The 576,716-nt window shown below is 37.4% G+C and overlaps 1 non-coding gene across 1 annotated transcript; it reads left to right on the forward strand.

The window, feature by feature from the left end:
* The first annotated feature begins 134,741 nt into the window (after window positions 1-134,741).
* On the forward strand, window positions 134,742-134,844 carry LOC126082305 (U6 spliceosomal RNA). Its single transcript, XR_007518542.1, has one exon. It is a non-coding gene; the product is annotated as a U6 spliceosomal RNA (small nuclear RNA).
* Window positions 134,845-576,716: the final 441,872 nt, after the last annotated feature.

Raw genomic sequence — 576,716 nt, forward strand, 5'->3', positions numbered from 1 at the left:
TGGTTAAGCACTTGTCTGCCAACAGAAAGATCCGCAGTTTGACCCCACCACCTGTTCCACTGTAGAAAGATGTGAGAGTCTGCTTCTATAAAGATTTACAGCCTTGGAAACCCTGTGGGGGCAGTTCTACTCTGTCCTACAAGGTCACTATGAGTTGGAATAGACTCCATGGAAATGGTTTTTTTTAGACAGTACTTATGATAATTTTAGCTATTATTATAGGCTATCTTTAAAAAACTATACATAAATTTTTCATGACTGTAGAATTTTCATACAAAGTGGTTTCTCTTTTCACTATTTTCCTTTCCATAACTACAAAATTAATTGACTCTACACATGATCTAAAGTTTCATTATGTTTCTACTTTGCGTATAGTAAAGAAAGAATTTCTTAATCCAACTTTGAAAACTCTCCATCATCTGACCTTATCTACTCTACTTACATTACTTCCTATTATTGTCCTACATAAGCCCATAAGTCCTTCACTATAATACAAAAATCCAAGAGGTAGTATTGTTGACTTCTGAGTCAATAGAATTGAGTTCAAATCTGTGTACCACTATGTTGTAAGTATTGTTAGGAAAGCAGCCATCCCAAGCTATTATCTATGTTATCAATATTGTTTCTGTGAAAATCACTTGATAACTTAAACCCCTATTATCCTTCTTAAATTTATCCAATGACACTCTGATAGTTAAGGTTGTGTGTCAACTTAAATGGGCCATGTTTCTCAGTGGTTTGGCAGTTATAATGTAGCTTGGCAATTATAATGTAATTTGGCTGTTATGTAATGATGTAGTCATCCACCTTTTTGCAGTCTGATATAATCACCTCCATGATGTGATTTGATGTAATCAACCAATCAGTTGTAAGGGGAGTTTCCTCAGGAGTGTGGGCTGCATCCCATAAATATGGACATTCTGGCAAAACTTGCTGATTTTTGCTCTGGAAACAGGATCAGGCTCATCATCATCTTAGCTCCCAATCTTGGGATTTGTCAGTCTCCACAGCCTGTGAGCCAGCAGCCTGCCATCTGACCTGCCTATTTTGGGTTTGTCAGCCCCTGCAGCTACATGAATCAGGAGAAGCCTTCAGGCTGAAGTCTGACCCAAAGACTTGGGATATACCAGCCTCTACCACTGCTTGAGGCATTTTCTTGAGATAAATATCTCTCTCCTTCTATGTGTGTGTGTGTATATATACACATATGCTTCGCCCGTTTTGCTTCTCTAGAGAACCCAGTCTGAGAGATTTGGTACAGAGGGTGGTTCTAGAGAAACAAAATCGTAAGGACAAATTTTCTAAATTGGTTCTCAAGTGTGACTAGTCTTAAAGGTGATGATCATTCTGCCTTCAGTAGTAAAGAGGGCTCTGCTAATCTATGGCATGAGTTGGCAATGTTAATATGCAAAATATCACTACCAATAGATCAAGTATTGGTGAGAATAGAGGCTCTGGGTGACTGCATGTTTACTTTTCTACAATTTTGTCAGAATGAGAAGTATAGGAAAGCTGGTTGGTTGATCTTACTTATGCTAGACAAAGTAGCGAAAGAAAGGGATGAGTTCAAGGCTTCAGAATCACAGGTCAAGCACTGCACAAAAGACCTTAAATTTGCCACTGATGCTTTAAAAGATAGCCTTATTTCTCGTAGTAACAGAGCTGCTATTGTCGAAAACCAAACCCGGAGTCTTATCGTAAGTATGCCTGAATTACAATGCCAATGAATTCCCAACCTTGAATGTTGTCTGAAGTTAAAGTGAGGGCATTCATTGGGAAGAAATGGGATCCTGAAACTTGGGATGTTGGACAAATGGGCAGATAATCAGGAAGCTGGGGAGACTTATCCCTAAATTCCATTGAAACACTCCTGCCAACAGAACCATTCCTCTTACTCTCATCTGAAGAGATCACTCCATCTATGTTTGCTAAACTAACCTCCACAGTAAAACCATTATCCCTTCCACCCCCAGCTGATGACATTAACCCAGCTATGCCTGAAGAGTCTATGCCCGAGATAGTGCCTGGGGTGTTGCCTGGAGCATTGCCCGAGGTAGATGCCTTAGAAGACACTGCTGAGTGTTCCCAGGGCCCACCCCACCACCCATATTTTCTTCTAGACCTATAACTAAACTTAAGTTCCAAAAGCCCCAAAAGGTTAAGTACAAAGTTTGACCCAGGAGAAGGTACACTACACACCAAAAGTACTGCTTAACCTTTCTATTATGTACTAACAGAAACCTGGAGAATGTGTGTGGGAATGTTTATTAAGGGTGTAGGATAATGGTGCAAGGAACAGAGTTGTATCAGTCTGTGCTTACTGATATGGGCCCACTACTCCCGTATCTCAGCTTGAATGGTTAGGAAAGAATCTAATAGTTTAGATGGTTGATTCACTGAAGCATGGATTACGTGCTACATGATACCTACATGATACCAAGTTGAAGTACCAGATCTGCCTTGGTATACTGTAGAAGAAGGTACCCAAAGGCTTAGGGAAATTGAAATGTTGAAGTGGATTTATCAGATTACCCCACAGAACAACACATGGAGTGCCCAGAGGACATACTTATTACCACAACAGTGGGCAACAAATTTGTGAAGGGAACCCCAACATCCTTAAAGATTGCTGTGATTGCTATTTTATGTAAGTCAGAATTGACAGTGGGAACTTCCCTAACTCATTTAAGATACATAACTGCAATGGGGCTGATTGGATCCCGTGGTGGTAGGGGCCAAGTGGCAGCACTCAATCAACAAACACAAGGTGGGTGTGGTAATATATACACACACTTCATCGATTCTGCTTCTCTACAGCCTGAAACAGACACCAACTGTAATTTGAGTAATCATGACCCCATCTATTCCATATATAACCAGACTTCCATTTCCACCAAGCAAAAAGTTATGGTTGTCTTATTTAAGTGTGTTACAATCCAAACCCAGAATCATGATTTTGAGGGTCTATTTCCTGAGGTCACTTCTGATACTAATTACTACATCATCAGAGTCCTGAAAAGAAAGAGATAACACACTTTAAAAAAGGCCAATAAAGGAAAGTTTTTAAAAAATGATGTGGGCAGGGTTAAAACCCCCGGACTAGAAACCCTTCATTTAGAAACAGTGGGAAGATATTACGCTTATAGCCTTGAAATGGTGAAAGGAGGGAGAGGTTCTTGAAATGTGGATAAGAACTATAGCTGTAAGAGGGGTCACCTGACCGGAGATGGAGCCTTTGATTGCAGGAGGGAGCCACTGTCAACCCACAGGCCACAGTAAGGGAGTTAAAGGAATGAATAACCCCAGATTATTTTCCTCTCACCACGGACGGCTTGCTAGTAACTTCCATGGATAAATCTCTCCAGAAACCAAAGTCAGGGGAGCCTGTTGATGCTGTCCATAAGGTGAGCATCCTGGGCACAGTAGACTTGACAAGAGTAGATAGTAGAGACATCATCAAGTTTTCATACAGAAGTCTTGGTATCACAGAAGCCCTCCAGAACAAGCCCCATTATCTAAAACTTTTTTTTTAACCCCTACCCTAGTAAATGTGGAATTCAGAATAATAATATATTAGGTAATACAAAATTAGAGAAAACTCACATTTCTCGAACACCAGAGAGTCATACTCATAACCAATGTTTGTGTAATAAATACATGAATGGATGAACATAATTTATTTATTCTTAGGTGAGACAGAAATATACTTATAGAAGATATCTTTACCTATTTTTGAGATTTAAAGCATCAGTACTACAAGGATGATGTTTATAATGGGCTTTAAAATATGTAACTTACGTTGTCTTATTTCAAAATGATTATGAATAAAATGAAACTTTCTTAGAAGATGTTTCATTCCTACCAGGATTTAAATATATCTACTATGTGATGTGAAATAGCAACTCCATACACAATATTCATCCAAATGAACTAATGTGTCTCATGTGGTAAAAATTTGTCTTGTAATCAGATTTTATAAAATGAAGAAATTGTATGAAATTACATAAAAGCATACTTTTATATGAAAGGTAATTGCCTATTTTTTCCTTCCAGAAAATATCCTAAAAATAACACATATATGAAAAGTGACTAATACTGGGTGCAGTGTTGAAAGAGAAGACGAATGAAGAGTAGAAATATCAAAACTTCCTCTTATGATTCTCTTTTTTAATGGGGACACGAAAGGGGCTTATTAAGTCTATTATTTATTATCCATTTCAAGTTAATTTCCCCTTTTTAATAATGTTGTTGTTGTTAGGTGCTGCCCAGTCCATTTGACTCATAGTAACCCTATTTTTTTTTTACCCTATAGGACAGAATAGAACTGTTCCATAAGGTTTTCAAGGCTGTAACCTTTATGGAAGCAGTCTGCCACATCTTTCTCCCAAGGACCAGCTGGTCATTTAGAACTGACCATCCGACCTTTAGGTTGCAGCACAGCACTTAACTATTGTGCCACCAGGGATCTTTTAAAATAATAGTACTCCCAATTTAAGCTGTATACACAGTTGCCCAGCTGGAGACTACATTTCACAACTTTTCCCCCTCTTACGGTTAAGCGCCATTGTGTAACCAATGTTGGGCCAAAGATATGTGAGAAGAAGCGATCAATGCAATATTTATGTCATCTGCTTTCAAACAGAACCACTGGGGTAGATCTTCACTATCATGCTTTCCGTGATCTGGAATGTTGATCTGACATGTGGATGCAAACAAGCACTACACCTCCCTGATAGCAGACTGACAAGGTGGAAGATCCCTGTATGATCAGGACTCATCTCCAAACTTCTCCCTTTTATAAGATCATCTCTTTTAGGGTCCATTTGTTAATGAACAACTGAATATAAGACATAATGCAAAGCTCTATGCCAGATGGAGCTTTTCGATGATGATTTTCTAATTCATTTTCAAACTGAGATGAACACATCTTGTTATAGTAAAAGATGAAGAGGAACTCAACTATTCAGGCATCTGTTTTAAGATTCATTTTCTGGATTTTTTTGTGTTCATTATTACTATTTTACAGATTTGATAACTGAGTTCTAATCTAATTGAGCTCTGTAAGATCTAAATATTATAACCTAATTAAGGAAGATAAATCAGCCATTTAGTGAACTGTCATTTACATTTTTAATGTAATGATAAAAGTAGAGAGTCCCTGAATGTATCTTTAAATACTTACTATGAGTAAATTAAGTATTTACATTTCTTTAACATTTTGATTTAGTGAATATCATATGCAGCATAAAAAATAGAACATGATGTTGGATTTAGAGTTTTAGGAGTTGGCATCTGACTTCTAGGATCTGATAATATAATTCAATTCCACAGATGTTTATAGCCGTAATATAGGGTCAAAAAGATGATATAGTCTGCCTCTTCCAATATCTTACCTCATTTATTACTCATTCCCCTCTCACTATCTTTAAGTCCCCTTGCTTCTTTGAACACTCCAAGGATGCATTTTTTTTTCCTTCTGCCTTAAATGCTCTTCTCCTACATAATTGCACGGGATCTCATCCCATTTCCTTCAGGCCTTAACTCAAAGGTCACCTTGTCAGTGAGTGCTTTCTTACCACTTTATAAAAAATATAAACTCCTCTTTTATTTGTTGGTTTCTTACTCTGCTGTATTTTCTCTGTAGCACTAATCACCTCTCAATATTATATACTGAGATGGTCAGTTTTAGGTGTCAGCTTGGCTAGGCTACAGTCACAATTATTCAGTCAAACACTGAGGTGTTACTGTGAAAGTATTTTGTAGATTCCATTAATGTTTACAATCAGCTGACTTTAGGTCAAGGAAATTACCCTGGATTATTCAGGTAGGCCCTAAATGCAATCACACGTATTAACACATAAAACAGAAGAAAACGTTACATAAAAGCAGAAATATACTATTCTTTAGATCCTGGTGCAGTACTTAACACAAAGGAGTACATAACAGAGTCCCTTTCTTCCAAGTGATTATAATCTATTTCAAAGACAAACTATAAAAGTGTTAAAGTAGAATTCAAGATAATTCAAAATGAAAAAAGAAAAACAACTATTATAGAAAAACGCATGCTTGTAGTTTGGAAGAAATAAAGTCCTTAAATATTAATAAGCTAATACAAAAGATCAGATTTCAAATAAGATTTACACAAATCAGAGATCTTGTTTGCCAATCAGCAAACTTTATTAATAATTTCAGTGATATAAACAATCACGAGGCACAGCTGAATCAGGTAGAGATCTGGGACAGCCTACTTGGCTTCTCTGTTCCTTCTTTCCTGCATCAAACACTATTTCTGCCCCAGAAAAATAGATGAGAGTTTGGGAAATCCTGGTGGCGTAGTGGTCAAGTGCTACGGCTTCTAAGCAAGAGGTCGGCAGTTCAAATCCTCCAGGTGCTCCTTGGAAACTCTATGGGGGCAGTTCTCCTCTGTCCTATAGGGTCGCTATGAGTCGGAATCGACTCGACGGCAGTGAGATTTTTTGGTTTTTGTTAAGTAAGTTTGTGTATTGACCTCACACAGTGGAGAGCATTTAGGTTATGAGATGTCCCCATTTTATATGCCAGATGATTGAATAGTTTATGTGACATTCTCTTGGGAGCCATAGCTTATAAATCCATAGATTCTGTTTACCATAAGCATTCTATTAAGAACATTCCATAGATAAGGACTCTATTCTAGTTATCAACATAAGCATGTTAGCAATTATTAACATAAACATGTTTACAAGGAGATTATGTGTCGCCAGCTTTATGCTTACCCTCACCCATGATCTGAAGACCAAACTCCCTGCCAGCAGATTCTGACTCATAGCAGAACTGCCCCACAGGGTTTTCAACACTGTAATCTTTACATACGCAGACTGCCATATCTTTCTCCCTCAGAGCAGCTGGTGGATTAGAACCACAGACCTTTTATTTAACAGCCAAGCGCTTTGACCACCACACCACCAGAGTTCCTTAAAAACCCAAACAAACCCAGTACCATCGAGTCGATTCTGACTCATAGTGACCCTACAGGACAGAGTAGAATTGCCCCATAGAGTTTCCAAGGAGCGCCTGGCGGATTTGAACTGCTGACCCTTTGGTTAGCAGCTGTAGCACTTAACCACTATGTCACCAGGGTTTCCCCAGAGCTCCTTAGGTGATCTAAAAAGAAATGAATGACATGTCAGCTACTTTAACCTCTTCCTCTCTAATTCAAAAGGTCAGGGAAAACATGGTTAATTAAGAATTTATTTGAGAGGAGTCTTCTGTAATGGTATAATGAGGTGCTCCATGGACCCCTGCCCCACCCAAACAAACAAAACTGTTGAAAATTATTCATAATGAACAACCAGTTAGAGTCTCTGGGAGTTGTCCTTATGGAATGCAGCAAATGGAGAAATATTTATTAAAGAAAATCAAATAAATCTCAGTATGAACAGCACTTGCCATGACCCTCTCCCTCCCTCTGCTTTATTCCAGCTCCGTGTGATAGAAGGTCTGCTCTGAGTGGGTTCAGTCTGGAACTCCCTTCCTCCACACAGTCCCCACTTACAGGGCAGAAGCTCTGTGCTGGGAAAGAGCACACTAAGTATATTGAGCACTGTATTCAAGTTTTGCATCTTGATAAAAAAAAAATGCAGCCTATTTTAGGTAAAATTTCATGTATATTTTGAAAGTGAGTTTTGCTACTTGGGTGGTCTTTTATTGAGATGTAATTTTTAAATACAATAAAATGAACCCACTTTATGTATTTTCAGTTGGATAAGTTTTCACAAATGCATACACCCATGTAACCACCATCTCAATAGAGATTTAGAATATTTCTATCACCCCAGAATTTTTTTTTTTGCCCCTTCCCTATCAAAATCCATAGGCAGAAGTAAATATTGTTTTATACTTAATGTCAAAGATTATTTTTGCCTGTTTTTGAACTGTATGTGAATGAAACCATACAGTGCATACCCTTGTGTTTGGCTTCTATGTCTCAACAGAATGTTGTTTTTTAAAGACACATACATACATGTGTGTATGTATTTAAGGTATTTAATAGCTATATGTGTGTGTGTATGTGTTTTAGTACACTAAATTTTTTAAAAACAGAAAATGTTGGATAAACAGGCTTAAACAGATGTCATTATTAAGAACTCTACTAGCCTCTAATTACCTAATATACAGAGAAGTAGAAAGTTAACACTAATCTTGCCTCATTAACATAACAAAAACAACCCATTCCCAAATGGAAGTAAAAAAAAAAAATGGGAGTATAATCACAGATATAGGGGTAAATATTTACGACACGTATTTTGGGGGATATAATTTAATCTGTAACATTCCACCCTTCGGCCTTCCAAAATTCACTTCCTTGCCACATGCAAAACGCATCCACCCCATCACATTATCCCAAAAGTGTTAAATCAACTTCAAGTCCAAAATCTCATCTTCTGAATCATCTAAATCAGACATGGGTGAGTCTTTAGCTGTATCCCATCCTGGGGCAAAGTTTCTCTTCATCTGTGTACCTGTTATATCTAGACTACAAGTAATCTGTTTCCAAAGTACAATTGTGGAACAGGCACAAGATAGACATTTCCATTATGGATGGGAGAAATAGGATGGGAAGAAGGGATAATGGGCACCAAGCAAGTCCAAAACCCAGCAGAGCAATATACATTAGCTCTCAAGTCTTAAAAATAATTCTCTGTTCTTTGGAATCATCTCGGCAGTGGCCCCACCTTCCAGATTCTGGGTGTTGGCTGTGCTTTCTGGATTCTTGGTGGAGTCCCCTTGGCCCTGGAAGTTCTACTTTCTAGGCCCACTGGGATGGAAACTCTGCTCCCTGGGGTTCAGATGGCCCCATTCTCCTAGTCTATCTGGGTGGTGACTCCACCCCTTCTGCCCCAGCAGGCCCTGTTCTTCTGCCCCTTGAGCAAGGCAGCCCCATCCCCTCAGCATTCAACATCGGCCCCAGCCCCTGGCATACCAGAACAGCAGAGCCCCATGCTCCAGAAGTAAGTTGGTGAAGATTTGTCTCTTTGAAACCTAGGAAGCTGTGTCCCTACCCTTTGAGGTTCAGGAGACTGTGGGCCCACCCTTTGAAACCAAGAAGGCCCTGCTTACCATGCTTCTTCCAACAGTTCTGCTGATCTCTGAGCTGCTCTAGGGATGGTCTTTTTCTTTTCTCAAAGGACAACAAAGGTAGCTCCTTTGGCCTATTTCCTGCCTGTAGAATCCTAAAATACAGATGGTTTTCTTTCCTTTCGTTGTTTCTCTGTCCCTTTCAATCTAAACTGGTGGGTTTTCTGCTGTGGTAGTTGGTTAGATACATCAGTCACAGACTTAATGTCTTTAACAAAAGATTTTGTAGCCACGTACTTGGTGAAAATTCTAGGATATGTGTCCTTAGCTTGTACAACAGGATTTTTCCAAATCTTTAAGTTTTGTTTTCATTTTGGACAGTTCATTTTTAAGTCCATCTCTTTCCTTTTGCATTTTACTATAAGTGGCAGGAAACGTGATGTGGCCCCTTTAAGATCTTGCTTAGAAATATCCTGAGCCAGATATCTAAGTTCATCACTTAGAAGTTCTATCTTCCACCAACATTTGAATGTAAAATTCAGACAAGCTCTTTGCCACTGCATAAAAAGCACCACCCTTCCTCCACTGTCCAATCACATGTTCATCAACCTCACCAGAAGCACATTTAATGCCCACATTTCTAGCAACATTCTGTTGTTCATGCCATATGTATTCTTTAAGACGATAGGGACTTTGTATATAGCTCTTCTCACTTCCTTCTGTGCCCTCACCAGAACTGCCTTTGACATCCATAATTTTATCAACAGTTTCTTCAAGGCAATTTAGGCTTTTACTATTAGGCACCTTAAAACTTTTCCAGCTGCAACCCATTACCCAGTTCCAAAAACACCTCTACATTTTAGGTATTTGTTAGAGAAGCATTCCCACTTCTCGGTACCAAATACTGTCTTATTAATCTAGTGCTGTTGTAACAGAAATATCATAAATGGGTGGCTTTAATAAATAGACATTTATTTTTTCACACTTTAGGAGGCTAGAAGTCTGAATTCAGGCTGCTGACTTTACGGGAAGGCTCTCTGTCTCCGTCAGCTCTGGAGTAAGGTCTTTGACTCTTTGAGCTTCTGCTTGTAGGCAATCTTCATGTGACTTGGCATCTCTCTTCATATATCTCTGCTCTGCTTCCTTGTTTAATCTCTTTCATATCTCAAAAGAGATTGATTCAAGATACACCCTACACTAATTTTGCCTTATTAACATAACAAAGACAGCCCATTCCCAATTGGGATTATAACCACAGGCATAGAGGTTAAGATTTACAACATGTATTTTGAGGGGACATAATTCAATCCACAAAAAACACCCATGAAATCAACAGTCAAGAAATCAAATGGTGTATTCCATTGGGTAAATCTGCTACAAAAGACTTCTTTAAAATGTTAAAAAGTAAAGATATCACTTGAGGAATAAGGTGCACCTGACTAAAGCCATGGTATTTTCAGTCATCTCATATACATGTGAAAGCTGGACAATGAATAAGGAAGATTGAAGAAGAATTGATGCACCTGAATTATGGTGTTGGTGAGCAATATTGAATATACCGTGGAAGAACAAACAAATCTGTTTTGGAAGAAATACAGCCAGAATGACCCTGAGAAGGGAGGATGGTGATACTTTATCTCACTTACTTTGGACATGTTATCAGAAGAAACCAGTCCCTAGAGAAGGACACCATGCTTGGTCAAGTTGAGAGTCAGTAAATAGAGGAAGATCCTCAAGAGATGGATTGACAGAGCAGCTGCAACAATGGCCTCAAACATAGCAATGATTGTAAGGATGGCACAGGGCCGGGCAATGTTTCCTTCTGTTGTACATACGGTCGCTATGAGTCAGAACTGATTCCACAACAGTGACAACAACAACAACACTGGGACACCTTACAAGATAGATAAATAAAAATAAGCCAGAAAAACAAAAACAAGCAAATTAAAACATTGTTTCATGACCTGGGTTAAGAAAAATGGTAAAGGACAGCTGGCCCTATAAGGTGACATGACGGTACATACAAACGTTACAGAGATTCTATTCAATTTCCTAGAAATTTGTCTAAGCATTAGCAATTTAAAGTAACACAGGATTCTCCACTTTGACATTGGTAGCCTAGGCAAGTTTCTAAGGTGCTATAAAAAATTTCTTTAAAGCAGAAGGGTACAATCAGAACTCACATAACTGACTCCTTCAGCTCCTTTACAATCTCACAATTAATGTTATCCTACTCATCTATCAACATTTCCTAAACTATTAAATATGCCCTTTTAAAAATTGCTCTCCTATTATAATGTTCATTTCAATACATATTAAATTTTTTAATACCAGTCTCTCATTTGGGTCTCTGAATGTCATTTAAAATGTCCTTAAGTATCTAAAGGTCAGTAATACAATGTTAAATGAATATTTTCAACTAACAGTGTCTTCTATTTGTGGCAGACATACAAAATAAGGTTGCAAAATTTATATACTTCCTTATACACATTTTTGAAGTACTGTCTCTCTTCTTTATTCTATTAGATCTCAACTCCACACAAAGCCACTTTCTATTTTTAGCACTTAGAAGTTCTTGGAAATTACCTTTTAACACTGATTCATCAGTTTTCAACTAATGTATACCTATTCTGCTCTGAAGTGGAAAATGAAAACAAATTTTTAAAAATGGATGAAATCTCGAGCTTGAAACCCTTTAAATATATATTGTTAACATATATCGTTAATATATATATGTGTGTGTATATATAACAAAAAACCCATTGCTGTCAAGTAGATTCCAACTCGTAGCGACCCTATAGGACAGAGTAGAACTGACCCACAGTTCTCAGGGAGTGCCTGGTGGATTTGAACTGCCAACCTTTTGGTTAGCAGCTGTAGCACTTAACCACTACACCACTAGGGTTTCCATATATATGTTATTTTTGGTTATATAACCAAAAAAACCCAAAGCCATTGCTGTTGAGTCGATTCCGACTCACAGTCACCTTGTAGGACAGAGGAGAACTGCCCCATAGGTTTCCAGGGCTGTATATTTTTATGGAAGCAGACTACCACATCTTTCTCCTACAGAGCAGCTGGTGGGTTCAAACCAATGACATTTCAGTTACCATCTGAGCACTTTAACCACTGTACCACCAGGCTTCCTCATATTTATATACAAAGGAAAAAACAATATATATATTTTTTCTTCACAAGTACAGCCTTTAATTCCATCTAGGAATCGATGGAATTAAATGCTGTCGATTCGAACTCTGTAGGACAGAGCAGAACTGCCCCATAGGGTTTCCAAGGAGTGGCTGGTGGATTTGAACTGCTGACATTTGGTTAGCAACCGTAGCTCTTAACCACTGCACCACCAGGGCTCCTCATCTAGGAATACTAAGTGGTTAATAAACATCTGCTGTGGTTGTTGTAGCTATTGTTATCACTTCAATTTATCTTTAAGACAACTCTCTCAAGCAAAGCTGCTGTAATTTTCACATTGACAGATTATCATTTTGAGACACAAAGTTGTTTAGGACTCATATTAATAATATCTTTGCAGAATTAAGTCCAAAATTAAGGTCTACGACTTCTAATAATTATGTGTTTCTGAAACACAATGTTTTGCAAAATGACAATATTTGACATCCACTCTCTCACGTTGCCAATGTCCACCATATTGGTAACCAAAAAAGGGAGCAATCACATTCCAGAGTACAGTGTTACAGGGGAAAAGAAAAAAGGAGGCACATCAAATCATACAAGAATTTAATAAGCTGCTTAGTATGTATTAGGAAATTAAATTAAGATAAAAAATAAAAAATTGTCTACTTTCTTGAACCTCTTCATTAATGTGTTGACCTTTCAACATTTTATAGGCCACTTGATCAGAATTCTTTCTAAATGAGAATTAGTTTCCTGACTTCTGGCCTCTAATTTTCATCACTTGCTTTCCTCCATGTAGAACTTTTCGTAGTTACAGATATCCTTTTGTGACAAAGAACAATATTCTGACAGTTAAGAGAAACCAAAAATATAAGATTTCTTTTAAAATGTAAAATATAGCTTAAAAATATAATTATTGTGGCAGTAGCAATAGCAACAGTAGCAGAAGTAGTATCAGTAGGCATAGTATCAGCAGTAGTAGTTTTGATAGAGCGAATAGGGATATTGGAACAAATGCCAAGAAACCTGTGTCTTAGTCTACTCAGTTGCTAATAATTGTTATTCTACTCTTGCTACTCTTGGTCAAGTCTCTTTCTCTCTCTCCCTTTTTAATCGTCTGTGTGCTGTTTTCCTTTTTTCTTATATGATATGATTGGCTGGGCCTCTATATCTCCTTCCAGCTCTAATGTGCTGAATCTATCATTTGGAGATCTGAATTTGGGGTGAGGCTACTGTATAATTCAATTGTTTACAAATAGAAGGCTAACAAGCTTGAACAGGCAAGTTGGGATGTATGACAGTTTGAAATGTGAACTACACTGGTATTTATCCCCACCAATGATAATGAGCTGAAGGAGAAACAATAACCCAACAGAAGCAAACTGGATAAATACTGAGTTTTATAAACTTGAAGCGTATGAGGAAGACAAACCATTTCCTACAACATGTTTCTTTGGATTTGTGAAGACATTCAATTATAGGAACTTAGCAAATTAATGAATGAAAGGATAAAAGTGAGTGTCAATTTTAAACAATGAGTATAATTTGATTCCGAATGTTGGATAAATTGAATTTCCTTGGGCTATTAAAAAGAATCAGAATCCAGGAAATCAAAAGGTCCAGTTCGAATTTGATTCATGTTAGCTCATAAGCCATTTAATGCCTCAAGTCACTTCCTTCCAGAATCAATTTTTCAAAAGCAAAGGGTGAAAAGATCAGCACTGAATTTGGTTAGAATCTATGTCAGTAATCACGGAAAACACATTGAATGGATATTGTAAGATGAATTACCTATAACTGGGTGGCTTCAGCATTATTTGGAAGTAAGAGAATGAAGAGGAGAATGAACAATAGCTGCCTGGCTTAATATATGCAATATTGCATTTATAGAAACAGCTACTTACTGCAGCACAATTTAAAGGGACACAAAGTACATATGTGAGGTCCCAAAGAGGTAACCGCAGACTGGTGTCTGAATCTGTGAAAATGAAGCGGAATTAAAGAGACCAAACCATTATTTCTGCTAGGGTAATTTTGAAGCACCCCCAATTGTCCTTGTTTTTCATTTCCATGTAGCTTTCCTGAAGTTTTTAATGTTATAGACATGGCACAATTGATGGTAATGTTGTTTGAATTAGTAATAGTTTCTCATTGTTGTTGGATCCTCGGAATTTTTCAGAGATGGCTTCCTCTTTTCAGACATAGTTACAGTTGTCAAAAATCAGATATCAATAAAAGGCAATGAAAAAAACAGTAGTAGGCCATGCCTGTCTTAGAAGAAGTACAATCAGAATATTCCTTAGAAGGGAGGATGGTGAGACTTCATCTTACGCACTTTGGACGTGTTATCGAAGGGACAAGTTGCTGGAGAAGGACATCATGCTTGGTGAAGTAGAAGTCAGCAAAAAGGATGAAGGCCCTCAATGAGATAGACTGACACAGTGGCTGCAACAATGGGCTCAAACATAGCAATGATTGTGAGGATGGCGTAGGACTGGACACCATTTCATTCTGTTGTACGAGTTGGAATTGACTACAAGTTGGCATAGACTCAACAGCACCTAACAACAACAACAATATGTGATACAGAATTTCTTAAAAATATTTATACATTTACTTGATTTGGAAAACCTGGTGGTGTAGTGGTTAAGAGCTATAGGTCATAACTAAAACGTCGACAGTTGGAATCCACCAGGAGCTCCTTGGAAACCCTATGGAGCAGTTCTACTCTGTCCTGTAAGGTCACTATAAGTCGGGCTCGACTTGACAGCAAAGGGATTTTTTTTTTTTTATTACTTGATATATGAATATTTGTAGGTTAAAACCAAAAATACATCCTGGAAAACAATGATTTGTTAGCAATTACACTTTGAGCATATATGTATTTTCTGAGGAATATGAGTGATTGCAGTCATGGAATGAAGAATGTATAGAGAAATTGTGTACTTTTTGTTCATGAGTGAAAAAGGAAGATTTTTATGCTAAGGTTCAAATAATTTCCACTCATAAAAATGAATGAATTGTCTTATTATATCTTGAATTTGTTCCTTTCTTGCCTGCTTCCTTATGACATTGTTTAAGGAAAAAAAATATGGAATATATATCTGGTATTTTTATATCAAGGAGGTTTTAGTTGCAAATAGCATATTGAAAAGAAATTGCATAGATTACAGAATTTCTCAGTGGGCTAAAGAGCCAGACTTGGAGGCTACACAGCTGGGAATAATCCCCAAACAGACAGAACACAGTTGGTTGGTAAACACGGTGCTTCTCCTCTCACTGGGCTCAGGCTCTGCAGACAATGGTCAGTGGATACCAACACTGGAACTTCTGCCGCTGCTGCCTCTGGAAACTGCACCGTCATCAGCATGGTTTTGCCACACAGCCTGCTTTTTCACACTAACTTCTAATTCCTATTAGTGTATGAGATTGTCAGATGCTAGGTGACCTGTCTTAGCCCTGAGTGTACTGAATATGCTATGACATAGTAGCATATTCTAAAACAAATGTCTGGTATACTAGCACCATCAGGCCATTTGATAATCTCCCTTCTCAAAGTTGGTATAAATTCAAATTATGCAAGGTAATGACTCAAACACCATTACAATCTGCAAGCAATGAACTATGGCATCCAAGAACTGAGACAGTGTTTGTTAGGAAAGTGAAAATTTGTAGAAATGTGAGCTTAAGGAAAATTTATGACTGCCCCACACCTAGTCAGTCAAATGACTTCATTGTGCTTACACTTTATTGTACCTGCTCAAGCTACTGTGAATCTTCTCAGTTAAGAATAAATAAGATGAAGCAATAAGAGATTCAGTAGTGTTTCTTTTTCTCTTCCCTGCTTTTTATATTAAGAAGTTATAATGAGACTATTTTAGAAAATAATAGTACCTAATATTTGTTATGGACTCAAACATACCAACAATCATAGCAACGATCAAGAAACCTGGCAGCGTTTTGTTCTGTTCTACATAAGTTTGCCATGCACCAAAGCTGACACAATAGCAACTAACAACAACAGCAAATATTTGTTAAGCATTTACTATGTGGTAGGCACTGTTTTAAGTACTGTACATGTAATAAATCAATCCTCATAAATATATGAAATATATACTATAATTATCAGTCTCATTTTATACATAAGGAAAACAAAATATCGACAGCTTAATTGTCCAGCTCATAAGTAGCAGAACTAAGATTTGAACCTATGCAGTCTGGCTACAGAGTTTGTGTTCAACAACATCATTCTGTATTGCTTAAATTAGACCCTAGAATTGTGACCCTGAGGCGGCCAGTAAGGCTGTTGAGTTTAGAAACAGTTATACTGATAAAATGCCACACAATGCTTAATAGAGTGACTATAGATCCTGGAATGTCTAGGACAGTCTTAGATTATTCCTGATGTCCTAGGAATAATTAACAGTGCCCTCTTTTCTCTTTTGTTTATTCTCAAAATGTTCCGGTTTGGAAAATAGATTATAAAGTTATCTTATGAACAATGCATTGTGTTATAGGAAAATACAGACTTCTATTTCAGTTGTCAACAAACAAAACTTGAAATGTTGAAGACTACCACAGACCCTCTTTCTCCCATTCTTTGAAGGAGAGTCAGCCATTTTGTGCTTTAATATATTGTAAAAGTAGTATAAATTAAATTTATAGATATATAATAATTTGGGTACAAATATAAGTAGAGATGATTCATTAGTCCTGTTGATGAAAATGACTCACGTTTTTCCACATATTTACACAATAGAGATAGTAATCACTGATCTTTTTTTTTTTTTTAACTTAGCAATGCATTTCAGTGAATAAAAGTTGTAGCTTTCTATTCCACCTCACTTTTAATAAATTCTGGGAGGTGTAGTAAGCTGGATGAATGGGTAATTCTTTCAGCTTGTTTGAGGAAAAAAATTGTGTGAATTTAAAATATTTTAAAATTTGCCATCATCAGTCTACAAAATCCCAAATCATCAGCTTAAGCATAAAAAATTGAATACCATTTTGGAAAGAAAAAAAATTTGACATTACATAAATTGACATAGTTGCTATAAACCTAACATTTTATCACTGAACAAACCTGTATAAACCCCTCTCCCTTCAAAAAAAAAAGGCTTAGAAAAGCCTTTAAAGAGTCATTTTATGGAGCATTAATTAAATAATAAAATAAAATCCTATCATGTAACATGAAAACCAGAGTAAATTTTATTTGTTTTAAAAGATAAGTCCATCAATATAGAAATCAACAATCATTAAATATATTTCAGACCTATTTATATAAAAACAGTAGACTACTGATGTCAAACAAGTGGCACACATAGAAGCAAAGAACAAGCTTTTCATAGATAAACGATAGCATAATTTCAACAAGATCACTCTAAAAAATAAAGGAAGCATGAATGGACATCATTTGCATTGGGTACTTGGTGCCGTCAGAGTCAGGGCTGGCTGACAAGATGCTTTATATACATGTATATTACGTATATTTGTATGAGTGTTTGCATGATGTATTTCATAAACCCCACATTGGTTTTTGTTTTTCCAATCTCCATTTGTCTTTTGTACAATAGTCTTCCTGTTTAGTATACAGGGTTTTGAGAGAGGTTAATGACAGCCTCTGTCAGAAACAGAAAACATCAACCTTGTTATTACTGGGGCACAGGTTTAAAGTTGCCTCTTAGCAAAACACAAAAGGGGAAGCCAAGGAAATGATTTAATATTTTGAAGGAGAAAATCAGCCACATAAATGTATTTTACAACTTGCTGTTTCCCAATGAGAAAGCAAATCACTAGTGTTTCAATGGGCACAGAGTTCCCTTTTAATTCTCCAATGTATGTAGGTTTCTAATAATATTCCAATTAATTGTAATGGGCATTTTGCAGCTCAGATTGAAAGCAGCAATAAAAAGAAAATTTAGAGGTCAATGCCTGGAGCTGTCTTTAAACAAGCTACCTCTGTGCACACCTTTAATAAATCCCAGGCAGATTTATTAATATATACATGTGTGTGTATATATATATATGCATATATCCCATTTATCAGGTTTCTCTAGTTCATAGCCACTTCACCTCTATACATTTGTTTCTTCCTAAAGATGACATCTCATTTCTACCTTATATCCAAAAAAGTGAGGATTTTTATTCTTTGATAAATGAATATAATTCAAGTGACAATTTCAAAAAATCTTATCACCTTTCTATATTTTCAGTTAATGATGCTGCCTATTAAGATAAAACAAATAGTAAACATACCCATTTTAAGCAAGTCATCTGCTTTTGTTCATGCATGCTTTATTCTTCTCTTTCAAAGCCTGAATGGATCTAGATAAATCTTCCTTATTACCAAGTTATCAAAAATAGAGCATGATTTCATCCATATTCCTATTGTACTTTAATATGATACTACAATAAGACCAGGTCAGGAATGGGCTGAGAACAGAATACAGATAAATGGAAAATCAGGATTGTAAATACGAAAATGAAACTAACCAAGAACCTTCGCAGTTGGTTGTGTGCACCCCAAGGGAGGTGCAAAAAGCACTCGTACATATAAGCAGGAATTAGAGGAGCAGTCCTGGGATTGGATTTTGATGGTTGGTACTTGCTCAAGGAAGTCAGAACTTGACACTGGTTCAACAAGAATTCATTGACTTGGCGAAATGTTTTCAAAAGATGGGACTTAAAACCTTGACACACACCCAGGGTATGGAGACACACTCACTGCTAGAGTGTTTCTTAGATGGCTAGAGAAAATGATTGCCCATTATCAGCAAAGTGGAAATGGCTAAATTGTCCAGACACACAGTACAAAAAAGGGGGTCAAAATGGCTTATAAATATAACTTTGCTGGAATGAATATATCATCCCAGCTACTAGGTGAGTATGCTCATAGGAATACCCAGAGGACATACCCATTCACCAAGGCCATTTGGAAGACACTGGTGAGGAGGGCACTTGCACCAGTAAGAATTTCAGCAGTGGTTTTCTTCTGTAGACCAGGGCTGATGGTAGGAGATGTGGTCACAGAGCTTCACTCATTTGCAGCAAAGGAAATGACAGGACTTTCAGAGTAATAGAGTATAAGTATTATAATGACATGTGTAAAGACCTGGAGATAGAAAACCAAAAGGGAAGAACATGCTCTGCATTTCTGAAGCTGAAAGAACTGAAGAAAAAATTTAAGCCTCGAGTTGCAACATTGAAGGATTCTATGGGGAAAATATTAAACAACTCAGGAGACATCAAAAGATGGAAGGAATACACAGAGTCATGACACCAAATAGAACTGGTCGACTTTTAACCATTTCAAGAGGTAGCATAATGGTCAGGAACCGATGGTACTAAAGGAAGAAGTCCAAGCTGCACTGAAGGCATTGGTGAAAAACAAGTCTCCAGGAATTGACATAGTATCAATTGAGATGTTTCAACAAACAGATGCAGCACTGGACGTGCTCACTCATCTATGCCAAGAAATTTGGAAGACAGCTACCTGGCCAACTGACGGGAAGAGATCCGTATTTTTGCCTATTTCCAAAAAAGGTGATCTAACCAAATGTGATAATTATAGAACAATATCATTAATATCACATGCAAGCAAAATTTTGCTGAAGATCATTCAAAAGTAGCTGCAGTAGTATATCGACAGGAAACTGCCAGAAATTCAGGCCAGATTCAGAAGAGGATGTGGAAGCAGGGATATCATTCCTGATGTCAGATGGATCCTGGCCAAAAGCAGAGGGTACCAGAAGGATATTTCCTGTGTTTTACTGACTATGCAAAAGCATTCGACTGTGTGGATCATAACAAATCATGAATAACATTGTGAATAGGAATTTCAGAAAACTTAATCATGTTCATGAGGAAACTGTACATAGATCAAGAGGCAGTTATTCGGACAAAATAAGGGGATACTGTGTGGTTTAAAGTCAGGAAAGGTGTGCATCAGAGCTGTATCATTTCACCATATGTATTCAATCTGTCTGCTGAACAAATAATCTGAGAAGCTGGACCATATGAAGAAGAGCGGGGCATCAGCACTGGAGGAAGACCTATTAACAACCTGCGTTATACAGATGGTACAACCTTGCTTGTTGAAAGTGAAGAGGACTTGAAGCACTTACTGATGAAGATCAAAGAACTCAGCCTTCAGTGTGGATTATACCTCAAGTAAAGAAATAAAAAAATCCCCACAGCTGGACCAAAAAGCAACACCATGATAAACAAAGAAAAGATTGAAGTTGTTGAAGTTGTCAAAAATTTAATTTTAGGTGGATCCACAAACACCCATGGAAGCAGCAGTCAAGAAATCAGAAGACGCATTGCATTGGGCAAATCTGCAAAGGACTTCTTTAAAATGTTCAAAAGCAAAGATGTCACCTTGAAGACTAAGGTATGCCTGACCCAAGCTATGGTATCTTCAAGCACATCATACTCATGTGAAAGCTGGACAATGAATAAGGAAGACCGAAGAAGAACTGATGCCTTCGAACTGCGGCGTTGGCGAAGAATATTGAATATACCATGGACTGCCAAAAGAACGAACAAATCTGTCTTGGAGGAAGTACAAGCAGAATGCTCCTTAGAAGCAAGGATGGCGAGACTGCATCTTACATACTTTGGACATGTTGTCAGGAGGGATCAGTCCCTGGAGAAGGACATCATCCTTGGTAAAGTACAGGGTCAGTGGAAAAGAGGAAGACCCTCAACAAGATGGATTGACACAGTGGCTGCAACAATGCGCTCAAGCATAACAGCAATTGTAAGGATGGTGCAGGACCGGGCAGTGTTTCATTCTGTGGTACAGAGGGGTGCCATGAGTCAGAACTGACTCCACAGCACCTAACAACAATAACAGAAGGTAGGTGGTGGTATTTCACCGCCAGAAGCCAGGGAAATAAAATTACTATTGTTGATGCTGTTGCTGATAGTTGCCTTTGGGTAAATTCTGACTCATGGCAACCCCAAGTATGCACAGTAAAACCACTCCATAAGGTTTTCAAGGCTATGACCTTTCAGAAGCAGATGGCCAGGCCTCATTTCCAAGGCACCTCTGTGTAGGTTTAAACTGCCAACCTTTCGGCTAGTAGTCCTACCCAAGGACTCCATAATTAGTGACCAGTTTCTTAGAGGTAGACAAGAGTCTTGACCCACAGGGAGTTAAGGAGATGGTTAGAAGAACATGGTATCTCTAAAAGCAAAATAGTTGGGCAGAAAATGGATTGAAATGGAGGCAGCTATTCCTTTTCTTCTTATATCACTCTTCTCAGTTCCCTTGCCTTAGAAGTATATTTATCTTCTCAGAATATCATCATTTTCAAGAATATTTATTTTTATCTTATATACACTGCCGTATCAGCATTCTCTGCCAAACTGATACAGGCCTGAGGTATTAAAAGAAAAAAAAAAATCACTAGAGAGCTCATCCTTCTCTTTATGAGCCCTTGCCTTCATTATTCAGTATTCTTTTCCATATTTTGGGGACATCTAATAACATTTTCAGCTTTCATTCATTCATTAAACTAATATTTATTGAGCTTATATTGCATGCTAGTTATACTGGTGATACAGCAAGACAAAATCATTGCCCACTTGGGGCTGACATTCCCTGGAGAGGGGAAAGGCAGTAAAAACATTCACATGTGAAGTATCAGGTGGTGATCGCTGCTCTGCAGAAAATTAAAGCTGGGGAAGTGGGATGAGGTGCCAGAATTTGATGGTAAAGTATTGTTTTCTCCTTTTTGTCCCATTAAATCACAAATTCAAAATGTACAATTTTCACCCTAGTCCAAAGAAGATTAAAAACAATTTACTGAGGGATCATTATATCTGTACTGCATTAATTATGGAATATAAAACATCGCCATGGTTCAGTGGAAGAAGCATTTGAGGAAGTCAGACATAGTCTTCCTCTTCTCTGTGGACCAGCTCTGTGTACTCTGCCTATAGAGTGCTAGAAAAAAAAAAAAAACCTGAACTAGTATTTTGATCCTTTTTATAGAAATTACACTGACAGTAAGAATAGAGTTGTTTTGAACTTTTATTTATTTTTTAATTCTTGTGTAAAATATATTCTGAGCGTCTACCTCGAGAAGAATGGTTTCTACAAAGATGTAAGTTTAAATATTTCTGTAAAATGCTTCATAGATAAACAAGCAAATAAGTCAACCAGACATTCAAGTTCTATTCTCACATTTTGTTTTCCATGAAGCGTTTAAACATTGCCAGGGAAAGGTGACTGTAATTACCAGTAAAAGCTGATGTTACAGGCTTTTTGCTCATATGGTAGCAATATAGTGATGGCAGCCACTTTAATGATAATAAGCTAACACTCTTAACACACTGTTAAATTCTGCCATCACATTAATAGCCTAATTTGGGCAAGGCCAAAGGCATATGTGTCTTCCAGAGGGCTCCAGTTCAGAAAAGTTCAGCTCTCTCCCTGGCTTCTATACTTTTTTTTTTTTTTTACTAGAGAGCATAAATTCCTTGCTATTGCACAATAGTTATTATTTCTACCTCTACCTAATACCTCAGTCTTCACTGGCGTTTGCTGCTTCTTTTAAGAAGGCATTTGGCAGCAATTTGAAAAATGACAGTGAGGTTATTTAGAAGACCTCATGTTCCATGTCATTTTTTGTCAATCTGCTTTTTCCTGGTAGCTGTATAGAAACACTAATGTGATGGCAATCTACCTAACCTTATGTGACCCAAACTGATTAGCTTGCTTGGGACTTGTGGTACTATCTGTAAAATGAGCCAAATAGAAAAGAAATGGCAAAGTCATGCAGATAATATAAGTTACAAAGCATGCATTTTTGACAGAATTTCACTTTCACAGATATATTTCGAACTGTCATTTATTTCTTTTTATTTAGAAAAACAAGAATTTAATCTTGAAAAAATGGTAATTATATACTGGCATTGGATTAGAGATTTTGCTAATGAGATGAGAGAAAAATAATATGCTAGAAAGTATTCTTCTTAAATTACTGGTAATATTACCATTCAATAGTGCTGAATAAGAGTTGCTTGAAAGTGATATTCGAATGGATCAAATGCACTCTGCTGTAGGCATCACAATCAAATCTGTGCCAGTTCGATGAGAAAAGAAACGTAAATAATGCCGGAATGAAAGGCTGCCCTTAAATATTAAGTGTTGGTAATTGTGGCCAGATTGCTTCTCCTCTAACTTCAACATCTACATAATTACCATCTGTTTCTTCAGATATCATAAGGGCACCAGAAAAAAGGAGGCTAAATCTGGGGATGAAGCAAAGAAATCTGGCTATGTTTAGATTACTCTGGATTTAGAGAAATCTGATAAGGGCCAAGGACAAGACTGCCTGTGGATGGAAAGATGTAGTATGGTTTCCATGCTGCTTTTTCTGGGAAGTGGTTGGACATGTGCTGAGAGAGCAGATATTCAAATAATAGTATCTCCACTGTCATCCTAGCGATGGGTGATGAGGGCTACATCTACCTGATTATCTCTGGTGGTTTGAGTCCTAAAAATATATTAATGGTATCAACAAGAAGAGTAAGAATAAATGAGAGGAATAAAAATTTATCAACAGAATCCAGTGTAGTAGGGACAACAAACCAGGACATAGAACAGCATCCCTCCAATCTGTAAAACATACCCCTTTATCTGATTCTTCCCTCTTATGCATAATAAACACACTTGGAATTCTGTGATTATTCTGCTAAGAGTTCAGCCAGAGGTTATTGATTAGACTGTCAATTTTGCATGAGCTAGAATTGAATTTTCTCTGAATAAAGGTCTACAAAATATCAGCCAAGTATGCACCTTCTAGATTGGTTTTGATTGTGTCAGTTTTCTCTGAGAAATTAATATATTGGAAACCATTTCTTCACGATAACAGTGAAACAGGGAAGCTAATAGTAGGTTTACCTACTTACCTGAGTCAAATTCATTCTAATGCATTTCAGCAACAATTTATAATACTCAAATACTAAAAGTAACCAAAACAGGGAATAAATCAAAGAGTCACTAAAAAAAAAAAAAAATAGTGCTATCGTTTCCGACTTATAGCGACCCCATAGGGTTTCCTAGGAGTGCCTGGCGGACTTGAACTGCTGACCATTTGGTTAGCAGCCATAGCACTTAGCCGCTATGCCACCAGGGTTTCCAAAGAGTCACTAGCATATATTTAATTTATCTTAAGCCTGAGACAAACATAACTAAATGATACACAAGATCAGCTTTAAAGTATTTTAAGCATTCCAGCAGTGTTTAGTGCCCACCCTTTCTTGCCTACACAAGCACATTTCCAGTAATGCTTCTCTTCTCTTCATCCTGAATATTTTATTTTTTCCTTCTCTATTGGCTTATGAGTCGGAATTGACTCGACAGCAGTAGGTGGATTGGCTTATTACCTACCATCAGCAAATTGTTATTTTTCTCACTTCAGAAACCTTATTTGACTTCATCTTTGCCTCAAGTTTCTGCCCATTTCTCTGTTCTTTACAGTGAAATTTATTGACAGTGTTATTATATCTAGTATCTGTCTACCATGACTCTCCTATCTCCCTTTAACCCTTTATAATAAGCTTCTCTTGCCAATATGCCACAAGAACTCTTTTGTCAAAGTCACAAATGAACTCCATGTTGCTAATCCAATATCAATTTTCTGTCATTATCTTAATTAATATGGAGTTTCTGGGACATTCATCAGCCATCTTTGGGAGTCAAGAGACAGCTTCTTTGCTGCCAATGTGCATGTGATGCTGTTTATTCTTTGCCCTTTAATTAAAGCTAATAAACTCAGTGCTATTAACGCCTATTGTGCCACATGAGTTTGATTATCAGTCAGAACCCAAAACCACTGCTACTATTTAGTCCTTGTAGGTGTTACAGACTGGTGTTGTGAATGGAATTTACTTTCAGCTCCTTTGGAGCCATATTCTTTTCTTTGTTGTTTTTTCCACCCTCTTTGTTTCTTTTCTCAGTATCCCTTCCTTCCTTTCCTTTCTCCTGTCCACCTGGCCCCATGTGCTGTCCCTGCCCCTTCTCGACGGGCTTGCGCACTGCTTGGCTGGGGGGCCACTGGCATACACCCTCCCCAGGTCTGTGCTACCCCAGCCAACAGCTCACTCAGCACCATATTTTTTGGTTTGTTTGTTTCTGTTTCTTCTCTCTCTCTCATTTCCTTCCTTCCTCTCATCTAGCCCTGTGTACCACCCTTCCCCGTCTCAAGGAGTCATGCTGAACTACTCAGCTGGAGAGTCACTGGTGCGTGGCTTTCCCAGGTCTGTGCCACCACCACAAATTGGCTCCCTAAGCACCATTTTATTTATTGTTTGTTTTTGTATTTGTTTCTATCTTCCTTCCTTCCCTTCCTTTATCCCACCCACATAGTGCTATGAGCTGCCCCCCCACTTCTTGGTGGGCTGTGCTGTACTGCTTGGCTAGAAAGCCTCTGGCACGTGGCTTCTCCTAGACTGTGCCGTCCCCACAGGCCAGCTCCCTCAGCACCAAATTTTTTGTTTCTTTATCTTTCCCCTTCTCCCTTTTCCTTCTCCCTCCCACCTAGGCTCTACGCTGTCTCCATCCCTTCCTGATGGGGCATGCCATGCTGCCTGAAGAGAAAGGAATTAGCTTTCCACCACCCCAGTTCTACCCTGACCCCAACAACTGGCTCCCCACTACTATACCAAAAAACCAAACCCATTGTCGTTGAGTCAATTCTGACTCATAGTGACTCTATAGGACAGAGTATAACTGCTCCACACAGGGTTTCCAAGGAGCACCTGGTGGATTTGAACTGCTGACCTTTTGGGTAGCAGCCAAACTCTTAGCCACTATGCCACCAGGGTTCCCATATTTATTTATTTATTTATTTATTTGTTGTTGTTGTTTTGGTTTCTTCTTTCTTGTTCCCCTTCCTCTCTTTTCTCTGACGCACCTAGCCCCATGAACCGCCCACAGCCGTTCTCGACAGGCCAAGCCACACACTGAGCTAGGGAGCCACTCGCACAAGGCCTCACTGGGTCTGCCCTACCACCACACACCAAATCCTACCCTGCATCCATTTTTTTTTTTTTTTTTTGCTTTTTTCCCCTCTTTTATTTCATTTCACTTCTTTCTTTCTTTTTTGTTGTTGCTTTGGTTTCTTTCTCTTCTGTCTCTTCTTTCAGTCACCCACTTAGCTCCATGCATCATATCCTGTCCTTTCCCTCCTGCCCATCTTCACTGTGTCCCGAACACCACACCCCTGAGTGGCACAGAAGAAATCCCCCAGGCTCCACCCTGTACTGTCCCCCCCAGCTCTGCCCCATTGGCCCCAGTTTGTGCCATGAACTACCAATCCCTGTCCCTCCACACCCACTGAACACCCCCCAACTGCACCATAGATGAGCGACTGGCCTGGGACATCTGGACAAGGTGGTGAGCAGTATTGTGTCCACAGGCAAGCAAGCAATAAAACATGTCCAGTCCACCTGCCCAGGCACAATCAAATAAAACAAAAAAGCAGAATGAAACAAATAAATCTACAACCAATAAGTAAAGAAAATGATTCCTGAATGTCCTGGAGACTGAAGACAATTTCAAAACTTATAAAAAAACAGTACACTATGGGTCCATAAATCAACCGAATGACCTTCCGGTAGAAGAAAAGGCACTGGAACTACTTGATAAGGAATTCAAAACTCTAATATTCAGGTATCTCCAAGAGATGAAGGAAAATGCAGACAAAAATAAGGAAAAAATAGACAAAATCATGGAAAATACAGACAAAATCAGGAAAAATACAGACAAAGCAATGGAAGAATTCAGAAAAATAATAAAAGAACAAAATGTCAAAATCAACAACTAGAAATCAGCCAAAAACAGCAATTAGAAATTCAAAAGATAAACAATAAGATTTCACAAATGGACAGTGCAATAAAGGTATTAGGAGCAAATTTGAAACAATGAAAGACTGGGCCAGCAAAATTGAAGACAAATCTTTGATATCGCTTTGTTTGAGGAAGAATAAGAGAAAAGAATGAAGAAAAATAAAGAAACCCTGAGAATGATGTAGGATACAATCAAAAGCAAAAATTCGTCTGTGACTGGAGTTCCAGAGCAGGGGGAGAAAACGGAAAACCCAGAGGATCACTGCAGATTTGTTGACAGAAAATGTCCCTAATATCATGAAAGCCGAAAAGCAAACCATCCAAGAAGCTCAATGAACCCTATATGGGAGAGACCCCAAAAGAAAATCACCAAGATATATCATAATCACAGTCACTAAAATCAAAGACAAAGAAAGAATCCTGAGACCAGCTCAAGAAAAAAATAAAAATCACCTACAAAAGGGAAACAATAAGACTGAGCTCTGATTAAAAAAAAAAAAAATTTTTTTTTTTTTTTTAATTCAGAAGAAACCATGCAGGCAAGAAGGCAATGGGATGACACATATAAAACCATGAAAGAAAAAAAAAAAATCTGCTGACCAAGAATAATATATCCTGCAAAACTCTCGCTCAAATATGATGGCAAAATTAGGGCATTTCCAGATAAATAGAAATTAAGGGAATATGTAAAAACCAATACAAATTTACAAGAATTATTAAGGGAAACCCTTTGGTTAGAGAACCAACAGTATCAGACAACAACCCAAATCCAGGACAAAAGACGGCATTAGCCAGATACCAATCTAGATAATGAACTCTCAAGGACAAAACAAAACTAAAAGATTTACAACAGGGAACCAGAGAGGTCAATCTGTAAATGACAACAATATCAGGGTAATAAAACAGGAAATAAACTGTGTATGAATAGAACTTTCAAAGGGAGAGGAAGTCAAGGCATTATCAAGTAATAAAAGACTAGTTTCACTTAAGAAGACAGGGGTAAATTTCAAGGTAACCAAAAACAAAGTTAACAAACCTACTCATCAAAATAAAGAAGAAAAACATAAAGTCTCAGTAAACACAAAATCTACAAAAATGAAAGAAATGAAAAAAAAATCCACAAACAAAAGGAATTCAGCACAGAAGACTAAGAGGAACGAAGAAAATGTCAATCCCACAACAAAAAGCACTACAAAATGACGGCAATCAACTCACACCTATCAATAATCACACTGAATGTAAATGGCTGAAATATACCCGTAAAGAGACGGAAAGTGACAGAATGGATTTAAAAGGGGGGGGGGGCGCATAATTATGCTGTCTAAAAGAGACACACCTTAGAAACAAAGGCAAAACTATATTAAAAAATCAAAGGATAGAAAAATATATATTAAGCAAACAGCAACCAAAAGAGATCAGGAGTGGCAATACTAATCTCAGATAAAATAGGCTTTAAAGCAAAACCCACCAAAAACACAAGGAAGGACACTATGTAATGATTAAAGGGACAATCCACCATGAGGACATAACCATAATAAATATCTACAGACACAATGACAGGGCTACAAAATACATAAAAGAAACTCTAACAGCACTGAAAAGAGAAATCCACAGTTATAGGAGGCTTCAACACACCACTCTCAGTAAAGGACAGAACATCTAGAAAGAAACTCAACAAAGATACAGAAGATCTAAAGGCCACAATCAACCAACTTGACCTCATAGACGTATATGGAACACTCCACCCAACAGCAGCAAAGTACACATTCTTTCCAAACGCACATGGAACATTCTCCAGAATAGAGCACATCTTAGGCCACAAAGCAACTCTTAACAAAATCCAAAACACTGAGATGATACAAAGCATCTTCTCTGATCATAACACCGTAAAAGTATAATAGGAAGAGCAACGGAAAAAAAAAAAAAGGAAACTGAGTAATGCCTTGCTTAAAAAACCACTGGGTAATAGAAGATGGAATCAAAAAATTCCTAGAATCAAATGGAAATGAAAACACAGTATGCCAAAACCTTCAGGACACAGCAAAGGCAGTGTTCAGAGGTCAATTCATAGCAATAGATGCACACCTCAAAAAAGGAGGAAGGGACAAAATCAAAACATCAGCTACACAACTTGAACAAATAGAAAGAGAACAGCAAAATAAGCCCAGAGCCACAAGAAGAAAGGAAATAATAATGACCAGATAAGAAAGAAATGAAATAGAGAATAGAAAACAATAGAAAGAATCAACAAAACCAAAAGTTGATTCTTTGAAAGGATCAACAAAATCGACAAAACAGTGGCCACACTGACAAAATAAAAACAGGAGAGGACACAAATAACCCAAATAAGAACTAAAATGGGGAACATTAAAACAGAGCAAACTGATATAAAATGATCACTACAGAGTGGTAGCCAGGCACCATCTAGTTCTTCTGGTCTCAGGCTGATGTAGTCTCGGATTTACATGGCCCTTTCTGTTTCTTGGGCTCATAATTACCTTGTGTCTTTGGTGTTCATTCCACTTTGCTCCAGGTGGGTTGAGACCAATTGATGCATCTTAGGTGGCAGCTTGTTAGCATTTAAGACCCCAGACGCCACTCACCAAAGTGGGATGCAGAGCATTTACTTAATAAACTTTGTCATGCCAACTGACTTAGATGTCCCCTGAAACCATGTCCCCAGACCCCCTCCCCTGCTACTCTGTCCCTTGAAGTGTTGGTTGTATTCAGGAAACTTCTTAGCTTTTGGTTTAGACCAGTTGTACTGACTTCCCTTGTATTTTGTGTTGCCCTTCCCTTCACCTAAAATAATTCTTGTCTACTAGTCGGAATTGACTCGATGGCACTGGGTTTCTGGGTATCTAGTTAGTGAATACCCCTCTCCCTCCCTCCCCACCCTCATAACCGTTACAGAATGTTTTCTTCTGTGTTTAAACCTTTCCTTGAGTTCTTATAATAGTGGTCTCATACAATATTTGTCCTTTGCGACTGACTAATTTCACTCAGCATAATGCCTTCCAGATTCATGCATGTTATGAAATGTTTCCCGTTTCGCAGGTTCATCTTTGTTCTTTATCATTGTGTAGTATTCCATTGTGTGAATATACAATAATTTATCCATTCGTATGTTGATGGGCACCTAGGCTGTTTCCACCTTTTTGCTACTGTGAACAGTGCTACAGTGAACATGGGTGTGCATGTATCTTTTCGTGTGACAGCTCTTATTCTCTAGGTTACAGTCCAAGGAGTGGGGTTGCTGGATTGTATGGTACTTCTATTTATATCTTTTTTTAAAAAAAAAAAGATATAAGGAAGTGCCAAATTGATTTCCAAAGCAGTTGTACCATTTCACATTCCCATCAGCAGTCTGTAAGTGTTCCAGTCTCTCCACAACCTCTCCAACATTTATTATTTTGTGTTTTTGGATTAATACTAGCCTTGTTGGGGTGAGATGGTATCTCTTTGTGGTTTTGATTTGCATTTCTCAAATGGCTGGTGATCATGAGCATTTCCTCATATATCTGTTTGCTGCCTGAGTGTCTTCTTCGGTGAAGTGACTATTCATATTATTTGCCCATTTTTTAATTGGGTTATTTGTGTTTTTGTTGTTGCGGTTTTGCAGTATCTTGTAAATTTTAGAGATTAGACCCTGATTGGATATGGTGTAGCCAATTTTTTTTTTCCACTCTGTAGGTTGTCTTTTTACTCTTTTGGTGAAGCCTTTGGATGAGCGTAAGTGTTTGATTTTTAGGATCTCCCAGTTATCTAGATTCTCTTCTGGTGTTTGTGCACTGTTAGTAATGTTTTGTATTCTGTTTATGCCATGTATTAGGGCTCCTAGTATTGTCCCTATTTTTTCTTCCATGACCTTTATCTTTTAGATTTTATATTTAGGTCTTTGATCCATTTTGAGTTAGTTTTTGTGCATGGTGTGAGGTATGGGTCTTGTTTCACTTTTTTTTTGCAGATGGAAATCCAGTTATGCCAGCACCATTTGTTAAAAAGACTGTCTTTTTCCCCATTTAACAGACTTTGGGGCTTTGTCAGATACAGCTGCTCATATGTGGATGAATTTACATCTGGATTCTCAATTCTGTTCCATTGGTCTACGTATCTGTTATTGTAACAGTACCAAGCTGTTTTGACTACTGTGATGGTATATTTTCTAAAACCAGGTAGTGTGAGACCTCCCACTTTGTTCTTATTCTTCAGTAATGCTTCTTCCATTTCCATATGAAGTTGGTGATTTGTTTCTCCATCTCATTAAAAAATGCCATTGGAATTTGGATCGGGATTGCATTGTATCTGTAGATCCCTTTGGGTAAAATTGACATTTTCACAATGCTGAGTCTTTCTATCCATGAGCAAGGAGTGTTTTTCCACTTATGTAGGTCTCTTTTAGTTTCTTGCAGTAGTGTCTTGTAGCTTTCTTTGTATAGGTCTTTTACGCCTCTGGTTAGATTTATTACTAAGTTATTTTATCTTCTTGGGGGCTATTGTAAATTGTATTGATTTGGTGATTTCCGCTTTGTAGTTCCCTTTATTGGTGTAAAGGAATCCAACTGATTTTTGTATGTTTACTTGTATCCTGATACTTTGCTGAACTCTTCTACTAGTTCCAGTAGTTTTCTTGTGAATTCTTTGTAATTTTGTGGGTTTTTTTATGATTATATCATCTGCAAATAGAGATACTTTTACTTCTTCCTTATCAATTTGGATGCCCTTTATTTATTTATGTATTTATTTCTAGCCTAATTGCTCTGGCTAGGACCTCCAGCACAATGTTGAATAAGAGTGGAGATAAAGGGCATCTTTATCTGTTTCCCTTTCTCAAAGGGAATGCTTTCAGACTCTCTCCGTTTAGGATGATGTTGGCTGTGGGCTTTGTATAAATGCCCTTTATTATGTTGAGGATTTACCTTCTATTTCTAGTTTGCTCAGAGTTTTTATCGTGAATCAGTGTTGGACTTTGTCAAATGCCTTTTCTGCATCAGTGGTTCTTATCTTTTATTTATGTGGTGGATTACATTGATTGTTTTTCTAATGTTGAAACATCCCTGCATACCTGGTATGAATCCCACTTGGTCATAGCGAATTGTTTTTTTGATATGTTGTTGAATTCTATTTGCTAGAATTTTGTTGAGGATTTTTGCATCTATGTTCATGAGGGATATTGGTCTGTAATTTTTCTGTGGTGTCTTTACCTGGTTTTGGTATCAGGGTTATGCTGGCTTCATAGAATGAGTTTGGGAGTATTCCTTCCTTTTCTATGTTCTGAGATACCTTTAGTAGTAGTGGTGTTAACTCTTCTCTGCAAGTTTGGTAGAATTCTCCAGTGAAGCTGTCTGGGACAGGGCTTTTTTTCTTGAGAATTTTTAAATTACTTTTTCAATCTCTTCTTTTGCTATAGGTTTATTTAGTTGTTCTACCTCTGTATTAGTTCAGGTAGGTAGTGTGTTTCTAGAAATTTGTCCATTTCCTCTAGGTTTTCAAATCTGTTAGAGTACAGTTTTTCCTAGTGTTCTGTTATAATTCTTTTAATTCTGTTGGATCTGTTGTGATATCGCCCATCTCATTTCTTACTTGGGTTATTTGTTTCCTGTCCTGTTTTTCTTTTGTCAGTTTGGCCAGTGGTTTATCAATTTTGTTGATCTTTTCAAAGAACCAGCTTTTGGTCTTGTTAACTCTTTCAATGACTTTTCTATTTCATTTAATTCTGCTCTAGTTTTTATTATTTCCTTTCTTCTGGTGCCCTAGAGTTTCTCTTGCTGTTCTTTATTTGTTCGAGGGTTAATATTTTGATTTTGGCCCTTTCTTCTCTTTGGATGTGTACATTTACTGATATAAATTGTTGTAGGGTTAATATTTTTATTTTGGCCTTTTCTTCTTTCTAGATGTGTAAATTTATTGATATAAATTGACCTCTGAGCACTGCTTTTGCTATGATGTCCCAGAGGTTCTGGTAGGATGTGTTTTCATTCTCATTTCATTCTGTGAATTTGTTTATTCTGTCCTTAATTTCTTCTGTAACCTAGTAGTTTTGACCAATGTGTTGTTCAGTTTCCATGTGTTTGATTTTTTTCCTTGCTTTTTCTGTTATTGATTTTTCCTTTTATGGCTTTATGATCAGAAAAGATGCTTTGTAATATTTCGATGCTTTGGATGCAGTTAAGGCTTGCTTTGTGGCCTATTATGTGGTCTATTCTGCAGAATCTTTCATGTAATTGGAAAAGAAAGTATACTTGGCTGCTGTTGGGTGGGGTGTTCTGTATATGTCTATGAGATCAAGTTGGTTGATTGTGGCATTTAGATCTTCCGTGTCTTTATTGAGCTTCTTTCTGGACTTTCTGTCCTTCTCCAAAAGTGGCGTATTGAAGTCTCCTACTATTATTGTGGAACTGTCTATTTCTCTTTTCAATGCTGTTAGAGTTTGTTTTATGTATTTTGAAGCACTATCATTGGGTGCATAAATACTTATTACAGTTATGTCCTCCTGGTGTATTGATCCTTTCATCATTATATAGGGTCCTTCCTTATCCTTTGTGGTGGATTTTATTTTAAAATCTATTTTGTCAGAGATTAATATTGCCACTTCTGTTCTTTTTTTTTTTTTTTTTAAGCTTCAAGTGAACATTTACCATTCCAATCAGTCTGTCACATGTAGGTTTACATACATCTTACTCCCTTCTCCCACTTGCTCTCCCCCTATTGAGTCAGCCCTTACAGTCTCTCGTTTCGTGCCAATTTTGCCATCTTCCCTCTCTCTCTATCTTCCCATCCCCCCTCCAGTCAAGAGTTGCCTACACACTCTCCCGTGTCCACCTGATTTAATTAGCTCACTCTTCATCAGCATCTCTCTCCCCCCCACTGACCAGTCCTTTTCATGCCTGATGATTTGTCTTTGGGGATGGTTCCTGTCCTGTGCCATCAGAAGTTCTGGGGAGCATTCTCTCTGGGATTCCTCTAGTCGCAATCATACCATTAGGTGTGGTCTTTTAGTGAGAATTTGGGGTCTGTATCCCATTGGTCTCCTGCTCCCTCAGGAGTTGTCTGTTGTGCTCCCTGACAGGACAGACATCGATTGTGGCCGGGCACCAACTAGTTCTTCTGGTCTCAGGATAATGTAGGTCTCTGGTTCATATGGCCCTTTCTGTCTCTTGGGTTCTTAGTTGTCGTGTGACCTTGGTGTTCTTCTTTTGCCTTTGCTCCAGGTGGGTTGAGACCAATTAATGTATTTTAGATGGCCGCTTGTTGGCATTTAGGACCCCAGGCGCCACAATTCAAAGTGGGATGCAGAGTGTTTTCATAATAGAATTGTTTTGCCCGTTGACTTAGAAGTCCCCTCAAACCAAGTTCCCCAGACCCCAGCCCCTGCTTCGCTGACCTTTGAAGCTTTCATTTTATCCTGGAAACCTCTTTACTTTTAATCCAGTCCAATTAGGCTGACCTTCCTTGTTTTGAGTGTTGTCTTTCCCTTCACCCAAAGCAGTTCTTATCTACAGATTGATCAATAAAAAGCCCTCTCCCTCCCTCCCTCCCTCCCTCCCCCCTTTGTAACCACATAAGTATGTGTTCTTCTCAGTTTTTTCTATTTCTCAAGATCTTATAATAGTGGTCTTATACAATATTTGTCCTTTTGCAACTGACTCATTTCGCTCAGCATAATGCCTTCCAGATTCCTCCATGTTATGAAATGTTTCAGAGATTTGTCACTGTTCTTTATCGATGCGTAGTATTCCATTGTGTGAATATACCACAATTTATTTACCCATTCATCCGTTGATGGACATCTTGGTTGCTTCCAGCTTTTTGCTATTGTAAACAGAGCTGCAATAAACATGGGTGTGCATATATCTGTTTGTGTGAAGGCTCTTGTATCTTTAGGGTATATTCCGAGGAGTGGGATTTCTGGGTTGCATGGTAGTTCTATTTCTAACTGTTTAAGATAACGCCAGATGGATTTCCAAAGTGGTTGTACCATTTTACAATCCCACCAGCAGTGTATGAGAGTTCCAATCTCTCCGCAGCCTCTCCAACATTTATTATTTTGTGTTTTTTGAATTAATGCCAGTCTAGCTGGTGTGAGATGGAATCCCATCGTAGTTTTAATTTGCATTTCTCTAATGGCTAATGATCGAGAGCATTTTCTCATGTATCTGTTGGCTGCCTGAATATCTTCCTTAGTGAAATGTGTGTTCATATCCTTTGCCCACTTCTTGATTGGGTTGTTTGTCTTTTTGTGGTTGGGTTTTGACAGAATCATGTAGATTTTAGAGATCAGGCGCTGGTCTGAGATGTCATAGCTGAATATTCTTTCCCAGTCTGTAGGTGGTCTTTTTACTCTTTTGGTGAAGTCTTTAGATGAGCATAGGTGTTTGATTTTTAGGAGCTCCCAGTTATCTGGTTTCTCTTCATCATTTTTGGTAATGTTTTGTATTCTGTTTATGCCCTGTATTAGGGCCCCTAGGGTAGATCCTATTTTTTCTTCCATGATTTTTATCGTTTTAGTCTTTATGTTTAGGTCTTTGATCTACTTGGAGTTAGTTTTTGTGCATGGTGTGAGGTATGGGTCCTGTTTCATTCTTTTGCAAATGAATATCCAGGTATGCCAGCACCATTTGTTAAAAAGACTATTATTTGCCCAATTGACTGACACTGGTCCTTTGTCAAATATCAGCTGCTCATACGTGGATGGATTTATATCTGGATTCTCAATTCTGTTCCATTGGTCTATGTGCCTGTTGTTGTACCAGTACCAGGCTGTTTTGACTGCTGTAGCTATATAATAGGTTCTGAAATCAGGTAGGGTGAGGCCTCCCACTTTCTTCTTCTTTTTCAGTAATGTTTTGCTTATCCGGGGGTTCTTTCCCTTCCATATGAAATTAGTGATTTGTTTCTCTATCCCCTTAAAGTATAACATTGGTATTTGGATTGGAAGTGCATTGTATGTATAAATGGCTTTTGGTAGAATAGACATTTTTACTATGTTAAGTCTTCCTATCCATGAGCAGGGTATGTTTTTCCATTTAAGTATGTCCTTTTGAATTTCTTGTAGCAGAGTTTTATAGTTTTCTTTGTATAGGTCTTTTACATCCTTGGTAAGATTTATTCCTAAGTATTTTATCTTCTTGGGTGCTACTGTGAATGGTATTGATTTGATTATTTCCTCTTCGGTGTTCTTTTTGTTGATGTAGAGGAATCCAAGTGATTTTTGTATGTTTATTTTATATCCTGAGACTCTTCCAAACTCTTCTATTAGTTTCAGTAGTTTTCTGGAGGATTCCTTAGGGTTTTCCATGTATACGATCATGTCATCTGCAAATAGTGATAGCTTTACTTCCTCCTTACCAATCTGGATACCCTTTATTTCTTTGTCTAGCCTAATTGCCCTGGCTAGGACTTCAAGTACGATGTTGAATAAGAGTGGTGATAAAGGGCATCCTTGTCTGGTTCCCGTTCTCAAGGGAAATGCTTTCAGGTTCTCTCCATTTAGAGTGATATTGGCCGTTGGCTTTGCATAGATGCCCTTTATTATGTTGAGGAATTTTCCTTCAATTCCTATTTTGGTTAGAGTTTTTATCATAAATGGGTGTTGAACTTTGTCAAATGCCTTTTCTGCATCTATTGATAAGATCATGTGGTTTTTATCTTTTGTTTTATTTATGTGATGGATTACATTAATGGTTTTTCTGATATTAAACCAGCCTTGCATACCTGGTATAAATCCCACTTGATCAGGGTGTATTATTTTTTTGATGTGTTGTTGGATTCTATTGGCTAGAATTTTGTTGAGGATTTTTGCATCTATGTTCATGAGGGATATAGGTCTGAAATTTTCTTTTTTTGTAATGTCTTTACCTGGTTTTGGTATCAGGGAGATGGTAGCTTCATAGAATGAGTTGGGTAGTATTCCGTCTTTGTCTATACTTTGAAATACCTTCAATAGTAATGGTGTTAAGTCTTCTCTGAAAGTTTGGTAGAACTCTGCAGTGAAGCCATCTGGGCCAGGACTTTTTTTGTTGGAAGTTTTTTGATTACCGTTTCAATCTCTTTTTTTGTTATGGGTCTATTTAGTTGTTCTACTTCTGAATGTGTTAGTTTAGGTAGGTAGTATTGTTCCAAGAATTTATCCATTTCTTCTAGGTTTTCAAATTTGTTAGAGTACAATTTTTCGTAGTAATCTGAAATGATTCTTTTAATTTCATTTGGTTCTGTTGTGATGTGGTCCTTCTCATTTCTTATTCAGGTTGTTTGTTTCCTTTCCTGTATTTCTTTAGTCAGTCTGGCCAATGGTTTATTGATTTTGTTAATTTTTTCAAAGAACCAGCTTTTGGCTTTGTTAATTCTTTTGATTGTTTTTCTGTTCTCTAATTCATTTAGTTCAGCTCTAATTTTTATTATTTGTTTTCTTCTGGTGGCTGATGGGTTCTTTTGTTGCTCATTTTCTATTTGTTCAAGTTGTCGGGACAGTTCTCTGATTTTGGCTCTTTCTTCTTTTTGTATGTGTGCATTTATCAATATAAATTGGCCTCTGAGCACTGCTTTTGCCGTGTCCCAGAGGTTTTGATAGGAAGTATTTTCATTCTCGTTGCTTTCTAAGAATTCCTTATTCCCTCTTTGATGTCTTCTATAACCCAGTCTTTTTTCAGGAGGGTATTGTTCATTTTCCAAGTATTTGATTTCTTTTCCTTAGTTTTTCTGTTATTGATTTCTAGCTTCATTGCCTTGTGGTCTGAGAAGATGCTTTGTAATATTTCGATGTTTTGGATTCTGGAAAGATTTGTTTTATGACCTAATATGTGGTCTATTCTAGAGAATGTTCCATGTGCACTAGAAAAAAAAGTATATTTTGCAGCAGTTGGGTTGAGAGTTCTGTATAAGTCAATGAGGTCAAGTTGGTTGATTGTTGTAAGTAGGTCTTCCGTGTCTCTATTGAGCTTCTTACTGGATGTCCTGTCCTTCTCCGAAAGTGGTGTGTTGAGGTCTCCTACTATATATGTGGAGGTGTCTATCTCACTTTTCAATTCTGTTAAAATTTGATTTATGTACCTTGCAGCCCTGTCATTAGGTGCGTAAATATTTAATATCGTTATGTCTTCCTGATCAATTGTCCCTTTTATCATTATATAGTGTCCTTCTTTATCCTTTGTGGCGGATTTAAGTCTAAAGTCTATTTTGTCAGAAATTAATATTGCTACTCCTCTTCTTTTTTGCTTATTGTTTGCTTGATATATTTTTTTCCATCCTTTGAGTTTTAGTTTGTTTGTGTCTCTAAGTCTAAGGTGTGTCTCTTGTAGGCAGCATATAGATGGATCGTGTTTTTTTATCCAGTCCGTGAGTCTCTGTCTCTTTATTGGTGCATTTAGTCCATTTACATTCAGCGTAATTATAGATAAGTAAGTTTTTAGTGCTGTCATTTTGGTGCCTTTTCATGTGTGTTGTTGGCCATTTCATTTTTCCTCATGCTTTTTTGTGCTGAGACGTTTTTCTTAGTAGCTTGTGAGATACTCATTTTCATAATGTTTAACTTTGTGTTTATTGAGTCATTACGTTTTTCTTGGCTTTTTTCTTGAGTTATGGAATGATATTCCTTTTTGTGGTTACCTTTTTATTTACCCCTATTTTTCTAAGTAAAAACCTAACTTGTATCCTTCTATGTCGCCTTGTATCACTCTCCATCTGGCAGTTCAATGCCTCCTATATTTAGTCCCTCTTTTTGATTATTGTGATCATTTATCTATTGATTTCCATGATTTCCTGTTGTGTGTATTATTTTGTTTATTTATTTATTTTTTAGAATTAGTCTTAATTTGTTTGTTTTTGTGCTTTCCCTATTTGAGTTGTGTTGATATCAGGACGTTCTGTTTTGTGACCTTGTATTGTGCTGGTACCTGATATTATTGGTCAGCCGGCCAAACAATCTCCTTTAGCATTTCTTGCAGTCTTGGTTTAGTTTTTGCAAATTCTCTAAACTTGTGTTTATCTGTAAATATCTTAATTTCTCCTTCATATTTCAGAGAGAGTTTTGCTGGATATATGATCCTTGGTTGGCAGTTTTTCTCCTTCAGTGCTCTGTATACATCGTCCCATTCCCTTCTTGCCTGCATGGTTTCTGCTGAGTAGTCTGAACTTATTCTTATTGATTCTCCCTTGAAGGAAACCTTTCTTTTCTCCCTGGCTCCTTTTAAAATTTTCTGTTTGTCTTTGGTTTTGGCGAGTTTGATGATAATATGTCTTGGTGTTTTTCTTTTTGGATCAATCTTAAATGGAGTTCGATGAGCATCTTGGATAGATATCCTTTCGTCTTTCATGATGTCAGGGAAGTTTTCTGTCAGGAGTTCTTCAACTATTTTCTCTGTGTTTTCTGTCCCCCCTCCCTGTTCTGGGACTCCAATCACTCGCAAGTTATCCTTCTTGATAGGGTCCCACATGATTCTTAGGGTTTCTTCATTTTTTTTTAATTCTTTTATCTGATTTTTTTTCAGCTATGTTGGTGTTGTTTCCCTGGTCCTCCAGAAGTCCCAGTCTACATTCTAATTGCTCGAGTCTGCTCCTCTGACTTTCTATTGCGTTGTCAAATTCTGTAATTTTATTGTTAATCTTTTGGATTTCTACATGCTGTCTCTCTATGGATTCTTGCAACTTGTTAATTTTTCCACTATGTTCTTGAATAATCTTTTTGAGTTCTTCAACAGTTTTATCAGTGTGTTTCTTGGCTTTTTCTGCATATATCCTAATTTCATTTGTGATATCTTTAAGCATTCTGTAAATTAGTTTTTTATATTCTGTATCTGATAATTCCAGGATTGTATCTTCATTTGGGAAAGATTTTGATTCTTTTGTTTGGGGGGTTGGAGAAGCTGTCATGGTCTGTTTCTTTATGTGGTTTGATATGGACTACTGTCTCCGAGCCATCACTGGGAAACTAGATTTTCCAGGTAGTCGGCTAAAAAAAAATGCAGTCAGATCCCTATATGAATTCTCTGGCTCCGGGTATTCGGATGTTAATGGGGCTGCCTGGGGAGGGTTGGGGAGGGATCTGAGAGCTAGGAGTGTAAAAAAAAAAAGGAGTGTAGCACCACAGAATATAGAGCTGAACACCGCGTTCACGCTCCGCCCCCGTTCGCCAAAATCCGGGCGGGACAGGTCCCCTGCTAGGACGCTGCTTTCCTTGCTCGGATACCAATCACTTCCTCCCGGGGACTTCTCCCTCCAGTGCGCGGCACCGCTCGCGGGCACTGGGTGGGCGTTTCCCGCACGAACGGGTGGGCCCGCCCCCAGGGTCTATTCAAGCGATTATAACTGGGCCCCGCGGTCACGCCCCGCCCGTGCACGTGCCCAAATCCCAGCGGGACGACTTCCGGGTTGGGACGCTGCTTTCCCCGTTCCGGAACCAGTCACTTCCTCCTGGGGACTTCTCCTTCCGGTGCGCCACACCTCTCGCGCGAACTGGGTGGGCGTCACCCGCATGGCCAGGTGGGCCCGCCCCCTGGGTCAATTCAGGGTAATAAAAATGGACCCCGCGCTCACGCCCCGCCCCCGCGCACGCCCAAATCCCAGCAGGACGGCACCCCATCTGGGACGCTGCTTTCCCTGCTTCGGGACCAATCACTTCCTCCCGGGGACTTCTCCTTCTGGTGCTTCACACCTCTCGCGTGAACTGGGTGGGCGTCACTCGCACGACCAGGTGGGCCCGCCCCCTGGGTCAATTCAGGGTAATAAAAAGGGACCCCGCCCTCACGCCCCGCCCGCAAGCGCGCCCAGATCCCAGCGGAATGGCTCCCCGTCTGGGATGCTGCTTTCCCTGCTTTGAGAACAGACTTCCGGGGATTTCTCCCTCCGGTGTGCCGCGCCACACGCGCGGACTGGGTGTGCGTCCTTCCGCAGGAACGTGTGGTCCCCGCCCCGGGGTCACTTTAGGGAAATATAGTTGACCCCCCCCCCCCGCTCGCGCCCCCTTGGCTTCTCGCCTAACTCCCGGCAGGACGGCACGCCAGCTGGGACGCTGTTCTCCCCACTCCCAGATCAGTCACTGCCTCCTGGGTGCTTCTCCCTCCGGCTGCGCCTCTACGCCGCCCGTGCCAACCAGCTAGACTTCCTCCCGGGATGCGTTCGGGGGAAGGGGTGGGCCCCCTTTCTGTGCCGTCTGCCCCCCTGGGCTCTGCCCCAGATCGGGCTCCGAAGGTCACCTGCCTGGTACGCTGGCTCCTGGTTCTGAAAACGGTCGCTGTCTGCCCGTATTTGTTCGTTTTCCGTCTCTAAGTCTGTGCTTGTTGTTCAGAGTTCGTAGATTGTTATGTATGTGATCGATTCCCTTGTTTTTCCGAGTCTTTGTTGCAAGAGGGATCTGCGGTAGCGCCCACCTAGTCCGCCATCTTGGCACCGCCTCCCACTTCTGTTCTTTTTTGATTGTTGTTTGCTTGATATATATTTTTTTCTATCCTTTGAGTTTTGGTTTGTTTGTGTCTTTAAGTTTAAGGTGTGTCTCTTATAGGCAGCATAAAGATATATAGACGGATCATGTTTTCTTAATCCATTCTGCCACTCTCTGTCTCTTTACTGGTGCATTGAGTTCATTTACATTCAGCATAATTATTGATACGTATGAGTTTAGTGTTGTCATTTTGATGCATTTTTTTTTTTGTATATGTGTGTTGTTGATAGTTCCCTTCTTCCACTTAGTTTTCTGTGCTGAGTAGTTTTTGTTTATGTATTTTCTTTTCATCCCTTTCATTGTTGTTGACTTTGTATCTGCTGTCTTTATGTTTTTCCTGTTTTTTATTTTGATGTGTAGGATTGTTATTTTCTTTTGTGGTTACCTTAATATTTACCCCTATTTTTTCTAAATTTAAACTAATCTTTTATTTCTGTATATTGCCTTGACTTCCTCTCCATATGGAAGATCTATGACTACATTATTTAGGCCCTCTGTTTTGTTTTACTGTTGTCATCTTTTATTTATTGATGTCTCTGTTTCCCTATTTTCAGTGTTTTAGCTTTGATTTATTTGTGACTTCTCTGTCTGAGTTGATATCTAGTTGTCTATACTGTGTTCTATACTTGGGTTTTTATCTGGTGTTACTGATTTTCTAACAGGAGGACTCCCTTTAGTATTTTTTGTAATTTTGGTTTGGTTTTTACAAATTCCCTAAACTTCTGATTATCTGGAAATGCCCTAATTTCACCATCATACTTGAGAGACAATTTTGTTGGATATATAATTCTTGGCGAGCAATTTTTTTTTCCTTCAAGGCTTTATATATGCCATCCCATTGCCTTCTTGCCTGCATAGTTTCTGCTGAGTAGTCCAACTTTAGTCTTATTGACTCTCCTTTGTAGATGGCTTTTCATTTATCCCTAGCCACTCTTAAAATTCTCTCTTTATCTTTGATTTTGGCAAGTTTGATTATAATATGTCCCAGACTTTCTTTTGGGAGCTACCTTGTGTAGGGTTCCATGAACTTCTTGTATAGATATCTTCTCATCTTTCATGATATCAGGGAAGTTTTCTGCCGACAAATCTTCAACGCTTTTCTCTGTATTTTCTGTCCACCCTATTCTGTTACTCCAATCACTTGTAGGTTATTCCTCTTGATAGAATCCCACATAAGTCTTAGGATTTCTTCCTTTTTAAAATTCTTTTACTTGATTTTTCCTCAAATAAGTTGGTGTCAAGTGCTTTATCTTCAATCCTACTAATGCTGACTTCCATTGACTCAATTCTGCTCCTATGACTTTCTTTGAATTGTCTAATTCTGAAATTTTATTGTTAATCTTTCAGATTTCTGTTTGCTGTCTATAGATTTTGTAGCCTTTAATTTGTCATTATGCTTTTGTATAACCTTAAGCTCCTCTGTTACTTTGTCTGTGTGTTCCTTCGCTTGTTCTGCATTTTGCCTGATCTCCTTCCTGATCTCTTGAAGAGCTGTATATTAACCTTTTGAATTCTACCTCTGGTAATTCCAAGAAATTATTTTTCTCTGGAAGGTTTCTTGACTCTTTGTTTTGAGCACTAGCTGAATCCATCATGGTCTGTCTCTTTATGTGATTTGATATTGACTGTTGTCTCTGAGCCATCAATAGGTTATTATGTTTACTTATTTTATGTTTGCTTACTGGGTCCTAGCTTCTTGTTTTGTTTTGTTTTGATATGCCCAAATAGACTGATTGTGTGAGCTGGTTTGATTACTGGAGTCTTTGAAGCTTTCATGTGCTGTCACTAGGTGGTTAGAGCTGTTACTAGGTATGTGAGCCCAGGAGTCTGTTTTTTTTTCTTGTATGGATTCAGCTCAGGTGTCCATATAGTTGGTCACCAAGCATGTGGTACAGGTTCCCACCTACAGCCCTAGATAAGAAGGGGCGATTGGAATAGGCACGGGTATCTGGCTGCAGTAGGGGTCATGCTCTGAGAAAGGCAGGGGACTGGTGGCTGCCCCTGAGTATCTGGAGGAAACTGTATCCCTGTTCCCTAGAGCACATAGGTGGGTGGGTTTTGCAGCCAGACTATGGGCACCCAGTGCTGTTGGCCATAAGGACTGGTAGGCACCACTTATTCTTGTACCCATGTCACAGGTAGCTAGGTGGCATGGGTGGAGCCACAGTTCTCAGGCCCTTGATGTGGGTAGGTGAGGACCCTGCTTAATGGGGAGGGTGGTGTCAAATATCATGAATCTGACACTCTCCCTTATAGCTGATACAGTTGAAAATAGACTTCAGGTATATATCCTGTTGTAATGAGCTAATGAGGGCCTATGCTGTTGAAATGAGCCCATACAGGTCTATGCAGGGGTGAAAGGCATTCAAAGCCCACGGACCCCTTATGCCTGTGCCTATGCAGAGGGGCTGTGCCTGCCCTGAGTTCCTGGCTTAGAGGAGTTTGCAGATTATTTTTTCTTAGTTGCTAATTTGTTTCCTCTCCAAGGCTGGGAGAATGGCTTAGAGTGTGTGACGGGTCTGACTCTTGGCTCGGGGGAGCACGGCAATCGCTGAAGCCATCCCAGAACTCAGTGCAGAGCGGGGAGGGGGCAGGTAAATGGGAGAGGGTTTCTCCCCAAAGGGGGTGTTGTTTTAATCTGCATGGTAGATTAGACCCATGTATTTATCTTTTGCCAATAGAACGCTGCTTCTCCCTCGTTCTGGAGGCTTGAGTAGGCACTCCACTGCTCGGTCTCTCCTGATGTGGAAAAAGCATCCTGAGTGCCAGGGCTTGCCTCACCACACACACACAAGCAAATTCAGCCTGCAGGTTGCTGGTGACTATCAGTTCAGGTCTGGCGATTCCTCACTGCTTCTGAACTGTCTCTCCCTCCCCCTGCCACTCAATCTGATTGCTCAACTTTGCCTTTGATATTCAGGGCTCGTGGATTGCCATATATAATCAATTCACATGTTTTTCTGGGTCTTTATTGTAAAAGGGACCACAGACAGCATCTGGCTACTCCGCCATCCTGGCCTCACCATCTGTCTTTTGATTTCTTGACTGCTGCTTCCATGGGTGTTGATTGTGGATCCGAGTAGAATGAAATCCTTGACAACTTCAATCTTCTCTGTGTTTATCATATCCTCTAAAAAGTAAAATACTTAGGAATAAATCTAAACATGGGCATAAAAGACCTATACAAAGAAAACTACAAAACACTACTGCAAGAAATCCAACAAGACCTACATAAATGGAAAAGCATACCATGCGTGTGGATAGGTAGACTCAACATTGTGAAATGTCACTTCTACCACAAGCAGTCTACAAATACAATGCAATCCCGATCCAAATACCAACAGCATTCTTTAACGTGGTGGAAAAACTCATCATTAAATTTATACGGAAAGGAAAGAGGCCCCAGATAAGTAAAGCACTACTGAAAAAACAGAATAAAGTAGGAAGACTCGCACTACCTGACCTCAGAACTTGCTATACAGCTATGGTAGTCAAAACAGACTGGTACTGGTACAATGACAGACTGACAGACTGACACACTGACCAATGGAACAAAATTGAGAACCCAGAAGTAAATCCATTCACAGTCTCTTCAACAAAGGATGCAAAACTGGATGCCCATCTGCAAAAAAATGAAACAGGACCCATATCTCACACCACACACAAACGCTCATTCAAAATGGATTAAAGACCTAGATATAAAACCATGACCTATAAAGACCATAGAAGAAAAGATAAGTTCAATGCTAGGGGACCTAATACACAGCATAAATAGGATATAAACCAAAACTAACAATACACAAACAACAGAAGATTAGCTAGATAAGTGAGATCTTCTAAAAATTAAACACTTTTGCTCATCAAAAGACTTCTCCAAAAGATTAAAAAGAGAATCTACAGACTGGGAAAAAGTTTTTGGCTATGACAAATCCAACAAAGGTCTAATCTCTAAAATCTACAGGATAATCCAACACCTCTACAACAAAAATACAAATAATCCAATTTAAAAAATAGGCAGAGAATATGAACAGACTATTCACCAAATAGACATTCAGGTGGCTAACAGACTTATGAGGAAATGTTTGAGATCATCAGCCATTACAGAAATTCAAATCAAAACTACAATGAGATACCATCTCACCCCAACGTTACTAACACCAATCAAGAAAACACAGAATAACAAATGTTGGAGAGACTGCAGGAAGCTTAGAACTCTTACACACTGCTGGATGGAATGTAAAATGATACAAGCATTTTGGAAAATGTTATAGTGCATCTTTAAAAAGTTAAAAATAGAAATACCATACGATCCAGCAATCCCACTCCTAGGAATATACCTTAGAGAAATAAGAGCCGTCACACAAATAGATATACGCACACCCATTTTCATTGCAGCATTATTCACAATAACAAAAAGATATAAACAACCTAAGTGTCCATCAACAGATGAATGGATAAACAAAACATGGTACGTACACATAATGGAATACTACACAATGATGAAGAACAATGATGAATCTGTGAAACATCCGACAACATGGATGAATCTGGAGGGTATTATGCTGAGTGAAATTAATCAATCACAAAATGGCAAATACTGTATAAGACCACTATTACAAAAACTCACGAAAATGCTTACACACAGAAAGAAAGAATCTTTGATGGTTTGGAGAGAGGGAAACGATAGAGAGGGAAAAACACAAAATAGATAAGTGGTAACTTTGGTGAAGGGTAAGACAGTACACAATACTGAGGAGGTCAGCACAACTTGACCAAGGCATGGTCATGGGAGCTTCATAGACACATCCAAACTCACTGAGGGACTGAATTATTGGGCTGAGGGCTGGGGATCATGGTCTCAGGGGACACCTAGCTCATTTGGCATAACATAGTTTATAAAAAAATATTCTGCATTCTACTTTGGTGACTAGCATCTGGGGTCTTAAAAGCTTGTGAGCAGCCATCTAAGATACTCCACTAGTCCCATTCCATCTAGAGCAAGGGAGAATGAAGAAAACCAAAACCACAACGGGAAGATTAGTCTAAAGGACTAATGGACCACAACTATCACAACCTCCACCACACAGAATGCAGCACAACTAAATGGTGCCCAGGTACCACCACTGACTGCTCTGACAAGGATCACAATACAGGGTTGTGGACAGAGTGAGAGAACACCTGTAGAACAAAATTCTAACTCACAAAAAAGGACCAGACTTACTGGTCTGACAGTGATTCGAAAAGCCTCAAGAGTATGGACCCCAGACACCCTTTTAACTCAGTATTGAAGTCCCTCCTGAGGTCCACCCTTCAGACAAAAATTGTCCCACTGCCCATTGCCATGGAGTCTATTCTGACTTATAGCAACCCTGTAGGACAGAGTAGAACTTCCCCCATAGGGTTTCCAAGGAGCAGCTGGTGGATTTGAACTGTTGACCTTTTGGTTAGCAGCCAAATGATTAACTACTGTGGCACCAGGGCTCAGCCAAAGATTAGACAGACCCATAAAACAATGAGCATATCAGCCCAGGGGCAAGGACAAGAAGGTAGGAGGGGATAGGAAAGTTGGTAACATGGAACCCAAAGTCAAGAAGGGGAGAGTGTTGACATGTCATGGAGTTGGCAACCAATGTCACAAAACAATATGTGCATTAATTGTTCAATGAGAAAATAATTTGCTCTGCAAACCTTCACTAAGCACAATAAAAAAAAAAAAGACATTTGTTATTGCAAGAAACTGATATAGGATGTTTACAATTATAAATTACTGAGATTTTCGACGTTTTTTTGCCTTGGGAAGAACTGAATAACAGAGAAATTGCTACCAAGAAGTGCAATAACAAAAAAGTTTAAGATATGAGGCATTGGTTCTAGGTATGTTCATAAGGCTGTGAAAAAACTGTTACAGGAGGCTGGAAAAATGGTGCCCCATATTTTGCTGTGGCAAAATAAAGCTCACCTGGGATAAGGTAGAAAAGCAGATAATATACCCATTAAAATTGCTTGGGGGGAAGAAGTTTATGTTACTAATGTAAGTGGTTTGTTCATTGCAAATGATCAGGAACTATAAAAAGAAAAACAATCAGAGATGTACTGGAAAATACAAAAATTCTAGGATGTGCAGGGTGGAGAGATTGACTTGAGAAATAGTATGAATCATATGGCTTATAAACATACCCCCTTGAAGCAAGGAAAACACTAAAAGTATATCTATATAATTTATTGCTGAGATATTTGGCTACATTAATGTAGCTGCCAAGGAATACTTTCAGTTGAACACCCCAACTCAAATTTTCTATAAAGCCAGTCAAGCCCAACAGAGCCCAGCAGAACTGAAACCACCTACCTGAGCTACAGTCATCCAGCAGACTTCCCATTGTTGTTCTTGTTAGGTGCTGTTGAGTCGATTTCCACTCGTAGTGACCCTGTGTACAATAGAATGAAACATTGCCCAGTTCTGCACCATCCTCACAATTCTTGCTATGTTTGAGCCTATTGTTGAAGCCAGTGGCAATCCATCTTGCTGAGGGTCTTCTCATTGTTCACTGACCCTCTACTTTACCAAGCATGATGTTCTTTTTCAGGGACTGGTCTCTCCTGATAACATGTCCAAAGTATGTGAGATGAAGTTTCATCATCCTCATGTCTAAGGAACATTTTTGGCTGTACTTCTTCCCAAACAGATTTGTTTGTTCTTCTGGCAGTCTATGGTATATTCTATATTCTTTGCCAACACTATAATTCAAAGGCATCTATTCTTCTTCTGTCTTCCTTACTCATTGTCCAGCTTTAGCACATATATAAGGCAACTGAAAATACCATGGCTTGGGTCAGGCACACCATAGTCCTCAAAGTGACATCTTTGCTTTTTAACACTTTAAAGAGGTCTTTTGCAACAGATTTGCCCAAAGCAATACGTCGTTTGATTTCTTGACTGCTGCTGCCATGGGTGTTGATTGTGGATCCAAGTAAAATGAAATCCTTGACAACTTCAAGCTTTTCTCTGTTTGTCATGATGCTGCTTATTGGTCCACTTGTGAGGATTTGTGTTTTCTTTATGTTGAGGTGTAAACAATACTGAAGGCTATATAGTCTTTCATCTTCACCAGTAAGTTCTTCAAGTTCTCTTCACTTTCAGCAAGCAAGTTGTTTCATCTGTGTATCATAGGTTATTAATAAGTCTTCCTTCAATCCCAATGCCCTGTTCTTCATAGAGTCCACCTTCTAGAATTATTTGCTCAGCATACAGATTGAATAAGTATTGTGAAATGATACAACCCTGACATACACCTTTCTTAATGGTAAACCACGCAGTATCCCCTTGTTCTGTTCAAACGACTGTCTCTTGGTCTACGTACAGGTCCTCACACAATTAAGTGTTCAGAAATCCCCATTCTCCGTAGTTTTATACACAATTTGTTATGATCCACAGAGATGAATGCAGGAAACATCTTTTTAGTATTTTCTGCTTTCATCCAAGATCGATTTGACATCAGCAATGATATCCCTCATTCCATGTCCTCTTCTGAATCCAGCTTGAAATTCTGGCAGTTCTCTGTCAATGTACTGCTGCAATCATTTCTTAAATGACTTTTTAAAAAATGATTTTTTAAATACCTTCAACAATATTTTACTTGCATGTGATTAATGATATTTTTTGATGATTTCTGCATTCCATTGGATTACCTTCCTTTGGAATGGGCACAAATATGGATCTCTTTCAGTCGGCTGGCCAGGTATCTTTCTTCCAAATTTCTTAGCATAGACAAATGAATGCTTCCACCACTGCATCCATTTAGACTTCACATAACACGAATTTTTAAAAAATCTTATTTTTGTAAGCCATTGAGAATTTGTGGTGGATTTTGCTGTAGTAAAAAGTTAAAGATATGGGATGCAGGGCAAAATTAAAACAATTATTTCTCTACAAATATTCTAATCTTCCCAATATCTTACATTTGTCATGTAGCTCTTATGGCTTAAAAAATGCTTTTGCATTTGTGGCATTTTGTCCTTATAATAATCCTGTGAACTAGACCAAATACATTAGTGTCTGTCCTATAGGATTTACTGTCTAGAAAACTGGGGCTTATAGAGGTAAAAATAATTTTCTAGCACCTGAGAAACATGAGGAAACCTAGGTCTTTTGATTGTACTGCTGGTGTTTTACATTATACTTACTTATTTGAAGATTTATTAAATATTTACTATATGAAGGATCTCCTGGTTCATATTTGTATTTTAAATGGCAATGCAAGAAAAAAAAAAAAAAACTCTACAAAGAGATATATGCGTTATTAACATATCCTTCATTGGTTTGCAAAGGCAATAAAGAATTTAGGAATCAAACTTTCGTTGCCATAAAAAGCACATATATCAGCTTGAGTCTAATAAAATAGCAGATGCATCTGGCTTCCTGATTTGTATCATCAATGACATTTAAGATATAAAGGAAGGACTAGCATTTCCATCTGCTCTGCACTACACATTCTAACACCTGATTTTATTTTCATTTGTTTTCATCTCCAAAATTTATGTATCATCTAGTGTCCTTATAAAGATTAAAATCTCCTTGAGGACAGAAACCTTTTTTTTTTTTTTTCCTATTACTGTATCCATCATGATTTTAAGACCAAATGCTAGGTATTGAATTTATTTTTTTTTAATTTAGTCAATGAATATATAAAATAATTTGCCTTTTTTTTGCCAAAATCAGTTTTTGTTTGCCTTTGTTAAAATAGTACTATTACAATGGCTAACCTTTAACTGTGCTTAACTCAATGTGTGTGCATTTTTCTGTTGATTATGAAATGCAAATGAATAGCCCTTCTTGTGTTCTATATTGACTGATTCAGGGATTAAATAATTTATTTATATGTATATATTATATATATTATATGCCCTTGAAAACCTGGTGGCATAGTGGCTAAGTGTTTGGCTGCTAACCTGGTGTTCAAATCCACCAGGTGCTCCTTGGAAACCCTATAGGTAAGTTCTATTCTGTTCTATAGGATAGCTATGAGTTGGAATCGACTCAATGGCAACGGTTTTATACATATATATATATATATATATATATATATATATATATATATACACTACATGTATGAGCACCAAATATATGCTGAAGAAACAAAAATAAAAACACAGTTCTTGACCTCAATATTGTTACATTATAGAATGATATTGGGTAAAAGTTTGATATACAGAGAGTTTAAAATAAAAGTTAAAAAGGAAATGATAAAATTTATTTATTCCTGAAAAAGGTAATTTTTACACTGCTTTTTATTCATGAAACTTAATTTCATGGTTAACCAAAAAGTTCAAAACTGTCAATGAAGAAACATCTTCAGCCTAATTAATGTCAAACTTTGGAAATGTACAGCCTATGCTATGAATACTGATATTTCTGGTTAAAAATAATATCTTTAGACTTGATAGAATTTTATTACCTTTCTATCCTATGAAATGTTTATCCTTAGTTGAAATGTGTTTAAATCTTCAATCCTGCCCCACTGTTAGTTAAACACAGTGACAAATTAGTGTTCCGTTGCTCCACTCTAAAAGCAATCTATCGCTATTTTCTATGTGCCAAACCATCACTTACAGACGAATGGGTCATCTAAAAACAGTTTACTTAATTCAATCCTGAAAACAATCTTGCTTTAAACAGCAGGATTAGGCATTTAAGTCAATAATTATATCCTAAATTCTTCTCTAGAATAAACAATGGAATTGTGTGTTCATAAACAAGTTTTCACACTAAAAGTCAACAGTATTGGTTTAATTATTGAGATTATACTCTTAACTCTGCTGAACAAATTGTTTTTCCACGGTTACTACAAAGTTCTCTAAGGTTTTTCTAAACCACTGTGGTCTCCAAATCTTCCCTTTATATTGGATTTTTCTATTTACCTTATATTTATATATTTGATCCTAAAAGAATCTTGTTTGTGCTGTAATTAGAAATTCAGAACGACTAATTTTTTCCTTTCAATTTGGAACTCATATATTGAGCCAGGAACTGTGCTCAGTTCTGACAAGCAGGCCAGCAGTACCCTGTAAGAGTTTTCCTTGGGAGAGGAAAAAGGAATAACAGAGGGAGCAGGCATGGGGACAAATAATTTATGATCTATTGTAGTACTAGTGAAGCCCTGGTGGCACAGTAGTTAAGAAATATAGCTACTAATTAAAAGTTTAGAAGTTCAAATCCACCAGCCACTCCTTGGAAGTCCTATGGGGCAGTTCTATTCTGTTCTGTAGAGTTGCTACAAGTCAGAATTAACTCAATGGCAACAGGAAGTACTGGTAGTAATACTATAATGGAATCAAGGAAAACTATTTTTCTGAGCATAAAGGAAGTGCTGCTAACTCTAGTGAGGAATTCTTTATATTAATGTGCTACCTATAGCTATCCAGTTGTCCCATGTAAAACTGTAACTATAAATCTATCTTTATTGCTGAGGGTTTCATTTTATGAATATTATATGGTACGTTTATCCATTGTCCCATTGATGGACACCTACAATGCTTCCAATTTTTTACTATTATGAATAAACCATCTATGAGTATGTAGGCATTTGTTGTGACTGTGTAGAATTGATGAGTCATAGGGTAGATACGACTTCCGCACATTTACCCTGTGGGAATGTATGAAGTATGAATCTAGGAAAATTGGAAATCATCAAAAAATGAAATGGAACACATAAATATTGATATCCTAGGCATTAGTGAGCTGAAATGGACTCATATTCGTCATTTTGAATTGGACGATCACATGGTCTACTTTGCCAAGAATGACAACTTGAAGAGGAATGGTGTTGCATTCATTGTTAAAAAGAACATTTCAAGATCTATCCTGAAGTACAATGCTGTCAGTGATAATATCCATACGTCTACAGAGGAGACCAGTTAATATGACTATTATTCAAGTCTATGCACCAGTCACTAAGGCCAAAGATGAAGAAATTGAAGATTTTTATCAGTTTCTGCAGTCTGAAATTGATCAAACATGCAATCAAGATGCATTGATAATCACTGGTGATCGGAATGAGAAAGTTGGAAACAAAGGATCGGTAGTTGGAAAATATGGCCGTGGTGATAGAAACAATGCCAGAGATCCAATGATAGAATTTTGTAGGAGCAACTACTACTTCATTGAAAATACCTTTTTCGCCAACATAAATGGCAGCTCTACACCTGGACTTCACCAGATGGAATACACAGGAATCAAATCAACTACATCTGTGGAAAGAGATCATGGAAAAGCTTAATACCATCAGTCAGAACAAGGCCAGGGACTGACTGTGGGACAGACATTCAATTGCTCATATGCAAGTTCTAGCTGAAACTGAAGAAAATCAGAGCAAGTCCAAGAGAGCCAAAATATGACCTTGGGTATATCCCACCTGAATTTAGAGACTTCCTCAAGAATATATTTGACGCACTGAACTGTCCTTGGAATGACATCAAGGACATCATACATGAAGAAAGCAAGAGGTCATTCAAAAGACAGGAAAGAAAGAAAAGACCAAGATGGATGTCAGAAGAGACTCTGAAACTTGCTCTGGAAGCAAAAAAGGATTGGTAGTTTTGCTAAAGCAAAAGGAAGAAATGATGAAGTAAAAGAACTGAACAGAAGATTTCAAAGGTCAGCTTGAGGAGACAAAGTAAAATTATAATGACATGTGCAAAGACCTGGAAACAGAAAACCAAAAGGGAAGAACACACTCAGTGTTTCTCAAGCTGAAAGCACTGAAGAAAAAACTCAAGCCTTGAGTTGCAATAGTTAAGGATTCTATGGGAAAAATATTAAATGACACAGGAAGCATCAAAAGATGATGGAAGGAATACACGAAGTCATTATACCAAAACGAATTGGTTGACTTTCAAACATTTCAACAGGTAGCATATATTAGGCACCAATGGTACTGAAAAAAGTCCAAGCTGCACTGAAGGCATTGGCAAAAAACAAGGCTCCAGGAACTGATGGAATATCAATTGAGATGTTTCAACAAACTGATGCAGTGCTAGAAGTGCTCACTCATCTATGCCAAGAAATTTGGAAGATAGCTACCTGGCCAACTGACTAACAGAGATTCATATTTATTCCTATTCCCAAGAAAACGATCCAGCTTAATGCAGAAATTATCAAATGATATCATTAAAATCACATACAAGCAAGATTTTGCTGAAGATCATTCAAAAGCAGCTACAGCAATATATCGACAGGAAACTGCCAGAAATTCAGGCTGGATTCAGAAGAGGATGTGGAACCAGAGATATCATTGCTGATGTCAGATGGATCCTGGCTGAAAGCAGAGAATAGCAGAAGGATGTTTACCTGTGTTTTATTGACTATGCAAAAGCATTTGACTGTGTGGATCACAATAAATTATGGATAACATTGCGAAGAATGGGAATTCTAAAACACTTAACTGTGCTCATGAGGAACTGTACATAGAACAAAAGGCAGTTGTTCAGACAGAACAAGGGAATACTGCATGGTTTAAAGTCAGGAAAGGTGTGCATCGAGGTTGTATCCTTTCACCAAAACTATTCAATCTGTATACTGAGCAAATAATCGGAGAAGCTGGACTATATGCAGAACGGGGCAACAGGATTATAAGAAGACTCATTAACAACCTTCGTTACACAGATGACACAACCTTGGTTGCTGAGAGTGAAGATGACTTCAAGCACTTACTGATGAAGATCAAAGAATATAGTGTTCAATATGGATTACAGCTCAACATAAAGAAAAAAAAAATCCTCACAACTGGACCAATAAGCCACATCATGATAAACAGAGAAAAGATTGAAATTGTCAAGGATTTCATTTTACTTGGATCCACAACCAACATCCATGGAAGCAGTAGTCAAGAAATCAAAAGATGCATTGCTTTGGGTAAATCAGTTGCAAAGAACTTTTTCGGGTATAGAAGAGCAAAGATATCACCTTGAAGATTAAGTTGCACCTGACCCAAGCCATGGTATTTTCAATCACATCATATGCAAGTGAAAGCTGGGCAATGAATAAGGAAGACCAAAGATGAATGGACCCCTTTGAATTGTGGTGTTGGCCGAGAATATTGAATATACCATGGAGTGCCAAAGAACAAACAAATCTTTCTCAGAGGAAGTACATCCAGAATGCTCCCTGGAAGCAAGGACACTGAGGCTACGTCTTACATACTTGGGACATGTTTTCAGGAGGAATCAATCCCTGAAAAGGACATCGTGCCTGGTAAAGTACAGGGGCAGGGGAAAAGAGGAAGACCCTCAATGAGATGGATTGGCACAATGGCTGCAACAATGGGCTTATGCACAGCAACAATTGTAAGGATGGCACAGGACTGGGCAGTGTTTCATTTTGTGATATGTAGGGTCGCTATGAGTTGGAACCGACTCAACGGCACCTAACAACAACAACAACAGGGTAGATGTATTTTTAACATTTTAATACACTGCCTAGGAGTTTTCCAAAATGGTTGCACATTAAATAATCCGAAAACTATGTACTATACTTCCAATTTCTCCATATTCTCTCCAACACTCGATGATGTCAATCTTTTTTTCATTTTAGCCAATCCAGTGGGTGTGTAGTGCTATCTCTTATAATTTCAATTTGTATTTGCCTGATGACTAATAACATTGAGCAATATTTCCTTCCTCTTGACCACTAATATATCTTCCTATGTGAAGTACCTGTTCAAGTCTTTGCCCATTTTATACTGGGTTGTTTATTTTTTATTTTTGCAGTGGAAGAATTCTTGACATATTTTGGAAACAAGTTCTTTTTCATATGTATGTGCTGCAAAGAATTACTCCCTATTTGTAAGATGCCTACTTATTTACTTAATGATGGATTTTGATGTGAAGTTTTTAATTTTGAAAAAGTCTGTTTATTTTGAAATTTGTTCTTTTTGTGGCATTTTTATGGGATCTTTGTCTACCTCAAATTTGCAAAGATACATCCTTTGTTTTCTCCTAGAAGTTTCCTAGCTAAGGTTTTTATGTTGAGTACTATGAGTCATCTCAAATTAATTTTTGGATGTTGGGAGGCAGGGATCAAAACTGTGGGTTTTATTTTTTGTTGTTGTTTTTCTTTGTTTTATTTTTGGTCTAGAAGATGAGTATATGATTGTCACAGCACCATTCTTTGAGAGACTTTCCTTTCCCTAATTAATTGTTTTGGCAACATTGTCAAAAAGCATATAATTATTTATGTGCTTGGTATATGTTTTGGCCCTCTGTTGGGTGTCATTGGCTTATTCGACTCTTTCTAAAACCACTCTTTATTTTTAAAACCACTCTTTATTAGTGGAGCTGTAAAATAAGTACTGAAGTCAGATTCTGTTAGAACTCCAATTTTGTTCTTATTTTCAAAGCACTTTGACTCTTTTAGGTCATTTGAATTTCCAGAAATATTTATTTTTAGCACCACATTTTCAAAAGTCTGTGAAAAGACCTACCAAGAGAGTCTTACTTAAAACTGTAGATCAGGTGTTGGCAAACAACAGCCCAGAGGACAAATATGACCTGAGCTTTTGTTAGTTTTATTAAAACACAGCTATGCCTATTCATTTATATACTATGTATGGCTGCTTTTGCACTACAATGACATAGTCATGCAGTTGTAACAAAAACCACATATGGCTCTTTGCATACGCCTTATTTCCAGATAAACACAAGTTTAGGGAATTTGTAAAAACCAAAACAAAACTACAAGAAATACTAAAGGGAGTTCTTTGGTTAGAAAACTAATACCAGGTATCAACCCAAGACTAGAACACCGGGCAGAGCAAACAGAGATCAACACAGACAGGGAAATAAAAAAAAAAAAACAAAGCAAGATAAAAAAAAAAAAATCTCAAAACAGGGTAACAGCGATGTTTTTATGTAAAAGAAGACAACATTAAACAATAAAGAGGGACTAAGACATGTAGCCATAGATCTTCCATGTGGAGAGGAAGACAAGGCAATACAAAAAAATAAATGTTAGGTTTAAATTTAGAAAAATAGAGGTAAGTAATAAGGTAACCACAAAGGAGACAGACTATCCTACACATCAAAATATAATACAAGAAAAAAATACTCAGCAGAAACAACAAATATAAGGAAAGGATAATGTATAAAGAAAATCTACTGACCACATAAAATTAAGTGGGAAAGAGAAACTGTCAACAACACACAAAAAAAGACATCAATATGATAGCACTAAATTCATACTTATCCATAATTATGCTGAATGTAAATGGACTCAACGCACCAATAAAGAGGCGGAGAGTGGCAGGATAGATTAAAAAACACAATCTGTCTCTATGCTGCTTACAATGGACACACCTTAGAATTAGAGACACAAACTAAAACTCAAAGGATGGAAAAAAACATATCAAGCAAACAACAGTCAAAAAAGAGCAGAAGTGGCAATATTAATTTCTGACAAAATAGACTTTAAAGTTAAATCCATCAGAAAGGATAAGGAAGGACACTATATAATGATTAAAGGGACAATAAACCAAGAAGACATATCCATATTAAATATTTATGCACCCAATGACAGGGCTGCAAGATACATAAAACAAACTCTATCAGCATTGAAAAGTGAGATAGAAAGCTCCACAATAATAGCAGGAGACTTCAACACATCACTTTTGGTGAAGGACAGGACATCCAGAAAGAAGCTCAATAAAGACTCGAAAGATCTAAATGCCACAATCAACCAACCTGACCTCACAGACATATACAGAACACCACCCAACAACAACCAAGTATACTTTCTTTTCTAGTGCACACGGAACATTCTCTAGAATAGACCACATATTAGGTCATAAAGCAAGCCTTAGCAGAATCGAAAACATTGAAATATTACAAAGCATCTTCTCTGACTATAAGGCCATAAAAGTGGAAATTAATAACAGAAAAAGCAGGAAAAGAAACCAAACACTTGGAAACTGAACAATACCCTGCTCAAAAAAGACTGGATGATAGAAGACATTAAGGATAGAATACAGAAATTCACAGACTCCAATGAGAATGAAAACACTTTCTATCAGAACCTTTGGGGCACAGCAAAAGGAGTGCTCAGAGGTCAACTTATGTCAACAAATGCAAACATACAAAAAGAAGAAAGGGCCAAAATTAAAGAATTATCCCTACAACTTGAACAAATAGAGAGCAACAAAAGAAAGTCTCAGACACCAGAAGAAAACAAAAAATAAAAATTAGAGCAGAACTAAATGAAATAGAAAACAGAAAAACAATTGAAAGAATTAACAAGACCAAAAGCTGATTCTTTGAAAAAATCAACAAAATTGATAAACCATTGGCCGAGCTGACAAAAGAAATACAGGAGATGAAGTGAATAACCCAAATAAGAAATGGGATGGGAGATATTAGAACAGTACCAACTGAAATTTAAAGAATCATACCAGATTACTACGAAAAATTTTACTCTAACAAATTTGAAAACCTAGAAGAAATGGATGAATTCCTAGAAACACACTACCTACCTAAACTAACAGAAACAGAGGTAGAACAAGTAAATAGACCCATAACAAAAGAAGAGATTGAAAAGGTAATCAAAAAATTCCCAAGAAGCCCTGGCCCAGACAGCTTCACTGCAGAGTTCTACCAAACTTTCAGATAAGAGTTAACACCACTACTACTTAAGGTATTTCAGAGCATAGGAAAGGACGGAATACTCCCAAGCTCATCCTATGAAGCCACCATATCCCTGATACCCAAACCAGGTAAAGACACCAAAAAAAAGAAATTACAGACCTATACCCCTCATGAACTTAGATGCAAAAATTTCAACAAAATTCTAGCCAATAGAATTCAACAACATATTAAAAAAATAATTCACCATGACCAAGTGGGATTCATACCAGGTATGCAGGGATGGTTCAACATTAGAAAAACAATTAATGTAATCCATCACATAAATAAAATAAAACACAAGAATCACATGATTTTATCATTTGATGCAGAAAAGGCATTTGACAAAGTTCAACGCTGTTTCACAATAAAAACTATCAGCAAAATAGGAATAGAAGAAATATTCCTCAACATAATAAAGGTCATTTATACAAAGCCAACAGCTAACATCATCCTAAATGGAGAGAGCCTGAAAGCATTCCTCTTGAGATTGGGAACCAGACAAGGATGCCTTTTATCACCGCTCTTATTCAACATTGTGCTGGAAGTTCTAGCCAGAGCAATTAGGCTAAATAAAGAAATAAAGGGCATCCAGATTGGCAAGAAAGAAGTAAAATTATCTCTATTTGCAGATGACATGATCTTATATACAGAAAACCCTAAGGAATCCTCCAGAAAACTCCTGAAACTAATAGAAGAGTTCAGCAGAGTATCGGGATACAAGATAAACACACAAAAATCAGTTGGATTCCTCTACACCAACAAAAAGAACATCGAAGAGGAAATCACCAAATCAATACCGTTGATACTAGCCCCCAAGAAGATAAAATACTTAGGAATAAATCTTACCAGAGATATAAAAGACTTATACAAGAAAACTGCAAGACGTTTCTGCAAGAAACCAAAAGAGACCTACATAAGTGGAAAAATATGCCTTGCTAATGGATAGGAAGACTTCACATTGCAAAAATGTCTATTCTACCAAAAGTGATCTATACATTTCATGCAATTCCGATCCAAATTCCAACGACATTTTTTAATGAGATGGAGAAAAAAATCACCAACTTTATATGGAAGGAAAAGAGGCCCTGAATAAGTAAAGCATTACTGAAAAATAAGAACAAAGTGGGAGGCCTTACTTTACCTAATTTTAGAACCTATTATGCTGCCACAGTAGTCAAAACAGCCTGGTACTGGTACAACAACAGATACATAGATCAATGGAACAGACTTGAGAATCCAGACATAAATCCATCCACATATGAGCAGTTGATATTTGACAAAGGCCCCAAAACAGTTAAATGGGGAAAAGACAGTTTTTTTAACAAATGGTGCTGGCATAACTGGATATCAATCTGCAAAAAAAGAAACAAGACCCATACGCCACTCCACGCAGAAAAATGAGAACAAAATGGATCAAAGACCTAAATATAAAATCTAAAATGATAAAGGTCATGGAAGAAAAAATAGGGACAATGTTAGGAGCCCAAATACATGGCATGAACAGTATACAAAACATTACTAATAATGCAGAAGAAAAACTAGATAACTGGGAGCTCCTAAAAATTAAACACCTATGCTTATCCAAATACTTCACCAAAAGAGTAAAAAGATTACCTACAGACTGGGAAAATGTTTTTAGCTATGACATTTCTCATCAGGGTCTGATGTCTAAAATCTACATGATACTGCAAAAAAACTACAAAAAGACAAATAACCCAATTAAAAAATGGGCAAATGACATGAACAGACACTTCACTAAAGAAGACATTCAGGTAGCTAACAGATACATGAGGAAATGCTCACAATCATTAGCCATTAGAGAAATGCAAATCAAAACTACAATGAGATTCCATCTCACTCCATCTAGGCTGGCATTAATCCAAAAACACAAAACAATAAATGTTGGAGAGGCTGTGGAGAGGTTGGAGCACTTATACACTGCTGGTGGGAATGTCAAATGGTACAACCACTTTGGAAATCGATTTGGCGCTTCCTTAAAAAACTAGAAATAGAACTACCATACCATCCAGCAATCCCACTCCTTGGAATATATCTTAGAGAAATAAGAGCCTTTGCATGAACAGATATATGCACAACCATGTTCATTGCAGCACTGTTTACAATAGCAAAGAGATGGAAGCAACCAAGGTGCCCATCAATGGATGAATGGAAAAATAAATTATGGTATATTCACACAATGGAATACTACACATCGATAAAGAACAGTGATGAATCTGTGAAACATTTCATAACATGGAGGAACCTGGAAGGCATTATGCTGAGTTAAATTAGTCAGTTGCAAAAGGACAATATTGTATAAGACCACTATTATAAGAACTCAAGAAATAGTTTAAATTGAGAAGAAAACATTCTTTTGTGGTTACAAGAGGGGGAGGGAGGGAGGGTGGGAGAGTGGCATTCACTAATTACATGGTAGATAAGAACTACTTTAGGTGAAGGGAAAGACAGCACTCAATACAGGAGAGGTCAGCACAACTGGACTAAACCAAAAGCAAAGAAGTTTCTGGAATAAACTGAATGCTTCGAAGGCCAGCATAGCAGGGGCGGGGGTTTGGGGACCATGGTTTCAGGGACATCTAAGTCAATTGGCATAATAAAATCTATTAAGAAAACATTCTGCATCCCACTTTGGAGAGTGGCATTTGGGATCTTAAACACTAGTAAGTGGCCATCTAAGATGCATCAATTGGTCTCAACCCACCTGGATCAAAGGAGAATGAAGAACGCCAAGGACACAAGGTAATTATGAGTCTGAGAGACAGAAAGGGCCACATAAACCAGAGTCTACATCAGTCTGAGACCAGGAGAGCTAGATAGTCCCCAACTACAACCGATAACTGCCCTGACAGGGAACACAACAGAGAACCCTTAAGGGAGCAGGAGAGCAGTGGGATGCAGACCCCAAATTCTCATAAAAAGACCAGACTTAATGATCTGACCGAGACTAGAAGGAGCCTGGTGGTAATCACCCCCAAACATTCTGTTGGCCCAGGACATGAACCATTCCCAAAGCCAACTCTTCAGACATAGATTGGAGCAGACAATGGGCTGGAGAGGGATGCTGGTGAGGAGTGAGCTTCTTGGATCAGGTGGACACTTGAGACTATGTTGGCATCTCTTCCTCGGAGAGGAGATGAGAGGGTAGAGAGGGTTAGAAGCTGGTGAAATGGACAGGAAAAGAAAGAGTGGAGAGAGGGAGGGGGATGTCTCACTGGGGTGAGAGTAATAGGGAGTATGTAGCAAGGTATATATAATTTTTGTGGGAGACACTGACTTGATTTGTAAACTTTCACTTAAAGCACAATAAAAATTAAAAAAAAAAAAATCCTACAGAGTGCAGTTTTACTCTGACACACACGGGGTCACAATGAGTCAGAATCGACTCAGTGGTAAGTGTTTTTTCTTTATATGTCAAACCAGTAATATAGGATTGAGTGAATCTAGACTGTAGTTTAGCTGGTTCTGGGATTTATTTTTATTTAATTATATTCAGTTAATTACATATTTCAAATGTTTTGAGGGCAATAGCTAAATTTACCTTTTGCAAGGTTTGAGTTCTGAGTACCTGGAATTTTTTGTTTCAGTTTTCCTGTTTTACATTCAGATTTCATCATTTCCCATGCATCAGTACCTGGGTGACACTGACCTCCATTTCTAAGGCATAGGAGGTCACAGTGTGGTGCTCTCTATGTAAGGTTCATTTTACTTTTGCAAACTTTCCCTTTGTTCCCCACATGCACCCTCAGGCTTCATCAGGTTACATGGTCTCGCCTCTTACACTAAGTGGCACTCACTTCTTGTGTTCCTCTCCCAGGGATAGATAGTCATTTGCTTTATTAAAATTTCAGCTTTTTTTCTTAACAACATCTAGGGTGGCTTCTTCCTCCTCCTACTGTTCTGTCAAAGATCAATCCACTATGAATCTCAATTAGCTGGGGCTTGTCACTTTTTTGGATTGCAGTTGATTAGGTTGTTTTCCAGCCTTAGCTTCCTAATGGCTTAAAATAACTATGGTGTTCTTTTGTGATTTTTTACCTGCCTGGTACTATTTCAAAATGGCATTTATCAGATCTTAAATCAGCCTTTTTCATCCATCAATTAAAACATTTATAAAAGTATGGGAAAAAATAAACTACTATAAAATCTAAAGTAAAAATCAACTTAACTGCTAGAACCTTGGAAGGATTCTCACTAACTGAAAAATGAGTTTTGAAAATGGAACTAGAGTTACAAATATATTTGTTAATGAATAGGTTTCTTTCCAGCAGGAAATAGAACAAACTGTGAATATGTAAATGTCTGTCTACCAGCAACTCAGGAAATCCATGTCTTTTTCAACAACAAAATAAGAAAGTCATACATCGACCAAATGTTAAGTTAGATTGAATGGCTTTACCTTCATCAGTACTTCTGTTAAAATAGCCACTGTGGAAGGTGATTCGTGGCATCCTAAGAATTACAATTTCCTTAAGTAAAGTGTTGGTTGGAAATAGAAGAAGAAAAGGAAAAGACTGTGTAGCATGTATATAGAGCATTACAGGTTTATATTTTTCAGAGAATCAGGTAATACGGGTTTTCAACTGAGTAAGTAGAAACTGGTAAGAATCAGAAAATTATCAAACTAGTTCACATAAACATGCTCTCATTGCTGAAGTGAAAATGTGAGTGAATCAGCATATTGGAAGTCATTGAGTGAACAATCCTTATTTCTTGTCAAATATGTATTAATCCATGTATAATTATTATATACTATGTGTTACAGATTGAATCACATCATCCAAAAAGATATGTTGAATTCCTAACTCCCGGTACCTGTCAATAAGAGGTTGTTTGAAAATAGGATTTTTAAAGGTGTTATTAACTAAGTTAACATGAGATCATATTGGAGTGTGGACGGTCCTGATCCAATATGAGTGTAGTTTTTATTTTCAAAAAGAGAGAGAGAGAGAGAGAAGAGACACCAACACAGAGAGAGAAGATGGCCATGTGACGATGAAGGCAGAGATTGAAGCTGCTAGACAAGGAATATCAAGGATTGCTAGTCATTACAAGAAGCTACGAGGGGGGCATGGAACCGATTCCCCCTCAAAACCTAAAGAAAGAGTCAACACTTCTGACACCATAATTTCAGAACTGAGATAAAAAATTTATACTCTTAAAAGTCACTGAATTTATAGAACTTTGTTATAGTATATATTTCTATGTGTATAAGAAGACAAAGGAACAACGGATAATCTACTAACACAAATCAAACACATGAAACAAACGACATGGGTCTATACCTGCGTGACCAAAGGAAGGTCACATCAGCCTTTGAGAGAGCATACACTGCAAAAACAATTTGCTACAATAATCTTAGGAGATGGATTTAGGTTTGTAATAGGACACAAATAAATGAATTCATGAAATTTAGCTGGAATTCATCAGGCAAGAACAGAGAGATGAGAAGAAAAGAGTATAAGGTAGAAAGGAGGTTGGTTGTGATAAAAAAGAATTCAAGACATTTAGAGCTAAAATAAGTACATTAAAATCTTTACTGGAGGCAATTAAAAGTAGAGTTTTGACTATAAAAAAATCAAATAATATATACACTGACCATGGAAGGGGGGGAGACTGAAAAAATAAAATGGGTGACATGAAGGTAAGAAAATAATCATTTTCAGAATTAGAGTTTTCCAAAGCTAGAAGATAAAGCGCTTCAAACAGACAAAATATTGTAAATCATAAATTAAGAAATAACTTCAGTCAATTAAAATAATGGAATATAAGGTTTTAAAATTATTTTATACTTTTTTCATAATAAAAGTTGTATTTTTAAATTTTCTTAAAATACAAAAAAAGAAGAAATTCATGTTCCCACTGTACAAAAATAATCAGTTACTCTTTTCAATTGCACAATTTTATAAAATTGTGATCGTATCCAACATTAACTACTTTATTTTCAAACAGAAATAATTGCTGCTTTTCCCAATTCTTTAATGCAGAAGCTCCATGATAATGACATTGTTCTGTTCTTTGTCAGGACCTGCAACAGTAACGTGTATTTCTGAATGAATAGATGCATACTCATTGTTTTAAAAACTGTCATGTGTTATGTATTTTTTATGTATATGTATATACATTTACATGTATATATTTGAGAATAAGTCATTCATTGTTACAAGGCAATAATAATGGCAACATATATATATATAATCTTTCCAGACTTTATCCTTGCTATATATGTGTATATGTATATATACTTAAATGTGATAATGTATATATACTAAAATGAATATTTAAAATAATTTCAATATGTCTTTAAGTTCTTAGCAAAATTCTTCAGAGATTCTCAAAGCCCAATCCTAGCTTCAGAGTTGGGGTGCCTCTATCAGAACTACCATAGAGGCAGGGCCAAAAATCCGAGGAACCAAGCAGAGACCATAGAATGGGCTTATCCTTCTTCCTCTGATCTCTGATCTTATATGTATTTGAAAAAGACATCTCATGTTTCACTAAGATGAAACATAAGGCTTTTTTCTTAAAAGGCTAAACGTTTGACTTTTTTCTAAAAGAAAGCATGGATATTAGTGTCTTCCTGAAATCAAATATTTCCTTTACATACCTCACAGAATTGTGTAAGTATATGGTGAACTGCTTTATTTGAAAATATATGAAAATTTAAGTCAATTTTAAAAAATGATTATTTTATTCAAACAGAGGGCTTTTCTGAGAACCTTCCTAGGAAATGGCTTATGCAGCTGCCTCAGGCACAGGCCTATTTTACTGCTGTCCTAGTGTAATATCTGTGCAGAGGTCATAAAATGTGTTACACCAAATATTCTTTATGCTAAAGAATGATTCTTGAACTTGAGATCCATATAATATCTAAAACTGCCACTGATAGCCCAGTGACTGATTGGATCTGATCTGATGCTAGTGTTAAGATCAAATGCAGTGCACTTTTCTGGCAAGTGCAGTATAAACTGTGTTGCCATCTGAGACCAAAAGAGGTATTAAATTCTTGATTTACATATCTGCAATTTATAGTCATAGGATTCATATCTTAACTATCCTTAAATAAAAATAGCCATACTGATGGTAGTAAAAAGTATTTCCTATTTAAGTGTAAATCAGAGAAGACAGCAGAATGAAGTGGTAATCATTTCAGCTGTTATCTCACTATGCCTCACCTTGAGAGACAAATATGATACAATGAAACGCATGAAGTATTGGAATGCTTTTATATGCAGTTTATCTAGAAGTGGAACTTTTTAATCATAGATGGCTAAATAAACTCTGATTAATTCATGCAATAGAATATTAATCAATAAGATCTACATGCATCAGCATGGGTACATCTCTAAAACATTGAATCAAAAGAGCAAGTCGAAAAAGTATCTAGTTTCATTAACACAATTTTTTTTAGACTCTACAGGACAAAACATATCTTTCTTATGAATAAACATATAAAAGTAAAAGCATAAAATTCTTGCATGGGAATTATTAACACCAATTTCAAGACACTTTATATCTGAATTGGGAAAGTAGGACTTTATTTCTATCTATAAAACAGAGATCTGAAACAAATCCTCCAAGATAACTCAGGGAGGTCTTGAAGGAAGAATTAGTGTACTGGCATTTCAGATTTAAATCTTATGATTGATTTCATGTCTTCCCTTTGTAAGCAAAGAGTGGCTTTTAAGGATAATTTTTGGGTATATATGCCATCCAAAGTGTTATAAAAAAAAGAAAAGAAAAGATGCAGCAAGACAGGGAATATTTTATCTAAGAAAAAGAATTATGTTCATACCAGGAAAATGGTCTTTATATTGTTTTCTCATAAGGTATCATCCAGAGAAATGTTCTTACGTGTTTTCTACCTATCTTTGCAGTATTATATTTTTGATGAGAATGTTGTTGTTGTTAGGTGCCATCGAATCGGTTCTGACTCATAGTCACCCTATGCACAACAGAACAACACATTACCCAGTCCTGCGCCATCCTTACAATCATTGTTATGCTTGAGCCCATTGTTGCAGCCACTATGTAAATCCACCTCGTCAAGGCTCTTCCTCTTTTTCGCTGACCGTCTACTTTACCACGCATGATGTCCTTCTCCAGGGACTGATCCCTCCTGATAACATGTCCAAAGTATGAGAGAAGTAGTCTCGCCAACCTTGCGTCTAAGGAGCATTCTGGTTGTAGTTCCTCCAAGACAGGCTTATTGGGAATAAATCACCCCAATTTTCTAGTGATGCTTCTCCTTTAAGTATCATTTCCTATAATTCTAAGCTGTTTAATTTGTATATAAAGCAAGGTAAATAGAATTAATTTAATCTCGATATTCTATAAATAGTTGGTCCAATTATCACACGCTTAAGATCCACATATTAAGAATGAATTGAATCCCAATATTATATAAACAGTTGGTCCAATTATCACACGCTTAAGATCCACATAATGAGCCAAATGATCTTGATGAAAACAAACAACAAAAATATAATAGCTGTGTTTCTTTGGAATTATTCTTATCAGCCTATAGCAATCTTTGGGAGCCCTGGTGGCACAGCGGTTAAGCATTCAGTTGCTGAGCAAAAGGTCTGCAGTTGGAATCCACCAGCTGCTCCTTGGAAAGAAACCCTTTGGGGCAGTTCTACCTTGTCCTGTAGGGTCGCTATGAGTGGGAATCAGCTCAGCTGCAACGGTATGGGTATATAGCAACATTTAGACTTCTAGTTTTTAAAGCAAATCTATTGAATTCAACTGCACTTGCTTTGACTTTTAAGAGCCAATCTTTTTCTCTGAGGCAATTTCTCTGTCCCTCAAAAGGCAAGCATATAAATCTCAGGAAAACCTAAAACTTCGTTTTTACATGCTTACTGCCATTTTTTCTTTGTATGTATGTGTGTGTGCATATTCTTAAAATAAAATACACAAACATATTTTGTGTTGACCATAATATAGGATTATCATGATTAACCTACCCGGGGGAAAAAGTGAAAAGATTTATCTATACAAAATACTTGTTTATTAATATATCACACATATAAATTTCAGCATTAAAAATATTCTAAATTTAGGTTAAAGTATTGGGTCTTCCAGGACTCTTGTTAAAATATCATAGCTTTATTCTGTTATTAGACTCCCCTAGCATAGAAACATACTAATTAATAAAAATTAGCATGGGACAACTCACTAGTTTTATTTAACAGGTACTTTATGATTATTTCTTCTTTTTTTTTTTATGATAGCTTAAAAAAAAATTTTTTTTTTTTTAATGGGGTTGCCATGAGTCGGAATCGACTTGATGGCAATGGGTTTGGTTTTTGGTTTTGATAGATGGGTGGTTGAATAGACACATTTTTAAAAGAATACAAAGGATCTGAAAAATATTCCAAGGTCGTGGTGAAAGAACAAATGTTATAGTAATAAGAAAAAGGGTCTGCAAAGAAATAAGTGTCCATCAGGAGATGTCACTTATTTTTATTATACTCAAGCCTTATTTTGAGAAACAGAATGGAGAAATCGGAGCATTTTCTTTGTTTTCCGTATATGTGATACATACATACATGCAAACATATACACACATATGCACACATGCATACTTGTGGGTGTTTATGTATATACACATGTGTATATATACTGTGACTTTTCTTAAAATTATCAAAGGCTGTTCTTAAAACAATTTAATGAAGGACAAGTATATTCAACCGGGGATCTAACTGTTGTATAAAAAAATCTTTTTTATACAATATTATTAAAGTCTAGAGTATTACTTTAATCAGAACTTAATGTTAACTTCAAGTTACTAAATAAAAATAACCTAAAGAGGCAGAACTTGTACATGGATCACAAAACTGCCAGGTCCTATGACATCCTCACAATCATTATACTTGAGCCCATTGTTACAGCAACTGTGTAAATCCTTCTTGTTGAGGATCTGCCTCTTTTTCACTGACCCTCTACTCTACCAAGCATGATGTCCTTCTCCAGGGACTGGTCCCACCTGATAACATGTCTAAAGTATGTGAGACGAAGTCTCCCCATCCTTGCTTCTAAGGAGCATTCTGGCTGTACTTCTTCCAAGACAGATTTGTTCATCCTTTTGGCAGTCCATAGTATATTGAATATTCTTCACTAACACCATAATTCAAAGGCATTGGTTCTTCTCCAATCTTCCTTATTCACTGTCCAGATCTCGCATGCATATGAGGTGACTGAAAACACCATGACTTTGTTTGATCACACTTTAGTCCTTAAAGTGACTTTTACTTTTTAGCACTTCAAAGAGGTCCTTTGCTGCAGATTTGCCCAATGCAATGTGTCCTTTGATTTCTTGACTGTTGCTTCTATGGGCGTTGATTGTGGATCCAAGTAAAATGAAATCCTTTACGACTTCAATCTTTTCTCCATGTATCATGATGCTTACTGGTTCAGTTGTATTTTTTTTTTTTTATGTTGAGGTGTAATCCATACTGAAGGCTGTGATCTTTGATCTTAATCACTAAGTGCTTCAAATCCTCTTCACTTTCAGCAAACAAGGTTATGTCATCTGCATATCGAAGGTTGTTAATGAGTCTTCCTTCTGATGCCCCCTTCTTCTTCATATAGTCCAGATTCTCGGATTATTTGCTCACATACAGATTGAATAAATATGATAAAAGGATACAACCCTGACGCACAACTTTCCTGAATTAAAAACATCCAGTATCCGCTTGTTCTGTTTGAAAGACTGCCTCTTGATCTATGTACAGGTTCTGCATGAGCACAATTAAGTGTTTTAGAATTCCCATTCTTTGCAGTATTAATCCATAATTCGCTATGATCCACACAGTCGAATGTCTTTGCATGGTCAATAAAACACAGGTAAACATCTTTCTGGTATTCTCTGCTTTCAGTCAGCATCCATCTGACATCAGTATTGATATCCCTGGTTCCACATTCTCTTCTGAATCTGATTTGAATTTCTGGCAGTTCCTTGTCAGTGTACTACTGCAACTACCTTTCAAGGATCTTCAGCAAAATTTTACTTGTGTGTGATATTAATGATATTGTTCGATAATTTCCACATTTGGTTGGATCGCCTTTCTTTGGAATGCATACAAATATGGATCTCTTCCTGTTGGCTGGCCAGGTAGCTGTCTTCCAAATTTCTTGGCACAGATGAGTGCCCACTTTCAGCGCTGCTTCTGTTTTTCAAACATCTCAATTGGTATCCCATTGATTCCTAGAGCCTTGCTTTTTGACAGTGCCTTCACTGGAGCTTGAAACTCTTCCTTCAGTACCATCAGTTCCTGATCATATGCTACCTCTTGAAATGGTTGAATGTCGACCAATTTCTCTTTGGTACAAAGAGAGGTATATTTCTGACATCTTCTTTTGATGCCTCCTTCATCTTTTAGTATTTTCCCAGTAAAATCCTTCGGTATTGCAATTCGAGACTTGAATTTTGTCTTCGGTTCTTTCAGCTTGAGAAATGCTGAGCATGTTCTTCCTTTTTGGTTTTCTATCTTCTAGTCTTTGCACATTTCATTATAATACTTGATTTTGTCTTCTCGAACCGCCCTTTGAAATCTCCTCAGTTGTTTTATTTCATCATTTCTTCCTTTAGCTTTAGCTACTCTACATTCCACAGCAAGTTTTGGGGCCTCTTCTGACATCCATATTGGCCTTTTCCTCTTGCTTTCTCTATGTATGATGTCCTTGATTTCATTCCATAAGTCGTTTGGTCTTTGGTCACTAGTGTTCAATACATCAAATCTATTCTTCAGATGGTCTCTAAATTCAGGTGGGGTATACTTAAGGTCGTACTTTGGTTCTTGTAGACTTGTTCTAATTTTCTTCAACTTGAACTTGAACTTACATATGAGAAATTAATGGTTCCACCATCGGATCCTGGCCTTGCTCTGACTGATGACAGTTGATTTCATTCCTGTGTATTCCATCTGGTGAGGTCCATGTGTATTAAAAAAAATAGTCACCATTTATTTTTGTTGAAAAAAGGTATTTGCAATGAGGAAGTTGTTGGTCTTGCAAAACTCTATCACATGATCTTCAGGGTTGTTTCTTTCACCAAGGCTATATTATCCAACTACCAATCCTCCTTCTTCATTTCCAACTTTCATACTCCAACCACTAGTAATTATCAATGCATCTTGATTGCATGTTTGATAAATTTCAGACTGCAGAAGTTGGTAAAAATAGTTTCTTCATCTTTGGCCTTAGTGGTTGGTGCATAAGCTTGAATAATAGTCATATTAATTGTTCTTCCTTGTAGGCATGTGGATACCATCCTATCACTGACAGCATTGTATTTTAGGGTACATCTTGAATTATTCTTTTTGGTGATGAATGCAAGGAGATTCCTCTTCAATTTGTCATTCCCAGCATAGTAGACCACATAATTGTCTAGTTCAAAATGGCCAATACCAGTCCATTTCAGCTCACTAATGCCTAGGATATTGATGTTTATGTGTTCCATTTCATTTTTAACAGCTTCCAATTTTCCTAGATTCATGCTTTGAACATTCCATGTTCCTATTATTAATGGATGTTTGTAGCTGTTTTTTTCCCATTTTGAGTCATGCCCCATCAGCAAATGAAGGTCCTGAAAGCTTGACTCCATCCATGTTCTTAATGTCAACTGTACTTTGAGGAGACAGCTCTTCCCCAGTCGTTTTTTGAGTGCCTTCCATCCTGAGGGACTCATCATTTGGCACTATATCAGACAATGTCCTGCTGCTATTCATAAGGTTTTCACTGGTTAATATTTTTCAGAAGTAGACCTCCAGGTCCTTCTGCCTAGTCTGTCTTTGTCTGGAAGCTCAGCTGAAATCTGTCCACCATGGGCAACCCCACTGGTATTTGAATACCAGTGTCATAGCTTCCAGCATCACAGCAGCTTGTAAGCCCGCATTATGATGAACTAACAAGTGTGTGGAGGTAAAGCCAGTATAATATTTACATATTATATATTATATTGGGAAATAATAAAATTTCACTAAACTGTATTGAAAGATTTAAACATTCTAAAATACCGGGTATTAATAAAATCTTTTAATTTTTCATTTTTTTCCTAACATTAATACATCACTGAATATGTTTATTGAAATCTCTAGAACACAGCTAAAAATGGTCAGGTAATCTAATCACTCTGAAAGGGAATTTACGAATATAAATAAAATCAGGCTTTAATAGTTCATGCTGAACATTATGAAGTAGGAATCTTGTCACTTATGGTTATAGACTTTTTTATAAAAAAATAAACATGAGAATAAATAGCTTGCTTGAAAAATCAATATTCAAAAATCAAGGTCCTTTGGGACAGATGGATAATGGTGTGAAAGCAATTTAAGACATTATGCTTAAGATTTTCATAGTTTGCCCACTTCTGCTGATGTTAAAACTGTACGAAATTTCCATCTTTCCCAGTAAAACCAAAGTCAGCATCTCATTGAAATATTTTTTTAAAAAATAAATTAGGCTGTGCCCTTTAATCCTTATTGCTATGTTAAAGAGTCATATGAAAGGGTGCTGATAAGAAGAACCTTGAACCATGGGGCTGACTAAACAAAATCAATAAGCTCCATGTTTGTCTCAAGAGAAAACAAAGAATCCTAAGAAAAGAAATAAAGGATTGCTGACTCAAAAAATACTTTGCCTTTCAGATTTGTCCTCAATTTCCTAAATACAGTTTTGGGTTAGCTAAAATTATTAACAAGAGTATTCTAAGATATATAATATACATAGGTAATGTGTACAAATTTCTTCATAACCTTGGGAAGCCATGCCCATTGGTTTTATTCACATTCAGCTATTTACTTTGTAAAGGAATGCATCCCTCACCTCCAAGACAGCTATAATTGACTCTGCAAGATGGTGAGCATGCTTGTGCATAACTCTTTTTTCTCTGAATAAGCAAACCTTAAAACTGGGGCTGCTAGGCATGATTAATCCCAGACCTAAACTGAAATTCTATTTTAAATTAAGCTGCAACTAGGTTTGAAGCCTGCCTCTACCGTCTAAAAAAGGTAAATTGGCTTCCTCTGAAAGTTTTAATTGCTCATAGAGATCCAGGCCTTAGATTATATAAACAATCTTGCTATCTTAGCTGGTCTCAGCACATGCCTGGGCCCTAACTCACTCCCTGTTAGCTAGATGGGCAATATCTAAATTTGAAAAGGCTTCAAGTTGGAGCTGATCTAAACTTCTTCCTAACCACATGGTCAGATTTTACATTTCAGGGACTCCAACTAGGGTTAACCTGGCCTACAATCAATCACTAAACCCTCACATCAGGAATGTTTACATGGCTTGCTTTAGAAATATTGCCTTAGTCAATCTGTATCAGGAAACATGAGATTGATGCTGGGCTAGAAATTGATGTTAGGAATGTTTGTTGCTTGACAATCCCTTGTAAATTTCCTTCCTTCTCCTTACTCCTGCCTTTGGTAAGAATCCTTTTTGCCTTTGGTGCTGTGCCTGATGAATACCTCCTGCAAGGGAGAGCACTCCCTGCAGCCTCTTGTTTGAGTGTGCATGTATCTCTCTCTTTCATGAAATGATTTTAACTGTCCTTTTCCTTCAGTAAAACTCTCCCCTTAATTTCTAGTGAAGCTTCAGTCTAGTATTTTCACTAGGACATCTCCAAGGCTCAAACTATACATAGAAATAATCAAAATGAGTATATTCTTTAGAATGACACATACCAGGATCAAATCCATCTCATTTATCTCATTAGGGTCATAGTCTAATCAACTGACTAGGCACCCCAATACACATCCTATAAGGTAAGACAGAGGGGGAAGAAAACAAACTTTTCACTAAGATAGTGAATGAATTTGTACCATCTATATATTTTTTTTTTTTTAGGAAACCCTGGTGGCGTAGTGGTTAAGTGCTATGGCTGCCAACCAAAAGGTCAGCCGTTTGAATCCACCAGGTGCTCTTTGGAAACTCTATGGGGCAGTTCTACTCTGCCCTATAGGGTCACTATGAGTCGGAATCGACTCGACGGCAGCGGGTTTGGTTGGTTTTTTATATAGTACACTAATAAATGTAGCATAAACGAAGTCCTGCCACATCTCTTACCATATTTAATTACTCAACAACACTGTGGTACATATTTTGTGAGTGAAACTCCCTGCTGAAAGTCACACAGCTTGTCAACACCAAAATTAGGAGCCAAGTCCAGGTTGTTCCACTTGAGATCTCGCATTATTAACGAACTTTTTTAAGTTCTAAATTGTTTCGTTTCAGTGGGAAGTACAATCATATACCCTTAAAAGGAAGAGAACTTGGTTTTTCTTTTTCTTGACACTTTTAGTAAGTAACAATAACTCCAAATTGACTATTTAAGGGGCTTTAAATTACCAAAATGGGAGTTTTAAATCAATTAAAATGACACTGATAAGCTTTAAACAAAAAGCATAAACCTGAAGAACCAGAGAAAATGGGAAAAGTGATGACAAACACACAAGCACTGTGTTAGTGGAACAAAAAAATTAAATATAGTGTCAGAAATGTGGAAATTCAAGAAACAACCACTTTCAATGAAGGATACCCAAAAGACTTAGAAATTGATGGCAAATGAGGTTAAACATAGCTGAAACAGGAGAATTTTTTGAAATTCTATTTAAGAGTCAAGTAGGCCCTAAGATCCCTTCCACAGTTCTGGCAGAAAGCTGAAATTTTATTCTGGACAATATGTAAAACAGAAAGTCTGAAGACAAGGGGACATCCCATATTGAAAACAGTGTAATTAAGGTAAAGTTTATATATTACCATCGTCCTCTTCAGGCTCTTGATTACCAGAATTTGGCAGACAGACTTCAAAATCTAGGCAGGAAACTGGAATATTCTCCTTGTGGATATTTAACAATCCACAAGAAAACAACCTTATAAGTAGTGATTTAACAAAGAGCACCCTGTAGTGGTGCCCTCAGATGATAATCACCACACACCCACAGAGCTTCCAAACAGCTTTTTAATATGATGGTAACTAAGAATCACTAGTTAGCTGAGGATGGCTGTTAACATAAAAGATTGGAAAGGAAACATACCAGCAGTAAACTTCACCATATAAATGGTATGTGTGCGTGTGTGTGTGCGTGTGCGTGTGTGTGTGCGTGTGTATACACAAATATTCTGTTTATGAAATGTAAATAAATTCACACAGGATTGGTAAATACAGGAGTGATATCACTATTAAGATAAAATATATGTTGGCTTATACAAAATTTCTACCAGCATTTTAATATTTTATGTCAACAAGTATCAGCAGTTGAATACAATATACAATAGCAGCTAAAAGCAACAAGCCACAAAAGTGCTCTAGTTTACAAGATGCAAATTCATGCCACATTTTTTTCCTCTTTGCCACATACTTTGACCTGGAAATATTGATTGGGTGGCCACTCTAGTCTCCCCAAACCTCAGTGGCCTCAATTCTTCTTTACAGCTCTTTCTATTGAGCCATCGTAACCTTCTTTAAGGTAAGAACACATATTTAATATAGTGCTCCCTTATTTGATAATTTATGATGTTTTCAATTCTGCTAGTATTTTTCTTAGAAGGTATGTTATTAGCATTCTATTTAAAAGTTCCATTGATATTGAGTGGAATATTCCCAATACTATTTTTTTCTTATAACTCTATGTTTAATCGTGTTGCATGTGAAAGTTTATAGCAACAGATATGCAATCAATAACCAAAAAAACAAAAACCCATTGCCATTGAGTCAACTCCAATTCATAGGACAGAGTAGAACCTCCCCACAGGGTTTCCAAGAAGAGGCTGATGGATTCGAATGCCAACCTTTTGGTTAGCAGCTGAGCTCTTAACCACTGAGCCACCATGGCTCCATGAAATAAATAGTATTTATAAAATGCTATTGGAAGATTTCCAAAATAAACACATAACTGTAAAAAATAAATATATAAGAGTAGGCACAGCATGTTTCCATTTTTGTATAAAACTACATATAGATTTGCTTTTGTATAATAACATATTTTTTAAGGAATGTTCAGATTGATAAGACAGTGGTAGCTAGGTCTGCAACTCCCAATATTATCTAAAACAATAGGAATAAGAAAAAGAAATAAATTTTTTTTTAAAGTACACAAATACATACCCAGCTTTTTAGCATAAGCTGAAGATAAAGAATGCCTACACTTAAAAATAGCTAAATTAAAAAGAGAAAAAGTAGAAAAGTCACCAAATCCCAGTGGACAACCCTTCATGCCCCTGCCTTGCTACAAGATTTTGTGGTGAAAAAGAGCAGCCCTCCTCCCTCAATAAAAAGTACTGAAAAGACAGAAGGGAAGGGGAAGGGAGCGGAGGGGAGGGAAGGGAAGGGAAAGGTTAGCAATAAAAAATTTCTAAAACTACTGCCATTAAGATTGCAACAACCGTAATTGTGAAAATACTAAAAAATATTTCCTGAAAAATCACAGCATGATTTACACAGAAGAAATTTAAAAGTTCTACTATGTGGAGTGGGAGTCTTTAACACAGCTCCTGGAAAAGAAAAGAGGAAAAATGGGGGGGAGAGCTTTTCTTTTTCTTTTTTTTGGTGGTGGCGAGGAAGAATTAAACATATCTAATATTTTAAACAACAACCCAAGATAACTTCTTAGAAATAAATGAAAATCTGAATATACAAATTGAAAGGGTACACAGGAGAAAACTCATAATGGATTAGGTCTGAGAATATCTCAGTAAAACTATTAAATTTTTAAGATAAAGATTAAAAATTATTCAAGTGCTTCAGTCAAAAAGATCAAATAAGCTTCAAGAAAAAAAATAATTAGACTGGTTTTCAATTTTTCAAAATCGACATTCAAAACAAGGCCAAAATAGAGTTGGGCTTTTTTTTTTTTTAAATCAATAAAAGAATGTGTGAACCAAGGTTTTTATAGCTATTCATGCTTTTCCTGAATATGAAGATTACACTGAAAATATTAAAAGTAGATGAACTTAAATTTTCTACTAATGAGACAGTCTTAGGGAAACTAGAATGATTTCCATTCAACCAAGAGATGGCCTAGGGAAAACTTAGCATAAGAAGTGATACCCACCGCCCTGGAGATGATTCTGATTCCTAGCGACCCTATAGAACAGAGTAGAACTGCTCCACAGGGTTTCCGAGGAGTGGCTGGTGGACTCAAACTGCTGAACTTTTGGTTAGCAGCCTGAGCTCTTAACCACTACACCATCAGGGCTCCATAAGAAGTGATGCCAAGCATTTTAATATATATAGATTTAACACTAAAAAGTAGGATCAAGGTAGATTAAAACCAATGTACAAATTCTACAGGTGGTGATCAAGTAGAGATTTTTTTTTTAATGGAGGAGAAAGAAAGATGAAATTAGGATGAACTCACAGATTGTTGTAGAGCCAATGGTTGAGAGGCAAAGGGTATCATTAAAAACTGACAAGCCAGGTTTGTTGTTATGGCAGATGCTGTCCAGTCAGCTCTGACTCAGGGCGACCCCACGTACAACAGAGCAAATACTGCCTAGTCCTGCACCATCCTCACAATTGTTAATACATGTGTGTCTATTGTTGCAGCCACTGTGGCAATCCATCTTTTTAAGGATTTCCTCTCTTTTGCTGACTCTCCACTTTACCAAGCACGATGTCCTTCTCCAGGGACTGGTCCCTCTTGATAACATGTTCAAAGTGTGTGAGACAAAGTCTCGTCATCCTCACTTCTAAGGAGTATTCTGGCTGTACTTCCTCCGAGACAGATTTGTTCATTCTTTTGGCAGTCCACGGTATCTTCAATATTCCTTGCCAACACCATAATTCAAAGGCATCATTCTTTGGTTTTCCTTATTTATCGTCCAGCTTTTGCGTGCTTATGAGGCAACTGAAAATACCATGGCTTGGCTCAGGCGCACCTTAGTCCTCACAGCGACGTCTTTGCTTTCTGACATTTTAAAAGAGTCTTTTCCAGCGGATTTGGCCAATGCATTGCCATTTGATTTCTTCTCTGCTACTTCCACAGGCATCGATTGTGGATCCAAGAAAAATGAAATCCTTGACATCAGTCTTTTCTCTATTTATCATCATGTGGCTTATTATCAGTCCAGTTGTGAGGATTTTTACTTTATGTTGAAGTGTAATCCATACTGAAGGCCGTGGTCTTTGATCTTCATCAGTAAGTGCTTCAGATCATCTTCCCTTTCAGCAAGCAAGGTTGTCATCTGCATATTGTAGGTTATTAATAAGTCTTTCTCCAATCCTGGTGCCATGTTCTTCTTCATATAGTCCGGTCTCTCTGATTATTTGCTGAGCATACAGATTGAATACAGATTAAAACAAGTCATGAGAGCTAGAGTACAAACGAGTATATCCCAACTGAATTTAGAGACCATCTCAAGAATAGATTTGACGCATTGAATGCTAATGACAGAAGACCAGACAAGTTGTGAGATGACATCAAGGGTATCATACATGAAGAAAGCAAGAGGCCTTTAAAAAGACAAGAAAGAAATAAAATACCAAAATGGGTGTCAGAAGAGTCTCCGAAACTTGCTCTTAAACATTAGTACCTAAAGCTACTTTAAAAATAAAGGATCACGTGAAAGAGCTAAACAGAAGATTTCAAAAGCCATATTGCTGATGATAAAAGTCAAGTTTCTCATAGAGAAACTAGTTACAGGTAAGAAATAAAAAAGGCTAAAATAAACCCTGAGATGTTGGTTTGGTATGAATAGTATTAGTATTAACTCATTGTTATTTCCTAGGTCTGTTCTCTGAAAGGCCCTGGGAGCAATGATACTCCAGGAGCAATTAGCACATATATATCTCTGATTTTGGTTTCTAACTTCATTCTCCGGTAAAAGGAATCAAGGATCCTTAAAAAAATAGTTGATTCCAAGGGTGGGGCAAAGAAAGTGAAAGATAAGCTTGGTGGATCCTGTGGTGCCAGAAAGTAAGGAGTGCTCAAAATATAAAAGGGGAATTTCAAACAAAAAAACATCATTTTCTGAGACTCATATATGTTGGTGCATTGAGTTATATTTCATTCATTCTCATTGTTCTTTCCTTTTTATGGTATGAATATAACAAAAATTTTTTTTATATATTCTCTTGATGGGCATTTGAGTAATTTTCAGTTTGCGTCTATTAAGAGTCACTTTGCTATGAACATTTTTGTTCCTGTCCTTTATCATTCATGTGTACACATTTCTGTTAAGTATATATTTAGGAGTGGGATGGCTAATTTACAAGGAATGCACACGTTCAGCTTTGAGAGAAACCATCAAACACTTTTCTAAAGTGGTTGTATCCATTAATTTTCCCATCTGCAATGTGTAAAACTTCCGATTACTCCATATTCTCTCCAAGCAGTAGGATTTTCTGCCTTTTTTATATTAACCATTCTGATGGGTAGGTCTTTTAACTTTTAATGAAGTATGTTACATGAATAAAACATTGGCCACATTTTAGAAAAGTTATCAACGACCACTATAAAAAAACTAAAATAAAAAACTCTTCAAAAATAAACAATTTTTAATAAAGAAGGAAAATCTATTTCAAAATGTCTTCAAAAGTAAATATTACTTATTATTTATTTATGAGTATTGTATACTCTGAATAACCAAAAAGAGAGTGGATGTGGATGCATTTTATTGGTGCTTAGAGTCACATTTCATAACATCAGACAATACAGTTGTGTAGCTTTAAAATAATGATATAAAAATATCAGAACTTTTTGATGTCTGGTACATGACACCATTCTGAAAATTTTAATATTGGTGATAGTGACACTTAGTAAAATGAAATTGAAGTACCTAAAAATAAAACCACAACTAATTTTAATAAGGTCAAATTTGCAATAGTTGACCTATAAATTTCTCTGTCTCAGAATCATCTTACTTTAGGAGGAAATTTTCTTTTTGCCATTTTCAAAAGCCCACTTGGCATATTGGTTCATTATACTTCTCTGTAGGTTTCTCTAACTCTCAGGGACCTAAAATTCGATTGCCTCAGTATGTCAGCTAATCCTTTGGATCATCAGATAAGATCCAGGAGACAAAATAAGACTTCCATTAAAAAAGATTGTAAGATACTGCCCTGCATTCTTTCATCTGGGTAGATTTCACAAATCATTCTAGGGATGAAGGAAAACCTATCACCAGAAAATGATTGTCAGAATTTAACAGACTAGACCATTTTTTTTCTAACATCCAATTTAAAACTTGTGCAATATTTCTTGTTTACTCATCTTTTTTTTCTTATTGTTCATAAGCAATTTTTCATTAATTTTATGGCAGATATTTTGATGAATGTGTGTTTTTATCCACTAAACATAGATACAGTATGGGGAAAAAATTATCTCAGAGTGAAGGGATGTAGGAATAGGGACCAACCATAGGCATGACCCTTCATTCTACTAATTGGCAACTGGCACACAAAACCCTCTCCTTTTACCTCATTATTTTCCACATTTGAATTTAATTGTCTCAAATTTCTGGGACACATTTATGACCATGTTGGAAAATAGCAGAGGAACAGGCTTCCTGGTACCCAGTGCTCTGCTCCCCAAGTTCTTCTGGTCTCAAGGGCAAACAGACTGGAGGAAACAACAGGGCTTGTGGCCCTTTAGATTACCAATTTAAAAAATAAACATGTTAAAACTAACACAAATAAAATCACCCATGAAATAGTCCACGAACATTTTACAATTTACTTTTAATTAACTAGTCTTTTGCTATTCAACTTAGCCAATTTAGAAATACTGTTTGAAATGTTCTCCACCATTGCCTAACACTAAACAACTAGGGTGGCAGAAATTGTGGATAATAATAATCTAGCCTTCTGAGATTACAGGGCACAATTTGGAATCACACCATCTCCTGCAGCCTTCTTGTCAGTCATATGCATGATTCTGTAGTGAGCGGTTGTCTCAAATCACAAAACACTAAGTAAGTGATCAGAGATAGATTGTCTGAGTTCTCAATAATTACTTGCTTGCCTATGACCATGTCAAATGATGACAGCATCATTGGATTTCATGAATTTTGGACTATTTCCAACAATAATGATCCAGTTTCTCCCTTTAGCTCAGTACCTTCAGGCAATGCAAATAGCATAGTTGATCTGATTTAGACTGAATACTTCAGAATGATTGAAGGGGTGACGCCAGCAATTTAAACTTTGAAGCTCTGCTATTAGGTGCATACACATTTGGGAATATTTATTTATTTTACTCTGATATCATTGTTGGAGCCCTGGTGGCGCAGTGGCTAAGAGCTCAGCTACTAACCAAAAGGTCAGCAGTTGGAATCCACCAGCAGCTCCTTGGAACCCCTATGGGACAGTTCTACTCTGTTCTATAGGTTGCTCTGAGTCAGAATCAAGTACAGTAACGGGTTATATTAGCCCTGATGGCCCAGTGGTTAAGACCTCAGGCTGCTAACCAAAAGATTAGCAGTTTGAATTCGACAGCCACTCCTTGGAAATCCTATGGGGCAGTTCTACATTGTCCTATAGGGTCGCTAAGAGTTGGAATCTACTTGACGGTGGCAGAATATCATTATTAAATTATTAAATGTTCCTCTTTAGTGATATTCCTTATTTTGCTGTCTACTTTGTTATTATTAATATAACCACTTCAGCTTTCTCTGATTAGTTTTGCATAATGCAACTGTTTGCATCCTTTTACTTTTATCATAGCTGTCAGTTTGTCGTTCTGTAGGGGCTTGTGTGTTGCTGCAAAGCTGGAAGCTATGCCTCCGGTATTCAGATACCAGCAAGATCACCCATGGAGGACAGTTTTCAGTTGAGCTTCTAGACTAAGACAGACTAGGAAGAAGGACCCTGCAGTCTACTTCTGAAAAGCATTAGCCAGTGAAAACCTTATGAGTAGCAGCAGAACATTGTCTGATATAGTTTTGGAAGATGAGACCCCCAGGTTGAAAGACACTCAAAAGATGACTGGGGAAGAGCTCCCTCCTCAAAGTACAGTCGACCATAATGATGTGGATGGAGTAAAGCTTTCGGGACCTTCATTTGCTGATGTGGCATGACTCAAAATGAGAAGAAACAGCTGCAAACATCCATTAATAATCGGAACTTGGAATGTACAAAGTATGAATCTAGGAAAATTGGAAATCGTCAAAAATGAAATGGAACACATTAACATCAATATCCTAGGCATTAGTGAGCTGAAATGGACTGGTATTGGCCATTTTGAATCAGACAATCATATACTCTACTCTGCTGGGAATGACAACTCAAAGAGGAATGGTGTTGCATTCATTGTCAAAAAGAATGTTTCAAGATCTATCCTGAAGTACAATGCTGTCAGTGATAGGATAATATCCATATGCCTACAAGGAAGACCAGTTAATACGACTATTATTCAAATTTACGCACCAACCACTAGGGCCAAAGATGAAGAAATAGAAGATTTTTATCAGCTGCTGCAGTCTGAAATTGATCGAACATGCAATCAAGATGCATTGATAATTACTGGCGATTGGAATGCAAAAGTTGAAAATAAAGAAGAAGGATCAGTAGTTGGAAAATATGGCCTTGGTGATAGAAACCATACCGGAGATCGAATGATAGAATTTTGGAAGACCAACGACTTCTTCATTACAAATACCTTCTTTCACCAACATAAACAGCAACTATACCCATGGACCTTGCCAGATGGAACACACAGAAATCAAGTTGACTACATCTGTGGAAAGAGATGATGGAAAAGCTCAATATCATCAGTCAGAACAAGGCCAGGGGCCGACTGTGGAACAGACCATCAATTGCTCATATGCAAGTTCAAGCTGAAACTGAAGAAAATCAGAGCAAGTTCACGAGAGCCAAAATATGACCTTGAGTGTATCCCACCTGAATTTAGAGGCCATCTAAAGAATAGATTTGATGCACTGAACACTAGTGACCAAAGACCAGACGAGTTGTGGAATGACATCAAGGACATCATCCATGAAGAAAGCAAGAGGTCACTGAAAAGACAGAAAAGAAAGAAAAGACCAAGATGGATGTCAGAGATGACTGTAACTTGCTTTTGAGCATCGAGCAGCTAAAGCAAAAGGAAGAATTGATGAAATAAAAGAACTGAATAGAAAATTTCAAAGGGCCTCTCGAGAAGACAAAGTAAAGTATTATAATGACACATGCAAAGAGCTGGAGGTGGAAAACCAAAAGGGAAGACCATGCTCGGCGTTTCTTAAGCTGAAAGAACTGAAGAAAAAATTCAAGCCTCGAGTTGTACTAGTGAAGGATTCCATGGGGAAAGTGATAAATGACGCAGGGAGCATCAAAAGAAGATGGAAGGAATACACAGAGTCATTATACCAAAAAGAATTAGTCGATATTCAACCATTTCAAGAGGTGGCATATGATTAGGAACTGATGGTACTGAAGGAAGAAGTCCAAGCTGCTCTGAAGGCATTGGCAAAAAACAAGGCTCCAGGAATTGATGGAATATCAATTGAGATGTTTCAACAAACAGATGCAGCACCGGAGGTGCTCACTAGTCTATGCCAAGAAATATGGAAGACAGCTTCCTGACCAACTGACTGGAAGAAATCCATATTTATGCCTATTCCCAATAAAGGTGATCCAACTGAATGTGGAAATTATAGAACAATATCATTAATATCAGACACAAACAAAATTTTGTTGAAGATCATTCAAAAGCGGCTGCGGTGGTATATCAACAGGGAACTGCCAGAAATTCAGGCGGGTTTAAGAAGAGAACGTGGAACCAGTGATATCATTGTTGATGTCAGATGGCTCCTGACTGAAAGCAGAGAATACCAGAAGGATGTTTACCTGTGTTTTATTGACTATGCAAAGGCATTCGACTGTGTGGATCATAACAAACTATGGATAACACTGTGAAGAATGGGAATTCCAGAACACTTAATTGTGCTCATGAGGAACCTTTACATAGATCAAGAGGCAGTTTTTTCGGACAGAACAAGGGGATACTGATTGGTTTAAAGTCAGGAAAGATGTGTGTCAGGGTTGTATTCTTTCACCATACCTATTTAATCTGTATGCTGAACAAATAATCCGAGAAGCTGGACTATATGAAGAAGAACGGGGCATCAGGATTGGAGGAAGACTCATTAACAACCTGCGTTATGCAGATGACACAATCTTGTTTGCTGAAAGTGAAGAGGACTTGAAGCACTTACTAATGAAGATCAAAGAGCACAGCCTTCAGTATGGATTACACCTCAACATAAAGTAAACAAAAATCCTCATAACCGGGCCAATGAGCAACATCATGATAAACGGAGAAAAGATCGAAGTTGTCAAGGATTTCATTTTACTTGGATCCACAATCAACAGCCATGGAAGCAGCAGCCAAGAAATCAAAAGACGCATTGGATTGGGCAAATCTGCTGCAAAAGACCTCTTCAAAGTGTTGAAGAGCAAAGATGTCACCCTGAAGACTAAGGTGCGCCTGACCCAAGCCATGGTATTTTCAATCACATCATATGCATGTGAAAGCTGGGCAATGAATAAGGAAGACTGAAGAAGAGTTGACGCCTTTGAATTGTGGTGTGGGCGAGGAATATTGAATATACCATGGACTGCCAAAAGAATGAACAAATCTGTCTTGGAAGAAGTGCGGCCAGAATGCTCCTTAGAGGCAAGGATGGCGAGACTGCGTCTTACATACTTTGGACATGTTGTCAGGAGGGATCAGTCCCTGGAGAAGGACATCATGCTTGGCAGAGTACAGGGTCAGCAGAAAAGAGGAATTCCCTCAAAGAGGTGGATTGACACAGTGGTTTCAAAAATGAGCTCAAGCATAACAAGGATTTTAAGGATGGTGCAGGACTGGGCAGTGTTTGATTCTGTTGTGCATAGGGTCGCTATGAGTCAGAACCAACTCGACGGCACCTAACAACAACAAATCTTTATATTTGATGTGTATTTCTTATAGAGAATTTTATTATCACTGTGATTGGTTTTATATGTAGCATTTTGCTTTGTGTTTTCTATTTGCCCCATCAATTTTTTCTTCTTTCCCTGCTATCTTTTTCATCAATTGCATATTTTATTATTCATTTTTATCTCCACTACTAGGTTTTAAGGTATGCTGTTTTGTTTTATTTTGTGGTTTTTCTATGGCTAACAATATACATATTTAACTTTTCATGTTCTATCATCAAATACTATTATATCACTTCACATACAGAATGAGAACTTTACAACATACTTTCATTTCCACTATTTCATTCATTATTTTTTATGCACTTTATATCTACACGTGTTTATTAAAATGATACATTTATTTTAAAGGATTAAAATAGTAATTAAAAAAACCCTTTTGTATTTATCTACATTTTTACCATTTCCTGGCCTTCTTTATTTCTTTTTGTAGATTCTAATTGCCATCTCTTATTCTATTCCTTCTGCCTGAAAAATTTTAACATTTCCTATAATCAGATTTGCTAACTATAAATTGTTTACCTGAGTGGTCTTTATCTTGCCTTTGCTATTTAAATAGATTTTATTGGGTATAGAATTCTGGGTTGACAGTTCCATTTTTTTATTTCAGAATTTTAAGATGCTGTACCATTGACTTATGACTTGCATAGTTTCTGATGAAAAATCTACTATAATTCTTAGTTTTATTCCTTTATATGCAAAGTTTCCCTATCCTCTGGCTGCCTTCTAGATTTTCTCTTTACTTTTTGTTTTCAAAGTTTGACCGTGATGTGTCTAGGTATATTTTCATTATTATTATTGTTTTGGGTTCTCTGAAATTTTTGCATCTGTGGTTCGCTGTACTTTACGAATGTTGGGAAATTCTTTGTCATTACCTCTTCAAATATTTCATTTGCCCCATTCTTTTTCTTTACTCTTCTAGGTCTCCGGTTAGATGCATGTACAAAGGTTTAATATTGTCACATAGCTGGGATATGATTTGAGTCAGCTGCTTAGTACAGGGGTAAATAGATGATTGATAAGAAGGCTTCTGGAGCTAGTGTGATTACAAATTATGGAATTTCTCCTTTCATGCCTAGGCCGATATGTTCATGATAAACTCTAAAATCCTTTCCTTCTTTGTAAGTCAGGGTATCACGTTGTTCTAAGTTTTTCTTTTTGTATCATGGTGGTTTACAGAAATAGTTATACAGAAATATGTCTTTATTGTGAAAGCAATAGTATCCTCCTAAAAACAAAACAAACAATAAACAATTATCTTCTCTATTAAGCAAAAGAAAAACAAGAAACAAGGCTGGCTATATAATTTTCTGTGCAAAAGTGAAAATGGAAGGTGCTCGTTAAAAAATTATTAAGAATTTAAAGACAGCTACAACAGAGCATTAAATCAAACATGTGGGCCCTTCTAAGAACTGGGCTTTATTAGACTGCACAGGTTGCATGCCCATGAAGCTGGCCCCGACAAGAGTACTTAAATTACTTTTATTCCCTTGAAACACACTGGATATGCCAGCTCAGTGATTTTCATTTTCTATCTTCGGAAAACCAAGGAGTCTATATATATATATTTTTTTATCTTTGGAAAACCAAGGAGTCTATTAAAACATATAGTATTACTGGTATAAGATATACATGAGCTCTCACAGATTTTACAGAATAACAAATATTCCTTCTAACCCACCAATCTTTATTTTAGAGTTTATAGATAGGATAGTGTAGAAATAACTCTAGAAGATCCCCTTATCTTAGCGTTCTAAGTGATTTCTCTAATGGTGTTTGTTTCTCATAGACGCACATTTATTTAAAAGTCACTGTGTACAGAGCAGACTAAAGTGAAAATCAATGAATTGTGCATGATATGGTGTGTATGCAGTAAAACATAATCCACCAGAAAATTCCACACAATAAAATGTATATAAGAAGCACTGTATTTTTAAAGAGCATATGTAAGCTATGTAGAAAAATAACTTAGTCCTCTCTTATCATAGCTAGAAAAAATACAAAAACATGTATTTCACACCTTAGTGATAATGTGTATCTTCTTGAGAGCTCTTCTGAGAGCTGCCCTTTTCATGCTTAGAGACTGTTTTCATTCTACTGCTTTGTTCTGAGCCCAAATGTCCATAAATGTTACCTCTTTTTCATGTTAAGATACTTTTTTGGGTAAAATTAAGTTAGATGTAAAAACAGACAATACAATCTTTTGGCCCTTCCAATCAGAAAGAGATCTGACAAAAGTAGTGTTTAGCCATTGCTTAATAATAAATAATAATTGACTACTTAAAAAAAATTTACCATATATTTTGCTATAGTTCTGAAATTGCTTGTTCTTATCCCCAGGCCAGTATACTTTTATCATCTTTATGTAGTCCTTGGTTATAGCTTAGGAATCAGTTTAGGAACTTGTAACTTACTAACATAAACATAAATCTATTTATGTTTATTTAGAAATATAAAATGTGCTACCATATCCCCTAATACAGACTGAGAGACAGCTCATTCGACAGCGAATATCATACATTGTCACTCCAGCTGCTCCTCATGGGCAGTACTCTGCTTTATTTATCTTTGTAGTTCCAGAATATGAGTGATCAATAAATAACTGATCAAACTGAAGTGAACTAAACTGACTATGTTTGTAATTTCTTTCATCAAAATTTCTTAAGTACCTAGTATTTTTCAGACAATGGAAAAATACCAGTGACCAAGATAGATATGATCACGTCATTACAGACTTATAACCCTTTCAAGACCCTACTAACTTTCTTTTAAAAAAATTTTTTTATATATACTATGTGTTTCAGTAATGGAAGGCATGCTTACTAATTGAGTGTGTTCAAATTTTTGGTTGGTAGCATAGAGTTTGAGAAATATCATGCGGGCATACATTTTCTCACAAAATGTTGATGGGCTCTATTGGAAACCCTGGTGGCATAGTGGTTAAGAGCTACAGCTGCTAATCAAAAGGCTGGCAGTTTGAATCCACCAGGTGCTCCTTGGAAACCCTATGGGGCAGTTGTACTCTGTCCTATCAAGTCTCTATGAGTTGGAATTGACTCGATGGCAATGGGTTTGGTTTTTTGGTTTACCTGTCCCAGGAATTTTTGGAGGGTGGTGCCTTCCATTTTATTACATTGGGCACCTCTAGTTGTCCAAATATGACACACACCCACACACAAACATACACACCAGGGCTCCCTAACTATCACGCAGGAACCATAAATATACTTACAAGGATTATCTAGCTGTACAAAAGTGAAAAGAGATTAAGTTTGACCCAATCATACAGTTCCTCGATGCACTGCTTCATACCTAAGCCTTCTACCTTAGTGAATTTTTGCCAAAGAAATTTTCTTTCATTTTTCACCATCACACAAGCCCACACTGGACAGCAACATATACTTTTAGAGGGACAAATAGCCTACCAAGAAAACTGAGAACCTGAAAATGTTTGTGGGAACATTCTGTCCCAAGATTCAATAAAGAGTTAAAGTATCTACCAGCAAATATTAAAAATAAAAAATAAATTATTACTGTGATCATAGCTATGAGGAAAATAGTGTTATGGGCATGGAACAAGATCAGAGGACTCTAAGATTAAAAAAAAGAAAAACAAGCAGAAAATGAGGTTACTAATCTGATGTACTCAGTATTTGCATTAATAATCATCAGAACTACTGTGCAGGTAATCAGTCTAAGTACACATTGTCTTTGTTCTTAGATAATGATGCTATCCTCAATTTTCACTTGAATTTCAGACTTCATGATTGCCTTTTTATTCATAAGAATTCTCAGGCAAAGAGATACGAGACAACACATTTAAAAAGTATGGTTTAGATCTTTAGGGTGTGGATGTTCTGAGCCCAACTACATTTCTTTATTAAAGTTTCCTGACCCATCCTTTGTGATCCTCACCAACCCCTCATTTATTGGCACTAAGTCATCACAAACTTACCATTCTCTACTTTCACAGAGAAGGAAAGAGAAAATAGATTTCTGCGAACACTTTAAGAAAGATTCCAATGGATTGCCAGAAAACTATGACAAATTTGAAATTTATATTAAGACATGACCTTCCCTTTGCAAAATTTAACTATATTTGTTCTTTGATAATAGTAAAAGGCATAATGATACATAGACTTGAAAATATGAAATCATATATCAACATAAAATGTTAAACAATATTTTAGTGTTAAGGGTCCTGTTTAAAGATCTAAGTAAAATTATAATAACAGTACATCAAATACCTTCAGTTAAATGGAATCTTAATTGTGAAACTCTATTGTCCTAATATCTAGTAGCATGTATAATCTCATAAAGTTATAACTAAATGGAACACAAGACCAAAATATTGCTTTTGGTCCCTACTATTCATTGATGTTTTTTATATTTCTCAAGCATGGATTTTCCTACCAGTTTTTTTTTTTTTTTCCCCTCGGAGGAACTGGTGTTGAGGTAGCTTCAGAAAATTAACTTATAGGCAATTTTCTTGATATTAGAGGTGGGAAAGTTTTCCATTTTCAAATAGAAAATATGTAGACATATCCTGGAACCCTGGTGGTGTAGTGGTTGACAGCTATGGCTGTTAATCAAAAGGTCGGCAGTTCCAATGCACCAGGCACTCCTTGGAAACTCTACAGGGCAGTTCTACTTTGTCCTAAAGGCTTGCTATGAGTCAGAATTGACTCGATGGCAATGGGTTTGGTTTGGTTTTGGGTTTAGAAGTTTTCAGCCTCCAAGTACAAATCTATTAACTAGTCACAACTTACAAAGAGTCAAAGACATGTTTGGTAAAGTAGAGGGCCAACAAAAGCAAGGGAAACCCTTAGTGAGATGGATTCACACAATAGCCACAACAATGGACTCAAAGACACCAAGGATTTTGAAGATGGAGTGGAACTAGTCAACATTTCATTATGTCATACATAGGATTGCAATGAATTGAAACTAACTCGATGGCAACTAACTACAACAAATTTCCTCTAAAACCAATGATGAAAACTTTTATCCTTATCTAAGATAAGATGGTCCATATACGGAATGGGCTGCTTTCCCTGAAACTTATGCTCCCTATAAGTATTAAGTAGTAAAATAATCAGAGAGTTATGGTCTTGGGAGAAATACACAAAAGATAACTTTAATATTCTCAAGTTCTACCAATTAAATTTATTTAAAATATGAGCTCCCGGGTTGCAATTTTCCAGAAATAGTTTGGCTACTATAATCAACAAATTCCTGGCATTTTGGGGAGACTGTGGCCACAGATAAATAATTTCACCTTTGAAGAAGAATTGACACATTGGAATTGCAGTGTTGGCAAAAAAAATATTGAATATTCCATGGACTGCCAGAAAAACAAACGAATCAGTCTTGGAGGATATACAGGCAGGACACTCCCTAGAAGCAAGGATGGTGAGACCTTGCTTATTTTGGACATGTCATCAGAAGGGAAAATTTTTTGAAGAAAAACATCATGCTTGGTAAAGTATAGGATCAGTGAAAAAGAGGGAGACCCTCAGTGAAATGGACTGACACAGCGGCTGCAACAATGGGCTGAAACATGGCAACAAATGTGAGGATGGCAAAGACTGAGCAATGTCGTATTCTGTTATACATAAGGTCACTAAGAGTTGAATCCAACTTGATGGCAGCTAACAACAATGTGGATATATACTATAGCCTTTGATTCTGGAATACTAGGACTAAATTAGTTTAGAAAAAGAATTTTGTTACTTACAAACTGACATTCTCCTTTCCTGAGAGCAAAGTCTGAATATACCAAATTTGTTTTCATATATTAATTCTAAAGCCTACGTGGCCGGAAGATATTACATGACCCATTTTAAATGAAGGCAAGCGAATACACTTGTAACAGCCAAGAAATCTGGGGACAGGTAGGTGCTCTGGGGGGATGGCAGGGAGGACACTGGTTGGATAATATATTTACCCAATAATATATTTATTTAACCCATTTTATGAAGAATAAGAAATGGTAGCAGCAACTCAAAGGATTAGATAGGAATCATGGGCAGTGAATTTATCTTAATAAAGGAGGAACAACTCAGAAAAGGAGGGTGAGAATGGTTGCACAACTCAAAGAATGTAATCAATGTCACTGAACTGTACATGTAGAAACTGTTGAATTTCGAGGTTGTATATTCTCAACAGGAGCCCCGGTGGCTCAGTGGTTAAGAGCTCGGCTGCTAACCAAAAGGTGGGCAGTTTGAATCTACCAGCCACTCCTTGGAAATCCTATGGGGCAGTTCTACTCTGTCCTATAGGGTTCCTATGAGTCAGAATCAACTTGATGGCAATGGGTTTGTTTTTTGTTTTTGTTTGTATTCTCAACTACAATAACAAAATACATAAAACAGAAGAATAAGAGATGATTGACTCTTCTTGACTGATAAGCAGGGGAGGAAGTGGCAAGAGAGAATATGTAGGAGACCAAGGCTGGGTAATGAGCCCATCTGCCCAGCCCAAGCCCAGAAACGCCACTTGATCAGGGTCTGCTGGAGGCTGTAAGACCAAAACCCAAAACCAAACCCACTGCCATTGAATCGATTCCCACTCATAGTGACCCTATAGGACAGAGTAGAACTGCCCCATAGAGTTTCCAACAAGTACCTGGCAGATTCAAACTGCTGCCCTCATGGTTAGCAGCTGTAGCACTTAACCACTACACCAGCAGGGTTTCCGGTAATAAGACAGTGGGAGCAGAAAATAGGGGGTGGGTGGTTAATAGAAAGCTATGACCATGGAAGTGAGAAGAAAAACATTTCAAAGATATGTGAGAAAGTGGCTGATAAGGGGGGATGCTAATTTTTTCTTTTTTGGATAATTCTAAAACCATTCCCTGGCATTTAGAGAACTTAAGCTCAATACATTGAGCAAAATACTTCCTCTGCCACTAATTTCTACTGCTAATTTTAACCTTCTATCAGCAAAACTACAATCGTAATGTTCAATTCTTGATGTAAGAACCAAAGTCCACCCATCTGTACTCACTCTATTATTTCTATCATTAATTGTTGGCTCCAAAAGTATAAAAATAGTGTAACCATGGCTTTACCTTCTGAAAGGACTATAAGCTTTTCTTATTTCATCCTTTATTTTTTTAATCACCTGGGCTAAGATACAGCCTTTGCTAAATGCAGGTGTTTATTTCTGGCTTTTAGCCAAAGTTTCTGTTCAAATTGGTTGAATTGGAATAGTCCATTACCAACAGGCATTTTTTTGTTTGTTGGTTTAAACTGTTTCTTACAGAATGAAGGTAAATTCATAACAGTCTAATAATTTCCTTCTGAGCCTCTGAAATAATTTAATCCTCTTTTCTCTGTATTCTCAGACAGCTACTCTTTTGACAATAATAAACAACACTTAGGATTGTGTTTATCTGTAAATCTAGTTGGATATTTTAAATTACCATTGGAAAGAAATATAACAATAGTTATTGATAAAGTTTAAAATTCTATATTGATGAGCAGCCTAGCAGTCAAATATGATTCTTGAAAAAGAAATAAAAGTACTTTCAGAATAATATCAAGAAGCTCTGGTGGTGTGGTGGTCACGTGCTTAGCTGTCAAATAAAGGTGGGTGACTGGAACTAACCAGTGTCTCTGCAGGAGGAAATAAATGGCAATCTGCTCCCATAAAGATTAAAGAAACCGCCTAGGAAATCCTATGGGGCAGTGCTACTTTGTCCTATAGGTTTGCTATGAGTTGGAATTGACTCACCAGGACACGAGAGCAACAGTCAAAATCATATTGTTTATATATAATAGGCCATAAATATAGTTTATTTTTAAACATTAAAAAAATTAATTAGACTAGATATAAATCTGGATTTCTGGTTCATCTAACTTTACTTAGTGGTACCTCTATAATGATTGTAGCCAGGTTGTTTGGGCGCTGTTTTATTCTTCTCTTCATTAATATGCATACATCAATTCCTGATTGTAGCCACACAGAAATTACAAATTATTATCAACTGGAGATGATGATATACTTTTAATTCTTGCTTAAAATGTCAGGGAAAGTAAAAATTTGACTTGGTTCTAATTGAATCTGTGTTACAGAAGTTGGTAAAATGTGTGCTTTAATCTATGGCTTTAATGTACAAAATTCCAAACACTGCAATTGTTCAGCGCTCTGTGACACAGAGTACAATCCGAAATAAATACCAGGAAAGAAAATCTGGTAGTTTTAAAAGTCCCAACTGTACCAACACTATTTACTTATAATGTTTTATGGGAAGACAAACAAGTCCCATTCAGTTGGAGGGCTGAGAACGTTATCAGTTACAGATCACTCCATACCTATAAAGGAAAGGCTGTTAAAGTTATAAAAAATTGAATACTAAGTATTTTAAATGCACTTTAATATGACAAGTGGAGAGGATCATGAATTGCAGCTAAGTTTTCAGTAGGGAAAAAAGATATAAAATCTATAAATTAAACATCTGCTTAGACTTCTGAAGGTAAAACATTCTCCCATGATTAACACTATTAACCTTAGTAAATGTCTTTCATTTGACTGTACTGTAATTTGCGAGTCAAGCCTCAAATACTTCTCTATTTTTTATGTGCTGATATCCCTTTTAAGAGCTTATTACTTTCTCCTTTAAAAGCTTTTTTCGATACTATGCATTTTCAGTAGTGGAATGTATGCTTACTAATTGAGTGTGTTCAAGTTCTGGATTGGTAATATGGATTTTGAGAAATATCATGTGGGCCTTCATTTTTCCAAAAAAGGGTAAGCAGTAATCTAGCACATGTTTAGTGGGCTCTGTTTGTCCCAAGGATCATGGAGGGTAGTGCCTTCCATTTTGTTACATTGGGAACCTCTGGTTTTCCAGATATGACACAAACATACACACAAACCCACCAGGGTTCCCTACTATCGTGCAGAAAGCCATAAATATGATTAAAAGGATTGTCTAGCTGTACAAAAGCCAAAAGAGAGAAAAGTCTGACCAAATTACACTTTCTGGATGCACTGCCTCATACCTAAGCTTCCTACCTTAGTGAATTTTTGCAAAAGAATATTTTCCACCATTACACAAGCCCCCACTGGAGGGCAGAAAATACTTATAGTGTGAAAAGTACCATCCCAAGAAACCTGAGGGCCCAAAAATATTTGTGGGCACCTTCTGTCCCAAGAATCATTAAAGGGATATCACTCATCAAAGATGAGCTGATCACTAGCTTTAAATTTATAAGCCCCAAAGGAAGCATATTATATAACTGCTTTCCATTTTACACTATTACTATGTATCTTTGTAGATTTTGGAAAGTGAGGAAGATGGTGCTAAATCGAGGAAAAAATAGAGAGGAAAATGTCTGTAGTTATTTAAATACACTTAAAAAAACAGATGTCCTGTTGGTTAGCCCTTAAGGAATTGAGCTTAAGAGATAACCATTAAGAAGAGAAAAGGGGTCCAGGGAAGGCAGAAAGGAATTGAAAGGAATGAGATAAACTGAAGTGTTTATCTTAACTACACCTCACCATTCTTGTCCACTCATTTATCTACTCATTAATTCATTTGACTAATGTTTATCACCTACTCAGTGACAGGCACTGTTTTAGGAACTGAAAAAATAAGTGCACAGAACAGTCACAAACCTCTACCATTATCGAGTTTATAGTCTAGTGAAGGTATTCAAACAAAAAAAGAGGTAATAAAATACACGTATAATATGTCAACTGGTGATTAGTGCTCCGAGAAAACAATAAATCAGGGAAGGAGAGTACACAGTGCATGCAGGGAAGTCCAGATAGAGACAGGGCTGGGGCTATATGGATATTAGAGCAAAGGAGATGAGGAATAGCATGGGGATGCTGGTTCCTTTGTGATGACCTAAATAACAGGGTAAGGAGCACAATGAGATTAGCTCAGGTGGCCTCAAGGCTAATAATTACCCTCAAAACTCCAGAAAAAAAAAAAAAAAAAAAAACTTGGTTAAACACCTACTACTTTCTTTGGTCTCTCAGCTTTTCCCAGTGACTTTGACAGATAATAATTTTTCTTCTTCTCTTCTCAGCCGGCACAGGCCCCGTCACGCTAATTATGAGATGTGATACTTGTAGTTCTTGACCTTTCGGATATCACATGCTGCTATAAAGAATTGTGGAAGGGTCTGAGATTTTATTCTACTTTCAAGCTAACAAGTTAACCTGCCACAATTGTAGAGATTCTGGCAGAAGACATGGGTTTTCTGAGACAGGGACAAAGAACTTTATCACTCATGGCACAGCAGGAAAGGTGAGTTTTATAAGTGTATCTGTTTTTCTTCCCCCTCTCCAAGTACCACAAACGGATGATATAGAAGTGGTGCAGTGGTTAAGAGCTACAGCTGCTAACCAAAAGGTCTCCAGTTCGAATCCATCAGCCACTACTTGGAAACCCTATGGGGCAGTTCTAATCTGTCCTATAGAGTCACGATGAGTTGGAATCAACTCAGCAGCAATGGGTCATATATGGCCCAGGTGGATGATACACACATGCTAGGTTTTTGTCACAGCTGAGAAACACCAAACTTATGAAACCACCAATCTAATGGGGCTATTGGCCCAATCTTTGTCCCAAGAGGAGCATTTTCTTTATAATTCTGGTAAGGAAACGAATATGCCCTCTGCCCTAGAAGGAGACACTCTCTTGATTCCAAGGCTGTTTGGTGTATAAACATCCTTGAAAATATGGTCTTTACAAGATGTGCAGAAACACAAGAGACTCATAAAGAATTGTCTTCCAACAGCTGCATGATTGCTAAATCACCAACCTCTTTCTACAAGTTACCAAAACTTTCACGTCTGCCACTGAAATTTCTAATCCTGACTCTCTTCTCACTATTGATCTCCTATTTTGGCCAGAACACCTTAATTATTTATTTATTTTTTATTTTTATTGTGCTTTAAGGGAAAGTTTACAAATCAAGTCAGACTTTCATACAAAAGCTAATAAACACCTTGCAATTGCTCTCTCCCTAATGAGACAGCACACTCCTTCCCTCCTCTATTTCTTTTTGTCTCCATTTGGCCAGCTTCTGACCCTCTCTACCCTCTCATCTCCCCTTCAGACAGGAGATGCCAACATAGTCTTATGTGTCTACGTGATCCAAGAAGCTCATTCTTCACCAGTATCATTGTCTATCCCATAGTCTAGTCCAATCCCTGTCTGAAGAGTCAGCTTTAGAAACGGTTCCAGTCTTGGGCTAACAGAAAGTCTGGGGGCCATGACCACCAGGGTCCTTCTAGTCTCAGTCAGACCATTAAAATAAGGCTGGTCTTTTTATGAGAATTTAGGGTCTGCATCCCACTGCTCTCCTGCTCCCTCAGGGGTTCTCTGTTGTGTTCCCTGTCAGGGCAGTCATCACTTACAGCTGAGCACCATCTAGCTCTTCTGGTTTCAGGCTGATTTAGTCTCTGGTTTACGTGGCCCTTTCTGTCTCTTGGGCTCATAATTACCTTGTGTCCTTGGTGTTCTTCAATCTCCTTTGATCCAGGTGGGTTGAGACCAATTGATGCATCTTAGATGGCTGCTTACTAGCGTTTAAGATACCAGATGCCACTCTCCAAAGTGGGATGCAGAATGTTTTCTTAATAGATTTTATTATGCTAATTGACTTAGATGTCCCTGAAACCATGGTCCCCAAACCCCCGCCCCTGCTATGCTGGCCTTCGAAGCATTCAGTTTATTCAGGAAACATCTTTGCTTTTGGTTTAGTCCAGTTGTGCTGACCTCTCCTGTATTGTGGGCTGTCTTTCCCTTCACCTAAAGTAGTTCTTATCTACTACCTAATTAGTGAATGCCCCTCTCCCACCCTCCCTCCCTCCCCCCTCTTATAACCACAAAAGAATGTTTTCTTCTCAGTTTAAACTATTTCTTGAGTTCATAATAGTGGTCTTATGCAACACTGTCCTTTTGCAACTGACTAATTTCACTCAGCATAATGCCTTCCAGGTTCCTCCATGTTATGAAATGTTTCACAGATTCATCACTGTTCTTTATCGATGTGCAGTATTCCATTGTGTAAATATACCATAATTTATTTTTCCATTCATCCATTGATGGGCACCTTGGTTGCTTCCATCTCTTTGCTATTGTAAACAGTGCTGCAATGAACATGGTTGTGCATATATCTGTTTGTGCAAAGGCTCTTATTTCTCTAAGATATATTCCAAGGAGTGGGATTGCTGGATCATATGGCAATTCTATTTCTAGCTTTTTAAGGAAGTGCCAAATCGATTTCCAAAAGGTTGTACCATTTGACATTCCCACCAGCAGTGTAGAAGTATTCCAGTCTCTCCACAATCTCTCAAACATTTATTATTTTGGGTTTTTTGGATTAATGCCAGCCTGTTGAAGTGAGATGGAATCTTACTGTAGTTTTGATTTACATTTCTCTAATGGTTAATGATCTTGAGCATTTCCTCATGTATCTGCTAGCCACATGAATGTTTTTAGTGAAGTGTCTGTTCATACCCTTTGCTCATTTTTCAGTTGGGTTATTTCTCTTTTTTGTAGTTGAGTTTTTGCAGTATCATGTAGATTTTAGAGATCAGACTGTGATCGGAAATGTCATAGCTAAAAACTTTTTCCCAGTCTGTAGGTAATCTTTTTACTCTTTTTGGTGAAGTCTTTGGATGAGCATAGGTGTTTGATTTTTAGGAGCTCCCAGTTATCTAGTTTCTCTTCTGCATCGTTAGTAATGTTTTGTATACTGTTTATGCCATGTCCCTATTTTTTCTTCCATGATCGCTATCATTTTAGATTTTATATTTAGGTCTTTGATCCATTTTGAGTTAGTTTTTGTGCATAGTGTGAGGTATGGGTCTTGTTTCATTTTTTTGCAGATGCATATCCAGTTATGCCAGCACCATTTGTTAAAAAGACTGTCTTTTCCCCATTTAACTGCTTTGGGGCCTTTGTCAAATATCAACTGCTCATATGTGGATGGATTTATGTCTGGATTCTCAACTCTGTTCCATTGGTATATATATCTGTTGTTGTACCAGTACTAGGTTGTTTTGACTACTGTGGTGGTATATAATAGGTTCTAAAATCAGGTAGTGTGAGGTCTCCCACTTTGTTCTTCTTTTTCAGTAATGCTTTACTTATCTGGGGCTCTTTCCCTTCCATATGAAGTTGGTGATTTTTTTCTCCATCTCATTAAAAAATGTCGTTGGAATTTGGATCAGAAGTGTATTGTATCTATAGATGGCTTTTGGTAGAACAGACATTTTTACAATGTTGAGTCTTCCTATCCATGAGCAAGGTATGTTTTTCCACTTATGTAGTTCTCTTTTGGTTTCTTGCAGTAGTGTCTTGTAGTTTTCTTTGTATAGGTCTTTTACACCTCTGGTAAGATTTATTCCTAAGTATTTTATCTTCTTGGGAGCTAGTGTAAATGGTATTGATTTGGTGATTTCCTCTTTGATGTTCTTTTTGTTGGTGTAGAGGAATCCAACTGATTTTTCTGTTTATCTTGTATCCTGATGATCTACTGAAATCTATTAGTTTCAGTAGTTTTTTTGAGGATTCTTTAGGGTTTTCTGTGTATAAGATCATGTCATCTGCAAATAGAGATACTTTGACTTCTTCCTTACCAATCTGGATACCCTTAATTTCTTTATCTAGCCTAATTGCTCTGGCTAGGACCTCCAGCACAATGTTGAATGAGAGTGGTGATAAAGTGCATCCTTGTCTGTTTCCCGATCTCAAGGGGAATGCTTTCAGGCTCTCTCCATTTAGGATAACATCTTAATTCTTGATTCTAACTTGGTGATTCTGCGGATCTTCCAAATCCCATACTCTATATATTTCTATAATAAAATGTAATTAAGATTATATTGAAATATAACAGAAGACATGCATCTTACGGAAATCATAGAGTAGCTGAAATTTGAATTCAATATCCCAAACCTCATCTATAGTATCTTTTCCTTTACTTTTTTATAATACCTCTTTTATTGTGCACTTTCCTAGCCTATGGATGGGATGTGAAAGGGAATTTATTCTAAAGTGGGTGTTATAACTAAAAATGGACTGAATTCATTATCCCTTCAAGAGCATTTGCATTTTAACAAGTGGACAGGTCTAATCAAAGAGATTGTCCCCTTATTGTATAAGTAAGTTGTTTTGAGGCAAGAAAAGCCTTTTGTGATCTATCTATGGGCTTTCATTTAGTTGAGAACAGGACTCTGTTCAGTAAGTATAATATGTGGTCTCAGGTGCAGGAAGCAGACCCAAGAGACCCAAACCTGTTTTATCCAAAGCAGGTCTGCTTTTATCTATGTTATATACAGTCATGTGCCACATAAGTCCATTCAGGCAACAGTTGACCATATATAAATCTGTTGTACCATAAGGTTAGAGTTTAGAAACTCCAATCAGAGAACAGGACATAGTGGACTTAATTGGACGTAGCAAATGCAAGAACTTCCTGCATGCAACATGTGTATCTCCTCTCCTGTCTCTTGTATACAAAGCAATTGCACTGCCAGGCGTATAATAGTACAGTACACTACGGACTTCCACAGAGCTTTGCTAAGTATACCTTGTTATTGTTAGGTGCCATCTAGGTGGTTCCGACCCATAGTGACCCTATGTACAACAGAACAAAATACTGCCTGGGCCTGTGCCACCATCACAGTCATTGTTATGCTTGAGCCCATTGTTGCAGTCACTGTGTCAATCCATCTCGTTGAGGGTCTTCCTCTTTTTTGCTGACCCTCTACTTCCCAAGCATGATGTCCTTCTCCAGGGACTGATCTCTTCTGATAATACGTCCAAAGTATGAGATATAATCTGGCCATCCTTGCTTCTAAGGAATATTTTCGTTTCACTTCTTCCAAGACAGATTTGTTTGTTCTTTTGGCTGTCCATAGTACATTCAATATTCTAAGTATATAATATGATGTATTCACAAGGTCCAAATCACATAACTTCCTATTTCACAGAATATATCTTCGACGTTAAGCAATTCATGACTGTATTGGAGCACCACCAAAGAATTCACTCAATTAAGAGCTTTGCAGTTAAGGAAAGAAAAATATCATCATCAACCACACACACACAAAAAAGTGATGTTCAGTGGCCTATTTATTTATGACTTAGAGCTGTCCCTGCCTTGAGTTCTTTCCTTTTCTTTTCTGTTGTGTGCCTAAACTTCATTAATCAGGAGGCAGTATTTGGCATGAACAATTTCTATCTATATTCTTGGTTAACCATGGGACTAAGCTTTTTGACCCAAACCTACTTCAGTAAAATCTGAAAAAAGTAAATTAGTTCATGGTGGTTATGATTCTATGTTCTAGAGAACAAATGTTTTATAAATACAGTATATATTTAAAAATGTTTAATTACCTGAGAAGAATGTTTCTTTAAATTAATGTAAGGAGAACTTACTGCTAATTTAAACATAATTAGAGAAGACACATCTCCTTTCCATTATATTTTGGGTGACTGAATACAGTGTCCATGAGTATTGGAAACTTGTGAGAATCTAAGACTGAATTTTGATTTGTAGAACTGAGTTAAGTTTGATGGGCATCATTGTTGAGAATTTTCATTATGACTTTCCAGCAAAATTTGTTCTTCTTTCTATGACTGTATTCCCAGATTACCCAATTACTTCAGCTCAACAAGAAATACAAAAGACTTCTTTCTGTTTTAGTGACTCTATCATTAAAATGGCATGACAGAAGGAAACTTGATTATAATATTCAACTAGGAATGAATATTCCTCAAAAAGAAAAAAAAATGCTTGTATAGAATATTATTTTTCTTTTCTAAAACATGCACTAAAAAAGAACAGCCTTTCTTCCCCCTAAGCAATTATGTTGTTAAAGTTCAAAGCCAATTTTAATCCACTTATTATTGTTAAAGAGAATGGAACTTTTAACAGGAAACAAAACAGTGTCAATGTTTTAATGTTCATAGAAATTCAAGGTAAAGTATACATAGTCTAAAATAAATTCTTCTCTGTTAGTTTCTCACCACTGTTCCTTACCTTCAGGGCATGTTTTCCTTGAGTCTGCATGCTCATTTGCTAAACACATTGAGATAATCTGTCTACCTTGGTTGATAGCATTGAATCCTGTCTAGGGCTGGGCTGCATCCCTCCAGGAGTTTCATAAATAAGTTACTATTGCTTCTCCTACTGCCTATTAAACCTAGGAAATCAGTATGCTTCTCTCTGTGTGTGGCCCTCCAGGAAGATTTCTCATGAAAACTAAAATAAGTACAGCTTGATAACTGAACTAGCTCCAATTTCTAGTGTGTACCATTGCTATTTGGACAACACTGGGAAAACAAAATGTTAATTATAAATTTAATTTGGATATTTAAAAAGCATTATATTTCTTTATAGGGATTCCCTTATAGTAAGGCCAATTTGCCCTAAAAAACAAATCGCATGCTAACTTTTGTCTCATGAGTTTTATATCAACTTATTCTGTGTGTTTCTAAAATTGCCCTTCAAGTAAACAGAGTGAATGTGCTTGTATTTGTTTATCTTTTCATTTTTGCCCTTATTTCATCTTTATTATGCACTTATTGAAATAACAAACTTTTTAATTCTTGAATCAATTTTTGTAACTTAGAGTTTCATCTAAATGTCTATTTTTGTTACATGTTCAAATTTATTAGTATAAATTTACATAGGAAAATATGTTAATTTTTAAAATAACTTTTTTCACTGTATGTTGGTGATTTAGATTTATCATTTTTTATCATCAATTTGTCAAAGATTTGAACCAAAAACCAAACCCATTGCCATGAAGTCAATTCTGATTCATAGCAACTGTATAGGACAGAGTAGAACTGCCCCATAGAGTTCTCAAGGAGTGCCTGGTGGATTGGAACTGCTGACCTTTTGGTTAGCAACCATAGCACTTAACCAGTATGCCACCAGCGTTTCCGCAGATACGACCATTTAATTGTATTTTATTCATATAAACTACACTTGATTGCATTTTTTCTGGTTTATTATGCTTGTTTTGATCTTTTAAATTTTGAACTGAAACATAATGCATTTCAGAATTGTGAAATACAGCTAAGCTTAGAAGGAAATTTAAACCATTAATTTTATATACTTAAAAAAAAATCTGAAAATCAATAAGTTAAACACTCGTGTTAGAAAAACTACAAAATAAACCCAAACTAAAATAAAAAAATTAAAGATAAAGACAAAAATTAATGAATTGAAAATATACACACATAGACAAGATCAATTTAAAAAGTTGTTATTCAACATTACTAATAAATTGATGAGAAAAACAAAATTAGTAAAACAGATTTAAAAAATCAAGATTTCTAAAAGAGGCTATTACTACCTATATGCTGCATATATTTTAAAAGTTACAAAAAATATCATGAGTATGTTTATTGCACCACTGCTTACAATAGCAAAAAGATGGAAGCAATTAAGCTGCCCATCAAAGGATGAATGGATAAATAAATTATGGTATATTCACACAATGGAATACTATCCATCAATAAAAAAACAGTGATGAATCTGTGAAACATTTCATAACATGGAGGAACTTGGAAGACATTATGCTGAGTGAAATTAGTTGCAAAAGGACAAATATTGTATAAGACCACTATTATAAGATCTTGAGAAATAGTTTAAACTGAGAAGAAAACATTCTTTTGTGGTTACAGAGGGGAAGGGAGGGAGGATTCGAGAGGGATATTTACTAATTAGATAGTAGATAAGAACTACTTTAGGTGAAGGGAAGGACAACACTCAATACAGCAGAGGTCAGCACAATTGGACTAAACCAAAAGCAAAGAAGTTTCCTGAATAAACTGAATGCTTCGAAGGTTTGCCAAGCAGGGGTAGGGGTTTGGGGACCATGGTTTTGGGAAACGTCTAAGTCAATTGGCATAATAAAATCTATTAAGAAAACATTCTGCATCCTACTTTGGAGAGTGGCATCTGGGGTCTTAAATGTTAGCAAGTGGCCATCTAAGATGCATCAATGAGTCTCAACCTACCTGGATCAAAGGAGAATGAAGAACACCAAGGACACAAGGTAATTATGAGCCCAAGAGACAGAAACGGCTACATGAACCAGAGACTACACTATCCTGAGACCAGAAGATCTAGATGGTGCCCTGCCACAACCAATGTCTGCCCTGACAGGATACACAGCGGAGGACCCCTAAGGGAGCAGGGGAACAGTGGGATGGAGACCCCAAATTCTCATAAAAAGACCGGACTTAATGGTCTGACTGAGACTAGCAGGACCCTGGTGGTCATGGCCCCCAGACCTTCTGTTGGCCCAGGACAGGAACCATTCTAGAAGCCAACTTGTCAGACATGGATTGGATTGGACAATGGGTAGAAGAGGGATGCTGGTGAGGGGTGAGCTACTTGGATCAGGAGGACACTTGAGATTTTGTTGGTACCTCCTCCCTGGAGGGGAGATGGGAGGGTAAAGGGGCTTACAAGCTGGCAAAATGGACACAAAAAGACAGAGTGGAAGGAGAGAGAGGGCTGTCTCACTGGGGGAGAGTAATTGGGAGTATGTAGCAAGGTGTATATAAGTTTTTATGTGAGAGACTGGCTTGATTTGTAAACTTTCACTTAAAGCACAATAAAAATTATTAAAAAAAAATCGTGAGTAACTTTATGCAAAAACTATAGAAAAGTATGCCATGTACAAATTTTTAAAAAATGCAACATCCAAAGTGACTCAAGAATATTTGAAATCTAATATTTCTATAACTATTGTCGTTAGATGGCACCAAGTCAGTTCCAACTCATAACGACCCTACAAACAACAGAACAAAACAGTACCCAGTCCTGTGCCATCCTCACAATTGAGCTTCTTGTTGCAGCCACTGTGTCAGTTCATCTCCTTGAGGGTGTTCCTCTTTTTCACTGACTCTCTACCAAGAATGATGTCCTTCTCCAGGGGCTGGTCCCTCCTGATAACATGTCCAAAGTATGTGAGACGAAGTCTTGCCATCCTTGCTTCTAAGGAGCATTCTGGCTGTACTTCTTCCAAGACAGATATGTTTGTTCGTCTGACCGTCCATGGTATGGTCGATATTCTTCGCCAACAGAATTATTCAAAGGCATTAATTTTTTTTCGGTCTTACTTATTTATTGCCTAGTTTTGGCATGTATATGAGGCAACTGAAAAAACCATGGTTTGGCTCAGGCGAACCTTAGTCCTCAAAGTGACATCTTTCTTTTTTAACACTTCAAAGAGGTCTCTAGCAGTAGATTTGCCCAATGCAATGCATCATTTGATTTCTTGACTGCTGCTTCCATGGGTGTTGATTGTGGATCCAAGTAAAATGAAATCCTTGACAACTTCAATCTTTTCCGTTTATCATGTTCCTTATTGCTCCGGTTGTGAGGATTTTTGTTTTCTTTATGTTGAGGCATAACCCATATTGTAAGTGCTTCAAATCCTCTTTACTTTCAACAAGCAAGATTGTGTCATCTGTGTATCTCAGGTTGCTAATGAGCCTTCTTCCAATCCTGATGCCTCATTCTTCTTCAGATAGTTCAGCTTCTCAGATTATTTGCTCAGCATACAGATCGAATAAATATGGTGAAAGGATACAACCCTGATGCACACCTTTCTTGACTTTACACCATGCTGTATTCACTTGTTCTGTTAGAACAACTGCCTTTTGGTCTATATACAGGTTCTTCAAGAGCACAATTAAGCGTTCTGAAATTCCCATTCTTTGCAACGTTATCAATAACTTGTTATGATCCACACAGTCGAATGCCTTTGCATACTCAGTAAACATGGGTAAAAATCTTTCTGGTATTCTCTGCTTTCAGTCAAGATCCATCTGGCATCAGCAATGATATCCCTGATTCCAGGCCCTCTTCTGAAGCCAGCTAGAATGTCTGGTAGTTCCCTGTCAATGTACTGCTGCAAATGCTTTTTAATGATCTTCAGCAAAATTTTAATTGTGTGTGATATTAACGATATTGTTAAAAAAAATTTCTGCACTCTGTTGGATCACCTTTCTTTGGAATTTGTACAAATGGATCTGTTACAGTTGATTGGCCTGGTAGCTATCTTGCAAATTCCTTGGCATAGACAAGTGAGCACCTCCAGCTCTGCAACAGTTTGTTGAAACATCTCTATTGGTATCCTATCAATTTCTGAAGCCCGTTTTTCAGCAATGCATTCAATGCAGCTTGGACTTCTTCCTTCAGTACCATCAGTTTCTGATCATATGCTACCTGCTGTAATGGTTGAACATTAGCCAATTCTGTTTGGTAGAGTGCCTCCGTATTCCTTCCATCTTCTTTTGATGCTTCCTGTGACATTTAATATTTTCCCCATAGAATCCTTCAATATTGCAACTTGAGGCTTGAATATTTTCTTCAGTTCTTTCAGCTTGAGAAATACTGAGCATTTCATCCCTTTTGGTTTTCCACTTACAAGTTCTTGCACATCTGATTATAATACTTTACTTGGTCTTCTTGAGCTGGCCTTTGAAATCTTCTGTTCAGCTCTTTTATTGCGTAATTTCTCCCTTTTGCTTTAGCTACTCTAGATTCAAGAGCAAGTTTTAGAATCTCTTCTGACATCCACTTTGTTCTTTTCTTTCTTTCCTGTCTTTTTCTTGCTTTCTTCATGTATGGTGTCCTTGATGTCATTCCACAACTCATCTGGTCTTTGGTCATTAGTGTTCAATGTGTCAAATCCATTCCTGAGACAGTCTCTAAATTCAGGTGGGAGATACTCAAGGCTGTACTTTGGCTCTCATGTACTTGGTCTTATTGTCTTCATCTTCAACTTGAAATTGTACATGAACAATTGACAGTCTGTTCCACAATAAGCCCCTAGCCTTGTCTGACTGATGATATTGAGCTTTTCCTTTGTCTCTTTCCACAGACTTAGTTGCTTTGATCCCTGTGTATTCCATATGGCAAGCTCCACATGTGTAGTCACTGTTTATGATGTTAAAAAAAAGGTATTTGTAATGATGAAGTCGGTCTTGCAAAATTCTATCATGCAGTCTCTGGCATTGTTTCATCAAAGCCATATTTTCCAACTACCAATCTTTCTTCTTTGTTTCCAACTTTAGCATTCCAATCACCAGTAATTACAAATGCATCTTGAGCACATGTTTGATCAAATTCAGACTGCAGAAGTTGGTAAAAATCTTCAATTTCTTCATCTTTAGCCTTAGTGGTTGGTGCGTAAATTTGAATAATAGTACCTCAGGGTAGATCTTGAAATGTTCTTTTAGACAATGAATGCAATGTCTTTCCTCTTCAAGTTGTCACTCCCAGCATAGGAGACCATATGTCTGTCTGATTCAAAATGGCCAGTACCAGTCCATTTCAGCTCACTAATGCCTAGCATATTGATGTTTCTGCTTTTCATTTCATTTTTGATGATTTCCAATTTTTCTAGATTCACACTTCGTACATTCCATGCTCTGATCGTTAATAGATGTTTATAGCTGTTCTCATTTTCAGTTGTGCCACAGCAGCAAGTGAAGGTCTGAAAGCTTTACTCCATCTACAACATTAAGATCAACTCTACTTTGAGGAGGCAGATCTTCCCCAGTCGTATGTTGAGTGCCTTCCAATTTGGGGAGCTCATCTTTCAGCACTATATCAGACAATGTTCTGGTGCTATTCATAAGTTTTTCTATGGCTAATTTTTGCAGACATAGACCTCCAGATCCTTCTTCCTAGTCTGTCTTAGTCGAAGCTCAGCTGAAACCTGTCCATCATGCATGACCCTGCTGGTATTCGAAATACTGGTGGCATAGCTTCTAGCATCACAGCAAACACAAAAGCCATAAAAGTATGAAAACTGACCAATGAGTGGAGTATAGCTATTAAAGAAATGTAATTCATAATATTAATTAAAAAAAAAAACTCAGGGCTCAGATGGCTATACTCATGAATACATAATGCCAATCTTATACAGATTCTTGCAGAGATAAAGTTTATATAAGGCCAGCATACCTAAATATCATTCGATACTATAAACAAGTAAATACTCCCTGAATTAACCTATGGATTCCATGTAATCACAATCAATACTCCAAACTCTTTGTGTATTTACATGGAATTTAACAAGATGATTTTAAATTTACACGAAATTTCAACAGCCAAGGATAGCCAAGACATCATGAACTAGAAGAATAATGAGGGAAGATTTTCTCTACTGGATAGCAAACTTTTAGTAAAAATTCAGTCATTAGGATTGTGTGTTATTGGTCCAAAAGTAGAGAAAAAGACTGGCGATACTGAAAAGGGAGTGCAGAAACAGCCCAGGACCTGACTTAGGACCAAATAGACATTTAAAAGCATTGGGAAAGGATGGTGATTTTCAATAAACGATTTTAGGTCAATTGGGTAATATTGTGGAAGAAAATGAAACCTGATGTCAACCCTACACCTTATGCAAAAATAAATTACAGATGTATTGTAGATCAATATATAAAAAGCAAAATAATTAACTATCCAAAAGCTAATATAAAAAAGTCTCTTCATGGCCTTGGAGTAGGCAAAGATTTATTGAATAAAGCATTAAAAAAAGGATGAAACATAAAGAAAAAGACTTATAAATTGTTCTACCTTTAAGAACTTCTGTAATCAATAGATGGCATTAAGACAAGTGAAATTTCTATCCACAAAATGACAAAAAAAATTGCAACAGCTATGAAAGTATGTTCCCATAACATATAGTGAATAAAAAAATAATATGTCATAAATACATGGCTAATATACAATAGAAATATGTGCAAAATAGATAAACAGGCACTTCAGAAAAGAGATATCCAGATGTTTATTAAATATATGAAAAGGCACTGAATGTTGTTAGCTATTGTTGTTGTTAGGTGCCATCCAGTCAGTTCCTACTCATAGCAACCCTACACAGAAGAGAACAAAACACTGCCTGGTCCTGTGCCATCCTCACAATCATTGTTATTTTGTGGCTGGGCTATGTATAGGGCAGGGCCATATTTGGAGGAACAAGTTGGTAGCTAAAGGGGCTAGCTCAAGGTGCAAAGTCAGATCTACCTTCTAGATACATAATGTTTTGCACAGTAAGTGGAGTAGCTAGTTGATTAGACATACAGTTCATAAGACATTTGACAAGGCCCAGAATTATTGTGACAGTAATCAAAACGATTAATCTAATTTTTAATGTAGAACATAGCCAAGAACAAAAGCTACTGGGTAGCCAACTTAAAAAAAGGCGGGGAGGGGAAATGTTTACAAGGGTAATTGTATGCAACCAAGTGGCTTTTTCATGAACTTTGGCAATATCTAATTTTACTTCTCAGGAGTTTATTCAAGAGCAGCAGGAGGTATCGGCAATGGCACAGACTCTTCTTCTCCTGGGTAAGAAGAAAGTGAATTGCTATTCTGTTGTCTAGCATTACTTTAGTAAGGGATTCTGGAGACTTTTGTTGAGCTGCCATAGCGTGCTAGCTACTGACGAAGCTAACTTAACCAATGTATTTTCCTTCCAGGTATTAATGAAGATGATTATAAGCAGAAAGGAAGTATTTAAGAATAGCTTTGTAATTGATAAAAACTAGCCAAAAATGGTATAATAGAGCAAATAACATAAAAATAGCAGCTACTATAAAATAGGTTCCTTTTGTAATCTGTGTAAGGACAGAATCTATCAGGAAATAATACCACACTTGTATAACATGGCTGTAAGTATATATATATATATATATATATATATATATATATATATAAAAGGCTATAAGTATGAAGCAAAGTCTGAAAATGTCAATAACTTGCATGGAATCTTGTTCTGTTATCTTTGGCTGAGCTGTCTACTTCTGAAGTCATCTGATTCTGGCCACTAAACCAAAAACCAAACCAAACCAGATGTTGTCAAGTCAATTATGACTCAGAGCATTTTAATGTGACCTTTAAGCCACCAGAGGGCTAAGTCCAAAGAGATGACTTGGCTTTCTTTAACTGTGACAAATGAATCTAAGGTTTGTCTCCTTATAGATTGGTAGCACATGAGTTGGTAAGGAGAACTAGGTGTGGTCGCTTCCAGCTAGGCTCTAAGGAGTCTTTCAATTAAAGTCTTTTCCAGTATACATAATCTCCTGGGGCAATGTTAGGCAGATTTTGGGATTCTAATTTCTAGTCATCAAAACCTACCACTTTTGAGTCAACTCTAACTTACAGCGATCCTACAGGACAGAGTAGAACTGCCTTATAGGGTTTTCAAGGAGAGCCTGGTGTCTTTGAACTGCCAAACTTTTGCTTAGTAGCCAAGCTCTTAACTATTGCACCACCAGGGCTCCTCTAGTCATCAAAGGATTCTTCAGTCTATCGAAAGTATTCTATCAAAGCATAATTAAGTACAGCAGACAGAGCATTTTACAATAATAGAAATGATGAGAAATATAAAGATTCTAACATAAAGTAGCATTTTTTTTTCTATGATCCACCTTAAGAGGAAAACCAATTGCTTATAGTATCAGTTAGGGAAGGAACAGGGTGGTTAAGATTTAACATTATATGTTGCATATGGAAAACATAGTGAGTGATATTAGCATTATTATCAGGAATATAAATATAACCCATAACTCAACCATTGCAACAGTCAGTTTTAATAATGACAAAGGCACTTTTTTGTAGAGTAGTACGGGTGTCAAAGGCCATTCAATTTTGAAGAACTATTTCTCTCATCATAGTTATTTCAGTATTCATTTCTTGGAGTCCATGGGTGGAATCATTTAAAAACTTCTGAAATACTTAGTCAGAACGTTGACCTGTGCCATAACATCTTCTAATCCACAGGATATTCTGTAGCCAACATAATGTTATTAGGTACTAAAATAACTGATTCTTACATTTAAAAAAAGGAAAAGGAAAGGAAAAAAGTTTCATATATCTAAAAATTAGAACATTGAACATTAGCATTATTCTCATATAAACTTTACAGTAATTCTTTTATTTTATTCAGTCCTATTTAGTTAACTTTGGTTCCATGCAATTCCAGTTCAACGGCAGTATGAAAATTTTGTTAGTTTCTACATACAAGCTCTGGAAATCTTGACTTAGTCTCGTAGTATCTACATTCAAAATATCACACTCTGTTTATAAGTCTGATAGAGTCCATCTTTTGTTGAAATACTCTGGTCAAGCAATTTCAGCCATTCAGCAAAATAAAAACTTATCTGCAGGTGACAAAACTTAATAAGGCCATGACTGTTGTTGTTGTTGTTAGGTGCCGTCAAGTCGGTTCCGACTCATAGTGACCCTATACACGACAGAACGAAACACTGCCCAGTCCTGAGCCATCCTTACAATCATTGTTATGGTTGAGCTCATTGTTGCAGCCACTGTGTCAATCCACCTTGTTAAGGGTCTTCCTCTTTTCCGCTGACCCTGTACTGTGCCAAGCATGATGGCCTTCTCCAGGGACTGATCCCTCCTAACAACAGGTCCAAGGTACGTAAGACGCAGTCTCGCCATCCTCGCCTCTAAGGAGCATTCTGGTTGTGCTTCTTCCAAGACAGATTTGTTCGTCCTTTTGGCAGTCTATGATATATTCAGTATTGTTCACCAACACAATTCAAAGGCGTCAATTCTTCTTTGGTCTTCCTTATTCATTGTCCAGCTTTCACATGCATATGATGCAATTGAAAATACCATGGCTTGGGTCAGATGCACCTTAGTCTTCAAGGTGACATCTTTGCTCTTCAACACTTCGAAGAGGTCCTTTGCAGCAGATTTGCCCAATGCAATGCGTCTTTTGATTTCTTGACTCCCGCTTCCATGGCTGTTGATTGTGGATCCAGGTAAAATGAAATCCTTGACAACTTCAATCTTTTCTCCGTTTATCATGATGCTGCTCATTGATCCAGTTGTGAGGATTTTTGTTTTCTTTATGTTGATGTGCAATTCATGATTAACTTATAATAATTCTTTAAAGTGAAAGGCCTGATGGAAATTAATAATGAAACACTTAATTGCCCTCATGAGGAACCTGTACATAGATCAAGAGGCAGTAATTTGAAGAGAACCAGTGGATGCTGCATGGTTTAAAGTTGGGAAAGTTGTGCATCAAGGTTGTATCCTTTCACCATATTTATTCGATCTGTACTCTCAGCAGATAATCCAAGAAGCTGGACTCTCTGAAGAAGAACACAACATCAGGATTAGAAGAATACTCACTAACAACCAGCATTACGCAGATAACACAACCATTTCTGCTCAGAGTGAAGAGGACTTGTAGCACTTACTGATAAAGATCAAAGACCATAGCCTTCAGTATGGATTACACCTGAACATAAAGAAAACAAAAATCCTCACAATTGGGCCAATAAATAACATCTTAGTAAATGGGGAAAAGATTGATGTTGTCAAGGATTTCATTTTACCTGGATCCACAATCAACACCCACAGAAGAAGCAGGCAAGAAATCAAACGAGAGGCAGGGCCAAGATGGCAGAATAGCCAGATGGTTCTGGTGATCCCTTTTAGAAAAAAGACCTGAAAAAACAAGTGAAACAATTATATTTATGACAAGCTAGGAGCCCTGAACATCAAAGGCAAAGCTAAAAAATGGACTGAGAGGCAGGGGGAGGGAGAGCCAGTTCAGAAGCAGAGAGGAGTTGCCAGACCTGAATCACCAGGATCCTTCAGGCACCACCCCCAGGAGTAGCTGTGGTGGGCTGGCAGTCGCATTCAGACGCAGTTTCCTCAGGGAGAAGCAGCGAGCCACACAGCCTGCTCACACCTCCAGAACCAGAGAAAAATGGCATTCTCAGCAAAAGCTAAGTACTTGTGTATATTTCACCACGCCCCCCACCCCCAAGCAGGCTTCAGAGGCTGTTGATTTCCCTGGTCCTGAGATGGGTCATTCTTCTGGCCTTGGAAAAGGAATAAATTCACAATTGGGGGAAAAGATAATTTGCCACCTCCACTAACCCAGGGAGCCCAGGACAGAAGAGGCTCCTGTCTAAGCATAAATGGTCCATGGACTTTGAATACCTTTCCCACCTGCATGGACCTATGTGGGCCTATTTCAGAAGAACAGACCCTTGTTGGCAGACTGCAACTGTCTCCGCTGCGTGGTGGAGAGGTGGGTGTTTCATGATTGACACCACTTTGCCTATTACAAAGGATCCTCACCTGTACCCACATCAGGAGCCTAAGAACTGGTGGCTCCACTCAGGTCACCCAGCCACCCATGACAGGGGTCCAAGGATAACTGGTACCTCCTAGTCCTTATAAGCAAAAGCATTGGGTGCCCATGGTCCATCTGCAGAGCCCACCCACCTGTATGCTCTAGGGAAGAGGGACGTGCTTTCCTCAGAGTCACTTGGGGGATGGTTCTCAGCCACCTGACTTCTTCAAAGCACAACCCCATGCTGCAATCAGATACTGGTACCTACACCAATAACAGCTGCCCTTCTAAGAATGTAGGAAAGAGCCTGTACCACACACTTGATGAGCAGCTACCTGGACACCTGAGCTGAATTCATGCAAGAAAACTGAATGGACTCCTAGACTGATATACCTGATAACAGCACTAACCATCTGGTAACAGGAAGTCAGGGCTTCAAAGGTAAAAATAATCAAGCTAGCTCACTCAAACAACCCATTTGGGCATATTAAAACAAAACAAAGCAAGAAGCTCAGACACAGTAAATAAACATAAAATAAACTAAGACAACTAAGCTTATAGATGGCTTGGAGACAACAGTCAATATAAAATCACATAAAGAAACAGACCACGATCACTTCAACAAGCTCTCAAAACAAGGAATCAAGGGATCTTCTAGATGAAAGTGCCTTCCTGGAATTACCAGATGCAGAATATAAAGATTAATATACGGAATCCTTCAATACATAGGGAAGGAGATCAGGCAATACACAGAAAAAGCCAAGGAAAACACACATAAAACAGTTGAAGAAATTTAACAGGTTACTCAAGAACATAATGAAAAATTTAATAAGCTGCAAGAATCCATAGAGAGACAGCAACCAGAAATTCAGAAGATTAACAATAAAATTACAGAATTAGACAATTCAATAGAAAGTCAGAGGAGCAGCATTGAGAAAGTGGAAGCCAGAATTGGTGAGCTTGAAGATAAAGCACTTGGCACCAATATATCTGAAGAAAAATCAGATAAAAGAATTTTAAAAAATGAAGAAAACTGAAGAATCATGTGGAACTCTACCAAGAGAAATAACCTACAAGTGATTGGAATACCAGAACAGGGAGTGATAACAGAAAAAACAGAGAAATGTTGAAGACTTGTTGGCAGAAAACGTCCTTGATATCGTGAAAGATGAGAAGATATCTATCCAAGATGCTCATCGAACTCCACATAAGGTAGATTTTAAAAGAAAGTCGCCAAGATATTATAATCAAAATTGCTAAAACCAAAGATAGAGAATTTTAAGAGCAGCTAGAGATAAACAAAAAGTCACCTACAAAGAAGAGTCAATAAGAATAAGCTTGGACTACTAGGCAGAAACCATGCAGGCAAGAAGGCAATGGGATGACTTGTATAAAGCATTGAAGGAAAAAAAATTGCCAGTGAAGAACCATATATCCAACAAAACTAGCTCTCAAATATGAGAGTGAAATTAGGATATTTCCAGATAAACAGAAGTTTAGAGAATTCATAAAAACCAACCCAAAGCTACAAAAAATTAAAACAGAATTCTTTGGTTAGAAAATCAATAATAACAGGTATTGTCCAAGACTAGAACACTGGACAGAGCAATCAGATGTCAACCCAGATAGGGAAATCACAAAAATAAAACAAGATTAAAAAAAAAAAACACTCACAACAGGGAAACAGTGATGCTATTATATAAAACCAGACAACATTGAAACAAGAAAAAGGGACTAAGAACTGTAGTCATAGATCTTTCATATGGAGAGGAAGACAAGGCAATATAAAGAAATAAAAGTTAGGTTAAACTCAGAAAAATTGGGGTAAATATTAAGGTAACCACAAATGAGACTAACAATCCTATTCCTCAAAATAAAACACAAGAAAAAAATAGACACTCAGCAGGAACAAAATCAACAAAAATGAATAAGAGGAAAACACAATACATAAAGTACTCAGCGCAAAAAATTAAGTGGGAAAAAGAAACTGTCAACAACACACAAAAAAACACATCAAAATGGCAGCACTAAACTCATATCTATCCATAATTACTCTGACTGTAAGTGGACTAAATGCACCCATAAAGAGACAGAGAGGGGCAGAATGGATTAAAAAACACAATCCATCTACATGTTGCCTACAAGAGACACACCTTAGACTTAGAGACACAAACAAACTAAAACTCAAAGGATGGAAAAAATATATCAAGCAAACAACGCGCAAAAAAGAAGTGGCAACATTAATTCCTGACAAAACAGACTTTAAAGTTAAATCCACCACAAAGGATTAGGAAGGGCGCTATATAATGAGTAAAGGGACAATATACCAGGAGGATATAACCATATTAAATATTTATGCACCCAATGACAGGGCTGCAGGATACATAAAGCAAACTCTAACAGCAATGAAAAATGCGATAGACAGCTCCACAATTATAGTAGCAGGTTTCAACACATGACTTTCAGTGAAGGACAGAACATCCAGAAAGAAGCCCAATAATGAAGATCTAAATGCTACAATCAACCAACTTGACCTTATAGACATATACAGAATACTCCACCCAACAGTAGCCAAGTATACTTTGTTTTCTAGTGCACATAGAACATTCTCTAGAATACAACACATATTAGGTCATAAAGCAAGTCTCAGCAGAATCCAAAACATCGAAATATTACAAAGCATCTTCTCTGACCATAAGGTCATAAAAGTAGAAATCAATAACAGAAAAAGCAGGGAAAAGAAATCAAACACTTGGAAACTGAACAATATCCTGCTCAAAAAAGACTGGGTTATAGAAGACATTAAGAATGGAATAAAGACTTTCATATCATCCAATGAGAATGAAAACACTTGCTATCAGAACCTTTGGGACACAGTGAAAGCAGTGCTCAGTGGTCAATTTATTTCAATAAATGCAGCCATCCAAAAAGAAGAGAGGGGCAAAATCAAAGAATTATCCCTACAACTTGAACAAGTAGAAAGAGAGCAACAAAGGAAACCCACAGGCACCAGAAGAAAACAAATAATAAAAACCAGAGCACAATTAAATGAAAAAGAAAACAGAAAAACAATTGAGTTAACAAGACCAAAAGCTGGTTCTTTGAAAAAAATTAAAAAATTGATAAACCATTGGCCAAACTGACAAAACAAAAACAGAGAGGAAGCAAATAGTCTGAAGAAGAAATGAGATGGGTGATATTACAACAGACCCAACTGAAATTAAAAGAATCATATCAGATTACTATGAAAAAAATTGTACTCTAACAAATTAAAAAACCTAGAAGAAATGGATGAATTCCTAGAAACACACTACCTACCTAAACTAACACAGAGGTAGAAAAAGTAAATAGACCAATAACAAAAGAAGAGATTGAAAAAGTAATCAAAAAACTCCCAACAAAAAGAAGTCCTGGCCCAGACGGCTTCACTGCAGAGTTCTACCAAACTTTCAGAGAAGAGTTAACACCACTACTGCTAAAGGTATTTCAAAGCATAGAAAACAATGGAATACTCCCAAACTCATTCTATGAAGCCAACATAGTCCTGATAACAAAACCAGGTAAAGACTCCACCAAAAAAGAAAATTACAGACCTATAACCCTCATTTTTTTTTAACCCTCATGAACTTAGATGCACAAATCCTCAACAAAATTCTAACCAATAGAATTCAACAACATATCACAAAAATGGTTCACAATGACCAAGTGGGATTCATATCAGGTAAGCAGGGATGGTTCAACATTAGAAAAACAATTATTATAATCCATCATATAAATAAAACAAAAGACAAGAATCACATGATTTTATCAATTGATGCAGAAAAGATATTTGACAAAGTTCAACACCCATTCATGATAAAAACTCTCAGCTAAACAGGAATAGAAGGAAAATTCCTCAATTTAATAACGGGCATTTATACAAAGCCAACAGCCAACATCATCCTAAATGGAGAGTCTAAAATCATTCCCCTTGAGATCGGTAACCAGATAAGGATGCCCTTTATCAACACTCTTATTCAACATTGTGCTGGAGGTCCTAGCCAGAGCAATTGGGCTAGATAAAGAAGTAAAGAGCATCCAGATTGGTAAGGAAGAAGTAAAAGTATCTCCATTTGCAGGTGACATGATCTTATACACAGAAAACCCTAAAGAATCCTCAAAAAAACTACTGAAACTAATAGAAGATTTCAGCAGAATATCAGAATACAAGATAAACATAGAAAAATCAGATTCCTCTACACCAACAAAAAGAACATCGAAGAGGAAATCACCAATTCGATACCATTTACGGTAGCCCCCAAGAAGACAAAATACTTAGCAATAAATCTTACCAGAGATGTAAAAGACCTATTAAAGAAAACTACAAGACACTACTGCAAGAAACCAAAAGAGACCTACGTAAGTGGAAAACATACCTTACTCATGGTTAGGAAGACAACATTGTAAGTGTCTATTTTACCAAAACCCATGTATAGATACAACCCAATTCTGATCCAAATTCCAGACATTTTTCAATGAGATGGAGAAACAAATCACTAACTTCATATGGAAGGGAAAGAGGACCCAAATAAGTAAAGCATTACTGAAAAAGAACAAACTGGGAAGCCTTACTTTACCCGATTTTAGAACAAATTATATTGCCACAGTAGTCAAAACAGCCTGGCACTGGTACAACAACAGATACATATACCAATGGAACAGAGTTGAGAATCCAGACATAAATCCATTCACATACAAGTAGTTGATATTTGACAAAGGCCCAAAGTCAGTTAAATTGGGAAAAGGTAGTCTGTTTAACAAACAGTGCTGGCATAACTGGATATCCATCTGCAAAAAATGAAACAAGACCCATACCTCACACTATGCACAAAAACTAACTCAAAATGGATCAAAGACGTAAATATAAAACCTAAGACTATAAAGATCATGGAAGAAAAAATAGGGACAACCTTAGGAGCGCTAATACATGTAAGAAACAGTATACAAAACATTACTAACAATGCGGAAGAGAAACTAGACAACAGGGAACTCCTAAAAATCAAACATCTATGCTCACCAAAGACTTCACTAAAAGAATAAAAAGATTACCTACAGCAGAATATCAGGATACAAGATAAAAAGAAAAATGGGGAAAAGTTTTTAGCTATGACATTTCTGATCAGCGTTTGATCTCTAAAATCTACATGATACTGCAAAAACTCAACTACATGGAGGGGAGATGAGAGGGTAGAGGGGGTTAGAAGCTGGTGAAATGGCCACGAAAAGAGAGAGCGGAGGGAGGAAAAGTGGTGTCTTAATAGGGGGAGAGCAATTGGGAGTATGCAGAAGGTGTATATAAGTTTTTGTGTGAGAGACTGACTTGATTTGTAAACTGTCTCCTAAAGCACAATAAAAATTAAAAAAAAAACAACTCAGCTACAAAAAGACAAATAACCCAATTAAAAAATGGGCAAAAGATATGAACAGGCACTTCGCTACGGAAGACATGCAGGTGGCAATCATGAGGAAATGCTCACGTTCATATGTTCATTAGCCATTAGTGAAATGCAGATCAAAACTACAACGAGATTCCAACTCAAACATGGCTGGCATTAATCCAAAAAACACAAAATAATAAATGTTGGAGAGGTTGTGGTGAGACTAGAACACTTATACATTCCTAGTGGGAATGTAAAACGGTACAACCACTTTGGAAATTCATTTGGCACCTACTTAAAAAGCTAGAAATAGAACTACCACACCATCTAGCAATCCCACTCCTTGGAATATATCCTAGAGAAATAAGAGCCTTTACACCAACAGATATATGCACACCCATGTTCATTGCAGCACTGTTTACAATAGCAAAAAGATGGAAGCAGCCAAGGTGCCCATCAATGGATAAAAGGATAAATAAATTATGGTATATTCGCACAATGGAATACTATGTATCGTTGAAGAACAATGATGAATCCATGAAACATTTCATAACTTGGAGGATTCCGGGAGACATTATGCTGAGTGAAATTAGTCAGTTGCAAAAGGAAAAATATTGTAGAAGACCACTAGTATAAGAACTTGAGAAACAGCTTAAACAGAGAAGAAAATATTCTTTGATGGTTACAAGAGTGGGGAGGGAGGGAGGAAGAGGGGTTTTCACTAATTAGATAGTAGATAAGAACTACCTTAGGCGACGGGAAAGACAACACTCGATAAAGGAGATATCAGCACAATTGGACTAAACCAAAAGCAAAGAAGTTTCCTGAATAAACTGAACTCTTCCAAGGCCAGAGTAGCAGGGGCCGGGGTTTGGGGACCATGGTTTCAGAGGATATCTAAGTGAATTGGCATAATAAAATCTAATAAGAAAACATTCTGCATCCCACTTTGGAAAGTGTCATCTGGGGTCTTAAACACTAGCATGAGGCCCTCTAAGATGCATCAACTGGTCTCAGCCTACCTGGAGCAAAGGAGAATGAAGAACACCAAAGACACAAGGTAATTATGAGCCTAAGAGACAGAGAGGGCCACATAAACCAAAGACTACATCAGCCTGAGACCAGAAGAACTAGATGGTGCCAAGCTACAGGCAATGACTGCTTTGACAGAGAACACAACAGAGAACCCCTGAGGGAGCAGGAGAGCAGTGGGATGCAGATCTCAAATTCTTGTAAAAAGACCAGACTTAATGGTCTGACTAAGACTAGAAGGATGCCGGAGGTCATGGTCCCCAGACCTTCTGTTAGCCCAAGACAGGAAACATTCCCAAAGCCACATCTTCAAACAGGGATTGGACTGGACAATGGGATAGAAAATGTTACTGGTGAAGAGTGAGCTTCTTGGATCAAGTAGACACATGAGACTATGCTGGCATTTCCTGTCTGGAAGGGAGATGCGAGGGCAGAGGGGGTCAGAAGCTGGCCAAATGGATATGAAAATAGAGAGTGGAGGGAAGGGGTGTGCTGTCTTATTAGGGGGAGAGCAATCAGGAGTATATAGCAAGGTGTGTATAAATTTTTGTATGAGAGACCAACCTGATTTGTAAACTTTCATTTAAAGCACAAAATTTTTTAAAAAATCAAACAATGTATTACATTGGGCAAATCTGCAACAAAAGACCTCTTTGAAGTGTTCAAAAGCAAAGATGTCACCATAAAGTCTAAGTTCAAGAGGAAGTTTCAGAGGCTCTTCTGATATGCATTTTCGTCTTTTTCTTCTTTGCAGTCTTTTAATGATCTCTTGTTTTCTTCGTGTATGATGTCGTTGATGTCATTCCACAACTCATCTGGTGTTTGGTCATTAGTGTCCAATGCATCAAATGTATTCTTGAGATGGTCTCTAAATTCAGGTGTGATATACTCAAGGCTGTACTTTGGCTCTTGTGAACTTGTTCTAATTTTCTTCAGTTTCAACTTGAACTTGCATAAGAGCAGTTGATTGTCTGTTCCCAAGCCATGGTGTTTTCAATCGCCTCATATGGTTGTGAAAGTTGTACGATGAATAAGGAAGATGGAAGAAGAACTGACGACTTTCTGTGGTGTTGGCGAAGAATATTGAATATACCACTGACTGCCTGAAGAACGAACAAATCTGCATTGGAAGAAGTACAACCAGAATGTTCCTTAGAAGCAAGGATGGCAAGACTATATCTCACATACATAGGACATGTTATTAGGATGGATCAGTCTCTAGAGAAGGACATCATGCTTGGGAAAGTAGAGGGTCAGTGAAAAAGAGGAAGACCCTCAAGAAGATGGATTGACACAATGACTGCAACAATGGGCTCAAGCATAATAATGATTGTGAGGATGGCACAGGACCAGGCAGCGTTTTGTACTATTGTTCATAGGGTCACTATGAGTTGGATCTGACTCCACAGCACCTAACAACAACAATAACATACTCTCTCAATTTAACCTTAGACTTTTCTAGAGATGTGTAATCGTTAAGGTTGTATGTCAGCCTGACTGGACCATGATAACCAGTGTTTTGGCAGTCACATGATGTTTTGATCACTTCCATGATGAGATTTGATATAATGTGATCACTTCCATGATCTGCTGTGAGTAGTCAATCAGTTGAAAAGGAGTTTCCCTGGGCATGTGGCCTGCATTGAATATAAGTGGACATTCTGGCAAGGCTCATGGGCTTTTTCTCATTCTGGATCCTACAGCTGGCTCCTGTTTGTCTGACTCTGGTTTTGGGACTTCAGCTAGCAGCTTATCTGCAGTCTTGCCTGCAGGTCTTGGTATTCATTGATCTTCGCAGCCTGTGAGCAAGAGCCCTGCTCGCTGACCTGCCGATCTTGAGTTCATTAGCCCCTGCAACTGTGTGAATCAGGACAAGCCTCTATCCTGATCCATGGACTTGGGATTTTCCAGCCTCTACAGTTATGAGAGTCATTTCCTTGTTATAAATTTCTCTCTGTATATGCTTTTATGTTTTACTGGTTTTGCTTCTCTAGAGAACCCAGCCTAAAATCAGGGTGTTTTTTGTTTTTGTTTTATGTTTGTGATCAGTCCAATCTCAGTAACTCTATTAAGACATTATTTTAGATCTCATTAATGTGCATATTATTTTATTTTAATTTGTCTTAAAAAAAATTTCACTTGGTTGTTGTTGTTGGGAGGTGCTGCCGAGTCAGTTCTGACCCTTAGTGACATCATATAAAACAGAATGAAACACTGCCCAGTCCTTTGCCATTTTTGTGATTGTTTTTGTGCTTTAGCCCATGGTGTCGATCCACCTCATTGAAGCTCTTACTTTTTTTTACTGACCTCTACCAAGCACTATGTCCTTCTCCAGGGACTGGTCCTTGCTAATAACATGTCCAAAATATGTGAGACAAAGTCTCGTCATCCTCGCTAATACAGAGTATTCTGGGTGTACTTCTTCCAGGACAGATTTATGTGTTCTTTTGGCAAGCCATGGTATATTCAATATTCTTCACCAACACCATAATTCAAAGGTGTCAATCCTTCTTTGATCTTCCTTATTCATTGCCCAGCTTTCACATGCATATGAGGAGATTAAAAACTTCACAGCTTGGGTCAGATGCACCTTGGTCCTTAAAGTGACATCTTTGCTTTTTAATACTCCGAAGAGGTCTTTTGCAGTAGATTTGCCTGTTGCAATGCATTGTTTGATTTCTTGACTGCTGCTTCCATGGATGTTGATTGTGGAATGATTTGGTTGGGAGGGGTCTTTTCAAAATCTTCTCAGGTGCTGTATGAGTCTCAGGGGCTCTTTATCAAGAAAAAATCAGTTAATCTCAATTCATTTACATATGTTTATTTTTTTTTTTAAACTGGACTAAGTATTTTGAAAGACAAGAAGTAAATTCCTTCTAATTTTTATTATTTTCTTGGTAAGCATTTTAGCATTTTCCCAAGTTCTAATTTCTTCTGTTTGAGCTAATTGTTGATATTTTAAAAGTGTTTCTAAAGTTAATTCATGAAAATTAGAGTCATCAATAAGCAAATTTGGAAAATCTCTTTCCTTATTCATCATAATGGCAAGAGAAATTTGAGAACTAGCTTGTTTTGCTGCCTTGTCTGCAAAGTTGTTTCTCTTAATTTTCTCATTCTTAATTATTTCTGAAAGTCAGAAGATCTGGGCAAAGTTGGCAGAGCCCTCCATCATCTGTGGATCCATGCCTCCACCATGTCAAGTGCAAACAGCATGGGTCCAGCCTTGTTGCCTGGTAATATGGAGGCTGTGCTTCCCATTTTAGTTTTCCTATTTCTTCTTACTCTTGCAGCTGCAACTATGTTGCTGTTTTGTTATCTTGGCAGGGACATTTATCAGCACATTCATAGAGAGAGCTTTTAAAGTCTCTTCAAGGCTGCTCAACATAAGCCTGTGTTGAGGGCTTTTTACTTTGCTTCTCTTGCTTTGCACTGGGTGTACCCATTCATTGCTGGGGACTCAAAAAGCTGTTACACAGAGCGTAAATATTCCTAGTCTTGTGAGCTTTCCATTTTTTATTTCTTTATTGCTCGGATCAGGTATTTCATTCTCAAATTAAAAGGATCTCCTCTGTCCAATTTTCATATGGGCTAACAGGGCCAAAAAAAAAAAGAAATTTTTTTTTTTTTTTTAAATCAGGGTCTTGGCTGGGAAGTCTTTACTTTGTTTTTTAATTTACAATATTCACTTCTCCAGTGGCCAAGTGTTTTATAATAGTGGCAAAGGCCAGGTTTTGTTGGTCTTAGGTTAGATTGTGGTTTGGCCTGGGTTTATAAATGTTGCATTTGTAATGCCATTAGCTTGTTCTGTTTAGTTTTCTTCTTTTGTTCTAGGGTCTGGGCCAATTTAAAGGTTTTATTAGTTAGCTCAGTAATGAGCACAGTTTCCCAATCTAATCTATGATGTTTAACTAATTCAAACAGTTCTGGTAGCAAGCTGTTTAAGGACATTAAATTAAAGGCAATTTGGCTCCTTCTTTGGTAAGTATCAACTCAGAATGTTCAGCAAAATCTTAGCTAAATGAGCCTTATAATTGTAAACATTTTCGTCTCTTTCTTGCTTACAATTTTGGACTTTGGCCCAATCTATTTATCGAGGAAACACCTTTGGGATACCATCTAAAAGCTGTTTAGCTTTGGCTCTTGCTTTATATAATAATTCAGAGCCAGATGCAGAGACTTTTATACTTAAAAAAAAATTCTGGTTCTCTCCAATGGGCCTCTTTCATCCATAATTAAGTTTCTCCTGGCTAGACTAACATATTTATTAACTGATATAGGTCAGATAATCCAGGTCCATAGGTCTTAGGATCTTAAATTCCTCTGTGAATTTTTTTTTTTTTTTTTGAGGATCTTTGTGAGGGTTAGGAAATTCCTTTACAATCACATGCAGTTCTGCCAGGAAGAGAAAGCAATCTGCTGAGATTTGTTAGTTTCCTCTATTTTATTTTTTTTTAAAGGGTGTTTCAGGCAGGAGATTTTCAATTGGTTTAGTTCCTTCAGATAAAGATTCCCAGGTAAGAAAGGAAGTTCAGATAGAGTATTGTCAGAATATGAGGGCAAAGAAGCGTGCTGTTGTTAGGGCTGTCGAGTCGGTTCAGACTCATAGCAACTCTACTTACCACAGAATGAAAAACCACCCACTTGTTTGCCATGCTCACAATCATTGTTATGCTTAAGCTCACTTTTGCAGCCACTGTGTCAATCCATCTCTTTTTCACTGACTCTGTTCTCCACCAAGAGTGATGTCCTTCTCCAAGGACTGATCCCTCCAGATAACATGTCCAAAGTATGTAAGACACAGTCTCACCATCCTTGCCTCTAAGCAGCATTCTGGTTGTACTTCTTCCAAGACAGATTTGTTCATTCTTTTGGAAGTCCATAGCATATTTAATATTCTACGCCAACGCCACAATTCAAAGGCATCAATTCTTCAGTCTTTCTTATTCATTGCCCAGCTTTCGTATGCATATGAGGTGATTGAAAACACCATGGCTTGGGTCAGGAGCGCCTTAGTCTTCAAGGTGAAATCTTGGCTTTTCAACACTTTAAAGAGGTCTTTCACAGCACGTTTGCCCAACAGAATGGGTCTCTTGATTTCTTCCTACTGCTTTCATAGGTGTTGATTGTGGATACAGGTAAAATGAAACCCTTGACAACTTCAATCTTTTTTTTGTTTATGATGATGTTGCTTATTGGTCCATTTGTGAGAATTTTTGTTTTCTTTATGTTGAGGTATAATCCATACTGAAGGCAGTGTGGTCTTTGATCTTCATTAGTAAGTGCTTCAAGTCCTCTTAACTTTCAGCAAGCAAGGTTGTGTCATCTGCATAATGCAGGTTGTTAAGGTGTCTTCCTCTGATCCTGATGCCCCATTCTTCTTCATACGGTCCAGCCTCTCAGATTATCTGCTCAGCATACAGATTGAACAGATATGGCAAAAGGATACAACCCTAATGCACAAGTTTCCAGACTTTAAACCACACAGTATCCACTTGTTATTTTCAAAGGACTGCCTCTTGATCTATGTACAGATTTCTCATGAGCACAATTAAGTGTTCTGGAATTCCCATTCTTCCCAGTGTTATCCATAATATGTTATGATCCACATAGATCGAACAGCTTTGCACAGTCAATAAAACACAGGTAAACATCCTTCTGGTATTCTCTGCTTTCAGCCAGGATCCATCTGACATCAACAATGATATCCCTGGTTCCACATCCTCTTTTGAATCCGGCCTGAATTTCTAGCTGTTCCCTGTTGATGTGCTGCTGCAGCTGCTTTCGAATGATCTTCAGCAAAATTTTACTTGTGTGTGATATTGTTTGATAATTTCCACATTCGGTTGAATCGCCTTTCTTGGGGATAGGCATAAATATGGATCTCTTCCCGTCAGTTGGCCAGGTAGCTGTCTTCTAAATCTCCTGGCATAGACAAGTGAGTGCTTCCAGCACTGCTTCCGCTTGTTGAAACATCTCAATTGGTATTCCGTCAATTCCTGGAGTCTTGTTTTCACCAGTGCCTTCAGTGCAGCTTGGACTTCTTCCTTCAGTACTGTCATTTCCTGATCATATGCTACCTCTTCAAATGGTTGAAAGTCCACCAATTCTTCTTGGTATAATGACTCTGTGTATTCCTTCCATCTTCTTTTGATGCTTCCCGTGTCCTTTAATATTTTCCCCATGAAATCCTTCACTATTGCAACTCGAGCCTTGAATTTTTTCTTCAGTTCTTTCAGCTTGAGAAATGCCGAGTGTGTTCTTCCCTTTTGACTTTCTATCTCCAGCTCTTTGTGCATGTCATCTTAATACTTTGTCTTCTCGAGCAGCCCTTTGAAATCCTCTGTTCAGTTCTTTAACTTCATCATTTATTCCTTTTGCTTTAGCTACTTGACATACAAGAGCAAGTTTCAGAGTCTCTTCTGGCATCCATTTTGGTCTTTTCTTTCTTTCTTTCTTTCTTTCTTTCTTTCTTTCTTTCTTTCTTTCTTTCTTTCTTTCTTTCTTTCTTTCTTTCTTTCTTTCTTTCTTTCTTTCTTTCTTTCCTTCCTTCCTTCCTTCCTTCCTTCCTTCCTTCCTTCCTTCCTTCCTTCCTTCCTTCCTTCCTTCCTTCCTTCCTTCCTTCCTTCCTTCCTTCCTTCCTTCCTTCCTTCCTTCCTTCCTTCCTTCCTTCCTTCCTTCCTTCTTTCTTTCTTTCTTTCTTTCTTCTCTTTAAAGAACTTTTGCTTTCTTCATGGATGATGTCCTTGATGTCATTCCATAACTTGTCTGGTCTTTGGTCATTACTGTTCAAAGTGACAAATCTATTCTTGTCATAGTCTCTAAATTCAGGTGGGATATACTGAAGGTCATACTTTGGCTTTTATGGACTTGCTCTGATTTTCTTTAGTTTCAACTTGAACTTGCATATGAGCAATTGATGGTCTGTTCTGCAATTGGCCCTGGCCTTGTTCTGACTGATGATATTGAGCTTTTCCATCATCTCTTTCCACAGATGTAGTCAATTTGATTCCTATGTGTTCCATCTGGCAGGGACCATGTGTATAGTTGCCGTTTATGTTGGTGAAAAAAGGTATTTGCAGTGAAGAAGTTGTTGGTCTTGCAAAATTCTATCATGTGGTCTCTGACATCGTTTCTGTCACCAAGGCCATATTTTTCAACTACTGATCCTTCTTTGTTTTCATCTTTCACATTCCAATCACCAGTAATTATCAATGCATTCGGACTGCATGTTCGATTAATATCAGACTGCAGAAGCTGGTAAAAATCTTCAGTTTCTTCATCTGTGGCCTTAGTGGTTGGTGCATAAATTTGAATAATAGTATTAACTGGTTTTCCTTGTAGGCATATGGATTTTATCCTATCATTGATAGCGTTGTACTTCAGGTTAGGTCTTGAAATGTTCTTTTTGACAATGAATGCAACAGCCTTTCTCTTCAAGTTGTCATTCCCGGCATAGTAGACCATATGATTGTCCAATTCAAAATGACCAATACCAGTCCATTTCAGCTCATTAATGCCTAGGTCTCATGGATTGCATTATGTCCCCCCAAAATGTGCGTAACAACGTGGTTAGGCCATGATTCCCAGTATTCTGTGGTGGTCTTCCATTTTGTGATTGTAATTTTATGTTAAAAGGATTAGGGTTGGATTGTAACACCCTTACCAAGTCACATCCCTGATCCAATGTAAAGGTAGTTTACCTGGGGTGTGGCCTGCACCACCTTTTATCTCTCAAGAGATAAAAGGAAAGGGAAGCAAGCAGAGAGTTGGGGACCTCAAACCACCAAGAACAGCAGCGCCAGGAGCAGAGCATGTCCTCTGGACCCAGGGTCCCTGTGCTTGAGAAGCTCCTCAGCCGTGGGAAGACTGAGGACAAGGACCTTCTTCCAGAGCCGACAGAGAGAGAAAGGCTTCCCTTGGAGCTGACACCTTGAATTTGGACTTTTAACCTACTTTACTGTGAGGAAATAAATTTCTCTTTGTTAAAGCCATCCACTTGTGGTATTTCTGTTATGGCAGCACTAGATGATTAAGACGCTAGGATATTGATGTTTATGCATTCCATTTCATTTTTGATGATTTCCAATTTTCCTTGATTCATACTTTGTACATTCCATGTTCTGATGGTTAATGGATGTTTGCAGCAGTTTCCTCTCATTTTGAGTCATGCCATATCTGCAAATGAAGGTCCTGAAAGCTTGACTCCATCCACATCATTAAGTAAACTCTACTTTGAGGAGGCAGCTCTTCCCCAATTGTCTTTTGAGTGCCTTCCAACCTGGGGGGCTCATCTTCTGGCACTATATCATACAATGTTTCAGTGTTATTTGTAAGGATTTCACTGGCTAATTCTTTTCAGAAGTAGACTGCTGGGTCCTTCTTCCTACTCTGAATTAGTCTGGAAGCTCAGCTGAAACCTGTCCACTATGGGTGACCCTGCTGGTATCTGAATACTGGTGGCATAGCTTCCAGCATCACAGCAACATGCAAGCCCCCACAGTATGACAAATTGACAGACACATGGGGGAAAGAAGTATATAAAGGAGTAAAAGTTGGAGCCAGCTGTGGGGCAGAAGGGCTGTTTACAGAGCTGTGACACTGTAATTCTTTTTTTTTAGTTAATTTAGAAACACTGTCCCGCAAAGAGGCTATTTTCGTGTCTTGATGTCTTTTGGAGACCTCTAAATACTATTCAAAAAAAGTCTTCTCTTTTAGGTTGTTTAATCTTAGTGCCTTTATTCTCTAACTTACTGTGCAAAAAACTAACTTAGAAAGTTCAAAAGAACTCCAAAGTGACCACTGATTTCCAAACTGTCCCAAGTGAGTTCATGCCACCCAAATAAAAAGGCACAGGTCTGTGGACCAAAGTGCTTATTCATATAATGAACAGGGATCCCAGGGGCAGCCCTGAATTGCTCTTAGATTTGACAATTCCCATATTATTTCCTGACAGTCAAAACATACATGCACACAACAAAATCCAAAATTGATCATTACTTTCAGTTTCTCAGAGTCAAACAAGTACCTAAAAGGTATTGCCACAGGTTTCAGACAATGTGTATTGCTTATACCAATGTGTGACTCATTGCAGGGAAGTTGTCTTGAGACCAGAGGGCAGCCCAGTGCTTCTAACCCTTTCCCTGAATCAGTTCCTCCTGTCACAGGAGACTCAGTTTGTGATTGAGCACCCTAAGGGTTTTGTTCAAACTCTTGCCCATGTTTTTGCAGATTATAAGTGCGGAGATTCTTAGGCAACTATCAAGTCACAAACCTGAACTGACATCTCAACCAGAGCATCCAAATTTACATTTAACAAAAAGAGACAGACAAACATAGACACCAAATCCCAAAATAAAAATTGGAGAGCTTCAACACAACAAGCAGAGACTTGGAATCAGAGAGCTTATTTACCTGCAGTGACTCCCGGGAGTTTGCAGAGATGATGAGCCCAAATGGCTCTTGCTTTTACCTGAGCTTGGGTCCTCCACTCTCCTGGAGTTGATGCTGGTCGTACACCTTTGGATCCCGCTTCTCTGACATCAGAAATGTCATAGTGCTGAAAAAAAACTTACACTGTTAAAAGTGAAAACAAAGAGATTTATTTGGGGGAATAGAAACAGCCAGGCTGGGAAACAAAACGTAATGCAAAATTACAGTGTTCCAGTATTCTGAGGGAGACGTGAGCTTTTATATAGAAAAATGAGGAGGAAAGGAGTATATAACCATAAGCATAGGGCTTGGAATTACATGTAGTTATAAGACAATAGCAAGTTACAATTCTGCAAGGTTTGCTGATTTATTTTCTTACATAGACTTCTTAGAGCCAACCTAGCAAATGATTTTCTGAAATATCTATATACATTCTTTCTGGGACATGTGCCATAAACATTCTCCCAAAATCATCTTGACAAATATGTTTTACAAACCCTTTACTCGTTTGCTGAGTGTAGTTAAAGTTCTACAAGAAGTTACATGTCATTAAGGCTCTAAATCATAGGCTCTATTTTTAGAGAGGCAGAAAGGAAGACTTAGGGCAAGTTGAAGTTTGATTAAAGGTGGAGTTCAGTCTCCATCAGATTCTGCTGCCTCAGTCATTCCAAGCACATCAATTTTTGAATGCCCCTTCAACATAAGGATGGTAATTACTATAAATGTCAAAGTAGTCGTAACACTGAATGGAAGAAGAAGAGCATAGTAATTTAAAGACAGACAGGGATTTATGGTGTTCAAAACACAGTATTTTCTTTCTTGAACTGGTACCTACATGTAGCTACCTGTTCACTTTGTAATATATCATTAAATTGTAAATTTAACATGAAATGAACAATGGGTTAAAAGAGAGACAGAGACAAATGAAGAGAGGGAGAGAACGCTACTGGAATATTTAGCATTTCTCCACAAATTTCTGATAATATATCTGGAGTATTAGTTTTGGTATATTTAAATTTTGGCATTCCAGGTCTCCCAATTTTTGAACTTTAGCAATATTTGAAAACTCTAAAACCTGGATCATTAATGTTATCTATTAATAGCCTACTTATTTATTTAAAAGAGAATTCTAAAACTGACCATCAGTACCAAACATGATACTTGTAGCTTTAGATGGTTAATACCATTTTCCACTTCATAGAATGCCCATATTCCATTGTTTATTTCCCAAGAAAGTACTGAAGGTGTGAGTTAAAATAAGTTACCAAGAAGAACTATGTAATCTTTATTTGGTATAACTTTAAAAAGAGACAAATCCTTATCTTTCTTGGATTATTGAATCTTTCCTCTGGACCCAAATGAACCAATACACCTGATGACTACTTGATACTATTTTAATAGTGTTTTAATTCATGAGGTTTTTATATCATTGAATCAAAAATAATTATTAAAAATTTGAGAGCTAAATAACTATCTGCTAATATATTTTTTTAATTCCATTGATTTTTTAAAACTTATTTTAGATTTAAAGCCTTCCTTACATAAAAGCTCAATATGTAAAATAGATTTAAAAAAAAAGAAGAAGGCTGTTCTGGTGTTCCATTATGAGATACAGAAGAGCACAGCTTGAACATAATTCCATTAATGCATTCTATATATTAGAAGTTCCAAAATTTAAGCAAAAATTTCAATATACTCTTAAATGAAACAGGATAAGTAATCATTTACTTTGAAACTTATAGTTTGAGATGGCGTGATCAATCTTCTGATGATGAAAAACGGTTTATTCAATTTTTTATATGCATTTGGTTAGTGGTGTGACCTTCAGGTCTTTTTCAACTGTTATTAGGAACTAATACCAAATTAGCAGCTTCATTCAAACCTAAAATTGGCTTTTAAGACTGGAATACCTGAGCTAATTAAAAGCTAATGACAAGAGGAAAAATCTTCACCACAAGCTGAGGTTTAATAGCCACTTATTTGATTTAGGTGCATCTAAAAACTAGCAAAACATACTCATTTAAATTCAATTCTCATGAAAACCGGTAGTACAAAGAAAACAGATTCTGGCCGAGAGTTTTCAAGATCATCAAAACCTTGTATTTCATTGAGAACTATTTTTGTTTGGATTTTTAAAAATTATCTTCACTTTTATTATTTATGTGTTTTCTTTATGCATTTGAGTGGCACAAGCTGTGATGTACTAAGGAAAATTTGGTATTCTTGGCTGACGGCAGATCTAGATTTAATTAATCTTTACCATATTACTATTTCCACTCTCCCACCTTAAAGCAATATTTTTGTCTTGCACTGATGAAAAGGTTGTGAAAGATCAAATAAATGATGTAAAATATAACTATAATTTTATTTTAAACCAGAGCTTTACAACACATTTGAACCCACTGAAGTCAAGTCAATTCCAACTCATCGCAACCCTATAGGACAGAGAAGAACTGCCCCATAGGGTTTCCAAGGAGCAGCTGGTGGATTCAAACTGCCAACATTTTGGTTAGCAGCCAATCTCTTAACCACTATGCCAACAGGGCACCACAATACATTTAGAGATGTTAAAAATATTTCTCATGTTATTTCTATATGCCAATCATGGTAGTATATCTTTTGGTGTAGTATGTTTCAAAATAATTTGACAAAAACAATAGCGTTGAAAGGTATTTTGTGTGTTCATACTGACTGAAGGGTAAGCAACGAGGCTCAATTTCTTCTCAGAGAAATTTCTACTTGTCTTATTTTTTCCTTCCAAGTTCCTTATATCTTCAAGTTTGCAGTAATCTTACTATTCAACTAGTCACAAATACTCTGATAAATAGATGTAATCATGAATACCAGGTTCTAATCTATGAGGGCACATAGTCATTATTTTAATATCCAATTCCTTGATAGGAAAATAGTACCATTCTTCAAAAAACAAGATCCTGTAATGGTTTACTGTACCCCATATATTCCATTTTCATATGCTTCCTTGACACTGTCAGAAGAATCCTTAGAAAATTTCCAAACTTGAAAAAAAAATTATAATCATGCAATTTACTTTTTTCCACATTAGCATGTACTGAAAATAGGTTTTCCACTTTCAATTTCAGATTGGAATATAATACCTTTATGTTTAGCCTTTGTCTTTCCTGCTTTTAAAGGTCAAAAATTATAAGGGATATTTCTAAAATCATTCCCCAAAGTAAAACGTATTATAAAAGTAAAGATATATTTATTCATAAGCAATAGTTTTCTTTCTGGTGTTTCTAGAATTAGTTCTTTAAAACATTTATCAGTGAGCTCAGTATCTAAAATTCCAAAATATATCAGCCTGAAGAGTGAGCTACTTGTATCAGGTGGACACTTGAGACTGTATTGGCATCTCCTGTCTGGAGGGGAGATGGGAGGGTAGAGAGGGTTAGAAACTGGCAAAACGGTCACGAAAGGAGAGACTGGAAGAAGGGAGCGGGCTGAAGGGGGAGAGTAAATAGGAGTATGTAGTAAGGTGTACATAAGCTTATATGTGACAGACTGACTTGATTCGTAACTTTCACTTAAAGCACAATAAAAATTATTTAAAATATATATATATATATCAGCCTTTGTATCTAAAGATAAAGGAACCCTGGTGGCACAATGGTTAAGAAGTTGGTTGCTAACCAAAAATGTTTGTGGTTTGAACCCACCAGTTGCTCTCCGGAAGAAAAGACCTGGCAATCTACTCCCATAAAGATTACAACATAGAAAACACTACAGGGTAGTTCTACTCTGTCCTATAGAGTTGCTAAGAGTCAGGATCAAAGGCACACAAAAACAACATCTAAAGATGCCTGATGACAGAAAACATTAAAGCAAAAGGAAGATCTGCAAACAATTCAATTCAGTTGCATGGTAACACCCTGGAATTGAAGCATCAGGGAAGACAAGGCCACTGAGCCAGTACACAGCATTTAAGAGTTACGTTCATCCAGCGGATGACTGATTATATGAGAGACATAGATATTAAGGCCTGTGGGTTCTAATTTATGGTCTTTTTAAAAAATGTAGTTAAATCCACACAGCATACTTCTTTCTGAAGCGAGAATTATGCGAAGTAACATAAAAAGAGAACAATCTCCCTTCATGTATTATTTTCTTCTTTGAAAAACTTACAGAAAATAAGCACTTTTATTTTTTTATTCTGTTGTAGATGAGGCAGTTCTGATCTGTGAAATAAGGTTTAAACTCTTTATCGCCTACATAAATTCTTTTGACTTCTGTTATATCCATTTCAATATGCTTCTCTGACATTTATGAGCCAGCAAATAGGCTCCCTGTTGGCTAATTTAACATCTGCAGATTGGACTTATTATAAGCATAAAATCTGAATAATTTTGACAGGTAAAATACCTTACACTGGCTCAAAAGATTCCGCTTATTTCTAAAGTGTCTATCACAGCCAGTAACTAGGATAGTAAATTTTGAACTGAGCGAATGAAATGGAGTAATTATGCCTATTTGATGGCTTCAAGAGACGACTCTCCCCGATAGAATGTTTACTGGTATATTTCTAAAATTGAAAGCATTTCACATGTAAAAGAACAATTTCTCTATTACTCTGCTCTAACCTACCTCACTCAATGCATATTCATTTAACACTATTATTGAATAGCTAATGGAAAATTCCACTGTGAGATATTCCAGAAAGTTGATAATTTAACAGATGTATTAAAACATATATAGTAGATGCAACATTAAAAACAATAAGCTGCTGTTATGGATTGAACTGTGTCCCCCCCCAAAAAAGTGTTGAAATCCTAACCTCTTTGCCTATTAACACAGTCTTGTTTGGAAATAGTTTTTTCTTTCTTTCTTTCTCTTGTAGTGTAGGGTGGATCCAAAACCCAATCACTTCTAAGTTATAAAAAGAGCAGATTAGACACAGAGACACAAAGGGAAAAGATAGACCCTGTCAAAGATGAGGCAGATGAGTCTACAAGCCCGGGAACTCCAAGGATTACTGGCTACTAGAAGCTGAAATAGACAAGAAAGTCCTCTCCCTGGAGCCACACCCTGACTTTGGATTTCTAGCCCCCTGAACCATGAGTGGAAAACCTGGTGGCATAGTGGTTAAGTTCTACAGCTGGTAACTAAAAGGTCGGTAGTTCAAATCTACGAGGCACTCCTTGGAAACTCTACGGGGAAGTTCTACTCTGTCCTATAGGGTCGCTATGAGTTGGAATCGACTCAACGGCAACGGGTTTACAGGAACCATGAGGAAATAAATGTCTGTCCTTTAAAGCCACCCACTAGTAGTATTTCTGTTATGGCATCACTAGGTAACTAAGACTGTTGGCAAGCACATCCTAATATTGTACAAGTACCTAAGAGTACTCAGGCTAAAGGGACATTCAAAGTGAAACAGAATTAATCAAATAAGGTTGCCTGTAGGAACAGTGTCTTAAGCCAAGAACTCGAAGAAGATGATGAGCAGAGATTGTTGAAGGTGAGGTAGTTACATTCTAGCCAGCATTGATTTAAGGAGGTGAAAATTCTTATTAAAGGGCCTCATCATTCATTTTGCCTTTTTTTTTTTTGATCACTTACCACATTTGATTTGTTATTTTTATTCTTTTTTCTTTGTTTTGTTTTTTAAAGTATTAGGTTGTAATATCCGTTAAGGCAAAGACCTACATGTTTTTGCACATAATTATATCCCCAAAGCTTAACATTGTGCCTTTATCACAGGAGCCAACCGAAAGACATTTTTTAATTAATTAATTAGCAGATTAAATGAATAATTTCTTTTATAAGGATCGGCACAAAGCTGGTTCCTATGAGGTGGAGGTTAAAGATGTACCAGACGTCCAACTTTTCCAAGCTGCTCTACCACTCTATCATCTCTAACATCAACTACTCCCTCTGCCCTCAGTACTTTCCCTCCCGTCTTTGGGTTCTGTATTCACTGTAATGTTTCACAGAACTCAAGGAGCATACTTACAGTTAATTGGTTTATTTGGAAAGTAACAAGGTACAACTCAGGTTCAGAACAACTCGGACATAACAGAAACAACTTGGGATACAGTTCTTGATCAGACAGCTTCTTCTCGCCCCTTGTTGATGGGCCCTGCTCAGGGCCTAGTCAGGCAAGCATTACAGCTCTTAGGTCCGTGAGTCAGCAAGCCCCACACAGCTGTCTTGCACTGCTATTGCTCTTGATGTTTTCCATATTATAGCTACTCCCTCTCTCTCTTCATGTCTCCCTTTAAGCCTAGAGGGGATGGCAGAACTAACCAATCCCCTCATTAGGGTTCCAAGCACTTTATTTGCATTAGCAGCAAGCAATTCCCTTGGTGGGCCACAAGCACCTTATTTGCATAGTTCCACCCAATCATTGTGTGGAAGTCACAAAGAATATGGCTAGAAAGGCCATATTAAGTAGGTCATTGTACCACACAGAGGTAGAAACAAATAAGTTGTAAACGGTTCAGTACAAAAGAGCCCTTCACATTGCAGCTGTTATACCAGTAAAAGTTGCCATAGAGTCAACTCCAATTCACAGCAACCCCATGTGTGTCAGAGTAGAACTCTCCTCCCTAGGATTTTCAATAGCTGAATTTTTGGGAATAAATTGCCAGGACTTTCTTCTGAAGTGTGTTTAACTCCCCCCCCCCCAAAAAAAAGCCCTTTGCCATCAAGTCAATTCTGACGCATACCAACTCTATAGGACAGAGTAGAATTGCTCCCTAGGGTTTCCAAGGCTATAATCATTACAGAAGCCAAATACCACATCTTTCTCCTGCAGAGCAGCTGATGGGCTCCTGCCATCGACCTTTAGGTTAGCAGCCAAGTGCTTAACCACTGTACTACCAGGGATCTTTGAGGTGTCTCTAGGTAGACTCAAACCACCAACTTTTCAGTGAGCAGCTGAACATGTGGTTTGCACCACCAGGACTCTATGTTACACCCATACCCCAAATTTGGACTGAGGAATAAAATAACTTCCTCCAGTTTAGATATATTCATATTTCTTCTCCCCTAAGTAATTTTAAGTAGACCTGCTAAATGTGCTGTAGGTTGGCAAGATTATTGTTGTCACACAAGTGAACTTAAGGAAAATGCAATGAGCATAGAGCTTATACCCACTGCCATCAAGTGAATTCTGACTCACAGTGACTCTACAGGACAGTGTATAGCTGCCCCATAGGGTCTCCAAAGCTGTAATCTTTATAGAAGTAGAACACCATGTCTTTCTCCTGTGGAGCAGCTGGTGGATTCAAACTGCCGACCTACTGGTTATTAACCACTGCACCACCAGGGCTCCTTATACAGTTTACGTTAAACATAAATCAAACGGAAATCATTTTGTTTGTGTCTATTCACAATGAACCAAGAACACGACAACATTCCACTTATAAAGGCTAGATCCTGCAAATAAATTGGGTTTAAAAAAAAAAAGATGAATAGCAAAAGCAAAAAATACTAAGGAGAACACTAAATCATTCTTTCATGTACAAGGATAGGGACAATATTTTCCATACAATTTCTAAATACTGAAATTTAAGCATGGGGATCTGGTTTAAACACAGATCTTAAATAAATAAAAAGGGTAAATAAAACATATTTTTGGTCTCTTTAAGATACATGTTGTGCTTGCTTAAGCAGCACATACTAAAATTGGAACAATACAGAGAAGGTTAGCATGGCCCCTCCACAAGGATGACACGCAAATTCATGAAGCGTTCCATATTTTTACCAGTGGAACAAAATTGAGAATCCAGACATAAATCCATCCACATATTAGCAGTTGATATTTGACAAAGGCCCCAAAGCAGTTAAATGGGGAAAAGACAGTCTTTTTAACAAATGGTGCTGGCATAACTGGATATGCATCTGCAAAAAAATGAAACAAGACCCATACCTCACTCCATGCACAAAAACTAACTCAAAATGGATCAAAGACCTAAATATAAAATCTAAAATGATAAAGAACATGGAAGAAAAAATAGGGACAATGCTAGGAGCCCTAATACATGACATAAACAGTATACGAAACATTACTACCAATGCAGAAGAGAAATTAGATAACTGGGAGCCTCTAAAAATCAAACACCTATGCTTAGCCAAAGACTTTACCAAAAGAGTAAAAAGATTAACTATAGACTGGGAAAAAGTTTTTAGCTATGACATTTCTGATCAGTGCTTGATCTCTAAAATCTACACGATACTGCAAAAACTTAACAACAAAAAGACAAATAACTGAATTAAAAAATGGGCAAAGGATATGAACAGGCACTTCACTACGGAAGATATTCAGGTAGCTAATAGATTCATGAGGAAATGCTCATGATCATTAGCCATTAAACCAAAAAAAAAAAAAAAAAACCAAACCCAGTGCCGTCGAGTCAATTCCGACTCATAGCGACCCTATAGGACAGAGTAGAACTGCCCCCATAGAGTTTCCAAGGAGCGCCTGGTGGATTTGAACTGCCGACCCTTTGCTTAGCAGCCATAGCATTTAACCACTACGCCACCGGGGTTTCCAATTAGCCATTAGAGAAATGCAAATTAAAACTACAATGAGATTCCAACTCACTCAAACAAGGCTGGCATTAATGCAAAAAACACAAAATAATAAATGTTGGAGATGTCGTGGAGAGACTGGACACTTATACACTGCTGGTGGGAACGTAAAATGGTACAACCACTTTGGAAATCTATCTGGCGTTATCTTAAACAGTTAGAAATAGAACTACCATACAACCCAGAAATCCCACTCCTTGGAATATACCCTAGAGAAATAAGAGCCTTCACACGAACAGATATATGCACACCCATGTTTATCGCAGCTCTGTTTACAATAGCAAAAAGCTGGAAGTAATCAAGGTGTCCATCAACGGATGAATGGTTAAATAAATTGTGGTATATTCACACAATGGAATACTACACATCGATAAAGAACAGTGACGAATCTGTGAAACCTTTCATAACATGGAGGAACCTGGAAGGCATTATGCTGAGTGAAATTAGTCAGAGGCAAAAGGACAAATATTGTATAAGTCCACTATTATAAGATCTTGAAAAATAGTATAAACTGAGAAGAACACATACTTTTGTGGTTATGAGGCGGGGAGGGAGGGAGGGTAGGAAAGAGTTTTTTACCGATTAATTAGTAGATAAGAACTGCTTTAGGTGAAGGGAAGGACAATACTCAATACATGGAAGGTCAGCTCAACTGGACTGGACCAAAAGCAAAGAAGTTTCCGGGATAAACTGAATGCTTCAAAGGTCAGTGGAGCAAGGGCAGGGGTTTGGGGACCATGGTTTAAGGGGACTTCTAAGTCAATTGGCAAAATAATTCTATTATGAAAACATTCTGCATCCCACTTTGAAATGTGGCATCTGGGGTATTAAATGCTAACAAGCGGCCATCTAAGAGGCATCAATTGGTCTCAACCCACCTGGATCAAAGGAAAATGAAGAACACCAAGGTCACACGATAACTAAGAGCCCAAGAGACAGAAAGGGCCACATGAACCAGAGACCTACATCATCCTGAGACCAGAAGAACTAGTTGGTGTCCGGCCACAACCGATGACTGCCCTGACAGGGAGCACAATAGAGAACCCCTAAGGGAGCAGGAGGTTGGTGGGATGCAGACCCCAAATTCTCACAAAAAGACCATACTGAATGGTCTGACTGAGACTAGAGGAATCCCGGTGGTCATGGTCCCCAAACCTTCTGTTGGCCCAGGACAGGAACCATTCCCGAAGACAACTCAACAGACATGAAAGGGACTGAACAGTGGGTAGGAGAGAGATGCTGATGAAGAGTGAGCTATTTGTATCAGGTGGACACTTGAGACTGTGTTGGCATCTCCTGTCTGGAGGGGGGATGGGAGGATAGAGAGAGTTGGAAGCTGGCAAAATTGTCACGAAAGGAGAGACTGGAAGGGCTGACTCATTAGGGGGAGAGCAAGTGGGAGTACGGAGTAAGGTGTATATAAACTTATATGTGACAGTCTGACTTGATTTGTAAACATTCACTTGAAGCTCAGTAAAAGTTAATTAAAAAAAAAAGCTAGAAATAGAACTACCATAGGATCCAGCAATCCCTCTCCTCGGAATATATCCTAGAGAAATAAGAGTCTTTACACGAACAGATATATGCACACCCATGTTCATTGCAGCACTGTTTAAAAGAGCAAAGATATGGAAGCAACCAAGGTGCCCATCAATGGATGATGGATAAATAAATCATGGTATATTCACACAATGGAATACTATGCATTGATAAAGAACAATGACGTATCCATGAAACATTTCATAACGTGGAGGAATCTGGAAGACATTATGCTGAGTGAAATTAGTCAGTTGCAAAAGGACAAATATTATATAAGACCACTAGTATAAGAACTCAAGAAATAGTTTAAACAGAGAAGAAAATATTCTTTGATGGTTACGAGAGTGGGGAGGGAGGGAGAGGGGTTTTCACTAATTAGATAGCAGTTAAGAACTATTTTATGTGAAGGGAAAGACAACGCACGATAAAGGAGAGGTCAGCACAACTGGACTAAACCAAAAGCAAAGAAGTTTCCTGAATAGACGGAACGCTTCCAAGGCCAGCGTAGCAGGGGCGTGGGTTTGGGCACCATGGTTTCAGGGGATATCTAAGTCAACTGCCATAATAAAATCTATTAAGAAAACACTCTGCCTCCCACTTTGGAGAGTGTCATCTGGGTCTTAAACGCTAGGAAGTGGCCATCTAAGATGCGTCAATTGGTCTCAACCCACCTGGAGCAAAGGAGAATGAAGAACACGAAAGACACAAGGTAATTATGAACCCAAAAGACAGAAAGGGCCACATAAACCAGAGACTATACCAGCCTGAGACCAGATGAACTAGATGGTGCCCAGCTACAACCGATGTCTGCCCTGACAGGAAACGCAACAGAGAACCCCTGAGGGAGCAGGAGAGCAGTGGGATGCAGACCTCAAATTCTCATAGAAAAGACCAGACTTAATGGTTTGACATGAGACTAGAAGGATGCCGGAGGTCATGGTCCCCAGACCTTCTGTTAGCCCAAGACAGGAAACATTCCCAAAGCCAACTCTTCAGACAGGGATTGGACTGGACTATGGGATAGAAAATGATACTGGTGAGGAGTGAACTTCCTGGATCAAGTAGACACATGGTACTATGTGGGTAGCTCCTGTGCGGAGAGAAGATGAGAGGGCAGAGGGGGTCAGAAGTTGGCTGAATGGTCAGGAAAATAGAGAGTGGAGGGAAGGAGTGTGTTGTCTCATTAGAGAGAGAGCAACTAGGAGTATACAGCAAGGCGTATATAAATTTTGTATGAGAGACTGACTTGGTTTGTAAGCTTTCACTTAAAGCACAATAAAAATAAAAAATAAAACAAATGTAGCTCAACCACATATACGAGACCAAATGGGCACACCAGCTCAAGGGCAAAGACAAAAAGGCAGGAAGGGGCTGGAAATTTTGCCAAAAGGAAATGGGGAACCCAAGGTCAAAAGGTGAGAAGGTTGACACGTCATGGCGTTAGCAACCAATGTCACAAAACAATACGTGTATTGTTTAATGAAAAACTAATTTGTTCTGTAAACTTTCATCTGAAGCACAACAAAAAAATATAATAACACACACACAAAAAAAGATAAATGTTACTGAATTGATTCATAGAGAGCCAAGTCTTTCTTTCCTTTGAATTTGAAATTTTTGTATTCAGTATAATACACCACATTGTGGTCCACACACGGGCAAGCACAGAGTGGTCTGAAAACATGATGGCCACTTGGAAGTATGGGCACTTGATCTGAGTCTTTGGAAGAAATAAGAATTAGAGTCAGGTGTGAGTAAGGTCATTCCAGTAAAAGAAGCATCAGGAAAAAATGTGACTGAGTTATTCTCCCAAGTGTTCTGACCAGGGCATTGACATAACTAGGTATGAATTATATATGGTGTGCTTCGTCAGCATAAGATTAAGAGTGGAGGTAGAGAGATTAGGATGAATTTTTAAAAACCGATATGCCCATGTAAATAGCACAAAAATCAAGAAATGGAATATTAACTACGCCTCAGAAATCACCTTTCACGTTTCCTTCCAATTACTACCCCATGAAAGAGCAACCACAATCCTGACTTCGAAAACCAAACATTCGTTTTGCCAGCTTTGCACTATATATGAATGGAACCACACATACTATATTCATTTGTTTGGCCTCTTCCATTCAAATTGCATTAGCGAGATTCAGCAATATTGTTGAAGCATATTGTTGTACGATTTAGGTAGTTCATTCTCATTGCTATATAATTTGTGTGACAATAATCTAATTTATTTATCTATTCTATTATTGATACAGAGCCCTGCTAGCGCAGTGGTTAAGAGCTCAGGCTGCTAGCCAAAAGGTCAGCAGTTCGAATCCAACAGCAATTCCTTGGAAACCCTATGGGGAAATTCTACTCTGTCCTATAGGGTCTTTATGAGTTGGAATCGACTTCATGGCAAAGGGTTTTTTTTTTTTTAGTTTTATTATTGATATGTATTTGGTTAATTTCCTGGTTTTTAGCTATTTCAAATAATGCAGCTTCTATGAACATTCTAATACATATCTTTTGACAAACTTCTGTGTATATTTCTTTTGGGTATAAGTCTAGGAGAAATCCTGGATCGTAGAAAATGTGTGTATTTCCAGTTTTAGTGGGGACTGGAAAACAGAAGTCCATACTAGTTGCACCAATTTACACTCCCTCCAACAATGTATAAAAATTATCGTTCTCCATATTCTTACCAAGAATTAGTATTTTTTTGTCTTATTTTCATTATTTAACTTCACCATTAGGGTGGATTTTTTTTTTTATAATGGTAGTTTTAACTTGCATTTACCAAATGATCAGAGAAATTTAGTGTATGTTCTATCAGGTATGTTTCTGTGAATTCTCTATGTATTATGTCTTTGAGTATTTTGTCAGACATATTATTGGGAATAAATCCTCTATCTGTGCATTGACTTTCTACTCTCTTAATGGTTTATTTTATAATCGGAAGTTCTTATTTTTATAAGCAGAAGTTCCATCTTTCAATGGCTAACAATTTTTGCATCCTGGCTATAAATCTTGGTCTACTGTAGTGCCACAAAAATGTTCATCTAAGTTTTCCTCTGAAACTTTATTGCTTTCCTGTTGCATTTATATATGTGATCCATCTGTAATTCATTTTTTTCTTTGTTGTTAATTTGTTAAATTGTGTTAATTGTTGAAACTCAAAATAACCTTGTATAGGCAGAATAAACAACACTTGTTTGTGATGTATTTTCATCCACCTGTTTTGGAGCCCTGGTGGCACGATAGTTAAGAGCTATGGCTGCTAACCAAAAGGTCGGCAATTCGAGTCTACCAGCTGCTCCTTGGAAACCCTATGGGGCAGTTCTCTGTCCTGTAGGGTCACTCTGAGTCGGAATCAACTGAATGGCTATGGGTTATTACTGAATTTGACTTAATATTTTATTAAGGAATTTTGTCTATGTTCATAAGATAAATTGGTGTATAATTTTCTTTCCCTATAATGTCCCTACAAAGTTTTGCAAAATCAAGTGAATGCTATATAAAATGATTAGAAATACTCTTTTTTCTTTCTACTCTCTGGAAGAGTTTTTGTAAGATTGATATTGCTTTTTCCTTAACTGTTTGGAAGAATTTAAAACTGAAAAAAATCTTAGCTTACAGTTTTATTTGTGGGCAGCTATTTTAATGATGAATCAATTTAATTAATAGTTATCAGGCTATTCCAGAGGTCTCCGAACTTTCTCAGTTCACAATGCTCTTAGTGTTTTAGTAATTTTTTTATGATTCCTCTGGGCTCAGAAAACTACTTAATAGTCCTGTATTAGTTAGGTCCAAAAAGTTTCATAAGTATTTATGTCCTAATCACATACTATCTCTTTAAAACACACACACACACACACACACATCGGTTAAAGAAAAGTAATATTTTCATTACATTTTTATAACCATGATTTACTAATAATGGGGCGTTTATGTGCCTGTTGCACACTGTACTACCTCTCAAACCTCAGAATCACATCAGACAATGTCACTCTCATTTCCTATTCCAAACTTATTTTTAAAAAATACTATTCAAAACATCAGCTTTGTAAAGATGTGATGTTTCTTCAAGAAATGTAGCACAATCTAACAAAGCCTCACGTATTTGGAAAAACAAAACAATAGCAACAACAACAAAAATCTCATTTTTAATTAACGCTCATTGTTCAAGGAAGAAATCACAGGTAAATTAGAAAATATTTTTAAAGGAACATAATAACAACACTGCATATAAAAATTTGTAGGATACAAATAAAACTGTGCTTTTAGAAATATATAGTTTTAAATTATTATAATAAAAATTTTTATAATAGAATGGAAGAAATGCCTAAAATATATTATCTGAATTTTCACCTTACAAAGTTAGAAAGAACATGAAAATTAAATGAAATGTAGAAGAAAGGAAATAACATAAGAAGCCAATGACATGGAAAACACAAATATTCGGTAAATTTAACAATTAGCAAAATTGAGAAACCTGTTGCAAGACAGAGAGAGAAGCTATATATTATCAGTAGGAAGCCAAAAATCTAAAGATATCAAAAAATAAGAAAAGAAATATTATGGGCATCTGTATTCCATAACTTCTGTTAAGTTAGAAAAGTTATTCTAAAATTTTCTCATTCCAAATATTTCGGAACAACAAATTTCATATAAAATGAACAACAGGAAATAGCGAGGTCAAACCTTATATAAAGTTATTGTAAGGAAAAAAAAGACATAAATAGCAGAAAAACATCCCTACAAGAAATGAAAATATGATGGAAAGACATGTTCACAAAGCAGATAAAGCCAATAATTTACTATTTCAAAATGAAAATCTCTGAAATTAGGTGATAGTATTCAGGATAAAATTAATTAAAGAAAACTCCGTCAGAAATGAAAAATAAACTGGAAGAAACACAACAGTGAACCAACAACCATAATTCTTTAAGGCATATATAAATATACAAATTTTCTCTGTCATGTTAAAAGGTTATGTTTTTAAAAATTAATTAAGTTAAATATAAAGCAAATGTATACTAGGGAAATTCAACAAAGTCTAACACTTTTTCTTTAAATAGTTGAATAAATTTGATAAGCCCCTTGAAAGTTTGCTCAAGAAAAATAAGAGAGAGAGAGAGAATACAAATTATAACTATCAGGGTTGAAATAGGTGATATCACTACAGAGCTATAGAGGAGATAAGAAGGAATTTTCAATTTCTATAATACATACTAATTAATTCAACAATTTAAATGAATTGGATAAATCCCTCCAAAATCACAATTACTGAAGCTGATAGAAGAAGAACCATAACAATTTCAACAGTCCTACAGTTCCTAAGCTGTGTGTTAAGGCAGAATAAGGTGACATCATGAACTTATAATGGTGTCAAATGTATTTTATAATTTTTGAGAGAAATTCAGTGACTTATTACATCTATTAGATACTCTACAAACTACTACCTCAAAGTAATTCACATATACACTTCTAAAAATCTACCAGTTCTGAACACGATGGAATAGCTTTTTTCAAATTTATTTGCATAAGGCTATCAAACAAATCTAAATTTTGCATACCAAAAAACCAAACCAAATTCACCGCCTTTGAGTCCACTGGGACTCATAGCAGCCTTATTGGACAGAGTAGAACTGCCCCATAGGGTTTCCAAGGCTGTAATCTTTACTGAAGCAAACTATCACACCTTCCTCCAGAGCAGCAGCTGGTGGATTCGAACTGCCAACCTTTGGGTTAGCAGACAAACACTTAACCACTCCACCACCAGGGCTCCTATACACATCACATCACTAGACTCCAGGAAATCACAGAAGGCAGGAGGCTAAAAAGCCAAACTGATATTTCAGTAACTTGTTATACTTGGGGAGACAGGGATTTGAGTTCACGCCTTGCTAAAGTGGAAGGAAATTTGTTATAAACATCAGGCTTTCAGTTATTCTACAGTAAAAGTCGAGCTTTAGAAATAAGGGTTATACACAATGAGTAAAGACTATGCCCTACAATTAAGAGCAAAAATAAAAAAGAATAGCTCCAACAAAACCCAAAACCAATCATGCACAGGAACAAGGAAATTGTTTTTGGCAGTTGTTGAAAAAGTTATACATCTACTCTCTGACATAGTAATTCCACCTCTAATTATGTATACAAGAGAACTGAAAATATAAGTCCATTTAAAACCTTGTACAAATGCGTTTATGGCATATTTATTCATAGTAGCCCAAACTGGAAATAACACAGATGTCCATCAATGGGAGAGTGGATAAACAAACTGTGGTGCATCCATAAAATTAAATACCATTTAGTCATAAAAAGGAATGAATTACTGATGCAAGAAACAACATGGATAACTCTCAAAAACATTGTACTCAGTTGAAAAGTCTTACACACAAATAAAAACATTTATAAGTTCTGGTATGGGTAAAACTAACCTATGGTGATAGAAATAAAATCTGCAATTTTAAAATCCAATTGACGAGTGATTTTTAAGATCTGAACTTTTCACTTAGGTAAATTATACCTCAATTTAAAACAAATGAATTCACAAAAGACTTGAGCAGAAACTTAATAAAAATGCTCATCATTAGTCATCAGGGAAAGAAACATTAAAATCACAATGAGATGCTACCTCTTTCCCACAAGACTGGCTAAAATGAAAAAGATTGACAGCATCAATTGTTGGTGACAATGTGGAGAATAAAATGATAAAGGTGTCACAGAAAAAAAAGTTAGCAGTTTTTTAAAATAAGTTTGAACATATACTTACTCTACTACCCAGTAATTTTATTCGTACTTACTCAAGAGATACAAAATACATAACCACAAAAAGTTTGTACAAGCCTTCCCTTTCCATCTTCCTTTCTATTCCCATTTGCTCCCCCTTCCTTTTTCCTTCTCTCTTTTTCTTTTTCCTCTCCTAACACAGGTCATCTAAGTTCCAGGAAACTGGTAGTAAGAGGAAAGGAGTGTCTCCTAGAAGTCTAGGTGGAGGCAGTGAGTTCAGGCACCCAAGAAAGCTAGACATTGAGGGGGTGGTATCACATACTTCAGCAAATAAAAATACAGGGCAGTGATAGAGTGCAGGAGCTGCAAGGACAAGCCTCAGCGTGCCCTGGAAGCCAGTGAAGTGAGGTGGTAAGACGTCAGGCAGAAGAAGTAGTCAGAACGATTGGGAGTTTGGTTACATTGTGCAAATAAATTTGTTGATTGAGCAAATAAGTTAATACATTTATGATATCTGAATTTACAATTATCTTACCCACTAAGAAGTAATTTATAAACATGGAAAGAGGGAAGGCTAATTAATGTCTTAGTTTGCTAGTATTGCCAAAACAAAAGTAACACAAATGGATGGCTTTATAGGACAGAAATTTATTTTCTAACAGTTTTGGAGGCTAAAAGTCCAAAACAGAATCTAAGCCATGTATATATCTTCTGTGATCTCTCTAATCCTTGGTGTTGCTTTGCTTGCAGATGGGTCCTCAGATGGTGTCTGCCTTTCCTCTGTGTTTGTGTATCTCTGTATCTATTCTTTTTATAACTCAGAAGTGATTAGGTTTAGTACCCACTGTACCCTGGTATGACCTCATTTACATAACAAAAGAAAAACCTATTTCCAAACAGGATCATATACACAGGGGCTAGGACTTCAATCTATATATTTTGGGGGACACAATTTAACCCATAACAGCTAGTAGAACCCCGAGGTTTTGGATTAGAATTGGTATTATGGGTATTAATTCTTTTTGCACACTCACACACATACAGATAGGCATAGACGAACTGATATCTACTTAGTAACGTTCCTTGTTTCTCCACTAAAGGAAAACAGGACTTCTTGCCCAGGAATGTCTTATACCAAAAAGTAAGTGCACACTCAAGGAATTACATAGAAATATGTCAAAAGGATAAAAGAGCCAGCCTGAAGGCTTCCTCATGCTCACTCAGTTTTAAAAGAGACAATGAATTAAGAATTAAGCATCAAAATAAATAATAAAAATATCAGATTGCAACCAACTAAAAACAAAATAAGGATCCATGAGTCCATGTTGATATAAATAAACAATGGAGAAGGAAAGATCTTCTGTAACAAAATTATAACTAATAATGTAAAAAAAAAAAAAAGGGTAGATATTTATAATTTGGAAAAATCATAATGGTGGCTGAAGGTTTGCTGAGAAACAGTATGTTGCTTTTGCTATTGTCACGTGCCACTGACTCATAAAAGACTCATAGCAGTGGTTAAACGCTCAGCTACTAAACAAAAGGGCCATTCAAACCCACCAGCTGCTCTGTGGGAAAAAGATGTGGCAATTTGCTTTCATAAAGATTACAGCCTTGGAAGCACTATGGGGCAGATCTACTCTGTCCTATACAGTCAATATGAGTTGCTATGAGCTGTGAGAGGCAGTATATAGTGTAATATCGGAATATCTCTCTACACAATGATGACTTTACCATGACAAAGCCTGGCAGACACCAACCAGACCATGTGATTAAGATTAACATCACAGGTGGTTAAATGTATTGATACCATCTGCCTCTTGATGTCATGCACTGTAAAAATCTCTGCATGACTTCTCTGGTTTCTGCGTCAAGAATGCATGACCTGAGTCTGTTATGAAGAAACAGCTTCCAGAGCCAGCCAGAGGGTCATGTCACAGGATAAAACATTTGCAATATTTCAAGACCATTAAGAACATAAGAAACAAGGATAGGTTAAGCAACTGTTCCAAACTGAAACAGATTTTAATAAAACACAAAAATTAAAAGCCACACTACTTCCTGGACAGAATCCTGGATCAAAAATGAAAAAGATGCATTGATGGTATGGTTGACAATATTAAAATGGGATCCATGTATTGGAAAATAGCATTGCACAAATTAGTTGATTTACTAACTGGAAGGGTTATATAATGGTAATGTAGATGAGTATCCTTGTTTTAAGAAGGTACGCAGTGGAGAATTTTAGTGGTGATAGGCATTACATCACAAAAGATTATCTATCTATGAAACAGAAAAGTATGTTTTAATGTTTTTACCTTAGAGAACCCTTGAAATCATTTTTAGGTAGCACAAAATACTTATCTACAGCTCTCAATAAGTTAATAGAATCAGTAAGTTGTAGGTAATAACATCATAGTAATTTTTTTTCTGTGCTATTTTAAATAGAGAATGATATGTTTCTATAAATGTTTCTTTTGGCCAATACATCAGCCTTCATTTTTTGTGTAGTGCCCCCTCCTCATAAAGGACATCTACACTAATATGCATCAGTAAGTCAAGTAAAAGAAATGTTAGTTTTTCCATTAAAAAAAAAAAAAAATCCCTGACTTGGTTTTGTACATTATTCAAGTAGGCTTAATAGTTTTATTACAAATTCTCACTATATAAAATGCTAATAAGGTAGACACATTATGCATGATTTGTTTAAGGGGAGTTTCAAGCCTTCCCCTATTTAAAATTGAAGGCCATCTTTTTGGAAAGAAAAAAAAAATTAGTTAAGCATAGCTTACCTTCATTGAAATTAACATCATTTCATCAACTTTAAAATTTCATATGGGAAACTATAAATTTATGTTAAATTACTGACTTAAGAAGAAATGTGATTTACTTTTTTCAAGGAGTAGTAGTGGGGAAAGACCCCAGGCTCAAATTCAATCAAAACAGATTTTTATTAAGGCAAGACAAAGAAAATCATTAGAATGAGGGAGCTGTCAGTGTGCACTGGGCACAGAGAGCAACAGACCCACTGAATCAGAGTCACAGAGTCTCTAATACACAATCACAGAAGGAAGTAAAGTTAAGAAAAATTCTGATTGGTTACTCATGGATACATCATTGTCAAAGGCGAGATAACATAAGCAGGATCTTTACAATGATTGGTTTAAAGAGTTTTTGTTGATTAGTTACCACTTGATGATATGTGCTTTGTTGATTAGCTACTGCTTAGCAGGTAGTATACAAGAGGGGGCGGTTTACAGGCCTTTTGCCAGACATTAATTTCTGGAAATGTTAGAGGTTACATAAAGCTTCTTGTGAACATCCTGTCAACATTCATTCTTGGCTTGGCTACAAAGGAAACATTTTCTTAGATAGCGGATAACAGGCAGAACTGTTCTATAATTATTGATCAGTTCAGCTTTCTGGTTCCACTGGTTTTCTACACAAAATGGATTTCAGACCTGGACTCCATCTTAGCCTCCCTTGCTCCGGCCAAGCACCTATAGTTTTATAGGGTCTTCATATCAAAGGTAAGCTAAATATACTTAATTTAAATAGAGATTACAAGTTGATTTCCATTAGTGTTATTGACAGTGCAAAGTAGCAAATTTATTCAACCATAATGTAAAGCAATATGAACACAAATTAGTTTAAAACAGGCATTTATTCAAGACTGAAAAAATTATATTACTTCATGGTATGATAGGGGCTAGTGTTGTTGTTGTTAGGTGCCGTCGAGTCGGTTCCAACTCATAGCGACCCTATGCACAACAGAATGAAACGCTGCCCGGTCCTGCGCCATCCTTACAATCCTTGTTATGCTTGAGCTCATTGTTGAAGCCATTGTGTCAATCCACCTCGTTGAGGGAATTCCTCTTTTCCGCTGACCCTGTACTCTGCCAAGCATGATGTCCTTCTCCAGGGACTGATCCCTCCTGACAACATGCCCAAAGTATGTAAGACGCAGTCTCACCATCCTTGCTTCTAAGGAGCATTCTGGTTGTACTTCCTCCAAGACAGATTTGTTCGTCCTTTTGGCGGTCCACGGTATATTCAATATTCTTCGCCAACACCACAATTCAAAGGCGTCAACTCTTCTTCTGTCTTCCTTATTCATTGCCTAGCTTTCACATGCATATGATGCGATTGAAAATACCATGGTTTGGGTCAGGCGCACCTTAGTCTTCAAGGTGACATCTTTGCTCTTCAACACTTTGAAGAGGTCCTTTGCAGCAGATTTGCCCAATCCAATGCGTCTTTTGATTTCTTGACTGCTGCTTCCATGGCTGTTGATTGTGGATCCAAGTAAAATGAAATCCTTGACAACTTCGATCTTTTCTCCGTTTATCATGATGTTGCTCATTGGTCCAGTTGTGAGGATTTTTGTTTTCTTTATGTTGAGGTGTAATCCATACTGAAGGCTATGGCCTTTGATCTTCATTAGTAAATGCCTCAAGTCCACTTCACTTTTAGCAAGCAAGGTTGTGTCATCTGCATAATGCAGGTTGTTATTGAGTCTTCCTCCAATCTTGATGCCCCGTTCTTCTTCATATAGTCCAGCTTCTCGGATTATTTGTTCAGCATACAGATTAAATAGGTATGGTGAAAGAATACAACCCTGATGCACACCTTTCCTGACTTTAAACCAATCAGTATCCCCTTGTTCTGTCCCAACAACTGCCTCTTGATCTATGCAAACATTCCGCATGAACACAATTAAGTGTTCTGGAATTCCCATCCTTCTCAGTGTTATCCATAGTTTGCTATGATCCACACAGTCGAATACTTTTGCATAATCAATAAAACACAGGTAAACATCTTTCTGGTATTCTCTGTTTTCAGCCAGGATCCATCTGACATCAGCAATGATATCCCTGGTTCCATGTCCTCTTCTGAAACTGGCCTGAATTTCTGGCAGTTCCCTGTCGATATACTGCTGCACCCATTTTTGAATGATCTTCAGCAGAATTTTGCTTGCATGTGATATTAATGATATTGTTCTATAATTTCCACATTTGGTTGGATCACCTTTCTTGGGAATAGGCATAAATATGGATCTCTTCCAATCAGTTGGCCAGGAAGCTGTCTTCCATATTTCTTGGCATAGATGAGTGAGCACGTATCTGTCAGTTTGTCGTACTGTGGGGGCTCGTGTGTTGCTGTGATGCTGGAAGCTATGCCACCGGTATTCAGATACCAGCAGGGTCACCCATGGAGGACAGGTTTCAGCTGAGCTACCAGACTAACTAGGAAGAAGGACCCAGCAGTCTACTTCTGAAAATCATTAGCCAGTGATTAGATAGGGGCTAGTTTGGTTTTCTTTTTTCATTTTTTTTTAGTAGGTGTAATAAATACAAAATTATTACATTTATCTTTTTTTTTTAGTAGGTATAATAAATACAAAATTATTATATATAAAGACATTGGCTCCTTGATCTCTTTTATAGGACTGTGTATACACAAAAGTGTTATTTTTGATACTAAAAATAATAAAAATTACTTTAATATAAAATCTGAGCTTTTTGCTACAGAGGATACTCAATTCTCAGTCAAAATTTAGATAAATACACAGGGATTTATTTCTACTGAATTCTGCTCTTGGTCAACATGCTTATTAAACAAACAAAATAGCTTGCTCACAGATGTAAAAAGTTAAAAATGGTGGGAAAACATTCATTGCTTTCCTTTAAATGGCTGGATATTCCTCTTTTACAGAAATCAAGGAGTTGCCTAGGGCAGAGCAAGTAAATCTCCACCTGAGTGCAATCACACTACAGCTCGCTAGCTCTTCCTCTTCTCTGAAAGTCAAGTTCTCTAGCTGAGCAGAAGGTTGAGAAAGAAGGTCACATTCATCAAGTCTTGAAAGGGAAAGTAAATGCTGTTCAATTTTGTTCTGGCTTCTTCCAGGTGGTTTTCAATAAGACTTGAGAACAGATGATTTTCTTCCTTACTCTCAAGCTCAAGCAGAAGGGGAACATTTTAAGAATTCCTTTTCTTTTCTTTCTTCTTTTTTTTTGCAATGTGATTTTTCCAAAGATTTGATTTACTTCTAAATCCAAGAACTTGTCATTTAATGTCAAGACATTTACTCCATGGTCTTTCAGAGACTTTTTCAACTGGTTGAAAACTGCCTCTTTGGACTAGTTATTGAACCCATTTTCATCTTCAGAGCACTAAGAAAAATCTAGCTTACTATGTTCTTGAAAGTATTCTTGTAATTCATCTTTCAGCTAAAACATCACATTGCAAAGTCTTCCTCTGCTAAACCATCAGATTATTTAACAGAAAATTTATGTTCTTTGTCCATTTCACTCAATTTTTAAACATTGTCAAGTGAACTGATCTTTGATTAATAAAGTTAGCCATTTTTGTAGCATTATCCTGAATTTTTTTTCATCATCATCTCTCTGTGAACAAAGCAGCACATTGTTAACAATGCCTGGGTTTTCTTTCCTTTCTTATTTATTTGTTCATTTATTTTTACAGGCTAGGTAAAATCTCTTCTGAAACAAACCATTGATAAGCCAAAAAAACAAACCCGTTGCTATCCAGTTGATGCCAACTCAAAGTGACTCTATAGGACAGAGTAGAACTGTCCCATAGAGTTTCCAAGAAGTGCCTGGTGGATTGGAGTTGCTGACCTTTTGGTTAGCAGCCATAGCACTTAACTACTGCGCCACCAGGGTTTCCAAACCATTGATTAAAAAAAAAAAATTTTTTTTTTTTTTTTTTTAGGGAACCATAAATACAGATACCAACATAGTCCTTCTAAGACAGACCTTATGTTTCTAGGAATGAAGACAAAAATACTAAACATACCTTGACATTTGCTTGCCTCATTTTTTTTGCAATAGAAAAGCTTTTCTTTAATTTCACGAGGATTTGCAAATCTTGAAAATGCTAGAGTGTGACATTTATTGTCAAAATTTGTTTACCTACCATCCTTGATGGAGAAATTGTTGTTTCTCACTTTTTCATACAAAACCTCTTCAGTATCATGCTTGACTCTAGACTATTTGAGAATGGATTTTTTTTTTTTTTTACTGCAACTTGTCTTAGAATTTTATTCACTATAATTTTACAAGTTGATATTATTAGATTCTCGCCAATTGCATGACTTTTCCATTTCTGTGCAATAATTACTCCTACTAAATAACTTTCTTTCTAGTCCTTTTTATTGAATGAGACTTTTTTAATGTTTTGCTCAACTTGTTTTGAGATTCCAACAGTTCTTTAAAATAATTAACATCTTTTCTTGTCAAAAAAATGCCATTTGTAATTAAGTTTCTTTTCAATTTTGGAGGAGCCATTGCTTTATTTGAAATTGTTTGTTGTAGACCACAAAAAATGAAATAGGACAACCTGGATTATCTACCTATGTAGAAAACATTGAAAGTTGCTTTCATTACACACTTCTTTCGTTTATCTTGTCAAAATAGTGTAGTGACATGATTCTGAAATTTGAAATTTTCCCCCTAACCTTATCAAAATTCACTATACATCTAGGATTAAAATCCTCTTCTTTTATATCAAAATTCATATTTAAAAATCACCATATTGGACTGTCAGAGCAATGCGAACACAAACACTCATAAAATATAAAATGAAAGAACCTAATAACTAATGCATGAGAAAAATCATAAAAAATACAAAGATTTATGATACAGTTCATGTCTGATCTACACATTTCATCTTTTGCAATTATCAAATGTTTTGATCCACCCAAATCAATTTATTATTAATTCTGTTCTCCTCTGATTCATTTCTCATACCATCTGCACATGCAGCACTCCTTCTCCATTCCTAACCATCCAGAGCTAGAGCCACAAATTAAAGGGCACAGTCCTCCAGACTGCTATGTCTGTCCAAGGCTTCAGACACTAGCTGCAAGCTTGAGAGATCCCACGACACCCTCATTTTGACCTGCCAGCTCCCATTATGCCTTTGTGTTTGCAAATTTGCTAGAATGATTCACAGAATTCAGGGAAGCACTATGGTTAGGATAACAGTTTTATTATATCAAAAAGGATATAAATGAAGAAATGCACAGGGCAAAGTCTGGGAGGGTGCCTAATGCAGAGTTTCCATGTCTCAAAAAGGGATGTACTACATTCCCATGTGCATCTATGACTTTCACCAACCAGGAAGCCCATAGAGTTTCTGTGTCCACAGCCTTTATTAAAGCCTCATGACACAAGCATGATTAATTATCACCTCAGCTCTCTAAGTTTGGCTGACATCACAACATGGGTGGTCTAGAATTTTGGCCTTGCCAGCCCTCACCTGAGTCACCTCATTAGCATAAAAACTCAGGTGTGGTCTGGAGGCCTCATCAAAGACACTTCAATCGCTGGGGAATCACCAAGACAGAACTGTGGATTAGATAAGAGTATTACATTCATGTTAAATTTTATGATTTTGATAATAGTACAATGTTTGTGTAATTATGTAAGCATGTCTATGGAATTTGAGGGATAAAGGGACATGATGTTCCCAACTTTCCAAGCATTCAAAAGAGTGAAAGAAAAAACAATAAATTCAATGGGACAAAATGTAAATAGTTGAAAATTCTGGATGAAAAGTATAAGGGTATACCTTACATTATTTTTACAGCGTTTCTGTACATTTTCATGTTCAAATAAAAGTTACAAGGAAAAAAAAGTCTGCATATTCAAAACACAAAAGCTTCTAATACTTCTCTGATTTTTGAGCATGCCTATGTGTAACCATGGAAACCCTGGTGGCCATAGTGGTTAAGAGCTACTGGCCACTAACCAAAAGGTCGACAGTTTGAATCCACCAGGCACTCCTTGGAAACACTATGGGGCAGTTCTACTCTGTCCTACAGGGTTGCTATGAGTTGGAATTGACTTGATGGCAGTAGGTTTGATTTGGTTTTGGGGTATGTGTAACCATATTACTTACTAAATTATCTGGAAGTAAAGTAATTCTGAAAATTATTATGCTAGTCCTTAAATATTGCTAGTTTTGTTTTTGTTTTAGTCAATAAATTACCTCCAGTATTAAGCCTGAATTGTTCCACCATGATGCCACTTAACCCATTGCTGTCTAGTCGATTCTAACTAACAGCAACCCTACAGGACAGAGTAGAACTGCTCCATATGGCTTCCAAAGCTGTAAATCTTTACGAAAGCAGACTGCCACATCTTTCTCCTGTGGAGCAGCTGTTGGTTCAAACTGCTGACTTTTTGGTTAGTAGTTGAGTGCTTTAACCACTGCACCACCAGGGATCCTTATCATGCCACTTAGTACGCAGTTTATGCATTTATCACAGCACCTATAACATTTTATAGCACTTTTTTTTTTTTTTTTACTTTCTATAGGCCTGAAATCAAACTTTGCCATTGTACGTCATTGCTAAGCACTGAGTCTGATTCACAGTAGATGCATAATATTTATTTCCTTAATCAATGTATGCATCGACACATTTGTGCATTTCTTTAATCATTTAATAATTAAAGAGGAAGATAACTAAAAATTGATTTGTCATCTACTAAAATACTGACCAGAAGATGATTTAGACTTTCACTAATGAATTAAGCTGTAATAAACTGGGCAATTTTCATATTCATAAGAAGTGAACTTTTAGAAGCTAGAAAGAAATATAAGTAAAATCGAGAAGTCCTAAGTTTTCGGTCTTTTGCTGAAGCCTTGTGAGGTAGTCGTTCTCTCTGATATCTACCATTCCTTTATCACTAGATTGAGGAACTAGAGCTAAATAATCATTATGACCCATTTGTGTTCTAGAATATTTTACTTTTAAGGTTCTCAGAAACCTGAAGCACTGGACATCCCAAGCATGCAAACATATAAACATGTATGCACACACACACACACACACATCATACATTAATTTTAAGAATAAAGAGACTCATTTCAGTGCTGGTCAGATTCAGGTAATAATTGTGCTTTCCACACTTCCCTTAAAATTCCAAGTATGTTTAGATACATAAAAATAATTTGGAACATTTATAATATTATATCTGAAACATCATAAGTTATATACTGTTTCTGCACTAAGTTTTGTATTAATTTATAAAAACTGTAGAGCTGAGAATTCTGCCTCAAGACAGATTGATCATATAAATTTCTTTTCCTTTTTTCTGAAGATATGATTAAAATAAAAGTAAAGGAAGAAGGGTATAATTCCATAAGAACAGGAAGAATAAGAGAGATGCCACCAGTACACAAACATTTCAACATAAATCTGAGATCCCAGTTGATCCTTGTGCAGATAAATGAGTATTCACTAGTGACTGAGGATAGAGGAATATGCAGCCTAAGATTTTATTGAGGAAGACAATGCCAAAAAGTGAGGCAATCCCTCATGGATAACTTCAGGGAAAGTCAGGTTTCAAATATCCCAGAAATAACTCAGGGCAGATGTGAGACAGGGCAGAAAACATCAACATTAAAGGAATAGTTTTTGGAACAGTAGACCTCTTTCCCTAACATGGAGCCCTGGTGGCACAGTGGTTAAGTGCTCAGCTGCTAACTGAAAGGTTGGCAGTTTGAATCCACCAAAATCTCCTTGGAAACCCTACGGGGCAGTTCTACTCTGTTGCTTTTATGAGTTGGAATCAACTTGACAGCAACAGGTTTGGTTTTTTTATCCCCAACACAGAGAAGCCCAGGTGGCACAGTGGTTAAAGCATTCAGCTGCTAACCAAAAGGCTGGCAGTCTGAATCCACCAGCCACTCCACGGGAGAAAAATGTGGCATTCTGCCTCTGTAAAGATTTACAGCCTTGGAAGCACTAAGGGGCTGTTCTACTCTGTCCTATACAGTTGCTGTGAGTTGAGGACTTGATGGCAATAGGTTTGATTTATTTGTTGTTTTCTCCCCAACACTAGTACAAAGCCACTCACACAGAAAACTGAGTTCTGCCAGTCAGGTAAAGACTCAGAAATAAAATAGTCACAGAAGAAAGGTTATTCACATACTGGTGTTTAGACATCCCCTGTGTAAAAGCCAGTTCCCTCTCCAATTATACCCCAAAGCATGGATTCCCAAATCAATAAAGTTCTACAAAAGTACGTAGTGCTCCAGATGATTCTTTTATTGTCTCGTTTTTAAATATGAACAGAAACTCATGATCATCATATACTTGAGGAAAGCTTGAAACATGATATAGAGAAAACAAACTATATAAGCAAAATCTTCAAATGAATACTTTTGGAGATATTTATGAAAATCTAACATCCATAAATAACATGGGAGATTATATAAAATAAATGAGAATGGAAACAGAAAAGAAATTAAAATATCATTTTTTGAAAATAAATCAGTAAAATTATGGAAGAACTAAATGGTCATGCCTCTAAAAGAGCAGAAATTAAAAAAAAAAAAAGGAAATACTGGAGAAAGAAAAAGTCCATAGGAAAACAGTCTAGAATATTTAACACGTGTCTAATTTTTAAATGAGGATTCTAGAAAGGGCAAAATGAAGGAACAATCTTCATACTGACAAGGCATCATTCCAAAAACCCACGAAAATTAAATGAAAAGAATCAACCTTGGCATGCTGATAAATCACTGTGAAATTACATAGCAACAAAAATGAACAGAAGATGCTAAATGTTATTTCATTTTACTGGGGAAAGGTGGTATGAGGGATCGAGAAAACAGTTACTTGGAAAAGAACGAGAATTGAATTGGCATCAAAATTCTCATCAGCAACACTAAATATCAGATGGCAATGGGGCAATGTTAGCTAAATTCTGAAAATTAACTATTTTAACCAGGTGTTCGATATTCAATACCTTCTATTAAGTTTGAGTCAGAATCAAAATATTTTCAGAGGCACAAGGAATCAATACTTCTTTCTACACATTCTATCTTAGGAATTTACTTGAGAATACACATAGCAGAATGAGGAAATAAAACATGAAAGAAACGGTCACAAGGGAAGTGAAATCATAGTTCCAATCCAGTCCCCTTTAGTAGCATACATAAAGATGGCAACCAGTCCAGATTAAAGCAGGAGAGGGGTATTTGGTAAGTAAAAAGGAATACTAGAGATTTGATACCCTCTTTGAGTTTTTTTTGGGTTAAGACAGGTAATGCAAATTAAAGAAAATGGACAAAAGTCACAGGGAGAAGAAGCTATATAAAAAATAATAATTATAGATCACTTTCTAAATTTGCAGAGGAAAATATTTACACTTTCATGTCAAAGTAAGCATTATGTATTGATTTAGTGAAAAATGGTGACAATTAAATTTGGAAGATGGGAGAGAGAGATGGAGATGTTTTACAAATAAACCTTTATCTATCATAGTAGAAAAAAATCAATGAATCAAAAATTAGTAACATAAGCATTCTGTTTTTAAATATGGTATTAAAAAAGGCATGGAGCAGAAAACTTCAGTTTTCATTAAAAGTCCTTCTGCTTTTTTTTTCAGTATTTGTATGCATTACTTTGATAAATTCTTCAAACTGATTTTCCTCATACAGTAAATCATTCACATAATCAATTTGCATTTTCTCATTTTATAACACATTTGTTTACAATCCTTTTTACACTGCCAAAAGCGGTAGAAAATTTTATGTAAAAACATATCAATAAATAAAACACATAGAATGGCTCCCTGAATCACTTTTTGCCATATTCTTTCCAAAATTTCAATGACTTTGTTTTCTTATATTTGAAATCTTCCTTTCCTGTCTGTTTCCTTAGAATATGAATGCCAGCTGTTATGATGTTTTCATTTGGCTTTTAAAAAACTAATTAGAAAACATTTTATGCCATTCCAACTGAAAGCAAGGAGGCACTAAGTGTCCTCAAGGTACAGATCCATAGCATTTCCTTCTGGAACATACAAAAGTTCCGTGAAAAATGAAGGCAATTGTTTGTTTAAAGTTTTTTCAGGAGATGACCCAACAAAAAGAATAATACTTGATTTGCATCAGCCTCACAAACTTTTCTGGCATCATCACAGAGTGTATTCATCAAAATCAGGCATACACCAAGATTCCAAGAGCAAAATTAGAAACTAAATTCTCAAAATCATAGGCTTTGAGGTCAGCCTGCATTAGCTTTGAAGCACGTGTGTAACCTATGTGACCTTGGGAGGTACTTACTCTGATCATTTCTAGTTTCCGTATGAGGGAAATGAGGCTAATCACGCCCCTCTTCTTTATGTATTGTGAAGATTACATCTAAATTGTTCATCACCCTGCCTGGCCCAGATTTAGTCCACAATCCATGGCAGGATTTTTTTTTTTGGTTGCTGCTACTAATGATGCTAATGAACTTTATCATCATCGTTGCATACCCCTCCTTCTCAACAGGGCCCTTTGTTTTTTCAGATTGCTAGTTGACAGATGGAACATCACTAAGTCTCCCTTCAAGCTAAAAATATGCATGGCTGCATAAACATCACCAGTGGATAGACAGCTAAGCTGAAAGCAATGACATGAGAAATTCAAGGTACTGCCACAGAAGAAAATAACTATATTCTTTATACCAAAATCTCCAGAACCAAACCCACTGCCATGAAGCCGATATTTAAGGACCAGCAAAATAATTTTCAGAATTATTTTAGTTGCAGGTAATTTAGTAAGAAATACAGTTACACGTACCCAAAAGCCAAACCAAACCTACTGCTGTTGAGTCAATTCTGACTCATACCGACCCTACAGGGCAGAGTAGAACTGCCACATAGGGTTTCTGTCATGGATTGAATTATGTGCCCCCCAAAATCTGTGAATCAACTTGGTTAGGCCATGTTTCCCAGTATTCTGTGGTTATCCCCCATTTTGTGATTGTAATTTTATATTAATAGGATTAGCGTGGGGGGAGCCAAGATGGCGGAACAGACAGACGCTTCCAGCGAGCCCTCTTTTCAACAAAGACCTGAAAAAACAAGTGAAACAAGTATATTTGTGACCAGCTAGGAGCCCTAAGCTTCAAAGGCAAGCTCAGAAAACAAACTGAGGGGCAGGGGGAAGAAGAGACCATTCAGAAGCAGAGAGGAGTTACTGGACCTGAATTGCTGGGAGCCCTCAGGCACCATTCCTGGTGCTACTGCGGCAGCGTGCTGGTACTAGCATTCGGCCGCGTTTCCTCAGGGAGAAGCAGCCAGCCACACAGCCTACTCGCACCTCCAGAAACAGAGAACGGTGCTCTCGGCAAAAGCTAAGTACTTGCGTATATTTTAACACACCTCCCCACCTCCAAGTGGGTTTCAGTGGCTGAATTCCCTGGACTTCAGATAGGCTCTGTTGAGCACCTAGAGCCATCCACCAGTCTTGGAGAAGGAAAAAAATTGCATTTGGGGGAAAAGATGATTTGCCAGCTCCACTAACCAGGGGAGCTCAGGACAGAAGCAGCTCCAGTCCAGGCATAAACGGTCCGTGGACTTTGAGCACCTTTCCCTTCTTCATGGACATGTGTGGGCCTATCTTGGGAGAATAGGCCCTTGTAGGCAGACTCCAACAGTTTCAGGTGTGCAGTGGAGAAGTGGGTGTTTGATGTTTGATGTTGCTTTGCCTATTAAACAGGGTCCTCACCTACCCACATTAGGGACCTAAGGACTGGTAGCTCCACTCAGGTAACCCAACCACCCATGACAGGGGACCGAGAATAACTGGTTCCTCCCAGTCCTTACAACTGAAAACTTTGGGTGCCCATGCTCCACCTGCAGAACCCACCCAGCTGCACACTCTAGGGAACAGGGACACTCTTTCCTCAGAGACACTCGGGGGTCAGTTCTCAGCCCCCTGCCTTGTTCAGAGCGTGACCCACTGCTGCAACCAGGTACTGATACACACTCCAATCACCCCTGCCCCTCTAAGACTGTAGGACAGAGCCTGTACCACACACTTGATGATCAGCTACCTGGAAACCTGAGCTGAATTCATACAGGAAAAGTGAATGGACTCCTAGACTGTTATACCTGATAACAGCTCCAGCCATCTGGGGACAGGACGACAGAGCTCCAAAGGTGAAAATAGTCAAGCTAGCTAACTCAAGAAACCCATTTGGGCATATCAAAACAAAACAAAGAAAGAAGCGATGACACAGTAAGCAAACATAAACTAATACAATAACTTATAGATGGCTCGGAGACAACAGTCACTATCAAGTCACATAAAGAAACAAACCATGATCACCTCAACAAGCTCTCAAAACAAAGAATCCAGGGATCTTCTAGAGGAAAGTGCATTTCTGGAATTACCAGAGCCAGAATAAAAAAGATTAATATACAGAACCCTTCAATACATCAGAAAGGAAATCAGGCAATATGCAGAATAAGCCAAGGAACACAGATAAAGCAATTAAAGAAATTAGAAAGATTATTCAGAAACATAATGAAAAATTTAATAAGCTGGAAAAATCCATAGACAGACAGCAATCAGAAATTCAGAAGATTAACAATAAACTTACAGAAGCAGAGAGCTCAATCGAAAGTCAGAGGAGCAGAAGTGAGCAAGTAGAAGCCAGAATTTCTGAACTCGAAGATAAATCACTTGGCACTAACATATTTGAATAAAAATCATAAAAGAATTTTAAAAAATGAAGAAACCTTAAGAATCATGTGGGACTCTATCAAGAGAAATAACCTACGAGTGATTGGAGTACCAGAACAGGGAGGGATAACAGAAAATACAGAGAGGATTGTTGAAGATTTGTTGGCAGAAAGCTTCCCTGATAACGTGAAAGATGAGAACATATCTATCCAAGATGCTCATCAGACCCCACGTAAGGTAGATGTTAAAAGAAAGTTCCCAAGACATATTATAATCAAACTTGTCAAAACCAAAGATAAAGAGAGAATTTTAAGAGCAGCTAGGGATAAACAAAAAGTCACCTACAAAGGACAGCCAATAAGAATAAACTTGGACTACTTGGCAGAAACCATGCAGGGAAGAAGGAAATGGGATGACATATTTAAAAAATTGAAGGAAAAAAATTGCCAGCCAAGAATCATATATCCAGCAAAACTGTCTCTTAAATATGAAGGTGAAATTAAGACATTTCCAAATAAGCAGAAGTTTAGGGAATTTGTAAAAACCAAAACAAAACTACAAGAAATACTAAAGGGAGTTCTTTGGTTAGAAAATCAATAATATCGGGTATCAACCCAAGGCTAGAACACTGGGCAGAGCAATCAGAAGTCAACCCAGGCAGGGAAATAAAAAAAAAAAAAGCAAGATTACAAAAAAAAAAGCTCAAAACAGGGTAAAAGTGATGTTATTATAAAAAAGAAGACAACATTAAAACAATAAAGAGGGACTAAGAAATGTAATCATAAATCTTCCATATGGAGACGAAGATATGGCAATACAAAGTAATAAAAGTTAGGTTTAAATTTAGGAAAATAGGGGTAAAAAATAAGGTAACCACAAAGGAGATAAACTATCCTACTCATCAAAATAAAACACAAGAAAAAAATAGACTCAGCAGAAACAAAATCAACAATAACAAATATGAGGAAAGGACAATATATAAAGAAAATCTACTCAGCACATAAAATGAAGTGGGAAAAAGAAACTGTCAATAACACACAAAAAAAGACATCAAAATGGTAACACTAAATTCATACCTATCCATAATTATGCTGAAAGTAAATGGACTAAATGCACCAATAAAGACACAGACAGTGGCAGGACAGCTTAAAACACACAATCTGTCTATATGCCACCTACAATGGACACACCTTAGACTTACAGAAACAAACAAACTAAAACTCAAAGGACGGAAAAAAATACATCAAGCAAACACAATCAAAAAACAGCAGGAGTGGCAATATTAATTTCTGACAAAATAGACTTTAAAGTTAAATCCACCATAAAGGAAAAGGAAGGACACTATATAACGATTAAAGGGACAATATACTAAGAAGATATAACCCTATTAAATATATATGCACCCAGTGACAGGGCTGGAAGATACATAAAACAAATTCAATCAGCATTGGAAAACAAGATAGACAGCTCCACAATAATAGTAGGAGATTTCAACACGCCACTTTCGGTGAAGGACAGGACACCCAGAAAGGAGCTCAGTAAAGACACGGAAGATCTAAATTCCACAATCAACCAACTTGACTTCATAGACATATACAGAACACTTCACCCAACAGCAACCAAGTTTACTTTCTTTTCTAGGACGCATGGAACATTCTCTAGAATAGACCAAATATTAGGTCAGAAAGCAAGCCTTAGCAGAATCCAAACATGGAAATATTAAAAAGAATGTTCTCTGACCATAAGGCCATAAAAGTGGAAATCAGTAACAAAAAAGCAGGGAAAAGAAATCAAACACTTGGAAACAGAACAATACCCTGCTCAGAAAATACTGGATTACAGAAGACATTATGGATGGAATAAAGAAATTCATAGAATCTGATGAGAATTAAAAACACTTCCTATCAGAACCTTTGGGACACAGCAAAACGAATGCTCAGAGGTCAATTTATATCAATAAATGCACACATACAAAAAGAAGAAAGGGCCAAAATCAAAGAATTATCCCTACAACTTGAACAAATAGAAAGAGAGCAAGCAAAGAAATCCTCAGGCACCAGAAGAAAATAAAAATTAGAGAACTAAATGAAATAGAAAAGAGAAAAACATTTGAAAGAATTAACAAGACCAAAAGCTGGTTCTTTGAAAAAATCAACAAAAAGGACAAACCACTGATCACACTAACAAAATAAAAACAGGAGAGGAAGAAAATAACCTGAATAAGAAATGAGATGGGCGAGATTACAACAGACCCAACTGATATTAAAAGAATCATATCAGATTACTATGAAAAATTGTACTCTAAAAAATTTGAAAACTTAGAAGAGATGGATGATTTTCTAGAAACACACAACCTACCTAAAGTAACACAAACAGAGGTAGAACAAATATATGGACCCATAACAAAAGAAGAGATGGAAAAGGTAATCAAAAAACTCCCCCCCAAAAAAGCCCTGGCCCAAATGGCTTCCCTGCAGAGTTCTACCAAATTTGCAGAGAAGAGTTAACACCACTACTACTAAAGGTATTTCAGAGCATAGAAAAGGATGGAATGCTACCAAACTCATTCTATGAAGCCAACATATCCCTGATACCAAAACCAGGTAAAGACACCACAAGAAAAGAAAATTATAGACCTATATCCCTCATGAACGTAGATGCAAAAATCCTCAACAAAATTCTAGCCAATAGAATTCAACAACATATTAAAAAAATAATTCACCATGACCAAGTGGGATTCATACCAGGTTTGCAGGGATGGTTCAACATTAGAAAAACAATGTAATCCACCACATAAATAAAACAAAAGACAAGAATCACATGATTTTATCAATTGATGCAGAAAAGGCATTTGACAATGTTCGACACCCATTCATGATAAAAACTCTCAGCAAAATAGGAATAGAAGGAAAACTCAACATAATAAAGGGCATTTATACAAAGCCAACAGCCAACATCACCCTAAATGGAGAGAGCCGGAAAGCATTCCCATTGAGATCGGGAACCAGACAAGTATACCCTTTATCACCGCTCTTGTTCAACATTGTGTTGGAGGTCCTAGCCAGAGCAACCGGGCTAGATAAAGATATAAAGGGCATCCAGATTGGCAAGGAAGAAGTAAAAGTATCTCTATTTGCAGATGACATGATCTTATATGCAGAAAACCCTAAGAAATCCTCCAGAAAACTACTGAAACTAATAGAAGAGTTCAGCAGAGTATCGGGATACAAGATAAACATATAAAATCAGTTGGATTCCTCTACACCAACAAAAAGAACATAGAAGAGGAAATCACCAAATCGATGCCATTTACAGTACCCCCCAAGAAGATAAAATACTTAGGAATAAATCTTACCAGAGATATAAAAGCCTTACACGAAGAAAACTACAATACACTTCTGCAAGAAACCAAAAGGGACTTACATAAGTGGAAAAACATACCTTGCTTGTGGATAGGAGACTTAACATTATAAAAATGTCTATTCTACCAAAAGCGATTTATACATTTAATGCAATTCCGATCCAAATCCCGAAGACATTTTTAAGGAGATGGAGAAACAAATCACCAACTTCATATGGAAGGGAAAGAGGCCCCAGATAAATAAGGCATTACTGAAAAAGAAGAACAAAGTGGGAGGCCTCACACTACCTGATTTTAGAACCTGTTATACCTTCACAGTAGTCAAAACAGCCCAGTACTGGTACAACAACAGATTCATGGACCAATGGAACAGAATTGAGAATCCAGACATAAATCCATCCACATACGAGCAGTTGATATTTGACAAAGGCCCCAAAACAGTTAAATGTGGAAAGGATAGTCTTTTTAACAAATGGTGCTGGCAGAACTGGATATCCATCTGCAAAAAAAATGAAACAAGACCCATACCTCACTCGATGCACAAAAACTAACTCAAAATGGATCAAAGACCTAAATATAAATCTAAAATGGTAAAGATCACAGAAGAAAAAATAGGGACAACATTAGGAGCCCTAATACATGGCATAAACAGTATACAAAACATTATTAAGAATGAAGAAAAGAAACTAGATAACTGGGAGCTCCTAAAAAATAAACACCTATGCTCATCCAAAGACTTCACCAAAAGAGTAAAAAGACTATCTGCAGACTGGGAAAAAGTTTTTAGCTATGACATTTCTGATCAGAGCCTGATCTCTAAAATCTACATGATACTGCAAAAACGCAACTACAAAAAGACAAATAACCCAGTTAAAAAATGGGCAAAAGACATGAATAGACACTTCACTAAAGAAGACATTCAGGTAGCTAAACAGATACATGAGGAAATGTTCACGATCATTAGCCATTAGAGAAATGCAGATCAAAACTACAGTGAGATTTCATCTCATTCCAACAAGGCTGGCATTAATCCAAAAAAACACAAAGGAATAAATGTTGGAGAGGCTGTGGAGAGACTGGAACACTTATACACTGCTGGTGGGAATGTAAAATGGTACAACCACTTTGGAAATTGATTTAGCGGTTCCTTGAAAAGCTAGAAATAAAACTACCATACCATCCAGCAATCCCACTCCTTGGAATATATATTAGAGAGCCTTTACACGAACAGGTAAATGTGCACCCATGTTTACTGCAGTACTGTTTACAATAGCAAAAACATGGAAGCAACTAAGGCGCCCGTCAACAGATGAATGGATAAATAAATTATGGTATATTCACACAATGGAATACTACGCATCGATAAAGAACAATGAGGAATCTGTGACACATTTCATAATGTGGAGGAACCTGGAAGGCATTATGCTGAGAGAAATTAGTCAGTTGCAAAAGGACAAATATTGTATAAGACCACTATTATAAAATCTTGAGAAATAGTTTAAACTAAGAAGAAAACTGTCTTTTGTGGTTACGAGACGGGGCAGGGAGGGAGGGTGGGAAAGGGCCATTCACTAATTAGATAGTAGATAAAGACTACTTTAGGTGAAGGGAAAGAGAACACACAACACAGGGGAGGTCAGCACAACTGTACTAAACCAAAAGCAAAGAAGTTTCCTGAATGTATTGAATGATTCGAAGCCCAGGGTAGCAGGGGCAGAGCGTGGGGACCATGATTTCGGGGGACATCTAAGTCAATTGGCATAATAAAACCTAATAAGAAAACATTCTGCATCCCACTTTGAAGAGTGGCGTCTAGGGTCTTAAAAGCTAGCAAGCGGCCATAAGTATCAACACACCTGGATCAGAGGAGAAGGACACAAGGTAATTATGAGCCCAAGAGACAGAAAGGGCCACACGAACCAGAGACTACATCATCCTCAGACCAGAAGAACTAGATGGTGCCCAGCTACAACCAATGACTGCCCTGACAGGGAACACAACAGAGTAGCGGGATGCAGACCCCAAATTCTCATAGCAGCAGACTTAATGGTCTGACTGAGACTAGAAGGACCCCAGTGGTCGTGGCCCTCAGACCTTCTGTTGGCCCAGGACAGGAAACATTCCTGAAGCCAACTCTTCAGACATAGATTGGACTGGACAATGGGCTGGAGAGGGATGCTGGTGAGGAGTGAGCTTCTTGGATCAGGTGGACACTTGAGACTATGTTGGCATCTCCTGCCTCGGGGGAGATGAGAGGGTGGAGGGGGTAAGAAGCTGGAGAAATGGACACAAAAAGAGAGAGTGGGCTGTCTCATTAAGGGGAGAGTAATTGGGAGTATGTGTTGTTGTTGTTGTAAGGAGCCGTCGAGTTGGTTCCGACTCATAGCGACCCTATGCACAACAGAACGAAACACTGCCCGGTCCTGCGCCATCCTTACAATCCTTGTTATGCTTGAGCTCATTGTAGCAGCTACTGTGTCAATCCACCTCTTTGAGAGTCTTCCTCTTTTCCACTGACCCTGTACTCTGCCAAGCATGATGTCCTTCTCCAGGGACTGATCCCTCCTGACAACATGTCCAAGGTATGTAAGACGCAGCCTCACTATCCTTGCCTCTAATGAGGATTCTGGTCACACTTCTTCCAAGACAAATTTGTTCATTCTTTTGGCAGTCCATGGTATATTCAATATTCTTCGCCAACACTACAATTCAAAGGCGTCAACTCTTCTTCGTTCTTCCTTATTCGTTGTCCAGCTTTCACATGCATATGATGTGATTGAAAATACCATGGCTTCAGTCAGGCACACCTTAATCTTCAGGGTGATATCTTTGCTCTTCAACACTTTGAAGAGGTCCTTTGCAGCAGATTTACCCAATGCAATGCATCTTTTGATTTCTTGACTGCTGCTTCCATCCGATCTCCGGCATTGTCTCTATCACCAAGGCCATATTTTCCAACTACTGATCCTTCTTCTTTGTTTCCAACTTTCGTGTTCCAACAGCTTCCATGGCTGTTGATTGTGGATCCAAGTAAAATGAAATCCTTGACAACTTCAATCTTTTCCGTTTATCATGTTCCTTATTGCTCCGGTTGTGAGGATTTTTGTTTTCTTCATGTTGAGGTGTAATCCATATGGAAGGCTGTGTTTCAAGTCCTCCTCACTTTCAGCAAGCAAGGTTGTGTCATCTGCATAATGCAGGTTGTTAATGAGTCTTCCTCCAATCCTGATGCCCCGTTCTTCTTCATATAGTCCAGCTTCTTGTATTATTTGTTCAGCATACAGATTAAATAGGTATGGTGAAAGAATACAACCCTGACGCACACCTTTCCTGACTTTAAACCAATCAGTATCCCCTTGTTCTGTCCGAAAAACTGCCTCTTGATCTATGTAAAGGTTCCTTATGAGCACAATTAAGTGTTCTGGAATTCCCATTCTTTGCAGCGTTATCCATAGTTTGTTATGATCCACACAGTCCAATGCCTTTGCGTAGTCAATAAAAAACAGGTAAACATCCTTCTGGTATTCTCTGCTTTCAGCCTGGATCCATCTGACATCAGCAATGATATCCCTGGTTCCACATCCTCTTCTGAAACTAGCCTGAATTTCTGGCAGTTCCCTCTCGATATACTGCTACAGCTGTTTTTGAATGATCTTCAGCAAAATTTTGCTTGCATGTGATATTAATGATATTGTTCTATAATTTCCACATTCGGTTAGATCACCTTTCTTGGGAATAGGCATAAATAGGGATCTCTTCCAGTCAGTTGTCCAGGAAGCTGTCTTCTATATTTCTTGGCACAGACGAGTGAGCACCTCCAGTGCTGCATCTATTTGTTGAAACATCTCAAGTGATATTCGATCAATCCCTGGTGCCTTGTTTTTTGTCAATGCCTTTCAGAGCAGCTTGGACTTCTTCCTTCAGTACCATTGGTTCCTGATCATATGCCACCTCTTGAAATGGTTGAATATCGACTAATTCTTTTTGGTATAATGACTCTGTGTATTCCTTCCATCTTCTTTTGATGCTTCCTGCGTCGTTTAATATTTTCCCCATGGAATCGTTCACTACTGCAACTCAAGGCTTGAATTTTTTCTTCAGTTCTTTTGGCTTGAGAAATGCCAAGCGTGTTCTTCCCTTTCGGCTTTCCATCTCCAGCTCTTTGGGCATGTCATTATAATACTTTACTTTGTCTTCTCAAGAGGCCCTTTGAAATCTTCTATTCAGTTCTTTTACTTCATCAATTCTTCCTTTTCCTTTTGCTGCTCGACGCTCAAGAGCAAGTTTCAGAGTCTCCTCTGACATCCATCTTGGTCTTTTCTTTCTTTCCTGTCTTTTCAATGTCCTCTTGCTTTCTTCATGGATGATGTCCTTGATGTCATTCCACAACTCGTCTGGTCTTCTGTCACTAATGTTCAATGCGTGAAATCTATTCTTCAGATGGTCTCTGAATTCAGGTGGGATATACTCAAGGTCTTATTTTTGCTCTCGTGGACTTGCTCTGATTTTCTTTAGTTTCAGCTTGAACTTGCATATGAGCAATTGATGGTCTGTTCCACAGTCGACCCCTGGCCTTTTTGAGACTGATGATATTAACCTTTTCCATCCTCTCTTTCCACAGATGTAGTCAATTTGATTTTTGTGTGTTCCATCTGGCAAGGTCCGTGTGTATAGTCGCCGTTTATGTTGGTGAAAGAAGGTATTTGCAATGAAGAAGTCGTTGCTCTTGCAAAATTCTATCATTCAATCTCCAGCATTGTTTCTATCACCAAGGCCATATTTTCCCACTACTTGTCCTTCTTCTTTGTTTCCAACTTTTGCATTCCAAATGCCGGTAAGTATCAATGCATCTTGACTGCATGTTCAATCAATTTCAGACTGCAGCAGCTGATAAAAATCTACTATTTCTTCACCTTTGGCCCTAGTGGTTGGTGCGTAAATTTGAATAATATTCATATTAACTGGTCTTCCTTGTAGGCGTATGGATATTATCCTGTCACTGACAGCGTTGTACTTCAGGATAGATCTTGAAACGTTCTTTTTGACGATGAATGCAACATCATTCCTCTTGGAGTTGTCATTCCCAGCATAGTAGACTATATGATTGTCTGATTCAAAATGGCCAATACCAGTCCATTTCAGCTCACTAATACCTAGGATATCGATGTTTATGTGTTCTGTTTCATTTTTGATGATTTCCAATTTTCCTAGATTCATGCTTTGTACATTCCAGGTTCCGATTATTAATGGATGTTTGCAGCTGTTTCTTCTCATTTTGAGTTGTGCTACATCAGCAAATGAAGGTCCCAAAAGCTTTACTCCACCCACATCATTAAGTTCGACTCTACTTTGAGGAGGCAGCTCTTCCCCAGTCATCTTTTGAGTGCCTTTCAACCTGGGGGGCTCATCTTCCAGAACTATATCAGACAATGTTCCGCTGCTATTCCTAAGGTTTTCACTGGCTATTTCTTTTCAGAAGTAGACTGCCGGGTCCTTCTTCCTAGTCTGTCTTATTCTGGAAGCTCAGCTGAAACCTGTCCTCCATGGGTGACCCTGCTGATGTCTGAATACTGGTGGCATAGCTTCCAGCATCACAGCAACACACAAGCCCCCACAGTATGACAAACTGACAGAAACATGGGGGTGCAAGTGTGTAGCAAGGTGTATATGGGTTTTTGTGTGAGAGACTGAGTTGATTTGTAAACTTTCACTTAAAGCACAATAAAAATTATTACAAAAAAAAGATCTAAACTTGCAACTCTCTACCTTGCTGAGTTTTAGGAGGAGGAATAAAAAACAACTTAACCTGCCAATTTATTATGTTACCAGTAATAAAATCCAGTTGTCATCAAGTGGATTCCAACTTCCAGCAACCCCATGTGCATCAGAGTAGAACTGTGCTGTATAGGGTTTTCAATGACTGATTTTTTAGAAGAAGGTTGCCCAGGCCTGTCTTCCAAGGTGCCTTTTAATAGACTCTAACCTCCAGCCTTTTAGTTAGCAGCTGAGCACGAAAACCATTTGGACAACCCAGGGACTCCTACAGTATTGTAGTCACCAAAAATACAAAAATCAATTTTCAATGTCTCAGTCAATTTCAGAGAAATGTTCTGCCTCTCAAATGTCTTTACCTTCTCCTGATTCTCATCCATATGACCTTGGAAAGGATATATCAGGTTCTTTAATATCTTCATACTTGTTATGTGTCATCCAGTTAGTTCTGACTCATAACAACTCTACGTACAACAGAAAGGAACACTGCCTGGTCCTGTGCCATACTCACAATCATTGCTATGTTTTACCCAAGGTTATACCCACTGTGAGAATCCATCTCTTTAAGGGTCTACCTCTTTTTTGCTGACCATCTACTTTATGAAGAAGGATGTCCTTCTCCAGGCACTGGTCCCTCCTTATAACATGTCAAAAGTACATGAGACTCAGTCTTGCCATTCTCACATCTAAGGAGCATTCTGGCTGTACTTCTTCCAAGAACGTTTTGTTTGTTCTTCTGGCAGCCCATGGTATATTCAATATTCTTTGCCAATACCATAATTCAAAGGCATCAATTCTTCTTCAGTCTTCCTTATTATTGTCCAGCTTCTGCATGCACATGAGGTGACTGGAAATAACGTGGCTTGGGTCAGGCGCACCTTGGTCCTCAAGGTAACATCTTCTTTCTTAACACTTTAAAGGGGTCTTCTGCAGCAGATTTGCCCAATGCAATATATCATTTGAGTCTTGACTAAAAGCAGAGAATACCAGAAAGATGTTTATCTGTGTTTTATTGACTATGCAAAGGCATTCAATTGTGTGGATCATAACAAATGATGGATAACATTGAGAAGAATGGGAATTAGAGACACTTAATTGTCCTTATGTGGAACCTGTACATAGATCAAGAGGCAGTAGTTCAAAGACAACAAGGGGGCACTACTTGGTTTAAAATGAGGAAAGGTGTGCATCAGGGTTGTATCTTATCACCATTCTTATTCAATTTGTATGCTGAGCAAATAGTCTGAGAAAGTGGATTATATGAAGAAAAACAGCGTCAGGATTGGAGAAAGACTCGTTAACAACCTGCAACATGCAGATGACATAACTTTGCTTACTGAAAGCGAAGAGGACATGAAGGACTTACTGATGAAGATCAAAGATTACAGCCTTCAGTGTAGATTACATCTCAACTTGAAGAAAACAAAATCCTCACAACTGGACCAATAAGCAATATCATGATAAATGGAAAAAATATTGAGCAGCTTAATTGGATAGTGGTACTAATATTGAATGTGGAGTTAAGGAAGTGGAGTTTCCCTACAGTAAATAGGTGAAGAAAGCAAAAGTGCAGGGGAAGATTAACAGTAGCAGGAAATAAATGGGGCATTAAAAGTGACAGAAATTGGGTTAGTGATTGAGGGGAGACCAAACTCAGACTGTAAAGTCTTCAGTTTTTGTGTAGTAGAATTACTCCTGTCTCTGGAAATAAGTTATTTCAAATAAGTCTTGAAAATTGTCATATCTCAAAACCTTGTATTAGGAATAACTTAACTTTGCTTTTTTAAATGAAGGGTTTATGAATTAAATGGAGACAGCTATCAAATTTCCTTAGATTATACTCTTTCAGAAGAAAAACATATGTGCCCAATAAATACTTTCAATTATTATTTATTAAAACATTAAAAATGTGCCTTTACTTAGCAAATATAAGTAAATTCAAAACACATTTATATATAAGAACAGTCATAGTTTGGCAACTTAAAAACACTAGTAAAATTAGGAAACACAATACTATCAAAGTTATTTGTTGTTGTTAGGTGCCTTCAAGTCAGTTCTGACTCATAGCATCCCTATGCACAACAGAATGAAACACTGCCCAGTCCTGTGCCATCCTTACAATCGTTGCTATGCTTCAGCCCATTGCTGCAGCCACTGTGTCAGTCCACCTGGTTGAGGGTTTTCCTCTGTACCTGTGCTTTGCCAAGCAGGATGTCCTTCTCCAGGGACTGATCCCTCCTGACAACATGTCCAAAGTATGTAAGACACAGTCTCGCCATCCTTGCTTCTTCTAAGGAGCATTCTGGCTGTATGTCTTCCAAAACAAATTTGTTTGTTCTTTTGGCAGTGCCTGGTATATTCAATATTCTTCGCCAACACCATAATTCAAAGGTGTCAATTCTTCGGTCTTCCTTATTCATTGTACAGCTCTCACATTCACATGAGGTGATTGAAAATACCATGGCTTGGGTCAGGCACGCCTTAGTCTTCAAGGTGACATCTTTGCTTTTTAGCACTTTAGAGGTCTTTTGCAGATTTGCCCAGTGCAATAGGTCTTTTGATTTCTTGACTGCTGCTTCCATGGCTGTTGATTGTGAATCCAAGTAAAATGAAATCCTTGACAACTTCAATCTTTTCTCCATTTATCATGATGTTGCTCATTGGTCCAGTTGTGAGGATTTTTGTTTTCATTTTGTTAAGGTGTAATCCACACTGAAGGCTGTGGTCTTTGATTTTCATCAGTAAATGCTTCAAGTCCACTTTACTTCCTGCAAGCAAGATTGTGTCATCTGCATAACCAAGGCTGTTCATGAGTCTTCCTCCAATCCTGATGCCCCGTTCTTCTTTATATAGTCGAGCTTCTTGGACAATTTGCTCAGTATACAGATTGAATAGGTATGATGAAAGGGTACAACCCTGATGCATTTCTCATTTTAAACCACGCAGTATCCACTCGTTCTGTTCTAACAACTGCCTCTTGATCTATGTACAGGTTCCTCATGAGCACAATTAAATGTTCTGGAATTCCCATTCTTCACAATGTTACCCACAATTTGTTATGATGCACACAGTCGAATGCTTTTGCATAGTCAACAAAACACAGGTAAACATCCTTCTGGTATTCTCTGCTTTCAGCCTGGATCCATCTGACATCAGCAATGATATACCTGGTTCCACATCCTCTTCTGAATCCAGCCTGAATTTCTGGCAGTTCCCTGTTGATATACTGGTGCAGCTTCTTTTGAATAATCTTCAGAAAAAATTTGCTTTCATGTGATATTAATGATATTGTTCCATTATTTCTGCATTCATTTGGATCACCTTTCTTGGGAATAGGCATAAATATGGATCTCTTACAGTCAGTTGGCCAGGAAGCTGTCTTCCATATTTCTTGGCATAGACAAATGAGTACTCCCAGCACTGCATCCATTTGTAGAAACACCTCAGTTGATATTCCATCAATTCTTGGAGACTTGTTTTTCACGAGTGCCTTCAGTGCAGCTTAGACTTCTTCTTTCAGTACCATTGGTTCCTGATCATATGCTGTCTCTTGAAATGGTTGAACGTTGACCAATTCTTTTTGGTATAATGACTCTGCGTATTCCTTCCATCTTCTTTTGATGTTTCCTGTGTCATTTAATATTTTTGCCATAGATTTCTTCACTATTGCAACTCGAGGCTTGTATTTTTTCTTCAGTTCTTTCAGCTTGAGAAATGTTGAGCGTGTTCTTCCCTTTTGGTTTTCCAGCTCCAGCTCTTTGCACGTGTCATTAGAACACTTTTTCTGCTCGAGCTGCCCCTTGAAATCTTCTGTTCAGTCCTTTTACTTCAACATTTCTTCCTTTGCTTTAGCTCCTCGACGTTCAAGAGCAAGTTTCAGAGTCTCCTCTGACATCCATTTTGGTCTTTTCTTTCTTTCCTGTCTTTTGAATGACCTCTCTCTTTCTTCATGTATGATGTCCTTGACATTATTCCACAATTCTTCTGGTTTTCAGTCACTAGTGTTCAATGTGTCAAATCTATTCTTGAGATGAATAGCTTGACACATTGAGGTGAATAGATAAGTATATCAGGTGGGATATACTCAAGGTCATATTTTGGCTCTTGTGGACTTACTGTGATTTTGTTCAGTTTCGACTTGAATTTGCATATAAGCAGTGGATGGTCTGTTCCACAGCTGGCCCCTGGCCTTGTTCTGAATGATGATATTGAGCTTTTCCATTGTCTGTTTTCATAGATGTAGTTGATTTGATTCCTGTGTGTTCCTTCTGGCAAGCCCCATGTGTATAGTAGCTGTTTATGTGGGTGAAAGAAGGTATTTTCAATGAAGAAGTTGTTGGTCTTGCAAAATTCTATCATCTGATCTCTGGTATTGTTTCTATCACCAGGGCCATATTTTCCAACTACCAGTCCTTCTTCTTTGTTTCCAACTTTCACATTCCAATCACCAGTAATTATCAATGTACCTTGATTGTATGTTCCATCACTTTCAGACTGTAGAAGCTGATAAAAATCTTCAGTTTCTTCATCTTTGGTCTTAGTGGTTGGTGCATAAATTTGCATAATAGTCATATTAACTTGTCTTCCTTGCAAACATAAGGATTTTATCCTATCACTGACAGCATTGTACTTCAGGATAGATCCTGAAATGTTCTTTTTGACAATGGATGCAACACCATTCCTCCCGGCATAGAAGACTATATGATTGTCTAATTGAAAATGGCCAATATCAGTCCATTTCAGCTCACTAATGCCTAGGATATCAATGTTCATGCATTCCATTTCCTTTTGATGACTTTCAATTTTCCTAGATTCATACTTCATACATCCCAGGTTCCGGTTATTAACGGATGTTTGCAGCTGTTTCTTCTCATTTTGAGTCGTGCCACATCAGCAGATGAAGGTCCCAAAAGCTTTACTCCATCCACATTATTATAGTCCACTCTACTTAGAGGAAGTAGCTCTTCCCCAGTCATCCTTTGAGTGCCTTCCATCCTTTTAGTGCTCATCTTCCAGCGCTATACCAGACAATGTTCCACTGCTATTCATAAGGTTTTCACTGGCTAATTCTTTTAAGAAGTAGAATGCTGGTCCTTCTTCCTAGTGTGTCTTAGTCTGGAAGCTCAGCTGAAACCTGTCCTCCATGGGTGACCCTGTGGTATCTGAATACTGGTGGCATAGCTTCCAGCATCACAGCAACACACAAACCCCCACAGTACGACAAACTGACAGACACTGGGGGATCAAAGTCACAGAATACCTTAAAGATAATCTGGCATGATTCACTGTTCTAATGATTTCCTAGACTCTGAGGTGCTAAGGTAAAAAGTTGGTTTCCAAAAATTCTAAACTGAAACACTATGTGACTCAGGTAAAGTTAACTTTTAAGCTGTTATAGAAAAATATTATTTTCTATCTCTTTAATACATATAGGGGATGATTCTTCTCTGCCCTGTCCTTCATTCAAGTTCTCCTAATCCCCTTCACTTCTATTGTTTATATATGATTTTCTAGATGTGCTATCAAAGAAGTTGTTTTTTGTCCCACAATTTCGCTGCAAGTTAAGTCAAGATGGTATTTTTCCCCCGTTTTACACATAACAATAAAATATGGTATGATGAGTTTACAAGATTTGCTCATGTGGATTAATAGAGCCATGAGAAACTAAGCTTCCTATTCCAAGTCATGATAATATATATATACTTTTACTACTCTTGGAGCCCTGCTAGCATAGTGGTTAAGACTTCAAATGCTAACCAAAAGGTCAGCAGCTCAAATCCACCAGCAGCTCTTTGGAAACCCTATGAGGCAGTTCTACTCTGTCCTATAGGATCACTGTGAGTTGGAATCCACGCCGGCAACGGGTTTGGCTTTTTGTTTTTACTACTCTTACTTCCTCCTTTCCAAACTGAAACTTCAGCATCATCTCATCTTCAAACTAAAATCATTCTCCACTTCAGATAATTTTTTTTATCCCAACTTGTCACTGACTTGACTATAATTGACATCTTTTCCTGTCTCCATACTGGTAGTATGTAAAATGAAATTATTCTGTGCCCTTCATTGTATAGAACATGCTATAATTATTCCATCCTAGAATTATAAAATCAAATGCAAATTATAGGTTATGCAAGAAAGTAAAGATTTTGTCCAATTTGGGGACTGACCATAAATTTGCCTTACATAACATTGTAAAATAAAATATTGTCACTTAACACACTTAAAGTAAAATTGAACAGAATATAAGACAGTTCAAGAAAGGCTTTATTGTATTTCCTCCATCATATTTTAGTTCTGTTAAATTGCAACTGGTTGTGGCAGTATTTCAAAGGCAAAGAAAGAGGTTAAATGTAGCAAGATCAGTTGTTTATCTTTCTCTGAAAGACACATGATGAGAAGGCAACATGGTGCAGTAACTTGACTGGGAGTTAAGAAATACAGATTTTAATTCTGGTACTGGCACTGGCCTCCCTATGTCCTTGAAAGATCATGTCAGCCTTATTTCGCAACAGCAAAATATTATAATTTTAACTGAATAGCTATCTCAGTAGCATTACAGAAGTCAAAAGAGATGGCCTATTTGGTAACTTTTTAAAAAGTATAGAACACTTTAGAAATGCAATGTAGTAATAAAATGGCTGCATCTCTGCTCTCCTTTCCTATTTTAACTCTCATTATTTCATGGCAAAATAATAATAATTAAATAAAATTTGACTTGTTTGAAATCTTTAAATTCTCCATTTTCAGTAAGCTCTGGGCTTTTATAAGCCATAACCTGAATCTGGAAAAATTTCCTACTCTGTGTTTTGCTTTATGTCACAGCTGAAGAGTCCTTGCCTTCTGAAAGACTCCCTGACCCAGCCGCGTCCCCAGACCACAGCCCAGCTCTCCTCAAGTCCTGAAGAGCAGTTGAAAACGTGTGATGTAATTATATATTTAATCTCCTATACTCCCCAATAGAGTGAACGCTCTGAGAGGGCTGGGAAGGTATCTCTATCTTGTTCAGCATTGTTTTCCCAACACCTGACTCATAATAAAGCTTTTTTAAGGTGTACTGTTTGAATCTATAACTCCAACCAGAGGCCTTTCTTTATCACCCTAAGTGGTACACAAAGAAATGTTGAAGGCAGAATTTACATAAATGAAGCTTCTCTCAGTTTTACCATAGTATATATTCTACTGAACTGACAGAATACCAATTGAGGTGTTTCAACAGACGGATACAATGCTGGAAGTGCTCAATGGTCTATGCCAAGAAATTTGGAAGACACCTACCTGTTCAACCGACTGGAAGAGAACCGTATTTATACCTATCCCAAAGAAAGGTGATCCAATTGAATGGAAATTATTGAAAAATATTGTCAAAATCACACGCAAGTAAAATTTTGCTGAAGATAATTCAAAAGCGGCTGCAGCAGTACATCAACGGGGAACTGCCAGAAATTCAAGCTAGATTCAGAAGAGGATGTGAAAGTAGGGATATCACTGCTGATGTCAGATGGATCCTGGCTGAAAGCAGAGAATACCAGAAAGATGTTTAAAAAAAAGATGTTTACCAGTGTTTTATTGACTATGCAAAGGCATTGGACTGTGTGGATCATAACAAACTATGGATAACGCTGCAAAGAATGGGAATTCCAGAACACTTAATTGTGCTCATGAGGAACCTGTACATAGATCAAGAGGGAGTAATTTGAATGGAACAAGGGGATACTGTGTAATTTAAAGTCAGAAAAGGTGAGTGTCAGGGTTGTATCCTATCACCACACTTATTCAATCTGTATACTGAGCAAATAATCCAAGAAGCTGACCTATGTAAAGAAGAATGGGGCATCAGGATTGGAGGAAGACTCATTAACAACCTGCATCATGCAGATGGCACAACCTTGCTTGCAGAAAGTGAAGAGGACTTAAAGCACTTACTGATGAAGATCAAAGACCATAGCCTTCAGTATGTATTACAACTCAACATAAAGAAAAAAAAAAAATCCTCACAACTGGACCAATAAGCAACATCATGATAAATGAAGAGAAGATTGAAGTTGTCAAGGATTTCATTTTACTTGGATTCACAATCAACAGCCATGGAAGCAGCAGTCAAGAAATCAAAAGATGCATTACATTGGGTAAATCTGCAAAAGACCTCTTTAAAGTGTTAAAAAGCAAAGAGGTCACCTTGAAGACTAAGGTGCATCTGACTCAAGGCCTGTTGTTTTCAATAGCCTCATATGCATGCAAAAGCTGGAAGATAAATAAGAAAGACCTAAATAGAATTGACACCTTTGAATTACAGTGCTGGCGAAGAATATTGAATATACCACGGACCACCAAAAAATGAACAAATCCGTCTTGGAAGAAGTGCAGCCAAAATGTTCCTTAGAAGCAAGGATGGTGAGACTAGTCTCACATACTTTGGACATGTTATCAGGAGGGACCAGTCCCTGGAGAAAGACATCATCCTTGGTAAAGTAGAGGATTAGCAAAAGAGAGGAAGACCCTCAACAAGATGGACGGACACAGTGGCTGTAACAACAGGTTCAAGCATAGCAATGATTGCGAAGATGGTGCATTAGCATTACTGGGCAGTGTTTCGTTCTGTTGTACATAGTGTCTCTATGAGTCAGAACTGACTTGACAGCACATAACAACAACAACAGCATATTCTACTGAAAACTAAAAGATAAATTGTAGGATAGAAACAGATTCACCATTAAACAGAAAACAGAGGAAAAGATGCCAACTGAGAATGACAAAGAAAGGGTCTCTGAGTCTGTCACGAACATAAATAAATAACCCACATATAATAATTGAATAAAACCCATTGCCATTGAGTCAATTCCTACTCCTAGCGACTCTGTAGGACAGAGTAGAACTGCCCCATAGGGTTTCCAAGGCTGTAAATCTTTATGGAAGCAGGCTGCCTCATCTTTCTTCTGAGTAGCAGCTGGTGGGTTCAAACTGCTGACCTTTATGTTAGCAGCTTAGTGCTTTAATCACTGTGGCAGTAAAAAAAAAAAAAAAAAGGCAGTAGGTTATCAAAATTGCTTCTTGAACTAATAAGGCATGTTAAGGGCCCCATTTTACCATATGCTGTATGCATACAGAGTCCAATGAGCTCAATAAAACTAAAAAAGACAAACTAATTATAGCTGATTCCAAAGTGTGCAAATCTTAGATCACCTCTCATTATACATAACATGAAGTATTGTATTTTATATGAAATTGATTTCTCGAGTTGAAAAAAGTTACCACTGTAGTAATCTTAAAGTTTCACCAGGAGAATTTGTTTTTCTAGATTCAGATATCATCATGCATAATAACATTTGAGGATAAAACCACAAGATTTATTTTCCCCAATACAATATCAGCATCTATGTAGCCTAAGTTCAGTTGGGGATGGTATTGGTGCCTTATATGGAACATACTGATCTTTCCAACCTCTCAATCATCTTTTCTATTTTCTGAGCCGGAGTGGTATCTCTTCCAGCTAGATGTATGTATTATTAATTATGTTTTGGTTGTGCTATTTTCTGCTGTGCTCTAAATTGTCATATGTATACAACCCCCAGCTGCTTTATTTCCTTGGGTCTGTTTAGGACTACAAAGTCTCTTGGCCTAGGTTTCTTTTTTTTTTTTTTAACCTGTTGCCAAGTACTTCGCCATCTGGATAGCCCTCTCTATTGTCCACCAATCACACTGAAGTTTCAATTCCAAAATTTCCATTCTTAGACACGTAGTATTTTATTATGAAACAGCAACAGGTAAGACAGTGTGTTAGCATACACTTCCCTTATTCATGGCCATTCAAATTCCTGATCCATTTCTTTCTACTGATAGGAAATCATGCTCTGTTTACTAGTGGATTTTAGAAGCATTGTGGGGTTAAATATTTCATGGTGTTAAGGCAGGAGTCAGGTTTACTACACAACATGGGACTAGGTATCTGAACGCCAGCCACCTCTCCTTTATAATGGCTACATGTGTTATTCGGTCGTACGTGGAAGTGAGGAACACTCACCGTTCACATCTCTGAATTCTCATTTTCTTCAAATTCAATCTTTCACTTACACAGTTTTTATCTACTAAATTCGCTTTCATGACATCATAGAAAATCAAGTATTTTTTTTCCTTGGTGTTTTAATAGAGCTATAATGTACTATTGGTATTTTTTAAAGTCAAACAAATTTGAGAATACAGAAAAGAAAAATCTCTACATAGATAGTCAAACAATTCTACATCCCTTACAATTTTCATGGAAAATGACTAAGAAATCAAGTGTATTTTCCATTCTAGTTCCCTTTGCCACACACACACACACACACACACACACAAATTCTCTTTGCTGCTTTTTCCCTTCAGTGCCCATAGACTACATACTCCTGCTGTTTCAAATCCTTCTCTATGCACAGAGGATGAAACCATGTTGAGACTGCTAACGTTACAAATCCCTAAAGATTTCAGTGCAATGTATGTGGGCATAGCTTTTGACAGGAATAGAATTTCATCAGTGCAACTCAGTGATATGAGGTAGACTCTTCACAAACACTAACTGCAACACTAAACCACCCTGTCATCAAATCTAACATTTAATACATAAAATTAATCTGTGTGATTATCAGTTGGATATTACATTTTTTTTAAAGGCAGCCATAAATCTACATAGCATGGGTTCTCTAGGATTGGTATCACTCAGCTATTCAGTCTTCAGGTGGACATGCCTAATGCTTTAGAGTGTGTCAGCTCTCCCATAGTCCATTTTAATCTGCTGCAATGAGGCAGAGCTATTTTTCTGCAATATCAACTTTAACTTCTATGCTACCAACACCTGGAGGAGAAGGAGGAGAAAGTAGTTCTTTCCATCATTTCTTCCTCTTCTTACCTAATATATGAACTGTCTCCACAGACGCATAAAGCATTGCACTGAAAGCTGAAGATTAGGAATGCTATCACCAAATTCCTGTTTTATACGAAAACCTGCTCTAACATTTTTAGATAATTGGCTAGGTTATTCCTCACTGATAAAACTCTACTCATAAAATATGTTCATTTATTCATGCGTTCATTGAATATTTATTGAATGCTCTGGTCTGAAGATAAAATAGAAAATTAAAAGGCAAAAATCTCTGCTCACATGATTTTTACATTCTAGTGAGGAATGACAGACAATAAACAAGAATAATTAGGTAAAAAGACATGATGTAAGAAATCAGTAATTGCCATAAATGCAAACAAAGCAAGAAAGAGGAAAGAAATTGCTAAAGAAGATGGTGGAGTTCAGTTTTTAATTAGATGATTAGGAAAGCCCTCACTGATGAAGTGTCTAGGGAACAAAGACTTAAGGAGGTGAGAGCAAAACATAGGGCTCACTGGAAGAGCCTTCTATGCAAAAAGACCTGTAGATACAAACGCCCTCAGCTGGATATTGCCTGGTGTGTGTGAAGAGAAAAGATTCAGTTAGGCTAAAATAGAATCAATGACAAGGATGATAGGAGGACATGAAGTCATTGGACAATCAGTCTTTGAATTCAACGAATACCTTTATTATACAATTCTGATCAAAAGTAACATTTCTGAGCTATTTTTATACAAATAAGCAAGAGATTAAAGAAAATGAACAGAACAAAACAAAATGAACAGAATGGTATGATTTGCCATTGTTATGGACTGAACTGTGTCCCAGAAAAATGTGTGTCAAATTGGCTAGGCCATGATTCCCAGTATTGCATGATTGTCCACAATTTTGTCATCTTATGTGATTTTCCTATGTGTTGTAAATCCTACTTCTATGATGTTAATGAAGTGGGATTATCATTATCGGCAGCTATGTTAAAGAGGCAAGACTCAATCTACAAGATAGGTTGTAGTTTAAGTCAATCTCTTTTGAAATATAAAAGAGAGAAGCAAGTACAGAGACATGAAGACATTGTAAAACCAAAAAAGTAGTGCCAGGACCACAGCTTGTCCTTTGGACCCGTGGTCCCTGTGCTGAGAAGCTTCTAGTCCAGGTGAAGATTGATGACAAGGACCTTCCTAAATAGCCGACAGAAAGTCTTTTCCTGGAGCTCAAGCCCTGAAATTGGACTTCTAGCATGTTATAGCAGCACTAGATAACTAACAGAGTAGATAACTAGACACCTGTAATATGAGAGAATGGGTGAATGAGGCTGAAATTCACTTCCGGAAATGTCACGAGACATGCATTATATATGCGTGGCTACACTGTGCCAGAACTGTTTTACTTAATTTGACCATTTACATGCATTATATGTGTGGACACATTATTTGTGAAAAAAATGGTATCTATCTAAAATTTCCTCTAGATGCTATATGGAGAATAGACAATAGGACTCATGATCAGAAGCAGGGAATAAAATTAGGAGGCCATTTCAGTTATCCAGATAAGGTATTACGATGGGGGAGAGGGGATTGCTCATATTGGCTATGGTGGAGGTGGTAAATTTTGGATATATTTTCAAAGTAGAGCTGATAGAGTTGGCTGTCAAATTGAATGTTGGTTATAAAAGAAAAAGAGGATACCTGAGCAGGTAGAAGAATGGTGTGGCTGTAATCAAAACGGAGACAACTTCAAGATGAGCAGCTTTGAGACATACAGAGACTTCTGTTTTGAATATGTTAAGTTCGAGATGCTTTTTGAGCATTTAGGAGGAGGTAATAAATCTTTTTTTTTAATAATAAATAGGCGGTGATACAAACCAAAAACAAAAACCAAACCCTTTGCCGCTGAGTCAATCCCAACTCATAGTGACCCATAGAACAGAGTAGAACTGCCTCATAGGGTTTCCAAGGCTGTAAATCATTACAGAAGCAGACTGCCCCATTTTTCTCATGCAGGATAGCTGGCGAGTCCCATCGCCAACCTTTCAGTTAGCAGATGAGCACTTAACCACTGTGCTACTAGGGCTATCATCGTGATATTATAACACAAACCAAAATGGAAACCCTGGTGGCGTAGTGGTTAAGTGCTATGGCTCCTAACCAAAGGGTCAGCAGTTTGAATTCTCCAGGTGTTCCTTGGAAACTCTATGAGAAGTCTGAAATTCAGGTGCTCAGGGTAGAGGTTCTGGCCAAAAAATACTCCTGGAGATCACTGACATTTAGATGGTATTTAAAGCCATGATCATCAAAGAGTGCATTTCATGGAGTGGATTCATAATGGTAAAAAAAAAAAAAAAAAAACAAGGACTGTGCCCAGAGTTTCTACAATGTTGTAATATCAGGAAGTTGAAAAGGAGTAACCATTGAGATAGAAGGAAAACCACCAGGAGAGCGAAGTTTTCCTATCTCCGACTGTGCCATAATCTTCCTGAAGATAAGGACCTTGTTTAGTTATCTTTCTATCCCTAGGGCCAAACCATCAGAAACTATTTGGGTTCCAACCATACTTCTCATGGAGTAAGGTTGTGTCTTAATAAAAATACAAATGTCTTCCTAACTAGGAAAAACAAAACAGCAATTTTTCCTCAATGCAGAGATTTAAAATTTATTGTAAAGTTTATTTTCTACATCTCAAAAATAAACACTAAATTTACCACAAGACAGGTTTTATGTGTTTATTAATTACTGTTTTCCTCCCCACTGTTGTCATGAATCTTACTTTTTTAGGGTAAAGGAAAAGTGATTTAATTGAGATTGATTCTGTCTAAAACCTCAGATCCTTAAAAAAGAAATGTTAAATAGTCAATTTGTACTTCTCTTTCTTATCAATATACCACAAAAGAAAAGTTTTTGAGATAATGACTATTCAATACATATATTTATATGACCTTCCGGATTAGATTATAGACTACAAAAAATAAAGATTAAATATACCAAGAGATTTTTAAGAAATTTGGAAAGGACTTTGCAATGTCTACTATATTTGTTAACTCTTGCTACACAGATACACACACACACACATGCTGCATAACCAACCACTTAGTATATACATCAATAAGCATGAATTATCAACTAACTGGTCTTCAGGTCAGCTGGAGTGACCCTTCTTCAAACTGCACATGTGAAGTTTCACTGAAACAGTTCTGCTCCCAAAAGTCTCTCATTTTGATGGGACAAATGGCTACTTGAAGGCTACTCTTCTCATGGTCATAGGAGATGTACAAGAGGTTGAATATAGAACATGTAATGCCTCTTAAAGCATAGGCTCAGAACTGGTACAGTATCATGTCTGCCCAACTCCACTGGCCAAAACCAGCACCAACGAGGTGGGAAAATACAATATGCTCTTAGTAGAAGGGACTGTGAAGTCACCTGGCAAATGGAGTTTATATAAACCTGTTGCCTTCAAATCATTTCCAACTCATAGCAACTCTACAGGACAGAGTAGAACTGCCCCAGTGGGTTTCCAAAGAGCAGCTGGTGGATTGATTCGAACTGCAGACCTTTTTTGGTTAGCAGTCAAGCTCTTAACTACTACACCACTAGAGCTCCATAGAGTTTACCTACCCATTGCCATTGAGTTGATTTCAACTCATAGCAACCCTATAGGACAGAGTAGAACTGCCCCATAGAGTTTCTAAGGAGCACCCGGTGGATTCGAACTGCTGACCTTTTGGTTAGCAGGCATAGCACTTAATCACTATGCCACTGGGGTTTCTAGAGTTATCTAGGGATGTATAAAAAAATGTGCACAATAATGTAATCTACTTTCTTTCTACCCTACTATTGCTGATTGCTTTTTTTTTTTTTTCTGACTGATAACAATGCACAGTTAAGGATATATACTAAGGAATAGGCACAAAAATCAGGTGATAGTTTGGGAAATACTTAAGCTAATATTGTCTTTACCATTAGAGATAGAATAATATTGTGATTAAGAGCAGAACTTTTAGAATAGGCAGAAATTACTTTATATCTTTGCTCCTTCACACAGTTAAACAGTATGCCCTTAGACAAATGCATTTTCTCTCCTTCTTCATTGCATTTATGCTAGTTTGGATTTTATAAATTTACATAGGTGTTTGTCTCTCTTGGCAAACTGAAAGTTGCAGTAAGATATAGGCTGCATTTATGTATAACCAGCAATTAGCACAAAATAGGAACTCAAGAAGTAACTGATTGAAGGAAAGAAAGAAAGGACATAGGAAGAAGGAGGAAATGATGAGTAAGAATTAGCCAGGGGAAGAGGCAAGAGATAAAGAGAATATCAGGAAGAGGGGGAAAGGTGAAAGTAAGGCTGAGGTGAGAAAGAATGTGGTATGGTGACCTGAAATGGTCTGTCTGTTGTGATTGCCTGAGAGGGAAATGACAGGAGAGGTGGTTTGGAAGTAATCAGTAGCCTGAAAATTGCAAGCCATTTTTAACAATTTTAAGGAGATCTTATTGATATGTTTTAAGCAGGAAAATTATATGATCAGATTTCCCTGTTAAAAACTAGCACTCTGGTTTTCACCACAGAGGTTCTGAGAAGATGGGGCCTTTACCCTATCTATGCTTCTTCAGCTCCACACATCTCTCTCTACTTTTCCTCAGACAAGCAGCTCAGGTGCAAGACAGGCCTTGGGCTCTGTGCGAGTCTCAACTGAGGGCTGGTGCTGTGCTCTATTCCATGGGCTCACTGAGAGGCTGCAGAGTGTTGTTAAAGGGAGGTTGACATAAGCCTGGTGCAAACATGTCTGTTCTTCCTGGTCCTCTGGAAGCTGAAGAATAACTAAATGTCTGGGCTGCATTCCCCTACTGCTTGGGCTGGGGAAAATCTAGGAATTTGGAAAAAGGAGAGTTTCTACCAGATGCCCTCACTGCTCAGCCATCTGTCAGGGGCAAAGTCACAAAGTCAACTTTGTCTTCCTTGCAGAAAATAAGGCATATCACACTACACAGCACACACATTCTGGTACCGAAAAAATGTCATTTTTTCAGAGTAACAAGTACATGAACGATGAGACAAAACCTCTTAGGGAAAAAATATAAGACTTGGAAAAAAGACACAAGATAACTACCATGATGATATTAGGAGTTTCCAGAGGAGAAAATAACTAGATGAAGGGGAGGTAATCATTGGGCAAACAATAGAAAGCAATTTCCATGAGATGAAGAGAAAACTGAACATGCAGATTGAAAGGGCAAGATTGTTAGTACCATGAGGAGAAGTTTGCTGTCATGTTCACCAGTGAATCCCCAGGGAAAGAAAAGTGCCTAGCACAGTAGTGGCTTAATGGATTCTTGTTATGTTAATTAATAAATCCATACGTTGCTTCTGACTGAATTTTATAAAATATTTTTAAGGTCTAATGATACAATAATACATAATTCACTCAAGGGGAGTGGGATTGGGGTAGATAATATATATATATATAGTCAAATTGGATTAAAAATTACATCTGTAGTCAAACAGAAAATACAGGTAAAACCTTTATGATTTTTTTTTTTTAATATGCCTCAACATTTTACTCTAAATACAAAAGGTGATAAAATACTGCTAATCACATATACAGGCCACAGATAATTATCAGTGATGGTGATGCCACACCAAACTACCAATACTTTGGTGATTTCAAAGTATACTTAGACTGCCACCCACCCACTGCCGTCAAGTCGATTTAGGCTCAAAGCGACCCGATAGGACAGAGTTGAACTGCCCCATAGAGTTTTCAAGGAGTGCCTAGTGGATTTGAACTGGTGACCTTTTGGTTAGCAGCAGCACTTAACCACTAGGCCACCAGAGTTTCCATACAAAAAAAGCTTAGATTCAAATTTTTTAACACTGAAATATTTACCATACGTAAAAATGGCGTGAGTAAGGTACCTGACCTCCTCTAATCCCACAAAGGGGAAGGAGAACCAAGACCTAACAGCCCAAGGATGATTCCTATGAGGTGGGGATCAGACATGCTTCCTCTTTCCGCCATCTTTACCAATTCTGACATCAACCATCCATCTCACAGCACTTTCTGCTTTTCTACTGGGTCGCATAATTCATTGCAATGGCCACACAAAACTCACAGATAATACTCATGATTATCAGGTTTATTACGGAAGTAGCAGTTACAATTTAGGCTCAGAGACACTCAGGATACAGTTCTTCCATCAGGACAGCCTCATCCCAGCTGTGCTTGCAGGCACGCTTCTCCCTGGCCCCTGGCTTTCTGCCCAAAGGCACTGAGCTTTCTGTCTCCATGAGTGAGGAAGCCCACCATGCCATCTCCTGCTTCTGGGTCTCTCCTATCGGGTCTCTCCTGCCATCGCTTCTCACCTTCTTCAAGGTTACAGCTAGCTCTCTGTCTCCTGGGCCCATGAGCTTCTCAGAGCAGGGATCCCAGGTCCAAAGGCTGTGCTGGCTCCTGGCTGTTTTTCCTTGGTAGTGTTACCGGGTCTTCAGGTCTAGCTCAGCATGACACTAAAACATGGGTCAGGTGAAAGGGAAGGAAGAAAACCTTGATTGGCCAAGCAAGGAGCACACTGTGACTTCGGTTGCCAAGGTGGCTCTCCAATAAACAGACAGGGGTTTTTATGGGAAGGAAAACAGAATAGGGAGCTCCCCTTAGGCTGTGTTCAAGAACATGGTCTACCAGGATTGGTGGGCAGTCTTTACAGTGACATCGTTGTCATCTGGTCTGCTGAGCCGTACTGGGATCCAGGACTCTCAAAATGGTCGCAGAGGTAGGAAAATGATGGCCTAGCTCCTCCCAGCTCCCCCCCATGTCGGTGACATCTCTGTGACAGGTCACTGGGAGGACAAGTTGAGGCTCTTTGCATATGTGTGTGCTGTCCTGAGCCTGTGTGGGTACCTAAGACTGGTTTCATCCCCAGCTGCTTAACTAATTTTTTTGAAGCTGGAATGAGGAAGTCAGGGTGTTTAGCTTATCCCTACCTGGTAGCCATCTAGTGGTTGCCCATCTCAGTGATGCGGGATTCTCATCTCTGCTCTGGAATTGACTTTCTTTTAAGACAAAACTGACGAATCTCCTTGGTAGGCCACAATTACCCTTTCACAGTCCCACCCAGTCACCTGGTAGGAGTTAAAGACCATGGCTAAGCCACACAAAAGTAATCAATTGCACTGCAGCATATAATTGCACGACTATCCATGCAATTATACATATTCAATGCAGTACTTTAATCTCTCTTTATCCATCCCCCCTAAATACTTGTAACGTAATAAGTAATGTACTTTATATCAGCATATAGATGCCAGCGGATGCTATGGGAATGGGAAGGCTTACCACTGAGGAAAGACGCATTACTGTGCTTTTCTACTTGATAGAGGATCATATGTCTCCTACTGAGTGACTGAGGCAGCATGGTGTCAGGAGTAGAAAATTGGAGTTAAGGATCTCTGAGCTACCTTCTACTTCTAAAATGTTATGCTTTTCTTTTGATGACTGCTATATATGAGGAGGATAGTTCCTGTTTCTCAGATTCTTGGAAAATTTTACAGTGCAGTATCTTCTGAAAGCTATGAATTTCATCTTGGGAGGGGGGTTTAATAGTGTTTAGACTCATAAAAAAAAAAAAGTGTAACTCATTTTCAAATCACTCAAAAAATTTTTAGGAACTAAATTTCCCAAGTACATATTACCAATTGTATAAAGAAGCATTGGTTTCTCCTTTTTTGAATATGTTTGCCAATAATTCCATATGATTCCCATCCTCTTTGGTTATATAGAAAAGTTAAAACAGAAATAATACCAACTCTTCAAAGGCCCCTTCTGGACTGTAAACATCTCCTTTATGGCTTTTACGGAATGGAATCATTCATGTCATATTTTTAACATGGTTCTAATAGTAAATGTTTATTGGCTTGTTTTACCCCAGTCAATTTTCTCTATATCACCCGTCATCTTGTATGAGGTTAATCCATTAGAAATGATGAAAGATCCCATTGGAAGCATGAGTGTGCAGTACTGCCAAACTCAGGAAGGAAAAAAAAAAACATTTTTATGGGTACCATGTACCCACCTAGGGAAAGGCAAGCAAATTAGGCTATAAAGAAATGTCTGAAACAATTAATTTATCTGATTGTTTTGAATATAAACCATCTGTATATCTTTGATGTTTGTTTGCTTTGTAAAAACTCACAATACAGTATCATTACACAGAGTGCCAGAGAATGATTATACAGAGAATAAATGAACTTTTCCTTGTTTCTGACTCTATGGAATCATATTCCACTATACTAAATTAAAAAACAAAAATAACTGTCTTAGGCTGGGTTCTCTAAAGGAGAAAACTAGTGAAGCATGTACACACACACACACACACACGTATATACACACACATACACACACACATAGAGAGAAATTTACTTCAAGGAAATGGCTCGTGCAGTTGTGGAGGCTGACAAGCCCCTAATTTGTGTGTCAGGTGTCAGGCTGGAGGCTTCTCCTGACTCATGCAGTTGCAGGGGCTGGCAAACCCAAAATTGGCAGGTGAGATGGCAGGCTGCTGGCTTAGGTCCCAAGAACTGGAGGTCAGAGGACAACAATTCAGATGCAGGATATATAGAGAGTGCTTTGCCAGAACATACATAGATATTGAATGCAGGCCACACCACCAAGAAAACACCCCTTTCAACTCATTGGCTGCTCCCATCAGATCACAAAATGAAGAATGATTATATAATATCTGCCAACCCACTGAGAATCATGGCGTAGCCAAGTTGACACATAACTTTAACCATTACAGTAATATCTTTGGCAAAAGTGGAAGAATAGTTAATACTAAGTGCAGAAGCTTGCAAAAGGAGGAAGACACCACACACAACTTTTGCGAAATGCAAAAACCACTTATTCTGCTGATTGAACATTAGCTCTTTGGTAGTTCATGTTTATTTTGCTGAGGAACATGATGTTCTTTTAATAAGCAAAATGACATAAGTACTTTCCTCTCACTTACAAATTTATTTTTAACATTTCCATCTAGTTTAATTGCATGGTTAAATGATAAGGAACTCCCTAGAAATTCCCATCTTCAGCACCCAGTACCTTTGTAATTTGACCTCCCACAGAGCTTATTTCATCAAAGCAGGGTGAATCCGCTAGCTATATAGTCACATTGTTGGAAGGGCCTGTAATTTAACTTTCTTTCTTACTTGCATTTATCTCCCTTTCATGGGAACACTGTGCCAATAAACCAAAACAGATTTGTAACTCAAACCAGTACATCCCTTACCAAACAGCAAGCCTCAGACTACTTTTCTTTAAATGTTTCCAGGGAATTCCAGTCATTGCTGTTTCTTTCATGGGTTTTTTAATTTTTCCATCTCAGGTCCCTCGGCAAATGCTAGAGCCCATGGGTATAACTGAAATTGACTCTTACTTATGCTTATGTCCCTCTCCTCTCATGTCTTCTCAAATGATTTTTCATTAAATAAACATACCTGAGAACTTCTGTACCCCAACACCCCCTCCCCCTACCTCTGCCCCACTACCACCAGCCTTGGCCAGATGCCCTCTTCAGACCTCCTCTTTGGGGAGCAGAATAACTCCTAGTTATTTTCTTTTACGTACTCTAGAGCAAATTAAACTGCACTCTGCCTAACCTAATCTGAGAAATAAATATTTGAAATTGAGATAATGTGAAATAACTAAGTTACCTCTCCAAGCATTCCTGAAAATGGATAATATGAGTCTTCTTTTAAAAATATAAATGCAGATAGGAATAACGGGGGGCAGATAAGCAGGAGCACGCAGGACTTTCTGCCACAATTGCAATCACAGTATGATTTTAGTATGCAGCCACCATCAGCCTCATCATGATAAGAATTTTTTTATTTTTGTCTGCTATTCAAAAAAGGTTAATGAAAATATAAGTAAACAAGAGTAGATGAGAGTTTGAAAAGAAGTAGGGAGGGTCAGTCCGAGCCTTTTAAAAACATACTTACATGTGGAATTCAAAAGCACAAATTTTCCTGGGGCCATAAAGAAGATCCATCATGGCACTATAGTTTTCTCAAATCAAAATATGTTCTTATGATTTTTTGACTCAGTGGTAGCTCAATAACGAACAATAGTTAGAAGGACAAATACTGGCTTTCATTATGGTAAAATTCCTTGGAGTGTCAGGGAATGAGATTTATTCATTCATTCTACAAACCATTTGAGTTCCTATTATGTTTATTGATGAATAAGACAGTTAAGTATTGTGTGTATGTACACATACTTGGGCTTATGATAACAGATATGAAGATTTTATGAATACATTTTATGAATACATTTTTATTAATAAATATCACTTGTAATAAAATAGTTTTTAAAACTGAAATTTGTGAAGTAAATTATTACAGTATAAATTTTATTCTTTAATTTAATTTTGGAAACCCTGGTGGCGTAGTGGTTAAGTGCTAAGGCTGCTAGCCAAAGGGTCAGCAGTTCGGATCCGCCAGGCACTCCTTGCAAACTTTATGGGGCAGTTCTACCCTGTTCTATAGGTCACTATGAGTCGGAATCAACTCAATGGCACTGGGTTTGGTTTTGGTTTAATTTAATTTATTTGTATAAAAATAATATATACACCATTAAAAATTAAAAGCACCAAGAGACTAATCAAAAAGAACCACCCCTCACTCTGCCCCCACTGCTGACCAGCTATTTAGGGTCAACTTGTAACTCTTTTAGATGGTTTTATTTGATTGATTTTGTTTCCTTGGTAGTCATCCTCATGACTCTCCATACTGCTAATCCTTGAATTACCTATTGGAATTTCTGATCTTTAATTTCTTAGGTTAGATCCATTGTTTTATAAAACTATTTCTCATGTACATCATGTCTTATTATTTCTTGCTTTATACTTTTATTTTGCTGGAGCAAAATATTTACAAGCTATTTTTAAAAAAAAAGGCTGGAAGAGGTAAATTTTCTGAGTCTTATTCTGTTTGAAATGTCTTTATCCTACTACCTACTTAACTGACAGTTTGTAAGCTTATGGAATTGTATGTTTAAATCATTTTTTCACAGATTTCTAAAGTAATTGATTTTTTTTTCAGTAGCTAGTATTAGAGTTGAAAATCAAATGTCATTCTGATTTCTGTCTCTTTTTTCACTTTTAGGTTCTTTATCATCCCAATTTTTCTAAAATTTCATGATCATGCATTTTTGTGTGTCTTTTTATATATACACTGTGTTAGATTCAGAGAGACCTGGCGGTGCAGTGGTTAAGTGCTTATCTGCTAGCCAGAAGGTCAACAGTTCAAACCTGCCAGAAGTTCCATGGAGAAAGGCGTGGCAGTCTGCTTCTGTAAAGATTTACAATCTTGGAAACCCCGGGAGGAAGTTCCACTCTGTCCTTTACGGTTGCTATTAGTCAGAATTGGCTCAACAACATATTTTATGGGTGTTAGATTCTGGTCTATGCCTTTTAATATTCCTCTTCACTTTCTCTTTTATTTGCACATTCTGCATACAGTAATCATGCTCTGAGCCAGAAGCAACTAGATGGCAGCAGGTTTGGTTTGGTATCAGAATAACAACAACAAAAAACTGCAAGAATAACTTAACTAATGGCTAGTATTGGGAAAACCTATCACTTAGATTGTATTTAGTTGCAAGTAACAGATGATCCAATGCAAAATTCCTGAAACAATACATTGAATTATTATTTCTAATTAAAAGATTGAAATAGAGTTATTTAGGATGGATTCATTTAATGGCTCTATAATAGCATTAAGAATCCAGATTAATTCTTGGTCAAGAATAATGAGATTAAACTTGGTTAGATTAATCAATATTTAGACTAAAACTTGAAAAAAAAACTGGTAATTAAAATAGCAGATAAGCTTGCCAGTGGAATTGATTACTTAATGAATGTTTTGATCATCCATACAATGGTATAGGAATGAACCTCAGAAAGGTCTCAAGCCAGGGCCCACTGGGCAATGCTTTTGGGTAATTGGCTTTCACTTCACCAAGTCTTGAAGGAAACACTCAAGAATTGCCTTGGGTAGTTTCATGTACAGCACGTGGTGAAAGGCAGGCACATATCTAAGTCTCCAAAGTAAAGAAGGGGAGGTAGGCATGGGTTAATGGGGGAGGTTGGCAGGAAATTGGAGATAAAATTGCAAATTGAACTTCTAAACCGTAGCTAAACAGTCACCCTGCAAAGTGGTACCACTCACATTTGTTAATCTGTGAGGTATTTGGGGAAATTAGCTATGGACAACTTCATATTTTGTGTAACCATTTTCATAAATTTCCATACTTTTTTCACTAAGGAAACCCTGGTGGTATAGTCGTTAATTGCTACGGTTGCTAACCAAAAGTGTCGGCAGTTCAAATCTGCCAGGTGCTCCTTGGAAACTCTGTGGGGCAGTTCTACTCTGTCCTATAGGTTTGCTATGAGTCGGAATTGACTTGATGGCACTGGGTTTGGTTTTTTGGTTTTGGTCTTGTCACTAAGGAAAAGGTTCAGTCTCTGTGTCCTTCAATATCTATCAATGATATCACCATACTTGGAGATAATCATGCAAATGGCACACTGCAATTCTAGTAACTGTTGTAAAAGAATGAGGAAAATACTTTTGTTAAACTTTTAAGGATAGTAAATATCATCTTCATTAGGGTAATTTGTTTATAAAATTAATAAATTTATCTTCTGAATTAATTGGGGATGGATGAGAAAGTAAAAGACTCAATCTGATTGAATACATCTTTTCTGATAACTAGTAATCAAGGAGCGTGGCAGAGCACATGGATATTTAGGTCCATATAATTGCAGTGGGAGTTTCAAAACTGATGTAATTTTGAGGAACTCTTTGGAAAACCCTACAGAATTCAAAGAGAAACACTATAGAAGTAATATCAATGATTACAGAAGATAACATGAAATTCATCTTTAAGTATAATTATATGATAAAAATGTTTACAAAAATATTGGTGAAGGAGGTGGAATTGTCAGACACTTCAGGTCATCCCTCTTACAACAAAGGCCTGAAAAAACAAATGAACTGGATATATATGACAATTTAGGAACCTAAGCATCAAGGAAAAGGCTGAAGAATCAGACTGAGAGACAGTTAGAAGGAGATACAATTCAAAAACAGCAAAAGTGGAGAATTACAGATTGCCAGCATCCCTCTGGCTGAACCTGTGCAGCGTGGACATATTAAGACAAGCAAGCAGCATTCCCAGTTGAAACCCACCCCAACTAGTGCAGCTAAGCAGGAGGAACTCTGCACACACCTCCAGAGTCAGCCAGGAGTGCTTTTGGCCCTGTTAAAGTTAAGTGCATGCACCCAATCCAACACATGCACTCCAGCACCGCCCCCAACACCATAGATCCACGGCCCAAGGAGCACTCTCGCCTTCTTTACCCGTCGCCTCTCCCCACTCCTGGTAGCTGCAGACCTATGTCATTCGACACTGTCCTACCTCCTAATCCCTTAGCTCTTGGTCAAGTCTAAGGCAGCTGCCCCTTCATCCAGCCACTGGCTCAGGGAGTCCATGGATTTGCAGTGCCTTAGGCACTCCTTGGAAACTCTGGCGGGGGGGGGGAGTTCTTCTGTCCTATACAGTCGCTATGAGTCGGAATCGACTCGACGGCACTGGTTTTTTTGGGGTCTGCCCTTCTGGTTGCTTGCACCAGTGCCCTGCTGGCCAGCCTGCACAATGCGGCCATATTGAGCAAAACAAGCAGCATTCCCAGACTAAACCCACTCCACCTTGTGCAAACAAGCAGGAGAGACACTGCACTCATGGCCAGAGACAGACAAGAGCACTTCACGCCCTGTAAAAGTTATACAACCACCCCACTCACCGTGCACAGCCCAGCCCCCATGCCAGAGGTTCACAGGTCTGAGGAATACTCCTCCCCTACTCATTCATTCCCTCTCCCCACTCCTTGCAGCTGCAGACCTATGATATTCACCACTGGCCCATCTCCTAAAACAGGAGTTCAACAACCCACATCAGGATGCCTGAGGGCTAGCAGTACTGCCCACTGCATCGAGCCACCCACATTGGGGGCCTGAAAACCGGTGGTGCCCCCTAATAGCTCCAGCCAACTGCACCAGGCACCTGAGAACTGGCTGTACAACCTCCCTCATGACATGCTGTAGTGGAAAGGAGCACACACTTCAACCAGGAACCTGTGGGCAGGTAACCTTCTCCTGCCTCATCCTCCACATCATCCCCTTGCAACCAGAGGCTTGTGCCTGCTCTGAGCACCTCCACGCAGGCCTCCCCACCCAAGACCATTGGTAGGAGTCTCTGTACCACCCACCAGGTGGCTGATGACACGGACGCCTTCACTCCAACCAACCAGTAAATGGCAGAGTGCACACACAATACCCAACCCAATGACCAGGGAGAACACCCTCTGCACCCCTGGCCAGGTGACCAGCAGGACAGATACATTACCTCACCAAAAATGCCACTTACATCCTCAGCAGCTCCGCAAGAACAGCAAACAGGGGCTCATGCTAACACTTAGTTGCTGTTCCACCCAGCCAGATAAAGGAGGCGAGTGCTTCAACATGGCCAGATTAGCAATCAGAGTAGCACACACAGCCTACTCAGTTATATCAAAACAAAACAAAACAAAAATACAGGACACAGAAAACATACAATAAATAAATAAATACAATAATTTTTAATGCCTCAGAAACAACAGACAATAGCAAATCACATAAAGAAGTAGGACAGAATGGCTCCAGCAAGCAACAAAAATAAAGAACCAGAAAACCTTCCAGAGGAAGATAAAGCAATGGATACAGAATCCAAAAGACTAATACACAGAGCTCTCCAAGAAATCAAGGAAGACATCAGGGAAAACACAAGCAAAACACAGACAAAGCAATAGAAGAATTCAGGAAAATAATGCAAGAACAAAATGACGAATAAATAGGTTATTAGAAACCATACAAAAATGGCACCTAGAAATCCAACAGATTAACAATAAAATTTCAGAATTACACAACTCAATAGAAGGACATAGGAGCAGAGTTGAGACAATGGAAGGCAGAATTAGCGAGATTAAAGATAAACCCCTTGACACCAACTTGTTTGAGAAAAATCAGAGAAAATAAGGGAGAAAAATGAAGAAAGACTATGAATTATGTGGGACACTATTAAGAAGAAAAGCTTACGTGTGATCGGAGTTCTAAAATGAAGGGAGGGAGGAGGACAATGGAAAACATAGAATTATTGAAGATTTGCTGACAGAAAACTTCCCTAACATCATGAAAGATAAGAAGATATCTATCCAAGAAGCTCAATGAACTGCATACAGGATAGACCCAAAAAGAAAGTCACCAAAACATATCATAATCAAATTTGCCGAAACCAAAGACAAAGAAAGAATCCTGAGAGGAGTTAGGGAAAAATGAAAAGTCACCAACAAAGGAAAACCAATAAGACTAAGATCTCATTACTCAGCAGAAACCATGCAGGAAAGAAGGCAATGGTACGACATATATAAAGCCTTGAAGGAAGAAAATTGCCAGCCAAAAATTATATATCCAGCAAAATTGTCTCTCAAGTACAATAGTGAAATGAGGACATTTCCAGATAAGCAGAATTTAAGGGAATTTGTAAAAACCAGATCAAAATTATAAGAAATATTAAATGGAGTCTTCCATTTAGAGAACCAACATCAGACAATAATCCAAGATTAAGACACAGGACAGATTAACCAGATACCAACTCAGATAGTGAATTCACAAAAATAAAACAAAGCAAAAAGACTGAAAATAGGGAACCAGAGGTGTCAATACATAAATGACAAAATCAAAATAAAAAGAGAGAAAGAAAGGTGTAGTTGCAGAACTTCCAAATGGAGAGGAAGTAAAGGCAATATCAAGAAATAAAAGACTGGTTGCAATATAGCAAAATAAAGGTGAATTTCAAGGTAACCACAAAAGGAAGCTAACAAACCTACCTAGAAAAATAAAAAAGAAGAAAAACATAAAGACTCAGTAAACACAAAATCAACAATAACATAAGAGATGAAAAGAAAATCAATAAACAAAAAGAACGCAGCACAGAAAATTAAGCAAAATGATGAAACTGTCAGCAACACATATACACACACACAAATACAACAAAATGATAGCAGTAAACTAACTCATACCTATCAATAATTATGCTGAATGTAAATGATTACATGCACCAGAAAAGAGACAGAGAGTAGCAGATGGAGAAAAGAGCACAATTCATCTATATACACTCTACAAGAGACACATTTTTGTCACTAAGACATAAACAAACTAAAACTCAAAGGATGGATAACAATATATGAAGCAAAAAATAACCAAAAAAGAGCAGAAGTTGTAAAATTAATCTCTGATAAAATAGACTTTAAAGCAAAATCTACCATAAAGGATAAGTAAGGACACTATATAACTTTTAAATGGCCAATATACTAGGAGGACATAACCTTAACAAATATAAATACACCCAATGACAGGGCTCCAAAATACATTAAACAAACTCTAACAGCATTGAAAAGACAAATATACAGTTCCGCAATAATAGTGGAAGACTTCAACACACCATTCTTGGTGAAAGACAGACACCTAGAAAGAAAGTCAATAAAGATAGAGAAGATCTAAATGCCACAATCAACCAACTTGATCCGGGCATACACAGAGCACTCCACCCAACAGCAGCAAAGTGTACATTCTTTTCCAACAAACATGGAACATTCTCCAGAGCAGACCACTCTTTAGGCCACAAAGCAAGCCTCAACAAAACCTAAAACATCAAAAAAAATAAAAAGCATTCTCTCTGATCACAATACCATAAAAGTAGAAATCAATAACAGGAACAGAAAGGGAAAAAGTTGCATACGTGGAAAATGAACAACACCTTGCTTAAAAAACACTGGGTGATAGAAGAAATCAAGCATGGAATCAAAAAATCAAATGAGAATAAAAACACATCTTACCAAAACCTTTGAGACACAGCAAAAGCAGTGCTTAGAGGTCAATTCATAGCAATAAAAACCCACTGCCGTTGCAATAAAAGCACACATCAAAAAAGAATGAAGGGCCCAAATCAAAACATTAATCCTACATCCTGAACAAATAGAGAACAGTAAAAGAAGCTCACAGTCACCAGAAGAAAGGAAATAATAAGAATTAGAGCAGAAACAAATGAAATAGAGAATAGAAAATGAAAGAAAGAATCAACAATACCAGAGTTTGTCCTTTGAAACAAACAACAAAATTGACAAACCACTGGGCAAAATGACAAAAGAAAAACAGGAGAGGAAGCAAATAGCCTGAATAAGAATTGGTATGAGTGATACCACAACAGAATCAAATGAAATAAAAAATACTATGAACAATTGTACTCCAACTAATTTCAAAATCTAGGGGAAATGGACAAATTTCTAGAAACACACTATCTGCCAAAACTAACACAGACTGAGATAGAAAAACTAAACACAACATATCCATAACAAAACAAGAGATTGAGAGGTAATAAAAAAAAATCTCAACAACAAAAAGCCCTGGCCCAGGCAGCTTCACTGGAGAATTCTATCAAACATTCAGAGAAGAGCTCACACCAACACTACTTAAACTATTTCAGAGCATAAAAAAGAAGGAATACTCTTCAAATTCATTCTATGAAGCCAACATAATCCTAATATCAAAGCCAGGCGAAGAATGCCCCCGAAAAGAAAATTACAGACAAATATCCCTCATGAGGAAACCCTGGTGGTGTAGTGGTTAAGTGCTACAGCTGCTAACCAAAAGGTCAGCAGTTCGAATCCTCCAGGCACTTGGAAACTCTATGGGGCAGTTCTACTCTGCCCTATAGGGTTGCTATGAGTTGGAATCAACTCGATGGCAGCATGTTTGGTTTTTGGTTTGGATCCCTCATGAAAACCAAAAACACCCCTGGTTGTCAAGTCGATTCAACTCAGAGCCACCCTATAGGACAGAGTAGAACTACCCCATAGGCTTTTCAAGTAATGCCTGACGGATTTGAACTGCCAACCTTTTAGAGAGCAGCTGTAGCTCTTAATCACTATACCACGAGGGTTTCTTCCCTCATGAATATAGATGCAAAAAGTCTCAACAAAATTCTAGCCAAAAGAATTCAACAGCATATCATATAATAATAATACATCATGACCAACTGGGATTCATACCAGGTATGCAAGGATGGCTCAACATTAGAAAATCAATCAACATAATCCACCACAGAAAACAAAAGAATCATACGATCATTTCAATCGACATAGGAAAGGCATTCAGTAAAGTCCAACACTCATTCCTGATAAAAATTCTCAGCAAAATAGGAATAGAAAGAAAATTCCTAAAAAGATAAAGGACATTTATACAAAACCAACAGCCAAAGTTATTCTCAAACTAAAGAGACTGAAAGGATTCCCCTTGAGAACTGGAACCAGACAAGGATGCCTTTATTACCACTCTTATTCAACATTGTGCTGGAAGTCCTAGCTAGAGCAATAAGGCAAGAAAAAGAAATAAAAGGCATCCAAATAGGTAAGGAAGAGGTAAAACTATCCCTGTTCGCAGATGATATGATTCTATACATATAAAACCCCAAAGATTCCACAAGACAGCTACTAGAACTAACAGAAGTTTTCAGCAAAGTAACAAGATATAAGATTAACATACAAAAATCAGTTGGATTCCTCTACATCAACAAAGAGAACTTCAAAAAGGAAATCAGGAAATCTATACCGTTTAAAATAGCCTCCCAAAAGGTAAAATAAATCTAACTGGGGAGGTAAAAGACCTATAAAACTCTACTGCAAGAAATCAAAAGACACCTACATAAATGGAAAAAACATATCATTCTTGTGGATGAGAAGACTCAGCATTGTGAAATGTCAATACTACCCAAATCAACAATCAACCCCCACAGAAGCAGAAGTCAAGAAATCAAATGACACATTGCATTGGGCAAATCTTCTGCAAAAGGCCTCCTTAAAGTGTTAAAAAGCAAAAATGTCATTTAAAGACTAAGGTGTGCCTGACCCAAGCCATGGTGGTTTCAATTGTCTCATATGCGTTCGAAAGCTGAGCAATAAAAAAGCAAGACTGAAGAAGAATTGACGCCTTTGAATTATGGCATCGGTGAAGGATATTGAATATACCGCGGGCTGTCAGAAGAATGACCAAATCTGTCTTGGAAGAAGTACAGCCAGAATGCTCCTTAGAAGCAAAGATGGTGAAAGTTCGTCTCACATACTTTGGACATGTTATCAGAAGAGTCCAGTCCCTGAAGGACATCATGCTTGGTAAAGTAGAGAGTCAACAAAAAAGAAGACCTTCAACAAGATGGATTGATGCAGTGGCTGCAACCATAGGCTCAAACGTAGAAAATATTGTGAGGATGGCACAGGACCAGGCAGTGTTTTGTTCTGTTGTACATAGGGTCAGTATGAGTTAGAATTGACTTGATGGCACCTAACAACAATAACAACCCAAACGGATCTACAGAAACAATGCAATCCCGACTCAATTTGCAACAGCATTCTTTAACAAGGTAGAATAACTAATCATTTACATTATGTGGAAATGAAAGAGGTCCAGGATAAGTAAAACATTATTGAAGATGAACAAAGTGGGAGGCCTCACACTACCTGATCTTGAAAAAAAAAACCATTGCCATCAAGTCGGTTCTGACTCATAACAAACCTGTGGGAGAGAGTAGAACTGCCCCATGGAGTTTCTAAGGAGTGCCTCGTGGATTCGAACTGCTGACCTTTTGGCTAGCAGATGTAGCTCTTAACCACTATGCCACGAAGGGTTTCCAGGATCTTAGAACCTACTAAACAGCCACAGTAGTCAAAACAATCTGATACTGGTACAACAACAGACGCATTGACCAATGGAACAGAATTGAAAGCCCAGATGTAAATCCATCCAACTACAGGCAGCTGATATGTGACAAAGGGCCAAAGTTCATTAAATGGGAGAAAAGATAGTCTCTTGAACATGTGGTACTGGCATAACTGCATGTCCATTTGTACAAAAATAAAACAGGATCCATACCTCACACCATACAGAATAACTAAAACTGGACCAAAGACCTAAATATAAAACCTAAAATGATAAAAATCATGGAAGAAAAAATAGGGACAATGCTAGGAACCCTAATACATGGCATAAATACAATACACACCATAGCTAACAATGCACAAACACCAGAAGATAAACTAGATAACTGGGAGCTCCTAAAAATTAAACACTTATGCTCATCAAAAGACTTCACCAAAAGAGTAAAAAGAGAACCTACAGACTGGGAAAAAAAAAAAAAAATCTGGCTACAACATATCTGACAAAGCTCTAATCTCTACAATATGCTTAAACACCTCAACAACAAAAAGAAAATCCAATTAAAAATGGGCAAAGGATATGAACAGACATTTCACCAAAGAAGACATTCAGATGGCTAACAGACACAAGAGGAAATGCTTGCTATCGTTAGCCATTAGAGAAAGCAAATCAAAACTACAATGAGATACCATTTCTCCCTGACAATACTGGCACTAATCAAAAAAGCAGAAAAGAATAAGTGTTGGAGAGGCTGTGCGGAGATTGAAACCCTTATGCACTGCTGGTATGAAGATATAATGGTATACCCACTATAGAAAATGGTGTGGCACTTCCTTAAAAAGCTAGAAATGGAAATATCATACAATCCAGCAATCCCACTCCTAGGAATATATCCTAGAGAAATAAGAGCTGTCACACAAATAGACTTATGCACACCCATGTTCACTGCAGCATTATTCACAATAGAAAAAAGATGGAAACCTAAGCACCCATCAACAAATAAATGGATAAACAAATTATGGTACATAAACACAATGGAATACTATAAAGAACAACGATGAATCTGTGAAACATCTCCCAACATGAATGAATCTGGGGGGCATTATGCTGAGTGAAATAAAAAAAAAAAAAAAGTCAATCATAAAAGAACAGTATTAAATGAGACCACCATTATTAAAACCCAAGAAAAGGTTTACACACAGAAAAAAACAACCTTTGAGGAAGGGGAAATCACTAACTAGATAGTAGACAAGTGTCAACTCTTGTGAAAGGAAAGACAACACACATATAGGGGAAGTGAGCATGACTTGATCAAGGCAAAGTCATAGAAACTTCCTAGATACATCCAAACACCTTGAGGGACCAAGTTGCTGGGGCTGAGGGCTGGGGACCATTGATTGTCTCAGGGGACATCTAGGTCAACTGGCATAACACAGTTCAAAAGAAAATGTACCTTCTTTGATGAGTAGCATCTGGGGTCTTAAAAGCTTGTGAGCAAACATCTATGTTGATTGGTCACATCACATCCAGAGCAAATGAGAATGAAGAAAACCAAAGACATAAGGAAAATACTAGTCCAAAGGGCTAAAGGGCCACATAAACCAGAGCCTCCTCTAGCCTGAGGTCAGAAGAACTAGTGGGCTACCACTACAGACTGCTCTGATAGGGATCACAATAGGGGGTTCCAGACAAAGAGGGAGGAAAATGTAGAACAAAATTCAAATTGACAAAAAAGACCAGTCTTACTGTTCTTCAGAGATTGGAGGAACCCCCGAGACTACGGCCCACACACACCCTGCTAACTCAGCACTGAAGCCATTCCCAAAGCCCACTTTTCTGATAAAGATTAGACAGGTCTATAAAACAAACAATAACATATGTGAGGAACTGCTTCTTAGTTTAATCAAATAAACCAAAGCCAAACCCAGTGCTGTCGAGTCGATTCTGACTCAGCAATATACGAGACCAAATGGGCAACTTCTGCCCAAAAGCAAACCGAGAAACCAGGACAGGAAGAATGGACGAATGGACATGGGGAATCCAGGGTGGAAAGGAAGAGAGTGTTGTCACGTTGTGGGATCTCAATCGATGTCATAAAACAAATCGTGCATAAATTTTTTTAATGAGAAACTAATTTGCACTATAAGCTTTCACTTAAAGCACAATAAAATTAAAAAAATATATATTGGCATGTATCCACTTAACCTCATACATAGACTAGATTTGACCTTCTGCTTCCGAAAAGAATAAATTCAAAAGAGTTTAAGGATTCATTTTTTTTAATGCAAATCACAAAAAATGATACCAAGATAGCAAAATTAATCAAGGAAAAAATAAATCCCAGCAAAAATTTATTTAATTCAAGATGAATAGGTAAAGCATTGCTAATATCAACAACTAACCGTGGATAACTTCAAATAGTTGATTATAGCACTTCATAAGTTAAATTATAAAAAAAAAAAATATAAATATTTATGAGAGGAAGCTTTCCATAAGCCATACCTAAAATTTAAAATATTATAATTTTTAAACAAAGGAAAAGACATAAGCTTAGTCTACTTGTAAATATTTAATATTATATCACTATTCTTTCTTCCTTTTTCTTTACAATAAACCCCTTTCCACTCTACCCAATAATTTTAACAAGTTCCCCAAGATACTTAACATGCTAAGAACCTAGGATGAACTCAGACTCAACTATCAAGTATGGGTCACATAGGTGAGGGCCTATGATAGGCTAATAAGAGCTCCCAAAGTTATCTCCACAAAGGTATGTCCTAATCCCTGGAGCGTGTAAATATTACCTTAAGTATCTTCAGGACTGTTATTAGCACCATTAAATAGAAAGGATTCAATTGCATGTACATCATTTTATTTATTTAGAATATCTGAAGAACTTGAAATATGACATTTTTAAAAAGTTTTGCATAGCACAATGTCTGTACAGTGCAGTGAATTACTTAATATGACCCTTCTTTTTTTTAGCCATACAGCCTTGTAACTCCCACCAAATGACTGGGTGGGACTATGTGAATGAGGTGCTTGTGGCCCACCAAGGGGATTGGATAGGTTGCTAATAATGTAAATAAGATGCATGGCACCCTTCTAGGGGTGGAACAATACAAATAAAGTATATGGAACCCCTAACAAGGGGATTGGTCAGTTTTGCCATCCCACTAGGCTTAAAATGAGCCAACCTAGAGGCAGTAAGGGACGATCTCACCACCACCAAAAAAGAAGAGCCAGGACTAGAGTCTATCCTTTGGACCCAGGATCCCTGCAGGCATGGCTGGTAAGAGACTGTCCTGATCAAAAAAAACTGTATCCTGAGCATTCCTGATCCTGAATTGCAACCTGTTACTTTCCTAATAATCCCTATAACTGTGATTATGGTCTGTGAGTTCTGTGTGGCCACTGTAACCAATTATCAAACCCAGCAGAGAAGTAGAGAGTATCATTGGAATGACAGTGGCTGTCAGAATTAGTAAAAAGGTTGGAAATGTCTGACTTCTACCTCATAGGAATCAGCCTTGGGCTGGTGGTCTTGATTCTCCTTCCCTCTTGTGAAGTTACAGGAGGTCAGATGCCTCCACCAGTCCATTTTTACAGTCTGACACATTTTAATCACTGATGAAATGGTATCAGTACTCCCATTGCCAAGGTGAAAAAAATTATGAGATATTTTAAAATAAATGATACACTAGGAGCTTCTAAGTTAGAAATGACACCAATATTCCTATATTCCTTGACTGCTCCTGAAATCCTGTTTTTCAATTCTTCGACCCTTATTATTAGAGAACCACCTGTCGTACAGAGATCCTGTTGTAATCAAAGATTCACACTCATAAATATATAAATTTATGTTATAGTCCAATTGTGGTATATTGTAGATTGAAGTATCTCTGTTCATTAGCCTTCCCCAAACCGGGAGAAATCATTAGAATAAGTTAAACATATCAATATTATTACTCTGAATTCTGATAAGCAGAATAAACTAATCTGTCATCAAAAAAATTATCTCAAGTGTCCTCTGCTGAGTTTGCTTTGTTGATTGTTTGCCTGACAGTTGCATTGGCAATGGCAGCCTTTCAAAACACATCAGTATTTCAACTGGTTTCCATGGACCGGAAGATTTTGACTGTTGTGCATGTGTGTGTATAGAGGGGGTGTTCTTGGTACTTATATTAATACAAAGAAAAAAATAAGGCTTTTAGCAGCTTCCACTTGCACAAAATAATCATTAGGGTTTGAAGAAACATTTCCTATTATGAAGTTCTTCAGTCATGAATCACTCGCAATTTCAAATGACAAGATAAAAATATAAACACTTGTGGAGAAAATATTGTTCTTAATATAATATAACCCAAATCAGCATATATATTAGCTTGAAGACACAAATCATTTCCTCATTCTAAGAAACAGTATATCAATGACCGTTTTTGTATATTTATGCACCAAAAACAGCAGCAACAACAAAAACCAATAATTAGGTAAGCAGAGATGCTGTATATAGCAGAATGGCACTCCCATTATATACCAAACTGGCTTAGAAATTGTGCATAGAAATAATTTTTAAAGTCTCTCTCTTCTCTGTTCACTTTAACTTTCCCCATATAAAAGTTCTTCTACTTGATTTCCTTGCGATATCCCTAATCTTGATGCAGCAAAGATATTTATATTGAAATACTTAGTAAAAACAGTTGGAGCAGCAAGGAATGGGGAAGCATCAATTTAGAGTGGGGTGGCTATGGAACAGTACCATTCTTGTGCTTCCTATACCACAAAGTAGCCTCAAGATTCCCATCTGTAAAATCAAGTCTTGCACCAAGTCAGAGGGGAAAACTTCTCCAATTACGTGCTTGATTTTGGACATGAGGAAAGAAAAAAGAAAGCAGGCCCTTCTATTTTAATAGAGCAGCTTTGCTTTCAGATATTTTGTAGTTGGGCTTTCATATATAATTTAAATTGAAAAATAAAACAAAAAAGTGTGGGAACCACTGGTCCAAGTGATCTCAAAGGTCTTCTCTATCCTTATAATGCCAAAAGATTTTATTCCATTACCATCCAGGTATACAAACTGAAGGAATTAAATAGTGATTTTTTTTTCCATTTTGATACATCATTTTAATTATCTGACATTATTTTAATATTCCTACCACCTCCTGTACCCAAGCAATGTAATCACTGGTTTCTAAAGAAAGTACAAATTTTCTAAAATGCTACCCCTTGAAAAATTCTTCTAATTCTGGCCTATAATCACAAATATTATTTTTAGTTAAATTCAAGATCCTCTGTGTTTTTACTAGTAGGTGGGTCAATATAGTTTCTCTGTTGAAAATGTGGGCTATTCTAGATTGAACCTTTCACATTTTGATATAGCATTCAAATGAGTCAGGCTATAATAAACCCACTTCTCACTTATCAAAATGGTCAGGTTCCAAAGACCAGATTAGTATGCGAAAATTGGCATTACGCAAAAATGAAGGACGACCACATTAGATCACAAAACGGAGGATGACTACAACATTACATAACTGCCAGATTACATTATTACATAACTGCCAGATTACATCAACATAACTGTCAAGCCACTGAGAATCATGGCTTAGCTAAGATGATCTTAACCATCACAGCCAGCGTTACTCTCTCCTTGCACCTTAGCAGCACTCATTACTGCCAGACATGTTAATGTGCAAAATAGTCAGTAGATTTTTTACCGTTGTCATAAATGTGAAATGTTAGATAACAAGATAGTTGATAAGTAAGGAGTAGATGTAATATAATTTACTGTCTTGTATTTTTTTTTTTATACCCTGCTCAAAGGAATAAAACACAAATAGGAATTATTTAGTTTTTGTCTTTTTTTTTCTCCTTCAGAGTTTTTGTGGGCCATCTTCTAGCAAATAACTAACTATTTATTGATAATTTATGTGGAACAGGTATCTTATCTTTATGCCACTTTGTTGTATTTGCTGATGGACCTGGGGAGGATGACCAGAAAATAGGCCATAGATGTCCTCCACTTAAGATCAGTACTTAGATTCCCATTCTGTCTGAGGAAGCAGGCGCTCTTCTCTCTAAACCTCTAGAATATGGCTCAGATCAGTCTGCGGCATCTAGTAAAGGCTTTGCAACAACAAAAAGAAAATACAAATGTTAGCTCAAAATCGTTATTAGGAGTAGCTTCTCTAGCATCCCTAAGCTGAAACATGACCTCAGATTCTTATTAGATCCAGTCAGGGCAAGCTTATATCCCCAAAATAAAATTTATTGAAGCACTTCTAAGCTTCTAGTAGGCCCAGAGACCAGAATAAATTCCCTCGCATATTTCTTTCCTGCCTCAGAAAATAATCATTCCCTTGAGAGGTGAGGGGAACCCTGGATTCTGGCCACGTAGCTTGGATTTCCCCATTTCAATAGCTGAGAAGACATACTCCAAATCTGGGTCATTCAGATTTATGTACATAACTCCATGAAGGTTCAGTCTAGGCTGCACTGCAACAAGCCCCACTGAATTTCTTCTCACAGTCTTTTCTTCTACTGTGAGATAAGGAAATGAGGGTTTCATGACACTTTCTTCTTTAAGACTTCTGTTTTCTGCTGCTCATCCCTTGTGAGCAATTATTAGTCCTAGAATTTTTAGCCTCATGCTATGTTTCCAGTTGTGTGATGGAGGTTGGGAAAAGCCTGACCCATTCCAATTATATTTCTGAATACTCATTTTACTCTTGACAGGAAAAGCACAGTTCTGCTAATGATCTCAATCTGTATTGCTAAATAGGATTCTTAGCCTCGCAGCGTGAATCATCGGCGTTTGGGGTGCTTCTCTAAATTCAGGGTTGCTGAAGAAAAATAGGGAAATGCTTTTCTTACATTTGCATAAATTAAAGAACCTATCAAAATGTCTCCTCTCAGAACAGAGAAAGGGTCTGTCTCAAACACAAATAACAAATATTCATCTTAGAAGTCCTTAAGCTTGCAACTCAACTCCTAAAATAGGTATTTCCAGACTCACTAAGCAGTTAAGTTCAATTCCAAAGAACTCTCATGCCATTTACATACAGACAGACCAGGCATACAATTTAAGATGTTAATATGAGACAAATGCTGTTTTTAGACCATTATACTCATTACCTCAATTAATCTTATAGCATCACTGTAATAAGTACTATCACACCTATTTTAGAGAGAAAGAAGTGAGGCGTGGACGAGTTCTTCAAGATTAACAATGTAATAAGTGCTAGGACTCCAAGTGTGACTTCAAAACATGCAATTTTAAACAAATTGTGGTATTACAATTGCATGTGGGAGTTGAAGTTAGAGATTTAAAATGCTTCGATGGGTACACAGAAAGGAGAGAAGAATAACAGCATGGTTTCCCACTGTAGTGATGACTAACCCATAACACCCTTCCGTGAGAGGTCTTGCTGTGTAGAGGTCAACAGCTCAAACAAAGGAGGCAGACTGGTTGGATTTGAATCCCGGATCATTCGCATGCTATTTGTTTGACCTTGATTTATTTAATTTACCTTCATTGGCATCAGTTTTCTCATCTGTAGACTTGAATACAATGAGTACCTACATCATAGGGCCTTTTTGAGAATTAAGGTATTACACATCACAAAAAAGCACTCAATAATTTTCAGGTAGCATTACTATTTTACCCTTGAAAGATTTTGCATAAAGTGTCATAACTGTTGTTCCAGGCAGAGCAAGAAGACAGGACGTTAGGGAAGGGTCTAGCTGAAGGGTCTGTATAGTTATGAGAGGCTGTGGGAGGTGAAAGGACAAAAGACGACACAGGTGGTCGACACTTTTTTGTTTTTGAATAGACAGTGTCATTTGAAAGAGGAAGTCTAAGTCTCTTAACAAAAGAAAATTAAGAAAAAACACTTTGAAAAATAGGTTAATGAAAGAATGATAATATAGAAAGAAAAATGTTATAAATACAAACTCCAAACAGAGGTTGTTAAACTAAGGAAGCCACAAGAATTTCACCTCAATATCATTCTGGGTAGGAATAGAATGTGCGCTTTTGAGAAATGCTTTGAATACTTCCTTTCCCTGAATAATCTTCGTCTTCATTATTTTACATTTAATTCAACACCTATCAGTTAGCACCCTAAAGCCTAAGCATATCTGTTGGTTGCAAAGAATGTTTATCCAATAATGACATTGGAAGGGTTAAGTTCCCCCCCTCCCCGCCCCGCCCCAGCCACTGTCACATAAATGAAGCACTGCGGGGGTCAAAAATCTTTGAGGCTCCAAATGTAGTGGGCAGTCCAAGGGTAGAAAGAAGAATGGCCTGCAGGGGAAGGTTCCAACTGCGACCTAGCTGTTCGTACAGGCAGTGCGGTACAGAATTCCAGAGTCACTGCTCTCTACAGCCTTCTTCGTCAGCACCAAGAGCCACTTTATCAACCTCACCTTTCAAAATGATGGATAATATGCCATTTTGACAAAAACTGAGAGGAAGCATAAATTAGCAGAAATTGTTTTAGACTATAAGGCAGGATTTTGATGTGTCTGAGGGAAAGCCAGTATGTGGGAAAGTAATCTGCATCTGGTTAAAAGATCTGAGTTCAAGTCCTGCCTCTGTGATTTAATAGCAGAGAATTACTTAAAATATGCAAAAGCTTCTAGTACAGTGCTTGGCAGGCAAAGAGCATTTATTAAACTTTAATATCTTTCCTAAGTTGGCTAGATAATTACCTGAAATTTTTGCACTCCAGTTTACTTATGTACAAAAAATAGAATCAAATCAGATGAAAATGATCAAGTTTCTCCTGTATTCTAGTACCTATCATGTACCCATAATTTTACAAATATATCTCATTGATATGCAAAGCAATTCTAATTTTGCTGACAGTCACATTGAGAACTATCATTATCAACCATCCATGTCTGTGAATTGTCCCGTGTTACTGTTAAAATTCTTTACAGCATATAATCCTATCACTAAAGGCGTGTGTATTTGTTCTCCCACTTAAAATGCATAGACCGTCCACATTAAAATTATTTCATTAGCTCTAAATCATGTAAACTACAAGTTTCTAAAATAAATTTCTTGTGATACTGATATTTAGAATGAGTTATTTTTCTTGTCATTTTGACATTTAGAAAGAAGTATTTTTCTAGCTGCATTATTAGAGAAATGCTTTTAATCATGAATTTTATTATATGGGATTAATCACATGTGTTTAATTTACTCTCTTTGTTAATATTTTATTAAAAATCAAGAGACTGCTTGGAAGTTTGGGAGGACAGAACACTACGTAAAAATAATAGTAGCATTAAACCTGACAAAACCAGAATTGGCTCTAAAGAACTTTGTTCATTATGAAATATGAAGGAAAGTAAAAAAGATAGGTTACAAACTAGAAGAAAACTCTGATCATGGAGAAATATGAAAATACTCTGAGAATTGTCTCCCAACACTTACTACAGGTGAGACTGAACATGTAATTTGTCATTTTTATGGCCTTTTCTTTGAAATAGCCTACCTCTCACATTCTGTCCCTCTTACTTTCTATTATTTTGATTTGTCAATGACATCCTGTAATCCCTTTTATATTAGAATACTTTATAGAAGTCCTTTGTATTTATGGTTTAATTAAATAGATTCAAGATGAACTTATTTATGTAACTCACATTTGCTACATAGTATCAAGAAGATCTTGGTTTTCAACTTCTCTATTAATGCTGGACATGGTTTCCTTTTGGCAGAGTTCAATATCAGTTAACTAGAGAAATTAACTGGGTCATAAGCACTTTACATGCATTATCGCATTTATTTCTCATAATACTCCTATTGGAAGCATACAGTCTATCCTGATTTTATACATTAGAAAACCAGTGTAGAGAGAGACTTAATAACTTATCCATATCACATAAATAGTAAGTGATAAATTCCGATTTCAATCACCACTCTCTCAGGCCAGTAATACATTTTTTGAAATCTTGTATCACCCATGTTCCACATTTCTAAAAGGTTGCAGTACTAAATTATCATCTATTCTGTAAACAAGTCACTTATCTTGTTGACTTGTTTATTTTTAATCTATAAGGTAAATATATTTACAAATTGAAAATAAAGTATTACTGACTGATTTGGTTGTAGAGAAATACTATCTACATTTAGTAGACAACAAAAATTGTATGCAATAAAGTTGTTTCATGTTCTTACTAATTAGTAATCAGAAGAGGATTTTAATCTGTTTATTGTACTCAATTTCATGAAACAAAATCTAAATGGGAACACTGCTACTCCAAATGACCTATAATATAAGCCCCTTTCTTCCATAAAATGTTTTTTTTCCCAATATAAAACTTTAAAGTATTAAACATATTATTAGAAAAATATGAAGAAATATCTTAATTTAAATTACGTTATAAGATTGGAAGTCACTTGGTATTTTCTAAACTATTTTTCTCCCTAAAGTGACTTCATTTCACCATATTTCAGTGAAGCTAATTTTTAGTAATCACTAACATCTTCTTCAAACACACTTTTTGGCAGGCCTGATAGTTTTCCTGTGCCCTATTGTGCAAGTAACCTAGAAATGATATTTTCTGCCACAAAACAAAAACAAAACACATATGTACACATATTTGTCCCTGCAATGTCAATTTTTCCTTCAGAATGGCTCATAATTTGTGTATTCCTTTCAAAATCCAAAATCCTGGAACAAAGTTCGTAGATAATTACAAGCATGCTCTTATAAGGAAACTGATTATTGGAATTTTAAAGATTACAGAGAGCTGTAGCTAGAGCCAAATATAATATAGTTTTCACTGCTTTTTTAAAAACTCACAAAGTCAACATAGATTTTATAAAGTTTTAGTTACATGTAAAATGTATTTATCAATTAGATTTTGAAGGTATTCTGATAGTTTCCCTCTAAATTTCTATTCAGAAGAAAAGCCCACTTTCAGCCAAAGTGGAGTATCAGGTTTGTGTTCAAGCCTCAAATCAACAAAATAGATTAAGCAAATGATTTCAGACAGTGGCCAAAGGAGAAATAGCGACCCTCAAAGGTGAGAAATATACTAGGTGAATCCTATGACAATTCCAGAGTTCTGCCTGGACACACATTCCAGACCACAGCCCAGTTGGAGGGAACCCAGGAAAAGCACAGTATTGCTAACAAAGTGCTAACAAAGCACATTTAACACTATCCTGTATATAAGAAACATTTTTAAGGCCAAGATATATGAAAAGGTTAAAAACGAATTAAGGAGACTGAGATTAGAGATTGGTGAGGCTCATGTGCCTAGAATGGTGGTACAGACCTCCAGAAAGGAAGTACCTAGACAGAAAAAGAGTTTCAGAAAGCTACATAGGTGTCCCCTTAAATATTTTGCTGAATATAAATATGTAGATTCATCAGGTAAAATGACACAATGCATGCCAGAGAACAACTACCAGGTGACTGTTACCTCAACAATTCCTCATGCTCACACAGGCGGGGAGACATTTGAGATCTGATCAGCCAGAGTAAAGACACCTCCTTGAACACTCAGGGTGCAGAGTAGAGACCATGGAAGTATCAAGTGTTAATGTTATATTTAAATCCATAGATAAAATAAAACCACCTCTAGAGCCACCTGAACAAAGGTTTAAACAAGGCTTCAAGGGATCAATCTGATCCACAAGTAGCGTAACTGTCTAATAAAAACACATTTTTAAAAGAAGGCAAGGAAATAAAAAATACACCATTTAAAATGTCCAGATTCTAATCAAAAGTTTCTGGTAACGTGAGGAAGAAGAGTGTGACTCATAATCAGGAAAAAACTTCAGTAAAACCAGATGTAGAAAAGACAGAAATGATGGAATTAGCCACAGATTTTTAAATAGCTATTACTAAAAATAAGCATACAAATATGAGTAGTACTGTTATGGACATATCTATAAAAGTATTTGTGTGGATGTGTGTTTTGATTTCTCTTGGGTAGATGCCTAGATGTGCAATTGCAGGATCACATGATAAGTCTATATTTAATATTTTGAGAAACTGACAAGCTATTTGTAACATTTTACATTCCCAAAGCAATGCATGATGGTCCCAATTTCCACCAACTTCACCAACACTTGGTACCATCAGTCCCCTTTGATATTAGATATTCAAGTGGGTGTATAGTAGTATCTCATTGTGATAATTTGCATCTCTATAATAACTAATAGTGTTGAGTTATAAAAAATAAAGGATTTCTAATATGCTATCAAAGCACATTTAACACTTGTTTTAAGGTAAAAAATCACAAAGTTTAGTAAAGCAAAAAGAAAGGTTTTATTCCACATTTATTTAAAAAGGCAAAAGTAGGACAGGGACAAGCATGCTGCTACAGCCATGTCTGCCCAAGTCCAAGGAAATATTACAGAAAAGACAAAAGTGGGAAAACGGATAAACACGTTGCTAGAGCCACGTCTGCCCAAATCCAAGGAAAGTTACACAGAATCGTCAGTATATATGAACATTACAAGTGGACAAAATCATTGAAAGCTTCACCTTTTCACAGATTGGCTAGAAACTGTGATCCTACAACTTGAATTGTCTTTCTTAACAATCATTGATATAGGTTTCAGTAACAATAGTCAGGAGGGTCTTCATTGGTCCAGCAAATTTTCTATTCACTAAAGTTAATAGAAAAAGATAAAAGTGGAAAGTGTTTTGTGTTCTGTTTGATTGGCTTATGTGAAAGGTTCCCTAAAAGATATTTTCCAAGATTATCCCCACTATTGTCTTTACACTTCAGGGTCCAGTTGATGTGTCCTTATGAGTCCTTATGAGTCCTTGTGAGCTGTTGTGAGCCCAGCTCCAGCTGGGTCACATTCTCTGTGCTCTGTGCTCAAGGACAGGGAATAATGACTCCAATATTATTTTCTAAACCACGCTATGCTGTATGCAAGAGACACTTCTAAGATCAAGATATATAGAAAGGTTAAAAATAAATGTTGGATACAACAGGCAAATGAAAATAAAAAAACAGACATCCTAATCTTTATACCTGACAAGGTACAGTCTCTAGATATTTGACAAGGTAAAATTCAGATCGAAAATATATAAAACCTCACAAAAATTTGCACCAAAATAAGAAATATCCTGTACACATTTAAAAAAAAAAAAATCCTCATTACCAAGTTGATTATTTCCAGGAGAGCAAGGGTGATCAATATTAGGAAATCAATTAAATAAACATTCCATATATTTAACTAGGTAGAATAATCATATGAACATTTCCATTGATGAAGAAAATCACTGGGGTAAAAAAAAAAAAAAAGTAATGCCCATGTTCAAAACACTCAATGCAATAGGAATTGTTGGATACTTCCTTAACATGGTAAAACCTCAGCTCAAACCAGTCTATGTCTGGGAGACCCGAAAGCATCAATGGAAGAAGTAATATAAACATTAAGAGAATTTAGTAAAATAGCAGATCATAAAATTGACATTCAAAAATCCATACCACCGAGTGGATTCTGACTCATAGTGACCCCACTGTATCAGAGTAGAACTTGCTCCATAGGGTTTTCAATGGCCAAATTTTGGAAGTAGATTGCCAGGTCTTTCTTTCAAGGTGCTTCTGGGTGGGCTTGAATTTTCCAACCTTTCAGTTAGCAGCAGAGTGTGTTAACTTTTGTACTGCCCAGGAACTCAGATTTATACTATTGTGCATTTATGCTAATAATGTGTGCCTTCTACATTTGCTTGCCAACCACATCCTTCTCCCCCTCAAGGTATTTTTGTGAGCGTGCTATGCTAATTTTTTTACGGCAACATGGAAAAAAAATTGGTATAGTGGCGCCTATGAAAATATCTCAGAGGGTGAGGGCACGTGGTTGGCAATCAAATGTAGACGGTGTGCCTGATTTGCATAAAAGTACAGTAGGTTAAATGAAGAGGTTCTACTTATCTAAAATCTCTTCCAGGGAGTCTGAAAGTAAGACACAGTGGGAGAAATAATTGGCAATATAGATATTTGACAAAGGCTAGTAGCAAGAATATAAAATGAACTACAAATCAATAAGAAATTGATGCACCCACTTTGGAAAATTGTTTGGTAGTAACTGCCAGAGCTGAACAAATACACACTCTATGACCATCAATTCCATGCTTAGGCACTGACCCAAACTGAATGTGTACATTTATTCACCTAAGTCCTTGTATAAAATGTATATACAGCTACTCTATTAATATCAAAAAGCTGGGAATAAGCCAAACGTCCAATAACAATAGGGTAATTAATTCTATTTTGGTATATATATATAGAATGTATATGGAATACTATACCATACTCAGTATAATAATGAAGGAATATTGCTACATACAACAGCATGAATAAGTGGCATAGACATAATGTTGAGGAAACAAAAGAGAGTGTATACTGTCTGTTTCCATTTATTTAAAGTTGAAAATTAGGCAAAACTGGAAGCCATAATAACAGTTATTTTAGGAAGAAGTAATGGCACTCACTGGATGCTGGTCACATTCTACTTCTTGCACTGAAGGTTAGAAAATGGACCTGTTCATTTTCTAAAAATCAATTGAGCTTTTTGCTCATGATTTGTTCACTTTGCTATTGTTCAACAATTTTCAAAAAAGGTTACTATGATTTTCAACATTAAGAGAGAATCTGAATTTCTTAATGAAATGCTGTTATGTTTAAAACTATAACAAATCAGTAGTACTCAGTATCCCACAAGTGAAATAACTGCAGAGAATTTGGGAAACCCTACAGTTACCCTTCCTTTTCAATGGAGGAAAAAGAAAAAAGAGAGATTCATAAAACACATCGCAGTAAGTTTGAAATATATAGAATGTTGGCAGCTACCACTCACTTACTGGCAATGTTTACTTTCAAACAAATTATCTAAAAGAAATAGGTCTTTTCAGTGTTTAATTAGCATATAAAACCATATGATGTTGTCATTGTTGTTAGGTGCCATTAAGTCAGTTCTCATTCATAATAGCCCTATGAACAACAGGAGGAAACACTGCCCGATCCTGCGCCATCCTCACAATTGTTGTTATGCTTAAGCCCATTGTTGCAGCCATTGTGTTAATCCATCTCATTGAGGGTCTTCCTCTTTTTTGCTGACCCTCTACTTTACCAAGCATGACGTCCTTCTCCAGGGATGGATCCCTCCTGACAACATGAACAGAGTATGTGAAATGCTGTCTTCCCATTCTTGCTTCTAAGGAGCATCCTGGTTATACTTCCTCCAATACAGATTTCTTTGTTCTTTTGGCAGTCCATGGTATGTTCAATATTCTTTGCCAACACCACAATTCAAAGACCTCAATTCGATTCTTTAGTCTTCCTTATTCATCGTCTAGCTTTCACATGCATAGGAGGCAACTGAAAACACCAGGGCTTGGGTCAGGCACACCTTAGTCTTCAAGGTTACATCTTTGCTTTCCAACACATTAAAGAGGTCTTTTGCAGCTGATTTGCCCAATGCAATGGGTCTTTTGATTTTTGGCTGCTGCTTCCATGGGCATTGACTGTGGATCCAAATAAAATGAAATCCTTGACAACTTCAATCTTTTCTTCATTTTTCGTGATGTTGCTTATTGGTCCAATTGTGAGGATTTTTGTTTTCTCTATGTTGAGGTATAATCCATACTGAAGTCTGTGGTCTTTGATCTTCATTAGTAAGAGCTTCAAGTCCTCCTCACTTTCAGCAAGCAAGGTTGTGTCATCTGCATATCGCAGGTTGTTAATGAGCCTTCCTCCAATCCTGATGCTGCGTTCTTCTTCATATAGTCCAGCTTCTTGGATTATTTGTTCAGCATACAGACTGAATAGGTATGGTGAAAGGATACACCCCTGATGCACACCTTTCCTGACTTTAAACCATGCAGTATCCCCTTGTTCTGTTCAAACAACTGCCTCTTGATCTAGGGAATAGGCATAAATATAGATCTCTTCCAGTCGGTTGGCCAGGTAGGTAGCTGTCTTCCAAATTTCTTGGCACAGATGAGTGAGTACTTCCAGCATTGTGTCATTTGTTGAAACATTTCAGTTGGTATTCCGTCAAATCCTTGTTTTCGCCAATGCCTTCAATGAAGCGTAGACTTCATCCTTCAGTATCATTGTTTCCTGATCATATGTTACCTCTTGAAATGGTTGAACGTTGACCAATTCTTTTTGGTATAGTGACTCTGTGTATTCCTTCCATTTTCTTTTGATGCTTCCTGAGTCATTTACTATTTTCCCCCACAGAATCCTTCAGTATTGCAACCTGAGGCTTGAATTTTTTTCCTCAGTTCTTTCAGCTTAAGAAATGCAGAGCCTGTTTTTCCCTTTTGGTTTTCCATCTCCAGGTCTTTGCACATGTCATTATAATACTTTACTTTGTCTTCTCGAGAAGCCCTTTGAAATCTTCTGTTCAGTTCTTTTACTTCATCAATTCTTCCTTTTGCTTTAGCTGCTAGACGCTCAAAAGCAAGTTTCAGAGTCTCCTCTGACATCCACCTTGGTCTTTTCTTTCTTTCCTGTCTTTTTAATGATGTCATGCTTTCTTCATGTATGATGTCCTTGATGTCATTCCACAACTAATCTGGTCTTTAGTCATTAGTGTTCAACAGTCAAGTCTATTCTTGAGATGGTCTCTAAATTCAGGTGGGATATACTCAAGGTCATACTTTGGCTCTTGTGGACTTGTTCTAATTTTCTTCAGTTTCAACTTGAACTTGCATATGAGCAGTTGATGGTCTGTTCCACAGTCGGCCCCTGGCCTTGGTCTGACTGATGATTTTGAGCTTTTCCATTATCTCTTCCCACAGATGTAGTCGATTTGATTCCTGTGTATTCCATCTGGTGAGGTCCACGTGTATAGTCACCATTTGTGTTCGTGAAAAAGGGTATTTTCAAGGAAGAAGTTGCTGGTCTTGCAAAATTCTATCATTTGATCTCTGGCATCGTTTCTATCACCAAGGCCATATTTCCCAACCACCGATCCTTCTTCTTTGTTTCCAACTTTCACCTTCCAATCTCCAGTAATTATCAATGCACCCTGATTGCATGTTTGATCAATTTCAGGCTGCAGAAGCTGGTAAAAAATTTCAATTTCTTCATCTTTGGTGTTGGTGAATAAATTTGAATAATAGTTGTATTAACTGGTCTTTCTTGTAGGCGTGTGGATATTATCCTATCACTAACAGCATTGTACTTCAGCATAGATCTTGAAATGTTCTTTTTGAGGGTGAATTCAATGCCATTCCTCTTCAAGTTGTTGGTCCCAGCATAGTAGACCATTTGATTGCCCAATTCAAAATGGCCAATTACCAGTCCATTTCAGCTCTGTAATGCCTAGGATATCAATGTTTATGTGTTACATTTCATTTTTGATGACTTCCAATTTTCCTGGATTCATACTTCGTACATTCCATGTTCTGATTGTTAATGGATGTTTGCAGCTGTTTCTTCTCATTTTGAGTCATGCCACATCAGCAGATGAAGGTCCTAAAAGCTTGACTCCATCCACATCATTAAGGTTGACTCTACTCTGAGGGTCTAGGTTTTCCCCAGTCGTCTTTTGAGTTACTTCCAACCTGAGGGGCTCATCTTCCAGCATTATATCAAACAATGTTCTGCTGCTATTCATTAGGTTTTCACCATCTAAATCTTTTCCGAAGTAGACTGCCAAGTCCTTCTTCCTAGTCTGTCTAAGTCTGGGAGCTCAGCTGAAACCTGTCCACCATGGGTGACTCTGCTGATTTTTGAATACCGGTGGGATAGCTTCCAGCATCACGGCAACAAGCAAGCTCCCACAGTACAACAAACTGACAGACGTGGGGGAAACCATATGTATATATTATAAAATGTTATAACAATAAAAAATAGAATAATGCATCTATCCATAATCGCCTACAAAAACCTCACTTACAAAGAGTTAAATCAGACATCATTGTGAAAGATGCCTGTTACCCAAATATTGGACATTGTCTTAGTCATCTAGTGCTGCTATATCAGAAATAGCACAAGTGGATGGCTTTAACAAACAGAAATTTATTTCTTCACAATAAAGTAGGCTAAAAGTCCAAATTCAAGGTGTTAGCTCCAGGGGAAGTCTTTCTCTCCCTGTCGGCCTTCTCATCAATTTTTCCCCAGACTAGAAACTTCTCCATGCAGGAAGCTCGGGCTTTGTTGTTGCCACTGCTGTCTTGATGGTATGAGGTCCCCCTCTCTACTTGCTTCCCTTTCCTTTTATCTCTTAAGAGATAAAAGGTGGTGTGGGCCACACCCCAGGGAAACTCCCTTTACATTGGATCAGGGATGTGGCCTGAGCAAGGGTGTTACATCCCACCCTAATCTTTTGTAACCACAGGCAGAGATTATGATTTATAACAGAAAAATCACAAAGTTGAGGACAACCACACACGGCCTAACCAAGTTAATACACACATTTGTGGGGGGCGGGGACAAAATTTAATCCATAACAGACATCTAACACACAGGTGATTTTTGCGATGCACTAGTTTTGGAAGAACGTACCTAGATTCCTCTTCCTTTAGTGTTTCCAGGCAATCCCCGGGTTACAAATGCCCCTGAGTGTCTTTAATAATTTGTAGGTGAGTGGGAACAGGTGCACACATTTCTTTTTTAGCCTTACTTTAGTGCAAGAAAAGGCTCCTTTTCAACGATTTAAAATCTCCACACGCAGCGAGTGAAGATGACTGTGATGATGAAGTTGTGCAAGTAGGGATTGAGTGATTCAATAGTTTCAAAGTGAGGGCCAACTTATAAAATATTAAAGGTCAAGTAGGAGTTGTCCAGAAGCTGGAAGTAACCTGGGAACTGCCTGAATTTCCTTCAACTCATTAAAACTTCAGTTTTAGTAACATCTGCTTTCCAGTACTGGCAATTACTACAAAATGATTACTAGAAAATGCACATGATACCCTCACTTCTAAGAACCTTTACCTATGTCTGCCACTATTCACTGTGTACTTTTAGAGAGTAACTTAGAGGTAGATGGCCCAGTTTCACGTTCTTTTATCTAAACAAATTTTATTTTCACAGCCAGATATCTTTACCAAATAAGGCTATGCCAAAATACAAGTCTTTAAAAGAAATAGATATTTATAGGAAAAATATAGCGAGAGGTTGAAAAGTTTAAGAAAGCAAACTAATAGGGCATGACACTCGGTCAACAACTAAAATGAGAACATCAACAGCGTTATCAGTTATGTTCGGATAATATGGATTTCCAGGGCAAATATGATTTATTCATGCCATACTGAAACATTGTGCCAAAGCAAACAACATCCATCATTGTAAGAAAGTGCTATTTTCAGGCTACCTAATAACCACAAAATCATATTCTCAGCCCAATCAAAGACCAAACCAAGCCTTTAAAAACTGACATTTACCATTTATCCCTCTTTAGTAAACACAGCCTCTTGCTTTATTATGTCACTGCTTAGGACCACAGCCCAGGTCTCTGCTTTCCTAGACATCTGAAAGAAAAGTCAACACAATGAATGTATTGTTTTCCTACATGACTTGTTAACTTACTCATGTGCAGTGTTTGTAAGAATGCAGTACCTCTGAAAGCATTTCTTTTGTCTAATGAAAAAGAAAAGAAAATCTCAACCGACTTTCAGCTCAACAGCAGAGGAAGACTCCCCCAATTGTTATTTTTTATTCAAATTTGAATATTAAAGTAAAATAGCCCCAGGCAAAGATAACGATGATTATAAAAACAGATATTTCAAGAGAGAAAATAAACTATTTTTGCCCTGTTTTTCAAAGTGAAAATCATACTAAAATACTTTCAGTATGGACTAATGTTTCAGAGACACGAATGGTTGGCAAATGCTTGAAAGAAATCACCAGAGCTTGACACAAAGAGATAAAGATTGAACAGTGGGTATAAACAAAGGGATCTATCATAAACTGCATGAATACCTCTCTATTCTATGGTAGGTCTAACTCCTAATATTTTAAATCTGTACATGAGATTAGGATGAGTGAGACTTTCATTATTTTGTTTATTCATGAAAAATTTATTAAACACTTAGTAGGTGACAGGCACTGAGCCAGGCTTCAGAAACACAAAGATAAGTAACACATGCCACCAAGTAACTTAGAGTTAGTTATATTAAAATAGATTTGCTATGACTGCTCCAACTCCCGAAGATGTGAGTGCCTGTCTTTTATTTGAGAGTAAAGGACAAATTAATACCGTCTATAAATATGATCAATCTTTACTAAGAATTGGTTGTATTATGAGTTTCAAGGTATGATCTCAATGCTTAATAGAATGACAGGGATTTGTCATCAGCACGTTGTCTTCAAGTGTCAAAAGAAAAAAAAATATGGTACTGAAGGCAGAAATCCAAGCTGGACTGAAAGAATTAGTGAAAAACAAGGTTCCAGGAATTAGCAGAATACCAACTGAGATGTTTCAACAAAAGAATGCAGCACTGGAGGTGTTCACTAGTCTATGCTAAGAAATCTGGAAGAGAGCTATCTGGCCAACCAGCTGGAAGAAATCAATATTCATGCCCATTTTCAACAGAATGCTGAAATTATCAAACAATATTATTAATATCACACACAAGTAAAATTCTGCTGAAGATTACTCAAAAGCTGTTACAGCCGTATATCAACAGGAGCCTGCCAGAAAATCAAGCCAGATTCAGAAGAGGACATGGAACGAGGGATATCATTGCTGATGTCAGATGGATGTTGGCTGAAAGCAGAGAATACCAGAAAGATGTTTACCTGTGTTTTATTGACTATGAAAGATATTCAACTGTGTGGGTCGTAACAAATTATGGATAACATTATGATGAATGGGAATTCCAGAATACTTAGTTGTGCTCATGAGGAACCTGTACATAGACCAAGAGGCAGTCATTCACACAGAAAAAGGGGATACTGTATATTTTAAGTTCAAGAAAGGTGTGTGTCAAGGTTGTATCTTTTCACCATACTTATTCAATCTGTATGCTGAGCAAACTATCTGAGAAGCTGGACTATATGAAGAAGAATGCAGCATCAGAATTTATGCAAGACTCATTAAGAACCCCCGATATGCAGATGACAAAACCTTGCTCGCTGAAAGTGAAGAAGACTCGAAGCAGTTACTGATGGAGATAAAGGACTACAGCCTTCAATATGGATTACGCCTCAACATAAAGAAAACAAAAATCCTCACAACTATGCCAACAGGCACATCATGATAAATGGAGGAAGGATTGACCTTGTCAAAGATTTCATTTTAGTTGGATCAACAATCAACACCATGGAAGCAGCAGTAAGAAAACCAAATGACATATTGCACCAGGCAAATCTGCTGCAAAAGACCTCTTAAAAGTGTTGAAAAGCAAAGATGTCACTTTGAGAGCTAAGGTGCGCCTGATCCAAGCCAAGATATTTTCAATCTCCTTATGTTCATGGGAAAGTTGAACTATGAATAAGGAAGACCGAAGAAGAATTGATGCATTTGAATTATGGTGCTGGTGAAGAATATTAAATATACCATGGACTTCCAGAAGAACAAACAAATCCATCTTGGAAGAAATATAGCTAGAGTACTCCTTGGAAACAAGGATGGCAAGACTTCATCTCATGTACTTTGGACATGTTATCAGGAGCCAGTCCCTGGAGAATAACATCATGCTTGGTTAAGTAGAAGGTCAGCGAAATAGAGGAAGACCCTCAAGGAGATGGACTGACACAGTGGCTGCAACAATAGGCTGAAACACAATAACAATTATGAGGATGGTCCAGGAGTGGGCAGTGTTTCAGTCTGTTGTATCAGGGTCGATATGAGTTGGAACGGACTCCATAGTACCTAACCACCACACAACATATTCTAATATGAATGATCCAGTAGAAGGTTAAATTTGTTGATTTAGTAGACACATCACAATTGCTGGAGCTGTCCTTAAGGAGGGGAGATGAGATGGGATCTAGTACACAAGTGCATGTCTTGGCTTTCCATAGGAGCACCGGCAGTTTATCCATCAAAATAGGGAGGCACAGAATGTTTGTGCAGATGCAGGTGCAGAAACACGGTTATCAGCTGAGTCAAGTCTGCGTGTCTGAGAACAGAGGTTAGATTTTTGTTTGTTTGTTTGTTTGTTTTTCCTTAGGAGAATGGGAGAGTTGAAAAAGTGAGAATATATTGTAGGATCGAAAGGGAGCATTGAGCTCCAGCTAAAACTAATGATCCTGGATTTTAAGTTAGTCTGTTTAGCTGGGTTTTCCTTTAGTCATATTTAGCAGTTAGGATTTATCATGGAGAAGGTTTTCCTCAGGCAAACAAAATTGGGAGGGAGCGGGCAAGGTAGTTGAGGGTATTTTCCAGAGAGGGGATATAATGTTGGATGTTGGAATTTAAGCTGGGTAAGGAGGATATCGAAGATTTTAGGGTTTGAAGACAGCACAAGTATTGTCACACTGTGTGCACTTAGATTATCTTAGCAAGTCCATTTTAGAATCATATTAGGATTCTGCCTATAAAGTCCACATAGAATTTCATATGTTCATATATGTCACTGTGATTCTGAAATAAGGCAAACATGAAGCTTTTTTATAAAATATAAATTGGTAGACTAAATTTTTTAATTCCACATTGTATAACTAAGTTAAGATGATGCCTTTTCTAATAAAAAATCATCACTCCTATTCAGATCCTATTTAAAATATAAAGTACTTTTTATAAGGGCAAACACAGTCTTGCAAATAAATGGCCACTTTTCACTGCCTCATAGCAAGGGACAACTTCTAATACTATAATAATAAAACAGTAATAAAATTGCACTTTGGTATCCATGCATTTCTTGCAAAAGACTAATTTTTAAACACGTGGGCAATGTTAAGATGCGTTTTTTAATCTTACAATATATAGGCACTTTTTTATTATTGAAAGTACGCCCTTAATCCTTTTGTGCCTAACTTAATATAACTTTTTTATTTCAAATACTTGCAGACATCTCTTAACTTTATTAATTAGTCAGTAGGAAAATACTGTTTCTACTATTGTGTGGCCCAGCACCACACATATCAACTGGGAAGGAAACAGGAAAGAGCTAACAGCAAATCAGTTAAAGTTGTTAATTAACATGTTCAATAGCATATATTTGGTACTTTATTAGTCCCTAGTATTGTGGAAAATAATCCATGTGCAATGATTTCTTCCTTTTTAATTAGAGTTGTTTCATAGGCCTGAAGATATTTCAGTTTCCCTTATTGATCAAGAAAGGTATTAGGGTAAAAATCGCCTCTACAGTTGCTTTGGGTGATGTGCTTGTGTCATATCTTTACTTTCCAATGCATAAATGCTACCTTAGAATTTGCAACACCATCATGAAGTGTCTTAACATAGGCATCAGAATTGTGCTTGCACAGCATGCTGCTTGCAAATTCCATATATAAACTGTTGAAGTTTGGAGATGATGTGTTAATTGCTACCACAGCAGAGGCCAAAGAGAAATCCTTATCTGAAAAGCACAGTAAATCATATTTTGATATAAGCAGTTCCTAATACAGTCAGGTCTCTAGTTATTTCCTGCCTGCCTGCTTACCTATGGAGAAAACATTTATCTAGGTCAGTATGAATTATTATTAAAAAAAAGCCAAGCCCCTTGCCTTCAAGCTGATTCTGACTAGTAGTGACCCTAAAGGACAGAGTAGAACTGCACTATATGGTTTCCAAGAAGCGCCTGGTGGATTTGAACTGCCAACCTTTTGGTTAGCAGCCATAGCTTCTAACCACTACGCTACCAGGGTTTTCTGAATTATAATCAGTAAGATAGAAAACTACAACTCAACCACCACCACTACCCAAAAATGAAACAAGCAAAATAAAAAAAGAAAACAGAAAAAAAGAAGAAAAAACAAAAACGGCTTATACTTTTCTCAAAATTCAAGCTTAGGTAAATCAAGATTTTTTTTTTTTTTTTTTTTTTTTGGAAACTTCCCTTACTCAGGAGCATCAATAAAATGGCCTACAATTAAAAATATGTGGTTTGACTAATCACATTGTTGAGAAAAGAAAAAATGGTTTATGCAATAGATCCCCTGATTTTATGACCAATCACCTCACATCATACTATATTCCTGGAAACATTCACCAGAGATTCTGAGAACACAGAGAAAGAATTTGACCTCTCCACAGAAAACCGATTTGTTTCTCCACATCATTTACCAATTAGGAGTCCTGAGGCTGAGACTCAGGTTTGCCCCTTACTATCTGGGTGACTTGGGCTGGTCACTTCATTTTTTTTCTGAACCTGATTTTACCAAGTTATGGGAAAGGGAAAAGGTAGTAAGTAATAAATGTGCTAAATCTTTCAGAAGACTGTAGTTAGGATCTATGCAAAATAATCATAATCGTAGTAGCTAACACTTATACAGGGCTTACTATGTGCCACTTGTTGTTCTAAGTACTTCATATTTGTTACCTTATTTAACCCTTCCAACAACCAAAAGAGGCAGGTGCTGTTATGAACTCCATTTTTCAGATAGAAAAACTGAGTTCTAGAAAGGTAAAGGAGCTTGCCATGGATTATTCAAATATTAAGTAACAAAGCTGAGGTTCAAACCTGAGGCCATCTAACTCTAAAATTGTAGAAACAGATTGAAGTTATGAAGATCTACGCAAAGCCCTATTATTTTCTTAGGGTATAAAACCAAAACCAAACTCGTTGCCGTCGAGTCAATTCTGACTCATAGCAACTCTGTAGGACAGAGTAGAACTGCCCCATAGAGTTTCCAAGAAGTGCCTGGTGGACTCAAACTGCCGACCTTTTGGTTAGCAGCCATAGCACTTAACCACTACGCCACCAGTGTTTCCTCTTATGGTATAAGGTCATACAATTGTGATGTTCATCAAAATAATATCAACCACCAAAAATTCCTTCCTTTATTACAAAAGCATTAGAGACACAAGAGAGTATGACAGAATGACGCTGCTGCTGAATTCCAATGTTCTTAAGGCACCAAGCAAGAGACAGGAAAAAATCTGTGTTCTAGGTCATTTGATGCCTCAAACAATTTTGCAAGCATTGAAACTCTGAAAAAACCAATTGCCCCAGCAATTTCTATCCATTAATTCTTTAAAGTGTGTGTATTCCTAGGGTACTGAAATCTCCACTTGTCTAATTCAACTTGTCAAAATGTTTCTAGAGGCTATGTGCTATTGTAGAATATTTTTTGATGATTCTCCAAGTTAAAAAAAAAATTATGTTGACTATAAGAAAAACTGAAATAAGTTTAACTGGTTTAAATGTCTTTTTACAGAAAGCCTGTATGTTTGCAACTTGATATCGCTTACCAAATTAATCACATTTTTATTCCTTAAACATTAACTAAGTAATGACTATCCTACTGAGAATGATTATTTCTTCTTTAACAATAATCATGGGCCAGGACCCATATTAACTCTAGTTGTAAGATTTTTCAAGACCCTTGATTCTTTCAAATCCCCATCAATTTGGATTGAAGGAGCATCCCTCCACAATTTCCTCTGGGGTTATTATAAAGGTGTCAAATTATAATGGAGCAATTTAATTTGAACCTAAAATCATTACAGTGGTTAAAGAAAAACATCACCCAGATTTTTAGTGGTATAATTAAATATATCAACAAAATAGTGCTTTCATATGATTTCTTAATGTTTTCAGTGTGATATTTTACCAAAATAATTTCTCCAAATAAAGCCAGACCAATTGATCCTTTTCTGTTTATCTACTCTTCAGCCTGAAATCATTTTTCTGAGATGAACAATACAATCCAGTAAGGAGAGGAAATATGATCTACAAAGCCCAACAGACATGGCTTAAATAAAGGATTTATTCATTCATATGTTAATTTACATATTTGTTCTTTCAATAATAGTTACTATAGTCAAACACTATAATGGGTACTGAAGAAACAGTAAAGAACAAAATAAATATTATCCCGCCCTTCAAAGAACTTAGTTCCTACTTGGAAAATAGATAATATTGAATGATTAATTCCTTTTTTATTCAATTTTAAGATTTAATTGAATATTAAACAAATAATTAAGGTAAGACTATTTTATGATAACTGTTCTGATGTGAAAGGGCAATGGGAATTGCTACTTTAATTAGGTTGGTGTGGCAGCTAGTGTCCAGAGATGTACCACAACCTACCTTCCCCAACATGAACCATGTGTTTTTGTATTCTTTCCCTTTTGTAGTCCCCACCCCTTATATCTGGGATGACCATATGACTTAATTTTGGCCAATGAAATATAGAAGAAGTGATCCAACATGACTCTAAGTCTAGATTATAAAAAAATTGACAGCTTTTATGTGGGTCTCTTGGGACATTTGCTCTGAAATTTAGATTTCATTCTGTAAGAAGCTCAACCCACGTGGTGCTCTGCTCAGCTGCCCCATTTGGGCTCCAGCCATCCAACTCAGTCATCTTACATGTCCAGCCCATTTGAGCCTTCAGATGAGCCAGTCTCATCTGTCATCTGACTGCAACTGAATGAGAGACATCAAGTGAGAACCAGCCAGATGAACCCAGTCAGCTCACAGAATCATGAGTGAAAATGATACATTTTTGTTTTAATCCATCAAGTTTTGGCATGGTTTGCTAAGCAGCAATAGATTACCAAACTGTCGAGGAGCTAGTATACAAGTATCCCCTGGTTTTCGAAAGTTCACTTTACACCACTTTTCTTTTATGAAAGACCTACATTTGTACCTGGTTTTTAACAACTGAAAGAAATTTGAACCGGATAGAAAAAATAGCACTTAGCATTTGTTTTGCAGAAAACCCTTAGAGAGGCAGCAAGCACCCCAGCAGTGACAGTGATGTCACTAAGCTCCTTCCCCAGAACTACACTCAGCATCTCAGCACTGAACCACCATAGCTTTTTTTTTAAATTGTGCTTTAAGTGAAAGTTTCAGTTCAAGTTAGTTTCTCATACAAAAATTTATACACACATTGTTATGTGACCCTAGTTGCCCTCCCTATAATGTGACAGCACAATCCTCCTTTCCATCCTGTATTTCCTGTGGCCATTCAACCAGCTCCTGTCCCTTTCTGCCTTCTCATCTCACCTCCGAACAGGAGCTGCCCATTTGGTCTCATGTATCTACTTGAGCTAAGAAGCACACTCTTCAGAAGTATCATTTTATTTATAGTTCAGTCTAACCTGTGTCTGAAGAGTTGGCTTCGGGAATGGTTTTTGTTTTGGGCTAACAGAAAGTCCGGGGGCCATGTCTTCTGGGGTCCTTTCAGTCTCAGTCAAACCATTAAGTCTGGTCTTTTTGCTAGAATTTGAGTTCTGCACCCCACTTTTCTCTTGCTCCTTCAGGGACTCTCTGTTGTGTTTCCTGTCAGGGCCTGAACCACCATAGCTTTGAACTGTGTCTGTGAACATCTGTGCTTTACCTCAGTTTATTTTGTAAATCCTAGCAAGATGTGTCCTAAGGTATCAGAAAAGCCTAAGAGTGTTACACTTAGCGTTCCCAGCGCGTTTTACATAGCAGCTTGACCATGCTTCTTTCAAAGTCTCCTGTCCTTGTTGAACAACCCAGCCACATCCAATCAAATGTCCGGTGACTTTCAAATGCATCACGCATCTTGAGATCTCACCCTTGACTTGTCGTCCCCTGTGCATTTCTCTAACTTGGCATGCACAGTTAATATAAATCATGCTCTTCTGCTGGATTCAAACTCAGTGCCTTCAATCCAACCCCATGTGCCATTGCCAGCTAGGCTACTAGGGTTACCATCATGACCACCACTACTTCTCAGCCTTCAAGTGTGCTCACTGTCTTCCCAATTCTGGAAGGTGAAACTACTCTGTACATACATTATTCTACTTTATATAGGCTGTGTATTTATTGCATCATTCATGATTTTACTATATGTTAGTGTTACTTTATGGTCCTGGTAAAGCAGTGGTTAAGAGCTTGGCTTAAGAGCTCAGCTGCTAACCAAAGGTTTTATGAGTTATTTCATATGATTTTGTAGGTTATTTTTTGGGTCTAGGAGTGCTTAAAATTTTTCCCACATAAATTAATTGTAATTGCTTCCTCACTTTACGGCATTTCAGCTTATAAAAGGTTTCACAGGAATCCCTATCTTCAGATACTGGGGGAAACTTGTAACTTTGAATAGAGCATTACGTAGAAGAGATTTTAGGCAAAATCATGAAGGAACAACCTTCATGTTTTTCATATCTATCACCCTTCCCCCATCATTCTATGACTTCCAGGAGAGACTGACCACATCATGACTCAGTCCTGAGCAAACAAAGGCACTCCATGACCTCAGCTATAGTATCTGGCTCAAAACAAACAAACGAACAAATAAAAAAAAAACACTGGCATCCAGTTGATTCTGACTCATAGTGACCCTACAGGACAGAGAAGAACTGCCCCATAGGATTTTCAAGGAGTGGCTGGTGGATTCCAACTGCCAACTTTTTAGTTAGAAGCCATAGCTCTTAACCACTGCACCATCAGGGCTCCAGCATCTGGCTCAAGTATAAGATTATCTCCCACACCAGGCGACTAAGAAATAATCTGGGATCCTTGCAGGAAAAACAAACACAATCTTTTAAGGTTGAAAAGCTGTTAGAATATGACACTGGTATGCATGAAATGTTTGGGACATACCTACAGTAAAGAAAGTATTCCTTATTTATCTGAAATTCAAACTTAACTGGGTGTCTTGTATTTTATATTTGCTAAATATAGCAACCCTACTCAAGAGATTGTTTGCCTGCATAGCGAATTAATATTTTCAGATATGCCAGAAAGCATGTCCTAAACAGACACCCATAAGTAAAATAATAATAAAATAAATCTAAAGCAATCAATGTATACCATGAAGGGCACTTTCTATATCCTAAGAATTATTCAAAACTCTTTACATACAGTAATTCATTTAATTCTCTGAAAGCCTTTGAAGAAAATAATTTTATTATCCTTATTTGCAGATAAGGGAATTGGGGCACATAAGGTTAAATAACTTGCCCAATGTGACGTAGCCAGCAAGGATGGACTAAGGTGTGAGGCTCCAGAGACCTCTTGCAGTTAATTCTTTTAATTGTGTCAGCTTTTCTGCATTTCAGAGGCAGGATTAACCAACTCAGAGAAAGGGGAAGACATCAGTCCTTGGCAATCATAAGCTACTTCTGGTAAAGAACAACCTTTTACTTTTCTACTTACCTACATCTTCAAAGCCATACTTCTAGGCTTATAATAGCAAACAATATGCACTTCTCCACGTACTTGAATTCTTAATATAGTTTTTTTTATTTTAATTAAATTAATGAGATCCATTTGCTGCATCAGTATGAAATCCAGTATCTCTCCTGTTCCCAAAATATCTACTAAAAGAGGTAAATCTAGCTTTCATATAGAGAATTATCTTACCAACCCTCAATAGCATTTGCTTCTTACTGTCCCCCTGTGTCACCCTGAAAGACCAGTCCTTAACACCTGGGTAGATGATGCTTTTGCACCATCGTGATGGGCACCTATTGTTGTTCTTCTCCCATTCACAGAACACAGTGCTTCTTTAAGAGAATTAAACTCAGCCATGTGCTTTCCACGTTTGGGGGCTCAATCATCAAGATCTTAGTCCAAATATTCTTTCCCACTCAAGGGAACAAAATGGCATCCAGGGTCAAAGTCCACTCATGGGTCAGTATACTCACAGCTCTTTGAATTCTCAGAAATCTCATTCTTTCTGGTGGGGCTACATCTCTCTCTCAGGTGCTTATTTTATCTTAAACAATTCCAACATTACCATATTATCTCATAGCTAGCAATTTCACTCAGTAAGAAAGATAAGAAAACTAAAATTAATTTATGGCAACCTCTTTGGCTGGGCATCCCAAGACGTGCATTAGGCTTTCCCCCATAACTCTTCAAAATCTAGGCATTCTATAAATGTTGAGGATCAGAAATTTCTTAAGTAAATTTTATTATAGCAACTTGGTTCCAGTTTAAGGCTGTAAGAGGAATTTATTCTTACAGAAGCCACTGCTTCAGCTCAGTGGTCAACAGAATTACAGTTAGAGGTTTTAAGCTAGATTTATAAATATATTTTTAAACTTTCCAAATAGAGGTTGGCATATTTTTTCTGGCTGCTTAAATACTGCCAAAATATGCATAACTTCCTGCTTGATTTCCAACATGTCTACTGAAAGATACATCATTTTAACATAAATGTATTATAGAATATCTGAATAAAACATGTAGGACCTAGGTGGTCTTTTAGGGTCAATTTAGATGCCAAATTTCCATACATATATACAACAATAAAGACACCATTTTTTTCCATGTTCTAAAGAAATTTCTCAGTACTGCTTAGCCAAATATATTAGAGAAAAAAAATCTTTTTTTTTTTTTATATGGCACTTGGTCATACATTTTCATCTTCCTAACTCTCCTCCAAACATCACCATTACCTTCTCAATACAGTCATCATAATTTCATGAAAAATATCTTTTTACAAAAACATTCATATGGTAAGTGGAGGGAATTTGTGCTTACCAAGGCAGACAAAGTTTTGAAATAAATTTGCAACCAAATACTCATCACTGGCCTGGAAGGAGCAAGTAAGGCACATACTGCTGTGTGGCATTATCATTCCCTTCTTCCTCGCTTAGCACCTCAGCCACCTTCTGGGCAGGGTAGGACATGTCTCAGGACGTAGCAGCTGGACTTTTTCTTTACAAAGAAAAGCCAAGGTGGGGAACAGAGTTGATATATAAATAGATGGAAGAAGAACCTATCATCATAGTTTCTTAAAGTGAAATCCTTGAACCTTTGCATTATGATCACTGACTTTTTTGTTAAAAATATTTATTCTTTGAAGCCACATCAGATGAACTGTTCCAAATCTTTCTGGATGGAGCAAACTACAGTCTTAAAAAATTAAGCTAATCCTCCAAAAATTAGGTATATTTATGCCTTTATATGACAGTGTTCTAGAGGGTTTGGAAAACTATAGTATAAACTTGGCACACATCATGAAGGGCATGCTTGTGAGCATAGTCTTGGCAATCAGGCCTGGGTTCAAATCCTGACCTGACACTTAATGTGCACTTATTTTTATGCCTTAACCTCTTGTAGCATTAGTTCCCTGAATTACTGTGAGCGTTGAGTCAGAAGATGCTTGTAAAGCACTGACACAGTACCAGGCACATTCAATAAATGGCAGCCATGTTATTGTGAAAAGAGCATATCCAATAAAAAAAAAAAAAAAAACATACTACTAAATGGAATTCGTAATACACATAGATTTCTGTAACAAAACACTAGATTTTTTAAAAGTGTTTCATTTGAAGGTAATTCTTTCTGACTATACCTGAATCCCCTCCATCCATATTCACAGTTCCAAGGAAGGTTTGGGAAGCTCTGATATGAGGGAAGAACAACTTATTCTATTTTTTTTCCTTTAAAGGATTGCTGTTAGGCAGTCCTTTCTTTGTAGCCTGGCTATTATTAGTCCTTGTTATTATCTAGTTGTTCCTTTGAAATTTTGCTGAAGTAAAGACCCAGGAGTGACAAGACTTGAGAAAATGACTAATGCTAACTAAAGTACACTTGAGACTAAGTTAGATACCAGAATGTCAAATCGTTAATTTTAAACAGAAAAATAAATGTCACAGAGATTGTGAATACACGTATTGGCTTGATCAGCATATTCTTTCCCTTAGTCAAGCTAGGGAGAAGCCGAAAGTATTAAAAAGGCAATGTCTTTGATTTAAAATGAAAAATTATATTCATAGAATAAAAAAATAAAAGTAATAAAATCAAATTCTGTTCTGTAGTCTGAATACATGAGAATCAGAAGGTCAACAAAAAGGGCAATGACTCAGGAAAAAAGGACTTCCATAAATCAAATGTTTTGTGGCATTAAGTTATGGTATGATTTTGATTCTGGAATCCTTACAATCTATTGCCTAAAATTGCTGATCGCCATCTCCAGTCTAGATTTAGATTTGTCATTGGCACTGGAAAGTTTGAAATGTATTAGCTAAGACTTACTCTCCCAATGGTGTCCTCTATAAATAAAATGTATTCTATGTATAAAATATATAATAATATATTTATTAAGTATAAAATTATATATATAAATATATGTGTATATTTACCAAAAACAAAATCAACCTGTTACCATTGAGTCAATTCTGACTCATATATATAATAGATAGATATTGACATAAATATTGACATATAGATATATATTCAGAGCTAGATGAATTTTTGGAACTCTGGCGGTGCAGTACTTAAGCACTCAGCTGCTAACAAAAGATTTGCAGTTTGAATTCACCAGCTGCTCCTTGGAAACCCTATGAGCAGTTCTACTCTGTCCTATAGGGTCACTATGAGTTGGAATTGACTTGATGGCAGTGGGCTTGAGATAAATTTAGAGCACTGTGTCAGACATACATATTCCTCTGGCAATTAACTTTTGAAGGACAAATGTATTTCCTTAGTTCCAGAGTGGATGTCCCTTTTTGTAGCCCTTAATTATGGCTTTAAGGACAACACAGATGCCAGAATTTGATTAATCCTCATCACTATGAATTCTGGCTGCCATTTCTTCTAAAATTGAATGGGCAGACTTAAACTAGAAGCATATCATATATGCCAATCGATGATGATTTTCCTATAAATCATAGATGTTTTATTTAAATTACACAAGTTTTAATCATGTGCTAACTACAGTTATATAATAACTATAAGAACAAGCCCCTTTTTAAGAATTATTAGAGAAATGTTAACATCAAAACAGAATTGTTTGTTTTTTTAATTTCAACTGCATTTGATTTTTCACATTTTTCTACACTTGTGGTAGAAAGCTAGTAGTTTTTAGCAAGTCCTCTTAACTTGGATGACTTAGAGTCAGAATTCTTGCATCATTCTTTGCATCAGAGATGTTACTTCAGCCTCTTTATGTGGACTGATTTCGTATGACTAAGTCTAATCTCAGACTTATCAAACGTTTGTTCAATATTTCCAGGTGGGTTTGGAAAATCTGTATGAGAAAGCAAAGAAGTAATAAAAGTCTGATGATGCTATATCAAAAAAACTTGGGTCTAAAATGAAGGGGCTTCCACTTAACAAAGAAGAGAAAATTTGTGCAGCAAATGTAAAACAGATTTAATTGTTTAACACACACGGAATATGTTAAAAAAAAGTGTGTTAATAAGGATACTTAAAAAGAAGATATAATCAAACAACAGCAATAATAATAAAGCAAACAAAGACAAATTTTGATAAACACATACGTATCTAGGACACCACTTTTTACTCTGAAATTGGCAATTAAAGAAAAGTTTAATATCCTCCCTGCTGCTCCCATATTAACTGCATTTTAGTATAACTCAATAGCCCTAGCTAATACTGAAAATCATTAGCAAATAAATAAGGAAGAAATATGAGAATTAGAACATTACCATTTTGCATATCTATAATTAAATAATTGATTTAGGCAAAGGAATAAATAATTAGACGAAAGATTGATAGGGAACATTGCAGAGGAAGGATTACGCTATCATCAGATCCCATAATCAATCTCAGCATTATTAAAAGGGAAACAAACAGATATTTTGTCCCTCCTGGAAGCAGTATTGCTAAAGTTAAAGCCAAACCTAAGCAAACATTGAGGTATAACTTTGAATTCCTAAGGAAAAAAAATTATTCCTTCAATAACTTAAATGACTTCACTAAGACGGAGATAAGTCTCGAATGTAGTTCATGCCACTGGACAACTAATCTGATTTGTTTTTCAACATGGCAATGGAATGTAGCAAAAGAAGGCAGGGTTGGAGAGAAGAGGTCTTTCTAATTAAAAGATACCTAATAAACATCACAACCAAATCAATGTATGCAACTCAAATGGGTACAAATTTCAACAGACATTGTTGATATAATTGAGTAAATATGAATATGGACTATTATTAAATATCAAGGAATTATTGCTAATTTTCTTAGGTAGGTATGATAATGAAATTGCAGTAATGAAGAAAACTTTCCATAATTTTGAGAGATGTATGTATGGCACATTTATATAAGTATATAAAGTCTGGAATATGTTTTAAATAATTCAGAAACAATGATAGAAATGTATTAGAATCTTGATAATTATTGAATCTGAGTGTTAGGTATACAGGATTCTCTCAGCCTGTGCCTACTTTTCTCTCTAATGTTAACTATATTTGGAAATTTTATATTTTTAAAAATTGTAACATAATATTAGTAATTTTTCTGCCAGTATGATTCCAAAAAGTATCAACATTTCCCTAGCTTGTAAACTTAGATCTCTAGACTCTGCATGTTTCCCATCACATCAACTGAGCAAATAATATCTGAAAAAAGTAAATATGACATTCAAGATAGAAAAAAAAGTCACACAAACAAATGCAATACAGCTTAATCTGGAATATTCTTAAACTTTATTTGCTGTTCACAATAACTGAATATCACTGATTATTTTAAAAGACAAATTTCAGAAAACTGCACTGAAGAAAAGACTTGGATTTAAGAGAGCTGATTTAAGGTTACATGTAATGGTGTGGCAGAACTGGCTTATAACGGCTAGCAATAGCTGATTGTGTGCATCTCTTCCCAAATGCAGTGATACCATGCTGATACCATGCAATCGGCCACTACTGAAACTGGTGAGTACTACAAATCTCTGCCTACCCAGTCATTATACATTGCCCAGCACACCAGTAGTTATATAATACGATGGGTTTGCAGTGTGGCTCAAGAAATAGCATCTATTCTCTGCCTATATCAGCTAGATATACTGTAATCATCACCTTTGTTGTTGATAAAGCTAATATTGGAGAAGAGCAGATAAGCTAAGAGCATCTACTAGGCTGGCAACTCTCCATTCCCCATCCTAATTCAGGGGATGTCCCTCCTAAGAAAAAGTGTGAATTTTAAAAATATACAGACTGATCCAGGTCCTGTGTCTCATTGGAAAAGTATAAAAAGGTAAAGAAAACAAATAACAAATCTATTGGGTTATAATTTTTTAAGTAGATTATCCAATTAGCAACATCAAATCATAAAATGCCAACACGTCTGTAACCAACGCACAAGGCACCTCTTTTCACCTTCGCTTACGTAATATAGACTATGTCTGTTCAAACTAGAGATCTGTTGAACATAGACTAAATATCTTGTTTTTAAATAAGTGAATCATACTTATAAATTTAAAACGGTCCTCTATTCTACTAACTTCCCACCGCACAAATTCTTAAAGATTTTACCTAATTGTGTTGGACTATTATTCATCCAATATACGTATTTTACCTTCGAGTTGATTTGATAATGTGAAATGAACGAAATCACTAGATCCTTTAGGTAAAATTCTAATTATTTCAAAAGAAATATGTTTGATTTTGAATTAATTATACAGTTACTACTATCACTCTGTAAATGTAGAGCTATGTTTCTAATTTAACCACTTTATTAAATTTTTCCTTGAAAAATGAAGGGAGCTCTGTGGCCATGAGGTATGACAATATCTAACATTTATTTAGAGTTTAATATATGCCAAGCACTTTTATAAGAATTTCATATGAAATGACTCAATTCATTCTCACAATAGCTTTATGAAGTAGTTTCTACCACTTTCCCCATTTTATGGATAAGGAAACTAGGGCACAGTGATATTAAGTAACTTCCCTAAGATTACACAACTAGCAATGTTTGAATTTAAGAGTCTGGCTCCAAAGTCCATGCTCTTAAATAACTATTAAGTTATATTGTCTCTGAAAATTTTTCCTTCACATCAAATTTTGGAATAGCCCTTATTTCTTTTCCTGGCTATAAAGTTTAATATATTTTTCAGTATTATACATTTTTAAAAAGAAAAAATAGCAAAGTGCTCATTTACATTTTAAAAGATAAGCTAAATACAGTCATGCAAAATATAGAACCTAAACTTTCCCCTCTTGCAAACTGAACAGTTCATTATTTAGAAAAAAAAAAAAAGTGCTCCTGAAATTCCTCGGTATTCCTGTTCATTTTTGTATTGTTCACAAATTAACATCTCGAGAATATCCAAATTGAATTGGTCCAATTTTTATATGGAAGATTCAATACCTAAAAATTTCTGAGTTTGTACTGAGCTTTATAACTGGTTTGTCCATAAGTTTTTTTTTTTTTTCTATTTGTGGTTTTTGAAAAGAGGTGGGGAATTCCAATTTCAGCTTTGACGTGTCAAGAGCTGGGTACTCATCATTCCCATCCTTAAAACAAGGAAAATCTGTAAAAACTGAAGATCAGTTCATTTTCTTGGACCTCTCAAAGAACTGATGGGCAAACTACCACCTCCAAAATCTGCGGCGACAGGTGAATCCAGAGAGCCACGGCTGAGATCTGCTTACCTGGAGTAGAAGCCTCTGTAAACCATAAAGTTTCCAACAACTAAATGCTTAACTTTGATGAATTGCTGGAGGCTGAATGTGGCCTAGCATGAATGAGGACCACAGACCTTGGGGGGCTCCCAAACATTCATAAGCTTTAACTCCAGGAATTCTATCATGTCTCATGCTAAAGATTTCAGGAAGATCCCGTGGCTCTGACAGGAAGAGGGAAAGAGTACCCTTGTGAAATATGTTCCAAATTTTCTTCATAGAAAATTCCTATTCTCTGGTGAAAAAGGCTCTACCAGAGCAGTGGGGGAAATACATTTTCCCCACTGCAGGCCACTCTAGCTTTCCTTTCTCACCTAAATGGGAAGGAGGAAGCAATACAAGAAGAAACACAGTCACAGACAGAAATAAAGGACCACTGAAAGAATGAGATTTAATTGTAAGGCTATAGAATGCCCCCCGCTTCACACCCTACCATCACACCACAGAGCTTCAGTATAATAATAGCGCATTACAGCTCAAAGAGCAGCAAGACACAGATTATCTATGAGGAGGAGCATTTAGGGAAGTCCAACATGACGTGAGACAAAAAGAAGGATACTAAAGGAGTATGAAGCCTCTGGCACCTATACCTAAAGCAAATATTAACAAAGCCCAATCCTGGCCAGACTAACATAAATCTTTATACTAGTCGCCTATTTACATCTTTCCGTTACCCAATGCAACATGTCTGGCTTTCACCAAAATATTAAATGGTACACCAAAAAGCAAGAATAGAGCTTGAAGGAAAAAAAAAAAACAAGCATCCGAACTGGACTCAGATGTGGCACATATATCGTATTCATCAAAGAATTTAAAATAACTATGATAAACAAGTTAAGGGATATAATGGAAAAAGTAGAATAGGTGGATAAAATAAGCAGAGAGATAGAAATTGCAAGAAAGACCTACAATAAAAGACTATGTAACATAAACTAACAATTCCATTGATAGCTTTATCAGTAGACATAGAACAGTGAAGAAAAGAATGAGTAAGCTTGAAGATAGGTCAATAAAACTTACAAAACTGAAATGCAAAGAGAAAATAAAACAGGATGAAATATCCAAGAATTGTAAGACAATTAAAATAGCAAAGGAAAAAGAAGGAGAAAATAGAGCAGAAGAAATATTTGAAGTAATAATGACTGAGAATTGCCAAAATTAATGACAGGCACCAAGCCACAAATAGATGAAGTTCAGACAACACCAAACAGAATAAATACCAAAAACTTCACCTAAGCATAGTATATTCAAATTTCAGAAAACCAAAGACTAAGAGAAAGTTTTGAAAGAAACCAGGGAGGGGGAACAAAACACCTTAGCAATGAAACAGCAAGTGTAAGATCTTCTTGTCAGTAACTACGCAAATAGGGAGTGGACTGAAAATTTTTAAGCATTGAAAGAAACCAACCTAGAATTCTAGGTACAGCAAACTTATTCTTCAACAGCTAGGAGAAATAAAGACTTCCTCAGTCAAAGAAAATCTAAGAGAATTCATTGCAAGTAATAAATCCCTGCAAGAAACTACTCTGCTGAAGTTTCATGCCACACACATTGACAACTTTTCACACAGCTACATGAATGACTTTCTCCAACTTCACTCAGAACTCTAATCAAATTTCTTGTCCTCAGAAGCATTTATATGCACAAAATAAAACTCTTACCATCCCTTTTTATCCCTGAGATATTTTTCTGTATAGAGTGTTTAACTACCTGACAATATATTACATATTTATTTAAATATTTATTATTTCTCTCTCTCTCTCTCTTTCCAGCTAGATTGTCAAGCTCTATCAAAACAGCAGTTTTGACACTTTTCTTCACCGCTATATCTCTAGATTAGAGCTTTGAAGACTGCCAGGTACATAGTAAGCCATCAATACATATTTGTTGGAAGAATAAATCACTAAAATTAATGCTGAATGATTAAATACTATAATGAATTTAAATGTTAGAAAGCTTCAAAGGTGTTCTCTGTAAGGATTGAGAAAGAAATCAAATGATTTTTTAGAAAGGACATATGTTTTAAACTGACATATGAAAGTCCATACCAACTAAAATTAGGGTCAGGTTATAGAGACATGATATAAAAAGATGCTACTCAGTATCTGTTAAAATAAGGGGACTAAAAATCCATACCCCTTGATTCAGCCATCCTGCTACTAAATATTTAAGTAACTCATAAATGTGCCAACATGAATGCAGAAAAAGCTACTTCATGAAGAAATTGAAAGATGAATAAAAAATGCATGAGGTAGAAAAGAGGATATGAGAATTACAGATGGACAGTGCAGTATGAGGGAAGCAGCAAAGCACAAATCAGCAAGTGAATATCCGTAAACCGGACAAAGGTGGTGCTGCTAGAGATCAAAGTGTGAGGCAAAGAAGGCAAGATTTCAAGGCTGGGCATTTAAACTGGGGCTTTACGGTGAAGAGTTTTGGTAAATGGTTCAGAGGAATTAAAGCATGTGGGACATGGGGAAATGCGGCCAAAGATTCCTATAGAATAACAGTATCCATCAATGTAGGAATCCTCCTACAACTCTCCAAAATTATAATATCAATAAGGACAACAAGTAAAATTACAAAACAAACCGTATTTAGACTATAAGAGACAGAACACTAAAAAAAAAAAAAAAAACACTTTCAATTTACTTGTAAAAAAAAAGAGAAAAACATCCTATATCAGCAGAGTCCTCTCTGAACCCCATTATGGTGTGCAGGGTCAGGCAGAGATTCATGAAAGTCTTTTCCTGAAGGGGTTCTACAAGTGTCAGAGCACAGAAGACGTCAATGAGGAAACACTTTCAGAATGAGGGAGAGCCACTGTGAGTGCAGATATAGTGACATCAGGTCTGAGCCCTGGCAAAAGAGTACATTGGCTACTTGGAAATGCAAAGAAGGATCTTGGAAAGTATGGGAGTTTTGACAAATGTTTTTATATATGATGCATAAAAAAAATTGGTCTGCTATGTGATTTGCAAATATTTTCTACCAGTCTGTTGGTCATCTTTCATTCTTTAAACAGTGTATTTCATAGAGCAGAAGTTTTTAGTTTTGATGACGTCCATTTTTTTTTCTATTGTGGATTGTATATTTAGTGTCATTTTTAACCCAAGATCACAAAGATTTTCTGCTATGGTTTCTTGCAAACATTACCTATCTCTAAAATTTATATTTAAGTCTATGAGTTATTTTGTTAGGTATGGGTTGAGGTTCATTATTTGCATGTAGATGTCCAATTGTTCCAGCACAATACGTTAAAAAAAAAAAACCTATAATTTCTCCATATATTTGGTCTTATTATTTCTCCATTTGTTTATTTAATGAGCTCTCCAAATTTGCTCTTTTAAAAACTGTTTTGACTAATCTAGTTTCTTTGATTTTCCATATAAGTTTTAAAATCACATTGTCAGTATCTTCACAATATATTGCTGGGTTTTGTTGGTACTTGGTTGAATCTATAGATCAAGTAGGGGAAAACAGACATCTTAATAATATTAAGTCTTCCAATTCTATGCACACTGTTAGGGGTTGAATTTTGCCCCAAGAAAATATGGTACAGTCTTAACCTCTGTGCCTGTGACTGTGACCTTGTTTGAAAATACAGTCTTTCTTTGAAAATGTTGTCAGTTAAGTTATTGGGGGTCATTCTGGAGTACTCAAAACCCAAATCCACTGCCATTGAGTTGATTTCGACTCATAGCAACTCTATAGGACAGAGTAGAACTGCCCCATAGAGTTTCCAAGGCTGTAATTTTTACACATACTTTGGACATGTTATCAGGAGGGACCAGTCCCTAGAGAAAGGCATCATGCTTGGTAAAGTGGAGGGTCAGCAAAAAAGAGGAAGACCCTCGATGAGGTGGGTTGACACAGTGGCTTCAACAATGGGCTCAAGCATAAAAACAATTATAAGCGTGGCACAGGACTGGGCAGTGTTTCGTTCTATTGAACACAGGGTTGCAATAAGTTGGAACTGACTTGACAGCACCTAACAACAACAACAATTTTTACAGAGGCAGACTGCCACATCTTTCTCCTGCAGAGTAGCTGGTGAGTTTGAACTGCCAACATTTTGGTTAGCAGCTGAGCACTTGGACACTGTGCCACCAGGGCTTCTCATACTAGAATAGAGTGGGTCCTAATCCCTTGTGAGTGGTGTCAGTAAGAAGAGATACAGAGATGGTCACTCTCATGTGAAGATAAATCTACAGGCACCAAAGGTACACCAAAGTGGTCTGCATAAACTAGAAGCTAGAAGACAGGCATGCGATATTTCCCCTCAGATCCTTAAGAAGAAATCACCATGACCAATACCTTGATTTGGACTTCTAGCCTCCAGAACTGTGAGACAATAAATTTCTGTTCTTAAACCTACCCACTTTGTGATTTTTTTTTTTTTACGGCAGCCTTAGGAAACTAATATAGAGTTTGGTACTAGGAAATGGGGTGCTACAGTAACAAAGAGGGATAGAGGTGACTTTGGAATTGTAATGGGTAGAAGTTGGAAGAGTTTTGAGGCACTTGATAATAAAAGCCTAGATTGCCTTGAAGAGACTGTTGGTAGAATTTTGAACTTAACAGGTGATTCTGGTGAGGGCTCACAAATATGAACTTCACCATAATGTACTGAGGGGACCAGCAAAATGAAAATACCTTACAAAAATAAGAATTCTGTCAACAGCAATTCAGCATAATGTTAAGGAATATCTATGTATACATGTATGGGTGTGTGTGTGTGTATGTAGTTGTTGCTATTAGGTGCCATTGAGTAGTTTCCAACTCAGCAACCCTATGTACAACAGAACAAAAATTTGCCTGATCTAGCACCATCTGCACAATCGTTGCTATGTTTGAGCCCATTATTACAGCCACTGTGTCAATTCATCTCATTGAAGGTCTTCCTTTTTTTGCTGACCTTCTATCTTTAAAAAAAAAAAAAAAATTTTTTTTTTCTACTTTACTAATAATGATGTCCTTCTCCAGGGTATGGTCATTCCTGATAACATGTTCAAAGTACATGAGGTCAAGTCTCCCCATACTCGCTTCCAAGGAGCACTCTGTACTTCTCCCAAGACAGACTTCTTAGTTCTTCTGGCAGTCCATGGTATATTCAATATTCTTCTCCAACGCTATAATTCAAAGGCACCAATTCTTCTTTGGTCTTCCTTATTCATTGTCCAGTTTTTGCATGCAAATGAGGTGATTGAAAATACTAAGGCATGGGTCAGGTGCACCTTAGTCCTCAAAGTGACATCTTTGATTTTTAATGCTTTAAACAGATCTTTCGCAGCAGATTTGCCCAATGCAATGTGTCCTTTGGTTTCTTGACTGCTGTTTCCATGGGTGTTGATTATGGATCCAAGTAAAATGAAATCCTTCACAACTTCAATATTCCCTCCCATTATTATGATCTTGTTTATTGATCCAGTTGTGAGGATTTTTTTTTTATGTTGAAATGTAATCAGTACTGAAGGCTTCAGTCTTTGATCTTCATCAGTAAATGTTTCAAGTCCTCTTTGCTTTCAGTAAACAAGGCTGTGTCATCTGCATATCACAGGTTGTTAATGAGTCTTCCTCCAATCCTGATGTTGTGTTCTTCTTTTCATAGTCCAGCTTCTCAGATTATTTGCTCAGCATACAGATTGAATAAGTATACTGAAAGGATACAAACCTGACCCACACCAGTTCTGATTTTAAACCATGTGGTATCCCCTTGTTCTGTTCAAAAGACTGTCTCTTTGTCTATGTACAGATTCCTCATGAGCACAATTAAATATGTTGCTGAGCTGACTCCAACTCATAGCAACCCTATAGGACAGAGTAAAAATACCCCATAGAGTTTCCAAGGAACGCCTGGTGGATTTGAACTGCTGAACTTTTGGTTAGCAGCTGTAGATTTTAACCACTACACCACTAGGGTTTCCAAACTAAGTGTTCTGGAATTCCCATTCTTCATAATGTTATCCATAATTTGTTATAATCCACACAGTCAAATGTCTTTGCACAGTTATGAAAACACAAACATCTTTCTGGCATTCTCTATTTTCAGACATGCCCCATCTGACATCAACAACAATAGCTCTTGTTCCACATTCTCTTCTGAATCTGGCCTCAATTTCTAGCAGTTCTCTGTAGATATACTGCTGCAGTCACTTTTGGATGATCTTTAGCAAAATTTTACTTGCGTGTGATATTAATGATATTGTTCGATAATTCCCACATTCTGTTAGATCACCTTTCTCAGGAATGGCAAAAATATAGATCTCTTCCAGTCAGTTGACCAGGGAGCTGCCTTCCAAATTTCTTGGCATAAACAAGTAAGCACTGCCTTTACTGTATCCGTTTGTTGAAATATCTCTACTGGTATTCTGTCATTTTCTGGAGCCTTGTTTTTCACCAAGGCCTTCAGCGCAGCTTGGCCTTCTTTCAGTACTAGCGATTCTTGATCATATGCTACCTCCTGAGATGATTGAATGTTGACCAGTTCTCTTTGGTACAATGACTGTGTATTCTTTCCATCTTCTTTTGATGCTTCTTGCATCATTCAATAATTTGACCATAGAATCCTTCAAAATTGCAGCTGGAGGCTTGAAATTTTTCTTCGGTTCTTTCAGCTTGAGAAATACTGAGCATGTTCTTCCTTTTTGGTTTTTTATCTCCAGGTCTTTGGGCATTTCATTATAATACTTTACTTTGTCTTCTAGAGCCTCCCTTTGTTCAGCTCTTTTACTTCATCATTTCTTCCATATGCTTTAGCTACTCTATGTTCAAGAACAAGTTTCAGAGTTTCTTCTGACATCCATTTTGGTCTTTTCTTTCTTTCCTGTCTTTTTAATGACCTTTTTATTTCATGTTTGATGTCCTTGATACCATCCCACAGCTTGTCTGGTCTTCAGTAATTAGTATTCAGTGCATCAAATCTATTTTTGAGATGGTCTCCAGATTCAGGTGGAATATACTCAAGGTCATATTTTAGTTCTCATGTACTTGTTTTAGTTTTCTTCAACTTCACTTTTAGCTTGTATATGAGCAATTGATGGTATGTTCCACAGTTGGTGCCTGGCCTTGTTCTGTCAGATGCATATATAAAACATGCGTGTGCATGTGTATACATATCTGTACATATATGTGTGTATATGCACACACACATATATACATATTTTTCACACATTCAATAAAGAATCCAATGAATTGGAAAAATTGTTATATTTGTCAGTATACAGAATTCTTTAGGTGGATCTTGAACACAGGATAATAAGTTCATTTTCAAGAAAGCTATACAATTGGTTTATGTCTAACTACTTGTTACTGGAGATTTTAAAAACTGAAGAAGCTCTGATTAGGAATTAAACTTATTAAAGCAAATAAACAAGATGCCAGGATTTGGAGTATTACCATATTTGTTTTGAAAAACCTTCCAAGCCTTTTCTATTGGAAGCCCAACAAAGGCTTACTGAAGTACCTGCTTGAGAAAACAGGGGAAAGACCTCTCTCCTTTGTGCATCTCTATATGTTGTATTGTTTGGCTGCATCATCTCAGACTACAGGTGGTTCCAAATGGTTGCATTAATTCCAGCAAAATTAATTTGCCTGATTCTTTGTCCTACGGAACAAATTCCAAGTTCAGAATTTGCCAACCTAGTACTAGATGGTATTCTTTCCAAAGTTATCTTGCATTTTTTCATTTAATTCTGGAGCAGTTGTAAGCCCAGGAGCTGACCATGTATGGGGGGAAAACAAGTCCACCAGGTTCCTTGAATTCCTGGTTCTTAGGCCGCCATCAATTTTTTTTTTTTAAAGGCATTTTTTGCACATCACCATCACTGGACGTTTCCTACTTGTCCTGATACCATGCCTTCTGAAAAGGCAGACTGCAGATTGTCCACTAAATTTTAAGCTTGGAATTCAATGAACATATAATGCAGTTGTTCATTTGCACCCAAACAGACATATACACAGTTGATAGATACGCATTTATTTGTGGAATAAACATTTGCCATTTCTAATTGAACTGATGTTTGAGATAATCTTAAAATGTTGATTTTTAATATTTAAAATAGAGAACTCTAAATATTTGAAGACAAATTTGTATGTTGTATAATTAAAACCATTCCCTAAAAATGAACACTTATTATTAATCCTGAAAATAAACTTTCAGTTCAGTTTTATGGGAAAAAAAAAAACCCATAATCTTCACTCCCCCAGGCAATATTTTTATATCAGTATGTTTTTCCATAGCACAGAGAACACGCTTTTATTTTAAAACTCAAAAACTGTCAGGTTGTAACCTGAAAATGACTAAAAGATTTTTTTCTAATGCCATCACTGAGAAAAGTAATCTTCTTACTTGGTAGTTGGCTTTAGCCAACATGTCTCAAGACATCATTATAATAGATCAAGAGTTTCAGTTTCTCAGGTTGATCAAGTTTCAGTACATGTAGTTAAACTGCTGACTTGACAATTTTTTTTATAAGCGCTAGTGAAAATTTAAGACTAGACGCTATTATAGAAGTTTTTTTTTTTTTTTAAACAACAAAGCTGTTGAAAAATTCGAAACTCTGAAAGTGGAGTGAAACATAAGAAGAAGCTGTAAAGGCGATGAAGAAACAGAAAAAAATAACAATCCAGTATAAAGCTGCTTATCATTCAAACAGAAGAATCTTCTATTCTGGTTCTTTCTTAAAAAAAAAAAAAGAAAATCCACCGCTTAATTTTCATAGTTAGACTCAATTACAGGATACGTAAGAGTGAGCTTTAATTTTTAGTAACTATTCCTTCTGTTATTGGTCAAAACAAGTCACAAGGCCAGCCCAGTTTTAAGGAGTATAAAATAGACTCTTTATGGGAGAAGCTGCAGTCATATTACAAAGGCAGATATACAGGAAGAGCTAAATAACTGGTACAAAACATTCACTGTAAAGGAGTGAAGAAGGTATTTCTGTGGGAACTAAAATTTAAAAATCCAAAGATATTGGTGATAATATACGTATGTGTATATATGTATATTTGTACATGTGTATGTATGTTTATATATGTACATGTGTCTGTGTATATATGTATGTACGTGTATATACGTATATATGTGTATATATATAAACCCTGGTGGCATAGTGGTTAAGTGCTACGGCTGCAAACCAAGAGGTCGACAGTTTGAATCCACGAGGCCCTCCTTGGAAACTCTATGGGGGCAGTTCTACTCTGTCCTGTAGGGTCACTATGAGTCAGAATAAACTCGATGGCAGTGGGTTTGGTTTTGGTTTTTGGTAATGTGTATGTATATATAAGTTTATATACACATACATAACAACAAACTCTTATAGGGATAATGCATTGTTTTGCTGATTAAATAATAAAAAAAAAAACAGCTATATTCTTTCAGCCTCTCAGCTAGGGTTACAGGAGAGAAATAAGTCTTAATGCCCTAAGGCATCCATGGGGTGTAATGAATTAACTTTTCTCTTATGTATCTAAAATAGTACTATGCTTCATTTATCTTTTTGAAAAGTTAACTGATTTTTATTGAATAATTAAACAAGTTCTAGCTTTCAATGACCATCTAGTTTAGTTATCGATGTAAAGAACTGGTATCATATACTCCACCGATGTGGATAATTTTATATATGTGTGTTCATGTGTATATATATGTACATGTGTATATATGTATACGTGTATACATGTATGTGTGTGTATATGGTGTGCATATATATATATATATACACACACACACATAGCTAGGCCTACAATATAGATCATTTTACATAGCCAAATATTCCCCAGCTCTGATGTGCAAACATGAATGTTGCACTAAATCATGGATATGCAAACATGAACGTTGCACTAAATCATGGATACTCTCAGAACCAAAAAAATCGAACATTCAAGAGAAGAAAGAAAATCGATTCTAGGCACTACAGGATAATGATTCCACTTTATGTAGGAACCTGTGGCATTTTTGATATATGAAAAGAATTCGGTAGCCTAAAAATAAAAGTATAGAAGGATTTGTCTTTCCTCAGCTAAGTGGTTTCTGTTTAAATATACTGTATACCCCAAAATAATGTCTGTCTTCCATTGTCAACAGTGGCACAACTACAGAGCTTTGCAGCATTTGCACGACATCACATTTCCTGTGATGTCAAAATATGTGGAGAGGCTCATTAGCCTAGGATTGCTAGATTTAGCAAATAAAAAATACAGGATGTCCAGTTAAATTTTAATTTCACATAAAAAAAGAATCACGTATGTGTGTGTATACACATATACATATATGGTACTAGCTATGTATTACATATTGCAAGGGACAGTGTTGTCCTTCATCATTTCTTATTTGGAATTCAGCAATATCCACCCAAGAGGTTTCTCTTGTTCACTCTCGTCCCCTCCAATTCATTTCCTCAGAATAAACAGACTGAACTTTTAAAAATATGATCATGTACTTCTGTTGCCTGTAATTATTCAGTGGCTTCCGACTGCACTTAGAATAATGTCCAAACTCTTTCCCATAGAGTGGAGCTCTAACCTATCTGCGTCTTGCCACTTGCCTTTGTTCAGGGCATTCCTGTGCACAGGCTTTCTGACAGTTGGTAAAATGCATTAAGCCCTTGCCTTACAAGTTTTGAGGAAGTATTAAGACCTTGGGCTTTACGTGAAAGCTTATAGCTTGCCTTATAAAATGAAATTGCCAGTGTATTCAACAAATTTTTAATTTCTTAACCACTTCTTTGTGCAATGAAGCAGCACAGAACTTCTGAACCAGTCGTGTTCCTAACCTTGGGAGTTGTAACTTGCTCCTCACATTAGACTAATGCTCTTGATTATCACCTCAGGCTCAACTGGACTCCCATTTCTGGGATCAAACTTCACCTGAAGCAGAAGGAATTTAACCACTTGACATTCTTGCACTCGACATTATCATTGCTGCTCATTCAAACATGATGCTGCTTCATTTCTGATTATCCAGTTTAAAAGTTTACTTAGACAAGCCCTTGGCACATGAAAAGGTAAACAGAAATATTTTTCAAAATTGGTAAAATACAGTCTCTGCCCTTAATGAGCTCACAGTTTCAAATGCCCCACCTTAATCTCTTAGCTCTACGTCTTTCGTTTTAAGCCTCCCATCCCTATCTATCCACTCTATCCAAACACTGTTCTTATCACTGTTCTTCATCTTTGAATTCTGTTTTACTCTTCCTTTTCTGGAAATTGACTGATAGGCTGCTCTGTTTTTGCTGTTGTTTTTTGTTTGTTTTCCCTAGGTGTTGGATTCTATATTGTACTGCCATGCTCTCTCAGAAGATCAAGGGCATTATTCCTAAAAGAAATCTTTCAGTTCGTTCACTCACCTCCAAGATGGCAAGTGCTGATTTGATAAATTGCCTAATTCGAATTCCTAGTGATGTCCCCTTTATTCCTTAAGCTTTGCCTTGGACCTCCTTCATTTCCTGTCTTTCTAATATTTTCCATAGTAGTAAAGAAAATATGCTGTTTTTCAAAGCTCCCCATCAATTCCAAAAATACAATAAAACAAGGATTATTTGTGTAATAGTTATGCCCAAAACCTTCTTATTTAATATACAAAATATAAGACTATGATTTATTCAAGAGAAATTGTGCCTAGCTAACAGATTAAAGGGTAGTTTCTCAAAGTTTTTTTAAAGAAAATTTATCCGAGATTATTAGCATTATAATTTGCCAAAGTTTGGGTTCACTCTTCAGACAGCTTATAAACAATTCAATTTTAGGTGAAGGAGCGGATATTTTAAAGCAAATGTGTTTGCCAAATCTAAAAATTCAGACACACTCATGAAATTATAGATTCAAGAGAAGAATTTATCCAATTGCTATAAAATTGTAACTATAAAGTCTCTTATACAAAGCAACATAACAATAAAACCACCAAAAATAGGTATATTAAAATGAAATTCAACATTTTTAGCTTTGTGACTATTAGTTTCCTAAGGCTACTGTAAAAAAATATTGTAAACATAGTGGTTTAAAACCATATGCTATTATCTTACAGTCCTGGATGTCAGAAGTCCAGACTCAGTTTCACTGGGCTGAAATCAAGCTGTTGGCAGAGTGTTGGTCCCTCCGGAGACTCTAGGAAATAATCTGTTCCCTTGTCTTTTATAGCTTCTAGAGCTTCATTTCTTCTATTCCTTGGCTCATGGCCTTTCCCTCCATTTTCAAGGCCAGTTGTGTAGTGTCTTCAAATATCTGCCTGCTCTGTCTCCACTTCTTCTTTACCTCTGTATTAGTAAAATCCCCCCTGCCTGCCTTTTATAAGGATACCTGTGATTACTCTGCGAGCCCACCAAGATAGGCCAGGATAACCTCCCCATCTCAAGATTCTTAACTGAATCACTTCTGCAAAGTTCCTTTTGCCGTATAAGGTCACATTCACAGGTTCTAAGGATTAGGATTTTGTCATCTTTGGGGGCCATTTTTAAGCCTACCACTTCTTCTATAAAATGGGGCTAATTGGGTTACTTTGAGAACTGAAGGAAATTAAAACACTTAGAAAAATACCTGAAAATGTTAGAAACTTATGAATTAAAGTTCTCGTTTCACAATAATACATTATTAGCTTCATGGTTTAAAAACAACAACAAAAAAAAAAACTCTTCTTGACACTAGATAAAATCACAACTTTTCAAGAGAGATTTAAAAAAAAATTTTTTTTTCCATGTGTATGTGTGATTGTATGTAATCTGCTGTTTGAAGTATGCTGTTTCTCTTTTACCCGTTCAGTATTTTGGATTATTAATATTTTAGCATAACAAGATAAGGTAATCAATTACCTGATTGTCCAGACATAATTCTGCAAAGCTAAATACCAGCATATCTATTAATGTTCCAAAAATCCATTGGCTGGATTGATGAGAATTATTTGGACTCTGCAGTTGAAACTGCAGACATCTTTGTTCCATCCTAAACTTAATTAGTCTATTCTTATCATTTCCATTATACGTAGACTTAATGACAATAATACTGACAGAGTAAGTTTAAGGGGAAACTTATCTCTTTCAAACCAATCTAAATTATATATCTTGAGGTCTCTGAAAGTCATTAAGACAGCTAAAAAAATTTCAAATATCTCAAGTAGGAAAAGCTGTCAAACTGGTACAGACATTTGAGAGATAAGTTACTGCTTAGTAAGATGGAAAGACTGATTAAGACATTTCAGTTTAATCTTATTAGAGACCTAGACCAAGGTTAAACCAAAAAAAAAAAAAAATCAAACCTGTTCCCGTCCAGTCGATTCCGACTGATAATGGCCCTATAGAACACAGAACTGCCCCCAAGTGTTTCCGAGGCTGCAAATGCCAAGTCTTTTCTCCCTCAGGGCTACCGAGCTCTTAACCATTGCACCACCAGGGCTCCTTAGACCAAGGTTAGGAGCCATAAATCCTTAACACAAGTATAGCTTAGGCACGAACTCTCTACTGTTGATTCCAAACAGCATCAGCTATTCTGCATTTGTGTCTTAAATTATTTTGTTATAATAGCATATTTTGAAAGTGTTAGAATTTGTTTTCCTAAAGCAAGTTTTCATATAAACAATGCTGATGCCTGAGTGCAAGCTTGCACTCTAAGCATCTTTATATTTCCAAGTCCCTGGATATTATATTTATTTATTGCAAAATATGTCCTGGAATATTTAATTCTCAGATTTTGCGTGGTTGACTATTTCTTATTACTCAAGTCTTGGCTTAGATGTTACCTCCTGGGAGAAGTCTTCATTAACACCTAATGTAATTAGTACTACCAAGTTAGTCTCTGTAACATCACCCTATTTTATATTTTGCATAATATTTATTTTTTACCTGTTTTGTTATTATCTATCTTTCCATAGCATGTAAGCTCCATGAAAATAGACACCTGTATATCTCAAGTGCTTGATAGAGAACGTAGTTCCTTTGGAAACTTCATAAACACTCACTGAATAAATGAAAGACCCAAAACATTTTTATGGAGATAAAGGTATTATTTCATCTTGGAATTTTATGACTGCACACTGTCCGACTTGGTTACATTTCAAAGATTGGCAATACTGATTTTCAGTACTCTAGGAATTCCTCGGAGCTTGGTAAGATCAAAGTGTATTAGAGATCCTTCTCTTCGAAGGACCCTAAAATATTATTCAGATACTGGTTGTAAAAGAGAATTGTGTAGACTATCATGACAGATCTGAAAGAGTCATGGTATCGTTATTGCTGTGTGCCATCGAGTTGATTCCGAGTCATACCCTAAATAAATGCTTCTTAACTTTTGTAATGAAAAAAGATAGACGGTGAAAATTTCATTCTTTTCCTTTTGGAGTCTTCCTTTATATAAAGGGCAAACATATTTTGGTGCATAATTGGAATAAAAGAGACTTTAATTGAGATTTTCTATTGTACCTCCTTCTGAAGAGCATTATTTAAAGTTCCTAATTGATCGTTTCTAGAACTTAAACCAGTGGAAAGTTTATATTTAGTTCCCTTTCCTAAACGAATATTCCTACTTTCTTTAGGATCAATCCATGATGAGAACTCATTTACAGATTTGACCAACGTAAAACAGGATGCATGTTGGAAATAATGATCTTCACTCAGGAACCTACCCATATATGGATTGAATAGTTCTAGCAATAAAATATAAGGTGATTCAAATAGCGGTACACATCCATCTTTAGGGTTTAGTTAATTGGTCTGTTAATTTGGCCTGTTATGTGACGAACTTACTAGAAGGAGTAAGTAGAGAAATCTGCCAAATTGGTACAGGAATAATAGAGATGTAGCTTTTGTTTGCCAGTATCCAATATTCGTATTTTTTTCTTGATAAAAAAGAACCATCTTTCTCCCACTCTCAATCCAGGTAGTTTTGGAGGAGTTGAGTCCACTGGTAGCTCTAGAAATAAGTCTTAATTATTCACCAAATTCCACCGCCTCGCCACGTTAGCACATAGAAGGGAGCAGAAATTGACATCAGCTAGACAACAAATCAAAGCCTCATTTCGAAACAGTCCCATCCTGTATTTTCCAGTTTTGTTGTTGTTGTTTGCCAGAGTAGAATTGCCCCATAGGGTTTTCTTGGCTGTAATCTTTATGGAAGCAGATTGCGAGGTCTTTCTCCTAATGCTTAACTGTTGCACCATCAAGGTTGTCAATAAATGCCCAAATTGCTTAAACCATTATGGGTGAGTTTTCTTCCACATGCAACTAAAACACTGATAATCAATAGCCCATGTATTTTATGTGTGATTTTTTTTTTTTAATATTAACTTTACCAAGAAGTTATTTTTAGGACCAAGAGAAACATGCAAAATTAAATATATCTCAGAATTTTAGAAAATTTCTTGTGAAGTAAATGCTAATTGCAAATTTCCTTTTTTATCCCCACTCCACAAAAACTTACATGTACTTAAAATATGAGACAAACACAAGTATTTACATGCATTTTAGATGGATGGATGGATGGATGGATAGATGATAGGAGTAAAGGGGAAATAATGAAAGAAATTAGCTAGTTTAAATTATCTCACTAAGGATAAGTCAAAGCTGTTATACACACACTATTGAACCCACTGCCATCGAGTCTATTCCGACTCATAGCGACCCTATAGAACAGGGTAGAACTGCCCCATAGAGTTTCCAAGGAGCGCCTGGCAGATTCAAACTGCTGACCTCTTTGTAGCACTTAACCACTATGCCACAACTATACACACAGGCCTAGCTAATAACAAAGAGTAAGTACCTTGCTCTTGAACCTCAAGTAGCTAAAGCAAAAGGAAGAAAGAATGAAGTAAAACTGAACAGAAGATTTCAAAGTGCCACTCAAGAAGACAAAGTATTATAAAGACATGCGCAAAGAGATGGAGATAGAAAACCAAAAGAGAAGAACGTGCTCAACATTTCTCAAGCTGAAAGAACTGAAGAAAAAATTCAAGCCTCGAGTTGCAATAGTGAAGGATTCTGTGAGGAAAATATTAAATGACACAGAAAGCATGAAAAGAAGATGGAAGAAATATACAGTCATTATACCAAAAAGAATTGTTAAACGTTAAACCATTTCAAGAGGTAGATACGATCAGGAACTGATGGTACTGAAGGAGGAAGTCTGAGCTGCACTGAAGGCACTGGAGAAAAACAAGGGTCCAGGAATTGACGGAATATCAATTGAGATGTTTCAAAAACAGATACAGCGCTGGAGGTGCTCACTCGTCTATGCCAAGAAATTTGGAAGACAGCTTCCTGGCAAACCAACTGGAAGAGATCTATTTTTATGCCTATTCCCAAGAAACGTGATCCAACTGAATGTAGAAATTATTGAACGATATCATTAAAATCACATGCAAGTAAAATTTTGCTGAAGATAATTCAAAAGCAGCTGCAGCAGTATATTGACAGGGAACTGCCAGAAATTCAGGCCAGATTCAGAAGAGAACATGGAACCAGGGATATCATTGCTGATGTCAGGTGGATCCTGACTGAAAGCAGAGGATACCAGAAGGATGTTCACCTGTGTTTTACTGACTATGCAAAAGCATTCGATTGTGTGGATCATAACAAATTATGGATAATATTGTGAAGAACAGGAATTCCAGAACACTTAACTGTGCTCATGAGAAACCTGTACATAAAACAAGAGGCAGTTGTTTGGACAGAACAAGGGAATACTGTGTGGTTTAAAGTAAGGAAAGGTGTGGGTCAGGGTTGTATCCTTTCATCATACCCGTTCAGTCTGTATACTGAGCAAATAGTCCAAGAAGCTGGACTGTCTGAAGAAGAATGGGGCATCAGGATTGGAGGAAGACTCATTAATAACCTGCGTTATGCAGATGACACAACCTTGCTTGCTGAAAGTGAAGAGGACTTGAAGCACTTACTGATGAATATCAAAGACCACAGCCTTCAGTATGGATTATACCTAAAGAAAACAAAAATCTTCACAACTGGACCAATAAGCCACATCATGATAAAAGGAGAAAAGATTGAAGCTGTCAAGGATTTCATTTTACTTGGATTCACAATCAACAACCATGGAAGCAGCAGTCAAGAAACCAAAAGATGCGTTGCACTGGGCAAATCTGCTGCAAAAGTCCTCTTTAAAGTGTTGAAAAGCAAAGATGTAACCTTGAAGACTAAGGTGTGCCTAAGCCAAGCCATGGTATTTTCAATTGCATCATATGCATGCGAAAGCTGGACGATGAATTAAGAAGACAGAAGAAGAACTGACGCCTTTGAACTGTGGTGCTGGCAAAAAATATTGAATATACCATGGACTGCCAAAAGGACAAACAAATCTGTCTGGGAAGTACAACCAGAATGTTCCTTGGAAGCAAGGATGGCTAGACTATGTCTTACATACTTTGGACATGTTTTTAGGAGAGATCAGTCCCTGAAGAAGAACATCATGCTTGGTAAAGTACAGGGTGCGTGAAAAGCGGAAGACCCGCAATGAGATGATTGACACAGTGGCTACAACAATGGACTCAAGCATAACAACGGTCGTGGACACGGTGCAGGACCAGTGAGTGTTTCCTTCTTTTGTGCATCGGGTAGCTATGGGTTGGAACTGACTTCACGGCATCTAACAACAACAACAAGTTCCTTGGACATCTAAAGCAACATAATAGCATTTTACTAAAGTCTGATCATTTCAAAAGATACTTACCAAATCATTGACCCTCTAGGCTGAACCAACATATTCGAGGAGCAGGAAAGCCAGTTAATTAGTAAAGGAAAGGTCTGCTGGTCTCTGAGTGCAGCCAGGAATGAGCAAAGAAATAGCTTACTGCCTCCCCTTGATATTGTGAGCTTGTTGATGCACAGCCTAGTCACAATTGTCTCCATAGCATTAACACTTCACTCAGGTACTGGCACAGAGCAGATACCGAAGAGAATAAGGGATGCTTGAATAAGTGAGTGGATGAATCAATCAATCGATTATTTAGCTTCTACCAAATTTGAGAGATTTCACATTGAGCTTATTTATATCTTAAGAATTTCAGGGCATCAAAATAATATACTTCAGATTTCCACTTGAAAATTTCAAACTAAATTGCAGAACTGCATGTTTTATCTTTGTAAAAATTCATTGTCATCTGGAACATGTCCTTTTATGATAGTTCTGTTGTTTGAGCGTCATCCCAGAAAAAGAGTTGAACAGGTTACTAAAATTTCCATATAATCTGCATCTGACAATCCTGTAATATCCCAAATAAATAAATAATGAAAAAATCCTGCAACCTTCCAGTATTCACCTAAACTAGTATAAAAATCAAGTATCTTTAATGATATTTAGATATTTATAATTGTTTTCTCATGCAACTTAATGCATTTTTTTTTTCTTTTCTATTTGGAAACTTCAAAATTATGTGAATTTTCTAAAAGATAAAATTTAGTATTTTTAGAAGCAAGTTTGTTCCTAAGAAGCTAGCTCTTTTACAGCTCTCTTTTGGGAAATGAAATAAACTGAGAGTATTACTGAAACATATATATATATATATATATATATATATATATATATATATATATATATATATATATGTGTGTATGTGTGTGTGTGTGTGTGTGTGTGTTATTCCCCTGATTGGGAATGCTTTCAAGACACAAGAAATAAGTTATTTCAAATTCTGAAGCCAGGATTAAATTGAGCACAGCAGAATTCACTGTGGCCTTTGAACCTCGTGCTTTTTATTCTCAAGATATAGTCAAGGTAGCACCTAAAGGTTTCAAAAAGTAATTTCCCTTAAAATGAAAAAGCAAAATCTTTTGCACCTGCCTGTAAACAACCCAAGTCTAGTCTAGACCCAATTCACTTAGATTCTTCAAACCAATTCCCTCCTCCTGGAATTTAAAGGGCAGAATAAAAACTAAGGTTAATAAAGAACTGTCCAATTATCTTAATTTTAATAGGAACTTGTATTTGTATAGCTCCTTAGAGTTCAGGAAGAGCTTTCTATACCTTACCTAATTTGAACTTCTAAATAGCCCTGTGTGAGAGACCCGAGATTTGGTTCCTTTGACCACTTATGGGCAAAGGATTTGTTCACTGTTTCATAGTTTTTAAGTACAAGATTCATGAACCTTTCACAGAAGGTTCTTTATACCACAAAACCCCCTACATATGTGAATGTACCTATCATAAAAAAATAAATATTGCCCATTTTTATGGAATCTGCTATGCAAAGAAAAATGACATTATTCATGTCATTACATATAAAATGTTTATAGAAACAGTGGTACTTATGAAGGTAGTTTTTTGTTCTAGTTCATATTAGAGTTTTTTTATTACCAAAAAGATCAGTTATATATTACTGTATAGCAAAACCCCCCAAAACTTAGTGGCTTAAAACAATAATATTCATTTGTTTTGCTCACAAATTTGCAATTTGGTCAAATTTTAGAAGTCATCACATGCAGAACTTTCAACTCCCCTTTTCTGGCTTTCGCAATTCCAAAATTCCCAACTGCTACATCTTCTGGTTGCGGCAGCCACCATGAGCTTTGCTTTCTAATTCTTCATGAAAGAAATATAGTGAACTTTCTACAGAGCTTCAGCCACTTTACACCACCCTTCACACATGGTCCCCCCTTGGGCTGGTTCTTTTCTAAATTTTAACTCCCCTCCAAAAATTCTGTGTCTTTGCTCAATCCCTACAACCCTCAGATAGTTGAGTTTTGGTGTTTTATCCAGATTTGAGCGTTTTTATCTGAGGAAAGGGCTTCCTTTGGGACATTTAGTTTTGAAAAGTGCAAGGCTATTGTTTTTTATAAGGTCTGCGCTCTGGGTTTGGCTAATTGTTTCCTTATGACATCCTTTATTTCTCTAAACCCTACATTTCCTTATATATGTCTAGACGCTTCATTATATTTAGGTTAAACACTTTTCGGTAAGAATACTTTTCAATGTTGCTGTGTACTCTATAAGGTATCTCATAGACTTTCCCTGGGCATTTGTTTTTTGTCTCTCTTTTCAGTAAATTTAAGACACAAAATTATGGCTGGGGCAGTAGTCTCAGAAGTCAGGGGTATGTGTAAGAGTGAATAGGACTAGACACAGGCCAAGGGGGCTAGATTTTCTCAAAACATCAAATTATCAAAAATAGAGAAAGAATGGGTTCCAAGTGAAAGATCCACATCAAAGATCCATCAAGACATCAATTCAGAAGGTAGAATCTGGATATATCCCTTAGGGCAGAAGGGTTAGATACAAAGAATCTTATATGACTTATCTAGCGATGAGACAAAAAAAGAAAGAAAGCAGGTTCTAAGTGAACAAAACCAATCCAGAAATTTGAAGACCACTTGCCAGCTATTCAGATCCAAGACATTAATTTACATCTACATATCTAAACCAAAAGTTATAATGTAATGTAAAACAAAAGCCATTTTAACTGTTTGAAAGTTATAACTTGGCAACATCAAATGAAGCCTTGGAATATTATGGTAATCATATGTCTAAACATCCCGTGATTTTTTCTTATCAAAAACAAAACAAAACAAACTGAACCCATTGCCATTGAGTTGATTCTGACTCTATAGAAGGCACACAGGTAATTACAGACATTACTGAATAAAGACAAAAACAAAAACAAAAAAATGGAGGGAAAATATATTTTTGATTGATCTTTAAGGATGCCAGAAAAAAAAGTAAATTGATACAATGAATTTAGGCATTTTGATAAATTATTTAACCTGTGTGTGTGTGTGCAAATGCATGTTGAACACTCCTCAGTAATGGAGGAGACCTTTAATGTCATCTACACAAAAATACAGCGGATATTTGATAAAGGCATTGAGCTGTAATTGGAGACTTCCCAATAACTACTCTGTTCCCTGAAGGATAATCTATCTCATTTTTAGACAGTCCTATTTCCTTGCATTACAGATATAAAATCCATTCTCCTATAGCTTTCACACACTTATCCTAGTTCAAACAAACATCGAACACCTCCTCCATTTCAGACAATGTGCTAAGGCACACATCAAGAACAATTCCCTTTGTACATAAAAGACTTTCAAATATTAGAATTAATTCGTGAAGATTTCGGTTCAGACACAATGTTGACCAAAGATGCCATGTAAAACAATGATAACTCATTGAGTTGTCAAGAAAATATAAAATATATGCATTTATTAGTACTTAGTAATTATATTTAAAATGATATGAGAACTTTAGAAGAATTGATTTTTTTGAATCTGTTTATCATCACTCTTTCTGTTAAATTACTGTAATTCTCACAATTCAGGAGTTAGTAGAAACAATCAATTATGAATTTCCTTTCTTTCCTGGATCCTTTGGCTGATAGTTAAAGTTAAATTAAGACTTCCACATTATATTTACATTATGAAATTCATATACGCATATGTATATTCCCTGAATCTTGATATTTTAAAATAAAACAATGCTGTTAATTTTCAGTAAGGACTAAAATAATTAGCACTCTTGCTTTCTGCAGCAGCACTGAGCGCTGGTTGACTGCATAGACTTCTCAGTTGCTGAATGACCTCCCAGTGCACTTAATTTGAATGTTATTCTGACAGCTTTAATCAACTATAAAATGTTACCAGCAGAAACCAGACCGAAACCTTCACACAATTTTGCATAGGCATTTGATATTGCCACAAATAATAAACTCTGTTTTCATGGTTTACTCTTCCTCTATCTCAACCCCACTTGTGCTTTTCAAATAAAATTGTGCTGCACAATAAAATGCTTGGGCTGAAATATGATTAATTAACATCCATTTTCCCCCAACAATGGGAGCTTACTATTCAGAAAGGGAAAAAAGTCAGGAATATCCTTGCTATACAAATTAGGCCAGGAAGTCTCTTTTGCTAAATAAAAAAGGTATATAAATTTAGCATTCAGGTATTCAAATGGAAATATACACCTGTTGATATACTGCCCACCCAGATGAAATACTTACACAAAAAATCCATTATACTTTATTTCCATGGAGTCTGGCAGTTAAGTGTCCTTGACACAGATTATACACATGGGGAGCTCTATCTCTCCATACCAGGCAGGCAACTGTCATAGGTAGCTTACAGAAATCTGACAGAATTTCAAGCCACAATGCCCTAGCGAGGAATTTCTGTATCCTTTTCCTTAGCAATTTAATGCTAGAGAGCACTCATCCATGGGTAGCAGTACACACTAGACACGCTGTTGGCACACTCACAGCTGTACAAAGAATCCTGGAAGTTCACTTTCTGCTAATTATTGTCTTTGGTGTTTGGTATAGGAGCAGAGGCAGGCAGAGCCAGCAAGTGTTCAAAGTCAGGACAGGGAAGCCAGGCCTGAAACAAGCAAAGACAGCTGATATTCTTTTTTTTTATTTTTTAGAACAGTTTTAGGTTCACATACAATTGAGCAGGTAGTCCAGAGGGTTTCCTTTGCCACCTCCCAGTTTCCCTATTATTAACATCTTGTATTAGGATGGTACATTTTTTTTTTTCAATTGAAGAACCAATATTGACACATTATTATTAACTAAATCTGCAGTTTCTATTCGGGTTCATTCTTTGTTGTACAATTCCACAGGTCTTAATTCCTTAATATCACGTGTCCACCATTACAGTATTATACAGAACAGTTTCAACGTCCTAATAATTCCCCATGCTCCCTCTGGTCATCCCCTGCCTCAAACTCCTGGCAACCACTTATCTTTCTACTGTCTCTACAGTTGTGCCTTTTCAGATATGTCACTTACTTGGAATCATACAGTATGTAGCCTTCTCAGACTGGCTTCTTTCGCTTAGCAGTATGGACTTAATGTTCCTCCATATCTCTTCGTGGATTGAAAGCTCTTTTTTATTGCTGAATCATATTCCATGGTATGGTTATAGCAAGGTGTGTTATGCATTTACCTTTTCAAGGGCTTCTTGGTTGCTTTTAGTTTGGGCTTGTTATGAAAGCTGCTATAAATGTTGATGTGCAAGTTTTTAGGTAGACATGTTTTCCGTTCATTTGAGTAAATACTTAGAAGTGTGATGGCTATTTTTAGCTTCATAAGAACCTGCCAGACTGTCTTCTAGAGTGGCTGTATCATTTTGCATCCCCACAAGCAATAAATGTAAGTTCCTTTTGCACCATATCCTGGCCTGCATTTGGCATCATCAGTGTTTTGGATTTCAGCCATTCTAATAGGTATGTAGTCGTTTCTCATTGTTAATAAAGCAATTCCTTAATATATACGAGGATAAGCATCTTTTAATATGCTTACTTGCCATGCATATATCTTCTTTGGTAAGGTCTCTGTTTGGACTATCTTCTCCATTTTTAACTGGGTTGTTTATGTTCTTTTTGGTGAGTTTTAAATGTCCTTTGTAAATTGTGAACACAAGTCCTTAATCAAATATGTGTACTGCAAATATCTCCTCCCATTCTGCGGCTTTTTCTTCATTCTCTAAACAGTGTCTTTCGCAGAACAAAAATTCTTTAACTGGATGAAGTCTAATTTATCAATTTTCTTTAATGAATTGTGCTTTAGTGTTGTATCTAAAAATTTATGACCAACCCATATCACCCAGATGTTTTCCTATGTTATCTTGTAGGAGTTTCATAGTTTTGCATTTCACATTTAGGTCTATTGATCCATCTTTTTATTCATTTCTTGTGAAAAATGTGAAGTCAGTGTCTATATTTACTCATTTTGGGAGAGAAATGGTAAAAAAGGAAAGAAATTCTTAATAATTTATATAGAGCTATAGTTTAACTGAATTGATATAAGGAAAGAATGATAAGAGATGCTTTCAGTAACAAATTATAATGCTGAGTATTATACTAGATGAGGGGCTTTTAACTTGGTTTACCACTAGTAATACTAGTCCATTTTATAGGTTAATATCTAATATTTGGGAGCCGCAGGGTGGTGGAAACAGTTAAAACACTGTTACTAACCGAAAGAGTGGTGGTTCAAATCCGCCCAGAAGCATCTCACAAGAAAGGCCTGGCAGTCTATTTCTGAACAATCAGCTACTGAAAACCCTAAGGAGCACAGTTCCACTATGACATAAATGGGGTGGCAATGAGTGAGAATCAACTAAATGGCAATTGCTTCTTAATCTCATATTTGGGTATCTACATAAATTATCGTGTGCTGTTGAGTCGATTCTGACTTACAAGGACCCTATATGACAGAGTAGAACTGCCTTGTAGATTTTCCTAGGCTGTAAATCTTTACAGCAGCAAATCATCAGGTCTCTTCTCCCGTGTAGCCACCGGTGGGTTCGAATCGCCAATCCTTTGGTTAGCAGCCAAGCACTTAACTATTGTGCCACCAGGGCTCCTATAAGAGAGACATATATGTATGAAAATGAAGAACATAAATTAAGTAGCTAGTTTTAGACTTTGTTTTAAACTTCCCTGAAAGTACATTTTTAACTAGAATTTCTAATAAAATGTATATTCAATAGTTTATTTTATATTTTTTGTTGAGAATGTTCATAGCAAAACACACCAATTCAACAATTGGTACCTGTATAATTCAGTGACACTGAGTACATTCTTCAAGTTATGCAATCATTATCACCCCTCCTTTTCAGAATTTTCCCTACGCTGTAAACACAACCTCACTGTTCCCTAAATCTTCTATCTAATCTTTGAATTGCTGTTGCTAATTTCATTTCATATAGATAGTTCTTAAAAGAGCACAGTGGCCAAGGTAGACATTATTTACTAGTTAATCTAAACTGTTGTTTGGTTTTAAGAAGATTTAAGGAGATATTTTTGGTTTAAGGTTGAATGATTATCACGGGCAATAGTTTGAGAAGTTCATCTAGCTTCCATGGCTCCAGAAATCTGGATTCCACGAGAATTTGAAATTGTGTTCTGCATTTTCTCCCTTTTGATCAGGACTCTTCTGTAGAATCTTTGATTAAAATGTTAAGTAATGGTAGCCAGGCACCATCCAGTTCTTCTGGTCACATGGCAGAGAAGGCAGTTGTTCATGGAAGCAATTAGCCACACATTATTTTTGTTATACTTCTCACCACATCTCAGTGAATTCCCTTAATTTCAAGGGCAACTTTAATCTTATAGAAATTTTTGAAAAGAAAATAACAAACAATAAACATGCAATCTGACCTCAGAAATACTTCTATAAAAATGTTGGTAGAGAAATTTATAGACATAAATTCAATAAGTTGATTCATGTAAAGCACATATATATATATAGTGCAAGGTAATAGAATATAAACTATAGATCTCATCTGTTGTTGCTATACTTTATTTTCTGTTTGGTAAACAACATTTATTACTTACTGATGTTTGAATATTACTTCATGTTATTAAACATCTTTCAAAAACGTATTTCATAGCAGTCTATTATGTTAATATACCTCATTTTATATAACTAGCCCACTAAATGAAGTCCTATAAGACAGTAAGGAGGTAAAAGAACACCATCAGAAACAAAAGGAGCAAACCATAAAGGGCAAAATGTGATCAAACATTGTGATATATAACACAAGAATTTAGAGTTGATGTAGGTCCAAATTTTGTTTCCTATTTTGGAGCATGAGTTAATAGAAATTTCCTATTTCATCAGGCAGTTTGAATGACTTATCTCAACGGGGATTACAAATTTCTCAATAACACTCCCATCTACTTTTACAATGTCACCTTAGCCATTAACCTTCTAAAATGGTTTGAAGAAAAAATAATTTAACCATTTCTCCTTTGTAACACCAAAATAAAAAATTGCATGGTTTTGAAATATGTAGAATGTTTTGCCTTATATCTTACGTTCAACGTCTTCTACTGAATATGAGAGAACATTAAAAGCAAGATTGTAACATCTACATTTTTGTATACCCTTAGCCAGTTTATTAATATTAACACCTAGGTCATTAGTAGCTATTAAAATTTTTTATTATTTACAAAAATTAAGTAAACATGAATAATAATGTTCTCTAGGTGATTCAAATTTTAATTTTTATTGAATTAACTTTTTCATAAATAACTGCTGCTCATTCAATTTTATTTTTCTCACTTTAATTCTGAAAAGGAGGAGAAACAACTACAAACATTCATTAATAATTGGAAAATGGAACGTACGAAGTGTGAACCTAGGAGAGTTAGAAGTAATCAAAAATGAAAAGGAATGTCTAAAGATCTATAACCTAGGCATTAGTGAGCTGAAACAGACTGCTACTGGCCATTTTGAAATCAGACAATTATATGGTCTACTATGCTGGGAATAAAAATTAAAGAGGAATGGTATTGCATTCATCATCAAAAAAAAAAAAAATTTCAGGGTCCATCCTGAACTACAATGCTGTCAGTGATATGATAATATCCGTAATAGTCATATTAACTGTCCTGCCTTGTAGAAGGAAGGACAGTTAATATAACTATTATTCAAATTTACACACCAACCACTAATGCCAAAGATAAGGAAATTGTAGATATGTACCAACTTCTGCAGTTTGACTTTTATCAAACATACAATCAAGATGCATTGATAATTACTGATGATTGGAATGCAAAAGTTAGAAACAAAGAAGAAGGACCTGCAGTTGGGAAATATGATCTTGGTAATAAAAATGATGCTGGAGATCAAATGATAGAATTTTGCAGGACCAATGACTTCTTCATTGCAAATACCTTCTTTCAACAACATAAATGGTGACTATACACATGGACCTTACCGGATGGAAAACACAGGCATCAAACAGACTACATCTGTGGAAAGAAACAATGGAAAAGCTCAACATCATCAGTCAAAACAAGGCCAGGGGCCGACTGTGGAACAGAGTATCAATTGCTTATATGCAAATTCAAGTTGAAGCTAAAGAAAATTAACACAAGTCCATGAGAAACAAAACACAACTTTGAGTATATCCTACCTGAATTTGGAGGCCATCTCAAGAATAGATTTGACACACCAAACACTAATGAATGAAGACCAGATAAGTTGTGGGATGATATCAAGGACAACATACATGAAGAAAGCAAAAGGTCTTTTAAAACTCAGAAAAGAAAGAAAAGACCAAAATGAATGTCAGAAGAGTAGTAAAAGCGAATGGAAGAAATAATGAAATAAAATAGCTGAACAGAAGATACCAATGGGTGACAAGAGAAGACAAAGTAAAGTATTATAATGACATGGGCAAAGACCTGGAGGTAGAAAACCCAAAGGGAAAAACACACTTGGCATTTCTCAAGCTGAAAGAACTGAAGAAAAAAATTCAAGCCTTGAGTTGTAATATTGAAGGATTCTACAAGGAAAATATTGAACGATGCAGGAAGTATCAAAAAAAAAAAAAAAAAGAAAGGTATACACAGAGTCACTATACCAAAAAGAATTGGTATCTCCTCAACGAATTCAGGAGGTAGCATATGATCAAGAAATGATGGTACTGAAGGAAAAAGTCAAAGCTGCACTGAAGGCATTGGTGAAAAACAAGGCTTCAGGAATTGATGGAATACTAATTGAAATGTTTCAACAAATGGATGTAGCACCTGAGGTGCTCACTCATTTATACCGAGAAATTTATAAGACAGCTACCTGGCCAACTGACTGGGGGAGATTCATATCTGTGCCCCTTCCAAAGAAAGGTGATCCAACAGAATGCAGAAATTATCAAACAATATCATTAATATCACATACAAGTAAAATTTTGTTGAACATCATTCAAAAACTGTTGCAGCCATACATCAACAGGGAACTGCCAGAAATTCAAGCCAGATTCAGAAGAGGACGTGGAATGAAGGATATCATTACTGATGTCAGATGAATCCTAGCTGAAAGCAGAGAATATCAGAGAGATGTTTACCTGTGTTTTATTGACTATGCAAAGGCATTCAATTATATGGATTATAATAAATTATGGATACCATTGTGAGGAATGGGAATTCCAGAACACTAATTCTGCTTATGAGGAATCTGCATATAGACCAAGAGGCAGCTGTTTGAAGAGAACAAGGGGATCCTGCATGGTTTAAAATCAGGAGAGGTGTGTGTCAGGCTTGTATTCTTTCACCATACCTATTCAATCTGTATGCTGAGCAAATAATTCAAGAAGCTGGACTATATGAAGGGGAACGCAGCATCAAGATTGGTGGAAGACTGATTAACAACATGCAGTGACACAACTTTCGTTGCTGAAAGTGAAAAGGACTTAAAGCACCTATTGATGAAGACCACAGATAGTCTTCAGTATGGATTACACCTCAACATAAAGAAAACAAAAATCCTCACAACTAGACCAATAAACAACATCATGATGAATGGAGAAAGTACGATGTTGTCAAAGGTTTCCTTTTGCTTAGATCCATAATTAACACCCATGGAAACAGTGTTCAAGAAATCAAACGACGTACTGCATTGGGCAAATCTACTGCAAAAGACTTGAAAGTGTTAAAAAGCAGAGATGTCCCTTTGAGGACTAAGGTACACCTGACCTATGCCATGATATTTTCAATCACCTTATATGCATGCGAAAGCTGGACTATGAATAAGGAAGGCCAAAGAAGAATTGATGCCTTTGAATTATGATGTTCATGAAGAATACTGAATATATCATGGAATCCCAGGAAAACAAACATGTCTGTCTTGGGAGAAGAGCAGCCAGAGTGCTCCTTGAAAACTACAATGGGGTGACTTCGGACATGTTATCAGGAGGGGACCAGTCCCTGGAGAAGGACAACATGCTTGGTAAGGCAGAGGGTCTGTGAAAAAGAGGAAGACCCTCAACAAGATGGACGGACACTGTGGCTGTAAAGGTTGGCTCAAACATAGCGACAATTGTGAGGATGGCGCAGGACTGGGCAGCATTTTGTTCTGTTGTACACAGGGTTGCTATAAGTAGGAACAGGCTCGATGGTACCCAAGAACAATTCAATTTTCTTAAAAATTTGCCATAATACATGGTGTTGGGGGAATGGTCTGCCTCTACAAGTCCCATCCTGGCTGCCTAAATAAAGATCTTGGACCCAGAGCATTCTCTGATAAAGACACTGGGAATTGGGTTGCCTTCTCTCTCCCAAAACCAAATCGACTCGATGGCACAGGGTTTGTATGTTTTTTGGTTTTTGGTTTTCTCTCTCCCAGGTCTTTCTCCTTATCCGAGAAGCTTTCCCCCTGTTCTGGGAACACAGTAACTTTCTCTGTCTCTTGCATATGCATGGGTACCACATGGCACCTGGCCAACCTCACTTCTATATCTGTTCCCGGCGGGGAAGGAACAGGGTCTCTCATACTACACACAAGTGGGTGAAGGTGTCAGATTTTAAGAAGCAGCCTTGAGAGGTGGACTGAAAGGGAAACAGGCTTTGTGAGGCGAAAAATTGAACGCCCTAATGCAGTTTGCCATTTCACTCCAGTTTGCATTCTTACGTAAGCCCCTGGCATGGAGCCATTATTGTCCACCACCATGATAAAACCTCTGTCTTCCCACTGCAGCGAACAGAGGTTTGCTTTGGTTCTGCTGCTGCCCAGGACAAGCCTCATATGTAAGTCTCCCTAATAAACTTCTTTGTTGCCTGGAGTTGCCTGCTTCTTTCTTCGGTCTCTCAAAATACTCCATTTTCAGAGGGAAATTTCAATTACTGAGCCATGCCTGAATGTCTGGGCATTATATGTGCTCATACCTGAACTAAACATGTTTTTGTTCTTTGCCTCAAATCAAAGTGTCTCTAGATGCATCAGTTATTTCTGCTGACATTCACCATCTCTACTCTTAGACTCTTTTAAAGCTGGTTCCATAAATACTTGAATACTCTTTGGTCTTTTTTTTTTTTTTTTTTACCTTGGGCTTTCGAATTCTACTGTGCGATAGTGATAGCTGGAAAGGGTGTTATGGGAAAAGTGGAGCTGGCACTGATCAATTTAATCTTTCTTGGAGCAGTGAGTCTGAGTGAGGCTCCGATAAACTAAGTTATCATGGTACTGTCCCGGACAGACTAATTTCTAATGGCGTCTTTTTGAAAAGCAACATAAAAGAACTAAATTTAAATTTGAGTGCCAACAAAAAATAAATTGTATTTCTCATGTTTCAGCACTGAAAAGCTCCCTGTTGGGCATTAAAGTAGTATCCACTGCTATGGAGGGATAAGTTCCAATTCATAAACCAGACACTATTGCCATTAAAAAATTTGAGCTTTAATATTGTTACGTTGCATCTAATACCAAAATATTTCCTGGGAACATAAAACTTTTTATTTGCCTTCAAAATCACCTCTGTTTTAAATCCCATCCTTTTTCTAAAACCAATGACCGACCTTTTGTTCATTATGGATGGTTCTCCTCATCCTAAAATCCAAAATTAGCTGCATAAGCACTATAATCCGTAGCATTCTAGATGCACTATTTCATAAATTGTTCCTTAATACCTAAAAGATCCAGCTCTGGGTTAGGTCTATCAACCATGTATTGTACAACACTCCTCTCTGCTATTTGGCAGAGAAAATGTGGAAAAATGCAGAACTCTAAACTGAACTTGTGATTTCCTCTTCTATCAATGACAGATTAGCTTCATTGATAGCAACTGTCCTGAAAAACATTTGAAAATCTAGGCAAAATGAAAAATATGTGTTTGAGAGCAGTAGAGCAGTAAAGACTTGAATGCTCACAATCCTGCAGAGAAGAAATTCCAAAACAAATAATAATACACACAACTCTACTTTTCCTCTAGAGTAGGCTTTCTCAACTATGGCACCACTGACATTTTGGACCAGATAATCCCTTGTTGTGCGGAAGGGCTGTGCATTATAGGATGTTTAGAATCATCTGTAGCCTCTAACTATTAGGTGAAAGTAGTACCACAACAATTATGATAATGAAAAATGCTCCAGACATTGCCAAATGCCCCCGGGGCTGGGTGGGGGTGATATCACTCTTCGTCAATGACCACTGCTGTAGAGGCATTCAGTGACTCAAGGGAAGCAACTGAGAAGCTGAGAAGAGCTTTTGCCAGTTTCTTAGGGCCAGGGCACAAGCTTTGCCGATGAGCTCTCAGGTTGAACTGCTAAAGGGCTATCGCATAACAGTAAGGGTAAGCCAGAAATAGAGAAGTCCTGAGGAGAACAGAGGCTCAATTTTCAATCTGTTCAATTTCTGATAGGATTAAGATGATCTAGCCCGGCCCTAATTGCCTAGCAGAGGCAAAAGTTAATCTTCTTTGAAAGAATATCGTCAGAGCCTCAAACTATGTCAAGAATATTTTATATACAGTATCTGACATCCTTTTTGTAAAAGCCATGAAAAAAGACAGTAATAGACCAAAATCCAAGAGAGAAAAAAAAAATTCAATTGAAACAAACTCACAGAATTCACAGGTGTTGACTTAACAGAGGCAGGTTTAAAATAACATGTATAAAAATTAAATTCCAAGAGGAATAATTTCAGGATAGAACTGATGCTGTGAAAAATAATAGAAACAAAATCTAGAGCTAAAATAAAATAGAAAATAAAATTAACAATGCAATATAAGGATTTAACAACAGATTAGACACTATAAAAGAAAGTACACTGTCATGGATTGAGTAATATCCCCCCAAAAATATGTATATCGACTTAGTTAGGCTGATTCCCAGTATTCTGTGGTTGTCCTCCATTTTGTGGTTGTAATTTTATGTTAAAGAAGATTAGGGTGGGATTGTACCACCCTTACCAGGTCGCATCCTTGATCCAATGTAAAGGTAGTTCCCTTAGAGTGTGGCCTGCACCACCTATTATCTCTCAAGAGATAAAAGGAAAGGGAAGCAGCCAGAGAGTTGGGGACCTCATATCACCAAGAAAGCAGTGCCAGGAGCAGAGCGTGTCCTTTGGACCCAGGGTTCCTGTGCCTAAGAAGCTCCTTGACCATGGGAAGATTGAGGACAAGGACCTTCCTCCAGAGCCAACAGAGAGAGAAAACTTTCCCCTGGAGCTGATGCCCTGAATTTAAACTTGTAACTTACTAGACTGTGAGAAAATAAACTTCTCTTTGTTAAAGCCATCCACTTGTGGTATTTTTGTTATAGCAGCACTAGATAACTAAGAATTTGGTACACAGGGTGGGGTGTTGCTGTAACAGATACCTAAAGTGTGGAAGCGGTTTTAAAACTGTGAATGGATGGAATTGTGACAGTGACAGAAGACCAATGCAGCAGAGAGCCTGCAGCAGCAGAGGAGCAGCAACGGTAGAGAACCAGAAGCAACAGAGCCAGAAGACCAGCATGAGACAGTGCTGGAGCTGATCCACAGAGCAAGACAGCTGAGTACCTGTGTGCAGGAGGCTTCCTAGTGGAGTGGGGTGCCTCCGGGCACTTATTGGTGGAGCTACTGAGCTTTGGAACACTTGCCCCAGCAGGGCAGTTGCGGGCATGAGTCCCAAGAAGCCGAGAGGCCAAGAAATTAGGAAACAGAAGCTGAAGAGACAAGGAACACAAGAAGCTGAGCTGCTTCAGTCTCAAAAAAGTATGGCCATGACCTCAGGGGTTTCAAAGGGTGGAGCCATAGCCTCTTGTGTTTTTAAGGGTGGAGTTGCCACTCAGATGGACTAGGAGTATGGTGCAACTAAAGCCAAGGATGCAAAGTTGCTCTCCCAGTGTGCCTGGAAGGTGGAGCTGAAGCTCAGAACCAAGGGGCCTCCACTCAGAGTCTGAAGAGTGTGGCCAATGCCTAGAGTCTAGAGGGTGGGGCCACTGTGTAAATAAATTGTCTCAGAGAACAGAGGATTATTTTTAAAGTCTTGAGGGCTAATGTAATGTGTTCTGCTGACTTGTTTGGTGCCTGTTAAGCCTTCTTTCCCTCCAATTTCTCCCATTTGTAATGGAAATGTCTAGCCTGTGCCTGTTCTGCCATTGTACTGTTGGAAGCAGATAACTTATATTCTAGATTTCCTAGATGAAGAATTTTTGGATTTTGCACTTAGAGTTAAGAGTTTTGCTATGATATGATGGGATGAATATATTTTGCACGTGGCAAGAACGTGATTTTGGGGGGACCAAAGGGTAGAATGTCATGAATTGAATTATGTTCCCCCAAAAATATGTGTATCAACTTGGTTAGGCTATGATTCCCAGTATTCTGTGGCTGTCCTCCATTTTGTGATTGTAATTTTATGCTAAAGAGGATTAGGGTGGGATTGTAACACCCTTATCACATCCCTGATCCAATGTAAAGGGAGTTTCCCTGGTGTGTGGCCTTCACTACCTTTTATGTCCCAAGAGACAAAAAGAAAGGGAAGCAGCCAGAGAGTTGGGGACCTCATACCACCAAGAATGCAGCACCAGGAGCAGACTGTGTCCTTTGGCCCTGGGGTTCCTGCACCTGAGAAGCTCCTTGACCATGGGAAGATTGAGGACAAGGATCTTCCTCCAGAGCTTACAGAGAGAGAAAGCCTTCCCCTGGAGCTGAGGCCCTGAATTTGGACTCGTAACCTACTAGACTGTGAGAAACTTCTCTTTTGTTAAAGCCATCCACCTGTGGTACTTCCATTATATATAAAAAAAAAAAAAAAAGCAACACTAAAACTAAGACATATACCTACTCCTCACTTATTGACTATATGATTATATGACATTTCACATTCGTGACAATAGTAAAAAAACCTACTGTCTGACTATTTTGTGCATTAATGAGGAGCCAAGGTGAGAGGGGGAGGAAAAGGAGGAGGGCAAGGTTTGTGAGAGGGAGTGAGGCTGCACTGGCCACCGGCAGTTTGTATTACCCATGTCAGATGAAGTAGCCCAGCCGGGTCCATGGCAAGCATGGGGTGGGCAGGCAGCGGACAGGAAGCGGGGGAGGCTGGGCCATGAGGAGGTGTCAGGAGCCAAGTGTACAGGAGTCAGGCAGAGGGCTCTGAAGTCTTTTCTTCAAAACAGACCTCTAGGCCACCTTGGCAGCCTCTGCTCAGCCCAGGTGGCTGGGCCTCACCAGTCCATAGGCCTGGGAGCCCCCAGCCACTGAGGCCCATCTCTGGGGCTGGAGGAGCAGAAACATGGAAAGGAGAAGCATGGGGGTCTGCATGGAGACCCGGAGTGCGGCCCTGATGGTAGGCCCCTGCTGCTCTCAAGGTGGCAGGCAAACCCCGGCCACCATCCCCAGCCCCTGCGTGATCTCAGGTGGTGGGGAAGGCATGGTGGAGAAGAGCTACCACGAGGGACACTGGTGCTGAAGACAGGGCACAGCCCTGATTCTCACATAATGCCAATTTTCACATAACAACCTGGTCTTTGGAACCTAACCATGTCAATAAGTGAGGAGTGGGTGTATTAATTACTCTGAAAGATGGGTAAAGCACAAAGATAAAAAAGAATAAAATTTCAGAAAAGAACAAATGATTAGGTGAAAAAGCCTAATACATTTATTATTGGAGTACCATAAGCAGATGGCAGATACAGAGGCAGAAGCAATATCTGAAGATATGACTTAGAGCTTTCCAAAAGTTATGAAAGGCATCAACCCACGAATTTAAAAAGACTTACAAATTCAGTGAGGATAAATAGGAAGAAAACCCCACCTATACACACATTACGAAACACTATTGAAGATCAACAACTGAGAAAAATCTTAAAAAATACTGAGAAAATCTTAAAAGCAGCTAGGGAAAAGAGATATTTAAAAATGGAGCAATAAAATGGGCAGCTAACTTCAACAACAGATGCTAGAAGGAAATGGAATGATATTTACTGTCAACCTCTAACTCTTCCACACCCAGTCAAAATATCCTTCAAAAATAAATATTATCAAAGAAAAATTGAAAAAACAAAAAAAAATACACTAAAGATAGTACTTAAAAATTGTTCATTAGGCAGAAGAAAAAAAAGGGCAGCTTGAAACCTTAGGAAGGGATATAGAGCAACAGAAAGCATAAACAGTTAATTAAATCTAAATGGATATACCTAAATACAGAATAATAATAATTCATCTTGCGGACAGTGAATAAGGAAGATTGAAGTAGAATGATGCGTTTGAATTATGGTGTTGGTGAAGACTTTTGAATATACCATGGACTGCCAAAAGAATGCACAAATCTGTCCTGGAAGAAGTACAACCTGAATGTTCCCTAGAAGCAAGGATGGCGAGACCAGGTCTCACCTACCTTGGACATGTTATCAGAAGGGATCAGTCCCTGAAGAAGGACATCATGCTTGGTAAAGTAGAGGGTCAGTGAAAAAGAGGAAGACCCTCAACAAGATAGATTGACACAGTGGCTGGAACAGTGGGCTCAAGGATAACAACGATCATGAGGATGGCACAGAAACCAGACAATGTTTCATTCTGTTGTACATAGGGTCACCATGAATTGGAACTGACTCGATGGCACTTAACAACAATGACAATGTTGTGGCATTTAAACCATATTGGAAACTAAATCACATGACATCAATGTCAAAAAAGGCAGGATAAAATGTAAGTGTAGTGAGTGTCACAAGTTCCTTTCATTATCTGTGTATTAATTTATATTATGTGCTAAACAAATAATCTATTTTATAAGGATCAGCGCAAAGATGGTTCCTATGAGGCAGAGGTTAAGGATGTCCCAAATGTCCAGCTATTCCAAACTGCTGTACCACTGCATCATCTCTAACATTAACTACTCCCCCACCCTTCAGTGCTCTCCTTCCAGTCTTTGGGTTCCATAACTCGTTGCAGTATCTCACAGAACTCATAAATTGTACTTACAGTTTAGTGGTTTATTTGGGAAGTAACAGGATACAACTCGGGATCAGGTACAACAAAGAAGTAATAGGAACAACTCAGGATACAGCTCTTGATCAGGACATCTTCCTGCCCTCTGCTGCTGGGCCCTGCTTGGGGCCTTGTCCTGCTAGGCCCTGCTTGGGGCCTTCTCAGACAAGTGTTAAAACTCTTAGCTATATGGGTCAGCAAGCCCCACCACAAGCAGCTTGCACCAGTCTCCTGGTTTCTGCCATCTCACGCCACTATCACTCTTGCTACTGCTGTGCCGCCATCTTTCACTACCTTCTGTGTTACAGGTTCTTCTCTTTCTCTGTGTCTCCCTTTAACCCTAGAAGGATGGCAAAACCGACCATTCTCTTTGTTAGGGTTATATACCTTATTTGAATGGTCCCACCCCCACAAGAATTCTATGCACCTTTTTTGCATTACTAACAGGCTGTCCAATTACCCTGGTGGGCCACAAGCACCTTATTTGGATAGTCCCACCCAGTCATTTTGTGGGAGTCACAAGACCATGCATGGCTACACCCATTGCCTTCAAGTCCATTCTGAGTCATAGCAACCATATAGGACAGAGTAGAACTGCCCCCTTAGGGTTTCCAAGAAGTGCCTGGTGGATTTGAACTGCCAGCCTTCTGGTTAGCTGCCAAGCTCTTAATCACCGAGCTACCAGGGCTCTGATTCATGGCTAGAAGGGCCATACTAAGTAATTCACTGTACTGCATGTGGACACCGTGATCTGTAGAGTGACACTAAAAGAAGAGTAAATAAATGTCATTAATAACAAGATAGTAGATTGGGAAAATAGAAAAATAAAACTGCAGTTCATCAAAAGGAAGACTATTAAATAGAGAAAATATAAACAAACAAACGAAAAAAGCAAACCAAAAAGTAAAACAGGTAGGAACAATAAAAAATTAATAATATGATTGTAAATTTACTGTCAAACCAGTAATCATATCAAATATGAACTGACCATGCCTTTAACTTATTTAAAAATATTTTTAATTTGTAATAAAAGTGTTAAATTGATTTTTTTCAAAAAAGTCAACAAACTGCAGTGTCTACTAATAAAGGTCTTAAATATATATATAAATAACAAGTATCTTCTAAAAAAAACCCAGTGCCGTTGATACCTTCTATGCAACAGTTATTCTACTGGGTGATTATTAAAGGTAGGTGTAAACTCTCCAGTCATAGATATGCCATTGGCAATGTAGTAGAATTTAAATAATCCCCCAAAGAGGTCTCATTTGAAGATACAAGCATGTTTTTTCTCTCCATTCTAATATAAGTTATCCTTAACAGGTGTCATGGATTGAATTATGTCCCCCCAAAAATGTGTGTATCAACTTGGTTAGGCCATGATTCCCAGTATTCTGTGTTATCCTCTATTTTGTGATTATAATTTTATGTTAAGAGGATTAGGGTGGGATTGTAACACCACCCTTACTCAAGTCACCTCCCTGATCCAATGTAAAGGGAGTTTCCCCAGGGTGTGGCCTGTACCACTGCTTACCTAACAAGAGGTAAAACGAAAGGGAAGCAAGCAGAGAGTTGGGGACCTCATACCACCAAGAAAGCAGCACCAGGAACAGAGAGCGTCCTTTGGACACGGGATCCCTGCACCTGAGAAGCTCCTTGACCATGGGAAGATTGAGGACAAGAACCTTTCTCCAGAGCTGACAGAAAGAGAAAGCCTTCCCCTGGAGCCGATGCCCTGAATTTGGACTTGTAACCTACTAGACTGTGAGGAAATAAATTTCTCTTTGTTAAAGCCAGCCACTTGTGGTATTTCTGTTATGGCAGCACTAGATAACCAAAACAATAGGTTTATTAACAATATCATAAATAACATAAAAAACAGAAATGATTTATATAACATGTCATAAAATGCCACCATTCTCTCCTTAAACTATGCCTGTCTACTTCCATTCTTGCCTCCTCCTCAAAACCTTCTGAGAGATTTATTCTCTCTCAGATTAATCAACTTTATCTCTCAATACTGCATTAACAGCCAAAGATGTATCCCTCATATTTCTTGTGCTTTTCTACTTTAAATTTATTAAATACCCTTGTGTGAATAAATAAACATCAGTGCTTAGAACCCACCACAGACAAATTAAATAAGTCTCTATGATTGAGGATGAATCATTAGTATTTTTTAAAGATTGTCAGTTGAGGGATAAAAGGAATCATTCTTGGTACTGAAATGCTTTATGTTTTCAGCCAGGTTATGGTCGTTGTTCTGGGCCATCATGCAGATTTTGACTCATAGCTATGCCATGTGACAGAGTAGAACTGCACCATAGAGTTTTCAGGTCTTTCTCCCTTGAAGCCGCTGGGTGAATTCAATCTGCCAACCCTTCAGCTACCAGCCTAGCACTTAACTGTTATGCCACCAGGGTTCCTTGGGTTATGGTTACATGAGTCAATACACTTGTAAATAATCACCAAGCTGTGTAATCCAGGGCTATGCTTTTTAATGTTGATTTAAAAGTCAATAAAAATTATTTAAAAGGCAAAAACCTCCCAAGATGATTCTAATGCACAGCTATGTTTAAGAGCCACCAAGGTAAATGGAAATAAGTTAAATTAATTTAAAAAAAGAACATAGGCAAAAAAGTTTGAGTGGTGAATATAGATAAGAATAAAAAAATGGTATAAAGTACATGAAATGCATTTTTAACATTAGCAGAATTGGGGAATAATTGAAATTAAATGCAGGGTTATGAGGAAGAAAGTAATAGGATAATTATAAAGAAAAAAAAAGATTGGAACAGAAAACTGGGAATAGGAAGTGTAAATGGTGGGCAGGAACTTGGCCAGAGGTGACTGTTTTGGGAGTAAAGTAATGAGATTAGTTTCCATCAAGCTTCGGGAAGATAAAAATACAAAAATAAGTACACTCTGAAGATTTGGAGAGTTAAGGGTGAGAACTGAGTTTGCTTGAGTTTGAAGACACAGATTTAGAAGTTTTTGAGTTACAATTGAATAATTTTTCCCAAGTTGTTGGTACACCAACAGATTTGCAGATGGCTTAAGACTAAGCCCTGGGGCACCACCAAGATCAATGGCCTAGGAAAGAAGAGAATTGAACCAAATAAGAGCAACACATAAAGAGAAGAGAATCAGGAACTTTGGATGTGTGGAATTAAAGATAAAAACAGATTTAGAAGAAAAAAGTAATTGATCGTGTCAAGGAATGTTGAATGATCCAAAAAGAAGAAATTAGAAAAGACCACTGAATTGTTCCAGAAGGATGTCACATAAAACAGTTTTGCTATATAAAAACGTCAAAAACACATTGCAAGAATTTTGAAGGAATCATGAGAAAATGAAGCTAGTGAGCATCAGAAAGCTTATTAAAGGAATTATATGTTATACATTTTAGGTAAGAAATAAAATTAATAAATATGGAAGGTGATAAATGCAGAAAGAATTGGACCCTTATAGAAATTTGAGAATTATATGCTAGGTGCATTTTAGCCCACAGTAATTGCTTAATATGTATTAATAATTAATATGAATAATGGACATAAATAGAAAAAAACCCTTTCCATTACTGTGTGGGTATTTGTTTAGTGACGTAAGGAAGAAAAAAATCCCTTATTTCAATAAATAACATTTCCAAAATTGTATTACCATGGACAAAAATTTAAAATCCAGAAAGACCTTTAGACAAAGTTGTTAATATTTCTCAATAGAGATTTGTTTGTCTATAGGAAAGTTTACAAGAGTACATTGGTGTTTCTTCGTAGATCAATTTCTGTTTCCTACTGAGTAGTCAATTCTATCCATAGGATCACGTTGCTGGAAATTCGGATGAACTAATTTTGAAACTACCAATCACAAAAGAATTGCAAGACTCAGTAACACTCATGGAAAGAGGATTTCTAAAGTAGCACAGTATCACTGAACCAGGAGAGAGATTTCCTATCCTGGTGAGTGATGACATTTTAACATCCAAATAACCCTTGTTTTAGAAATTGTAGATTTAGGAAGACACTAAATATCTCTCTAAAAAAAAAAAAAATCTAGGAGGTATAAATAGATTATATCTTGTTTATCCTAGGTCTACAAAAATCCAAATATTTATAGTCTGAATATTCTTAGATATGTGGAACTGTTTTAGGGAAGACCTGAGGGATGTGTATGTGTGTTTAATTTTCATCCTTCCCTAAAGCAGATCTCATATTTCCAGGTCAGCTCAGGAATTAAACAAAAAAAAAGTTTGCTCTGTCATTTCTTAACAGAAACAGCTCACACTAGGCTGACTTATATCCTCAGTGACTATTGACATCAAAGAAAACTGAAGTAAAGTGGGGTGATATCAACTTACATTTTAAGCAGAGTTACATTTCAACTCAATAGTGCACCATGGTTCAGAGTAAGTATTCATTATAATTCTGTTTACTACTTCTTAAGTAAAATTATGTTATTGGGGGTCTTTTACAACTATAGAACTATTTACTTTTATATTAAATGACCATGGACTGATGTGCATTTAGTTATTGTATTTACGTTTTATATTTTCTCCCATTCTTCTGTGGGAATGTCACTATTGCAAATGGACCTATATTTACCATTTCCAACTCCTGCGACTCCTATTCTCTTTCCACTTTCTTGTTTCTAATGAACTAACGATCATATTCTGCAACCTTGAGAATGTTTAAAAACATAACTTCTAAATTATAGGAGAGACATTATATGTAAGTTCAAAATATGATTACCATTAACTCCAAGGCCCGAAATCTATCTAGTAGAGCTATTTCCCAAGTCTTAACACACTAGAAGGTCCCAGGGAAAAAAGTCATTTATTCTAGAGTACATTTAGTCTTCATATGCCAGGTTTTCTCAGTGTGGGATCCTCAAATTGAATTTATAATAAAGTAAAGGTCTCAAAGGAACTATATCAGAATGGAAACTGTTTTCAATTTAAGCATTCTTGAAATACTTTTCATTTAATCAAGCATCACAATCTTCTATTTTATAAGCAATTATTTAGCTTTTCAAATTGAATAGCACTTTCCATCTATTGAGATTCTATACATAAAATTAATAAACTAAACTGAATTATATTAAATTACATAACATGTTAGGGCAATGCATAGTCTATTCAAGTGTGTCTAAAAAATAGGCCTGGATATTCTTTGTTTTATTGTTTTAAACTATTTCTTATATAAATCCAAGTTTATCCAATCAAACAAGCAATGCAAATGGATAACACAATGAACATCATACACTCCTACCTAGATTCAAAGATTCAATAATAATAAATATCTTTTCATATTTGTCTCCTCCCTCTTTCTCTCTCCATACAAACACACACCACACACAGATGTATATGTGCATATGCATATATTTACATATCTATTTATATGTGCACATACATCAGTATAAATGCAATTTCAAAATAATCTGAAGACACAGTTTACACCTAAGTGTTACAGAGCATATTCCATGAAAATAAGGTCATTTTCCACATTAACCATAACTATCAAGGGTTATTCCTTGAATTTCATCATTACGTATTCTGGTTTCTTAACTAGAGGTGTTAACAAATCCTTTTTATTTTCATAACTTTGGGCTTTTTATGACATCAGGGCAGGTATGTCATCCATAACCTAGATTTATCTGATTGCTTTCTTGCATGTCATTTAATGTTTTTCTATTTCCTATATCTGCATTAAACTAGAATTTAGGTCTGCAGGCTTGATTAGATGCAGAACAAGCTTTTTTCCCCCTAAATCCACCTTTGGTGAGCCATTGTGCTTTATATCCCATATTATCAGGTTGACTACAGTATTTGTGGTGCTAAATTTGATTTTTTTGATTCATGCCATGATAACTACATCTCTCTGTTTTTAAAATATGATTTTGATCTGTGGAATTATATTTTGATCACATAAAAATATTCAGCCCTTTCTATCACGCACAAAAAAATATTTACCTTTTTTTTTTTTTTTTTTAGCATTCATTGATAGTCTTTGCCCAAATCAGTTATCCTACTGAGGATAGCAAACTCGGGGTTTTTCGATTCAAACATTTCTTCTATATTTATTAATTTCATTCTTCTGCAAAGAAGTACTTTCCCTCATTCATTGGTAATGAACTGCAGTTATATCTACAAAAGCATGGCAAATGCTTAATTTTCTATTTAAAAATAAACAATTGGTTATTAATTCTAAGAGTAATAGCTAGTTTAATACCTACCTTAAAGGGGCAAATGTGGTTTTTCCTCACTCTTTTTTGAGTACAGAGAGAGAGACAGAAAGAGACAGAGAGCAAAGCGAGGGTACCCTAATAGATGACCAGAGGGTATTCTAATATATAAATAGATATTATATCGTATTATCATCTTGATTCTTAAATTGTCCCCAAGTTGACAAGTAAGAGCCCCTTCCAGGTACCTCTCGTGTCATATAAATATAACTACTTTGGTGCTCAGAGTCCCTGGGGGGCGCAAAATGTTAATACTCTTGGTTGCCAACTGCAATGTTGAATGTTTGACTCCACCCAGAGGTACCTTGTAAGAAAGGTGTGGTGATCTACATCCAAAATTAACCACAGGAAAGTCTAGGGGCACAGTTCTAGCCTGACTCACATGCGGTGGCCATGAGTCAGAACAGTTTTGACTGCAACTGGTGGCGGTGGTAAAATAAAAACTATATAAAAATATGCTTAGAGATTTGTTGCTTTTGACCATACACCTTATTTGCTCCTCCTTATATAAATTTCATTTATATTTATTTTTCCTTCCAGTATTTCTTTTGTACTCAAAAGCAACATACGAGTAAGTTTATAGATACTTACATGTACCCTTGAGTTTGTATGTACCGCCATATATTTTCCTTATTTCTTACACAAAAGGTAGCATGATGTATACCCTTCTCTGTTCTTTGCTATTTTCTTTCTTTTATTTTTGTTGTTGTTGTTCAGAACATACACAGCAAAACATAACACCAATTCAACCATTTCCACATGTAAATTCAGTGACATTGATTACATTCTTCAAGTTGTGCAACCATTCTCAACCTCCTCTTTTGCGTTGTTCCTCCTCCAGCAACATAAACTCACTGCTCCCTAAGGTTCCTGTTTAACATTTCAAGGTGCTGTTGTTATTTTAATTAAAAAAAATATACAGACCCTTATGAATTCATACGAACTCTCTTCATTGATTTTTTAAAGCTCCAAGATCCCCCATTGTGTAGTTTTACCATTGTTTTTAACTTGGACACTTGTATTATTATAAATTTTTGCTCTAGCCAATGCTACGATGGATAAATTTAGCGTCTTCCCCACCCTGCCTTATTTGCAGAGATCTATCTTGTGGTTAAGAAGCCCTGCTGGTGCAGTGGTTAAGCACTTGACTGCTGTAAAATGGTGGCATCAGACCTCCTCAGTAACTTCACAAGGAGAGGAGGATAATCAAGATACCAAACCAACCAAGCCCACTGCCCTTGGGTCATTTCCCACTTACAGATAGCCACCCTATAGGACAGAGTAGAGCTGCCCCATAGGATTTCCAAGGAGTAGCTGGTAGATTTGAACTGCCAATTAGCAGTTAAGAGACAAGCTCTTAACCACTGTACAACCAGGGCTCTGATTGTTATATAAGCCAACAAAACATGGCTTCTTTCTATATATTCAAAAATACTTTTTTGTCCTTCTGATGTATTTAATTTTTTTTCCGTCTACAGCGGGTCTACAGGTTTTACATATTTATTCCTAGGTATAATCTTTTGCTTTTTTTTTTTTTTTCATTTTGAACAAGATCATCTGTGATTATTGCTTGAATATATGAAGGCTTTTAAATTTACCTTTTTTATATGCTGATAATTTATTGAATTGTTTGTATTGGTTTTTACTCCTACTAATAATTTTTAAAACTTTTTCTCTCTTGAATTTACCAGATAAACTATCATGTAATCAGGAAATTAACTTTTACCTGCCTTTCCAAATCATATTTCGCAATTTTTTTCTCTTTTCTGGTTGTTTTGAATAATACCTATAATTCAAGGCTAAATATTAGTGTATTAGATAGTGGGGTAGTGGGTCAATTTCTTATTTTTAGTGGGAATAACTGTATTCTATTCTGTCAGATGTTCTCTTTATCAACTGAGATCTATAGATTTTATCAAGGTTAAGAAGTAATCATATTTTTAAAATTTGACTGGTGTTTTTTAATAAAGAGTTACTGCATTTTTTTTTAAGCTTTTTGATATCTGTAAGGATAAGTCACCACGTATCTGTCAGTTTGTCATACAGTGGTGGCTTGTGTGTTGCTGCAATGCTTGCTCCTTGGAAGCAAGGATGGTGAAACTTTGTCTCACATATTTTGGACATGTTATCAAAAGGGACCAGTCCCTGGAGAAGGACATCATGCTTGGTAAAGTAGGGGGCCAGCAAAAAAGAGGAAAACCCTCAATGAGATGGGCTGATACAGTGGCTGTGACAATGGGCCCAAGGATAACAGCAATTGTGAGGATGGCACAGGACCATTCTGTTGTACGGAGTTGCTACGAGTCAGAACTGACTCGATAGCACCTAACAACAACAATATAAGGATATTTACGGATATCCTGTATTGAATTATCCTTGAATTTCTGCAATAAGTCCTACTTGGTCATGATGTATTTTACTTAATGTACTATAGATCCATCTGTAAGACTAAGGTGGACTGTCTGTACTTTTTTTTACTGCAATCTTGATTCAGTAGAGTTATCAATATCTTCATTTATACAAAGGCTCTGAATGCTTTGTTTTCCTTTCTCATCTCTATAACAATTTAAGTACCATTAGAATTACCTGATTTTGAATGTTTGGTAAAATTTCCCAGTGAAGCCATCTAAGTCTGGTGCTCTATGAAAAGAAACTCTTTGAAAATATTTTTTTTCCTCGCATATATTTTTAAAACCTGAAGGTAAGAAGACAATAGGCATACTGATTTAATTTTTATGTATTCCCGATCATAGGTTGAAAAATAACATATTTTTGAAATCAAGTTTTTCGCTTTTTTTTTTTTACTTCTAGCACTAGGTCAAAAATCTGCTGTATATTTCAAATAATTCTTTTCTAAAAGTGCTATCCTAGATAAAACTCACTGCATTTGGAAGTGTTCTCTTTCTTGTTAATTTATTCTTTTGATGTCTTTTATTGAAGTTAATCCATTTGTTAAATTTCTGATTATTTTCATAATCAATGCCCAATACCACAGTTTTTCCTTCCTAGAGCTCCAAAGCTCTGAAGAACTCAGGTGAACCTCAAGCTCCAAGTCTTAGTTCTCAGCTCCAGCTGCTTCTGCTTCCAAATCCAGCCCAGATACGACAAATGTTGAACATGGTACATATGTCCTCTCTTGATTTGGTCTTCTTTTATTTGTTTTCCTAGTGAGCAATTTGACATTAAGCCTATTCACCACAAAGAAATACCTCTTGACAAAAATTATGAAGACTATCAAATGTTTGGTTGTTGATAAAATATGTTAAAACAATGTTCAAGAAATTGTGTATGAGCAAAAGTATTTGGTGATTATTTTTAATATTTACAAGAGAAGTTATATATATCAATGAGAAAAAAATTACAAAGAAAGAACTAAAACAAACTCTTTTGGAACATATCTTTATTACAAAATATCAACTATCATTACATATTAGTACATCATCATGCTTCTAACATAATAGTAAAATGAAATGACAATCGGATACAATTTTCTTGACATTATTAATTGTAAAATACCATAGGCAAGTGAAGGATCTGGGAGTAAATCACAACTACCCTTTCTTCTCCTCCAGAGATCTAGCCACTTAAATAATTCTTATTTTCTAAATTCATATGGCAAATACAATTCTGACAAATGTTAAACGTCTCCAAAACAATTCTTGCCTAAAACTCACCAGTAGTCTTTTAAATGGCTTATGTATGTAAACAAAAGTTTCCTTAAATGTTATCATCCACAGATGCATTCAAATTAAATTATTCTAGCATTGACCATGCAATTATGGGCTTGTTAAATGATTAATCCCAGTGTAATTTTCAGAACAAAATAATGACTGCACCCTTTTTCAGCTTAGAAATATAATCACACTGTTACTGTGCTCAACTTAGTAATTAGCAATGACATTACTCTGCTAGCTGAATTTTTCTTATGAAATTATTTTACACAGAAGAGAAGGGATCTGTACAGTCAATTAAACTCACATATTTAAGGAATAATACTTGTATAATCATTTGAGAGTGACAGGTTATTTTTACAATTCTTTGACATAAATGAGCAAAAGCCTAAAATGTTTCATTGAAGAAAGTAAAATTAATTTTATCACTTTATAAAATACCAAAATCTCATTTATTAGTGAAATATCTTCTAATTTTTAGAAGTAAAAGAGAAATAGACACTAATTACATACACTAATTACATCTTAGATTTTCTTAATAAAAACTTTTTTCTGTTGTTCACATCAGCAGTATGTCAAGTTAAAATTTCATCTTTCCACTTTCTTTCACATTTGTTGTTGTTAAACCTCAGACCCAGTGCCGTCAAGGGTTTCTGTTGTTGTTGTTAGGTGCCATCAAATTGGTTCCGACTCATAGCCACCCTACATACAACAGAATGAAACACTGGCTGGTCTTGTGCTGTTCTCATGATCGTTGTTATGCTTGAATCCATTGTTTCAACCACTGTTGTCAATGCATCTCATTGACGGTCTTCCTCTTTTTTGTTTACCCTCTACTTTGGCAAGCATGATGTCCTTCTCCAAGGACTAATTCCTCCTGATAACATGTCCAAAGTATGTGAAAAGTAGTCTCACCATCCTTGATTCTAAGGAGTATTTTGGCTGTATTTCTTCAAAGACAGAGTTCTTCATTCTTTTGGAAGTCCATGGTATAGTCACTATTCTTCGACAACACCACAATTCAAAGGAGTCAATTCTTCTTCAGTCTTCCTACTCATTGCCCAGCTTTCGCACACATATAAGGCAACTGAAAACACCATGATTTGGGTCAGGTGCACCTTAGTCTTCCAGGTGACGTCTTTGCTTTGTAATACCTTAAAGAGGTCTGCCGCAGATCTGCCTAATGCAATGCATCTTTTGATTTCTTCACTGCTGCTTTCATGGGTGTTGATTGTGGATCCAAGTAAAATGAAATCCTTGACAACTTCAATCTTTTCTCCGTTTATCATGATCTAGCTTATTAGTCCAGTTGTGAGCATTTTTGTTTTCTTCATGTTGAGGTGTAATCCATACTGAAGGCTGTGGTCTTTGATCTTCATTAGTAAGTGCTTCAAGTCCTCTTCAGTTTCAGCAAGCAAGGTTGTGTCATCTTCATAATGCAGGTTGTTAATGAGCCTTCCTCCAATCCTGATGCTCTATTCTTCTTCATAGAGTCCAGCTTTTCGGATTATTTGCTCAGCATACAGATTGAATAAGTATGGTGGAAGGATAAAACCTTGACACACACCTTTCCTGACTTTGGACCATGGAGTATCCCCTTACTCTGTTCAAACAACTACCTCTTGGTCTACGTGCAGGTTCCTCATGAGCACAATTATGTGTTCTGGAATTCCCATTCTTCGCTATGTTATCTGTAATTTGTTATGATTCACACAGTCAAATGCCTTTGCATAGTCAACAAAACACAGCTAAATATCTTTCTGGTAGTCTCTGCTTTCAGCCAGGACCCATTTGTCATCAGTAATGACATCCCTGGTTCCATATCCTCTTCTGAATCAAGCTTGAATTTCTAGCAGTTCTCTGTATACATACTGCTGCAACCACTTTTGGATGATCTTCAGCAAAATGTTACATGTGTGTGATATTAATGATATTGTTTGATAATTTCCACATTGTGTTGGATCACCTTTCTTTGGAATGGGTACAAATATGGATCTCTTCCAGTCTGTTGACCAGGTAGCTCTCTTCCAAACATCTTGGCATAGACAAGTGAGCACTTCCAGTGCTATGTTAGTTTGTTGAAACATCTCAGTTGGTATTCTATCAATTCCTGGAATCTTGTTTTTTGCCAATGCCTTCGGTACAGCTTGAACTTCTTCCTTCAGTACCATTGGTTCCTAAGCATATGCTACCTCCTGAAATAGTCACTTAGGAGTAACTAAAGGGCCTGTTTCTGCTCAATGAAAAGTAAGCAAAAACCATTAGGTATCATTTCCTTTTTTTTTTTTTAAATACAGATTTTGTCTTTTATCATCACTTCTTCACTCTTTTTTTCTGCTTTTCATATCTAGATAGAAACATGATGCCCGGAGTTACAATAGTCATATTGTCCAATATGGCAGAACAAGAAGGTGACAAGAGGTCTTAATTCCAGACTCTTATCACATGTTTTATATCGCCGTTTCTCAGAATTTCTTGCAGTTGAATGCATTCTCAATAAAACATTTCTAACACTAGTAAACATTTTTGTTTTTATAAGACTTCCCCATGGAAAGCATCTTAATTGTGAATATTCTATGTAACTCATTAAAGACATTCATTGGTAACTGTACTCACATTAGTTCCACAGTACTCAGCTAGAACATAGTCCCATAAATCAAACAAAATTAGCACGATCCTTCAGAATTCACAGTGATATAAATCTAGATCAATAAAGCTAATCTTGTACAGCCCCCACAAGTGGTAAGAACTGAAAAACACCCTGTCGGACTCAGGATAAACTCAGTGTGGTCCAATTAATATAAGGCAATCTTTTCTATTTCACTTTGGTTTTACCTTAGCCAAAACGTGCCTTTCGTGGTGTAAACATGATTTTCTGCCATTAAATAATCTGAGTCTAAAATCAATATGTTTGACTATATTGACAATTGCAGTTTAATTCTGGCTCTGGCTTTCATGGAGTAATAAAATGTGAATAAAATTGTCAAAAATTTTCTGTTAATACCCATCATCTGAAGTGGAGACATGGAAAAAAAGTGACTTGCTCAAATGTTCTCCGGGATTATTCACTTTGCTTTCTGTACTAATTATTTGGAGTTAATTTTCTATTATCCTTCCTTTGACCTAATCTAAAATTAGGGTTATTTATAAATTATCACATTCAATCCTAATAGGATAGAGTCCTCACCAAAATATTGTAATTGGCATTACATGGCAGACATAGTTGTTTCTTTGACAGTACTCCATGTCAGCTGGGATATGATTTTGTTCATGTGCCTACCCTTTGCCCAGATAAGCCACTCATATGGTAAACTGATTTTCCACAAATTTGCCAAGGTAGTCCAATGGGGAAAAGATAGACTTTTCAATAAATGATGCTATAACAACTGGCTATATGTACAAAAAATTAATTTTGATTCTTGCCTCACACTATAAATAAAAATTAATTTTAAAGGATCATAGATCTAAATGTAGAAGCAAACACTATTAAAATTTTAAGTAAAATATTAGAAGAAAATGGTGTGACATTTATTAGGCAATTATTTTTTAAAGAAGGTACTAAAAGCATAAACTATAGAATAAAAAAACAAATGGACTTCAAAATTAAAAATGTCTGCTGTTCAGAAAATGCTCTTAAGGAAATGGAAAGGCAAGTCACAAACTGAAAGAAAATATTTGTAAAATATATATTTTATAAATAACTTGTATCTAGAATATATAACAATCTATCAACTCATTAATAAAACAAGTAACCTCCTCTAAAAATATGGGCAAAATATTTTGACAGTCATTGTTTGGCTGGTGTGGTTGAAGGAAGAAGATACAAAGGAATGAAGGATGTTGGTGAGAATACTGTTTCAATTTATCAACTTTGGAACCCAGTCCAGAGAGAAAAGAGAGTTCGGGGGGAAAAAAACTTTTTAGGGCTACTTATTTGCTTTTTAGGTGTATATATCTCTTAGAAATAACTCTCCGTTTCTTTAAAAAAAATAAATAAATAAAGGAATGTTTGAAAGGAAACACCTTCCTATACAGACACTAAAGGAGGCAGAACAGACAAAACTGGTGATTTTTTCTCGAAGCCTGTTTATCACTGGTTGTGTTGGTTTATTTTATTTAAATCACTTGTCAGGTAAATCAAAAATAAAAATATTTAAAGTCTTTTATCCAATCATTAGCCTAATTTTAATGAAAGCTCTAAATAAGAATTTGGAAATGACAGATCCCTTAAGATGGTCTTCTGGGTTTTTTTACTAATTCATCATCCTATCACTCTGTAACATAATGGTTAATATGATTCAGCTAGTTTTATATTATGCATAATTCTTTCACGTTTGACATGATAAAATATCTTCTAGGAATGAATTTTTTTAAGAAAATTGTTTAAGTATTATTTGTACAACATCCTACCAACATTGAGACTAAAAAAACAAAAACAAAAACAAAAAAATTCTGCCAAGCCAAGCTTTTACTGAGTTTCATATACACTCAAAATAAAACACGAAACATTTTTTAGTTGTATAAAGTCATTTGCATATACTGGTTTTGACTTTATCTTTTATATTTAAGATACAATATAAAAATGGTGAGAATAAGAGAATCTACACTTTCGAAATCCTCACATAATAAACCAAAAGCCTCAAAGGACTGTGTTTCTCATGTTTCAAACTTTAAGCATTAAAAACCAGTTGCCATTGAGTCAACTCCGACTCATGGAGACCCCAAGTGTTTCAGAGTAGAACTGTGCCCCATAGGGTTTTCGATGGCTATTTTTTTTTGGAATTGGATTGCCAGGTCTTTCTTCTGAGGCTCTTCTAGGTGGATTCAAACAGCCAAACTTTTGGTTAGCAGTGGAGTGCCTTAAGTATCTGCACCACCCAGGGAATCCTAAAGTGTTAAAAAATTCATTTTTCACTTGACATTATGATCATAAATGAGTGTGTCCGTGTGTCTTCATGTATGTGTGCATGGCTTCACACATAAGTGGCTCAGACTGCACATCACACAGTCATTCAGCAATCTCTGGAAGTATAGGGACCTTTTTAATGACACCTTTGATTTCAAATGTGTCATGATCCATGACACTGAAGCTTTCCAAGTAAAGCCCAAGGTCATTTACAAGAAAGTATTGATTATTCTAGAAGATACGTGGCTTAAAGAAAAAACACACACACACACACACACACATCTAAACAAGCTAGGTTAAGCACTTTTGAAGGCAGAGAATTGCATTTGTCTAAACTGTAAAACCCAAGTTTAGGTAGAGAATCTGGCAATGCAGCTGAATGGCAGAAGAGATAAAAGGGACAGGATATTATTAATGCTCATCACTCCTTAGGTCCAGGCAGGTCAACGACAGTTTCAAAAGAATGTGCCGACAAAGAAATTGCCTGTCCTTTGACACAGTAGGTGGTGATTCCAGTAAGCCTCTTGTGGAACAAAGAAAGCTAAGACACTTCGGAAACTTGAATAGATGAATGACAGTTCTGAACTCAAGTGGCGGCTTTTCCCTGAGGCTTTTGTTTTATATATATACATATACATATACATATACATATACATATACATATACATATACATATACATATACATATACATATACATATACATATACATATACATATACATATACATATACATATACATATACATATACATATACATATATATAAAAAAAAATACCAAACCAAAAATCAAACCCTTTGCCATCAAGTCGATTCCGACTCAGCGACTCTATAGGATGGAGTAGAACTGCCCCATGGTGTTCTCAAGGAGCGGCTGGTACATTTGAACTGCTGACTTTTTGGTTAGCAGCCTTAGCTCTTAACCACTGCACCACCAGAGCTCCAAATATATGTATCAGAACTATAATTTAAATTACTGCCATTAGTTCCAGAAATTTTTATGACAGCATAACACAAAAGCTTAGACATTCAAGAAAATAGCATTGCTTTCACCTATTATAATCTAAAATTTGCTAAATCTCACTAAACCATATTCCTGAAAACACTGCTGTGTTAGTAACAATCGACACAGAATACATCAGAAAATACAACATATATGGCTTTATTTATTCTACCAAATCAAATATCTCTCAAAATGTAAAGGCAATGAATTTCAGCTAAATGCTAGATTATCATATTGAATATGTAAGATCTATTAGACAAAACTGCAAATAACTGTTGAAAATTGAATCATGAATTGTCTCATTTTGGTTCTGTGATGATCAGCTTACCTACGTACTTAATGCTAAGTGTCCTTTACATGGGCCCTAATTTGTATATGACAGAATAAAATTTCCAAAAAAATGTCAAACTAAGAGTTTTATTTCTTTTACCTTTACATAATTTGAAGAATCACTTTGTTTTTTTAAGAATATATCTTTAAGTATGAAATTATACAAGTATATAGAAAGAATAGAGCCCTGGTGGTGTAGTGGTTAAGGGCTCGGCTGCTAACCAAAAGGCTGGCAGTTCAAATTCACCAGCCATTTCTTGGAAACGCCATGGGGCAGTTTTACTCTGTCCTATAGGGTTGCTATGACTCAAAACCAGGTTGACGGCACCTAACAACAACAACATAGAGAGAATATACATTCTGATATTTAATTTTCATTTACATTATAATCAGCATGAATTTAGAACTTGTGAGAAAATAGTCAAGCACACATATGTAACTTCTGTGGAAAAATTTTACTAAGCCATCTCAGAAAAGTTCATAGGGCTGGGGGAGCAAGGAAACTTTTATGCAGTCTAAAAGTGAGAAGATGATACCTTTTGATGATTCTCTAATAGACCAATATAAGAGTAGTTCACAAGTTTACTTAAAAACAGACATACAACTGCAATTCCAAACCCCAAAGACATTCACATCATTTGCAGATAGTTAGCTATAGATAGATTCAGATGTAGACAGAGATATAAACATAGATATTGATAAGATATCATACTATAAAATACCTTTTATTACCTTATTATATATCAAAAAACCAAAAACCCATACTTCCTTTTTTTAATTTTATCCAGCTGGAGGTTTAAAGCCCTGTTGGTGCTGTGCTTAAATGCTTGGCTGCTAACCAAAAAGGCTGGCAGTTCAAACCAACCAGCCATTGTAGAGGAGAAAGATATGGCAGTCTGTTTCCGTTAAAGATTACAAGCTTTGGAAACCTTATGGGGCAATTCTACTCTGTCCTATAGGGATGCTATGAGTCAGAATTGACTCAATGGCAATAGGTTCGGTGGGGCTTAGGGGTGGTTTAAACATACAGTGATTAGTCTGATTTCTGTAAGCTGCAGCCACAAATCAGTATCATTGCATTAGTGCAACTATGCATTAACTAGGAGTTTATATAAACATGCAATCAAACTGTTTCAGGAAACAAGAGAACTACAAACAGAAGGGTACTTTTAATTATAAGTGTAAAGTATTTAGAAAATATCTTAGTTTCTGTTTCCTCATTTGTAATACCAAGATTTAGGTATATCTCATTTTACTGTGCTTTGTTTTATTGGTGCCTGCTCTAGCATAGTGGTTAAGTGCTATGGCTGCTAACCAAAGGGTCGGCAGTTCGAATCCACCAGGCGCTCCTTGGAAACTCTGTGGGGCAGTTCTACTCTGTCCTATAGGGTCGCTATGAGTCGGAATCGACTCAACGGCACTGGGTTTGTTTTATTGTGCTTCACAGATGTTGCACTTCTAAAAACTGAAAGTTTGTGGCAACCCTGTGTCAAGAAAGTCTATTGGCACAATTTTTCCAACAGCATGTGCTCACTTCATGTCTCTGTGTCACAGTTTGATAATTCTTATAATATTTCAAACTTTTTAAAATTATTATTTGTCTTAGTTATCTAGTGCTGGTATAAAAGAAATACCATAAGTACGTGGCTTTGACCAAGAGAAATTGATTCTCTCAAATTGTAGGAGGCTGTTGTTGCTAGGTGCCATTGAGTCAGTTCCAACTCATAGCTACCCTATGTACAATAGAAGAAAATACTGCCTGGGCCTGCGTCATCCTCGCAATCATGTGTTACGCTTGAGTCCATTTTTGCAGCCATTGTGTCAATCCATCTCATTGAGAGTCCTTCCTCTTTTTTGCTGACCGTTCACCAAGCATAATATCTTTCTCCAAGGACTGATCCATCCCTATAACATGTCCAAAGTATGTGAGACATAGTCTTGCCGTCTTTGCTTCTCAGGAGCATTCTGGCTATACTTCTTCTAAGACAGATTTTTTCATTCTTTTGGCAGCCCACGGTAGATTCAATATGCTTCGCCAACACCATAATTCAAATGCATCATTTCTTCTTCGGTCTTCCTTATTTATCATCCAGTTTTAGCATGCATGTGAGACAACTGAAAACACCATGGCTTGGGTCAGGCGCACCTTAGTCTTAAAGGTGATGTCTTTGCTTTTCAGTGCTTTAAAGAGGCCTTTTGCAGGAGATTGGCCCGATGTAGCACATCATTTGATTTCATGACTGCTATTTCCATGGGTGTTGACTGTGGATTCAAGTAAAATGAAATCCTTGACAACTTCAATCTCTTTTCCATTTATCATAATGTTACTTATAGGTCCAGTTGTAAGGATTTTTGTTTTACGTTGAGGTGTAATCCCGACTGAAGGCTGGGGTCGTCAATCTTCATCAGTAAATCCTTGAAGTTTTCCTCACTTTCAGCAAGCAAGGTTGTGTCATCTGCATAACACAGGTTGTTAATGAGTCTTCCTCTAATTCTAAGGTCTCATTCTTCTTCATATAATCCAGCTTCTCAGATCATTTGCTCAGCATACAGATTGAAATAGGTATGGTGAAAGGTTTCAACCCTGATGCACACCTTTCCTGACTTTAAACAACACAGTACCCCCCTTGTTCTGTTCGAACGACTGCCTCTTGATTTATGTACAGGCTCCTCACGAGCATGGTTAAGTGTTCTGGAATTCCCATTCTTCGAAATGTTATCCATAATTTGTTATGATCCACACGGTCAAATGCCTTTGCATGTGAAAGCTAGACAATGAATAAGGAAGATCAAAGAAGAATTGACACCTCTGAATTATGTTGTTGAAGAATATTGAACATACTACGGACTGCCAGAAGAAAGAACAAATCTGTCTTGGAAGACGTACAGCCAAAATGCTCCTTAGAAGCAAGGATGGCAAGACTTCATCTCACATACTTTGGGCCTGTTATCAGGAGGGTCCAGTCCCTGGAGAAGGACATCAGGCTTGGTAGAGAGTCAGTGAAAAATAGAAAGACCCTCAATGAAGTGAATTGACACAGTGGCTGCAACAATAAGCTCAAGCATAACAATGACTGTGAGGATGGTGCAGGACTGGGGCAGTGTTTCATTCTGTTGTACATGGGGTTACTACGATGTAGAACCAACTCCGCGGCACCTAACAACAACAACAACTCCAGTGAACACATGAATGATGAGAAAGTGAAACAGCCTTATTGCTGATATGGAGAAAGTTTTAGTGGTCTGGGTAGAAGATCAAACCAGCCACAACATTCCCTTAAACAAAACCTAATCCAGAGTAAAGCCCTAACACTTTTCAATTCTGTGAAGACTGAGAATGGTGAGCAAGCTGCAGAAGAAAAGTCTGAAGCTAACAGAGGTTGGTTCATGAGGTTTAAGGAAAGAAGCCGTCTCTATAACATAAAAGTGCAAGACAAAGCAGCAAGCGCTGACGTAGAAGCTGCAGCACATTATTCAGATCTAGCAGAGATAGTTAATCGATGAAGTTACTACACTAAAAAACAAATTTTCAATGTAGACAAAACAGCCTTACACTGGAAGAAGATGCCATCTAGGGCTTTTATAGCTTAAAAAGAGAAGGCAATGTCTGGTTTCAAACCTTCAAAGAACAGGCTGACTCTGTTGCTATGGGCTAATGCAACTGGTGACTTTAAATTGAAGCCAGTGCTCATTTACCGTCCTGAAAATCCTTGGGGCCTCAAGAATTATGCTAAATCTACTCTGTCTGTGCTCTAAAAAAGGAACAACAAAGCCTGGATGACAGCACATCTGTTTGTGACATGGTTTACTGAATATTTTAAGCCCACTGTTGAGATTTACTTCTCAGGAAAAAAAGATTCCTTTCAAATTATTACGCTCATGGACAATGCACCCAAGAGTTCTGATAGATAAGTACAAGGAGGTTAATGTTGTTTTCATGCCTGCTAACACAACATCCATTCTACAGCCCATGGATCAAGGGTGATTTCGACTTTCAAGTCTGTAAGTTACCTAGTGGTGCTATAACAGAAATACCACAAATGAATGGCTTTAACAAACAGAGATTTATTCTCTTACAGTCTAAGAGGCTAGAAGTCCAAATTCAGGATACCAACTCCAGGGGAAGACTTCCTCTCTCTGTTGGCTCTGGGGGTAGGTCTTTGTCATCAATCTTTCCCTTGTCTAGGAGCTTCTCAGCACAGGAACCTTGGGTCCAAAGGACACATTCTGCTCCCAGCACTGCTTTTTGGTGGTATGAGACCCCCATGTCTCTCTGCTAACTTCTCTTTTATATCTCAAAAGAGACTGACTCAAGACACAACCTAATCTTGTAGATTGAGTCCTGTCTCATTAACATAACTGCCACTAATCCTACCTCATTAACATCACACAGGTAGGATTTACAGCACATAGAAAAATCACATTTCATGATAAAATGGTGGACAATCACACAATACTGGAAATCATGGCCTAGCCAAGTTGATAACACATTTTCATGGAACACAATTCAATCCATGAAATTCCACCCTTTTGTCTCCCAAAATTCATGTCCTTGCCACATGTAAAACATATTCACCTAATCACATCATGGCAGAAGTCTTAATTCAAGTCCAAGTTCAAAATCCAACAACTTTCTCTTCATATGTGAAATCCAGAATACAAATTATCTGCTTCCAAAGTACAACAGTGGAACAGGCACAAGGCAGACATTGCCATTATAAGTGGGAGAAATTGGAGGGAAACAAGGGATAATAAGTGACAAGTAAGTCAGCAGAACACATTACATTAGCCCTCAAGGCTTGAAAATAATTCTCTGTTCTTTGAGACCATTTACACAATGGCCCTTCCCTCCAGACTCTAGGTATTGGCCACACTCTCCAGATTCTGAGTTGAGGCTCCTCAGCCCTGGGCTTCAGCTCCGCCATCCAGACCCACTGGAACAGCAACCCTGCTCTCACAAATTTGAACAGACCCATTCTCCTAGTGCATCTGAGTGGTGATTCCACTCTTTGAGGCCCCAGAGGTTGTGGCCCTATACTTTGAGACTGAGACAGATTGGTTTCCTGTGTTCCTTGTCTCTTCGGCTTCTGTATCCTTGTTCCTTGGCCTCTTGGTCCCTTGGGCCTTGCCACCGCATCTGCCCAGCTGGAGAAAGTGTTACACAGCTCCTTAGCTCCACCAATAAGTGCCTGGAGGCTTCCCACTCCTCCAGTAAACCTCGGCTGGAAGGCACTAAGCTCTCTTGCTCCATGGGTTGGTAAGCCTAACTCCACCAATCAGTGCTTGGAGGCACCCCACTCAGCCAGGAAGCCTCTGGCGTCAAGGCACTCAACTCTTTCACTCCATGGGTTGGCTCCAGTGCTGTCTTGTGCCTGGTCTCCTAGTTCTGCTGTTGTTTCTCACTGTCTGCGCCATCACCAGTGTAATAGCTCTCCTCATTTCTTTCTGAGTCCTCACCAGAATTGTCTTTGATATCCATAATTCCATGAACAGTCTTTTCAAGGCAATCTAGGCTTTACTATTAGGTACCTTAAAACTCTTCCAGCCTCTATCATTTAAAAGTTTCAAAATTGCTTCCACATTTTAGGTATCTGTTAGAGCAGCACCCCACTCCCAGTACCAAATTCAGTCTCAGTTACCTAGTGCTGCTATAACAGAAATACCACAAGTGGATGACTTCAACAAGCAGAGGTTTATTCTCTCACAGTCTAGGAGGCTAGAAGTCTGAATTCCAGGTGCAAGCTCCAGGAGAAGTCTTTCTCTCTCTCGGCTCTGGGGGAAGGTCCTTGTCATCTATCTTCCCCCTTGTCTAGGAGTTTCTTAGCACAGGAACCCCAGGTCCAAAGGATGAGCTCTGATCCCAGCACTGCTTTCTTGGTGGTATGAGGTTCCCCTGTCTCTCTGCTCACTTCTCTCTTTTATATTTCAAAAGAGGTTTACTTAAAACACAACCTAATCTTATTGATTGAGTCCTGCCTCATTAACATAACTGCTGCTAATCCTACCTCATTAACATCACGTAGGTAGGATGTAAAATACATCGGAAAATCACATGAGATGACAACGTGGTGGACAATCACACAATACTGGGAATCATGGCCTGGCCAAGTTGATACACATTTTTGTGGGACACAATTCAATCTACGACAAAGTCTTATTATTTAAGAAATACATTTCGTAAGGCTATAGCTGCCATAGAGAATTATTTCTCTGAAGCATCTGGGCAAAGTAAATTGAAAACCTTCTGGAAAGGATTCACTATTCTAGATCCCATTAAGAACATTCGCGATTCACGGAAAGAGGTCAAAATCTTAAGATTAACAGGGGTTTGGAAGAAGTTGATTTCAACACTCATGGATGGCTTTGAGGGGTTCAAGACTTCAGTGGAGGAAGTAACTGCAGATGTGGTGGAAATAGCAAGTGAACTAGAATTATAAGTGGAGCCTGAAGATGTGACTGAATTGCTGCAATCTCATGATAAAGCTTTCACGAACGAGGAGTTGCTTCTTACGGATGAGCAAAGAAAGTGATTTCTTGAGATGGGATCTACTCCTGGTGAAGATGCTGTGAACGCTGTTGAAATGACAACAAACGATTTAGAATATTACATAAACTTAGTTGATAAAGCAGTGGCAGGGTTTGAGAGGACTGACTCCAATTTGGAAAGAAGTTCTACTGTGGGTAAAATGCTAATAAACAGCATCGCATGCTACAGAGAAATCTTTCCTGAAAGGAAGGGTCAATCAATGAGGTAAACATCATAGTTGCCTTATTTTAAGAAACTGCCACAGCCACCCCAGCCTTCAGCAACTACCCCCCGATCAGTCAGCAGATATCAATATCGACGCAAGACCCTCCACCTGCAAAAGGATTATGATTCACAGAAGGCTCAGATGACGGTTAGCATTTTTTAGCAATAAAATATTTTTAATTAAGGTATGTACATTGGTTTTTAGACATAATACTACTTTACATTTACTACTTTACATTTAATAGACTACAGTACATGGTAAACATAACTTTTATATGCACCAGGAAACAAAAAATTCACAGTTCACTTTATTTCAATATTTGCTTTATTGTGGTGGTCTAGAACCGAAACCATAATATCTCCGAGGTATGTCTGTAGTGTTAATATATATCTCACATAGCCACTATGAGGATTATTTAAATAGATTACGTGGAGTGCTTAATACAGTGGCAACGTTTTTGTTAGTGCTCAATGTCTTAGTTATCTAGTGCTGCTATAACAGAAATACCAAGTGGGTGGTGTTAATGAACACAAATTTATTTTCTCACAGTTTAGGAAGCTAGAAGTTCGAATTTAGGGTACTAGTTCTAGGGGAAAGCCTTTCTCTGTTGGTTCTAGGGTAAAGGTCTTTGTCTCTTTTCAGCTTTTGTTACTTGGTTCCTTGAAGAGCTTGCTTGGCATGCCATCTATGTTCCCCCATCTTTGCTTGCTTATTTCATTGTTTGCTCAGTCTGCTCTTTCTATATCTCACAAGAGATAGATTTAAGACACACCTTACACTAATACTGCCTCATTAACATAACAAACAAAACCCATTCCGGAATAGGATTATAAGCACAGGTACAGGGGTTAGGATTTACAATACATACTGGGGGACACAATTCAATCCCTAACATTTACTATCATTTGAATGTGAATCTGTACACACACAAAATGGATTTCTCTGGACTCTCCTATAATTTTTGTCTATTAAACCACTATTTTTTTTTTTCCTGAAAAGGTCTTTCATTTTTAAAAGAAATTTGGTGGGAAAAATTCAAACATGATGTGGTTTATCTGCATTTATTCTTTTTTCAGTGCATACAGAGACATCTCTATCTGTGAAATTATAGACTAAAAGTATTTTCTGCTAAAGGACTCTCTGGTTTCCTACACCCTGCCCACCCCCACCCCAGTGTTAAATACTGGGGAGCCAGGTCAGACAGTATTTGTCATGGCCTCATACTTGTTTTTATATGGCTGCTTCTGAAGTCTTTGAGCTTTCCACTTCACGGCAATGAAATCTGATTGATGTGTGAAAGCCATCTTCCCTACTGTTCGTCTTTACCTCTAGCCCTTACCCCTCAAATTTGAGGATGCTAGTATGATTTTCTGGGATTCTATTTCTTTTCTAATTTTAGTATTTCCTCAAAATTGTCCTTGCACCTATTTCATCACTCTGATCTTATCTTCAATTGGAGTTATGAAATTTATAGAATTCCATGATAAATATGATAAGGCTCTCCTAATTTATATTTGCTGAGACCATTTCACTATGAAATCTTTTTCAAATTTTTTAATTTTTATTGGTTTTAAGTGAAAGTTTACGAATCAAGTCAGTCTTTCATACAAAAATTTATATACACCTTCCTATATACTTCTAGTTGCTCTCCCCCTAATGAGACAGTACACTCCTCTTCTCTACCCTGTATTCCCAGTGTCCATTCAGCCAGCTTCTGTCCCCTTCTGCCTTCTCATCTCCCCTCCAGACAGGAGCTGCCCACACAGTCTCATGTGTCTACTTGAGCCAAGAAGCTCACTCCTCATCAGTATCATTTTCTATCTTACAGTCCAGTACAATCCCTGCCTGAAGAGTTGGCTTTGGAAATGGTTCCAGTCTCGGGTTAACAGAAGGTCTGGGGGCCGTGACCTTTGGGGTCCCTCTAGTCTCAGTCAGACTACTAAGTCTGGTCTTTTTATGGGAATTTGAGGTCTGCATCCCATTGCTCTCCTGCTCCATTAGGGATTCTCTGTTTTGTTGCCTCTCAGTGCAGTCATAGGTTGTAGCTGGGCACCATCTAGTACTTCTGGTCTCAGGCTGATGTAGTCTCTGATTTATGTGGCCCTTTCTGTCTCTTGGGCTCATAATTACCTTGTGCCTTTGGTGTTCTTCATTCCCCTTTGCTCCAGGTGCATCTTAGATGGCTTCTTGCTAGTGTTTAAGACCCCAGACACCACTCAGCAAAGTGGAGTGCAGAATGTTTTCTTAAGAGATTTTATTATGCCAGTTGACCTAGATGTTCCCTGAAACCATGGCCCCCAGACTCCGCCCCTGCTACTCTGGCCTTCTAAGCATTCAGTTTATTCAGGAAATCTCTATATTTTGATTTAGTTCAGTTGTGCTGACCTCTCCCGTACTGTGTGCTGTCTTTCCCTTCACCTAAAATAGTTCTTGTCTACTATCTAGATAGTGAATACCCCTTTCTCTTTCTCTCTCCCCATCCTTGTAACCATCAAAGAATATTTTCTTCTCTGTTCAAACTATTTTTCAAGTTCTTATAATAGTGGTCTCATACAATATTTGTCCTTTTGCAACTGACTAATTTCACTTAGCACAATGCCTTCCAGATTCCTCCATGTTATGAAATGTTTCACATATTCATCACTGTTCTTTATCAATGCCTAGTATTCCATTGTGTGAATATACCATAATTTATATATCCATTCACCCATTGATGGGCACCTTGGTCGCTTCCATCTTTTTGCTATTGTAAACAGGGCTGCAATGAACATGGGTATGCATATACCTGTTCATGTAAAGGCTCTTATTTCTCTAGGATATATTCCAAGGAGTGGGATTGCTGGATTGTATGGTAGTTCTATTTCTAGCTTTTTAAGGAAGCGTCAAATGGATTTCCAAAGTGGTTGAACCATTTTACATTTACATAAGTGTTCCAGTCTCTCTGCAACCTCTCCAAGATTTATTATTTTGTGTTTTTTGGGTTAATGCCAACCTTGTTGGAGTGAGATGGTATCTCAATGTAGTATTGATTTGCATTTCTCTAATGGCTAATGATCATGAGTGTTTCCTCATGTATCTGTTAGCTGCCTGAATGTCTTCTTTGGTGAAGTGCCTGTTCATATCCTTTGCCCATTTTTTAATTGGGTTATTTGTCTTTTTGTTACTGAGTTTTTGCAGTATCATGTAGATTTTAGAGATCAGACACTGATTGGTATTGTCATATCCAAAAAACTTTTCCCCATTCTGTAGGTAATCTTTTTACTCTTTTGGTGAAGTCTTTGGATGAGCATAGGTGTTTGACTTTTAGGAGCTCCCAGTTACCTAGTTTCTCTTCTGGTATTTGTGCATTGTTAATAATGTTTTGTATACTGTTTATGCCTTGTATTAGGGCTCGTAGTGTTGTCCTTATTTTTTCTTCCATGATCTTTATTGTTTTAGATTTTATATTTAGGTCTTTGATCCATTTTGAGTTAGTTTTTGTGCATGGTGTGAGGTATGGGTCTTGTTTCATTTTTTTGCAGATGGATGTCCAGCTATGCCAGCACCGTTTGTTAAAAAGACTGTTTTTTCCCCATTTAACTGACTTTGGGTCTTTGTCAAATATCAGCTGCTCATATGTGGATGGATTTATGTCTGGATTCTCAATTCTGTTCCATTGGTCTATGTATCTGTTGTTGTACCAGTACCAGGCTCTTTTGACTACTGTGGCAGTATAATAGTTTCTAAATCAGGTAGTGTGAGGCCTCCCACTTTGTTCTTTTTCAGTAATGCTTTATTTATCCAGGACCTCTTTCCCTTCCATATGAAGTTGGTGATTTGTTTCTCCATCTCATTAAAAAATGTCGTTGGAATTTGGATTGGAATTGCATTGTATCTATAGACTGCTTTTGGTAGAACAGACATTTCTACAATGTTGAGTCTTCCTATCCATGAGCAAGGTATGTTTTTTCCACTTAGGTAGGTCTCTTTTGTTTTATTGCATTAGTGTCTTGTAGTTTTCTTTGTATAGGTCTTTAAAGTCTCTGGTTAGATTTATTCCTAAGTACTTTATCTTCCTGGGGGATGCTATAAATGTTATTGATTTGTTGATTTCTCACTATGAGATCTTAATGAAAGCTAATTTGGAAAATTTCTAAAATTAGAGTTCTAAAAATTGCTTTTACAATTTTCCTAGGACTCTTATTTTATTACTCTGTAAACACTATATTACTATTAGATATTTTAAATATATAAGGTGAAAATAAATTGTAAAATATCAAACCATATTTTACATAAGTAGCTCACATAAAGCAGAACGTTGTCTATAATTTAAGGTCCTTGGGTGGCACATATGGTTTACACTTTGCTGGTAGCCAAAAGGTTGGTAGTTTGAATCCATTCAGTGACTCTGCAAAAGAAAGTCCTGGCAATCTGCTTCCATAAAGATTACATCCAAGAAAACCCTATAGAGATCATTTCTATTCTGTAACACATGGAGTCACCATGAGTAACTGAGTTTAGATTTTTTTTTTAGTCTATATTATGATAAAAGTGATGCTGTGGTGCGAAACACATATCCAATAAAGGATTTGTATCCAAAATACATAAAGAACTCTTAAAACTTAACGATAAGAAAACAGTCAAATTACAAAGTTGGCAAAAGATGTGAACAGAAATGTTACCAAAGAAGATATGCAGATGGCAACTAAGTATATGAAAAATGTGCAACATCATATATCATTAGAAAATGACAAATCAAAATACAAATGAGATACCACTATACACTTATTACAATGGCTAAAACCCAAAACATGTGGAGCCACAGGAATTCTCATTCATTTCTGATAGGAATACAAAATGGTACACTCATTTTGGAAGAGTCAGGTGGTTTCTTACAAAGATAAACATAAGCTTATAATATGATCCAATAGTTGTGTTCCTAGGATTTACCCTAATGAGATGAAAACGGATGTCCACACAAAAACCTACACACAAATACAGCAGCTTTATTCATAGTTGCCAAAAATTGGAACAAAAAAAACCTTCAATAGGTGAATGGATAAAAGTAGGTAAAAGAAGCCAGCCTAGAAAGGATACATACTATATGAATTTAAATATAAGACATTCTGGAAAAGGCAAAATTATACCAAGTGAAAACACCAGTGGTTGCCAAGGGTTCAGGAAGAAGAAGGCAGAGATGAACAGGTGGAGCAGAGGACAATTTTTAGGGCAATGAAACCATTGTGTATGATACTGTAATGGTAGATACATGACGTTTGTCAGAACTCATAGGATTACACAACACAGAGTGAGTCCTAATGTAAATTTTGGACTTTAGTTAATAATAATGTATCAATATTTGTTCATCAAGTGTAACAAACATAGCAAAGCAATGCCAGATGCTAATAATAGGAGAAACAGTGCACAGACTGGAGGGTAATATGCGAAGTCACTGTACTTTCTGCACCGTTTTTCTGAAAACCTAAAACTGCTCTAAAAAAAAAACCAAAGTTTAGTTTTTAAAAAAGTGATGTTGTGCTGGAAATAATCCTGCTACGTCGAAATTCAAATATTTGCATATGTTTTAAGAAAGTATATGGAAAATATAGATGAAGAATAGGAAATCTGGCTTAGCCCTTGACATGCTAAGTAGCTAGTAAATTTTCTTATATTCATATTTTTCTGCCTACTCGTAATTCAGTACAATTATACTACTGCTGGAGCCCTGGTGGCACAGTGGTTAAGAGCTCAGCTGCTAGCCAAAATGTCGGCAGTTCAAATCCACCAGCCACTCCTTCGAAACCCTTTGGGGGAGTTCTACTCTATCCTATAGGGTCGCTATGAATTGGAATCAATTTGAAGGCAAAACATTTGTTTGTTTGTTTTCATATACTACTGCTATCTAATCTGGGCTATTTTTAAAGTCAGGGTACAAACTCCAGGATGCCTGCTGCAAAAATATCAAATGTCTTCATGAGTATCACTCATGATTTTTCAAGTCTCAAAGGGTCCATATGCGTATAGAAGCTAGCTGTCTGTGTACAGCCTAGTCACAAAGAGCTGGGAAATGTAGTTGGATGAATCTACCAAGATGGGAAGGTGATGTGCAAAAGACTTTGGCCAGCAAAAGTGCCATTTGTACAGAATATTGTCTTCCACTGCCAAATAAGCTTAAACCTTCCAAAGAAATTTGTACTCCTGTATAGATTTTACCTAATTTCTGTGAGATACTCATAAAGGAATTCTAAAATATAATCCCATTTAATCAGGCAGAACCTGAATGGTAAGGAACTGAAGTGACCTTTCTTAGCTCCCAGGAGGAGGGCACTCTGGTTGATATAAAGTGGCCTCCTGAATTTGATTGAATCCATATAATATTCAGATCATGATCTTTCTTGTTCTGGGGCAGTTTGTGCAGAGGTCTGTGTTTGTAGAAACTATTATGGCCTGAATAAAAACATGACAAAGACCAACTCAGTCTATATGCAGGCATTTGCTTCAAGAGAACTTTCGGTATTTACATGTATATCTGGCATGGAATCATAGCAAAATAAAGAAATCATCATGGAAAGGCCTTCAGGTTTATGTCGTATTCATCAGGGAAGAAAGGAAAAGATTTAATAGATCAACCTGCTTAAAGTGAAAAAACAAACAGGAAACCTAAACAAGTAGAGTTAGCCTTGAAAGTAAAATTTAAAATTAACTCTGATAAAGAGTGTACCAATTATCCTTTGAATTAAATTAGGATTCCAGCACTAATGAAGAAAAGGCAGATACTAATTTAGATGTTTGTATACCTCAGTTTTCAAGGAGATTGAGAAGAATGCTGAACATCTTCAAATCAGTAGGATCAATTCCCCTGCCATATTCCTCCCTGATAGTGATCCAAGTACAGATACCAAGACAAGCCCAGATTTAATAGTTTCAAAAAAAAAAAAATTTTTTTTTCTTTTTTTTGTTGGCACTGTAAAATATAATAATGTGAATACAGAATGTGGTTTTCTTAAAAACCACTCAGAGCTTTTTATAAAAATAAATTGTTCCCATGCTTTGAGAGTCAACTGAATTCAAATCTGTAGAATCAGATGTGGCAAATATTATGCTATTACAGCTTCTAGATTCTCTGTCATATTTGAACACCCACATGAAGTAATTCTCCCAATACTGAGTTTTTGATGGAATTATTATCTGGAAAATTAATCTGAATTAATTGCAAGTACTGTGTGATGTGTCCTCTAACTTTGAAAAATATATATATATATTTTGTATTGTTGTGGATTTTTACTTCCGTGCTTTGGTTTTGCCTTCCAATTTGATCATAATTTCTTTAAGGCCTGACTTTTTTTTTTTTCTTTTAACGCCCATAGCAACAAGCAAAATGTCTTAAACATAGTTGAATATTAGTTCAATTAAATATTTGATCTTTTACTTTAAAAGCTAGGGAAATCTATCACAGTATCTTATAATCCCACTTAATACCTTTGTCAAATAAGTAAATAGCAGACATTTCTTTTATGTGGAGTGTAAAACAGAGACCAATGTTTATACTAAGGTCAATCATACTTTCTGATAAATCCATACTCTCTGATAGCTATTAACCAAAAAGTAAAACCAAACCCATTGCCATCAGTCAACTCCAACTCATAGTGACCCTATGGAACACAGTAGAACTGCCCCATATGGTTTCCACTGAGCAGCTGGTGCATTCAAACTGCCAGTCTTTCGGTTAGCAGCCAAGCTCTTAACCACTGCACCACCATGGCTCCTAGAACTTCCTAACTACCTTTTGACAACTGTAAAAGTTGCTTTTTTGTTCTGTTTGTTTTATATTTATTTCATGATTTATTAACTCTATTTAGGAGTCCTGGTGGCACAGTGGTTAAAGCACTCGCATGCTAACTGAAAGGTTGGCCATTTGAACTCACCAGCTGTCCTGTTGCAGAAAGATATGGCAGTTTACTTTCCTAAAGATTTACAGCCTTGAAACTCTATGGGGCAGTTCTACTCTCTCCTGTTGGGTGGCTATGAGTCAGAATCTACTGGAGGGCAGTGGGTAATTCTATTAACAAAACAGAATACGCACAGCTTAAGGAACTTTACAATACAATGATCTTGTCAAGCTCCTCAACAATGCATTCAAAATAAAAAGATAAATTCTTTATGCAATGTGTTTTGATTTTTTGTTGAGAATATTTTTAGTGGTTTAATTGTTTAATATTGACATTTTGATTTTAATGTTCCCCTTAAAAAAGATCATTGCTACATCATAAATTAAGACAAGCTCAGTTTTGCCCAGCAGATAATCCCATTTATATAAAAATCAATAGGAATGAGGGGGATATAATTAATCTAATGTTAACTCCTCAGTTCTCTCTGGCTGGGTCTAGACTGATAAAAGTCCAGGGACCACTCCAACTCTAACAGAGCTCCAGTAATCATGTGGTCTCTGAAGAGGAGAATCAAGGATGAGCTAGACTAAATACCCATTATGGCAAAGAGTTGTTCTCTCCTTGAAGTAAGCCTCAAATTTCAGCAAGCATGGAATCACGATGCATGATTTTATTACAAGAGCAAATGGAAACATTAGGTTGAGCTGTATAAAATCACCAGTATTCTATCATTGTGTTCCTATAAAAAATTCATGTTTTTTAATTTTAATCTGGCAAAATACTGTCTTAATTTATCTAGTGCTGCTATAACAGAAATAACACAAGTGGATGGCTTTAACAAAGAGAAATTTATTCTCTCACAGTCTAGTGGGTTAGAAGTCCAACTTTAGGGCATCAGCTCCAGGGGAAGGTTTTCTCTGTCAGCTCTGCAAGACAATCTTCCCCTGGGTCCAAAGGATGTGTTCTTCTCCTGGCACTGCTTTCTTGATGGTATGAGGTCCCCCTGTCTCTCTGCTCGCTTCTCTCTTTTATATCTCAAAAGAAATTGGCTCAAGACACAATCCAATATTATATATTGAATCCTGCCTCATTAATAGGACTGTCACTAATCCCACTTCATCAACATCATAGAGATAATGATTTACAACACATAGGAAAATCACGTCAGATGACAAAATGGTGGGCAATCACACAATACTGGGAATTGTGGCCCAGTCAAGTTGACAGATATTTTTGTGGGACACGGTTCAATCCATGACAAACACATATAACAATAATTTGCCATATTAACCATTTTTATGTATACAATTCAGTGACAATTACTTGCACCACATTGTATAACTCTAACATCGATTTTAAGGAATTATTTTGAAACATTCAAGTTATATGGCAACAACATAAAGTATAATCTTTTCTCTACAAATAATTAAGACCATCAAGAGTGGAATTACATAACTTAATAAGATTAACAGATACAAAAAATATAACTTTTCTTAGATTAGATGTGCTATAATAGTGAAAAGGAACATAAATCCTATGGATGCATAATTGTATTCAAATAAGGTTTATTAGCACTACATAAAAGTCAGTCTTTTTAATGAATAGCCATTATTATTCAATAGCTTTTTCTTACTGATTTATACTATCTTGTTTCTAGAATGATTTCAAGGGACTGGCCATGAGGTTTTCATGAGCCAATACAAAAAAAAGTAAACCTTGCATATCACTTATATTAGAGTCCTTGCAATAGAGGCCTTCAGTAGATATAACATTACTCTTGCTTTTAAGATCTACTGAAGTAGTGAACAATTACTTATGTAGATCAGTGTGTCTAAGGTTTATGGAGCTTACTTCTTTATCAACTCTTTATCAACGTGTGTTATAATCATTAACTATGGAGAGCAAGATGAAAAGGAGAATTGTGAAATACAGAGAAGTTAACTATGTTTTAGTGATTTTTACCAGGAACTAGCCTTGGATCAGTTCGAATCAACCAGCTGCTCTGTGGAAACCCTATGGTGGCAGTTCTACTCTGTCCTGTAGGGTCACCAAGAGTAAGAATCAACTCGATGGCAACGGATTTGGTTTTGGTGGAGCCCTAGATGTGACCATATTATAGCTGGTTTCAATCATTTACCTATTCATTTCTTCAGCCATAAATTATTCATTCTACAAATATTTATTGAAAAGTTAATATATTACAGGAACTGTTCTAGGTTCTGGGATAACTTCCCTTATAGAATTGACAAGGTGTGCAGGATTAACTATGAATACTGTGTTTTAGAATAAGATACATCATCCTACATGATTTATTCATATACTGTATAAACACATATATAGAACAACTGAGGCAGAGAATACCAGAAAGATGTTTACCTGTGTTTTATTGACTACGCAAAGGCATTCGACTGTGTGGATCATAACAAATTATGGATAACATTGCAAAGAATGGAAATTCCAGAATACTTAATTGTGCTCATGAGGAACCTGTACATGAATCAAGAAGCACTTGTTCAAACAGAACAAGGGGGTACTGTGTGGTTTAAAGTGAGGAAAGGTATGCGTCAGGGTTGTATCTTTTCACCATACTTATTTAATCTGTATGCTGAGCAAATAATCTTGAAAAGCTGGATTGTAGGAAGAAGAATAGGGCATCAGGATTGGAGGAAGACTCATTAATGATTTGCATTATGCAGATGACTGACACAACCTTGCTTGCTGAAAGTGAAGAGGACTTGAAGCACTTACTGATGAAGATCAAAGAGCACAGCCTTCAGTATGGATTACACCTCAACATAAAGAAAACAAAAATCCTTATAACTGGACCAATAAGCAACATCATGATAAATACAGAAAAGACTGAAGTTGTCAAAGATTTCATTTTACTTGGATCCACAATCAACACCCATGCAAGCAGCAGTCGAGAAATCAAAAGATGCATTGTATTGGGCGAATCTGCTGCAAAAGACCTCTTTAAAGTGTTGAAGAGCAAAGATATCACCTTGAAGACTGAGGTGCCCCTGACCCAAGCCATCGTGTTCTCAATCGCCTTATATGCATGGGAAAGCAGGACGCTGAATAAGGAAGACTGAAGAATTGATGCCAGAATTATGGTGTTGGTGAAGAATACTGAACAGACTGCCAAAAGGATGAACAAATCTGTCTTGGAAGAAGTAAAATCAGAATGCTCCTTAGAAGCAAGGATGGCAAGATTATGTCTCTCATACTTTGGACAAGTTATCAGCAGGGATCAGTCCTTGGAAAAGGACATCATGCTTGGTAAAGTAGAGGATTGGCAAAAAAAAAAAAAAAAAGAAGACCCTTGAGATGGATTGGCACAGTGGCTGCAGCAATGAGCTCAAGCATAACAGCGATTGTGAGGATGGTGCAGAACTGGGCAGTGTTTTGTTCTGTTGTACAGAGGGTTTCTGTGAGTTGGAACTGACTTCATGGCACCTAACGACAATAATTTAACTATATAGCCACTTTTTTCCTGCTCCAAAACTATCTCTTCAGTACGAGACACTGTCGTCTCTTACCTGGACTATTTTAATAACATCCTTACATGGTTTTCACACAATCCATCAGGATATGTTTTAAAAAATAAGTCAAATATTTTTACTGTAATCAAAATTCTCCAACAAATTCCCATCTCATACAAAGGTAAAATTTCTTAGCTTATTAGCAAGAAATAACCTTTGCTAACCCCCTGACCTCACTTACCATCAGTCTCCCTTTGCTCACTCCATCTGTTACACGGGATGCCCTACTTTTCCTCAAACATGCCAAACATGTTCCTACCTCAGGGCCTTTGCACTTACTCTTCCCTATTCCTGGAACATATTTTCTCCAGGTAGCCCCGTAACTCTGTCCCTCAATTTCTGCTGAACTCTGTTCAAAAGTACTCTTATCAAGGAAGCCTTTCCTTCTCACTCTATATAAAATAGTTCTGCTCTCAGTTACTTACCACCTCCCCATGTTGCTAATTTTTTCCTTGTTACTTAACACAAGCTAACATGAAAAACATATTTTCCAACCTGGAGTTTTATAAAGAGAACAATTAAATTAAGCATTAATATATGCAACAAATTAAGAATGCATTCTGATGTCAATATGTTTTTGCCAGGAGTTTGGCGATGTCCTTTATTCAGCATTAATAATTTTTTTTTTTTATCATTCTTCTTGCTTCTAGATACTTCTTTTTTCTGACATTCTTTGTTCCTTACATTGCACATTTTTCATGATACTTTGTTTCAGTCTTCTCCAATATGCCATTTGAAGAATTTTCTTTGTTTTAGATCTGCAGATATTTTGAAGCTTTCAGTACAGTATTTATCAATATATTTCTTCAGTGGTATGTTTTCCCAATAACGTATGCAAAATTCTTTTGCTTTCTATTCAATACCAAGAAACATCTATATCAAGCACTGTCCAAGCATTGGTGATACCTAGAATAATACACAAAACTCACAATCAAGGGGAAAAGGATATTAAACTTCATCTCCTAAAAGAAACAGTATCAAAGAACTTGTAGGCATATTTTGAAACCATTACACAAACAAACATTTAAAGGTATGGCTGATCTTAAAAAGTAGGGAACTCCTCAGGGGGCACAAACAGGTGTGATAATGAAGGCACTCTACCCATGTACGTAGGATTCTGAGGGCATTTGCCAATTCTAGAAACGTATAAAATAATTATGAAATATATCTGTGATCTCATTCCCTAGCTTCTCTTGTAGTAATGTTGTTCATGTGACTAAGCTTACTAACAGACTACAAATAAAACTATTAGTATACTTGCCGTGCTCAGATGAGTAACTACCCACTACGTCCTACAGTACCAAGAAGATAGTTTCACTGCCCTAAAAGTGCCCTGTGCTTCACCTATTCATCCCTCCCACTGAGCCCTTGGTCATTTTTCTGTCTATACTTTTGCTTTTTCCACAATGTCATATATTTGGAATCACATAACCTATAGCTTTTTCAGCCTGGCTTCTTTCACTTAGCAATATGTGTTTAAGGTCCCTCCATGTCTTTTCAGAACTTGGTAACTCATTTCTTTTTATCACTGAATAATAATAATTAGTTGTATGGATATACCACAGGTTGTTTATCGTTTCACCTGCTGAAAGACATCTTGGCTGCTTCCAATTTTTGCCAATTATAGTTAAAGCTGTTATATAAACATTCACGTGCAGGTTTTTGTGTAGAATTAAGTTTTCAATTCATTTGGGTAAATGCCTGAAAGTACAATCACTGGATCCTACTGTAAATCTACATTAGCTTCATAATAAACCACCTGCCTGTCTTCCAAAGCAAATGTACCATTTTGCATCCCCACCAGCAATGAATGAAAGATCCTGTTGCCAAACATTTGATGTTGTCAATGTTTTGGATATTAGCAATTCTAATAGGTTCAGAGGGGTATATAATTATTGTCTTAATTTGCAGTTCCCTAATGACTTATGCTGTTGAGCATACTTTCATGTGCTTATTTGCCATTTTAAAAATGGCACATGGGGCAGCATCAGGAACTCCTTGTCTAACTTCACAAAGGGAGAGGAGAGTTATTATCAACATCAACAGCCCAAGGCTGATTGCTACGAGGTAGAGGTCAGACATGCCTCACCTCTCCAGCCTTTTTACCAATTCTGACACCAGCTACCCCTTTCACAGCACTCTCTACTCCTCTACTGGGTTCGATAATTCATTGCAGTGGCCACCCAGAACTCATACACCATACTCACAGTTATGGAGTTTATTAAGAAAGTAACAGGTTACAGTGCATGATCACGAACAATTCAGGGTACAGTTCTTTCAGTACAGCTTTTTCTCAGCCGTGTCCACAAGCAGGACTCTCTACGGCCTTTGGCCTCTTGGGCCAGTCCAGTCTCTTTCCTGTTTGGGCTGCTAACCAAAACGTCAGCAGTTTGAATCCACCAGCCACTCCATGGAAACCCTATGGAGCAGTTCTACTCAGTCCTATGGGGTCGGTATGAGTCAGAATTGACTCAACCGCAACGGGGTTTTAAGAGTTCTTTGTATATCTTGGAAGCAAGTCTTTTGTTTGATATGTGTTTTGCAAATATTTTCTCTTGGCTTGTCTTTTTATTGTCTTAACAGTGTCTTTGCAGAGTTCAAGTTTTTAATTTTAATTAAGTCTAACTTCTTCTTTTTTTTTTTTATGGATCATGCTTTTGGTGTTGTATCTAAAACTCATCCCTGAACCCAATGCTACCTAGATTTTCTACTATTTCATCTCCAAAAATTGTATGTTTTTCATTTCACATTTAGGTCTGTGATCTCTTTTAAGTAATTTTTGTGAAAGGTATAAGATCTGTGTATCTGTGTCTAGATTTTTTTTTCATGTGGATATCTGATTTTTTCCAGTACCATTTTTTTTTTAAAGAGTATCCTTTCTCCTTTGAATTCTCATTGCTCCTTTGTCAAAGATCAGTTGACTAAATTTATGTGGGTCTATTTCTGGGCTCTCTATTCTGTTTCATTAATCTGTCTATTCTTTGGCCAATGCCACACTGTCTTGATATCTATAAATATATATATATATATATATATATATATATATATATATATTTTTTTTTTTAATAGATAGCTTTGTAGTAAATCCTGAAGTTGGGTTGTACCAGTCTTCTTACTTTCTTCTTCAGTAGTATGTTGGTTATTCTGGGTCTAAATACTGAAAAAAGACTTTCTGCAGATGTTGGGAGTTCATTCTCTGTACAACTCTCTACTCTCTGGAACTCTGTTCTGTAAACTCTAGCCACCTTAGTCTGCAGCTTAGAAATTCTCTGAAGTCAGTAATGTGGGAAAATCCTAGGGCTCGTCTTCTTTATTTTTTTTTTTATCTTTTAGTAATCACTGTCCTTCATTGCCTGATGTCCAGTGTTTTGAAAACCATTGTTCATATTGGTTCTTTGGTTATTTCAGGTAGAAGAGTCAATCTGGTCCTTATTAATCCATTTTGGCCAGAAGCAGAAATCTAGAGACCTGTTCCCTAATAAGGGAATTTATAGTTGCCTTTGAAGAACTAATAGGGAGTTTTAAGCCTGAGTCCAGGTCAAATTCCAAGTGGAACAATTGCAATCTGGTTGTTACAATTATTAATTTATCCATTTATTCACTCACTCATTCAACCTTTAATAATTTGAGTTCCTCCTATAAATTACTTTGCTAGACCATGTGATTCATCAATAATATATCATCATTAAATTATCCATTATGATTTTATTTGGATTACATAAATGAAAAAAAAAACAGCTTTAGGCAAAACAATATATTTGGAATATTTATCTTGGTGTCCAATTTACTATTGTTTTACTTTCATCTGGATGAATTATCCTGTGGCTCATCCCTGAAGGGTCTCTAGCTTGAGCATGTGTTAAATGATAAATTATTAAAGTGTAAGTTGATAATTTAAATTGTTGTCAATGAACATATAATTGGGGAATGGTCATTTACATTTTAATTAGAGGAAATTTAAGGACAGAAAATTTCTAGGCTAAGGAAATTACTTAATAATAATAGACTTTAAGGCATAAAGACAAGAAAGATGATGGAGGAGAGAGTGATTTAGCGGAGGGGTTGATGTTATTATAAGATTAGGTCAACATTTCCCAGAAATGATATATTTCTGAGTATATTACAGCTACTGGAATCTATTCACAATGTAATCTTTGACCCCCAATGTTCCAGAAGTAATGCAAAAGAATACAGAACAACGCTAGGATCTTTAAATCAACATAATCTCAGGAAATTTTACAGGTTTATGGTATCTCATATGCTGTGAGACTTAGGCAAGATCCCAGTCTAGGCAGAATTCAGCATGAAAAAAAAAAATCCAGAGATATTTTTAGAGCTATCAGGTTTAAAAAAATTGCCCAGTTTTCTCCCAATTCCATTACTCTAGGCAAACAGAGAGGTCTCTGATGGTCCCTGAATATCCAGCTGAGTGCTTTAAAGAAAAAGATACCTCTCCTTTATATATAAATAAGACTGGGTCTTATCAAGGGGAGTTCTTGAGCTATCAGCAATAATATAATTATTTGATAAGCAAAGGTAAGAAGAGAAATCCACTGCTCAAATTAAGTCAAATAAAACAAAAACAAAAAGAATGTATGACATTTTACAAGCATCATACCCTAAGAAATTGAAAGAAATTGGGTGATGATTCACTTTTCTGTGGGTGCTTATATCTGATTTTATGGGAACAAATTCCAAGAAATTATTAATATCATCTATCAATAGAATTCTAATGGTTTGAATTACCTTTAGAAAATTGATTCTCCTTAATTTGTGGTATAACTGATTTACAACAAAAGTGTAATGGCAACTAAATGGAGAAAAATAGTCTTTTCAAGAAATGATGCTGGAAAAATTGGATATTCATAAACATAAAAACAAACTTCCAATTACATCTTGCTCAAAATTACTCATATTGTGTAATAGATCTAAATGTAAAACCTAACACTATAAAACTTTTTGAAGAAGACATAGGACAAAATATTTGCTTCCTTGGGTTAGGGAACGTTTTCATAGTTATGATATTAAAAGCATATTTCACAGAAAAATTGATAAATGGAACTTCATAATAATTAGAAATTTAGGCTCTTCTAAAGATACTGTTAAGAGAATGAAAGGACAAGCCTCGCACAGGGGAGAAAATATTTGAGAAGCATATGTATCTGATTAAAGACTTGTGTCCAGAATACATAAAGAACTCATAAGACTCAACAACAAGAAATCAAACCAATTTTAAAATGTGCAAAAATATGAACAAGTACTTCACTAAAGAAGAAGCATACAAGGTAAATAAGCACGTGAAAATATACCCCACATAATTACTCATATTTTGTTGTTAGTTGCCATCCAGTTGATTGCAGCTCATTTGTGCAGAGTTGAACTGCTTCATAGGATTTTCAAGGTTGTGACCTTTCAGAAGCAGATAACCAGGCTTGTCTTCCGAGGTACATCTGGGTGGGTTCAAACCACCCACCTCTTGGCTAGTGTTGTTGTTGTTGTTAGGTGCTGTTGAGTCTGTTCCAACTCATAGCGACCCTATCTACCACAGAACAAAACCTGTCCGGTCCTGTGCCATCCTTATAATCATTGTTATGCTTGATCCCATTGTTGCAGACACTGTGTCAATCCACCTCATTGAAGGTCTTCCTCTTTTCCGCTGACCCTGTACTCTGCCAAGCATGATGTCCTTCTCCAAGGACTGGTCCCTCCTGACAACATGTCCAAAGTATGTAAGATGCAGTCTCGCCAACCTTGCTTCTAAGGAGCATTTGGTTGTGCTTCTTCCAAGACAGATTTGTTCATTCATTTGGCTAATAGTCGGGCACTAACCATCAAGTAATGCAATTTAAAAAACACATTAAGATAACATTACATATCTATTAAATGGCTAAAATTAAAAAGCCGGATCATACCAAGTGTTGTTGAGGATGTAGAGGACCTGAAACCCTCACACATTCTTGGTAGGAATGTAAAACAGAAAACAATCAGGCAGTTTCTTTAAAAGTTAAACATTCACATATATGATCCAGCCATTGCACTCCTAGGAGTATACCCAAGAAAAAAAGAAAGCATATATCCATACGAATACATGTATACTGATCATGTTTATAGCAGATTGATTTGTAATAGCCAACACTAGAAGCAATTCAAATGTCTGTCAATCGGTGAAATGTTAAAAAAAAAATGGTGGTATACCCATACAATGAAATACTACTCATCAATAAAAAGACATAGACTATTGATATATGCAGCAACAGAGATGCAGCTCCAAATTATTATGCTGGGTAAAAGAATACAGGCCAAAAAAGAAAATACATGCTGTAATATACAATTTCTATAAAGTTCTAGATATGCAAACTAATCCATAGTGACAGAGTGCTGATCAGTGATTGGGGGGTGGGAAGGGATGGAATGATGGGATTACATAATGATGCAAGTAAAATTTCAGGATGATGAATATGTTTACTTCTTGATTGTGGCAATAGTTTCATGAGTGTACACATATGTGAAAACATATTATATGATGCTATTTAATTCATTTAGTTTATTGTATGTCAATTACACTTCAATAAAAATGAAAATAAATGTTTAAAAATTGGCAGGTGACAGAATTTTTTAAATATGCCAAATGTAGCCAACTAATTATCTTATGCAATTATATTGAACGAGCATTCCCTATAACTAAGAGTTCATTTAATTCTGTGAACACTTATTTTTTACATTTTTGAGTATTCCCTAAATGCCATATGCTGAGAGCTCAGAATTTAAAGTGGCAGTAGTCTATTGTGCAATATTCTAGCATACTGAGTAAAAGTATTATATTAATAGCCATACTGACCTGGGTTTATGATCCTGCTCGAGAAGACAAACCAAAGTATTATAATGACATGTGCAAAGACCTGGAGTTAGAAAACCAAAAGGGAAGAACATGGTCAAAATTTCTCAAGCTGAAGGAACTGAAGAAAAAATTTAAGCCTCAAGTTGCAATATTGAAGGATTCTACAGGGAAAATATTAAACAATGCAGGAAGCATCAAAAGAAGATGAAAGGAATACATAGAGTCATTACACTAAAACGAATTGTTGACGTTCAACCATTTCATGAGGTACCATATGATCAGGAACTAATGGTACTGAAGGAAGAGTTCCAAGCTGCACTGAAGGCACTATTGAAAAACAAGCCTCCAGGAATTGATGGATACCAACTGAGACATTTCAATAAACAGATGCTGCTCTTGATGTGCTCACTTATCTATGCCAAAAAATTTGGAAGACAGCTACCTGGACAACACAGTAGAAGAGATCCATATTTATGCCTACTCCCAAGAAAGGTGATCCAACCAAATGCAGAAATTATCAAACAATATCATTAATATCACATGAAAGTAAAATTTTACTGAAGACCAAAAGTGGCTGCAGCAGTACATTGACAGGAAACTGCCAAAAATTCAAGCCAGATTCAGAAGAGGACATGGAACCATTATTGCTGATGTCAGATGGATCCTGGTTAAAAGCAGAGAATACCAGAAAGATGTTTACCTGTGTTTTATTAACTATGCAAAGGCATTCAAATATGTGGATCATAACAAATTATGGACAACATTGCAAAGAATAAGAATTCCAGAACACTTAATTGTGTTCATGAAGAATCTGTACATAGATCAAGAGGCAGTCGTTCCAAGAGAACAAGGGGACACTGCACGGTTTAAAGTCAGGAAAGGTATGTGTCAGGGTTGTATCCTTTCATCATACTTATTCAATCTGTATAGTAAGCAAATAATCTGAAAAGCTGGGCTATATGAAGAAGAACAGGGCATCAGGGTTGAAGGAAGATTCATTAGCAACCAACGATATGCACATGACACAACCCTGGTTGTTGAAAGTGAAGAGGACTTGAAGCACTTACTGACGAAGATCAAAGACCACAGCCTTCAGTATGGATTACACCTCAACAAAGAGAAAATAAAAATCCTCACAACTGAACCAATAAGCAACATCATGATAAACAGAAAAAAGACTGACGTTGTCTGTCGCGGATTTCATTTTACTTGGATCCACAACACCCCTGCAAGCAAAAAATATACAGTCAAGAAATCAAAAGACGCATTGCATTGGGCAAATCTGCTGCAAAATACCTCTCTAAAGTGTTAAAAAGCAAAGAAGTCACCTTGAAGACTAAAGTGTGCCTGACCTAAACCATGGTGTTTTTAGTTGCTTCATATGTGTAGAAAGCCAGACAATGAATAAGGAAGATCGAAGAAGAATTGACAGCTTTGAATTACGATGTTAGTGAAGAATATTGAATATACCATGGAATGCCAAAAGAATGAACAAATCTGTCTCAGAATAAGTACAGCTAGAATGCTCCTTAGAAGTGAGGATGGCAAGACTGTCTTACATACTTTGGACATGTTGTCAGAAGGGACCAGTCCTTGGAGAAGAACATCATGCTTGGTAAAGTGCAGGGTCAGCGGAAAAGAGGAAGACCTTCAATGAGATGGATTGACACAGTGTCTGCAACAATGGGATCAAGTACAACAATGATTGTGAGGATGGCGCAGGACCAGGCAGTGTTTCCTTCTGTTGTACATAGGGTCACTATGAGTGGGAACCAACTGGAGGGCACCTAACAACAAAAACATCTTTTTCCTTGGACACCAGCAGCAGGGTAGACAGGTATTGTAAAGGACTTAAGTTTGGTTTCAATGCAGATTCCATTACCCCCATCTTCAGGCTGAGCACCTGTTTCAGTACCTCTGAAAGAATAATACTTAGAAGCAGAATAGTAGATGTTGGGATGAGGCCCCTTACCTGCTGAACTAAGTTTGGCAATGGTTTTATTTCTCTTCCTATAACACAGTTTCTGTCATGTGGACTCACTCCATATTTTCTGGGTTCTAGTAACTTCTCCTCTTTCAGTCCTGGATGTGATAATGGTTTTCCACTGTTGCTGCTTTTGTTAGGTGCGGTTGAGTCCATTCTGACTCATAGTGACCTCATGTGACAGAGTAAGACTCCCCCATAGGGTTTTCTTGGCTGTGATCTTTATGGAAGCGTATCACCAGATCTTTCTCCCATGGAGCCTCTAGGCAGGTTCAAACCGCCAACCTTGCAGATAGCAGCCAAGCACTTAACTGTTGCACCACCATGGCCCCTCCACTGTTGCTAGTCCTAGGATTATGTACCATTTCTTCTTAGTTCTCTTAATTCTGCTGACATCTTTGTAAATATTTCTTCATAAAGTTTACCTTAATTATACTTTTCATGAGGCCATCTGTTTCCTACCAAAACAAACAAACAAATAAACAAACCCATTGCAGTTGAGTCAATTCTGACCCATGGTGACCCTATAGGATAGAGCAGAACTGTCCCGTAGGGTTTCCAAGGAGCAGCTGGTGGATTTGAACTGCTGACCTTCAGGTTAGCAGCCAAGCTCTTATCCACCGTGCCACCGGGGATCCCTGTTTCATACCAGTATCCTAAAAGTTATATCATGTGACTTTGATTTGACGTCCACTCTTATAATCATGAAGAAGCCCTGGTGGCACAGTGGTTAAAGTGATCCACTGCTACCCAGAAGGTTGGCGGTTTGAAACCACCAGCGGCTCCTCAGGAGGAAGATGTGGTAATCTGCTTCTGTAGAGATTTACAGCCTTGGAAACCCTATAGGGTCATTATGAGTCAGAATGGACTCGATGGCAGTGGGTGAATGGTGGCTTATAATCATAAAGACAAATATTTAAGCTGCTACAAATAGAAAGTTAAAGAAAATTCTTAAACAGCATATATTTGGCAGTAAATTGTCAATAGATTATGTTCTGCTATTACAATAATAAGCTGGATAGTTGGCCTGGATATCTCAAATGTGTACAAAGTTGGCAACTGGATGAATCTTTAATGAACACAAATGTACACAAAACTAATATAAAATATCTAAATTTATATTCTAATCTATCGCAATGAGCTGGAGGGTGTCAAAATAAAACAATTTAATTTCCATTAACTTTGAAATGGAGCATAAGAAAAATGAATAATAATATTTTATAAATAATCATGTTAAATATTTTTTAATTATCAGATTTTCTAATATTTTACCTCATGAATTATATAGGAGAATATTTTTAAATTACCAAACATATGATGTATTTTATATTTAATCATTTTGCAGTATGACAGACTCAGATGTGATGCTTAGTCCCACTTCAAGAAGAGACTCACACTGTCTATATACGAAAGATGGGGTTAGCTTACACTCTCCAGTTGTTAGCTCCCTTAGGGTCTGCCTTGGGCTGGTACTAACTAATGATCTCAGCTGCTAGCTGAAAAGCTGGAGTTTCAGAGGCACTTAGCCAGAAAAACCTGAGGATACAAATCAGCCGTCGGAAACCCTATGGAGCACAGTTCTACTCTGTTACATATGGGGTTGTCATGAGTGGAAATCGACTCAGTGGTATCTGGTTGAACTGGGTGAACTTTTGAGCCAAGTACAAAACCATTTCTGTACAACATAGGACTCCTCTCGTGGGCAATCTTTGTTTCCACTATCCCAGATGATCTAGCAGAGACTTTGTCAGATCTGAATCACAATGTGACTGCTCAATATTCATTTCTCTCTTTTCTTTCACAGGTGTTACTTCCCAATAAACCACATACACCCATAAGTTGATGCCACCTTGTGTTTTCTAGAAAATACAACTGGCACACATAGCCAGAGAACATGGTCTATGTGAAATAAATCATCTGAAATTTGAGACTTCTGAGCAACATAACACACAACATCACTATAATGTGTTTTAGCTAAGAATAGTTTAGCTTGAATTTATCAACCATTTAGATATAATTTGATTTATAGAAAATACAGGGGACAGAAGAGCAAGCTACAAAACACACAAAAGAGAAAATAAATGCAGAAGGTGGAATATCTGTTATATATGCTTTTTAATTCAGTTTGATAACACATGCTTTTTAATAGGGAGTATTAATACATTTTCATTGCTTTAAAAAAAAATCATAGTTATTGTGTTTTTGGCGAAAGTCTACACAGCAGACTAGGTTCCCATTCAACTGTTTTTACACAAATTGCTCAGTGACATTGGTTACATTCTTCATAATATGTGAACATTCTCATTGTTTCTATTCTGGTTGTTATATTTCTAGTAATCTAGTTTCCCTGCCCCCTTACCTTCTCCTCTCTCTCTCTCTTTTAAGTAATAGTCTTTGTTTTGTGAGTCAATCTGTTCTTTAGTTAAAAGGTGACCCCCGGATAGTTTCGGTTCAAGGTTTAGAGAGTTTCTCAGGGCAATAGTCACAGGGAGTCCTCTAGTCTCGACCAGGCCAATAATTTTGGATTTTTTAAGTATCTGAGATTTTGTTCTACATTATTCTCCTATTCTGTCAAGATCCATCTATTGTGGCCCTGATTAGAATGATTGGTATTGGTGGTCAGACATCATCTAGTTCTTCTGATCTCAGGGTAGATGAAGCCATGGTTCATGTAGACAGTAGCCCTGTAGACTACTGGTAGTTTCTTCTCTGAGTCTTGGGTTTCCACACATTTCATTTATTCCTGACAAGTAGGGACCAATATTTGTATCTTAAATGGCTGTTCACAAGCTTTTAAGACCCCAGATACTACTCATCAGACTAGGATGTAGAACATAAACTTTATGAACTATATTATGCCAATTAACTGAGTTGTCCTAGAAGACTAATAAACCCAGAAAATCAATCCCATGAGGTGTTTGGTTATGTCTAAGAAGTGTTCATAACTTTACCCCCATGTGCTGTATTATATATATGAATATATATGCACATGTACACATACATGTATATGCACACACATTCACCTATACACTCCCATGTACATACCTATGCACATATCTGCATACATACATTCAAAAAATACCACACATATATTTTTTGGTTGTTGTTAAAAATTATATATGCCATAGCAATTACCAAAACATTCATTTTCTTGTGTACATCTTACTGACATCTTTTGCCTTGGTCAGACTGTGCACATTTTACCCATATTCAGGGTTGCATTTCCCATCACCAAAAATAAAAAGTGTCTACTATCTGTAGAGAATGATTCCCCATCATCCCCATCCCTAGTAACTTCCAATACATGCTGGTTTTTGTATATGTACCTATTCTTGTCTTTTATAAAAATGAAATCATAAAATATTTATCCTTTTCTGATTAAATTATTTCACTCAACATAATGTCCTTCAAATTCATCTATATTATCATTTTCATTACTTTTTATTATTCATAGTGTTGAACATTTTTTACCATCTCATTTTTTATGTTCACCATCTTTTTCTCCAATTATTTTTCCCTTTTCTACCTTTTGAGGATTAAATAACATTTTTAAGTTTCCAAAGATATACATTTTATTTCTAATATTTTAATGCACACTTTTGTGTTTTAGCATGCATACTCATTTTTTTTAAGTCTAAAGTTATTCAAACTATCCTCTTTTTCAATATAAAGGTGTTAGCATCCTCATAGCACTTAAAACAAGTACTGTTTTCATAGTGAAGAGTAAATTAAATTTACTAACAAATTTTGTCAGTATCATGCTCTATTGTTTTGCATATCCTATAAGGGTTTATATCTTCTTACATCTTTGTTTCTCTTCTTTACTGAAGTATATTTTTAACAGTTTTAAATCACATTTCTCTGGTCACTGAAATATAGTATTCACACGTCTTACTATGTCTTTAATTTACTCTTATTTTTTGATAATTTAATTAGGCATAAATTTCTAGGTTGACAGTTTTTTCCCTCAAAACATTGAAAATACTATTTTATAGGATTTCAGCATCTGTTGGTGGTAAAGATAAGTCTGTTGTTTGTTTAATTCTCATTGTTTTGACAATTAGCTAGTAATGTTTAAAAAGTTCTTCTTAATCTTTATAGTCTGATGTTCTATTACGACATGCTTAGATGATGTTCATCTGTTTTTAATTTTCATCTTACCCATAACTCAATGTGATATATCAAATGGGAAACCTCTGTCTCCAATATTTGAAAATCCTCAGTTATTATCACTTCAAATATTGCTGTTTTTAAATTTTCTCAGTTTCTATTTTTGGAACATTTGAAATCTCTTGCTATATTCTCCATGACTCTCATTTTTTGCTTGTGTCTTTTTCTATTAGTAATGAATCTTGGGTTAATTCATTATTAATACACTCCTATTTTTATTTACTATTCCCTATTTAATACCCAGAAACCCTAGTGGCACAGTGGTTAAGAGCTCTGCTGCTAACTAAACGGTCAGCAGTTCAAATCCACCAGGCGCTCCTTGGAAACTCTACGGAGCAGTTCTACTCTGTCCTATAGTGTCGCCATGAGTTGGAGTCGACTTGACAGCAACAAGATTTTTTGTTTTGTTTTGTTTTTTAACTTAATGTCCAGTGTTTTTCTATCTCTTGAAATTTTATTTTAATGAGTATATTGACTTATCTCTATGATGCTTATTTTGTTGTTTCTATACTCACTTTTTCTTATTTCACTTCTGCCTCTTTTGCTATGTAATTTATTTTTAGAGTTGTGCTATTTTCTCTTATTTCTTTGAATAAGCTAAACAAATTCATTTTAAATTTCATTAAAATTTTCATGTAAATTTCACTAATTCTACATAATTGATTATATTTAAAAGTATCTTTTTTTTTTTTTTGCTTTGCTTTTGTTATGCTATTCCTCCAGCATTCCCCTATGTTAATTTACCAATCTGAGGTATCTATGTTAACATGCATTAGATCCTTGTCTTCATGAGTTTTGGAATTTGGGTTTGCAGAGGCTTACTCTAAGAATAATGTCTTCTTGTTCTCTTTCTTCTCCATTGCCCCATCATTTCCTGCACACTCTCCCCCAGTTAGTAATTTTGCAAATATCTCCAGCTGCTCAGCTTCCCCCTACTCCAAGTTAGGAAACAGGTCTTTAAATAGGAATTTAGGGTGTTTTTTACAAAGTTTGAGTAATGGCACATCCAGTAATGGAATCAATTTCTTTAACTACAGTGTGTCTAGGCCCTTGAGTCTGATTAGGCCCAAGCTTCTTTTATAAAATGTAAATCTAGGCAAGGTTCATAGGAAGTTTGTTCTTCTTTTCTTTGTTAGGGAAGGGCAGGGGTTAGTGCTCATGAACTGGTTTCATGAAATGAGTCAGGTTTAGTTCCTCATCTTGAGTGTAGTGCTTCCAGTCTTGATTACCACTAGGAGGCAAATTTCTATTCACCAATGCCCACTTGCAGACCTAGATCCCAGCAGGTCCATGGCTTCAGGTTTACTCACAACTTTCTGTTATCTCTTTCATTTTTAGTCCAGGGTTCAGTTCAGAGAAAAAGTAGTAACATGTGGTTTATTTTCTTCTCAATAATATTCATCGGTAGGGGAAATAAATTTCCATTTTTTAAGTGCTGTTTTGATTATTTTAAAATAAAAATACTCTTCAATCCAATGTCTGCGAGCAAAATAGTTTAGAGAGACAGCATACATAAGATTTATTCTGTGAACATTAAAAGAATCATCCTAGGTCTAATATGTCTTAGCTACTCAAAGGTAAGTAAAAATAAAACAAAACAACACCAAAACCCATTGCCATCAAGTTGATTCCAACTCATAGCAACCCTATAGGACAGAGTAGAACTGCCCCATAGGGTTTCTAAGGTGAGGCTGGTGGATTTGAACTGCTGATCTTTTGGTTAGCAGCCGAGCTCTTAACTACCACGCCACCAGGATAAGTAGAATAAGAAAAATTAGAAGGGATCCCTAAAAAATAACACACATAGTTTTGGGTTTTGTAGATTAAGAAAACTGACCCTGTGGGCAAAATCTCTGCAAATTCCTTAGACTAGAGATGATCCAGTTGAAAGAGAAAGGTTATTTAAGAACAATTATCAGATACATGGAGTCAAATATATGTGAGCAACAACTCAGTATCAGTGCATGAGACTAAATCGAGGAATCAGACTGAGGGAGGAAAAGAGAGAGGGGAGAAAGAGGAAAGAGGAAGAAAACAGGAAGAAAGAATAGATAAAAAAGAGAAAGGGAATATAGTTATTAGACTAAACTCCCTTCTTTTAATGATTGTGAGGTATTAATCCAAGATCTAACTCACAGGGGATTATTTAGAAAAGTATAAATAACCCTCTTTCTAAGCTAGTTTAAATGTACTTAAACAGCAGCCTTAGTTGGGAACTTAACTTATTGAAGCTCCTTCTAGCTTAGTCATTCTTTATCAGGCCTTGGAGCTAGCCGTGGTACCTCATAAAATTTCCTTCAACTTCTGCATATTCTAGGCATGAAAGTTTGAGGTGCTTTTGCTGAGATTCACACTTCAGTATTACTGATCTAAGAGGTTTGTAAGCACATATAAAACTTTAGATATTCATTTGAACTACTCTCTGGGGCTTCTAGGGTTGTCTGCTACTTAATTAGACCTTTCACATAGGAAAGAGCAATGAACTGGTGTCCCATTCCAACAGATGCCTGTGCCAGATGCTTGGAGGAACACACACTCCATTTCCTATAATGTCGTCAATTGTTCACTTTTATACTGTGTCGAAAGAGCCTTTCTGAGGATACTTCTAGAATTTACAGTGAAAACAAATAGAATACAGACAGTAAAAGGGCAAACCTTCATTTTGATATTTTTGCCGCATATACTTTCTTATGAATATTCTTTCTTTTCTATTGCGTGCAGCTTAACTTCTACTGCACCATTTTTGGTAACTTGATTCTAAATTTAGAAATTCCTAATTGTTCACAGTACTGCAGAGCAGTAGATGATGCCTGAGATTCCACAGTCAAAAATGAACCTGTTCATCTTAGGACAGGTTCGATAAGAAGGTATGATGTTGAGGGCACTGCCTCTATCGTTGTGGAGCAAGAACAAGAGAGAAAAGGATATCCCTGAGGAAATGCGAAGATTTTGAAGAAAACAGAAGGCTAGGGATAAATTATATTCGTTTTGTTGTTTTCCTCAGGGCAGTCACTGTGTCACTTCCCTTGAGGACATTGGAGAGAGGAACTCAACAATGAGAACAACACACACCCAGTCAGGGAATTAGTCCCATTCATTAAGAAACAGCATAGAATTTGTCATTAAAAATACCAATAATATCACTATTTGTTGTCTGATATTTTATCTGATAAAAGAATATACTTAAGAAAATGCTCCTAGAATTAGCTGAGAGTCTGCATTCATAGGCATCAAAATTATAGTTAAATTCTTACTTCACATTTTCATAAACATAGACTAAGGTATTCAAAGAGAACATAGGTTTTGAAGGCAAATAATCTCATTTCTATCACTCACTAGTCTCTCTCCAGCTCCCTTTTGTGTTACATGTAGATTATAATACCTAACATAGTCATTAAATTCAAATGATAAAATTATGTAAACCATTTAGTACAGTGCTTAGTGCCTAGTTGGTGGTCAATAAATATTAGTTTCTTGCCCACCACCCTCACCACCAAATTTCTCTCAAGTATTATTTTTCATAGACTGACCCTGAGTCTTTGTACAAGAATTAAACCATAACTTATTATTGTGCTCTAAGCAAGCCTTTCTGTCACAGAACACTGGATACTAAAGTGTTCCAGTGTTGCACTGCCTCCCAATAGACTATAACCTTCATAAGGACAGCAATTTTGTTTTAGTCACTGCTTATATTCCTAGAACAGTGCTTTGCATAGAAGGTGTAAAATATATTTGTTACAGTAATAAATGAATGAATGCTCTTTAAATCATTTTTCTGGTAAAATAGTAGTGTGTTATCCTGATTATTTGTTGCTGTATTATAACTGCCATCCCTAGTAAACGTAATCCAAAAATTAGTTATTTCTTATGGTTCTGAGGATTAATTGGGTTCAGCTGAATATTTCTCACTTGGAGGTATCTAATGTTATTGCAAAGATAGGAGGTGGGGCAGGAGTTATCTGAAGACTCAACTGAGTGTGTGCCCAATATTGCCTCTTCACTCATTTGTCCGACCCATTAGTGCTCCTCCATGTGACATCTATCTCCAGAAGGGTAGCTGAACTTCTTTTATGGTAGTTCAGGCCTTCAAGACACTAAGACAGAAGCTGCTCGTAGTCCTTTAAAGATCAGGCATAGTATCAGTTCCTCCACACTCCATTGGTTAGGTAAGTCACAGACAGGCTAGTTCACATTCAAAGGGGAGAGACTAGGCCCCACTTTTTTAGCGTCAAAGAATTTGTGACCATCTTTTGTCTTCCACACACACACACACACACTGAACCCTTACTAGGGATCAGACTCTGAGTTCATAAGAGACGTTTACTGTCTGTAACAATTCACTGAGCTAGGGGCTATCACTGCCATAGTCACACAGCCAATGCCTTGTACAGTGTGCAAATGATCCTTGTGGTCTGACTTTACTGTCCAGCATCCTTATCACTTTAATATATAGGTTCTGATTTAGCTCACCAAAGAGATTCTACTAGGACTATTTATTGTCATCCAACTTTCAGTACATGGCCAATCAAGTAACACTTTCATATATTGTTGAAAAGGCCATAGTTGTGTCCGTAAGAACAATATGAGATTGTGATTCAACATGTAATGGTAGTTTTTCTTTTTTTTAGTTCATTGCCAACTGGCTACATGAAATCACTGATAATATTGGCAATTTCTACTTGGTCTTGGTTGCTTTTGAGGGGATAAAGATCACCTATGTTTACCTTCTGCTGGTTTTTAAAATTCATAATATAAATTGGCTTGAGATTGGACCACAAGCTTGGGGCAGAGCTATGAGACATTTGACATCTGCTTGCCCAGGAGGGCATGTCATATAATTAGCTGAAGCTCTTGTTTTTTTGTTTCTGTTTTTCTTTTTTTTGGTTTGTTGTTTGGTTTGTTTGTTTTGTTAATGGCAAACATTGAAAAAATACTCTTGACTTTTAATCCCACCTCTCCAGACCTAGCTGTATGAGAATTTATATTTAGCTGAACCCTGGTGGCGTAGTGGTTAAGTGCTATGGCTGCTAACCAAAGGGTTGGCAGTTTGAATCCACCAGGTGCTCCTTGGAAACTCTATGGGGCAGTTCTCCTCTGTCCTATAGGGTCGCTATGAGTCGGAATCGGCTTGACGGCACTGGGTTTGGTTTTTTGGTTTTTGATAAACAGTAAACTAATACAATGGAGGAAATATTACAACATTCTTTCTTTCATTAGAACCTTTCAGAATAATCTAAAAAAGTCTGTATGTGGTAAAGTAATAACACGCTTATTTTGGGCAGGAAGCTTCTTCTTGATGTTAAAATATGATTGTGTTCCTAATGGGAAAGAAACATTGTTAAATTTCTGCTCTATTTTACCCAGTAATCACTAGGGAAAAAAAAAAAAAAAAGGTTTCCATACCTGTAGAAGTGAATAATTATAGTAAAGCAAAATTTTTTTGTGTGCCTTTCATTGTTCAAAATTGCTCCCAACATATACAGGCAAAACCAGTTTAATGTAGGTCTTAAGGCAATTTTACAACCATTTAAGTAGCTTAATCATTCCTTCTCATTTAAAACTACTCTGAGGTGCTGACAGCCACAAAAATCTGTGAAACAGCATACAATTCTAAATTTCACATTTTCAATGATTTCTTATCCTTTCATTCTATAGTTTATCATGCTGTCAGAAACCCAAAATGTTTTGAATGTTTAGGATAGATTTGTCTTAACTTCCAAGCTCAAGTAGATTTGCTTTAAAGGGAAGAAATTACGTGTCTCTGATCATCAAGTCACTAAAATGTGTTCCTATGTTTGTTGTAGTACATGGTATTTTAGAAAAACAGATCTAGCATTTCAAATTCCCAAGTGACTGTGAGAATGAACTCAGTTGTGAAGCAGACACAAAGGAAAATGTGAACTTGCTGTTCAAAATTAAAAAGCAAAAAGATTATCCATGGCAATCAGTCTTTATTTTTTTCCTACTCTCCAAAACTCTTTAGGGACTAAGAAAATGGAATGGGGTCCATAATTATGATAACAGCCCAGAGCACAATCATATAAATAGGATACACAGTCTGAAATCTTGAGTTCATTTTCCAGCTTGCCCCTAATTGGTAGGAATGCGTGTGTGTTGGCACCCATGTGTACGCACAACCAAAGAAACATGTTTCTCCTGAAGAAAGGGGAAGCAAGATGCTATCTTCCAACATTCCTTGAAATCTTTAATTAAAATTTATAGTGTTGAGCTCGATTAAAAAAAAAAAGAGACATGAAACTTAAGTCTAAGTTTATGTGAAGAATTTAGGATTAGCCAAACCTTAGTATGATTTTAGAATAAAAGAAAGATTTTATTCTGGAGATTAAAATTAGCAACAAGAATGCACGCAAGCTTTATAATAAAATCTGATTCAAAATGAAGTTATAATTTTCTATCCACACTTAAGAATCAAGGTACCCGAACAGTCTTTGAATAATAATCAATGCTTTCTAAAGGCAAATTTTAAAATGTGGTTTAAAATTTGAGAGTTTGGGTTTCCTTTTGTTTCTAGTAACTAGTTCAACATTCAAGCCATGTACAAGTAATCCCTGACTCATTCCTTCTGAGTTAATGTGAAAACCAGTGGCCAAAGTTGGTGAACACAGAATCTAATAACAACGAATGCCAGCTGTGAGGCGCAAGTGCTTCTTAACTGAATAGTTTATTGGAATATCTAAAATAAACAGGTAGCAAATATTGAGACTGTCATTTTTATTGTAATAAAATACAAATTTCTTCTTTTGGAAGTCTTAGAGAAATTGCAATTTAGTGGAGAAAAAATATGCCGACTCTTCTATTGATTTTTATGAAGTAAAAGATAATTCAAAATAGCCCACTTAGAAGAATGAATGTCTTTCATCTAAGCTGCATGTAGAAGGAGAAATGAGGGGACAGACAATGAATGTAATAAAGAGAAAAAGACAATACTATTAAAACAGCATCCTTCAATGAGTTCCCATGACAGAGGATCGTGTAGCACATTGTAAAGGGCAGAGACCAAGGCAGTCAGGATGTGACGCATTTGCTTGTGGCTATAATTGACTGATGTATATGTCGGGGACATTGTGCAATGAATATTAGCTTATTGAATTTTGATTTAAAGGTAATCTTTCATATATACGGAGCTCTGGTGGTGCAGTGGTTAAGAGCTTGGCTGCTAACCAAAAGGTCAGCAGTTCGAACCCACCAGCTGCTCCTTGGAAACCCTATGGGGTAGTTGTACTCTGTTCAGTAGGATCGCTATTAGTCCGAATTGACTCAATAGCAACGGGTTTTTGGTTTTCATATGTTCAGTGTTTTTAGTACGCTGGAAAGATGAGATAAATGCCTCTCTGGAGAAAAAAGTAAACTCGCAAAGAAAGAAGACTATTTGCATTTCGTTGAACTATGTTTTTTTTCTCTTCAACCACAATGAGATTAAGCACTATCTCTAGTGTTAAGACAATGCAACAACATTTACACAAGAATATAAAAGAATGTTACACTATAGTTCCAAAACCCTTAATAAATTTTCAAATTGCATGGAGAAATATTTTTTACTTTATGTAGTGAGAGACTCTCATATACTAATTTTCTTTACTTCCAAAGGGATTAAACTTTTCGTATCTAAAAATCAAGATTGATATAGTCAAATTATATTTTGGCATGAAAGGTCAGATGATGACTTTGAGCAATACACACAGCAAATCTGTATCAATCCTGCGGGAACAATCCTGTCTATGACTCAATTTCACTTTTTGATTTCTCAATTCTTTACGTAACTTTGGTTTGGAATAAAATGTTATTTTATGCTCCCCATTGCCTTTATGTAAAATTACAAATTTGTATTTAGATAAAGTGAAACAAGGTTGAAATATAGCCAACTAGTTCAAGCCACATTTCAAGATTTAGAAATGCTAAATACTTGTCATAAGACCTTGGAATATCCAGCTTTATCCTAATATCTAGCATTAACATTATAAAATCTTTGGGCCCTTAATTGGACAAAAGTATAATGGAATAATTAGCATAATACATACCTGAAGGTGCATTATATGATTTCAGAAATTTACTTTAAATTCCCTGACATCACACATTTTTCCAATGTGGGGAAATTCTAAAAGTTTCCCAACTGAGATAACAATTATAAAATTTCTTGAGGGATATTAAGTTAATAAATGTTGGGAATCAATTAATATGTTAAAAAATTAGATAGTACTATTGAAAAGGAACACAGCTTGGGTCTGTATAGGCACATCATTCATTCAGAAATTTCTGAACCATCTTGGTGATTAGTATACGTGGATAACCTTTCAAATATTGTGTACCACTAAATAAATGTGGGGGATTTTACAGATGGAAGTCTGAGCTTCAACTATATGATTTTGAATGTATGAAGATGAACAGATGTAAGACTAACAGGATGGAAGTGTTTTTCACAATGAAGATCTAAAAATGAGTCTTGCAGTTTGAGCAAGAAACATTCGTTTAAACCATGAGGAAAAATAATATACAAAGCCCAGTGTTTTAAAAAAGTTTTAAAAAAGAAATTTGTTTAATTTAGATTAGAAAGCCAACAGTGTGAGAGGGCTTGCATGCTGCTGAAATTACAGGGAACATTTATGTTCAGCCCTTTTACGTCTTTATAAGGGTCCAGCTTCCTGCAGAACACAGATATTTAAGCTGGTGACAAACGCATGGGTAACCATATTCCAAGTCAGTCACTTTCCTAGAAGTTAAATGAGATGTGTCTTTGTAAAGAGTGAAAAACAAAACTAATTTTTCAATAACGAGTCATTATAATTGCTGCAATAGAACAATTCACAGAGAAGCAGAGGTACAAGAAATTATCGATGTAATTTGGACGTCCTGTTCTGGAAATCATCAAACTTAGTTTCTGCTCAAGTTGGGAAGATGATATCACTACCACTCAGGTAGTCTGGGGGGAGCTGCATGGAACTCTCAGCTGCTTAAAACGCACAACGAAGTTTACTTTGCATTACCCAGGTGCCTCGCAAAAATAAGGTTGGCACGTGAAAGTATTCATCTAAAATAACGGTATCCAGAACAACTAAGATGATACTGAATAAGAACAACACAACGAACGAAAGTTCAAGGAGGTATTCAGTATTACACACCACAGTGGTTGGCATTAAAAACCTTTTCAGATAGTAAACATCTTTTCTAAATATCTTCATCTAAATATTCAAGGAATACTGCTAAGGTGCGGTAATCCTCTGAGGTGTGTTTTAGTACTGTTTTATATTTTCTACCCATTACCTCTTCTTATGGTTCATAACTAGGCTTTATTATCCTGAAATTTGATGTCTTTTGCATATATACTTTATTTGTGAAGTTTTTGCTAATTCCCAGGAAAGTGTTCATGCTAAGGTATCTCATCTCATAGACAAGGTTTAAGGTCACATTTTTTCTAGACCCAGAATTTCATCTGTGTATTGAGAAGACAATACAAAAAGGTCTCTCTCACCTACTTCATGACTCAGATATATGATCAACAAGACTGAAATGGTAGTTATTGCTAACTTCTTTGGTTTAAGAGAATTAGCTGAATTACATGTTCATAAAATGATCAGATATTCAGTTTTGCTGTACAAGTAAAAACCTCCATTGTCACAAAACTTTATTTAACAAAAAGCAAGAGTTAAAAAAAAAAAAAAAAAACTCTGTTAGGAAAAGTTGAGATTTCAGATTTCAACTTTGGATTTTAAATAAATATATTACATAATCTACAAAATAATTTTTATTTGTAAAAATAAAATATTTTTACTTATAAAATAGCTTTTAATTTTTTATTTGCAGTGTAATGGATTGCTTTTCGTGTGGTCTTTCTAGCCATGGTCTTGTAACTCTCACTCAGGTGATTGAGTGGGACTATGTGATAGGGTAATTGTGGCCCACCAAGGGGACTGGCCAGTTTTGCCATTCCTCTGGGCTTAAAATAAGCCACCTCAAAGGCAGGAAACAAAAGAGCCCACCACCATCTAGCCAGGAAAGACCCGAAAGAGATGGCAGAGTGGGCCCTAGTCCCCAGAGCTAGACAGAAAGCTGAGTGCCTTTGGGTAGAGGCTGAGGGCCAGGGAAAAGCCTACACCTGACCCACAAATTTGGAACCTGCCAGCCTCCACAACCCTGTGAGTCATTTCTGTTATATGGTTTGCAAGCTCTGTGAGATGTTGCGGCGAATTAGGGGACCGAAAGGCCGGAGAAAGAGCACGGAGGGGAGAGAGGGTATTTGATATTAGAAATGATGGAGTGGTATACCAGCTTGGAAAAGTTGGACATTTGGGACATCTTTAGCCTCTGCCTTATAGGAACCAGCTTTGTGCTGATCCTTTTAAAAGAAATTATTCATTCAATATTGTTTGAGTTCATTAGAGCTAGCTAATGAAACCAGAAATAGTAAATCAAGTTTGATGGGTAAAATAAACATCTTCTAACAAAGCTGTCTATAATTTAGATATAAAATCCAATCACTTAAAAATCAATACTATAACAAAGGTAGTCCTCCCCCAGCAAATATAGTTTTAAGGTTATAAGGCAGCAATCATTCAAACTATTACAATAGACATTTTCATACTATAGCAAAGGTCTTTGCCCCTTTTAAATAAAGATACTTAGATAAAAATTCAACTTAATAATGACTTGATGCAGATTAAGTACTGATTTAACTTAATATTACAGTAATTGATATAGACACTGATTTCTCTCTCATCTAAAGAATGGCTCCCAGTGGCTAAACCAGAGTTCAGTATTCACTTAGCACGTAGACCTTTCTATCTAGTGCCATCAGGATTTATGCCTTCAGATGTCAACTATAATTTTAATTAATGTTGAATCCAATATATTTGAAGATATTATTAGGTCATCATTTGAGGTAACATAATATTACGTCTTTATTAATGATTTTAGGAACATAAATTCAATCTCAGACTCGCCTTTAAAGTTACATGATGTATTTACCTGATACATCTCTAACCCGTTGCCATCAAGGGGATTCCAACTCATAGCAACCCTACAGGACAAAGTAGAACTGCCCCATAGGGTTTCCAAGGCTATAATCTTTACAAAAGCAAACTGCCACATCTTTCTCCCATGGAGGGCTGGTGGGTTCAAACCTGCTGACCTTTCAGTTAGCAGCCAAGCACTTAACCACTGAGCCACCAGAGCTCCTTTGATACATCTCTAGTGGCTACAAAGTCCTTGATAGGAAGATACTGGCTCCTAAATATGTTCCAGGAAAGCTGATCTGAATCAGCTTTAGGGTTGGAGTCAAGCAGATTTTGTTTGATTTCAGAGTTTTTATTTATTATAAGCTCTTTGACATAGATTTCCAGGGTGACAAAGAAAAAAGGTACTTTCTTCTGAATAATGGCTCTTCAGTTATCAGAAAACAGAGCGATCAGCTCTTCAGTGAGTCTTGACATTTCTAAATGCACATCCTCAGTTCTTTCCCCGAACTTCAAATGGCATTATTCCTTGGTCCTTCACTATTCCAGTCATCCTCCTTCTGTTGAGTATGACAATGTTTTTTGTTTGTTTGTTTTAATAATACATGGGTATGAAATAAACTCAACACTACAATCTTGACTGAGCAGTACAGAACACATTGGTGCTACTTTAACACCATCCTTTTATTGCTGCATTTCAGATACTATCATCCATCTTTTCTGATAGCCAAATAAACTATTGACTTGAATTTGGGTCTGAATTAATATAGGAGATTCATTGCTTAACTAGATCTAAAGTAGTTTCATCTATGTAGCATTTTTATATCCAAATATTTGATAAATTCCTTGAGGAAACTTTCAACATATTCTACTACAAGACGTGATACTTTCACTTGTCCAATATGTGTTGTTGTTGTTGTTGAGCGGCTCTGAGTTGGTTCCAACTCATAACAGTCTTGTATGCAACAGAACAAAACACTGCCCAGTCGTTTGCCATCCTCACAATGGTTCCTATGTTTGAGCCCATGCTTGCAGCCACTGTGTCAATCCATTTCGTTGAAGGTCTTCCTCTTTTTCACTGACCCTCTACTTTACCGAGCATGATGTCCTTCTCCAGGGACTGGCCTGTCCTGATAACATCTCCAAAGTACGTGAGATGAAGTCTCAACAACTTCACTTCTAAGGAGCATTTTGGCTGTACTTCTCCCAAGACAGATTTGTTTGTTCTTCTGGCAGTCCATGGTACATTCAATATTATTCATCAACACCATAATTCAAAAGTATCAATTCTTCTTCAGTCTTTCTTATTCATTGTCCAGCTTTTGCATGCGTGCATATGAAGCAATTGAAAATACCATGGCTTGGGTCAGGCACACCTTAAGTCCTCAAAGTGACATCTTTACTTTTCAATACGTTCAGAGATCTTTTGCAGCGTATTTTCCCAATGCAATAGGTCACTTGATTTCTTGACTACTGCTTCCATGGGTGTTGATTGTGGATCCAAGTAAAGTGAAATCCTTGACAACTTCAGTCTTTTCTCCATTTATCATAATGTTGCTTATTAGTCCAGTTGTGAGGATTTCTGTTTTCTTTATGGTGGGGTATAATCCCTACTGAAATGTGTGGTCTTTGATCTTCATCAGTACGTGCTTCAAGTCCTCTTCACTTCCAGCTAGCAAGGTTGTGTGACCTGCATAAGTTGTTAATGAGTTTTCCTAGAATCCTGATACTACATTCTTCTTCATATAGTCCAGCTTCTTGGATTATTTTCTCAGCATACAAAGTGAATAAGCATGGTGAAAGGATACAACCCTGATGTATACCTTTCCTGATGTTAAACTACACAGTATCCCCTTATTCTCTGGCTTTTGGTCTACGTATAGGTTCCGCATGAGCACAATTAAATGTTTTTCAATTCCCATTCTTCACAATGCTATCCATAGTTTGTCATGATCCACACAGTCAAGTGCCTTTGCAGAGTCAATAAAACACAGGTAAACATCTTTCTGGTATTCTCTTCTTTCAGCCAAGATCCATCTGACATCAGCAATGATATCCCCAATATACAGCCTGTGATGGTTAAGATTGTGTGTCAACTTGGCTGGGCCATGATTCTCAGTGTTTATATGTGATCACTCCCATGACGGGATCTGCTGTGAGTACCCAATCAGTTGAAAGGGAGTTTCCTTGGGCGTGTGACCTGCATCCGAATATAAGTAGGCATTCTGGCTTTTGCCTGCTCTGGATCCTGCAGCTGGCTCCTGTTCATCTGACCTCTGGTTCTTGGGATTTGAGTTAGCAGAATACCTGCCAATCTTCGGATTCATCAATCTTCACAGCCTGTGAGCAAGAGCCCTGCTCTCTGACCTATCAGTCTTCGGTTTGCCAGCCCCTGCAGCTACGAGAATCAGGAGAAGCCTCTATCCCGATCCATGGACTTGGGATGTTCTAGTCTCTACAATGGCGTGAGCCATGTCCTTGATATAAATCTCTCTCTATACATATTGTATATATATTTATACACTTTATTGGTTTTAATTCTCTAGAGAACCCAGCCTAAGATATAGCCCCATATGTAGGTCATTTGAATAGATGACGGCATAAGCACTGAGAAATTTAAAGCTACACTGAACACATATATACACACATGGACACACATACAGGGCATTACCTTAACATATCACTATCCCACTTCAGGAAATGTATAAAACACGTGGTTAAGGACTATCTTTTATCTTTTTTATCAATAAGGTTACTTGATTCCTTCAAATTTTATTAAAATGAAGGACAAATTCAAACATAATTCAATAAGTCTTACTACTAGTACATAAGGGCCCTCTCTCCCCCCAGTATTTACATGTCATCTTTTTTTATTTTCAAATGCATCTTTGCATGATATTTTTTTTAGCACACACAACCTTCATTAGACATTTATTCATCTGTATTTAAAAATAGCTAAAATGACCATGATTTTATAAATGTTAAGGTCATCCAAATGACCATTATTACAAGTTAAAAATAATAAAAATATCATACAGATTAAAATAAAAATTTTGGCTCTGAATTCAGAGGATTAGAATGTAGGATCCTTTTAATGATATTTCAATTGCAATACACTAAAAAATTAAAACTAATATAATTTTATTATTGCTCCAAAAATAGTCTAGTTTCTATTTAAAAAGTTTATTTTTTTATTCTAGTAAAAATAATTATCTTGTGATTCTAGACATATGTGCATGCATGTGTGTATTTTCATGAATTTTGTTTGCATAAAGTGTTGTATTTAAATCTTAGTTTCATTGTACCTGTGGGAGGTTACTTTAATCACTGCCAAACTACTATTGGTATTCCTGAGTGTAAATAATCTTTTTAATTAAAAGATTAAGAGATTAACTTAAGAATTTCTTCCAACTTTTTTTTATAAATTTTATTCTTTTAAGTCTGCCTGGGTGATCTTACTGACTTATTATTTTAACTTCCATCTATAATAAGCTGATGACTCTCAAGTCAGTACCTGCAGCAAAGAGTTTCCTCCTAAATTCCGTAAGTCTATTAACTACTTGCTGAAGATTTCTATCTTTCATAGTATGTTGTTGTTACTGTCGTTGTTGTATGGCATTGAGTCAATTTTGACTCACAGCAACCATATAGGACAGAGTAGAACTTCCCCATAGGGTTTCCTAAGCTGTAGTCTCTACGGGAACAGATCTCACGGTTCTCCCACAGAGCCATTGGTAGGTTTGAACTGCAGACCTTTCACTAAGCAGCCAAGTGCTTAACCATTACACCTTTTTTGTAGCATAACTCAAATTCAATATGCCTAACTTGAACTCATAAAGTTTCTCCCTTACCCTTTTCCTTCTCCTAGATCCTACTGGCTTTTACTTGATCTACTGCAATACCTCCTGTCTGGCTTTCTCAGGGCTATATTTGTTCTCTTCCACATTAGCTACAAGAATGATTGCTCTAAAATGGTTAATTTGGTCTTGCCACTCTCCTGTTTAAACACTTTAATGAATCCCAATAATTTAAAAGCTAAAATTCAAATTCTACAATAATAACTTTTAGGACCTCCATGCAGTAAACTTTGTCTACCTCTCCAGGTTCAGCATTCACCATTCCCTGACTCACTCTTTTTTGCTCACACTGAATTGTTTGTAGTTCTCTACAAACATCATGACATTTCCAACTACTCTGCCTTTCTTCAGGCTTCTTCATTCATTTATACTTCTGCACCCTCTCCAATTAATTAACATCTTCATTAGACACAGTATAGGTATCATCTCTTGCAGAAAACAAAACAAAAATATTTTCTAATTCCTTTTCTTCCTCTACTGAAGCTGGACTATATGAAGAAGAATGGGGCATCAGGATTGGTGGAAGACTCATTAACGACCTGCATTATGCAGATGACATAACCTTGCTTGCTGAAAGTGAAGAGGACTTGAAGCACTTACTAATGAAGATCAAAGAGCACAGCCTTCAGTATGGATTACACCTCAACATAAAGAAAACAAAAATCCTCACGGCTGGACCAATGAGCAACATCATGATAAATGGAGAAAAGGTTGAAGCTGTCAAGGATTTCATTTTACTTGGATCCACAATCAACAGCCATGGAAGCAGCAGTCAAGAAATCAAACGATGCATTGCATTGGGTAAATCTGCTGCAAAGGACCTCTTCAAAGTGTTGAAGAGCAAAGATGTCACCCTGAAGACTAAGGTGTGCCTGACCCAAGCCATGGTATTTTCAATCACATCATATGCCTGTGAAAGCTGGACAATGAATAAGGAGGACTGAAGAAGAGTTGACGCCTTTGAATTGTGGTGTTGGCGAAGAACATTGAATATATCATAGATTGCCAAAAGAACGAACAAATCTGTCTTAGAAGAAGTAAAGCCAGAATGCTCCTTAGAAGCAAGGATGGCAAGACTGCATCTTACATATTTTGGACATATTGTCAGGAGGGATCAGTTCCTGGAGAAGGACATCATGCTTGGCAGAGTACAGGGTCAGCGGAAAAGAGGAAGAAGACCCTCAACAAGGTGGATTGACACAGTGGCTGCAACAATGACCTCAAGCATAACAACTATTGTAAGGATGGCTCAGGACAAGGCAGTGTTTCGTTCTGTTGTGCATAGGGTTGCCATGAGCCTGAACCTACTCGATGAGACCTAACAACAACAACAACAACTGATTCGTATGTAATAAAAACTCAGTAATAATTTCATTGGTGCACTTCCAGCTAATTTTTAAAATCATTTTTGCATGTTCCTACATTCCCTTCCCTTCCCACCTCTGCCCACCCACGGCCCACCATGGGTCTTCATCAGTTGACCCTGAACCTTGTAATAGGCAATTATTGTATATCTGAAGGACAAATTAATAAATGGTATCCAGGCAAGGCTTTAAAAGACAGACAAGGTAGAGACTTATGCAAATGACATAATATTTATTCCAGGCAATGGCATAGCCTGAGCAGAGGTATGTGGAACTCAGAAAAGAACACACACAAAATAAGGTAAAGTCAGACAAAAATGAAGATAGCTAAGGAAGCATGATGCAATGGCTACTACTGGCCTGGCTTTGTCCTCCCTGGACACTACAAATTTCCAGGAGAGTCCATCTAATCAAGATACCTTACCTTACCTCAGTATTTTATATAGATAACAAGTAGACTTGAGAATGAATGAATTTATCCTTCATAATAAGCACCACGTAAAGTCAATAAAGAGGACCGTGGTGAGGCAGTGGTTAAGCACTCAGCTGGTAACTGAAAGGTTGGTGGTTTAAGCCCTCCATCTGCTCTATGGGAGAAAGATGTAGCAGTCTGCTTCCGCAAAGATTTACAGCCTTGAAAACTGTATGGGGTAGTTTTACTCTGTCCTATAGGGTTGCTATGAGTTGGAATCGACTAAAGGGCACACAACAATAAGAACAAAGTCAATAAACTACCATCCATCATCTATCAGTTTGTTGTATTATAATGTCTTGCATTCTTGCATCACAGTCTCTGCTTTAAGGTCACCTAAAGTTTTTTTTTTTTTTTTAAATCAAGCTAGTTTTGTTCCTCTCTGTTATACTCTACAAAATGTCTGGCCTGGATTACTTATTACTGTGGACTTACTTCTTTCTATTTGAGGGGGACCTAAATTTTTCTGTCTCTAATCTTAGGACACTGTGTTCACTTGCCATCTGTTTCTGGGTTCTGCCTATACAGCAGAGATTAAAAAAAAAAAAGTTGTATATTCTACTTCTTTTGTTGGGAAGAATAACTTACAGATTGAGTGTGAACTAACAATAGAACCTCCATGTCTTGGAAATGTTTTGATCATAATATTTCAGGTATAACACTGGCAACATCCACCCCCAAACCCAGCAACTCAGTTTATGTCCAATGACTACTTTATACCCAATACCATGAAATCTTCATAGGGAACACATTTTGGCAGGAAAACAGAATTTATGGACATGCTACATTTGAAAAGTCAGATGAAGTCAAAATCTTGGAGGGTCTTGAATGAAGAACAGTATAAAGATTGAGAGAATGAAGTAATGAATACAGATAATTTCATAAAAATAATAACATCAAAGCAGTGATATTTCTCACAATACAGATCATAAAATAAGTTGTATTTTTACTTTAACATTGAGAATTTTAAGTTGGATGCAAGTATTCTTAGTACGTACATTAGCTTGGTCATAAATATATCATGTGCTCTAAATTTCTAAATAGACTTTTATAATATTATTTGAAATTTTCCATTAAAATGTGACCTTTTTTCATAACAGCAACAAAATATATTTTTTGCAGGTTTATTTAACCCTAAAAATAAATTGTTCCTGAGCATCCACGCATTTATACAAGAATAGAATATACAGTAGTTATTGTTAAGGACAACCATACCTGCTGAAAGTATAAAAATTGGTCTCTATTTACTACTGGAACTCGGAAATTTTTAGTGGCATGTGTTATGTTTGATAACAAATGTTACATGGCAGGATAAACCAGTGATTTTCAATCAACATCAAAAAGGCACGTTTGAACATATCACAGAAAAAAAGTTATTTTAACACATTGGAAATGTTGCATATAAAAAAGAGATCCATCCAAGTTTGTCTAAACTTATTCAAGCTTGATATTTTTAGATAAATGTTATATCTACAATTTTAATATAGCATACATAGCATTTGATGATCCATAATTTACTAAAATATTTAATTATAGTGTCATTTCATTATTATCTGCTATTTTTAGTTTCTCCCTATGGTGTAGGACACCCCCATTTCAAAGGTAAAAGAAAATGGTCATTGAGTCTTATAATTAAAACACTAGATAAATCACATACTTAAACGGTATTGATATTTTTAAATATGCACATAACTTGTTCACATTGGCTATTTTGACATTAGCACTTCTTGTTTTTAAACAATGTTAATAGATACTTTCCTAGGAAACCCTGGTAGGGTAGTGGTCAAGTGCTACGGCTGCTAACCAAAAGGTCAGCAGTTTGAATCCACCAGGTGCTCCTTGGAAACTCTATGGGGCAGTTCTACCCTGTTGGGCATTGCATTTTCTGCCATTTATGATTTGGTAAAAAAAAATAAAATGCTAGAATGTATCAAAATCTGAATATGAATGGATTTCTCTGACCCTGTAGTAAATACTGTGATAAGCCACCCAGATCTTCCCTTCAGGGCTGAAGCATTCATCCCCCAGTTGCAAGAATCTCTGCCTTCTGTTGGTCACAGATGTACCTCTATTTAGGAATAATTCTCTATAATGGGCTATTGCAAACTCAACCAAGTAGTAGCCCCACTTGCAGCTGCTGAACCAGATATGCTATTATTATTAGAGACAATCAGTAGACCTCAGGTATATGTCCATTGATTTTGGGAATGCTTTTTTTTTTTTTATACTGGTCAAGAGGTAGTCCACAACCACCTTCACATGGGAATGATAATAGTATACATTTCTAGTTTTGCCCCAGGACTAGTTTTACTCTCCTGTACTCATAATATTGCCTTAAGGGACTTAGAACGTCTAGATAGTCTGCAGAATATCATACTGGTCCATACATTGATGACATCATGTTAATTAAACCAAATAAGCAAGGAGTACGAAGAATGTTGGAGGCCTTGATAAGATGCATGTACTCTAATGGGTGGAAGATAAATCCCATGATAGTTCACATCAATGTGGTTTGTATACATTCAGTGGTCTGGGGCATGACAGGATATGTCCTTCATAAAGGACAAATTATTGCATCACTTATCTCCCACTGCTAAAGAAACAATACAATATCTTGTTGAATTCCTCAGGATCTAGAGGTACTATAATCTGGACTTGGGAATACTGCTCCAACACATTTACTGATCTGCATGAAAAGCTTCCAATTTTGCATGGGATCCAGAGAAGAAAAGGGCTCTAGAGCAGGTCAAGAGATTCTGTGATCCAACAGGCCTTATAGTTTTAGAGGTGTGTGTGGTGGGAAAGGTGTAATGTGGATCATTCTCCAGCAGGAGAATCATAACATAGACTCCTAGAGTTCTAAACAAAGGTCATGCCATCTGCAGCAGATAATTAAATATTAATTGCAAAGTAGCCAGTGTTGTCCTTCTAGGCCTTGGTGGAGTGGTGGAGATAGAGTACCTGATATATCAATGACCATGCAGCCAGAGTACCGCATCACAAGTACACATCACAATCCCTCATAAGATAGAAATAGAACGTATGGGTTTGGGCACAAGCAAGTACAGATGACACAAGTAAGTTCCACAAACATTTGAAACAGATTCTGATGCCTCTTACTCATCTCAGAACTATGGCTTCATGTTGGGGGGAATTCCTTATGCTGAGATGATAAAGAAGGGAAAGAGCCAACCTTGGATCATGTATGTATCAGGTCAGTATGTGAGTGTAAGAAAAACTGACTACTGCTACAGGTCATCTTCACTCACGAATGGCCATAAAAATCAGTCATAGGGGAAATCCTCACAACAGGCAGAGCTTCAGACGGTGTAAGTCATCTACTTTGTATGGAAAAAAATTGGTCTGAAACAAGAATGTTTATAGTCTCATGGGTGGTAGTGAATGACCCGACTGTTGGGTCAGGGACATGGAAAAAGAAATATTAGTGGCACTAATAACAAAGGAGACAAAATGACACTGTCATTTGACATCAGCCAGCCTCTGTCACTGCCAATCCAGTGCACTGGGCTCATAAATAGAGTAGCCATGATGGAAGAGATGAAGGCTATGCATGGACCCAACAGCATGGGCTCCCACTCACTAAGGCTGATTTAGCTACTGCCAATACTGAATATCCAAATTTTCTGCAACAGAGACCAAATCGAGCCTCCCAAAATGCAGTGGAGTATTGGTAAATGTTTAACAATGAGTTATCTGGGGCAGGGTCAGGGGAGGACCCTGATTTGGAGTGTTTGCCAATTTCTGTGATATTAATACTCCCATAATAGTGAATTTCAAATTACCAGCCTGAAGTCACTGAACATGAAGTTGTAAAGAGATATACACTATCAGCTTTAAAGAGTCTATTTTAGCCAGATCCAGCACGCAACTGTCAATACAGTACCATTTCTTCAGGAGACCAACCATGCACTTGGTAGCATGTTAACTACATTAGATTCCTTTCATCCTGAAATGGGCAGTGAATACCATGACTGGGATTGACACATATTCCATGAATAGCTACTTCTCCTACTCACAGGGACTCAGCAAACACTTATTATCTGAGAGTTAACAGAATGTATGATTCCTAACATGGAATCCCATTTAACATCATATTTGTTGAAAGGAAGACCCTTTCCAGTAGGAGTGTGGCTGTGGCACATGATCGTAGATACTATGGTTCTATCACATACCATACCATTCAGAAGCTGCTGTCCCAATTAAAAAAAAAAAAAACCCACTGCCATTGAGTCGATTCCGATTCATAGCAACCCTATAGGACAGAGTAGAACTGCCCTGTAGAGTTTCCAAGGAGTGCCTGGTGGATTCAAACTGCTGACCCCTTGGTTAACAGCTGTAGCACTTAACCATTATGCCACCAAGGTTTAACAATTAAATGGTCTTTGAAGGTGCAACTACCTGCTTGGAAATGATGATCTTGCAAAGTATGCCCTTTAGGACTCAGAATATACCCCAAATCAACGACAGTTACATGTATCCTTATTATATTGAATACATCTTGTTTGGAAATTCTGTGTTTCCAGTTCCTGAAATCCTAATCTGGAAAGTTCTAAATATCCTATTTCAGAAAGTAAAAACTTCTACAAGGAGACTCAGCAAGAGCCCCATTAAATGGCAGGCTTTCTCCAGCTGTGGGGAGTATTCCCTGCCGAGAGTTTATGGCTGAATTGCCCTCTGAGGGCGAGTGCTGCCTCATGGAAGGTCACACCCTCTTCCCAGGAACATCCTGCATAAAATGTCCTGCCCACCCTACCTCAGTTTGAGAGACCTCTGAAGGACCAGCCCAAATCCAGAGCTCCACTTGGGTCAGATAAGGCCTTGGATTCAATCGCATCACAATCAACTCCTATTTCTGCCCAATCTTACTTCCCCCACTCCCTCAAAGGTGTTGGTTGGTCCCAAAGATACTTCTTGAAATTACTTGCCTGAGAATCTCCATTTTAGTGTCCAGGGAAACCCAAATCATGACAGATACTTTTGATCTCATCTTCAGAAACTTGCCCAAATCTTCTATCCTTTATTTCTCAGGCTGCTTCATACCAAATTTCTAGGATTTTTTTTTTTTTCATTCTTGCTCCCTCTTACACTTTTTTAAGTGCTGTAAACATCGTCCATGCAATCTGACATTCAATTTTCAGAGTGCATTTATATGTGCTAAAATGACATCTTCTCAGAAGTAAATACCCAGCTCTGAATTAAATTTCCCCTTTAACCTGCCACCTCACCGTAGATAAAACACAGCCTGACCTCTCTGTAAGTCTTACTGTTACAAAGGGAAAGCAAAGCAATCAGAAAACTACTGCTCTATTTAAAACAAAACCATACACCTTTCAGTCAAATCCCACATGTCATTTTTTGGTCTGTAATTGCATCACTATAAATAGCAGTTTCTGTTTTCCCCTAAAATTGCTCCAAAGATTAATGAACAAGTTCCATACATTTTAACAAATATATAGATGGTGAGGCCTTCCTCCCTTACCAAACTATGGAAAAGGTTTTGTGGATTAAAAAGACTATTTGACTTTTTATTACAGAGATAATCTATATGTGTCCAAAACATCATTAAATCTTCATGTACTTTTAGAACTTCCTGAAAAATCTACTCACTTTTCAAATCCATTTAGGATATGCGCACTATTAAAATAAATAAGGCATTAAAATAAAACTTTGAATTAGAGCATACTGCCAGGTGAAATTTCTCTTGTTAAATTGGCCTTCATTTCCCAAACCTACTTTTCTTTTTTAAAGTTGTGTAGCGCCATGAAAATTCACAGAACTCAGATACTGGTTTAATTTTCCTTTTTTTTCCCTCCATCCTGTTTTCAGAAGGGTTGCTCCGGAACAAAGAAACAAATAGCAGTGTTTTGGTTGGCTCCTCAACAATGCATCTCACAGTAACTGGGCAAATGTGAAATGGATAGTGAGACAAAATATCGTACATTTCTATTGAAGTCTATGGATAAGAAATTATAGTCAAGGAATGAAAGATTTTCCCTGACATATCAATATGTTACGTATGGGCAAATTATATCAGCAAGGAACAACTTTCACTGCAAATGGTACATCACAATGTCAACATCTTGAATCAATTTCTCTCTCCATAATCCCCTTCCTTCTCTTCCCTCAACTCTAACGATCAGAGAATCCTGAAGTCAGATAGGCTATAGAATCCATGCCTCATTTTCCCTACTACACAATATATTATTCCCATCACAGATGTAAACACAGTATCATTTCTTAAGGAACATGAAGTAACTTCGGTTTGCAATATATTAAACATATTATAATTGGCCTTAAGATAAAATTAACATACAAAAATGCTAGACTGAAGATAGGAAATATTCTTTATACTTTTAAAAAACTGTTTTATAATTTGTAATTCATGACTTCCAGTTAAATATGTGTATTTAAGGAAATTAAATTTTCAGAAAGATAAATATTTTACTACCTGTTTGGTTTTTATCTTTCAGAGTCTGCCCCAACACACACACTTTCTCTCTTTCTCTCCCTCTGCCTATCTAGTTAGAGTGCTATTTCTCTTAGGTCCCCAAACATATAAAAACAAAACAAAAAAAAATTTTTATAACATATAAAATTATACTGTACAAGGCACTTTCAACAGGAAATCAATGACTGATTGAATTTATAGATGACTAAATTTAAAGCAAGTTTTAACAATAAATCTGTATCAGCAAAAAGGCAAACTTGTTTCCCAAACGTGATCAAATGAGCACACCAACTGCATTATATGACTCTATCTAAAATGAAAGAATTGAAGAGGCTCACAGAGTAATATGTAAAAATAATCTCATAACTTTTATAGAATTCTTTAAGAACTATAGGATATCTTTCACTAAGATGAGTTTGGAGAAATTTTCATTCTTTTGCTCTTGTGAGTTGAAATTCAAATCAAAGAATAATCTCACTCACACTAGATAAATAGTATATATTTTAGAACTTTAAAAAAATTAAACTGATACCACAAGATATATAATCCAAAATATATAGCCCCCAACAATAAAGTGTGCCAACTAACAAAAATCGAAGGGTATCTATTCACTCAGAAATTCACTATCAACAAAACATGTCTCTGGATTCTGTGGCAGACTGAGTAGAGCTACTGAAGCGATAAATGAGCAGGTTCAAAGCATTTCAAAGTGAAAGCTACAAGTAACACCAAACTGAGCACTGTAATAGCTTTCTTATAGTGCATGACATTGGGAAGTGTCTTGTACGCAAGAATCAGTATGGTCCACTAGGAATTTAAAGCCTTGATATAGTTTTATGTGATGGAGGAATACAACTAGACTTTATTCAGTCCAATAGGTTAGCAAATCACTTCTGCTTGCTTGGTTTACCTCCTTTATAAACTGGTGATAATTTTATCCTTCCCTTTACATCTCAACAGATGACATGATATTAAACAGAAGGATTTTGGAGAAAAAAAATCTGTAAGCAATTTCTAAATGTTATAATTCCCCTAAAGTGAATTTGATTTTTATGTATCATTAAGAATGTTGTTAGCCATATTTGGAAACTAATGCAAGCATGTAAAATAACGTGGACTTGTGTTATCGTTGGTTATTTTTTCTGCCTTTCTCTTACTTTATAACTAATGAGAATTCTGAATAACGTGAGAGAATTCTGACTAAAGACGAGGATTTGGCCTTACACAGGTTATCTCCTTCCCAGACACTTTACCAAGAGGAAACACTTGTATCTATAAGAACAATTGATTTATTCATTTATTTACCCACTAGACACTCACTGAAACTCTGCCTTGGATCAAGTACTCTTTCAGAGTTGGAAATACAGAAATGAATATAATGTGATCCCCACATGCTAAGATCTCACATCCTCCAGCCTACAGATTCCTAGGAGAATCGACTCTGCAGGCCTCCAGGGAAATAATCATAACCAACCTCTCACTCAGGACCAACAACTCTAGGAAGCGCCAGCTTTGATAACATACCTATTACTATGCTTTAGAAGGCAGCTGCTGGCATTTTATTCAAGTAGTTAGTTCTCAAATCCCAACCTCATTCTTGAACTTTTCCTTTTTCCAGTCAAATTCTTTTGGTGTCTTCACATTAGCATTCAATATGGTCCAATTCCATGATAAAGTGGTTAAGAGTTTATACTCTGAAGTTATACTAACTGTATTCAAATCTTGATTGTTTCATTTACTAACTATGCATACTTGGGGAGGTGTTAAAGCCTTTTATGTATCTTTTTCCTCATCTGTAAAATAGGGATAATAATAGCATACGGGGTTGTTAGGAGGATTAAATGAACAAACATACATTAAGCATCTGGAGTGGTGCCCGATACACAGTGTTGACTATTATCATTATCAACATTACCATCATCATCATCATCATGTATACCATGGGTGAAATTAGAGGTGGTTGGTAATAAACTGCTTAAGACAGAACAGTCTGATCCCAAAGGTAAAATGACTCAATCAATTTGAATATTCCTCCAAAATCCTCTCTTAAATAAAATAAGCCAAAAGTGGTTGAATGAATAGTATAGAAATGAGCCTCATGATAAATTAATCAATCTTCCCTAGGAGTCACAAAACTAGATGTTGGAGCAAAAAGTGTAGAGTGTCTGAATCTCTCTTCTGAGTTGAAAAGCACTTAAAACCCATTGCTGTCCAGTCGATTCCAGCTCATAGCAACCCTGTACTTCACACTCTCTAAAAAGCCAATGCCTATAATGTATATAAACTATGCAAAGTCAAAATCATTTCTCAGAAAGCTGGTCTACCTCTAACAATCCTCCTCAGCAGCTGGTTACTCTGACCAATAGAGTTAACCTCGGCGTCATCCTTGATCCATCCCTCCTAGAACATCATTTTCCACATCTATCCAGTCAATCATGGAGTCCACTGGGCTCTATCTCTGAAGTATTTCTGAAATCCATTCTTATCCTTCCATTTCCCTTCCCAGTCGCCATGATCCCTTACCTGAATTATGGTAAGTGCCCCCATGGCCCTTCTTGCCCATCTTTTAATCCACCAAAATAATCTATGCAAAAACCATATATGATGATATCTCTTCCCGTCTTAAAAAAAAAAAAAGGTTTTCATGGTCCCTGAAATGAAGTATAAAATTATGAGCATAAACTACAAGGCCTTGCAACAGCTGGTCCCACCAGGTCAGATTTGCCTCTGATTGAAAAGTCAAATTCACTGAACATAGTCCCCGTACTTCCCCCAAAGACTGCCTTTTTTTTCAAATCCCCTAGGCCCCTGTGGTTTCTTCATCTCCATGCTTGCTATTCCCCCTGGCTGGAAAATCCCCTAACCCACACTCCACCCCCAAACTTTTGCCCTGCCAATGGCTATTCATCCCTCAACTGTCCACTCTAGATCTTTTTCTCAATGAAATCGGCTAGATAAAATGCTCTTTTAGAACCTGTACTTTTCCTTCCTGACACTTAAAACTAGTGTAATTCAAAAATACTAACTGTATAATTCATTGTTTAATATATATAAACAATTTTAATACAAATTGTATGAGTGGAGGGGCTTTGTATCTTTTATTTACAGTTGATTCTCCCAGAAGGTCAATATTTTTAGATGTACAAATTAACAGTTAATTCCTGAGTTATACATTGTTAAGCCTCAGCAGAGTTACCAAAGGCCCATTAATGTCTCAGATACCATGGGTTTCCTAAAATATAAAATCTTGATTCCAAATTCCACATGCAATCTCAGAATAAGACAGAAACACCCACACTCCCTGTTGCTTCATTGTTCCTTCATTAACAGCAAATTCAGGTCTCGGTCCTGAAAATTTGCCCAGCTCTTCCCAATAGAAAAATGATTAGTACTTTATTCATCTGCTAAAGAAATGAACATCATCTTTATTACCAAAAAAAAAAAAAAGAACATATAAAAGTTCCCTCCATCTGTGGGAGCTGTTCAGTCATTTTGCCTGAAATGAAATAGGCAAATAATAAGCCCAGTTCCAAGGCCTTCAACAAGCATCGAACCAAAAAAATAAACCCGTTGCCATTGAGTTGATTCTGACTCAAACATTAAAAAAAAGAACATAGAGTATGAGAAATTTAAAACTAACCTTGGGTTTTATAGAGAAACACATATTTTAACTATGAAATTGAAAAGAAACTTGAGAAGTTATTTCTTCCTTTATGAGAATATATCCAAACCCTGCATTAATGTCTTCTCTTTGCAAATAACTTTACGTTTGCCTGTGACGATGCATCTTGCAGGGTAATTCTTCTGCAAGAAATCTTTAATAACAAATTTCATCCCAAACTCCTCCAATTATAAATGACTATGCAAAGCAAGGAGCCCTGGTGGCGCAGTAGTTAAGAGCTCTGATGCTAACCAAAACATCCAGCGGTCTGAATCCACCAGCGGCTCCTTGGAAGCCCTATGGGGGCAGTTCTACTCAGACCTATAGGGTCACTCTAAGTCTGAATCGACTCAACAGCAACGGGTATGCAAAACAAATTTCCCATCGAAGTACAAATTCTAAAACTCATTAATTAAAAACCAAAAAATCTTTCCTCTATTTCACTGAATCAGGGAAAATACTTCATTGGAATTTTCATTTATATTTTTGGCCCCTCCTTTTCAGTTTTTTTTTTTTTAAAGTGCTTCCCACCACCCCCCCACCTCCACTCCCACCCCAAGTACCTTAAGAGTTTATTCTCTCTAGGGTTATGTCTTGGCAATTGTGGTATATTTCGTTATTGTTTACCAAATACCTGTTTCCCCGCACTGAGAGAGGATTATATACCCCACCCTCTGAAGTCAGTTTCGGCCTTATGAATTGCTTTAACCAAAGAAATATGAGCAGAAGTTTTGTTTGCCATTTCCAGGAAAAAAACTATAAAAGCTCATTCATGCCTCATCAAATGATCTTTTCCTTTTGCATAATGATAAACAATGTTCCATATAAGATTGGCCAGGAAGCCTGTATCTCAGAGATAAGCGTCAAAGACCACCCACATTAGGTATGTAGAATAAGTTAGAAGTAAATCTTTGTTATTGTAATCATTGAGGTTTGCGTTGTTTGTTCCAGTAGCATAACCACACCAATCCTGACTGATAGATAAAGCTATCTTCTTTTCTTACTCTATCTCTGCTCTCTAGTTCTATATTCATGGATTTGGCTGCCATGTATATACTAATCATTCCCACCTCCCCAAAAATCTTCATCTCTACCATGAACATTGACGTAAATACTATAGGTATTTTCTCATGGACAATTTCACCTGAGTGCCATTCAGGCAGTTTCTAATTATGGCAAAAACAACTCAACATCTTTCTTTCAAAAAATGTGATCCACTTTTCCCTAGTTCTATATTACTCACCTGTGAGAGTCTTCTTAAGTGATTCTCTTGATCTCACCCCATATCCAATTGATTATCAAGTTCTGCCAATTCTGAAACCCAAATATCTATTAAATGTTTTCTATTCTTTCCATCTTCTTTGTCAATGTTCTAGTTTAGGCACTCATCGCCAATTTCCTACAAGTTAAAAATAACCCACCAAGTTTTCTCCACTTTCAATCTTGTACAATTTCAATCTATTTTCCAAATTTTCACCAGTGCAGTCTTTCTAAAACTCAACTTTATCACTCATGGCATGGAATCTACCAATGGTACAAAGTTCAAACACTAAGTGTGGCATTTGAGACTTTTCATGATCTGAATCCAATTATTCTTTAGTTTTACCCACAGATATACTCCCGCATTCGTCTTCTAATTTGCCAGATTTCATCTGAAGGCATCATATTCTCTAAAATTTTTACTTTTCATATTCTTCTCTGCCAGTATTTCTTTGTTTCCAACAACTGTCCGGCTAACTTCTCTTCCTTGTAAGTCAAGGTTAAAACTCTGAGAATGATCAAACGCAGTAAGCAGATACAGATTTGAGCCCTCTTGAACACTATCCAATTCATGTACATCATATGAGGAAAAAGCATATTCAGAGAGGTAAAAATAAAACCAGGAGCCTAACAGGTCATGAAAACAAGTAAGTATAGAATGTTCAAAAGGAAGGACTAATCAAAAGTATTAAAGCAGAAAGGTCCAGTTGGAAAGGAATGAATAATTTTATACTGAATTAGCTATCAGATGGGATGGAGGGCACAGAGCCAATTTTCAATAGGTTAGGGAGGGAGTGAGAGGTAGAACTGGGAAATATTAAATACAGTCTCTCCTGACTAGTGTGGATCAGTCAAGAAAGAGAGAAGTAGTAAAGTAGCAAGAGAAGACATGACAAGAGAATTTTCTTAGAAAGGGATCTCAGAATAGGTTGGGAGACAGATTGTTTAGAGCTGTTAGAGAGGAGTTATAGTCAAAGGTAACTCTTTTTAAGGGGTGGGAGTCTGACACAGTGGAATGATTGTGTGGAAATGAAGTAGCTGAAAAACAGATGCTTTACAAAGAAGGAGGAGAAGTACACAAGTTTGAGTTTCATCATGTTGAGTTTAAATGAAAGCAGAGCAGTACAATAGAAAAAACCTACAAATATGAAAATACCAGTGTGATAGGTAAAAGGTCACAATTGGCCTTTGGTAAATCATATACATCAATTTCTTAAGAAAACAAGACCAAAAAACTATCAAATTATTCTCAAAGGGATGACACAAAGAGTTGCATTTATCATGTTCCAACCTAGTTTTCAAAACAGTATTTTTGATAAGGTTTCACCCAGTATTTTCAACAAATCCAGTGAATGCTACAAAAATTATGTTTTGAATATGTGAAAGGTTGGGCAATGTGCAACCTAAAGAAACCAAGAGTCACAGTAAATTCTTGAATGGGGTGGGGGAGGAGAAAGGAAGAAAGCAAGCTACTTTTCTGTTGAAAAGAAGCCTACTGTAAATGTAAAATCACCTTTACTACTAGGACCATCCAATTCCTTTGAAATTAATATCCTCTTCGCGAAACTGACAAACAACATTGGGGCCCCATCTCAAATTTTTATGAATGTTTTGAATTATATTTTACTTATAGAGCAAAAAGTCACCTTAGGCAGAAGATTTTTCCATGTAAACATGAATTTATATGCATACATATAGACACAGAAATAATGCTAAATGCAAGTAATAATAGATGGCTTTCAGAAAGTATTACTCCTAAGAGTTAAACACTATTTCCAACTAAAACTAATTTTCCTGAAACCAAGTTTCTAGATGCTCTGTAGGTTTCTTTTGCCTATGAAAATTTCAAAAATCTGTGTTGGCAGTGTCTCACTTTAGTGTTCAAGATACGAGCATCCTTTAGTTACAAATATTTAGGGTTGGCATTATATAACACCTTTAAAATACTTTATTTTGTTGAATACTTCTGCACAACTTTGACTTTATTTTCTTAGAGCCATAATAAAAATGGATATGGATAGCTACATAGCCTGTTGCTCTAGCAACACTTCCACATATATTATCACTAAAAAGTGCTTATGTGTGTTTACAACGTCAAGAACCTGTACCATACATAAATGTTCAAAGGATTTCCAAAATCGGATGGCTAAAGATGGTGCAGGACCAGGTAACATTTAGTTTTGTTATACATAAGGTTCGCATGAGTGAGAGCCACCTTGATGACAACTAACAACAACAACAACAACAAAATTCTTCTAACACTGTCTTTTATTTTTCAATCCATTGATTTATTTTCAAAAAACAATGTGCAACTGCTGTTAGAAGAAAATAAGATTAATTTTGAAAACATAATGTGTCAGTGCTGTTAGAAAAAAATACCCACTGCCCACTGCCGTCGAGTCGATTCCGACTCATAGAGACCCTAGAGGACAGAGTAGAATTGGCCCATAGAGTTTCCAAGGAGAGCCTGGCGGATTTGAACTGCCCACCTTTTGGTTAGCAGCCATAGCACTTAACCACTATGCCACCAGGGTTTCCAGAAAAAAAAAAATAATAAGACTATCAAAATGACTTTTTTTAACGCTCTCATTAGTAATTAAGGCATTTTACTTCATATATTGCAAAAAGGCACTTCTTAACTTCTAGTTTTTATGGACTTTTATAAGTACTTTTTATTTCCTTATTCAGGCTGTCAACACTTAAATTTATTCTTGTTACTAAGCCCCAGAAACAGACCAAAAAGCTATGGACTTGCAGGGATCATCTGACCAATTATTAGTTGGTAGAAAGAGGAACCACTTTACACACAGGTCTCTGGTGGCCTATGTGAAACTCATCAGTAGCCTCCACCTAGATAAGGCACCATTACAACTGATACTAATAAGTCTCAGAGGAATTTCATGTGAATGAGAAAGTTCCAGTTCATTATCTTTTATCACATACAATTACAGCATTGTGCTAAACTTTCTTTGTAAAGTGTCTTTAGTCATGCCGTCATGATTACAATCTTTTATCTTTTGCGAAGATTATAATCCAGTTCTTCAAATTATTAACATGGGTAAAGATGAGTTAGCCACTTTAGAATGAGCATTTTAATGGTTAGATCAACTAAGGAGAACATGTTAGAGATCAGAAAGTCATTTTTTGGATATTAAATCAAGGAAAATAAATGGAGATTACAGAATGGTGAAAAGGAAAGTTATGACCTGGTATAAGAAGAAGTGGCAGCATTGGTCAGAAAATCCAAGATACAGAATTTATTGAAATATGCTATTGAAAAACTGAGTTCTGAACATCTAGGTTCCCTTTATACTTGTTAACTGCTGTTGAGCTGATTCTGACTTATGGCAATCCCACGTGTGCAAAGTAGGACCGCTCCATAGGGTTTTCAAGGCTATGACCTTTCTGAAACAGATCACCAGGCCTGTCTTCTGAGGAGCCTCTGGGTGGGTTTAAACCACCAACCTTTTGGCTAGTAGTCAATCACTTAACCATTTTCACCACCCAAGAATACCTTTTTATACTTTTATACCCAGTGAAGACCAGCCATAAAATGTAGACATTGGCAAGTTAATAATTTAGCAATATTTTTCATTTGTAGTTGAGGCTGAGGAAAAGTGGATGGCTGCATGAAGGGTATCAGAAAAGCACTGCATTTACACACTAAATTTATGAACTTAGATATTGGAGGAAAATGCCTTAATAATTCATTAAAATGGGCAAAAATTATTACTTACCTTCATAAATAAATATCAAGTCAAAATAATTACTTAAATAATATGTAATAAATTATGACCACAATATTGTACCATGTCTTGAATAAAAACCAAAAACTAAACCCGTTGCCATCGAGTTGATTCTGACTCATAGCTACCATATAGGACAAAGTAGAACTGCCCCATAGGGTTTTCAAGGAGCAACTGGTGGATTTCAACTGGCAACCTTTTCGTTGGCAGCTAAGCTTTTAACCATTGTGCCACCAGGGCTCCATATTTTGAGTAGTTAAATACAATCCTTCAAGATACTTTCCATACTGCTGAATTTTTACCTTCTTAGAGAGGGCTTTTCTATTTAAATTAAAATAGTAAACTCCCCTCCACGGAGAGGTTATACTTCACCCTTTACTCTGCTTTATTTTCTTCCTAATATTTATCCTTATCTAAAATCATATTATCTATGTATTCATCAACTTGATTATTGTCTCCCCTTCCCAAAAAATCTCCCCCCGAAAACTTAAGACCACATACGTCTATCTTACCCCTGTAACCCAGACCTAAGAACAGGGTCCGCCACATGGAAGATACATGTTTGCTGAATGAATGATAAATATGAAGTAACATTTGGTTACTCCCATATAAGCTTACTAAATTTGGGTCTGAATTTTTAAATGTATTAATTTTAGGTATATTGGAAAAATTTATTTACCTGAAAAAAATTGGAGTCATTATAATAATAAAAATAAATGATCACTTTATCACCCCAGTAAGACATTCCTTCCATGTTCAATCTTTTAATGCTTTAAACAAGGCATACAACTTCTGCTTTTGATATGTATTTGTGGATGTGGGGGGAACAATATCATTTAGCATTGTCACCATTGAAGAGGTCATCTTATCCAATACTTATTATCTTAAAATGTTAAACCAAGTCCACTGTGTAAATATTTCCACAGCAGCACTGACCTGGGATAGCACAGAATCTCATCTTGAGCTCTTGAGAAGCTAGTGATGTAAAAGTCTCAAGATCTGTGCCACCGGTTTCTGTATGGAACTTAACTTAGTTGCTCACTTCAGTTTAAATGAATTTTAGCATCACAAATCACCCTGAACTTTGCCAAATACACAACTGAGGTCATAAACATACTAATTATCAAGGAAGAAAAAACTAGTATTTAGGATGCCACTTATCATGTCAATTTAGCATTTAAATTCCCAAAGTTTATCAGGTTTACCTTCTGGAAAGCCTCTGAAAAGACCTGGGTCTCCTGGTTACCTTCCCAGGGGGCAGAAGAAATAAAGGAATGAGAGAGGAAAGGTGTTTTAGGTTTAATTGTGTCTCCAAAAAGATATGCTGAAGTCCTAACTCCCCAGTACTAGCAACAGGATCATTTCAGGTATAGTTAGTATGTCAACATGAGGTCATACTGGAAAAGGGTGGGCCCTTAATCAATATGACTGGTGTCTGTATAAGGGGAAGACACAGTGCCACAGACACAGAAAGAAGACTGCTACGTGAAGACAGAGGAGTTACGCTGCCAGAAACCAGGGAACATCTAGGATTACCAAAAGCTGGAAGAAACAAGGAAGGATGTTCCCTTAGAACCTCCAGAGAGAACATGACCCTGCTAGCACCTTAATTTGTAATTCGTGGCTCCAGAACTGTGAGAGAACAAATTTTACACCACCTACTTTTTTTTTTTACTTTGTGGTGCCCACTTTGTGACAGCTGTAGAAAATTAGTACAGAATGGGAAGGTAGAAATGGAACAGTATTTTCATCAGCTGTTCTAGAACTGTCACAAAGCACACACAGGTGGAAGTGACTGCTGCCTTCTTAGAGGTAATTTCATAGAAGGCACTAATCTACTACTTTCCCATCCCCTCAATTCTCCTCATTTGTGGATTAATATTAGTATTGCCATTCCTATTAAGTCTGTGCTCCATGCTAACAATAGCAATAAATACACCTGTAGGAATTACAATTTTAATTTGACTGATTTACCTTATTTATGGAAGAAGGAGGAACATATAAGAAAAAACTAGAGGGGTTGGATATAAAATAAAGTGGCTCATAAGACTCAAAAGACCATTTCATACATTCACAATCTGTCAATTTTTTCTTCTTATTCCTTTCTCTACAGTCAAGCGAGAAAGAAAATGTTAGGGATTTTATTTTATTTTTTTTCTATTTGTTTTGTTGTCTGCTACATACAGGTCTCTTTTAAATACTAATAATAATTATGATCAACAACAGAATTAGGTCAAATCATGAACACAACTGCAGAAGAGTTGGAATTTTCTTCGGCACCTCTGATCTTCTTCCTGTTTGTCCTATTTGTCCTTTCTCTTCACCCTTCTCCCTCAACCCAATCTCTGGGGTCAGGAACCACCTAACTGACTACCATCTACAACACATTTTTCAGTAAGTATTAGGAGCAAATGAAACTAATTTTTTAGTAGATATTGTAAGCTAGGTGCTTTATATGTATATGATCTATGGATGGTACAAGTGCTTAAAGTACCTAGCTGCTAACAGAAAGGTTGGAGGTTGGAGTCTACCCAGAGGTGCCTCAGAAGAAAGGCCTGGTCATCTACTTTCAAACAAAAAATAAGTCACTGAAAACTCGATTGAGTACAGTTCTACTATGACACATACGGGTTTGCTATGAGTCGAAATCCACTTGATGGCAACTGATTTTATGTAATCCTCAAAACAAACTTTTGAGTCAGGTATCATTATCAGGCTCTGTTATTTCTTATTTCTTTAACCTTAAAACCTGTGTCTTTCCAATGAACTGAGCTTTCTTTCTCAGTTGGCCAGCAACTGAATTGAATTAACTAGTTCAATCAAAGCCTGAATAATGAGCAAGACATACTATGCTCTCTCTCCAAGGAGTACACCTGTTTAAGCAGGGGAAAACATCCTTAACTAATGAAGGACTTCCTAAGGTCGAATTTCTGATGGAGTGACTTCAGGGCTACATACCTCACTTGTTTGATTCAGTAGGTCAGAGATACGAAATAGTCAAATATATTTAGTCCAAACAGACACTTAAGCACTGTACTACACAATTTTTTTTTTCCTTCCAGCGACTGTTACTGGCAGGCTTTGAAGTAGTTGCTGTAACATTTGGGAGAATTTTGTTCAGTTCATAAATGCATTTGTCATGTTTCTAATTTTCCTCCTGTACTCATTAAATGATGTTACTTCCAAGGCTTACATCAAAATATCATCATTGGATGTTACTGTCTCCTACAGAATATCTGGGGAGAAAGAGAATTAACTTGAATTCCTGGCAGTAATAGACTTTACCAAAGATATTAATGCATCACTCTAGGATTGTTTGAACTGTTTTAGTCACATGTCAAGGAGAAATAAATTAACCACACAGGGCAGCTACTTCCTCACCTATAAAATGGTGTTAATACTAGCACCTCAGTGGGTAGTTGTCTAGAGCAATCAAGATGCCATATATAGGATAAGGGTTTGCCATGGATTGAATTATGTCCCCCCAAAAATACGTGTATTAACTTGTTTAGGCCATGGGCCATGTGTAGCTGTCCCCCATTTTGTGATTTTCCTATGTGTTACAAATCATAATCTCTGCCTGTGGTTAAAAGGATTAGGGTGGGATGTAACACTCTTGCTCAGGTCACCTCCCTGATCCAATGTAAAGGGAGGTTCCCAGGGGTGTGGCCTGCACCACCTTTTATCTTAAAAAAAATCTTACAAGAGATAAAAGGAAAGGGAAGCAAGCAGAGAGTTGGGGACATCGTGCCACCAAGAAAGCAGCATTAGGAGCAGAGCATGTCCTTTGGACATAGGGTCCCTGTGCCTGTGAGGCTCCTCGACCAGGGGAAGATTGAGACAAGGACCTTCCTCCAGAGCTGACAGAGAAATCCTTCCCTTGGAGCCGACGCCCTGAATTTGGACTTGTAACCTACTAGACTGTGGGAAATAAATTTCTTTTTGTTAAAGCCATTCACTTGTGGTATTTCTGTTATGGCACCACCAGATGACTAAGACAGGGTTAAAGGTTCAAGTTCTGAAGCCAAATTTCCTGAGTTTGAATCTTACTGTTTAACTAGTAGTTTTGTGGACTTGAATAAATCACTAACTTCTCTTCCTTTGGTATAGAAAGGGAATAATTACAGTACCCACCTCAATGTTCATATGATTAAATGATCAATGCATGTTAAGTGCATAAAACAGTGCCTGGCACATTGTGTTAACTATATTGTGAAATTTCTTTGTGATTCACTTAGTGTTTCTCAAACATACAATGTTATTGTGTTGCATCATATGTTGCAACATGTTATCTTCTTTAAGATAAGAGAAATAGGATTCATATAAGGTTAGTAAAAGCATTCTGTACGTGTGTGACAAAGTTGATAATGTTCACCAATTGCACAAAGTGGGAGATGAGGAAAAGAGGAGACTGGAGCACTGATCACAGCATGAGAATTCAAAGTGACCACTTCTTAGAGCCAAAGGGGATAAAGTTCCAAGAAATCTCAGAGAAGAAAACCAAATTAAATTATATATTAAAAATAAAAACTAAATAGAAAATTAGATACTGTAGGTAAGGACATCACACATGAAGAAAGCAAGAGGTCATTAAAAAGACATGAAAGGGAGAGGAGATGAGAGGGTGGAGGGGGTAAGAAGCTGGCGAAAAGGACACGAAAAGAGAGAGTGGAGGGAGAGAGCAGACTGTCTCATTAGGGGAAGAGTAATTGGGAGTGTGTAGCAAGGTGTATATGGATTTTTGTGTGAGAGACTGACTTGATTTGTAAACTTTCACTTAAAGCACAATGAGAATTATTTATAAAAAAAAAAGTCACAAAAAAAAAAGACATGAAAGAAATGACCAAAATGAATGTCAGAAGACACTCTGAAGCTTGCTCTTGAACACTGAGTAGCTAAAGCAAAAGGAAGAAATGATGAAGTAAAAGAGCTGAACAGAAAATTTCAAAGGGTGGTTCGAGAAGACAAAGTAAAGTATTATAATCACATGTGCAAAGACTTGGAGGTGGAAAACCAAAATGGAAGACCAGCCTCTTCATTTCTCAAGCTGAAAAAACTGAAGAAAAAATTCAAGCCTTGAGTTGCAATACTGAAAGACTCTATGTTGTTGTTGTTGTTGTTAGGTGCCGTCAAGTCGGTTCTGACTCATAGCGACCCTATGCACAACTGAACGAAACACTGCCCGGTCCTGTGCCATCCTTACAATCATTGCTATGCTTGAGCTCATTGTTGCAGCCACTGTGTCAATCCACCTCGTTGAGGGTCTTCCTCTTTTCCACTGACCTTGTACTCTGCCAAGCAAGATGTCCTTCTCCTGGGACTGATCCCTCCTGACAGCATGTCCAAAGTATGTAAGACGCAGTCTCACCATCCTTGCTTCTAAGGAGCATTCTGGTTGTACTTCCTCTAAGACAGATTTGTTCATTCTTTTGGTAGTCCTTGGTATATTCAATATTCTTCGCCAATACCACAATTCAAAAACATCAACTCTTCTTCAGTCTTCCTTATTCATTGCCCAGCTTTCACATGCATATGATGCGATTGAAAATACTATGGCTTGGTCAGGCACACCTTAGTCTTCAGGGTGACATCTTTGCTCTTCAACACTTTGAAGAGGTCCTTTGCAGCAGATTTACCCAATGCAATGCGTCTTTTGATTTCTTGACTGCTGCGTCCATGGCTGTTGATTGTGGATCCAAGTAAAATGAAATCCTTGACAACTTCAATCTTTTCTCCATTTATCATGATGTTGCTCATTGGTCCAGCCGTGAGGATTTTTGTTTTCTTTATGTTGAGGTGTAATCCATACTGAAGGCTGAGGTCTTTGATCTTCTTTAGTAAGTGCTTCAAGTCCTCTTCACTTTCAGCAAGCAAGGTTGTGTCATCTGCATAATGCAGGTTGTTAATGAGTCTTCCTCCAATCTTGCTGCCCCGTTGTTCTTCATATAGTCCAGCTTCTCGGATTATTTGTTCAGCATACAGATTAAATAGGTATGGTGAAAGAATACAACCCTGATGCACACCTTTCCTGACTTTAAACCAATCAGTATGCCCTTGTTCTGCCCGAACAACTGCCTCTAGATCTATGTAAAGGTTCCTCATGAGCACAATTAAGTGTTCTGGAATTCCCATTCTTAGCAGTGTTATCCATAGTTTGTTATGATCCACACAGTCAAATGCCTTGAAAGACTCTATGGGGAAAATAAAAAACAGATGCAGCGTTAGAAGTACTCACTCGTCTATGCCAAGAAATTTTGAAGACAGCTACCTGGCCAACCAACTGTAAGAGATCCATACTTATGCCTACTCCCAAGAAAGCTGATCCCACAAATGGGGATATTATCGAACAATATCATTAATATCACATACAAGTAAAATTTTACTCAAGATCATTCAAAAGCGACTGCAGCAATATATTGATAGGGAGCTGCCAGAAATTGAAGCCAGATTCAGAAGAGGACGTGGAACCAGGGATATCATTGCTGATATCAAATGGATGCTGACTGAAAGCAGTGAATACCAGAAAGATGTTTATCTGTGTTCTATTGACTACGCTAAGGCATTTGACTGCGTGGATCATAACAAATTACAGATAACATTGCGAAGACTGGGAATTCCAGAACACTTAATTGTGCTCGTGAGGAACGTGCACATAGATCAAGAGGCAGTCTTTCCAACAGAACAAGGGGATACTGTGTGGCTTAAGGTCAGGAAAGGTGTGTATCAGGGTTGTATCCTTTCACCATGCCTATTCGATCTGTATGCTGAGCAAATAGTCTGAGATGCTGGACTATATGAAGAAGAATGCAGCATCAGGATTTATGGAAGACTCATTACCAACCTGCATTATATAGATAACACAGTCTTGCTTGCTGAAAGTGATGAGGACTTGAAGCACTTACTGATGAAAATCAAAGACCACAGCCTTCAGCATGGATTACACCTCAATATAAAGAAAACAAAAATCCTCACAAGTGGACCAATAAGCAACATCGTGATAAATAGGGAAAAGATTGAAGTTGTCAAGGAATTCATTTTACTTGTGTGCACAATCAACACCCAAGGAAGCAGCAGTCAAGAAATCAAAAGACACATTGCATTGGGAAAATCTGCTGCAAAAGACCTCTTTAAAATGTTGAAAAGCAAAGATGTCACCTTGAAGACTAAGGTACCACGATCTAAGTCATGGTGTTTTCAGTCACCTCCTATGCATTGGAAAGCTGGACGATGAATAAGGAAGACTGAAGAATTGACACCTTTGAATTACAGTGTGGGCAAAGAATATTGAATATACAATGGGCTGCCAGAACAATGAACAAATCTGTCTTAGAAGAAGCACAGCCAGAATGCTCCTTAGAACCAAGAATGGCATGACTTCATCTCATGTACTTTGCACATGTTATCAGGAGGGACCAGTCCCAGAAGAAGGATATCATTCTTCATAATGCAGGCGGTCAGCAAAAAAGAGGAAGACTTTTAACAAGATGGATTCACATAGTGGCTATAACCTTGGGCTAAAACATAGCAATGATTGTGAGTATGGCACAGGACCAGGCAGTGTTTCTTTCGGTTGTACATAGGGTCGCTATGAGTCGGAACCGACTTGATAGCACCTAACAACAACAACAACATCTATAATATCCAGTTTTCAACTAAGAATTACTAGACATGCAAAGAAATAGGGGTGTGAGACCTATATTCAAGAAAATACTTTTTAGAAACTGACCCTAACTGGGAACAGATATATAGAAGACAAAAATTTCAAAACAACCATTATAAATACGTGCAAAGACTTTAAAATGATGATCTTAATGAGTGAACATATAAGGAATCTCAACAAAGAGAAACTACAAAAAATGTAAATTATAGAGTTAACCTGTTGCAGTCAAGTCGATTCTGACTATAGTGACCCTACAGGACAGGGTAGAACTTCCCCACAGAGTTTCCAAGAAGCACCTTGTGGATTCAAACTGCCAACTTTTTGGTTAGCAGCTGTAGCTCCTAACCACTATGCCATCACAGTTTCCAAATTATAGAGTTAGTAATTACAAATAGTGAAACAGAAAATTAATTAGATGGGTCCAAGACCAGAATGGAGATGCAGAAGAATCAGTGAACTTGAATATAAATGAATTGATATTAGGCAATTCTAATAAAAGAGAAAATAAAGACTGGAGAAAAATGAACACAGAGTCAAGAGAACTGTGAGTAAATGTCTACAGGGCCAAGCACAAAGGCAAAAAAAAAAAAAAAAAAAGGCATACAGATAAAATGGAAGACGTTATATTTCCTTTATTCACCCATAGACACAGAAAATTCCAGTGAATCTATTAAAAAAAAATTATTAGAAGTAATAAGTAGATTGAACAAATTTGCAGGATACAAAGTTAATATAGAAATTAATTATATTTCTATACACTAGCACAAAAAATTAGAAATGAACCAAAAAGTAAATTTCATTTAAAATAGCATCCAAAAACACTATATATTTAAGTATAAATTTTACAATATATGTGTGAGACATGTATGTTGAAAACCACTAACAATTGCTGAGAGAAATTAAAGAGGACAAATAAATAGATGTTTACCTATTCATGGGCTGGAAGAGTCCACATTGTTAGGATATCGATTCTTCCCAAATGAATCTGTGGATTCAATGCAATTGCAAAAAAAATCCAGGAGGCTTTTTTTTAAGGGCATAGACAAGACGATTGTAAAATGAGGAAAATCTAAAAATCTCAAATAGAAAAAAACAATTTTGAAACACAGGAACAATGCTGGAAGACTCACACTACTTGATTTCAAGATTTATTATAAAGATACAGTAATTAAGAGAGTTTGATATTGCCTAAGGATAGACATTTACATTAACCAACAAGAATAGTGTGAAGAAATAGACCCACAAGTATATGATCAATTGAATTTTGACAAGGGTATCAGGGTAACTCAATAGAGCAAGGAAAACATTTCCAAGATATAAAGCCAGAACAACTGGATATCCATATGCAAACCAAAGGCACCTCACTTCTTACATTATCACACTACAAACATAATTCAACTTGGATCATAAACCTAAATTTAAATCCTAAAACTATAAAGCATTTAGAACAAAATATAAATTTGTGACCTTGGATTAGGCAGACTCAAAAAATACTAACCATAAATAGGAAAATGTTGATAAATAGGGCTTTTTAAAATATGCTCTTTAAAAGGCACTATTAATAAAACTAAAAGAAAGCTGTATAAGAGGAAATATTCACAACACAAAGTGCTAGTATCCAGAATACATATTTAAAAAAAAAAAAACCCTTACAACTTAATAAAACAAACAACCCGAAATGAAAATGGAAAAATGATTTGAACAGACAATTCATACAAGAAGATGTTGTACGGCCGTTAAGTACATGAAAAACTCCTCAACATTATTAGTCATCAGGCAAATACAAAGTAAAACAATAAGATATCAAAGGACCCAAAAACCAAACCCATTGCTCTTGAGTAGATTCCAACTCACAGTGACCCTACAGGACAGGGTAGAACTGCCCCATAAAGTTTCCAAGGAGTGCCTGGTGGATTCAAACTGCCAACCTTTTCGTTAGGACCCGTAGCACTTAACCACTACACCACCAGGGTTTCCAATAAGATATCAGGACACATTAATTAGAATAGCAAAAATTAAAAGACTAACAAGACCTTTGGTAATAACATAAAGCAACTAGAACCCTCATACATTGCCGGTAGGAATGTAGATTTGCACAGCCACTTTGGAAAAGAGTATCATACACTTTAAGTGTGCACTTTTCATACAGTCTAAGAATCACACTCATATTTGCCCAAGAAAAATGAACACATTAACACACAAAGATCTATATGTTAATGTTTATAGCAACTTATTCATAAAACCTCAAAATTAGAAATAATCCAAATATCCATCAATGTGAATGGATAATCAAATTACAGTATTATTTATACAATGGAATACTACTAAGTAATATAAAAGAATTGAACTGTTGATATAACAACATACATGCATCTCTGAGTTAAAGAAGCCAGATATGAAAGAGTATATACACTGTATGATTCCGTTTGTATGAAGCTCTAGGAAAGGCAACTTAATCTATAGAGACAGAAAGCACATCAGTAGTTCCCTGGAATTAGGAGACGTAGACTATAAAGGGAAAGAAGAACGTTTTGGGGTGATGAAATTGTTCTGTCTTCTAAGTGGGGTGGTGGTTACACAGGTGTATATATTTGTCAGAACTCGTACACACTTAAAATGGGACAGTTCATTGCATATAGATCAGACCTTACTAAATTTGATACACTGGAAATTCATAGAAGTGATTCAAAAGTGGTTTTTCATATGCCTTTAAACAATTGTTTACATAATCTAGTTATTTTTAAAAATGGCACTCAGCAGCACTTGTGACTAGAAAACAGAAATGCAGCCTGTTCTGTTTGGTCTTTGAACACTTCTTGCTTTCTCCATGTCACCTTCATTTGTGTGCGCTGCATTCCTCCTGCCCCCTCTCCTCTACTCTCTCCTCACACTTTTGACATTTAAAAATGCTTATCACCTGAAAGTTATTTGAACAGTTTAGAAGTTCAATGTATAATACCTTCGGCTCTTCAGAGGAAAGATATTTTATAAATGAGTAAAGAAATATTTGGGGTATGAGAGTAGGGCAAAGGGGAGTGGGGTAAAGTTTTTTTCTTCTTTTTTTTTTTTTTATGTAGAAGGGCCTTTAGTAATCATATAATTTATAGTGGCAGGCTCTTCTTTGGAGAGAATCTAAAAACCTCTCCACACACAAAAGTCTAATTAGATAGTACAGTTTTTACATCATTTATGGTTTTAAAAAGATCTAAATTTAAGAAGGAAATGTGGAAGTCTTATACCTTTATGCCATATAAGCATGGACTATAAGCTCTTGTTTCTATACGTACCTCCCTGTGCTGGCAATACCTATAAAAGAGTCCTACAGTCTAGATGTACAACTATTTTGAATATTACCTGGGCAGTAGGGTACTAATTACCTCTTCACTAATTAGTTAATATAAAACCAAGCTAGGATCATGACTATATCACCAAAGGAATGTGCTCATGGCACAATCAGTCCATTTAACAATTTTATTAATGGATGTAATGAATGAATGAAGTTAATCAATGAACCATTACTATTAGCTAAAATGTAGTCAAAATAAGCAGACTATCTGTGACTAATTGTTGCCTAAGCATAGTGCCTGCCTAAATACAGATACGTGTTCACATTATATGGAAGAGAGATTTTGAAATATTTTGTATTTTCGATCTGTTCTCAGTGCTTTACCATTCTGAATGAGCAACTCTGGAATTAGGGCAGAATTCTTGAACTTTGATTGTATGCTACTTAAAATACAAACCAAAAAAGCAGTTAAATGTATATACTGACAATATAACCAAAAATACACAGAAACAACCCAGTTAGTAGCTTAGAAAAATAAATCAATTATATGAGTTTTCTAACAGAATACCATTAGACCCATGTTTGCTGTTGCATTGATGAGACATATGGTGATGGGTTTATTCTATGCTGACAGCAGGGAAATTTCACAGAAGAGAAATTACACCGACTTTGTTTATATTTGCACTCTGCTAAGTTTAGTTATAAGCTAATTAGATGTTAAATATGGGGTACATGGATGTGTGTTGATTATGACCTTTGATTATGTATTTAATCAAGGAAATCACTTAAAATATATGTCAGTGCTACATTGATCTAATCACTTATATCCACTAGAAAGGGTAAAAGAAGGCAGGGCTGGGGCTTCAGTTTGTCTGCAGTCGTAAGAGCTCTCTTTAATGTGACATTCAATTTCCAACAAACCTGGACAAATCTAGACTCCTAGCATCAGTCTGGATCCAGCCTGGCCTTGAATAAGAGTGGGATGATGGCACCATGAGATGCGCTTTTTGGTCTTGACCCCCACATATGGCACAGTTCTGCCATCGAGTGGTTCCTTTCTCACACATGACTTGGCAGCATTTACACTTTGGTGCATTCTGTCTGTATCTACAAGGAAAACAGAAATCTTGGGAATGGCTAGTAGAAGCCTGGCAAAAACTTACTATTATGCAAATAAAGAAATGATCTAGGTTTTAAGACAAATATGAATGCTCCTATATTTCACATTCAAGAAAGGTAAGACTCTTCATGATCTGATCTCTGCCCGCTGCCCAACTCATCAGTCACTGTGTTAGTTTCCTGGGGCTGCCTTAACAAAATGCCACAAACTAGAGGCTTTAAACAACAGAAATTCGCTCTTTTAGATGCTAGAAGTGTAAATCAACATGTCAGCCTAGCTAGGCTCTCCCTGAGGCTTTAGGAGAAGATTCCTTCTTGTCTGTCCCAGCTTTTGGTCTGGCCAGGCATTCCTTGGCTTGCAGCTGCAGCTTAATTTAACTCCATAATCATGTGGTGTTCTTTTGTCTCTGTCTCTTCTCCTTTTTTATAAGGGCACCACTCAGATTGAATTAGGATCCACGTACTCCCGTATGCCTTCATGTTAACTGAAGACATCTTCAAAGACCGTATTTGCAAACAAGGTCGTATTCACAGGTAATCGGTAATAGGATTTTAACATATCTTTTGGGGGGACACAATTCAATCCATAACATCCACCATTTCCCTCCATAAAGAACAATTTGCTTTTACCCAAATGCACCATATTTCCTCATGAGGGTCTTCTCTGAGTGCACAATTCTCTCATTCATCTTGGTTGCTCTGAACATTCTGACATCTTTTAACTTGAGGATTATCTCCCCGTGAAGTATGCAGTGATTCCTAGTCAATTTGCCCCACTGTACTTTGTCATATAACTGATTCCATTGCATCCTTTTGCATTCTACCATTCTTCTAAAAGGAAAGCTCTTTGAAGGAATGGGTTTACTTTATGTCTTCGGATTGCCGCGGTGTTTAATACTGGGCTTCTGGTTTATAAGTATTAATACACGTGACCCTTTGTAAAGGGTGTTTAATTCCTAATTCTGCATAATTATTGTTATATAAAAATAAAGCAAATATTTACTTAAAATATTCTATTTGCCAGGCACAATCTTTTTTATGCTTCATAAACCAGATTTCTGGGTATTTTTCACATGATTTAAGTATATTAATCTCAAATATATGGCAAAGTTAGATTCTTACCACTGTAAAGAATGTAATATTGAGTAAGACTGAAATTTTTTAAAAGATTGATCATAAAAGAAAAACTAAAGAAACCATAAACCTCATTTCAAGCTGAATGGGTTAAATGAAAAATAAAACTAGAAAGAATGTACGATTTATTCAGAAAATGAGATTCTCTAGATTAGTCCTCAATTTGCACAAAACCTTTAATGTCAAATGTGTAATACAAATTGTTATGGTGGTAAGAAAAGTAATTACGTGAAAACACCACCTTTTACTTAATTTAGCTCATGCTGGCCTATCTTCAAGCTACACTTGCTGGCTGTATTGACAAAAATAAACATTTCCATATTGCATAACTGTAATACTTACGAAAAAGCCAGCTTAGATTTTTTCTTTCATTATCTGCTGAGTTTACAACTAAGCCTTGGTTCAGAATTTTTATTGTCCCAAGATATACTATAAAAGATAGAGCTTTATACTGAAGTTGTCTTGTAGAATTTACAGAACTATTGGTTATGAAAAGAAATCACCTTTGCATGTTGATGAGACAAATGATATAGAGAAGTAAAAACAGCAAGGTTTAGAAGGCCATGATAAACGATTAAGGATGGCACTCTGCAGCAAGTCACAGTACAATCCATCATCAAATGCTCTTATGTGAAAGTTCACCTGCTTCATTTCTCATGTCTGAGATGACTGTTTTGCACATAACTTTGATAGATTTAGAATAAACAAAATGCCTTCTGTGACAACTTTTATTTAAGAAGTTTAAAAAAGAAAAAATAAGATTATGAAAATCATTATAAAGTATCATGTATGTCACAATTTACATGTAAAAATTTTGCATATGGGTTCCACGTGCTTTTAAGGACATACAAAACCTGAAGCAATGCCATCATCCTTGGGAAGGGGATTTATATTAAATATAAATTGTCTTAAATTCAATTGAAATCAAATAAACTAATATTTCTCTAAATAGGAACTAGCTATATTACTGCTCTCTCTTCTCCCTTTCCATCAAAGAGATGTTTTTATTGATAGGTTATTCTGAAAATTCAAAACTAGTAACGCCTATGTAATATTGTAAATTACTTAATATGGCCTTTCTAGCTATACTCCTGGAAACCCTGGTGGTGTAGTGGTTAAGAGCTATGGCTGCTAACCAAAAGGTCAGCGGTCCTTAGAAACCATATGGGGCAGTTCTACCCTGCCATATAGGGTTGCTATGAGTCAGAATCCATTCCACGGAAATGGGTTTTTGTTTGTTTAGCTATAGTTCTTGTAACTTCCATCAAATAACTGGGTGGGACTATGCAAATAAGATGCTTTGTTGTCGTTATTAAGTCCCATAGAGTCGGTTCCGACTCATAGCAACCCTATGCACAACAGAACAAAACACTGCCTGGTCCTCACAATTATTGCTATGCTTGAGCCCATTGGTGCAGCCACTGTGTCAGTCCATCTCATTGAGGGTCTTCCTCTTTTTCTCTGACCCTCTACTTTACCTAGCATGATGTCCTTCTCCAGGGACAGCTTGCTAATAATACAAATAAGGTGCATGGTACCCTTGTGAAGGTGGAACCATGCAAACAAGGTGTATGGAACCCTAACAAAGAGATTGGTTAGTTTTGCTATCCTGCTAGGCTAGAAATGAGCCACCCCAGAGGTGGAAAGAGGGGACCTGACTACCACCCAGGGGAAGAGATGGGAGCAAGTCCTTCTGACCTGGTAACCCCGTGCTAAGAACCTCCTAGATGCAGAAGAGAGAGTGATAACGCCAGAGATGACAAGATGCAGCAATAGAGAAATGGCAGCAGCAGAGGCGGCAGAACCAGTAAACTGCAGGAGACAGTGCAGTGGGCTTCCTGGCAAGGTGATTACAGTGGGTGTGGGGACCCACAGAATGAGAGATCTGAATGTCTTCGGGCCAAGGCTTACTGGCAGAGTGGGGTGCCTCCGGTCTTTTATCGGCAGACCTAAAACAGCTTTGTAACACCTGCCAGAGCAAGGCAGGGACCAGGCTGACCCAAGAGGCTCAAAGGGCTGAGGAGCTGAGAGGCCAAGAGGCCAAGAGCTGGAGAGAGGCCTGCCCATGGCACAGCTGAGAAGAGGCAGTCCTGATCAAAGAACTGTATCCTGCGCGTTCCTGAACATGAATTGTAACCTGTTACCTCCCTAGTAAACCCCATAACTATAAGCGTGGTCTGTGAGTTCTGTGTGGCCATTGCAACATGTTACCAAACCCAATAGAGAAGTAGAGACTGCCATGGGAGGGACGGTTGGTGTCAGAATCGGTAAAAAGGTTGGAGAGGGGAGGTATGCCTGACCTCCACCTCACAGGAATCAGCCTTAGGCTGTTGATCTTGATTACCCTTCCTCCTTGTTAAGTTAGAGGAGGTCAGATGCCCCCGTCATGCCATTTTTACAGACGTCTTAAAAACACAAGTCTTGAGCTCTATACAGAGAGACAGTTTCCAAATCTGATTAGAATGTCTTGGGAGCTTTAAAAAATAAACAGATGCCTTGGCCCCAGCCAGCATCTACGACAGCAGAATTGCAAAGAGTCAGGCCAGGAATCTGTATTTTGAAAAGCTTTTCAAGGGATTCTTACATATGTCATTTTAGACCAATGAGTAAATTGCTATCCGAGAGCAACTTGTTCTCAAAACGTGGTCCTCAGAACATCAGTGTCATCCTCACCTGGGAGCTTATTAGAAATGCGTATAAAAAAATTCTCGGGGTAGGGCCCAGAAATCTGTGTTTTAGCAAGCCCTGTAGGTGATGCTGACTCATGTTTGAGAACTTCTGGTTTAGAAAAATAATTTGGATGTTTATGATTCTATTTAATTCAATAAGCATTTATCAAATTCTCACTATTTTGAGAAAATAAACATGATAAAATCCCTAACCTTAATGAAGTCACAATATAATCAATCCTGTCTTTAACTGTGATCTGCTTTGTGATTTAAACAAGTTTTATTTACTTGTTAACATCCCCACTTTTAACTATGAATAATTTTCTCTAGATTATTATAGATTCCATACACCATGGATTAAATTTAAACACATTTTTACTGAAAAGACTATTATCTACTAAATAAATTGTTCTCAGAAGGATCCCTTTTGTGAATTTTAAGTCTTTTCTTTTATGGGAATTACAAAATTAGAGGGGCTAGTAGAGGTGGTATTTTTGCCTTGTTTTATACTCTAAACAAATAAACTAAATCACACTTTGAAAATACAGCAGTCTTCACAAAAAAACAATGAAGAGTCATAAATACTTACAAAGCTTTGCCCAAATTATCTTCTTTCTCATGTCATTGTGAGATAGTTGATACTGCTATAACATCAAAGATGTAGAAGGTGAAGTTAAATAACTTTGTAGTGATCATGTATCTGGTAAATATTTGAGCTTACAAAACCAGATGCTGTAAATCCCAAAATTATGCTCTTTACGCTAGATCCCACTGCCTGTCTATTAAATGTGCATAATAGGTGCTCAGTATATATTTGTATAACTAAACTAAAAAGATAAGCTCATTTCCAGGATGAGTGAAAGGTAGTCATTGATTCTGTATCCTATTAAAGACCCACTAGAAAGACACATCTTTAGAGATAGCATTTGGAATTTCCATCCATGAGCATAAAGTAAGAAAACCAGTTCATCTGCATTGAGGATACTGATTCACGGAGGTTTGGTACGGTGCCTGGACAATATCCAGTGTAAATTTTTTTCCAGCATTAAAAAGCTTGAATTCACTATTCCTCAGGCTATAAAACAAATTAGTGCTACCAAAATCTCAAGAGCTCATGCTTTGAAATACCTCATCAACATTTAAAATGAGCCTTTTATTTTCTAGATATCTGATTTCAGCTGAACAGTTGAACTGCTGATTATTATGAATTTTGTGTGTGTGTATATGAATTAGCATGAATTGCTCTATGACATTCAAAAGGGCAGGTACCTCTCTTTTTTTTTCCCCCCAATCAAACCAAAACTGGATCTTAGCTGCTAACCATCATAGTTGGCAAATCCAATGTCAATTTTCAAGTCTAGATCTCCACTATTGAGAAAAACATTGAAGCTTATTGGCCTGAGGGGAAATTAAAAGATGGTGGGCTCTGCATTCCTCCAGCCAGTTCCACATCAAGCCATGGGACCTTTACAAAGGTCCCTGAGATAATGGTTCTCTACACACAGTCTGCTCAGGAACACATACAGCTATCACTGCTCAGACCTTGCCACTCCAGAAATGCCTCATTGATTCAAGGACCAATTTTCAAAATCTCAGAGTGAGCCACTTCCTCCTGTTTTACCAGTGTCAGGAATTCAAACTCTTTGTGACAGTCAACCTAATCTCTCCAAACCTCAAAACACCAAGGTATTGCTCTTCTTTCTCTCAAAGTTCAACCAGTTTACTTAATGGGCCAATACTTTACAACTTCTAAACAAAAGAATATGTAGATTATGTATTCAAGAGTGTGCCTGATTTTTCCTCTCACATTATATGGAAATGCATTAGAAACTCTGTATAGCCTCAAGAAGAATTATGGAAGTATCTAAGAGCCTTTTGTCAATGTTCTGGTAATTAAAACTAAAGATCACCTCAACCTCTTCCCACAGAGAAGCTAATGGAAAGAACAAAGTAGATTTACAGGAGACCTATTTATCTTCAAACAGCAACATCTCATGATTAAGGTACAAAATATATACATGTATGGATCCACTACACACATGCTGTTCTTACACTCACAGGTTATTTAAACAATATAATTTATTATTGTGGTACACACACACAGGCTGTTCACTAATGATTCCTCCATAAATATCACATTTGTTCCATCAAAGCCAGAACACACAAGATGCTCCCAGTGTGCTAGCACATGCAAAGTAGATAACAAACAAATAGAAACCAATGATTACGCTTAAATAGCAGCTTCATGGGAAACCCTGGTGGTGTAGTGGTTAAGTGCTATGGCTGCTAACCAAAGGGTCGGCAGTTCAAATCTGCCAGGCGCTCCTTGGAAACTCTATGGGGAAGTTCTACTCTCTCCTATAGGGTCCCTATGAGTCAGAATTGACTCTGCGGCACTGGGTTTGGTCTTTTGGTTTTTAACAGCTTCATGATGGAAAGTCGATATTTACACTTACTGTCACTTGGCAGGCACGTCTTCAGTGTTAGCAGGTTCACTAATGGTCCAGCTTTCACCCAGCAGCCTAGGGACAGCCCCAGGTCAGTATCATGACAACTATTAAAGCAGAACTGTTCTGAGGACAACCCTACGTGGGGTGCAGTGTTGCCCTATTCGGGTCTGTGCCCTGGAGTAGTACAGCCAATGAAATGTATTCCAAATCAGAAAGAGAAAGTTTATTTAGGAGGCGGCACCAATGGTCAATTCAACAGCAATGCAGACTGTCTCTATGGAGTCCCAAAAGGCAATTTTACATTACAGCTTATATATGATTTCTTACAAAGGTTAGAAGTGTGTTTGTAGCCAGCAAATGGCATGGCCAAATGAGTTATTCTTTACAAGACAATTACAAGAGACTCTTTATCATACTAAAGAGATACATGCAGGGCATCTCCTTATCAGGCTAAAGATATACATGCCAGACATCTGGGCTCTAATCTTCCTGTGGGGGATCTTAAGTCACAGGTGGCTGGATAGAGTAAACGAAGTCCTTAACAAAGGTATGCAGAAAGAAGAAGACAGGCAAAAAAAGAAAAAGAAACTTACAGGTTCATCATGGTGTTAGTTATGTCAAGCTCTCAGTTGTGCATTTTGAAAAGGAGAAAACATGCTGGGAGTATTAGGGTCATAGCACCCAGGCCTGGAGGGCAGACACCTCCAGGTGGGGCTACAGCCACTGCCCTGCCAGCTAGTGGCTGCCCAGGCTGCTCATGTATTCTGTTGCTTTCATTGTTGTAGCCACCCTAAACATGTTACAGTTCTGGGCTACTCCTCTCAGACTGCTCTGCTGCCACTTCTCTGTACAGTGAGCGGACACTGGCTTCTGCTTTCTTCCAGCCTCTGCCTTTTACTAGGGCCAGAATTTTTGCTGTTACTGGTGCTGGTCTTTTCACAAAAATATCCTAATCTCTTATCCCCAAGACTGACATCACCACACTGGGACAAGCGTTTAAGGGAGGAAGGATGGTCTTCGACACAGAATTTCTGTGTCTCTTAGGGATATGCTCACCCCTCCAACAAGTGTGGACCCTCTTAGTCAGGTCTACTCATTGGCCTCAGGTATGGTTCTGCTCTCATCTCTAGGAGCAAAAGGCCAAATCCTCCACTGCAAAGGGGTTTCATAGCTCACACCCAGCATGGACACTTCATGCCTCACTCATGGATATTTCATAAGATAAGCATCCTAGAAGTGGGGTTGATGACAGGGGTTCATCCCGATATCAATAAACTAGGAAAGTTGAACACAAACTAGCAAAACTGAAGGCTGGACTTGATAACTGACTGGATGTGAAGAATGAAGAAAAATGAAGAACTTAATAAAAAATTAGGAGGAACAACAAGATAAATGTACTACTTTGACTGCCTAGATGTTTCTGCCTCTGAGACTGGACTTTTTAGAAAAAAAAGAGAAAAACTTAAAAAACTATAGAGAGTTCAGTTTTGTACAAGTTGAGTTTATGATGCCTGTGAGATATGGAAGATAGCTGGGGATAATGCAAATAGAGGTTTCTAGTACAAAGATATTTGTGTCTGAAACTCAGGAGAGAGGTCTAAGCCTTAAACTTCAGCTTGGTACACAGAAACTTTAAATTACCTTCTTATTTTAATTATTGCTGAAATCTTATTTGCCCTATATCCTGCTAGTCTCCAGAATTTAAATTCCTATAGCTTCTTTTTCCAAGGGAGAACTACCTTTGAGTATAGCTTCTATCTTTTAGAGGAGAAGGGGTAAACTATTTTTAAAAAAGTAATGCCAACAGATTTCAAAGTCCTAGATAAAATTTCTGAGGTCCAGAGTTATGTTGTTTCCAAGTAAATTGATGAGAAAAACGTTTTGTGTTTTACAGTCTTAATAAAACTTCCAGTGGCCCAGAGATGATATTTTTTGGCACTAATAGGCAAAAGGCTCAGTTGATCCAGCTGATATACAGTATATAAGTCATCTTAAGCCATCAAGGATAAATTAATCTTAATAAGTTGCCACCCTCCTGTTGTTCCTCCCAGTTTTCTTCAATGAATGAAATCACCACAAATCCAATCTATTTGACCTAGAAAAACTTTATCCTTAACTGACAACTCCTCAGTTGAAGTGCTTTGGCTCTCTCTCTTCTTCTCCAAATTCAGCCTCTCTACAAATCCACTCTCACTGCAACCGTGTGTACCTCAACATTAATAAATAGTCGTCACATCTTCCTGCCTAGTATGAGTCAGAGGAGCCTTGTTTTGACTCCTTGGTTTCCCACGTGATTCCTACACTCCAGCCTCCACCCTAGTCACTAGCTGGGAAAACTTGGGCAAACTATTTTAGCCTTACTGAGAATCTGCTTCCTTAGAGAGGGGTAATATCTATTTCATGGAATTGTGGGAAATAACTAGCAGTATATATTAAAGCACAAGTACTTTATATAGTGCTGGCACATACATGATAAACGTTCAAACATATTTTTTTCCTTCTGTCTTGATTTTCTCTTTTTTCTGTCCCTTCCCCACTATGCCTATATTCCTTCTTTCTCTCTCTTTCCTCCTCTTGTCATTTCTCTTGCCATCCTCTTCTAATTCTTCCTTTGCAATTGTGAAAGATAGTTTTCTCTAATAAAGGTCTAATCAAACCACTCCCAGTTCAGGCGTTTTTCATATTCTCCCCAGTGAAATAAAGGTAAAGATCAAACTCCTTCAGTCTTGGCAGTCAATCTACGGTAGATGCAGTAACAATGATATCAGCAAAACTATCATGTACTTTACAGCCACTATGTTCCAATCACGGAGACAAGCACTACAGATACGCATTCCTCATTTTCATACCAATCTTGCAAGAAATCAATTATTACCAAGATTTATAATTGAGGATCCAAAGGCTCAAGGAAAAATAGCTAAACTGCTTCAAATCACATAGCCAATAAGCGACAGTTGCCAATTCACTGTGGCTCCAAAGTGATTTTATTCCTGTAAGTATGTTGCCTCCTTGTACTCTCATCAACACATTACGTGTTCCAGTTCTGTACCTTTGTACATGCTATTCCTTGTACCTAAAACACCCTTCACTCCCTGGTCTACCTAGAGAACTCAATCTCACTTTTCTTTGCTGACTCAAGTGTCACCTCTTCTGTGAAACTTTTTTGACATCCAAAAACAGAGACAGTATCTTTATTTTCCCTGGGCCCAGAGCACATTTTATATAACTGTCTATATAACTAACTCTATTAAAGCATCAGTAAACTCTGAAATCCTCAAGGGCAGAACTGCTTTTATTCATCACAGTACCTAGCACAGTGCTAAGAATATATTAGGATTTTAATAAGTCTTTCATAATCTTTTACACATTGTCTCATTTCCCTATTTCATGGAAACCTCCATAGCTACGTTATCTCTAAATGTTAGCGTGCTCCAGAGCTCAGTCCTTGAACTTCTTTTATTTATGCCTTTGCTTCCTATCCCTTGACTCTAAATTCTATCTAAATGCTGAGGACGGCCATATTTATTTCTTTATTGAGTAATATATCTCATACTCAAAATGCCTAAAACTGAGTCCCCCATCTTTCCCACAACCTGTTCCTCTCACAGGCTTATCCATTTGCATTAACATTAACTTTATCCCTACAATTCTGATTTTAAAAAAAAAACTTTTAGACTCCCCTTGACACCTCACTTTTTCTGATGCACTACGTCCAATACATCAGCAAATCCTGTCTGTTTACACCATAAAAACATATCCATAATCTAATAATTTCTTCCATTCCAATTGCTACTTCCTTGGCCTAATAGCCACCATTATTACACGTGGACTATCACAACAGGCTTTGGTTTTCTCAGCTCCCATCCCTACTCCCCTGAAGTCTATTCTGCTTATGGCATGGGGATTGATCCCTTTAAAATATAGGACATATTTCCTCTTTGCTTAAAACTCTCCAAAGACCTACTGTCTCATTCAGAATCAAATTCTAGTTCTGTATAGTAATCCACCAGTTCCATTAAAATCTGCACTTTCCCCCACCTCTCTGATTTCACTTCTCACTCTTCTCCCCGTTTCTCCACTCCAGACTCCTTGATGTTCTTTAAACACACAAAATTCTCCCACCTTAGTGTCTATGTACTTTCTGCTCCCTTCAGAATTGTCCCCTCTCTAAATGTTCATATAAGCTCATTCCCTCACTTTCTTCAGATCACTGCTCAAATGTAACATATATGTAACAATACAGTCCCACCTTCAGCTATTACTTTCTGTCAGTTTATAAGCTTTTTTTTTTTTTTCGGTCTTGGCACTCATCATAAGTTAGCATAATATATGTCTACTTGGTTATTTGCTCATTATTTCTACCACTGAATTAAGAGCCATGAGAGCTAGGACTTTGGTTTGCTGCTTGCTCCCATTTCCTAAAATAGTAGTAAAAAAGAAAGAAAGAAAGAAAGAAAAGACCACTGCTGTTGAGTCAATTCCAACTCACAGCGACCCTATAGAACAGAGTAGAATGGCTCCATAGGGTTTCCTAGGAACAGCTGGTAGATTCAAACTGCCAACCTTTTGGTTAGCAGCCATAGCTCTTAACCACTGCATCACCAAGGTTCCAAAACAGTATTAGACTCACGGTAATGCTCACAAAAAATTCAAATAAATGAAAAAATAATAACTTTTCCAATGATATGATTAAAGCTATTAATGTGGTGTGGACTAAAACCACATGTCCCAATTTTTTCCCCAATTTTATGAGCTCACTATTCCTTTCTCCCTCACACTGAAGCAAATTCCAGTGAAATATCACAGAGAGGATAACTGCTTCCTGCAACTTCGAACTCAGCACAAAAATTAAATCCATGACGCTTTGGAGTAAATGGGCCATTGAACAAATGGATTGAGTGCCATTTGCCTAGCCAAAAATTCAACTTTGAGCATTAGCTATTTCCTATACAGGGAATAATGATGGGGTAAAGCCCCCAGGAGAAGCCAAATTCAGTCCAGGTCACATAAAATTCTCCTTATAATAAGTGACAATGACAAGTAGAAAGTGGCTGAAGGGTTGGGGTGGAGGAGGGATCTGTAGAGAACTTAAGAGTGAGGTGTCCTGAAATAGGCTCTCTCCAAGCCTTCTTTGGATTAAGTTTAGTGGAAAGATCTAGAAGTAGACTGAATCTAAACCCAAACCCATGGAGGCCAGTCTATCAATACATTATTAAAAAAATGTAAGTTTTCCAAGTAAAGGCCAGTGGAAGCTTTGAAACCTTTTGAATTGAAGTGAATTACTCTTCCATTACCTCTAAGATATTATAACATAAAGGATGTTGGGCTGAACTTCCTAAGCAACCCCAAAGACGTAGAAATCTTGGCTCAGGTTCTACTATGCTATTAAATAGTTCCCCAGAAACTCTTTATAGTCAGACTATTCATCTAAGTGACTTCTTAGATAATACTATTTACATACAAGCAGGGAATAGCTAAAAAAAAATCATGCATATTATAGGGCCTTTTTTACTAAGTTAATATAAATGAGAGATTTCTCAGTCAGACTTCATACTCAAGGGAAATACTGCATTAAAATTAAGTGTGCTCTAGAACATCTTAATAACTCTAAGTGTGCAGCCACAGAAAAACTCTCAGAACAAAAGCGTGATCACTTATCATGCACAGACGCCAGAAAATCTGAGACCTTATTTTTGAGGTCAGATGTTTCTATTATTTTCTGTAGGTTCATGCTCTCAATGAATCAAGCCATTAGAAGAACAGGCAACAGATGTACTTTGAAAAACAAAAACTGGCAGGAGTCCATGAAATAAGACTATTTCAGAACTGAAATTATTGATTGATGCTTGGTGGCTTCATGAAAGCCCTTTAGCAGAAAGCAGGTATCAAATACAGCTGATTTTAACCTTTGAATGAAAAACTGCCTCAGTTCATCTCAATAAATATGTATGTATTGTTCATTTTGTAGTTTTTATTGTTCTTCATCCCATGTGAGAACAAGAAGAGGAGTAATATCCAATTCCTGCTTTAAATGGACACTCAAAAAAGATCTTAGACTTCCATGATTTTTAAATTTCAAAGGTTTTTTTAGTCTTTAAATGGACAGGTCTGACGTCTATGACAACAGCAAAAATCAGGGGGTGTTATGTAACATAAGATGTTTGGCAAATATTTTGGGAATTAGATGTTGAGAAGATTCCATTAACTGAGGGGTTCAAGGAAAAATTACAAAAAGAGATCATAATTCCATTTGAACCTTGAAAGTTGAGCTGAGTTTGAGGGAAGTTTTTCAAAAGGAAGAAAACCCTCAGACGTTAACTCAGTAGGAATTAAGCCCAGGGCATGTTTATGGAATAGGGGATGTTTCAGGTAATAGTAGCATTCAAAATGGACCTCAGTGATGCCCACTACCCTGAATTCACACTATTATGTTGTCACCTCCTTTGAGTGAGGGATGGACCTAGTGACTTGGTTCTAATGAACAGAATAATGTGAAAGTGATGGGATGTCACTGCCATGATACAAAAGGCTTTCACTCCCTTGCTATACTCTATATTGCCTTCTTGGCTTGCATGCTTTGATGAAGCAAGTTGCCATGCTGGAGATACCCTGTGCCAAGGGACTGAGGGCAACCTCTAGCCAAAAGCTAGTGAGGAACTAAGGCCCTCAGTCCAACAACCCACTAGGAACTGAATCTTGCCAAAAACTATGTGAGTAAACTTGGAAGCTGGTCATTGTCCAGTTGAGCTTGAGATGACTATAGCACCAACTGACACCTTTACTGCAGCCTGTGAGAAACTTGGAGGCAGAGAATTTAGTTAAGCCATGCTCGAATTTCTGACTTAAGAAAATGTGAGATGACTGTTGTTTTTTTAAGTCACTAAATTTTGGGGTAATTTTTCATGCAATAATTGATTACCTTTTATAGTCCAGATTGATTGTAGATTATTGTATGGGATTGACATGATGCTTTACTATTTTCAAAGTAATTTTCCATACATTATCACTGGATTTTTCATAATTTTGTGGGGTAGAAAACGCAGGTGTAATCCTCCTTTTATAGATTGTGAGAAATTGCTGTGGTTTTATAGTTTCCACTCAGTGTCACATTAGTGCTGTGTCTTCAGTTCAGTGCTCTTGTCATTCCAACACTCAGAGGAAAGGAGGACTAGAAATTTGAAAAATTCAGCATAAACTAGGATTACAGTCTTTAATGTGGATGAACAGAAATGGCAAGTACCTCAACACAAAGGAATTGGTTTTGCTATTTATCTTTGCCTTTCTAATCTTAAAATCTGAATGTTTTATAAATAAATCTTCTACCAGATTTTACACCTTTGTTTTGGTGTCTTCGTGCTTTTGCTAAGTATATCACCAAAATGTCAAAGTGTGTTGACATTTCAGTTGGCTTTGAATGGCCTTTGATTTTCCTTCTTCTTCTTCTTTTTTTTTTTTTTAATTCAAATAGGTCTGATATGCAAACAGGCAAGCTTTCCATATGGTACCTAACATATGTGTATACCATTATATATTATACTGGAGTTTTCTAGAAACTTATGGCCCACCTGTTAAATTCTCAGACAACTGAAGCTTAACCCTCTGAGCATTAGTATATATTTTATTTGTATTACCTTTAAGATACTATAAAAATAAACCTCTTTTTGTGAATAAAGTATGTAAAAATTAATCTTTTTTTGATAAATTGGAGTATTAAGATGACTTCAATTTTACTCTAATACAGTAAAACCTTCAATACCACTAAATACTGCTGCATTTAGTAACATTTACACTCAAAAAAGATCTTAGACTTACATGATTTTTAAATTTCAAAGGTTCTGTTAGTCTTTAGTCTTAGCCCTCAGCATCAGTTTGCCAATATCAGTTTACTGCCATCACTATACTACTTCTACTGGCACTTTTCATTTCTAATTTTCTGTGAAAAGGAAACTCAGAAAACAACCAATAATTGTAACAATGATGTTTAAAACAGGACTAAACAGGTGATACACGAGAGCTTAAGCAATATGACGGTGGTCACAGGAGCTTGTTGGCCTGAATTTGAAGTCTGTCTCTGCCAATGAGTAGCTGGGTAACAATGGACAACCTTATTTGAAAAAAAAAAAAAAAACTGTTTCTGGTAATTATAATTCCTATCTTATAAAGTTGTTATGGGGATTATTGTTGTTGTTAGGTGCTGTAGAATCGGCTCTGACTCACAGCAACCCTATGTACAACAGAATGAAACACTGCCAGGTCCTATGCCACTCTCACAATCGTTGTTATGCTTGAGCTCATCGTTGCAGCCACTTTGTCAATTCATCTTGTTGAAGGTTTTCCTCTTTTTCACTGACCCTCTACTTTACCAAGCATGATGTCTTTCTCCAGGGATTGATCCCTCCTGATAACATTTCCAAAGTATGTGAGATGTAGTCTAACCATCCGTGCCTCTAAGGAGCATTCTGGCTGTACTTCTTCCAAGACAGATTTGCTATGGGATTAAATACGTTAATATTTTGAATTTGAGTTAGAAGCCCTGATGAGGCCCAGATACTAGTGTTATGTTTGTTTGTTTGTTTGTTTGTTTGTTTGTTTGTTTGTTTGTTTGTTTGTTTTTGAAAGCTTCCTAGGTGATTCTAAGGGGCACTGGTGGTGCAGTGGTTTAAGCATTTGGCTGCTAACCAAAAGGTCGGCAGCTCAAATCCACCAACCGCTCCTTAGAATCCTTATGGGGCAGTTCTACTCTGTCCTATAGGGTAGCTATGAGTCATGAAGCTGTTTATCTAAATCAGTGCTTCTCAACCTGGCTGCATGTAAGAATCATCCTAAAAATAACTCTTAATTGAGCCTTGAATTTGTTTCCTGTTGCTAGTATAACAAATTACCACAAATTAAGTATCATAAAACAACATAAAATATTATCTTATACTTTCAGAGATCAGAAGTCCAAAATGGGTCTCACTAGGCTAAAATCAGGGCTGTATTTCTTTTGAAGACTCCAGGGGAGGATCTGTTATCTTTTCTTTTCTGGCCTCTAGAGGCTGCCTGCATTCCTTGGTTGGTGGACCTCTTCCTCTTTCTTCGAAACTAGCAGTGGCCAGTCATGTCTTTCTCATATAACATCACTCTGACTCTTCTGTCTCACTTTACCACATTTAAATTGTCATAATGTATTATATATGTTATAATTGTATCTGCATTCCCAGATAATCCAGAGTAATTTCCTAATTTTAAAGTCATCTGATTAACAACCTTAATTTCATCTGCTACCTTGATTCTCTTTTGTTATGTAATTTAACATATTCACTAGTTCCAGGAATTAGGATGTAGACATCTTTGGGAAACCATTATTCTGCCTACCATAGGCCTTTACCCTCCATAGACTCTTATCTGATTGCTCTTGGCACAGATGTTCTTAAAAAGCTTTCTAAGTGATTCTAATACACAACTTAGTTTGAAAACTATTGGTCTAAATATGCTGAGGGTTCCATAAAACATTATTCTCATTAAGTGTTCAACAATGGTCGAATTATGCTTGAAAAGTATCTAATTAAATTCATTACATGTTAGAGATAGTAAAAAGTTTTGTAATAAAGGAACCTGTTTAACCTTATTTAGCTAGTCTTTTTTTTTATATATACCTTTTTGAGTAACACCTATTAAGAACTCAAGGAATTTTTTTTTCCATATCAGGGAGGAAAATGGCACTTGTTTTGTTTTGTTCGGTAGATGCTGTATTTTCTTTCTGTTCATTGTCATTTTTTTACTCTTAAACTATCCGTTGAATTCAAGAATTTCAGGTTGCTTAACACCCAAACTCAACATAAACTAGGCAGCACTGTATTACCATACACGTTAATAAAAATAAAATGGTCAATATAGTATAATTTAATCACTCTTTGGAGAGTGAATTAAAAAAAGATAGAGTTTTTAATAAAATAAAAAAACAACTTGGTTTGCTCATACTAATATCTGAGGACTAAATTGTTTACACAACATGATATAATAACCTAATGGCATATATGAGACAGGATCTCTCCATTTTATATACCTATATAGCAAACAGCATTCAGCCATGCTCAAAAATCATAGATTTTGCCTGGAATATTGCAGAGTTCAAGCTATTCAAGCAAATATTCAACCACTGCTCAGCTGCCTAGCTCAGAAAATAGTGCTCAGGCTTTTTGTCTGTCTTGGCAGTGGCACAAAGTATAGTAGTGGTTAACCACATGGCTCTGGAGCCCAGCTACCTATGTTCAAATCCCAATTGTTCCTTTTATTGGATTGGTCACTGTGATAGTTAAGAGTGTGTGTCAACTTGGCTGGGTTATGATTCTCAGGGTTTATAAGTGATCAGTCCCATGATGGGATCTGCTGTGAGCAGCCAATCAGTTGAAAGGGAGTTTCCTTGGGGGTGTGGCCTGCATCCAAATATAAGCAGGCTTCTGGCTTTTTGCTTGCTTTGGATCCTGACGCTGCCAGTTTTTGGGACTTGAGCTATCAGCTTATCAGCCAATCTTGGAATTCATTGATCCTCACAGCCTGTGAGTGGAGCCCTGCTCTCCAACCTACCAATCCTGGGTTTGCCAGACCCTGCAGCTACATGAATCAGGAGAAGCCTCTAACCTAGTCCATGGACTTGAGACGTTCCAACCTCTACAATCATGTGAGCTGTTTCTTTGATATAAATCTTTCTCTCTCTCTCTCTCTCTCTCTCTCTCTATATATATATATATATATATATACACTTTACTGGTTTTGCTTCTTTAGAGCACCCAGCCTAAGACAGTCACCTTGGGTGGGTTTTTTAACCTCTCTAACCTGGATTTTTCATCTGTAAATGGGTATAATAATGATACATACTCCAGTGCTTGGTATTTAGTAAAAGACTCGTTAAATGTTAGCTCTTATTTTCTAGTTCATTATAATATTGTATAATATATAGTATAAAAACCAAAAACCAAACCCAGTGCCATCGAGTCAATTCTAACTCATAGTGACCCTACAGGACAAAGTGAACTGCCCCATAGAGTTTCTCAGGAGCACCTGGCAGATTCAAACTGCCAACCCTTTGGTTAGTACCCATAACAGTTAACCACTATGCCACCAGGGTTTCCAGTATATACTACACATCATAAAAAACAAACCCATTGCCTCAAGTTGATTCCAACTCATAGCAACCCCTATAGGACAGAATACAACTGCCCCATAGGGTTTCCAAGCTGTAAATATTTACAGAAGCAGACTGCCACATCTTTCTTCCATTGAGCAGCTGGTGGGTTCAAACCATCAACCTTTCAATTAGCAGCAAAGTGCTTTAATCACTGTGCCACCAGGGCTCCTTGTATATAAAATAAAGTAATATTATTACTTTATTATTATTAATAATATCATTAAATTTAAGTGTATTATTTTGTAAATTGTATTTGAATGCATTTACAATTTATACAAGAAGTTCAAATTTAATTTGAAATAATATGTACATAATTTTTCCACTAATTAATGCCATTGATTTTTAGAGAAAGAGGCAGTTTTAGAGGGTCAGGTCCCACTTTACAGATAAAAAGAGTCTAAAGGAGATAAACTGACTTACATATTTTTAGAAAGCACAAAAAAAAAAGATAAAGTTGCAAAAGTTTCATGCTTAAACAATTTTACCATGTTAAGTAATATACTACAAATACTATATTTACTATATTAAGATCTAAACTAAAATCTTCACAAGAAGCTATTTTGTACTTAAGAGTCTCCAAATGCTTCATTCAGAAGGCCTGCATTAAATATTTACTGTGTGCCTGTCACCACACTAAACCCTGAATGGTGAGAGGAGATGAGCAGTGACAAAAAAGATATGTGAGAATTAATAAGATGAGAATTTTTATTATTTTGGAGACTGTTAGAATGGAAAAGGTCTTTTGACTCCAACATGTTTATATTACTAATGAGATCATTGAGTTTTAGAAAATGCTTAATTGACTTGCTGATAATTCCCAGGCAAAAAGCGATATATTCAAGCTCTACAGTTTCCAGTTTGTCTACCTTGCAAATAGTGATCATCATAAGAGAGTTTAAGGCATAGGAGAAATAAAGTCATCTAATTCTTCTACTGAATGATAGAGGAGAAATGCAGTATTGGAAAAATTTCTTAGCATTTATTTCTATTTAAAGAATAGTAAAAAAATCATTTCAGCACTATCTCCCAGGATATCACATTTTAAACATTACCTCCAAAGGTCTTGAATTTAAAAGGCAGATTTTTGTCATTGAAATGTCAACTAGATTTGAGAGAACTAAGGTAAAAATAATGACAACCTGTCTCTTAGCAGTTATGGCAGAAAGCACATATCTTTTCTTGTCTGGTGACATAACTCTAATGGCCAATTTGTCCCCTGGATTCTTGACCTGGTCTTTCTCTGACCTGTGCTGTTTGTCCCATTCTAACGGTCCTTGTCCTGTTTTTCCCATCCCCTTATATTGGGCTTCTGTAGTATATCATTCAGTGTGCTGTCTGACAACCTCACTGGTATCTATATGTTACTATTTTCTGCCTTCTGCCAGTGCACACACATTGTCAAATTGAACAAGGATACAATTTATTTTTTACATTTGAAAAAATGCATTCTGAAAATATAAATCCATAATCACTCATTAAGCACTTTCGCTGTATCCAGCACTTTGCTGGGCATTGTTTATTCCAGGTTCTCATTATTTGCTTTTATACTATTGTAATAATTTCTGATTTGGTCTTCCCACTTCCAGTTTTACCTATACACTGTTGACTGACAATCTTTTTAAAAGCCCAACTTCAACTGTATTATTCCCCTGATTAAAAACTCTATATACACACACACATACATATGAATGAAGGTTTTTCAAAAAAATGTGAAAACTGAATAAGGTCAGCTGTCTAGTTAATAGTAATGTACTAATGTCAATTTCTTAGTTTTGGTATTGTCTACAGCTATATAAGATGTCACTACTGACAGAAACTGGGTGAAGGGTACATAAGATTCTACTGTGTACTTCTTACGAATTCATAATTGCTTTAAAAAAAAAGAGAGTAAAACACTTAAATGGCTTTCCATGAATTTTCAAAGTAAACTTTGAACAATATATTCTGGAACTTCAGCCTATGCAACACTAAGACAAACTCTATGGAATACATTGCATTGAAGATTCACATTAATAAAGGGAAATTCCAAATAAGCAAGTTCTCTTAAACTGCACTTCAGTTTCACTCTTCCATAAATTATTTTTTCTCTCAATCTGAATGTCTTTCTCTTAGTTTCCTTATCTTTATCTTTTCGTTATTTCTCTCCACTGCTTAATAATAAAGTGCCCACCAAATCCCTCCAGGGTCACTGGGCTCTAGTTCCTATCAAATAAGCTCTGCAATGACCTCAATCTGAGATTTCTGTAACACTTCAAGGTGGTGTTCCAATCCTGAGGTTCAGAGAATTATTTGTCCAGCTCTCAGTCTGACATAGCATTATTATTTCAGTGCTCATTTTGATAAAAGAATATGTAAGCAAGCAAACAATAACAATAATATAAGAGGAAGCACATTTTTTTTAAGTATGCATACCAGTTTACTTAATGTGATTCTCTGCATCTAGTTTCCAAAGGCGCTAAAAGAATCTACTTTAATATACTTACAAAAATGTTTTTTTATTTGAATGATGTTTCATACCTTGAGTAGTTCTTTGTATAAGGTGATTAAGTCACTGAAGTTCTATAATGAATTCTCATTCAATAGCATATATTGAGGGCCTCCTAAATAGTAGATACAGTGCTAGACATTGAATGTACTTCATTTGTTTTCCCAGTCTTTGTGATTAACTTGGTAAGCATTCCTTCCAACCACAGTCTGTCTCCCCTTATATATAAAAGAGTTATAATGAATAAGCTGGAGATGGTAGCACCAAGTATGGATTAGGCAGCTCAGTGTCCTATACACAAGAATCAACCCAAGATCTTGCCTCAGTAGCACCAGTGTCTGATGACACTAAATTAACTGAACCCAGAAATTTACTTAATTTCTTTATTAATCATACTTTTTCTTCAACATTTAGCAGTTGACAGTGTATGTAAAGGGCAGCTTAATTTTTGCTTATCTATAATTGAACCTCAGATGAGGTCATGCCTTTAATTATGGAACTTTAAAAATAAACTTCTCAAACTATAACTTCTTCACCTCCTCCACTGAATAATTTCTTTCAAGATTTGCAAAGTCAAAGAGAATACATGAATCAAGAAGTTGTTGTTAGGTGCCATCAAGTTAGTTCCGACTCATAGCAACCCTATGTACAACAGACCAAGCACTGCCCAATCCTGCATCATCCTCACAAACGTTGCTATGTTTAAGCCCATTGTTGCAGCCACTGTATCAATCCTTCTCATTGAGCATCTTCCTCCTTTTCAGTGACCCTCCACTTTACCAAGCATGATGTCCTTCTCCAAGGACTGGGCCCTCCTGATAACATGTCCAAAGTATATGAGGCAAAGTCTTGCCATCCTCTCTTCTAAGGAGCATTTTGGCTGTACTTCTTCCAAGACAGACTTGTTCATTCTTTTGGCTGTCCATGGTATATTAAGTATTCTTCACCAACACCATTTTTGGTTTTATCAAAAAGAGTGCCATGTAAATATGTATTTTGTTAATTACCTTAAGCTCACGGCCATGATAACTCTATTCAATATAATCCAGAAAGAGTCAGTCTGACAAGCTTCTAAATTAGATGAATGATTCCAAATTAACCAATGTTTTGGCATCACAGAAATTCAGAAAAGCATTAGAAAATATGTTCATTTTAGATTCATGAGCTTATAAAGCTTTAAACTTACATTAATTTTAGTTGCAAGTTGAGGTTTCTATGTACCATTATTCTGAATATCCTCTAAAAAAGATTTACTCAGTCACAAGGAAGAGTTAGAAATAAAAATCTAGTTCCCCATAGATGCCTCATCATGGGAGAAAAGCAAAGAATGTTTATAAATCCAGGGATTTAGGAGAAAATTATACAATCTGGTACAATCTAAGAAAGATATTTATGGAAGAAAAATTTATTAATCTAATTTATATATAATTTCTCCATTTCAAGGAAACAAGGATTTGATGATTTCAAGGTCAAGAAACACTCTAGATGTGGAGTACATTATTTCAGGTTTGTGTTGAGAAAATGAGCATAAGCTTTGAGAGATTTAATGAAATCATTTTAGGAAGCACGGCTATTAAAGCACTTAGGCTTTCTGTATTGTTGCATCTAATATATACATGGCAGAATGAACATAATGAAAGAAATATGGAATTAAGTTCCTGCCCTCAGAGAGCTCTCTGAATGGATCAAATTCTAAGATTAATTCACAGTAAATATTGAGCACACTGAGGAAAAGTACTAAGGGCAAAATTGAAAAATCAGCTAAAATCTAGAAGAACGTATATAATCTGTATCTTTATTAATAAAATACAAATTTTATAGGTAAAGAAGAGGACATAGGACATTTCCTCAGAAAGAAGAAGCATGAACAAAGGAAACCAGTCAAATGAAAACTGAAGATTTGTGATTGTAAAGCTGGGTAAGAATTAGGGAGGCCCATATTTCATACCGAGTAGCTAAAGCAAACGGAAGAAATAATGAAATGAAAGAGCTGAACAGGAGATTTCAAAGGAAGGCTCAAGAAGACAAAGTATTATAATGACATGTGCAAAGAGCTGGAGATAGAAAACCAAAAGGGAAGAACATGATCAGCACATCTCAAGCTGAAAAAACTGAACAAAAAATTCAAACCTCAAGTTGCAACTCTGAAGGACTCTGTGGGGAAAATATTGAAAGACACAGGAAGCATCAAAAGAAGATGGGAGGAGGCGGAGCCAAGATGGTGGACTAGGCAGACGCTACCTCGGATCCCTCTTACAACAAAGACACGGAAAAACAAGTGAATCGATCACATACATAACAATCTACGAACCCTGAACAACAAACACAGATTTAGAGATGGAGAACGAACTAATACGGGGAAGCAGCGATTGTTTCCAGAGCCTGGAGCCAGCGTACCAGTCAGGTACGGCACAAGCACAGAGAGCTGCTCCACCCCCCTGAACTAACCCCGGGAGGGGGACCAACCGGTTCCGCAGGCGGTGTGGGACGCAGCCGGTAGGAGAAGTCCTCGGGAGGCAGTGACTGGTCTTGGAGCAGGAAGAGCAGCGTCCCAGCCAGGGAACCATCCTGCCGGGATTTGGACTGGACGCAGGTACGGCATAAACACGGAGAGCTGCTCCACCCCCCTGAACTAACCCTGGGAAGGGGCCCAGTTAGGTCGCGCGGGTGGCGTGGGACGCAGCCGATAGGAGAAGTCCCCGGGAGGCAGCGACTGGTATTGGAGCAGGGAGAACAGCGTCCCAGCCGGGACACTCGGTCACAGCACAAGCACAGGGAGCTGCTCCACCCATCTGAACTAACCCCGGGAGGAGGCCCAACTGGTTAGCGGAGGTGGCACGGCCACGCGGCTGGAGGGACGAGAAGTCCCCGGGAGGCAGCGACTGATTTTGGAGTCGAGAGTGCACCGTCCCAGTACGGGAGACTTGACGCTGGGTGTGGGGCAGGAAGCGGAGGATCTGACCGTGACTCCAGCGGGCCAGACCCCCCGGGGGCAATCTCCACACAGCCAGCACACATAGGCGACGAGCCCACGGGAATCTCAGATATAATAGTCATTCCAAGCAAGACAAGCAACTCTGGCTATATTCTGAGGTGCTACTCTCCTATCTCTCTGTTCCCTTCCCCACCCTCCCCAGGCGGCTTCATTAACATCCAAATAGCCTGAGCCAGAGGGAGAACTCTAATAGGGATCTGACTGCATTTTTTTTTTAGCGGATTTTCTGGAAAAACTAGTTTCCCAGTGATGGCTCGGAGACAACAATCCATGTCAAAACACTTAAAGAAGCAGACCATGACAGCTTCTCCAACCCCCCAAACAAAAGAATCAAAATCTTTCCCAAATGAAGATACAATCCTGGAATTATCAGATACAGAATATAAAAAACTAATTTACAGAATGCTTAATGATATCACAAATGAAATTAGGATAACTGCAGAAAAAGCCAAGGAACACACCAATAAAACTGTTGAAGAACTCAAAAAAATTATTCAAGAACATAGTGGAAAAATTAATAAGTTGCAAGAATCCATAGAGAAACAACATGTAGAAATCCAAAAGATTAAAAATAAAATTACAGAATTAGACAATGCAATAGGAAGTCAGAGGAGCAGACTCGAGCAATTAGAATGCAGACTGGGACATCTGGAGGACCAGGGAATCAACACCAACATAGCTGAAAAAAATCAGATAAAAGAATTAAAAAAAATGAAGAAACCCTACGAATTATGTGGGACTCTATCAAGAAGGATAACCTGCAGGTGACTGGAGTCCCAGAACAGGGAGGGGAGACAGAAAACACAGAGAAAATAGCTGAAGAACTCCTGACACAAAACTTCCCTGACATCATGAAAGACGAAAGGATATCTATCCAAGATGCTCATCGAACCCCATTTAAGATTGATCCAAAAAGAAAAACACCAAGACATATTATCATCAAACTCGCCAAAAGCAAAGATAAACAGAAAATTTTAAAAGCAGCCAGGGAGAAAAGAAAGGTTTCCTTCAAGGGAGAATCAATAAGAATAAGTTCAGACTACTCAGCAGAAACCATTCAGGCAAGAAGGGAATGGGACGACATCTACAGAGCACTGAAGGAGAAAAACTGCCAGCCAAGGATCATATATCCAACAAAACTCTCTCTGAAATATGAAGGCGAAATTAAGATATTTACAGACAAACACAAGTTTAGAGAATTTGCAAAAACCAAACCAAAGTTACAAGAAATACTAAAGGATATTGTTTGGTCAGAGAACCAATAATATCAGATATCAGCACAACACAAGGTCACAGAACAGAACGTCCAGATATCAACTCAAATAGGGAAATCACAAAAACAAACAAATTAAGATTAATTAAAAAAAAAAAAAATACACATAACAGGGAATCATGGAAGTCAATAGGTAAAAGATCACAATAATCAAAAAGAGGGACTAAATACAGGAGGCATAGAACTGCCATATGGAGAGTGATACAAGGCGATATAGAACAATACAAGTTAGGTTTTTACTTAGAAAAATAGGGGTAAATAATAAGGTAAGCACAAAAAGGTATAACAACTCTATAACTCAAGATAAAAGCCAAGAAAAACGTAACGACTCAACTAACATAAAGTCAAACACTATGAAAATGAGGATCTCACAATTTACTAAGAAAAACGCCTCAGCACAAAAAAGTATGGGGAAAAATGAAATTGTCAACAACAAACATAAAAAGGCATCAAAATGACAGCACTAAAAACTTACTTATCTATAATTACGCTGAATATAAATGGACTAAATGCACCAATAAAGAGACAGAGAGTCACAGACTGGATAAAGAAACACGATCCATCTATATGCTGCCTACAAGAGACACACCTTAGACTTAGAGACACAAACAAACTAAAACTCAAAGGATGGAAAAAAGTATATCAAGCAAACAATAAGCAAAACAGAAAAGGAGTAGCAATATTAATTTCTGACAAAATAGACTTTAGACTTAAATCCACCACAAAGGATAAAGAAGGACACTATATAATGATAAAAGGGACAATTGATCAGGAAGACATAACCATATTAAATATATATGCACCCAATGACAGGGCTGCAAGATACATAAATCAAATTTTAACAGAATTGAAAAGTGAGATAGATACCTCCACAATTATAGTAGGAGACTTCAACACACCACTTTCGGAGAAGGACAGGACATCCAGTAAGAAGCTCAATAGAGACACGGAAGACCTACTTACAACAATCAACCAACTTGACCTCATTGACTTATACAGAACTCTCCACCCAACTGCTACAAAATATACTTTTTTTTCTAGCGCACATGGAACATTCTCTAGAATAGACCACATATTAGGTCATAAAACAAACCTTTGCAGAGTCCAAAACATCGAAATATTACAAAGCATCTTCTCAGACCACAAGGCAATAAAACTAGAGATCAATAACAGAAAAACTAGGGAAAAGAAATCAAATACTTGGAAAATGAACAATACCCTCCTGAAAAAAGACTGGGTTATAGAAGACATCAAGGAGGGAATAAGGAAATTCATAGAATGCAACGAGAATGAAAATACTTCCTATCAAAACCTCTGGGACACAGCAAAAGCAGTGCTCAGAGGCCAATTTATATCGATAAATGCACACATACAAAAAGAAGAAAGAGCCAAAATCAGAGAACTGTCCCTACAACTTGAACAAATAGAAACTGAGCAACAAAAGAATCCATCAGGCTCCAGAAGAAAACAAATAATAAAAATTAGAGCTGAACTAAATGAATTAGAGAACAGAAAAACAATTGAAAGAATTAACAAAGCCAAAAGCTGGTTCTTTGAAAAAATTAACAAAATTGATAAACCATTGGCTAGACTGACTAAAGAAATACGGGAAAGGAAACAAATAACCCGAATAAGAAACGAGAAGGACCACATCACAACAGAACCAAATGAAATTAAAAGAATCATTTCAGATTATTATGAAAAATTGTACCCTAACAAATTTGAAAACCTAGAAGAAATGGATGAATTCCTGGAAAAACACTACCTACCTAAACTAATACATTCAGAAGTAGAACAACTAAATAGACCCATAACAAAAAAAGAGATTGAAACGGTAATCAAAAAACTCCCAACAAAAAAAAGCCCTGGCCCGGACGGCTTCACCGCAGAGTTCTACCAAACTTTCAGAGAAGAGTTAACACCACTACTTCTGAAGGTATTCCAAAGCATAGAAAATGACGGAATACTACCCAACTCATTCTATGAAGCCACCATCTCCCTGATACCAAAACCAGGTAAAGACATTACAAAAGAAGAAAATTATAGACCTATATCCCTCATGAACATTGATGCAAAAATCCTCAACAAAATTCTAGCCAATAGAATCCAACAACACATCAAAAAAATAATTCACCCTGATCAAGTGGGATTTATACCAGGTATGCAAGGCTGGTTTAATATCAGAAAAACCATTAATGTAATCCATCACATAAATAAAACAAAAGACAAAAACCACATGATCTTATCAATTGATGCAGAAAAGGCATTTGACAAAGTTCAACACCCATTTATGATAAAAACTCTTACCAAAATAGGAATTGAAGGAAAATTCCTCAACATAATAAAGGGCATCTATGCAAAGCCAACAGCCAATATCACTCTAAATGGAGAGAACCTGAAAGCATTTCCCTTGAGAACAGGAACCAGACAAGGATGCCCTTTATCACCGCTCTTATTCAACATCGTGCTGGAAGTCCTAGCCAGGGCAATTAGGCTACACAAAGAAATAAAAGGTATCCGGATTGGCAAGGAAGAAGTAAAGTTATCACTATTTGCAGATGACATGATTATATACACAGAAAACCCTAAGGAATCCTCCAGAAAACTACTGAAACTAATAGAAGAGTTTGGCAGAGTCTCAGGTTATAAAATAAACATACAAAAATCACTTGGATTCCTCTACATCAACAAAAAGAACACCGAAGAGGATATCACCAAATCAATACCATTCACAGTAGCCCCCAAGAAGATAAGATACTTAGGAATAAATCTTACCAAGGATGTAAAAGACCTATACAAAGAAAACTACAAAGCTCTACTACAAGAAATTCAAAAGGACATACTTAAGTGGAAAAACATACCCTGCTCATGGATAGGAAGACTTAACATAGTAAAAATGTCTATTCTACCCAAAGCCATCTATACATTTAACGCACTTCCGATCCAAATTCCAATGTCATATTTTAAGGGGATAGAGAAACAAATCACCAATTTCATATGGAAGGGAAAGAAGCCCCGGATAAGCAAAGCACTACTGAAAAAGAAGAAGAAAGTGGGAGGCCTCACTTTACCTGACTTCAGAACTTATTATACAGCCACAGTAGTTAAAACAGCCTGGTACTGGTACAACAACAGGCACACAGACCAATGGAACAGAATTGAGAACCCAGACATAGATCCATCCACGTATGAGCAGCTGATATTTGACAAAGCACCAGTGTCAATTAACTGGGGAAAAGATAGCCTTTTTAACAAATGGTGCTGGCATAACTGGATATCCATTTGCAAAAAAATGAAACAGGACCCATACCTCACACCATGCACAAAAACTAACTCCAAGTGGATCAAAGACCTAAACATAAAGCCTAAAACGATAAAGATCATGGAAGAAAAAATTGGGACAACCCTAGGAGCCCTAATACAAGGTATAAACAGAATACAAAACATTACCAAAAATGATGAAGAGAAACCCGATACCTGGGAACTCCTAAAAATCAAACACCTATGCTCATCTAAAGACTTCTCCAAAAGAGTAAAAAGACCACCTACAGATTGGGAAAGAATTTTCAGCTATGACATCTCCGACCAGCGCCTGATCTCTAAAATCTACATGATTCTGTCAAAACTCAACCACAAAAAGACAAACAACCCAATCAAGAAGTGGGCAAAGGATATGAACACACATTTCACTAAAGAAGATATCCAGGCAGCCAACAGATACATGAGAAAATGCTCTCGATCATTAGCCATTAGAGAAATGCAAATTAAAACTACGATGAGATTTCATCTCACACCAGCAAGGCTGGCATTAATCCAAAAAACACAAAATAATAAATGTTGGAGAGGCTGCAGAGAGATTGGAACTCTCATACACTGCTGGTGGGAATGTAAAATGGTACAACCACTTTGGAAATCTATCTGGCATTATCTTAAACAGTTAGAAATAGAACTACCATACAACCCAGAAATCCCACTCCTGGGAATATACCCTAGAGATACAAGAGCCTTCATACAAACAGATATATGCACACCCATGTTTATTGCAGCTCTGTTTACAATAGCAAAAAGTTGGAAGCAACCAAGGTGTCCATCAACGGATGAATGGGTAAATAAATTGTGGTATATTCACACAATGGAATACTATGCATCGATAAAGAACAGTGACGAATCTCTGAAACATTTCATAACATGGAGGAACCTGGAAGGCATTATGCTGAGCGAAATTAGTCAGAGGCAAAAGGACAAATATTGTATAAGACCACTATTATAAAATCTTGAGAAATAGTAAACCTGAGAAGAACACATACTTTTGTGGTTACGAGGGGGGGAGGGAGGGAGGGTGGGAGAGGGTTTTTTATTGATTAATCAGTAGATAAGAACCGCTTTAGGTGAAGGGAAAGACAACACTCAATACATGGAAGGTCAGCTCAATTGGACTGGACCAAAAGCAAAGAAGTTTCCGGGATAAAATGAATGCTTCAAAGGTCAGCGGAGCAAGCGCGGGGGTCTGGGGAACATGGTTTGCGGGGACTTCTAAGTCAATTGGCAAAATAATTCTATTACGAAATCATTCTGCATCCCACTTTGAAATGTGGCGTCTGGGGTCTTAAATGCTAGCAAGCGGCCATCTAAGATGCATCAATTGGTCTCAACCCACCTGGAGCAAAGGAAAATGAAGAACACCAAGGCCACACGACAACTAAGAGCCCAAGAGACAGAAAGGGCCACATGAACCAGAGACCTACATCATCCTGAGACCAGAAGAACTAGGTGGTGCCCGGCCACAATCGATGACTGCCCTGACAGGGAGCACAGCAGAGGACCCCTGAGGGAGCAGGAGATCAGTGGGATACAGACCCCAAATTCTCATGAAAAGACCAAACTTAATGGTCTGACTGAGACTAGAGGAATCCCGGCGGCCATGGTCCCCAGACCTTCTGTTGGCACAGGACAGGAACCATCCCCGAAGACAACTCATCAGACATGAAAGGGACTGGTCAGCGGGTGGGAGAGAGATGCTGATGAAGAGTGAGCTAATTATATCAGGTGGACACTTGAGATTGTGTTGGCAACTCTTGTCTGGAGGGGGGATGGGAAGATAGAGAGAGAGGGAAGCCAGCAAAATTGTCAAGAAAGGAGAGACTGAAAGGGCTGACTCAAGAGGGGGAGAGCAAGTGGGAGTAGGGAGTGAGATGTATGTAAACTTATATGTGACAGACTGATTGGATTTGTAAACGTTCACTTGAAGCTTAATAAAAGTTATAAAAAAAAAAAAAAGAAGATGGGAGAAATACACAGAGTCACTACACCAAATAATTGGTCAACATTCAAGCATTCAAGATGTAGCGCACGATCAGGAACCAATGGTACTGAAGGAAGAAGTCCAAGCTGCACTGAAGGCACTGGCAAAAAACAAGGCTCCAGGAATTGATAGAATACCTACTGAGATGTTTCAACAAACAGATGCAGTGCTGGAAGTGCTCACTCGTCTAGTCCAAGAAATTTGGAAGACAGCTACCTGGCCAACTGACTGGAAGAGATCCATATTTATGCCTATTCCCAAGAAAGGTGATCCAACCAAATGTGAAAATTATCGAACAGTATCATTAATATCACATCTTTTGGGTTTTATCATTAACATCACATACAAGTAAAAATTTCATGAAGACCATTCAAAAGTGGCTGTAGCAGTACAATGCCAAGGAACTGACAGAAATTCAACCCAGATTCAGAACAGGGTGTGGGTTGAGAGATATAATTGCTGATGTCAGATGGGTCCTGGCTGAAAGCAGAAAAATACCTGAAAGGTATTTACCTGTGTTTTATCGACTATGCAAAGGCATGTGACTGTGTGGATCATAACAAATTAGTGATAACATTGGGAAGAATGGGAATTCCAGAACACTTAATTGTGCTCATGAGGAACCTGTACATAGATCAAAAGGAAGTAGTTCGGACAGAACAAGGGCATACTGATTGGTTTAAAGTCAGGAAAGGTATGCATCAGGGTTGTACCCTTTCACCATACTTATTCAATTTCTACGCTGAGCAAATAACCCCAGAAGCTGGACTACATGAAGAAGAATGGGGTATTAGGATTGGAGAAAGACTCATTAACAACCTGCATTATGCAGATGACACAACTTTGCTTGCTGAAATTGAAGAGGACTTGAAGCACTTACTGACGAAGATCAAAGACTATACTCTTCAGTATGGATTGCTACTTAACGTAAAGAAAACAAAAATCCTCACAACTGGACCAATAAGTAACATCATGATAAACAGAGAAAAGACTGAAGTTGTCAAGGATTTCATTCTACTTGGATCCACAAACAAGAAATGGAAGCAGCAGTCACGAAATTGAATGATGCATTGCATTGGACAAATCCGCTGCAAAAGACCTCTTTAAAGTTTTAAAAAGGAAAGATGTCACCCTGAAGACTAAGGTGCACCTGATCCAAGCCATGGTGTTTTCAATCACCTCATATGCATGCAAAAGCTGAACAATGAATAAGAAGACTGAAGAATTGATACCTTTGAATTACAGTGTTGGTGAAGAATACTGCATATACCATGGACTGCCAAAAGAATGAACAAGTCTATCTTGGAAGTAGCACAGCTAGAATGCTCCTTAGAAGCAAGGTGGCGAGACTTTGTCTCACTTACTTTGGAAATATTATGAAGAGGGACCAGTCCCTAAAAAGGCATCATGCTTGGTAAAGTAGCGGGTCAGCAAAAAAGAGGAAGACCCTCAATGAGATGGATTTACACAGTGGCTGCAACAATGGGCTCAGGCACAATGATTATGAAGATGGTGCAGGTCTGGGCAGTGTTTTGTTCTGTTGTACATAGGGTATGAGTCAGAACCAACTTGACGGCACCTAAGAATAACGAAAACATATTCCAGACATAGAAATTTTACAATTAGTATAGAACAAATGAGAGTTTGTCATGGATTGAATTATGTCCCCTCAAACGTGTGTATCTAATGAGCTGGGCCATGATTCCTGGTACTGTGTGACTTTCCTATATGTTGTAAATCCTGCCTCTGTGATGTTAATGAGGGAGGATGGGTGTCAGTTGTGTTAGTGAGGCAGGACTCAACTACAAGATTAGACTGTGTCTTGAGGCAATCTCTTGAGATATTAAAGAAAGAAGTTAGTAGAGAGACAGGCGGACCTCATATCACCAAGAAAGCAGGGCGGGGAGCAGAGCGCATCCTTTGGATTGAGAAGCTCCTTGACCAGGGGAAAACTGAGGACAAAGACCTTCCTCCTGAGCCCACAGAGAGTGAAAGCCTTCCCCTGGAGTGGACATCCTGAATTTGGACTTTTAGCCTACTTTACTGTGAGGAAATAATTTCTCTTTGTTAAAGCCGTCCACTTGCGGTATTTCTTTTATGGCAGCACGAGATGACTACGACAGAGTTCTTGAGTAGAACTGAATGACATGCCAACCTAAACTCTAAAAGAGACTAGAGTTAGTGAGTTAAGCTTTTATTGTATTCATTTATGCAGTAATAGTTTCATTAAGGTCATGGCAATAGAATTTGTGAGTCAGGGACAAATCTGAAAGATATTTTGAATGAAAAAATGGCAATCTGATGACGGATGGATGATAAACTGGATATCTGATAAGGAATATATGAGTTAAATATGATTCCAAAAATTCAGGACTATGAGAATACAAGAGAAATTGTTGTTGTTGTTAGGTGCCGTCGAGTCAGTTCCGACCCATAGTGACCCTATGCACAACAGAACAAAACATAGCCCGGTCCTGTGCCATCCTTACAATCGTTGTTATGCTTGAGCTTATTGTTGCAGCCACTGTGTCAATCCACCTCGTTGAGGGTTTTCCTCTTTTCTGCCGACCCTGTACTTTGCCAAGCATGATGTCCTTCTCCAGGGACTGATCCCTCCTGACAACATGTCCAAAGTACGTAAGACACAGTCTTGCCATCCTTGCTTCTAAGGAGCATTGTGGTTGTACTTCTTTAAAGATAGGTTTGTTTATATTTTTGGCAGTCCATGGTATATTCAATATTCTTCGCCAACACCACAATTCAAAGACGTCAACTCTTCTTCGGTCTTCCTTATTCATTGTCCAGCTTTCACATGCATATGATGTGATTGAAAATACCATGGCTTGAGTCAGCCGCACCTTAGTCTTCAAGGTGACCTCTTTGCTTTCCAACACTTTAAAGAGGTCCTTTGCAGCTGATTTACCCAATGCAATGCATCTTTTGATTTCTTGACTGCTGCTTCCACGGCTATTGACTGTGGATCCAAGTAAAATGAAATCCTTGACGACTTCAATCTTTTCTCTGTTTATCATGATGTTGCTCATTGGCCCGGTTGTGGGGATTTTTGTTTTCTTTATGTTGAGGTGTAATCCATACTGAAGGCTGTGGTCTTTGATCTTCATTAGTAAGTGCTTCAAGTCCTCTTCACTGTCAGCAAGCAAGGTTGTGTCATCTGCATAACACAGGTTGTTAAGGAGTCTTTCTTCAATCCTGATGCCCTGTTCTTCATATAGTCCAGGTTCTCAGATTATTTGCTCAGCATACAGACTGAATAGGTATGGTGAAAGAATACAATCCTGATGCACACCTTCCCTGACTTTAAACCAATCAGTATCCCTTTGTTCTGTCCAAACAACTGCCTCCTGATCTATGCACAGGTTCCTCATGAGCACAACTAAGTGTTCTGGAATTCCCATTCTTCCCAATGTTATCTATAATTTGTTATGATCCACACAGTCAAATGCCTTTGCATAGTCAATAAAACACAGGTAAACATCCTTCTGGTAGTCTATGCTTTCAGCCAGGATCCATCTGACATCAGCAATGATATCCTTGGTTCCATGTCCTCTTCTGAAACCGGCCTGAACTTCTGGCAGTTCCCTGTCAATATACTGCTGCAGCCATTTTTGAATGATCTTCAGCAAAATTTTGCTTGCCTGTGATATTAATGATATTGTTCTATAATTTCCACATTCAGTTGGATCACCTTTCTTGGGAATAGGTATAAATATGGATCTCTTCCAGTCAGTTGGCCATGAAGCTGTCTCCGCATTTCTTGGCATAGATAAGTGAGCACCTCCAGCACTACCTCTGTTTGTCGAAACATCTTAATTGATATTCCATCAATTCCTGGAGCCTTGTTTTTCGTCAATGCCTTCAGAGCAGCTTGGACTTCTTCCTTCAGCACCATCGGTTCCTGATCATATGCCACCTCTTGAAATGGTTGAACATCGACTAATTTTTTTTGGTATACTGACTGTGTATTCCTTCCATCTTCTTTTGATGCTTCCTCCGTCATTTAATATTTTCGCCCATAGAATCCTTCACTATTGCAACTTGAGGCTTGAATTTTTTCTTCGGTTCTTTCAGCTTGAGAAACACTGAGTATGTTCTTCCCTTTTGGTTTTCCATCTCCAGTTCTTTGCACATGTCATTATAGTACTTTACTTTGTCTTCTCGAGAGGCCCTTTGAAATCTTCTGTTCAGTTCTTTTACTTCATGAATTCTTCCTTTTGCTTTAGCTGCTTGATGTTGGAGAGCAAGTTTCAGAGTCTCCTCTGACATTCACCTTGATCTTTTCTTTCTTTCCTGTCTTTTCTATCTTTCCTGTCTTTTCAATGACCTCTTGTTTTCTTCAGGTATGATGTCCTTGATGTCATTCCACAACTCGTCTGGTCTTCAGTCACTAGTATTCAGCGTGTCAAATCTATTCTTGAGATGGTCTCTAAATTCAGGTGGTATATACTCAAGGTCATATTTGGCTCTCGTGGACTTACTCTGATTTTCTTCAGTTTCAACTTGAACTTGCATGTGAGCAATTGATGGTCTGTTCAACAGTCAGCCCCTGGCCTTGTTCTGACTGATGGTATTGAGCTTTTCCATTGTCTCTTTCCATGGATGTAGTCAATTTGATATCTGTGTGTTCCATCTGGCGAGGTCCATGTGTACAGTCACCACTTATGTCAGTGAAAGAAGGTATTTGCAATGAAGACATCATCGGTCTTGCAAAATTCTATCATTTGATCTCCGGCATTGTTTCTAGCACCAAGGCCATATTTTCCAACTACTGATCCTTCTTCTTTGTTTCCAACTTTCACATTCCAATCACCAGTAATTATCAATGCACCTTGATTGCATATTCGATCAATTTCAGACCGCAGCAGCTGATAAAAATCTTCTATTTCTTCACCTATGGCCCTAGCGGTTGATGCATAAATTTGAATAATAGTCATATTAACTGGTCTTTCTTGTAGGCATATGGATATTATCCTATCACTGACAGCGTTGAACTTCAGGATAGATCTTGAAATGTTCTTTCTAAGGATGAATGCAACACCATTCTCCCCCAAGTGTCTGTCAGTTTGTCATACTGTGGGGGCTTGTGTGTTGCTGTGATGCTGGAAGCTCTGCCACCAGTATTCAGATACCAGCAGGGTCACCTCATGGAGGACAGGTTTCAGCTGAGCTTCCAGACTAAGACAGACTAGGAAGAAGGACCCAGCAGTCTACTTCTGAAAAGCATTAGCCAGTGAAAACCTTATGAATAGCAGCAGAACATTGTCTGATATAGTACTGGAAGATGAGCACCCCAGGTTGGAAGGCACTCAAAAGATGACTGGGGAAGAGCTGCCTCCTCAAAGTAGAGTCTAATTTAATGACGTGGGTGGAGTAAAGCTTTTGGGACCTTCATTTGCTGATGTGGCACAACTCAAAAAGAGAAGAAACAGCTGTGAACATCCATTAATAATTGGAACCTGGAATGTACAAAGTATGAATCTAGGAAAATTGGAAATCATCAAAAATGAAATGGAACTCATAAACATCGATATCCTAGGCATTAGTGAGCTGAAATGGACTGGTATTGGCCATTTTGAATCAGACAATCATATAGTCTACTATGCTGGGAATGAGAACTTGAAGAGGAATGGTGTTGCACAAGAGAAATACCATTGGCTAAAACCAAAGCATATGAAGGGCAGTTGTTCTAGGAAAATGTTGGGGGTAGATTATAAACAGCATTAAGATGGGACATAATTAAGAAATATCCAAGTGGATGTGATCTACAGATAGTTAAAAATGTGTGAGTGAAGCTTGAATGAGTGGTTTGGCTAGATAAAAAAGGTTTGTGAAACATTAGTAAAAAGGTTACTTGAATTTCTGAATTTTGAAGATATTTCCAAGATAAGAAAGAAGAGATAGCCAAGGATTACCTTGCAGTTTGTCTCCATATAGAATGTTAGAGTAGGAACCAAAAAAATAACAGAAGAGTAGAAGGTCAAAAAATAATGCAGTATAAAGGAAACCTAGGAAAGAAGCCACTTTTGTCATTTAACTATTGGTCATTCTTAAAATGTGTATCAGGACTTGTTTATAAGCAGAAAACTTTAGTTATTCAAAAGTAATTCTTTGGAATTATAAAAATTATATAATCTTCCATATATAATCTTTCAGTAATGGTTAAACACTCCCACTGGACTTCACAGACATTAAACATAGAGTATAATATATGTACTACATATACTTATGCTTCTAGAACTCTGTAAGATCCAAGTATGAAAAAAACTTATCAGGGTAATTACCAAAGATCTTTCAACCAATGTTTAAATACGAATGAATGAAGTTTTAATTTTTTTTTTTAATGCAGTTTGGTGAAAACTTATTTGTAGTTTGCAAACATCCTGTCATTGGATAATGAAAAGCAGTAACATCTTCTTTTCCAAATATAAGCTGAATAACTTCTCAAAGGTCATACATGTAATAATAATTTTTAAAAAGCCCTGAAAATGTATTTGTTTGCAAATGTTCATTTAATATCTATGCCCCTAAGAACTCAATGAGAAGTTTTTTGTTTGCGTGTTTAGTGAATTATACTATATTAATTATGCAAATAAAAACCAACCCTAAGATCCACTAAAAATAATTCGATTATTTTTTTATGTAAACTGACATATAGCTCTAGAAAAGGGGTCTCATCTCCAAAGTCCATCAACAATTTTCTGATTTACTTGAAGCAAGACCTTCGCCCTCCCTCTAAGCTTGAATTGCTCTAGCTGTAAAACTGGGGTAATGTATACCCCTCACTATATCAGTGGTATTGTAAGGCTGATTTTATGTAGATATGCAAGTTCTTTGAAACATAAAATACGTTAATCAAGAACAAGGTATTTATTATAAAATACTATTATTATAAAATACTATAAAAATTAAAACAAGTATAAAATTATTTTTTTAATTTCATACTTTTATAAACTAAAATTAAAATAACTACAGGGATAAGTATATGGAACCAGAAATTTAAAGATATCTGTAATTTAAGTGAAGACCCTATCCATATCCTTTAGGTGGTTTGTAAATATAAAATTCATGTCACATATGCCAACCCTTATAGGGTATTGCTAACATTCAATAAAATTCCATTATAAATACCTACTTACATTTTAGATTTAGTTTTACTGAACCTATCATGTAAGATTGTGAGCGAAAATTAAATACTAATGTTTTTACTCAAAATCAGCTTCGAACAGGGACTCATAATCACAGCTAACATTTTTTTCAGTACTCACGGAATACCAAGCACTAGGCTATTTGATACCTATTATCTCATTTAATCCACATAAAAACTCCATAAAGTAAGATATTATCACTATGCTTACTTCACAGAAAAGAAAACTGATGCTTAGGAAGGTTAAATAAATTGCATACAACTAGTAAATTGTGGGCCCTCTGACTCTACACCCTGTGCTCTTCAGGGCCTCACTGCGTTCCTGACTGACTACTGCAAACTGCAGCATCTGGAGCCTTACATAAGAGATATTTTTAAACACTAAAGGAGGAAAATAAATCCAGTCATTCTCAATTTTGAGGGCAAAATGGAGGTAATTGGATGCTTACTGAGGTTTTCAGAAAGAAAGGCTAATGGCATATATGCTGGTATTGATTTGAAATACATTGGCTGGTTTATAAAACAATTACTCTCAACCATTCAGATTCTTCAGTTTTTATTTAACCCATCTGAAGAGAAGAATAGTTATAATTTAAGTTACGTTTTTCAGAGAAGTGTTTTAGAACATACTGATTTCACACTTAAAACTCTAATGTCCTTCAACAGTAGGGAAAATAGGGCAGGTGAAGTTGTTAGGGGAAACAACGTTGTAATCACTGTTGTGAGTAGGGCTGGATATTTCAGACCTGTAGCAACTATATTAATGAAGATCATGCATGATTATATGTGATGATTATTTTTGTAGCTCCCAGAAAATGATTATTAGCAGTTTACCCACTGTTGATTAGTCTCCAGGAGAATGAGTTACTCTAATGACACTCACATAAATTTAAAAACTATTATGCCAAAATAATAACTTAAATATAGGATGGGTGTGTCTCACAAAATATATGAATCTGTATGGAACATTTTCTTATTGGTAAGTAGCCCCACCGTAGATCAGAAGATTAGTATTGAAAATAAAATTTCAAAAACTTAAATTTTCATAATTTTTAAAATGTCATTTTGAGTGTCACCAAAACTATATTTATAACATCTTGTTGTTGGGTGCCGTTGAGTCAATTTCAACTCATAGCAATCTTATGTGACAGTAGAACTGCCCCCATAGGATTTTCTCTGCTGTAATCTTTACAGGAGCAGATCACCAGGTCTTTCTCCAGTAGAGGTGCTGGGTGGGTTCGAGCTGCCAACCTTTTGGTTAGCAGCCAAGCACTTAACCGTTGTGCCACCAGGGCTCCTTATAACATCTTAAAATGGTCTAATATTCTTTGTTTCTACATGTCAGTTAGCACTAGATGCTATGATAAATAAACTTCCAAATTTCAGTGTCTTTATCTAATAGAAGCTTATTCCTTTCTCTCAGGAAGTTCAAAATGATATTCCTTGACTGGTTGTAGCTTTTCAAGTGGTCATAGCCTGGAACCTTTTATCTTGAAGTTCCTCCTTCTAGGGTTTCACAGTCATCTGCTTTCAGCCAACAGATGGGAAAAGAGAATGGAGAATTTTATCTTGCAGGTTTTATGGGCCAAGCCTAGAAATGGTGTACTTCACTTCTCCCCACATTCTGTTGGCTAGAACTCAGTCACATGGGCTTATTTCACCCCAAGGGTAGCTGGGATATGCAATCTATCTGTAGGTTCAGGGAGAAGAGGAAACTTATTGGGTGCGCAAGTAGTTAACCTCTGCCACACTTAGTTCTGGGGATATATCTGATGAATGATGATAGGAATAGGAACCAGATAAAAATTCAACATTTAACTTATAAAAAATTAAATATTCCTATGAATTTGGAATTAAATAATTATTTTTCACCATTTTTCAAAATCTTCAACTTCTAGCTTTCCTCGTGATACTGACTGCATGAACTTCAGCAAATCACATTTCCTTTATTAACAGTAGTGGTAGTGGTGGTGAAGTAAATATTTTATTAAAAAATGTTGGGCAATACTTACCACATATGGAACGTATTACATTGTGTTTCATAGTGACAATACAATAAGTGAACCAATGTACCTGTCACTCATTCTTTGTGGGAAACAGGTAAAACAAGGAGAAAAGCTAGCAGCACTGCAGGATATTCCACATTCTTTGGGCTGCATGAGTGATAATAACCAACAAAAGAGCTGATCTAAGAGAATTAGGATTTCAGTAAAGGTGAACAAGTACCACTCCTTGTTGTTTTGGCAGTGGAGCTTCACGTTATCATAATAATGACATTGTGATAACAGTGTTGCAATGAGAAAAAATCACATACAGATGAAGTAAACAGTAATTTGAATCAGAGAAATGAGTGTGTTACTTGGGGCAGGATCTAAAGAGCAGTCTAATGTGTGTGTCTCTTTAGAAGGCCTGAGATAAGGACAGGAAGGAATTTGAATTAAAAAAGATTAAAATTGAGCTTATTTGTTCTCGGTTCCTGGGTGCTAAGTATATCTATTGTTCCTCTCATCAATTTAATTAAAAACAGTACCAAAACATCAAGAGGTTGCCCCCTCACATAGTCTTACCAACACCTTCCCATCCTTTGTTGCCTGGAAGAAACACTGGCCCTAAAAATGACCAGCCTAATTGACCATCATAATTTGGTTGGGGATTATGTAACTGTAGCTATTTATGGCTTAGAGCAGTGGCTGTCAAGCTTGTCTGCACACTGACATCACCTGGAAATTTTTACAAATAAAAAAAAACGTTGTTGAGTTGATTCCAACTCATAGCAACCCTATAGGAAGTAATCCCTAATTTCCACCCTGCCTGGTTTCCTTGATGGTGAGTATAGCCAGTGTTTCTGATTTTTACAAAGCACCCTAGGTGATCTTCATTAGCAGCCAATGTTGGGAGTCAATAGTTTGATTTTTCTCCTTACTCTTTTTCTGTTGTTCAGTGCGTTGTGCCCATTCAGAGACAGAAGTGAGAACCCAGGGAAGTAGAATTAAGAATCAACACTGATTATTGCTTAATTAGATGGACTTTATATTGCTCATTCAATACACTCATTTGTGTTTACAGTTTGTGCTCTAGGGTCTTGGAATATACCAGTGAACGAAATAAAGATCCCTTTTTCTAGTGGAGCTTTCATTAGTCAGGAAAGGCATAATAAATAGTAAATGCAATAATGAAATAAATTGATAGTATATTAAAAGGTAATGAAGTGCTATTTAAAGAAAGAAAAAAAGCAGGACAAGGGAGCTCAAGGGTACAGGGACAGGTGAAGGTTTACAAATTTTAAACAGTGTTGTCAGGGGAACCTTTCCCCTGACCTTTCCTAAGCACTTTCTACGTGTGCGTGTGTGTTTTCTTGACAGCTTTTGGGTATGATGACCCACATTATGCAGATGAGTAACTGAAGCTCAAGAGATAAAGTAACCTGCTCAAAAGTCACACAGTACTTAAGAGACAGAAATAAAAGTCAGGTTTATCTGAGTCCAAAGGCAATGCTCTTATCTACTTCCACAATCTCTTCTTAAAATCATCTTTTCTTTGTATTCATATTTTTATTTATCAAATAAATATATTTGTTTGTATTCCCCCCATTTATACATTATATATTTCTTCCTGCATTGCCATTCTGAACTAACATTCCCTGGAAATCATCTGAAATTATTAAAAGCTTAGCGGCAGCACTTGGACAAACATGTCACCTTAAGAATATCTACAAGCAAGGCTTTAGTTCCAAAAAGACATATGATTTTTTTCCACACCTCCAAATTACTCTAGCTATATGCTCTTTTCAATGACTGTTAAAAGTTGAAACCATAGTTTCCAGTGTGCTGATATTTAATACATTATACAAACTTCCAAACAGTCAAGGATGGAATGGTACTGAACTCTGTTGGGACAGCCTAATGAGTGTCTTGTCAGAAAGCTCATGACCACAGATTCTACTTGAAGCCCCTTTTTCCCCTGCATCACAGCTAGGTTTACCCCTCTTTCATCCTGATAGCAAGTGTGGTCAGTAGCTACTCAGCCACTATCAAGCAAGACCTACTCCTATCTATTGTCCTCAGGACTCTAAGCACTGCCTGTAACTCAGTTTCTTCCTTAAACCAGTCAAAAACAGTTACCAGCCTCAAAAGTGTCCTAAAGTAACCTAAAACTCATTAAGACCTAAGTGAATATGAAGATTCCCGCCCCAGGCGGAGCTTATCCACCATTTTCTATACCTACTAAAGTAAAAAAAATGCAATTTGTCTTACTGCACCTGCGTGCCATGATAATCTCTGCAGTCCATAACGTTTGCGTGTATTTCCTTGTGAGGTATGGTCTGAAAGGTTCTGCCTCCCTTTGTTCATGAAACTTAATTTGAGGTATACACCTTCTTGCTCCGTGCTTGCATGCTTGCAATAAATGTCCTTCTATTTCCTAACCTCAGTGTACTTTTACTGACTAAAAGCCACACCAGGCAGGACCAAACAAAGTCTGGTGACCCCAGACGGTACCCCATTGCTGACACCTGGCTCCGCAGACCACCCCTGGCTGATGGGAACTGATCGCTTCTCTCAGCACACACCAGTGGATTTCCTCCAGGAGGAATTTGTTTTGGTCCTTGAGATTGGAGCTGATCTTGGGCCGTAGGTAGCAGATCAAGTGAGGAAAAGAGAATCGTGTTCAGTGCCACAGGAAAAGGGAGAAGACTCCCTTGGCGAATATGGAAATAAGTCCTATTTGTAGAAGGTAGACTGTAGATTCTGGTAAATGTTTAGCCAGCGAAGGTTGGGTCAAATATTTTCATTTTAAATAGGTGTCTGTAAAGTTTCAGGTTTTGGTACCATGGGAAGTAATTAGAGCGTTCCAGAATGTACTCCTCTAGGGTGTATTTGAAAGAATTGCTCTCATTTTGGGTATGACCCAACGAAAAAGTCTAAAATGAAATGTTTTTGTAACACCACCTGATCCCAATACTAGCTCAGGCAAACACTGGCTTGAGAATGGATCGGTAAATTATAACACCATACTACTGATAGAATTTATTCTGTATTAGAGAAGGAAGAAAACCTGGTGGCACAGAGGTTAAGACGTACAGCTGCTAACCAAAACATAAGCTGTTCAAATCCACCAGCCGTTCCTTGGAAATCCTTTGGGGCAGTTCTATGCTGCCCTATAGGGTCGCTATGAGTCAGAATCAACTCAACAGCAAAGGGTTTGGGTATAGGGGATTCTGGAATGAGAAAATGTACATGGAGACTTTTTTCTTTTTTTCCAGTTATCCTTGCCAGGGACCCATCTAGAGAGGATGTCACACTCCTTCCTGATCACAGATGTTTCCTTAGAAACCAACTTGTATGTATGTCACTTTCACGGACTTTGAAGCTAGGGTTTTGCATAAACAGTATTTTGCCAGAGTGCCTGCCCCTGCCATTAGCCTCCAACTTTTTCTAAATTAACTTCTCAAGGTGATTAGGTTGTTTTCCTTAACATTCGGTTCGTCATTTATTTTTTATTGCACTTTAGATGAAAATTTATAGAGTAAATTAGCTTCTCATTAAGCACTTAATGCACATATTTTGTGACATCGGTTGCCAACCTTACATGTCAACACTCTCCCTTCTCAACCTTGGGTTCCCCATTACCAGCTTTCCTGTCCCCTCCTGCTTTCTAGTCCTTGCCCCTGGGCTGGTGTGCCCATTTAGTCTCATTTTCTCTTATGAGGCTGTCTAATCTTTGGCTGAAGGGTGAACCTCAGGAGTGACTTCAGTTCTGAGTTAAAAGGGTATCTGGGGACCACAGTCTCGGGGTTTCTTCAGTCTCTGTCAGACCAGTAAGTCTGATCTTTTTTTTTTTTTTTTAAGTGGCTTAAAACAATACAAATTTATTCTCTTATGGTTCTGAAGGTCAGGAGTCTGAAATCAACTGAGCTAAAGTCAAGGTGTCAACAGGGTAGTTCCTTCTGGAGGCTATCATGGGAAAAGTTTGTATGATTTTCAGCTTCTAGTGGCTTCCTTTTTTTTTTAATTATTTTCCTTTAATTCCCTTATTTCTTCTTTTATTTTCTTTTTAGTGAATTTAGATGAAGGTTTACAGAACAAACTAGCTTCTCATTAGACAGTTAGTATACATACTGTTTTACGACATTGGTTAACAACCCCACAACATGTCAACACTCTCCCTTCTTGACCTTGGGTTCTCTGTTACCAGTTTTCCTGACCCCTCCTGCCTTCCAGTCCCAGCCCCTGGGCTGGTATGTCCCTTTAGTCTTATTCTGTTTTATGGGCCTGTCTAATCTTTGAATGAAGGGTGAACCTCAGGAGTGACTTTGTTACTGAGCTGAAAAGGTGTCCAGGGGCCATACTCTTGGGGCTTCTCCAGTCTCTGTCATGCCAGCAAGTCTGGTCTTTTCGTGAGTTAGAATTTTGTTCTACATTTTTCTCCAACTCTCTGCGGGACCCCCTACTGTGATCACTGTCAGAGCAGTCAGTGATGGTAGCCCAGCACCATCTAGTTGTACTGGACCCAGTCTGGTGGAGGCTGTGGTAGCTGTGGCCCATTAGTCCTTTGGACTAATCTTTTCCTTGTGTCTTTAGTTGTCTTCATTCTCCCTTGCTCCTGAAGAGGTGAGTCCAGTGGAGTATCTTAGATGCCCGCTCGCAGGCTTTTAAGACTCCAGACGCAACTCATCAAAGTAGAATGTAGAACATTTTCTTTATAAACTATGTTATGCCAAATGAGCTAGATGATCCTTGAGACCATGGCCCCTACAGCCCCCCTCAGCCCAGAAATTCAGTCCCTCAGGGAGTCTGGATGTGTCTATGGAGCTTACATGACCTTGCCTTGTACAAGTTGTGCTGGCTTCCCCAGTGTTGTGTACCATCTTACCATTTACCATAGTTACCACTTATATATTGTCTGTTTAGTGTTTTTCCATCTCCACCCCTTCCTTCTCTCATAAACATCAAAGATTGTTTCTTTTCCTGTGTAAACCTTTTCACAGATTTTTATAGTAGTGATTCTCATGCAATATTCATCCTTTTGTGATTGACTTACTTCACTCAGCATGATGCCCTCCAGATTCACCCATGTTGTGAGGTGCTTTGCAGATTCATCATTGTACTTTATCATTGTGTACTATTCCATTGTATGTATGTACCATAGTTTATCCATTCATCTGTTGTTGGGCATCTAGGTTTTTTCCATCTTTTTGCTACTGTGAACAAGGCTGCAATGAACATGGGTGTGCATATGTCTATTCATGTGACAACACTTATTTCTCTAGGATATATTTTTAGAAGCAGGATTGCTGGACCATATAGTATTTCTATTTCTAGCTTTTTAAGGAAGCACAGTATCATTTTCCAAAATGGTTGTATCATTTTGCATTACCACTAGCAGTGCGTAAGAGTGCCAATCTCCCTGCAGCCTCTCCAACGGTTGTTATTTTCTGTTTTTATGATTTGTGCCAGTAATGCCAGGGTGATACTATCTCACTGTGGTTTTAATTTGCATTTCTCTAATGGCTAGTGATTGCGAGCATCCCCTCATGTGTCTATTAGCCACTTGAATGTCTTCTTTGGTGAAGTGTCTGTTCATTTCTTTTGCCCATTTTTTAACTGGATTATTTGTCTTTTTGTTGTAGAGGTATTGGATTTTCCAACAGATTTTAGAGATTAGATCTTTGTCTGATTTGTAATAACCAAATTTTTTTTCCCAGTCTGTAGGTTCTCTTTTTACCCTTTTGGTGAAGTCTTTTGATGAGCATAAGTGTTTAATTTTTAGAATATCCCAGTTATCTAGCTTATCTTCTGGAGTTTGCATATCGTTAGTTATGGTTTGTATCATGTTAATGCCATTTGTTAGGGCCCCTAGCGTTGATCCTATTTTTTCTTCTATGATCTTTATAGTTTGGGGCTTTATATTTAGGTCTCTGATCCATTTTGAATTAGTTTTTGTGTATGCTGTGACGTATGAGACTTGTTCCATTTTTTTTACAGATGGACATCCAGTTTTGCCAGCAGCATTTGTTAAAAACACCGTCTTTTCCCCATTTGATGGACTTCAGGCCCTTGTTGAAGATCAGGTGACCATAGATAAATGAATTTACATCTGGGTTCTCAATTCTGTTCCATTGGTCAATGTATCTGTCGTTGTACCAGTACCAGGATGTTTTGACTACTGTAGGTGTAGAGTAGGTTCTGAGGTCAGATAGTGAGAGACCTCCTACTTTATTCTTCTTCTTCAGTAGTACTTTACTTATTCAGTGTCTTTTCTCTTTCCATATGAAGTTATGATTAGTTTTCCATCTCTTTAAAGAATGTTGTTGGTATTTCCATGGGGATTACATTGTATTTGTAAATTGCTTTGGGAAGACTTGTCATTTTCACAATGTTGAGTCTACCTATCCATGAGCAGGATATGTTCTTTCATTTATGTAGATCTCTTTTGGTTTATTGCAGTAGTGTTTTGTAGTTTTCTTTGTATAGGTCTTTTACATCTCTGGTAGATTTATTCCTATGTGTTTCATTTTTGGGGGGGTTATTACATACGATATTGTTTTCCTGATTACCTTTTCATCATTCTCTTTATGGGTGTATAGGAATCCTACTGATTTTTGTATGTTTATCTTGTAAGCTGCTACTCCGCTGAATCTTCTATTAGTTCCTGTAATTTTCTCAAGGAGTCTTTTGGATTTTCTGTGTATAGTATCATATCATCCACAAATAGGGACAGTTTAACTTCTTCATTACCAGTGTGGATGCCTTTTATTTCTTTTTCTTGCCTTATTGGTCTAGCTACGACTTCCAGCACAATGTTAAATAGGAGTGGTGATAAAGGGCATCCTTGTCTTGTTCCTGTTCTCAAGGGGAATGTTTTCAGCCTCTCTCCATTAAGAATGATATTGGCTATTGGTTTTGTATAGCTGCCCTTTACAATGTTGAGGAATTTCTCTTCTCTACCTATTTATTGAGAGCTTTTATCAGGAATGGGTGTTGGACTTTGTCAAATGCCTTTTCTGCAACAAATCAGATGATCATGTTATTCTTTTATTTATGTGGTGGATGACATTGATTGATCTTCTAATGTTGAACCATCCTTAAATACTTAGTATGAATCCTACTTGGTCAAGGTGTATTTTTTTTTTTTTTTTTTTGATATGATGCTGAACTCTACTGGCCAGAATTTTGTTAAGAATTTTTGCATCTATATTCATGAGAGATATTGATTTGAAATTTTCTTTTTTTGTGGTGTCTTTGCCTGGTTTTAGTATCAGGGTTATGCTGGTTTCACAGAATGAATTCAGAAGTATCCCTTCCTTTTCTATATTCTGGATAGTTTGAGTAGTACTGGTTTAAGCTCTTCTCTGAATGTTTTGTAGAATTCCCAGTGAAGCCATCTGGGCCAGGGCTTCTTTTTGTTGGGAGTTTTTTAAACTACCTTTTCAATCTCTTCTCTTGTTATGGGTCTGTTCAGATTTTCAATATCATTTTGTGTTAGTTTAAATAGGTAATGTGTTTCTAGAAATTTGTCCGTTCCCTCTAGGTCTTCAAATTTGTCTGGGTATGGTTTTTCATAATACTCTGTTACGATCTTTTTTATTTCAGCTGGGTCTGTTGGACCATCCCCTACTTCATTTCTTATTTATCTGCATCCTCTCCTATTTTTCGTTTGTCAGTTTGGCCAGCGGTTTGTTGATTTTGCTGATCTTTTCAAAGAACCAACTTCTGGCTTTGTTGATTCTTTCTATTGTTTTTCTATTCTCTAATTCATTTATTTCTGCTCTGATCTTTATTATTTTCTTTATCCCAGTGGCTGTGGGGCTTCTTTTGCTGTTCTCTCTCTCTCTTTGTTCAAGTTGTGTAGCTATGTTTTTTTGTCCCTTTCTTCTTTTTTTTGTGGGTGCATCTATTGCTATAAATTGACCTCTGAGCACTGCCTTTGTTGTGTGCCAAAGGTTTGGTATGATGTGTTTTCACTCTTATTTGATTCTAGGAATTTTTTATTCCATCTCTGATTTCTTCTATTACCCAGTGGGTTTAAGCAGGGTGTTATTCAGTTTCCATGTAATTGATTTTTTTCTTCAGTCTTCCTGTTGTTAATTTCTACTTTGATGGCATTGTGGTCAGAGAAAATACTTTGTATTATCTCAATGGTTTGGATTTTGTTGAGGGCTGCTCTGTGGCCTAAGATGTGGTCTCTTCTGGAGGACATTCCATGTGTGTTGGAAAAGAACGTGTACTTTTCAGCTGTTGGGTGGAGAGTCCTACATATGTCTATGAGGTTAACTTGGTTAATTGTGACCTTTAGGTCTTCTGCATCTTTGTTGAGTTTCTTTTTAGATGTTCTGTCCTTTGCCAAAAGTGGTGTGTTGAAGTCTACTACTATTATTGTGGAACTGTCGATTTCTCTTTTCAGTGCTATTAGAGTTTTGTTTTTTTTTTAATGTATTTTGGAGTCCCGTCACTGGGTGCATAGATATTTATTATGGTTACGTCTTCATAATGGATCGTCCTTTTAATCATTATATAGTGCCCTTCTTTGTCTTTTATGGCAGATTTTGTTTTAAAGTCTATTTTGTGTGAGATTAGTATTTTCACTCCTGCTCTACTTTGGTAGCTGTTTGCTTGATGTATTTTTTTCCATCGTTTGATTTTCAATAAATTTATGACTTCGTTTCTAAGATGAGTCTCTTGTAGGCAGCATATCGATGGATCCTATTTCTTTTTTAATCTATTCTGTCACTCTCTTTCCCTTTGTGGGTGCATTAGACCATTTACATTCAGTGAAATTATTGATAGGTGTGAGTTTAATGCTGACATTTTGTAGTGCTTTTTTTTTTTTTTTGCGTGGTGCTGATGTTTTCTTTATTTCTCTTATTCTCCTATGCTGAATTCCTTTGTTTGTGAATTTTTTTTTCATTTCTTTTATTTTCATAAATTTGGTTTTTATAGAGACTTCATACTGTTCTTCTTTATTTTGATGAGTAGGTTTGTTAAATTTCTTTGTGGTTACCTTGAAATTTATCCTTATCTTCCTAGGTTTGAACCAGTCTGTTATTATTTGGTATTGCCTTACCTTTTTCTCCATTAGAAAGTTCTATACCTGCACTGTTTATTCCCTCTTTTATTGTTCTGATATTGTCATTTGCACATTAACCTCTCTGGTTCCCTGTTGTAAATCTTTTGGTTTCAAATAGTCCTTGAGAATTCATTTCCTAGGTTGGTACCTGACTGGTGCAATCTCACATCCTAGATTCAGGCTATGGTCTAATGTCGTTTGTTCTCAAACCGAAGGACTTCCTTTAACAATTCTTGTAAGTTTGGTTTGCTTTTTAACATATTGCCTTAATTCTGGAAATGTCCTAATTTCACCATCATATTTGAATGAGAGTTTTGCAGGATATATATTATTCTGGTTTGGCAATTTTTTTTTCTTTCAAGGTTTTATATACGTCATCCCATTGCCTTCTTGCCAGTATGGTTTCAGCCAAGTAATCAGAGTTTAATCTTATTGTCCCCTCTGTAGGTGACTTTTCATTTTTCTCAAGCTGCTCTCAGGATTCTTTCTTTGTCTTTGGTTTTAGTGAGTATGATTATGATATGCCTTGGTGATTTTCTTTTAGGGCTATCTTCTATGAGGTTCACTGAGCTTCTTGGATGGTCATCTTTTCATTTTTCATGAGATTAGGGAAGTTTTCTGTCAATAATTCTTCAATGATCCTCTCTGTTTTTTCCATTTTCTCTCCCTGTTCTGGAACTCCAATCACTTGCAACTTTTTGCTTTTGATCATATCCCACATCATTCTCAGGGTTTCTTCATTTTTCTTCATCCTTTTTTTCTGATTTTTCCTCAAATTTGTATACAAGTATTTGTCTTCAGTTTCACTGATCTCATCTTCCATTGGCTGCTCCTCAGCCCTTCTATGACACTGTCCATTTCTGAAATCTTGTTGTTTATCTTTTGTATTTCTAATCGTTTTTGTATGATTTCTAGTTGTCAATTTTTTTTTTGACAGTTCATTCCTGTATTATTTTCCTGAATACTCCCATTTATTTTGTTTTTATTTTCCATGAATTTGTTTACTTTTTCCTTATTTATGTCTGCCTTTTGCTTCAACTCTTGGACAGCTCTGAATATCAGAGATTTGAATTCCCTGTCAGGTAGTTCTAGTGACTTTTTTCTACTGAAAAGTCATCTGGTGTTTTATTTTTGATGCTGATTGGAACCATCCTTTTTTTTTTTTTTTTTTAATGTTTTGATGTTGTCTGCTGTCCTAAAGGCATTCAGCAGTTATTTTCTTTGTTTATTATTGTATATTTGTTTGTTCATATTGCTTTCTTGTTTTATTTTGCTATGTCTGAGCAGGTGGGCTGTGTATTTTTTACTGTTTGCTTATCTGTGTGCACCATACTTCTCACCAACTTGAAACCCTGGTGGCATAGTGGTTAAGAGCTACAGCTGCTAACCAATTCTGGAAATGTCCTAATTTCACCATCATATTTGAATGAGAGTTTTGCGATTCGACTCCACCAGGCACTCCTTGGAAACCCTATGTGAAAGTTCTACTCTGTACTATATGGTCCCTATGAGTCAGAATCGACTCAGTGGCAACGGGTTTGGCTTTTTTAGTTTTGGCAATTGGGAAGGGCCAGTTGCTCAGCTATAGTGCAGCAGGGCAGGTCCAGCTGAAGGGGAAGGGTTGGGTTGGGTTCTTTGTGGCATGAACTGGGGTCGACAGCGTGGGTCAAGGGTCAATGCAGGGCAGGTTCTGGTAGGCCGTGCCTGTGCTACTCAGGGCTCTGATGTTCTGCACACAGTACAGGTAGAGCAGAAGGGAGAAGGAAGGTTGTGATGTTTGGAGCTAAGATGAGTATGGGAAAGGAGAGAGACAGGAGAGAGAAACAGAAGCTATACAAACAAACAGAAAATGCTGAGGGAGCTTGACATTGAAGTGGAGAGACAAGATACCAAGAAATGAAGAAAAACAAAAAGGGACCAGTGACCAAGGAAGTGGCTCCCAGGCCTCAGGGCACAGCCTGTCTAGAAGGGGTGGGGATGGCACACAATGCCAGGTATTCAGGAGACAGAAAAACAAGGAAAGCAGGGAGAGATGAGAAACTGAGAAATGAAGAAAAACAAAAAGGAAAAAATGAAAGAGAAAAAAAATAAACACCCCCAGGGATCCCACTGGCACGGTGTCACAGATCAGGGAAGTAGCTCCCAAGACTCACAGTATACCCCGGCTAGAAGTGGCAGAGATGGCACACAGCACCACGTATTCAGGAGAAAGGAAAAGAAGGTAGAGATGAGAAACTGAAAAATGAAGAAAGACAAAAAGGAAAAAGAAAAATAATAATAAAAATAAAATAAAGAAAAGCTCCCACTCTCTCAGTACCAAATTCTGTGTTAATTATCTAGTGCTGCCATAACAGAAATACCACAAGTGGATGACTTGAACAAAGAGAAATTTATTTCCTCACGGTAAAGTACACTAAACGTCCAAATTCAAGGTGTCAGTTCCAGGGGAAGGCTTTCTCTACGTCTGCTCTGAAAGAAGGTCCTTGTCCTCAATCTTCCCATGGTTGAGGAGCTTCTCAGGTGCAGGGACCCCAGGTACGAAGGAAGCACTCTGCTCCTGGTGCTGCTTTCTTGATGGTATCAGGTCCTCAACTCTGCTTGGTTCCCTTTCCTTTTATCTCTTGAGAGATAAAAGGCAGTGCGGGCCACACCCCAAGGAAACTCTGTTTACCTTGGATCAGGGAGGTGACCTGAGTAAGGGTGGTATTACAATCCCACCCTAATCCTCTCAACCTAAAATTACAATCACAAAATGGGGACAACCACACAATATTGGGAATCACCGCCTAACCAAGTTGACACATATCTTGGGGGGGGACACAATCCAATCCATGACACAGCCAAATGGAGGCTTCTACCCCTGGCCATCAGGGAAGTTTTCCCAGGGTCTGGGACACAGCCTAAGCTAGAGAAAAACCAATGTATGTGGTATAAACAGGAAGACATTGGAAGAGAGAATGCCCCTTTAAGAGACAGAGAGCCCCAAAGGAACCCAAAAAGGTTTCCATACAACAAGCGGAAGAGTCAGACTGCGGGGGAGTGAGGGCTAATTTTATTTTCATTTCCCCGACGAGCTCCTGGTTAAAGTAAAGGTCAGGGAAGAAATTATTGACTTTTTATTGGACACAGGAGCCACCTATTCAGTTATTAACCATCTGAAAGGACCCTTATAAAAGAAACCAATACCGATGGTGGGAATTATGTGAAGAAAGATTACTAGAAATGTTATCCAACACATGGAGTGTTTGGTCGGTGACTCTACTTTCACTCACTCTTTTCTCTACGTGCCAGAGTGCTTGGTTCCTTTACTAGGGCAAGAGAAACTTTGTAAATTAGAAGCTCAAATCTATTTTCAAAAACAGTAAACTAAATTTAACAGTACCAAAGGAGCAAGGGTGGAGAATGCAGGCCCACCTGTTAATCCTCATGATGTCCATTGCAGCCACACTAAGACTGCCTAAACAGATAGAGGATGTAGTAATTCCTTGGGTATGGGCACAAGGACAACCAGGGTGAGCTAAAAATGTCATTCCAGTCAAAGTTGAAGTGTTACCAGGAATTGACCCACCACAGGTAAAACAATACCTTGTAAGGCTGGAGGCAAAACTAGGCCTCTGCCCACTTATCCACCAATATCTAAAATCTGGACTCATACGACTGTGCCATTCTGCTTATAATACACCAATCTTGCCTGTAAAGATACTTAATTCCAATGAGTATAGGTTTGTTCAAGACCTCAGAGCAATTAACCAAATAGTAGTTATAGTCCATCCTGTAATGCCAAACCTATGTACTTTGCCAACCACTCTACCTTGTTCACTGTTCTGGACTTAAAAGATGCCTTCTTTTATATACCATTAGAGTCTGAAAGCCAAGAATTGTTTGCCTTTGAGTGAGAGGACCCCAAAGGGGCCTATAAAAAGCAGTTCTGCTGGGCTGTACTCCTGTAGGGGTTCAAAAATAGCCCCACATTGTTTGGTACTGCTCTGGCTCAAGATTTAAGACCATTAACCCTATAAAATGAAGTTCTGCTTCAGCATGTAGATGACTTGCTCATAGCAAGCAAGACTAAAGAAGAAACAGTTTTAAATGCTATCACCACTCTTAACTTTCTGGGCTAGGCTGGTTACAAAGTATACAAACTTAAGGCCTGAATTTTCCAAGCCAAAGTTATCTTCCCGGATTTCTGGTTCTCTCAGGGAAACAGATAATTGCTCCCAGAGAGAAAAGAAGCTATTTGTGCAATCTCGTCTCCCTAGTTCTGGAGGCAACTTCAAGGATTTCCGGGAATGGCAGTTTTTTGTAGAATCTGGATTCCCAACTTTGGGCTAATAGCCAAACCTCTATATAAAGCAATTGAAGGAAAAGATTCAGATCCTTTCATTTGGACTGAGGAAGAACAAGCCTTCTATATAATTAAAGAAAAACTCATATTGGCCCCACACCTGGGGCTCCTCAATCCAGCAAAACCACTTGAACTGTTAATACCTGAGAGTCAGGGGATAGCCACCGGCAACCTAACCCAAAAGCTGGGGGACTGGAGATAACCTACTGCTTATTTTTCCCAGGTTCTAGACATGACCACTATGGGGTCTCCTGCTTGTCTATGAGCTGTGGCAGCGACTGTGTTAATTTTAAAAGAGGTAGAAAAGTTAAGTTTAGGGTAACCAACCACTGTGTTTGTTCCTCATTTGATCTTGACAATACTAGAACAAAGAGGAGCTCATTGGATGATAGCAGGGCAGATGGCTCAGTACCAAGGTGTCTTATTAGACAACCCGGCTGTAACTTTAAAAGAAACAACCACGTTAAACCCAGATACATTGTTGCCTTCTCAAACCACCCCTGGTTTGGGACACAATTGCATACAAACAATAGATGAAGTTTATTCCAGCAGAACTGTTTTGAGTGATGAGCCTCTCCAAAACCCTGACCTTGAGATTTCTACAGATGAAAGTAGCTGCATGGAAAATGGAACAAGATACAATGGATATGCTATAGTGACACTCTGGGAAACCTTGAAGTCAAACTGCTTCCACCAGGAACTTCAGCTCAAAAGGCTGAGCTCATCACCATGGTAAGGACTCTCCAAATATCAAAAGGTAAAACAGTGAATGTTCACACAGACTCAAAGTATGTTTCTGGAATTTTGCATGCTCATGGAGCCATTTGGAAAGTGTGGTGTGATTGATCACTTTTGTGTGGCCTTTGTCTCCATGGTCTTGTAACTCCCACACAGATGACTGAGCCGGACTGTGCAGATATGGTAATTCTGGCCCACCAAGGGGATTAGTCAGTTTTACCATTCTCTGGGTTTGAAATGAGCCACCCCAGAGGTGAGAAAGAATACTCCACCACCACCAAGAAAGAACAGCCGGGAGCCAGCATAACTTTTAAACCTGGGATCCCTGTGTTGAGAAACTCCTGGAACCAGGAGACCAACAGAGAGAGAGAGAGCAGTAACACTAAAGGCAGAGAGAAGTGGCAGGAGAGACCTGGCAGCAGAGACCCGGCAGCAGAGACCCGGCAGCAGAGACCCGGCAGCAGAGACCCAGCAGTAGGAGATGGCATGGTGGGCTTCCTGGCCCATGGAATTAGAATGCTGAGTGCCTTTGGGCAGAGACTGAGGGCCAGGGAGTGACATGCCTGAGAGCATGGCTAGAAAGAAGCTGCCTTGATAAAAGAACTGTATCCTTGAGTGTTCCTGAATTGTAACCCATTACTTCCCTAATAAACCCCACAATTGTGAGTAAGGTCTGTGAGTTCAGGATGGCTATTGCAATGAATTATCAAATCCAGCAGAGAAGTAGAGAGCACCGTGTGAGGGGCACTTGATATTAGAATTACCAAAGATGGTGCAGAGAGAAGGCATGTCTGACTTCCACCTCATAGGAATCAGCCTTGGGCTGTTGATCTTTATTCTCCTTCCCCCTAGTAAAGCTAGAGGAGGTCAGACACTGCCTCCATGTTGTTTTTACAGACAGAAAGGGGCCTCCTCAATACATCAGGATAGGAAATTAAATAGGCAACAGAAATCCTCTACATGCTACAGACTGTTTGGTTACCAAGAAAGGTAGTAGTCATCCATTGTCAGGGACACCAAAAAGGAGATACAGACATTATTATACAGACAGGGCTGATAAACCTGGAAAAACAGTGGCCAAAGCACAATCACAATCTGCCACTTTGGCCCCCTTGATACTCCCGACGGAAATCCCCAAAGAAATAGACCTATGGTATTCAGAAGAGAGTCTCAAATGGGCTGAAGAGTGGGAAGCCACACAAGACATCAAAAAACAAACAAACCAAACTCATTGCTGTTGAGTCAATTCCAACTCATAGCGACCCTACAGGACAGAGTAGAACTGCCCCATAGAGTTTCCAAGGAGCACCTGGTAGATTCGAACTGGTGATCTTTTGGTTAGCAACTATAGCACTTAACCACTACACCACCAGGGTTTCCACTCAAGACATAGGAAACTGGAAATGTACTCCACAAGGAAAAGTTCTGGTTCCAGAAGAGATGCTGTACCCCGTACTGAAAAAAGCCTATAACTCCTTCCATTATGGACATGGAGCAATGTACAAGTGGGTAAGACAAAATATTCTGAGCTCTAAAGTCCATTTCATAACTAGTAGAATCATCAAGAGTGTACCATCTGCATGAAAAACAATCCAAAGACTCATCACCCCCCACCGCCCCCAGGGGTACAGTACCAAAGCCCAGCCTCAGAAGAAAATTAGCAAGTAGATTTTACCAAAATGTCTTGCACAATCAGCAATTACAAGTATCTTCTGGTCTTCATTGATAGTTTCTCTAACGGAGTTGAGTCTTTCCTGTGTAGAACTGAAAAAGTCAAAGAAATGGCCAAGCACCTCATGTTGCTGTTGTTGTTTGGTACCGTCAAGTCAGTTTCAACTCATAGCGACCCTGTGCACAACAGAAAGAAATGCTGCCCAGTCCTGCACCATCCTCACAATTGTTGCTATGGTTGAGCCCATTGTTGCAGCCACTGTGTCAATCCATCACATTGAGGGTCTTCCTCTTTTTCTCTGACCCTCTACTTTACCAAGCATGATGTCCTATTCCAGGGACTGATCCCTCCCTATAACATGTCCAAAGTATGTGAGACATAGTCTCTCCAACCTTGCTTCTAAGGAACATCCTGCTTGTACTTCTTACAAGACAGATTTGTTCATTCTTTTGACAGTCCATGGTATATTCAATATTTTTCAACAACACCACAATTCAAAGGCATCAATTCTTCTTCAGATTTCCTCATTCATTGTCCAGCTTTCACATGCATATGATGTAATTGAATATACCATGGCTTGGGTCAGGCACACCTTAATCCTCAAGGTGACATCTTTGCTTTTCAACACTTTTAAAGAGATCTTTGGCAGCAGATTTGCCCAATGCAATGCGTCTTTTGATTTCTTGACTGCTGGTTCCATGGGTGTTGTTTGTGAATCCAAGTAAAATGAAATTCTTGATAATCTCAATCTTTTCCCATTTATCATGATGTTGCTTATTGGCCCAGTTGTGAGGATTTTTGTTGTTTGTCGAGGTGTAATCCATACTGAAGGCTGTGGTCTTTGATCTTCATCATTAAGTGCTTCAAGTCCTCTTCACTTTCGGCAAGCAAGGTTTGTCTTCTGCATAATGCAGGTTGTTAACGAGTCTTCCTCCAATCCTGATGTCCCATTCCTCTTCATATAGTCCAGCTTCTCAGATTATTTGTTCAGCATACAGACTGAACAGGTATGATGAAAGGATACAACCCTGATGCACACCTTTCCTGACTTTAAACCATGCAGTATCCCTTTTAGTATCCCCTTGTTCTGTTCAAATGTCCACCCTTTGATCCATATACAGATTCCTCATAAGCACAATCAAGTGTTCCAGAGCTCCCATTCTCCGAAATGTTATCTATAATAATTTGTTATGATCCACACAGTCGAATGCCTTAGCATAGTCAATAAAACACACTTAAACATCTTCCTGGTATGATCTGCTTTCAGCCAGGAGTCAACTGACATCAGCAATAATATCCCTGGGTCCACATACATGATGTCATTCCAAGGTTGGGACTGTCCACCTCTATAAGCAGTGATAACAGACCTCACTTTGTGGCTGAGGTAGCTCAAAAGGTCGGACATTTCCTGGACATCAAATGTAACTACATGAAGCCTGGAGACCACAATCCAGTGGAAAGGTGGAAAGAATGAACCAAACTCTTAAGGAACTTATAGCTAAAGTGCACCAAGAAGCCAGACTTACTTGGATTCAAGCCCTCTCTACAGCCTTGCTTAGTGTCAGGGCAGCTCCCAGAAACAGTCTAAGATTGAGCTCTTTTGACTTAGTCTACAGGAAGGTCCCCCTGAGAAATCATGGGCTGATGAGCTGTAACCACTTAGTTGTATTAGGTGAAAAAATTGTTCAAGATTATTTGCATTCTTCGTCTGCTGTTCTTTATTCTCTCCACAGGTACACCCTTACCAGACAGCAACATCCTCCTGAGGTAACAGTTCACCCATTTCAAATTGGAGACTGAATCTTGCTGTGTATCTGGAAAAAACAAGCCTCTACAGCCCAAATGGAAAGGATCATTTGAAGTGCTACTCATCACCCATACGGCTGTTAAGCTAAAAGAAGTCAAACCTTAGATTCATCACAGCCAGCTGAAAGTGGCACCTGCTCCAACCCTACAACAGCAACTCTTCAGGACAACTAGAACTGTAAGCCTAGTTAACTCTGAGTTTTTAACCCATAGACTATGAGTTTAATTTTCAGTGTTTGTATTCTGTTAATTCTGGGTTTTGCCTTCCTTTTCATATTTTTTTTTCATTTGTTCAAGATAGTAGGTCTCTTAAGCTAGACCATGTTTCATGCAAATATGAAGCTGTGATACCTCACCTTCAGTCTTCTCCTAACTCTGTCCTTCACATGGTTTTGGTAGAGAAATGCTTTCATCAATTGGCTTGATGAGTAGCAAGTGTAGCCAACATGACTAAATGTTGAATTTGTCAATATATCAGACAGCTCCTTGGTTTCATGTTCCTAACCAAGATAGTTCAAATATCTTTGACTCATCTCCAAGTAGCCCAGCTATAGTTGGCTAAAGAATTTGTTTACTTTTTTTTTTTTTTTTAATTGTAACAGGAATTTTTGTCTGCTGTACTACACAAATGGAGCCCTGGTTGCACAGTGATTAAGCATTAAGGCTGCTAACCAAAAGGGAAGCAGTTCAAATCTACCAGTCATTTCTTGAAAACCCTATGTGGCAGCTCTATTCTGTCCCTATAGTATCACTATGAGTCGGAATCAACTTGACAGCAATAGGTTTTTGGTTTTTGGGGTTCTATTTTTAAAATACCTTCCTTTTTGTCTACCTTGGTACAAACTAAAAAACCCAAGGATAGAAGCTTATGTTCAATATAATCTGCTATATCAAGAAGCCAATGCCTAATTTGGAAGGTATTCTCCATAACCAAGGGACTATGGCTTATTGCCATATCCTCAAAGAGAAGGAAGGATTGATAGTGAATGCAGCCAGCAGCTGTTCAGCAAGGCCTACTCCTCCTGCCTATTGTCCTCAAGACTCTGAGCACTGCCTATGACTCAGTTTCTTCCTGAAACCAGTCAAAACCAGTTTACTAGCCACAAGTGTCCTAAAATAACCTAAGCCTCATTAACACCTAATTGTATATTAAGATCCCGATCCCAGGTGAAGCTTATTGGCCATTTTCTATACATACTAACAGAAAAAAATGCAATTTGTCTTATTGGGCCTTCATGCCATGATAACCTACATAGTCCATATTGTTTTTATGTATTTCCCTGTGAGGGATGGTCTAAAAGGTTCTGCCTCCCTTTGTTTGGGGAGCTTGATTTGAGGTATATACCTCCTTGCTCCTTGCCTGCATGCTTGCAATAAATCCCTTTCTATTTCCTCAGCTCACTGTACTTTTATTGACTCAAAGCCACACCAGGCTGGAGCTACATTTAGGTAAAAATCTCATCAACTCCAAGTTGAAATAATATGCTTGGTTACAATGAGCCACCTTTCCCATGATGCTGCACATATCTCTATGACTATGGAGGTGAACACAGTGCTTTCTGAAGCTGCCAGAATGCTAGGTGGTAATGTTTTCTTTCCTAAAGAAGTGGTGGATATAAAAGATGGTTGTGTATGTGTATGTGTGTACATGTGTATGTGTATATGCGTGTATGTGTATGTATGTATACCTACGTAAAATTATTTCTTTCCTGATGCAACTTTTCAACTCTATCATAATATAGAAAAATAAATGTTTTATAAATATATATATATGCATATCTGGTCTTAAATTTAAGCTTTTTTGCCCATTTGTCACTATCCTTATTTTCCATACCCATACACATTGCTGTCCAGTCGATTCTGACTCATAATGACCCTACAGAACAGAGTAGAATTGTCCCATAGTGTTTCCAAGGAGTGGCTGGTGGATTTTAACTGCCGACCTTTTGGTTAGCAATTGTAGCTCTTAACTACTCCACCACCAGAACTCCAATAAATGACAGTACATAAACTTATATAATATTTACTCAGGATATATAGTTTAGAGTAAGATTTCAAAATATAAGAATATATAGGTATAGTTCTATAGCCCATTTTCTAATCTATAATTTCATCTAACTTCTAACAAAAGAATAGTAGCAAAAAGTTACTTTTTTCTAACATTAAATACAGCATAGCCATGAATTTACTCTAGACTCAAATAGAACCTATTTCATCAAACTAATCTTAACAGTTAAAAATATTCCCATAATTGTATGGCTCAAGGTGCTCTAAGTTATATTAGCATTAAAAATCCTTGCATATGAAGGAAAGAGGCCCCCAAAAGCTAAAGCAATATTGAAGAAAAATAACAAAGTAGGAGGCCTCACATTTCCTGATCTCAAAACTTACCATATAGCCACAGTAATCAAAACAGCCTGGTACTGGTTCAGTGACAGACATACAGACCAATGGAATAGAATTGAGAACCCAGAAGTAAATCCATCCCTCTATGGGCAGCTGATCTTCGAAAACAGCCGAAGTCCATTCAGTGGGGAAGAAAAACTGTCTCTCTAACAAATGGTGCTGGCAAAACTAGATATTCATTTGCATAAAAATAAAACAGGACTCATACCTCACAACATACAAAAATCTAACTCAAAATGGATCAAAAACCTAAATGTTAAACCTAAAACTGTAACATTCCAGGAAGGTAACAGAGACAAAACTGGAGGGCCTAATTTTTAGCGTAGTCTACGAAACACAACAAAAAATACAAGAATGACAAAGGATAAGTTAGATAACTGGGACCTCCTAAAGATTAAATACTTATGCTCATCAGAAGACTTTACCAAAAGAGAAACTACAGACTGGGAGAAAAAATCTTTGGCAACAACATTTCTGATAAGGGTCTAATTTCTAAAATATTTAGAAAAGTTCAACAACTCAACAACAAAAAGGCAAACAATCCAATCAAAGCATCGGCAAAAAGGACATGAACAGACATTTCATCAAAGAGGACATTCAGGTGGCTAACAAACACATGAAAACATGCTTGCAATCACTAGACATTAAAACCAAACCCACTGCAGTCGAGCTGATTCCAACTCATAATAAACCTATAGGACAGAGCAGAACTGCCCCATAGGGTTTCCAAGGCTGTAAATCTTTTGCAGAAGCAGACTGTGACATCTTTTCCTGTGGAGTGGCAGGTGGGTTCAAACTGCTAACCTTTTTTGGTTAGCAGCTGAGCACTTTAACCACTGTGCCATCAGGGCTCCTTCATTATCCATTAGAGAAACACAAATCAAAACTACAATGAGATATCACCTCACCCCTGCAAAAATGGCAATGAACAAAAAAGAAAACAACAAATGCTGGCAAGGCTGTGAGGAGATAGAAACTCTTATATACTGCTGGTGGGATTGTAAAATGGTACAATCACTATGGAAAACAGTATGGTGCTTCCTCAAAAAGCTATCAATAGAAACACCTTATGATCCAGCAATCCCACCTCCTAGGTATATATCCTAGAGATACATGCACAAATAGACGTATGTTCATTGCAGCCTTATTTATAATAGCAAAAAGATGGAAATAACCTTAGTACCCATCAACAGATGAACGGGTAAGCCAAGTGTGGTACATACATACAATGGAATACTATCCAACTATAAAGAATAATGAGGAGGCTGTGAAACATAACATAGATGAATCTGGAGGACATCATGCTGAGTAAAATAAATCAATAACAAAAGGAAAATATTGTATGGTCTCACTTTTATAAAAAGTCAAGAATAGGTATACACACAGAAAGCAACGTTCTTTGATAGTTACCAGGGATTTGATAGTAGACACTGGTTATTTTTGGTGATGGGAAAGGCAATACCTACTATGGGTAAAGTCTGCACAACTTGACCAAGAAAAATGAAGACACTAAGAAGTATGCAATAATAAGGGACAATTTCAGTAAATGCTATAACATACAATTTTGTTACAACAGTAATAACAGCAAAAATGTGTGACTATATAGGTAGATATGTACGCATATATGTGTATAGGAAGTCATATGTGAGTATATATATATGTGTGCATGTATAGGTGTAGCTGTAGGCATATATATATACACACTTGTGTGTGTTGCATATATATTCATGTATACAATAGAGTACAAAGGGGGTACAGTTATGGAGACTTCTAGATATATCCAAATACCTCATGGGATTGGCTTCTTGGGTTAAAAGGCTTAGGACGATAGTCTCTTGGGACAACTCAATCAATTGGCATAACACAGTTCATAAAGATAATGTTTTACATCCTAGTTTGATGAGTAGTGTCTGGGGTCTTAAAAAGCTTGCAAGTGGCTATCTAAGATACAACTATTGGTCTCTACTTGTCTGGAGCAAAAGAGAATGAAGGAAACCAAAGGCTCAAAGAAAAAACTGGTCAACAAGACTAATAGCTTACATGAACCATGGCCTCTTCTAGCCTGAGATCAGAAGAACTAGATGGTGCTTGGCTACCATTATCAACCATTCTGACCAGGGACAGAGTAGAAGTCCTTGGGTAGAATGACAGAAAAATATAGAGCAAAATTCAAGTTCCCAAAACAGGCCAGGCTTACTGGACCAATAAAGAATAGAGGAACCCCTACAACTATCGCCCTAAGATACCCTTTGGACTTGGAACTGAAGCCAATCCTGGAGGTCACCTTTCAGCCAAACAGGAGGCTGGCTAAAGAAAACTACAAGAGGGAAATTAGGAGAGCAATACCATCCAAAGCAATCTACAAAAACAATACAATCTAGATTTAAATACCAACAGCATTCTTTAATGAGATGGAAAAGCTAATCATTAACTTTATATGGAAAGGGAAGAGGCCCCGAATAAGTAAAGCACTATTGAAGAAAAAGAAAAGTAGGAGGACTTGCACTGCCTGACCTCAGAACCTACTATATAGCTACAGTAGTCAAAACGGCCTGGTACTGGTACAATAGACACACTGACCAATGGAACAAAATCAAGAACCCAGACATAAATCCATACATCTATGATCATTTGATCTTCAACAAAGACCCAAAGCCCATTAAATGGGGAAAAGGCAGTCTTTTTAACAAATGGTGCTGGCAAAACTGGATGACCCTCTGCAAAAAAAATGAAACAGGACCCATACCTCATATCATATACAAAAACTAATCCAAAATGAATCAAAGACCTAAATATAAAATCAAAATCTATAAAGATTGAAGAAAAAACAAGGTTAACACTAGAGGCCCTAACAGATGGCAAAATAGGATACAAACCAGAACTAACAATACACAAACATCTTTATTAAGTAACTGACTATAATAAAAAGATTTCACTGAAGGTTAAAGAGTCTGTTCCAATGTAATCTTTAAGACATTAAAAAAAGGAACATCCAAAAAAAAATTTTTTAAAAAAAACAAAAGAAGTAATATTTGTACAATACTTAGAGCATCTAAAGAGAATTGTTAAATCAATTTGGGAACTGTGAATAGTCAGTTTTGTTCTACATTTAAAATGTATCTTTGTTATGTGTCTTAGTCATTTAGTGCTGCTATAATAGAAATACCACAAGTGGATGGCTTTAACAAACAGATGTTTATTCTCTCACAGTTCAGTAGGCTAGAAGTCCAAATTCAGGGTGCCAGCTCCAAGGGAAAGCTTTCGTTCTGTCAGCTCTGGGGGAAGGTCCTTGTCATCGGTCTTCCCTTGGTCTGGGTGCATCTCTGCACAGGAACCTCAGGTCCAAAGGACAAGCTCTGTTCCCGGTGCTGCTTTCTTGATGGTATGAGGTCCCCATGTCTCTCTGCTCACTTCTCTCTTTTATATCTCAAAAGAGATTGGCTTAAGACACTATCTAGTAGACCTCACCAATATGATTGCTACTAATCTATTTCATTACATCATAGCAATAGGATTTACAACACATAGGGAAATCACATCAGATGACAAAATGGTAGACAATCATACAATACTGGGCCTCATGACCTAGTCAAGTTGAAAGATATTTTGGAGGGACACAATTCAATCTATGACGGTATATCTGTTCTCAAAATTCTTGTCCAAGTCTGTATCTTCCATTACCAGGGTACTTATATCCATCATCATCATCATCATCACCAGTTGCCATGGCAATCCCATGTCTATCAGAGTAGAACTATTTTCCATAGAGGTTTCAGTGGCTGATTTTTCAAAGAAAAATGCCAGGCCTGTCCTCCAAGGCACCTCTGGGTAAACTAGCCACCAACCTTTTAGTTAGCAGCTGAGCACCTTGATCATTTGCACCACCCAGGGACTCCAGCGGACTTATATAGGTTCCTTCAAAAATCCAGAATCCTGTTTGACCCACAACGCCTTAATAGACTGGCTCCTTCTACCTCTTCAAAATCATCCTTAGCATTCCCTACCTTGCTCCAGGTACAGTAGCTTGCTTTCTTTTCCTTGAACCTATCTAGCCCTTCCCCACCAAAAGGCTTTGCATGTACTCCCTCTTCTTCCAAGCCTTCCCCTCACCAGTTCATCCTCACCCTTTAGGTTTCACCTCAAATGTCCTGCCATTTAGTAGACATACATTTTATCTATTAATCTTATATCCCCCAATTAATTGCTACTACACTCATCCTCTTATTTTCTACCTACCACTTAAAAAATACATTATTTATTTGCTTATCTGGTTATCTTCTGCCTCACCCACTTGAATGTAAGTTTTCTGAGGGCAAGAGCTTTATCCATTTGTCACTACGTTCAAAGCAACTAGAACTCTGCCTTCAATGAATACTTGCAACTAGAACTCTGCCTTCAATGAATACTTGCTAAATCAAAGAATGATGAGTAAATATCTGGATAACATGCTGATGGACATTAAGATCAAATGCATTTTAGCCACAATGTGTATGAAAAAAGAGAAAAATATGTTTTTTCTATGTTAGTATATTAAGTGTGTGATAGTATGGGTCTGATCTTTCATAGAAAGCACAGATACATAATTTTTAGTTGTAAATTAATACAGATTGTTTCAATATTTATTAACTCTTGGTCATTCCAATTAGCTACACAATAATTTTATATTTATTAAATATAAGTACCTTACATTAGCTTTTGGGGAGCTATTGGCAAATGGAAACAGTTACACTTATCTATTGTGATTCAATAACAGGCAGTGCTAAGTCAATGATGGTTTATAATAAATGCCGAGGAATAACAAAATACAATAACAAGGCATTCAAGTACACAGAGGAGAAAAGACAGTTGGTGGTATTATGCTATTTACAGTTAGAGAATTCGGATTTAAGACTACAATCTACATAGGGCTATATTAAATTATGCTGTTTTAGATGGGTAGAAAAGAAATATGGGAAGAAAAGGCTCTGGTTTTACTACAGTTGGCTTTCAATGCAAAAAAGGATGAGAGAAATTTTATATTTTAAGAAACATTTTTTCTGTCAGAAGGATTCCCAGGAGAGCAATATAATATTGCAAAGGTTATGTTCACGGCCACAGCAAGGATGTGGATTTATCTTGAAAAAACATTATGAGGGAAAATTAAGAATGCATATTGCTTGATTGAGTGGCATAGAGAAAAACCATTCATTTACAAATGCCACAGATACCTCTAATGTTTGGCTGTGTGTCTCCACAACACTTTGATTAGTCAAATATATCAGGAACATACAAGGACACAGAGTGGAAATATTAAGACATACTTTCTGCATTTACAACTTCCCCATCTCAAGAGCTCCTTATTTCTGGAATCCTTTCTCACCAAGCTAAATGAAATCCTATGGCATGTGAAAGTTCTCTTTAAATTTTTATTATCCTTATTTTTATAGATTATTTTTTTCTCCTGTTCTCCGCCAAGATACTAATATTATTCAAGTGCTTCAAAGATGCATTGCTTGCACTTTGCAGACAATACTCGGTATCTCCTATGGTTAAGCCTTTAAGAAAAAGCTGATTTGCCTACAGAAGAGAAAACTTGTGTAGCGGGACAACAAAAGACTTCCACACTGCATTCTTAAATCTGAATGAACCTGCTGGATGGATAAGAATGCTAAAGCCAGAATTAGCATATTGCTCAAACTGGCCCTTTCAGCAGTGCCCCTGAGCTATATAATTCACTGTCTCTCAGTCATCATTATTTTCAGATAAGGAGAAATGGGGAAAAAAAAAAATTCAAATATACATATTAATATTAGAGTTTCGTGAAAGAAAATGTAACAGTTTCTCTATGAAGATGGAAGGTGATGAGGTTTTCCATATGGAAAGCTCTTGAAGAGTGATGCCAGAGAGATCTCTAAGCAGCAAGCATTAGGTTTCTTCAAAAATAGACAGAGATCTGAACAACTTCATTCTTAAATCATTTCAAATATTGTTGTTATTTCAGATTTCCAAGTGTCGAGACCATTTTCAGGCTTAGCTTACATAAAATCATGTGCACAATTAACTAAAAGATAAGTAAACATATTCTACACAGTATTCACCCCCCCAAAATACAAGAAAATTATTTTTAGGCTATTTTAAAATCTTATTAAATACTTTCTAAACCTTATTAGGAAACCCTGGTGGCGTAGTGGTTAGGAGCTACAGCTGCTAACCAAAGGTTGGCAGTTCGAATCCACCAGGCGCTCCTTGAAAACCCTATGGGGGCAGTTCTACTCTTGTTTATAGGGTCCTTTTTTTTTTTTTATGAGTAGGAATCAACTCAAGGCAACAGGTGTGCTTTTTGGTTTTAAAGCTCATTAATTACTTATGATTAAGTAATCATGCTTTTGAGACTTTAGGAACATTGTGTCATCATCCCATCTCCACCTTTTTGTAGAATAGAAACTTTTTCTAACTTCACGATTCTCATTTTCAAACTGACCCATCCTCAGTCAGCTATTAAGTTCATTTACATTAAAGTGCTACTAACTAAAAATGGCTTGCTATTTTATCCTGAGGAAAATTTTATGAAAATAAAGGACTAGGAGAAAGTTTTAATCCAAAAGAATATTTCTCAAATGGTGAAGGTTTAGGCATTCTTATCAGTTGCATGCATATTATAGTAACATGGCTCTATACAATTAGTATCTCCAAATATCACCTGCTTTGGCCACATATATGCCCTTTCCTTTAAGACAATGGTTCATCAACTTTAGAACATATCCAGAATCACGTGGACAGCTTTTTAAAACATAGATTGCCTAGCTTCATCCACAAAATTTCTGATTCAGTAGTAATGAAATGTGGCCAATGAATCTGAGAGGAAGAGGAGAGCTGAGTTTCTAATAATTCCCAGTGTTGCTAGTTGGGGACACTTTGAAAAGTCCTAATAAAATTACAGGTTCTCATTTTTGTCTGGAATCATCTAGGAGGTTTAAAAAAAATACCAATGCCACAACAGAAGTGCTGGTGTCATTTATCTGTCGTGTGACCTGGACATCAGCCTTTTTAAAGATCCCCAGGTGATTCCAATGTACAGCAAAATTTTATATCTACTGCTCAAAGTACAGAAACCATAAATCAATAATTTGTTCTGGGTAAGGTACTGTGGAAATGCAAAATATGATTCCTACATTCTTATGAGTTACAATTCATTCATTCATATACTTATTTATGCATTCATCAAGATGCTAGTAGAGAACCTACTATGTAACAGTATTGCCTGCTGGTTGGAAAAAGATAAACTATCTGCCAATATGATTCCTGCCTTCTAGAATCTCATGCTCTTGGATTTCAGTATGGGTCATCTTTGTATGTTTTATAGCTCAATTATAGCAATTTGTTCCTCAAGGAGACTTAGTAGATCCATGCTGAATTATCTATCAAGTTTCTTTCGATGTATCAATGTGCTATACTCTGTGGACCTTCCACTGTCCTTCTACTAGAAGATGCCTACTCATTCTTTAGTTCTCAGTTTAGAAATCATTTCCTTTAGGAGGTTTGCTCTGACCACTTCAGACTGCATTTCTTGAAATGATTGATACCACAGTTTACTCAAATTCTAAACGATGTGACTCATCTTACATGAATATTAAATAGATATTATTTTTTACTGTATCTGTCAAAAGAAGACAATAATCATTTTATTCCCTTACTTTTTCTCTACAAGCCACCATGAAATGTGATTATGTTTTCAGCACCGATTTTATGCTAAATTTTCTTTACCAAAATGATTCAGTAAATTATTTGGTGCAAAATGCCTCTTTGTACTAACAAAAAGACAGAACTATGTTTTTAAAACCTGTCAAGCTCACAGAATAGTACACCCAGGCTGTTATAATCATCTATCCTATTTTAATCTTGAGACACCTGACAAATTCTTGCACTTTTTCATTGTGACAAAACTTATAAATGACACCACAGAGAAAAACTACACTGAATTCTTCTGATACATTAAATACACATTAACTCCTTCAACTCCAAGCTTCCTAGATGAGATTTCTGAAAATAACAGAAACATAAATCAGGAAAATGGAACCACCACTAACAAGCTCATTATAATTCTGGTAGGCTAACTCAAAGATGGCCCCCAATGATCCCTAATTTTTGGTAGTTTCACTCTTATGTAATCACCTCTCCTTGTCTGTGGGCTGGACCTATTGGTTCACTTCTAACAAATAGGTATGCAAAAGTGGCAGAATGTTACTTCCAAGAAGAGGTTATAAAAGACTGTGGCTTCCATCTCAGCCGTACTCTAGCTTATCTCTCTTTTGGATTACCAGCTGCCATATCATGGGACACTCAGGTAGCCTATGTAGAGGTCCACGGCGAATGAGTATGCTGGTGAAGACTGCCAGTACTCACATGAATGAGCTGTGAAATGGATCTTCTGAGGCCTGCCAATAGCTATGTAAGAGTTAGGCAGAGGATTCTACAGCCTCAAGTGAGCACTGAAATGGTTACACTCCTGACAGACAGCTCAACTCAACCTCAGGTGAGACACTGAGCCAAGACACTTAGCTAACCCACATCTAGGTTCCTGATCCACATAGTCTGTGAGATGACAAATGTTTGTTGCTTTAAGATGGTAAGTTTCGAGGTAATTTCTTAACCCAGCAGTAGTAGACAACCAGTACAATAACGAAATCCAAGAAAGGGCACTGTGATTTGACTTCTGCCCTTATGTGGTAGCCTCATAGGTTTGTTTTCTCATCTAATATGATTTAGCATAGTGGTTAAGAAGCAGGGAGTCTGAAACCAGTTGCCTGGGTGTGAATCATTGCTATGAGTCTTATAAGTAATACAACGGTGATAACAGCACCTGTCTCATAAAGCTGTGGTAGTGATTAAATGAGATAAAGTTTCTCATAGATACTTAGTGTTAGGTGATTGTAGCTGCACTTATTACCAAAAACCAAAAACTCAGTGCCGTCGAGTCGATTCCGACTCATACTTATTAACCTTTCTTTATTCCCTATATTGCTATCCTCCACTTCAGTTCTCCTTTCTCGTCTGTTTTACATCCCTTTATCTTATCTCCTCTTCCCTTTAAGCATTACTTCAAGAAATACGTATAGAATGCCTACTATTTGCAAGACATTATACTAGACAATAGATAAAAAATAGATACATAAGGTAAATGAACAGATGAAGCCCAAACCTCTTGTGACTCCCCTCCTTCTATTGTTTTACCTTCTGCGACTCTTCTTCACCATTCCACCCTACATTTTTGAAACTTGATTACCTTGGATATTTTATCATTAGGCATAGAAGATAATTCATGGTAAACAGGCATGTTCACCTTCCTCTTGCAAGAGCTTCTGGCATTGGCTTAACCTCTATATGACTAACCTAGTCGCAAATAAAACCTATTCCAATTACGTTTTTAAAAAACCAAAGACATATTTTATAACTGAATTGAAATTCTGTTCCTCTTTTTAAAGTCTTTTACTTTCTCAGCATTAGAAGTTCATATGATTACATTTAGAAAGATAAATCCAGTCTTATTAATAACCTTTAAGTTTCTTTGTAAATTTATATCCCTTTTACCACCTATCTAAACTGGAAAAAAAAAATACTCTTTATCACGAAGCATTTAAGCAATTTCAAGAAACTGGTATGTGCTCCTGAGAATTGCTCAGTGATACCTTCACACTCTATTGCAAACTTTGAACACAGTGACAAAGAGCATGGCTAAGTGCTTCAGAGTGAAAACTCTGGGGTTCAAACTGGTTGGAATCAAATTCTACTCTGGTTTCCTAATAGCTGTGTCACCCCGGCAATTTACTTCGCCCCTCATGCATGTATTTCCTCTTTAAGAATATCTGCCTGGTAGAATTTTTATAAGATTAAATGAGTTAATATCTCTAAATTGCTTAGAATCTGATACATAGTAAATGTGATGTATTTTTTAAATAAAAATAAAATACTGAGGTGTAGAGTTCTCTGAGATGAATTTTGTTTAAAGAAGTCAAATCATAAAAGAGAAAAAAGTGTGTCTTGATAATCATAAGTGCTTCCATTTCAGGGCCTGGTAAAGATTATATCATCAATTCTCAAATGTAGGGCACTCTTCTAGGACTGTCTACCATTAGGATAAATAGTAGCTGCTCTGGGATGAGATAACAGTGGTTGAACTAAGTGGATACTTGGAGAAATAATGTGAAAAATTGGGAATAAAACTTACTATGCTCTAATCTTGTTAACTCATAGGCAAATGGAATTTAGAGGTTGTACAAAGACAAACTTCACTTTCATGCACAGGATTTCAGGCCAGTAAGCAAATATCAGTTGGGTTGAAATTTTATTTGTGCATTTATTCATCAATTTGACACATACTAAGGACCAGGTTCTTGGGAGGCTAAGATGAATACTTGCTGGCTTCAAGAAGCTTACTCAAGAGAGAGAATAAGTATCCATAAAAACACACTGTGTTGTGTGCTCTAATGAATACATTTATTGGGTATAACGACAAAGTACTGAATCAAACCATCAATGGGATGATGAATACAGATTTCACAAAGGAAGTAAAAACACAGAGACATAAAAGAGGAGTAAAGGTTACAGTGCTGGCTAATAGCAGGTGATATTCCAGGCAGAGCAATCAGCTTCTGCAAAAGCATGGGCAGACACAAGAGCATGGCATGTCTTGAAAACTAAAAGACCAGTATTCCTGTTTGTGGACTGTATGGGAGAAAGTCATGAAAAAGGAACACAGGTACAAAAGCAGCAGTGAAGGTTCTGAAAAAACTTGTGTGCGATGGTAAGGAACATATATACCAAGAAGTGTCCCACAAAGGTTGACTCCTTTCCAAATAAGCTTGAGAAATGCTGAATAGCATACTGTCTTGGGGAATACATTGCACATAAAGACTAAGAAACTGCAAAGAAAAGAACCATTTAGCTAAACCACACCTTTCAAGTTTATTTGAATAGGCTAATTCAAATGGAATTCTATTTTCCTAGAAATAAGTGTCCCGTGAGACAGTTCAGAATCATGCAGTCAAAAGGGGGTCACCTTGTTTAAGACGTGGAAAGCTGATTTCAGAAGAAATCAGTCAGAGAGACCAACAGGAAGTGACAAAATGCCAAGTTAGGAAATGGTAGTGGGGGGTCAACAATCATTGAGAAAAAAACACTGAGCTTCTCTTAAGGGTGATAGCAAAATATGAGAACAAATAAAGGTGATGGTTGAACAACATTAAAATAATGTCACTGGACTGTACTTGTAAAGATTGTTGAAATGGTACATATTTTGTTATATATATGTTCACCACAATACAAAAATAAATTATTAGGAGGCAGAAGTAACAAGACACAATGACTGATTAAAGGGGGAGTAAGAGGGAGAACACAGAGATCGGGTGGCACAGTAGCTAAGTGCTCAGCTGCGAACCGAAAGGTTGGTGGTTCAAACCCACCAACCACTCCTCCAGAGGCGGAGAAAGACGTGGCAAGCTACGTCCGTAAAGATTTACCACCTTGGAAACTCTAGGGGGCAGTTTTACTCTGTCCTATAGAGTCGCTATAAGTCAGAATCAACTTGACAGCAACGAGTAAGAGGGAGAAAAAGTAGTTTAAAGTGACCCAAAGGCTTTATCATTTAAAAATCACAAAACAGGTACCTGTTGTCTACCTTTTCCATGTCTAGTCTAACACCAAAAAAAGTCTGAAAAATTCAGATGTCGAAGATAGACCTTGTCCTCAAGGAACTTATAAACAGGTAAAGAGTGCTAAACGAAAAACAGAGCAAATCTGTTGGACAGGCATGGTTTCTTCAAAGTTTACAGACTTTGCCTTCTCAGCCATTTTTTCCTACCTCTGTGCTGCCCACTCCTCCTTAGTTTTAGTGTCAATACCATTAAACTATGTTGCATGGCAAATCTTTTTCCAGAAAAGATTCCATTTGTTTATGCCTACAGGTGATTTTGAAAAGATGCATTTTTCTCTTAGATATTTCTAATTTAAACCTTAGCTCTATACGCTTTAAACGTTTTCCCCTTTAGATATAAAGTACATCAACAAAAGAAAGAAGTAGAGATACTTAGGAGAAAAAGTTGAATTGCCCTAAAAATCACAGGGTACCAGTGATGGCCTATTCCTTGTTAAGGATAACTTTGGGCTTGCAAGAGAAAAAGAAAAAGGTAACATCTAATCAGTCTCCTTCCAAACACTCTTGAAGTATACTTCTCAGCCATCATCCTTTTTCCCAGACCATCTGGGACTAGAGACGATGAGACAAACATTTTGCCAAGTGGTGACTATTATTTACATCAGAATATTCAAAGAAGCTTGTTTAAAAGATTCAGATTCTTGGACACCATCTCTAGAAATCTCTAGGGTTGGAGCTCAGGAATCTGAATTTTTAACCAACATCCTAAAATGACTCCTTCTGAACACTAATATTTGAGAACTAATTTTTTTTTTTTTTTAATGACTAAATAAAACATATGGAAACCATGGAAAAACAACATTTGGTTAATCAGATTTGGGGCTATTTTTTGTAGCAGTGGTAGAGCAGCCAGAAAGCAAATTTCCTTCTGAACTTGCTTTAGATAAGTTAATTATGGAGGGATTTACCAGTATTTCTCAGAATGAATTTGGAATCGTCTTGGACCAATATTATTATCTTGATTTAACAGAGGATTTTATTTAAATCAACTTCAATTTAAATAGCTAGTCAATTTAATCAAATTTTAATCCAAAAAAAGCATTTAATTATTTGACATTACCTCTATTATTCACAGCTTTGAAACAGATGAAGATCATTTTGTGCAAGATACAAAACCCAAATTTTTAAATAATTCTTTTGGAGTATTTTTAAAACTACATCACAAATTGCATGCTGAATGATTGTTTATTTTGATTGCCATAGGAAGATAAAGATGAGACTCTATGAGGTCAACAATCTCCATTACGTCTGTTTGTCTGTGTGTGTACGTGTATTACGTATTTATATATTTGTGAGTTTTTTTTTTAACATGAAAAGAAAATCGCTTGCATTTTGGATTTTTTCCAACAATAACAAACAGATATTAACAAAAAAGTAATAATGTGATAAGTTACAGGTTAAATTTAAAATCTGCTAGTGACAAATGTGCTGTGTTTATTTTAAATGTTGCATAGATGATATCTGCCCAGGTAAACATGAGAAAGTAAAAATACATTTAACCCTGTTAATTGCCTTCCATCTTTTCTTTTGCTTTTTGCCTTTTCTCTGATTAGAAATAGAAGGCTAGATTTTACTCTCTCAAAAACCCAATTTTGCAATTTATTATTTGTTTAAGCAATGTTTATCATCACTGGCTGAATATAAGAATCATCTAGGGAATTTTGTAAAACACACCAATGTTTAGGTTTCAAAACACACCAATTTAGAGCGTGGGGCTGGACTACCACATGTTTTAGAAACTCTTTGGGCAATTCAATCGTCTGCCTGTGGTTCAGATACCTGAATTACAAAAAAGGGGCATCATTTCTACACGTGCGGAAGACTCGTGTGTGTGTGTGTGTGTGTGTGTGTGTGTGCTTTGAGTTATGCTTCTTTCCTTTCTTTACTGGTTTGGTTTAACCATTAGCAATAAATACAAATTTCTAAATGTTTCACTTTTCATGTCAATCCACCTCGGGCATGGTTGGACGCCACAGCCAAAGTCAAATTCCCACTTACATATGCAAATTGTTCCTGCCATCAAATACTGGTGATAAAATGATCTCAAGATAACACATGACTTGTTAGATATTCATAAAATTTGTCTTAAATTGTTTTAAACATATTGTCTGAAATACCTTAAAATGTGAAGACATAACACACTTTAATTAAAATTAAAATACATATCATTTCAGACTGGCATATTTGGGCTTCAATATATCAGATCAAAATTATGAAACTATACTCGATATGCCTGAACTACAAAATTCAAGTTGAAAAATATGTATGATATGATCTCAGTTTAAATGGGGTAAATGTACAAGTATATTCTGGGGGAAAGTAACACTGCTTAGCTCTAGATGATAACCTTGCAAGCGATTTCATCTTCTGTATTTTCCAAATTTTCTCCCAATGAAAATTGTATCAATTCAGAAGACATATTGCTTCCAAAATGGCTATATAAGCCAAAAGGCTTTATAAAAAAAACATTTATAACAGGTTTATACACTATATGTGATTTTTGTTTAAAAATAATTTAAAGCTGTTTATTTTACCCATCTTGTTCTAATTGTTGAAGAAGGAATGGTTTTGCCTATCTCAACTTTAGGAGAAGTTATCTAAGTTGAGTTGATTTGGCTCATGCCTCTTAGTTCGTTGGATTCATACATTTGTGGAACACAGGAAGGAAAATATCTTCAAGAAGATAGCAAAACATTCAGATAACACCTTTTATTTTGTCTAATTTTTCTCATCTATGTCTTTTTCTTCTTTTATGTTTAACCACATGTTAATACAAAAAACATTTAATTATTGCATTTGATTAAATGCCTGCCTAAGCAACATACTAAGCTACTAAATGAAACATGTAATGAAGTATGCAGCCCTTTTTGTTTCACAGCCTATAAGCCACACAAGAATGAAGCAATTTTTTTTTTTTTATCTCTGATGATCTCTCTGTTTTTATAGAGTAAGAAGAAAGGTTGGTGTTGAATAACTATCCTTTATTGAGGATCTCATAATTAAAGGAAATTCTGCTAATAATATGAAATATAAGCAGCATTTAGAACAACAACAACAACAAAAAAAGTCTAGTGGTTTGATTTTTGAGGAAGAACTATAGGATAATGACAAAGGAAGTTTTTAAAGGTGAGAGGAAAGTAGTACAATTAATGTAAATGAAGTAAATTAGTGATTTCATCAGAGAAATCCTTCACGGTTCAGAACTGACTTACGCTTTCTCTCCTAAATTTCTTTCTCAAATTACTTCTATTCTAGTTAATTAGGATGAAGTTGAGCAGTTATCTTCCAATCATTTCTATTTGTATATAAAAAAGTAAATCTAATTGCTCAGAAAATCCTGTCCTTAATAATTTTGGATTAATATAAATGTATATTTATGAAAACTCTTTAATGACATATAATAACACATAAATACAATGTTAACAGAACAATGTGATGCAAACGTATATGTAAGGTAAGAAAGCAAACATTAAAAAAAAATGCATAGGAAGGCAGACTAGAAAGAAATATATCAATATAAATGGTTTTTAATAAATATCTCTGAGTGAAAAATTTAAGAGTGATTTTTAATTATCTCTGCATTATTTCCTAAAATGCTTCCTTCAATAAGGAACTGTTAGTTAAGATAGAGTGAGACTAAAAGTATGTACAATTATGCTTTTTGTATATATGCATATACTAAAATTAAGCAAAAATCTTTAGAAATGAGGAAAATTTAAGGTAAGAGCTTGAGTCCAAACAATTTAAAACAGACTTATTGAGACGTGCTGAACTAAAAGATTAAGAATCAATACTACTTAAAGACCAAAAAAAAAAGTCAAGAGGGCATACTAGAATTTAATAGACATTTCCTTGACTTTATTATCATGTAACTAATAATATATATACATATACACATACATATAATATATACATCATATATATATGTGTGTATATATACTGTTAGTTACATGATGTGAGAAGGAAATGTAGTTTATGAGATCATAATCTGAACACACAGAAAATTAAGAAATTAAGCAAGGTCTACAGATACCGCTTATCAAAAAAGTAGGTGAAGTCTCACTGCTTTTAACTGATCATTAAAAGCTCTAGAAAAAAAGGAGGCCATAATTAACGTACCAAAAAAAAACACACAAACAAAGAAACCCTTTGCTGTTGAGTTGATTCTGACTCATAGAGACCCTACAGGACCGTAGAACTGCTTCATAGGGTTTCCAAGGAGCAGCTGGTAGGTTCAAACTGCCAACATTTTGGTTAGAAGCCAAATGCTTAACCACCAGGGCCCCCCAATTAATGTACAGCACCAGTCAGTCAAATATATCATTTTAAGTGATAAATGAATTAGATATTAAATCTTCAGGTTGAAAGAAGCCTTGGCAATTCCTTTAGTCCCACCTCCGTCTCTTCTTGGGTAAGGGTCTCTTCTTAAACATTTCCTCACAAGCCAGCCTACTGAATCGGAATGTCTTTCTACATCCAAATTGCCCCTGATGACTTCTCCCATTATACAAAAGGAAGGCACACAAATGTAGCAAAAACTTTCATTTAAAAAACAGGCTTTCAACTATTGGACAGGAGTTACTGTGAGCACAGACAGACTGGTCTTTTTTAGGCTTCATATTTCTTTACATTCTCTGGCTTGCTGATTTATACCTTAAAATTTGGCACCAAAAAATACAAGACTACTTCAGATATGGTCTTACCAGAAAGAGAGCTTTCATATGAAATATATCTTAGATTCCCACCAATACTCAAAGATGCAGATTTTACTATAGTCTATAATTATTGCAATAAAATTCTTAATTATTGGGTATGTGAGCATGGGTATGCGTGCACATGCACACACACACACAGATTCACAGATAAAAAGAAAGAGAACATGGTGGGTTGTAGAAATAATAAGTATGTCAGAATTAACTGAAGAATAGTGTTGAGAAAGCAAGGACAGCAGTGCAGAATGGAGACAGATAAATCTGGTCACTTGGCAAGAGCCAAATCATGAAGGGCTCTATGTACCATCATCAGGAGTGCCAAATCTGTTCAGAAGGTTATAGGGAGTATCTTAGTCACCTCGTGCTGCTATAACAGAAATAGCTCAAGTGGATGGCTTTAACAAACAGAAGTTTATTCTCTCGCAGTCCAGTAGGCTAGAAGTCCAAATTCAGGGCACTGGCTCCAGGGGAAGGCTCTGTCTGTCAGCTCTGGAGGAAGGTCCTTGTCATCAGTATTCCCTTGGTTTGGGAGTATCTCAGTGCAGGGACCTCAGGTCCAAAGGACATGCTTTGCTTCCGGCACTGCTTTCTTGGCGGTAGAGGCTCCCAGCTCTGCTTTCTTCCCTTTCCTTTTATCTCTTTTAAGATAAAAGGTGGTGCAGGCCACGCTTCAGGGAAACTCCCTTTACATTGGATCAGGGAGGTGACCTAAGCAAGAGTGTTACATCCCACCTTAATCCTTTTAACCACAGGCAGAGATTATGACTTATAACACACAGGAAAATCAGAAAATGGAGGACAAACATACATGGCCTAACCAGGTTAATACACATATTTTGGGGGGACATAATTCAATCCGTGATGGAGAAAATAAAGCATTTTATCTAGGGAACTGTCAGGATAATATTGGTGTATATAAACCTCACTCTGAGGGCTGGGAAAAATATGGTTGCAATGGCGGCAAGCAAGAGGCAGGAGAACTTATTGGAAGGCTACTGTAATTGTCTACATTAAAAATGATGCCATGTTAATCTAAAGCAACACTCTTGTAGAAAAATGTCAGAATTGGAAGATACACAGAATTAGGGTCAAATTTGATTTAGCCAGTGAGGGAGAGGGGGGCATCAAAATTTACACCAGCCTTCTTGCTTCAGCAATTGGGCAGAGGATGGTATTGTTTAGCAAGAGAGTAACACCACACCTTCACATGTAGATACCTGACAGGCAGCTGGATATACAGATCATGACTCAAGAGGGAAATCTTGGCAAGAATTTCACTCATAGTTCCTGAAATTATGTGCGTTAGCAGTTGAAGTCCAGTGATTATTTAAAATCTGGGGATGAAATGTTTCCTGTAATGTCCAATCAATGTCTTTTGGTGGCCCATCCATCTGCTTTCTCTTTGACATTATTTGCAACTGAGTGTCATATGAGAAACTATTTTGGAGCATACTTATTTCCATGAATACTTTACTGAATATTCCTAAATTTACCTTCTCTTCTAATTTTGAAAGTTACTTGGTCACCTTCTTTTAAACTTCCGTTCAGTACCACACAACAAGCTTTCTTTTAAGAATACAGTAACAGATTCCTTCTTTAGTTGCTCTTGTTATATGCCTTAGCAAAAAAGCACAATGGCAATTTCCTTCTCTGTGGTTCACAAAATACATATACAGCCCTAGCTTCCTGTAATTTGTTTGAAATGCCAAAGGTTTGGGCAACAAAAATCATCCACTACATTTTTGTTAAATCTACGACAGGAGTGCCAAACATTTATTGTGGAGCTAAAATTTTCTGATTTTCCCCCAATATGAAGCAACTGCAATCTCAGTTGTCCTTGTAATCAGCCACCACATATCCAGAACTTTTTCATATGAAGCTGTAATATGGTGAGCCTTGCTGGTCTTAACACTGAAATGAGAGACTGCCTTCACTGTGGGGACCAATTAATAATTTCAGGGTTTTGTATATCATTACAAAATTTCTTTTGATCAGCTCTAAGAAAGACCAGCCTTCTGTAGGTTTATGCTCTTCTGTATCTAGTAATGTCTAGGATAATAAGGTTTCCAAGGCATAGCTGGTGGATTTGAACTGCCAGCTTTTTCGGTTAGCAGCCAAGCTCGTAACTACTGCACCACTAGGGCTCCAATAAGTATAGTTGGCAATTTGACATAGTGGTTAAGAGCATGGGCTCTAGAATCAGACTTTCTGGGTTCAAATCCGAGGCCTGCCACCTTGAGGCTTTGTTATCTTGGGCAAGTGACTTGACCCTCTGTGCTTCAACTTTCCATATGTAGAGATAATAACAGTATCACTTCTTGGTGTTGTCCTATGGAGTATACAAGCTGACATATGGAAAGTGTTAAGACAGTGTCTGAAGTGTTGGCTATTATTTGTGTTATTTTTGTCATTAGCATCATCTCACTTGTCCATCAATTTTTAGAGTATTCTACATACCTGGCAAGACATTATCAAAATAAATAAAAAATATATAGTTTACTAATATTGTCAGCTTCCTATAATGAGAGAAAAAGAATGTGGATAAAGCATTTCTGTTTAATCTCGATCAATAGAAAAAAATGCTAAACGTTAGTTCATAGATGATATCTGTATATTTGTAACCAAAAAAAAAGCAATCAATAATTTAAAGGTACATAATGAATATTTCATGAGTTATGTCTGTGGTCAATCATTAACAAATCCCAGTTATGCATAACTCCACTAAATATTTAATATCTTTAGCCAAAGAAGACAAGGGTGGAGAGGAAAATAGCATTAGCATGTAGAAGTGCAATTTATTTTAATGTGAACAATTCTCCACGTATCCAGTAGAACTGACCATTGCAGCAGCATCACCAGAACTATGGTTCTGTCAACACTGCCATTATCAAGAGCTCATTGGTGAGGGTGTTTACTTGTGCAGCAGCCTCCACTACTCACAGCACACACACCTGCTCACCTGCTCACCTGCTCCGGCACACACTTGTGGGAAACTCCGGGTGCTTGTGGGTAGAGGGGCTATCAAATCTATTTTATTGCCTTCAGCTCTACATGGTTCTTCCGGTGTCTTGAAGACTTTGTTACTGTATAAGGATAATTTTTGTTGCAAGTAATAGAAAACACAACTCCGCATTGTCTTACACATGTCTTGGTTCTTGTAACTGAAACACTCAGAGGTAGAACTGTCTTCAGGTATGTTTTATCACATCTTAGGCTCCATTTCTCTTTGATTCACTCTGCTTCAGAATCATCTATGTCTGTATCATTCTCAGCCCGGTTCTTTAGAGTCTTAATTATTTCTTGTACTTTAGGGTTTACCCTAGCACTATTGATGGGTGGCTGGGTGGCACAAGTAGTTTACGATCGGCTGCTAACCTAAAGTTTGGCAGTTCAAACCAACCCAATGGCAAAATGGCAGAAAGGCCAGGTGATCTGCTTCTGTAAAGGTTACAGCCAAAACAACACTATGGAGCAATCCTACTCTGCAACACATGAGTCACCATGAGTCGGAATCAACTCAGTGACAAGGGGTTTGAGTTTTTTAATAGCACTATCAATCTCAGGTGATATTTTTCACCTATATTTAGCAAATGCTGAAGTACGAAATGAATTCCATATTAATGCTACATGTAAAAGTCTTTGTTTCTGAATGCAAATGATCCCAAGACCTTTATACATTGTCTTGTATTTTTTCAAAACAGTAAGATTTTTGCTTGTGTAATCTTTTTAAAATATTCTAGAACTCTTTAGTATATAGGTCAAATCAAGAATGTCACATTAAGAGAAAATAAAAAGGCTTTATGGTGCCTTCTTTTAAGTTTCTCACGTTGAGTTGTTAAAGTGTGTTATCTAAAAAGAATTTGGCTTTTCATGTAAGTCTTTTTTTTCCTCTTCTTTTTCCACATGTTTCTTTGAATAATTCAGAATCCATCTATGCTGATTTTTGTGACTGCACTAAACTGGTATAGATACAAGATTTATATTTTTAAAGCCCCAGAATTTCCTGATTTAAAAAAAGAGCAATTCTAGATATAAAGCTGCACTGCTGCAGGTTGTCACTGTGATTTCTTTCTGAATCTAGATTCTGCATGCTCTGATTTTTATGCCATTATTTTGTAGGTAAATGTGACATATTGTCATTTAGACGCATTTCTTTGTGTAGAGTTGCTCTTAAATCCAATTTTCTCTATGGATAAGTGACTTCTAACTCTTTTATAAATCTCTGAAAAGCTAGCATATTAGCAACTGATTTCTCCTAGTTGTATTCAATATGTGGATCCCATGACTTTTTTTTCCAACATCCACACCAAATCAATTTGTTAAAAACTTTTGGGCTACCTATTTTTTGATACAATGACAGGGTCTTTTTGAGGATGGCTGATGAAATTTCTACATTTTGTGTATTGCGTAAATCACATCCATATGGATGAGTTATAATTCATAATTCTAATTTGCATTTCTTTAAAGTAGGTCAAGAAATTAGATGCTCATGAAAAAAACCCAGACACAGAATTATAGATTTGTATTGTTTTTTACAGTGTTCTAGCCCACACTTAATTTAAACACATTTTATTTAGCAAACTGTCTTTGTCACGTCTTCACAAAGCATATAACCATTTTTATGCCAACAACTCTCTTTTCACATTCATAAATCATTAGTTCTCATTACTAATTAATGCATGATTAAAATTAAAATATGTACAATTGTTGCAGCAGGCTGACTCTGAGATGCCCCCAGTGATCCCAGCCTTTTGATGTTCACACCTTTGTGCAAGCCCTTCTACTTGAGTGTCGCCTATAGGCTGACTCGCTCCTTACCAACAGAATATGGCAAAGGAGATGGAATAACACGTCTATGATTAGCCTACATAAAATCATGACTTTCGTCTTGCTATCAGAATCTATTGTCTTCCCAGATTAGATTCTTTGATGAAGCAAGCCACCATGTTGGAGAGGTCAACATGGCGAGAAATTAAAGGTGGCCTCCCACCATCAAAAAAAAAAGGAACTGAGGACCTAAGTTCAGCAGTCCTTAAGGAACTGAATTCTGTCAATAGCCACATGAGTTTGGAAATATATCCTGCCCCAGTCGAGCCTTCACATGAGATCCAGACCTGGCTAACAACTTAAATGCAGCCTGGTGAGAGACTCTGAAGGAGAAAACCAGGCTAAGCTGTGTGCCCAGGCTTCTGACACACTGAAACTGTAAGATAATAAATATGTGTCGCTTTAAGTCACTAGGTTTATGGTGATTTATTCTGCAGCAGTAAAAGGCTAATGCACTTGTCATAAAGAAGTCTGAGAAAAATCCAAACTAATTCTAGATAAGCTCAACTAGTAAGGATAAACAGATGTTGACTCAGTGTTTTCACAGAGCGAATGGACAGTATGGGATTCTGGTGAGTCAGTGAAATAGGGGCATACTGAAAGCTTTAAACACATTTACAAAGCAAGTTCATTCATTCAACGGTGTATTGAGCACTTAGTAATTAACATAGCCCTAGAAACTGATTGGAGCCCTGGTGGCACACTGGTTAAGAGTTCAGCTACTAACCAAAAGGTCAGCAGTTCAAACCCACTAGCTGCTCCTTGGAAACTAATGGGCCAGTTCTACTCTGTCCTATAGGGTTGATATAGTCAGAATCAACTCCATGGCAACAGGTTTGTTGTTTGTTTGTTTTTTGGAAACTGGTTATAAAATGGTGAACAAAAAAGGCAAGTTCCCTTTTCTCAGGGACATCACATTTTTGTGGGAGTATAGTAAAAAGTAAATAAATAAACTAAAAAAGTATTTCAGAATATAAGCTCCAAGAGATGGGGGATTTACTTATCTCATGTCATTCTTGCATTATTCTCAACCCCTTCGACAGTGCCTGAGCCATCATGGCTACTCAAAAAATGTTTGTTGAATAAATAAGGAGTTAATGAAACGAAGGAAACCAAGAGTGTATAATGGAACAGAGTGACTGGAGTGGTTACTTTAGATGATGGGGAGTTAGAGGAGGTGTTGCAGAAAAGCTGGCATTTGTGCTGAGACATGAATGACAAGAAGGAATCAGCCTCTTGAAGATTTAGGGAAAGGGCATTTTGAAGAAAGTAACAAGGGCAAGAAGCTTTCAGAATTTAGGGCGTAGCCTATGGCAGGGGAGGAAGTTTACATCTAAGCAAAGCAAATTGACCTTTCCAAAGATTGACCCAATGACAATGCAAACAATTGTACTCCCTCTGATGAATCTTTCAGCGTAAGCAGAAAATATTTTTAGAATGTTCAAATGTCCCCCAAAATTATAAATAACTTCTTTATAAAGGTGAAAGAAATAGTTAGTGTTCATTATGGGCTTAAATATCCTCTGATTAAGGATGTCATTAGCATTATGATTTTGTAAACTGAACACTCATTAAGGATGTGCCTTAATATAAGAATATAATTTTAGTGTGGTTAATTATCTTTCCCCCAATGTACTACACCATCCCCATTCGTCACGTCACTGTATTTTTTGTAACAATCATTTTCTTAATCTAAGAGGTGAATGAAGAGAGTAATTTGGTCACATTTTCATTAGAGTTGTTTCAAAATTACAATCACAAAAATATTTGCATCTATTGCCTTTCTTCCTATGTAATTTAACAAGAGACTTCAATGAACAAGGAAATTCAGTTCTCTAATGTATACTTCATCACATTAAATTCACTTCTGTGCAGTTCAGTCATCTGATTATACAATTATGTACAACAGATAAATTAAGTTCAGTGTATTTCTTCATTACACTATTACAGAAAATTGTGGGTCAGATTATACCAAATTAGAATTTAAATTTCATATGTTTTGCCTGAAATATAAGCTAGGTAATGCTCTGAAAGAATGCTTTGAGAAAATCTGGAGGGCACCTCAAAAGAACAGGCAACCTCCAGAGCAGGCAACCTGGGTGACTAACCAAGAAGAAAATTAGCAGTATACATAGGTATGTGATACCCTTTAATAATTTTTTAATATAAATGAGAATATATATGAGCTAATTTTTAGTATTTCTCACAGTCAATAGCATTGTTTTTACTAAGAAGAAAACCTAAAGAAAAGAGCTCAGAAACTACAAGGCTGGGGTAACCCCAAAGACATCCTCAGCCCCCATTGTTACATTTCCAGATTTGAATCAAGGATGAGGAAGTAAATATTTCAGGCAAGTGGAATGGAAATGCTGGCCTCTAGCTTAGAAGACTTCTCTAGCATTTTCCTTTATATAACGTTTGTCTCCCAGATCTTTCCAACCTAAGGGTAAGCCAAGGATTACAATAGTGCCCACTCACCCTGGTAGAACCTTTAATTCCTCTGTTTAAAATAACTACCACTACTTTTAAGACTCTTCATTGAATGTTTCCTCTGTGCTCAGGTACATAGTTCTCTTGGCTATCCTGGGATTCCTGCCACTTTCTTTTTACTTGATTATCTTCTGCAGAGGCTTCAAATGCCTCTAAAGTGACATGGAGTTCCTTAAGGCTGTCAACACTATTTTTCACTGACGCTCTGATGCTTGTTCAAGACAATATGCTTTACCAAAAAACTTACAGCCATGTCTGGAATGTGGAAATTACTATAAAAGGGTTTGCTGTCACAACTGCTACTATAATTACTACTACTACTACCTTTTAATCCATCTGAATAATCTGGTCCATTTGGTGATCAAGCAGCTAATATCCATACTAGATCTTAGCAGTGATCCCAAGTGGGGGAAATAGGCTTCAATGTTCCACTCTGTCTACCACCAACAACAGGTTGAACTCTTAAATACAAGTTATAAGGCAGTACTGATTTTGGGTTCTTCTCTCAGAAATATGTTTCTTTCATGCATTTACTGTGTCTGTCCTGAGGGCTCAGGTTGTAGCTCATTGGAATCATTTTTAACAATGACCTGAATGACCTATATCGTGCAATATAATTCACCATCCCTTCCCTCCAATTCTGAAGGATCAAGTTTGTGGACTTTGTGCCTATTTCCTCAGGATGGGTTTTCTGTAGGATCTTTAAGCTCTTCTGAAATAAATCCTGACAGCCCCACACCACTAGTGCTATAGACATAACTAGAAATGTCTAAATTCTAGAATGAATCTGTTTATAAAAATCCAATTTAGATGATCACTCTAAGACAAATGAAACTTAGATTCTTTTTTCCCCCTTTTAGTTAATACTGAAATTGATGCATCCCAAATTATTGAATCCAGATCTCAGAATGTCTTTATCCATACCTGACCATGGCACTCTTTAAGACAAGCACTAATCATTGTGTTAGATCAACCTCACACTTTCCACTGCTGTGGCACTTACTCTCTTATTTTCTTACACACTCTCTGGAACACACATTTGCTTGGAAAATAATTACAATGTACTGTATGCTATCTGATTCAGAGCCATACTGAATAACAAGCTTTTCTATCTATAAGTTGTTTGAAAATCTGTACCAGAGAAAGGTAAATGTTAAAATCATAGCTATAAAAATAATGATTTAATTTACTCTGAAAAAAAAAAGTGTATTTATTGGACTAGAGTATGCATTTTAGATAATTGGACCTGCACAATTAATATTTAATAATCTGTTATAAGATTTGTCATTTGGAGACCTGAAATCCCAATCACGAGCTGTGGGAACAAGAAAATTCAAGGTCATGCAATCAATTATTTGGCTCTGAAATGAATACGAACGACATTCTTTCTGTACTCAGGTCTAGAAGAAATCTTAAGAAAGCAGGGCATCCATTTTTCTGCCCTGAGATTGGTCTACAAATAACATTATAATGCACTATCCTGATTCTGAAGATGATACCACTGACCCATTGTCAGTGAGTCATATTATTACAGTATTTTTCCATTAGAAGTGAGGATTTTTCCATATTTTACCCCTTTTATCAGACAGATTGATTTGCCACACGGGGTCAAAAGTCCCAAAATGCACTGAAATCAACTGACCTTCTCAGGAGGAAACAGACATCAAGACAAATCCCAATTCATTTTAGAACAGTAATTTTGTAAAGTAGCCACGTACATGGTGTTCAAGTGTTGCTGTTGTTGTTAGGTGCCATCAAGTCGGTTCTGACTCATAATCACCCTATAGGACAGAGTAGAACTGCCCCATAGGGTTTCCAAGGAGAGGTTGGTGGATTCAAACTGCCAACGTTTTGGTAGCAGCCGAGCTCTTAACCACTACACCACTAGGGCTCCATTTAAGTGCTAGAATTCATTTATTTGGTGTAAAAAACTCAACACATTCAGTGGGAGAGTAAAGTATACTCCCTACTGAGGGATTTGAGGACAGTAAATAATGCTATATTTTTCTCTCAAATTTAGAAACGACAGAGACATACAGAGGTCAAGCAGATGAAGATGAAAACACTAGGGATGTATGGTGGTCACAATGAGCTTGCTAATACTTCACCCCCAACTCACATACTCAGTTACTGGCATAAGCTGGACAACCCAAGCCTTCCTGTGAGGGAACACCTTTTATCATAAGGCAAATAGCAGACCAGGATACATTCTCAATAGGCACACAGATACAACAAGGACTAGAAGGAGTCATGGTGAGCATCTCAGTTTCTTCTCCCAATTCACCAACCAGAAATATTACTCCCCATCCCCAGGAAGCAGTGAGGAAAACAGCTGTGAGAAGCAACATAATCATTCTATTCATGGCTCTCTAACACTACCACTGGTGTATATAAGAACAGAGACTGGACAAATCATTGTATCCAACTGGTTGTTTAGCATACCTCTGTAGTAAATGCTGTATGATGGGCACTGCTGTGGGTACCAAGATCTGAAAACTTTACACCCACTCCCATAAGGCCATCCTTCCATAAAACTCTTTGTCTCCAATCTCCCAAACTTTCTTCTGTCAGGCTCCTGAACAATTAACTACACTATTTGTCAAAGGCAAGGATTCTACACAGATTTTCCCCTCAGGTCAATTATCTCTCCACGCCAGGTAAAAGATCAAGTATATGGCTTAAGAATATGGCTAATGGAAGGATCTCTCATCAATACTCCCTTCCAGGACCACATCTTCTGAAACAAAGCAGGAAGGATCTCTCATCAATACTCCCTTCCAGGACCACATCTGCTGAAATAAAGCAGCAGTTCATTTTTGCCTCACCAATGTATCAAGCTACCTATTCATGAACCAGGCCCAAGTAGTTTCCTCCTCTGACAGCTGGTCATAGGAACCTACCACAAGGCCACAGGTGTGAGCAGGTGACAGAATATGGAATCCCTAAAAATATCACTGTTATGGCAGGTTCATAAATTTTACTAGGGTATGTTTCACTTTCTGGGACACATGCATTTTAGCACAGCATCCAAAGGGCTTGCCACTTCTTGCCCTCCAGGTACTATTAATATATTATGAATACAGTGGGATAAAACTGATTTTCCATGGAATGCCAAAATAAGTGTTGTCCAGTAAGAATATACGAAGATCAAATACTACAGCCTTCAGTATGGATTACATCTCAACATAAAAAAAAAAAAACCTCATAATTGTACCAACAAGCAACATCATGAAAAACGGAGAAAATAATGGATTTGTCGGGATTTCATTTTCCTTGGATCAACAATCAACACCCATGGAAGCAGCAGTCAAGAAATCAAACAATGCCCCAGGCACTATGGTAACCCAGAAGTAAAACCATTCCCAAAACCCACTTTTCAGACAAAGATTAGACAGGCCTATAAAACAAAAACTAACACACATGAGGAATGTTCTTCTTGGTTCAATCAAATATACAAGACCAAATGGGCAACTTCTGCCCAAAAGCAAGGCAAGGAGGCAGGAAGGAACAGAAACTGAATGAATAGACATGAGGAACCGAGAGTGCAAAGGGAGTATGTGCTATCACATTGTGGGGATTGCAACCAATGTCACAAAACAATATATGTATAACTTTTCAAATGAGAAATTAACTTGAGCTACAAACATTCCCCTAAAGCACAATAAAATCTAAAAATAAATAAAATTTCTATCCAAAAATAAATAAATAAAACATACATTGGGCAAATCTGCTGCTAAAGGCCTCTTTAAAGTGTTAAAAAGCAAATACGTCACTTTGAGGACTAAGGCGTGCCTAACCCAAGCAACAGTATTTTTAATCACCTCATATGCAATGTGAAAGCTGGGAATGAACAAGGAAGACCTAAGAAGAATTGATGCCTTTGAATTATGGTATTGGCAAAGAATATTGAATATACCATGAACTGCCAAGACAACGAACAAATCTGTCTTGGAAGAAGTACAGCCAGAATGCTCCTTGGAAGTGAGGATGGTGAGACTTCCTCTCATGTATTTTGAACACATTATCAGGAAGTAGCAGTCTCTGGAGAAGGACATCATGCCTGGTAAAGTGGAGAGTCAGCAAAAAAGAGGAAGACCCTAAATGAGATGGACTGACACAGTGGCTGCAACAATGGGCTCAAACGTAACAATGACTGTGACGATGGCATAGGACCAGGCATTGTTTCACTCTATTGTACATAGGGTCACTATAAGTCAGAACTGAATCAATGGCACTTAAACAACAACAATAGAAATATAAAGGGAGTTTATAAATAATTTAAAAATGTGTTTCTAGCTGACACAGTTTATAAAGTAGAAACAGGTGAAACAAATATTAATGGTGTATATGATTTAGCCCAATATACCCAAAATGTTATTATTTCAAAATATAATCACTATAAAAATGTTACTTAGATATTTTACATTCTATTCTTTGGTACTAAGTCTTTGAAATTAGGCATATATGATATGCTGACAGTGTATTTTAATTTGCACTAGCCATATTTCAAATGCTCCACAGCCACACCTGAACTTCTCCTTTTGACTATGATATAGTAACAGGGACCAGAATTACCCTCCCACCAAGGAAACAACTGAACAAAGCATATGAAATAATCGTTTTCAAGACACTGGCCATTAAGGAAACAAATGACAGAGATCCTTAAGGATGGGAAACAAATGAAGTTAGCCCTATGATTGCCCAAGTTTACTACCTTGAAAAAGTTCCCAGGATCTGAGACAAGAAGGCAGACCCCAAGCAGAGTCCAGCAAACTCCCTGATTTGAGGAGACAATCTTGATGGCTAAGGTGATCAGCTACAGTTCTCAAGAAAGAGTACCAGAGAGGAGAGAGCTGCACAGGAAGAGAGCCCTAGGGATATTCAGAGGGAGCCACTTGATTATTCAGCTAAGTACTGATTAGCGCATGCATGTAAGGAAACTAGGCAAGGCTGGGCAATTAATCACCTGAAAGGTATAGAGTAAAACATCTGCAACCACACACTTAAACAGAACTGGGAATAGTGCTCATTCCTATCAGCCAGAATGGAAAAGCTCAAAATTCAGTGGGCAATCTCAAAGAATAAATAGAAGTGTCTTAAGTCAGTATACCCGTATACCCGTTGCTGCGAGTCAATTCTGACTCATAGCGACCCTACAGGACAGAACAGAACCGCCCCATAGAGTTTCCAAGGAGCGCCTGGTGGATTCGAACTGCTGTTTGGTTAGCAGCGGTAGCACTTAACCACTATGCCACCAGGGTTTCCAATATAGTAAAAATCTTACTACCCCATATCCACTAAAAATTTCACAGTTCAGTAAACCAAAACAACCAAACCCATTGCCGTCGGGTTGATTCCCACTCATAACGACCCTCTAGGACAGGGTAGAACTGCCCCCACAGAGTTTCCAAGGAGCATCTGGTGGGTTCGAACTTCTAGCCTTTGGGTTAGCACCCATAGCACTTAACTACTATGCCACCAGGGTTTACAGTCCAGTAGTGGGTAATAATTAGCCTTGGAATAAACACTGTGAAATATATTCAGTGTTTTCTCCATAACAAAGGCCTACTTTTGCCCAAGCACAATTCTGAAATTTTATCCCAGGTAGGAGTAGGAAATTTCTCTTTATTCTAGTCCTCTCCAGCCTTACTGTCTCATCTAAGGGGATGGGTAGGAAATATAGTCAACAGGGTTCAAGACTTCAAGGAAATAAATTGGAAACACTGCAGGCAAGTAGGAGGTAGAGGGAAAAAAGCTATACCACTGGAGAAACAATTATGAAGATCACAGCCCGGAGACACAGGTCCACCAAAAGACTGAATTTAGTCAGAGGAGTATACAATGCTACACACACACACACACACACACACTCACACCCCTTAACCACCATATCAACAGGGCTCCAGTATAATAAATGCAGTTTACAGCTAAAAGACCTGCAAGTACCAGACTCTCTCTGATGAGGAATACATAAGGAAGTCCAAAGTCAAGAATGTTGGCAAAAACCAAGAATGCTAGAGAAACTGAAACTTCTGGCACCCACAGCTACAACAAACTTTAAGCAGAGCCCTACTCCAAGCCAGATGAAAATAAACCCTTAAACTAAAGGTCTATTTAACTCATTTCCTATTACCCAATATAACATGTTTGATTTACAATTAAATTACAAGGCATGCCAAAAGCAAGAGCAAAAAAAAAAAACAACTCTGAAGAGACAAACCAATCACCAGAGCCAGAATCAGATGACACAGATGCTGAGATTATCAGAAAGGGAATTTAAAATAATTGTCATTAATATGTTAAGGGCTATAATGGAAAAAGTCAGCAGCATGCAAGAACAGATGGGTAATGTAAGCGAAGAGATAGTCTAAGAAAGAATTAAAAGGAAATGCTAGAAATCAAAAACACAATAAATAAGGAATGCCTTTCATGGGCTCATCAGTAAACACAACACAGCTGAGGATAGAATCAATGAACTTGGACACGGCAACAGAAATGCTCAAAGTGAAATGTAAAGAGAAAAAAACCTAAGAACTATTGTACAATATCAAAAGGTGTAACATAAGTGTGATCATTATATCAGAAGGGGAGAAAGAATAGAGCAGAAGAAATATTTGAAGTAATAACAGATGAGAACTTTCCACAATTAATGAGAACCCAAATCACAAACTCAGAAAGCTCAGTGAACAGCAAGCAGAATATATACAAAAATAAAAACAGAATATATACAAAAATAAAAACAGAAAGAAAAAAAAAAATGCTGAACCATATCATATTGAAACTGCAAAACACCAATGACAAAGAAAAAATTTTGAAAGACCCCAAGCTGAGAGGGGGGAAGACACCATACCTATTGAAGAACGAAGACAAAAATCACTGTAGACTTCTCTGCAGAAACCATGCAAGCGAGACAAGGGAGTGAAATATTTAGTGTTGAAAGTAAAAAAAAAAAAAAAACACCAACCCATATATAACTGTATATCCAGCAAAATTATTCTTCAAAAGTGAAGAAGGAATAAAGATGTTCTCAGGCAAACCATGGAATTCATTGCTAGAGGACCCCTCCTGCAAGATGTGTTAAAAGTTCCTCAGGTAGAAGGAAAATGTTAGAGGTCAGAAACTTGTATCTACATAGAGAATGTAAGAGAAGAAATAAATGAAAGTAAAATAAAATCTTTTAAGTTTCTTATTTTTAATTCATCTAAGACATAGCACTGTTCAAAGTAATAATGTTGTTGTTAAAAAAAAAAAAATGGTTGTTGTTAGGTGTCATGAAATTGGTTCCGACTCATAGCAATCCTATGTACCATAGAAGGAAACACGCCTGGTCTTGCACCATGCTCACAACCATTATTATGCTTGAGCCCATTGTTGCAGCCACTGTGTCAATCCATCTGTTGAGGGTCTTCCTCTCTTTCTCTGACCCTCTACTTTACCGAGCATGATGTCCTTCTCTAGGGACTGATCCCTCCTGACAACATGTCCGAAGTATGTAAGACGTAGTCTTGCCATCCTTGCTTCTAAGGAGCATTCTGGTTGTACTACTTCCAAGACAGATTTGTTCACCCTTTTAGCAGTCCATGGTACATTCAGTATTCTTCACCAACACCATAATTCAAAGGCATCAATTCTTTGGTCTTCCTTATTCATTGTTCAGCTTTTGCATGCATATGAGGTGATTGAAAATACCGTGGCTTGGGTCAGGGGCACCCTAGTCTTCAAGGTGACATTTTTGCCACAATTCAAAGGTGTCAATTCTTCTTTGGTCTTCCTTATTCATTGTCCAGCTTTCGCATCCATATTATGCAATTGAAAATACTGTGGCTTGGGTCAGGCACACCTTAGTCTTCAAGGTGACAGCTTTGCTTTTCAACACTTTAAAGAGGTCTTTTGAAGCAGATCTGCCCACCGCAATGCATCTTTTGATTTCCTGACTGCTGCTTCCATCCTCATTGATTGTGAATCCAAGTAAAATGAAATCCTTGGCAACTTCAATCTTTTCCCCATTTATCATGATGTTGCTTATTGGTCCAGTTGTGAGGATTTTTGTTTTCTTTATGTTGAGGTGTAATCCATACTGAAGGCTAGGGTCTTTGATCTTTATCACAACTTGTACAAGGCAAGGTCATGGAAGCTTCATAGACACATCCAATCTCCCTGAAGGACCGAATTTCTGAGCTGAGGGCTGTGGGGACCATGGTCTCAGGGAACATCTAGTTCAATTGGCATAACACAGTTTATGAAAACAATGTTCTACATTATACCTTGATGAGTACCATCTGGGGTCTTAAAAGCCTGTGAATAGCCATCTAAGATACTCCACTGGTCTCACCCCTCTGGGAGCAAGGGAGAATAAAGAAAACCAAAGATACAAGGGAAAAGGAATAGTGGACCACAACTACCATGGCCTCCACCAGACTGAATCCAGTACAACTAGATGGTGCCCAGCTACCACCACAGGCTGCTCTGACAGGGATCACAATAGAGGGTCCCAGACAGGGCTGGAGAAAAATGTAGAATAAAATTCTAATTCACAAAAAAGACAAGACTTACTATTCTGACAGAGATTGAAGAAACCCCAAGAGTATGACCCCTGAACAACCCTCTAGCTCAGTAATGAAGTCACTCCTGAGTTTCACCCTTCAGCCAAAGATTAGACAGGCCCATAAAACAAAACAAGACTAAAGGGGCACACCAACCCAGGGGCAAGGACTAGACACCAGGAGGGGACAGGAAAGCTGGTAATAATGAACCCAGTGTCAAGAAGGGAGAGTACTGACAAGTCATGGGGTTGGTAACCAATGTTATAAAACAATATGTGTACTAACTGCTTAATGAAAAGTTAGTTTGTTCTATAAACCTTCATCTAATTATAATAATAATAATTAAAAGAATGTTTATTGTAAACTCTAGGGCAATTACTAGAATTATTTTAAAGAAATATAAGTGATAGACTAAGACAGAAGATAAAATGGAATTGGATAAAATGTTCAATTCAAACGAGAGAAGGCAGGGAGCCAAAATAGACAGAAGCATCACACCGTCCCTCCACAGCAAAGACCCGAAAAACTAAGTAAAACAGAGACAAGTGTCAACCCTGGAACTCTAAAGATCAAATGAAGAGATAAAGAACTCAACCAAGCACTGAAGGGAATAAGAAACTGATAGAGAACAGAGAAAGAGGAGAGACACGTGAGGAGGTTCCCTACAAGCTAATGCAGCACTGATTCACCATCCTGGACTCCTGTTGGAGATCGGTGGTCAGGGAGTACGGGAAAGCAGCTTCACAGAGCTCCCAGCAAGAGGGAGAGCACACAGTAACCAGTGATATACTCTCTCCCACCCAATCCTTCTCCCCCTGTTAAACCTCTATAGTTTTAGCTGGCTGCAGTAGGTCAGCCAGCCAGGAAGAGCAGGGTTCATGCCGCTTGGATTGGCCCAGCCCATACTGGAGATCGGCGGACAGGAAGTATGGAAAAGCAGCTTCACGGAGCTCCCAGTAGGAGACAGAGCACCTGGTAAACGGCAATATATGATTTCCCATCTTGTATCCTCCTCCCCCCTCCCCTACTTACGTCACTTTCCACCAGTCACAGTCTCTGGGCAGAAAGGCACTGAACCCGGCCTCCTACAGCTTGGATTTACCACACCTACACTGGCTGGCTCCATCGGTGCCATTTGTTTGTTGCTAGTATTGCTTTTTCCCACTACTTTTGGTTTCCTCCCTGCCTCTCACCAACCCCCCCCCCCGCCCCGCCCCACTTCTCTTAAACATCTGACTCCGTGTGCCAGCTTTGCTTCTTCTTGAAAGGCTATGAAGCATTACTCAGCTAGGAACTGCTACCCCAGAACGTGCACCATGCTGGTGGGATCCCCGGGGCCTTATTATTGTTGTTCTTTTTTTAATTCTTTTGTCTGTTTGTTTTCTTTTTCTTTCTGAGATTTGGGAGCCCCTTCTAGCCATGCTTTATTGCCCAGCTTAGGAGACACCTCCCCAGTCTTCGTAGCCAAGCCGGTAGGATACCTGGGAGCATTCTCTTTTTTTTTGTTTTTATTTTGTTCTGTTTCTTTGTTATCTTTTTCTTTTCATGGCTTGGGAGCCCCTTCTACCCAGGCAGTACTATGTGGCCTCGGAGCAAAGTCCCTGATCTTCACAGCTGCACCAGTGGTAAAACTGGGGGGTTTTCCTTTCTTTTTTCTAATTTTTATCTTTTTTTTTCTTCTTGTTTTCCTCCATTTCTCGGTTTCTCATCTCTTCCCTCCAATGCGAAGCTATCTTAGCACTCTTTTATTGTTTTGTTTCTTCTTTTTGTTTGTTTTTGGCTCCTGTTTCTCTGTCCTTTCTCTCTGTCCCATATCCATCTTAGCTCCACACATTACAACCTTCTCATTCCTTCCTGCTTATCTGCACCATGCGCTGAACATCACACCCCCAAGTAGCACAGGAATGGCCTACCAGAACCTGCCCTGCACCAATTCTCTGCCCACCCTGTCGGCCTTAGTATGTGCCACAAACAACCCATCCCAGTTCCTTTCCTACAGCTGTACCTGCCCTGCTGCACCATAGCTGAGCAACTGGACCTGCCCATTGGACAAGCAGTTAAAAAAGTATTGTGCCAATAGACAAGCAAACAACAAAGAATGCACATCCTGCCTGCTGAGACATAACCAAATAAAACAAAAAAGAAGGATAAAACAAGTTTAAAATCAATAAGTGAAGAAAATAGCTCATGAATGTCCCAAAGACAGCACACAATATCACCACATATTAAAAAAAAAAAGGATGGATTCAGTAGGCATCCAAAATAAAACACCAGATGACTTTCCAGTAGAAGAAAAGGCACTAGAGATACATGATAGAGAATTCAAAACTCTAATATTCAGAGCTATCCAAGAGTTGAAGCAAAAAGCGACAAAAATGAGGAAAAAATACATAAATTTATGGAAAAGGCAGACAAGTTCATGGAAAATACAGAAAATAAATTGGAAGAATTCAGGAAAATAATCAGGAACAAAATACCAAAATAATCACAACTAGAAATCTTACAAAAACAATTAGAATTCCAAAAGATAAGCAACAAGATTTCAGAAATGGACAGTGTCATAGAAGGGCTGAGAAGCAAGTTTGAAACAACGGAAGACAGGATCAACGAAATTAGACAATCATTTGGATACAAGCTTGTTTGAGGAAAAAAAAAAACCAAAGAAAAATGAAGAAACCTTGAGAGTGATGTGGGATAATATCAAAGCAAAAATTTTCAAGGGATCAGAGTTCCAGAACAGGGGAGAAAACAGAAAACAAACAGAGGATCACTGGAGAAATGCTGACAGAAAACTTTCCTAGTATCATGAAAGATGAAGAGCTGACCATCCAAGAAGTTCAGTGAACCCCATATAAGAGAGACCCAAAAAAAGAATCAATAAGACATATCAAAATCACACTCACTAAAACCAAAGACAAAGAAAAAATAGTGAGAGCAGCTCAGGAAAAACAAAAAGTCACATACAGAGGAGAAACAATAAGACTGACCTCTGATTATTCAGCAGAAACCACGCAGGCCAGAAGGCAATGGGATGACATACATAAAGCCTTGAAAGAAAAAAAAATGCAAACTAAGAATAATATATCCTGCAAAACTTTCATTCAAATATGATGGTGAAATTAGGACATTTCCAGATAAACAGAAATTAAGGGAACATGTAAAAACCAAACCAAACTTACAAGAATTATTAAAGGGAGGCCTTGGGTTACAGAACAAACAATACCAGACCACAGCCTGAATCTAGGATGCATGGTTGTACCAGCCAGATACCAACTTAGGAAATGAACTCTCAAGGACTATCCAAAACCAAAAGAATTACAACAGAGAACCAGAAACGTTAATCTGTAAATGATAACAATGACAGAACAATAAAAGAGGGAATAAATGGTGTAAATATAGAACTTTCTAATGGAGAGGAAGACAAGGCAATACCAAGTAATAATAGATTGGTTCAAAGCTAGGCAGATAAGGGTAAATTTCAAGGTAACCACAAAGAAGCTTAACAAACCTACTCATCAAAATAAAGAAGAAAAACAAAGTCTCAATAAAAGCAAAATCTACAAAAGCAAGAGAAATGAAAAAAAAATCCACAAACAAATAGAATTCAGCACAGGAGAGTAACAGGAACAAAGAAAACATAGCACCACAAAAAAAAAAAGTACTAAAAAATAACATCAATAAACTCACACCTAACAATAATTACACTCAACGTAAATGGCCTAAATGCACCCATAAAAAGACAAAGAGTAACAGAACGGATTAAAAAAATAGGAGCCATCAACATGCTGTCTACAAGAGACACTCTTTAGAAACAAAGATGTAAATTCATTGAAATTCAAAGGACAGAAAAAAACATATCAAGCAAACCAGTTACCAAAAAAGAGCAGGAGTGGCAATACTAATCTCACATAAAAAAGACTTTAAAACAAAATCCACAAAGAAGGGCATAATATAATGATTAAATGGATGATCCATCATGAAGAAATAACCATAATAAACACCCAGGGCTCCAAAATACATAAACCAAACTCTAACAGCACTGAAAAATCAACAGTTCCACAATAATACTAGGAGTCTTCAACACACCACTCTTGGTAAAGGACAGAACATCTAGAAAGAAACTCAACAAAGATACAGAAAACCTAAAGAGCACTTGCTTCACTGGAGAATTTTACCAAACATTCATAGAAGAGCTTACGCCAGTACTACTCAAACTAGATGAGGACATAGAAAAGGACACAATACTTCCTAATTCATTCTATGAAGCCAGCATAACTCTGATTCCAAAACCAGGCAAAGACACCACAAAAAAAGAAAACTATAGACTAATATCTCTCATGAATATAGATGCAAAATTTCTCAACAAAATTCTAGCCAATAGAATTCAATCTCATATCAAAATAATAATACACCACAACCAAGTAGGATTGATACCAGGTATGTAAGGATGGTCCAACATTAGAAAATCAAGCAACATAATCCACCACATAAATAAAGGGAAAGAAAAGAATCACATGATCATCTCAGTTGACACAGAAAAGGCATCCAATACAGTCCAACACCCATTCTTGATAAAAACTCTCAATAAAATAGGTATAGAAGAGAAATTTCTCAACATAATAAGGGGCATCTATATAAAAACAACAGCCAACCTCATTCTCAATGGACAGAGGCTGAAAACATTCCCCTTGAGAACAGGAGCAATTCACAACAGGGAGAAAAGATAATTTGCCGGCTCCACTAAACCAGGGAGCTCAGGACAGAAGCGGCTCCTGTCCAAGCACAAATGGTCCGTGGACTTTGAATACCTTTCCACTTGCATGGACCTGTGTGAGCCTATCCAGGAGAACATGCCCTTGCTGGCAGACTGTGACTGTTTAAGCTGTGCAGTGGAGAGGTGGGTGTTTGATATTTGACACGGCTTTGCCTATTAAACAGGGTCCTCATCTACCCACGTCAGGGGCCTAAGGACTGGTGGCTCCTTTCAGGTCACCCAGCCTCCACGACAGGGGTCCAAAGATAACTGTTACTTCCCAGTCATTACAACCAAAAGCACTGAGTGCCCATGGTCCGTCTGGAGAACCCACCCAAGTGCACGCCCTAGGCAACAGGGACACACTTTCTTCAGAGACTCTTGGGGGATGGTTCTCAGTCCTCTACCTTGTTCAGAGCATGACCGCCTGCTGCAATCAGATACAGGTACCTATACCAAACACCTCTGTCCCTCTAAGACTGTAGGACAGAACCTGTACCATACACTTAATAACCAGCTACCTGGACACCTGAGCTGAATCCACACAAGAAAAGTGAATGGACTTATAAGCTCTTATACCTGATAACAGCTCTAGCCATCTGGTGACAGGATGTCAGAGCCCCAAAGGCTCAAAGTAAGCAAACATAAAATAAACTAATACAATCACTTACAGATGGCTTGGAGAAAACAGTCAATATCAAACCCACATAAAGAAACAAACCATGATTGCTTTAACGAGCTCTCAAAACAGAGAATCAAAAGATCTAGACGAAGGTGCCTTCATGGAATTACCAGATGCAGAATTCAAAAGATTAATACACAGAACCCTTCAAGACATAAGGAAGGAGATCGGGCAATACACAGAAAAAGCCAAGGAACACACAGATAGAACAGTTGAAGAAATTAAGAAGGTTCTTCAAGAAAATTATGAAAAATTTAATAAGCAGCAAGAATCCATAGAGAGACACCAATCAGAAATTCAGAACATTAACAATAAAATTACAGAATTAGACAACTCAATAGGAAGTAAGAGGAGAAGAATCGAGCAACTGGAAGGCAGAATTTGGGACCTTTAAGATTAAGCACTTGGCACCAATATATTTGGAAAGAAATCAGGCAAAAGAGTTTTTAAAAAATGAAGAAAACTTAAGAATCATGTGGGATTCTATGAAGAGAAATAGCTTACGAATGATAAGAGTACCAGAACAGGGAGGGATAACAGAAACTGCAGACAGAATTGTTGAAGATTTGTTGGCAAAAAACTTCCCTGATATGAAAGATGAGAAGATATCAGTCCAAAATGCTCATCAAACTCCACATAAGGTAGATTTTAAGATTTTAAAAGAAAGTCACCAAGACATATTATAATCAAACTTGCCAAAACCAAAGATAAAGAGAGAATTTTAAGAGCAGCTAAGGATAAAGCAAAAGACACCTACAAAGGACAGTCAATAAGAATAAGCTTGGACTACTCGGCAGAAACCATGCAGGCAAGAAGCCAATGTGATAACTTATATAAAGTTTTGAAGGAAAAAAATTGCCAGCCGAGAATCATATATCCAGCAAAGCTGTCTTTCAAATATGAAGGTGAAATTAGAACATTTCCAGGTAAACAGAAGTTCAGGGATTTTGTAAAAATCAAACCAAACCTACAAGAAACACTAAAGGGAGTTCCTTGGTAAGAAAATCAGTAATATCAGGTATCAACCCAAGACTAGAACACCGGGCAGAGCAATCAGATGTTAACCCAGACAAGAAAATTAGAAAAATAAATCAAGATTAAAAAAACGCTCAAAATGGGGAAATAGCGATGTCATTATGTGAAAAAAGACCACACTAAAATAATAAAGAGGGACCAAGAAATGTAGTCATAGATCTTTCATACAGAGAGGGAGACAAGACGATATACAGAAATAAAACTTAGGTTTAAACTTAAAAAAATAGGGGTAAATATTAAGGCAACCACAAAGGAGACTAACTATCCTACTCATCAAAATAAAACACAGCAGAAACAAAATCAACAACAATGAGTAAAAGGAAAAGACAATATACAAAGATAAAGTACTCAGCACAAAAATTAAGTGGGAAAAAGAAACTCTCAACAACACACAAAAAAACACATCAAAATGACAGCACCAAACTCAGACCTATCCCTAATTATGCTGAATATTAATAGACTAAATACACCAACAAAGAGACAGGGAGTGGCAGAATAAATAAAAGAACACGATCCGTCTATATGCTGCCTACAAGAGACACACCATAGGCATAGAGACACAAATAAACTAAAACTCAAAGAATGGGAAAAAATATATATCAAACAAATAATAAAAAAAGAGCAGGAGTGGCAATATTAATTTCTGACAAAATACACTTAAAAGTTAAATCTACCACAAAGGATAAGGAAGGACACTATATATTGATTAAAGGGACAATATACCAGGAGGATATAACCATATTAAATACTTATGCACCCAATGACAGGGCTCCAAGATACACGAAACAAACTCTAACAGCACTGAAAAGTGAGATAGCTCCACAATAATAGTAGGAGAATTCAACACACCATTTTCTGTGAAAGACAGGACATCCAGAAAGAAGCTCAATAAAGACACGGAAGACCTAAATGCCACAACCAATCACCTCGACCTTATAAACATATACAGAACACCCCACCCAACAGCAGCCAAGTATACTTTCTTTTCTAGTGCATACGGAATATTCTCTAGAATAGACCACATATTAGGTCATAAAGCAAGCCTTAGCAGAATCCAAAACATTGAAATATTACAAAGCATCTTCTCTGACCATAAGGCCATAAAAGTAGAAAATCAACAACAGAAAAAAGAGGGAAAATAAATCAAACACTTGGAAATGGAACAATACCCTACTCAAAAAAGACTGGATTATAGAAGGCATTAAGGATGGAATAAAGAAATTCATAGAACCCAATGAGAATGAAAACACTTCCTGTTAGAACCTGTGGGACACAGTGAAAGCAGTGCTCAGAGGTCAATGTATATCAATAAATGAACACATACAAAAAGAAGAAAGGGGCGAAATCAAAGAATTATCCCTACAACTTGAACAAATAGAAAGAGAGCAACAAAAGAAACTTTCAGGCACTAGAAGAAAGGAAATAATAAAAATTACAGCAGAACTAAATGAAATAGAAAACAGGAAAACAACTGAAAGAGTTAACAAGATCAAAAGCTGTCTCTTTGAAAAAATAAACAAAATTGATAAACCATTGGCCAAACTGACAAAAGAAAAACAGGAGAGGAAGCAAATAACCCGAATAAGAAATGAGATGGGTGATATTACAACAGACCCAACTGAAATTAAAAGAATTATATCGGATTACTATAAAAAATTGTATTCTAACAAATTTGAAAATCTACAAGAAATGGATGAATTCCTAGAAACACACTACCTACCTAAACTAACACAAACAGAGGTAGAAAAACTCAATGACCCATAACAAAAGAAGAGATGTAAAAGGTAATCAAAAATTCCCAACAAAAAAAAGCCCTGGCCCGGACAGCTTCACTGCAGAGTTCTACCAAACTTTCAGAGAAGAATTAACAACACTACTACTAAAGGTATTTCAGAGCATAAAAAGAAGGGAATACTCCCAAAGTCATTTTCTGAAGCCAGCATATCCCTGATACCAAAACCAGGCAAAGACACCACAAAGAAAGAAGATTACAGGCGTATATCCCTTATGAACTTAGATGCAAAAATTCTCAACAAAATTCTAGCAAATAGAATTCAACAACGTATCAAAAAATAATTCACCATGACCAAGTGGGTTTCATTCCAGATATGCTGGGATGGTTCAACATTAGAAAAACAATCAATGTAATCCATGATATAAATAAAACAAAAGTCAAGAGCCACGTGATTTTATCAATCGATGCAGAAAAGGCATTTGACAGAGTTCAACATTCATTCATGATAAAAACTCTCAGCAAAATAGGAATAGAAGGAAAATTCCTCAACATAATAAAGGGCATTTATACAAAGCCAACAGTCAACATCACTCTAAATGGAGAGAGCCTGAAAACATTCCCGCTGAGCTTGGGAACCAGACAAGGATGCCCTTTATCACCACTCTTATTCAACATTGTGGTGGAAGTCCTAGCCAGAGCAATCAGGCTAGATAAAGAAATAAAGGGCATCCAGATTGGCAAGGAAGAAGTAAAAGTATCTCTATTACACACAGAAAACCCTAAGGAATCCTCCAGAAAACTACTGAAACTAATAGAAGAGTTCAGCAGAGTATGGGGATACAAGATAAACATACAAAAATCAGTTGGATTCCTCTACACCAACAAAACGAACATCGAAGAGGAAATCACCAAATCAATGCCATTTACAGTAGCACCCAAGAAAATAAAATACTTAGGAATAAATCTTACCAGAGATGTAAAAGACCTATACAAAGAAAACTACAAGATTCTACTGCAAGAAAACAAAAGAGACCTACATAAGTGGAAAAACATACCTTGGTGATGGATACGAAGGCTTAAAATTGTAAAAATGTCTATTCTACCAAAAGCCATCTATAGATACAATGCAATTCCCATCCAAATCCAATGACATTTTTTAATGAGATGGAGAAACAAATCACCAACTTCATATGGAAGGGAAAGAGGCCCTGGAGAAGTAAAGCATTACTGAAAAAGAAGAGCAAACTGGGAGGCCCCACTCTACCTGATTTTACAACCTATTATACCGCCACAGTAGTCAAAACAACCTGGTACTTGTACAACAATAGATACATAGACCAGTGGAACAGAATTGAGAATCCAGACATAAATAAATCCACCCGCATATGAGCAACTGATATTTGACAAAGGCCCAAAGTCAGTTAAATGCGGAAAAGACAGTCTTTTTAACAAATGGTACTGCAAAAAAATGAAACAAGACCCATACCTCACACCATGCACAAAAACTAAATCAAAATGAATCAAAGACCTAAATATAAAATCTAAAACGATAAAAATCATGGAAGAAAAAATAGAGACAATGCTAGGAGCCCTAATACATGGCATAAACAGTATATAAAACATTACTACCGATATATTTGGAGGCGGGGCCAAGATGGCGGACTAGGTAGACGCTACCTCGGATCCCTCCTGCAGCAAAGACTTGGAAAAACAAGTGAATCGATCACATACATAACAATCTACGAACCCTGAACAACAAACACAGATTTAGAGATGGAGAACGAACAAATACGGGGAGGCAGCGACTGTTTTCGGAGCCTGGAGCCAGTGTCCCAGTCAGGTAACCTTGGCGCCCGGCTTAGGTCTGGGCACAGGGGAGCTGACGGTGCAAACAAGTGGCGCAGCCCTACGCCCCTGAACTCACCCCGGAAGGGGGCCCAGCCGGTCCGCGCGGGCAGCGTGGCGACGCGGCCAGTGGGAGAATTCCCCGGGAGGCAGTGACTGGTTTTGGAGCTGGGAGTGCAGCGTCCCACCGGGGAACCTTGGCGCCGGGCATTTGACTGGGCGCTGTCACGGCGCAAGCACGGGGCGCAGCCCTACTCCCCTGAACTAACCCCGGGAGGGGGCCCAGCCGGTCCGCGAGGGTGGTGTGGCGACGCGGCTGGCGGGATGAGAACTCCCCGGGAGGCAGTGACTGATTTTGGAGCCTGGAGTGCAGCGTCCCAGCAGGGGAACCTTGACGCTGGGTGTTGGACTGGCAGCGGAGGATCTGACCGCGGCTTCAGCGGGCCAGACCCTCAGGGGCAATCTCCACACAGCCAGCACACATAGGCAACACGCCCCTTGGGAATCTCAGATAAAATAGTCATTCCAAGCAAGAAAAGCAACTTTGGCTATATTCCGAGTTTTTTTTTTTTTTTTTTTTTTACTCTCCTATTTCTCTGAACCCTCCCCCACCCTTCCCAGGTGGCTTCATTAACACTGGAATTTCCTGATCCAGAGGGAGAACGGCTCCTGCTCCGCGGCAGCTTTGCTTTTCCCTTTTTTTTTTTTTTTTTGGTCTTTTCCTAACCCATTCTTCCGGTCTGAGAGAAGGAACCACAAAAAACCCAGGGACCAAAAATCCATCCCTAATTGGGCTAAAAACACAGAACCAGCTACAGCCAAGCATATATGATCCAAATCTCAGACTTTCATCCTTACAGGGAACAAGGTGGCGGTTATAATCCAAAGGCAGTTCTGATAGGGATCTGACTGAATTTTTTTTTAGTGGATTTTCTGGAAAAACAAATTTCCCAGGTCTGGTATCTCTGCTTATTCAACAGAGCCCTAACTGACCCACAACAGGGAACTGAGGGCTAAAGCTCCCCCCAGACCACCTAGCCTCTTGCCTTAGGGGTCTAAGGAGGGTGACATCTACCAATCAGTAGAGGTACTTGCACTGGGGGCCTAAGGTACAGCTGCAGTGCCCTCCCACCAAGATGCCATAGGAATAGAGACACACCTACTTCACTGACACTTGGGGGAAGCCTGTCAGCATCCTGCCCCCCCGGAGTGTGAAACCCAGCTGCTAATAGAATCTGGTGCACACAACTATCACCACTACTTCTCGAGGTGGATAGGTGTTAGGGTGCAGCACACACTTGATCACCCAAAATCAGATTCTACTCAAGAATAGTGAATAAACTCAGGCATATATATCTGGCAACAGCCCAAACCAGCTGGTAATAGGTCATAAGTAAGTCAAGGGCTACAACAAACAAGACAGCACAATCTAGTAGCCCATCCACGTATATTGAAAGAAAACAAAACAAGATAAGACTCAGCGAGCAATTACAGAATAAACCACCACTATATCTTTTTTTTTTTAATATCTTATTGATGGCTCAGAGAGAGCACTCGATATTAAACCACATAAAGAAGCAGACCATGACACCTTCTCCAAACCCCCAAACAAAAGAATCAAAATCTTTCCCAAATGAAGATACAATCCTGGAATTATCAGATACAGAATACAAAAAACTAATTTACAGAATGCTTCAAGACATCACAAACGAAATAAGGCAAACTGCAGAAAAAGCCAAGGAACACACTGATAAAACAGTTGAAGAACTCAAAAAGATTATGCAAGAACATAGTGGAAGAATTAATAAGTTGCAAGAATCCATAGAGAGACAGCATGTAGAAATCCAAAAGATTAACAAAATTACAGAATTAGACAACACAACAGGAAGTCAGAGGAGCAGACTCGAGCAATTAGAATGCAGACTGGGAAATCTGGAGGACCAGGGAATTAACACCAACATAGCTGAAAAAAAATAAGATAAAAGAATTAAAAAAAATGAAGAAACCCTAAGAATCACGTGGGACTCTATCAAGAAGGATAACTTGCATGTGATTGGAGTCCCAGAACAGGGAGGGAGGACAGAAAACACAGAGAAAATAGTTGAAGATCTCCTGACAGAAAACTTCCCTGACATCATGAAAGACGAAAGGATATCTATCCAAGATGCTCATCGAATCCCATTTAAGATTGATCCAAACAGAAAAACACCAAGACATATTATCATCAAACTTGCCAAAACCAAAGATAAAGAGAAAATTTTAAAAGCAGCCAGGGAGAAAAGAAAGGTCTCCTTCAAGGGAGAATCAATACGAATAAGTTCAGACTACTCAGCAGAAACCATGCAGGCAAGAAGGCAATGGGATGACATATACAGAGCACTGAAGGAGAAAAACTGCCAGCCAAGGATCATATATCCAACAAAACTCTCTCTAAAATATGAAGGCAAAATTAAGATATTTACAGATAAACACAAGCTTAGAGAATTTGCAAAAAACAAACCAAAGCTACAAGAAATACTAAAGGAAATTGTTTGGTCAGAAAACCAATAATATCAGATACCAGCACAACACAAGGTCACAGAACAGAACATCCTGATATCAAGTCAAATAGGGAAATCACAAAAACAAATTAAGATTAATTTTAAAAAGAAAAAATGCTCAAAACAGGGAATCATTGAAGTCAACATGTAAAAGATCACAATAATCAAAAAGAGGGACTAAATACAGGTGGCATAGAACTGCCATATGGAGAGTGATACAAGGCGATATAGAAAAATACAAGTTAGGTTTTTACTTAGAAAAATAGGGGTAAATATTAAGGTAACCACAAAGAGGTATAACAACTCCATAACTCAAGATAAAAGCCAAGAAAAACGTAACGAATCAGCAAACATAAAGTCAAACATTATGAAAATGAGGATCTCACAATTTACTAAGAAAAAAGTCTCAGCACAAAAAAGTAAGTGAAAAAATGAAATGGTCAACAACACACATAAAAAGGCATCAAAATGACAACACTAAACACTTATTTATCTATAATCACGCTGAATGTAAATGGACTAAATGCACCAATAAAGAGACAGAGAGTCTCGGACTGGATAAAGAAACATGATCCGTCTATATGCTGCCTACAAGAGACACACCTTAGACTTAGAGACACAAACAAACTAAAACTCAAAGGATGGAAAAAAATATATCAAGCAAACAATAAGCAAAAAAGAAAAGGAGTAGCAATATTAATTTCTGACAAAATAGACTTAAATCTACCACAAAAGATAAAGAAGGACACTACATAATGACAAAAGGGACAATTCATCAGGAAGACATAACCATATTAAATATTTATGCACCCAATGACAGGGCTGCAAGATACATAAATCAAATTTTAACAGAACTGAAAAGTGAGATAGACACCTCCACAATTATAGTAGGAGACTTCAACACACCACTTTCGGAGAAGGACAGGACATCCAGTAAGAAGCTCAATAGAGACACGGAAGACCTAATTACAGCAATCAACCAACTTGACCTCATTGACTTATACAGAACTCTCCACCCAACTGATGCAAAGTATACTTTTTTTTTCCAGTGCACATGGAACATTCTCTAGAACACACCACATATTAGGTCATAAAATAAACTTTTGCAGAATTCAAAACATCGAAATATTACAAAGCATCTTCTCAGACCACAAGGCAATAAAACTAGAAATCAATAACAGAAAAACTAGGGAAAAGAAATTAAATACTTGGAAAATGAACAATACCCTCCTGAAAAAAGACTGGGTTATAGAAGACATCAAGGAAGGAATAAGGAAATTCATAGAATGCAACAAGAATGAAAATACTTCCTATCAAAACCTCTGGGACACAGCAAAAGCAATGCTCAGAGGGCAATTTATATCGATAAATGAACACATACAAAAAGAAGAAAGAGCCAAAAGCAGAGAACTGTCCCTACAACTTGAACAAATAGAAAGTGAGCAACAAAAGAATCCATCAGCCACCAGAAGAAAACAAATAATAAAAATTAGAGCTGAACTAAATGAATTAGAGAACAGAAAAACAATTGAAAGAATTAACAAAGCCAAAAGCTGGTTCTTTGAAAAAATTAACAAAATTGATAAACCATTGGCCAGACTGACTAAAGAAATACGGGAAAGGAAACAAATAACCCGAATAAGAAACGAGATGGGCCACATCACAACAGACCCAACTGAAATTCAAAGAATCATATCAGACTATTACGAAAAATTGTACTCCAACAAATTTGCAAACCTAGAAGAAATGGATGAATTCCTGGAAAAACACTACCTACCTAAACTAACACATTCAGAAGTAGAACAACTAAACAGACCCATAACAAAAAAAGAGATTGAAACGGTAATCAAAAAACTCCCAACAAAAAAAAGCCCTGGCCCGGACGGCTTCACGGCAGAGTTCTACCAAACTTTCAGAGAAGAGTTAACACCACTACTACTAAAGGTATTTCAAAGTATAGAAAAAGACGGAATACTACCCAACTCATTCTATGAAGCTACCATCTCCCTGATACCAAAACCAGGTAAAGACATTACAAAAGAAGAAAATTATAGACCTATATCCCTCATGAACATAGATGCAAAAATCCTCAACAAATTCTAGCCAATAGAATTCAACAACATATCAAAAAAATAATTCACCATGACCAAGTGGGATTTATACCAGGTATGCAAGGCTGGTTTAATATTAGAAACACCATTAATGTAATCCACCACATAAATAAAACAAAAGACAAAAACCACATGATCTTATCAATTGATGCAGAAAAGGCATTTTACAAAGTCCAACACCCATTCATGATAAAAACTCTTACCAAAATAGGAATTGAAGGAAAATTCCTCAACATAATAAAGAGCATCTATGCAAAGCCAACAGCCAGCATCACTCTAAATGGAGAGAACCTGAAAGCATTTCCCTTGAGAACAGGAACCAGACAAGGATGCCCTTTATCACTGCTCTTATTCAACATGGTGCTAGAAGTCCTAGCCAGAGCAATTAGGCTAGACAAAGAAATAAAGGGCCTCCAGATTGGCAAGGAGGAAGTAAAATTATCTCTATTTGCAGATGACATGATCTTATACACAGAAAACCCTAAGGAATCCTCCAGAAAACTACTGAATCTAATAGAAGAGTTTGGCAGAGTCTCAGGTTATAAGATAAACATACAAAAATCACTTGGATTCCTCTACATCAACAAAAAGAACATCGAAGAGGAAATCACCAAATCAATACCATTTACAGTAGCCCCCAAGAAGATAAAATACTTAGAAATAAATCTTACCAAGGATGTAAAAGACCTATACAAAGAAAACTACAAAGCTCTACTACAGGAAATTCAAAAGGACATACTTAAATGGAAAAACATACCTTGCTCATGGATAGGAAGACTTAACATAGTAAAAATGTCTATTCTACCAAAAGCCATCTATACATACAATGCACTTCCGATCCAAATTCCAATGTCATATTTTAAGATGATAGAGAAACAAATCACCAACTTCATATGGCAGGGAAAGAAGCCATGGATAAGCAAAGCATTACTGAAAAAGAAGAAGAAAGTGGGAGGCCTCGCTCTGCCTGATTTCAGAAGCTATTATACAGCCACAGTAGTCAAAACAGCCTGGTATTGGTACAACAACAGGCACATAGACCAGTGGAACAGAATTGAGAACCCAGATATAAATGCATCCACATATGAGCAGCTGATATTTGACAAAGGCCCAGTGTCAGTTAATTGGGGAAAAGATAGTCTTTTTAACAAATGGTGCTGGCATAACTGGATATCCATTTGCAAAAGAATGAAACAGGACCCATACCTCACACCAAGCACAAAAACTAACTCCAAGTGGATCAAAGACCTAAACATAAAGATTAAAACGATAAAGATCATGGAATAAAAAATAAGGACAACCTTAGGAGCCCTAATACAAGACATAAACAGAATACAAAACATTACCAAAAATGACGAAGAGAAACCAGATAACTGGGAGCTCCTAAAAATCAAACACCTATGCTCATCAAAAGACTTCATCAAAAGAGTAAAAAGACCACCTACAGACCGGGAAAGAATTTTCAGCTATGACATCTCCGACCAGCGCCTGATCTCTAAAATCTATATGATTCTGTCAAAACTCAACCACAAAAAGACAAACAACCCAATCAAGAAGTGGGCAAAGGATATGAACACGCACTTCACTAAAGAAGATATTCAGGCAGCTAACAGATACATGAGAAAATGCTCTTGATCATTAGCCATTAGAGAAATGCAAATTAAAACTACGATGAGATTCCATCTCACTCCAACAAGGCTGGCATTAATCCAAAAAACACAAAATAATAAATGTTGGAGAGGCTGCAGGGAGATTGGAACTCTCATACTCTGCTGGTGGGAATGTAAAATGGTACAACCACTTTGGAAATCTATCTGGCATTATCTTAAACAGTTAGAAATAGAACTACCATACAACCCAGAAATCCCACTCCTCGGAATATACCCTAGAGAAACAAGAGCCTTCACACAAACAGATATATGCACACCCATGTTTATTGCAGCTCTGTATACAATAGCAAAAAGCTGGAAGCATCAAGGTGTCCATCAACGGATGAATGGGTAAATAAATTGTAGTATATTCACACAATGGAATACTACGCATCGATAAAGAACAGTGACGAATCTGTGAAACATTTCATAACATGGAGGAACCTGGAAGGCATTATGCTGAGCAAAGTTAGTCAGAGGCAAAAGGACAAATATTGTATAAGACCACTATTATAAGATCTTGAGAAATAGTATAAACTGAGAAGAACACATACTTTTGTGGTTATGAGGGGGGGAGGGAGGGAGAGGGTTTTTTACTGATGAGTTAGTAGATAAGAACTGCTTTAGGTGAAGGGAAGGACAACACTCAATACATGGAAGGTCAGCTCTATTGGACTGGACCAAAAGCAAAGAAGTTTCCGGGATAAAATGAATGCTTCAAAGGTCAGCGGAGCAAGGGTGGGGATTTGGGGACCATGGTTTAAGGGGACTTCTAAGTCAATTGGCAAAATAATTCTATTATGAAAACATTCTGCATCCCACTTTGAAATGTGGCGTCTGGGGTCTTAAATGCTAACAAGCGGCCATCTAAGATGCATCAATTGGTCTCAACCCACCTGGAGCAAAGGAGAATGAAGAACACCAAGGTCACACGACAACTAAGAGCCCAAGAGACAGAAAGGGCCACATGAACCAGAGACCTACATCTTCCTGAGACCAGAAAAACTAGTTGGTGCCCGGCCACAATCGATGACTGCCCTGACAGGGAGCACAACAGAGAACTCCTGAGGGAGCAGGAGATCAGTGGGATGCAGACACCAAATTCTCATAAAAAGACCATACTTAATGGTCTGACTGAGACTAGAGGAATCCTGGTGGTCATGGTCCCCAAACCTTCTGTTGGCACAGGACAGGAACCATCCCCGAAGACAACTCATTCAGACATGAAAGGGACTGGACAGTGGCTAGGAGAGAGATGCTGATGAAGAGTGAGCTAATTATATCAGGCGGACACTTGAGACTGTGTTGGCATCTCCTGTCTGGAGGGAGGATGGGAGGATAGAGAGAGTTGGTAGCTGGCAAAAATGTCACGAAAGGAGAGACTGGAAGGGCTGACTCATTAGGGGGAGAGCAAGTGGGTGTACGGAGTAAGATGTATATAAACTTATATGTGACAGTTTGACTTGATTTGTAAATGTTCACTTGAAGCTCAATAAAAGTTAATAAAAAAAAAAAAATTACTACCAATGCAGAAGAGAAACTAGATAACTGGGAGCTCCTAAAAATCAAACACCTATGCTCATCCAAAGACTTCACCAAAAAGAGGAAAAAGATCTCTAAAATCTACATGATACTGCAAAAACTCAACTACAAAAAGACAAATAACCCAATTAAAAAATGGGCAAAGGATATGAACAGCCACATCACTAAAGAAGACACTCAGGTAGCTAATGGATACATGAGGAAATGCTCATGATCATTAGCCGTTAGAGAAATGCAAATCAAAACTACAATGAGATTCCATCTCACTCCAACAAAAAAAAAACTGGCATTAATCCAAAAAACACAAAATAATAAATTTTGGAGAGGCTGTGGAGAGACTAGAAAACTTATACATTGCTGGTGAGAATGTCAAATGGTACAACCACTTTGGAAATCGATTTGGCGCTTCCTTAAAAAACTAGAACTACCATATGATCCAGCAATCCCACTCCTTGAAATATATCCTATAGAAATGAGTCTTTACACGAACAGATATATGGACACCCACGTTCACTGCAGCACTGTTTACAATAGCAAAAAGTTGGAAGCAACCAAGGTGCTCATCAACGGATGAATGGATAAATAAATTATGGTATATTCACATAATGGAATATTACGCTTTGATAAAGACCAATGATGAATCCATGAAACATTTTATAACGTGGAGGAATCTGGAAGGAATTATGCTGAGTGAAATTTGTCAGCTGCAAAAAGACAAATATTGTATAAGACCACTCTTATAAAAACTGGAGAAATAGTTTAAACAGAGAAGTGAATATTCTTTAATGGTTACGAGAAGGGGGAGGGAATGAGGGAGGGAGGGAGAGAGATATTCACTAATTAGATAGTAGATAGAACTATTCTAGGTGAAGGGAAAGACAACACACAATACAGGAGAGGTCAGCACAACTGGACTAAACCAAAAGCAAATAAGTTTTCTGAATAAACTGAACTCTTTGAAGGGCAGTGTAGCTGGGGCAGGGGTTTGGGTAGCATGGTTTCAGAGTGCATCTAAGTCAGCTGGCATTATAAAATCTATTAAGAAAACATTCTGCATCCCACTTTGGAGAGTGGCATCCAGGATCTTAAACGCTAGCAAACAGCCATCTAAGATGCACCAATTGGTCTCGACCCAGACCTGGAGCAAAGGAGAATGAAGGACACCAAAGACACAGGGCAATTATGAGCCCAAGAGACAGAAAGGGCCACATAAACCAGAGACTACATCAGCCTGAGACCAGAAGAACTAGATGGTGCCCGGCTACAACTGATGACTGCCCTGGCAGGGAACATAACAGAGAACCCCTGAGGGAGCAGTAGAGCAGTGGGATGTAGACCCCAAACTCTCGTAAAAAGACCAGACTTAATGGTCCGACTGAGACTAGAATGACCCCAGAGGTCATGGGCCCCAGACTTTCTGTTAGCCCAAGACAGGAACCATTCCTAAAGCTAACTCTTCAAGCAGGGATTGGACTAGACTATGGGATAGACAACGATACTGGTGAAGAATGAGCTTCTTGGATCAAGTAGATTCATGAGACTATGTCGGCATCTCCTGTCTGAAGGGGAGATGAGAGGGTAGGGAGGGTCAGAAGCTGGCCAAACGGACACAAAAACAAATAGAGGAGGAAGGAGTGTGCTGTCTCATTAGGGAGAGAGCAATTAGGAGTATATAGAAAGGTGTTTATAAATTTTTGTATGAGAGACCGACTCGATTTGTAAAATTTCACTTAAAGCACAATAAAAATTTTTTTAAAAAATAGAGAAAAGACAGTCTTTTTAACAAATGGTGTGGGCAAAACTGGATGTCCATCTGCAAAAACATGAAACAGGATCCGTACCTCACAGCATACACAAAAACTAATTCAAAATGGATTGAAGACCTAAATATAAAGCTATAAGGCTCATAGAAGAAAAAATAGGATCAACCAACACTAAAGCCCCTAATACACAACCTTAACAGGATACAAACCATAACCAACAACACACAAACTCCAGAAGATAAGTTAGGTAACTGGGATCCTCTAAAATTTAAACACTTATGCTCATCAAAAGACTTCCCCAAAAGAGTAAATAGAGAACCTACAGACTGGGAAAAAAGTTTTGGATTACAAATCAGACAAAGGTCTAATTTCTAAAATCTACAGGAAAATCCAACATCCCTACAACAAACAGACAAATAGTACATTTTAAAAAATGGGCAAAGGAAATTAACAGACACTTCACCAAAGAAGACATTAAAGCAGACCATGGACACATGAGGAAATGCTGGCATTACAGACATGCAAATCAAAAGCATAATGATCTACCATTTCACCCCAGCATTACTGGCACAAATCTAAAAGACAGGAAATAACAAACGTTGGAGAGGCTGCAGGGAGATCAGAACTCTTATGCACTGCTGGTGGGAATGCAAAATGGTACAACCATTTTGGAAAACGATATGGAACTTCCTTAGAAAGCTAGAAATAGAAATATGATATGATCCAGCAATACCACTCCTAGGAATATATCCTAGAGAAGAGTCATCATGTGAATAGACATATGCACAGCCATGTTCACTGCAGCACTGTTTACAATAGCAAAAAGATGGAAACAACCTAGATACCCATCAACAGATGAATGGATAAACAAATTATGGTGCATACAATGGAGTATTACACAATGATAAAGAATAATGATGAATCTATGAAACATAACATGAACGAATCTGGAGGGTATTATGCTGAGTGAAAAAAGTCAATCACGAAAGGATAAATATTGGATGAGACCACTACTGTAAAAACCCATGAAAAGGTTTACACACAAAAGGGAACAATTTTTGATTGTTACAAGGGAGGGAAGGGATAGGGTTGAAAAACACTAAATAGACAATGGATAAGTGGTAACTTTGGTAAAGTGTAAGATAGTGCACAATACTAGGGAAACCAGCATAATTTGTACATGGCAAGGTCATGGAAGCTCCATAGATACATCCAAACTCCCTGAGGAACTGAATTGCTGGGCTGAGGGCTATGGGACCATGATCTCAAAGATCATCTAGCTCAAGTGGAATAAGAGCTTATGAAGAAAATTTTCTACATTCTACTTTGGTGAGTAGAGTCTGGGTCTTAAAAGCTCGTGAACAGGCATCTGAGAAACTCCACTGGTCTCATCCCATCAGGTGCAAGGAAGAATGAGGAAAACTAAACATACAAGGGAACGATTAGGCCAAAGGACTAATGGGCAATGTCTACAAAGGCCTCCACCATCAGCTAGATGGTGCACGGCTACCACCACTGACTGCTCTTACAGGAATCACAATAGAGGGTCCTGGACAGAGCTAGAGAAAACATAGAACAAAATTCTAACTCACAAAAAAAAAAAAAAAAAAAACTTACTGGCTTGACATAGACTGGAGAAACCCTGAGAGTACGGCCCCCAGACACCCTTTTAGCTCAGTAATGAATTTCCTCCCAAGGTTCACCCTTCATCCAAAGAGTAGACAGGCCCATAAAACAGAACTAGACTAAAGGGACACACCAGTGCAGGGGCAAGAACTGGAAAGCAACAGGGGACAGGAAAGCTGGTAACAGGGAGCCTAAGGCGGAGAAGGGAGAGTGTTGACATGTCGTGGGGTTGGTAACCAATCTCATAAAACAGTCAGTGTATTAACAGTTTAATGAGAAACTAGTTTGTTCTGTAAACCTTCCTCTAAAGTACAATAAAAACAAACTAACATAAAAAAATGAAAGAAAGCAGAAAAAGAATCCATGAACTAATTCAATGAATAAAAAACTGTTACAAACATTGTAGATATTAGTCCAACTATATCAAGAACCATTTTAAACGTGAGTCACCTAAATGTACCAATTACAAAACAGAGATTGTCAGATTTTCTAAAAAGATTTTTAAAAACTATGTGTAGAAACCCACTTAAAAATACAAAGGCTCAAATAAGTTAAAAGTAAAGGGATGAAGAGAGATATAACATTCTACACTAATCAAAAGAAAGCTGGAATAGCCATATTAATTTTATACGAAGCAGACATCAAAACAAGGAAAATTATTAGAGATGAACAGGAGCATTACATAATAAAGAAAACAATTTTTCAAGAAGACATAACAATCCTAAACTTATATGTATGAAGAAAAAAGAGCTTCAAGATACATAAGGCAAAAATTGATAGAAAAGAAATGTAAAATAAACTAATCCACCATTATGATTGGAGACTTCCACACTAATCTATCAGCAATCGATAGATTTTTTTTAAAGAATTGCTTTCGAGTCCATTTCAACTCATAGCAACCCTACAGGACAGAGTAGAATTTCCCTATGGGGTTTCCAAGGAGTAGCTGGTGGATTCGAACTGCTGATCTTTTGCTTAGCAGCCAAAGTTCTTAACCACTACACCACCAGGCTTTCAAGCAGGCAGAAAATCAGTTAAAAAATTTTTTTTTTCTGCCTGCTTGAAAGTTAGAATATTCTAAAAGGCACTAGGAAACAAATTGATCACATTGACATGTATAAACTATTCCATCCAACAACAGAAGAATGCACATTCTTCCAAGCTCACATGGATCATATATCAAGAAAGATCACATTCTGGGTCATAAAACACAACTGAACAATTTTAAAAACAATAAATATCATACAACTTAAGTTCTCAAAACACAATGAAATTAAACTAGAAATCAACAACAGTAAGTTAGTTCAAAAATCCTCAAATATTTAGAAATTAAAAAGCACACTTCTAAATAACACATGAGTAAAAAAAAAAAAAAAAAGGGAGTCCATGGGTGGTCCAAACTGTTGTTAAGCTACTTGGATGCTAACCAAAAGGTTGGAGGTTTGAGTCCACCCATAGGCCATCCTGGAGTTCTTAGGGTAGAGGTTAAGAGCTGGGCTGCTAACCAAATCCACCAGCCCTTTCTTCGAAACCCTATGGGGCACTTCTACTCTGTTCTATAGGGTCACCATGAATTCAAACCAACTGGACGGCACCTAACAAAAACAACAGGCCATGCATAAAAGTTACTTTCATTTATTGTAACTTATAACTCACAATTGAAAATAAGATAAGCAAATTTTGAAAACATTATTGATGAGTTTGTTTAAATTTAATCCAGGAAAATAAAAATTTAATAGATTCTGTTTGGGGTATGTTATGGACTGAATTGTGTCCCCCAGAAATGTGTTACAAATCCTAACCCCTATACCTGTGGTTTTAATTTCATTTGGGAATGGGTTTTTGTTATGTTAATAAAGCATACTAAGTAGGGTGTGTCTAACTCAATCTCTTTTGAGATACAGAAAGAGCAGATTGAGCAAGCAACCAGGCAACCAAGCACAGATAGGGCAGGATAGATGCCATGCCACATGAGATCTCCTAGGAACCAAGAAACAGAAGCTACAAAGTTACGAAGAACTTTCCCCAGAGTCAAGAGAAAAAGCCTTCTTTTAGAGCTGGCACCCTGAGTTTGGACTTCTAGCCTCCTAAACTCTGAAAAAAATAAATTTCTATTTGTTAAAGCCATCCACTTGTGGTATTTCTGTTACGGCAGCACTAGAAAGCTAAGACAGGGTATAAATAAAATATTTAAATAATGTGAGTTTTAATGCACCTATGTATTTTTTTAATTGTTTAGTATTTTTTCAATATTTGCATGGAAAAGAAAGGTTAGCAATAGACTCATATATACCTGGTCGCTTGATTGACAGAAAAGCAACTGGTGCAATTCACTTGGGAGGGAAGGGTCCTTTCAATAAATGATACTGGAACAATGGATATATCCAAGGAACATAAAAAATAAACCTTGACTCCTTTCTCACATCATGAAGAAAAATTAGTTCAAGATGGACCACAGACCTGAATGTGAAAGGTAAAACAATAAGTATTCTAAATATTACCTCAACATTGTTGTTGTTGTTAGATGTCCTTGAGTCGGTTCCAACTTATAGCGACCCTATGTGCAAGAAAGCGAAACACTGCCCAGTCCTGTGCCATCCTTAAAATTGTTGCTATGCTGAAGCCCATTGTTGCAGCCACTGTGTGAATCCCTCTTGTTGAGGGTCTTCCTCTTTTCTGCTGACCCAGTACTTTACCAAGCATGATGTCCTTCTCCAGAGACTGATCCCTCCTGAGAACATGTCCAAAGTATGTAAGACGCAGTCTCGACATCCTTGCTTCTAAGAAGCATTCTGGCTGTACTTCTTCCAAGACAGATTTGTTCACTCTTTTCTCAGTCCATGGTATATTTAATATTCTTTGCCAACACCACAATTCAAAGGCGTCAATTCTTCTTTGGTCTTCCTTATTCACTGTCCAGCTTTCACATGCTTATGTTGCAATTGAAAATACTATGGCTTGGGTCAGACGCACCTTAGTCTTCAAGGTGACATCTTCACTTTTCAACACTTTAAAGAGGTCCTTTGCAGTGATTTGCCCAATGCATCTTTTGATTTCTTGACTGCTGCTTCCATGGCCATTGATTGTGGATCCAAGTAAAATGAAACTCTTGACAACTTCAACCTTTTTTCCGTTAATCATGATGTTGCTCATTGGTCCAGTTGTGGGGATTTTTGTTTACTTTATGTTGACGTGTACTCCATACAGAAGGCTGTGATCTTTGATCTTCATTAGTAAGTGCTTCAAGTCCTCTTCACTTTCAGCAAGCAAGGTTGTGTCATCTGCATAACACAGGTTGTTAATGAGTCTTCCTCCAAATCCTGATGCCTCATTCTTCTTCATATAGTCCAGCTTCTCAGATTATTTGTTCAGCATACAGATTGAATAGGTGGGGTGAAATGCTACAACCTTAATGCACACCTTTCCTGACTTTAAACCACTCAGTATCCCCTTGTTCCATCCAAACAACTGCCTCTTGATCTGTGTACAGGTTCCTCATGAGCACAATTAAGTGTTCTGGAATTCCCATTTTCACAATATTATCCATAATTTGTTATGATCCACACAGTCGAATGCCTTTGCATAGTCAATAAAACACAGATAAACATCCTTCTGGTAGTCTCTGCTTTCAGCCAGAATCCATCTGACACCAGCAATGATATCCCTGGTTCCACAGCCTCTTCTGAGTCTGGCCTTAATTTCTGGCAGTTCCCTGTTGAAATACTGCTGCAGCCACTTTTGAATGATCTTCAGCAAAATTTTGCTTGTGTGTCATATTAATGATATTGTTCAATAATTTCCAAATTCATCTTGACATTAGGTAATACAAATATTTCTTTAGTAAAATACCAAAAAGGCACTAAAAGTAAAAAAAAATAATAATAATAATATATTGGACTTTACTAAAATTAAGTATTTTTGTTTGTCAAAAGAATCTATTAAGAGAGTGAAAAATAAGCTACAGGCTGGAAGAAAATATTCACAGTATACATATCCAACGAAGGACTCATATCCAGAACATATGAAACAGATCTACAATTCACTAAGAAAAAATGACAGACAACTAAACTTAAAAAGATGGAGAAAATACTTGAATTAAAAAAAAAAAAATTTTAAGAGGTTATTCACCTGCTAAAAATCATATAAAATGTTGCTCAAACTTACTACTTCTCATGGAAATGCAAATTAACACCATAATGAGATACCACTACATATCAACCAAAATTGCTAAAATTAAAAACGCTTACAAGTACAGTGTCAAGAGCAAAAAAATCAACAAGAACAATCATACATCGATGGTAGAAGTGCAAATTAATACTTTCACATTAGAATATATTAATTATTTTTTTCATATTTAATGAAAAAGAAAGATATCTGTACCTAATAAATCAGCAGTCTGGCAGCTAGCATAAGTTTTAAGTTTTGTTAATAGAATGAAAAAATATCAGATATAAGATAATTGACTAAATTTGATATTAATACTTTACCATATGACTAATAAAATAGGTCTTAGTTATTGTATAAGACACTACTATTACTCATTATCATCAAGTGGATTTTGACTCACAGCAACCCTACAGGACAGATTAGAACTGCCCCATAAGGTTTCCAAAGCTATAATACTTACAGAAGCAGATTGCCACATCGCACCCCTGTGGAACAGCTGGTGGATTTGAACAGCTAACCTTTCAGTTAGCAGCCAAGTGCTTAATCATTGCATCATAAAGGCTTCTTTTATGAGACACACTGATTGTAAAAGAAATTACACAAAATTTTGTGTATGTGTTTTATCCAACGTGTTGTGAAAAATTTTGGTATTCCCCAAAATATTCTACCCATCGCCATCCAGTGGATTCCAACTCACAGCAACCCTGTAACCCAAAACATTCCAGTTATAGGTTCAGCATCATTAAGCATACTGTTTTGGCTGTTTGAATGTACTTCTCTTTCCACGTCATGACAGTTTTAGGAATTAATATTGACAACTGACAAGTATTAGTTATACTTAAACACATGTAGTGCCATTTTTAACATTCACCATTTATCATTGTTCTGTTTATTTTGCTCAAAAGGTAGGCATTTTTTACAATAATCAAGGGATGGAAAAGGCAAAGTTGCACTTGAAAATTTTCATTATCTCTACCACCCCCCTCTACCATGTATTTGAACTTACACACCCATGAGTCGGAATCAACTCGACGGCAACTAACAACAACAAAATGGTCCGATACACTGTTAAAGCCATATTTCACAGTTAACAGCAATATACACGGCAAGGAAAGATAGAACGAGTGAACCTATTTTCTTCACTTGGTGTTCTTTGGATTTTAAAACCCTGGAGCAATGCCCATTAGCAAGATTTATGGGATATTCTTATCTTTTGCAAAATGGTAGAAAAATTATGAACAGTTACCTTTTCAGGCAACTTTTAAGATCAACTTTAGGAAGAAATACGTATTGAAGTTCAAGATCTGAAAGCTGGAAAACCTGTGCATATAATCAATCAAAAGAGGTTGAGAGAGACAGAATTTTATAAATTCATGTCTTTGAAATTCTTTAAAATTAAGATGCATGATGGGAATATTTTACTTGCGAGAAGTTATAAGGTATGAAAAATCAGAGAGTAGTATTTTTCCATTTCTAAATTCAAAAACTGTTTCTTATTAATGTATGCAAATTCAAACGTATACTATTGGAATAATGAGTACTTAAATATTGGTGTAGGTGGAGCCCCGGTGGCATAATGGTTAAGAGCTTGCCTGCTAACCAAAAAGTCAGCAGTTTAAATCCACCTGCCACTCCTTGGAAACCCTACGGGGCAGCTCTACCCTGTCCTACAGGTCGCTAGGAGCATGAATTGACTCTACTGCAACAAGTTTTTTTTCTTTTTTGGTTTATACATTGCAAATGAGATTAATGTTTCCTCAGCTTTAAAAATACAAACAAACCCGTTGCTGTCATTGAGTAGATTCCGACTCAGGGTGACCCTATAGGGCAGAAATAATAATATAATAAATATAACTGAAAATTGCTCTAGATTTTTCTGAGGGTATTTTAATTATAAATAGAATCTTTAATGTCTTCATTGTTCAAGATGGGCATAGCACCAACCTCTATAGGGTTAAAAAATTATCTCTGTAGCTGATCTAAGTCCCATGTTTCAAGATGGCCATTTCTGAGTCAGTTCAATTTAATATACTTTTACTAAACATTTCTTTTCAAAAAGGGCACATTTTGAATTAGAAAATGAAACATACCCAGCTTTTCTTCCCCTGGTTGATTCTCTGATAGTTTTGCTTAGCTGAATAGCTATTGCTCAGGAACATAAAGTAATATCAATTTGCCACCAGGAACACATTCTTGACCTCTTGATCCCAGATGATTCTCTAAAATTGCATCTTGTGATACATCTTGTGATAATGTGGAATAAATAGTTTTATATGTATGTGTTTTCTTTCCCCCACAAAATCTATTGGGTTGTCAAAGGAGTGCCTATGTTCCTACTGCCTTATCACTCAAAAGTACTAAAATGACAAAATACTTCTTCCTGGATTCCATAAAGAAAGCTTTTCTTTTTCTTTTTTTTTAATAGCAAAGTCAAGTCTCTAGGAAAAAAGATGTGCTGTCAGCCATAATCCCAAATAAACATCAGGAGATTTTTTTCAAGATTTCACTTCTTCTTTCTGCTGGTTCAATAAAGGCCAGGAAGAATTAATAACACTTGTTTTTAGACATAATATTTATCTTTTCATCTGAAAAAGAAGCTCTCCTTTCAGACCACTGTTATTTTGTGGGCCTCTGAGGACCTATGCTTGTCAGCAGTTATAGTCACATGTCTTCCAATCTAAATTACACAAATGTTTTGGAACTATGTCACCTATTTCAGGACTTAAACCTAGATTCACCCACTCTGCCCTGCTTCCAGCCCCCATCCCACACCCTACTCCCCAACAACTTCCCACTATCCTAAATCTTATACTTTGCCTCTATCGTAAAACCCATTAAAACCCGTAAATGTTCCAGCCACTTCCACCTCTAAGGACCCTAAAGGACAGAGTAGAACTGCCCTACAGGGTTTCCAAGGCTATAAATCTTCCTGTAAGCAGACTGTCACGTCTTCCTGCTGCTGCGAAGCAGCTGGTGGGTTGGAACGACTAGGCTTTCAATTAGTAGCCGAGTGTTTAACCACTGCGTCACCAGGGCTCCTTTTCCTTTACTATGTTGTTGTTAGGTTTTATCTAGTCAGTGCCGACTCATAGCGACCTTATGTACAACAGAATGAAACACTGCCCAGTCCTGCACCTCTTTTACATATATATAAAAAAAAAAAAAAAAAACCTGTTGTGGATGACTTGATTCTGACACATAGCAACCCTATAGGACAGAGTAGAATTGCCACATAGGGATTCCCAGGAAAAGCTAGTGGATTCAAACTGCCGACCTTTTGGTTAGCAGCCGATCACTTAACTATTGCCACACCAGGGCTCTGCACCTCTATTATATTAAAAAAAAAAAAAAGTTGCTGTCGAGTTCGACTCATAGCGCCTGACACTATAGGACAGAGTAGAACTGCCCCATAGGGTTTCCAAGGAGTAGCTGGTGGATTTGAACCTCCAACCTCTTGGCTGGCAGCCACTAGGGCACCTCTGTTACGTGTACTAATTCACTTAATAAGTTTTACTTGCGTATGTACTGTGTCCCAAGCCTTTCACGGTTGTTGGAGATATCAATGATTGAAACAAAGATTTCTCTGCTTTTGGAGGTTATAGTCTGTGATGACGGGATATGAAGATATAGATAAATAAATGTGACTGATAATGTATTAGAAAGCGACATGTACTATGGAAAGGAAAAAAAAACCAAGCAGGATAAAGAAGATTGGAGGTATGGATTGCAATTTTAGTTACAATGGTGAGGGATCACTCTGTTGAAAAAAGACACGTAAGTAAATCTTTTTTAAGGAGGTGAGGTAGTAATTATCCATACAAATAGCTAGGAGGAAGAGCTTTTGAGCAGAGGTCACATCCATGCAGAGGCCTTGAGGCAGGAATAAAGCTAGCATGGCCCAGGAAGATAAAGAAGGTGAGCAGCCTTGGAGTAGGGTAAGCAAGAAGGAGAATGCAGGAGAAGAGGCTAGAGGAGTGAGTCAGATCATGCAGGACCTTAGAGGCCAATGTAAGGACTGTGACATCTACTCTTAAACAATGGGAGCCATTGAGAAGAAGACTGACATCTTAAGTTTAAAATGATCACAATAAGTACTTTTTTTGAAAATAGGACACAGAAGTAGGGACTACTAACAAGAGGATATTGAAGTAATCAAGGGAGGAACTAACGGTGGTTCAGACCAGGGTGGCAGCACTATTTTAGCAGAGGTGATGGCGGTCACGAAATGAAGATATTTTGGAGCAAGAGCCAACAGGATTTTCAACTGACTGAAAAGAGAAAAGTAAAATCTCCAGGGTTTCCGGTCTGATAAATCACTGAGGCTATTCATCAACCATCATTGCAAATGCATCCAAAGAAAAAAACAGAGAAAAAGAGAGACAGATACACAAAGAGGTGGGGGGTGGGGAGGAGAATGGATGAAGGAAGAAAAAAGAAAATTAATTACAAAACATTCACTGGGCTGTGGGTGATATAAGGGAAGGAAAGAGCTTAATTTGAACAACTAGTTCTTCCACTTATTAGGTAAGTCATTTTATCTTCCTGACCTTCAGTTTACATGTCTCTCAAAGCGCATATTATCTGTTTTATTAGGCTGTTATTGAAAGAACTTAATCAGATAACATAAAGTACCTAGCATAATTTATTTCATCCCTTTTCTTCTCTATTAGGTATTACTGAACAAAATGAAATAAACTGTGGTTATTAATAGAACAAAAAAGAAAAATTGTGTGACTAGGATCCACACACATCAGTAAACCAGCTTAGAAATACTTTAACATATTTTTTCACTTGTCTTTAAATCTCTACTTACTCTCTCATGTTTATAGGCCTTACATTTTTTCTCCCCATAGGAAGTTACCCCATATTCATCTAAAATGACTATTTCTTTCCCTGAAAGCAATGTAATATGAAGCAATTTCACATCAGTATGTTCCTATTGAGAATTGAGCCTCTGTTATGATTTTTCCTGTGTGGAAACCAAAGGGACAGTTACAGTACCAATTAGGAGAGAAAAAATAACCAAGTACTGAAATAAGATCACAAATAGACAGCCATATTAGGTAAACTTGAATTATATCATGAAAAATAACTTAATCTTTACCAGATATCTAAACACAATGAACTTCTCTCCTCAATATATGATTTAAAAAAAAAAAAAAAAATTCTACCCTTTAAATCTAGTCAACAGGCTCGAAGTACAAGAAAGGTTTTTTCTTTTTTTCCCCCCAGAAAGACTGCATATCCTATCTGAGACCATATAGTAAATGGATTTCTAACTTACAAATAAGGAAACATATAAGTTGTCTTTTAATTTGTTCCCAAATTGCAAATCTAAATTCATATATAAAAGGTTCTGGCATTTAGAATACTTGTAAGCAGCTATTAAATGATCGCAGGTATTCGTTAGGACATCTTACACAATTTTGTCTACCAAACAACGATTCAGATTACTACATACTCAAAAGTTTGGCTATTAGTGAAATAGGGATCAGGGGGTGGGGGTGGGGAAGAGGACCAGATATTAAATAATGTTCTTTAGAAAGAGGACAACTGATGCTAGCACTTTGGAACCACAGAGATAGACAAGTTACAAATCCTGTCCTTCATGACATACTGCCGTGTATCACAAGAGAATGCCATTCCTCTGCAAGGGGAAGTCCTTATGGAAGATTAACAAAACTACACACGCCCTGATTTTCCATTCAAGACCTAGATTTTGTAAATTCTAAGAAATTTTTTAAAATGCAGAACTAAAAGTACTTTCATACATTTAAAGTTCTTCTCATTTTTTTTTTTAGGCAAAGAAAATTGCATATACATTAGAAAAAAATATGTCACTTCATTTCAGACTTAGTGGTATTCTGCTAGTACATAAGAGGCTTGTTTTTGTGGAATATACACTTCCTTGTGTTGCATAATTAACTCATAGTTGTTAAGACCACTGTGATGTTTATGGTTGTGTGTGAACTTGGCTGGGTCATGATTCTCAATGGTTTGGCAGTTATATAATGATGTAACCACATCCATGATGTGATCTAATGTGATCAGTCAATCAGTTGCAAGGGGAGTTTTCCTCAGCGGTGCGGCTTGAATCCAATATATATATGAATATTCTGGTAAAGCTTGCTGGCTTTTGCTCCCTCTGGATCCTGCATCTGGCTCATCATCATCTGACCTCCGATTCTTGGGACTTGAGCCAGCAGCCTACCACATCACCTGCCAATCTTGAGATTTGTCAGCCTCCGTAGCCTGTGAGCCAGCAGCCTGCTGTCTTACCTGCTGATCTTGGGTTGTTCAGCCCCTGCAGTTACGTGAATCAGGAGAAGCCTCAAACCTGACTCCTGGCCCAGGGACTTAGACTTGCCAGCCTCTACAACCATGTGAGCCATTTCCTTGAGGTAAATCTCCCTCTTTCTTTCTCTCTGTCTCTCTGTTTCTCTCTCTGTATATATAAGTATATACACGCTTCACTGGTTTTGCTTCTCTAGAGAGCCCAGCCTAAGGCAACAACCTTACGTTATAGTTTTAGTGAATTACCTATCAAAGTAAATTAATACAGAATATATCTATCCAATGTCAAAGTATCCAAATGATAAGTGAAATAATTTAAACTTCCATAACAGAATGAAAGAATTTAAACTTTCGGGTAACTTGATAATTCATGGTCAATAACTTCAGGAATTTACATTTGAAGAGAAAAAAATTTTAAAAAGGTATAACAAAACAGCTGGACCAAGAAAAGCTTAACTAATGCTTTATTATCAAATTATTTTTATACGCATGGCACTGTGTTTGCAAGAGGATTTAAAGTGAATAAAACATTGTCCTATCGACAAGGAACAGCCAGTCTCATGAAGAAGCTAACAATCTAATGGAGGAATTTATTACTTAAAGATATATTATGACAGGCAAAAGTCTCCCCAGCCCCAATTCACTGAGTGTAAAAATATGAAAGACAATTTAAAAGAAGCTGAATGAATTTTACATCTGGTACTTTGTTGCTTCCTTATTTGTGGAGTTCTCCTCTCCTCCTTATCCTCTCCTTCCATTCAGACAAAGCAAAATCTTTTAAAGTTTATCATATTGATCTCTTCCTTCTCGGAACCTTTTGATGTATATTTTCTACACTAGTAGTTTGACACATTTTTCTATAATATTCAAAGGAGGTTAAAAAAGAGAAGTGGCTCCTCTCACACAACTTTGGGACAAGATCAAGTTTCTCTTATTACCTTTACCAAATTATTATATGCTTTATCATTTTTTATTATTATACATGGTGATTTTAGCAAGTGCTGTCTTAGGTCACCAATATATTGCAATCTCCTCATTAAAAAAAAAAAACTATCTTATGTTTATTTGTACCATGGTGCTTACTAAATATCAAGGACATTGTAGGTGTGCAATAAATACTTCTTGCTTTGTATGTACATTGATAAAATTATCTTTGGGAATAATAATCAGTCTTCCTTAGCCTGTATTTTAAGTACTGCTTCTTCAAAGACCATACTTTAATCTCCAGTTGTTTCATTAGAAATATGATACTTTTGGGGTAAACATGTTGATTTCAAAGCAAAATTTCAGTTTGCTATTTTTTGCCCTAATAATTGTACTCTTGGCATCCATCTTTAATTGTGTGAGTATTCAGCTTAAACTTGGTGTATCAGGTATTGCAGGCAGTAGATGTAAACTGGGCTTGAAAATCAGTAAATCTAGACTCCAGTTTCAGCTCCTTGCATCTCAGTTTCCACTTTCATAAAATGAATGGTTAAATTCATTGTCCTACCCAATCCACAGGACCAAGTGAGGATTCACAGTAATATTTTCTTTAGGACCTAGGTCTTCTGGGGAAGGTGCATGTAAGCAGGACTTCTTATGCATAATTGTCATCTCTGAGTTTCAGAACATAATATTGAACCAGTAGTCATGTCTTATTCTAAGTTTTTTTTTTTTTATGATGATAGACAAGAAGCACATGTGTTTTGTCAGTATAATCCTCTACCGTAAAGTTGATTCCAGCTCATAGTGATTCCATAGGATTTCCAAGACTATAAATCTCTACAAAAGCAGATTGCCACATCTTTCTCCCGCAGAGATGCTGAGAGTTTTAAACTGCCAACCTTTCGGTCAGCAGTTGATAAATTTAACCACTGCACCATAAGGAAAATAAAAAATTAAAGTTGTCTGTATGCTTCTAAAATACCATTAGGCATTCCAGTTCTTGATTAGGACAGTAACACTCACATGAGCAGTTTTAAAAAGAAAAGTAGCATCTCTACATTATTTTTTGACTACATAGTTTTTCTCTATAACATTAACCTGAAGAAATAATGTGAAGCAGATATTGGTTCTAGGCCACTGGTGGCAAAATTTTGCTGCACACTGGAATACCTGAGAATCTTAAAAAATACTGATGCCTGGCTAGCAGGTTCCAGATATAATTGCTTTAATTGGTATGTAGTGAAACCTGGATATTTGGATTTTCTTAAAGATCCACAGGTGATTCTAATGTGTAGCAAAGTTTAAGAACTACTACCCTAAGCAGTTACCAATCCCATTTCAATCTTCTTTCTCGACTGCACCTTACTTAGCTGCTGAAATTCTTATGCTAAAGTTCTGTTCCTCCTAATCAAGTTTTTAACTTTATGAACACTTACTTTATTTAGAAATTTAAAGTCATCTGCATTATAAGTCACATTTCTTGGTGTGACACATTAAACCCTTAGTGTTTGACTCTAATTACCCTTACAGTGGCCACTAATTCCAGGTTAACCTCATTTTTTCCTCTGATTAAATTAACATTTTCTGTTTTTTATAAGACTCAAAAGAAAACCTGCTCTCTCATTTTCACCTTTACCCAAAATTATTTTGTTCAATGAAGGGTCCCTCTCGTATGTACAATGTCACACAGACATCTGTTTTCATCAAGCTGTGCTCTACAGGGCATCAAAAGCAACTCTGCATTGAGTTCCATTTCCTCAGGGCACTAAACCTATTCTAATAAATTAATCTGTTGTAAGGTATCAGTTGGGTAAATTTCACCTCTGTGCCTTTGTTCAAGCTGAGCACTTTCCTTAGAATAACCTTGCCCACACCTATCACCTGCTTTTCGGACTGTTGAACACAGGTTCATGTTTCAGGGCTCAACTCACACATCACATTCACCGTAAGGTCTGTTCTGAGCCCACTCTTCCCAAGGAAGACTGATCACTCCTTCCTTCGAGCATTTATTCGGCAGCTGATATTTCTATTATTGATCTTAAAACTTCTTACCCTCTAGCTCTCTTTAAGAGGCTATAAATCACTCAAAGGTAGGAGGCATATTGTACTTATCTTTAGGTCCCAAGTCCCCATCACTGTGCCTTGTACAGTAGGTACTTAGTATGCATTTATCCAGTGAATTAAATTGATTTATCAGTGATAAGCACATGGAGTTTGGAGTCAAATAGGGAGAAAAACCCAATTTTGTTTCCACCAGCATATTTTTGGACAAATTACGTAAATTTTCTCATCCTAAATGACCCCACTCATAAAATGTGACTCTTAAGAGCTGCCTCCTTAGAGTGCTGTGAGGATTAAATAAGGTGATATTATATGCATAAAGGAACTCTTACAGCAGAGTCCTGGGTGGCACAGCTAAGTGTTCAGCTTTAACTGAAAAGTTGGAAGTTCAAATCCACTCACAGGGCCTCAGAAAACAGGCCTGAAAACCCTGTGAAGTGGTTGGACTCTGCACTCATGAGGTCACCACGAGTCTGAATCAACTCAAGGGCAACTAACAACAACAAATCTCTTACAGCACATTCTCTCCCAAGATCCATATCTGGTAAATTAGTCCCAATGGAATCCAGCACCAAATATGTCATTTCTATTCCCAAAGTGCTTCCTCAAATTATTACCTTACCAAAACCATCTCTCTACACTTCTATTACCCTAAATTAGAATTTTACAAAATCTAGTACCTCAAAGTGAGAAAAGACTGGTACTGGAGAAAGCAATCAGCTTCTTTTTCTCTGCTTCCATCTTTCCCTGCCACATTCCTGAATGAAAATAGATACTACAGCTAGTTTGAGTTTCAGATGGATTTATGGCACTATATTTCAGGCTGTTATCAATTGTTAATCAGTTGGCAACTGTTGACCTTTGTCAGTTGACCCTTGAAGAAGTTGAGATCATCTTTAATGGGATTCTTATCACCAGGTTTCTGCTCAAAATTAGTATTTCAACAACACAGGGTCTGTGGGGAGTCCCATTTCCATTTGGGATGCAGCAAGTCAAAAGACGCATTCCTCCCATCTTAACAATGAAACAAAGCATGAAAACTGGATAATTTCTTGAACATATTAGAGAGCCAAGTTTGCAAAGAAACCAAGTAGAATCAATTCCAAAGAAGAGCAAGCCCCTCTGAGGAAAGATGAGACACATAAACTGTTTCACCTTTGGCAAAGCAAAGGAAAATGATGGATGTCATAAAAGTGAGTAAGAACAAATTAGCTAAATTAAAAATAATAAAACTAAAATCCAAGTGTGATCTAGCGTGTTAGTTTAGAATAACTGAGAGATCCGAAGTAAGGAAAGTCTGCATTCACTTAAAAGCTCTTTTCCAGGGTCTTTCACTGAATGATCGCAAGATTAAGGGCAGTACAGGAAATTGCAGAAGTCCTTTCATGGTAGCACAAGTGTGCATGTGGTGATTACCTGCTACTGTCAGACAGGTATGAAACACTTTGCACTTCCATAGGCCCTCCTTTCAAAAGCCACTGAAGGAGAGTTAGTAAACTTTCTTACTTCCAAGGACCAAGAGAAGATCCACTGCTTCTGGAAGAGATATAGAATTAAGAACTATCTGGCACTGGGAAAGGGGCAAGACAATGTCTTTGGCAAATACCTTGCATTAATACAAAACAAGGTATGCTACCAATTAAACACACAGATTATCATAATGGATTTAAATGATAGGTCCAATCCTATGCTGTCAACCAGAAACTCACATTAAATATAAGGAAATAAGTCAAAAGTAAAACAATGTGAAAAGGATAGCATGAAAAAAAATGTAATTCAAAGAAAATTTAAATGTTCAAGTTAATATAGGAGTCCTGGTAGCACAATGATTAAGAGCTCAGGCTGCTAACCAAAAACTCAGTAGTTTGAATCCACCAGCCACTCCTTGGAAACCCTACGGGGCAGTTCTAGTCTGTCCTTTAGGGTCCCTATGAGTTGGAATCAACTCAAAGGCAACTTTTTTTTTTAAGTTAATATAAGACAAAATATATTTCAGAACAAAGAATATTACCAGGGATAACAAGTGACATGACATAACCAATTCAACAAGAAGACATAAAAATCCTAAATGCATATGCAACCAAAATAAAATACATGAAAAAATTGGTAAAAATAGAGAGACCCACGAACATATTTGGAAACTTCAACATTCTTCTATTAATAATTGATACAACATTTAGATAGAAAATTAGTAAGGATTTGAAGTCCAGAAGAACACTAACCACCAACTCAATCAAACTAAATTTATAGGACACTATCCAACAAAAGAAGACATGGTCATTTTAAGTGCACATAGGATACTCAACAATATAAGCTATATATTGACCAATAGTAGAAATCTTAGAAAATTAAAATCATACAAAGAATACTCTAAGAAAATAATGGAATTAACCTAAAAATAGAGAAAAACATTAGAGACAGATATTTGGAAAATTTCCAAGTATTTGGAATTTAAACAATATACTTTTTTAAGTAATAACATATTTATTTATAGATTGATTATGCCCAAACGCTCTCACCTTGTTCCTTGCTAATGTATGGCTGATCAACATATTTATATTTTTAATTTATTTTATATTTTTGGTGAAAAAATACACAACAAAGCATACTCCTTCTCAACAATTTCTACATGCACAGATCAATGTCATTGGTTACATTCGTCACATTTTGTCACCATTCTCATTATCTCTACCCATATTGTTTCACCACCATTAATTTTTCCCCTCTATGCCCCTTAAAGTTCTCAGCTGTGCTTTAGAGTTAATGTTGACAATTTGATCGCATTTGATTAATGACTCTTTAAAAGGGTAAAATGTTCAAAGCCAACATTCTTTATTAATTGAGCTAAACCGTTGTTTTGTTTATAGGTGACTTTATGGGATAGTTTTGGTTTAAGAATTAAAGATTATTTCAGGACAATACATCAGGAGGTTTTCCCAGTTTCAATGGATCCAGTAAGTCTGGTTTCAATATGACTTTGATATCTCTTCCACAGTCTTCCTCCTTTTGATCAGAATCTATCTATTGGGTCCTCAATCAAAACATTCAGTAATGGTAGCTGGTTACCAGCTATTTCTTCTGGTCTCATGGCAAAGGAGGTAGCAGTGCATAGAGGCAGTTGGACCTGCAGGCCATTTTTTCTCCTATTCTTAGGTGTCCTACTTCTTCTACTGCAGAGCAGATCATTGGGGAAAAAAAAAGCTCAATGAGACCAAAAGATGGTTCTTTGAAAATACCAATATAATTGATTGACCTTCGACCATACTGATCAATGGGAAAAAAAGGAAGACACAAGTTACTAATAACAGGAATAAAAGAGGAGACATCACTATATAAAAAAAAAATAGCCTACAGATATTTAAATATATATATGTACCATGCAAGCTTTATGCCCATGATAACATACTTGAAAGAACACATTCCCTGAAAAACACAAACTACCAAATCCCACTTAAGGAAAAAATAGACAGGAAATAGACAAGGAGACAACAGTTTCCATCTCATCTTATGAATCCAGTATTTTCTTCATAACAAAAAGACTTTGAAAGGAAATTAAGACCAAAATCCCTCATAAACCTATGCATAAAAAAATCCTTAAAGATATAAGAATGAATTGAATTCAATATTATATTAAAAGGGTAATACATCATGACCAAATGGAGTTTACTCAGCAATCAAAGTTAGTTCGACATTAGAAAATCAATCAATGAAATTCACCACACAATACACTAAAAAATAAAAATAATAAGATCATCTCAGTAATAACAGAAAAGCATTTGACAAAATTTAATAACCATTCATGACAATATCTTTTGTCAAACAAAGAATGGAAAGGTTCCTTTTCAACCTGATAAAGGAAACCTACAACAAATTTACAACTAAAATAATAATTTTCATTAAAAAACCTGAATGCTTTTCTACTAAGATCAAAAGCAAAACGAGGATATCTGCTCCCACCACAATTTATCAACATACTGGAAGTTCAAGGTAGTACAATAAGTCAGAGTAAATAAACATACAGATTGAAAAAGAAGCAATAAAATTGTCATTATTCACAGAGAACATGGCTGTCTACATAGAAAATCCCAAAGAATCTACAAATAAGTTATCATAACTAATGAATGATTCTAGCAAAGCTAAAGGGTACAGGGTTAATATAAAAACTCAATTATATTTCTATTTACTAGCATTAAACAATTGGAAATCAAAATTTTTAAATATTAGTAGCATTCAAATAGTATGAAAATATAAAAACTATGTATAAATATAACAAAATATATGCAAAATTTTTGTGTTGTAAACTATAAAACACTGATGAGAGAAATGAAATAATATCTACATAAATAAGAAAGCATACTGTGTTCATGGATTAGAAGACTCCAAATTGTTAAGGCCACACTTCTCCCCAAAATGATCTATGGATTCAATATAATTCCAATCAAATTACCAGCAGAATTCTTTGTAGAAATTGACAAGCTTCTATTAAAATTATATGTAAAAGCAAAAGACTTAGAATAGTCAAAACAATCTAGAGAAAGAATGAAATTTGGGGACTGATACAACATTATTTCATACATGCTATAAGACTGTATTAATCAATACAGTGTGGTGTTGGCATAAGCATAGATGTAGATCACTAAAAAAAGGACAGTTCAGAAATAGATCTACACATTTTCAACAAAGGTGACAAATTATTTCAACTGAGAGTGGACAGTTATTTCAACTAATGATTCTGGGACAATTAAACAATCATATATGCATGACAAAACAAAACAAAAACTGAACCTCAATCTAAGCTTCATATTTTAAAAATCAATTCAATCACTCAACAAATTGTATAATTACTTATTAAACGGGAATCTGATTTGCTACGTAAACTTTCACTGAAAACATAATAAAATATTTTAATTTAAAAAAAAAAAACAACTTGAGGAGGCAATCCAAGATGGTGAAGTACTTACATGTTTTATAATGTCCCTCTTACAATAAAGACCTGAGAAAACAAATGAATTGGATACAGATGACAACTTTGGAACCCTGAGCATCAAAGACAAGGCCAAAGAATTGGACCAAGCACCAAGTGGAAGGAGAGACAGCATAGAAACAGTGAATGCAGAGAATTACAGATCGCCAGCGCCCTGCTAGCTGAACCTGAAATAGCATGGCCATACTGAGACAAAGCAAGCAGCATTTCCATCTGAAATTCCTGTCACCTAGTATAGCCAAGCAGGAGAAACTCACATGCAGAGCCAGGCAGGAATGCTTCCCACTCTGCAAAAGTTAGAATGTGTACACCCCACCCACTGCACACACTCCAGCCCCCTGTGCCAGAGGTCCTCAGGACTATGGACCCCCCTGCCCTCCTCGCCCATCCCCCTCCCTGCACAGGATTGTCATCCAGTGGCAACCACCACCACCCTGACCCCAAAGCCAGGATCCATGGACTGAAGTCACCTGCCCCTTCACTCAGCCACTTGCACCAGGGGCCTACAGACTTGCAATGTCTCCAACAACATCGATATTGCCTCCCACCCCCTCCAGTAATTCACACCAGGAGCCACAGTCCTACAGTGGCTTCTACAGCACTCCAGTACCTCCCACCCCTCCAGCCACTTGCACCATGGGCCCACAGTCCTGCAGTGCCTCCTACAGCACCAGTGGTGCCTCCCACTCCCTTCAGCCACTCATCCCAGAGGTTCATGGTTCTATAGTGCCTCCTACAGTGCCATCTGTGGCTCCCACTTCCTCCAGCCACTTGTGCCAGGGGCCTGAGGGCCGGAAGTGCCTCTCACTTCTGTCAGCCATCCATGCCAGGGGCTCGAGGGCCAGCAATGCCTCCAAATCCTTACAGCCACCTGTGCCAGGGCTCTCAGGGCCAACAGAGCCTCGCACATCCTCCAGCTGTCCCTGCCAGTGGCCTAAGGGCCAGCAGTGCCTCCTACTCCCTCCAGCCACCTGTGCCACGAGCCTGAGAACTGGCTGCACAACTTTCCCCACAACATGCTCTAGCAGACAGGGGCATGCACTCCAACTGGGCATGCACAGACAGGTGACATCCCCTCCACCTCACACCCCACATTGCCCACCCCCGCAACTGGAGGGTTGTGCTGACTCAGAACTCCCCTGCACAGCCCTACCCAGCTGAGACCATCAGTGAGAGTTTCCGTACCACCCACCTGGTGACTGAAGACCAGGCATCCCCTCCCTGACCACACAGCAATTGGCAGAGCACACACACAACACTCAACCCAACAACCAGGGAAAATGCGCCCTGCACCCATGCCCAGGTGACCAAATGGACAGATTCATCACCTCACCAGCTATATCCTCAGCAGCCCTGCAAGACCCATGCTCTCCCCAGTCACTGTCCAACCCACCCAGAGATGGGAAGTGAGAGCATCAAGGTGACCAGATTAGCAACCAGAGTAGCACACACACCCAGCCTATTCAGATATATCAAAACAAAACAAAAATTCAAGACACAGCAAACAAAAATACAATAAATAAATAAATATAATAACTTCTGGATACTTCAGAGACAACCCATTGCCATCAAATTGGTTCCAATTCATAGCGACCCTATAGGACAGAGCAGAACTGCACCATACAGTTTCAAAGGAATGGCTAGGAGATTCAAACTACAGACCTTTTGGTTAGCAGCCAAGCTCTTAATCCCTGTGCCACCAGGGCTCCTCGGTGCAACAAATAATATCAAACCACATAAAGAAGCAGGACAAGATGGCCCCAGCAAGTGAGCAAAATGAAGAACCAGAAAACCTTCCAGAGGAAGAAATGGCAATGGAACTACCTGATAAGGAATTCAAAAGACTAATATGCAGGGCTTTCCAAGAGATAAAGGAAAACACAGGCAAAACTAAGGAAAACGTAGACAAAATCAAGGAAAACACAAACAAAATCAAGGAAAACACAGAAACACAACAGAAGAATTTAAGAAAACAATATAAGAACAAAATGACAGAATAAATAGGCAACTAGAATGCATACAAAAAGAGCAACTAGAAATTCAAAAGATTAACAATAAAATTTCAGAAGTAGACAACTAACTAGAAGGATATAGGACCAGAATTTAAACAATGGAAGACAGAATCAACAAAATTGAAGAAAAGTCCCTTGACACCAATTTGTTTGAGGAAAAATCAGAAAAAAAAAATGATAAAGCCTAAGCATTATGTGGGAAATATTTGCCTGTGATCAGAGTTGCAGAACAGAAGGAGGAAATGGAAAACACAGGCAGAATTGTCAAAGATTTGGTGGCAGAAAATTCCCCTAATATCATGAAAGACGAGAAGATAATCCACTCAAGAAACTCAGTGAACTCCATACAGAATAGACCACAAAAGAAAACCACCAAGACATATCAGAATCAAATTTCTAAAACCAAAGACAAAGAAAGAATCCTGAGAGCCACTCAGGAAAAATGAAAAGTCACCCACAAAGGGGAACCAATAAGACTAAGCTCTGATTACTCTGCAGAAACCATGCAGGCAAGAAGGCAGTGGGATGACATATATAAAACATTGAAAGAAAAAAAAAAATTGCCATCTAATAATTATATATCTGGCAATACTGTCTCTTAAAAATGATGGCGAAATTAGGACATTTCCAGATAAACAGAAATAAAAGGAATTTGTAAAAACAAGACCAAACTTACAAAAAATATTAAAGGGAGTGCTTTGACTACAGAGTCAACAATATCAGACAACAACCTGAGATTAGAACACATGGCAGCATCAGGCAGATACCAAACCAAATAAAGAATTCTCAAAAATAAAGCTAAAAGACTGAAAACAGGGGACAGCAGATGTCAATCTAAATGGCAACAACATCCAAAACAAAAAAAGAGGGAATAAATGGTGTAGACATAGAACATTCACAGGGAGAGAAAGTCAAGGAGACACCAAGAAATGAAAGACTGGTTTATACTTAGGAAGATAACGGTAAATTTCAAGGTAACCACAAAGAAAGTTAGTAAACCTACTCATCAAAATAAAGAAGAAAAACATACTCAGCAAATACAAAATCGACAATGAGAGAAATCCACAAACAAAAAGAACTCAGCACAGAAGATTAAACAGAACAAAGAAACCATCAACACCACAAAAAAATACAACCAAATGACAGCAGTAAATTCATATCTATCTATAATCACTGTCTTAGTTATCTAGTGCTGCTATAACAGAAATACAAGTGGATGGTTAACAAACAGAAATTTATTCTCACACAGTCTAGGAGGCTAGAAGACCGAATTCAGGGTTCTAGCTCCAGAGGAAGGCTTTCGCTCTCTGTCGGCTCTGTGCGAAGGTCTTGGTATCAATCTTCCCCTGGGTCTAGGAGCTTCTCAGCACAGGGAACCCAGGTTCAAAGGATGCGTTCCACTCCCAGCTCTTCTTTCCGGGTGATAGGATGTCCATCTCCTATCTGCTTACTTCTTTCTTTTATGTCTCAAAAGACATTGACTCAAGATACAACCTAACCCTACAGATTATGTCATTAACATAATTGTCTCTAATTCTGCCTTATTAACATCATAAAGGTTAGGATTTAAAACATAGAATAATTATGTCAGATCACAAAATGGAGGACCACTACACAATACTGGGAACTATGGCCTAGCCAAGTTGACATACATTCTGCAGGGACACAATTCAATCCACAACAATCACAATGAATGTAACTGGCTTAAATGCACCAGTAATGAGATAGAAAGTGGTAGGGGATAAAAAATAAACAAGACCCATCAATATGCTGCCTCCAGGAGACACACCTTAGACACAAAGGCAAAAACAAACTAAAACTCGAAGGATGGAAAAATATATATATCAAGCAAACAATAAACAAAAAAGAGCAAGAGTGGCAATATTAATCTCTGATAAAGTAGATTTTAAGGTAAAACCCATCATAAAAGATAAAGAAAGGCATTATATAATGATTAAAGCGTCAATCCAAGAGGAGGGCATAACTGTAACAAATATATACACATCCAATGACAGTGTTCCAAAATATATAAAACAAACTCTAACAGCATTGAAAAGAGAAATAGTTCCATAATAATAGTAGGAGACTTCAACACACCACTCCTGGTAAAGGACAGAACATCCAGAAAAAAACTCAGCAAAGATACATAATATCTAAAGATCATAATCAATCAACTTGACCTTACAGACATACATAGAACACTCCACCAAATGCAGCAAAATATGCATTCTTTTCCAATGCACATGGATCATTCTCCAGAATAGACCACATCTTAGGCCACAAAGCAACTTCAACAAAATGCAAAGCACTGAGATAATACAAAATACCTTCTCTGATCAGAATGCCATAAAAGTGGAAATTAACAACAGGAAGATCAAACAAATCAAATACACGAAAAACATAATAACACCTTGCTTAAAAACCACTACGTGACAGAATAAATCAAAGATGGAATGAAAAAATTCCTAGAATCAAACGAGAATGAAAACACATCATACCAAAACCTATAGGACACAGCAAAGGCAGTGCTCAGAAGTCAATTTATAGCAATATATGCACATATCAAAAAAGAGGAAAGAGTCAAAATCAAAACATTAGGTACACAACTTGAACAAATAGAAACAGAGGAGCAAAAAAAGCCCACAGCCACCAGAAAAGGAAACAATAAAAATCACAGCAGAAAGAAATGAAACAGAGAAAAGAAAAACAATAGAAAGAATCAACAAAACAAAAATTGGTTCTTCGAAAGGATCGACAAAATCGACAAAGAATTGGCCAACATCACAAAAGAAAAACGAGAGAGGGAGTAAATAACAAAAATAAGAAATGGAATGAGGAACATTACAACAGACCCAATGGAAATAAAAAGTTCTCTGTTATGACAGAGTACGACGAAAAAGTGTACTATAACAAATTTGAAAACCTAGAGGAAATGGACAAATTTCTAGAAACACACTACCTACCCAACTAACACAAACTGAGGTAGAAAACCTGAATAGACCCGTAAAAGGGAAGAGTTTGAAAAGGTAATTTCAAAAAACTCCCCCCCACCACCACCCAAAAAATCCTAGCCCAGATGGCTGCACTGGAGAATTCTAACAAACATTCAAAGAAGAACTTACACCAGTACTACTCAAACTATTTCAGAACACAGAAAAGGAAGGGATACTTCTGAATTCATTCTATGAAGCCAGCACAACCCTGATACCAAAATCAGGCAAAGACAGCACAAAAAAAGAAAATTACGACCAATATCTCTCATAAAAATGGACGTAAAAATTCTCAACAAAATTCTAGCCAGTAGATTTCGGCATCATATCAAAAAAATAATACACCGTGACCAGTGGCATCCATACCAGGTATGCAAGGATGGTTCAACATTAGAAAATCAATCAATATAATCCACCAAATAAGTAAAACAAAAGAATCACATGACCGTCTTAATTGATGCAGAAAAACATTTGATACAGTCCAACACCAAGTCCTGATAAAAACTCTCAATAAAATAGGAATAGAAGAGAAATTCCTAAACATAATAATGGGCTTGTATACAAAGGGTCAGCAGTTCAAATCCACCAGGCACTCCTTGGAAACTCTATGGGGCAGTTCTACTCTGTCCTATAGGGTCGCTATGAGTCAGAGTGGACTCGATGGCACTGGGTTGTTTGTATACAAAACCAACAGCCAACATCATTCTCAACGCAGAGAGGCTGAAAACATTCCCTTTGAGAAAAGGAATGACAAGAATGCCCTTCATCACCACTTCTATTTAACATTGTGCTGGAACGTCTAGCTATAGCAATAAGGCAAGAAAAAGAAATAAAGGGCATCCAAATTGGTAAGGGAGAAGTAAAATGATCCCTAAAACAGAGAACCCAAAAAAGACTCCACAAGAAAACTACTGGAACTAGTAGGTTCAGCAAAGTAGCAAAATACAAGATCAACATAAAAAATTAGTTGGATTCCTCTACACCAATAAAGAGAACTATGAAAAGGAAATCAGGAAAGCAATACTATTTATAATAACCCTAAAAAAAATAAAATACTTAGGAATAAATCTAACCAGGGATGTAAAAGACCTATACAAAGAAAACTACAAAACACACTGCAAGAAACCAAAAGAGACATACATAAACGGAAAAACATACCATGCTCATGGATAGGAAGACTCAACAATGTGTAAATGTCAACTCTACCCAAAGCAATCTACAAATATAATGCAATCCCAATCCAAATACCAACAACATTCTCTAATGAGATGGAAAAACTAATCATTAAGGAAAAGAATGTGGCCCTGGCTAAGTAAAGCATTATTGAAGAAGAACAAAGTAGGAGGTCTCACACTACCTGACCTCAGAACCTATTATACAGCGCCCATAGTCAAAGAAGCCTGGTACTGGTACAACAACAAACACATTGGCCAATGGAACAGCATCAAGAACCCAGATGTAAATCTATCCACCTATGGTCACCTGATTTTCAACGAAGGCACAAATTCTGTTAAAGGGAAAAGAGATTTTTCAACAAACTGTGTTGGCAAAACTGGATGTCCATCTACAAAAAAAAAAATGAAACAGGACCCATAGCTCACACCATACATAAAAACTAATTCAAAATGGATCAAAGACCTAAATGTAAAACCAAAATGTATAAAGATCAGGGAAGAAAAAAATAGGGTCAATGCTAGGGGCCCTAATATATGGCATAAATAGATACAAACAATAACTAATAATAAATATACATCAGAAGATAAGCCAGATAACTGGAATCTCCCCCAAATCAAGCACTTCTGCTTATCAAAAGACTTCTCCAAAAGAGTAAAAAGAGAAGCTACAGACTGGGGGGAAAAGTTTGGCTGTGACATAGCCGACAAGGGTCTAATCTCTAAAGGTTATAGAAAACTGCAACACCTCAACAACAAAAAGCCAAACAATCCAATAAAGAAATGGCCAAAGGGTATGAACAGACACTTCACCAGTGAGGACATTCCAACAGCTAACAAACACAGGGGGAAATGCTTGGGATCATTAGCCATCAGAGAAATGCCAATCAAAACTACAATGAGATACCATCTCAACCCAACATTATTGGCATGAATCAAAAAAATGGAAAATAGTAAACTCTGGAGAGGTTGTGGGAAGATTGAACTCTTACGCACTGTTGATGGGAATGCAAGGTACAACCACTATGGAAAATGATATGGCGATTCCTTAAAAAGCTAGAAATAGAAATACCGTATGATCCAGCAATCCCACTCCTAGATATATAACCTAAAAAAATAAGAGCTGTGACACAAATAGATATATGCACAGCAGTGTTCACTACAGCATTATTCACAATAGCAAAACGATGAAAACAACCTAAGTGCCCATCATCAGATGAATGGATTAACTGTGGTACATACATACAATGGAACACTATTCAATGATAAAGAATCATGACAAATCCACAAAACATCTCACAACATAGATGAATTTGAAGGACATAATGCTGAGTGAAATAAATCAATCACAAAAAGACAAATATGTATGAAACTACTATTACAAAGATACAAGAAAAAGTTTACACATAGAAAAAAAAATCTTTGATGGTTACCAGGGACGGGAGGAAGCAGGAGGGAAAATTAACAAATAGAAGACATGTCTTAATATTGGTGAAGAGAAAGGCAATAACACAGTATAGCAGAAGTCATCAAAACATGACCAAGGTATGGGAGGACACTGAGAGGAATGCAAAAACAAAGGGCAACAATGGTAATTATTATAGCATAGATAATCCTGCAACAATAGTACTAATAAACACTAATTTATTAATGGATACATAGGTAGATAGGTATGCCAAGAGGTGTGGGAGGGTGTAAGGGAACACACCTACAGATACAGGTTTGGTGGTGGACATGTCCACATACATAACTGTAGATGCTGCTTATATATTAATATAGACAATAGAATACACAAGGGCCACAGTCAGGGCAACTTCTTAGACATAACCGAACACCTTGCGGGATGAAGTTCCTAGGCTCAAAGGCGAAGGACCATAGACATCTACGTCAATTGGCACAAAATAGCTCATAAAGACAAAACTCTGCATCCTACTTTGGTGAATAGCACCTGGGGTCAAAGTTTGCGAGCACCCATCTAAGATACATTTATTGGTCTCTTAGCATCTGGAGCAAAGGAGAGTGATGAAAACCAAAGACTCAAGGCAGCAATTAATGCAAAGGACTAATGGACCACATGAACCACAGCCTACATGACCCCAAGACCAGAAGAACTAGATGGTGCCCAGCTACCATTACCAACCACTCTGACTGGGATAACAATAGAAGGTCCTGGACAGAGCAGGAGGAAAACTGTAGAAGAAAAAAATCAAATTCATATAAAAGATCAGCCTTATTGGCCTGACAGAGAACAGAGGAACCCCCAAAACTATGGTCCTAAGACGTCCTTCTGATCTGGATCTTAAGCCCTTCGCAGAGACCGCTTTTCAGCCAAACCACAGACAGACCCATAAACCATAACACTAGAAAGGAACATGCTCCTTAGACCAATCAGTTACATGAGATCAAAAGGGCAACATTTGTCCAAAAGCAAAGATGAGAAGAAGGCAGGAAGGGATAGAAAATCAGATCGAAAGGCAATGGGGAAACCAGGATGGAAATGGGGAGAGTGCTGACACATTGTAGGGAATGAAACCAACATCAAGGAACACTTCATGTAGAAACTCTCAGATGGGAAACTAATTTGCTCTGTAAACGTCATCTAATACACAATGAATTTTTTTTAAATCAGCTTGAAATGGTTTGTAGAACTTAATGCAAATATTAAAATATAAAATTTATAGAATAAAAATTATTTTTTTTACCCTGGGTTAGGCAAATCTTTTTTTTAGATTGGAAACAAAATGAATGAGAAAGACACTTCTAAAAAAATGAAAAGACAAAACACAATTACTCAAACTTGTATCTGATGAAGGACTTGTATCCAGAATACATATTTTTTAATTTACAACTGAATAGTAAGAGAAAAAAATAAAAAGGGCAAATGATGTGAACACTCAGTTCATCAAAAATGAGATATAGAGAGGGGCGGAGCCAAGATGGCGGACTAGGCAGACGCTACCTCGGATCCCTCTTACAACAAAGACACGGAAAAACAAGTGAATCGATCACATACATAACAATCTACGAACCCTGAACAACAAACACAGATTTAGAGACGGAGAACGAACTAATACGGGGAAGCAGCGATTGTTTCCAGAGCCTGGAGCCAGCGTACCAGTCAGGTACGGCACAAGCACAGAGACCTGCTCCACCCCCCTGAACTAACCCCGGGAGGGGGACCAGCCAGTTTCACGGCGGCGTGGGACGCAGCCGGTAGGAGAAGTCCCCGGGAGGCAGCGACTGGTATTGGAGCGGGGAGAACAGCGTTCCAGCCGGGACACTCGGTCGCGGCACAAGCACAGGGAGCTACTCCACCCATCTGAACTAACCCCGGGAGGGGGCCCACCTGGTTCACGGGGGCGGCACGGCCACGCGGCTGGAGGGACGAGAAGTCCCCGGGAGGCAGCGACTGATTTTGGAGTCGAGAGTGCACCGTCCCAGTAGGGGAGCCTTGACGCTGGGCGTGGGGCTGGAAGCGGAGGATCTGACCGTGACTCCAGCGGGCCAGACCCCCTGGGGGCAATCTCCACACAGCCAGCACACGTAGGCGACGCGCCCGCGGGAATCTCAGATATAATAGTCATTCCAAGCAAGACAAGCAACTCTGGCTATATTCTGAGGTGCTACTCTCCTATCTCTCTGTTCCCTCCCCCACCCTCCCCAGGCGGCTTCATTAACATCTGAATAGCCTGAGCCAGAGGGAGAACTCTGATAGGGATCTGACTGCTGTTTTTTTTTAGCGGATTTTCTGGAAAAACTAGTTTCCCAGTGATGGCTCGGAGACAACAATCCATATCAAACCACTTAAAGAAGCAGACCGTGACAGCTTCTCCAACCCCCCAAACAAAAGAATCAAAATCTTTCCCAAATGAAGATACAATTTTGGAATTATCAGATACAGAATATAAAAAACTAATTTACAGAATGCTTAATGATATCACAAATGAAATTAGGATATCTGCAGAAAAAGCCAAGGAACACACTGATAAAACTGTTGAAGAACTCAAAAAGATTATTCAAGAACATACTGGAAAAATTAATAAGTTGCAAGAATCCATAGAGAGACAACATGTAGAAATCCAAAAGATTAACAATAAAATAACAGAATTAGACAACACACTAGGAAGTCAGAGGAGCAGACTCGAGCAATTAGAATGCAGACTGGGACATCTGGAGGACCAGGGAATCAACACCAACATAGCTGAAAAAAATCAGATAAAAGAATTAAAAAAAATGAAGAAACCCTAAGAATTATGTGGGACTCTATCAAGAAGGATAACCTGCGGGTGATTGGAGTCCCAGAACAGGGAGGGGGGACAGAAAACACAGAGAAAATAGTTGAAGAACTTCTGACAGAAAACTTCCCTGACATCATGAAAGACGAAAGGATATCTATCCAAGATGCTCATCGAACCCCATTTAAGATTGATACAAAAAGAAAAACACCAAGACATATTATCATCAAACTCACCAAAACCAAAGATAAACAGAAAATTTTAAAAGCAGCCAGGGAGAAAAGAAAGGTTTCCTTCAAGGGAGAATCAGTAAGAATATGTTCTGACTACTCAGCAGAAACCATGCAGGCAAGAAGGGAATGGGACCACATATACAGAACACTGAAGGAGAAAAACTGCCAACCAAGGATCATATATCCAGCAAAACTCTCTCTGAAATATGAAGGCGAAATTAAGATATTCACAGACAAACACAAGTTTAGAGAATTTGCAAAAACCAAACCAAAGCTACAAGAAATACTAAAGGATATTGTTTGGTCAGAGAACCAATAATATCAGATATCAGCACAACACAAGGTCACAAAACAGAACGTCCTGATATCAACTCAAATAGGGAAATCACAAAAACAAACAAATTAAGATTAATTAAAAAAAAAATACACATAACAGGGAATCATGGACGTCAATAGGTAAAAGATCACAATAATCAAAAAGAGGGACTAAATACAGGAGGCATTGAACTGCCGTATGGAGAGTGATACAAGGCGATATAGAACAATACAAGTTAGGTTTTTACTTAGAAAAATAGGGGTATATAATGAGGTAACCACAAAAAGGTATAACAACTCTATAACTCAAGACAAAAACCAAGAAAAACGTAACGACTCAACTAACATAAAGTCAAACACTATGAAAGTGAGGATCTCACAATTTACTAAGAAAAACGCCTCAGCACAAAAAAGTATGTGGAAAAATGAAATTGTCAACAACACACATAAAAAGGCATCAAAATGACAGCACTAAAAACTTATTTATCTATAATTACCCTGAATGTAAATGGACTAAATGCACCAATAAAGAGACAGAGAGTCACAGACTGGATAAAGAAACACGATCCATCTATATGCTGCCTACAAGAGACACACCTTAGACTTAGAGACACAAACAAACTAAAACTCAAAGGATGGAAAAAAGTATATCAAGCAAACAATAAGCAAAAAAGAAGAGGAGTAGCAATATTAATTTCTGACAAAATAGACTTTAGACTTAAATCCACCACAAAGGATAAAGAAGGACACTATATAATGATAAAAGGGACAATTGATCAGGAAGACATAACCATATTAAATATTTACGCACCCAATGACAGGGCTGCAAGATATATAAATCAAATTTTAACAGAACTGAAAAGCGAAATAGATACCTCCACAATTATAGTAGGAGACTTCAACACACCACTTTCGGAGAAGGACAGGACATCCAGTAAGAAGCTCAACAGAGACACGGAAGATCTAATTACAACAATCAACCAACTTGACCTCATTGACTTATACAGAACTCTCCACCCAACTGCTGCAAAATATACTTTTTTTTCTAGCGCACATGGAACATTCTCTAGAATAGACCACATATTAGGTCATAAAACAAACCTTTGCAGAGTCCAAAACATCGAAATATTACAAAGCATCTTCTCAGACCACAAGGCAATAAAACTAGAGATCAATAACAGAAAAACGAGGGAAAAGAAATCAAATACTTGGAAAATGAACAATACCCTCCTGAAAAAAGACTGGGTTATAGAAGACATCAAGGAGGGAATAAGGAAATTCATAGAAAGCAACGAGAATGAAAATACTTCCTATCAAAACCTCTGGGACACAGCAAAAGCAGTGCTCAGAGGTCAATTTATATCAATAAATGCACACATACAAAAAGAAGAAAGAGCCAAAATCAGAGAACTGTCCCTACAACTTGAACAAATAGAAAGTGAGCAACAAAAGAATCCATCAGGCACCAGAAGAAAACAAATAATAAAAATTAGAGCTGAACTAAATGAATTAGAGAACAGAAAAACAATCGAAAGAATTAACAAAGCCAAAAGCTGGTTCTTTGAAAAAATTAACAAAATTGATAAACCATTGGCTAGACTGACTAAAGAAATACAGGAAAGGAAACAAATAACCCGAATAAGAAATGAGAAGGACCACATCACAACAGAACCAAATGAAATTAAAAGAATCATTTCAGATTATTATGAAAAATTGTACTCTAACAAATTTGAAAACCTAGAAGAAATGGATGAATTCCTAGAAAAACACTACCTACCTAAACTAACACATTCAGAAGTAGAACAACTAAATAGACCCATAACAAAAAAAGAGATTGAAATGGTAATCAAAAAACTCCCAACAAAAAAAAGTCCTGGCCCGGACGGCTTCACTGCAGAGTTCTACCAAATTTTCAGAGAAGAGTTAACACCACTACTACTAAAGGTATTCCAAAGCATAGAAAATGACGGAATACTACCCAACTCATTCTATGAAGCCACCATCTCCCTGATACCAAAACCAGGTAAAGACATTACAAAAAAAGAAAATTATAGACCTATATCCCTCATGAACATTGATGCAAAAATCCTCAACAAAATTCTAGCCAATAGAATCCAACGACACATCAAAAAAATAATTCACCCTGATCAAGTGGGATTTATACCAGGTATGCAAGGCTGGTTTAATATCAGAAAAACCATTAATGTAATCCATTACATAAATAAAACAAAAGACAAAAACCACATGATCTTATCAATTGATGCAGAAAAGGCATTTGACAAAGTCCAACACCCATTCATGATAAAAACTCTTACCAAAATAGGAATTGAAGGAAAATTCCTCAACATAATAAAGGGCATCTATGCAAAGCCAACAGCCAATATCACTCTAAATGGAGAGAACCTGAAAGCATTTCCCTTGAGAACGGGAACCAGACAAGGATGCCCTTTATCACCGCTCTTATTCAACATCGTGTTGGAAGTCTTAGCCAGGGCAATCAGGCTAGATAAAGAAATAAAAGGTATCCGGATTGGCAAGGAAGAAGTAAAGTTATCACTATTTGCAGATGACATGATTATATACACAGAAAACCCTAAGGAATCCTCCAGAAAACTACTGAAACGAATAGAAGAGTTTGGCAGAGTCTCAGGTTATAAAATAAACATACAAAAATCACTTGGATTCCTCTACATCAACAAAAAGAACACCGAAGAGGAAATAACCAAATCAATACCATTCACAGTAGCCCCCAAGAAGATAAGATACTTAGGAATAAATCTTACCAAGGATGTAAAAGACCTATACAAAGAAAACTACAAAGCTCTACTACAAGAAATTAAAAAGGACATACTTAAGTGGAAAAACATACCTTGCTCATGGATAGGAAGACTTAACATAGTAAAAATGTCTATTCTACCAAAAGCCATCTATACATTTAACGCACTTCCGATCCAAATTCCAATGTCATATTTTAAGGGGATAGAGAAACAAATCACCAATTTCATATGGAAGGGAAAGAAGCCCCGGATAAGCAAAGCACTACTGAAAAAGAAGAAGAAAGTGGGAGGCCTCACCTTACCTGACTTCAGAACCTATTATACAGCCACAGTAGTCAAAACAGCCTGGTATTGGTACAACAACAGACACATAGACCAATGGAACAGAATTGAGAACCCAGACATAGATCCATCCACGTATGAGCAGCTGATATTTGACAAAGGACCAGTGTCAATTAACTGGGGAAAAGACAGCCTTTTTAACAAATGGTGCTGGCATAACTGGATATCCATTTGCAAAAAAATGAAACAGGACCCATACCTCACACCATGCACAAAAACTAACTCCAAGTGGATCAAAGACCTAAACATAAAGACTAAAACGATAAAGATCATGGAAGAAAAAATTGGGACAACCCTAGGAGCCCTAATACAAGGTATAAACAGAATACAAAACATTACCAAAAATGATGAAGAGAAACCCGATAACTGGGAGCTCCTAAAAATCAAACACCTATGCTCATCTAAAGACTTCACCAAAAGAGTAAAAAGACCACCTACAGATTGGGAAAGAATTTTCAGCTATGACATCTCCGACCAGCGCCTGATCTCTAAAATCAACATGATTCTGTCAAAACTCAACCACAAAAAGACAAACAACCCAATCAAGAAGTGGGCAAAGGATATGAACACACATTTCTCTAAAGAAGATATTCAGGCAGCCAACAGATACATGAGAAAATGCTCTCGATCATTAGCCATTAGAGAAATGCAAATTAAAACTACGATGAGATTCCATCTCACACCAGCAAGGCTGGCATTAATCCAAAAAACACAAAAGAATAAATGTTGGAGAGGCTGTGGAGAGATTGGAACTCTCATACACTGCTGGTGGGAATGTAAAATGGTACAACCACTTTGGAAATCTATCTGGCGTTATCTTAAACAGTTAGAAATAGAACTACCATACAACCCAGAAATCCCACTCCTTGGAATACACCCTAGAGATACAAGAGCCTTCATACAAACAGATATATGCACACCCATGTTTATTGCAGCTCTGTTTACAATAGCAAAAAGTTGGAAGCAACCAAGGTGTCCATCAAGGGATGAATGGGTAAATAAATTGTGGTATATTCACACAATGGAATACTACGCATCGATAAAGAACAGTGACGAATCTCTGAAACATTTCATAACATGGAGGAACCTGGAAGGCATTATGCTGAGCGAAATGAGTCAGAGGCAAAAGGACAAATATTGTATAAGACCACTATTATAAGATCTTGAGAAATAGTAAACCTGAGAAGAACACATACTTTTGTGGTTACGAGGGGGGGAGGGAGGGAGGGTGGGAGAGGGTTTTTTATTGATTAATCAGTAGATAAGAACTGCTTTAGGTGAAGGGAAAGACAACACTCAATACATGGAAGGTCAGCTCAATTGGACTGGACCAAAAGCAAAGAAGTTTCCGGGATAAAATGAATGCTTCAAAGCTCAGCGGAGCAAGTGCGGGGGTCTGGGGAACATGGTTTGCGGGGACTTCTAAGTCAATTGGCAAAATAATTCTATTATGAAATCATTCTGCATCCCACTTTGAAATGTGGCGTCTGGGGTCTTAAATGCTAACAAGCAGCCATCTAAGATGCAGCAATTGGTCTCAACCCACCTGGAGCAAAGGAAAATGAAGAACACCAAGCCCACATGACAACTAAGAGCCCAAGAGACAGAAAGGGCCACATGAACCAGAGACCTACATCATCCTGAGACCAGAAGAACTAGTTGGTGCCCGGCCACAATCGATGACTGCCCTGACAGGGAGCTCAGCAGAGGACCCCTGAGGGAGCAGGAGAGCAGTGGGATGCAGACCCCAAATTCTCATAAGAAGACCAAACTTAATGGTCTGACTGAGACTGGAGGAATCCCGGCGGTCATGCTCTCCAGACCTTCTGTTGACACAGGACAGGAACCATCCCTGAAGACAACTCATCAGACATGAAAGGGACTGGTCAGCGGGTGGGAGAGAGACGCTGATGAAGAGTGAGCTAATTATATCAGGTGTACACTTGAGATTGTGTTGGCAACTCTTGTCTGGAGGGGGGATGGGAGGATAGAGAGAGAGGGAAGCCGGCAAAATTGTCAAGAAAGGAGAGACTGAAAGGGCTGACTCAAGACGGGGAGAGTAAGTGGGAGTAGGGAGTGAGATGTATGTAAACTTATATGTGACAGACTGATTGGATTTGTAAACGTTCACTTGAAGCTTAATAAAAGTTATTATAAAAAAAAAAAAAAAATGAGATATAGATAGCAAGCTCATGAAACATGCTAAACATCATTAGACATTATACCAAAAAACCAAACCCGTTGCCATCTAGTCAGTTCCCACTCACAGCAACCCTATAGGACTGAGTAGAACTGCCCCATAGGATTTCCAAGGATTTAAACTGCTTACCTTTTGTTTAGCAGACAAACACTTAACCACTGCACCACCAAGGCTCCATTAGTCATTCCAAACCAAAAACCAAACCCGTTACCATTAAGTTGATTCCAACCCTATAAAACCAAAACCAAACCCGTTGACGTGGAGTCGATTCCAACTCAAAGCGACCCTATAGGACAGAGACCCTATAGGACCCATAAAGTTTCCCAGAGTGCCTGGTGGATTCTGACTGCCAACCTTTTGGTTAGCAGCCATAGCACTTAACCAACAGACCACCAGGATTTCCAGCGACCCTACAGGGAAGGGTAAATTAAAACGACAATGACATACCACCATACACCTACACCAGTAAGTAGTTGCCATCCGTCAATCCCGACTCATGAAAACCCCACGTTTGTCCGGGTAAAACTGCTCCATACGGTTTTCAAAGGCTGCTATTCTGGAAGTTGTTGTTGTTGTTGTTGTTAGGTGCTGTCAAGTTGGTTCTGGCTCACAGCAACCCTATCGTAGATCACCAGGACTTTCTTTTGAGGCACCTCTGGGTGAACTCCAGCTTCCAACCACTCAGTTAGCAGCCAAGCACATTAACCATCTGCACCACCCAAAGACTTCATTTACCCAAGACAAATGAGCAAAAAACTTGTATGTGGACATTCATGGTGGCTTCATTCATAATCACCAAAAACTGGAAACAACCCAAATACCTTTGAAATGAGGAAAGGATAAACAAACTGGTGCACATATACAATGGAATATTATTCAGCCGTGTAAAGAACAAACTACTTATTCACATTATGCGATCACAAATGCATTACTTCAACTGAAAGAAGCGGTCTTAAAAAGCAACATATGTATGATTCATTTATATCATATTTGGGGTTAGGCAAAATTACAGGTTGCCAAGTTCAGGGTGTGGGGGGAAGGGTTGCTACAGAACAGCATGGATGTTTAGGGGTGATGACACTGTTTTATATCTTGATTGCAGTGGTAGTAACATGATTAGATACATTTATCAAAACTCATCAAATCATACACACAGAAGGGTGAATTTTCAAATATGTGCATTATATCCCAACAAATCTGACTTCAAAAAATTGATTCAACATTAAAGACTTGTTAATAAGCAGGTCAAATATTCTTCTTAATACACACTGAGAAGAGGCATAAATATTGCATTGGAAAATATGTGTCAAGCAGCCCTGTATTTCAGAACTGATATAAAAGCTTGAAAGTCTAATGCTATTAATTTTCTGTAGTCCAGCTCTAGACACCCCCCAAAAAAGAGGGCACTAAATAAATAGTCCTTAACTGACTGGCTGTTCTTCATAGTTCATGCAGCACAAAGTTTAGAAACCATTGACTGGAGAGTGGAAATGGGGGGTAAGAAACTACAATTTTTTGAGATGGCAGAAACAAGACCCCAGTGCTGTGTCTCATGACTTAACCTTCATGTTTAACCCCCGTTCAAAAGGAAACACATGCTACAACATAGTTGAACCTTGAAAACATTATGCTGAGTGAAAGAAGTCAATCATGCAAGGACAAATATTCTACGATCCCATTTATAGGAAATATCTCCAATAGGCAAGTGTATAGAGGCCAAAGTTTATTAGTGGTTACCAGGGGCAAGCAAGGGGGAAAGTGACACTCAATGTTTAGGGGGCAGTGAACTACCACTAAAGGTAATATTGGCTAATATGAAGAACATAGGTTAATGTCACTGAAGCCTACATGTGGAGAATGTTGAAACGGCAATTTAAAAAAAAAAAAAAGGACCAAAGAATCAGAGAACTATAGGTCCCAGATTCCTTTTTCCAAGTCCTTCTCACTCTCTAACACACACACACAGTTACACAGGCACTACATACAAAAATTCTGTGTAGTCTTTATTATTACAAAATTGTAAATAATTTAAAAAGACATATTTGCATTTTAAAAGATCAGTCATTTAAGCTTTAGCAACTAGATTTCAATTATAGTTGAGCTGGAGGGTAAGTCCTTGCCTAAACTTCCCAAATCATGCCTATGTGACTGGCGTACTCACCTAAGCACAAAGCAGACAATCAATCTATCTCTTTCTCTCATCTTTATGAAATATTACCAAATACATGATGAACTATAAACCAGAAAGGTGCACAATGTTGTGTGGATATTAAGGTGCTCAAAAAGCTAATTTACTTAGATACCAATCTTATTCCAAAAGACCTTAAAATGTAATGTTCCTGCTGCCTCCATGCCAATTGACCAATTCCGCTCTGTTATAGAAAGTAAATTTGGAAACTATCAAAAATTTCAGTATACTCATGATCTGGGGCCCAAAAATCGTAATTTCAGAGATGATCTGCTCACCTTGTGTTTATTGTAAAATAAACTGCCAGATTATTGGTAAAAGGTAAACTTTTTGCAAAATAAATAACCTGCTAGATCATATAGAAGGTAAAGGTACATGAAAATATCATAATTGTCCTGCACTAACTCCAACTCACCTTCCTTTATGTTTTACATGGTTCTCCAGATAACAGGGAGGCCCTGCATAATGTAAATGGTTAAGCAGTCAGCTTCTAACCGTAAAGCATGGAGGTTCAAGTACACCCAGAGGCACTTAGGAAGAAAGGCCTGGCAATTTACTTCATAAAAATCAGTCATTGAAAACTCCATGGAGCACAGTGATGCTTTGATACACATGGAGTCTCTGTGAGTGGGAATGGTCTGGATGGCAAATAGTTTGACTTTTTTTTTCTTTCCCTATATAACCACAGGTCACTCCACCACACATCTGTCAGTTTGTCATACGGTGGTGGCTTTTGTATTGCTGTGATACTGGAAGACTTGCCACTGGTATTTCAAATACCAGCATGGTCACCCTTGATGGACAGAATTCAGCAGACCTTCCAGACTAAGACACATTAAGAAGAAGGACCTGTAGTCCCTTGGAAAAACTGGCCAGTGAAAACTTATTAATAGCAGTGGAACATTATCTGATATAATGCTCCAAAATGAGCCCTTCAGGTTGGAAGGCACTCAAATACGGCTGCAGAAGAACTGCCTCCTCAAAGTAGAGTTGACCTTAATGACATGGATGGAGTCAAGCATTCAGGTCCTTCATTTGCTTATGTGGCATGACTCAAAATGAGAAGAAACAGCTGCAAGCATCCATTAATGACTAGAATGTGGAATGTACAAAGTATGAATCTAGGAAAATCAGAAGTCATCAAAAATGAATTGAAACATATAACAACCGATATCTTAGGCATTAGTGAGCTGAAATGGACTGGTATTGGCCATTCTGAATCAGACAATCAAATGGTCTACTATGCCAGGAATGACAAATTGAAGAGGAATGGCATCACATTCACTGTCAAAAAGAACATTCGAGATATACCCTGAAGTACAATGCTGTCAGTGATAGCGTAACATCCATATGACTACAAGGACAACCAGTTAATACAACTATTAATCAAATGCATGCACCAACCACTAAGGCCAAAGATGAAGAAATGGAAGACTTTTACCAATTTCTGTAGTCTGAAATTGATCAAACATGCAATCAAGATGCACTGATAATTATTGGTGGAATGCAAAAGTTGTAAATAAAGAAGGATCAGTAGTTGGAAAATATGACCTTGGTGACAGAAACGATGCCAACAGTCACATGATAGAATTTTACAAGACCAATGACTTCGTCACTGCAAATAGCTTTTTTCGACAACATAAATAGCAGCTAGATGGAATACATAGATATCAAATCGACTACATCTGTGGAAAGAGACAATGGAGAACCTCAGTATCATCAGTCAGAACAAGGCCATGGGCTGACTGCAAAACAGACCATCAATTACATATAGGCAAACTTAAGTTAAAGTTGAAGAAAATTAGAGCAAGTCCACGAGAGCCAAAATACTATCTTGATATATCCCACCTGAATTTAGAGAGTATCTCAAGAATAGATTTGATGCATTGAATACTAATGACCGAAGACCAGATGAGTTTTGGAATGACATCAAGGACCTCATGTATGAAGAAAGTAAAAGGTCCTTAAAAAGACAGGAAAGAAAGAAAAGACCAAAATGGATATCAGAAGAGACTCTGAAAGTTGTTCTTGAACATAGAGTGGCTAAAGCAAAAGGAAGAAATGATGAAAGAGCTGAACAGAAGATTTCAAATGGAGGCTCCAGAAGACAAAGTAAAGTATTATAATCAAATGTGCAAAGACCTGGAGCTAGAAAACCAAAAAGGTAGAACATGCTCAGACTTTTCAAGCTGAAAGAACTGAAGAAAAAAATTCAAGCCTCAAGTTGCAATAGTGCAGGATTCTATGGGCAAAATACTGAACGACACAGGAATCATCAGGAAAAAAGATGGAAGGACTACACAGTCGCTGTACCAGAAAGAATCGTCGATGTTCAATCATTTCAGGAAAAAGCATTTGATCAAAAACCAATGCGTCCAAAGGAAGAAGTCCAAGCTGCATTGAAGGCACTGGCGAAAAACAAGGCTCCAGAATTGGAATACCAATTGAGATGTTTCAACAAACAGATAAAAAGCTGGAAGCACTCACTCGTCTATGCCAAGAAATTTGGAAGACAGCTACCTGGCCTACTAACTGTAAGAGATTCATACTTATGCCTATTTCAAATAAAGGTGATCCAACAAATGCAAAAATTATCCAACAATATCATTAATATCACACACGTGTAAAATTATGCTGAAAATCATTCAAAAGTAGTTGCAACAGTATATCTACAGGGAACTGCCAGAAATTCAAGCTAGATTCAGAAGAGGACATGGAACGAGGGATATCATTGCTGATGTCAGATGGATCATGGCTGAATGCAAAGAATACCAGAACGATGTTTACCTGTGTTTCAGTAACCACGCAAAGGCATTCGACTGTGTGGATCATAACAAATTATGGGCAACATTGCGAAGAACAGGAATTCCAGAACATTTTAATTGTGCTCAAAAAAAAAAAAAAAAGGTACCTGTATATAGACCAAGAGCCAGTCATTTGAAGAGAACATGGTTTAAAGTCAAGAAAGGTGTAGGTCAGAATTGTATCTTTTCACTGTACTTATTCAATCTGTATGCTGAGCAAATAATCCAAGAAGCTGGACTGTATGAAGAAGCATGTAGCATCACGATTGGAGGAAGATATGCAGATGACACAACCTTGCTTCCTTAAAGTGAAGAGGACTTATAGCACTTACTGATGAAGATCAAAGACTACAGCCTTCAGTATGGATTGCATCTCAACAAAAATCCTTACAACTGGACCAAAAAGCAACATAATAAATGGAGAAAATACTGAAGTTGTCAAGGACTTCATTTTACTAAATCCACAATCAATGCCCATGGAAGCAGCAGTCAATAAATCAAAGGACATATTGCATTGGGTAATCTACAGCAAAAGACCTCTATAAAGTGTTAAAAAGCAAAGATGTCACTTTGAGGACTAAGCTGTGCCTGACCCAGGCTGTAGTATTTTCAATAGCCGCATATGCATGCAAAAGCTGGACAATGAATAAGGAAGAGGGAAGAAGAATTGACAGCTTTGAATTATGATATTAGTGAAGAATAGTGAATATACCTTGGACTGCCAAAAGAACAAACAAATCTGTCTTGGAATTACAGCCAGAATGCTCCTTGGAAACAAGATGGTGAGACTTTGTCTCACATACTTTGTACGTGTTATTAGGAGGGACCAGTCCTTGGAGAAGGACATAATCCCTGCTAAAGTAGAGGGTCAGCAAAAAAGGGGAAGACCCTTGATGAGATGTATTGACATAGTCGCTGCAGCAATGGGCCCAACCATAACAATGACTATGAGGATGGCACAGGACCAGGGAGTGTGTAGTTCTGTCATAAGTAGGGTCACTCTGAATCTAAACTCACTTAATGGCACCTAACAACAACAGGTCATTGGGAGCCCCCGGTTTGGCTGGGACAGAAGTATGTGTTAAAATGCAGATTTCCAAGATGGGCCAAGAAGATTCTGTTTCAGTGGCACTGAAGAGGACCCCGAGATTCAATGATAATCAGCCAATTTGGGAAATACTGCTATTATTGCTTACCTTTTATGATCACTACAAACCAAAAACCTATTGCTATCAAGTCGATGCCAACTCATAGTGACCTATAGAACAGAGTAGAACTGTCCCTAAGGTTTCCCAAGGAGCAGCTGGTGGATTTGAGCTGCCGACCTTTTGGTCGGCAGCCTGAGCTTTTAACCACTGTGCCACCAGGACTCCATGATCACAACTCAGATGAAAAGCAGCCAACACTACATAGAGATGTTGTACAGCTACTTCCCACACATTCTGACAGCATCTGTCAATTGGATTTATCTAGGCCAGGTATGTATCATTTACATTATCTGAGAAGGTACTTTTAAATTAACCCAAACTTACTACCAGCCCAGAAGTTTAAGCCCCCACATGTTTGTCAGTTTCTCATACTGTGGGGGCTTGTGTGTTGCTGTGATGCTGGAACCTATGCCACCGATTTTCAGATACCAGCAGGGTCACTCATGGAGGACAGGTTTCAGCTGAGCTTCCAGACTAAGACAGACTAGGAAGAAGGACCCAGCAGTCTACTTCTGAAAAGCATTAGCCAGTGAAAACCTTATGAATAGCAGTGGAATATTCTCTGATATAGTGCTGGAAGATGAGCCCCCCAGGTTGGAAGGCACTCAAAAGATGACTGGGGAAGAGCTGCCTCCTCAAAGTAGAGTTGACCTTAATGACGTGCATGGAGTAAAGCTTTCGGGACCTTCATTTGCTGATGTGGCATGACTCAAAAAGAGAAGAAACACCTGCAAACGTCCATTAATAATCGGAACCTGGAATATACGAAGTATGAATCTAAGAAAACTGGAAACCATCAAAAATGAAATGGAACGCATAAACATCGATATCTTAGGCATTAGTGAGCTGAAATGAACTGGTATTGGCCATTTTGAATTGGACAATCATATAGTCTACTATGCTGGGAATGACAACTCGAAGTGGAATGGTGTTACATTCATCGTGGAAAAGAATGTTTCAAGATCTATCCCAAAGTACAACGCTGTCAGTGATAGGACAATATGCATACCCCTACAAGGAAGACCAGTTAATACGACTAGTATTCAAATTTACGCACCAAAAACTAGGGCCAAAGATGAAGAAATAGAAGATTTTTATCAGCTGCTACAGTCTGAAATCGATCGAACATGCAATCAAGACGCATTGATAATTACCGGTGATCAGAAAGAGAAAGTTGGAAACGAAGAAGGACCAGTAGCTGGAAAATATGGCCTTGGTGACAGAAACAATACCGGAGATCGAATGATAGAATTTTGCAAGACCAACGACTTCTTCATTGCAAATACCTTCTTTCACCAACATAAACGGCGACTATACACGTGGACCTCACCACATGGAACACACAGAAATCAAACTGACTACATCTGTGAAAAGAGACGATGGAAAAGCTCAATATCATCAGTCAGAACAAGGCCAGGGGCTGACTGTGGAACACACCATCAATTGCTCATATGCAAGTTCAAGCTGAAACTGAAGAAAATCAGAGCAAGTCCACAAAAGCCAAAACATGGCCTTGAGTATATCCCACCTGAATTTAGAGACCATCTCAAGAACAGATTTGACGCATTGAACACTAGTGACCGAAGACCAGACGAGTTGTGGAATGACATCAAGGACATCATCCATGAAGAAAGCAAGAGGTCACTGAAAAGACAGAAAAGAAAGAAAAGACCAAGATGGACGTCAGAGGAGACTCTTAAACTTGCTTTTGAACACCGAGCAGCTAAAGCAAAAGGAAGAATTGATGAAGTAAAAGAACTGAAGATTTCAAAGGGTCTCTTGAGAAGACAAAGTAAAGTATTATAATGACGTGTGCAAATCTTGGCGTTTCTCAAGCTGAAAGAACAGAAGAAAAATTTCAAGCCTCGAGTTGCAATAGTGAAGGATTCCATGGGGAAAATATCGAATGACGCAGGAAGCATCAAAAGAAGATGGAACGAATACACAGGGTCATTATACCAAAAAGAATCAGTCGATACTCAACCATTTCAAGAGGTGGCATATGATCAGGAACCGATGGTACTGAAGGAAGAAATCCAAGCTGCTCTGAAGGCATTGGTGAAAAACAAGGCTCCAGGAATTGGTAGAATATCAATTGAGATATTTCAACAAACAGATGCAGCGCTGGAGGTGCTCACTCGTCTATGCCAAGAAATACGGAAGACAGCTTCCTGGCCAACTGACTGGAAAAGATCCATATTTATGCTTATTCCCAAGAAAGGTGATATAACCGAATGTGGAAATTATAGAACAATATCATTAATATCACACGCAAGCAAAATTTTGCTGAAGATCATTCAAAAACGGCTGCAGCAATATACCGACAGGGAACTGCCAGAAATTTAGGCCGGTTTCAGAAGAGGACGTGGAACCAGGGATGTCATTGCTCATGTCAGATGGATCCTGGCTGAAAGCAGAGAATACCGGAAGGATGTTTACCTGTGTTTTACTGACTGTGCAAAGGCATTCCACTGGGTGGATCATAACAAACTATGGATAACACTGGGAAGAATGGGAATTCCAGAGCACTTAATTGTGCTCATGAGGAACCTTTACACAGATCAAGAGGCAGTTGTTTGGACAGAACAAGGGGATATTGAATGGTTTAAAGTCAGGAAAGGTGTGTGTCAGGGTTGTACTCTTTCACCATACCTATTTAATCTGTATGCTGAACAAATACGAGAAGCTAAACTAGATGAAGAAGAACGGGGCATCAGGATCGGAGGAAGACTCATTAACAACCTGCGTTATGCAGATGACACTACCTTGCTTGCTGAAAGTGAAGTGGACTTGAAGGAATTACTAATGAAGATCAACGATCACAGCCTTCTGTATGGCAAACAAAAATCCTCACAGCTGGACCAATGAGCAACATCATGATAAACGGAGAAAAGACTGAAGTTGTCAAGGATTTCGTTTTACTTGGATCCACAGTCAACAGCCATGGAAGCAGCAGTCAAGAAATCAAAAGACGCATTGCATTGGGCAAATCTGCTGCAAAGGACCTCTTCAAAGTGTTGAAGAGCAAAGATGTCACCCTGAAGACTAAGATGCGCCTGACCCAAGCCATGGTATTTTCAATTGCGTCATATACATGTGAAAGCTGTACAATGAATAAGGAAGACCGAAGAAGAGTTGACGCCTTTGAATTGTGGTGTTGGCGAAGAATATTGAATATACCATGGACTGCCAAAAGAACGAACAAATCTGTCTTGGAAGAAGTGCGGCCAGAATGCTCCTTAGAGGCAAGGATGGTGAGACTGTGTCTTACATACTTTGGACATGTTGTCAGGCGGGATCAGTCCCTGGAGAAGGACATCATGCTTGGCAGAGTACAGGGTCAGCGGAAAAGAGGAAGACCCTCAACGAGGTGGATTGACACAGTGGCTGCAACAATGAGCTCAAGCATAACAACGACTGTAAGTATGACGCGGGACCGGGCAGTGTTTCATTCTGTTGTGCACAGGGTCACTATGAGTCAGAACAGACTCGACGGCACCTAACAACAACAACAACAAAGTTTAAGAATCATGTATGTTACATTAAACAATTTAAGCACGATTGAATTTTCTTCTTAAAAAAATCTACTAGACTTCAGCTCTTACCTTCTAATCTTCCTTTTCTAGAGAATTATTTGTCTTTGAAAATTTCCAAACTTGTCCAAGAGCAGATTTGAATTAAACTACAGGTTTGCTATATAAAGATTCACTTGTTAAAGCCTTTAGTATTGGTTCTATTTATAATGAAATGTTTCTGTCCTTACTGCTATTGGTTTGCTTGTCTTTTGTCCTCTACACTATTCAATACTGTACACATTTCTCTTGGAATGATCATCTTCTTATATTTGGAATTTTAACACAAATTACAGAATATTCTCAGTCTCTCCAACTGCAATTGGTCAAAATTCTCATTTAATTAGCTTCTATCAAACTGTATTTCTAAGGAGTTTTACCTTCCCCCAATGCACACTCTTTGAAAAGAAAAAAAAAAAAGTCTTTTTAAATCACATTTCTCTCTCCTCTGCACTTTGAGCTGTTTTTTTCAGAGTAGTACTGTCACCAAAGTTGATGTCTGTTCCCCATTACAGCTAAGGAATTATTTCAAGATGCCAAATAGCATAGAGATAAATAGCATGCACTTTGAAGTAAGACGCAAACTGAGTTTGAATCCTGACTCTTCCACTAATTGACTGTGCGGTTCAAGGAAAATGACATAATATATCTAAATAAGGCTCTTCATGATTAATTCTTTCTTCAACAGATATTCATAGATTATTATGTGACCCTTATTAACCTCATCAGTCTCATCTTCTCACCAACCTCACCTCCACCCCTTCACCAATTAAGTTCCAATAATAGATAATGAACTAGACTCAGGTTTCTAAACATGCTGGCAACTCTCTCTGTTCCAGGTTTTTGCACATGCTTTCTTTCGTATGCTGTAAATACTCTTACAATCACCACCTCCACTTTGGCTCACTCCTATTATAAAATAATGCTCAGAAATTATTTTGTAATACAAGGAATAAATGAAAACTAATATCTGATCATGGAATCAAAAAAGGCTTCACAGTGGAGATACATCTCAAAGGTTGGGTAAGATCTCAGTGGACAAATTGAGAAGTGAAATTCACACCAAAAGAAATACTCCAAGCAAAGAAATGGAGGTGATGGGGAAGAAGGATAGAAGAATAAAAAAAGGTTGAGCAGAAACTCAGTAGTACAGTGTGGCTTAAGCGAAGGGAATTATCAGAGCAGGACCAGTAATATCCATGACAGCAATTCTGTCAGCCACACAGAAGCCATAGGTCAACTATAAAACCTATCTTTGCCTAGGTTCCAAAACCCAAAAAATTTCTTCAAAAAAGAGATACTTCCCTTTCCCTACCTCCTCCCTTCTGTATCTCTTCCTTTTTTTTTTTTTTCATTTTTATAGGAAACCCTGGTGGTGTAGCGGTTAAGTGCTATGGGTGCTAACCAAAAGGTTGGCAGTTCAAATCCGCCAAGCGCTCCTTGGAAACTCTACAGGCGGGTCACTATGAGTCAGAATCGACTCGATGGCACTGGGTTTTTTTATAGTGCTTTAAGTGAAAGTTTACACATCAAGTCAGTCTCTCACAAAACCGTATATACACCTTGCTATATATTCCTAGTTGCTGTCCCCCTAATGAGACAGCACATTCCTACTCTCCACCCTATGTTTCCATGTCCATTCAACCAGCTTCTGTCCTCCTCGGCTTTCACATCTCCCCTGCAGACAGGAGGTGCCCAGATAGTCTCACGTATCTCCTTGATCCAAGAAGCCCACTCCTCACCAGTATCCTTTTCTGTCTTGTAGTCCATCTAATCCTTGTCTGGGGAGTTGGCTTCAAGAATGGTTTCTGTCTTGGGCTAACAGAGGGTCTGGGGACCATGACCTCCAGGATCCCTCTGGTCTCACACAGACCATTAAGTCTGGTCTTTTTACTAGAATTTGGGGTCTGCATCCCACTGCTCTCCTGCTCCTTCAGGGATTCTCTGTTGTGCTCCCTATCATGGCAGTCAGCGGTTATAGCTGGGCACCATCTAGTTCTTCTGGCCTCAGGCTGATGCAGTCTTTGATTTATGTGGCCCATTCTGACTCTTGGGCTCACACCTACCTTGTATCTTTGGTGTTCTTCATTCTCCTTTGCTCCAGGTGAGTTGAGATCAATTGTTGCATCTTAGATGGCTGCTTTCTAGCGTTTCAGGTCCCAGAAGCCACTCTCCAAAATGGGATGCAGAACATTTTCTTAATAGTTTTTATTATGCCAATTGACCTAGATGTTCCCTGAAACCATGACCCCCAAATCCCCGCCCCTGCTACTCTGGCCTTCAAAGCTTTTGGTTTATTCAGGAAACTTCTTTGCTTTTGGTATAGTCCAATTGTACTGACCTCTCCTGTATTGTGTGTTGGCCATCCCTTCACCTAAATTAGTTCTTGTCTACTATCTAATTAGTGAGTCCCACTCTCCCTCCCTCTCTGCCTCCCCCTTTTCATAACCATCAAAGAATATTTTCTTCTCTGTTTAGACTATTTCTTGAGTTCTTATAATAGTAGTCCCAATATTTGTCCCTTTGCATCTTACTAATTTCACTCAGCATAATGACTTCCAGGTTCCTCCATGTTATGAAACGTTTCACAGATTCACCGTTCTTGATCGATGCATAGTATTCCATTGTGTGAATAAACTGCAATTTATTTATCCATTCTTCTGTTGATGGGCACCTTGGTTGCTTCCATCTTTTTGCTATTGTAAACATTGCTGCAATGAACATGAGTGTGTATATATATGTTCGTGTAAAGCTGCTTACTTCTCTAGGATATATTCCAAGGAGTAGGATTGCTGGATCCTATGGTAGTTCTATTTCTAACTTTTTGAGGAAGAGCCAGATTGATTTCCAAAGTGGTTGTACCATTTGATATTCCCACCAGCAGTGTAGAAGTGTTCCAGTCTCTCCACAACCTCTCCAACATTTATTATTCTGTGTTTTTTACATTATGCCAGCCTTGTTGGAGTGAGATGGAACCTCATTGTAGTTTTGATTTGCATTTCTCTAATGGCTAACGAATGTGAGCATTTCCTCATGTATCTGTTAGCTACCTAAATGTCTTCTTTAGTGAAGTGCCTGTTCATATCCTTTGCCCATTTTTTAACTGGGTTGTCTTTTTGTTGTTGAGTTTTTGCAATAAAATGTAGATTTTAGAAATCAGCTGCTGATCAGAGATGCCATAGCTAAAACCTTTTTCCCAGTCTGTAGGTAATCTTTTTACTCTTTTGGTGAAATCTTTGGATGAGCATAGGTGTTTGACTTTTAGGAGCTCCCAGTTATCTAATTTCTCTTTTGCTGTTTTTGCAGTTCTAGTAATGTTTTGTATACTGTTTATGCCATGTATTAGGGCTCCTAGCATTGTTTCTATTTTTTCTTCCATGAACTTTATCATTTTAGATTTTATATTTAGGTCTTTGATCCATTTTGAGTTAGTTTTTGTGCATGGTGTGAGGTATGGGTCTTGTTTCATTTTTTTGCAGATGGTTATCCGGTTATGCCAGCACTATTTGTTAAAGAGACTGTCCTTTCCCCATTGTCAAATATCAGTTGCCTTTGTCAAATATCAGTTGCTCATATGTGGATGGATTTATGTCTGGATTCTCAATTCTGTTCCATTGGTCTATGTATCTGTTGTTGTACCAGTACCAGGCTGTTTTGACTACAGTGGCAGTACAATATGTTCTAAAGTCAGGTAGTGTGAGGCCTCCCACTTTGTTCTTTTTCAGTAATGCTTTACTTATCCTGTGCCTCTTTCCCTTCCATATGAAGTTGATGATTTGTTTCTCCAACTCATTAAAAAATGTCACTAGTATTTGGATCGGGATTGCATTGTATCTATAGATCGCTTTGGGCAGCATAGACATTTTTACAATGTTGAATCTTCCTATCCGTGAGCAAGATATGTTTTTCCACTTATGAAGGTCTCTTTTGGTTTCTTGCAGTAGTGACTTGTAGTTTTCATTGTATAGGTCTTTTACATCTCTGGTTAGATTTATTCCCAAGTACTTTATGTTCTTAGGGGCTACTGTAAATGGTATTGATTTGGTGATTTCCTCTTTGTCACTCTCTTTGTTGATATAGAGGAATCCAACTGATTTTTGTATATTTATCTTGTATCCTAAAACTCTGCTGAACTCTTCTATTAGTTTCAGTAGTTTTCTTAAGGATTCTTTAAGTTTTTCTGTGTATAAGATCATGTCACCTGCAAAGAGAGATACATTTACTTCTTCTTCACCAATTTGGATGCCTTTTATTTCTTTATCTAGCCTTATAGCTCTGGCTAGGACCTCCAGCACAATGTTGAATAAGAGTGGTGATAAAGGGCATCCATGTCTGGTTCCTGTTCTTAGTGGGAACGGTTTCAATCTCTCTCCATTTAGGGTGATTTTGGCTGTTGGCTTTGTATAAATGCTCGTTATTATGTTGAGGAATTTCCCTTCTATTCCTATTTTGCTGAGTGTTTTTATCATGAATGGGTGTTGGACTTGGTCAAATGCCTTTTTTTCCATCAATTGATAAGATCATGTGGTTCTTGTCTTTTGTTTTATTTATGTGATGGATTACATTGATTGTTTTTCTAATGTTGAACCACACCTGCATACCTTGTATGAATCCCACTTGGTTGTGTGGTGCATTATTTTTTTGATATGTTGTTGAACTCTATTGGCTAGAATTTTGTTGAAGATTTTTGTGTCTATTTTCATGAGGGATATTGGTCTGTAGTTTTCTTTTTTGGTGGAGTCTTTACCTGGTTTCAGTATCAGGGATATACTGGCTTCATAGAATGAGTTTGGGAGTATTCCATCCAATCTATGCTCTGAAATACCTTTAGTAGTAGTGGTGTTGACTCTTCTTTGAAAGCTTGGCAGAGTTCTCCAGTGAAGCCATCAGGGCCAGGGCTTTTCTTTGTTGGGAGTTTTTTGATTACTTTTTCAATCTCTTGTTATAGGTTTATTTAGTTCTGTCTGTTTGTGTTAGTTTAGGTAGGAAGTGTATTTCTAGAAATTTGTCCATCTCCGCTAGGTTTTCAAATTGGTTAGAGTATAACTTTTCATACTATTCTGTTATGATTGTTTTAATTTCATTTCGGTCCATTGTGATATTGCCCATTTCATTTCTTATTTGGGTTATTTGCTTTCCCTCCTGTTTTTCTTTTGTCAGTCTGCCCAATCATTAATCGATTCTGTTACTCTTTTCAAAGAACCAGCTTTTGGTCTTGTTAACTCTTTCAGTTGTTTTTCTGTTTTCTATTTCATTTAATTCTGCTCTAAATTTTTATTATTTGCTTTCTTCTGGTGCTTGAGGGTTTCTTTTATTGCTTTCTATTTGTTCAAGTTGTAGGGATAGTTCTTTGATTTGGGCCCTTTCTTCTTTTTGGATGTGTGCATTTACTGATATAAATTGACCTCTGAGCACTGCTTTCTCTGTGTCCTAAAGGTTCTGATATGAACCTTTTTCATTTTCATTGCATTCTATGAATTTCTTTATTCCATCTTTGATGTCTTCTATAACCCAGTCTTTTTTGAGCAGGGTATTGTTCAGTTTCCAAGTGTTTGATTTCTTTTCCCTGCTTTTCCTGTTATTGTCTTCTACTTTTATGGCCTTATGATCAGAGAAGGTGCTTTGTAATACTTCGATGTTTTGGATTCTGTTAAGGCTTGCTTTATGGCCTAATATGTGGGTTATTCTAGAGAATGCTCCATGGCTGCTCTTGGGTGGAGTGTTCTGCATATGCCTATGAAATCAAATTGGTTAATTTTGGCATTTAGCTCTTCCGTGTCTTTACTGAGCTTCTTTCTGGATGCTGTGTCCTTCACTGAAAGTGGTGTGTTGAAGTCTTCTAGTATTATTGTGGAGCTGTCTATCTCAGATTTCAATGTTGTTAGAGTTTGTTTTATGTATCTTGAAGCCCTGTCATTGGGTGCATAAATATTTCAAATGGTAATATCCTCCTGGTATATTGTCCCTTTAATCATTATATAGTGCCCTTCTTTATCCTTTGTGGTAGATTTAAGTTTGAAGTCTGTTTTGTCAGAAATTAGTATAGCCACTCTTACTTTTTGTTTGTTGTTTGCTTGATATATCTTTTTCCATCCTTTGAATTTTAGTCTGTTTGTCTAATGTGCATCTCTTGTAGGCAGCATATAGATGGATCGTGTTTTTTTATCCATTCTGCAACTTTCTGTCTCTTTATTGGTGCATTTAGTCCACTTACATTCAGCGTGATTATAGATAGGTATGAGTTTAGTGCTGTCATTTTGATGTCTTTTTTAGTGTGTTGTTGACAGTTTCATTTTTCCACTTACTTTTTTGTGCTGAGAAGTTTTTCTTTGTGAATTGCGTGTTCCTCTTTTTCATTGTGACTGAATTTGTTTTTGCTGAGTCTTTACGTTTATCTTGTTTTTTATTTTGAAGTGTAGGACTGTTAGTCTTCTTTGTGGTTACCTTAATATTTACCCCATTTCTCTAAGTTTAAACCTGACTTGTATCTGCCTATTTCACCTTTATTTCCTCTTCATGTGGAAGATCTCTGCCTACTTTATTTAGTCCCTCTTTATTGATTATTGTCATCTTTTGCATAATGACATCACTGATTCCCTATTTTGAGCTTTTTTTTTTAAATCTTGCTTTATTTTTATGATTTCCCTATCTGAGTTGATATCTCATTGTTCTGTTCTGTGTTCTAGTATTGGGTTGATATTTGATGTTATTGATTTTCTACACAGAGAATTCTCTTTAGTATTTCTTGTAGTTTTGGTTTGGTTTTTGCAAATTCCCTAAGCTTCTGTTTATCTGTAAATATCTTAATTTTCCCTTTATAATTGAGAGAGAGTTTTGCTGGATATATGATTCTTGGCTGGCAATTTTTCTCCTTCAGGGCTCTATATGTCATCCCATTGCCTTCTTGCCTGCATGGTTTCTGCTGAGTAGTCCGAACTTACTCATTGATTCTCCTTTGTAGGTGACTCTTTGCTTATCCCTGGCTGCTCTTAAAATTTCCTCTTTAGCTTTGCTTTTGGCAAGTTTGATGATAATATGTCTTGGTGCCTTTCTTTTGGGATCCACCTTGTATGGGGTTCGATGAGCATCTTGGAGAGATTTCCTTTCATCTTTCACGGTATCAGGGAAGTTTTCTGCCAACAAATCTTCAACAATTCTCTCTGTATTTTCTGTTATCCCTCCTTGTTCTGGTATTCCAATCACTTGCAAGTTATCTTCTTGATAGAGTCCCACATGATTCTTAGGGTTTCTTCATTTTTTTTAATTCTTTTATCTGATTTTTCTTCAAATATATTGGTGCCATGTGATTTATCTTCAATGTCACAAATTCTGCATTCCAGTTCCTCAGTTCTGCTCCCTTGACTTTCTAGTGAATTGTCTAATTCTGTAATTTTATTGTTAATCTTCTGAATTTCTGAATGCTGTCTCTCTATGGATTCTTGCAGTTCATTAAATTTTTCATTATGTTCTTAAATAATCTTTTTAATTTCTTCAACTGCTTTATCTGTATGTTCCTTGGTTTTTTATGTTTGTTGCCTGATCTCATTCATGATGTTGATCCTGATATCTTGAAGAGTTCTGTATATTAATCTTTTATATACATCTGGTAATTCCAGATATAAATCTTCATCTAGGAGAGTATTTGATTCTCTGTTTTGGGAGCTTGTGGAAGCAATTATGGTCTGCTTCTTTATGTGATTTAATATCGACTGTTGCTCCGAGCCATCTATAAGTTATTGTATTAATTTATTTAATGTTTGCTCACTGTGTCCTAGTTTCTTTCTTTGTTTTGTTCTGATATAGCCAAATAGGCTACTAGAGTGAGCTAACTTGGCTTTTGGATCCTTTGAAGCACTAATGTCCTGTTACCAGATGGCTAGAGCTGTTACCAGGTACATGAGCCTGGGAGTCCATTCACTATTCTTGTACAGATTCAGCTCAGGTGTCCTGATAGTCACCAAGCGTGTGATGTAGGCTCTCACCTACTATCTTAGAGGAGCAGTGGTGATGGGTGTATGCACTGGTTTCTGGTAGTGGCAGGGGCTCACATTCTGAGTAAGGCAGGGGGCTGACAGCCTTCCCCCAAGTGTAAGTGAGGAAGGAGCATCTCTCTTCTTTAGAGCACTCTGGTGGGTAGGCTCTGCAGCTGTACCTTAGGCACTCAATGCTTATACCTGTAAGGACTGATAGGCACCACTATCCTTTCATGGGTGGCTAGGTGGCATGGATGGAGTCTCCAGTCCTCAGGCCCCTGCTGTGGGTAGGTTAAGGGCCTGTTTAATAGGCAGAGTGGTATCGGGCCTCCAAAACTTGTCTCTCCACCACACAGCTGAAACAGATACAGTCAGATCTCAAACAGATTTGCCCTTGCAATATAATAGCCATCTGGATCCACGTAGGGGTGAGAGACAAAATCTGTGGATTGCTTATGCCTGGACTGGAGCCGCTTCTGTTCTGAGCTTCTAGATTAGGGGAATCTGCAGAGTATTTTTCCCCATTTGTTAATGTGTTCCTTCTCCCAGGCCAGGAGAAATTGCTCAGAAAGCACAGCAGGTTCTGTCTCAGGCCAAGGGAAATCAACTGTTAATGAAGCTGGCTGGGGCAGAGGCGGAGGGATCAGATAGATAGGAGAGAGTTCTTTCAAAAGAAGGAGCTATTAGATCCCTTTGTGGTAAATTAGAAAAAAATCACTTATCTTGTGTCAAGAGTGCTGTTTTATCTCAGATTCCAGAGGTGTGTGTAGCCTGTGTGCACTGGCCGGGTCCCCGCCAAAATTGCCCCAAGGGGTTAGGGCTGCGTCCCGCGCTTGCCTTCTTTCGCTGAAGCAGCTGTGTCCTAAACTCCACAGCCAGTCCCACAGCCATCGCGCCAGGGGGTTGGGTGCTGGCACTTTAGTTGCCTTCTTTTGCTGAAGCAGCCACTTCCTAAACACCGCAGCCAGCCCCATTGTAGACATGCCACAGGGTCTGGGGTAAGCCACCCTGCTTGCCTTGTCAGGGAACTACCATCAGCCCCGCCACAGTCACACCAAAGAACAGCATCAAGGAATCGGAGGGGAAGCGCTACGTGGGCTTGGCAACTTGTCGCTGCTACTGCACTATCTCTCCCTCCCCTGTCACTCAGACCGATTCCTTAATTTTGCCTTTGATGCTCAGGGTTTCTAGCTTGTCATATATAATCAATTCACTTGTTTTTTTTTGGATCTTTGTTGTAAGAGAGATCAGAGGAAGCTACTGGCTAGTTTGCCATCTTGGCCCTGCCCCTCCCTGCTGTATTTCAAATCTCAATTTTTCTTCCTTTGATCATTCTTCATAACTCTTTGGATTTATGACTTTGCCAGAGGGTTAGCCTGGTTTTGGATTTCGGTTTCCATGGAAATATGTCTCACATCTCTGCCTCAAATCCACATATTGCTGTGGCAAAATTATCTCACTCACACTTCAACCACCCTGAAGTGGACACACCAGATCCCAGCCATAGGCGTGGTTTTCCACTTTTTAGGGTTGGAATAAGATGATACCAATGATCCACTTATGTATCATTTCAACCCCTAGACCGATCAATTCACAGTATGTTTTAAATAGGCAATAATTCTTGCTAATATTAATTTTGTAAAAAGCTCTAGAGAGGGGGGCCAAGATGGCTGACTAGGTAGACACTACCTCAGATCCCTCTTACAACAAAGACTTGGAAAAACAAGTGAATCGAGCACATATATGACAATCTATGAACCCTGAACAACAAACACATATTTAAAGAGTTGACCTGAGTGACAGAGATGGAGAACAACCAACTACAGGGAAGCAGAGACTGTTTCTGGAGCCTGGAGCCAGCGTCCTAGGCAGGTAACCTCGGCGCCAGGCTTAGGACTGGGCGCAGGGGAGCTGAACACAACATCCTGTGATGGCGCAAACACGGGGCACAGCCCTACCCCCCTGAACTGACCTCAGGAGGGGGCCCAGCCGGTCATCACGGGTGGCGCAGCGACGCGGCTGGCAGGAGGAGAAGTTGCTGGGAGGCAGCGACTCGTTTTGGAGCTGGGAGTGCAGCGTCCCAGGTGGGGAACCTTGGCACTGGGCTTTGGACTGGGAGCAGGGGAGCTGAGCAGGACATCCTGTGACAGCGCAAACACGGGGCGCAGCCCTACCCCCCCGAACTGATCCCGGGAAGGGGCCCAGCCGGTCCGCGCAGCTGGCGCGGTGATGCGGCTGGCATGAGGAGAAGTCCCCGGGAGGCAGCGACTGGTTTTGGAGCCCGGAGTGCAGCGTCACAACCCGGAAACCTTGACGCTGGGCTTTGGACTGGCAGCGGAGGATCTGACCACGGCTTCAGCGGGCCAGACCCTCAGGGACAATCTTCACACAGCCAGCACACATAGACGACACGCGCCCTCGGGAATCTCAGATAAAATAGTCATCCCAAGCAAGATAAGCAACTTTGGCTATATTCCGGGTTGCTACTCTCTCCTGTTTTTCTGAACCCTCCCCTCCCCTTCCCAGGTGGCTTCATTAACATTGGAATTTCCTGAGCCAGAGGGAGAACGGCTCCGGCTCCGTGGCGTTGCTTTTCCCCCCCTTTTTTTTTTTTTTTTTTGGTCTTTTCCTAACCCATTCTTCTGGCCTGAGAGAAGCAATCACAAAAAACCCAGGGACCAAAAATCCTTCCCTAATTGGACTAAAAACACAGAACCAGTTCCAGCCAAGCATATATGATCCAAATCTCGGGCTTTCATCCAAATTTTGGGCTTTCATCCAAATCTCGGGCTTTCATCCTTACAGGGAACAACGTGGCAGTTATAATGCAAAGGCAGTTCTGATAGGGATCTGACTGAATTTTTTTTAGCGGATTTACTGGAAAAACAAGTTTCCCAGGTCTGATATCTCTGCTTATTCAACAGAGCCCTAACTGACCCACAACAGGGAACTGACGGCTGAAGCACCCCCCAGACCACCTAGCCTCTTGCCTTAGGGGTCTAAGGAGGGTGACACCTACCAATCTGTAGAGGTACTTGCATTGGGGGCCTAAGGTACAGCTGCAGTGCCCTCCCACCAAGGTGCTATAGGAATAGAGACACACCTACCTCACTGATACTTGGGGGAAGCCTGTCAGCATCCTGCCCCCCCGGAGTGTGAACCCCAGATGCTAATAGAATCTGGTGCACACAACTATCACCACTACTTCTCGAGGTGGATAGGTGTTAGGGTGCAGCACACACTTGATGACCCAAAATCAGATTCTACTCAAGAATAGTGAATAGACTCAGGCATATATATCTGGCAACAGCCCAAACCAGCTGGTAATAGGTCATAAGTAAGTCAAGGGCTACAACAAAAAAGACAGCACAATCTAGTAGCCCATCCACGTACATTGAAAGAAAAGAAAACAAGATCAGACTCAGTGAGCAATTATAGAATAAATCACTACTATTTTCTTTATACCTTAGTGATGGCTCGGAGACAACAGTCGATATCAAACCACATAAAGAAGCAGACCATGACAGCTTCTACAACCCCCAAACAAAAGAATCAAAATCTTTCCCAAATGAAGATACAATCCTGGAATTATCAGATACAGAACATAAAAAACTAATTTACAGAATGCTTTTTTTTTTTCAAGACAACAGGGATGATCTCAGAAATGAAATAAGGCAAACTGCAGAAAAAGCCAAGGAACACACTGATAAAACAGTTGAAGAACTCAAAAACATTATTCAAGAACATAGTAGAAAATTAGTAAGTTGCAAGACACCACAGAGAGACAGCATTCAGAAATCCAAAAGATTAACAATAAAATTACAGAATTAGACAATGCAATAGGAAGTCAGAGGAGCAGACTCGAGCAATTAGAATGCAGACTGGGACATCTGGAGGACCAGGGAATTAACACCAACGTAGCTGAAAAAAAATCAGATAAAAGAATTTAAAAAAATGAAGAAACCCTAAGAATCACGTGGGACTCTATCAAGAAGGATAACTTGCGTGTGATTGGAGTCCCAGAACAGGGAGGGAGGACAGAAAACACAGAGAAAATAGTTGAAGATCTCCTGACAGAAAACTTCCCTGACATCATGAAAGACGAAAGGATATCTATCCAAGATGCTCATCAAACCCCATTTAAGATTGATCGAAAAAGAAAAACACAAAGACATATTATCATCAAACTCGCCAAAACCAAAGATAAACAGAAAATTTTAAAAGCAGCCAGGGAGAAAAGAAAGGTCTCCTTCAAGGGAGAATCAATACGAATAAGTTCAGACTACTCAGCAGAAACCATGCAGGCAAGAAGGCAATGGGATGACATATACAGAGCACTGAAGGAGAAAAACTGCCAGCCAAGGATCATATATCCAGCAAAACTCTCTCTCAAATATGAAGGCAAAATTAAGATATTTACAGATAAACACAAGCTTAGAGAATTTGCAAAAACCAAACCAAAGCTACAAGAAATACTAAAGGAAATTGTTTGGTCAGAAAACCAATAATATCAGATACCAGCACAACACAAGGTCACAGAACAGAACATCCTGATATCAAGTCAAATAGGGAAATCACAAAAACAAATTAAGATTAATTTTAAAAAGAAAAAATGCTCAAGACAGGGAATCATTGAAGTCAATATGTAAAAGATCACAATAATCAAAAAGAGGGACTAAATACAGGTGGCATAGAACTGCCATATGGAGAAGGATACAAGGCAATATAGGACAATACAAATTAGGTTTTTACTTAGAAAAATAGGGGTAAATATTAAGGTAACCACAAAGAGGTATAACAACTCCATAACTCAAAATAAAAACCAAGAAAAATGTAATGACTTAGCAAACATAAAGTCAAACACTATGAAAATGAGGATCACACAATTTACAAAGAAAAACGTCTCAGCACAAAAAAGTAAGTGGAAAAATGAAATTGTCAACAACACACATAAAAAGGCATCAAAATGACAACACTAAACACTTACTTATCTATAATTACGCTGAATGTAAATGGACTAAATGCACCCATAAAGAGACAGACAGTCTCAGACTGGATAAAAAAACACAATCCGTCTATATGCTGCCTACAAGAGACACACCTTAGAGTTAGAGACACAAACAAACTAAAACTCAAAGGATGAAAAAAATATATATCAAGCAAACAATAAGCAAAAAAGAAGAGGAGTAGCAATATTAATTTCTGACAAAATGGACTTTAAACTTAAATCCACCACAAAGGATAAAGAAGGACACTATATAATGATAAAAGGGACAATTGACCAGGAAGATATAACCATATTAAAAATTTATGCACCCAATGACAGGGCTGCAAGATACATAAATCAAATTTTAACAGAACTGAAAAGTGAGATAGACACCTCCACAATTACAGTAGGAGACTTCAACACACCACTTTCGGAGAAGGACAGGACATCCAGTAAGAAGCTCAATAGAGACATGGAAGACCTAATTACAACAATCAACCAACTTGACCTCATTGACTTATACAGAACTCTCCACCCAACTGCTGCAAAATATACTTTTTTTTCTAGCGCACATGGAACATTCTCTAGAATAGACCACATATTAGGTCATAAAACAAACCTTTGCAGAATTCAAAACATTGAAATATTACAAAGCATCTTCTCAGACCACAAGGCCATAAAAGTGGAAATCAATAAAAGAAAAATTAGGGAAAAGAAATCAAATACTTGGAAACTGAACAATAGCCTCCTGAAAAAAGACTGGGTTATAGAATACATTAAGGAGGGAATAAGGAAATTCATAGAATGCAACGAGAATGAAAATACTTCCTATCAAAACCTCTGGGACACAGCAAAACCAGTGCTCAGAGGTCAATTTATATCGATAAATGCACACATACAAAAAGAAGAGCCAAAATCAGAGAACTGTCCCTACAACTTGAATAAATAGAAAGTGAGCAACAAAAGAACCCATCAGGCACCAGAAGAAAACAAATAATAAAAATTAGAGCTGAACTAAATGAATTAGAGAACAGAAAAACAATTGAAAGAATTAACAAAGCCAAAAGCTGGTTCTTCGAAAAAATTAACAAAATTGATAAACCATTGGCCAGACTGACTAAAGAAATACGGGAAAGGAAACAAATAACCCGAATAAGAAACGAGATGGGCCACATCACAACAGACCCAACTGAAATTAAAAGAATCATATCAGATTATTACGAAAAATTGTACTCTAACAAATTTGAAAACCTAGAAGAAATGGATGAATTCCTAGAAAAACACTACCTACCTAAACTAACACAATCAGAAGTAGAACAACTAAATAGACCCATAACAAAAAAAGAGATTGAAACGGTAATCAAAAAACTCCCAACAAAAAAAAGCCCTGGCCCGGATGGCTTTACTGCAGAGCTCTACCAAACTTTCAGAGAACAGTTAACACCACTACTACTAAAGGTATTTCAAAGCATAGAAAATGACAGACTACTACCTAACTCATTCTATGAAGCCACCATCTCCCTGATACCAAAACCAGGTAAAGACATTACAAAAAAAGAAAATTACAGACCTATATCCCTCATGAACATAGATGCAAAAATCCTCAACAAAATTCTAGCCAATAGAATTCAACAACATATCAAAAAATTAATCCACCATGACCAAGTGGGATTTATTTATGCAAGACTGGTTTAGTATTAGAAAAAAGATTAATGTAATCCACCATATAAATAAAACAAAAGACAAAAACCACATGATCTTATCAATTGATGCAGAAAAGGCATTTGACAAACTCCAACACCCATTTATGATAAAAACTCTCACCAAAATAGGAATTGAAGGAAAATTCCTCAACATAATAAAGGGCATCTATACAAAGCCAACAGCCAACATCACTCTAAATGGAGAGAGCCTGAAAGCATTTCCCTTGAGAACAGGAACCAGACAAGGATGCCCTTTATCACCTCTCTTATTCAACATTGTGCTAGAGGTCCTAGCCAGAGCAATTAGGCTAGACAAGAGATAAAGGGCATCCGGATTGGCAAGGAGGAAGTAAAATTATCTCTATTTGCAGATGACATGATCTTATACACAGAAAACCCTAAGGAATCCTCCAGAAAACTACTGAAACTAATAGAAGAGTTTGGCAGAGTCTCAGGTTATAAGATAAACACACAAAAATCACTTGGATTCCTCCACATCAACAAAAAGAACATCGAAGAGGAAATCACCAAATCAATACCATTCACAGTAGCCCCCAAGAAGATAAAATACTTAGGAATAAATCTTGCCAAGGATGTAAAAGACCTATATAAGGAAAACAACAAAGTACTACTACAAGAAATTAAAAAGGACATACTTAAGTGGAAAAACATACCTTGCTCATGGATAGGAAGACTTAACGTAGTAAAAATGTCTATTCTACCAAAAGCCATCTATACATACAATGCACTTCCGACCCAAATTCCAATGGCATTTTTTAATGTGATAGAGAAACAAATCACCATCTTCATATGGAAGGGAAAGAAGCCTCGGATAAACAAAGCATTACTGAAAAAGAAGAAGAAAGTGGGAGGCCTCACTCCACCTGATTTCAGAACCTATTATACAGCCACAGTAGTCAAAACAGCCTGGTACTGGTACAACAACAGACACATAGGCCAATGGAACAGAACTGAGAACCCAGATATAAATCCATCCACATATGAGCAGCTGATATTTGACAAAGGCCCAGTATCAGCTAATTGGGAAAAAGATAGTCTTTTTAACAAATGGTACTGGCATAAGTGGATATCCATTTGCAAAAAAATGAAACAGGACCCATACCTCACACCATGCACAAAAACTAACTCCAAGTGGATCAAAGACCTAAACATAAAGACTAAAACGATAAAGATCATGGAGGAAAAAATAGGGACAACCTTAGGAGCCCTAATACAAGGCATAAACAGAATACAAAACATTACCAAAAATGACGAAGAGAAACCAGATAACTGGGAGCTCCTAAAAATCAAACACCTATGCTCATCTAAAGACTTCACCAAAAGAGTAAAAAGACCACCTACAGACTGGGAAAGAATAGTCAGCTATGACATCTCCGACCAGCGCCTGATCTCTAAAATCTATATGATTCTGTCAAAACTCAACCACAAAAAGACAAACAACCCAATCAAGAAGTAGGCAAAGGATATGAACACGCACTTCACTAAAGAAGATATTCAGGCAGCTAACAGATACATAAGAAAATGCTCTCGATCATTAGCCATTAGAGAAATGCAAATTAAAACTACGATGAGATTCCATCTCACTCCAACAAGGCTGGCATTAATCCAAAAAACACAAAATAATAAATGTTGGAGAGGCTGCGGAGAGATTGGAACTCTTATACACTGCTGGTGGGAATGTAAAATGGTACAACCACTTTGGAAATCTACCTGGCGTTATCTTAAACAGTTAGAAATAGAACTACCATACAACCCAGAAATCCCACTCCTCGGAATATACCCTAGAGAAATAAGAGCCTTCACACAAACAGATATATGCACACCCATGTTTATTGCAGCTCTGTTTACAATAGCAAAAAGCTGGAAGCAACCAAGGTGTCCATTAACGGATGAATGGATAAATAAATTGTGGTATATTCACACAATGGAATACTACTCATCGATAAAGAACAGTGACGAATCTGTAAAACATTTCATAACATGAGGAACCTGGAAGGCATCATGCTGTGCGAAATTAGTCAGAGGCAAAAGGACAAATATTGTATAAGACCACTATTATAAGATCTTGAGAAATAGTATAAACTGAGAAGAACACATACTTTTGTGGTTACGAGGCGGGGAGAGAGGGAGGGTGGGAGACGGTTTTTTAATGATTAGTTAGTAGATAAGAACTACTTTAGGTGAAGGGAAGGACAATACTCAATACATGGAAGGTCAGCTCAACTGGACTGGACCAAAAGCAAAGAAGTTTCTGGGATAAACTGAGTGCTTCAAAGGTCAGCGGAGCAAGGGTGGGGGTTTGGGGACCATGGTTTAAGGGGACTTCTAAGTCAACTGGCAAAATAATTCTATCATGAAAACATTCTGCATCCCACTTTGAAATGTGGCGTCTGGGGTCTTAAATGCAAACAAGCGGCCATCTAAGATGCATCAATTGGTCTCAACCCACCTGGATCAAAGGAGAATGAAGAACACCAAGGTCACACGATAACTAAGAGCCCAAGAGACAGAAAGGGCCACATGAACCAGAGATCTACATCATCCTGAGACCGGAAGACCTAGTTGGTGCCCGGCCACAACCGATGACTGCCCTGATAGGGAGCACAACAGAGAACCCCTGAGGGAGCAGGAGATCAGTGGGATGCAGACCCCAAATTCTCACAAAAAGACCATACTTAATGGTCTGACTGAGACTAGAGGAATCCCGGCGGTCATGGTCCCCAAACCTTCTGTTGGCCCAGGACAGGAACCATTCCCGAAGACAACTCAGCAGACATGAAAGGGACTGGACAGTGGGTAGGAGAGAGATGCTGATGAAGAGCTAGCTATTTGTATCAGGTGGACACTTGAGACTGTGTTGGCATCTCCTGTCTGGAGGGGGGACGGGAGGATAGAGAGAGTTGGAAGCTGGCAAAATTGTCACGAAAGGAGAGACTAGAAGGGCTGACTCATTAGGGGGAGAGCAAGTGGGAGTACGGAGTAAGGTGTATATAAACTTATATGTGACAGTCTGACTTGATTTGTAAACGTTCACTTGAAGCTCAATAAAAGTTAATAAAAAAAAAAAAAGCTCTAGAATTTTTACCTACCAGTGTCCAGTGTGCATCTCGTAGAGTCAGAAAAACGCTTGGACAACCAGGTTTTAAGAAGGACAGGAACAAGGACCTCTCTGGGTATCTTACTCAGAGAAGTCAAAGGAAATGTCTTGATGCTTTGTCATCAGAATGACTCAAATCCAACTTCTTTTGATCTGTGTTACTCTGTACAAGACTCACTATCTCAGGAGTCAGATTGGCCTAGCTTAAATCCCAAGTCAATTTTTTGGCCCGTGGGGGACAATGGCTAGGGGCATGGGAAGTGCAGTTTATGTGACTTACAATTCTGTCATAACCCATGCAACGGAAGTGGGGAAATTCCAAAAAGAAATGAGGAGAGCTGTTAGCAAAAGCAAGAATAAAGGATGACAGAGGGGCAAAATCAAAAGATAACCCATACAATTTGTATGCTTCTTATGGATAAGTCTGTCCATGTTCCTGGTATTTCTCATTTTCAATAATCTACAACTGATGTGTGCGCATATATGCTTAAAAGCCACCGTGAATCCTACATCAGGAGACTGAACATATTCCATTTACCAAATAAGCAATTATCCCAGCATCCTACTACAGCCCAATCTTGTGACCTCAGGATGGTGCCTTACTATTCCATCTCAAATATGTTCTTTAATTATTCAAAATTATACATAACACAGGAATCCAGAAAAATGGATTCCACAAATGACACACAAAAACCTCTATCTGGAGTATGGCCTCAAGGTATATATCAGGCCTTTTCTCTGGTTACAAATACTCAACAACAGGTACCTACCAAGGACATTATAGTGTTTGTAGGAAAGCAGACATTTCATGATTTGCTAATATTTGTGCCAAACAGAAAGTTAATTAAAAAAAATACAGTGGGAATTTTTTTTCTAAACCTCTCATTTTGTGCCCAGCTGGGACAGATATTGGAGCCTACCTGGGAAAATTGTGGACTAGGTGTGGTTTTTCTTCAGCATCCTCCCATCTCCCCACCAAACCCTCTTCTAAGCTTTCCTCTATCCCCAGACCCCTGCAGTTAAAACCTGCTCTTAGTAAAGAGTCTGCTGTCAGTCATTTGCCACTCAGTTTAAATTTAGTTTGGAAATTTTTAAGCCTTAAATCAAATTGAAATGAAATACTTTGTTCCCTGCTGGAAGAAACTTAAAGCATCAACCAAAAAAGCTTTTGGGGCACAGAACTTTCTCAGGACCCCGGAAACTACATCCATTAGCAGTTAGTCATCTCATATATTTAAATACTCACCTTTAAAATAATAACGTTTTTTAAAAAAGCCATTTCTTCAGTTTTCAAGCCTTCAGGAATTTTCTCAAACTGCTTCTTTTATCTACTAACAGCGAGAGTAAATTTATTTGAGAGTAGCAATCAGAAAAAAAGTGAAGTTTTATATTTGGTCAAAAGTCACGATAAAATGGAAGAAGACCAACAAGTGACAGTAACTTTACACTTTTTAAAAATCACTCTGTTACAACTCTAAACTGCCTACACATGCAAAGATTATAGGCCTAGAATTTTTCAAGTCTCAAAAGAAATTCCTCTCCTACAATTTAAATTAGTATTCTGAAACTAATCCTAAATCATTTTTAGGAGAAGATCTAATTCTAAAGGAAAACTCTAGAAGATAAGGACAGATAGAATTTCCTAAACTTTATTCTGTAGATTTTCTCTTCAATAACGTATTATTTCACTACACAAGTAATATATGCCCACTGTATAAAAATTAGATATAAGAAAAATCATCTCTAATTCCACTATCCAGAAATAACTACTGCTGACAGTTTGGTATACAGCCTTTCTGATTTTTCCCACACATAATATATTTATATTATAAATTAGATCACAGTAAGTACGTATATTATTTTTAATCTGCTTCTTTCACTAAATAATATATCGTACACATCTTCTGTCAACAAACATAAATCTAAGACATATTAAGCCCCTCTGGGTACTCTCATGTGTGAACATTATGCATTAGTTGCATTAGTATTTATTTAACCAATTCTTTATCATTGGATATTTTAGTTGCTTCCAATTTCATATATGATAAGCCTCTGAAGGAGCCCTGGTGGTGCCAGTGGTTAAGCGTTTGGCTGCTAGCCAAAATGCTGCCAATTCAGATCCACCAGCCACTCCTTGGAAACCCTATGGGGCAGTTCTGCTCTGTCCCATAGGGTCACTATGAGTCAGAATGGACTCACAGGGCAACAGGTTAAGCTTGTGAATATTCCTGAATAGAAAATATTCCATTCACTAACTGTGCTTGAATACCAGAATGCTTTGCCTATCTCAAAGTCACCTACCAAGTAAACTTAGTTATCTGAAAATATATTTAAAACAGAATAAGCCAAATATTTTCTAAACATGTGTTCTTTGATCATAAAATAAATCCTCAGTTCTTTACTCAGTTACCACATTGTAATGGGTTTATTTGAATATTGCGTGCAGTCAGCATGCATTACACTGATGCCTATGTAAATCATATTTGGTAATTAAACTGAAATATTAATTTTTTATTAATTTTAATTAAAAAAAACTTATGTTTATAGTTTTAAAAGAACAAAGTATGGGCACATCTTCAAGTTTAAAGCCTAGGCTTATTATTGATGCAAAATCAAGTGAAGGTGAAGAAGTTTGCACAACAACTGAAACAGTAAAGAAAAAGAAAAAAGATTAGAAGAAGGTATGCCACAAGTTTCACAATTAAGTGTCCATTGCAATTTGCTATGTCAGAGCAAGAGTAAGGAGTTACTTATTGTGTAAGAAGAATAAATATAACAAACTATACAATATCACGAGACATTTTTGTTCCCTCTCACCTATAAAAATAAAATCAATGAAATTCATTACTGGAATTAATTAAATGTCGAACAATTTTTAAAATGATTTTAAACAGAATCTTATGACTTTGGCAAAATACAAAATGCTTTAACTCCTACAAAGTAAGAAATCATCTTTAGATACAATAATAAATAAATTACTATTTTTTGTCATTTTTATAAATATATTACCAACTTTTGCCAATTCAACTTCTTACAGGTGTACAACTTATTGACAGTAATTACATTAATCAGGTGTGCAACCCTACCCTTAATCAATGAGATTTTTTCATCACCATAAACCAAAACTCAGTACTCCATAAAAAGAGTAGTTGCTAAAGCCGTTTATGTATAATCAAATACCTTATGGGATTTGGTTCCTTGGTTTGGAGGATTAGGGTCATGGGTTCTTGAGACATCCCAGTCAACAACACATTTACTGCTTCTGTTCTACCTCCCAGTTTGCTGCATAGTGCCTAGGGTCTTAAAAGCTTGCAAGTAGCCATCCAAGGCACAATAATTGTTCTCTCTTCAGCTGGGACAACAGAGGAAGAACGAGAGTAAGGAATAGGAGAAAATGGAATGTGTGGCTAATTGCCTCCACAAATAACTGCCCTTTGCCAGAGTCCAGAAGGACTAGATGATGCCCAGCTACCATTACTGATATTTTGATCAAAATTCTGTAGAAAAGTCTGATCAAAAGGGAGAAAATGAAGAACAAATTTTAAAAATCTCATGGAATCCAGAATTTCTGGAGCCACAGACGCAGGATGAATCCCTTAAACTATATCCCCAAAATAATCTTTAAACATTAAACAAAAAATATCCCCTGAAATCTTCCTAAAACCAAACAATAGCTTAGCTTAACTAATAACTTCTGCCTTGAGCATTATACTTTTTTAAGATCGATCTATATGTAACACAAACTGACAACAGCAACTTGAAAGAATACATAGGAAACTTAGAGGGCAGTGATTTTACGTTAATGGAGGAGAAACAACTCAGAAAAGGAGGGAAGAATGGTTTCACAACTCAAAGAATATAATCAATGTCACTGAACTGCACATGTACAAACTTGAATTGTATGTTTCTGCTGTGCATATTCTTAAGAAAATATAATAAATTATTTTAAAAAAGAAATTATTATTTTAGCTATAGAAATTTTGTAAGAAAATTATAAGGCTATAAATAATATTTTAGAAAAGTAAAATATCTTCAATTAAGTCACTAGATAATTGTTAGAAGATTAAATGATTCACATTTTGAAAAATCATGAATACTTTTCTTTAGCTTTAGATGAGTCATACAATATAAGATACACTGTCTGGTTAATATTTTAGGGACATTTTTATCTCAAAGGACTTAACATTTACAAAGGAAAAAAGTTGTCGATTTCACAGCCTAAAAAAATCAAACCTGTGGCATAGCTAATTTTTTTTTTTTTAGATCTGTCAAAGAAAAATTATAGCTAAATATGCAAATGTTACTTTCTGTTATGATAGATGATGCTCTAACTCTGTTAGGGTCAAATCCAGATTTATTAGAATTTTAAGAGATTGATGTTTTATATGTTGCTTTATTCCACTGTATGGTGTATACTGAAAATAATTGTGCTCATTTTTCTAAAGTAGATTCTATAAAAAATGTTCTGATACAGTTGTTAAAATCATTCAGTATGTGCATGTGATGTGTATGTGTTCAAATTTTATGAATCACTGCCAGTGTATACAACTACGAAAAGATATGCACATATTGAATTTAATAATCTTGTATTCTTTGCCTGTGCTCATTGGTTGACTTCTGAGGGAACTTTACAAAAATTTACTCATCTATTAACTCCAAGTCAAGATTTCTTAAAACAAAAGAAATGCTTATCATATATTCGATAATGGAAGATGAAAAATTACACTGTAATTTAATTTTCTCATGGATATCACACTGCATATGAATAAACTAAATTTGAAGTTCCAAGGAAAGGAAAAGTTCTTAACTTATAGAGCAACACAAACTCATGTCAAAATAGAAACTTCCCATAATATAAATCAAAAACAATGATTTTGCACACTTTTCTAACATGAATCAGCATACAGAAAATTTTCATTGTAATCTACAGCATTATTTTAATTGGTCGACAAAATAGCAAGAAAAAACTACAGAATGCTTTGTTAATATTGACAAATTTAGGCTTCTTTTTTAAAATTATGCAATGCTCTTTAAAGTTAATAATTCTGAGTTGACACCAAAGTTAATTTATTTAAGTTGGAAAGACATCCTTCCACAGTAATATGCTTTTGCTTCAAAATCAAATCAATTCTAAAAAAGATGAATCAGTACTGTCAATTTGAAGGTGAATATTAAAGGAAAATTATTTTTGGTACTTAAGTTATTTGAAAATTTTAAAATATATTTGAAACAACTTGGGTAGAAAAATTACATTTTCAGTTGTAAATTTTATGAAATCTAAACACAGACCATGTATTTCCAAAGAAAATATATGGTCCCAGTTGAGATGTGCTTGCTACAAGTGTAAAAATACACTTTGGATTTTAAAGACTTACTACCCAAAAAAAGGTACAACATCTCATTAATAACTTTACATTGATTATAGATTGGATGTTAAAATAATAATGTTTTGAGGTATCAAACTAAATAAGTTATATCCCTAAAAGTCATTTTTGCCCGTTTCTTTTTACTTTTTTAATTTGGTGACTAAAAAAAAAAAAGCAAACCCGTCACCGTCAAGTCGATTCCAACTCATAGAGACCCCATAGGACAGAGTAGAACTGCCCCATAGGGTTTCCAAGGAGCAGCTGGTGGATTCGAGCTGCTGGCCTTTTTTTGGTTAGCAGCGAAGCTCATAACCACTATCTACCAGGACTCCAATGTAGCTACTAGAAAGTTTAAAATAATATATGTGTCTCACACTTTATTTATATTGTATAGCTCTGATCTATAACTCATTCACCCTAATCTCTAGATAAAATATGCTTTAAATTCTGTCTCTAATTTTTCTCAGCATGCTTTAATTTTAGTCATTTTTCTTTTAAAAAATCATACTCATTGTAGAAATTTTAGAAAAAATACAGGAAAGCAAAACAGAAAAATTTAAACCACCCATAATTTTTTTTGTTTTTGTTTTTAGTTCAGAACTGTTATTACGTTTTGATATAGTTCTTTCTGGTCTTTATCCTGAGTCAGTCTATCAGTATCTCTCTTACTCCCCCCCCATAAAAATAAAAACAGAACATTATATTTTTCCAAAAATATTTGAGCCAGTAAGCAGAAATAAAAAGTAAATCCAGGCTGCAGCAAAGAAAAGATTAGAAAAGCTATGCCTTTAAGAGATTTAATGATTAAAAGGAAGATATTCAATTCTTTCTCTGGGGTTAGCTAAAGTTTTATTTCCCTTGTTTTTGTCACTAGGCTTTCCAAAGAAGTAACATGTCTCAGAAGTTGTAAGATGTTTTTCTATTTAAACCTTTTGTAAATTCTTTACAGAGAAAATGCTTAGAGTCAAATAATTTAAACAAACTCATACAATATCAGCTCCTTGGAAAGAGTAACATATCTTAGAAATTGTGAGATATTTTTCTACTTAAGCCCTTCGTAAACTCTTTACACAGAAGATGCTTAAAGTTCAATAGTTTAAAGAAATTTGGAGTAATGATTAGTGTCTTTAAATTGAGTAAATCACAGAAACTTGTATAAATGTCATATGTATTCCAAGCAATCATTTACAAACATGCAGTCTTGTTCACAATTATTACTATTGTCAGTAGTTGATAGAAAAATACTTCTGTATATGTAAAACACATCTATGCACCTTTGAGATGTCTACTTCTTTCATTCAATGAACACTACATACTAGTTATTGAAATAAAAGAAGTTTCATGTAACTCTTTTAGTCACTGTACGATAATCTAAAAAAAACTGACTATATAATGTGTGTGTGTGTCTGTCTGTATGTGATGTTATCAAGGAGAAATTTTATAAAACGTTTTTATTTATTTTGGAATGGCTAAATAAGAAAGTGAACTTTAGGGTAGATTTCTCAAAATAAGTGTCTAATATGTGTGTATATACATATATCTTCTTTGAAGGAGTCCTGGTAGCACCGTGGTTAAGCAATTTGCTGCTAACTGAAAGGTCAGTGGTTGGAACTTATCAGCTGCTCCACAGGAGAAAGATGTGGCCCTATGGAGCAGTTCTATTCTATTCTACAGGGTCACTCCGAGTCAGAATCAACTCGATGGCACACAACAACATATATGTTGTTTACATAAATTCATCCGTGAAGTGATAAAAAAATAAATAAATGTTTGCATGAAGTGACAATAAGAGCAATTTAAACTCAATTCTTCCATGCCAAGTTTCAACTGGAAAATCACAAACTTAAAATAAGGGCTCATCAGGTAATAAATCATTTTTTTTACTAATACTTGTCCCTACACTAAAGCCTGTGACACAAGACCCATCAGAATATGCATTTCTAGTTGACAACAGCTGTAGCATCACTTAGAAATGGGTTTTTCGGCTTATAAAGTCTATCATCAACCATTCAGATACATTTTCCCATTGTTCTTCTGCCATTTCATCTACAGAGAGCAAAAGATCCCTCAAAGAGAGGGGTGTTCAGATTTAACGTATATTTTAAGCCAAAAACGTCTCCTCTTTCTCCATTTTATTCTACAGGGTGAGCCAGAGTCACAAATTTCTGTAATGTCTTAACTTCTCCAAGGAATGTGATTTGCCCTGGACTGAACCATTTAAATTGTGCATCTTTCTCATGCCTTTGGTAATCTATCTAAAGTAACCACAACCTAATAACAGCAAGACTGTGGCTACTGTAGATTTAAATAATGTTGCATTAGCACCGTAACTAGTAAGGAACAGGACAGTTTTCTCCTAAGTTTTTGTTATTGTTGCTGTTATTTAAACATGATTAATTTCATGTATTTTATCTAAGTAAATCCTTGGTGCAGAAAATGCTAATTTTACAATATTTTGAATTAAAAGTTGGTTTTCGCAGCTTTTTCCCTCCATTCATTGCTTGGCTTTTTGCCTCAACAAGAAGTGATGAACTTTAATTGCTTTTATGAAAGGAACTTAAAACTATTATTGTTTAATACATGTTCTCATGGCATTACTACTTTAGAATGAAAAAAGCATACCAAGTGAGTCACAGTACTTACAGCAGGCAGAGTAATAGATAGAAATGCTTATTTATTAGAACACCGTTTAATTTTCATGGTACAGAAAACTGATTATCCTTTCCTGATTGGTTTGTTTTCTTCATGCTATACGGGACCATTACATTGCTTCTGCATAATTCTCTAACATGTTTCTTCCTACTAGCTATACTACAGCAATTGCTTTCTTAGATGACACATTATAGTAGCTTAAAATGTAATCTGGTAACAGAATTGATAGCATTTAAACTCCCAGAATACAGGCTTTTTATCTAAAGAAAGTATTATATATTAAATTCCAAATAAACAAGAAAAGAAGGTTCCTCTGTTTGATTTGTGTATATTTGATCCTAGGGAGGGTGGGCAAGATGAGAGAGGAATTTAGACAACTTGCTCATAATTCATAATATTCTTTTTCTTTTTTATCATCTAATCCATAAAATTTGTCTTATTCAACAATTAAAATACAGGGGAAAATTGGGATTACTCATACCCCACAGTTTTAGGAGGTGTAGGAAAATATCTAGCAATGCCTATCATATAGAGTTCAATAGTGTCATGCAGAGTTCAATAGTGAATAAATACTGACGAATTTAGTCCCTAGAGTCAAACAGGTATGGATATAAAATTTAGCTCAAATACCAGCTATGCGTCTTTAGTCAAGTTACTTAGATACAGCCAATTTTTTTCATATAAATTCCATGTGATTTTTATAAAGATTAAGAGAGAAAATATATATAAAAACTTAGCACAAAACCTGGTTAATAATAGGTATTTGATACATATTGGTTTTTATTATTATTACTATTGTTGTTGCATTACTATCTGGTCTTTAGCAAAAAACAGAGTTAACAGGTATTCAATAGATTTTAGTTTTCATCATTGTTATTAGTATTGTTATTATTAGTCATGTTATTTGGTTCCTGTCTAAGGCACTGTATAAGTAGTGTGCATCCTACTCTGTCCACTCCTATCGTCCTTCCAAAAAGGATGATAATTTCACTCTAAGTTTATATGGTTTTACTTACTTATTATTGAGATTACAAACTCTATTTCCAGCAAACATCGTAGGTATAGAGGAAACACAAAAGTATGAGGTATAAATATTAAAACGGTATCTAGGGTCCATGCAGTAAAGGCTGCTGATGGCAAAAAAATAAATAAAAGAAACAAATGAACCTCTGCCTTATTCCTTCACAGCATTTAAGCTAGCTTGGAAAAGGCTTAAAATTGATGAAGGAGAGCCAGCCCTGTTCCATATATTTTCAGAACAAAAATACCAGCAATAAAAAATGTGTCCCAGCCTCAAAATAAATGTATTTTTGTATGATGTCAAAAACAACAAAATCCCAAATGACTTTGTTGTAACAGAATTTTATCTACAGATTTGTAGCAGGCAATACTCTTTATAGAATGCATCCTGATCCTAAGGATAATCCTAGACAACGAAGAAAGCAAAGAACAGAGAATATTATTTCAAGATAAAGAATGTTTTGGCGACAGTATCCTCATAAGCAAATAGAAAAAGATAAAGATTTTCTTTAATGTACATATTTCTGATTTCTTCTGTCCTTATAAGGCACACAGATGCGTGTTTGATTAAATTTGCTAGGTAGTTTATCACCATATGCTTGAGAATCAATTCAAAACTGTTTATTACATGAAAGAATTAGACATGAGCATTACAAATATAGAAGAACAGAGAAAATGAGGGCCAAACAAATTTAGACCATATTTTCCTTAAAATGGACTTATGTAAAATACTAATATTACGAATAGTAAAGATTCTTTCAAATAAAACTCAGGGTAAGAAAAGGGAAATAATCAAGGGAGGAAAGTAAAGTCTAATTATAGGTCACTGACACTTCTTAAAAGGGGCTTTTACGGCTTCATAACTGCATGCTGCCAAGCCACTAAATAGTTAAGGGGGCTGCTTGTTGTCAAGTCGTTTTTTGTGTAGTAACACAAGATAAAAGATTTTCCAGATTCATTAAGGGGTCAAAGAAACACAATTATTCTCTTCAGCCTCAAAACTGAAAGAAAGGGATGACTTTGAAAGTCATTCAAGTGATAATATAATACAAATGAGATGTCATTATGTCTTTACAGAATGAAAAATAAGCGGGAGGAGACCTAAAGCGAATACTATTTTTAGAGGAAAGATGTAGAGTTAGAGGAAAAACACTATAAAATGCTTTGAAGTGAGGCTCTACTCCAGGTAGGTAAAGAGCAGCAGTTAAACACAATGACTAGAGAATCAGAGGGCCTAGGTTTGAAATCCTTTTTCTATAAGCTACACAATGAATGATATTGAGCAAGGAGCTTAACCACTGTGTGCCTCAATTTATTATCTGTAAAATGGAAATTATAAAATTGACCTGAAGATTAAATAGACATTCAACATAAAGCACTTGGCACAGTGCTTGGAACACAGTAAGTCCTCAACTGCTATTATTGTTGTTGTTACAGATAAAACAGAGCAAAGATTAAAGTGACACTTTTGATAACAATTGTAAGATGAATCATAGCTTTAAAAGGCCTTTAAATCTCTCATGAATGTAGTATAATTATGTCTTAGTAAATACCCCATAGTTGCATAACCATGTTGACTTAATTACGACAAAATTCTCTTCTTAGGAAAATTTAGAATTAGTCCATTTGAGCTTTTTTATTTTTTTTTAACTTTCATTCACATATATGGACAACTCTTTTTTTATCTTTTTTTTCTAAATTTTTAATGTGCTTTAAGTGAAAGTTTACAAATCAAGTCAGTCTCTCACACAAAAACTTACATACACTTTGCTACATACTCCCAGTTGCTCTCCCCCTAATGAGGCACCCCGCTCCTCCCTCCACTCTCTCTCTTCATGTCCATTCCGCCAGCTTCTAACCCCCTCTACCCTCTCATCTACCCTCCATACAGGAGATGCCAACATAGTCTCAAGTGTCCACCTGACCCAAGAAGCTCACTCCTCACCAGCATCCCTCTCCATCCCATTGTCCAGTGCAATCCCTGTCGGAAGAATTGGCTTTGGGAATAGTTCCTGTCCTGGGCCAACAGAAGGTCTGGGAGCCATGACCACTGCGGTCCTTCTAGTCTCAGTCAGACCATTAAGTTTGGCCATTCTATGAGAATTTGAGGTCTGCATCCACTACTTCCCTGCTCCCTCAGGGTCCTCTGTTATATTCCCTGTCAGGGCAGTCATGGGTTGTAGCCAGGCATCATCTAGTTCTTGTGGGCTCAGACTGATGTAGTCTCTGGTTTATGTGGCCCTTTCTGTTTCTTGGGCTTAAAATTACCTTGTGTCCTTGGTGTTTCTTCAATCTCCTTTGGTCCAGATGGGTTGAGACCAATTGATGCATCTTAGATGGCCGCTTGCTAGCGTTTAAGTATGGTCAACTCTTACAGAGCTATAGTTCAAGGAACTATTAGAATTCAAGGAACAAGAATGAATGACATCATGGTGACAGAAACAAAGTAAATATTCAAGAATAAAACTGCAGCATTTAACATAATACAGCCTCCTATACATGCAAAAGCACCTTTGGGTGGTGGTGGTGTTATTGCTAGGTGCCGTCGAGTCAGTTCTGACTCATAGCGACCCTATGCACAGTAGAATGAAACATTGCCCAGTCCTGCGCCATCTTTATTATCGTTGTTATGCTTGAGGTCATTGTTGCAGCCACTGTGTCAATCCACCTTCTTGAGGGTCTTCCTCTTTTCCCCTGACCCTGTACTTTGCCAAGCATGATGTCCTTCTCCAGGAACTGATTGCTCCTGACAACATGTCCAAAGTATGTAAGACACAGTCTCACCATCCTTGCCTCTAAGGAGCATTCTGGCTGCACTTCTTCCAAGACAGATTTGTTTGTTCTTTTGGCAGTCCATGGTATATTCAATATTCTTCGCCAACACCACAATTCAAAGGTGTCAACTCTTCTTCGGTCTTCCTTATTCATAAGTCTTCCTCCAATCCTGATGCCCCGTTCTTCTTCATATAGGCCAGCTTCTCCACTTATTTGCTCAGCATACAGATTGAATAGGTATGGTGAAAGAATACAGCCCTGACACACACCTTTTTCTGACTTTAAACCAACCAATATCCCCTTGTTCTGTCTGAACAATTGCCTCTTGATCTATGTAAAGGTTCCTCATGAGCAAATTAGGTGTTCTGGAATTCCCATTCTTCACAATGTTATCCATAATTTGTTATGATCCACACATTTGAATTCCTTTGCACAGTCAATAAAACACAGATAAACATCCTTCTGGTATTCTCTGCTTTCAGCCAGGATCCATCTGACATCAGAAATGATACCCCTGGTTCCACGTCCTCTTCTGAAATCAGGCTGAATTTCTGGCAGTTCCATATTTATTCTGGAGATCCATATTTATGCCTATTCCCAAGAAAGGTGATCCAACCAAATTTGGAAATTATAGAACAATATCATTAATATCACACGCAAGCAAAATTCTGCTAAAGATCATTCAAAAACAGCTGCAGCAGTGTATTGACAGAGAACCTTTCGGTGCAAACCGTAATTCCATAAATGATTTGAAAGAGAGGTTGCCTCTGACTTCTAAGGATAGGCATAAATGTCTCTTTCTGCTGAAGGGTATCAGGATCTACCAAAGTTAAAAAAAGAAACTTAGTTCAGAACTATAAGTAAACAAACAAAATTATTTTTTCATCTAACAAGCAAAATTTTAAATAATAAAATGGATGTTATTTTGTGGAGAAATTCTGTGGCAGCAAAAAACTTATGTTTCTGTGGATAGAAATTTAGTGTTTATCTATATGCCATTCCACTCACCATAACAAAATTTCAACGTGTTCAATAATAGGCATTTACTAAAACCAAAAACCAAACCCGTTGCCATCCAGCCAATTCTGACTCATAGTGGCCCTATAGCGATCCTACAGGACAGAGTAGAGCTGCCCCATATGGTTTCCAAGGAGTGCCTGGTGGATTGGAACAGCCAACCTCTTGGTTAGCAGCCATAGCTCTTAACCACTATGCCACCATGGTTTCCAACATGCATTTGGATATCTGCAATTCAAAATATGTTGTTGTACGTGCTGTCGAGTCAATTCCAACTCATAGTGACCCTATATCAACACTATAAATTTAACAAAATATATTACCTATATTCTGGAACAATCACTACTCAAGTATTTTAGTTTTACTATTTCTCTATTTTCACACTCATCAATTTCTACCCTTTGGAGTTCCAAGTACTCTTTTAAGCTTTCTTTAAATTTGCTCTGTAGTTCTTTCTCTAGTTCATCTAATTTAATGTTGAATACGTTCATTTCTACTTTTCATTGGTTGATACTACAGCTTTTTAAAAACAACAAATTTTCCTCTGTGTGCTCTTTTAGGTGTATCACATGGGTTCTGTTTTTATTTTTATTAATTTCTATGTATTCTGAAATCTTGGCTTTGATTTCATAGTTCTAAAAAATGTTCTACATATGTACTTGATTATAATCACCAGAGACCAGGTACTGTTTTCTCTCTTATTCACTGCTTTTATTTCAAAAGTAGGATGTCATGTACCTAGTAGATAATAATTACTTAGTGGTGGGTTGATTAACTATAATTAATCTTATTTTCAAGTAAAAAAATTGTCCAATAATAAAATAACTGAATAAAATATTTCCAGTCATTTAAAATCCACTAAATTTTAAATTCTGTTCTGCATTTTCCCCATTTCTATCAGGATGTCTTCTACAGAATCTTTTATCAAAATGTTCAGTAATGGTAACCAGGCACCAACCAGTTTTTCTGGATGCAAAGGAGGCAGTTGTTCATGGAGGCAATTAGCCACACATTCCATTTCTTCCTCATATTCCTGATCCTGTGTTGCTCCAATGTGAATAGAGACAAATTGTTGTGCCTTGGATAGCACTTGCAAGCTTTTAGGACCCCAGGAACTACGCAGTGAACTAGGAAGTAGAACAGACGCACTAATCATGTTATTAGGCCAATTAACTGGGATTTCCCATGAAACCATAGCCCTAAACCTCCAAACCAAATTCCATGAGGTGTTTGGTTGTATGAATAGAAGTAGCCTCAGCAGCTATATATTTTTTTTTGATCATTGTTATAGATATGTCTATCATGCAACTTTTTCCAATTCAAATTTTACAGGATTACAATTTATTGACAGCACTTACAATAATCAGCTGTGTAATCCTACCCTTAATATGATTTTTCCATCACTATAAACACAAACTCAGTACTCCACAAGCAATAACCACTCCCGCTCCCCCTTCCTTCCACCTTCATAACCACTAACAAACTTTGGTCTCTATACATTTGCCTTTTCTTGTCTCTTTACATGAGTGAGATCATACAATATTTGTCCTTTTGTGATTGACTTATTTCACTCAGCATAGTGTCCTCATGGACTCCAGAGCTTCTGGAGCCATAGAGGCTGAATGAACCTCTGAAACTATTGCCCTGAAATAATCTTTAAACTTTAAACCAAAAATATTTCCTGAAGTCTTCTTAAAAGCTTAAAAGCTAACAAACAGCTTAGCTTAACTATTAAAAAAAAGTCTGCCTTGAGTATTATGCTCTTTCAAGAACTATCTATAATGGGATCAAATTGACAACACCCGCTCAAAAGATTATCTAGGAAACTTACAGGGTAGTGAGTTTATGTTAATGGGCAAGGAACAACTCAGAAAAGGAAGGTGAGAATGGTTGCACAAATGGAAGAACGTAATCAATGTCCCTCAATTGTACAGGTAGAAATTGTTGATTTGGTGTATGTTCTGCTGTGTATATTCTCAACAACAACAAAATAAATAAATTAAATATATATATACATATATACACAGCATCAAAGAAGAAGGGGGAAAAAAAAAACCTGGGATTAAGAAGACTCAAATTTTAGACACCATATCTGACATTAACTTACCCAGTTCATGCAAAAAGCCTCTAAACTCAATTTCCCTAACTATAAAACAGGGGAGTTCTCTTTTAGATAGTATCTAAAATCCCTCTATGTATTTGTTCATATGATTCAATCGAATGTTGATTGATAAAGAGAGAGACAGACAGATAGATGGATGTTGTTAGGTGCCATCAAGTCAATTTCAACTCTAGTGGCCCCACTTGACAGAGTTAGAACCTCCCCATAGGGTGTTCTAGGCTGTATTTTGTGTGTGTGTGTGTGTGTGTGTGTGCGTGTGTGTGCTTTAGGTGAAAGTTCAGAGCTTGAGTTAGTTTCTTATACATACATTATTAAGTGACCCTAGTTGTTATCTGTATAATGTGACTGTATACTCTTCCTTTCCACCCTGGATTTCTCATCCATTCAACCAGCTCCTATCCCTTTCTGCCTTCTTATCTTGCCTCTGGACAGGACCTACCACATTCAGTCTCACCTATCTATTTGAACTGAGAAGCACACTCTACACGACTATCATTTTATGTCTTATAGTCCAGTCTAGCCTTTGTCTGAAGGGTTGGCTTTGGGAATGGTTTTAGTTCTGGGCTAACAGAGTCCAGGGGCCATGTCTTCTGGGGTCCCTCCAGTCTCAGTCAGACTATTAAGTCTGGTCTTTTTACTAGAATTTTAGTTCTGCACCCCATTTTTCTCCTGCTCCATCAGAGACTCTCTGGTATGTTCCCTGTCAGGGCAGTCATTGGTGGTAGCCAGGCACCATGTAGTTCTTCTGGTCTCAGGCTGACAGAGTCTCTGGTTTATGTGGCTCCTTTTGTCTCTTGGGCTAATATTTCCCTGTGTCTTCTGTGTTCTTCATTCTCCTTTGCTCCCACGCTTTAATCTTTATGGGAGCAGATTAGCAGGTCTTTCTCCCACAGAGACACTGGGTTGGTTTGAACTACCAGCCTTTCAGTTGGCAGTCTGTAAAGGCTGTAAATCTTTATGGAAGCAGACTGCCACATCTTTCTTCCATGGAGTGGCTGGTGGGTTTGAATTGCTGACCTGTCCTTTAGCAGCGGAGCACTTAACCACTGCATCACCAGGGCTCTTCAGATGATAGATATACATAAATGTAACATATACATCTAAATTATATATACACATATTTACACACATATGTGTGTACTTTCATCATTTGGAATGGACCTGAGAGCAGCGGGTTTGGTTTTTTGGTTTTATTTTCATCATCAACTAATTATTCATAAAACTGAACATGGAACTGTAGCTCTGCTGAATTAGAAAGAATAATAAGCACTACCTTGTATCTCAAATATAACTCTTACCCTCTTCCAAGATCCCTGAGAATGTTACTTTCTGTCTGCAGAAAAATGCTCCCTCAGCTTTCACACAAAGCCTCCATTCCCCTCTTCCTCACCCAGTTCATTATTTAGAAGGGCTCAGTTGAAGGCTAACAAGCTCTGAAGTGCCGGGACCAGGCAGACAAGACGATGAAAATGTGTGAAGACACATAGGTAAGAACTGTGATGAGCAGAGGAGCTCGAGCCTTCTATAGCAAGGCCAGCTGCCATGGAGGCTAGCCCTGGGTTCCACGTGGGAATGTATACTCAGCATTGTCAGATCTTTTGAAAATCTAGAAAGCCAAAATTTTAAGTGAAACCTCCCAATGTTTATATATTGACAACTATTTCCAATTTTTCAAATTCAATGTAAAATCTAATACAGAAAAAAATATGTCTGTGGGTTGGCTTTGACTCAAGCCTGCTAGTTTAAGGTCTCCAGCCCAAACTTTTGATACAGAAGGGTTGTCTTCAGAGTGACCAGCCCAAAAACCTCTCCTTCTTGACTGCTAACTCCTTGCTAGGGGTAATGACAGCCAATATTTTAGGAACAAAAGCCTTACCGCATTCCTGGGCAGGATTTGGGAATACTCATTGGGAATGTAAAGGGGCTATGAATAAGGAATGCTTTTAATTCCTTCCTAGGGTACTCACATTAAACAGAAACAAGACACAAGTAAATTTCTGAGTAGACTGTCTTGCTGTACTAAATTCATACTATGTCCATCAGATACAAAATTTTCTACATGTCATGTATTAGGGATGTTTGTGGTATTTTACTTGTTATTTTAGAATACTATCTTTAAAGTCATAACCATCGCTGGAGTTACAAACTTTTCATATGTTGAAACTGTTTTTAGATGATAACATGGGTATCTATGGAATATTTCATACAGTAAGATCACAACAAGACTACAAATAATCATAAACCAATGAGGATATTGCCACCCTGTTTATTCTAGGTCAGTTTATGAACTTGACCTGTTCTTTCAGCAATTTTTACATTTAAAATGTTACTTTATGTTTCAGTCCCTTTTCCAAGGAATGGAAATATTCATGTCTACCATCTAGATCAGTGGTCAGCAAACGTTTCAATGAAGAACCAGATAGTAAATACTTGGGTAAATATTTTAGAGTTTGGGGTCTTATGGTCTCTCTTGAACTACTCAAATCTGCCATTCTAGTGCAAAAACAGCAAAGGCAATATGTAACCTAGAGGGCTTGACTGTGTTCCAATAAGACTTTTTTATTCACTGAAATTTGAATTTTACATAATTTTTATTAATTACAAAATATTCCTTCTATTTTTTTAAACCATTTAAAAATGTAAAAACTGTTCTAGCTCATGAATCATACAAAAACATGCAACAGGCCAGATTTGGTCCACAGGCTATAGTTCGCTGACCCCCAATTTAGATCAAGATATCTGGAGTACTAAGTTAATTAGAACTGTTTAATAATTTAAAAATCATATTAACAAATTATTAAGAAAGTGGCTTAGCAAGCAGAGAATCAGAACAGAGAGAAGTGAATTATTTGTAGGCATATCTCACATAAGACAAGGTAGATCCTGGGGAATTATCCACAGCCCACAAAAAAGCCTACCACATGGAAGTTGCTAAGTTAAGACTCCATTTTCCGTGTTTGAAGTTTCCTCACTTTACAAACCCACAGTCTAGCAGTGAGATTAAAATTCCAGTGGAGAGAGATTGCTTTTGCCAGTTCCAACCTTGGTCAATTGTCCTTGGAGATGAGTAGAATTGCCCCATAGGGTTACCAAGAAGCAGCTGCTGGATTCAAACTGCCAACCTTTCAGTTAGCAGCCAGGCTCTTAACCACTGTGCCACCAGGGTTCCTATCTCCTCTAACATTCTAGAAACATTTAAGAGCTGAAGATTGTAAGATCAGTCCCTATAATACTGGCAACATCTGGAGTAGATGCATTAGTGGATATTATGTTTCTTCATCTTATATTTTAAATATACTCCAAAAAAAACTTGAAATAATTTATTAACTGTATACATGGGATTCTTTTTTTTCCCCCATTACCTAAAAAAATAATAATTATCCCTTATTTTCTTTTAGGGATTAATACACAGTAGATTTATTTGGTGTAATTCTTAGAGGTTGTTTTTATTTCCAAGACATTATAAAGCCATTTATCACAAATTCTTCCTGGGTGTGCAGCTGTTTCTTATGTGCTGTACAAGATGTTCCCTCTTGCAAAGGACTTGAATGAAGAATAAATCAATCTCTGGGAAGAATGTGAATGGGACTGAAATTAGCAGAATAATGAATGGCACCTTAATCGTTTCTGGGTGTTTTCCTTCACAGATTTCAGATATTACACATGTCCTGAAAATATAGAAAACTAAGAATTATAGGGAGTCCCTGGGTGGTACAAATCGTTAATACATTGGGTTGCTAACTGAAAGGTTGGAAGTTCAAGTCCACCCAGAGGTGCCTCAGAAGAAAGACCTGGTGATCTACTTCTGAAAAATCACCCATTGAAAACCTCAAGGAGCACAGTTCTACTCTGACACAAATGGGATTGTCATGAGTCAAAATCGATTGGACAACAACTGCTTAAGAATTACAGACCATCAAGAAATAGTTTAAACATGGAAGAAAATATTCTTTGATGGTTATGAGGGTAAGGAGGGAGGGAGGGAGAGGGGTATTCACTAATTAGATAGTAGACAAGAACTATTTTAGGCGAAGGGGAAGACAACACACAATATAGGAGAGGTCAGCACAACTGGACTAAACCAAAAGCAAAGAAGTTTCCTGAATAAACCAAATGCTTCAAGGGCCAGAGTAGCAGGGGCAGGGGCCTGGGGACCATGGTTTCAGGGAACATCTAGGTCAACTGGCATAATAAAATCTATTAAGAAAACATTCTGCATCCCACTTTGGTGAGTGGCGTCTGGGGTCTTAAATGCTAGCAAGCAGCCAGCTAAGATGCATTAATCAGTCTCAACCCACTTGGAGCAAAGGAGAATGAACACCCAAGATACAAGGTAACTATGAGCCCAAGAGACAGAAAGGGCCACAGAAATCAGAGACTACATCAGCCTGAGACCAGAAGAACCAGGTGGTTCCCAGCTACGACTGATGACTGCCCTGACAGAGAACACAACAGAGAATCCCTGATGCATCCCTGCAGTGGGATGCAGACCTCAGATTCTCATAAAAAAAACCAGGCTTAATGGTCTGACTGAAACTAGAAGGACCCCGGAGGTCATGATCCCCAGGTTTTCTGTTAGCCTAAGACTGGAACCGTTCCCAAAGCCAACCCTTCAGACAGGGATTGGACTGGAACACAAGATAAAAAATGATACTGGTGAGGAGTGAGCTTCTTGGCTCAAGTAGATACATGAGTGTATGAGGGCAGCTCTTATCTGGAGGGAAGATAAGAAGGCAGAGGGGAACAGAAGCTGGCTGAACGTACACAGGGAGGAGTGTGCTGGCTCATTATGGGGAAAGCAACTAGGAGTACACAGCAAGCTGTATATAAATTTTTATATGAGACACTGACTTGATTTGTAAGCTTTCACTTAAAGCACAATAAAAATAATAAATAAATAAAAGAATTATAGAACAAATGATCTTCTGGAAATGCTTCCTTGGCTAACAAAGTCAAGGGTATAGACTCAGATCTTCATATTTAGAGACACTTAGAGAGTTAAGTTCACCCTCTTGCTTTGAAAATGGTGATGGATGGATGTCTGTTTTGTTTCAGTAAACAATAATCAGCAAGTCCCACAGAATTGTGCTAAATTAACGGTATGTCTTAATAAATACTGTTTTACTGAAATCCTGAGATGAAAGTATAATTGAGTATTACTAAACTATAGAAATTTTCAGGGAAGAATAACTTTTGTATTAAATGTTCTTAAACTTGCCAGTTATTTTATTAAATCCAGGAAGAGTTCTTTGTTTTTCTTCCATAGAAAACTCATTGGTTTTATAAAATATTTATAGCTATAAAATGTCCTTCTAATGTTTTACTTAGTTACAAATCTCATAAGATCTCATGTCTAGGAACTAAGAGCCCCAGAAGAAGTCATCATTGTATTTTGTTGTTGCTGTTACTGGTGCTGTTTGTGTGTGTTCCTTCCACAGCCACTTGTTTAAGCATTCAACTTACAGTAAAGACAGGTCATTCCAAATGGAATCATTTTCAGTGAAACAAAGTAGTACAATTTTCCACACATATAAATTTCCATTCAAATTGTCATTGGGAGATTTCCGGCCAACATGGTGCCATAGACAAAAGCACCACGCCATCCCTCTACAGCAAAGATCCGAAAAACTATGTATAACAGAGACAAACGTCATTCCTGGAACCTGAAGTGTCAAATGAAGAGATAAAGAGCTCAGCCAAACATCGAATGGAATAATAAACTAACAAAGGACAGAAAGCAAAGAGAGATACATGCAGAGGGCCCCTATCAGCTAACACGGCACGGATCCACCATTTTGGACTCCTGTCAGGGATCCGCAGACAGGGAGCATGGGAAAGCAGCTTAATGGAACTTCCAGCAGGAGACAGAGGTCCTGGCAACCGGTGATACATGCTTTCTCACCGCCCCCCCCACCCCCATCTTCTCCCCACTGCTTTACCTCTGAGCTTCCTGGTTGGCTGTGGTGCCTCAGCCGGCTCGTAAGTGCAGCGTCCATGAAGTTTGGTTTCTCCCCACAAACAACAGAGGTCAGCGGACAGGGAGTACAGGAAAGCAGCTTCACGAAGTTCCCAGCAGGAGACAGAGCACCCTGTAATGAGCGATATATGCTTTCCTAACCCCCACCTCTCTCCCCCTCCCCCATTCGGCCTCCTCTGCTTCCAACTAGCCAGTCTCTCAGCCAGGAGGCAAATGCTTTGGTCTCAGGCCCCTTGGATTCACCCCACCCCCAATGGCTGAGCTGGTGTTGGTTCTTTCCATTTCTTTCGGTTTGTTCCGTCCTCCCACCACCTCCTCTTTCTTTCTCTCCAACACCTGGCTTTGTGTGCCATCTTTGCTTCTTCTTGAAAGGCTGTGAAGTCGCGCTTGACTGGGGAGCCACTCCCCCATCCCGTGACACCATGTTATTGGCATCCCTGGGGCTTTTTTATTTTATTTATTTATTTAGCTTGTTTTGTTTTGCTTTGTTCCGTTTTACTTTCTTTTTCTTTTCGCAGCTTGGGATCCACTCCTAGCTGGGCTGCACTGCATGATTTAGGAGCAACTTCCCCAATCTGCGCAGCGGAGTAGGTGGAATACCCTGGGGCATTTCTTCTTCACTTTCTTTTTTCTTCTTCTTTCTTTCTTTTTTCTCTTCTCTCTCTTCTTCCCTTTCTATCTTTCCTCATTTCTCAGTTCTCATTTCTCTATACTTACCTTCTTTCCTGTCTCCTGAATACCTGGTGCTGTGTGACATCTATACCCCCTCTAGCCAAGCTACACTGCACTGCTGGGGAGCCACTTCCCTGGTCTTCACAGCCCCACCAGTGGGACTCCTGGGGGTATTTCTTTGTTTTGTTTTTTCCAATTTTTTATCTAGGTTTTTTTTATTTTTCCTTTTTGCTTTTCTCCATTTCTCAGTTTCTCATCTATCCATTTGAATGGCAAACTTCTTTAGCATTCTTTTTTCTTTTTTCCTTCATTTGTTTTTGGCTCCTGGTTCTCTCTCCTCTTTCCCATACCCTTTATAGCTCCACACATCACAGCCTCACCCCTTCTTTCCTGCCTACCTGCATGCTGCGCTGAACATCATACCTGCAAGCAGCACAAGCACAGCCTATTGGAATCTTCCCAGCACTGATTCCTGGCCTGCCCTGCCAGCCCTAGTATGTGCCACAAACAACCCATCCCAGCCCCTCCTCTTCAGCTGGACCTGCCCTGCTGCACCATAGCTCAGTGACTGGCCCTGCCCATTGCACAAGGGGATGAAAAGTATCATGACTGCGGGCAAGCAAACAACAAAGAATGCACAGGCTGCCTGCTCACACATAACCAAATAAAACAAAAACAGAGGACGAAACAAACAAATCTACAATCAAGAAACGAAGAGAATAACTACTGAATGTCCCAAAGACAGCAGACAATATCAAAACATATAAAAAGACAGGACAGGATGGTTCAAGGAGGCATCCAAAATGAAACACCAAATGACTTTCCAGTAGAAGAAAAGGCACTAGAACTAACTGACAGGGAATTCAAATCTCTAATATTCAGAGCTATCCAAGCATTGAAGCAGAAAGCAGACAAAAATGACGAAAAAATAGACAAATTTATGGAAAAAGCTGACAAATTCATGGAAAATATAGACAAAAAAATGGAGTAATTCAAGAGAATAATACAGGAACAAAATACCAAAATAAATTCACAACTAGAAATCATACAAAAACAACAATTAGAAATCCAAAAGATAAACAACAAGATTTCAGAAATGGACAGTGTTATAGAAGGGCTGAGGAGCATGTTTGAAATGAAGGAAGACAGGTTCAGCGAAATTGAAGACAAACACTTGGATACAACTCTGAGGAAAAATCAGGGGAAAAAAAACGACAAAAAATGAAGAAATCCTGAGAATTATGTGGGATACAATCAAAAACAAAAATTTGTGAGTGATCAGAGTTCCAGAACAGGGAAAGAAAATGGAAAACACAGAGAGGATCATTGAAGAATTGCTGACAGAAAACTTCCCTAATATCATGAATGATGGAAACCTGACCATCCAAGAAGCTCAATGAACCCCATATAGGATAGACCCCAAAAGAAAAACACCAAGGCGTATCAATCACACTCACTAAAACCAAAGATAAAGAAAGAATCCTGAGACCAGCTTGAGAAAAACAAAAAGGCACATACAGAGGAGAAACAATAAGACTAAGTTCTGATTATTGGGCAGAAACCATGCAGGCTAGAAGGCAATGGGATGACATATATAAAACGCTGAAAGAAAAAAATTGCCAAGAATAATATATCCTGTAAAACTTTCATTCAAATATGATGATGAAATTAGGACATTTCTGGATAAACAGAAATTAGGAAAATGTGCAAAAACCAAACCAAAGTTACAAGAATTATTAAACGGAGTCCTTCGGTCTGAGAACAAACAACATCAGACCACAGCCTGAATCTAGGACGCAAGGTCGTACCAGCCAGATATCAACTTAGGAAATGAACTCTCGAGGACTATCCAAAACCAGAACAATTGCAACAGGGAACCAGAGAGGTTAATCTGTAAGTGACAACAACATCAGAACTATTAAAGAGGGAATAAATGGTATACATATAGAACTTTCTGATGGAGAAGAAGGCAAGGCAATACCAAGTAATAATAGACTGGTTCAAACCTAGGAAGATCAGGATAAATTTCAAGGTAACCACAAAGAAAGTTAACAAACCTACTCATCAAATTAAAGAAGAAAAACATAGTCTCAACAAAAACAAAATGTAAAAAAACAAAAGAAGTCAAATTGTCATTGGCCATCACCTCTTAGATCAATCATCTTTAAACATGTAAATACTGTTAATTATGTTCTCTAACTCAAATTTAAACTCTTTGACTACAAGGAACTCATAGGAAACTTTGTCAAATACTAAAAAAAATAGATCATCTATGTCATAAACTCATCATGATGTAGTATTTATTTTTATAGGAAGGTCCCCTTTTTATCTTCACATTCATTTTATGATTCTGTAGACTTGTCTTTAATTAATATTTTCTAGAATTTCACCTGATATCTGGAACTTACTAGTACACCACCAGGGCTCCTTTATTTTGTCTAGTACTCATTATATCCTCCCACCACATGAAACACACACTTTTTTGGACAATGTCATGGATTGAATTGTGTTCCCCAAATATATCGGTCAACATGGGTAGGTTATGATTCCCAGTATTGAATGATTGTCTACCATTTTGTCATCTGATGTGGTTTCCCGATGTGTTGTAAATCGTATCACTATGATGTAATAAGGTGGATTAGTGACAGTTATATTGATAAGATCTACAAGATTAGACAGTGTCTTAAGCCAATCTCTTTGAGTAAAAGAGAGAAGTGAGTGGAGAGACAGGGAGACCTCATACCACTGAGAAAGTAGTGCCAGGAGCACAGCATGTCCTTTGTACCTGAGGTTCCTATGTGGAGAAGCTCCTAGGCCAAGGGAAGGTTGATGAGAAAGCCTTCCCCTGGAGCTGATGCCCTGAATTTGGACTTGTAGCCTACTAGACTGTGAGAGAATAAATTTCCCTTTGTTAAAGCCATGCACTTGTATTTCTGTTACAGCAGCACTAGATGACTAAGACAGACAATTAAGACAAACTGAAGCTAAGCCATGTTATAAAGAACTAAAATGAACCCACCTCTGCCTACTAGCCATTCAATCTTGGAACGTAATTTTTATAAATTATTAAATTAACAAAAATTTTACTTGCAAGTGTAGTTTGTGAATATCAAGTAATCGTAAGGAAAAAAGCCCTGTAATAGAAATAAAGAGAAAGAATTTTAGAGCTGGTTCTGATACTAATTAGCTATGTAATCTTCAGTAATTCTCCTAAAATACTTGTTTCCTCCTCATCTGTAAAATGGGATTAATAAGGCCTGTCTGATAGCTATTTCGCATTATAAAGATGCTAATAAATACAGAAATCCTTTGACATTTATAAAATTTTAGTCTATTATGAAAAAAATTCTTGTATTGTTATTTTTCTATTCCAGTGAAATCTCCATTTTACTTTCAACTGTATTAGAATTACAATAATTCTAACCAATGAATGTAGAATAGGGGCAGGATTAAGGCCATAGGAAAAATAGAATGAATCTAATAGTTCTGAAAAATCTAGATTTCTTCCTCCTTTTTTTGCTCTATGCTCTACACTTTTAGTCTGTGTGTGTCTATGTGTTATCTTTGTGTTAGGAGGGGTTCACTGAGAAATTTCATCCAGAAATAGAGGAAGAACTATTTCCTCTACTTCTGGCCAGGCTGGAGTGTGCCCCCAAGAAAAGGTACTGGATTAATCATAATACTCAATCACTTTGCTCACAACCGTATCACCAACTTAATCACAGTGACTAGAAGCAATTCATTAGATCTAGAGCTACATGATGTATTTTCTGATCATCTGTCTGGCTAGTGTTAATTTTTTGTTAAAAAAAAGAAAGTTAGACTGTGATAACCAAAGCAAGACATTCAGCAGGCTAACAGATGCCCCACACTCATAATAGTTAGAATATGAGACAATAACATGTATGCTGTTAGTGAACTGAAATTCAGTCAGGATGATAATACCAAGACTATTAATGATGTTGTACTTAAAGGCTTACTCATATAACACTGTTTTTGCACGTGCCACTGGTTTGTGAATGAGTAATGATATATGGAAATGTAAAAAGCTAATCGTTAAGATTAAAATGTCTGTCTCAGACTGAAGACTATAGATTCAGAAACAGACTTAAGAATTTTAAAAATACTTCACTACGTTTCAGCCACCCCTGCCAAAGTGTTGTTCTTTAGTAATATCCATAATCCACACTTGCTTTCAAGAATAAAATAAACGCCAAATAAAATTAATATTTACTAATAGAGCACTAGTGTCACAATGGTAAAGCACTTGTCCTTAATCTTCCCCTGGTCAAGGAGCTTCTCAGGCACAGGGACTCTGGGTCCAAAGGACACGCTCTGCTCCTGCTGCTGCTTTCTTGGTGGTATGAGGTCCCCCTGTCTCTCTGCTTGCTCTGTCTTTTCTATCTCAAGAGATTGCCTCAAGACACAATCCAGTACTGCAGGTTGAGTCCTGTCTCACTAACACAACTGCCGCCCACCCTCCCTCATTAACACCATAGAGGCAGTATTTACAACATATAGGAAATTCACACAATACAGGAATCATGGCCCAGTCAAATTAATAAACACATTTTGGGGGGACATAATTCAATCCATGACATTTGTTTCTAATGTAACCCCTCTCCGCGACTCAGGGGCTGAGAGACCAAATGGCTGAGCTAAGACGGATCTACCTCCCTTGCCTAAGTACCCAAAACACTTGAACTATGTAAATACCGCATTGTTGCATTTGTGATCAGAAACCAATGTTTCCTGTTCACCATTATTTCCTATGTAAAAAACTGTTTCCTCAAATGTAAACAAATTCAAAGTGAAATCTATGTCTCATACTTATTTATTCCTAGCATTGCCCCAAGTACACAGAAGGCCTATACTAAATGTTTACCGATTGAGTGTTTGTTGATTGCTAGAATTAAACTTAGTATATTAATCTACAGTAGCATCCAAATATTGTAGCACCTTCAATGGGCTGAGAAAAATATGGGATCCTGCCACAGACTTAATCACCTTTTATAAATATTCATAACTTTGACGATGTAATTTTTCCACCACTAATATATTAATGGAGCCCTGGTGGCACAGTGGTTAAGAGCTCAGCTGCTAACCAAAAGGTCAGCTGTTCAAATCAACCAGCCTCTCCTTGGAAACATGGAGCAGTTCTACTCTGTCCTATTGGGTCACTATGAGTCAGAATCAACTCGACGGCAACAAATAATATATTAATAATTCCAAGGCCTGAAAAAGTACCCAAGTTATCTCAAATCCTAATTAATAAACTGAGTTTTTGTCTGATTACAGAAATTTTACTTAGACACTACTTTCTTTTCAACATTACAAGTCAGTAATAATTTAGAAAAACAAATTGTCAAGATGTATTTGTGCATCATGGTTACTTAAATAATAAAAACTAATAAAGAAAATGGAGTACATTTAGCATAATTGCCAGGTTATTTAACACAAGAGTTCATCAAATTGAGATAATTACAGTACTGTATCAAGGTGTGGATTTGGTATTCTTAATAAAGATGTGTTTTAAATTGTGACAGTTATTACTTGCAGTTTAGACATAAATTTTTATAAAGTCACATTTATTTATAAAGCAATGGACAAGCCCTATCTTTTAAAAGGATTTCTTTCCTTCTCTTTCTCTCTCTTTTACTTTGAGTTATAAAAGACAGCTTTGCTACAGGCAAAAGCAAAGTCTAATTAAATTCAGGTAACATTTAGGGATTTTCATTTGTTGTTCAAATTTATTTAGGCAGTTGTCTTCCTTTTTATTGATCCCTAAAAAGCAAATTAACACAAATACATGTAGTGGTGCAAATGTTTTTACATAAACATAGGCATACTGATTTATTAGCAATCTTATTATTATTGATAATAAATTTTCTATTCCTTGGTACCTGGAACGCTTTACACAGACTTTTTCATCCTTCCTACATATTTTCTCATTTTTATATTTTTAACTGTTTTGTGTAAAATTTTATATAAATAGCCATAATCTTAGTATATTTTAAGACTGTACTGCTAAAGAAAGGGTTATTTTTTTCTAAAAAAAAAAAAACTTGTTGCCATCAAGTCAATTCTGACTCATAGTGACTTAAGAAAAAATAGCATTTATCAACATGTAAATAATCAATTGAAAACTGAAAAACATTTCCATATTTCTTTTGCAGACATAAATGCTTCTAATTTGTTTCTACTATGATCAGAAGTAATATTTTTTAATAAGTAGTAATGGGAGCACCCCCTCTCCCCAACCATCTTAAGTGCTAAGTAGCATATTAATATTATTCTAAAATATTGAAATACAATAAGGTAAGATAGGAACTCTTAAAATTTCTCTTTCAAGTATAAGTACTCTGCACTTTTTATTTCACCAGTAGAATAGTGCTGGTAATTACCCAGTTGTCATAGGATCTATATTCTAATTTGCCATGAGACTACATGACCTTAAAATGCACAATAGCTCATTTCTTCTTAAGGCAATGCATGTGTGCATAGATAAAAATAGAAAATGAATTTTTACAGGGAACACACCCTTCTTCTATTTATTACCATTTGCCTGACAGGTCAACTAGCCTCAGGCCAAAATAATTTATTTTGGGCCACTGTGCTAACTATTTTCACTTTCCAGTTCTCTAGTAAAAAAAAAAATTATAACACATTCCTGAAAACAGAAAATACTACTTTCAGAAACTTGCAAAGATATAAGCCAGCCTTTTCATTAGTATTGTAATGACAAGTCTAATTGGCTTTTTTTTTTAATTCAGGATTGTGTTATGTAGCTGCTAAATCTGTCTCAACTTTTATCCCCTTACCACAGCTCATTAGGCAGGGAAGAGAGAAGGTATGAAACACAGTTTCACTGTTGGTGCTTTAAGCAATATAGACATCCATGCTCCCTAAAGAACTAGCTAGATTCTAAAGGCCAGTAGTAGTCTTTTCATAGTTGTTTTCCTTTCTACAACATATTTAATCTCTCCTATTGCCCTTGATATTGCTTTCTTATATAAATATTATGAGACTTTTGCCTAATTGCATACTCAGGGCAAACAAGTTGACAAATACCAATAAACACAAAGGAAAATAATAACTGCTGGTAATATTTAATGTATGTCTCTTTTTTTCTATGTAAGTAAAAGCATGTACATATTTTAAGTTATTTCATATTGTACACAGTTTTTCAGCATTTTCCCAACTCCTGCAATATATTCTGCAACATAAATTTTAATAGCTCAATATTATTCCATAATATGAGTATATTGTGACAATGTTGAATTTTACTTCAACTCTGTGATCCTGGAAAACAGTATAAGTTAAGAAATTCCCACTCTTTGTGTTAAAGAAAATGGCTTACTGCAAAGAGCTACCTTCCTCATGTGACTTATATAAGACTAAAGGATGCCCCTTGTTTACCTATGACAAGGCAGATATAAACTCAAAAGACCTAAAGCCACTGCTGTTAAGTCAATTCCAACTCATAGCGACCCTATACGACACAGTCGAACTGCCCCATAGGGTTTCTAAGACTGTAATTTTTACAGAAGTAGATTGCCACATCTTTCTTCCTCAGAGCAGCTGGTGGGTTTGACCCAGCTACCTCTTGGTTAAGAGCTGGGCACTTAACCACTGCACCATCAGACACAGGCCCTCCAAATTTCCATTCTTTTGCTTCAGAAATGATTAAATGCATTGCTTGTTCTCACTGATCAATCTGAACAAAATGCTTGTTAACCAAACTGCGGTTAAAGCTTCGTTCCTGCCCTGAAGTTCCTGAACTTTCGCCTACCCCAAACCTGAGCCTATATACAACCCCTTGTAGACCCCTCCTAGAGAATAAGCTGGACTCAGTGTAAATTATTCTTTGATTTACTACCCAGTCACACCACCCTTCATCTTATTTCCCCACAGGTGGTTCTCTTCTGAGCCCTGGTGGTGCAGTGGTTAAGTGCTCAGCTGTTAACCAAAAGGTAGGTCATTTGAACCCACCAGCCGATCTGTGTCAGAAAGATGTAATAGTCCACTCTGTAAAGACTACAGCCTTGAAAACTCCATGGGGCCACTCTACCCTGCCCTTTAAGGTCACTTTGAGTCCAAACTGACTCGAGAGCAAGTTTTGGGGGGAGAGTTTTCTTGAGGGGGAGAGATGCTGTTTTCTAGCCTTTTTACTTTTGTGCCTGTAAAAGAAAAACTTTTTTTGCCTCACTCTTCAAAAAAAAAAAAAAATTTCTTTTTTTTCTTCAGATGCTGGCTGATCAATGGTCAGGGCATTCTCCCTATTACAATAGTCCCTTCATCTACAATAGTGGGTATCTTTCACCCCCTTAAAATAACATTTTTGAATGGAGCCCCTCCTTAAGTCTGGATTTGTTTTTTATTTGACAATTGTCATATACTTGATTAATTTTTAGGTTATTTCCATTTTTTTGCTATTAAAAATGAAGCTGCAGCACATATACAGGTTAAGTCTGAATTTTCTTACAAATCCCAAGAAATTTTATATTTAAGTCAAAGGACAAAATATTTTTAATTTTATTGCCAAAACACAATTTTATATTTCTATCAGTTTCTGTTCCTCCCAGCAGTGTGAGAATGTCCATTTCGAAAAGGCTCTCGAATAGTACTTTTTTTTTTTTGTACTTTTTTTTAATTTGTACTTTACATGAGGGTTTACAGAGGAAACTAGACTCTCATTAAACAATACACACATTGTTTTGCAACACTGGTTGCCAACCCCACAACACGTCAACACTCTCCCCGTTTCCAGCTTGGGTTCCCCATTACCAGCTTTCCTGCCCTCTTGTCCTTGCTCCTGGTGTGCCCATTTAGTCTTCTTTTGTTTCATGAGCCTCTCTAATCAGGAGTGACTTCATTAATAAGGTATAAGGTTGTCCCGAGGCCACACTGTCAGGGTTTCTTCAGTCTCATCAGACAAAGAAGTCTGATCTTTTTGTGTGTGTGTGTGAGTTAGGATTTTGTTCTACATTTTTCTCCACCTCTGCCTGGGACCCTCTATTGTGATCCTTGGCAGAGAAGTAGGTGGTGGTAGCCAAGCATCATCTAGTTGTGCTGGACTCAGTCTAATGGAGTCCATTAGTCCTTTGGAGTAATCTTTCCCCTATGTCTTTGGTTTTCTTCATTCTTCTTGCTCCAGACAGGGTGAGACCAGTGGAGTATCTTAGATGGCCACTCACAAGCCTTTAAGACCCCAGATGCTACTCACCAAAGTTAGAATGTAGAACATTATCTTTATAAATTATGTTATGCCAAATGAGCTAAATGTTCCCTGAGACCATGGTCCCCACAGCCCTCAGCCCAGTAATTTGGTCCCTTAGGGGGTTTAGATGCATCTATGGAGCTTCTATGACCTTGCCTTGTACAAGCTGTGCTGGCTTCCCAGTATTGTGTACTGTCTTACCCTTCACCAGAGTTAACACTTACCTATTGTCTATTCAGTTTTTTTCCTTTCCACCTCTCCCCTCCCTGGTAACCATCAAAGATTATTTCTTTTTTGTGTGTAAACCTTTCCATGAGTTTTTACAGTAGTGGTCTCATACAATGTCTGTCCTTTTGATTGACTTATTTCATTCTGCATAATACCCTCCAGATTCATCCATGTCGTGAGATGCTTCACACATTCATCATTGTTCTTTATCATTCCATACTATCCCATTGTGTGTGTACCATAGTGTGTTTATCCATTCATCTGATGGGGCCCTATGTTGTTTCCACCTTTTTGCTATTGCAAACAATGCTGCAATGAACATGTATGTGCATATGTCTATTCAAGTGATCGTTCTCATTTCTCTAGGATATATTTCTAGGGGTGGGATCATGGATTGAATCATGTCCCCCCAAAAGTGTGTGTATCAACTTGGTTAGGCCATGATTCCCAGTATTATGTGGTTGTCCTCCACTTTGTAATTGTAATTTTATGTTGAGAGGATTAGGGTGGGATTGTAACACCACCCTTATTCAAGTCACCAACCTGATCAAAGGTAGAAGAAGTTTCCCTGGGGTGTGGCGTGCACCACCTTTTATCTCTCGAGAGATAAAAGGAAAGGAAAGGAAAGCAAGCAGAGAGATGGGGACCTCATACCACCAAGAAAGCAGCACCAGCAGAAGGGTATGTCCTTTGGACACTGGGTCCCTGCACCTGAGAAGCTCCTCGACCACAGGAAGATTGAGGACAAGGACCTTCTTCCAGAGCCGACATAGAGAGAAAGTCTTCCCCTGGAGCCGATGCCCTGAATTTGGACTTGTAACCCACTAGACCGTGAGAAAATAGATTTCTCTTCGTTAAAGTGATCCACTTGTGGTATTTCTGTTATGGCAGCACTAGATGACTAAGACAAGGTGGCACTGCTAGATCATATGGTATTTCTATTTCTAGCATTGGTTTTGGGAAGGAAGTGCCATATCATTTTCCAAAATGGTTGTACCATTTTGCATTCCCATCAGTATGTGCATAAGGGTTCCAATATCCCCACAGCCTTTCCAACATTTGTTATTTTCTGATTTTTTATTTGTGCCTTTAATGTCGGGGTGAGATGGTATCTCATCGCGGTTTTGACTTGCGTTTCTCTAATGATGGCTAGTGATCACGAGCAATTCCTCATGTATCCATTAGCCGCTTGTGAATGCCTTCTTTGGTGAAATGACTTTTTGCCCATTTTTTAATTGGATTATTTGTCTTTTGCTGCAGAGGTGTTGTATTTTCCTGTAGATTTTAGAGATTTTTTTGTCAGATTTGTCATAGCCAAAACTTTTTCCCAGTCTGAAGGTTCTCTTTTTATTTTTTTGGTGAAGTCTTTTGATGAGCATGTTTAATTTTTAGGAGATTCCCGTTATCTAGCTTGTATTCTTAGTTATGGTTTGTTTTCTGTTAATGCTGATTATTAGGAACTCTAGCATTGAACCTATTTTTTCTTCTATGGTCTTTATAGTTTTTGGTTTTATATTTAGGTTTTTGATCTATTTTGAATTGCAGATGGGCATCCAGTTTTACCAGCACCATTTGTTAAAAAGACTGTGTTTTCCCCCATTTGATGAACTTTGGGCCTTTGTCAAAGATCAGGTGACTGAGGGTGAATGGATTTACATCTGAATTCTCAATTCTGTTCCATTGGTCAATGTGTCTGTCGTTGCACCAGTACCAGGCTGCTTGACTATGGTAGCTGTATAGTAGATTCTGAGGTCAGGTAGTGTAAGTGTTCCTACTTTATTCTTCTTCAGTAGTGCTTTACTTATCTGGGGCCTCTTCACTTTCTATATAAAGTTAATAATTAGTGTTTTCATATCTTTAAACAATGCTGTTTGTGTCTATCGAGTTGCATTGTATTTGTAGATCAATTTGGATAGAATTGACATTTTCACAAGGTTAAGTTAACCTATCCATAAGCATGATATGTTTTTCCATTTACGCAAGTCTCTTTTGGTTTCTTGCAGTAGTGTTTTATAGTTTTCTTTGTATAGGTCTTTTATATTCCTGGTTAGATTTATTCCTAAGTATTTTATTTTTTTAGGGACTATATTTTTTGGATTATACATGGTATTGTTTTCTTGATTTTCTTTTCATTATTCTCTTTGAAGTTGATTTTTTTTTTTTTGCTCTTCCTGTTGTTAATTTCTACCTTCGTGGCATTGTAATCAGAGAAGGTACTTTGTATTATCTCAATATTTTGGATTTTTTTGAGGGTTGCTTTGTGGCCTAAAATGTGGTCTACTCTGGAGATTGTTCCATGTGCACTGGAAAAGAAGGTATACTTTGCAATTGTTGTGTGGAGTGTTCTATGTATGTCTATTAGTACAAGTTGGCTGATTGTGGGCTTTAGATCTTCTGTATCTTTGTTGACTTTCTTTCTAGATGTCCTATCCTTTCCTGAGAGTGCTGTGTTAAAGTCTCCTACTATTACTGTGGAACTGTCAATTTCTCTTTTCAGAGCTGTTAAAGTTTGTTTTATGTATTTTGGAGCCCTGTCTTTGGGTGTGTAGATATTTATTACAGTTATGTCTTCATGATGGATCATCCTTTAATCATTGTATAATACCCTTCTTTCTCTGTTATGGTGGATTTTGTTGTAAACTCTATCTTATGTGAGATTAGTATTGTCACTCCTGCCCTTTTTTGGTAGCTGTTTGCTTGATATTTTTTTTCAATCCTTTGATTTTTAATGAAATTATGTCTTTCATTCTAAGGCATGTCTCTTGTAGACAGTATATTAACAGGTCCTTTTTTTATCCATTCTTTCACTCTCTGTTCATGGGTGCATTTAAACCATTTACATTCAGTGTGATTATTGATAGGTGCAGTGGCATAGTGGTTAAGACCTACGGCAGCTAACCAAAGGGTCGGCAGTTCACAATCTACCAGGCGCTCCTTGGAAATCCTATGAAGCAGTTCTACCCTGCCCTGTAGGATCACTATGAGTTGGAATCGACTCGACGGCAACGAGTTTGGTTTTGGGTTTTTTTTGGAGTTTACTGCTGTCTTCTTGTAGAGCTGACAGTTTTCTTTGCTCATCTTACTCTGCTGAGCTGAATTCTTTTTGATTGCTTTTTTTTTTTTTGAGTTTCTTTCATTTTTGTAGATTTTCTATTTACACTTTATCTTTTTCTCCTTCATTTGATGAGTAGGTTTGTTAGCTTTCTTTGTGGTTACCTTGAAATTTACGTGTACCTTCCTAAGTTTAAATCAGTCTTTTATTGCTTGATATGTCAATCTTTTATCCCTTGACTTCCCCTCCACTTGAAAGTTCTACACCTACACTGTTTATTCCCTCTTTTATTGTTCTTGTGTTGTTGTCATTTATAGTTGACGTCTCTGGTTTCCTGTTGTAGATTTTTCAGTTTTGTTTTATCCTTTAGAGTTTATTATTTAGGTTGGTATCTGGCTGATGTTGTCTTATGTGTTAGATTCAGGTTGTTCTGTGATTTGTTGGTTCTTTAACTGAAAAAAAAAATCGACTGAAGGATTCCCTTTAATAATTCTTGTAAGTTTGCTATGGCTTTTACATATTCCCTTAATTTCTGTTTATCTGGAAATGTCCTAATTTTGCCATCATATTTCCGTGAGAGTTTTGCAGGATAATACATCAGTCAGAACAAGGCCAGGGGCCAACTGTGGTACAGACCATCAATTGCTTATATGCAAGTTCAAGCTGAAACTAAAGAAAATCAAAGCAAGTCCACAACAGCCAAAATATGACCTTGAGTATATCTCAACTGATTTTAGAAGCCATGTGAAGAATAGATTTGACGCAGCAAACACTACTGACTGAAGACCAGACGAGTTGTGAAATGACATCAAGGACATCACACATGAAGAAAGCAAGAGGTCATTGAAAACACAGGAAAGACAGAAAAGACCGAGATGGATATCAGAGGAGACTCTAAAACTTGCTCTTGAGGGTTGAGCAGCTAAAGAAAAAGGAAGAATTGATGAAGTAAAAGAACTGAACAGAAGATTTCAAAGGGCAGCTTGAGAACTCCAAGTAAAGTATTATAATGACATGCACAAAGAGCTGGAGATAGAAAACCAAAAGGGAAGAACACACTCGGCATTTCTCAAGCTGAAGAAACTGAAGAAAAATTCAAGCCTCTAGTTCAAACAGTGAAAGATACTATGGGGAAAATACTAAATGACGCAAGAAACATCAAAAGAAGATGAAAGGAATACATGGACTCATTAAACCAAAAAGAATTAGTCAATGTTCAACCATTTCAAGAGATAGCATATGATCAGTAACCAAAGGTACTGAAGGAAGAAGTCTAAGCTGCTCTGAAGGTACTGGTGAAAAACAAGGCTCCAGGAATTGATGGAATATCAATTGAGATGTTTCAACAAACGCATGCAGCACTGGAGGTGCTCACCCATCTATGCCAAGAAATATGGAAGACAGCTTCCTGGCAAACCAACTGGAAGAGGTTCATATTTATGCCTATTCCCAAGAAAGGTGATCCAACCAAATGTGGAAATTATAGAACAATATCATTAATATCACATGCAGGCAAAATTCTGCTGAAGATCATTCAAAAACAGCTGCAGCAGTATATCAACTGGGAACTGCTAGAAATTCAGGCCAGTTTCAGAATAGGACATGGAACCAGGGATATCATGGCTGATGCCAGATGGATCCAGTCTGAAAGCAGAGAATACCAGAAGGATGTTTACATGTGTTTTATTGACAATGCAAAGGCATTTGACTGTGTGGGTCATAACAAATTACGGATAACATTGCAAAGAATGGGCATTTCAGAACACTTAATTGTGCTCATGAGGAAACTTTACATAGATCAAGAGGCAATTGTTCGGACAGAACAAGGGGATACTAAGTGGTTTAAAGTCAGAAAAGGTGTGCATCAGGGTCGTATTCTTTCACCATACCTATTCAATCTGTATGCTGAGCAAATAAGCGGAGAAGCTGAACTATATGAAGAAAAATGGTTCATCAGGATTGGAGGAAGACTCCTTAACAACCTGTGTTATGCAGATGACACAACCTTGCTTGCTGAAAGTGAAAAGGACTTGAAGGACTTACTAATGAAGATCAAAGACCACAGCCTTCAGTATGGAGTGCACCTCAACATAAAGAAAACAAAAATCCTCACAACTGGACCAATGAGCAACGTCATGATAAACGGAGAAAAGAATGAAGTTCTCAAGGATTTCATTTTACTTGGGTCCACAATCAATAGCCACGGAAGCAGCAGTCAAGAAAACAAAAAACGCATTGCATTGGGTAAATCTACTGCAAAGTAACTCTTTAAAGTGTTGAAAAGCAAAGACGTCACCCTGAAGACTAAGGTGCGCCTGACCATGCCATGGTATTTTCAATCGCATCATATGCATGTGAAAGCTGGACAATGAATAAGAAAGACCAAAGAAGAATTGATGCCTTTGAATTGTGGTGTTGATGAAGAATATTGAGTAAACCATGGACTGCCAAAAGAACGAACAAATCTGTCTCAGAAGAAGTACAGCCAGAATGCTCCTTAGAGGCAAGGATGGCGAGACTGCGTCTTACACACTTTGGATATGTTTTCAGGAGGGGTCAGTCCCTGGAGAAAGACATCCTGCTTGGCAAAGTACAGGGTCAGTGGAAAAGAGGAAGACCCTCAATGAGATGGACTGACACAGTGGTTGCAACAATGAGCTCAAGGATAACAACGATTGTAAGGATGGTGCAAGACCAGGCAGTGTTTCGTTGTGTTGTGTATGGGGTCGCTATGAGTCAGAACTGACTCGAAGGCACCTAACAACAACAATTATTCTTGGTTGGCAGTTTTTTTTTACTTTTGAGATTTTATATATGTCATCCCATTGCCTTGTTGCCTGCATGGTTTCTGCCAAGTAATCAAAGCTTAGTAGTATTGTTTCTCCTCTGTGGTTTTTTGCTTTTCTCAAGCTGCCCTTAGGATTCTTTCTATGCCTTTGGTGTTAGTGAGTGTGATTATGATATGCCTTTGTGTTTCTCTTTTGGGGATCTACCCTATATGGTTTTCATTGAACTTCTTGGATAGTCAGCTTTTCATCTTTCAAGGTATTAGGGAAGTTTTCAGTCATTAAATCTTCAATAATCTTCTCTGTGTTTTCAGTTTTCTCCCCCTATTCTGGAACTTTGCTCACATGCAAATTTTTGCTTTTCATTGTGTCCCATATCATTCCCAGGGTTTCTTCATTTTTCTTCATTCTGTTCTCTGATTTTTCCTCAAAAAAGTGGTATTCAAAGATTTGTCTTCAATTTCACTGATACTGTCTTCCATTGTTTCAAATTTGGCCTTGAAACTTTCTATGATACTGTTCATTTCTGAAATCTGCATTGATTATCTTTTGGATATCTAATTGCTGTTTTTGTGTGATTTCTAGGTGTTTATTTATTTTGACATTTTGTTTCTTGTTATTTTCCTGACTTCTTCCATTGTTTTGTCTGTCTTTTCAATGATTTTGTCTATTTTTTCTTATTTTTTTGTCTGCATTTTCCTTCATCTGTTGGAGAACCCTGAATATTAGAGTTCTAAATTCCCTATCGGGAAGTTCCAGTGTCTTTTCTTCTAGCAGAAGGTCATCTGCTATTCTATTTTAGTCACATTTTGAGCCATTCTGTCCCGTTTTTAAAAAATATGTTTTGATATTGTCTGCTTTCTCCGGACATTCAGGAATTATTTTCTTAGTTTATTGATTGTAGATTGGATCGTTTCATCACACTTTTGTTTTATCTGGTTATGTCTGGGCAAGTGAGCTGGGCGAGTTCCACTGCTTGCTCACCTGTGGGCATGATACTTACGACCTTGTCCAGGTATGCAGAGCAGGTCACTTAGCTATGGTGCAGCAGAGCAGGTCCAGCAGGGGTGAAGGGGCGAGGATGGGTAGATTACAGGACAATCTGGGGGTGATAGGGTGATGCTAGCGGGCAGTGAAGTGCGGGGTTCAGGGGACTGCATTGGTACCACTCGAGGTGTTTGTTGGCACTTGATGCCTGGTACAGATATGCAGGATGGAAAACTGAGGATATGATGTGCTGAGCTAAGTGGGTGGGTGATAGAGGAGAAACAAAGAAAAAAAAAACTTCAATGAAGTAAAAAAAGGAAGAAATGAAGTAAGGTAAATAAATAAATGAAAAGAAAAAAGTAAGTTAAATGGTGGTATGATAGGATTCAGCAGATAGGGCCAGGACAAACCCAGCAGGGCCATGTGCTGGTGGGTCTCTAGCGGAGTGGTGTGGCTCAGCCTTCTGAGAAGTGATGTGAGTGGCACACAGGGATAGGTGGGCAAGAGAAAGGAAGGGAAAGAGAGGAAAAATGAGACGGCATTAACAAAGAAAAAAAACTAAATAAAAAATTTTAAAAAACAACAAAAAATATGGTGATGGGGGCACTGGCTGTTGGGGGCAGGACAGAATTGTGTGGCAGCAAGCTGATGTCTCTCACAGGGTGGTACAGCATGGCCCATCAAGAAGGGGCAGAGGAAGTGCAGGGCCTCCATGGGAGGGAGAAGGGGAAAGATAAAGAAAAATAAAAAATATGGCATGTAGGGTACTGGCTTGTGGGAATGGCACACATCCAGGCTGGCCATTTGCCAGAGGCTATCCAGCCACATGGTACAGCACAGCCCACCAAAAAGCTGGCGGCAGCACACGGGGCTGGGTGAATGGGAGAGAGGAAAGAAGGAATGAAGCCAGAGAGAAGAAAAAATGACCAAAGAAAAAAAAACAGAGATGAAGCCAACATGGTGCTATAGCAAAGACCCGAAAAACTAAGTAAAACAGAGACAGACGTCAATCCTGAAACCCTAAGTGTCAAATGAAGAGATAAAGAACTCAACCAAGCACAATGGAATAAGAAGCTGACAGAGAGCAAGGAGAGATATGGAGCAGGGGTCCCTCATTAGCTAATGCAGCAAGGATTCTCCATCTTCAACTCCCATCAGAGATCGGCAGAGAGTACAGGAAATCAGCTACACAGAGCTCCCAGCAGGAGACAGAGCACCCAGTAGCCACCAATACATGCTTTCCCACACCCACACTTCTTTCCCCTAATTGGCCTCTGCTGCTTCCAGCAGGCCACAGTGGCTCGGCTGGGAGGCACCGGCTCCATACTGCATGAAATTCCTCCACCCATACTGGATGGTTCCTTCCATTTCTTTTTATTTTTTCCTTTTCCATTTTTCTTCTCCTCTCTACTTATCTTCTTTTCCTGTCTCCTGAATACTTGGCACAGTGTGCAATCTCCACCCCTCCTAGCCAGGCAGTACTGTGCAACTTGGAAGCCACTTCCCTATTTGTGCAGCCACGCTGGTGGGGTTCCTGGGGGCATTTCCTTTTTTTTGCTTTTATTCTTATTATTACATTATTTCTCAGATTCTCATCTTTCTCTACTTTCCTTCTTTTCCTGTCTCCTGAATACCTGGTGCTGTGTGCCACCTCTCCCCCTTCTAGATGCGCTGAGTCCCAAGGCCTCGGAGCCACTTTCCCAGTTACCGGTGGAATTCCTGGGGGCATTTTTTTTTCTTTTCTCTTTTTTCCTTTTTGTTTTTCTTCCTTTCTCAGTTTCTCATCTGTCTCTACTGTCCCTCTTTTCTTATCTCCTGAATACCTGGCACTGTGTGCCATCTCCACGCCTTCTAGACAGGCTGTGCCCTGAGGCCTGGGAGCCACTTCCCTGGTTGCTGATAGGATGCCTGGGGA

This window comes from Elephas maximus, chromosome 8 (assembly GCF_024166365.1).
Source record: "Elephas maximus indicus isolate mEleMax1 chromosome 8, mEleMax1 primary haplotype, whole genome shotgun sequence".
Lineage (NCBI taxonomy): Eukaryota > Metazoa > Chordata > Mammalia > Proboscidea > Elephantidae > Elephas > Elephas maximus.